This window comes from Pinus tabuliformis, chromosome 5_2 (genome assembly GCF_031772625.1).
Source record: "Pinus tabuliformis cultivar Carrire ecotype Pingquan chromosome 5_2, CPIR1, whole genome shotgun sequence".
Lineage (NCBI taxonomy): Eukaryota > Viridiplantae > Streptophyta > Pinopsida > Pinales > Pinaceae > Pinus > Pinus tabuliformis.
Window position 1 is genome coordinate 266,912,983 of NC_142306.1, and position 576,716 is coordinate 267,489,698.

The 576,716-nt window shown below is 35.1% G+C and overlaps 3 protein-coding genes and 1 long non-coding RNA gene across 7 annotated transcripts; 3 read left to right on the top strand and 1 right to left on the bottom strand.

The window, feature by feature from the left end:
* The first annotated feature begins 15,322 nt into the window (after positions 1–15,322).
* LOC149158537 (bidirectional sugar transporter SWEET3-like) lies at positions 15,323–17,240 on the top strand. Its single transcript, XM_089434027.1, has 4 exons — positions 15,323–15,489; positions 15,588–15,810; positions 16,222–16,371; positions 16,815–17,240. Exons 1-4 carry the CDS (start codon positions 15,323–15,325, stop codon positions 16,965–16,967), a joined length of 693 nt encoding a protein of 230 aa, XP_089290153.1. The 3' UTR covers positions 16,968–17,240.
* A 37,693-nt stretch (positions 17,241–54,933) lies between these two features.
* On the bottom strand, positions 54,934–55,990 carry LOC149158538 (uncharacterized). Its single transcript, XR_016261693.1, has 2 exons — positions 55,439–55,990; positions 54,934–55,316 (listed from the first exon to the last, which is right to left on the bottom strand). It is a non-coding gene; the product is annotated as an uncharacterized LOC149158538 (long non-coding RNA).
* Positions 55,220–58,342, top strand: LOC149158539 (LIM domain-containing protein WLIM1-like). Of its 4 annotated transcripts, XM_089436256.1 has the most exons (5): positions 56,256–56,378; positions 56,481–56,569; positions 57,565–57,661; positions 57,794–57,837; positions 57,936–57,967. In XM_089436256.1, the coding sequence occupies exons 1-4, from the start codon at positions 56,322–56,324 to the stop codon at positions 57,809–57,811; spliced, it is 261 nt and encodes an 86-aa protein (XP_089292382.1). In that variant the 5' UTR covers positions 56,256–56,321; the 3' UTR covers positions 57,812–57,837; positions 57,936–57,967. The 4 variants fall into 4 exon arrangements, 3 of the variants coding, with proteins under 3 accessions (XP_089292382.1, XP_089292384.1, XP_089292383.1); XM_089436258.1 differs by lacking the exons at positions 56,256–56,378; positions 56,481–56,569 and adding an exon at positions 56,638–57,451; XR_016261692.1 differs by lacking the exons at positions 56,256–56,378; positions 56,481–56,569 and adding an exon at positions 55,220–55,349 and having other exon boundaries at positions 57,794–58,342.
* A 57-nt stretch (positions 58,343–58,399) lies between these two features.
* On the top strand, positions 58,400–60,194 carry LOC149158540 (LIM domain-containing protein WLIM1-like). Its single transcript, XM_089434028.1, has 5 exons — positions 58,400–58,471; positions 58,682–58,778; positions 58,911–58,954; positions 59,489–59,578; positions 59,852–60,194. The coding sequence occupies exons 1-5, from the start codon at positions 58,400–58,402 to the stop codon at positions 60,059–60,061; spliced, it is 513 nt and encodes a 170-aa protein (XP_089290154.1). The 3' UTR covers positions 60,062–60,194.
* The last annotated feature ends 516,522 nt before the right edge of the window (positions 60,195–576,716 follow it).

The window sequence follows — 576,716 nt, forward strand, 5'->3', positions numbered from 1 at the left end:
TAATTAATTGCAAACTATTAAATCTATATATAAAGATATACATATACATATGATAATAATCTAAAGTTTTTAGCATGTATATTTATAATTGGAACTATTGTAAATCCACCATAACAATTATATATATATAAAAGGAATTACACATCTTCATACTAAGCCCTTCTCATTATTCAGATCAATTTACTTACAAATATATTTGCATAAAATAATTATAATAAAAAAATTCTTATACTTTAAATATGAAGTGATATACTTATTAATATCAATATCATGTCTTTATTATAAGTTAAATATTGGGTAATATGCTTATTAATATCAATGTTATGAAAATATGTAAATATATCAATTCCATTTTGAATATAAAATTATTTATTTTTTATAATATTTAATTTTTAAAATAAATAATAATTTTTTTTATATATTATTAATAATAATTTTTCCTTATTTATATAAAAAAGTACAAATGAAATAACAAAACACTATAACAATTTTTATTATTTCAAATATCAAAGTGAGTATATTTTTTTTATTTTTTTATTATTTCAAATATAAAAATGAGTAAGTTTTTATTATTTTAAATATCAAAACAAAAACAAAAGTCAATTGCAACTAGTGTCGTTCCTTTTTTTTCAAAGCACTAGATTCCGTGGGCAGTTGTGTTGAGAATTGTATGTTTCCTTTAGATCTTTACCAGTCACCGAAAAAAATGTAACGGGTAGTTTATGTCATTCAAATTTCAAGGGATGAGATTTTTATTGAATTTATTTCTTATGCACTGACTGTCCTTGTACTCTGATCACATTCTTTAATTTTGTTCAGTTATAAATTTAACTTTCAAGGCAATACATGAATTTTTTATTTATTTACATTTTATGTTTATATTGCCTTTTTTCGGGTTTATAAAGATAGGTTTGCTGTATTTTATAACTAGCAATTTTATATCATCTTTTTTCTGAAATATATAGATAAGCTTGCTCTACTTTATAATCCATTTGATTAGGTAACATCCCGCTTCATCCTTATTATGTAAAACTCAATCTTATTGTGTAACTCAATCTTATTATGTAAAACTCTAGAGACTTAACAAAAAACCGTAACTGTCTTCCGCTGCAAATTCAGTTGATTAGAGCTTTATTCAACGCTCTTAGACATAAGCTTTACGCGACACAAAGTTTTCAAAAATGTGAAATCAAATCAGCGCGAACGCTAAAATGTTGCCTGTAGATTTGTCTCAGAAACGGTTCAATTCGAAGGATGTATTTGTATAGGAAAACCCAACTGCAACAGATGAGTCCAAAATTAACATGTTTGCCTCTGTAAAACTGTTCAAAGAATAATATAACGATAAATTATTCGAAAATGTAACAATTCTATTGTTAAAATTTGTAACTGCCTCTATTTTATTTATTAAATAAATAATAATAAGAAAATTTTGAAATTAAATAATAAGTTATTCGAGAATTGCAAACAACTTGACCTCTCTCTACCTCTTAACATAAGAACTACTCTCAATATCCGAGCAACTCCCCAAGCTTACTTTAACTTTATCAACAATAACACTTTGGAAGTCCAAAATGTTATATCTTTTAAAAAATTATCGAACTCACTGATGGGAACACATTACCTTTTTTGTAGTTGTTGTAGATTGATTTTAGCAACGACGATTTGCCAATGACACCAATGCCATATATATCCATTATTAGGACTTGATGATCATCCGAGTTAAGCCAGGGATGCAGCTTCTTCTCAGCAGATCCAAAGTGGGAATCTATAAAGCTATGACTCTATGCTAACACATGCTCTAGTAACATATCTGTCATCAAACAGAAGCAAACCAGAGTAGAGAACAAAGGCAGAAAAAGCAGAGGCAGATTATGCAGATGAAATTTTCAGGTAGATAAAAAACAAATTGAATGTGAAGAAGAACTATTTTTTCATAAAATAATGTCTATGATTGCGGCTTAGATGAACTATTTTTTCATAAAATAATGTCTATGATTGCGGCTTAGATGCATTGGATGTCGCTAGGGAATGAGTTGTTAGAATTTAACAGTGATTCTATATGCGGAATAAAAACTTAAAGAATCATAAAACTGGAATGAAGGTTCAATGCCGAGTAAAAATAAATTACCTCTAGTCATTGATAATGCTCTTGCTGCAGTGAAACCTTTCTATTACGCTTCCACAGTCCACTTGTGCTCCAGCTCCAATCCAAGAAAAAAGAAAAGAATACAGAAAATCTGAAGGCACTTTCAAGCTCTGTTCTCTCAGCTAGATGGTGTAAAAACTGAAGGGAATTGAGATACAAGCTTGGGGACCAAACAAATAAATTTATAGCCAAGCATCCATCAAGCTTCTGATGGCTATGTGTCAGGTGTTCCACAGGTCAAGGTAGAGAACTCTAGATGGAGTCATGGACCACTTCAGTAGCTCCCAGCAATAAATTTATTAACTGCAATTGATTTCCTTAATTTAAGGAAATTACTGTAGTTGGTTTCCAGAAATTAAAGAAAGACTGCAGTTTACTTCCATAATTGTAGGAAGCAGTTGTTAAAAAATTAATGGAGCTTAACATTCTCCCACTTGGTCCATACTTCCAAACTTAATGTCTCAAGTTAAAACCCATTGATAATCTGTATTAAGTAATAGATGCATGAATCATGGCGATAATTCCTCTAATGACTATTATCTTCCATGTATTACTATGTATTTATTCTTATTATAATTTATGTGGCAACAATTTCTTAATGAATAAACATTATGTTTATTCTTTGTCCTTCTTAAATGAATTTTCTTAAATCAACTTAAAGTGCACATAAATATGAGAAAAAACATCACAATAATTAAGAATTTCATTAAAATAACATTGTCCATACAATGAGAAACTACATAATGGAACCAATTCCCATATTCATTACATGATCCTTGAATTTAAACGGTGGCATGCCCTTAGTCAAAGGATCAGCGATCATCAACTCACTGCTGACGTGCTCAATGACCACTTTCTTTTCTTTAACACGTTCTCTTATAGCTAATTACTTAATGTCGATGTGTTTATTTCGACTCCCACTTTTGCTGTTTTTAGCCATAAAAACAACAGCTGAATTATCACAATATATTCTCAATGGCTTAGAGATAGAATCCATAATTCTAAGCCCAGAAATGAAACTCTTAAGCCATACACCATGTAAAGTAGCCTCAAAACAGGAGACGAACTCGGCTTCCATAGTGGAAGTGGCAATCAAGGTTTGCTTAGCACTCCTCCATGATACAGCTCCACCGGCCATCATAAAAATGTAACCTGATGTTGATTTGTGTGAATCAACACATCCAGCAAAGTTAGAATCTGAGTAGCCAATTACATCCAAGTTGTACGTCCCTCTATACATAAGCATGTAGTCTTTGGTTCCTTGAAGGTACCTCATTACTTTCTTTGCAGCTCTCCAGTGGTCTAAACCTGGATCACTCTGATATCGTCCCAACATTCCCACAAAAAATGCAATGTCAGGTCTTGTGCAGACTTGAGCATACATTAGGCTTCTGACATCAGAAGCATATGGAATGTTCTTCATTTGTTCCCTTTCAAGATCGTTCTTCGGGCATTGGTTCAAATTGAACCTATCACACTTCACAATGGGAGCTACACTTGGTGAACAATCCTTCATCTGAAATCTCTCTAAAATTTGATTAATATAGGTTTCCTGTGACAGACCTAAGATGCCTCGAAATCTGTCTATATGGATCTTAATGCCAATGACATAAGATGACTCACCCATATCCTTCATATCAAAATTTTTAGAGAGGAATTGTTTCACCTCATGTAGCAAACCCTTATCATTGGTTGCTAGCAAAATGTCATCCACATATAAAACAAGAAAACAAATTTTACTCCCACTAACTTTCAGGTATATACATTGATCCATAATGTTTTCTACATAACCAAAAGAAGAAATTACATTATGGAATTTCAAATACCATGGAAGGATGCTTGTCTTAAACCATATAATGACTTTTTGAGCTTGCAAACCAATTGCTCACCATCACTAGATGGGAATCCTTCAGGTTGTTTCATGTAAACCTCCTCCTCTAGATCTCCATTAAGAAAAGCCGTTTTCACATCCATTTGTTGCAACTCCAAGTCAAAATGGGCTACTAATGCCATAATAACGTGCAATGAATCTTTCTTAGATACAGGAGAAAAAGTCTCCGTGTAGTCGATTCCTTCTTTCTGAGTGAATCCCTTAGCAACAAGTCTTGCCTTGTATCTCTCAATGTTGCCCAATGAGTCTTTCTTTGTATTAAAGACCCATTTACATCCAATGGCTTTTGCACCATTAGGCAACTCAACAAGGTCCCAGACTTCGTTACTATTTATGGAATTCATCTCTTCCTTCATGGCATTGTACCATAGTTCTGATTCTTTGCAACTCATGGCTTGTGAAAATGACTCGGGATCATTTTCGGCTCCAATGTTGTAGTCAGATTCTTGTAGATACACAACATAATCATTAGGAATTACTGATCTCTTTGGTCTAGTAGATCTTCTTAATGTTGTACCATCATCTTCCTGAGAAGTATGTGGTTCAACTTGTTGTTCAAAAGTTCTTGACAACTCTTGAACTCCTTGATCTACTGGAATATCGTCAGCAACTTGTGGAACTTCAACAATTGGTTGTTCAACACCAGTTTGTACTTGAGGGATGCTATGAACAATAATCAATCTATCACTTGAAATGGAAGGTTGAGATTCTAAATGACCCTTCTCAGAAACTATGTTTCTGGTTTGATCGTTCCCACTGATCAAGTCATTTTCAAGAAACTTTGCATTTCTTGATTCCACAATCCTAGTGCTACGAGATGGACAATAAAATCTGTAACCTTTAGACCTTTCAGCATATCCAATGAAATACCCACTAATGGTCCTTGGGTCCAGCTTCTTCTCTTGTGGATTATAAATTATCACTTCAGACGGGCATCCCCAAAAGCGCATATGTCGCAAACTTGGTTTCCAACCTTTCCATAATTCAAATGGCATTTTAAGAACCGCCTTGGTTGGAACTCGGTTTAATATATACACTGCCGTCTTAAGTGCTTCAGTCCACAATGATTTAGGAAGATTGGAGCTGCTAAGCATACTCCGCACCATGTCCAATAATGTTTGATTTCTTCTTTCTGCTACACCATTCTGGTCGGGTGAACCAGGAATGGTGTATTGGGCAACAATCCCATGCTCTTGAAGAAATTTAGCAAATGGCCCAGGTGCTTGTCCATCTTCTGTGTATCTACCATAATATTCTCCACCTCTATCTGATCTCACGATCTTAATTTGCATGCCGCATTGTTTCTCTACTTCAGCCTTAAATATCTTAAAGGCGTCTAATGCTTCGCTCTTTTTATGAAACATGTAGAGATACATATATTGTGAGTAATCATCTATAAAGGAGATGAAGTATCTTTGACCATGTGAGTCCATGTCTGGACTACATACATCAGTATGTATGATCTCTAATATGTCCAAACTCCTATTAGTAAAATCCAGAGTATTAAGTACCCCTTCATTTACCAATCTTTTAATTCTTTCTATCGAGATATGACCTAGTCTCTGGTGCCATAATTTAGAGGAATCTTCATTAATAACACATATTTTAGTGCCAATGTGAACATGCATTGAAACATAAGTGACATTGTTTTGTAAATTAATGCAGTAAAGACCATTAGACAAAATACCATTCCCAACATAATCAGATTTATAGAATAGACTGAAAGATTTTTCTGAAAAGTTTAAGGAATATCCAAAAGGTACAAGCCTAGAAACTGAAATCAAGTTTCTAGAAAAACTTGGAACATAAAAGGTCTTTTCTAATTCTAAAACAAAGCTACTACTTAAAGTTAAATAACATGTTCCTATAGCTTCCACATGCAAGCCCATCTTGTTTCCTGATAAGATGCTTTGCTCACTTCCCACTGGCTTCCTTAGGTTTTGCAAACCCTGCAAGGAATTCGAAATGTTAATTGTTGATCCAGAATCAATCCACCATGTGTTAATATTAACGTTAACCATATTAGATTCATAACAAACAAATGAGATTAAATTACCTTTGTCCGCAAGCCATTTCTGAAATTTGGCGCATTCCTTATTCATGTGTCCCTTATTTTTACAGAAGAAACAGTTGGAATCCTTCTTGATATCGGCTTGGGGAGGTACTTTACCTTTCCCTTTTCGATTGGCTTGAGATTTTCCCTTTCCACACGTTGCCAGCATTGCACTCTCTCCCAGTTCCATCACCAGTCTCTCTTCTTCTTGAGCACACATGGTCATGAGTTCATTAATTGACCATTTATCCTCATGTGTGTTGTATGAGATTTTGAAAGGCCCATATTGGTGCGGAAGGGTGTTCAGGATGCAGTGCACTAGGAAGGACTCCGATATATCAACCTCGAGTTTCTTCAATTGAGCCACACTGTCCCTCATCTGTATAATGTGCTCGCGCACACCTTTCACACTGGTGAGCCTTAGGGATGAGAACTTCATGATTAGGGTGCTTGCTAGTGCCTTGTCTGAAGTGACGAATTGATCTTCAATGGCCTTTAACAAGTCTTGGATATTTTCATGCTGATCAACGGAACTATGAATACCAGTTGAAATTTTAGTCTTAATGAACATCATGCTTAGACGATTGGATCGCTCCCATCGTTCATAAAGCGTGATGTATGCTGCAGTGCTGGTATTAGTGAGTGTCGGTGGTTCATCTTTCCTAATAGCATAATCTATGTCCATCCACCCCAAATGAAGGAGAATCCTCTCCTTCCAAACCTTATATTTATCTCCCTTAAGTTCGGGAATGTCACAACGAATTTCAAAGAAATTTGCAGGTTGTACAACTGCATCAAAATTAAAAATCACATGCTTATGTTAAAATTGAGGCTTAGATAAAATTTCATGTTTTACCAATGTAAATCATGCTCAAAATTGAATCTAATGACATAAAAATTCCCTGTGGGCTAAATTTTCAATTCAAACAGATTCAATTTTTTATAATTTTGAACTTTATGATAAAACTTATTAATTCATAACTCTTGTGGGTAGCTTATGAAATTTTATCCTAATTAATTACATAAATATAATAAAAATTCCTATGGGATAAAATTTATTATATTTAGTCTAATTAATTACAATTTAATGTCTAAATAATCTTTATGTTATCTAACCAATCATAATATATAATTTTATTTAATTAAAGATGTTGTGGCTATTCTCTAATTAATTAAAATTATATGGATCACTAGACATTACCCATTATAAAATTGCATAAACAAATATATATATATATGGAAAACGGAAACAATTACCGCACTAATCAAACTCTTAAAAAAAAATGTGAATGTGAATGTGTTCTTAATAATGTATTCCTTTACCTCCCATTGCCACATTTTCACCATATCCAAATTGGCAAGTGTGTGTGACGTTTACATAGAAGCTATAGGATTAAGAACATGCATGTGGTCCTAATAATATGTTCCTTTACATTTCATTCCCATTTTTTTTTTACAGTGAACTTCTGATAAGCATTCAAAAAAAAAAACATATTTATTAATTTGTTGTGATATTATTTAAATGAAATAATATAAATGAAAATATTAAAAAAAAAAAAAATTCAATGATTAATTAATAAATTTGCTTGAAAATGAATATAAATGTGGTTTAACTTTCCGATTCTAAAAATAAGTGGATAATGTCCCATTTCATTTTCAAGAATCTAATCCATTTTTTATCTCTAATTTTGCGTGAGATATTAAAGACAATCTACTTACTCATCACAATATTGAAGTGTGAGAGAATAAATTGCCATCTTCAAAACCCATTCACTACTATATTCAATAAAATAAAAACATAAATTATATTCCACATACTTATTACTTTTATCTTAAAGAAAATATCGTATTTGTCATTGTATGCGTCATTAGAACTTTTCAGAATCAGATATCACCGTAGGGTTACCATTTGGCAGACTTTGATGCTTGGACGCAACAATACGGTGGTTTGCGTGTTAATTATTCTTCTTTAAATGCTAGTAAGAGATCGAAAGAAGCTTTTATCTTCATGTTTATAAAACATGGTTTTCATTTGGCGTTGACAGTGTAGTTTGTTTCATTTCATTATTTTGCGATTTCTTCTAATGGATGCTGTGGGTGCTTCGCAGGAGAAGGTGGTGAGGAAATTTTAGAAGGGCTCTCATCCAAAACATCCGCAGGGATCTCCACATTGTGAGAATCAACAGGCACATTTGGTTCAGAAACAACAATTACATCTTCGCACGTGGCCATTTTGGCAAAGAAAATTTCGAATAGCAAACACAAAATCGAAAAGATGCCACGAACGTTTTCGAAAACAGAAAATGCAGAATGAATCTGCGAGCTTTAAAACCGACAGATTGAATTCAATCACAGAGCGCTTGTAACTTTGTAACTCGAAGTGCTATCTATGAGAAATACGACAGGTATTAACCAAAAAAAAATAAGATCATTCTCCTTTCGTTTAAAAGCGACTGAATTCGAATTTGAGAAAACAAATTTTTCGGGGCATGGACTGTGATTTTCGTTATAACAACATAATTTTGGTAAGCAGAACACACCAAGGCAGAGATAAATGTTCAGCGCCGATACCAATTGTTAGAATTTAACAATGATTCTATATGCGGAATAAAAACTTAAAGAATCATAAAACTGGAATGAAGGTTTAATGCCCAGTAAAAACAAATTACCTCCAGCCATTGATAGCGCTCTTGCTGCAGTCAAACCTTTCTATTATGCTTCGACAGTCCACTTGCGCTCCAGCTTCAATCCAAGCAAAAAGAAAAAAACACAAAAAATCTGAAGGCACTTCCAAGCTCTGTTCTCTCAGCTAGATGGTGTTAAAACTGAAAGGAATTGAGATACAAGCTTGGGGACCAAACAGATAAATTTATAGCCAAGTTTCCATCAAGCTTATTATGGCTATGTGTTAGGTGTTCCACAGATCAAGGTAGAGAACTCCAGATGGAGTAATGGACCACTTCAATAGCTCCCAACAATAAATTTATTAACTGTAGTTGATTTCCTTAATGCAGTTGGTTTCCAGAAATTAAGGAAAGACTGCAGTTTACTTCCATAATTGTAAGCAACAATTGTTAAAAAATTAATGGAGCTTAACATGAGCGATAATCAATCCCAAGCTGAACATGCAGAGTCACTGGAAATAAAGAAGGAGAACCCGATTTTGTGCTAAAACCTATAAAGAAAATAAGATTGTTCTATTCGTTACAGAGAAGTCGAAAATCGAAAGCAGGTAGTGTTCCAATTTTAAAAATAGTATATGGTGTTCGACATCAATACCTCATCTGCGACGGCCAAAACAAAAGGCTTTACGAACTAGGCAGAGAATAGTGAAGACATACATAGTTGAAGCCTGGACCGGATCAAAAGGCTTTACGAACTAGGCAGAGAATAGTGAAGACATACATAGTTGAAGCCTGGACCGGATCAAGAAGCAGCGATTGTGGAGGAGGGAAATGATGTTTTGATCCCATTCCTTGCCCTCGCCATTGCTCTACTGCTTGCTATTTTTTGATATCGCAGCAGTTGCCCGGATGTATTTAACTAGTCCTCCCCATAAACCAATCTTGCCAGGAAGAGGTCCTAAACCTTTGAGCAAGAGCTTCTATGCAGCGGTGGCTAATCATCTTCTTGGCAACGGTGGCTGGTACATAATTGTAAGTAACAATAACGGTATTGAATTTGATGGCGGACTCTATTTTAATCATCTAACAGCTAAATCAATGTTCAACACTAATACAAGTGGCATGAGAGAGACTTCATCTCATAAAGAAATGACTTGATGTAATTAATAATAATAAGTTCCATATACGAGTTTTAATTTAGCTTTAACAAATTTTAGACATCATATTTGTATACAAAACACTAAGGTCATGAATAAAAAGATTAGTTCATAAAAATATAAAAATTGATTTAAGATCTTAGAATCAATAGAAAAGATAACTTAAATTTTAATTATAATTAAAAACTAATCAAATCAAATTAAAATTATTATAATATTTTTATTTTCTATTTCAATTATTATAAACTCATTTTATGTTTCATATTTTTTTAAAATAAAATCCATTGGATTTGAACCAAAGTGCTTTAAAAACACAACCCTCCATCATTAATGTAAAGTCTTAAAACAACTTTTTCTTCTTAATATCATATAAAAATAAATCAATAATAAATTAAGAGGGCTAAAAATCTAAAATTATTTATATATAATAATAACATATCAAAAAATAAAATTTTCTTAAAATCTATTATAAATAAAATTACATCTAAATTTGTTTACATAAATCAATACTAAATTAAGAGGGCTAAAAATTAAAAATTATTATATATAATAATAACATATCAAAAAATAAAATTATCTCAAAATCTATTATAAATAAAATTACATCTAAATTTGTTTACATATTAATTATATAATATCTGGGTTACATTTTCCATTTGGATCAACAATTATGGATTGTTTTCTCCATCATAATCTAAAACAACTATGGATTGTTTTCTCCACCACAATCTAAATTGTAAACAATTAAACAATTTAAGTAGCCACCAACATGAATTTCAATGGGTATTTAAGAATATTAAAAAAATAGTTAATACATTGGTTAATTCTCATAGTTAAAATTGTAATTAATTCACTTTTTATACCGTATGGATGGTTATGAAACTATTATTTAATTCAACTATTAGAAAAAATACTAATTTTTTAATTAATATATTAATTATTCTAAATAACATAAGTGATCACTCTCAATCACCATTAAAAAAAATTATTTTTACAAGTTTTAATAACTTTATGTACTTCAAGGTAAAAATGAATATAAATTTATTTGGATGATAAACTACAATAAAACAACATGCCATTTTGAAATAACTAAAACTTTTTTAATCTTACAGAATTGTTTTGATTTCCATTGTGTCTAGCCATATATTGATAAACACATCAAGTCATGCACATTTTGTGCCATCATCAAGGCATTAAACATTTAGTAAGATTTATACACATCCTCACCCAAACTATGGTTCCTTACCCAAACTATATTAACCATAGGACTCTATCTCCATGGGTTACTTACCCAAACTATCTTAACCCTAGGACTCTATCTCCATGGGTTACTTATAAGGTAGGTTTATAATGTTTATATTGTTGAATAACGATTCAACCTAGATGGAAAATAGTGTTAATGTTATTATTACGACATATTTACGCTTATAAGTGATGCCTTTACTTTTCAATAATTTAAGTCATATGTTTATTTGCTATATTTTTTTATTTTAAATGGGAAAAAATTATTTCAAATTATCAAACTCAGTGAGAAGCCATCGCCCTGTTATCTCATACAAATTTACTCACAAATTTACTCATCACTATTATTTTACATTTTTGAAAAATTTAAGTCATATATTTATTTGTTATTTTACGTTTTTGAATTATTTTAATTATTTTAATTTAAGGTATATATTTATTTGTTATTTTATATTTTTGAATCATTTAAATTTTTAAATAATTTAAGCTATATATTTATTTGTTATTTTATATTTTTAATCTTTTAAAGTATATGTTTATTTCCTATTAGTATTAGTATTTTTTAATTAAAATAATAGGAAAATTATTTTAAAAATTATCAAAATGAATGAGGCCATCAATGACTATTATACCATACAAATTTACTCATCACTATTATTTTACATCAATATTGGGTACACAATAATCCACCAGGATATTTTCTAAATATTGCAAATATAAATATATCTATTATACTGTTTTCAGTACTTGCAGTAACAGCTGTGGAACATTATTGACAGCATCAATATATTAGTATTCTCATTTTCCTTAATGGAACAAAATACCATGTTAAATATCTGGTCATATCCTTATTTTGGCTAGAATTTAAATCAATTGATGAATCCCATTCCCAGACTTTCTGTCCCTTTCGATCATGTTGCGGATTCGCACTTACATTAAGATGTATGAGCACTCATTCAACGCAAGCGTTGCCTTTTAGGGTTATCGTTCGAACTGTTCATTTCCTAATATCTTCGTCGCCAAATCCATGGATTCTGTACCGTTGAATGCAAATGTGCTCCATCTCTGCTTTCTGAAATAGAAAACAATCAGATCACGTTACTATTTTCAGCTACAGCGAGCAATGGGACGTGAGGTTGTTGTGCACGGATTACACGTAAGACTGTTTACTGAAAACCCTAATACATGGGAGCTGGAAAATAGATTTTCCACATCATCAACGCTGTTGCAATTAGTTCTGCAGGTAGTTTTCATCCGGCGGCGTGCGGTTTTTTTGGAAAGCGAGCAGCCCCACTGCGAGTCGCAAAGAATCCCTTCCTCTGCTTATCTCATTTCACCTACCTCTCTCTGGACACCACCACCACTTTTGTCTTTGGTAGTCATTGGCAAAGAATCCGTTCGTGCATGTATCTGATTTTTTTCACGTACCTACCTCTGGAAACCATACAATTACAGCTGCTCCCCAGCACCATTCCACCCTCAAGGAATCTGTAATTAGATTCTTATTCGAATTGCCGTACGTACCTACGAGCTTTCAAGTCAAATTTATGCCCTAAAAGATTTTTTTTTTTCCTTTGAACGTGGATTTTAGGTTGAGGATAAACAGAAGGGGTTTTGGCATTTTTTGGGTTTAAAAATAGAATAGGATGTACGATCTGTGAAAGTAGCGAAGGAATAATAAGAATTTACCATTCCCATGTTTCCATTTATACGATGTTATAGACATTTTTAAATATTTAATTATGTATATTTTGTGGGTGGATGTAAGTTCGGTAAAAGCGATTTTTTTTTTTTTAAATATTACTTTTGAATGGAAAGTTTATCATAATTTATATTTTAGTTGTCAAACTAGTAATGACAGTGATTTCTAGCGGTTAACCCGAACTTAGGTTGACTAGTTACGATTATTTAAAGAAAACTATGCCATCTTAGGTCGTTAGTTGTTTCCTTACTTCCTAAGAGCTCTTAGCCAAAAAAGACCTAGTAATAGAGCCCGTTGATGTGACATGTATTGTTTATATATATATATATATATATATATATATAGATATATATAGATATAGATATATATAATTTTTTAATTTTAATTTTATAATTTAGATAAGATGATAAATAATTTTACAATTAGAATCAGATTTGTAATTTTTTCAGTGTTTATTTTGGATTAACCAAACCAATAACAATTAAATCTCTTTTACAAAAATAAAAGAAATATATTTTCTTAATTAGGAAAAAAATAAAAAATAAAAACCAAAAGCCATACATGAGATATTTATTTAAAAAAATAAAGAATTACTTTATAATGGTTGGTACCATGAAACATAAAAATAAATGTCAAAATACTTTGGAGTGTTACTTTAGACAAAGAGACATTTGTTTTCTAAAAAAGATAATTCACTTTATAAGTAATTGGTACCATGAAACATAAAATTAATGTAAGAAATACTTTGAAGTGTTATTTTAGACAAGGACACACCTTGGATGGATAAATAAAACACTTTTTAAACATATAAAAGTGTTTTTCTTTAAAATAAAAATTAACAAGTACTAATATACATTTTTACACATTATTTATTTAAAACATTTTAGAAATCATAGATTCAAATGGGAAGTAGTAATGGACATTTTGCAAATAAAGAAAGAAGAAACGATTACAATGATGGGTATTCATATCAATTTTATGACATAAACATAAAGATTGAAAAAAAAAAAAAAACTATTGCAAAATAAATCACAAGTCATTAAAAGTTGCTTAATAAAAAAATAAGATTCTATCAATATGAAAACTAATATTTACATCACATACAACAATAATTTTTAAAAAATTATTTATATTTTCAAAACATTTAATTTACAAAAAAAAATCAATACTTCATAGAGAAAAAAATAAATAAAATAATATCATAATAAATTTTCATAAATACAACTAATTCAAAGCTATTAAATTTACTAATCAAGATATGTTAAAAACATTTTGGAACGTCACAAAAATCAAATATGGCAAATTAATGGAATTTGAAATATAAAAAACAAAAAATGTAAAACTACACTTTTATACTTCTTATATAAATCTAAAAATATTTGTATAAATTAAAAAAAAAATATTTACGAGTTTTACTAATTATTTTATATATTTATTTTAATAATAAAAGAAAAGGTTTATATTTTAACTTGTAATAATAACATAATTTTTTATTTATTTTAACAATAAAAAAAATGTTTGCATTTTAGCTTTTAATAATAACTTAATTTTTTCCTTCAAACCTATTAAGTCATTAATCATTTTCAATCTTCTAAACTTTATTTTTCAAAAATTAACATACAAATCTATTCTTTAACCCACTTTTTATATAATATTATGAAGTCTAATTTCTTTAATTTTATATTAATTATTTTTTCATTAACCTGGGAAAATAATTAAGATACAAACCAACTCTTTGTATAATATTAGGAAGACTAAAATCCTTGATTTCCGGTACTGATGGGTAAAATTAATTATATTTTCTTCTTGGAGATATAATTGATAAAATAAAACCAAATACTATAACTTATAAAACAAAATCTTGGCTCACTGAAACTTACCTACACTGAAACTTACCCCGCTGTCACTAATCAATTTTTCATGTCTCTCAGCAGCTACAGGGGAAGGGCGATTCCTATTTTCACTATAATTCCTCCTGTGCGGGGACTATATACGGCTCAAGGTTCGCCGTTTATTCCTGCTACTTTCTTATTCCATTTTCCTTTATATTTCTCTATCACCTCGCATATCAGGGGGCACTAATTAAAAAATTGCAGTGGAAATAAGAATCACCCCGAGGAAGCACCTACACTAAAATGTACCCCGCTGTCACTGATCGATTTTGCTGACATAGAAATAGGTTGCGTGAAAACTGGAGAGAGCGCTTGATGGAATCGACATAAATGACAATTCAAATCTGAGGTTGAGGTTGGTGGAGTGGTTCCAAGTGAATAAACAAAGGCCACCATTCCTTCTTTCCACGTCGCTTACACATGCCATGACCTCACGTGGGCGGTGATGAAACCGAAAGCGGAACCTCGTGAATTCCTTTGTCTAAATTCATGTATAAATATATCTGAATCCCTTGGCCTATTGCACCATTCACAAAGCAGCATTGCCTCCATTCCTCCTCTGTCTCGTTACTCACTCCATTTGGATTCTGTTAGACCCTGCAAAGGAGAAAAATGAGGAGCTACCTGCTTTTAGTAGTTGGCATTCTAGCTTCTTGTTCCTCTTCTCCACTCTTTTTAAGTTTCAAGCAAATTTCCATTTGCTGGATTTTAGGTTTCTGGTTTGATTTAATCTGTGTAACAGGAAACGCGGCATCCTTGTTACTGTATGGAGCACCAATGTAAGATTTGTCACTTTTATTACGACTATCTGCGTTATAATTTCGGCAAAGAAGTGTATGCTGAATAATAGTTCGATGTTCTGATTTTTTTTATGCAGGGTCACATTTAGGAGAGTGATAAGAAACAGATCGACAGAGAGTTTCTCAGGGTTCCCATATGCGATAGCTCTGCTAAATTCTCTGCTCTACACCTGGTATGGTTCGCCTCTGATCAGTCATGGTCTGGATAACATCTTGGTGTTGACCATCAATGGGGTCGGAATCGTGTTGGAGTTTATATTCGTTTGCATCTTTCTGAAATACGCTATACCCACAGCCAAGGCATGTTTTAATACTCCTAGTCTGTTATTATTTGTTTAGACTTTAGACTTTCTGTTATGGACTTTCAAAGTGGCTAAACCAGTATTTGTATGCTTTTTGTTGTGTTAATCGCACTTTTACAGAGTAGGTCAGGATATCTGTTATTTAACAGATATTTTTTATGGCTTTCTGCGATTTTTGGATAGATTTACATGATCTACAGATTTATATACTTGAATACATGCTGGACATGTATGTGCAGACTGTCATTTCATTTCCTGATCCCTGATTAGTAATTAGTTCTCTTTTGCTTTGATCCATAGCTGCTTTGCTAGGTGAATGAATGCATAAGGATTATATAAGTTTCAAAATATTAGCAGAATCTGTAATCTGTAACATTTTCAAAATATTAGCAGATTCTTTGTTGTGCAGAAAACAATGGTCGGTGTGACGTTGGTGTTTGCTTGCATCTCAACAGTTTCTCTGGTTGCTCTTGGGGCTCAGAAGGATAAGAAAAAGCTGGTGGGGATTTCGGGGATGGTTGTCACTACGGTCATGTATGGTTCTCCACTTTCCGATGCTGTAAGTATCTAACTCCTTCCCATGCCTTTTTGTCACTTATCTGCATCTAATGCGTCTTGACATTACTCGCACTGTGAAATGTACAAAAGTGGTTGGTGATACAGACGAAAAGTGTGGAGTATATGCCCATCCATTTCTCCGTGTTTGCACTGATCAACAGTTGTTTATGGATGATTTAATTCCTTCTCGACAACGACCTCATCCTAGCGGTAACACCATATGCTGTCTCTGTACATATGTGTCTGTTTGTTTCAGGAATATCACAATATCTGATAGTCAGGAAAGAACAATTGATTGGTTTCCTCACACTTCGATTCGCCGATATTTCAAAAATCTACAATCTCCATAAAGATATATTGTTGAAAGGATATATTGATTAAAATATCTATAGTAAAGATTTGTTTTTAAAATTTGAGTTTTATACTTGTTGTGGTCAAATGCAGTGTCCAAATATAATTGGCGTACCACTGGGCATAGGTCAAATAGTGTTATATTGTATGTACCGGGAGCAACCAAGTAATGAAGAGAAGAAAATGGGTCGATTTGATCCCGAGAATGGGTTGAAAGAGAACGCAGTTGCAGAGGAAACAGATTAACAGATGCAGATGAAACAGCTCCACAGAGTCTGGAAATGGGGCAGGTCCAGACGATAAAACATACCTTCGATTGGGTTGAGGAGAAATGACAAATGTGTGCAATGAGGTCAGGTTTGAGGGAGTGAGAAAATATAAAATGTTCCGCGTTTTTGAACTGTGTATGCAACTTTTGTTATAAGTTTTTGCGAGGGTTATTACCGTCATCAGCCATACTGAAGCCAATAGCCGTGGCTATATCCTAAAGGGAGGATGCGCGAGCATGTATAAATTAAATTCAGAGATTTTTAATTATAAATATTAGTAATATTTTTTTAATGTGATTCATTGTACCAATTTGGTATTTGGTATTAGTTACATATAATAACAATATTTGTTTGTTAACATAGTTACATTTTGTCTAAATATTCATAAGTATTTAATTTACATAATCACATCAAATTATCAAAGTTTAAAAATAAACTCAAAACATTTGATTTGTTTATAAATATTCATCAACCATTTAATTGATGCGGCTCATAAAACTATTCAATTTCCATATTTTTTATAACCATTTAACCTATTTTCCTTTTCAATGGTTTGGAGTGTTGTTCACCTCTCATCAAGAGGAAGGAAGATGAATCATCTATTTTAAACCATCACTTCTTCCTCTTTCCACCTTATCACATGGTTGACACTTTAAAGTCCGATTTTCTTAATAATCTTAAGCTCGCCCAACCTCATATGCCAATGTTTTCTATGATGGGTACTATATAAATTAACGTTTCCAAAATTGGTTTCAGTTTTACACCTTACATCATTCTCTTTAAAACTGTTTAAAGGAATGATACTTTTTCGGATTTCAACCTTGCCATGACTCATTTGCCGATTTTGTTGACTTAAAACTGGAATAGAATTGAAATGTTTGAATAATATATAAATTAACATTGAAAACATGCTAATTATATAAAAGTTACGAAATAGTTTTGATTTTGGTATAACTTGACAGTCAATGGAATTTTTAGATATTTTTATCACGATAAAAGTCGAATGTCGAATAATGATACAAGTGCATCAGAAAATGATGTAGGAATGCTGATTAAAATTATTCGTTTTTTCATCCGTATATTATTTTAAAATTTATTATTTTAATAATTATAAAAATAATATTGTTAAATAGGATTCCATTAAATAATTTAATTTTATTATATAAATATTTTTGTTAATATAATAATAATAATAATTATTTATTTTAATGATATTTTTTTAATAATAAAGAATAATTTAAATTTTTTAATAGTTTTTTTTTCTCCAATACATTTCAATATAAGGATGACTATTAATATTAATTTAGAATATATATATATATATATATATATATATATATATAAAATTTAGAGGAAGTGTTTTTATATAAATATTTCGAAATCAATATTCATCACAAATTTAATTAGAATCACAGTATTGAAAAAATGATAAATAGAGGATGGAAAACTTATTTTAGGTTTGAGAACATTTGCAAACTATTACTCCTCTTATTTTATATGGATGCAAAGTTTGGGGATGTAGTATCTTTAAAAAGTTTTGAAAAAAGATAACGCATATCCAAATATGTTTTATCCTATCATCAAATAAGAATGCCTTTACCCCATTGAGACCATAGTCATGAACAAATTAAAAAAACATGGAATACAAGATTCTTATTAAAATCTCCTCAAACTCCATCCAACACTACCTTCAATTCAATGGGGGTTGGCATAAGGATGCCCAATATTGACTAAACCATGAAGAAACAAAGAAAAAAATCATTCTATAAAATAAATTTAATATTAAAAATATTATTATACCACAATTTAAGGAGAAAATGTGCATGTTAGCCATTATCATTATCATCATTAGTACAAGTCTATAAGTTCCTTTGCGGAAAGTTTTGAAGGAAAATTCGGATTCATAAAACTAAAGAAAATCATTTGATTCCCTTGAAGAACTGGAATATTTACCTTAAAAACCTTCATGAATCCGCTAATGCCATGGACACCATTTTCAATACGCCTATAGAGGATGATATCTTTTATTTGAAGGCATTTAGTTTGGGGTTAAGCAGCTCACTAATGGGAAATTTAAGGAATGGAGGCTACCAACATGAAAATTTAAAATGCGAGATTCTGTGAAGCAAGGCTTCATTAAGCCTTGGACATAGAGCCTGTTTGTGCCTATATTTAAGCGCGGGGATAAAAACATTCCATCTGATTACAGGACCATTATGATTAGCGAAATTTGAGCCAAGTTGGACAGGATTATTCTGGGATAGGAGATTGAATTTTGGCTTAAAAGCCATGGTAAATAACTAAAGACCAAGTTTGGTTTAGAAGATATCATTCAAATGTACACCATCTTGTTATCTTAGGATAATTGTAGAAGAATGCAACAATAATAAAATTAATCTCTTCTATTGTTTTCTTGACATTAGAAAAACTTTTGACACTGTTCTAGAAAAAAGTTAAGGAAGAGGCTAGAATAGATAATGGTTTCTCTCAAGTTGAGGGTTATTGTGTCAAAGGTTGAATGAGAATGTTATTGGCAAGCTTAGAACCACTAAGTGTTGATCAGAAGAAATTGAATGCAATATTGGAGCCAAGCTACTGTGTCGTCGCTTATCCCTTAACCATTTTGGCATATACATCGATAAGATACAAGAGTATTTGGAAGATGAAGGTTTTGTTGGATCCACACTCACTCATATGGTCATAACACTTCTCCTTTATGCTAAAGGTATTATTCTTTTGATAAGGACCCATTATGTTTTTAACAAGCAACTCAGAATCATCTGATTTTTATCCTCCAATAAGGGCATGGCTGTTAATACCGAGAAAACTAAAGTCATGATAATTAAATACAAAGCAATGAGCTATGATACCTTCTTTTATGACAAATCCTCCTTTGAGAAAGTTCCTTCATACAAATACTTAGGAATTGACATGCATTAACTCACTTGGAATTATCATATTGAGAAAATGATAACTAAAGGCTAGAAATATTACTATGGGCTTGAAAATAATTGAAGTAAGATAATATTTGGCTATGGGATTAAAAAATAAAAGTCCTCTTTGAGAATTTTGTCACTCTTATTTTAGATAGATGTGAGGTTTGATGTTGCAATATATCAAGAGAGTTTTGCAAGAAGATTAAACAAATCCAAAAACAATTTATAACCGACAACCTCTAGATTAAGGAAATACTCCTTACTCTATCCTTCTGATTGAAGCAAGCTTTCCCACCATTAAAAGCATGGCTATGATTAGGTATCTTATGTGGAAGAAGTTATACAAGATGGATTCCAAGAGGCTTCCTACAATTTCTTCTAGCTCCAACCAAAAACCCCACCATTAGCTCAAGTGTGCATGGCATAAGGATGCCCAGTCATGGTCATACCATTGGTGAATAAAGGAGGAGATCATATTGTAGAATCTGGACAATATTAAAAATATATTTCTTAAAAATTTGTGGAGAAAGTGTGGGGCAGTAAAGAGTTAGAGGGAAAACAAAAACTACAATAATATAAGGAGGTGATTAACCTTAATCTCGAAAACCAAAATTATCTTTCTATATTGGCTAGTGTTAAAAATAAAATGAACATCGCTAAGAAAAGAACTAATTCATATGAGCTTCATAGTGGAAGTGGATATTGGGAAATTCTCAAAATGCCATGAGGTGGAAGGGTTTGTCACATGTGCGATCCTAAAGAGCGTTGAAGATGAAAAACACTTTGTCTTATATTGCCCATCATGTACTCACATTCAATCTAACTTTCAAAATATGTGTCACACTACCAAACTTTCTGATCTTTTAAGTTAGAAAAACCCTCAAACTTTACAAAGGCTGATACCACAACCATCACTAATTGAATTACCCCCTAAAAAATAGTGAAAATTAATAATAATCATCATATATTTACTTTAAAATAATTATATAAATAAAGTTAATGAAAAAAAAGATTATATATAATTAATTAGGTAAAATAATTATAAAACAAAATAATATAAAAATTAACATTTATTAAATTTTATGAGAGTAATTCAATTGTGATGGTCTTAATAATGAAGCACTATGTTCCTTAAAGTTTTAGATTCAAAACCAAAAAATAAAAAATAAAAATAAAAATAACAATATAAATTAAAATATAAAATAAAAATTTTATTTATAAAAAGCTATTATATTTATTTTATACGTGATAAAAACACTTTGGACTGCACAATAAATTGCTATTTTAAATTATAAGACATGAATACTTATTCTTTATGTGCAATGGAATTTTTTTAAGATGAATTTGTTAAATGAAAAACCATAACCTTTTAAATAGATATTTTTGAAAAATAAATTTCTATAACGATGCTTTTAATATTAATTAATTTTTTCTTTTTAATATTAATTATTTAAATATATAAAAAAATTAAATACAAATTTTTAAATAATATTAAATAATAATTTTAAAAATTAAAAATAAAATTTATTAATAATAAAAAATAAAAATGAAAATTTATTTCGATTTTAAAATTTAATATAAATATTAATAAATAAAGTTTAAAACTCATCTTGCCAAAAAGTCATATGCCAAAGGCGACCCTTCAAAATTATAAGAATGGGAGAGTATTATGTACTATATATATACACACATAACTATTATATCTATATTTAGGAAAATATTATTTTATATTTATATTTAGGAAAATATTATTTTAAAATGCTAAAAAAAAATTGGAGTTATAATTTAAAAAAATGAAAATTCAAAATTATAAAAATAAAAAATATTATATTTTTATTAATATAGTTAAAATAAATAAATAAAGTATAGATAAATAGTAATTAATATTTTTTTATAGCTAAAATGCATTATATTAGTGGTTATTTATAGAGTGTACAAGCATGTAAGTTTGTTTATAGATTTTGTTTGGATTAAATATGTTAAAAACTAGAAGAATTTGCCTAAATTGAAATTAGTACAGTGGGGAAGACCATTTACCCAAGATTGGGAAATTAGATGGTGCCTTTGAATGTCTTGTAGAAAAATTTTAACATCGAAAATATATTTAATATATAAAGAAAATCAAACTAAAGAAATTTTTATTAGTTCTTGAGGGCACTCCTATACATGTTGGATGTTTGTTTTTCCCATTCAAATTTCGTTCCTCCAAAGCAAGTGGTTGAAACCTATTGCAATGTCTCTTCCCTGGGCCTGTCAATAACTACTCCCTTGTTGCTAGTTGCTCACTCCTTCCCATTATTGTTTAACAATCCCAATTTTTATATGGTCATCCCCCCTATTATTAGGTCCAACTTCTTAGGACTAGGAGGTTAAGCACCATGAAAAACAAGTTCAGGGGACATAGAGAGAGAGATCCCATGCTCTTTGAAGAATTGGAAGTTGTAAGAGGTGAGGGAGGTGGGGAGAACTAGATTCCCATGGCTCAAGCCTAGACACGAGGAGTAGACCTTGTCTAGGAAAGGTGGAAGTCTAAGTCAATGATGATGTTCTCTTCCACCCTGAGAACGTCTTCATGGTCTCTCAGATGCTTTCCAAGAATATTTCACAACACCCAATGACCATCGCATATATTTCCAATTTATTTTTCTTCCATCTCAACAACCATCAGTTTGATATGAAGCTTAAGGTCCTCATCAAATCTAACAACTCTTGGTTTGTGCCATGGAGGTTGAGGTTGATTGCATCTTTGTCTACCTCCTTGCTTGGGTCGACTCTCCTGATGGACCATGGCCACTAGACATATGTTTCCTTGAACGTCGCTGCTCAACTTCGCGTCTCTCTCAACAATACAAATGGCCGATTGAAGGACCCCCAACAAAATTAACCCATATACCTCTTTCCAATGAGACATTGATTGCAAATACTTTGTCCTCCAAACAACCTACCTTGAGTAGGGAATATGGTGAGGGGATAAGCTGCCATCCTCCCACCATTAATGCTATGAAGTGACCTGTCATAAATACATTACCTCTAATCTCAACCTATACACTTGGATATGGGGTAAAATGTTTTTGTAAAATTATTAACATAATTACATAAAAGTTAAGTTAATATAAATTCGTTTTAAATTAAAAACTGTATAATAATGATTGTTGGGACATCTTTCGGTACTAATCACATGCAGAGTATTATGTCGACCCATTTCGAACCAATGCAGACTCACATCTTAGAAACCAAATAAATAGTGATAACGATGGATAGAGTTGATAATTCGATCATTAGAGCATAACGGCTAGCTATGACCCACAATATAAAATATTAATTAAGGATGAGGACTCTAACTAATTTATAACTAAATTTATATAAAAATATATTTATTAAATCAAAATATTACCCTATACAGGTTCAAATAAATATATGTTGACTCTCCTCAATAAAAATACTCAAAATGTGATTAGTACCCAAAGATATCCCAACAACCATTATTATATATCACCAAAGATGTCCCAAACAACCATTATTATATATCACGAAAACTTAAATTCGAAAACTATATAATAAATTTATTATTTTTATATTATTACTTAAACATTAAATTATTAACTAAATATCAGATTATGATAAATTATAATACAATAAAATACATTATATAATAATTGGAAAACCAACTTAAAGATATAAATGCTAACCATAATAGTATACTATTTGTCGTACAAAATCACGTCTCTCCAAGCAGATTGACTGGCCCAAAATTTCATAAAGTTAGGGACAAATATTTTCTTTCCATTGTCCGTGAATGTCAATAAATACAACTATATGTGAATCAGACCAGACCAGTAGACAAAGAGACCATAGTTCATGAATTAGGTTTGGCCAGTCAACTTTGTACAAAGACTAATGGTCTCACAGCTGTCTTTCCCGTTTCAATTACTGTAACTATACGATTTCATGACGTTTTTGTTGGTGGAATTTGTAAGGTTTTATTTTGATATTTGCCTCAAATGCGGACTGACTTTACTGAGATTCCGTTTGGTTATCGTATGAAGGGATTGTAGATACGGTTGGTGGGGTTCATGTTTATCCATTCCTTCCTTCCTGTTCACACTCATGGAATATTTTCGTGTGCGAAAGGAACTCATCTTAACGGTAACATCACTCCACGCAATACGAAAGAAATTCACGTGTCAAAACTGAGTTTTATAATGTGTTATGGTAAACAGCATGCTTAAAATATTCTTTATATTTGTCTAATAATATAGAAATAAATGCTATAATATAGAAACCAAAGAGCCCTGAATGGAACTAACCATTCTTATTGAAGCCTGTCATCATTTCAAGCTTTTTCATCTGAAAGCTCCTAAGTAATCTCTCGAAAACAAAATAGATCTTATTGTACATTTTTATCAATTAAGAAAATGGCCCCTATGAGGTGACTTATAAAGAGCACATCGAAGCATATAAAACTCTTCTTAGATTGAACTCTTTTTAGATGGAAAGAATCCAAAGCTCACAAATGCTTGGAACCGAAAGTAATGTGTGGAAAAATGTTTCAAGAAAGCTTGCATTTTTTAAAGCGTTATTTACTATTAGAAATCAAGACAAACTATATGATGATAAGGACCAACCATATCGCAAATGTTTCAAGCATGCTTGCACTCTTTAAAGTGTTATTTACTATTAGAAATCAAGACAAGACAAACTATATGATGATAAGGACCAACCATATCGCAAATGTCTCAAGCATGCTTGTACTCTTTAAAGTGTTATTTACTATTAGAAATCAAGACAAACTATATGGTGATAAGTACAAACCATATCACAAAGTTTATGACACGTCATCATTTCACATTAAAAGAAAGGAAAAATATGACTTTGTAAGAATTTTTCTGAGAGACATGGAATAATGGAGAAAGACCTCTTTAAAGGGTTATTTCCTATTAGAAATCAAGACAAACTATATGGTGATAAGTACAAACCATATCACAAAGTTTATGGAACGTCATCATTTCACATTAAAAGAAAGGAAAAATATGACTTTGTAAGAATTTTTTCGAGAGACATGGAATAATGGAGAAAGATAGATTGTTCTAGATTATATACTATTAATTGTTTGATTTAAGATTATGTTGTTCTATTTAGGATTCAGATTTTATTTTTAGGGAGTTGTTCAAACCTCTCAATTAATATGTATTGCTATATATGTAGATATGTTTGGCTGAAGCCAATAGAGTGTGTTGTGAGTTATGGCGATCTCCAAGTGGAACAAGCCTCACCTGAGAGCTGCTCATTTATCTTCTCATACTTTGTTTGTCTGAATTTTAATTTTAGAGTATATAGATTATAATAATATATGACAAATTATTTGGATGGATAAGTTGTGAAAATATAAATTTATAGTAAAATTATATGCATGTCATGGAATCAATATAAATCTTTAAGAGATTTATATGTATGTTATGACATTGACAAGTTTGAACGTATTGTTGTAACCTTTATTTTTATTTTTTTAAATATTAATATAAAGATTTACTTTCATTTATATTATTTTTTATGAAATAATTCATGAGCTCATTAGGATTTTAAGTTTTTGTTAACATTGCCGTGATTTAGTTTGGAATTAGCTTATTAACTATAGCATTGCGCATTAACCAATAAAGTTTCCCTCGGTACAAGTTGAAACAATAAAGAATTGGGAATGGTTATTGATTTAATTTTATATGCGCGGATTATATAAATTGAAGGTAAGTTTTAGTAAAGGGAATTGGGAGTTATATAATCTACATTTTTAGCCATAGTACAAGTTGAATTATATTGTTAGCCATAGTACAAGTTGAAAAGATAAGCATTAAGAGCTGACTCATATTTTTAAAAATGATAATAAGTTCAAAAGAATTAGGGATAAATATTGATATGATCAAGAAATAGGCAGATATGGTCGACAGTTTTAATAATATATACGATATTAAAAATTATTATTGATATAATTTATATTTTTAATAGTGATATTAACTAGCATTTGCATCAAATGTTGCAAAGGGAACGCCGTGAGGCATAAATTGAATTATGAAAATACAAAAAAAAAAATACTTTGATAAAGAATAAAAATATATTGAATGCTCACATCAATGTCCCATTAACTGGAACCACTTAGTAGACATATCTATGAACATTAGAATTACACACAATGATGAGGAAATTTCTCATATAGAAACAACACCTTCCACAACAACCTATTCTCACATCCACATTTTAAAGTAGACATATCTATGAACATTAGGATTACATACCATGATCAGGAAATTTCCCATATACAAACAACACCTTCCACAACAACCTTTTCTCACATCCACATTTTAAAAAATGGCTTGGAACATGATTGGAATATCCCATATTGCCTTTTTCATTATGTAGATAAATCTTTCCCATATACAAACAACACCTTCCACAACAACCTTTTCTCAAATCCACATTTTAGAAAATGCCTTGGAACGTGATTGGAATATTCCATATTGCCTTTTTCATTATGTAAATAAATTTTCCACATTAGTATTTTCATCATGAATATTGTTAGTTCATTTTTGTAAAGTGTCAGTGTGTTAAATTCAAAACTACAAGTTCAACAAGTGAAAAACATTCCTTAATTAGCGTAATATGCATTTTTCTCTCACCGTGTATTTTTCAGTCATTCATTACAAAACTTGCATCAAATAACACAAGTAACAAATTAACATGTATTTGGTCTTCATTATTTTCATCACGGAGCCAAGAAACACGAAATCCTAGAGTGGGTGTTCGTTATATCCAAATTGTTCCAATGGATGTGACCTGCCATCAAAAAGAGCATTCCCATCCTTAGATGAATCCCATTCTTCTTCAGTTGACCACTTGATTTTATTCAATTCCCATCATTTTTTCTCCATTCATTTTCCCCATCTTACCCCATTCTTCTTCAGTTGACTGCTTGATTTTATTCAATTCCCATCATTTTTTCTCCATTCATTTGCCCCATCTTCTTATCTATCAAAGGACTACCCTGGTCCTTCGAAGCATTACCACTAGTAACAAGGAGATCATCAGAAAACACACTTTACAACTTTGAATAGGGCTGAGACATATCACATACAAGAGTCTTCAAGCTGCAATATTTTGTTCAAATAATGCATGATAAGATCATTTTTCTTAAATTTCAATTTATAGTAGGTTGTAATTTAATATTTAAAATAATTATTTTAAAAAAATGTAGTAAACTAACAAAAAAAACGTATGCAATAATGTGCCAAATTATATAGAGTAAGTTATGTATGAGTGGGTACTATGAGATATTAAGTGTAATAAAAAGTAATTGAATGGTGTTTCTCACAACTTTGGAAATTATAATAATTGTTATTTTATTTTTTAATTACTAATAATTAAAATACATTTAATATAGATGAAATATTATTAATTAAACAAAAATCGAAATACACAACTTCTAAAAACACCATTTTGCACTTTTAATTATATTTTAAATTATCCCACATGGATGTCAACGATATGTCACCTACTTGTTCACTATTTTTTTTATTGATATCATTAATAAACAACTTTTAAGAACACCATTTAGCACTTTCAATTATATTTTAAATTATCCCACATGGATGTCAACGATATTTCATGTAATTGTTTTGTTTTATTAATGATAATGACCATAAAAGTACATCGAAGCATATTCAATGCACCTTAGTTGCAACTTGCAAATTGTGATAGTTGTCCAGACTTCAAAGATACAGAATATACGGATAACAGAATATACGGATATATGGAATGTAATGCAGGGAATCTTGTCAGGCTTGGACAATATTTAACAGTGCTCGCTTTTATTACGTTAATTTTTAACATACTGTCCACACATGCAATTGCGAAACTTGACAAACAAGACGCCAAGATAAGATTATCGCATACACAGTTCTGGTATTGATACTAAAACAGCTCCCATGAATGTCATTGCTCTCCGACAGCATGACCTCTCCCCACATCAATCGTGGTGTAATACAAGGCTATGTGTATCTCGAAAGTCATTAAATTATTCCTTACGTCTTCCACTATCCCAAAATCACTAACGAATTTATTAGTGTTGATCCACTCTTAAATATAACCTCCAACTCCTCTTTTCTTCTTTCCACTTTTATCAAATTGATTGATGCGCACATTTATGCCAGAATTACACGCATCTAATAGAATGGATCCGAATTGGTTGCTAAATGTATTCCATATAGAGGCAACTAACTGCATACGAGAAAGATTAAAATGGATATTACAATTTAAAGAACCTTCTCCCTAAAGGTCACTTTTCCTTCAACTGTCTGGACTTCTAGTAAGATTGAAAGAAATGGTTTCACAAGATGCAGCACACGAAACCCACCACTTGGCATTTTTCCTTCTCCAAAGAATTGTTTTCATGTAATAACATAGTTACCATGTGATGCTAGATCCCTCTCAAAAAAATACCCAAGGAGATTACATTCTATAACTATTGTAGTATTTACTATTAATAAAAGTAACTACAAGAATATAAACCCTAGTTGATTTATGATAAAAAGAGTTGTCATACCCCAAACAAAAGCTGGACTACTACGACACCCAGAAACAAAAAAAAAAACTAGTGATATCTACCAAACCCAAAACAAAACCTCGATCATCTCAGAGAGGCACTTTTGAGCAAATGGAAAATGCTCAAGAAAACAAAACTCTCATTACCGACGTGAAAATCACCATCGAAATCCTCTCTTAGGCATTAGCAAGTAATGCACATGCAAGGGGGTAAGAGTACAATAATGCAATACCTACCTTACAAATTTGAGCCCAGAAAACTACTGATCCACTGCAAGGGAATTAATGATCTGCAATAGATGCACCTCTGCCTTCAAAATACCAGCTGCCTAACCTGAAAATCTGAAGAAAAACCTTGTTCACGAAGCAAAATATTATCGATATAATAAGTTAAGTCGGTTGACGATTCGTAAGGAAGATAGTTGACAGTTATTGCAGGATCCAACGACCCAGTAACAACTGTCATGGCTGGAATTCCTCAATTCAAATCAACAAGTAATGATTACCCATTTGTCTAACGACAAAATCGAGTGGCACATATTTGGACACGAAAGCAGTTTGGGGAGTTCATTTCAGAGGGAAACTCCTGATTCTAGTATATGATGGTTACATGTGATTTATGATGTTGATCTATGATGGTTGTTTTTTGAGCTAACCATATGTGATATGTTTATACATGATGTTTTGATCAAATAGTTAGTTTGACTTGTTGTGACATGAAGTAAACTTGATTGCAAATGTACCTTATTGACGAGCAACCAATGACATATGATTTGAAGTTATTTCAATTTATTTTGAATCTGATGGAATTTATGTGTTTAGTATGGGAAGCACGGAAATCCCTGGTTGGGCGGTTAAAATCAAATACAAGAACTAGCAGCAACAACAAAGAAATTGGAACATGAAGCAGCATGCTGGTAAAGTATTCAAGAGCAGGTCCATTGTGGGATAGTATTCAAGTATTGATTATTATAACCCATGATGTGTATAGGGTCTAGAATGTAGCCTGAAATAACATGAATTCATGAATCAGAGTGAGCACTCTTGTCGTGAACTACCTAAGCGTGAAGTATATGGATTTCATATTGAACTTCTCAAGGGATGGATGAATGAATGATAGACACTACAAACTATGCCTAAGACTGGTTTTCAGATTTTCTATGGGGGCCACAACCATCAAATCCCCATCATGAATGGATACATTTTCATGACATGGTGATGGGGAGAAGAAGGGTTACAATAGGAGTAGACATGAGAGGTAGGAGAAGGGAAGGAGACTAGAGGACAAAGGAAAATCAATACAGAGTGAGCACGGTTATGGAATTTAGAAATAAGGTTGGAGAATAGAGGCAAGTGAAGCATAGAGAGGAATAGGAACCAAAACCATAAAATAGAGAACTCTCCTTGAGAGGCGGAGAGGTCGTGAAGCCTCTACACATGATAAAACCGACCATAGGAACAAAACCGACTACCTTACGGCGTAATTATAGTAAAGTTATTAATATCTTATAATGCTTTTAATCAAAAGTAACTATATTCATTTAACATTTTATTATTATTATATATTAATTTGGAATGAGCAAGAGGATAATTTCTCTGTTTTGCAAAAATTTCTGGGACTTGGAAAATTTTATTTTTCTTTATGTTCTTCAGGTTGGTTTTAAAGTCTGGCTGATGGCACCTATATCAGTCGGAGTATATCAATATATCATGATTGTTATGTAAATAAATATAGTGAGAGTCTTATTGATCATGTTACATTGTTTCACTTCTTTTTGGATTGCCTATACAGGTTCTCGGGAGTGAAAAGAATGATCAGAGTACCTGCTGCCAGTTCGAATTTGGCGGACATTCCATCGGATGAATTCTCTTGGGTAAAATTGACGCAGATGACCATATTAGGCCATCCATATCCAATGTATATTGCTGTTACATTCTTTCATTTTTTTTGGTTGTCTATACTGATACTCTTTCCGCTTTAATTGGCCTCTTTGATTAACTGATATTTTATTGCTTCGATCTTACAGAAGCTATTACAGGTGTAGAACAGTGGGTTGTCCTGCAAGAAAGCACACAGAACGAACCCTAGACGATCGAAACATATTTATTGTATACTACGATGGTAAACATAACCATTCTCTTTCTGTATCTGAAACACAGGCCTTGAAGTTAGCTGTTCAATATAGTCCAGAGGATGTGGCTTAATAATTATGTAAAATCAGGTACTTTTCATGCTCAATACTATGTACGCCCTCAAAATTGCTTTAGAAGAAATTTCTTCAAGTGGAAAAAAATATAGTCTTAAAAGGACCTTGTGAAATCAGGTACTTTTCATGATCAAATACTATATACGCCCTCAATCCATCAAGATCGATAAGTCTGGAGTTTTTGAACGATTTATCTTTTCTACAGATTCTTTGCACTATATCATTAATGTTCAAAGCCAAAGAAAAGCGAGGCTAAATTTGCAATGATCGAAGAATATTAGCATTTATTATACCAAGCTATGTGCTTGCGGTGGTCAAATTTATTACTGCGCCTGGTCCTTGCCTCCAACGTTTTGTCTTTTAAGTGATTTTCTATGTGATGATCAGATAAATGCATCACTGTTCGATTTTTTAAAAGTTAACCCCTCTTATGAAAAAAAGAAAGAAAGCCGAAGCACTTATAGTTGTTCTCGTTTTCGTTTTTATGGAGAATTGGTTAGATATTGACCATATGTGTCATACATGTCTTACCTGCTGCCACTTTTTGAGTTCAATATAGTCCAGAGGATGTGGCTTAATAGTTAGGTAAAATCAGGTACTTTTCATGATCAATACTATGTACGCCCTTAAAATTGCTTTAGAAGAAATTTCTTCAAGTGGAAAAAAAATTAGTCTTAAAAGGACCTTGTGAAATTTTCTGCATCCAGATCTCCACGGACCTTGTGAAATCAGGTACTTTTCATGATCAAATACTATGTACGCCCTCAATCCATCAAGATTGACAAGTCTGGAGTTTCTAAACGATTTATCTTTTCTACAGATTCTTTGCACTATATCATTAATGTTCAAAGCCAAAGAAAAGCGAGGCTAAATTTGCAATGATCGAAGAATATTAGCATTTATTATACCGAGCTATCTGCTTGCGGTGGTCAAATTTATTACAGTGCCTGGCCCTTGCCTCCAACGTTTTGTCTTTTAAGTGATTTTCTATGTGATGATCAGATCAATGCATCACTGTTCGATTTTTTAAAAGTTAACCCCTCTTTTGAAAAAAAGAAAGAAAGCCGAAGCACTTATATTTGTTCTCATTTTCGTTTTATGGAGAATCAGTTAGATATCGACCATATGTGTCATACATGTCTTACCTGCTGCCACTTTTTGAGGTTGATTTTCATTGACAGCGTTCAATGCAGATTTAGATGGCTGCTGTTCCTATATCTCTTCAATTTTGCGGCCGGTAATCTTAGAGGTTCTTTTGTTACTCGAGCTATTGGAGCTGGAAAGCTTCATAATGTCTTCAACCTGCCCAGAGAATGGCAATGTACTTAGTCCGAAATAAAGTAAAAGGTAGAAAGATGAGAGAATCATATCGTTTTATGAAAATTTACACAAATTTTCTTGATGTATTATATGAGTTGCTCGGATCAAAATAAGACCATCTCAGTCAGTCAGAGTATATCAATATATCATGATTGTTATGTAAATAAATATAGTGAGAGTCTTATTGATCATGTTACATTGTTTCACTTCTTTTCGGATTGCCTATACAGGTCCTCGGGAGTGAAAAGAATGATCAGAGTACCTGCTGCCAGTGCGAATTTGGCGGACATTCCATCAGATGAATTCTCTTGGGTAAAATTGACGCAGATGGCCATATTAGGCCATCCATATCCAATGTATATTGCTGTTGCATTCTTTCATTTTTTTTTTGGTTGTCTATACTAATACTCTTTCAGCTTTAATTGGCCTCTTTGATTAATAGATATTTTATTGCTTCGATCTTGCAGAAGCTATTACAGGTGCAGAACAGTGGGTTGTCCTGCAAGAAAGCACACAGAACGAGCCCTAGATGATCGAAACATATTTATTGTATACTACAATGGTAAACACAACCATTGCCTTTCTGTATCTGAAACACAGGCCTTGAAATTAGCTGTTCAATATAGTCCAAAAGATGTGGCTTAATAGTTAGGTAAAATCAGGTACTTTTCATCATCAATACTATGTACGCCCTTAAAATTGCTTTAGAAGAAATTTCTTCAAGTGGAAAAAAAATTAGTCTTAAAAGGACCTTGTGAAATCAGGTACTTTTCATGATCAAATACTATGTACGCCCTCAATCCATCAAGATCGATAAGTCTAGAGTTTCTGAATGATTTATCTTTTCTACAGATTCTTTGCACTATATCATTAATGTTCAAAGCCAAAGAAAAGCAAGGCTAAATTTGCAATGATCGAAGAATATTAGCATTTATTATGCCAAGCTATCTGCTTGTGGTGGTCAAATTTATTACAGCGCCTGGCCCTTGCCTCCAACGTTTTGTCTTTTAAGTGATTTTCTATGTGATGATCAGATCAATGCATCACTATTTGATTTTTTAAAAGCTAACCCCTCTTTTGAAAAAAAGAATGAAAACTGAAGCACTTATAGTTGTTCTCGTTTTCGTTTTTATGGAGAATCGGTTAGATATCGACCATATGTGTCATACATGTCTTACCTGCTGCCACTTTTTGAGGTTGATTTTCATTGACAACGTTCAATGCAGATTTGGAAGGTTGTTGTTCCTATATCTCTTCAATTTTGCGGCCGGTAATCGTAGAGGTTCTTTTGTTACTGGAGCTATTGGAGCTGGCAAGCTTCGTAATGTCTTCAACCTGCCATGAGAATGGCAATGTACTCAGTCTGAAATAAAGTAAAAGGCAGAAAGATGAGAGAATAATATCGTTTTGTGAAAATTTACAAAAATTTTCTTGATGTATTATATGAGTTGCTCGGATCAAAATAAGACCTTCTCAGCAGGAATATCGTAAACATTCACCACTCCGTTATAGAACTCCGTTATTGAAAATAGTGAATTGAGATGTGGATAGTTTCTCCGGCACTTCTGCTGCAACGAACCGGCTGAAAATAGTGCCATAAATATATAGTTAGCCTTCTGAACGTTTAAATTGCTTTAAATTGAATGAATTCCATCGAAATCCTCTCTCAGGCATTTGCAAGTCATGCACATGCAAGGGGCTAAGAGTACAATAATACGATATCTACCTTACAAATTTGAGCCCGGAAAACCACTGATCCGCTGCAGGGGATTAATGATCTGCTACGCCTCTGCCTTCGAAATACCAACTAGATAACCTGAAAATATGAAGAAAACCCTTGTTCATGCAGAAAAATATTATCGATAGAATAAATTAAGTCAGTTGATGGTTCGTAAGGAATATAGTGGACAGTTATTGCAGGATTGAACGAATAGTCGCGGCTGGCCTTGCTCAATTCAAATCAACGGATAAGGATTACCTAATCGTCTATCACCAAAATCCAATGGCACATATTTTGACACGAAAGCAATTTGGGGAGTTAATCTCAGAGGGAAACGCCTTACGGCGTAATTTTAAAATATTAGAAATTGACATTAATATGGTTGAGTTTCTAATTATAAATTGAAATACATTAAGAATTCATGATTTTAGGAATTTACATTAATATGGTTAAATTTATATTTATGATACAAATTAAAAGAAAATGAAAAGGATCTTAAGGAGAAAACATACTTTTTGTTTTTATTATTTTTTAAACATAAGATTTGGTATTATATAATGTTTAATGATTATATTCCATTATAAATATGTTTTTTTAAAATTAAATAATTTATATTAATTATATTTTATATATTTATGTGTAATAATTATTTAAATAAGGTAATTATATAAGTCTTTGGCTTTCTAATATTCATTTTTTATATATTAGAATATTTTTAATATTTTAGAATGATATTTGGTTTATGTCATATTTTTGTAAATTTTTTATTAGAATTACATTGTTTTTTGGAAAGTTGGATATTTGTAAAACTAACTAACTATCAAAATTAATAGATAAAATGACGGTGTTAAAGGAAGGGTTCTCGCATGGTAATGATGGCCTTAAATGGGGCAATGGGGTCATCAAGAATGTGCATCCACACGAACATGTGCACATTGGTAGGAACACACACATGTTCCTAGGCATTAAGACTCAACAAACCCTAAACCATCAACCAAGATACCAGCTAGGGTGAATGGTTAAGAACATTCACACATTCTTAGGAATTCACATGCATTCTTAGGAATGAATGCATTCTTGGTGTGTAATATTCTTTTATATGTTTATGGCCCTTTTTTTCCTCATTTTGGATCTCACAATGGATTTTTGAAATTCCATTGAACCAAAGAATTATTATTTGGTCTACATAAAGTGCCAAGTCAAAAAATTTGATCTTCTTTGGATTTCAGCGAAGCATTCCAATCCATTTTTTTATATAATTTGATTTGAAATTGGGAAAAAAATTCTAAATGGTGCTCAAAACAAAAGCATCTTATTGAATTGTAGGAGACTTCGTTACCATGGATCATAATGAGAACCCAAACATACAGTTTCCAAACCCTAACTCAGAACAACTAAACCACAACCTAGAACAAAGAAATATCAATGCCAAAATGAATGCATCCTTGACTACTTTGAGGGCACTCATACATGATCTCCAAAACACTAGAGAGACCTAATGATTGTATTTAGAAAGTTTGTAAAATTCAATCATATCATCCATTTCTAATGCCCAAGGCCTATTAATTAATATTTTCTATTACATGGCTAGAATGTATGAATACTATAAAATTGATCTAATTAAAAAACAAATTAGAGACTTGAACTTTACCAAATACGATTTTATGTCATTGTACATTCACTGTAGAAACAACCACTAGATAGTAGTCAACAAGAGACACATTTGTATGGATTATTGCACCTACTAAGCATTCTAAGACCATTAAATGGGTAGGTAATTTATGGTTTTTGATAAATCTCATTTTAATAATGGGGAGGCACATCTATATTTCTTGAGGAAACTATGGGCAGATTTCAAGCTAAGACTCCATGTCGACTACTTTGACATGGGATAATTTTAGGGGTGGGTTGTGGGTCTGCATAGGCTAGAGAGAATGTTAGGAAAAACCTAGCATTAGTTACGTATTCACCTAGATGAAGGTATAACCCGCTTTCCCAACATCCTCTAGTAATGGATAACAATATAAAAGAATAACCATAATAACTAGTAGGAGGTGCTGCAGGAGGGGTTGGACCATTAGATTCTGCAACATAGTTCGATTAGGAGAGGCCACATGGAGGCTTATGTGAACCTCATAGATGTACCAATTGTAAACAAACATCCTATGAGTTGATGAAGCTTAGTTGAAAAAGATTTTTATGAATGGGGTTTCTCTCTCGCTCTCTCTCTCTCTCTCTCTCTCTCTCTCTCTCTCTCTCTCTCTCTCTCTCTGTGTGTGTGTGTCTCTCTCTCTTTACTCAATTGTCCCTCACTATCATCACATTTCCATACTTTTTGGGATCCAAATTACCTCCACCATGGGACTTACGTTATGGCTACATACTATAAGGGTTAATCACCACCCACCTCCACCACCTTTTCCATTCTATCCACTCAAAAAGGTTGCATCCATAGGCCATCCAATAGTACCCCTCCTTGTCACCACCAATAATTCATCCTTGATGGCTTCTCTACATAGTCCCCATGAAACCTCATGGTTGTCATACAATTATGGGATATAATTGTTGCAATAATATATGTTTCCTTTGAGTAGGTTATGCTCCACCTATCATTGAATGTGCATCATTATTTGATACATTCACAATGAGATTATAAATTTTTATGTATCATGAACATAATTGATTTTAGAAATTTTCTTTGAATTTCATGGTTTGACTCTTATAACTGTTGCAGGGTGGTATAACAAAGAGATTAGGTTTGAAAATGAGGGAAATACCCTTGTTGTTGATTATATCATCTACAGTGAGTTTTCTTGGCTTGAAATATAAATTTGATGCTAGCCTAAGCCGGAAATACCCACATTATGCAAATAAAATTGCATGTCACTGGTCCCAAGCCTTAATCACCTGATCCATGGTGAAAACGTTCTTAAACAAAGGTTTAAGGTTGTTAATTGAGATTTAAGGCCCCTTCATTTAATCTCATGTGGAAACATTTCATTAGACTTTCTATAGTCTAACCGCTCATTAACCTTCCTCTTGGGACTTTATTAAACCTTAATTAAAATTTAGTTAATCTTTATGCCCCATGCAGATTAACCAAACCCCACTCTTAACTTCGGTTATATTCAACTTAACCCATAAAACCTTTTAATTCCTTTAACCCTCTTTATTTCTTTTATAATGTTGGTATAATAGACATACACATAAAACACACGTAAACTTACCTTTTCACCTTTTCTCATCCTTGGCACATACTCTGATGTTTACCTTTATTGGGTTCACTCTCCGTCATTGATTTCACTCCATCAGATCAATGGTTGTCGCGTGATCTCCACTCGTCCTTTGGAACTAAAATAACTTTAACTCAACGTTGATAAAATTTCTGTGTCCACTTTTCCCCAAGCCTTATCAACTTCAACCTTCATCGTAGATCTTACCCAGTGATATGACGGTTGATGTCTTCCCCCATCAATAGAACTACTCAGTGATCTTGGGCTTTTTGATCTGATGGTCCACAACAATATCGGGTGAGCTACTTGCATGAGGATTACCCACCTGATAAAGTAGTTTCCTCTCTCCTCTGACGTGCTATGTGTCAGATGCTTAATGGAATCAGGTGACTCCCTCCTATTACCACTTACCACTTTTTCTCCATTGAGTAACCTGATTTCACTTATAATTCTACCATCCTTCCCTGGTTAGCGCCCGAGCTTATTCACAGCCGATGACTGTAAATCTTCGTCCATTGACAGCTACGGTGACTCCTCCAGACCTCTTCCACTAATACTTAAGTTAATCTCCACCATTCATTTCTTTTACTCCATCTACGCGACTTAATCCTGGCCTTTTATCCATACGCAATCTCGTTTGTTGATCTCAAAGATCTAATGGCTCTTATGTATCGCTACACTCTCTTTTGTTTCTTCTCTCTACTTTGGTTTTACATCGTTTCTTCAATGTTTTTTTGTGGTTCAGGTTTCTTACAATGTTCTCATCTTTAGTTTCCTGCCTGTGTATTTGACTTCACTCTATCCTTCTGTGGTTTAGTTCTCCAAAATGTCTTCTCATTGATCTCGACTTTCGCTTGTGCCTTTACGTTTCCTTCACCTTCACTGTAACAATAAAGGCTTCCTCCTGTACTATCGATGTGTATAAAGCCATAACACTTCTCTGTTATTCTTCTCTGTATTTTGCCTCCAGATTTTGCACCTGCAATCTATGTTATGCAGAATAACTGAAGATCATGCACAATCTATATCTCAATTACTCAATACACACACATGAACTCAAAGTCGAGTTGTTTGTATTAATAAATAGATATTTACATAAGAGTCTCTCACTCTCTCTCTCTCTCTCTACCCTGATCTTCTGTATTAGTGGCCTCTTTTTTCCTACCTACCTGCAGGCTTACAATCAAACCTTTAACTCACACCTCTAACTTGACTTGACTTGACTAACTCTTTCTCTGCCTTTTTGGCTTACATTTATACAAAAGGATTCTAAAACCAATTCATGGTTTAGATCCATAACCTTTTAAACAAAATCCTAAAATCTCTTCCTTATCTCTAAGGATCCTCTTTAATCCACAAATCATGAACTAACTCCTAATCTAAGATTTACAATTAATTCTCAAATCTCTCAACTATCCTAAATCTCTCATCTTCTCCAACATTCGAGAATATTTTCAAATATGCCTCATGATACTTAATTAAATCCCTATTCTATCTTCTCTCATTAAAATCACTCAATACCTTAATAATTACATTAATTCAACACTTAGGAAACCAACTTCATTAAAACATAAGACCCCCTATGTCTACTAAAATATGTTGGTTTTTCTTGAGCTGAATGCTCCTGCATCAAACTCCCAAAGTAGAAAATATTCATGATCTCCTAATCACATGGCTTCATATGTTGATAGAAAACCTCTTGGGTCCCAAAATTTAGTTTGTAACTGTCTGAAAGCTTTGCACCTTTACTGCTGCTGTATATCTGTTGTCTTCTGTTTCATCTTCCTCTCCTTATCAATCAGGTTCAAGTTCTGATTGATCATCCTTCCTGCTGCTGTCAATTCCCTCATCTTGGACTGTTTCATCATCAACTCCCATAATTCTTCAATCTCTGTCTCGAACACATCCTTGGACTGGTCCATACTATGCCACTTACTTCTATCTCTTTCTCCTTGTTTCTGGTTGTTGTTGTTGTTCACTAACTCTTAAAACTACTATTATTCTCTTTGAAGTTGTTGAATTCTTACTCTTACTCTTACTTTTTCTCCTATGCTTATTGCCTTCCTTTCAACCTTACCCTCTTTCATGATTATCTATTTTTGCATTGAATCTTGACTTTCTAGCATTCTCTCAAACAATTTAACATCTTTGTTCCATGGACTAAATTCTTCCACAAAATCCTATTCTACTATCTTTACTTGACTGGTCATCTGTGCCAAATTTCCTCCAGCATATGCAACTAAACATGCACTCACAAAACAATTACTAAAATAAAAAAACACAAGGCCTCAATGCTTCTTCTTCCTTTGGAAACACTTCAGTATGCTGCTTTGATTTCTCCTCTTCTATAAGCACATCAATATGTTGATTCAACCTCTTTAAAGAATTCTCTAAAGTACTCTCAAGACTATCAGTTAGTCTTCCCTCCACATCATCTGCTCTAATGATTTCCTTTTTCTCTTGTCCACTATAATGAACTCCTTCCTCTGTAATCACACTGTCATAATCTCAATTTCCTAGAAAATACTCTAGCAACTCAATTTTTCTGTGACTCTTCATAAGTACTTCATCATTACTTATGATTCTTGCATTTATAGACAAATTATCAGTTTCAAAATTACAAGGTTCAAAAATCTCAACTGTTACTTCACATATCAGTTCTTTAGACTAAATTTCATCTCCTTCTTTCATAAGAAACTTTTCCTGTGTTGTCACAGCTTCAAACATCAATGTATTACTAAATTCTTTGCACTGCAATAATTTACTACTTTTCTCATTCAAGAGACATTGCCCATCATTCTTTACTTCAGAGTTTTTACCTTCTGAAAGATACTCTTCCATACTTTTGACAACTTCAAAATATTTATCATCCTCTGCAAAACCTTTAATCACATCAAAATTATTAAATTCAATAATATAAGGTTTTACATTCTCATGTTGGTTTTCATTTGCCCAACAGTTCAGAAAATCATCAATAATTCCTTCTTCTTCACCTAGAACTTCACCCTGCTCTAGTTAACAAATAGAAACTTCCATTTCCAACTCAGCTTCTCTGATTTTTCCCATAAGCCATTGTAATTTCTTCTGTTTTAGCCTTCTCTGTAACTTATACCACTTCACCGGCTTCTTCTTCAATACCCAACCTAGTCTTTGGTTTTCCTCAAGTATCATCATTAATACATTGAGTTGTTCCTTCATCTCTGCAATATCTTTGTCAATTTCCTCTTGACTCATTCTCTTGCCATTTTCCTTGGCATCCTCCTTTTTCATTTTTCTTCTACTATGGTTTTCCTCAAAACCTCTACTATGACTATCAATAGTCATTTTCTCCTTATTTATCTTCATGAGCTCCTCACTCACTTACTATGAGCTGCATTAAAACCTCTGCAACAACAAGTCCTCCCTGCTACGACTTAGCTCACCAAACTTTCCTCTGTACTTGGTCTTTTGGCAAGAACTTGGTTCTTTATCTCTGGAGCCTATTTTGAGCACTTCTCTCTGTTCCTTCTAGGCTTCAACTCATCTGCATATTCTAAGAACACAATTGTCCTCTTGTGTTTCAATCATAATGAAATACTTGGTTCTGACCACCTCTTCTTTCACTTAAAAACTCTTATCAGCTTCCTTCATTACTTAGCAATTCTACCCACATCCTCTATGGAATTGCCTTTTTGAGCTACAACAAATCCCCTGCACTAACAAGTATCCTTCTTGCTACATATTCCTCACTAAGATTCTCTCCTCCGAGCTCACTCTATTAGCATTTCTCTGGTTCTTTCCTTTGGAAAGAATTGAGCACTCCTTGCTCTAGATTGATACAACCATCTCACCTTCTTATGTTGCTACTTGTGCAACAATATAAAAACCACAAACTCTCCAATATTAAAATAAAATTAAAGCAAAACATATCATCTCACCTTCAAGACATCTGTATGATCTTGTTCTACCATTCACCTGCACTTTGAATGGATTGTCCTCTATTTCTTTGCATCTGTAATCCTCCCAATATTCTGCTACACATTAACTCTGTGTACCTACTGTTTGTTAGATTAGAATCTGATCTCCTCTTTCCTGCATACACATCTTAAAATGTAACTCTGTTCTAAATTTCTCAAAGACATTTTACACAAAATTTCCTTATTTTATTATGGTATCAATTGTTTCAACCAAAATTCTGCTCTGATACCAAAATGATGCCAGCCTAAGCCAACAATACCCACATTATGCAAATAAAATTGCATGTCACTGGTCCCAAGTATTAATCACCTGAGCCATGGTGAAAACCTTCTTAAACCAAGGTTTAAGGTTCTTAATTAAGTTTTAATGCCCCTTCATTTAATCTCATGTGGTAACATTTCATTAGACTTTCTATAGTCTAACCCCTCATTAACCTTTCTATCAAGACTTTATTCAACCTTCATTAAACTTTAGTTAATATTTATGCCCCATGCATACTAACCAAACCCCACTCTTAACTTAGGCTATATTAAACTTAACCCATAAAACCTTTTAATTCCTTTAACTCGCTTTATTTCTATTATAATCTTCGTATAATAGAAATACACATAAAACACACGTAAAATTACCTTTTCACCTTTTCTTGGCCTTGGCACATCTTTCGATGTTTACTTTTATCGGGTTCACTCTCCACCATTGATTTCACTCGATCAGATCAACGACTGCTGTGTGATCTCCAATCATCCTCTGGAACTCAAATAACTTTAACTCAACATTGATAAACTTTTTAGCTCTACTTTTCCCCAAGCCATATCAGCTTCAACCTTTGCCGTAGATCTGACCTATGATCCAACGATTGATGTTTTCCTCGATCAATAGAACTACTCGGTGATCCTACGCCATAGATCAAAACCCATTTGATCCGACGGTCCACAATGATATCAGGTTAGCTACTTGGATGAGGATTACCTACTCGATAAAGCAGTTTCCTCTCTCCTCCGATGCGATATGTGTCAGATGCTTAATGGAATTGGGTGACTCCTTCCTATTACCACTTAACACGTTTTCTCCATCCGATAACCCGCTTTCTCTTATAAATCTGCCTTCCTTCCTTAGTTAATGCCTGAGCTTAGTCGCGCTCGATGATCGTAGATCTTCATCCATCGACAGCTGTGATGGCTCCTCTGGATTCCTCTTCCGCTAACAATTAAGTTAATCTCTGTCGTTTGTTTCTTTTAATCCATCTACTCAAATTAATCCTGGCCACTTACCCATAAACAATCTCGTCCATTGATCTCCAAGATCGAATGGCTCCCATGCATTGCCACACTCTCTTTTATTTTTTTTCTCTTTACTTCATCTTTTACGTCATTTCTTCAAGGATTTTCTATGGTTCGAGTTTCTTCCAATGTTCTCGTCCTTAGTTTCCTGTGTGTGTATTTGACTTCACTCTATCCCTGTGTGGTTTAGGAGTTCTCCAAACTGTCTTCTCACCTAATCTTGACTTCTGCTTGCGCCTTTACATTTCCTTCACCTTCACTATAACATTAAAGGATTCCTCCTATACTATCGATGTGTATAAATCCACAACACTTCTCTATTATTCTTCTATGTATTTCACCTTTTTATTCTGCACTTGCAATCTATGTTACACAGAATAACTCAAGATCATACACAATCTATATCTCAATTGCTCTTTTTTTGCTAATGCAAGAGTCAGACCTACTATTCATTAATAACAAATATAATACAGTGAGTAGTACAAAATTCTCAGACTCTGAGAAAAAGGATGACTGCTAAATAGAATTCCAACTTCCGAGGCCTAATACAACATGAAATTCCAAAGAAGGAAGGAAGGAAAAGGAGAAGGATCGAGAATAAACCCCTAAAATAGCATAAAAAATGGCCAAAAACTCACCCAAAAGCAAAGAAATGGGTTCTGAGGCCCGATAAGAGAACCTCGGATCCTCCGAAGAACCCCGACATTAAAAGACAGTATCGTACACTAAGAGATTCAACCAAGGGACAATACATAACCAACAAACGGTGAAAGAACCAAGCCGCCGGAGCAAACAACCCATCAAAAGCTATTCCATCTGCACTGTTGAAACACCCCGATGAGATCTGACGGTGGAGAAAAATATCACACCAACCAAAATATGCGGAAGATAGCATGTGATCACGGTGGTATACCATCCGACCCCAACGCCACATGTCACCTCTTGTGTGGGATCGCACCCAAAAATATGAAACCGCTTACCACTTGAGCGAGCTGCGATCAACAGAAAACCACACCTAGAAAAAGAAAACAGCTTGCCCATAATTGGTCAATCCACACCATTGAAACACCATAACGAGATCTGACGGTGGAGCACAATATCGCACCCACCATCCTGCGCGGAAGATAGCGAGCGATCACGGTGGAAATCCTCTTGACCCCAACGCCACATGGCAACATCTGAGTGGGATCGCTCCCAAAAAGAAGAAACCACTTACCACTTGAGAAGGCCGTGAACAACAGGAAACCACGTAAGTTGCGGAAAGAAAGACCAGGAAACGGTAACACTGGTTTCATAGTTGATAAGGATCCCCTTCTCCCCAATGTATGTCGCTCAGACCTATCGAGATCCGAAGTGCTAGGCATACAACTCCCACCTATTGGCCTGCCTTGAAGCACAATCCTCCTTGTCAATACCACTGTAGAACAACGGGAAACCTGGTAATCTTATCCGAACCAGAATCAATAAACTCCTTTGTGAGCATGTTGTTGAGCTGACCCCTGCTAGTTGACCATAGTTGTCTCCATAGCTCTCTTAAGGAACGAAGTTTTGTCATCAATAGCTTGGTTTTGACATTCCATTTTTAGCTTGTTGTTAGCGTGATCACACCAATTCATTACAACCCTATTATCTGTGCAGACAACTCCTTGGTTAGCTAGCAAATTTGCTAGCTTGTTGGCCCTTCTTTTCACATGTGCAAATCTGACTTTTCTCAAGCTCTGTAGATGATTGTGAATTCATTGGAAGACTTGAATAAGCCTTCAATTTGAAGAGGCTTTTCTCGGTCTTGTTCCCTATCTTATTCTCCTGATAGAGTTGATGACGATTTCGGAGTCCGCTTCAATGATAGTGTTATGTCGATTTTCCTGAACTAGGAATTAGAGACTTTGCTCCATGGCCATTACCTCTGCCATGTTGTTGGTAGTTTTTCCTAAGTTTCCATAAAAGATGAAAAGAATCTCTCCTTTGTTTTCTCTTAACACCCCTCCATGGCCTGCCTTACCCGGATTACCATTGGAGGCCCTATCGATGTTGAATTTGAGAAAGCCCTTTGGTGGAGGATGCCAGAAATCAAGTTTTGGGTCCCTCATTGACCCAACCATAACAAAGTCCTGAGTAACCAGTCCCTGCATGTCTAGCCTGCAAAGAATTCTCCAAACTAAGGCCAAGGGAGGGCTTGAGGGAAGATTTCTAATGTTGATACTAACAGGTTCCTTAATCTGTTTTAGGATTCTATCAAAGATGATCTGGGAAGAGTTCTTAACATTCTGGAATATCCTATTGTTCCTGTCTTTCCAGACATTCCAGATATTAAAACCTGGAGTAAGAGCCGAAGCAGACCCAAGCACTGCATTGCCTAAAAAGTTCTTTCTCCATTTGGAAAGGGTGTTGAAAAGGCTTCCCATATCTCTGTTAGAGTGGTGGAAGATGGATGCAAAAGAATCCCATAATCCAGAGGTGAAAGAGAAATTGTTGAGAAGATGCTCAATGGTCTCCTCTTGGGCTTCACAAAGCTGGCATCTGGAAGGCCCAAGAAATCCCCTTTTCCTAATATTATCCTAGGTCAGGATTTTCCTTTGAAGAACCAGCCATAAAAAGAGTTTAATTTTCATCTAGCCCAGATGCTTCCAAAGGTTTTGCTAGAGCCTATTAGGAGCATGGAGATCGAGCTCAAGGAGAATGAGTTTAGCCTCTTTAAGATTGAAGTTTCGTTCATTTTTTATTCCCCATCTCAGTTGGTCATGCCCACTAGAAACAAGGATTTTCCTTTGCTCCAACATTTTCCTCAGTCTTTCAGCTTTTGTTGAAAGATGTCTGTCCTCTTGGAGGTTTAAATTTCGCCAATTTCTCCACTTCCCTGCATTGTTGATTGGATCCCAAAATCCTTGACTTGGGTGGGCTCTTTAGCATCAGCCTTTGCCTTGACGTCTTTCAAGTCCTCCTGTAAGAGAATCAGTTCTTGTTGCTATCTTTCCTCCCAGAATAAGGCCAAGTCTCCCTCTCTAATTTCCCAAAAGCTATGGTCTTGAATCAATATTCTGTTATCCCAAGCTTTGTTCCGCATATGAGATCCTCTTATGTTCCCATCCATCCGTATGCGTTCATTGATAGTCCAAGTGCTTGCATATTTTTCTTTCCATGTGATGGCCCATTGTGCTTTTGGTTCCTTTATCCATCTCCACCAAAGTTTAACCCCTAGAACCTTATCAAGAATATCGAGATCATCTAATCCGAGGCCCCCGTGGTTTTTGGGATTGCAAATTTTGTCCCAGGTAACCAAGGCCCATTTATTCTTGTCCTCCTCTTTGCCCCAAATGAAGTCGCTTTGTATATTTCTCATTTGATCTAGAATAGCTTTGGAAGTAGGGATGGCCAAAAGCATAAAGACTGGGATTTTTTGAAGCATACCCTTTGTGAGGACTAATCTAACCGCGAAATTTAAAGATCTTATAGTCCATTTCTTGGTTTTGTCATGCAGCTTTCTGATGACTGGTTCCAAAATTCTTTTATGAAGTGGTTTAGTAGTGAAAGGCACCCCCAGGTATTTCGAGGGGAGAGAATCTCTTTGGAAGCCCAAAATTCTGGAAATGTTCCTTTGAATAGCAATATGAGTATTGAAGAAAAATATTTTAGATTTGGAAAGATTATCTTCCAAGCCAGAAGCCTTGGCAAAGTCCTTGAGTATTGAAGAAAAATATTTTAGATTTGGAAAGATTATCTTCCAAGCCAGAAGCCTTGGCAAAGTCCTTGAGGATTTGTTTGTAGGCAAGAGCTTCTTTAACAGTAGGTATTCCTTGCAACATGGTGTCATCGACAAATTGTTGATGGGTTAAGGCTTGACCATTGTCAGAGAGTTGTAAGCCCTTGACCTTACCCTCATCCTTTGCTTCCTTTATGGCTCTGCCTAGACCTTCAATCATTAGAATGAAAAGAAAGGGAGAAAGGGGATCGCCTGCCTGAATCCTCTAGATGGGGTGAAAGTCTCCGAGGGAGAGCCATTGAGAAGAATTGAAAAACTAGAAGAGGTGATCAAAGCCAGGATCCATCTTACTCAATTGTGATCAAACCCAAAAGCGATAAGAACCTCCTTGATATAGTTCCAGTTCAGTTTATCATAAGCTTTGGCAATGTCAAGTTGCATGATCATACCTGCTTTTTTCTTACTAGTCAGCGAGTGCACCACTTCATGAGCCTGGATAATATTGTTAATAATTTGCCTACCTTCCACATATCCTGCTTACTCCCCGGAAACTAAAGCAAGTAGGAGGGGTTTGAGCCTGTTTGCTACCACCTTTGATATGATCTTGTAAACTACATTTCATAGGGCTTTTGTCCTGAACCTATATGGGGTTTGAGCCTACTCCTATTTGAGGATTAGGGCTATGAAGGAAGAATTCAGAGCTTTCAGAATGGTTCTATGCTGCCTTGAGTCTTCAACTACTTGGAGAATATCTAGTTTGACAATATCCTAGCAAGCTTTAAAGAAATTGACATTGAAACCATCCGGGCCCAGTGCTTTACCCATTTGCATTACTTTTAGAACCCCAATAACCTCCTCTTCCGTCACAAGCCTGTAAAGGTTAACATTGTCCTCTCTAGTGACTATCCTAGGAATGTTCTTGGTGATTTTCTGGATATATTGATCTCTGTCATAACAAGTTTCCTGAGCTATGTTTCTGAATTGCTGGAGAAACACTGCCTCTATTTCTTCATGATAGTTGAGATTGTTTCCTCTTTCATCCTTAATCATAGAAATTCTATTATGTTCTCGATTGGCCATGGTGGATTTGTGAAAAAATCAAGTATTGCATTCTCCTTCCTTTAGCCACTGAATTCTAGATTTTTGTTTCCAAAAAAATTCCTCTTGACAACATAATTGCTCCCATTGTTGTTGATATTTGGTAGCTTGATCCTGTCTAGCTTTGTCATGGCCTTCTTTAATAAGGCCTTGGTTAAGTTCCCACAGTTTACTTTCAATGATGATTTTTTCCTCAAAGATGTTTCCAAATACAATTTTGTTCCATTCCTTGAGCTTTAGCTTGATACGTTTTAATCTTTTCTGAAGGATGAACATTTTGGAACCCTATATATTTAAATCTTCTTCCCACCACTTGGTTACATTGCTGATGAAATATGGGTGGGAAAGCCAGATGTTTTTGAATCTAAAAGGTCTATTTCTGGGTTTACCCAAACCCTGCAACTCCATTTATATCAGCCAATGATCAGAACCACCATAGGGTAGCACTCCAGCCATTATTTCCTTGTCATTAAGCATAAGATCTTCTGAGATTATGAATATGTCTAATTTGGAGGCTACTTGAGACTCTCCTCCTCTTTTGTTGTTCCAAGTAAAGATGCCATTGTGCATTTCAATGTCCACCAGTTTCATTTCATCAATGAAGGTCTAAAAAGCCACATAGTCTTTGCCTAGAATTCTAGTTCCCCTTTCTTTTCCATGATTGATCTAATCATGTTGAAGTCTCCCCCTAAGATCTAGGGTATACCCACATGTCTATTTCTGAGAGTCTCCAGAGAATTAAGAAGCTTTAGTTTAGCCTCCATTATCTGCGGGCCAAAGACATTAGTGACCAGATAGGTTTCCTTAACTCCTACTAGTTGAAAGATTGCAGATAGGTAATCTCTTAATGCCTTCACATCTATCAGGTCAATCTTTTGTGGATTCCATAGAGTGAGAACCCCTCCTGCCATATTCTCTGCCTTGACTTCCAGAAACTCAAATTTATTTAGCCATTTACTATGCGTATCTCTTATCTTCTGAATGGGAGATTTGGTCTCCTATATGAAAATCACATCCGGAGATGCTTGTTTCATTCTATTACTTAGCAACCATTGTTTTCTTCTGCTACCTAGACCTCTGATATTCCAAGAAGTGAACTTCATAATTAAAGATTAGTAAAGGAGTAATTGGATAGATCTTTCATCTTACCTGAATCTATCATCAGCTTTCTGCATTCCATCAACAGCTCATTCTGCTTCTTCCTACCCCTTTTCTTGTCAGGGATTTTGGGTGCTAGTACTGCCATATTTTTCATCGTCTTCACTCCTTCATTGACTTGTCTTTCTTTGTGATTGAGTCTGTTCAACCCTTTCATTTGGGTCTTCCATAAAAATAGCTACTGAACTCTGTTGAACTCCTCCGTAGGTAATGAGTCTAGCCCTTCCTTGGTTCCTTGATTCAAAAAACTTTCTAAATCTAGGTTTTCTTTCTCAAGGATTTCCTGAAGATCATGGTCCTCCATTTCTCTCTCACTTTAGGTCATGTCAAAATCCATCGCCTGTTCAGCATTACTCATAATAAATTATTTCATATTGTCATTATCTTGTATTTACTCCTTTTCTTTTTCTTTCTCCTCCTCCACTGTGTTTCCCGCTTCCGTTTTATCAGTATCTGTAGGATCTTCTTTTGTTTCAAGGGTTTGGAATATGTTCTGGTTATCGGGCTGCTCTTTAGCTTTTCTTTTTCTTGGTCCTCTTTTGTTCCCTTTGCTTTTGTTTACTACCTTGAATAAGCTCTCTAGATCCTTCGTTGCATTAGCTTTACTTTTCTCCTCTACCTTATTGAGGGGGCATTCTCTAACCAAATGTCCATGCTCATGACATTTGCGGCATATGAAAGGAATGTGTTCGTAATCTACCCTTTGTGTGCATTCCTCATCAAAAACTTCCAGAATAACCTCATCCAGCAATGCTCCAGGGAGATCCATCTCCACACATATTCTTGCAAAGGAGGTATACTTTCCCCTTCTTGTGGCCTCTGAAACTTTGACAAAACGCCCTAACTTGTTTCCTATTGCTGATAGTGATTCCATTTGTCAGTAATCGAGGGGTAAGAAAGAGAGTCTTACCCAAACCGGGACTAAGGTGAACGTTTCGCATTCCGGAACAAAGTTCATGATCCATGGCCTCATATAGAGGCCTGCAGCCGCAAAGAAGTAGGGGCCTCCTTCAAACACTTTGTCTTTGTCTTCAATGTTACCAAAAACTACAGTGAAAAAACCCTTGGATCCAAGATGTAGGTCAATGCTACTTTTTGGTTTCCAATGGTATTTGATCCACATTTGTAAAGCTTTTTCAGTGGGCCATAGCCCCATGAATTTACAAATGATTGCATATGTTTGCATGTGCTCCCCGTGCTCCTGCAGTGCTGGGTCATCTAAAGTAATTATGGGAATAACCACCGCTTTGGGTTTGCAGGGTCCCATGTGTGCTTAATCTTTAGCACTTTGCTCCCTGATGTCTTCCACATTCTCCACTGCTTCATCATACTCCCTTGCTTTGGTTTCCTCTTTCTCTTCTTCGTTGCTTCTCTCTTTCCCTTTTGAAAACTCTCTTTCAATTTCCATGGGCTTTTTCCCCCTGCCAACCACCGCCTGCTTGAAGGAGGGATTGGCGCTCCCCCCTATACGTCCTTCCATAACCTTCTCAACAAAATCCTAAAATATCTTCCTTATCTCTAAGGATCCTCTTTAATCCACAAATCATGAACTGACTCCTAATCTAAGATTTACAATTAATTCTCAAATCTCTCAACTATCCTAAATCTCTCATGCTCTCCAACATTCAGAACATTTACAAATATGCCTCACTATACTTAATTAAATCCCTATTCTAGTTTCTCTCATTAAAATCACTCAAAACCTTAATAATTACATTAATTCAACACTTAGGAAACCAAATTCCTTAAAACACAAGACCTCCTATGTCTACTAAAATACAATGGTTTTTCTTGAGCTGAATGCTCATGCATCAAAATTATTAGTCAATAAGTGTGATAATTCATCGTGGAAAAATTCTTATGAGAATGATGTTTCTTTGTATAATCCTTAGAGAGATGAAGGAAATTGAAAGGTAAAAACCTTGAGCTACTTTTTCTAGTAAGAAGAGAAAGATAAACTTCTAGGATGAAAATGATTGTGTTGAAGTTGGAAGTTGTCAAATGAGTGACCAATGAAAGCCATTTTATATATATGGAATAATATGCCATACTTCCATGTTTGGGAACAAGGTGCCATTTTGTATATTTGACATTTTTTGTTATTTTAATAGAAATGTATAATTGAGACGATTTGAGTATATATATATATATATAGATATAGATATAGAAAAGTTTTTTTTATTGATGACGAAGTGCTACATGCTAGGTTGAATTTGCATATATGTGGTGATGATGCACTATGACCTATGGTGAAGTGAGCACTCTGACATGCTACATGGTTGAATATGTTTGTCTTGGGTTTCCAAGGAATTTCAGTGAGGTATAGTCTGGTGATACATGTGAAAAGTATAACCTTGTGAAAATTCCCTTTAAATCTCATTATCGTCGAGAAAAGTGAGTGTTGCGATTAACTTGGAAAGTTTATTAGTAGTGGAAAATAAATTAAATTTTCCTAACACTCATCATATAAGTTGAATTTTCCATCATTAATAGAATATTATTGTGAATCATTGATAAAGTGACCCTAAAATCCTTTACACAACCGACTAGAGGAATCCCATAAAGTGTGCAACTACTTGTATGCTATCACTAACAAAATTAAAGACTAACAAAAATAATGATGAATTAAGATTATTATGTAATAAGATAAGAGATAAAAGAAATTTTTCCATTTCTTATTCATATACACATCAATTTATTCTTACAATATCTATACATTCCTACTATGCACCATGAATCTACATGCATTTTTTTTGGTTGTCACCAAATGCAATAGATTATTCATATTCTCTTTTTCCCTCCATTCCTTTCTAGCTTTACAATTTCCTATGTCCTTTGGTTGTCCTCCTTTTATTTTCTTTCCCATTGATATATATCCATCCTTTCTCTTAACTATCAGTTTGGAAGTTGGAAAATTGTAGTGGTTGATCTTTGCCATTTGTTTCCCAACCCATCATTATTTCCTTAAATAGGTGGCCCACCAATTTTCCATGAAGTTGTATAAGACACATGGAATAATAGAAAACCATGATCCATAGTGTTTTATCAATGTTGATACACTATAGTAGAAATCGCAGAGTCACAACATCATACTAGAAATGACATAGTCACAACATTGTAACAACAATGATGGAGTTATAACATTTAACAAAAAGGAAGAGTCATAGCATTGCAATAGAAATCATAGACTCGTTATAGCAGTGTATGAATAATGATGGATTCACAATACTATATAAACAAGGGAAGAGTCATAACATTGTAACAACAATGGTGTAGTTGCAACATTATAGTAGTAATGGTGGAGTCACGATATTGTAACAACAGTGGTGGAGTTTTAGCACTATAAAAGCAATGATAGACTTGAAACATTATAACAACAGGGTGGAGTCATAAAACTATAACAACACCCTTATTTCATCATCAATATTAACTAAAATCAGCTCATTCATAATGTTTTAGCTCAAAGTTGCTCTAATATCAATCATTGCCACTTATTTTTATAATTCAGAATAGGTATTTTAAAACAATGAGGTAAAAACCACGTGTATAAAATAAAATAATTAATCATAATAAAAAATTATTACTTAAAAGTGACATATACGTTTTATTATGGAAATTTTAAAAGATACATGAACACAACTCTTTGTTTATCTAAAGTATTTTCATGTAGATTTCATCATTAGCTTTTTTTTGCACTTGAAATTAACTTTATGGGTCTATATTTCATCATATAAACAAATATATATATATATACTCAACATATGATGAAAGCACTATATCTACTAATGAACTATAAAAGTCAACTATGTGCTTTGTAAAGTGATGGGTCCTTTCTTCAATAAACACATTTTATTTCAAAGGAAAATTGAATTCTTTACGAATTAGAATATGATACAGTAGTAAATTTAAATCTTCCTAAGCCATCTCCATGCATTGTAGTGACATTGTCCCCTTTCAATGAAATTCTTCCATACTTTATAATACAAAACCTCATGAAAAAATAACCTAAATAATTTCTGTGAATAACCATTATTGACTATTATTTTACATTTCTATTACTCTTTATGCATTTTATATATACATATTATATATTAACTATTACTCTTTATGCATTTTCTATATACATATTAACTAAAAAATTAGAAAGGTAACTTTTCAAAAAAATATACCAAAACATTAATGTCTATTCATTTAATAACATATTATTATTACAGTTAAGAAAATGTTGTAATTAAATTGGTTAACATACTTATATTTTATAAATATTCTTCAACACATATTCACATAAAACTATTAACATATTATGATTTATTTGAAAATACTTAATTTTTATAAAAAAATGCATCAACCACCGATCTCATAAAACTATTAAGTTTCCAAATTTTTTTATCACCATATTACATAATTATTTTTTCAATGGGTTGTAGTGCTGTTCACCTTATCAAGAGAAATTATCTATTTTAAACCATCACTTCTTCATCTCTAAGCCTGGTTAATTATTTTTTTCAATAAGCTGCAGTGCTGTTCACCTTATCAAGAGGAATTGCCTATTTTAAACCATCACTTCTTCCTCTCTAAGCATGGTTGAGACTTTAAATTCCGATTAGCTTAATAATTGATGACGATGATGAGTAATATGTAAATTAATATTTCCAAAATTGGAATCAGTTTTACACCTTCCATCATTTCTCTGTAAAACTGTTCAATTTATAAAATGAATGACACTTTTTTGGATTTCAATATTGCCACTAATTTACCGATTTTGATGACTTAAATCTTGAATGGTATTGAAATGTTTGAATACTATAAAAATTGGTATGGAAAAAATGCTAATTATATAAAAGTTGGGAATCTCTATTGGTAGAATTTGAAAATGAGATTTCGGTATAAGTTGAAAATGAAAGTATTTGACATTGTTATGGGACACTTTTATACCATAGTTATTTAAACGTTATTATTTTATTAACTATATTTTAAATTATAATTTTATTTTCTTAAATTAAATTAGATTAAATAATTTAAATTAATTATATTATTATTATAAAAATATTATTTTTATAATGAAAATTTTTTATGATTTTTGCAAGGATATTTAAAGGTTTTTTTTGGTTTCAATACAAGTATGATTATTAATATTAATTAAATATTTATCATATTTTCGTATATGACAACAATAATTTGGAAGAAGTGTATCTCACATATTTTGGAATCATTATCTATCACAAGCTCAATTGAAATCATGGCACTTAAAAGACGATAAATAGAGGATGCAAAACTAATTATAGACTTGAAAACAAGTGTAAATTATTATTCCTTTTATTTTATGGGGATGCAAAATTGGGGCATCTAGTATCTTGAACTATTCTTTAAAAAAATTAAAGAAAATCCAAAATTATTTTATAACCTGTAATCTCATAATTAAATAAAATACCCTTCTTACAAAACAAATCCTTTTTCCCATTGAGACCAAAATCCTAAAGAAATTAAATAACATGGAATACAAAAGTATTATTAAAATCTCCTTAGATTCCATCCAAAACCATCATCATTTTAATGGGGGATTGTAAGAAAGTTCTAATTCACGAGGCTAAATAAAACCATTTAATTCCCTTGAAGAAGTAGAATATTGACCTTAAACACCTTTATGAATCCTCTAACACAATGGACATTGTTTTGACTCCCTACTGTAGAGGATGACATCTCTTCTTTGAAAGACATTGAGGTTGGGGTTAAGAAAATCACTAATGGGAAAGCTAAGGACACCAAAATTTACCATGTTGAAAATTTTAAAATGGGAGAACTTATCCTCGTCCCGCACATATAAAACTTCTTTAATTTGGCAGTGAAGCAAGGCTTCCTTAAGCATTGATATATATGTAAGTATGTTTGGATTAATGGAATAAAGTGTGTTGTGACCTATGGTAGTCTCCAAATTGAACAAGTATCACTTGAGAGCTGCACATTTTTCTTCTCATACTTTGTTTTTCTCAATTTTAATTATTAGAGTATGTGGATTATGATAATATATAGAAAATTATCTCTATAAATAAATTGCGAAAATATAAATTTAAGGTAGAATTATATGCACCTTATGGAATCAATATAAATCTATAAAAAATTTATATGTATATTACGAAATTTACTATTTTAGACTTATTGTTGCAACCTTTATTTATTTTTCTTTAAATATCAATATGAAATTTTACTTTCATTTATTATTATTTCTTATGAAATAATTCATGAGTTCATTAGGATTGTAAATTTTTTCTAGCATTACCATTATTTAGTTTGGAATTACCTTATTAGTCCCTGCCATCTGGCATCCGGCAGGGACTATAGTAATCGATATGACCCCTACTTAGCATTAGTTCACCCCTGCCATCTCTGTTAGACGCTGGTTATTACAAAGTTTTCAAACGCGGGATTAACGCGCTGTGCTGGATAACCAAAGTTTTGTTTCTAACTTAACTTTTGCCATCTTATTTGGCCTCTTCCCGAGGCGGAAGAGGCCCGACCATAGCTTAAATTCGTTTTACACGCCTGCTGCATTCCGGCTAACCGTCAACGGGTTGTTTTAATGTTAACATTAATTCGTGATCTCATAGATATACAAAAAATAAAACAAGTGCCATGGTTATGCATGGGGATACAAGTGGCAAACTAATATCGAAACTGTTCTGTTCATCTTCGTCCGTGGCCACAGCTATGAAGCCCATCCAGTACTCCACAGCTTCTGCACAGATCCTTGTGAAATCTACTGCGTCTCTCGTTTGTGCTACATAAATCAATATCTGTAACAGGCGGCATCTACAACCTGCTATGTTGCAGTTCATCCGAATTTGAAAGCCATATCAGGAAAATACTTTGCAGACTGCAATGAAGTATCTGCTTCTAACGTTGCACAAGAAACCGGTGGTTCTTCTGCTTCCTTGCAACCGGTGGTTCTTCTGCTTCCTTGCTTTTGCTTGATCTGCTTCCTTTTCTGTCTTTGCATGTGTTACAGGTGGATGATGCAGCGCAGTTGTATTCATGTTTATCAGTAGCAGGACTGGGATGAGCAGAACCAGAAGTCGCTGCATCAGATAGCTCCGAAAGCGCGCATATGCTCAATCTAAACTGGCAAATATTCTACACACAAAAGAGCTTGCGTTGAGACTCGAGGTAACCTTAATCTTGAGCTACGTTTTCCATAACCGCTCAAATTTACAATTTTTTTACAAGGAATAAACATTTAAACATACTACTGTTACCTGTGAGAAGTCCGTCGCGGTCTCTAGTAATTCTGGTCCTTACAATGCCTGGATGGATAGAATTTGCTGTCACATTGGCCTTCATTTTCTGCATTCTAGACGGAAACTTGTTATTTTTTGTATTTTCTTCTTCCAAAGACGCGTGGCGGAAACCAGACCAAGACCAAAAGCATGGCGTTATCGATCGAGAACCATGAGAAGAAGAAGCGTGGCAGGTACAATAACTATTGGAAGAGAGGGGCGTCAGGAACAACAGAAACAAGAATAAGGTTTCTCCTTTCTTCCTTCCTCGAGCCCAAATCCCCCTACTCGGAAAGCTTCTTAGATTTCTTTTTTTATTATTCCCCCTGTACCTGGAAGTGAAGGGCCTGTGAATGAAGTGATTAGAGCTTTCTTTCTTACCGCATTTGATCAGTCTTCGTTTGCTTATCCTTTAGCTCCTTCTTTGCTCAGGATCTGCTGACATAGGAGCCACAATTCCCTTCCTTTTCTTCACTGTTCTGCCTCACGTCAGCTACAGAGGCCCGAACCTGTGAGGGCTTTTACAACTGCTCGCGTTTCAGGTTTCAATATCCCTGATCACAGATGCAGTCTTCGTTTGCTTATCCTTTAGCTCCTTCTTTGCTCAGGATCTGCTGACATAGGAGCCACAATTCCCTTCCTTTTCATCACTGTTCTGCCTCACGTCAGCTACAGAGGCCCGAACCTGTGAGGGCTTTTACAATTGCTCGCGTTTCAGGTTTCAATATCCCCGATCACAGATGTTAGCCTGATTACAGAGGTTACACTAGTTTCAATCTTGTTGCTCAGGTTTCAGGTTTCAATTTCCCTGATCACAGCTGTTAACCTGATGCAACCTTAGGTGGCCTGCTGTAGAGCTTGCATGTGTATGCTAGGGAGAGAGGTGTTAGGCACATGGCCGTCACGTAGGGCCCACAAGGTGGATAAAAGTTTCGACTTTCATTTTTATTTTTATTGACATCGTTTGGTTTTCTTATTTTTATTTAAATTTGAAATTTCATGTTGCATTGTCGTTTCTTAGTTGAGAGCTGGTACAGTTGAGAGCTTACCAGGGTTCTGCCCCATTGATTCACTCTTCGCCTCTGTCTCATTCCTTTTCGAGAGATCAAGGTAATTGGCACCAAACTTTGGTTCTGGGTCTTTGTTTAGATATGGCATTTTCATCTATAATCTGGTTGGTGGGTGTCGCTAATTCTCTAATTTTCAGTAATGGGTCTTTGTGTTTTGAAGCGGATTAACTATCTGTCCCTTTATGTAACTGCAACTAACTGATTAAATCTTTGCAAGTTATTAAGATTAGTATGATTTAGATTATGTATGTTCAGCATTTTAATTTTTGAAAAAAATCTGGAATCCCAACCGGTGCCCTCAATGGTTCGACCATGTTTTTTGGGAGATAAGCTGCCTCCTAAAACCGTATTCGCATGTGGTGGCCTTTGCCCGTCCTCATGGGTTCAGTCTTTTTCTGGGTCTAGCATATGCTCTGCGGTGTCATTATCCCCCATTGCTTGTATTTTCAGAAAGTAGCATGGTAACCATTGATCATTTTGAGGTATTTTCCAATTCTGGGGTGAACATAAAGCAGGAAGAGGGTTTGCTAGCCTTTAACAGTGCTGAGAACATTGTTCAGATGTAGTGTATTTAAAACCACCATGTGAAGAAATATCGATGCATTTTAGGGTATACATGAAATTTGAATGCTGCTCAAACCACGGGTTAACTCTATGGCCTGGACTCTGTCTGATATCTTTGGTTTACTCGTCTCTCATAAGATCAAGGGAATTTGCAATTCATCTAAATCCATGGTCTTCATCGGGCATAAAATATTTCTTCTTTAGCTCTGTAGGAGTGGTTTTGATCTGGTAGTTCATGGCTATATGTGCCACTGCCAATTGGTAGTTACAGGGCTCCGATTGATGTATCAGTTGCAGATGCAACATAGCATAAACAATAGTTGAAATGGTTTGGCTGAGCTTTTTTTTACTTTCTTTGGTATTGGTTCTTTCCCTCATGACGAGACCGCAAATATGTATTTTCAATTTCTTTCCAGGTGCTCAAGTATATCCCTCAATCATTATACTAACTCATCATTTGTGGTTTATCAGCTCAGCAACTATTCTTCTTTTGAAGGGGTGCTGTACTGCAAACCTCACTTCGATCAGCTCTTTAAGAGGACTGGAAGTCTTGACAAAAGTTTTGAAGGTAAGTAGAGGTTTATGTTTGCCTAAATGCATTTGGCTAAAATTTATTTATTTCATGTCTGGAGTGAGGGTCCTCTGCCTAGCCTAATGAGAGAATTTGCCATTGATCTAATATTTCCTCAACTTCTTGTAGGAACTCCCAAAGCTGTGAAAAATGAGAAGTTGAATGATGGTGAGGTACAGTATTACTCTATATCTCTTGGCAAGCTCTTAACCTGCAATAACTTATGATCATGTAGGTATCAAAGTATAATACATCTCTTGTCAGCTTACAGTGAGAAGTTACAAGGTTGTGACTATGTAGACATGCATGGAGATGCTGTATTGTTTTTATCAGCATAAAGAATGTTGTAAAAGACATTCAGAGTTGGTACATATTTCTATTCAAATATACATGTATAACTTATAATCATGTTATTGTTCTGTTCTTAGACAATATCGCTTTATGGTCCCGTCATTATAATTGCAATTTTATTTTGAGGGCAGAACCTATTATCAACAACATTTGCTTGGCTGTCCCCTTACAAGTGTAAAGGGTTCTACATTTGGTTATTGAAAGTGTGAAGCGCAGTAATGAAATCTGCAAGAGCATCTTTATGATTAGATGTAAATCTAGATAGTCACAAAATCAGATTTTTAGGTAGTCTCAAAATCGGATTTCTTTAATTCAGAAGGTTGTTTCCTGCTCTGAATTAACACCCAACAGGGTCTCTGCTTTGTTTTCTGGCACACAAGAGAAATGCCTTGCTTGTGGAAATACAATAGTGGGTTTGATCTGGTAGTTCATGGCTATATGTGCCACTGCCAATTGGTAGTTACAGGGCTCCGATTGCTGTATCAGTTGCAGATGCAACATAGCATAAACAATAGTTGAAATGGTTTGGCTGAGCTTTTTTTTACTTTCTTTGGTATTGGTTCTTTCCCTCACGACGAGACCGCAAATATGTATTTTCAATTTCTTTCCACGTGCTTAAGTATATCCCTCAATCATTATACTAACTCATCATTTGTGGTTTATCAGCTCAGCAACTATTCTTCTTTTGAAGGGGTGCTGTACTGCAAACCTTACTTCGATCAGCTCTTTAAGAGGACTGGAAGTCTTGACAAAAGTTTTGAAGGTAAGTAGAGGTTTATGTTTGCCTAAATGCATTTGGCTAAATTTTATTTATTTCATGTCTGGAGTGAGGGTCCTCTGCCTAGCCTAATGAGAGAATTTGCCATTGATCTAATATTTCCTCAACTTCTTGTAGGAACTCCCAAAGCCGTGAAAAATGAGAAGTTGAATGATGGTGAGGTATAGTATTACTCTATATCTCTTGGCAAGCTCTTAACCTGCAATAACTTATGATCATGTAGGTATCAAAGTATAATACATCTCTTGTCAGCTTACAGTGAGAAGTTACAAGGTTGTGACTATGTAGACAGGCATGGAGATTTTGTACTGTTTTTATCAGCATAAAGAATGTTGTAAAAGACATTCAGAGTTGGTACATATTTCTATTCAAATATACATGTATAACTTATAATCATGTTATTGTTCTGTTCTTAGACAATATCGCTTTATGGTCCCGTCATTATAATTGCAATTTTATTTTGAGGGCAGAACCTATTATCAACAACATTTGCTTGGCTATCCCCTTACAAGTGTAAAGGGTTCTGCATTTGGTTATTGAAATCTGCAAGAGCATCTTTATGATTAGATGTAAATCTAGATAGTCACAAAATCAGATTTTTAGGTAGTCTCAAAATCGGATTGCTTTAATTCAGAAGGTTGTTTCCTGCTCTGCATTAACTGTTTCCATTTATAAATAACTTCTGGTATGTGCAGATTAAGACACCCAACAGGGTCTCTACTTTGTTTTCTGGCACACAAGAGAAATGCCTTGCTTGTGGAAATACAGTTTATCCCATTGAAAAGGTCATTATTTTTCAATGTTACCTTGTCCACCTTTAGGATTAGATTGGGCAACCTTGCCCGGTATTAAGTTAAAGTAAAGATGATACTGAATCTCAAAAGTATTTCCTGCTTGAAGCATAGAGAAAGACACTTTTGGTTCAGTCGTCAGCATGTCTTCATTATGTTCATAGTTATGGGTTTTTTGTCAAATGGTCAACAAAGGAGTTTCTGACTGTAAAATCTCAACTCAGGATTAATAAACTGTCTGGTTGGACATGCTCTTTTGTATTGCAGGTTTCTGTGGAAGGTGTGGGATACCACAAGGCATGCTTCAAGTGTATGCATGGTGGTTGTGTTATCAGTCCCTCGAACTATATTGCAATTGAGGGCAGGCTTTATTGCAAACATCACCATGCTCAGCTCTTCAAAGAAAAGGGCAATTATAGCCAACTTATCAAAACTCCATATGTCAAAGAAGTATCAGAGAATTCAGTACACGAGTGATTATGCAGCTGAAGTTTGAGAAAATTATCTTTGGTGCAATTATCCCCATTTGTTTGTTAGCAAGGTGCAATGTACAGTTTAACATGACTATTGGGGACATTGGTCTTTGCACCAAAGAAAACAGAGGCCAGCACATAGCCTTCATAGGAAAAATGCTATGTTCCTCCCAAGTACTCTACGAACAAGTTTATCAGATATGGACCTATATATGTTGCACAGCTAAATATGTCTGCAAACAAAGAATTGATTATCATTCCCTTCCAAACAGATGACAGAATGGCCTTTAGCATTGATGGGTTCTGTATATTTGTCTCGACCTTTTGGCAGCACCAGTTGGTTTCAAGTCCTCGATATGACTCTTCAGCAGTATCCTTGCCTGCAACATTTGGTACGTCATCAACCTCTAAAGTCTTCTTGTATCCCATGGCAAACAAGGGGTTGAGCCAATGGAATTTCATCAGGCTCCAAACATTGGCTCATATATTGGCTCTGGAATATGGAGTCATTTAGGCCTACTTAAATCATTTAGATGACTGTGTGGATGTACATATGATTTTCTAGCACAAAATTTGATTAAACTTTTATGGGTACAATTATCATTGTTTTTTTTTGTGTGATTAGATGAAAGAAAACATTGAAAGCTAGTCCCTGAGAAAGAGTTTTTTTTTTGAGCATGTGGCTAAGCTCCTGAATATGGTTGTGGGCAGTATTTACTTTCATCATCGATGGATAAGACAGTGAGATTGTGGGACATGCCAAGCAAGAGTTCTCTAAGAGTCTTTTCACACAATGACTATGGTAAGACCTGCTGTTCCTACTTCGGATGTTCCAGCAACTGGGTAAACGTTTATTCCGAATTTTCAGGCAGGCTCAACTTGACGCAGGGACTCGCTGCGTCGCAGCTTCCCTTGTTAACTACAACATTGCCATGTGCATTAACAAATAAAGTTTGCTTTGGTACATGTTAAAAAAGTAAAGAATTAGGAATGATTATTGGTACAGTGTTATATGTGCAGATTATATAAATTGAAAGTAAGTTTGAGAAAGGGGAATTGAAAGTCATAAAATCTATATTTTTAGCGATAGTACAAGTTGCAATTATATTTTTTGCCATGGTACAAGTTAAAAAGAATAAGCATTGATAGTGACATAGCTAGTGTTTTTAATAATGATAATAAGTTGAAAAGAATTAGGAATGGGCATTGATATGACCAAGAAATAAGATTGATATGGTTGACATCTTATTAATATATAATACAAAAGGATTAAGAATTGGTATTGATATAATTGATATTTTTAATTGTAATATTAATGGAATAATATTAGAAATTGACAATTAATATGGCTAAACTTTTAATTATGAATTGAAATAAATTAAGAATTCATTAGATTTAGGAATTTACATTAATATGGTTAAATTTCCATTTATGATACAAATTAAAAAAGAAAAAATAAAAAGGATCTCGAGGAGAATTTTTTTTTTTTTTTTTAACTTAATATTTGGTATTATATGATGTTTAATGATTATATTAAATTATAAATATGATTTTTTAAAAATTAAATTATTTATATTTTATATATTTATGTGTAATAATTATGTAAATAAGGAAATCATATAAGTCATTAATTTTTTAATATTAATTTTCTTATATATTAGAATATTTTTAATATTTTAGAACAATATTTGGTTTATGTCATGTTTTTGTAAATCTCTTATTAGAAGTACATTGTTTTTTGGAAAATTGGACATTTATAATTAACTGAGTATGAAACTCAATAGATAAAATGACAATGTTAAAGAAAGGGCTCTTAGATGGTAATGATGGCCCTAAAAGGGGAAATGGGGGGTTGTCAAGAATATGCATCCAAAAAAACATGTGCACATTTCTAGGAACAAACACATTTTCCTAGGCATTAAGACTCAACAAACCTTGAACTATCAACCAGGATACTAGCTAGGGCGTCAGGTAAGCATGGTGAAGAACATGCACACATTCTTAGGAATGCACATGTTCCTGGTGTGTCATATTTTTTATGTGTTTGTGGCCCTTTTTTCCACATTTTAGATTGTACGATGCATTTTTGAAATATCATTGAACCAAAGACTTCTTCTTTGGTCTACATAAAGTTCCAAGCCAATATATTTCATCTTCTTTTGTTTCCACTATGCATTCCAATCATTTTTTTTTTCATATAATTTGATTTGAAATTGGAAAAAAAAATGTAAATGATGCTCAAAATAAAATAATCTTATTGAATTATAGGACACTTGGTTACCATGGATCATAAAGAGAACCCAAACACACCATTTCCAAACCCTAACTTAGAAGAACTAAACCGCAACCTAGAACAAATAAATATCAATGCCAAAATGAATGCATCCTTGACTACTTTGAGGAAACTCATACATGATCTATAAAACAATAGAGAGCCCTCACACTTGTCTTTAGAAAGTTTGTTAAATTCAATCATATCATCCATTTCTAATTCCCAAGACATATTAACTATTTTTTTTATTACAAGACTAGAATGTATGAATACTATAAAATTGATTTAATTAAAAACCAAATTAAAGACTTGAACATGACTAAATAAGATTTCCAATCATTGTTCATTGACGCTAGAAACAACCAGTAGATAGTAGTCAACAAGATACATGCTTGTATGGATTTTTTCACCTACCAAGCATTTTCATACCATTGAATGGGTAGGTAATTTATGGTTTTTTATAAGTATCCTTTCAATAATAAAGAGGAACCTTTGTATTTCTTGAGGAAATTATGTGCGAAGTTCAAGCTAAGACTCCATGTTGACTACTTTGACATGGAGTAATTCTAGGGGTTGGTTGTGGGTCTATACAAGATAGAGAGAATGTTAGGCACAACCTAGCACTATTTCCTTATTCACCTAAAGTAAGGTCTAACCCCCTTTTCCAACATCCTCTAGCAGTGGATAGCATTATTAAAACATAGAACATAATAAATAGTAGGAGATGTCATAGGAGGGGTTGGACCATTAGATACTGCAACATGGTTTGACTAGGAGAGGCCACATGGAGGCTTATGCAAACCTCATATATGTACCAATTGTATACAAACATGCAACGAGTCGATGAAGCCCGGTTAACAATAGTTTTTTATAGACTGGGCCTCTCTCTCTCTCTCTCTCTCTCTCTCTCTCTCTCTCTCTCTCTCTCTGTATATATATATATATATATATATATATATATATATATATATATATATATATATATATATATATATATATATATATATATATATATATACTCATTTTTTCCTCACTATCGTCACATTTCCCTGCTTTTTGCGATCCAAATTACCTCCACTATGGAACCATGGAAAAATTTAGGGGCTAATATTCACAAGTGGGTTAATTTTCCGTGATTTTTCAAAAAGAAATATTTTCCAATTTCCATTTCTTCTAAGAATGATTCACCCAAATTTTACACAATAAAATTATTCTATCCTAAAATTCACTAAAATTATATGGAATCTACCTATAAAATATTTAGAAATTTTCATATTTTTATAAAGGTATCAATAAACATTTTATAGTTTTCATATTAGACACTAGTGAGATTCGCCAAGATTTATAAACTTTAAAATAATTTTCCATGCTTAAAATTTCGTCTGCATGGAACTTCTGTTGTTACTATATACTATAGGGGTTAATCACCACCCACCTCCACCACCTTTTTCATTCCATCCACCCAAAAAGGTTGCATCCATAGACCATCCAATAGTACGCCTCCTTGTCACTACTGATATTTCATCCTTGATGGCTTCTCCACATATCCCGCATGCAACCCCATGTTCGTCATACAATTATGGGATTCAATTGCTTGCAACAATTAATGTTTCCTTTGAGTAGGTTACTCTCCACCTATTAGTGAACGTGCATAGTTACTTGAGATATTCACAATGAGATTATTAATTTTTATATATCATGAATGGAATTGATTTTAGGCATTTTTCTTTAAATTTTGTGGTTGACTATTGTAACTGTTACAGGGTGGCATAAAAAGAGGTTAGGGTTGCAACGGAGGAAAACACCATAAGCTAGCACTATAACTTTGATATTTTTGTCGGGCCTAAAATACATTACTATTCTATAATTTATAAGACATGAAGAATTATCATTTATGTCTTCAAAGAATTTATATTTTCATATTTCCTCAAATGAATTTGTTCCTAAGTAGCGGACAACAATTTGTTTTAATATATGTTTTTGAAAACAGATTTCAATAATAATAATAATAATAATAAGATAGATCAATATTAATTAATTTATGTATAAGGAATATTAATTATTTATTTAGATATAAGGACTTTAATTACATATTTTTCACATGAATTTGTTAAATAATAAGGAATATTAGTTATTTATTTAGATATAAGGACTTTTAATTACATACTTTTCAGATGAATTCGTTAAATAATAATAAATAAAAAATTTTAAAAATAAAAAATAAAATTATTTAAAAATAAAATTTGATTAATGTTAAATAAAATAAAAATTATTTATTTAATTCTAAAATTTAATATATATTAAAAACAAAAGCTAAAATGTTTAGTGGGCCAAGGCAAAAGATGACCTACCTCACAGTATTTGGGCTACTTCAACATTAAATTATACATACTAAAAATTATTTATATATATCTATATATATAATTTTAAAGTTTATATATATATATATATATATATATATATATATATATAAATCTAAAAAGAACATATACTGGGAAAACACATTTGAAAAGTTTTTCATAGGATGTAAAAAATTACATATAAGATTTATTCAACCCTATGGATTGTGTGTTAAATTTGGGCATGTGATTGTGAAGGAATGAATGAACATATCTACATTTGTAATTATATCATTTAATTATTTGAGATTAATCACCTCCTGTAAATGATGTTATCGAAGGGTTAAATTAGATAGAAATCCAAAGGTCTACTAAGTACACACATGTCAATTAATTCTTGTTGTGGCATTTCATAAGATTGTTTTTCTTGCATGTTTAATTTCTAGTTAAACATTGTGTATTTTTTTCATTACGGGATTTCATTTAAATAAGTGAAGGAACTACTATCTAATGCATTTTTGTTCATATGTATGTTAATAATTTCAGATGATATTTCTTTATTAGTTTCTGTTTCATTATGGACTATAGCATTTACCTTATGCTTAATTTGCATCAATTGTCTATTATCTTATGATTTTTTTGTAATTTTAGTCAAAGTTTCGGAAAAATGCATATTTTCCCTATTTTGTATGAATTCCAAAATAATTTTATAATTTTTGGGAAATCTTATTTCTAATTTCTCATTGACCTAACACCTTCTGGTGGTGGAGAGATTTTTATTTTTGGTATTTGTGAGTGCTTGATAATTGATTTAAAAATAAACAAAACTAAATTTCTGAGTGGCCATTTGGTTAGTGAGTTCTCATACATTAACACTAACACTGACATTGTTATGGTACTACTCTTCCCCATGATTACAAAACTAACATGATTGCAGTTCCTTTGCATGGGGGGGATAGGCTGCACAAGTCACTGTGCAGAGATACTTTTAGAAATTTCCATATTGTATATCATATGAATGTTTACGTAGGACGAGATATGTGTGGGAGAATGGGGAATATTATCATATTTCATTATGTGGAGCTTTTGCTATGTAGATTACAAAGTTTGTTTGGGAGAGCATTTGCGTAGAGATTTTGATTTTAGAGCCATGTATATTTGCAGAATGATTAATATTGTTAATTTACATTGTGTGAGGTGGTGCATATGGTATTGTTCAAATGTTTTAATCTTCCCAGGTGATGCAACCTTGATATACTTTCTTGGATCAGCATCAAGCGATGATTGTTGACCTCTTTTTTGTTCAATCTCGATAAAGGTTGATAGGTTAAGCTTGTACAAAGGTGGTTGTGCGGAGGAAGAATGTGGTTTTTCTAAGGTGGTTGTGAAAATGAAGCATGTAGAGACGAAGTGTGTGTAAAGGAAGTTGTCCATAGATTAACATTAATTAATTAATTTAGTATTGTTATGAGCGTTAGTGCTAGAATTAAATCTTTAAAGAGGATAGGGTATGTTCGGGATATTTCATTGTGTAGAGCTTTTATTGTGTTAAGATTTTATGGTAAAGACAAAGTTATGACAAGGTACTTTTGGGACAACTATGATTAAGTATCATATGAAGGTATGTTTAGGAGAATGAGGAATATTATTATGTTTATTTATGAGACGATTTTACTGTGCAGAGATTGCTTATGTTTTTTCATTTCTTGAACAAATATAATACTTCTAAAAAAATTCAAATCGTATATCTTATGAATGTTTACGAAAGACTGAGTATGTGTGGGGCTTTTACTATATGGATAATATGGCATATGTTTGTCGATTTCTTGAAAAATATAATACTTTTAAAAATTTTCAAATTGTATATCATATGAATGTTTACTAAAGATGGAACATGTGAGGGAGATTGTGGAGTATTATTATGTTTCATTATGCAAAGATTTTACTATGCAAAGCTTTTACTATGTAAAGTAAGAAGTATGTGCAAGAGAAATACATAGAGATTTGATTAGGATGGGGTACGAAGTTTGTGTTGGAGATTTCATTATGCGTAGCTTTGATTAAGACATGGTATTTTCAAGAGAACATGCACATATGGAAATTAATGAATATGGCGTATGTTTGTCAATTTCCCTAACAAATATAATAATTTTACACATTTCTTGATTATATATCATATAAATGTTTACACAGGACTGGGTAGGTGTAGGAGAGTGGGTATTATTATTATGTTTGGTTGTGCGAAGATTTTGCTATGTGGAGTACGAAGCATGTAAGGGGAAGCAATTGTGTAGAGAATTGATTTTAGAACTATGAGCGGAGAATATTATTATGTTTTGTTGTGTGGAGATTCTACTGTGTAGAGTGTGAATTATGAGTTGGGAAGAAATTACGTAGATACTTTATCTCAGAACTATGAACCTTTGAAGGGCGTGTTTGTGGGAGAACATAATGATTAAAATTGTTAATTTTCATTGTGCAAGGTTTTTACTATGGGGTTGTGTGGTAGAACATGCACTATATAACGAAATTTTGTAATTTTGCTTCTTTTTCATATACTGTAACAAAAGATCACTTGTGCTTAACTAGTTCCATATTCATTAAAATCTTTATAAATACTCATTTGCAATGGACTACTGTAACTTTTATGACTTACAAGGGGTGGTGCATAAGGTATTGTTCTAATGTTAATATTTTCCTAGATGATGCAGCCTTGATCTGCATTATTCGATCAACATTCGACAATGCTTATTGATCTCTTTCTAGTTCAGTCTAGAAAAAAGTTAATAGGTCAATCTTGTACGAAGATGGTTGTGTGGAGGAAGCATGTGGTTGTTCGAAGGTGGTTGTACAAAGGAAACATGTATGGAAGAAGCGTATGTGGAGGAAGTTGTCCAGAGATTTGTGTTAATCAATTAATTCTGTATTGTTATGAGAATTGGTGCTAGAATTAAATCTTTGAAGAGGACAATTTTATATGCAGGAGATTTCATTGTGTAGAGCTTTTACTGTGCTGAGCTTTTATGGCAAGGGAAAAATCAGGACAAGGTATTTCTGGCAGAATTATGATTATGTATCGTATGAAAGTTTCGAAGGGTAAGGTATGTGTAGGAGAATGGGGAATATTTTTATGTTTCATTGTGTGGAGAGTTTTTATTGTGTGAAATATGAAGTATGTCCAAGAAAGAAATTGTGGAGAGCTTTGATTTTAGAGTAGGGTGGGGTTTTTGTGAGAGATTTCATTGTGCATATATTTTATTTTGATGTGGTACTTTCGGGATAATAAGGGTTGCATGTGGAAATTAAGGAATATGGCGTATGTTTGTTGATTTCTCGACAAAATCTAATAATTTTACACATTCCCTGATCACATATAATATGAATGCTTACAGAGGATGGGGAATATTATTATATTTCATTGTGCAGAGATTTTACTGTGCAGATTATGAATTATGTGCGGGTGAGAAATTGCGTAGTTATTTTAATCTAGAACTATGAGTAGAAAATATTATTATGTTTCATTGTGCAGAGATTTTACTGTATGGAGTACGAAGTATGTGCAGGGGAGAAATTGCATGGAACTTTTATTTTAGAACTATGAATCTTTGTATAGGATGAGGTGTTTGTGGGAGAACATAAAGATTACAATTGCTAATTTTCATTGTGCAGGGTTTTTACTGTGGGTTCTTACGGTTTAACAGGTGGTACATAACACAATTTTCTAATTCTGCGTATTTTCCATATGTAGTAATGGACAATCACTTGCGCTTAGCTAGTTCCACACTTGGTAATGCTTTACAATCATGCATTTACAACTGACTATTGTAACTTTTGTGACTTACAATATAATCTTTAATATGGTTTTCGCACAAGAAAAAACTTTGTATAGTAAAATAGGTTTCTATCTTCAGTAGGACTTATTTAAATACTTATTTTCTTTAAGTAAACAAGTTATATACATCTATGAGTGGATTACTTACAAAACTAGTTTACACTTGAGCATTGCAAAATTAAATATGGAGTTTCATTGTGCAAAGTACAAAGTATGTGCGGGAGAGAAATTGCGTAGATATTTGATTTCAGAGTAGGTTGGGGTTTGTGCGAGAGATTTCATTATGTGGAAATTTTTTTAGGATGAGGTATTTTTAGGAGAATGAGGGATGTATTTGGAAATTAATTTTGAAATATTAATGTTAATATGTTATTATTATTATGTTTCATTGTACAAAACTTTGATTGTAAGGAAGACAGGGTATGTTTATTGATTTTCTGAATAAGTCTAATACTTTTACACATTTCTTGATTGTATATTGTATGAATGTTTATAGAGGATGGGGTATGGGCATGAGAGTATGGAATATTATTATGTTTTGTTGTGTAAATATTTTATTGTGTGGAGTACGAAGCATGTGCATGGGAGAAATTGCGTAGAGCTTTGATTTTAGAACTAGGAATATTTGAAGAGGATGAGGTATTTGCAGGAGAGCGTAATGATTAAAATTGATAATTTTCATTTTGCAGGTTTTCTACTATGGCTTTATTCAGGTGAATGGGTGGTGCATAATGTAATTTTGTAAATTTTCCTCTTTCCAACACTTTACAAATACTCATTTACAATTGACTACTATAAGTTTTATGACTTACAATATAAGATTTAATATTGGTTTTGCACAAGGAAAAACTTCGTATAATAAAACAAGTTTCTGTATTAAGTAGGACTTATTTAAATACTTATTTTCTTTGATTAAATAAATTGTATATGTCTATAAGTAGATTACTTACAAGAACTGGTTTACACTTGAGAATTACAAAACGAAATATGTAGTTTTTTCATGCAGTGGCTACATATTCAATTCCATTAATGACATTTTTCTAACTTAGAAGGTCAAAATGGACCCATGCTTCAGATCTAATCATTTTAGTATGGTTTAATACCAAATCGATGAGAAATTCTAGAGCATCGCTTATTCTAGCTAAAAAAATAGTGATTTATTGTTCTACAACTCTTAAATCATGTTTCCTAGACTCCAATCTATGTTAACATTGCTAATAAACTGGTCAAATTACTATTATAATCGCTTAATCTATGTTTGGAGTGTCATTCTAGTAATGTAAATATATCATCAAGGAAAATTTCCTTTATTTTAGTCTTTGTATTTTCCGTTAATGTCGACTTTCAGTCCGCACAGTGTAAATGTTCATTTTCCCAAGGATGTGATGAGAATGACACACGAGTGAGAAAACAAAGGTGTAGAAGGAGAATTTTGTTGTCAATATGTAATTAATTTTACTAAGAACAAATTTACAATTAGTAGTGTTGTGTTTCATTTTGTGAAGCTTTCCTTGTGCAAAGCGTTTATTATCTGAAGGATGGACAATGTACCTGAGGATGGGGGAACAGATATAAAATTAATCCAAACTATTTTTCATTTAAAACTTTAAAGATTCAACTATCTTGAATCAAGGATGTCTGGAGAGGGATATATGTGCGAGAGAATGTAGGTGCAGAGGGAACTTTATAACTTTAATTCATAGTGTAATGATATTTCACATTTTCTTATTAAATTTATTCAAGTTTCTTGAGGGAAGGCTTTTTTAGTCAAAATATATCCAAATTAATGATATAAGAAAATGCATGTGGGCACAAGTTTCTCTTTGCAAGGAGAAAAAAACCGTGGTCTATTGAATCGTTGGATGTTTTCTAAAGTAATGATATATTGAAAAAGACATTTTTGATTTTCAATGAAGCATGGATGGAAGCTTGATCCAAGTGGTTCTAGACACATGTAGAAGTCCCAAAGGACTCAAAAAGGGTAAAAATTGAGGTGGTCAGATTGCTCCCAAACTAGCACAAGATTGAAGTGCTCATTGCCTTGATTCCAACAGTGCGAACGACAATCAAATATGAGCTCGTATGGAGGAGATAGAGCCAATCAAATCTGTGGTCAAAGTTGGGCAGTGTGCGAGGTTTAAGTGTGCTACAAATTCACTGTCACCCGACATGGAAACTTAGCTCCCTAGAGCGGGCGAAATTGTTGCCTCTTTAATTTGTCTTTAGACAAAATCAAGAATGTGATTGTTATTATAATATATATATATATATATATATATATATATATATATATTAAAATTGGTAGCGGGCCATGAACCCCGCCACCTCCATCGGACCCAACTATATGTTTTTAAAATTCAACTTATATTAAAAATTGGTTAGCGGCCATGATGCCGCTAGACCTCCAACCACCATACCCATTATACAACGCAACTTTAGCATTACAACAATGGGCAAGCCACCTCTTGTGGACCCGGCCAATGCGCCCACCATACGAAACTTGTCACCATTGAACCGTGGGCAGCAGGGTTTGAACCTGCCCGGCCAGAATGGATGGCTCGTCGCTCAAGCGCCCACACCACCACCATATAACGGTCACACGAATACACAACTGCACAGTTAAACAGTCCCAACCATATAAGAAAATGCACCTCTATTTAGATAAAAAGACACAGTGGTTATGCACTAATGTGCCCAAAAAAAATACGCTTATATTTTGGAGGGGTCAGGATTTGATCCCCCGACCTCCTTGCATTGAACACTCTACCTTAACCAATGGGCTAGTGGCGCTTCTTTGGAAAGCTCTATCCACGAACACGGTATAAACCTGACTTTTCATTTGCACGGGGAGAACCGAGGCACCGAATGAGGAATGGAGAAATGGATGAGCAATGGTACCATGACACAATCCATAGAGGTGGAACCATGATGGCACACTTTTCAAGAAATAATTTTTGTAGAGAATATTAAGATGTTAGAAAGATTTCTTTGGAGGTAAAAAATCATTTTTTCAGAATGTAATCAAGTTTACAATCATTTTTATCAAATTTTCACAGGGAACGAAATGGTGAGGTTGGATTCACCTTTTGAGCAGAAGATTCGTAGATTCCCGATAGAGGAGAATCTTCGAGAAACTTGAGGGAAACTTTCAAACTCCTTAGAGGCTGAAATTTCCCAGTTCCAGAATGCAACCAACTTTATACTTGTTCTTATCAGAATTTCGCAAGGATCTCTATGACGAGATCAATTTTTTGAATTGAGTTGCAGATCTCCAGTTAACCTAGAGGATAGAATCTTTAGAGAATCACAAGGGAATCTAAAGATTCATACAGGCCCAGATTTTTTCGTTGTTAGAATTCGACAAATGGATAGTCGATTTTACACATATTGATGACACAAATTTAGTGGTGCAGTCAATTTTTGAATCTAAACCTTATATTTTTTGGCCATTTTCTAGATTGGAGTGACGGTGTTAGATTTCAGACCGTGGACAATCGATTCTATGCCATTCGATGCCACAATTTCAATGGTGCATTCAGATCCAACAACTGAGTATTCCATTCTTCATTCAGCATTAGAGTTGAGGTATATGAAGTGTTGTTGTCATGTACTTCTCTGATCATTTGCTGTGAGATGTACTACATTGTTTCGATTCCTCCTTGATGTATGATGCAAAAGCTTTGTATCTATTTCATGTGAGATGTATTCATCATGGATTTTTATGTATGTTTTGATTGAGATCGCTTTGTTGCCATGATGGCGGGATACTCATTTTCACCATGGTTGTTTTGGTTGAGATCGCTTTGATCCCATGATGGCGGGATACTCATTGTCAACATGTGTAAGATTATGTCATGCTGATAGGAAGTCTATTATGAGCGATAGTTCCTGTAGCAGAATGTCTCGTGAAGAGAATTTTCCATTCATGTAGAGGACACATGTCCCAGTATGAGAGAAGACATAGTCCATGTACATCTTCACCATTACCATCACTGAATGAAGCGGCTAACATCATCTTGACTCCTGGCCTGGAGAGGTAGTCCACACTAGATGAACTCTCTTATCAACATCTCATGTCTATGATTTACTAATTGCCATTATGTTTCCATTTGATTAAGCATGCATGTATGTTCATTTATGTTCTATCTACATCACAGAAGCAAAAGGTCTTGGTTAAATCCGGGAGTTGAGTCAACTTGAATCAAGTTTCGTACCAGAGCAGCGTTTGCATGGATGTGAATTGTGAGTGTGAACAATGGAATGTGCAGTGATGGAGGACGAAAAAGTGATTTACGAGACCATGCTTAGAGTGTCCAAAAATATGGACATAATATATGAAGCTCTACAAGAAGAGACAAAGGGAAAGTGTCGATTGTAGCTTTAATTGCGAGCCACAGAAGAGGCCCTGAAAGGACTGAAGTACAAGAACCAGAGTCTTCAAGGCGATAATGCTAAATTGAAGGTTTTTCTACAGGAATAGGAAGAGGAGAAATAGAGGTTTCTACGACAACTAAAAGCTAAGGACAAGGCCTTAGAAAAGCTACAACGTGACCCATGTGAGGTAAAAAGTAATTATCTGACTTCATGTATGCTTCCTGATGATGATTTCGCTATTTTTTAAAATCATACCATAGGAATTGGATCCAAACTTTTGAAGAAAATGGGGTATGAAGGAAAAGGATTGGGTATTAATGGCTAAGGCATTGTCAACCCCATCAAAGTAGAGAAATTACCCCCTCAGGCAGGACTTGCGTATGTCGGGAAGGAAGTTGGGGAATGCGCCATGACAGCCAGTTAACCACCAAGAACAGATGATGAGAAGCCCTCATCAGTTCTTTCCAAATCGCCAATGGAGGTAAAGGATGTTGATTTCCCTTCAGTTTCATCTTCACATAGTATAATTCCTATTGGAAATGTGGAGATACCAATTACAGGGACAAAATTGAGGCTCCTTACCAGGATGAGGTACAAGGAAGAAGAAGAACTTGGTGTTAATAGCCAAGGCATAAATCAGCCATTGGAGGTCATGCAAAAACCACAATTCAGAGGCTTGGGATACATCGAAGGAGACTTCTCAAAGGTGAGATGCTTCTGAGACATTGTTGAAATTTTCAAGGAAAGGGAATGATGGAAACACCTCACCATCTTCCCATGGCAGTGCCCATTATAGGGGAATAGCTAAGGCAAGCCCTCATCGCCATAATTACACCATAGACAACAAGGAAAGGTATAACAAGTCCAATTATCCGAATGTTAATTTTGATTATATTCATGTTGTTAATGATGAACGTAAATCATGGAATCGAAAAACATGTAATTTTTGTGGTTTAAATAACCATACATTTGCTTAGTGCTAAAAGAGAATGGAAACAAAAAAAAGGATGAGGCATGGAAGACCCTCTCAACAGTAAACAAAGAAGAAGGTAAAGCAAATATAGAGATAGAAGACCTATTGCAGTCATTGCAACAGAAGTGGTCACCAAAGGGACACATTTTGGAGGCTCCATCTAGAGCAGCGTCGCAAGGAAAAAGCATCAATGCATGAAGCAAATGAAACACTTGTTTGACTAGTGAATGTGCCACAAGGAGGCAACCCATTCACTTTGATAAGTGAGAAATGGTTCTTCTAGGTGTGGTAGAATGCCATGGTCTTATTTTTATCGATCATGTGTTGCATTTTAAACTATAAAAGTGATGATGTGTTTTCCGTCACTTGTTGCAGCAACAATGATGTTTGGAATTACCTTGTGTTGCATTTTAAACTTTAAAAGTGATAATATGTTTTCCATCACTTGTTGCAGCAACAATGATGTCTGGCATTACTTTGTGTTGCATTTTAAACTACCAAAGTGATGATGTGTTTCCATCACATGTTAAATAAACAACAGTGTCTGGCCTTATTTTTGTAAATCACATGTTGTAGTGATCATGAGTTTTTCATCACTTGTTGAAGCAACAATGATATTTTGGCCTTGTTTTGATAGTTGGGGTATCACTTCCATTTTAATGTAAACTTGACCACCAAGTATGTGTTATAAACTCATGGAAAATATGGGATGCTGGGGTCATTAGTTGGTCTTGTGAATTATGCATGTAATTTGCAAAACAATGTACTACAGGTTTGCAGAGGTTACATGTGTCGACTCATTGCTTATGGCCCCAGAGGACAAAGGTGAAGGAGAAGGAAGGGTGACTTATCAGACGCTTGTAAGTATAGACAAGGAACAAAATAGTTGCAGATTATTTTCATGCTTTTGGAGGACCAAAATATCCTCAGTGGGGAGGATTGATCTAGGTGGCTCCAGACACATGCAGAAGTCCCAGAGGACTCAGAAAGGATGAAAATTCAATGTGGTCATATTTCTCCCAAAAAAAACACCAGATCGAAGTGCTTGTCACCCTTATTCCAATGGTCTAAACGACACTCAGATCCAAGCTCGTATGAAGGAGATAGAGCCAGTCAAAGATATGGTCAAGGTTAGGTAGTGGGCAAGGTTTAAGTGTCCTACAAATTCACCATCAACTGGCGTGGAAGCTTAGCTCCCAAGGTTAGGCAAAATTGTTGCCTCTTTAATTTGTCTAATATCCCTTATATTAGACAAAATAGAAAATGTGACTGTAATTATAAAAATAAAAAATATATATTAAAATAGGTGGTTTTCCATGACCCCCACCACCTCCATCAGACCCAAATATATGTTTTTAGAGTGAAACTTATATTGAAAATAGGTCGGTGTCCATGACCCTGCCGGACCTCCAACTACCATACCCATTATATAATGTTAACATTATGGCGATGGGCGAGCCACCTCCGATGGACCCGGCCCATGCCCCCACCATACGACACTTGTGACAATTGAACCGTGAACGATGCAGTTTGAACCCTCCCGGTCAGAATGGTCGGCCGACCACTCGGGCACCCACACCACCACCATATAATGGTAACACCAATACACAAATCCACAGTTAAATAGTCCCAACTGTATAAAAAAATGCGCCTCTATTTCAATAAAAAAACACAATGATTATGTATTAATGTGCCCCCAAAAAAAAAATACGTGTATATTTTGGAGGGGTTAGGATTTGATGCCCCAACCTCCACACCTTGATTGCTCTGCCTTAACCAACGGGCCAATGGTGCTTCTTTGGAAAGCTTTGTCCACGAACACCATATAAACCCAACTTTTCATTTGCATGGGGGGAATGGGGAACACAGAACAAGGAACGAAGAAACAGATGAGTAGTGGAACCATGACACAGTCCATAGAGGTAGAACCACGATGGCACACCTTTTGAGAGATAATTTTTGCAAAGAATCTTAAGATGCAAAAATAATTCCTCGCGAGGTAAAAATTCACTTTGTGATAATGTAATCAAGTTTATATTCATTTTTCTTAGATTTTTGTAGGGAACCAAATGGAGAGGTTGGATTTGTCTTTTGAGCAGTGAAATTGCATAGTCCCAGCAAAGGAGAATCTTTGAAAATCTTGAGGGAATCCTCCAGATTCCTTGGAGGGTGAAATTTCCCAGATCTAGAATGTAGCCAACTTTATACTCATACTTAGAATTTCGCAAGGATCTCAATGACAAGATAAATTTTCTAATTTGAGTTGCAGATCTCTAGTCAACCTAAAGGAGAGAATCTTTGGACAATAACGAGGGAATGTAAAAGATTCCTATAGGCCCATATTTTTTCGGTGTTAGAATTTGACAAATGGATAGTAAATTTTACACCTCTTGACGATATAAATTTAGTGGTGCAGTCAGTTTTTGTAGATGAGCCTTCTATTTTCAGCCATTTTCCATATCGGAGTGATAGTGTTAGATTTCAGAGTGTGGATAGTTGATTCTATGCCATTCAACGCCATGATTTTGATGGTGCATTGAGATCCAATATTTGAGTATTCCATTCTTTAGTCAGCATCAGATTTGAGGTATATGAAGTGTTTTTTTCATGTAATTCTCTAATCATTTGTTGTGATATGTACTATGTTGTTTTGATTCCTGCTTGATGTATGATGCAGAATCTTTGTATCTATTTCATGTGAGATGTATTCATCATGAATTGGTATGTATGTTTTGATTGAGATCCCTTTGTTGCCATGATGGCGGGATACCCATTGTCACCATGGGTGCTTTGGCTTAGATCCCTTTGTTGCCATGATGACAGGATACTCATTGTCACCATGTGTAATATTATTTCATGATGAAAGGAGGTCTATTATGAGTGATAGTTCCTGTAGCATAACGTATCGCAGAGAGAATTTTCCACTCATGTAGAGGAAACATGTCCTTGTATGATAGAAGACATAGTCCATCTACATATTCACCATTTCTAGCACTGAATGAAGTGACCAACACCATCTTGACATCAGGCTCAGAGATGTAGTCCACACTAGATGAACTACGTTATCAACATCTCATGTCTATGATTTGCTGATTGTCATTATGCTTCCATTTGATTAAGCATGCATATATGCTCATTTATGCTCTTATAAAATGCAATTCTAACTACATCACAAAAGAAAAAGATCTTGGTTAAATCTAAGAGTTGAGTCAACTCGGATCACAACTCCAATGTATGTTTGTGTTTTATATGGTATTTAGAGATGTCATTCAGACATAGTTGAAATTTGAAGGTATGGTCATCTATGCTTTATCATCCAATGGAAATCCTCTATTTTGCATAGATCAATTATTTTCCAGATATATACTGTAAGGCTACTCAGCTGGTAGTGGCAGTTGTTCTTAATGTTGTTTAACTCTATATTTATTGTTTCCATGTATAACAACCATGTGTAACTATTTTGTGTGTAAGGGAGAAGCATATGAAGATAAATAAATATGGAATCACATCATACATTATACTAAATGATTGACATTAAGTGGCTTTCGTTGTTTAAAATTAGTATTATGTGGAAGGAAAGTGTGTGGGAGAACTGTGCAAAGGGGAAAATGAATGTGGAAGTATGAAGCTTTGACATAGAAAATTGTGTTTGTTATTCCATATACTCGTTCTTTGGCGTAAATCATAAATCAAATGGTATAATTTTTATGAAGTTTTTGTGACATAATAATAATAATAACAAGTAATTTGTCATTATGTTTTTCTCATTACCATAAGAATCATAAATAAAATTTTCTAGGTTTTATAAAGCTCTTGTGGCATAATTTTAACGTGTAATGTGTTGGTAGTTGGATTGGCCAGTGGTAGTTGATCATTGTTTTCTTCATTTTTTTTTGGCACAGGGTTGGGGGGGAATGCATGTTACCAACGCATATTAGTATATTTCATATTTATTTGTGAGGGAGGGCTTGTTACGAATGGTTTTATTTTAGTTTTTAGAATCAAAACTTTGTTCTGAGAATTGTGTGTTTTTCTTGTTAGCATAAAAATTGTACAAAATATATATTTTCGAAAAAAATATAGATTTTATGATATCTATATTAGTTATGTAATTGTGGCTTATTTTTTTTGTCACTGTATATCTCGTCCATAGATAAGAGTTTTACGCAAAATCAGTGGTATCTATATTGTTTTACTTTTTCCTTGTAAAATATTAATGGTGTGCTTGTAGTTGAGCAATAGTTCATAGTGAAATATTATTATTATTATTGGAAACGTAATGGCTAAAGCATCAATAAAAAGGTATATTTGAAACGTGATTGCTAAATATTCAGTGGAGAAGCATTTGTTTACCATACAAAACAATCATACAAATGCAATACTAAGGCATTATAATCTATTTCGTTTGAACAATTTTACATTTGATGTAGGAGATTGCCTATTCGATAATATGTGAACTATATTACTTAGTAAAATATTAGCAACAAAATCCTTTAATGCCAATTTATTTATCAAGTAATAATACGATTGACCAAAAGGTGTTATTGAATACAAATACAACTTCCACTCTGCAAAAAGCTTTATGCAAAAAAATATTTCCTATGCACATCCCATAAACAATGCTGATGTGTAATGAGATGCAATTTACTTAAATAAAATTAGTATACATTATTTATAGTTGAAATATTATCAATAATATGTGCATAAATAATTCTATTATCCACACAATGGAAACTTGAAAGATTCTTCTGCACAGTGAACATTTTTTATGCGTTTGTCTCTCCTATAAACAAAGCTTTTGTTCAACGAAATATGGTCGCACAAATTTTACTCAGTCAAGCACTGATATGCATTATCTATAACTAAATTATTAGCAATAAAAGAATTTAGTGCAAAGTGCATGTATCCACACAAAAATCACTTTCGCACAAGCGTATACAAACAGATATTCGAAAAATTATTTACAATTAAAATATCATAAATAATAATAAACAAATAGATATTTGAAAAATTATTTACAATTAAAATATCATAAATAATATAAACATAAACATCGTTATTATCTGTGTAATGAAAACTTGAAAGTTTCTCTCGCACAATGAAAATCATCTGCACTTCTGCATGCCCTGTAAAGAAAGATTTTGCTCAATGTTATTTCTCCTTATTGACAAATGTTCAGTGTCACAAATTTCACAATTGCAATAGATAGACCGGATTTTGCATTTGAAAAGGGAAGATTTAGTGAATATATATACATAATTAAAAAATTAAATTTGTGCAATTCAACAATGTTGAGAACATTATTGATTTAGAAGGTGTTTTCAGCTATGAAATAAATATGGTTAGTAGAAAAAAATACATTATTTTCACTAATAGCATTAATTTACTTGGCGTTGTCGACGAGAAATTTCACTAGTTGATTTCATATGACCATTATACTAAATTTCCAATGGAAGAGAAGAAAAATAATAAGATTTAGACTACTAGATTAGCGAATGTTGCATGTGTGCCAACAAATTTTTTTATTTTAGGGAAATTGTTCATTTGTGCGTGAAAAGAACTGATTAAAAAACAAGAACAATTATACTACAAAAAAGAGAATAAATTTGAATGCGAAGAGATTTAGAAGAATATTCAAGTTACCGAAGGCTAATATTCTTTTACCATTGTCCAAAGAAAATAGTTTCATGATCTGAGAAGTAGATGAATCTAATGTTATTGCAGATTTCATTTTGCCGAGTCACCAAATTCCTTGCAATCTCTCTATTCTAGAAATATTTGTGTTTAAAAAACTATTTAGATACTTTTGTTGGATTTGTGCACATGTCATGGGCTGAGAAACTAGAACAAGAGTTCCAAAATGCATTGTCTGTATAATTTATTAGACATACAAAAATGATTGTGTATTTGACTAGGCTGATATCTTTTCTAATTAATTAGATTTTTAGTTCACGAGTTTATCCAAGAATAAAATGTTCTTCATGATGGATTATCTCAAAATAAATTTGATTTCAAGATATAAATTTAGCGGTTTTCCATGTAGTCCTAAATTCAATGTGAATCAATAACCAATGGAATTCTAGTATCATGGTATCATATACTATGGAACAATAATGCTTCTTTAAATTTTTATCTAATTCAAGATGTTTTTGTGAGGAAAATCAACTACATGATAAATGGACAAGAGGCTCATCATATATCTAGACACGCACAAGTTTTCCTATGGGGAAAATGTATGCATGAAGAAAGAGAAAGAAATACACTAATTCAACTATATGGGTTTCAAGATATGCCATTGCTATTGCTGAAATTTGTTACAAGCATGTATTTTGTTGCTGAAGTCTGTAGGAAATACCTTGACTAGCTAAATATATGTAAAAGCACAAAGACAAAACAATTCATTCCTTTGTCATTTACTATTGGAGAAATCACAGTAAAAATTGTTTCCTGTGTTAAAAATCTCACACAATCTTTGAACGCTTTTAACTTATGAAAATCTGAAGAAATTAAAGCTTTTGATGAAGAGGGTCTATTTCACACACACTTGGAAATAATTCAATACAAGAAACTTGTTTGTAGAAATTAAAGAAGAGAGTGAAGAATGTCAACATGCATCGATCAAAAAATAATGACTAATCATAAACGCAGAAGATATCATGGAAGTATCAAGTATCAATATTTCTGAAGATCAATAGGTACGTTGCATAAACAATAACCATGGAAATAAATGGCTAATCATACATGATGAACAAATCATCTGCAAATCAGGATTTAATACATCTGTAGAGCAATTTTTATACTGGACAAACAATACTAATGCAAGTTAATAGTCAACTGAAAACATGACAAAAGGTACTAAAAATACAAAATTGATTTACGTCAAGCTATCAAATAATGTGAAGCACAAAAAGCATGATCAAAGTTTTATTTTAAAAGAAGTGTATGTTACCGAATCAACTAATTTCATAAGTCCTATGAGAAAAATAAATGTTGATGAAACTATAAATGAATAAGTTAACAATGCTAACCTACCTAATTCGATTGGTGTTTGTTTTGTTGAAAATCAAGAAACATTAACATAAATTTCCAATCAATCTATTATTTTTTATGATGTATCTATCACATTGTGGAATGCAAAGTATGAAAATAGCAGTAAACAAATGAATATTGAGAAGGTAAATCTTCACAACTATAATGTTTTAGACAAAAAAAAATGTAGGTTGATTTGTTTGGAACTGCAATCACACTGCTCATGGAACTGTATCAAGTTACCAATAACATGTTTGTAGAGTATCTTTGTTAAAGAGAAGAAGAAAACTTAAACTTAAAAACAAGAATAAAGGACCTAGAAGATGCTATAGATCAGGGTCCTTTGTTGATGACTTCATTAGCAATATGAACAACAATTCCCGAAGTTATTATTCGTGGCACATCATATAGATTTGATAAATCTATCAGCTTTCTTAATGCGGTGAAAACATATAGTATAAAGAATATATGTCAATGATTAGAAATAATTGAACATGCATGGAAAATAAATTTTGATCTAAATCACTTGGGATAAAGATCTAAGTCATTTATCGAGTGTATTGAATGTGATATTGAAGTAGACATGTATTTTATGAACAATGACTTATTTTCTTTAAGCTAGAGACTCGATTTACTTTCTGATGTAAAAGAAAAGAGAGTAGGAACTGAAAAATGCTAATTGAATGAAGCAACTCAAAGTTGCATGGTATTAGAGAAGCATAAGTATAGAAAAAGATATTTCCAAGTATCAAAGAATAAAGAATCGAAGGGAAAAAGCATATGTCAAAGTTGTACAGATTGTGAAGAATCTAAATGACCCATGTATTACATATGACTGTGGTTTAATTTGAAGACAAATGTTAATAGTGGAATTGGATAAGATGAAACAATCAAAGGCATCATAATTTGATGATATAACTAATTTTAATACACATGAAGTTAGGGAATGGATAATTGGATTTGTTAATGTTAATGAGCAAAATTATGTTTAGATGTGGAACTGCAACGCGAGGTCACATAATTGAGAAATTTATATTTAATAAAAGTATCAAATTGCAAATTATAGCTTATCCTATAAAACACTGCATACCGGAAAATTTAAATAAATTTTTTGAATAAATGAAAAATATATGGAAACAGTTAACAATTAAGCAATAAGGACATATTCTTTTACATATTGTAAGTTTTCTTAAATCTTGGAATGTTTACTTTTTTGTTTACTAGTGATCAAATGTTCAAAATTTTATATATGTTATTATGAATTGAATCAATCCCTGGATGCAGTTTTTCATTTTTCATTGCAAATGGATTTTTTATAGAACCATTTATGGGATTGCATAATCTTTTTGATAAACTCTTTAAAAATCAAATGTTACTTTCTGTATGCAATGTTACCGAGGTAGTTTACATCTCCACATGGTATTCCTCCTTTTTTTTCCATATATAACTTTGTTTTAGACAGACAATATCATTTATTATATGTATTTAATTAATTGCAGAGCAATTGTTGCTATTTTTCTGAAATGCAGGAGCAGAAAATTAAAGAGAGAAAAGCTCTGAAATGGACATTGTGAATATCCTACTCAACTGTGATATTAGAAAAAGTGTTGTTATTGATGGAATAAATATTATGAGTAGACATATAGTATTATTGTTATTCAAATTGTATATCTTATTGTTAAAAACTCATTTCTATGTGCAAATCCTGACACTGTTTATCAATTTTGTGAACAATTCGCACATAATTGTTCTTTTTTTATAGAAATGAAAATGGGTATTCAATAACTATTTATTATTATCATAAATCTATTTCAGCTTTGACATTTATTTTAATCATAACTATGGTAATTACAATTTGGACCTGAATACAGTTGTTTATATAGGAACTATGGTAATTACAATTTGAACTTGGCTACAATTGTTGCTATAGGAATGACGTATTTTAGTTTGTTATAATACTAATAAAATAAAACCATTTTTTACTTTGAATATTATCATCTAGCTTTGACCAATCCTTGCAATTTGTTATGTTGTCTTATTTGTAGACTGTAGAAAATTAACATTAACAAATTGTTTTCACAAATAATAAGAATTCATATCTGATGTATGAAATTATTATGTATTCCTTATAATGAAATATTTGCTTCCAACTCCACACCCCTCCTGTCATTTTTGCAAATAACTTTCAACTTCTTTAATTTTGTCATAATTGAACAAATCCTATATGAAATGGCATTTAACTACTATTGTTGTTAATGCCATAAAATGAAATTTTTCTACTATCGATTTTAATGATATTCATTAAGCAGTGATTGTCATCAATCTTGCAATTTTGCTAGTACTTATGGTAGATATGTTTCATACCTTTTAAAAAATCGATATCATGATAATTCAATACATTCATTATGTAAAATTGTTTTTCTATTACCTATTTTGGATTAGATAATTGCACATTTGGTGATTTTGCTCGTATTATTCAATATTAAAGGAAATTAGTTCATCAAATCAATAATAAAAATTCATTTTGTAAAATTTATTTCGACAAAGTAAAAATGCACTTTCTATTGTAGAATTAAATCTTATCCTATTCTCTTCTTTGTAGAATTTTTGGTGTCCTTGAATATAAATACAATGAGAATAATAGCTGCAACTAGTATTCCTAAACAATACTAATCACATTTTGTAAAGTGACAACTTTCCAGGAAGAAGATCTCGAATAAAAAAGCATGAGTATCAAAATTGAATTGCATGAAAAACAACAAATAACATTGTAACAAAGCTATGAAAAACTATTTATGTTTATGCACGTGCATCTGTTCTTCTCTGCTCATGCCTTCTCCAAAGAACTAGTTTCGCACTACTACTCCCACACAAATTTATTTGCATAACTATTTCTATAGTTGTCAAAGACATTCATAAATAATAATAGTAATAAAACATATAATACTAATAACATTGAAAACGCCAATAAAAAAATACAAATGAATATGTGCGTAGTTGCAAAGAAAATTCATAACGCACAAAAAGCTCTTAAGCTTTCATTATACTAACCCCCACACTTTGTACAATCTACTAATAATAAAATAACCACTGGTTTTGTATATGCACAACCACGTCTGCACAACTTTTTTGAGCAATCTAATATCAAATAGTACCTTGAAACCGACTATTCAAAAGAAAATAGTCCATCCATATCCATATTGCATTCTCACTACAATCACATCGTACCATTTAGTCGACAAATATTCTAGGCCTAATCTCTAATTTTTAACTATACTTTCTCCACATGTTCTTTTTCTATCAATAGTTTCTCTCAATAATTACGTATAGATACAAGCTATCCAATACTGCACTATAAATACCAGCACCAACTAAAACAACAAGGGGCACACCAATACCTACACCAACAACACTCCCAGCCAATCCTTGTAGTTTTTTCTCTAATCCAAGACAACAGAATCAAATGCTAAATACCAGTCTATTAAAATAAATATATACTTGAGTTCACTAAATAGATATTCAAAAGGGTATTTTATAGTATTGATAGATACAACCTTATCAATATCTTTGCAACTATATGTGATAACATCATTGCTTGTGGGTTTACTAAATGGATATTAATAATAGTACTTTCTTTTAATTATTTTTTGCATGCTAGGTGCGAATGCCAAGTTTCTTCACTGGGAACATAGAGGATTATTTCAATAGTTTATACAGTATATGCTATTATTATTATGGCTAGGAGATACAATATCTCATAAACATGAATATTAATTTGGTTAAAACCCATTAAAATACACAACACTAAAACTGATAATTGAGATTTGATATTGTATATGGTTTTTTTCTTTCCATAGTTATTGTTTGCATCCAACTAGCACTTTTGTAGGTGTTTAGACAAAAAATACAAAGTGCAAAGTACTTAGTGCAAAAAAAAAATATTTTTCACTTAGGCACACAAGCTTTATTAAAGTTAACATACCCAAACTTCGTGAGCCCTTGTGTGGGGATTTCTCTACATGGAGCGATGTTGAAGTCTGGATGTATGTGAATACAAAAGTTTATGTTCCTTGCTATACACACCATACTTATGCAAATATTTGAAACAGTATCCTTTTACACATACTTGAAACCATTATGTTGTGATTTCAAAGAAAGAAGACCAATTTCTTATCCAATTGTAATAATAATTATTTAATAACAATGAATATAAGGACTGTCTTGTGTGGTAGAAGTTATGTGAAGGTGTTTTTATTCTCTTGAGATTACCAAATGGTGTAGCTTCTATTCAAAAGAAGCATGTGCGAAGGATGAATGCATATTCAAATTTCTCTGATTGTGTCACAAAACCAGGTTATTGAAAACATAAGTAGCTATCAAGAAATGGTTGTGCATATCCATCAACAAATGAATGTTTGACAATGCTTTGACTCTTCCAAAATATTTATCTAGTATTTATCCAAATAAAAAATATACTGACCGTTGTGCGAAGCAAGCTATATGCCAATGTTTAGTGACATACGTTAGTGTCAATAAAAAAATTAATTAAGGGCCTTTATTACAATATTATAAGTTAAACGTTTTGGCATTTTTTTGGATGATCATTGTGCATTGTGTCTGTACATGATATTCATGTACCATGATATTGAATACTTGTACATTATCACAATGAACTCGTATTTATTTTATTTTGTACAAACATATTATTTAGTACAAGTATATCAATAACATTAAAGCAATAATCGTTACCAAAGTAAGAAAATAAATAATTTTCGAATTTCCATATTTATTTCACCATCTACCACTAATGTTTTCTTTGAAATTTTCAATTTCTTTGGAAGTGTTAAATGTGTCAATAAATCAGATGTGAATCTGACAATGACTAAGGATGAATGGTAGTGAGGATTACTGACATCACACTATTAATCATGATTAATGGCTTTAGTAAACAAAAACCCTTGTCATAAATCATGAGAAAATGCATATGGAGCTTTCTGTAATGAATTATGGAAATAGGTTTGTCTACCTAGGTAATAAATTTGCTCAGAATATTGTGGGAATTTCATCATGATTTTTTCCAAAATACCGTAGAAATTTTTGGAAATATGGGTTATTGTCAAACTTCAATTCCACCAAAAATAAATTTCCACGAAAATTTATGGGCTCGGTATATAATTAGCTTTGTCAATATCAAAATAAAACAAATCGTCAACAATTTACTAGTTGGGGCAAGCTCAATAACTAAATCAATTTTTTATAGGAATAGTGGAACATGTCTACACATGATATTCATTTAGGACTGGTAATAATTATTATTGGTAGTTTCAAAGCTAATTGTCATAATTGTCATGATATTTTCATATTACTTCATTTATGCATTTAGTCATTTCAAAAATTCATACAACTATCATATCTTGCTTTAAATCCAGAATTGTGAATCTAAGAAATTGTTGACAATTTTTTGGAAATTTAAGCTGGAAAATGCATAAAAAAAACCTTTCAGAACATAGTACAGGTACACAATGGAAATATATTGTATCACAATTTTTGTTTGTATGGCACGTATTTTAATTAAATTAAATCAACAACAAAATATACAGTTGGTGGAGAATATGGTTTTGCAGTATCAATACTTATTTCTATTACTTCCCGTAAAAGTTGGATTTGATATTTTCAATTGCTATTTATTATGATTGTCATATCTAGTAGTTTACAGATGAAAAATAACAACAATTGGAAATTGTGACTGCAACAACAAGTTGCAAATTTATGCAACATTGGAGACAAATATAAGTAGCAAATAAAAAAATCAAGTGATTTGCAATTATACAATGAACGAGTCGATATTTGAATATGCCAATGAAAGATAATAGAAAGATAAACATTTTCTCTAGCAAATAATTTCCTGGTATCACTTCTTAGCAAATTTAGTAGTATTCTAAAATTTGTTTTCTCAATTTCGAAGGTTCTTTCACAATTCTCTTTACAATGTATTTATTTTTTTGTAGAATTTTTTAGGGATCTGTATTATCTCATTATGCATTTTATGAACACATGAACTCTACCAATTATTTAGAAATTGTTTAGATATTTGTATTTTCTCATTGAATCTTATGAATTCACTATTTCTTTCTCTTTTTCCTCTGGTATGTGCATTCTCTTTGCCCTAATAACTTAAATTACATGTGAAGAAAGAACTAGTACAATTTTTGCATGTCATAATCTGCAAGCAAATATGTTTACACAACACATAGTTTATTAAATTTACAGGAAAGTAAGAATCAAATATCAAGAATGGATGCCAAAACAATAGTTGATGAAGAATAGAAAGAAAAATCACTCAATCTTAAACAACAATATTCACCTTCCACGCATGTTACTAGTACAACATCATCCAAAACTCAAGGAAAAAGAAAATATCTTGGTTATGGAAAAGTGGTTACTGGTCAGTCAGGAGTCGTTGAGATGAGAAAGATAATTGTAACATCCTCCTCCCATGTCCACCCAAGTAACTACGCCAACCGGGGTAAACATGAGACGAGAGTTTACTATGATCAGATTCGACCTCCTAGGTGACCTTAAGGAAGTGAAATTGATGGAACATCAAACACATTCATCCAACGCCATCAACATAACCCTCAGAAGATAAGTCAACCACTCAAACAACCTGTCCCTGGGTCCCACTATTGTTCTCTACCTCTAAGGCCATATTTTCTCTCATGCTATGGGAAAGGGACTGACTAGAGACCTAAATTCACTCTCATAGTCCTGCATGCAAGCGACTGTGGAACAAACTTTCTAGTTCGGTGCCAGTGACCTTGGGATTTAAGCCATTTTTTTAGGCGAAGAACCCCGACCACTACCCATAATGGAATGAAATCTTGAAATCAAGTAAGATACATGGAAATAATGAAACAAAAGAAATAAACTCAACAATACCTTAACCAGACCCCTACTAGCCATGACAGGCATTTATTCAAACACATCATCAACATGTAACCTATAGGTGTAAACAACAAATTTAAGTGTAGGGATCTCATACTTATCTAAGAATCACCATAAAAGATTTTTCCCTCATTCCATTTGCTGCATATTCATCTATTAGGTCATATACAAGTAAAAACATGTTGATATCCATACATAGATGTTGTCATAAAATGTGCATATAAGCAGCATAATATGTTGGGTCCCTATAATACTAGTGATTACCCCAGTACTATTGTAGTTATACCCCTTATTTATATTATTGTGCCCCTATTACCCCCATATTGTTATTTTTGTGCCCCATAGAATCCCTCTATTGTTATTTTTGTGGCTTTATATTATTATTGTTAGGTCGGCTGGATTATATTGTGAGTCCTTAGACTCCTATATATAGAAAGGAGGTTTTGTCATTTGTATCATCCAAGAATTGTTCATTTATGTAATGTAAATGAGGTTTTCCCCTCGAAGAGGCTGAATTCTAAGGCGTTGATCTTTTTTTTCTATCTTTTCCTGAGCTGGTTTCATAACATTTGGTATCAGAGGTTTGGATTCTAGGGTTTTGCTGCTCCAAATAGGTCATCATGGCATATTCACTATAACTTTTTTTCTGTGACGTTTCAGAAGTCACAAAAAAAACCCATTTGAGAAGAAATCGCACTGAACCTTGGGTCCAAATTTCAGAGCTTTTCGCGTGATATTTGCAGAGATATGATCTGAGGAAGTTGGTCTTTTTGCAGACTCCTGAATTACATTCAAAATAGGTGACCTGGGGAAAATCATCATAACTTTCTCTCTGGGGATCGGATTGAAGTTTTGTAAGAAGTTACAAAAAGAGGACGGACTGTAGTTTCGTGTGAATGTTTTTCAGATGCAAAGGTCGAAACAGTGACTCGCGGCACGTCGTACAAGTTAGCTCTACTAAACTATTCTATAATCAAGTCACTGTGGGAGATTTCGCATAACTCTTCCTTGGAGAATCCAATTTGGTTCAGAATTGTGGCATTGGAAAGAGGACACAGAGAGCTACGACAAGTCAAAAGTTTAGAACTAGATGATTGGAAAGTACAGAGATACATCAGAGGCAATATAGAGCTCCTACAAAGTGAAAAAAGGTGTGTAGATTTTTTTTAAAATTTTTGCTTAAGCTTGGTTTGAAAATTTATTTTGAAGGAATTCAAAGGGAATAGTAGAGAATTATTATTGGTAACTGATGCCCCGAGGAAAGAAAATGCAAACACCTAGTAAGGAACCTGAAAGCTCTAGCATGACTCATGAAGAAGAGGAAGAAATGCTACATGATATATCAAAATTACAAGAACAAGTGAAACAAATGTCACCCTCACAAAAGTTAACAGATGCTAAGATAAATGGCGTGGAAGCTAAGATGAATGGCATGGAAGCTAAGATGGAAAATTTGAAGATAGATTTGAACACAAATTTGAAGACAAGCATGGCAGATTTGAAGACAGATTTTACTAAGTTTCTACAAGAAATACTTACTAATGGTGAAAAGGTAGTAAAGGAAACTCATGATGAGAACAAAAGAAATGTTAATCATGATTCCATAGATGCTAATGTTGGATCGAAGAATCACCACATTCCAAAAATTGATATGAGGAAGTTTGATGGCAAGGATCCTGCCACATGGATAGTACAGATGGAGCAATTCTTCGATCTCAATAATGTGGAAAACACACAAAAGGTACGTATGGCAACTTTATATTTGGAACCAAATCAGTTTGTATGGTATCAATGGCTTTGTTCTCGTAAACAATTTATCACTTGGGAAATTTTTACGGAAGAATTGATAGCACATTATGAGGATACAAAAAGAAACACTTTTTTTAGCCAATTGATAAGTCTCAAACAAAAGGGTTCAATAATGAAGCACATTGAGGAGTTCCAAAAATTGAACATAAGGGTAAAAGATATTCCAGAGGAGCATAGGATTGATGTGTTCATAGGGTCTTTAAAGGATAATATCCAACATGATGCGCGCCTTTGGGAACCTGATTCATTAGAGAAGGCATTCAGGTTAGCAAGAAAAATGGAAAGCAAAATTATGGCAACTAGGAAGCATACCATTCACAACTATAAAGATGGAAGTGTTGTTGCCCATAGTCTTCCACAACCTACAAGGTTGACACCACAAAAATTGGAAGAAAAAAGAGCAAAAGGGATTTGTTACAATTGTGATAGCAAATACACAAAAGGTCATAAGTGTGCTGAGAAGAAATTATTCTACATAGATTGTGAAGAGGAAGAAGAAAAGGAGCAAGAAAGGTAAAAAGAAGAGGATATATTCCAGGAACAAAGCCTAGATGAAGAACAAATAAATCCGAGCATATCTTGTAATGCATTGGCGGGAATTACCACTCCTCAAACCATCAAGATAGAAGGACAAATCAAGAAGAAAAAGGTAATAGTGCTGATTGATTAAGGAAGCACCCACAATTTTATTCATTGTAGGGTAGCAAAAGAATTGAATTGCTTCGTATATCCAGCACCAGAGTGTCAAGTGATGATTGCAAATGGAGGAACAATAAATTGTTCTGGAAAGTGCCATAATATCAAGCTATCCATGGGATAATATGTATTGACTAGCCCAATGCTTTCCATTCCAATGGGAGGTGTTGATGTTGTACTAGGAGTCCAATGGCTACAATCCTTGGGTACAATAGGTTTTAATTTTCAAGAACTTTTCATGAAATTTTCTGTGGAAGGAAAGGAAGTTGAATTAAGGGGTATTGCAGGGAAACCAGGAAAGATAATCAGCTCTAATGGCATGACAAAGCTTCTAAAAAAGGAGCAAAGAGGTGTAATTGCACAATTATGTTCGCTAGATGTTTCCACATTGGAATCATTTATTTCTCCAGATCTCCAAAAAGTCCTGGACAATCATTCCACCTATGCGTGATCATGATCATGCTATTCATTTGATTCCAGGAAGTTTTCCTCCAAACATCAGGCCGTACAGATATCCATATGTCCAAAAAAGTGAAATTGAACGTATGGTTACAGAAATGCTAGAGGCTGGTATAATTCAACCGAGTCAAAGTTCTTTCTCAGCTCCAGTAGTATTGGTGCACAAGAAGGATGGATCATGGCGCATGTGTACAGATTATAGGGAGCTCAACAAGCTCACTATTAAGGATAAGTTCCCCATTCCTGTCATTGGTGAATTACTGGATGAATTGCATGGATCAATTTACTTCACCAAGTTGGATCTTCATTCGGGATATCATCAAATCATAATGAAGATTGAAGACATTCCGAAAACGGCATTTAGAACTCATGAGGGTCATTATGAATTTTTGGTCATGCCTTTTGGCCTTACCAATGCACCTTCAACATTGCAAGGTTTGATGAATGTTGGCATTATAAGACAAGTATTGTCCTTGATGGCAAATCACACTGATAACAAATCATAGTGCAGAAGGATAGCAGCAAGGAATTGATGATCAATCTACAAATATGAAGAAAAATATATACACGCTGGTTCACTATATACCAAGTCGCGTATACAAGCAGGTTCACTATATACCAAGTCGCGTATACGCAGGTTCGCTATATACCAAGTCACGTGTACATGCAGGTTGGCTTCAGTAAAAGAGCGTGTATGTGGAAAACTTATCTTTGGTCCACGACGGTTATTCCTTGGAAGTTGTGCCTATGGTTTTGGACCTTGGTGTCTCGATGGACGTGTTGATCCCTAGTTTTGAAGATGATGGTATTGGATTTCTATGGTTTTGGACCTTGGTATTGAACAAGGCCTAAGGCTATATAAGGAGAAGGAAATCATTAGGCAAGTGTATCTGAAATGTCTTGAATATCTGATGAAGTATTAGATCCAGTATGCAGGTTATTGGTTGATGATGTATTGCTTGATCTGAGCTAAGGAGAGATCTCATCGGTTGATGGAGAACAAGATCTCAGGAGAGATCGGGATCAAATGGTCTGAAATGAACTATCTTTATATAGTTGATTATGCGTATTTCTAGATCTGCATACTGGCGCAATTTTATGTTCTGGGTATAACTGATGTCTGGTACAACTGCAAGTTATGAAAAATTATTTTTTAGATCTGTACGCAGGTTGTCTTCGGTAAAACCGTGTGTATACGTGGGTTTCCTTCATTGAAGTAGCGTATATCTTTTGGAGCTTGATTTTTGGGTTGCAGCTGGGTCTGACTGTTATTGCAGAGTTTTGTAGTCTACTCTGTGTTTTGTTGACTGGGTTTGACAGGGTTTCAGAAGTTCAGTGATTGTTGGTTGTTTTGTAATCTGCTATGAAAGTTGAATGAATTGTGGTCTTTCGATTGTAATGTTGTGCTTCAGGAGTATCCAGTCTGAAAATTGATGAAAAGTGGTACCTGAAGGAAAGAAGATTGTAGGCCAGCACCTACGTACTAGTATCTTAGCTAGTACAAGAGCAAAGGGGGTTGGAGCTCCCTTCCAAGGAAGTTTGGAGAACGAGAGAAGGTTGAAGCCCTCTGCAGGTTGTAGCCTGCGTACTGGTATAAGGTTGCACCAGTACAAAAGATTGTAAACTGAAGTTCTTATTAAAGAAAGATAGAGACGACTTGCAGCAGGTGGTTTTCACCCACATTGGGTTTCCACCTTATATCATGGTGTTCATGTGTGTGGCTTTTTTGTGATGATCTGTTCTGTTATACTACATTTGTTTACTCTTAATATGATGAATAATGTCCTCATGCATTTAACTGAAGATAAACTAACTGAATTATAAGATTTATGGTTATACGCTGGTTTCTTTAGACACAGTAGTGTGTACACGCTGGTTCACTTAACTAAAGTAGCGTATATGTTTCTGAGCATTGAAAAAGCTTTATTGATCTGATAATATTGATTCACCCCCCCTCTCAGTATTATTTCCAACAATTGGTATCAGAGCAGGTCCTTCAGAGAAGCTTGATCGCTTGAAGGTAGATCGTTCATCATGAGCAACTACGAGAGAGAAGCATCAATCAGGCCACCGGCTTTTGATGGGACAAACTTCAATCATTGGAAGGTAAGAGTTACTGCCTATCTTCAATCTCTTGGTACAGAAGTTTGGGACATCGTAGAGACAGGCTACACTTTTCGTTCAGCTACTTCTACAGATGCAGCCGAGAAAAAGAAATATGAAACAAATGCGAAAGCAGTCAATACTCTATTGGGATGTATATCTCAATCAGAATTCATGAAGGTAATGCACTATAAATCTGCAAAAGAAATATGGGACAAAATTGTCACGAGCTATGAAGGAGACAAACAGGTAAAGCGTGCTAAACTTCAAACTCTAAGGATTAAGTATGAGACTCTCAGAATGTATAATGATGAAAGTGTGGCTAACTATTTCCTTAGGGTAGATGAGATTGTTAATTGCATGAAAAACTTGGGTGAAGAAATAAAAGAGGCTATTGTGGTTGAAAAGGTTCTAAGATCTTTGTCCCCCAAGTTTGAATCTAAAGTGTCTGCCATAGAAGAAAAGGAAAATCTGCAAATTCTTACTATGTCTCAGCTTCACGGAATTCTAACCGCTTATGAAATGAGAAAGGGAGGTCCATCAGATAGAAGAGAAGTTGCCTTCAAGGCTTCAGGCAAAGAAGATTATTATGAAGCAAGTCACGTGCCAGAAGATGAAGAAGAGGAATCAAATTTTGTCAGAAATATTCAAAGGGGTTCTGGAAGGTTCAGATGTAAGTTACCTTTTAAATGCTTTACTTGTGGAAGAGTAGGTCATTATGCTGCCAGATGTCCTCACAAAAATAAGAATGACAAGGGAAAGGAACCTGTTACATGGAACAAGAAACAAAATGAAAAGAAGAAAAGCTATTACACTCATGAAGATAGTGATGGTCTTTCAAATAGTGATGAAGATGAACAAGGTAATAGATATAAACTTTTAATGGCTTTTGAAGATGATGACTATATGGATGCTATAGATGTAGAAGGCTTTTGTGAAGAAATGAAAGATATCAAGGTTTGCTTAGAAGAGAAGAGTGCTATTATTGATTCTCTACAATGTCAACTAGCTGAAAAGGGAAAACATCTTGAAAAATTGGAATGTGAGATTGTTTGTCTTAGAAAGGAGATTGATAAAACAAAAGCGATTAATCTTAAATTTGTTAAAGGATCTGAAACCTTGGATGAGATTATCAATGTGCAGCGATCTCCTCTGATCAAGACAGGGCTTGGATATAATGGAGAAACATCTCAAGCCTCTACCTCTAAAAGCTATCTTGATGAAGCAAGGAGAAGCGAGCAAAGGCCAAATAAAAGTCATCAGGTGAATCAGGGACGGTTTACCTCAAGAACAAATAAAGACCATCAAGAAATTCGGGGACAAACTGCCTTAAGGACAAACAAAAGCTACAATCAGCCTCAGGTAAAATCTTCCCAATTTGCTCCAAGAATGAATGTGAATAGAAGCTACAATCGGTTGGATGATAGATCTGATTATCGCAGAAGTTTCTTTAATGGCCAATGCTTTTCTTGACATAAATTCGGTCACAAAGCAGCTCAATGTGTTGCCTACAAGACAATCATGACTAGAGAAGCTCAAAAGCAAGGGAGAATGACTGGAAGCATGAAAAGGACTTATAACAACTTTTCGGTTCTTGAAAATGAAGTTGAATGCTCTATTTGTAATAACTTTGGTCATGAAGACTCTGAATGCAGGAGCAAGTTCCGGAAGACAACTCAGAAGGAACAAACCTCAAATGTCAGAACATGGAGAATAAAGGAACCGCAACTAGAAAGATGTGGGATAGCCTTTTATGCAGAAGGTCAAGAAAGTCTATGGTACATTGACAGTGGATGTTCGAAGCATATGACAGGGGACAAAGAAAAGCTTGAATCATATACCGCATTAGAAAAGGGGAAGAAAGTTTCTTTTGGAAACGATATCTCTGCAGCCATAAAAGGAAAAGGTGTTGCTCCATTGAAAGAGAAGGTCAAAGTTGGAAATGTTTTGTATGTTGATGGATTGAAGCATAATCTTCTGAGTGTCAGTCAGATGTGCGATCAAGGAACAGAAGTAATATTTAGATCAAATGGATGTTGTGTTCGTGACCTTGACACAGGTAAAACATTGATCAAAGGAAGAAGGACTCCAAATAATCTATACATATTTGAAGAAGGACCACAACAATGCTATTTGAGCAAGGATGATGAACACTGGCTATGGCATCGAAGGTTGGGGCATCTAAGCTTTTCACAAATAAGGAAAGCATGCAAATATCAGGTAGTTCGTGGTCTTCCAGATATCAAAATTCCAGACAACACTATATGCAAATCTTGTCAGTTTGGAAAGCAAACCAGAACTAACTTTCCAGAGAAGGAAGGATCAGCCAGCATACCTCTTGAGCTAGTCCATATAGATGTATGTGGTCCATTTAGGAAAAGGACACCTCGAGGAGAAGAATATTTGATATTATTCATTGACGATTTCTCCAGGTTTGTATGGTTAGGGTTTATGAAGCACAAGGATGAAGCATTCGAAAAATTCCAATCCTTCAAAGCCTTGGTTGAAAATGAATCAGGACACAAAATTAAGTGCCTCAGATCTGACAGACGTGGGCAGTTTACCTCAAACGAATTTTTCGATTTCTGTGAAGAACATGGGATAGGAAGAGAATTCTCTACAGCTAGAACTCCTCAGCAAAATGGGGTTATGGAAAGAATGAACAGAACAATCCAACAAATGGCTCGTGCTATGCCTGATGAATCAGGTACTCCCGCAACTTTCTGGGGTGAGGCTGCACATGCTGCGGTTATTATTCTTAACAAAACAAATGTTCGAGTAAACAACACTCAAACACCTCATGAGCTCTGGAGTGGTCAGACTCCTTCGATGAAGCATTTCAAAATCTTTGGGAGCAAATGTTATATTAAGAATACTGATGAGCAACTTGGAAAACTTGAACCAAGAGCAGATGAAGGCATTCTTCTTGGTTATTCTCCACATAGCAAAGCATACAAGTGCTACAACAAAAGACTTGGCAGAATTGTTGACAACATTGATGTAGTGGTTGATGAGAAGGGATATATTCCTAGGCAAGTTCATCATGAAGACATTAAAGAAGATGAAGGCTACCCTCAAAGGCAGAATGATGAAGAAGAAGAACCTCAAGAAGAACCAGAGGAGCAGACAAGAATAGAAGAGAAGACTCCATCCAGATATGTTCAAAAGAATCATCCAGAATCTCAGATTGTGGGGCAGAAAGAAGCAGGAATACAAACAAGAAGAAGAATTGCAGAAGCTTCAAGCTATTTGGCATTACTCTCTTCCACTGAACCACAAAATGTGAAAGAGGCATGCAAAGATGAATGTTGGGTCAAAGCAATGGATGAAGAACTTGAGAAAATCGAAAAGAACAACACTTGGGAACTGGTTCCTAGACCAAAAGATAAGAATGTCATAGGGAAAAAATGGGTCTTCAAGAATAAATTGAATGAAAATGGAGAAGTAATTAGAAACAAGGCCAGACTTGTTTGTAAAGGGTATGTGCAGCAAGAAGGGATAGATTTTGAAGAGACCTTGGCTCCTGTAGCAAGACTTGAGGCCATCCGAATGTTCCTTGCTCTCTCAAGCTTTCAAAACTTCAAGGTATTTCAAATGGACGTGAAATCAGCCTTTCTAAATGGAGACTTAGAAGAAGAAGTATATATTGAACAGCCAGATGGTTTCATTCTTGGGAATGATCCAAACCTTGTATGCAGATTGAAAAAGGCTCTCTATGGTCTCAAACAAGCTCCAAGGGCTTGGTACTATCGGTTGGACAAATATCTTCACCAACAAGGCTTTTCAAAAGGATCAGCAGATAGCAATCTCTATATAAAAGTTGAAAATAACAAATTGCTAATACTTGTTGTTTATGTAGATGATATTATCTTTGGTAGCAATGAAGAGACTATGAGTCAAAACTTTGCCTTGGTTATGCAAAAAGAATTCGAAATGTCACTACTTGGAGAATTGACATACTTCCTTGGATTGCAAATCCAACAAAATGAAGGAGGCATCTTCTTGTCTCAAACCAAGTACCTCAAGCAGATCTTGAAGAAGTATGGCATGGAAGAGTGAAAGCCAGTATATACACCCATGGTTATAGGATGCAGCCTCAGTGCAAATGATGAATCAGCAGCAGTTCATCAACCAACTTATAGATCCATGATTGGGAGTTTGCTTTATTTGACAGGTACCCGACCAGACATCATGCATGCAGTCGGAATAGTTGGAAGATTTCAAGAAAATCCGAAGGAGACTCATCTTCAGGCAGTGAAGAGAATTTTCAAGTATCTTCAAGGGACACAAAATTATGGCTTATGGTATCCTAGAGATACAGATCTCACACTTCATGCTTATACAGATGCAGATTGGGCCGGAAGCGTGGATGACAGGAAGAGCACAAGTGGTGGTGCATTCTTTATGGGCTCCAGATTAGTATCTTGTTTCAGCAAGAAACAGAGCTCGATTTCCTTATCTACAGCTGAAGTAGAATATGTGGTTGCGGCATCTTGTTGCACACAACTTCTTTGGATGATGCAGACCTTGCAGGATTTTCAAATCACCTGCACTTCACCAGTCTCTATCTTATGTGATAATACAAGTGCAATCAGCATTTCAAAAAATCCAGTCATGCACTCAAAGACCAAGCACATACCAATCAAGTACCATTTTCTTTGGGAACAAGTGCTTGAGCAGAAGGTCAAGTTGGAGTATGTTCCTTCTAATGAACAAGTTGTTGACATTCTCACAAAACCACTGCCCAGGGAAACTTTTGAATATCTCAGACAAAAGCTGGGAGTAGTTCATGCTTCATCCTACTGTTGAAGCTTGTCTATTCTACAGAAAAGTTGGTATACGCAAGTTACGCAAGGGATATCCGCGTATATACGCCGATCTATGCTAGGAAAGTAGCGTGTATGGTGTACGCGTGTTGCAGAAGCATATCCGATACGCTGTTTTATGCAGGAGAAGTCGCGTATATGGAGTTCTGAACAGCAAGGGCAGACTCTGGTTGGAGAAGGTCTGACATAGGTATGCCAGAATGCAGCAGGCACAGGTTCAGGGGGAGCAGCTTAAAGTCTCATAAAGCATTGTTGGCATTTAGATTCTTTTGGTTCTAGTACACAACTATTGTTGGTTTCAGGAGAAGGAGCTCAGAAGGAAATCTTGGTTGCTGATCTAAAAAGATGTTTATCAGATGCTGCTTGTGATCTTCATAAGTCTTGGTCTAGATCTGTTGTCTCTATGTCATGTATTTTTTGTAATATCTCTTTTATGGTGTCAAGGTCATGTAACGGCCTATGTTGGTTTCCCCACTATGCCTGGGATGAATGATGTAATATAATTGGTTGTTTCTGATGTATCTCCTCTTGGTTGGGAATATGGATTGAGTCTTTTGGTGATAGGGAGGTCCCTTACGATCTATAAGTCTTGGTTCTTTTGAAGAACATCTTTTGCAGATCTTGCCTACAGTCAGGGGGAGCATAGGTCAGCACAGCCAAGCAAAGATATCAGCATGTACTCAGGGGGAGCACAACCCCTTTGCCCTTGATGACAAAGGGGGAGAGTGATTTGATTTGGTGTCGTTGCCATCAAGTCCAAAGGGGGAGATTGTTGGCATTATAAGACAAGTATTGTCCTTGATGGCAAATCACACTGATAACAAATCATAGTGCAGAAGCATAGCAGCAAGGAATTGATGATCAGTCTACAAATATGAAGAAAAATATATACACGCTGGTTCACTATATACCAAGTCGCGTATACAAGTAGGTTCACTATATACCAAGTCGCGTATACGCAGGTTCGCTATATACCAAGTCGCGTGTACACGCAGGTTGGCTTCAGTAAAAGAGCATGTATGTGGAAAACTTATCTTTGGTCCACGGCGGTTATTCCTTGGAAGTTGTGCCTATGTTTTTGGACCTTGGTGTCTCGACAGATGTGTTGATCCCTAGTTTTGAAGATGATGGTATTGGATTTCTATGGTTTTGGCCCTTGGTATTGAACAAGGCCTAAGGCTATATAAGGAGAAGGAAATCATTAGGCAAGTGTATCTGAAATGTCTTGAATATCTGATGAAGTATTAGATCCAGTATGCAGGTTATTGGTTGATGATGTATTGCTTGATTTGAGCTAAGGAGAGATCTCATCGGTTGATGGAGAACAAGATCTAAGGAGAGATCGGGATCAAATGGTATGAAATGAACTATCTTTATATAGTTGATTATGCGTATTTCTAGATCTGCATACTGACGCAATGTTATGTTCTGGGTATAACTGATGTCTGGTACAGCTGCAAGTTAAGAAAAAATATTTTTTAGATCTGTACGCAGGTTGTCTTCGGTAAAACCGCGTGTATACGCGGGTTGCCATCATTGAAGTAGTGTATATCTTTTGGAGCTTAATTTTTGGGTTGCAGCTGGGTCTGACTGTTATTGCAGAGTTCTGTAGTCTACTCTGTGTTCTGGTGACTAGGTTTGACAGGGTTTCAGTGGTTCAGTGATTGTTGGTTGTTTTGTAATCTGCTATGAAAGTTGAATGAATTGTGGTCTTCAGATTGTAATGTTGTGGTTCAGGAGTATCCAGTCTGAAAATTGATGAAAAGTGGTACCTGAAGGAAAGAAGATTGTAGGCCAGCACCTACGTACTAGTATCTTAGCTAGTACAAGAGCAAAGGGGGTTGGAGCTCCCTTCCAAGGAAGTTTGGAGAACGAGAGAAGGTTGAAGCCCTCTGCAGGTTGTAGCCTGCGTACTGGTATAAGGCTGCACCAGTACAAAAGATTGTAAACTGAAGTTCTTATTAAAGAAAGATAGAGACGACTTGCAGCAGGTGGTTTTCACCCACATTGGGTTTCCACCTTATATCATGGTGTTCATGTGTGTGGCTTTTGTGTGATGATCTGTTCTGTTATACTACATCTGTTTACTCTTAATATGATGAATAATGTCCTGATGCATTTAACTGAAGATAAACTAGCTGAATTATAAGATTTATGGTTATACGCTGGTTTCTTTAGACACAGTAGCATGTACACGCTGGTTCACTTAACTGAAGTAGCATATATGTTTCTGAGCATTGAAAAAGCTTTATTGATCTGATAATACTGATTCACCCGCCCTCTCAGTATTATTTCCAACAATGAATTCAATTTTCAAACCATTCCTTAGAAAATTTGTGTTGGTATTTTTTGATGATATACTAATCTACAGCAAGTCTTGCAAGGATCATGTTGAACATGTTGACAAGGTGCTACAACTATTGGAGGAGAAACAATTATATGCAAAAAGATCCAAATGTTTCTTTGGAGTCCAGGAGGTGGAATATTTGGGTCATATTGTATCTCATGAAGGAGTTAAGGTAGACCCTAGCAAAATTAAAGCCATTAAGGAATGGAAAATCCCCACATCCATAAAGCATCTGCGAGGATTTCTTGGGTTGACAGGGTATTATCGCAAGTTCGTTAAGAATTATGGGAGAATAACAGCACCTCTAACAACATTATTGAAGAAAGATTCATTTTCATGGACTCTGGAAGCAACAAAGGCCTTTAAACATCTTAAAGAGGCAATGTGCCAAGCACCGGTCTTAGCTACACCGGAATTCACAAAAACCTTTATTGTGGAATGTGATGCTTCAGGAAATGGAATTGGTGTTGTTCTAATGCAAGATGGAAGACCCATTGCTTTTGAAAGTCGTCCAATCAAGGGAAAGTTTTTAAGAAAAGCTATTTATGAGAAGGAAATGTTGGCAATACTCCATGCACTTAAGAAATGGCGACCCTACCTAATGGGAAGACACTTCAAGGTAAAAACGGATCATGATAGCCTTAAATACTTTTTAGAACAAAGATTATCCTCTGAAGAGCAAAAAAAGTGGGTCACAAAGATGTTGGTTTATGACTTTGAAATCATCTACAAAAAAGGGAAGCAAAATGTGGTGGCAGATGCACTCTCAAGAAAGGATGAGGATATGGAAGCATTGTTGTGTGCCATTTCTATTATCCAACCAGATTGGATAAATGAAGCAAAGGAGGAATGGAAGAATGACGAAGAAGTGTGGGCACTTATTCGAAAGCTACAACAAGATTCCAGTACTTCTGATACATTTAGCTGGCAAAATGATTCATTATGGTACAAAGATCACTTATACCTCTGTAAGAATTCCCAGCTAAAACAAAAGATTCTTATGGAATTGCACACTTCTCCCTTAGGAGGGCACTCAGGATTTTTAAAAACTTACCACAGGGTTAAGAAGGAATTTTTTTGGGATGGCCTTAAATCAGATATTCAAAAGTTTGTGGCAGAATGTTTGGTTTGCCAACAAAATAAAGTTGAAACAATTAAGACATCGGGTCTATTACAACCTTTATCCATTCCAAGCCAACGTTGGGAGGAGGTTTCAATGGATTTTATCACAGGTTTACCCAAGTCTGAGGGAAAGAGTGTCATCATGGTGGTAGTTGACAGACTTACCAAGTATGCACACTTTTGTGCATTATCACATCCATTTAAAGCCAGTACAGTTTCTACTGCATTTATGGAAACAGTTCAAAAGCTACATGGAAACCCAAAGATTATTGTAAGTGACAGAGATCCCATTTTCACTGGAAATTTTTGGACAGAATTATTTTCTTGTCTTGGTACTCAGTTAGCTCATAGCTCATCTTATCATCCTCAATCTGATGGGCAAACTGAGATAGTAAACAAATGTTTGGAAGGATATCTTCGTTGCTTTGTATCTGATAAACAGACACAATGGGTCAAATGGTTGCCTCTGGCTGAATGGTGGTATAACACTTCCTTCCATACAGCAACAAAAATGACCCCATTTATGGCACTTTATGGGTACCAACCACCATCAATCACATCATATTTAAGAGAAAATTCTAAGGTTCAGGCAGTGGAACATCACATCGAACATCAACAACAAGTCCTCCAACTCTTAAAGGATAACCTCGTGTTGGCACAAAATAGAATGAAACAACAGGCAGATCAACATCGCAGTGAAAGAAGTTTTGATGTAGGTGATTGGGTATTCCTACGGCTACAACCATATAAGAAAATGTCCCTAAAGCAAGCTAAGAAGGATAATAAATTATCACCAAAGTATTATTGTTTGTACAAGGTGTTGGAAAAGATTGGTACTATGGCATACAAATTGGAGCTTCCTGCAGCTTCTCGATTGCACCCAGTTTTCCATGTTTCATGTTTAAAGAAGGTTATAGGTGACAAGCTCCGAGTTCAAACAATATTGCCAGAACTTGACGAGGAAGGAAAAATTATATTGGAACCGGAATCAGTCACAGAAACAAGAACTCGACAACTACGAAATCGATCAATTTCAGAGTATCTTATCAAGTGGAAGAACTTATCCGCTGAAGATTCCACATGGGAGGATGAGAATTTTATGCAGAAGTATCCAGAACCGCTCAAGCGTTGAGGACAACACTTTTTTGAAGGAGAGGGGCATGTTGGGTCCCTATAATACTAGTGCTTACCCCAGTACTATTGTAGTTATACCCCTTATTTATATTGTTGTGCCCCTATTAACCCCATATTGTTATTTCTGTGCCCCATAGAATCCCTCTATTGTTATTTTTGTGGCTTTATATTATTATCGTTAGGTCGGCTGGATTATATTGTGACTCCTTAGACTCCTATATATAGAAAGGAGGTTTTGTCATTTGTATCATCCAAGAATTGTTCATTTATGTAATGTCAAGGAGGTTTCCCCCTCGAAGAGGCTGAATTCTAAGGCGTTGATCTTTCTTTTCTATCTTTTCTTGAGCTGGTTTCATAACATAATAAGAACAAAAATTCAATAAAAATATCATCCATGAAAATCTATATTTACATTAGTAAATTTATATGTGAAAGTCAATGTAATTAATTTCTCATTAATGAATACAATGAATCAACTGGAGATCGGACTGCCACGTTCCACTCAACCATGGATTATTTGAGCCAAGTCTCTCTTCAACCACTCACCCCCTGCCATATTCCAAGCAGGAATGTTAGACTCATAGAACACAAAAAAAACACCAATCAATGTGGATGCCACCAGATTTCTCCACCTACACCGTGAGGATTTTGAGCGCCTCCTAGCCGCTTAGGATTTACCATGCATCTGCAATCTGATCTAGGGATCACTAGGCCCTACACCAAGACATACTCTCCATGGTTTACCATGGATTCTAGCCTAGAATCACTAGGCCAAATGGAGAGAAAATCCACCTCTTGGCATTACTGTATATCCTATCATTCAACAGGAAGAATTTCTAGGCCCACCAAGGCACATAATCTAGCTTTACCACAACCCACATTCTATTTGAGGGATTACTAGGCCAGTGGCTTCATTCATCCTCATTGTCGTTTAGGGACCACTACACCATGTGCTTTTCAATTTGGAGATCCACCACACTTAGCTTTTTATCCAATCCAACCATCCCACATAAATCAAATGAGAGAACCCATGTCGTCAAAGATATCAAGAAATAGCAAGGGTAGGCTGAAAATATAGTCACACCTAGAAAAATCCATGCCATGGTATAGAAGAAACACACGCAATCCCATTCATGCTAATTCTAGCAATTAAAGTACACATGCAAGTCGATAACTGCAATGAAGCCTGTTGTAGATGCTTGATCCGACTTTTCCCTACTTAATTGTTGCTTCCTCTTTCCTTCTTTTTCCTTTCTTACTCCAATGCAAAAGTGCTCCAAGAAAAATCTAAGTTTCCAAGAGTATGAGAGAGAGATAATAATGAAAAAGCTCCAAAACTAAACTAACAAAAGGTTACCAACTGATCCTCATAATCCATTTTATGAATGAGGTCTCTATTTTCTTCATTTTCCATTATTATCTTTCATTTTCCCCCTCACATGCCACCTGTGACCTTTCAACTCCTTTTTCTCCTAATTTCCATTATTCTCATAAATAATTGTGCCAAAAATGCCATTTTTCCTTTCCAAAGCCTTATTCTTTTCCTTTGTCAATTTTGCTAGCCATAAACAACCAAATGAACACCCCCTACGATGTCTTGCCAAACATTCAACTTGGAATAGGTGTCCCATTCATCTGTGGTTATATATTTTAACTTTTATTACATGGAATTTTCACTAGGGCTTTTATAGAACCCCCCCCCGGGGGACACCACCCTCGGTGTTCAATCACACATATACCTTAACAACATGAGGAAAGAAGACATACTTCTCATGGAGCTTTATATCACAACTCATTATGATATTTACAATCATCGTCCTGCTAAGTGCCAATTCAAATGACATTAAAACATCATGATAACATAACCACATGATAGCATAATAACATGATAACATAAAGATAATGACATGAAACCCATACCACATAGTGGAGCTTTATAACATAGGTTGTTACGGTATTTACATCCATACAGATGGGTACATATAACAACATCACCATAAATATAGATACCAAAACATATGCCAAATCATATACCAAAAGATATATCAAACATATGCTACTCATCATATCTAAGCATATAGAAAACCATCATAAACCATGTATCAAACCACCATAAAGCATATACCAAACCACCACAAGAAAATGCCAAACCACCATAAGCAAATACCAAACTACCACAAGAAAATACCAACCCAGCATAAGAAAATACCAAACCACCATAAGAAATTACCAAACGACCATAAGCAAATACTAAACCACCATGTCAAGTTTCTTTACCTCAACCGGAAAACAAGGAACGATGCATGGCCCGCATCTGATCTGCCATCTCCCATGCAGCTTCATCAGGCCCAAAGTGCTTCCATTTCACTTTAACTTGCTCGATTTCTTGGTTCCAGAGCATGAGCACCTTTTTCTGCAATATACGTTGATGCTCTAGTTGGAATTCTCCATCTAGTTCCACCTGCAATATAGACCAATCAATAACGTTATCAACATCCCTAACATACATCTTAAGCAAAGATACATGGAAAACATTCTGGACTTTCACTGTCAGAGGCATTGCAAGTCGATAGGCTATTGGCCCAATCCTCTCAATGATATTAAAGAGTCCACAAAATGATGGTTCCAGCTTGGCACATGATCCAACCCGTAAGGATCTCTTCTTCAATTTGATGCGTAAGTAAACCTATTCCCCAACCTAGAATTCCTTGAACAACCTATTCCTATCTACACAACTCTTTTGCCTATCTTGTGTTTCCTTTATATTCTTCTTAATCACCTGCATTTCCTATTCCATGTCCGTCAACATATCTAGTCCAATCAATATACTACTAACCTAATCACAACAATTGATAGGACTGTTACAAATCCACCCATAAAATGCCTCAAAAGGACTTATCCTCAATGAATGCTGATAACCATTGTTGTATGTGAGATCTACCAAAGGGAGATACTCTTCCACTTTTGTTGTTGATGCATCGCATACATCCTCACATGTCCTCTAATATCCTATTGACGCTCTTTGTCTGTCCATATGTATGCGGATGATAAGCTATGCTAAAGGCCAACACTATGCCTAAAATTGCAAATAACTCCTTCCAAAACTTGGAAGTGAACTTCACATCCATGTCTGACACTATCTTCTTCAGAGCATAATGTAGTGCAACCACATATCTAATGAAAACCTCTTCCACATCACTAGCTAGGTACGTAGACTTCACTAGAATGAAGTGTGAGATTTTTGTTAACCTGTCCACAATGACCATGATGGAATCATGTTTCTTCACTATCTTCGGCAGCCCTGTTATGAATTTCATGGAAATGACCTCCCATATCAATTCTAGAATCAAAATTGGCTATAGCAATCGACCTGGATGTTTACACTTTGCCTTGACTCTCTCCCAATCAAAGCATTTAGCCACAAAATCTGCTACATCCCTCTTCAACTTCATCCAATAATAATATCTCTTCATCACTTTCAGTGTCTTCTGATAACCTAAGTGACCTGAATATGATTTTTCTTGAAAATCCCTCAAGATCACCTTCCAGAGTTGAGTGTTATCTGGTATATATATCCTATCTCGGAACTTGATCAATCCATCTGTTATAAGACAATAATACATACCTTGTGCACCTAAACCTATACTTGTACCTGTACTACCACTTGTACCTATACCACTACATGTACATGTACCTATACCTATACCATGACCTGTACATGTACCTGTACTATCACCCTGTTGCAACCTGTGCAAAATCTCCATATACCAGGAATCTTATTGTCCTTCCTGCAAGATCCTATCTTGTAAGTCCATCCCATAGGAGTGCACAACTACTAAGTGTACTTGTACATGCCTTTTGAGAGCATCTGACACCCTATTCTCTTTACCTTTGATGTATGTGATCTCAAAACCAAGCACGCTAATCATGGCCAACCATCTAGCCAGCCTGGCGTTTAGATTCAGCTAGTTAAACAAATACCTCAACCTAATGTGATCACTCATAAGCACAAACCACCTTCCAAGAAGATAGTGCCTCCACATCCTTAGTGCATGTATAATCACTGCTAACTCAAGATCATGTGTCAGGTAGTTCTCCTCATGCTCATTTAGTTTTCGAGACTCATAACATACCACCTGTCCAACCTACATAAGGACTGCACCAGGCCCTCTCTTGAAAGCATCTATGCATACCACAAACTCTTTGTCTAGATTTGCAATCTATAGTATTGCTTTAGTGCATCAACAACTTCTTAAGCTCCACAAAGCTAGCTTCACACTCCTTTCTCCATTCAAACTTCTTACCTTTCTTTTGCAATGATGTAATGGAATAAGCAATCTATGATAATTTCTTGATGAACCTCCTATAATATCTTGACAAACCCATGAAATATCTCACCTCATCCACACTCTTAGGAGCTACCCACTCCATGATGTTTCTTATCTTCTCTATATCTATTGAAATTCCCTCCTTGGAGACAACATGTCCCAAGTAATGTACCTCACTCTGAAATAAACTGCACTTGTTGAGCTTAGCATAAAAATGATGTCCCTCAACAAACTGAACACTATTTCTTAATTCTCGGCGTGCTCTTCCTCACTTTTATAATTTACCAGTATATCATCAATGAACACAATAACAAACTTATCCAAATATGGATGCAACACACTATTCATCAAACACATGAATGTAACTATACCATTTGTTAAGCCAAATGGAACAACAACAAACTCATAATGCCCATACCTGGTCCTGAATGTAGTATTATAAATTTCCTCCTCTTTGATGCATACCTGATGGTATCCAGATCTTGAGTTAATCTTTGAGAACACCACTGCTCCCTTTAGTTGATCGAAAAAGTCATCAGTCCTTGAAAAAGTATATATGTTCTTGATAGTCACCTTTTTCAACTTCTTGTAGTCAATGCATAACCTAAGAGTACCATATTTCTTCTTTACAAACAATACTATTGTGCCCTAAGGTGATACACTTCGCCTAATGTATCCCTTGTCTAACATTTCATTCAAATCTAGATTTAACTCACTTAACTCAGGTGTGCTCATCCTGTAAGGTGCTTTTGATGTTGGAGCTGCTCCTGACACTAACTCAATAAAAAATTCTACCTCCCTGTGAAGTGACAACTCTATAATGTCCTTAGGTAATACATCTTAAAACTGCTGCAACATTGGATATCTATTCAACACATTTTTTGTAGGTTTTAACCCCGCACAAAAATTACCTCCATACGAATTCGAAAACACTCAAAATAAACAATGTGAGAGAATAACACATAAAACACATATACACAGAGATTTTCCCCTAGATTCCAAAACCAGGACTACCAGCTTGATTTTTTCATTATTTTCCTTCCAATGTTACAATACATATTTATACATGCCGAAGCATCCAATACCATGGACTAAAAACCATCGCATCCAAAACCATGTACCGAAAACCATTGCATCCAAAACCATGTGCGAAAAACATGCACAATACCATAGCTAGGTCTACCCAAACTAATATAGGGTCCAAAACCAAACCTAATATAGAGTGGGGTTACTTGCAACCCTCAGACCCCCTGTGACTACCCCAACTACGCAATCGGTGCAACGAAGGGGGTGCTCTGCCCCCCTTCTAACACCATGGTTAACTACCTGGGCTGGTGATGGAAAGAATATAACACAACCCAACGTTCTCCCACTTGATGTTTTCTTTCCAAAGGGGGCCACAAGAGAGCTTAATCAGTTATCCAACCCTGCAATGCCCATTGTTTCTCTACACCAAGAGAACTTCTCAGAGCTCAAGATTGTGTCAATGCATCTACAGTATTCTTCAAAGTGTCCACCTTTACCAGCAACACCTTTTGGTCTTCTGTCATATCCCTCACAAAGTGATACTAAACATCAATGTGATTTTTCTTTGAGTGATATGCAGGGTTCTTTTCCAAGAAAATTGCACTTTTGCTATCACAATCTATCCTTATAGCTCCCTGTAATAACCCCATACTTGAACACAATCTCTACAACCAAACTGTTTCCTTGCTTGCATGAGTAGCTACCATGTATTCTACCTCTGTAGTTGATAGTGCCGCTATAGATTGTTTCTTACTCATCCAATAGACTTCACCTCCAAATAGGTTAAACACATATCCACTTGTAGATTTTCTATGATCCAGATCTCCAGCCCAGTCTACATCAACAAAGCCATGAATATCCAACACTCTATCCAATCCTGGTCTTCCTTGGTAGCACAATCCATAATCACTAGTGCCACACAAATACTTTAAGACCCGCTTCACTACTGTCCAGTGCTCCTTCCCTAGTTTTGACATAAACTTGCTCAACACTTCCACTAAATGTGCAATGTCTGGTCTAGTACATACCATTGCATACATCAGGCTACCAATTGCACTTGCGTATGGAACACAGGACATGTTGTCATCCTCTTCTTGTGTCATGGGATGCTGTTCAGAAGATAACTTTACAACTATAGGAATAGGAACCTTCACCGGTTTACTATCCTACATATTAAACCTCTGCAATATTGTATCGACATACTTCCTCTGGTTTAACCAGAGCTTCCTCTTCGTGTGATCTCTTTTAATTTTAATGCCAAAAATATAGTTTGCAGCACCAAGATCTTTCATGTCTAATTTAGAGGACAAATAGGTCTTCAAATCCTGGATAATTTCTTTGTCATTTCCAACCAGCAACATATCATCTACATACAAGACTAGAAAAATAACACGGTCACCAATTAATTTAAAATACACACAGTGATCTTCTTTGATTCTGGTGAAGCCAAGTCCCCATATAGATGTATCAAATTTATGATACCACATCCTTCATGACTGTTTTAAGCCATAAAAAGACTTCTTTAACTTGCATACCCGTTCTTTCTTACCCATCACCGTAAAGCCTTTAGGTTGTTTCATGTAGATCTCCTCTTCCATATCCCTATGAAGAAATGTTGTCTTCACATCCATTTGTTCTACCTCAAAAATCAAAATTAGCAGCAATAGATAAAAGCAATCTAATAGAAGCTACCTTGGCAACAGGAGAAAAAATAGAACCAAAATCAATTCCCAGCACCTGGGAATAACCTTTTGCTACCAACCAAGATTTTTATTTCTCCACCTTTCCTTCTGCATTTTTCTTCTTATTGAACACCCATTTATTGCCAATGGGTTTCCTTCCAGCTGACAACTCCACCAGATCCCATGCCTCATTTTTGTGCAAAGATGCCATTTCATCAACCATGGCTTCTTTCTAGAGTTTTCCATCCTCTGAATCTACTGCTTCCTTCATAGTTCTGGAATCATCATCAGTAATAGATAAAGCAAAATTTGAACAGAAAGAATATGGACTATACATTTATGTTTTCCTTCTTTCTCAAACTAATCTTCTCACACTCGGAGTTTGTGGCTCTTCATATTCTAATTCCTCCTCTACTATAGTGTTTGATTCTTCCTCCTTAAGCTCAAACTCTATCTTCTTAGGTTCCTTTGGTTGGACTTCATGTTTAATAACATCTTTCACTTCTTTGAATAACACATCTCGGTTGCACACAAACTTCCTTGTTACTAGGTTCCAAAGTTTATAACCCTTTAAACCATCCTTATACCCAACAAAGATACACTTTTGAGATTTACTATCCAACTTGGTTCTCTTCTGCTTTGGAACATGTACATATGCATCAAATCCAAATAACCTCAGATGTGAAAGAGAAGGTTTCTTACCAGTCCATACCTCTTGTGGAGTATTATCTTCCAATGTTGATGAGGGTGATCTATTGACAATGTAACATGTAGTCTCCACCAACTCTGCCCATAATTGTTGTCCTAACCCCGCACCACTGAGTGTGATTCTTGCCCTTTCCATCAATGTTTTGTTCATTCTTTCTGCAACTTCATTTTTCTGAGGTGTATATGGAGTAGTCTTCTATTGTGCTATACCACACATCTTACAGAATTCTTCAAATTCCTTACTGCAAAACTCTGCACTGTTATCTGTCCTTAGAACCTTTATTTTATTCTCTGTCTGGTTTTCTAGCTTGCTTATAGAAATCAAATTTCTCGCCAATGCAGGAATATGCATAACACCTGGAAGTGTTCTGACCCTTCCACCTTGCAACTTCACCTTTACTTTTCCACAACCAACAATTCCTGCCTTCCTATCATCGCCTAAGAAGACATCATCACCATCATATTCTCATACTCGCAAAACCACTCTCTATTTGGAGTGAAGTGAAATGATGCACCTGAGTCAATCAAGGATGCCTCATGATCTACATGTGTACTTGAAGAAGCCAAGTACGCATCCCCACCTTCATCTGAGGTGGTTTTCACCTCTACAAAAGGAGCATCATCAAATCCCTTTCCTTTGCAAGAGCTTTATATTTACAGTCCCTTTTCTAGTGCCCTTCCTTTCCACATTTCCAGCACATCACATTTACAGATTTTCCTGGAGATTTAGATCACCCTCTAGATTTATACCTCCCCCTCGATGACTTATTTTTTTTCTATTCCAGGACCGTCCTCGTACAAACAAGGCATAACCATTCTGGCTCTCCATATTTTTCCATTTCATTTCCTCCATCAGTAAGGATGAGACTATTTCATCAAACTACAAGGTAGTTTCATTGCTACCTATTGCAATTACTAGACTATCGCACAAATCTGGTAGAGAACACAACAAACTGATGCACTTATCTTCATCTGAAATTTTAATATCAATACAAAATAATTGACTTACCACAATATTATATGTGTTCAGATGCTCTATCACTAAGTCTGCATGTTTCATACTCAGGTTATATAGCTTTTTCCGTAGGAACAATTTATTCACCAGAGAATTAGATTGGTACAAAGTCCCTAACTTGTCCTACAAAGCCTTCCTAGTAGCTTCCCCTGATACATTCAGCAATACTGAATCTGAGACACACAATCGTATTGTGCTCTTTTCCTTTCAATCCAACTTCTTCCATGATTGATCGGACACTCCATTGGTTTAGTACCTAGATATATCATGATCCACTAATCTTTATTGACCAACAGATCCTCCATCTTAAGTTTCCACAACACAAAACTCTGACAATTCAATTTCTCGATCTCTATCTTTCCACTGCTCACCATCTTCTTTGTTAGGTCCCTATAATACTAGTGATACCCCCATTAATATTGTAGTTGTATCCCTTATTAATATTGTTGTGCCCCTATTGTCCCCATATTTTTATTAATGTGCCCCATAGAATCCCTCTACTGTTATTTTTGTGCCCTTATATTATTATTGTTAGGTTGGCTTGGTTATATTGTGACCCCTTAGACTCCTATATATACAAAGGAGGTTTTGTCATTTGAATTATCTAAGAATTGTTTATTTGTGTAATGTAAAGGAGGTTGCCCCCTCGAAGAGGCTGAATTCTAAGGCGTTCATCTATCTTTTCTATCTTTTATTGAGCTGGTTACATAACATTTGGTATCAGAGTTTTGGATTCTAAGGTATTTCTGCTCCAAATAGGTCATCGTTGCATTTTCACTATAACTTTTTTCTGCTACTTTTTAGAAGCAAAAAAAAAACCCATTTGGGACGAAATCGTAGTCAACCTCGGTTCCCAATTTTGGATCATTTCGTGCCATATTTGTGGAGACATGATCTGAGGAAGTTGGTCTTTTTTCAAACTCCTGAATTACATTCCAAATAGGTGACCTCGGGAAAATTATCATAACTTTCTCTTTATGCTTCAGATTGAAATTTTGTAAGAAGGTACAGAAAGGGCATGGACTGTAGTTTCTTGTATATATTTTTGAGAACCAAAGTTCAAAAAAGTAACACATGGAACTTCATACAAGTTCGCTCTTCTGGAAAGGTCTATAATCAGGGCATCTTGAGAGTGCATAACTCTTCCTTGGAGAATCTAATTTGGATCAGACTTTTGGCATTGGAAAGAGGATGCAGAGGGCTACTACATATCGCAATTTTAGAACTAGATGATCTGAAATTAAAGAGATACATTAGATTAAATATCAAGCTCCTACAAAGTGAAAAAATGTGTGTAGTTTTTTTAAAATTTTTGCATAAGCTTGGTTTGAAAAATTAGTTTGAAGGAATTCAAAGGGCATAGTAAAGCATTATTATCAGTAATTGATGCCCCAATGAAAGAAAATGAAAACAACTAGTAAGCAACCTGAAAGCTCTAGCATGACTCATGAAGAAGAAGAAGAAATACAACATGATATATCAAAATTACAAGACCAAGTGCACCAAGTGTCACTTGCACAAAATGTAACAAAATATAAGATGGAAGGTTTAAAGAAAGATGTAGAAGCTAAGATGGATGGTTTAAAGAAAGATGTAGAGGCTAAGATGGATGGTTTAAAGAAAGATGTAGAAGCTAAGATGGATTGCTTAAAGAAAGGTGTAGAATCCAAGATGGATGGAATGGAAGCTATGATGAATGACATGGATGATAAGATGGAAGAACTGAAGATAAACATGAATAAGTTGCTACAAGAAATGTTCACTAATGGTGAAAGGGTAGCAAAGGAAACTCATGATGAAAACAAAAGAAATGTTAATCATGATTCCATAGACTCTAATGTTGGATCAAAGACCCACCGTATTCCAAAAATCATTATGAGGAAGTTTGATGGCAAGGATCCCACAACATGGATATTACAGATGGAGCAATTTTTTGATCTCAATAATGTGCAAAACACACAAAAGGTACGTATTGCAACTTTATATTTGGAACCAAATTAGTCTGTATGGTATCAATGGCATTGCTCTCGTAAACAAATTATCACTTGGGCAATCTTTACAGAAGAATTGACATCACATTATGAGGATACAAAAAGCAACACTTTTTTTAGCCAATTGATAAGTCTCAAACAAAAGGGTTCAATAATGGAGCACATTGAGGAGTTCGAAAAATTGAACATAAGGGTAAAAAATATTCTAGAGGAGCATAGGATTGATGTTTTCATAGGGACTTTAAAGGATAATATCCAACATGATGTTCGCCATTGGGAACCTAATTCATTAGAGAAGGCATTCAGGTTATCAAGGAAAATGGAAAGAAAAATTATGGCAACCAGAAAGAATACCACTCACAACTATAAACATGGAAGTGTTGTTGCCCCTAGCCTTCCCCAACCTATAAGGTTGACACCACAATGATTGGAAGAAAAAAGAGCAAAAGGGCTTTGTTACAGTTGTGATAGCAAATACACTAAAGGTCATAAGTGTGCTGAGAAGAAATTATTCTACATAGATTGTGAAGAGGAAGAATAAAAGGAGCAAGAAAGGTCAAAAGAAGAGGATATACTCCAGGAACAAAGCCTAGATAAAGAAGAAATGAATCCGACCATATCTTGTAATGCATTGGCTAGAATTACCACTCCCCAAGCCATCAAGATAAAAGGACAAATCAAGAAGAAAAAGGTAATAGTGTTGATTGATTCAGGAAGTACCCACGATTTTATTCATTGTAAGATAACAAAAGAATTGAATTGCTTCCTATATCTAGCACCAGAGTGTCAAGTGATGGTTGCAAAGGGAGGAATGATAAATTGCTTTGCAAAGTGCCATAATATCAAGCTATCCATGGGAGAATATGTATTGAAAAGCACAATTCTTTCCATTCCAATGGGAGGTGCTGATGTTGTACTAGGAGTCCAATGGCTACAATCCTTCGGTACAATAGCTTTTAACATTCAAGAACCTTTCATGAAATTTTATGCGGGAGGAAAGTAAGTTGAATTAAGCGGTATTGCAGGGAAACCGAGAAAGATAATAAGCTCTAACGGTATGACAAAGCTTCTAAAAAAGGAACAATGAGGTGTAATTCCACAATTATGTTCACTAGATGTTTCCACATCGAATTCATCTATTGCCCCAGATCTCCAAGAATTCTTGGACAATAATTCCAAGGTATTTGAGACTCCCAAAGGTCTCCCACCTATTCGTGATCATGATTATGCTATTCATTTGATTCCAGGAAGTGTTCCTCCAAACATCAGGCCATATACATATCCCTATGCCCAAAACAGTGAAATTGAATGTATGGTTGTAGAAATGCTTAAGGCTGGTATAATTCAACCTAGACAAAGTTCTTTCTCTGGTCCAATAGTATTGGTGCACAATAAGGATGGATCATGGCACACATGTCCAAATTATAGGGAGTTCAACAAGCTCACTATTAAAGATAAGTTCCCCATTCGTGTCATTGATGAATTATTGGATGAATTGCATGGATCAATTTACTTCACCAAGTTAGATCTCCGTTTAGGATATCATCAAATCTGAATGAATACTCAAGACATTTTGAAAACAACAATTAGAACTAATGAGGGTCACTATGAGTTTTTGGTCATGCCTTTTGGCCTTACCAATGCACCTTCTACATTTCAAGGTTTGATGAATTCCATTTTCAAACCCTTCCTCGGAAAATTTGTGTTAGTATTTTTTGATGATATACTAATCTATAGCAAGTCTTGGAAGGATCATGATGAACACATTGACAGGGTGCTACAACTATTGGAGGAGAAAAAATTATATGCAAAAAAATCCAAATGTTTCTTTGGAGTACAAGAGGTGGAATATCTAGGTCATATTATATCTCATGAAGGAGTGATGGTAGACCGTAGCAAAATTAAAGCCATTAAGGAATGGGAACTCCCCATGTCCATAAAGCATTTATGAGGATTTCTTGGGTTCACAAGGTATTGTCGCAAGTTTGTTAAGAATTATGGGAAAAGAGCAACACCTCTAACAACATTGTTGAAGAAAGATGCATTTTCATGGACTCTAGAAGCAACATAGGCCTTCGAAGATCTCAAAGAGGCAATGTGCCAAGCACTGGTCTTAGTTACACCAAACTTCACAAAAACCTTTATTGTTGAATGTGATGCTTCTGGAAATGGAATTGGTGTTGTTTTAATGCAAGATGAAAGACCCATTGCTTTCGAAATTCATCCAATCAAGGGAAAGTATTTACACAAAGCTATTTATGAGAAAGAAATGTTGGCAATACTACATGCACTTAAGAAATGGCGACCCTACCTAATGGGAAGACACTTCAAGCTAAAAACGGATCATGAGAGCCTTAAATACTTTTTAGAACAAAGATTATCCTATGAAGAACAACAAAAATGGGTCACAAATATGTTAGGTTATGACTTTGAAATCATATACAAAAAAGGGAAGCAAAATGTTGTGGCAGATGCACTCTCAAGAAAGGATGAGGATGTGGAAGCATTTTTGTGCACTATTTCTATTATCCAACTAGATTGGATAAACAAGCAAGGGAGGAATGAAAGAATGATGAAGAAGTGTGGGAACGTATTCAAAAGTTACAAAAATATTCCATTACATCTGATACATTTAGTTGGAAAAATGATTCATTATGGTACAAATATCGCTTATACCTCTGTAAGAATTCCCAACTCAAACAAAAGATTCTTTTGGAATTGCATGATTCTCCCTTAGGAGGACACTCTGGATTTTTAAAAACTTACCATAGGCTTAAGAAGGAAATTTTTTGGCATGGCCTTAAATAAGATATTCAAAAGTTTGTGGTGGAATGTTTGGTATGCCAAGAAAATAAAGCTGAAAGAATTAAGACACCAGGTCTTTTACAACCTTTATCCATTCCAATCCAACGTTGGGAGGAGGTTTCAATGGATTTTATCATAGGTTTACCTAAGTCTGAGGGAAAGAGTTTCATCATGGTGGCAGTTGACAGACTTACCAAGTATGCACACTTTTGTGCATTATCACATCCATTTAAAGCCAGTACAGTTTCTACGTCATTTATGGAAACAATTCAAAAGCTATATGGAAACCCAAAAAATTATTGTAAGTGATTGAGATCCCATTTTTACAAGATTTTTTGGACATAATTATTTTCTTGTCTTAGTACTCAGTTAGCTCATAGCTCATTTTATCATCCTCAATCTGATGGGAAAATGGAGATAGTAAACAAATGTTTGGAAGGATATATTCACTTCTTTGTATTTAATAAATAGACACAATTGGTCAAATGGTTGCCTTTGGCTGAATGGTGGTATAACACTTCCTTCCATACTGCAACAAATGTGACCCCATTTATGGCACTTTATGGATATCAGCCACCATCCATCACATGATATTTAAGAGAAAATTCTAAGGTTCAAGCAGTGGAACATCACATCGAGCATCAACAACAAGTTCTCCAACACTTAAAGGATAACCCTGTGTTGGCGCAGAATAGAATGAAACAATAGGGAGATCAACATCACAGTGAAAGAAGTTTTCATGTAGATGATTGGGTAATCCTATGAATACAACCATATAAACAAATGTCCCTCAAGCAAGCTAAGAAGGATAACAAATTTTCACCAAAGTATTATGGTATGTACAAGTTGTTGCAAAAGATTGGTACTATGGCATACAAATTGGAGCTTCCTGCAGCTTCTCGAGTGCACCCAGTTTTCCATTTTTCATGTTTAAAGAAGGTTATAGGTGACAAGCTCCCTGTTCAAACAATATTGCCAGAACTTGACGAGGAAGGAAAAATTATATTGGAATGGGAAGTAGTCATAGAAACAAGAACTCAACAACTATGAAATCGATCCATTTTAGAGTACCTAATCTAGTGGAAGAACTTATCTGCTGAAGATTCCACATGGCAGGATGAGAATTTTATACAGAAGCATCCAGAACGACTCAAGCGTTGAAGACAACACTTTTTTGAAGGAGAGGGGTATGTTAGGTCCCTATAATACTAGTGATGCACCCATTAATATTGTAGTTGTATCCATTATTAATATTATTGTGCCCCTATTGTCCCCATATTGTTATTAATGTGCCCCATAGAATCTCTCTATTGTTATTTTTGTGCCCTTATATTATTATTGTTAAGTCAGCTTGGTTATATTGTGACCCCTTAGACTCCTATATATAGAAAGGAGGTTTTGTCATTTGAATCACCTAAGAATTGTTCATTTGTGTAATGTAAAGGAGGTTTCCCCCTTGAAGAGGCTGAATTCTAAGGCGTTCATCTATCTTTTCTATCTTTTTGTGAGTTGGTTTCATAACATTCTTTTACCGCTACAATTGATCTTGTAGATCTCCGACTGAACAGGGTCTACCACAGGCCCGAGCAAAACCCCTTAGCAACAAAGCTGTCCCCTTGAAGCCAAAAGCCCTTCTTACCTCTTGGTTAACTATGTGGGCTAGTCATGGAAAGAATATAACACAACCCAACATTCAATGCATAATCTGAGAGTACTATCTTTCTTCTTTACAAACAATACTAGTGTGCCCTAAGGTGATACACTTCGCCTAATGTATCCCTTGTCTAACATTCTATTCAACTGTATATTTAACTCAACTAACTCAGGTGTGATTATATTGTAAAGTGCTTTTGATGTTGGAGCTACCCCTGACACTAACTTAATCGAAACGTATACCTCCCCATGAGGTGACAACTCTATAATGTCCTCAGGTAATACATCTTGAAACTTCGGCAACACTGGATATCTATTCAAAAAATTTGCATCCTAACCTCCTTACCCTTATCACTAAAAATGTGTACTACAAATATCTTGTACCCTTTCCTGTGGCTACGCTTTGCTACATAGTTTTCACCATCCTAATTGATGTGGCTTTTTTCTTACCTTGCAAGACTCTTGGTTCTCCATTTTCATCGACACACTCAATAGCTTTGTCATAGCAGTCAACCTTGGTTCTATGTAGATAGAACTGGTCCATGTTGAACAACATATTATATGATCCCAATGATAACACATTCTAATGTGTTGTCGTAGGAATACCATTTAAATCAAATGTGCAAGTTCTTACCCAATGATGAAGTCACTTATTTGTACTTGTAGCCAATTTCACTAACCAAGACTCTACATTCAACTCCTTATTTTAACCACACTTATCCATCAAATCATGACTAACATAGCTATAATTAGATCCATGGTCAATCAAAATAGAAATAAATTTGTCATAGAGCTTAGCGTCCATCTCAATGATAGATGCCCAATGTTCTGCTTGCATGTTGCCCATTGTTGCATAGATACATGAAATACTCTAACCAACATCCCCAATAGTCTACACCTCTTGTGTATTGTATATCTTAGGACTTCCACCCTGATGTTGTAGCAAATCTCTCCTAAGTTTTTCATCACCACATTTCCAACACTCCAACCGACTAGTGCCCTTACTTCTATGTTTTTGTTGTTGCTATTGTGACCCATGTCATTGTCTAGCTGCATTAAATCTCTTTTGTGGAGCCACATTTTCTTTCTCATCTGCATGTTGAGGCCTTGTCCTCTTAGGATGCCATTTAACTCTACATTTGTCTTTTACCTTCCATCCATGCCGAGATTCATTCTTACACTTTGATTTCTCGTAGAAATGCTTCAGTTTCCCAATAACACCCTCAAGTAACTGAGCCTCATCTTACTCAATCCGATCTCTAAATACTAATGGAAACCACTGGAAAACATCAAAACTTTAGCCTTCTCATCAATAAGATATGGTACATACCTCAATAGTTCTAGAAACGTGGTCATGTAGTCTTCGTCAGTCATTGATCCCATCTTTAACTCATAGAATTATTTAGCCTTAATGTTGTAGTACCTTTCTGACAATTACTTCTTCCTAAAAAGCCTCTTGAGTTCCCCCCAACTCAAGTCATCTCTCCTAATGCCTCTAACACTCTTAACATCTTCCCACTGGATGTCTACTTTAATTTCAAGCTAAATATAGCTATTCTAGCCTTCATGTTATCTGTGTACTCATGTAGCCCAAAGAATTTGTTCATCCCAACTATCCAAGCCTTTGCATATTCCAACTTCTTAACATATCCATCAAAATTTGGTGGTTTTTATTTCTTCAATTCATCTGGTAAGTATCCACTATCATTCCTCTTGGAAGGATGATAGCAATGATAGCAATGATGATCATGATGTCTATCAAAACTAGAACTAGAATAATACATGTACTCATCACCCATCCTTTCCGGAGTGTCCAACAACCTACCATCTCTCACTATGTCAAATCTATCTGACCTATGTCTACCAGGAGATCTACTACCATATGATCCATTAGTTTTATCAACATGTCCATGGTTGTTTCCAAGTGGCCATTTGTCCTGTAAGTCTAACAAACTCTAAAGAAGTATCACATTTACCTTTGCCTGCTTCTCTTGTACTTGTATGATCTAGTCATTATCTGCCTTATAATTCCTTATCTGTTCCTTCAAACTTCTCAATATAACTTCCAAATATGAAGAGTTCCCAACACTATACTTCTCTTCGAATTTGTAGGGAGAGTCTCTACAGTGAACCATCTTGCTAGCCATTTGATCTTTCTCTTCTTGCAATGCATAATATTTCAGATGAACCAAATCATAATAAACCAATGTACCTTAGTATAGCTTGGGGAGGATACCTCATCTGCAATATCACCAAGTCTACGTGATACATGTATAACATAATCATAACAACATATTGGCATATGCAAGTAAATGTATCAACTCATAAACATCACTCTAACTAGATTCTAGTAATTAATGCAAGGCCAAATCAACAACGCATGCTATGACCTCATGCATGACAACAGCCATTACCCCACTATACACATTGCTACATGTAACCTATAATATGCATAATTAATGCCTAGCCAACTACAAATACACATAAATACATGTAGTCAAACATAATTGACCAGTTCTTGAAATCAACCTACAAGACTAATACATGTAATAAAAATATTCAAAATTTAACGTAACATACAAGGATGTAAGTAGGTGACATAAAATCAACATGTAAGTGACAAATAACCATATAGAGTTAGTTACATACTCATGTCAAATACTCTTCATGAAATCAACATCAAATTCTCAATGATAACCATACTACAACCCTAATCCAACATCATGCAATTGCAACAAGTATACAAGTGTAAGAGACACACATGAAACTGCCATGCATGCATGACCAACATATTCAACCCATCCAGTCCAAGAGTTGAACCATGCTTTGATACCACTGTCTAACACCCTCCTCCCACGTCCACCCAAGTAACCATTCCAACCAAGGTAAACATGAGACAAGAGGCTACTATGATCATATTCGACCTCCTAGGTGACCTTAAGGAAGTGGAATTGATGAAACATCACACACAGTCATCCAACATTATCAATAGAACCCTCAGAAGGCAAGTCAACCACTCAGACAATCTGTCCCTGGGTGCCACTGTTATTCTAGACCTCTGAGGCAATAGTCGCTCTCATGCTATAGGAAATGAAGCAACTAGAGACCTAAAATTACTCTCCTAGGCTGACATGTCAGTGACTGTGGACCAAAATTTCTAGTTCGGTGCTAGCGACCCTAGGATTTGAGCCACTTTTTCAGGCCCATAGCCCAAACCACTGCCGAGAATGGAATGAAAGATTGAAATAAAGTAAGGTATAGGGAAACATTGAAACAAAAGCAATGAAATTAACAATACCTTAACCAAACCCCTACTAGCCATGATAAGCATTTCATTAAACACATCATTGACCTATAACCTACAGGAGTAAATAATCGAATTAACTGTAGGGATCTCATATTTATCTAAGAATCGTTGTAAACCATTTTTCCCTCATGTCATTTGTTGGATATTCATCTATTAGGTCATAGACACATTATCCATTCATATACAAGTAAAAACATGCTAAGAGTCATACATAGTTGTTGTCATAAAATGTGCATATAACCAACATAATGGGAACATAACTGTAATGAACATATCAGCCATCAAAATCCATATATACATCAGTACATTTACACATGAAAATCAATTCAATAAATTTCTCATTAATTAATACAATGAACCAACCTGAGACGGGACTACCACATTCCACCTAACTATAGATTGGTTGAGCCAAGTCTCTCTTCAACCAGTCACCCCTATGTCATATTCTAGGCATGATTTTGGGACTCATAGAACACATAAAAAACACCAATCAATGCGGATTTCACCAAATTTCTCCACCTACATCGTGAGGAATTTGAGTTCCTCCTAGTTTCTTAGGCTTTACTGTACATCCACATTCCAATCCAGGGATCACTAGACCCTACACTAGGATATAATCTCTAGGATTTATCATGCATTCCATCCCAGAATCACTAGGCCCAACGGAGATAAAATCCACCTCTTAGTTTTATCGTATATCTCGCCATTCAATGGCAAGGATTCCTAGGCCCACTGAGGCACACAATCTAGCTTTACCACAATCCACAGTTCGGTTCAGGGGTTACTAGGCCAACGACTTTGTGCATCCTCAGTCTGGTTCAGGGACTGTTACACCATGTGTTTATCAATTTGGAAATCCACCCCACTCAGCTTAGAATCTAATCTAGACACCCCACCTAAACATAATGAGAGAACCCATCTAAGCAATGCTATTAGGAAATTACAAGGCTAGGCTGAAAATACTGTCATACATGACAAAACCCATGCCATGGTAGAAAAGAAACACATGAAATCCCATGCATGCCAAATCTATGAAGGAAAATAAACATGCAATTCGATACCTATAATGAAGCCTATTGTAGCTGCTTGATCATGCCTTTCCCTGCTTGATATTTGCTTCCTCTTGCCTTCTTTTGCCTTTCTTGCTCCAATGCCAAAGTGCTCCAAAACAATTTTGTGTCCAAGAGTATGAGAGAGATAGAATAATGAATGAGCTCCAAATATAGACTGACAAAAGGTTACCAACTGATCCTTAGAAGCCTTTTCATGAATGAGGCATCTATTTTCTTCATTTTCCATTATTTTCCTTCATTTTCCTCCTCGCATGCAACGTGTGACCTTTCACCACTTTTTTCTCCTAATTTCCATTATTTTCATAAATAATTGTGCCAAAAATGCCATTTTGTCTTTCCAAAGCCTTAGCCATGGCCTTTTCCAATTTCCTTAGCCATAATCAACCAAATGAACACCCTATAGGATGTCTTTCCCAACATTCATCTTAGAATACGTGTCTTATTCATCCATGGTTATTGTTTTTAACTTTTATTACGGGAAATTTTCACCGAGGTTGTTACAATAATTTTCATAAATTATTTCCAGGCCAAACACATACAATTCAAACACCCAAGTCCAAAAGTGTCATCATAGAGAAATCATTCAACAATCTAGAGACATAGAAATTGATAGAAATGGACAACTTAACTCAGTGTCTATTCTTTTAGTAGAGAATTAGAAAATAATGGAGAAAATTATAGAAGAGGACATTATTTTCGATGAACGTCCTATTACATTGCAAAATGCAAAGTATGATAAGACCATCAAAAAAGTGAGAGTTGAAAAGGTAAAGCTTGAAAATGAAACGTTGTTGATCTACAACATGTGGATATTGATATTTCTAGCATTTATATGATGAGGCTCATGGTATTAAAACAATCTACCAATGATGTAATTACTCAAAGTATTACCAACTTGCTTACAAAAAAATCATATGTTGAAAATGAAATTAAAAGAACTACAAGAAATTGCAAATCTAGTTCCTCTATTAATGATTCCACTAGGATTATGGTTACCTTCATTGTCAAGTCCTACTGTTGCAACACCGCAAAACCTTTAACAAGGTTGTGAATTTGCTTAATGCAGTGAATACATATATCCTCGAGAACATATTCCAAAGATTAGAAATTACTGAAAATGCATGGCAAGAAATTTTCAATTTAACATGTTTGCCATAGAAAATGACAAAATTTACGAACTTGGTTAACGATAATCTTACAGAAGACAAGAAATTCATTGGAAATGAGTTAAATACTTGTAAGCATATGCTAGGAATACTCTATGATTTTGAAAACCAAAACCAACAGTTACCAAATGTTGAACAAGTGAAGCAATTGGAAGCTGTATGGGTAGAAAGGGTCTCTACATTGAGAATACAAAGTCTGCTTATAGTGAACTATCCAAAAGGAGAGATGATGCATATTTAAGGAAAATGGACATTGTAAAAGGCTTAAATGGTTTGGGCATGCTACAATATTATGAGTTAATTTGAAATGACATGTTACAAACTCAATTGTGGGAGAAAAAATAGAGAATGGCAAGAGAGTTTGATATCATCATTTCTTTTACTACAAAACATATTGACAAATGGATAATTACATTTTCCAAGGTCAATAAGTAGAATTCTAGCTCAGTTGTTGACGTGTAGGATGAAACTAGAGAAATTGAAAAGGAGAGTTTCACCAAAAATGTGAAAATGGAAGTCATAGTTGCCCCTGACAAGGACTACATTAAAAGAATAGTCAACATGTTTCTTCAATGAGTCATGGGCTCGTAATACATCTTACATATTGTTGTTTTCTAGTTGTAGATATCATTCAAGGAAGAAAAACACCAATATCCTCTACAAAAAATCCATTTACTTTATATTTTTCTTTCAACAATTGTGATTCTATTTAGAAATTTTTTCTTTGAAGATCATGTTTTTAATATTCTCTCTTATAAATCTAAGTTATGCCCACTCTCATTGACATTTTATTCTAACATAGTGTTTTCTATAAATCTCCAAAAGTATGCTTTTAGCTTTTCTATTACATTTAGTGTTGTGTTGTTTCTTTAAATGAAATTGAACATTTGGAAATGGTTGGCATCCTAGACATATGTCTCTTAATAATAGAATACTACAACAAAAGGTTTCCTTGAGTACAACAAATTTCTTCCACACAGTCAAAGCTCTACATAAGGAATATTGTACTTAAAAAACTATAAATCCAAAAATCATAAATATAAATTAAATTAAATTACTTATGATCTTGTTGATAAAATTTGTTATTAATTCATGTGTCTTGAATCTAAACACGATGTGAACTAGTGACTATTCACAAATTGAACTACATGAACTATTTTGCATTCTAAACTGCTTTTCTATATCAGTTTTATGATATTTTTTTTATTTGTATTTGAACATATGCTTTGAAACTTTGTTTTATATCTCATATTGCATTATTGATTAAAATAAAAATTAACATTATTTCTAACTGAGTGTGGATTGTGAATTGATCTAGTGATGTGAAATTTGATCTTGCCAAAACAAAATATTACCAATAATATTAATAATAAAGGCTTTTAGTGTGAAGTGCGGAGTTTCCCACAAAGAAAAAAAAAATCTATGCACATTGAACTTCCTTCACACAAACAAAGATTTTGTTCAATGAAATGTAGTTTTGTACATAACTTTGTGTGCATTCGCACAACTTTTAGTCAATTGACTACTGATATGAATTACCTATAACCAAACTATTAGTGCTCAATAATATTAGCAATAAAATAATTTGGTACAAATTTTATGTGGTTAAATTTATACGAATGTGTCTTTTTTCTTCAAAGTTTACCAAATGACCTATGCTTTACTGAATTGACTATTGATATATATTATTTATAACTAAAATATGAGATATAATATTAGAAATTAATGAAAAATGTAGAAATCCACACAAAGAGAACTTACACAAGAGCCTAAATAAATAAATATTCAAAATATTAAAAAATAAGCATTATTTACACTTAAAAGTAGTAGAAACAACTTCACATATGTCTCCAGCTATAGTGTGTTCATAGGAAGTTTTGCAAACATTGTTGTGTGAAGAAATGATCCAGATGGATATTGGTGGCCACCCGCCTATTCCACTTGGACCCCACCATTGTTTCTTTCAGTTTTTCAGTTTCTTTAATTGTAGTAGAATTTACTATTTTTGGTAGTTTTTCGGGTCCTAAACTTCTGGAGCTATTTTGAGGCCCTAAACAACATTTTTTTGGCAAAATTTCTTAGTTATTGCTACAGAAATCACATCGATTGTTGTATTCCTCAGAGAGATCTTTCCAACTAGGTATCGCACACATCAAACATAGATAATATGACCAATTTAAGACCCTGGGAAGTTGGTTGCCCAACTAACCCCGACAGGGCCCATAAACTCTTGCTGTTACATCTCCTCAGGTTAGGGTTTTGATTGTTTAGTGTTTTGTCTTATTGTTCAATAATAAAAAATTCCCTTGAGCCTCAATGTAATTCAGTTCAGAGGCATGTAGCCACCACATATCTTCTCAGAGATAAGCTACCATCGCCCGAGCTAGTCTTATTTCCATTCTATTTGTAAACATATTTTAGTATTTGATATTAATGAAATGAAGTGTTATTTCTGCTGCATCTCTGTATTTATGGTTATATTTGTAATTTTTTTCATTCCTATTTAAATTTGGATCAATGGTATCAGAGCGGTTTTCTCTCTCTGTTTTTATTTGCATGTCCTGAATGAGGTCGAGATATAAGGAGTTAGGGCTTGAACGGGTCGAACCTTTACAATACTAGCCTCACAAATCACGATGGCCTCCCATGGTAGTTGAAGAGAATGATGAGGGGGCAGGAAATCCTATCAAAATACTGCTAGAAGAAGCCCTCAAGTGACAAAGGAATGCAATGATGGACAACTTTTCCTAGATCATGTTGTGGCTATCAAGGGGTGATGCATCTACTTCGAGTAATTACTCTAGAAGCACCACACCTTTTAAGCTACAAGTCAATTTGGACATTCCCATATTTGAGGGTCAAATAGATGTAGATGTTGTAGATAAATGGTTAAAACTGCTAGAAGGATATTTTTTGTTCATGATTTTTCTAGCCAGGAAAAAATCACTTTTTCACTTCTCAAAGCCACTCCCCACATCAAGGATTGGTGGGAAACCTACTATGATATGAAGGATGATAGTGCCACCTTAGTATTTTCAGCTGCGCCCACTTGGAATTCATTTTGGGATTCCATCAAGGAGCAATACTACACTGTCAGAAGCTATGAGGATAAATACATAAAGAGGACCACGTTATGGAAGGGAAGAGACCAAGACATGCTAGAGTTTCCTAATATTTTTTATACCCTTCACACAAAATTGGGTATCAAGGATTTTGAGTAGCATTTGGTGCTCAAATACTACGGCTTCCTACATAGGTACATCTAGGATGACATGGAGTTCCTGGACATTTCCTCGCTTCGCATGGCGTACCGATACACTGTCAAGATCAATTAGAAGTGTAAACAAAAAAAGTAAGAATTTGGATCTTCGAATCCGAAGAACAAATGAGAAAGCCAAGGTGGGGTGACACAAGACAACTAACCAAGTTTGCAAGAAAATAACACCACCACGAAATCAAAGAATGACACAAGAAAGTGGTGTGAGTTCCATAAGAGCCCCACTCACAATACAAGGGAGTGTCGGACCAAGCAGTCATTGGTGGCCAAGTTGAAGGCTTTAGAATCAGATGCATGTTTTGACCTTGAGTCAGAACTCGACAAGGGGAATGACAAAGGGAAGAAAATTATTGATTTGGAGCCCAATGACATTGTTGCCACCACCAAGATCCAGAAGAATGAGCTCGAAGATCTAGAGGAGGGGAAGTGTCTTCACTACTCACAAATGTGGGTGAAGGGTTCACCATTTCAATTCATTTTCGATAGTGGAAGCTAAAAGAACCTCATTTCAGTAGTGGTCGTGAAGTGGTTGGGCCTACTGACCATACCACACCCACGACCGTACAACATCGGTTGGCTTCACCAAGAACGATATCATCGAGTCAGCCAACAATGTCGCCTTCCCTACAGTATCAAGCCCTTCCCATATGAGGTATTACGTGATGTTTCTCCTCTCAACGTTTTTGAAGTATTATTAGGACAACCATACTTGTGGAAGAGGCATGCTGTATATGAGTCTAGACCTCGCTCTGCGATTATTTCTTTGGGTAACACGTGATAAAAGATCATCTCCTAGACTAGGAAATTTATTTTCTTTCTGGCTCACTCCCAAAGTAAGGGGAAGATCGTAGCCACATCCATGGCCCCCAGGAAGGGTTCCTCCATGTAGCAGAAGTAGGTGGATATGGTCATGAAATAATACAGGGACATCTTATCCTCATCCATAGTGGTACCATTTCACTTTCAAGTCAATCATTCGTTTGATATGACTCTCGGAGCACCTCTACCCAATGATGTTAGGTCTCTATACTACTAGCGTAACCCCTTATTTTTATTAGTACAACCCCCTTATTATATTGTTGTGCCCATGTAGTCCCCATATCATTATTATTGTTCCACATAGAAGCCCACTATTGTTATTATTATTCCCTTACATTATTATTGTTATGTCAGCTCTGATTATGTTATGACCCCTTAGGCTCCTAGATGTAGAAAGGAGTTCTTGTCATTTGTATCATCTAAGAATTGTTCATTTGTGTAATGTAAAAGGAGATTTCCCCCTTGAAGAGGCTTATTTCTAAGGCATTTATCTATATTTATATCTTTTTGTGAGTTGTTTTAATAACATTTGGTATCAGAGCTTTAGATTCTAGGGTTTCGCTGCTCGAAATAGGTCATCATGGAATTTTTGCTATAACTTCCTTGCTATGAAGTTTCAGAAGCTAAAACAAATCCCATTTGAGAAGAAATCATTCTGAACCTTGGGTCTGAATTTCAGATCTTATCTCGCTATGTGTTTAGAGTTATGATCTAAGGAAGTTAGGGTTTTTGAAAGCTCCAAAATTTCATATCAAATAGGTCATCGTGGAATGTTCACTATAATTTATTTTCTACGAAGGTTAAAACCTTGAAATCAAAACCATTTGAGCCAAAATCATGGGGAAGCGCGAGCCCAAATTTCAAATCTTGTTTCACTATATTTGGGGAGATACTGTCCAAGGCATTTAGGGTTTGTCTAGGCTCCCGAATTACATCCCAAACATGTTACGTGGTTAAAATCATCATAACTGTCTCTTTGAGCATTAGATTGAAATTTCGTAAGAAGTTACAGAAATAAGACAGACTGTTGTTTCTTGTGTATAGTTTTCAGATCCGAAGGTCAAAGCAGTGACATGTGGTACTTCATACAAGTTCAATCTTCTAAAAAGGTATATAATCAGGTCATCTTTGGAGATTGTGCATAAAACTTTCTTGGAGAATAAAATTTTGATCAGATTGGTGGCATTGGAAAGAGGATGTAGAGGGCTACTGCAGGTCACGATTTCAGAAATGGAAGATCTGAAATTATAGAGTTATATTCATTTCATGATCGAGCTCCTAAAATCCGGTAAATTTGATGGCAGGATCCGGTAAATTTGATACTACAAATGGAGCAATATTTTGATCTACATGAGGTGCAACTATTACAAAAGGTACATATTGCATCTTCATATTTAGAACCAGATCAATTTTTATGGTATAAAGGGCTTTGTTCTCATAAACCACTTGTTATGTGGTCAATTTTCATGGAGGGAATGATAGCACATTATGAGGATACAAAGAGGAACACCTTCTTTAGCCAGTTGATAAATCTAAAACAAAAGTGCTCAATGGTAGATCACATTGAGGACTTTCAAAAATTGAATATAAGGGAAAATAATATTCCAAAGAAGCAAAGGATTAATGTATCTGTAGGTACTTTAAAGGATAACATTCAACATGAGGTTCGACTTTGGGAACCTGATTCATTAAAGAAGGCATTCAAGTTGGCAACAAAAGTGGAAATAAAAATAATGGCAACAAGGAATTCTACCCCTCACAACTATAAAGAAGTAAGTGTTGTTACTCCTAGCCTTCCACAACCTACAAGGTTGACACGACAACATTTGGAAGAGAAAAGAGAAAAATGACTTTGTTACAATTGTGATAACAAATGCATTAAAGGTCATAAGTGTGCCAGAAGAAATTATTTTACATTGATTGTGAAGAGGAGGAATAAAAGGATCAAGAAACATGAAAATAAGAGGGTATACACCAGGAACCAACCCTAGAGAAAGAAGAAATGAATCAGACCATATCTTGTAAAGCACTGGCAAGAATTATCACTCCTCAAACTCTCATGATAGAAGGACATGTCAAGAAGAAAAAGGTTCAAGAAGTGAAGGATCACATCAAGAAAGAAGAAATGAATCCGAACATATCTTGTAATGCATTGGTCCGAATTACCACTCCTCAAATTATCAATATTGAAGGACATATCAAGAAGTGAAAGATCATATCGAGCATCAAGAAATGAATCCGACCATATCTTGTAATGTCTTGGAAGAAATTACCACTCCTTAAACTCTCAAGATAGAAGGACATATAAAAAAGAAAAAGATTCAAGCAATGGAAGATGACATTGAGCATCAACAACAAGTTCTCTAACTTTTAAATGATAATGCCACTTTGGTGCAGAATCAAATGAAACAATAGGCATATCAACATCACAGTGAAAGCAATTTTGATGTAGGCGATTGGGTATTTTTATGGCTACATCTCAAGCAATCTATTTATGGGAAGGAAATGTTGGAAATACTACATGCACTTAAGAAATGGCAACCTTACCTAATGGGAAGACACTTGAAGATAAAAATGGATCATGATAGTCTTAAATACTTTTTGGAACAAATATTATCTTTTGAAAAATAGAAAAAATGGGTCACAAATATTATGACTTTGAAATCATCTACAAAAAGGGGAAGAAAAATGTTGTTGCAAATGCACTCTCAAGAAAGGATGAGGATGTGGAAGCATTGTTTTGTGCTATTTATATTATCCAACCATATTGGATAAAAGAGGAAATGGATGAATGGAAGAAGGATGAAGAAGTGTGGCCACTCATTCAAAAGTTGTAGAAGATCCCAGTTCAAACAATTTTGCCAAAACTTGATGAGGAAGGAAAAATTATATTGGAAACTAGAGCAATCATAGAAACAAGAACCCGATAGCTACGAAATAAATTAATTTCAAAGTATCACATCAAGTGGAAGAAATTACCCACTAAATATTCCACATGGGAGAACAAGAATCCTATACAGAAGCATCAAGAAATACTCAAGCGTTGAGGAAAACACATTTTGAAGGAGAGGGGAATGTTAGGTCCCTATACTACTAGTGTAAACCCTTATTGTTATTAGTACACCCCCCTTATTATATTGTTGTTCCCATGTAGTCCCCATATTTTTATTATTCTTCCCCATTGTTTATGGGAAAACTAGTGCCTTTTAAATTGACTAGCCCTCTACGTTTTGCAACTACCTTAGAAACAACAGTTTAAAGTAATTCATGATTTCTTCTATGTATAATAGATAAGAGAAAATGAACCAACCTAGATCTTCCACTTAACTCCTTGTTTGATCTCTCTCCCCCTTGATCGAGCTTGCAACTCCTCTCTGTACTTATCCCGCTTGGAGAGTACCTGTAGAAACACAGTAACAAAGAACCGTCAAAGCATCTTGATCTATTATATCACAATCATTATGGAATAAGAAAGATAAAGAACATATAATGGTATTCACGAATAATAACATTCGCAATTGCACAGTTATATGGAAGAAAACTCGAAAATTTTATTATATAGAAGGGAGAATTACAACCCAATTGCCTGATCCAGCATCATCCTCCTAGCATGAAGCCCTCTTCACCTCATGAAATAGAAAGATCACACCAACAATACAATGGTATTTCTCAAATACAAACTATCACCAGTTCCTTGAAATTCACCAAATTCCAGCCTCTAGATCTCTTAGATGAGGGATCCATTTATAGATGTGTGCAAGGGTGTGAGTCATGTCTGGGTTTTAATTAGTGTCATTCCACTTGTTACATTTGGTTCCACTTCGAGATTTCTTGGATCTCTTACTCATCCCTTGGGCAAATACAGAGAGGCAAGCGTCAGGAGGGAAGTTTCTAGAAGATTCTATGATCATGCACTTAGAAAAATGTCTAGGACATTGTCCATCCTCACCTGAGCAGTGTAGAAGTCGGTATGCATCACACCCTGATAGTGGAGCAGTCAGTATGGTCCAATTTAGGCCAATTCTGGATGGTTTTTCAGGGTTGGCCATGATCTTTTAGGGTATGAAACAACACGTTTATGGGTTAAAGAGCCCTAGTTTATCGAAATATAAGATTGGGGTTGAAGTTCCCAAATATTTCTATAACAGTTGCCCCCTAAAGCATGAAGTCGTAAATCTTTGATGTTAGGTGAAATGCTTTAACATGAGGATCCAAGGTTTCGAACTGGAAGGTGACCTATATAAGATATAATATAATACATCATCAAAATATAATTTTTCATGATCTAGCTAAGGTGGGCATTCCCATGCTCATCTTTATTAATTTATTTCATGTACATAGAATAGATAATCATCTGCAGTTGCAGACTGGCGATTCCTCAAATGTAGAGTCATCATCCCCGACTTGGATGACTATCTCTGCAGCTTCTTTGTACATTTGATGTCTTTATATCCTTGAATATATCATAGCCCAGATGGACGAAACTAGATCTGGGGTCTTCAAACTCATTCAATCTTCACTCGATGTACAAGTCGATCCATGTGAAAAGATGTTCTGAAGTTGAACATGGAATGACATCGTCCAATTATCAGCCAATAATGTGAGCTGTTAACAGACGTGAGAGGAATCACCAATAATGATAATGACCCTCAACGTACTACAGTACAATTCACATGGTGTGAATATATGATCCGATTTCAAACAAAATGCAAAATCTTTCGGTCAAAGGCCATTGATGTCAACCTGTCACCGGAAGTGAGAAGCTTGCCATTGAGACATGCAAGCTTCAAAGCACTGAAAGGTTGTTTCTAAGTCAACTTCTTGGATAATGAGCTGATGTCGACAAGAAGTGATTCGTCGTAGGAGCGCCTTGATGTATCCCACATCTACAACATGAAACAAAGCAAATGATTTTCTAGAGGTGAAAACAATTTGTCGACACAAGGTTCAGGGATGGCGGTCATGCAAAATGGAGGTCGAAGGTATTGCAATGGATGAGGTGTTAACTGGATGGTGAATTCTCAACTGAATGACTTCTCTTGAACATATTGATGACAATGAGATGGATTGATAGCGTTAACCCCAAAAATGAATGGTGTGAAAGACCAATGGTGAAGTGAGCGGTGAATGGAATAACCCAACCTGACTCAATCATGCTGATGGAGTGAAAGTGTCATGTTCAAGAGTGACTTGCTACCATAAAGTTTTCAATTTTTCTTCTCTTTTTCCCCAATAATTTCTAACCAATACCTCTTTATTTTTGTCAAGCTTGAAAAGGATAACATATTCTTGTTCTATAATTTTCCTTTCGGGTAAACCTATCGCTATGTTTTAACGAGTCTAGTGACAATGATTCTCGTTCTTGACTAGGTGGACAAGTTTGTCGCTATTTTTTTAATGAGTTTAACGACAAAGATAACTCCGTCATTTTCATGTTTAGAGGGTTTGAAAAGGGATGAAAAGGAAACTCTGCCTCGTCTGTATGAGTTTGTCACTATTGTTTTAACGAGTTTAACGACAAGGATAACTCGATCCTTTTCATGTTTAGAGATTTTAAAAACGGACGAAAAGGAAACTCCATTAGTTCTTTTTTGTAGGATAATCCCTTAAGTCTGAAAAAGATTAAAATATACAGGAGGGATGGCACTTCCAATCACTTTAACAAGCTGGAAATGCCAATTGCTTGACATATTTTGATATTTAACGAGTCTAAAAAGGGTTTAAAGAAGGCTCATTTTTGAGGAACGAGTAGTGTTTAGGGTAGAAACTGGTTCTGGGTAAGATAGAACTTCTAAAAAATGGTGATTTCTGGGAAGAGGTTGGCTAACAAGACCACTCGTCACAACTGTTCCTGAAAATGGTAAACAACCAAGTGGAAGCGTATGATCGGCCAAAAGAATGGAGGTGATGAGAGGTACACAACCAAGGCTCAAAAGGCTGATAGCATGGCAATCACAAAGGGTATTTATGGAAGGATGGTTTATTTTTTAACGAGCTTGAACCGTGGGGTAACTATGCTCAGTATAGTTTCTATTTCTATGCAAGCATAAAACTAAAAAGCTAGAAACAACAACGCTAAAAAAACTAGAAAATGACAAAGCTAAAAGGCTAGAAAATGAAAAATTGAAAAAGAAATGAAACGTTTGCATGCCCCTAGCATGGTGAAAAGGAGAGTCTCTAGTAGCTATATGGAAACTTACTATGGTTATGCAGGATGGTTTCATCCACAGAGTAGACAAAACACTTCCTTGGCTTCGTCCGTAGAACAGAAAAAGGTGAATGGTGTGTCAGACTAATCACATAGCCTACAGGGAAACTTATCTCTACAGGGAAACTTATCTTTTCAACTGGGTTTGTTTGCAAAATATAAAAGGGTGCATTCACCCTAAGCTTCGTTACATTCACCAGACTAGTCACGGTAATTAGGTGGATGGAATGAAGGTTCGAGAGACACTACTGATGTACAAGGACCATTTAGGGATGATGATTGAACTAGAGCTATGCTTGAACTGGGAAATGAAAGCTGGTCAATGGTGACAATTTTTCCTTCATGTGGGAAACACATCACTTGGAAGAGTGTTGAAACAATAGCCTCCATGTCATAAACATAGTCTCATCCAAGAAGTAGATTATAATCTAATAGTCCTCGGACTACCATCACATTTAGTTGAACGACTTTCCTTCCCAAAGTTATTGGTAAATTAGGAAGGATCCCTAATGGTCGGCTGGTTCCTTTGTTAAAGCCTGAAAAATTCTGTGTAAGAGGCATAAGCGATGGTGAACCAAGCACTTTCCAAGTAGTTGAGGAAATGATACTCACTGATGCCCCTTCATCTATGATAGTGCCAGACACAATCATTTTGTAAACTTGTACTATGATCCAGAAAAGTACGTAAGATGGAAGGCGAGATCTTGCTAGTTGATTCTAATCAAAGGAAGTGACTAGACTTCTTAGAGGGTGCACCAAATAAACCCCTTGAGTAGCGGGAACTGGGAGATTTTCCTCCTGTTGTGAAGGAACGGGCGGATTTCCCCCAAGTTCATTTGACTCTAAATTGACAAAAATAATTTGAATGGTATCATTCCTACTCTCTTTGGGAAGGGTATGAACTTCTGAAGGTAAAACTGGGTCAACTGTCACCTTTAACTATTAACTTTCATCGGGTATGGACCCCGAAGATTTGCATTCAGTGATAGGTGTTTTGACTGACGGTTGAGTTAAGTCAATCAGTTTTTCAACTAGTAAAGGACTTGGGGAGAGTTTCTTGTATCCAGATGGGAGTCGCTATGGTGAAGCACGACGGTTATCCAAGACTCTTTTGGCTTCATCCAAAAAAGGACAATGGTGAAGGGTATGGTTCCCTTCACATAACTTACATGGAACTTTGACTTTTTTTTTTGTCTATGAATTTCACTATTACTAGTTGATGGTGTGGTGTCAACATGATCACTAGAGGTTGATGACACCTGGTTATGTGAACAGGCGAACCATTCTCTCAAGATCCGGGGAAGGCACGGATAGTCTTTATGAAAATGGTATCCTCTACAAATTACGGACGGAAATATGGGTTTAGGAGATTTAATGTGCAGATTTTCACCAGATGATTCGTGGTTTCCCCCTTGCTGAATTGGCTTCTTCTTCTTCTTCTCCTTCCCTTTCTTCTTCTTCTCAGACACCTGGTTACTAGCATCACTGTTTTCACCAGGCAAAGAGGAAGAAGGGAAGGGAGAAACAAATGAAGAAGAAGGTTAAGGGTTAACTTCAGTATCAACCGGATGCTAATTCGATTGTGAAGGACTCATAGTCTTTTGAACCACAAAGGTTGAGAAAAGCCATACTGGCAGGCCAATTATAATTCCCGGAAGGGATAATGTGGCCATATTTGGAGCACCAATATTTCCCCATGAAGTAAAAGGACTAGGATTCCCCTTGAAAGGGATTCCTTGATTGGTGGACTCCATTATCTCGAGCTAAGATCAATGAAGGAATAGGGATGTTATTCCCAAATTTAATATATTTTTATGACGCTTTGACATAACTTTGCCTTTTCAATTTTTAAGAGTTGAGAAAAAGCTAAGGATGGCTCTAGTCCCCTTCAATTTTTAATGAGCCTCAAGAGATAAGTGCTCAGATGGATCTTTTCTTTTAAAGAGTCGAAAAGGAATGAAATTGACTATTTTGGAAGTCTAGACAGAGGGATTACCAAACTAATCGCAAAACTACAATATACACCTTGGTGATAAATTAAAGAGAAATTACACAGGACTTATGTACGCCAGTCAATCTTCCCGAATGTTTTGTTTTGTGCATTGTGATCGATAGGGCAGCAGAATCGGCTTCCTATGGATAAAGGATATAAGCCTATTATTGTCTCCCAATATATACTCGATGGTACGGGGAGCACAAGTCCGTGCTATCACTTTCCGTATCAAGGAGGATGAATCACCCAACCTTCGATGAAAATGATAGTTACTAGTTTTTATGACATCGGAACATGTTTCTAGCCTAGATCTCTGGAAGTGTTGCATTAAGTTCCAAAGCGTTGTTAAGTTCATTGAAATTTATTTAGAGTTGATATTGTTTAAAGTTTTCCTTTCAGTGGTTCACCATGTGATGTTGAATTGAAATTCCTAAAAATGCAATCTACAATGATAAACAATCGTTGTTTATTTTGATCAATGAAAATCCTAGCTACTAGGGAAAGAAGATTACAATTCTTTCAAACAAAGAGCAAAGAGCACACACTAGTGCATTTTTATAAATCATTATTCCCACACAAACTAAATGCAAATATAAATGCATGTATTTGTTTTTCATTCCCTTTAATGTGAAAAATGCCAAAAAGGAAAACTAAGTGTAGCAAAGATCTGAAATATTTTATTCAAAGCGACATTTCAAAAATTTCTTTTTAAAATAGAAAGGAAGACTAAACGGCACTTTTCAATTTCGAATAGAAAATTCTTTTGAAACTTCAAATATCAACAAATCAAATCAAATACATGAAAAAAATTTCAATCGACTATCCAAGGAAGGAAGACCCAACGACACCTCTCTTTTTGACACAAAACGACAGTTACAACACTTTTTGTACCAAAACGACAGATCGATTTAAGAAACTTTTCAACAAAGGATTGTAAATGATGGAAAGATGCATAAAAACATTTACTAATCCTAATAAATGGAGGCTGATCTATGTGATGCAAATAGGCATCAATAAGGAGGCATTGTTCATAAGCAGCAAATCAACTAAATAGAACTCAAAACAAGGGAAAAACCCCCAAATTTCAAGAACAAAAATAGGTTCAGTTAGTCATCACACCTGGGCTTCACAGAAACAGGGACACATTACACCTACTACACTCAGATAGTGTGATTCATACTAGTTCATAGTGAAAGACATTGCGATGGGCCAGGGAGGGCAATTGAAATGGGTTTTGGCTCAAATTTGTAGCTAATTTCAATGAATTAAGCTGAGCTATGATGGAAAATAAAGAGAAAAGTACAAAGGAATGATCTTGAGAGGTTACTGAGCTACCAAAAGGGCATCTAGAATGGTTGTAAGCCAAATGTTTAATTCATAAACTAAACCAAAGATTAACTAAAACAACATTCATCTACTATGCAACTCCAAAGAAAGAGCAGTTCGAAGGCTACCTGGCTGACTTCAGGCTCTGTCTATAGTTTTTTAAACAAACAATAACAACAAACAAGCATCTATTCACTCCCCAGCAGAGTCACTAATTTGTTTCTAGGAAAACTAGTGTCTTTTCGATCGACTAGCCCTCTAGGTTTGGTAGCTACCCTAGAAACAATAGTGTAAAGCAATTTGTGATTTCTTCTATGTATAATAGATAAGAGAAAGACAAAGGAACCAACTTGGATATTCTACTTAACTCCTTGCTTGATCTCTCTCACCCTTGACAGAGCTTGCAACTCCTCTCCGTACTTATCTTGAATGGAGAGTACCCGTAGAAACACAGTAACAAAGAACCGTCAAACAATCTTGATCTATTATATCATAATCATTACAAAATTAGAAATATAATGAACATACAATGGCATTCACGAATAATAACATTCAGAATTGCACAGTTATATGGAAGAAAACTCGAAAAACTTTATTACATAGAAGGGAGAATTACAACCCAGTTGTCTGATCCAGCATCATCCCCCCAACATGAAGCCCTCTTCACCTCATGAAATAGCAAGATCACACCAACAATACCATGGTCTTTCTCAAATACAAACTATCAGCAGTTCCTTGCAATTCACCAAATTCCAGCCTCTAGATCTCTTAGATGAGGGATCCATTTATAGATGTGTGCAAGGGTGTGAGTCATCTCTAGGTTTTGATTAGTGTCATTCCACTTGTTACATTTGGTTCCACTTGGAGATTTCTTGGATCTCTTACTCATCCCTTGGGCGAATTCAGAGAGGCAAGTGTTAGAAGGGAAGTTTCTAGAAGATTCTATCAACATCCACTTAGAAAATTGTCTAGAACATGTGTCCATCGTCACTCATCACACCCTATAGAAGGCCCAAATAGTATGCATCACACCTGAGCAGTGTAGAAGTCAGTATGCATCACACCCTAACAGTGGAGCAGTCAGTATGGTCCATTTTAGGCCATGTCTAGATGGTTTTTCAGGTGGAACGTTTGGGGAATGATGTAGTCAGTTGTCCATGATCTTTTAGGTTATGAAACAACACTTTTAGGGGTTAAAGAGACCTAGTTTATAGACATATAAGATTGGGGTTGAAGTGCCCAAATATGTCTATAACACCCATAGAAACCCACTATTGTTATTATTGTGCCCTTACATTAATATTTTTCTGTCGGCGCTGATTATATTATGACCCTTTAGACTCCTGTATATAGAAAGGAGGTATTTTCATTTGTATCATCTAAGAATTGTTCATTTGTGTAATGTAAAGAAGGTTTCCCCCTCGAAGAGCCTTATTTCTAAGGTGTTTATATATCTTTTCTATCTTTTTGTGTCTTGGTTTCATAACAAACGGGCCAATATATCATTGCTCCATTATGGAAAATGCTAAGTACAATAAGCAACATGATCAACATCAGGTGCCACACAAGTTTCAGGTGGGCGACAAAGTCTAGTTGCATTTATAGAAAGAACACCTTACAAGAGCCCATTAGAAGCTCAGATCACTCTGACATGGTCCTTACACCATTACCAAGGTTGTGGGAAAAAATTCTTTGGAGCACAACATTCTCCCATTCCTTGAATTGCACCCAGTGTTCAATGTAGATCACCTTCGACCATATTGTCCACCATTGTTGGACACATCTAACATTGAAAAATAACTCACACCACCAGAGCTCAACCCAGACTGCATGGAACAGGCCACAACTAATCATACCATGGACAGACATATCAATAACACTTGGCAATAGAGGATACAACTATATCAAGTTGTCAAAGCATGCCAACTCCTTCACCAAGACAAATGGCTCACCAGGGAACAAGATGAGCAGAAGTTTCCTCATCTCATGGAGGAACTCAATGCAATGGGGACCATTTCTTCTTAAGGGGGGATAACTAATCCAGGTAGATATTGGTGGCCACTCTCCTATTCCACTTGGACCCTCACCATTGTTTCTTCTAATTTCTTAGTTTCCTTAATTGTAGCACAATTTATTATTTTTGGAAATTTTTCGGGTCCTGAACTTCCAGAGCTGTTTTGAGGCCCTAAACGACATTTTTTTTTGGTAAAATTGCTTAACGATTTCTAGAATAATCATGCCAGCCATTGTAGTCCTTAGATAGATCTTTCCAATGTTGATAATATGACCAAGTTATGACCCTAGGAAGTTGGCTTCCCAATTAACCCAAACGAGGGCCATAAACTCTTGTTGTTACATCTCCTTGGGTTAGGGTTTTGGTTGTTTAGGGTTTTATTTTATTGTTCAATAATTAAAAGGCCCTTGAGCCTCATTGTAATTCAGTTCGAAGGCATGTTGCTGCACATATCTTCTTAGAGATAAGCTATGATCGCCCGAGCTAGTCTTATTACCATTCTATTTGTAAGCATATTTTAGTACTTGATATTAATGAAATGAGGTGTTATTTTTTATGCATCTATGTATTTATGGTTATATCTGTAATTTGTTGTGTTCCTGTTTAAATCTAGGTCAAGAAACCAGTGAAAAAAAAGCATGGGCTGAGACAAAAAAGTAGAAGAAATGTGGACCCCACTTAATTAGCTATTGAGATAGGTGGATATGTATTATTTATCACTAAAATATTAGCAAAAGTATCATATAAGTATTACAATATTAGATCTACTAAACTAGCTACCTATCTAAGAAGCCAATAATATATCAACATATAAATATGAACAGAAAGAGAACAAGGAAAATTAATACAACATATATAGGCGGTTCACCCAATTGGGCTACGTACATGAGAAGGTTGTCTTCCATTATATCCATACATCTCCTACAATTTTAGAAAGAGAGAAACTACAAATAACCTGATACAAATAGCAGTACGTTGTGAGAATAGGATAAGATGTGATGGTATCACAAAATGATATATATCTTAAGAGCCTCCCTTGACCCTATTATATACCCAGAGATGTGGAGGAATTACTCTCACATATTAAATGTGGGATAATATAATTCTCCAAAATAACACCTCTTTATATAATAAATTGATACAAGAGTACACTATGCCATAAAAAATATGGGATATAATGTATTAGTCCTTTACATAAGATTGTGGACAATTTCTGACATAATACAAAGACATTATTACCTTCCAGGGAATATAATGTATTCCAATGCTTCCCCTTAATAATGGCTGGGAGAGGTGACCATCCAAACACTAAGGAAGGAGGAGCCATTACTGCTCCCCCATGATGACAACCTCCCTCATCCCAAGCAAACAACGAAGATGCACATACTTCACTTTTGTCAGGATTTGGTGAAGATATCGATTGCCTGTTGCTTGGTAGGAAAATACTCTAGAGAAAGAATACCATCGAAGAAAAGGCCTGAAATATAATGAGCATCAAGGTCGATATGATTCATCTTGGAGTGATATACCAGATTATAAGCGACCTGAATTGCATCCTGATTGTCACATTTCAACAACGGACAATTTTGGAACCAGACCAAGCTCAATAAGAACATGTCGTAACCAAATGTCTTCTTTTGCTCCTTCTTTGGTTGATTTATAGTCTCGTTCACATGGAGATAAATAAATTGTCTTTATCTTCTTGTTGTACCAAGAGATCAAACCTAAATGAAGTTGGAATATGTAACGCGCAGTTGATCGTCAATGAGAATTGTCATTGACCCAATCAGTATATCTATAACCAAAGAGTAAAAATGTTGCATTGCTTGAATAAAATACACCATAATGCAATGTCCCCTGTAAATATCACAGAATTATCTTGGTTGTCTGCCAATGACTTTCACAAGGTTGCTGCATGAATCGAGAAACCATATTGACCACAAAAGAGAGATCTAGTTTGTTGTGAGTTAAATATATCAAACTACGAGAGAGATGACGATAAAGAGTAGCATCAACAGGTGGAGTGGTACACTCAACAATTAACTTTGCACCAGATTGAAATGGTGTAGGAGAAGGCTTATAATCACCCATATGGAAACGAGCCAATAAATTTGTCGCATACCTAGGATGAGAGAGGAAACTACCATCGGCCATATGCCATATTTGAAGAGTCAAGAAATAGTCCAATGTACCAAGATCTGTCATCTCAAACTACTTCTGAAGAGCAATTTTCATATCTTGAATTAATACAAGTTGGCTTCGAGTAATAATTAGATCATCCACATATAAAACAATAGCGAGGAAATTATTACCCGGATGTGAGTGTATTAACTGCGTGTTAATCGCATTGCATGTGATAGAGGCAGCTGTCCACCCACTTGGACGGATCCGGCAGTTCGCGGTAAGTGATATCAAGGCATTTATGGTTCATTCGGCTCGAAATCTATAGGTAAGGGATTTAATCATGGCGCACCTTAATCACGGCTCATTCGATTCGAGTTCTTTAGGCATTGGTAATCTAGTTTTCCTCTGTTTGTTATGCCTTCAGCACCCCTGCGCAGCTCAGGGTGTATGGAAGCCCCTCTCACTTCTTAAATGGTCTCAATTTGCCTGTTTTTGGTATATTGCTTTGGTCTTCTCCGCCGGTGTCTGGTGTATTGAGTTGGTCTTCTCCGCATGTGTCTGGTTTATTGATTTGGTCTTCTCCGCCTGTGTCTAGTTTATTGATTTGGTCTTCTCAGCCAGTGTCTGGTCCACTCATAGGATTCATTCTGCCTATGCCTGGTGTCTTCAACTGTTTTACTCCATCTGTGGCGAGTCTTGCATTTGGGTCTACCTCGCAGGTGTCTGGCCCTTGAACTGAGTCCATTCAACCTGTGTCTGGCCGCCTTACTCCCAGCTTTGGTCTCCCTGCTCACCAAAGTTGCCTGCGCATCCTGTAATGGCTCGTCGACGCGGCGTCCCCCGGCGTGGTAGTAATTCAGGCTCTCGTGGAGGTTCTCAGCGTCGTGGTGGCTCTGCCCCTCAACGCATCATTCCTTTAGCCTCAGCCTCTCCATTCTCTCCGCCCTCTGATCATTCTCGGCCCTCTCTGAATAGCTCCTTTCAAACGACCCGGTTCAAGTTCAGAAGTAGGCTCAATAAGCCTCTAATCTCAGCCACTATTACTATTATCTTCTCGGAGGAGGAAGATGAGCTTACAAGCTCGGATGAAACCTCCAGGGCTCAGTCTCAGTCTCAAAATTCAAGTGACTTTCAGGGTGACATGGCTGGAGTTGTCCTCAATGACACTTCCATGCAGCACGAGGAGGGCCTTCAGGAAGACCTTCATCCCCAGCCAGCTTCACCACAAGAGCAAATTCTTGTTTGTGAGCCAGCGCGCCTCTCTGGAAGCGTTCTGAATCTTGTTCTTCCTCCAGAAGGTAGTATGATGGAAGCTGAAGACAATGTAATGGTGACCTGGATTGGCTCCCCCAACCAGGCAAACGTGGACGCGACAGGCTCTCCTCCGCAGGTTTAAAGATTTCTGGCTCCAATGTCATGACAACAATCTATCTTCTGATTTCTGGTACTCGTGTGAAGTTCCCATGGTTCATTATGTGCATGTCTACAGCTTCTTTTGATATCAGCATGAAATACTATAGTCTTCAGGTCATAATTCTGGTTTTGAATCTTTTTGTAATAGCAGTTTTAAAGGAAAACATTTTTGTAAGTGATCAGCTAACTCTGAAGCTTCGATCACGTATAGAACAATTTAGTTTTTGGTCTCTCAAGCTCACTACAATTCTCGCTTCTATGACTCTCATTTTTGTAAAAGGAATGCAGCTTGCTACCTGCAATAGTCTTTTTGGCGGAGGGCAGGCTACGGCCCCCTCAGAGGTTGAATCCTCTCTGTAAATATTTTTTCCTTTTATCTTTTTAATAGAATAGTATTTATACAGAAAAAAAAAAAACGAGGAAATTATTACCAAAGCTCTTAACATATATATTTGGATCAAATATACAACGCTTGAAACCAATATTCAAGAAATATGCATCATTTTTATTAGACGAAGCCCCAGATGCTTGTTTGATACCATATAGATATTTTTGTAATCTACACACTAAACTAGAGGATTCAGCAAAAATAAAACTAGGAGGTTGTTGGATATAAATTTCTTAAGTAAGATCACCATTTAAAAAGGCACTTTTAACATCCATTTGATGAATTTACCACTTGTAAGATGCAACAAGTGATAAAATGGTTCTTATTGTGTTCATTTCGGCAATATGAGAAAAAGTTTCATTATAATCAATACCTTCAAGTTCATTAAAACGTTTTGCAGCTAATCTAGCTTTATGCTTTTCTATCTGTCCTTCTACAGTGAACTTAGTTTTATAAACCCATTTACAACCGACTTAATATTTTACTAAACGAGGAGGAACAAGAGACCAACTCTTGTTTCTTAGAAGAGATTCATATTCATCATACATAGCTTGTTCCCAATGACGATTACCCTTAGCTTAAGCATAGGTAGTAGGATCATATGTGGCCAAAACTTTTGTCATAAGAGCAAAGTTAGATATATTTCGACGAGTGTGAGAAGGATTTCTGACCTCACTACCCATAGATTCAAGAGTTTTCTGAGACCAACGAGGAAGAGTAGAAGGAAAATGAGTCACTTCAGGAGCTTCACGAGTTTCAAGTGGAATACTTGAAGGAGAGGAAGAATCAAGATCAATAAGAGGCACAAAACTAGAAGAAGTAGTAACAGGAATAGGACTAATAGGTGGTATTGGTAAATTCAAGGTAACATGAGATTCTACAGACTCAGGTGGGAAAGAGACCTCATGAAATTGAACATCCCTTCTAATTACGACACTTTGATGGGAAGGATTAAACAACTTGTAAGCCCAACATTCACAATCAAACACCTTAAAATTACTAATATTCAGTTTACGTCGATTGCATTTTTCCTCAGGGATAAAATGCTTTACAACTTTAATAGGAACTCTATTTAAAATAGAATTAGCACAACAGATGAATTTCTTATGCAATCCTTTAGAATAAAGCATACATCTAGCCATTTCAGCTAAAGTTCTGTTTTTTCTTTCAGCAGCACCATTTTGGTGAGGTGTGTAAGGAACATTCTTTTGATGTTGAATACTATGATTATCTAAATATGAATCAAATTTTCACTTGAAAAATTCCCCCCCATTATCAGATCACAAGGTTTTAATACTCTTACAAGATGCATTTTCAACCATGGATTTAAATTCTTGAAATTTTACAAATGTTTCACTTTTATTTTTCAAAAAATAAACCCGATATTTTCTACTAAAGTCATCAATAAAGGTAAGAAAATAAACTTCGAACACAAATATCACTGTGAATTAATTGTAAAGGTGCTTTAGCAAGCTACGCTTTACCTTTATCAAACATTTCTCTATGATGTTTACCAAGAACACATCCTTCACAAACACCAGTAGTAAAAGAAATATTAGGAAAACCATGAACCATTTTAGTTATCATTTGCATTTTACCAAAATTCAAGTGACCCAATCTTTCATGCCATAATTCACTTAGTTCATCAGCATAAGCAACATAGGAATAAAAGTTTTGTCTCTTAGTTGAATTTAAACTAGAAAATTTATATAAACCAACTATATTATCAACAAGACCAGAATAGACTACGTTGTAATTTCAATTGATCTCTTTAAGAACATATTTATTAGGCCAAGCTTCAAATTTAAAACCTTTCTGACATGCATGATAAATAGAAATTAAGTTGATGGGCATGTTTTGAAAATGAAAAACATCTTCCATTTGACCATTAGCAACAATAATATTACCAGAACCAATTGCGGAAAGTTTCTTACCATCACCAGTAGAAAATTTCTGAAATGAGTTCTTATTAGTGTCATAAGATGTAAATAAAGAAACGTTACCAAGCATATGTTTAGAAGCACCAGAGTCCATTATCCATTCCACATTAGAAGAAGAATTGCTAGATAAAACAATAGATGCACATAAAGCTACTTGAGATTCATTAGAATTTTTCTTATTAACTTTAGCTATTAAACATTTTTCTTTAAAGCAATTCTTTTGAGGATGGTTAGTTTTACCACAATGCTTACAAGGGTCATATAGTTTCCTCCTCTTACTAGTTTCATGATGTGCATGAGAAACATGACGACTATTGTTAGCATGATTAGAAGTGTGTGAATAAGAACCTTTAGAATTATTAAAATTTTTCTTAGGATTCTGATTATGTGCCATAAGAGCTTTATTAGGTGAGACTTGTCCTGAAGCAATCAACCTTTCTTGCTCATTTATCAACCTTGTACATAAATCATCAAAAGTAGGTTTTGTGGTACTTTGAGACAGTTCAAGAGCCCCATTCCTAGTTTGGATGAACATGTCAAAACAAGATGACAAGTTTTGTTATACAAGAATGATAATAGTGTCTGCCTTCTTTTAATATTTACCAAAATTATTTAAATTTTCAGTTAAGGTTTTCAATTCAGCAAGATATAATTCTACTCTATCAAAATTAGTAGGATCTATCTCATGAATCTTTTTTACAAGGTAATAAACATAAATATCATCAAATTTATTAAATAAAGAAGCAAGAATTATACATACCTCAATCTGGTTGTCTTCTGCCTCAATACTCACTTAAATACTATCTGAAACAGTTTGACCAATAATCCCTCTTGCTTGATCACACTTATCTTCCCCTTAATCAAGTCTTGAGAATCTGTAGGTTTCTTATGTTCACCTTAACCAACCTCCATAGATTCTTACTCTTGATAACATCAATCCTTTTCTTTTTACATGTAAGATAATTAGAACCGACATGTTCAGGAATAGAAGATAGTTCTGAAGTCATAATGATAAAAATATTGACAAGAAATATAAACACAAATGCAATAAATGAGAATAGAAAACATGGATAGAAAACTATAAATTCCTGCAATTCATTCTGCTGTCACCAGAAAACCTGAAAAAACTATCAATATTAAATCAAAAATACGTTTGCTTCCAGTACTCTGTTTGAGTTGATTTTTTTTGAAATTGGGTAGCTCGGCAAGAGGAACGTAAAGATCTACTATGCCTCGGGAAATTTTTCATAGGAGGTAACAGATCTGATAAAAAAGGTCAAGTGTCAAAACAAAGAAAACTCAATAATGATCCAAATGCTTATTATAACTAGTTTTTGGAAGTGGCGTAGCCACTCCGCATCCAATTATGCGGCCAAAATGTTAATCTGAACACTCGGTCCACCAATATTCTGCCCTGCAAAAAAAAGGAACCAAAAAACTAGACACAAATCACAGATCTTATGATTAGAAGATAGATTTCCTTGAGGAGAATCCAAAAGCCATATAGATATTACAGAAAAATAATCAACAGCCACTTGAAAAAAAATCTACAAAAATGATCTGATAATGAGATCTAAGACAATGTTTAAGGTATTACATACTCATGTGCATGGATATGCCTATGCTATTTTGTGCAATGGATCGATAAGATTACGCAATACACAGACAATGAAGCAGTAAATAAGCATAATAGACAACGCACATAAACACAACAAGTTTAATAAGGAGTTCACCCAATACTACTGGGTTACATCTCCTGTTCCATGCTTCAGTGGTCACCTCTCTATTATGTCTTCAAATAGAGTTTTACAACAGTATGAGCTCAATTTGAGACTCACCACACAACAGATACAACAACAAGAGTTTGGTTGAACCTCTCAAGCCTCTCTAAGTACACAAACTCTCTCAATCACTCTCTATCTCCAACTTTGCTTTCTATCGGCACTGCCTTCAATACTACATACCTACATTTGCTCTTTGTCTGTGGCTTTAAATCCAATCTTCTCTGCTTGTTCATTTCTGCTTCTCGGCTTTCTGTCTCCTGGCATTTGTCTGCTTGAATCCCTCTTGTAACAAAAAACTAATAATTGCATAATGCCTTAACGGGATGTGGCTACCTATTCTGCAATGGATGAGTGCATTGGGCCTTTGAAATCCCTAAGCTGGCCGCTTTCTGTTAACACAGAGAAATATATTCAAAACTATGAAAATCTGCCAAAAACACTATGTATCAGATTCAAAATTCCTCAAATCTAGTTTATACTCCTATCGAGTATGTCCTCAATCTCTATCGTAAGTCGCTTCCGCCTTGTTCCAAGGTTTCCCTTTGTATTTTAGAAATACATTAAAACTGTGAAAATACAACAAAAATGGCTTATGACGGATTTCAAATATTAGAAAATATAATTTGTAATTCTATCGGGTCCTTCTGTCACGTATATATATATATATATATATATATATATATATATATATATATATATATATATATATATATATATATATAAATATATATATATATATATATATATATATATATATATATATATATATATAGATATATATATATATATATATATATAGACACACACACACACATATATGTCTGCCCCTCTGTATGGCTTCAATGTGACTTTTTGATGTGACTTGTCGCAATCGCATGTTGCATGGTCGCCCAGTTCATGGTAAGCGCTTTTGTTGAAATCCGCCGATGCGATATGGTGGTGCAACGTGGGTTGTTGATCTGCGCACTTGATCAATGGTCCTTGTTGACCCCACCGATTGCTATCGCAACATATATGCGACCGCCTCCAATAGCCTCCAATCGCCTCTACCAATTTTCCATATGCCGATCAGATCTAGATCATTGATTAGCCTGATCTGATAGCTACTGTGCATTCATTGTTGAACCCTCCGATAAGGCTATTTTCCTTTTTTTCTTGTGTCTTTTGCCTCCCAATAATGTTTTTCCATATTTTTGAAGGTTCCCCTTATGTGATTGTTTTGGTCTTTTAATGATTTTAAAGACTTAGAGAGTATTCTAGGATCCATTTGGATAACGTCTTCCCACTAAAAAACCTTTTGGACCACCAAAAATTGGTTCTTAAGCATCAATTAAGTGAGGATACAACTCCCTCACCTGCCCAATCTCTATCCATTTTTCACTACTGGGTTTTGAACCTCTGAGTCCAATTCTGAGGTACTCAACATCCCCTCTATGCATAGTTCTCACCTTCCTGTCCAGAATTGTATCTTCCTGCAACTCATTGAGATATTCAAGCAACAGGTCATCAATAGAAGGCAACCGAATTTACTCTTCTGGATCTTCAATTAATGAAGGTTCAAACCATCTTAAACTTTCTATATTTACCACTGAATAGATGTGCATGTGCGCTGGAAAGTCATGGCGGAAAGCGTTTTCACCAATTTTCTCAAGTATCTTGAAAGGCCCATACCTTATTGTCTTCAACTTCTTTCCTTCTCCTTGAATTTTGTCCTTGCTGATATACATCGAGACTTGATCATGAACTTGGAAGCTATGTTCCGTCTGATGCTTATCATGCCTTTCCTTGTACTTGTTTTGGCTCTTTTCCAGTTGTTCCTGAACTGCCTTGTGAATTTCTTGGATATGTTCAATGAACTTAGTTGCTTTGTCCACATCGCTGTGTCCATCAACTATTATGCCTTTACTAAAGACAAAATCCAAGGGAAACCTTGGTATGAAACCAAAGCAAGTCTCAAAAGGAGATCTTTGTGTAGAAGAATGCTTAGCATAGTTGTAAGCATGTTGCACATAACATAAATCCTCATCCCAAAGCTTGGGATGCTTGCTGCAATAACCCCTGAGCAACTGTATCACTATCCTATTGACCACCTCTGTTTGGCCATCTGTTTGCCGACGAAAGGTTGTGCTCTTTTTTAGTCTAGTGTCGATCAATTCCCACAAACTTGACCAAAACATCCCAACAAATTGGGAGTCTCGATAAGATACTATGGAAGTGGGTAACCCAAAATGCACCCAGACATGCTGAAAGAACAACTTCGTTATTTGTTCAGCTGTAATTCACTTGTTACAAGGTACTAAAACAGACATTTTTCTAAACCTGTCCATAATAACATATAAATAGTCGTGACCTTTTCTAGATTTTGGCAGTCCCCTAATAAATTCCATGGAAACAGTTTCCCAACGCTGAGAAGGAACTGGAAGTGGAGTGTACAAGCCTAGTTTTCTATCAGTGGCTTGCTTTTAGCATAGATGGTAGACCCTTTAATATATATAGAAACTATTTCATGCATTCTTGGCCAATAGCAGAATATTTGCAGCTGTACAACTATTTTACTTACACCAAAATGACCTGATATTAGAGAAGTGTGTGCTTCTTAGATTATGTTAACTCTTTTAGTTTGTGGAATGCATAGCTTTCCCAAATGATACAAGTGTTGGTCTTTAACATTATAATCCAATTCTTCTGCATTTTTTCCATGACATTAAGTTGCATATACATCTCTAAAATATATATCTTAAGCATATTATTCAATGTAGCTTTCGTGCATTACTGAGTTATGCTTAAGTATAGTAGATTCCTTTATGATTGGTGTGGACAACATATCTGCAACTTTATTGTGTATGCATTTCTTATATCTGATGACTAGATGAAACTAATGTAGGTTTTAACCCCATACAGAAATTACCTGCATACAAATTCTAAAACACAAAAAATAAATAATGCAAGAGCAGAACACATAAAACACATATACACAGAGATTTTCACCTGGATTCCAAAACCAGGACTACTAGCTTAATTTTTCATTATATTCCTTTCAATGTTACAATACATATTTATACATGCCAAAGCATCCAATACCATGGACCGAAAACCATCACGTCCAAAACCATGGACCAAAAACCATCGCATCCAAAAAACATGTGCAAAAATCATGCACAAAACCATAGATGGGTCCGCCCAACCTAACGTAGGGTCCAAAACCAAAATTTTCCGGGGCGCTGCCCCGGACCCCATAAAGTGGGGTTATGGGTGCCCTTCAAAGCCCCTATTAGCTATGTGGAAAGAATGTAACACAACCCAACATTCTCCCACTTGTTGTTTTCTTTCCACACGGGGCCACAAGAGAGCTTAGTCATTTTTCTAGCCCTGAAATTCCCATTGTCTCTCTATAGCAAGAGAACTTCTCAAAGCTCACAAATTTTGTCAATGCATCTACAATATTCTTCAAAGTGTCCACCTTTACTAGAAACACCTTTTTGTCTTCTATCATATCCCTTACAAAGTGATACTAAAAATCAATGTTCTTTGTCTTTGAATGATATGCGGTGTTCTTTGCTAAGAAAATTGCACTTTGGCTGTCACAGTCTATCTTTATAGCTTCCTGTACTAACCCCCTACTTGAACACAATCTCTACAACCAAACTGCTTCCTTGCTTGCATGAGTGGCTGCCATGTATTCTGCATGTATAGTTGATAGTTCCACTACAGATTGTTTCTTACTCATCCAACTGGTTGCACCTCCAAATAGGTTAAACAAATACCCACTTGCAAATCTTCTCTGATCCAGATTTCTAGCCCAGTCTGCATCAACAAAGCCACGAATATCCAACACTCTTTTCAATCCTAGTCTTCCTTGGTAGCACAAACCATAATCACTAGTGCCACGAAAATACCTGCAAACCCGCTTCAGTGATATCCAATGCTCCTTTCCTGGTTTTGACATAAACCTTCTCAATACTCCCACTGCATGTGCAATGTATGGTCTAGTACAGACCATTGCATACATCAGGTTACTGACTCCACTTGCATATGGAACATGGGACATATCCTCTTCCTCTTCTTGTGTCTTGCGACACTGTTCAATAAATAACATCACACCTACAGGAATAAGAACCTTCACCAGTTTACTATCCTGCATATTAAACCTTTGCAATATTGTCTCGACATACTTCCTCTGGTTTAACTAGAGCTTTCTCTTTTCCCAATCTCTTTTAATTTCCATGCCCAAAATATAGTGTGCAGCACCAAGATCTTTCATGTCGAATTTGGAGGACAATTGGGTCTTCAAATCCTGGATAATCTCTTTGTCATTTCCAACCAACAACATATCATCCACATACAAGACTAGATAAATAACATGGTCACCAATTAATTTAAAATACATAGAGTGAACTGCTTTGCTTCTGGTGAAGCCAAGTCCCCGTATAAATGTATCAAATTTCTTATACCACATCCTTGGTGATTGTTTTTACCCATATAGAGACTTCTTTAACTTACATACCAGTTCTTTCTTACCCTTCACTCCAAAGCCTTCAGGTTGCTTCATGTAGATTTCCTCTTCTATATCCCCGTGAAGAAATTTTGTCTTCACATCCATCTGTTCTACCTCAAAATAAAAAACAACAACAACAGATAAAAGTAATCTAATAGAAGTTACCTTGGCAACAAGAGAAAAATATCACCAAAATCAATTCCTGGCACCTAGGAATAACCTTTTGCTACCAACCGAACTTTGTATTTCTCCACCTTTCCTTCTGCATTTGTCTTCTTCTTGACCACCCATTTGTTGCCTATGGGTTTCCTTCCAGCCAGAAACTCCACCAGATCCCAAGCCTCATTTTTGTGCAAGGATGCCATTTCATCAACCATGGCCTCTTTCCAAAGTTTTCCATCCTTTGAATCCACTACCTCCTTTATAGTTCTGGGATCATCATAAGTAACAGATGAAGTAAAATTTGAACAGAAAGCAGATGGACTATACCTTTCTGACTTCCTTCTTTATCGAACTGATCTTCTCACAGCCGGAGTTTGTGGCTCTTCATCTTCTAATTCATCCTTTGCTGTAGAGTCTGATTCTTCCTCCTTTAGCTCAAACTCTATCTTCTCAGGTTCCTTTGGTTGGACTTCATGTTTAATAACATCTTTTACCTCTCTGAACACCACATCTTGACTGCACACAACCTTCCGTGTCACTAGGTTCCAAAGATTATAACCTTTTAAACCATCCTTATACCCAATGAAGATGAACTTTTCAGATTTACTATCCAACTTGGTTCGTTTCTCCTTTGGAACATGTACATATGCATCACATCCAAATACGCTCATATGTGAAAGAGAGGGTTTCTTACCAGTCCATACCTCTTGTGGAGTCTTATCCTCCAACGCTGATGAAGGTGACCTATTGACTACGTAACATGTAGTATCCAACGCCTCTGCCAAGAATTTCTATCCTAAACTGGCACCACTGAGCATACTTCTTGCCCTTTCCATCAATGTCTTATTCATTCTTTCTACAACTCCATTTTGCTGAGCTGTATATTGAGTAGTCTTCTGTCATGCTATACCACACTTCTTACAAAACTCTCCACCATGATCTATCCTCAGCACCTTTATCTTCTTCTCTGTCTGATTTTACACGAGAGCCTTAAATTCTTTAAACATGTCAAAGGCTTCAGATTTCTTCTTAAGGAAATATTTCCATGTATTCCTTGAGAAGTCATCTATAAATGATACATAGTACACAGAGTTACCCAGTGATTGAACCTTCATAGGTCTAAATACATCATTGTGCACAAGTTCTAATATTTGTTTCGCCCTCTTACTACCAAAGGGGAAACTCACTCGATTCTACTTCCCATATACACAATTTTCACAAAAATCAAAATCCAGAGAGCCATTACTCATACCTTCTACCATACCTCTACCATGAAGTATTTTAAGGCCCTTCTCTCCAATATGTTGAAGCCTTTGATGCCATAGCATGGTCTTTTCTCTAGAGACCACTAGATTTTCTTCTCCGCTTTTAGGAACCATGGAACTATTGCACCCATCATCAATAGTGCTACCTTGTAGCTTGTACAGAGTTCCAATCCGAACTCCCTGCATCAATACCAGTGCTCCCTGAACAATCTTGTAGGTATCCTTCTCGAACACTATTTTTACACCTGCATCATGCAGCTTACTAACAGAAATTAGATTTCTAGCTAATGTAGGAATATGTAGAACACCCGGAAGTGTTCTAACCCTTCCACCTTCTAGCTTCAAATTTACTTTTCCACGACCAATGATTCTAGCCTTCCTGTCAACCCCCAAGAAGAGATCACCACCAGCATATTTCTCATACTCTCATAACCACTCTATATGGGGAGTGAAGTGAAAGGATGCACCTGAGTCAATCAACCATGCCTTGTGATTTACATGTGTACTTGAAGAAGCCAAGTACACATCCCCACCTTCATCTGAAGTGGTTTTCACCTCTGTCGAAGGAGAATCATTAGATCCATTTCCTTTGTAAAAATCTTTATATTTACAGTCCCTTTTGAAGTGCCCCTCCTTTCTGCATTTCCAGCACACCACCTTTACAGGTTTCCTTGGAGATTTAGATCTTCCACTCGATGAATTATTTTTGTTTCTGTTCTAGGACTGTCCTCGTACTGACAAGGCATCACCATTTTGGCTCTCCATATTTTTCCATCTCATCTCCTCCGTCAGCAAGGCTGAGACTGTTTCATCAAACTCCAGGGTAGTTGCATTGCTACCTATTGCAATAACCAGACTACACCACGAATCTGGTAGAGAACACAACAAACTGATGCACTTATCTTCATCTGAAATTTTAATATCAAGAGATGCTAATTGACTTACCACAGTATTAAATGTGTTCAGATTCTCTATCACCGAGTCTCCATCTTTCATCCTCAGGTTATACAGTTTTTTCCGCAGGAACAATTTATTCACCAGAGACTTAGATTGGTACAAAGTCCCTAACTTGGCCCACAAAGCCTTCATTGTAGCTTCCCGTAATACATTCAGCAATACTGAATTTGAGACACACAATCATATTGTGCTCTTTGGTTTCTGATCCAATTTCTTCCATTCTTCATCGGACACTCTTGTTGGTTTAGTACCTAGATCTACCACGATCCACTGGTCTTTATCCACCAACAGATCCTCCTTCTTGAGTTTCCACAACTCAAAACTCTGACCATTAAATTTATCAATCTCTATCTTTCCACTGCTCGCCATCGTCTTTCACCACCAGAATCAATCTCGCAGATCTCCCACTAAACAGGGTCTACAACAGGCCCGAGTGAAACCCCTCAGCAACGAAGGTGTCCCTTGAAGCCAAATCTTCTCTAATACCGAAAGTAGGTTTTAACCCTATACAGAAATTACCTACATATGAATTCTAAAACACAGAAAGTAAATAATGCAAGAGAAGAACACATAAAACACATATACATAGAGATTTACCCTGGATCCTAAAATCGTGACTACCAGCGTGATTTTTCATTATGTTCCTTTCAATGTTACAATACCTATTTATACATGCCACAGCATACAATACCATGGAACGAAAACCATCACGTCCAAAAAACATGTGCAAAAATCATGCACAAAACCATAGATGGGTCTGTCCAACCTAACATAGGGTCCAAAACCAAAATTTTCGGTGCCCTGGACCCCATAAAGTGGGGCTATAGGTGCCCTTCAAACCCCCTATTAACTACGTGGAAAGAATATAACACAACCCAACAACTACTGTAGGAAACACATCCACCTGCAGTGTCTTGATTGCTGCAATTTAGTTTGTCAGTGTATATACTGAAGTGGCTAATGATTTGTATGTATAATTGTTTCTTTGCCCATTAAGTAATGTTTCCACTTTTTCACACTCTGCACTAATGCATACAATTCTTTATCATATTTGGGATAACTAACTACTACAGAATTAAATGTCTCAGAGTGATAACATATGGGTGTACCATGTTGCATTGACACTGCTCCCATGGCATAGCCACTGGCATCTGTTTCAATCTCAAATGGTCTTTGAAGATCTGGAAATGCTAGTGCTGGTGCTGTACTAATATTTTCTTTCAAGGTGTTGAAGGATTTTTGTTGTTTGCCTCCCCATTGAAACACCTTGTTCAATCCTGTCAAAGCATGTAACGGAGCTGCAATTAAGGAAAAGTTAGCAATAAACTTCCTCCAATGTTATGCTACGCTAGGAAGCTCCTAAATTCTATAGCAGATTTGGGTTTATACCTATTCAGAATGACTTCGACCTTAGAGGGATCTAACTTCAATTCACCACCCCCTACTATATGACCCAAATAATTCAAATACGTTTTGCCAAATTCACATTTTCAAAACTTAACATAAAGATTTTATTTTTTCAAAACATCTAAAGTCTGCTTTACATGCTTCAAATGTTCTTCCCATGTTTTACTGAAAGCAAGAATGTCATCCAAATATACAATTACAAAATCATCAATAAAAGGTTGGAGTGCATCATTGATAACTCTCATGAAAGTGGAAGGAGCATTAGTTAAGCCAAAAGGCATAACTAGCCATGCATACAACCCTTGATTCATTTTGAAAGTAGTCTTCCATGCATCTTGCTTTGCAACTCTGCCCTAATGGTAGCCACTACGCAAGTCCAACTTGGAAAAGTAAACAGCTTCTTTCAACTGATCCAATAAATCATCAATGCGAGGAATGGGATAATGATTCTTAATTGTTATTTTATTCAGTGCTTTATAATCAATGCACATCCTCCACAAACCATCTTTCTTTCTTACCAACACGATTGGAGATCCACATGGTGATGTGCTTGGTCTTATGAACCCTTTTTCAAGTAGCTCATGTATCTGCTTCTTGATCTCTGCATTCTCTAAAGCAGATAACCTATACATTTCGATGCTAGGCAATGGAGCATCTTTCTGCAAATGAATATCATGTACAATTTCCCTTTTGGGTGGAAGACCTTTAGGTTCTTGAAATAAGATATCATATTCTAAAACAACCTTTACTAAATCAGTGTTCTGTTTAGCATCACAGCCCTCAAATACATTGGTTTTATCAGGTTACTTTTCCTTTACAACCATCAGTAAAAATCACTTGCATGAATTTACAATTCTTTTCATCTGCCCTGAGTTTATGAGAGTGTAATTATTCTTGAGTTTATGAGCTTTTACAATATATTATATTCCATATTTAATGAGTTGATAATTATTTTTATCTCTATAGAAAATGGCTTTTCTATCATACAAGTAAGGACTTCGTAAAACATTTCCACATATATTGAAGGGAATGATATCTAACTCAACCTCATCTACAAATGCTGACCCAAAAGAAAACCTAAGTTTACATTGTCTAGTCACTTTTAGCTTTCCTTTATCACATACCCAACCTAATGGATATGGCTTCTTGTGAGGTGTGGTTAGTAATCCCAACTTCTTTACAATTTCCTCAGAAATCAAGTTTACTTGTGAGCCACTCTCAAATAAAGTATCAATCTTTTGATGCTTGGAAATAACTCTAATATGAAAAAGCTCATGTCTTTTCCTCTCATTTCCTTCATTTTCAATAATTTGTTCAGAATTGCTAGTAGATGCTTTAGAATTTTTACCTTTTATACCTGTGGTTATGATTGTTGTTTCATCACCTGAGTCTGACCCCAAATATTTATGTATAGCAGCAGCAATCTTCTTCTTCTTGCCATCGAACTTCTTGGGTTTTGGCTCTGGATGCAAAGAACAGTAATGTTCATCATCATGTCCATCCTTCTTGCAGTGAGTGCATGAAGGTTTGGCTTTCTGTACAACATTTTCCTTCCTCTCTTTCAATTTTTACTTCTTGTTTTCCTTGTTCTTGCTTGCAGTGGGTTTTGATGATCCCCCAATCTTTGGGTTCACATTCTTGCCTCTGGCCTCTAAATGTGTAGCCTGAACAGATACCTCATCTATGCTAGTAGGGTTAAACATGAGAATGGTGTGCCTCAAATAGCTGTGTAGACCACCTATATACTTCAGCAAAGCTTCGAGTGAGTCTAAAGAAATGCCTAGAATTAAAGATCTTTTTCTAAATTCCTGGGTGTAGCTTTGTAAACTTTTCCCCTTTAATTGGCGAAGAGTTTTCCAACTCATCATAGCTTGCTGCATATAAGCTAGTGGATGGAATTTTTTTTAATGGCAGAAACAAATTCACTCGAGGTAGAAAGAATTTACCATGCTTCTTCAATTTAGCTTGGGTCCTGCCTTCCCACCACACTAAGGCAGTTCCTCCAAGGCATAGGCTAGCCAGCTGAATTTTTCTCCTGTTCAAATCAATGTTCTATACCCTGCAATACACATCGGTTTGTCTAATCTAGTTATCTAGCTTTTCTGCATTTAATTCTCCCTCATATATTGGCAAATAAAATTTTACATCTAACTTAATTGGAGATGTTTTCTTCTTTTTACTTTTATGTCTATCAGGAGGTGTGGATAGAGGAGGCTCCTTTCCTTTCCCTTTGCCTTCATACTGGCCATCTAGAAGAGGTTCCTCGGTTCCTTTGTATTTTTTGGTGGTTGAAGTATCTTCACCTTGACCTTTATGAAATTATCGATACATCTCTTCTACCATTGCTCTCATGGTCATGAAACTGTCCATGAACTGAGAGTATAATTCTGAGGGAATTTCTTCTGCCATTTCCCTCCTAGGATAGACTCTTCCTATTTATGGGTTAGTCTCAATCAATTCTCCTTCTCCTGATTGGAGCTTTGACCTAGTTAGCATTCAACAATCCAGCACAAGCTTGTCTAACCTTAGCAAACCTAAAGCTCTGATATCACTTGATTTGATAATGAGATCTAAGACAATGTTTAAGGTATTACAGACTCATGTGCATGGATATGCCTATGTTATTTTGTGCAATGGATCGATAAGATTGCAAAATACACAGACAATGAAGCAGTAAAGAAGCATAATAGACAACACACATAAACATAGCAAGTTTAATAAGGAGTTCACCCAATACTCCTGGGCTACATCTCTTGGTCCAACCTTCAATGGTGACCTCTCTATTATGTCTTCAAACAAATTTTTACAACAGTATGAGCTCAATTTGAGACTCAACACACAACAGATACAACCGAAAGATTTTGCTTGAACCTCTCAAGCCTCTCTGAGTACACAGACTCTCTCAATCTCTCTCTGTCTCTGTCTTTGCTCTGTCTCGGCACTGCCTTCAATACTGAATGCCTCCATTTGCTCTCTTTCTATGGCTTTAAAGCCAATCTGCTATGCCTGTTCATCTCTGCTTCTCGGCTTTTTGTCTCCTGGCCTCCGTCCACTTGAATCCCTCTTCTATCGTTAAATAATCATTACATAAAGCCTTAAGGGGAGGTGGCCACCTATTCTGCAACGGATGAGTGCATCGGGCCTTTGAAATCCCTGAGCTAACCGCTTTTTATTAACACAGAGAAATGTATTCAAAACTATGAAAATATGCCAAAAACACTGTGTATCGGACTTCAAAAGTCCTCGAATCTAGTCTATACTCCTATTGGGTTCGTCTTCGATTGCTATTGCAATCCGCTTCAGCCTTGTTCCAACGTTTCCCTTTGTATTTTAGAAATACATTAAAACTGTGAAAATACCGCAAAAATGGATTATGACAAATTTCAAATATTATAGAATATCGCTTGTAATTCTATCGAGTCCAGCTGTCGCGTATATATCTATATATATATATATATACATATACATATATGTTCGCCCCTCCGTATGGCTCCGATGCGACTTGTCGCAGTCGCATGTCACATGGGCCCTTGGGTCGTGGTAAGCACTTCTATTGAAATCCGTCGATGCGATTTGGCAGTTCAACATGGGCCATTGATCTGCGTGCTTGATCGAGAGTCCTCATTGAACCCACCAATTGCTATCGCAACATATATGTGACTGCCTCCAATAGCCTCCGATCATATCTGGACCGTTGATCGGCCAGATCTAACAACTACTATGCATTCACTATTGAAGCCTCCAATATGCTTGTTTTCCTTGTTTTCTTGTCTTTTTTTCCTCCCAATAGTGTTTTTATGCGTTTTTGAAGGTTCCCCTTATGCATTTGTTTTGGTATTTTAACAATTTTAAAGACATAAAGGGTATTCTAGGATCCATTTGGATAAAAAAAACTACATAACAAAGTGAGGGTGATGAGAAAAAAAACTCAAATATCTACAATCATGCCCAGATCTAAAGAGAAGCTTAATGTCGACTAGATAGAAATAAAATATACAAAAAATAATGAGTGCTGAGATAAAAAAAATTGAAGATCCACTTTTATGGTTAAATTCAAAGAAGTTGTTAGATCATAGTAGCCATGGCTCTAATACCCTGTTATAATATTATATCTACTAAACTAGCTATCTATCTAAGAAACCAACAATATATGAACATATAAATAATAATAGAAAGAGAACAAGGAAATGGAATACAACAGATATACATGGTTCACCCAATTGGGCTATGTTCATGGGAAGGTTGTCTTGTATTATCTCTAGAAATCGCCTAGAATCTTACAAAGAGAGCAACTACAAATAACACGATCCAAATAGAAGAATTTTGTGAGCACAAGATAAGGTGGGATGGTATCAAAGCATGGTATATATCTTAAGAGGCTCTCTTGACCCTATTATATACCTAGAGATGTGGAGGAATTAGTCTAACATAATAAATGTGGGATAATATAATTCTTGAAAATAACACCTCTTTGTATAACAAATGGATACAAGAGTATACTATGCCATAATAAATATGCAATATAATGTATTACTCTTTTACATAAGATTGTGGACAACTTTTGACATAATACAAAAACATTAGTACCTTCCAAGGAATATAATATATTCCAACAATAATTCTAGCAGCTGCTTCAGTCTTATTGTGAACATGAAATATGCATTGTTTAATACTAAAAAATTAGCAATAAAAACCTTTAGTGCCAAGTGCAACCATCCACACATTAGAAGCTTCTTCTTCAGAGTGGACTTCCTATGCAGTTCCACACAAATGCCTTATTTGAAACATATTCAGAGATATGAACATAAGCATAAATACATAATGTGTATAGATGAAGATTTACAAACATCGTTATGCAGAGGAAGCAAGGAAGAACAAATATGGTCTGACATAGAAATGTGGGTGAGATATGTACTCACAATCACACCCACATTCAACATTAATGCGGTTTTGTACACAATCACTTAAATAAGAGTACTTATAACTAAAATATGAGCAATAATATTAGTATTTAGTATAAAGTACATAGATCTGCACGAAGATCACTTCCACACAAGAGCTTGAACAAACATATATCTGAAATATTTGAAATATTTACAATTAAAATATTATAAATAAATTTGTATATGTAAAAGGTTTACTAAAATAGCTACTTTCTCTGGTATAGTCTACCCATGAACTAAGAAATAAATTGATCCGAATTTAAACAGGAACGCAATAGATTACAGAGATAACCATAAATATAGAGATGTGATAACCATAAATATAGAGATGCGGCAGAAATAATACTTCATTTCATTAATGGAGAATACTGAAAATATGCTTACAAACAGTAATAGAAATAAACTAGCTAGGGCGATGGTAGCTTATCTCTGAGAAGAGATGTGGTGGCTACATGCCTCTGAACTGTCCTGAACTGTCTTTACAATGAGGCCCGAAGGACTATTTATTATTGAGAAACAATGGAAAACCCTTCACAATCCAGAACCTAACCCTAGAAGATGAAACGCCAAATTGTCGGCCCCGTTTTGGGGTGAGTTGGACAGCCAACTTCCCGGGGTCGCGAATTGGTCGTATTATCTCTGTTTAATGCGCATGATAGCCCGTTGGAAAGATCTCTCTGAGGACTACAACAGAAAAGACAATTTTTATCTAAAAAAAAGCTAGCCGGTAGATTTCCCAAAAAACATCGTTTAGGGCCTCAAAACGGCTCCGAAAGTTTAGGACCCGAAAAGCTGCTAAAACTAGTAAACTGTGCTATAATTAAGGAAACTGAAAAACTGAAAGAGATAGTTGTAGGGGTCCAAATGGGATAGGTAGGTGGCCACCAACATCCACCTGGATCATTTCTCCCCCCTTAGGAAGCAATGGTCCCCATTGCGTTGAGTTCCTCCTTGAGATGAGGAAGCTTCTGCTGAGCTGGGTCTCCAGTGAGCTGTTCTGCAATCTCTGATGTGTCCAAAAATGGTGGGAAGCATGGTCGGCGATGGTCCACTTTGAAAAATTGGTGCAAGCGAAGGAATGGAGGAATGTTGTGCTTCAAAGCATTGCTGCCCACAGCCTTGTTACTGGTGTAAGGACCATGTCGAAGCGGTCTGAGTTTCTGATGGGTTCTGGTAAGCCGTTCTCTCTGCAGATGTAACCAAACTTTTTCACCCACCTGAAACTTGTGTGGTGCCCCTCTGGGTAAGGAGAAGTTGTTCCTGTGTTCTTTCATGATTGTATCCCTCTGTTGCTGTTGTTGTGTGGAGGAACCCTTCGCGGGGGTAGCAACGATCTTCCCCTTACTTTGGGAGCGAACTAGACAGAAAATAAATTTCCTAGCCTGTGAGATGAGCTTGCAGCATTTCTTAGCAGTGATCAAAGAGGTGGCGGTAGGTGGGGCTACCTTCGGTATCATGTATAATGAAATATCCAAAGAAATGATGACAGCGCGAGGCCTTGACTCATACACAACATGTCGCCTCCACAAGTATGGCTGGCCTAATAGTACATCACAAACATCCAGAGGTGTAACATCACACAATACCTCGTCTGTGAAGGGCTTGATGCTGTAGGGAAGGCGACACTGCTGGCAAACTTTGAGATCTCGTCCTTCGTGAAGCCAACCAACACTGTACAGTTGTGGGTGTGGTGTAGTTGATAGGCCCAACCGCTTCACGACCTTTGCTGAAATGAGGTTCTTTTGGCTACCGCTATCGACAATGAATTGCAGTGGCGAACCCTTCACCCACATATGTGAGTGGAAAAGACGTTCCCCCTCCTCTAGATCTTTGGGCTCATTTTTCTGGAGCTTGGCAGTAGCAACAGTGGTGTTGGGATCTGCATCAATGATCTGCTTCCCCTTGTCATTCCCCTTGTCGAGTTCTGACTCAGATTCGGAACATGCATCTGATTCGGAAGCCTTCAACTCGGACACGAGTGACTGCCTGGTCCGACACTCACTTGTGTTATGAGTGGGACTCTTGTGGAACTCACACCACTTTCCTGTGTCCTTCTTTGGCTTCGTGGTGTTGTTATTTTCTTGCGGCTTCGACGGGTTGTCTTCGGTCACCCCGCCTTGTCTTTGTCCTTTGGGTTTTGGATTGGCAGATCCAAAGTCTCGCTTCTTCTGTTTGAACTTTTGCTCGATTTTGACAGCGTATCAGTATGCTATGCCAAGTGAGGAGATGTTCAAGAACTCCATCTCTTCCTGGATGTATCTGTGTAGGCAGCCGCGGTATTTGAGTACCAAATGCAGCTTAGAATCTTTGATACCCAACTGTGTGTGAAGGGTATGAAAAATATTTGTGAACTTTGGCACATCTTGGTCTCGTCCCTGCCGCAGTGTGGTCCATTTGATGTATTTATCCTCATAGCTTTTGACAGGGTAGTACTGCTCCTTGATGGCATCCCGGAAGTCATTCCAGGTGGGGGTAGCTGAAAACAGTGAGCCTGTACTTTCATCCTTCTGCTCGCAGTATGTTTCCCACCAGTCCTTGACGTGGGGGGCTGCTTTGAGAAAAGCGAAAATAACATTTTCCCGACTTGAAAATTCATGAATAGAAAAATACCCATCTAGCAGATTTAACCATTTATCTACGTCATCTGCATCTATTTGACCCTCGAAGATGGGGATTTCAAAATTAACTTGTACCTTAAATGGTGTGGCGTTTCCAGAGTAGTTGTTGGAAGCCGATGCGTCACCTCTAGGTAGCTGTTGAAGGATCTGCGCAAAGCTATCCATCATCATGTTCCTTTGCCGCTCGAGGGCTTCTTTGAGCAAGATTTTGATAGGATCTCCTGCCCCCTCGTCTTTCTTCTCATCCTCCATGGGAGGTTGTCGAGATTTACGAGGCTGGCCTTGCAAAGGTTTGACAAATTCAAGCCCTAACTCCTTATATCCTGACCTCGTTGGGGACATGCAAAGAAAAACAGAGAAAAAACAGACCGCTCTGATACCACTGATCCGAATTTAAACAGGAACGCAATAGATTACAGAGATAACCATAAATATAGTGATGCGATAACCATAAATACAGAGATGCGGCATAAATAATACTTTATTTCATTAATGGAGAATACTGAAAATATGCTTACAAACAATAATAGAAATAAACCAGCTAGGGCGATGGTAGCTTATCTCTGAGAAGAGATGTGGTGGCTACATGCCTCTGAACTATCCTGAACTGTCTTTACAATGAGGCTCGAAGGCCTATTTATTATTGAGAAACAATGGAAAACCCTTCACATTCCATAACCTAACCCTAAAAGATGAAATGCCAAATTGTGGGCCCCGTTTTGGGGTGACTTGGACAGCCAACTTCTCGAGGTCGCGAATTGGTCGTATTATCTCCGTTTGACTCTCATGATAGCCCGTTGGAAAGATCTCTCCAAGGACTACGACGGAAAAGATGATTTTTATCTGAAAAAACACTGGCAGTAGATTTCCCAAGAAACGTCTTTTAGGGTCTCAAAACGGCTCCGGAAGTTTAGGACCCGAAAAACTGATAAAAATAGTAAACTGCGGTATAATTAAAGAAACTGAAAAACTGAAAGAGATAGTTGTGGGTGTCCAAATGGGATAGGTGGGTGGCCACCAACATCCACCTGGATCATAAATGTGGGTGAAATGAAAACCCCACTTAATTAGCTATAGAGACAAGCATATACACATTATTTATCGTACATTGAAAGTTTCCTCTGCATAATGAACTTCCTTTGCACTTCGGCACAAATTAAAATATTATTAATAAGATAAGCGTAAAACATGCATTTCTAATACTAAAATATATAATCAATTAAATAATAATCTAATCATAGACAATGTTATTGAGCAAATATCCCAGATTTAATACTAAATAAAATATTAACAATAAAAAGCCTTTTGTGCTAACTGAGTGAATCCACACATTGAAAGTTTCCTCCGCACAATAGAACTCATCTACACTTCCACGCATATGCCTAATTATTTATAATCAAAATGTTATCAATAATATAAGCATAAAGTATTCATTTTTAATACTAAACTATTAGCAATAAAAACATTTAATGTGAATGTAGGCTGAAAATATTTATGCAAAGAGAATCAGTTAATAGCGATAGAGGCAAGGACAAATGTACAATGAAAGCTTGAAATATTTTTCTGCACAATGGACTTTTTAATTATTATCTAGGAAGGAGTTGTGCGGAGATGGTTATTCATGTGTGTAGGTTATGTAGAGAACAAATGCATGTGTGAAGTTTGTGAAGAATGAAGAAAATCCAGAGGAGCCTTTTAATGGTAATGCATTTTGATATTGGTTTTAATTTCGTTGGTTGAATGCAGAAGTGCATACAATGGAAGCTTGAGATCTTTAATGACAACACAACTACTTGTGCTGGCAAAGCTTTCTACACTCAAAATAATATAAGTGTAAAGTATGCATTTTTAATACTAAAATATTTAATTAATTAAATAAAATCTAAGCATAGAAAATGTTATTGAGCAAATATGTCTTATTTAATACTAAATAAAATATTGAAAATAAAATTCCTTTTGTGCTAAGTGAGGTGATCCACACATTGAAAGCTTCCTTCGCATAATATAACTCATTTTCCCTTCTGTACATATGCCTAATTATTTAAAATTAGAATATTATCAACAAGACAAGCATAAAGTATTCATTTTTAATACTAAACTACTAACAACAAATGTCTTTAATGCTAACGTAGGCTAAAAAGCTTTATCCAAGGGGAATCAATTAAATAATGGTAGAGGCAACGACAACTGTACAATGAAAGATTAAAAGCCTCTTTTGCATAATAGATTTTTTAATTGTTATCTATGGAAGGAGCTATGTGGAGATGGTTATTCGTGTGTGGAGGTTATGTAGAGAACAAATGGATGTGCATAATTTGTGCGCAATAAGGAAAATGTAGAGCATCCTTATAATTTTAATACATTTTGATATTGATTTTAATTTAGTTGGTCGAATGTGGAAATGCATGTAGTGGAAGCTCGATATCTTAAATGATAAAATGACTAGCTGTGCGGAGCTAAAATAAGATGTCGCAAGGTCGTTTTTGTTATGAATTTGCGGAAATGGTAATAATGACATATAACAATTGTGAAATAATAAAAAAGAAATGTGAATCCCACATTAACGATTCACCTTTTCCAATTTCCAATTCACATTTTCGAGTTTCTTAGTTGTTGAACTTTTTTGTAACGCTCATTGTGCAAACAAAGGCATTTGTTATGCATTGTTATCCTTTAGAAATAAATAGTTTCATTTTCATTTAATTTAGCTAAACAGATAATAATTATGAATGAAAAAAGGGTTACTAATTGAGCAAAATGAGTTGTACGAAGGTGACAATAATGAGAAAATGAAAGTGTCAAAAACGATCTTGAATAAGCATTTAATAAAGTATATACGAGAAATTGACTAGCTATTTGAAAGAATAGGTATTGCAAATGAAAAATGAAAATACACAAAAAAAAACACTCCCTTGATCAATTAATCAGTGGTAGAGGCAGGGAATATGATGCATCACAATTATTCCTCTTGTTATTTCTATTGTGCAAGGTTAATTCTAATTTTTTTTTGTTTATGTAAGAATTGTTTAATGGTTTCTAAAGGCCAAATTCACTCATAGCCGAGAAACTTTGTTTTGGTAAATGGTAGAAGAAGTTTATTGATGTACCTACATAGCTTCAAACTATATTCACTAAGGTTTGTGCAGCCCACAAAGCAACTATTGAACCTACATGGTACTCCATAAATCGGTAAATCCACACCAAATTCTTTCTCTAATATCGCATGTAACCTTAAATGCTTTGATACTAATAAATTGTAAAATGCATGGATACTTGTGTAAGTTTAACCAATAAGAATCAAATAGGAATTGAAGAGTCCAGTCAATTCTTAAACCATAATTATAAATGGAGACAAATACATGCATTCAAAATTGAAAAAACTGTAAAACAAATAAAATTAGAACACCAACAATAACTCAGATGAGTGTGGATTTAGATGGCACTATGGAGGGAGTCCAATTTAGAGTTTTAATTTTTAATTTCCTTAGTTATGATTTTCCAAAATAACTCATACCCAAAGCTGAATTTAATCTAACGCGTGGATATTTTGTTAATTTTATTTGTGTTTGTGATTGTGCTTGGGTTAGAATCCCCTTGGTGTTGCAAAATGAACAAATTCTGTGTGTGTTTAAGTTTTACAAAATTATAACTTGAAATATCTTATTGATTGAGCATGATGGCTTAGAAGATAACAATTTAAAAGATAGACCATCAAAGATCCATCTTAACTCAAAATCTAGCAAGCGCCGAGAGAGATTGAATCTTTTGAGGTGCAATCCTTTCCTCGGGTTTTACGCTAAAACAGAGGTTTACATATTAAGATATTTGATCATTCTAGGAGCTTGGCAGATCTAGAGTTAAGATGGATCTATGATGGTTTATATACCACAAAAGCTTATTATTTTTTTAGATTGAGAAAAATTAACTCACATTAAAACATTTTTAACTATGACTAATTATTTTCATACTTTGATAACATTTACCTTGCAACATTTTAGTTCGGTAAGTATTCCAATTCTAGACAACATTTTACAACTAATAAGAATTCACCATGTTTAACCAGTGTCATGTTTTGGCAATTATTTTTATATGATTTTTTACATTACAAACAAAAACTAATATAATATTTTATGTGTAATGCTCGATGAGGGATCTAAAACAGAACCAGAATGAGAAATGGGGTGTTAATAATTTTTATAGTTGAGTGAGTTTGTTGTCCCAATGTTAAGGGAGACAAAATTTATATACAAAGAGTCTTAGTTCATTATTATTAATTACAGACTCTATGGTTTAAGATTTTTTTGAAGAATGAAAAAACTTTAATTGAATTTTTTGACACTGATACTCCTTCACTAAATAAAAGTTATGTTCTTTTTGTTTTAGTGAATTGTGTTCAAGCTTAATTTCCTTTTGTGATATATAACATTATTGTATATATGTTTCTTCATTAAAAAAATTTAGATTATTATATATATGTGCTTTTTGTTAAAATTTTTAATTGAATAGACATATTCAATATTATTTTTTATTCTTCATCAATTAGCTGACATATATCTTTAATTTTTTTAATGTAATGTTACTTGACAACATCTCCTTCATAGCATCTTTCAATGAAAATACTATTATGTACTATGTAATATTAAAAATATATATAATATTTATTATTAAATTTAAATTTAAGAAAAAACAATTAAAAATATTAAAAAAAATTCAAATAATTAAACAAAATGATGATGATGATGATTAACATCCACTAAGACCAATATCATCTATAGGGCCTTCAGAAAGTAATGGATTAATTGAAATTCTTTAATATTTTATTTCTATGATCAAAAAGAAGGGAAATAAGTGTACCTAGATTGTCATAGTTTTGATTACTTAACAAGTCATGAAGGTTGGTAGTATGGGAAAGATTTTTAAAATTAGAATGCATGTGAATAATAGCAAAGAAATCTAAGCGAGAGTGCTTTTCATATTCAATATTCTTAGTATCGCAAAGATGACAGACTATTTCGTCCCAGGTGTTTTGGGAATTGAGCAATGCCTAATTTCACTTTGAAGTTCATGGAAATTAGTTCTTATCTTTGTAATATTCATTTTCTTCTTAGCACTAGTCAAATCAAAAGGATAACTTGGGTTATTAAGATTGGGGTTGATTGCCTTCATACAATATCTTAGTGTCCTCTTTCCCAACTACTTATCATTCCACAACTTTTCTTTATATTTGGAAGTAATAATACTTTTAATAATACTTTTTTCTCCAAGATTATCTTCTCCTTTAACACGCAATAGTCTAACCAATATTGTGCATCCTTATGTCAGCCTTGCTTGAGTCGAAGGTGGGGATTTTGGCTAGTGTTAGAAGCAATTTTGAGAAAACTCTCGGATTTCATATTGTATAGCTTATTCTTATACATGAGATACCTAATCATAGTCATGCTTTCAATGGGGGAAATGATAGCTTCAATTAAGAGGATAGGATAGGGAATATTTCCTTTAATCTTGAGGTTGTATGTTAGAAATTTCTTTTGGATCAACTCAATCTTCCTCCACGAATCTCTAGATATACTACAACACCAAACCTCACATCCATATAAAAGAACAAGGGTGACCAGAGTCTCGAAGAGCATTTTTATTTTTTACTCCATAGCCAATGATCTATTCACTTACAATTGTTTTCAAGCCCATAATAAGCTTTTCAACCCCCCAATAATTCCTTTTTCAATGCTATAATTCAAGTTGAGTTGATTATGATTGTTGAAAACCCATAATAAGATTTTCAACCCCCAATAATTCCTTTTTCAATGCTATAATTCAAGTTGAGTTGATTATGATTGTTGATTGTTGGATACTTGTACAAAGAAACTTTCTCCAAATAGTTATTATCATAAATGAAATTATCATAGGTAATCCTTTAGGATTTAATTATCATGACCTTAGTCCCATTGGTTTTAACAGTCGCAATAATCTTGGAGAATTCTAAGCTTCGTGTAGAGATTGTAATGGCTTCTCGCTAGAAGAATGTTATCATCAACTATACTAATGATCATGGGGCCATCACCTCCTGCAACTTCCAAACAGTCTTCTAACTTATCAATGTAAATGCCAAAAGAAGTAACGGATAAGAAACACCATTGCTTAATTCCAATATTACTTTGATAAATATTTTCTTTCCATTTTCCATTAATATCCATAAATACAACTATATGACTCAGAACACACCAGTAAACAAAGAGACTATATGTGACTCAATGTCACTCAGACCACACCAGTAAACAAAGAGACAAAGAAACCAGAGTCTATGAATTAGCTTTGCCCAGTCAACTTTGTCTATTGACTATTCGTCTCACTGCTGCTTAACAGTTTCTCTGTTTGCGCGGGGACGACCGTCACCGTGTTTTTCGATCACTGTAATTCTACAATTCCATGACATTTTTGTTGGTGGAATTTCCAAGGTTTTATTTTGATATTTTCGGCAAATACTGACTGACTTTACTGGGATTCCATTAGATTACTGTATGGAAGGGATTACGGGGTTCATGTTTATCCATCCCTTCCTGTTCACACTCATGAAACATTTTCTTCTGGGAAAGGACCTCTTTTAACGATAACATCACTCTACGCAATTGGAAAAATATCAACAAACTTCACACGTAAACACTGAGTTTTATAATGTGTTATGTTAAACGTAATCTCCAAATATTCTTTATATTTGGCATATCATTGTGTACATGTTAGATATCACTGTATTCAAAATATTATTTTTAGAAATGTGATGGATAAAAATGAATTTAAGTAATTATATACGAAATTTAATTTAATTTAATTTAAAATTTAATGGAAAATAAAAACATCCAAAACCTTCTTTTAAATTTATTAGAAATATCAAAATGTTCGTCATTAAATATATGGATCATGTACGTATATAGCAAATTATCTAGATAATGTAAGGTATGTGGATTATGCACATGTATAGTAAATTATGTGGATGTATAAATTGTGAAAATATAATTCTATAATAGTATTATATGTATACTATGGATTCTATTAATTTGCATACAGTAATGCAATTTTTATTTTATATATATATATATATATATATATATATATATATATATATTAATAAATATTATTTAGGAGGTTCATTTTCATCCATTATTATTATTAGTTTATATTAAAGAATTCACGAGATTTTTAGGTTTTTAAGTTTTTAAAAACATTGCTATGATTTAAGTTGAAATTAGCTTATTAACTGTAGCATTCTCATGGGTGCGGGCAGTGGTAGATAGTTGAAAGGTAAAGAATTGAGAATGATTATTGATATAGTTTTACATGTGCATATTATATAAATTAAAAGTGAGTATTAAAAAAAAATTGATAATGATTTTAGAATTTACGCTGATTAATTCATATTTTAATCATGGTATAAATTGAAAAGAATAAGTATTAGGAGTGACATGGCTAGTATTTTTAAAAATGATATTAAGTTGAAAAAAATTAAGGATGGATAGCGATATGGTGAAGAAATGTGATAGATATGGTTAATATTTTCATTAATATATAAGCTAAAAAGATTAAGAATTAATATTGATGTGGTTAATATTTTTAATAGTGATATTAGTTGAAAAACAATAGGATTATTTTTTATTTTGATACAAATGAGAATAAAATAAAATAAAAGATGTTAAGGAAGAGAAAACATATTTTCTTGTTTTAAACTTATTACTTGTATTTAGATGTTTAATGATTAAACTAAATTGTAAATATAATTTTGTTAAATTAAATAATTAGTATTAATTATATATTATATATTTATGTGTAATAATTATGTAAATAAGGAAATTATATAAGTTATTAATTTTTTTACATTAATTTTCTTATATATTATACCATTTTCATTATTTGGAAATAATGTTTGGTTTGTGTTATATTTTTGTAGATCTCTTACGAGAAGTAAAATGTTTTTTGCACAATTTGATAGTTTTAAAACTAATTAACTATGAAATTCAATAGGCAGAAATATGGTGTTAAAAGAACGTCCCTCACATGGTAATGATGGCCCTAAAGTGGCAATGGGGCCATCAAGAATGTGCACCCATAGGAACTGCACATTCCTTGGAAGACACATGTTCCTTAGTATTAAGACTCGACAAGCCCTAATTATCCCATATCTGTACATCACTATTTGTACCCTATTATACACACACACACACACACACACACACACACATATATTCTCCCATAATTTGTACCTTAATATTGTCATATTTTTATACTTTCTGGGATCCATATTACCTCCACCACCTTTTCCATTCCATCAACCCATAATATTGCATCCATAAACCATCCAATAGTACCCCTCCTTGTCACTACAATTATTTCATCCTTGATGACTTCTCCACATAGCCCCCATGCACCCCTCTCGCCATCATATCATGATGGAATTCAATTGGATGCAAATATAGATGTTTCCTTTGAGTAGATTATGCTCCACTGAGTAGTGAATTTGCATCATTACTTGAGACATTCACAATGAGAATAAGAATTGATGAACTTTTTAAGTATGTTGAATGGAATTGATTTTAGGAAATTTTCCCTTAAATTCCATGGTTTGACTCTTGTAATTGTTGTAGGGTGGTATAGCAAAGAGGTTTGGGTTGGGAAGGAGGGAAATACCCTTGTTAGATTGTATCAACTACAATGAGTTTTATTGGCTTGAATTATAAAGTAGTAATATATAACTATGATAATTCATTGTGGGAAAAATGAGATGAGAATGATGTTTCTTTGTGCAATCCCCAAAGAGATGAATCTCACTGAAAAAATTAAAAAACTTGAGCTACATTTTCTAGTAAGATGAGAAAGATAAACTCCAAGGATGAAAATGATGGTGTTGAGGGTGGAAGTGGCTAATGAGTGACCAATTAAAGCCATTTTATTTTTAGGGCATCATATGCAATACTTGCATGTTTTGGCATGAGATGCATTTTATCGCATAGCATTATAACAATAAGGAAGAGTCATAACATTGCAATAAAAATGAAAAAGTCATAGCATTGTAACCACAATGATGGATTCACAACACTATAAAATCAATGGTAGAGTCACAACACTGTAACAACATTGATTGAGTTGCAACACTGTAGCGGCAATGGCAGATTCACAACATTGTAACAAAAATGGTGGAGTTGTACCACTATAATAGAAATGATGGAGTTGCAACAGTATAACAACACGATGGAGTCGTGACACCATAAAAGCACTCTAATGTCATCCTCTATATTTATTAAATTTGGTCCATGCAGATTGATTTAGGTTAAATATGCTCCTACATCAATCATTAGTGGCTTATTTATACAACTAAGAAGAGGGGTTTAAAAACAATGAGGTAAAAAGAAAGTATATAAAATAAAAGACTTTTTTAAAATTGGAGAGATAAAAATATAATTCCTAAGTTCACAAAAATAACCATCCTCTCAATCTTGGCAGCAACAAACCAAACTTCAATAAGCTCAGCAAAACCCTAATAAATAGGAAGTAAAAATTCAAGACTCAGTTTAATCAACTTCAAAATCTCTGTTAAAATTTCACCTCAAACTGGAATCTACTCTTCAATTCAATCTATGGCAATCTCTAAATGAGTTAACCTTCATGAAAGCAGATCAATGGATGTAGCATAACTTAATTAAAAACAAAAATTAATTAATTAACTTACACAACATTAGAAACAGACCTATAAACGCAAACCCCAATGTAACTCTCGAATTTAACAAGGTAAAAAACTACAACAATCGTTTTGGAGAGACATCACATCATACAAGAGCTCAACCCCCCATAAATAATCCAGAAATTGTCCACAACAATCATTCTAGAGAGCCAACACACTATACATCCACTCAACCCTTGAAAAATGATCCAGACAATGAAGCATCACTCTATACAAGCGCTCTACCCTCAAGAAACAACTCAGAATTTGCTCTTGATCACAACCATATGAAAAACACTGCTCCAGAATACAATCATCGACCTCCCACTATCATAAATCTCTCTAACCTCACCTTGGACATTGCATAAGAATCTCTCCTCCATAAAGGCTTAAATTTTTCCATAACACCAAACATAATACCGATTGAAGAAATTATTAGAAATGTTGAAGTAGCCATCAAAGACATTGATTCTTTCACAGCTAAAGGATTTACACAAGATGTAGCCAAATCTCTTAGAACATCCAAACCTCCTTCGAGAAATATATCTAAGGAAGAAACGATTGCTTTAAAAAACCTGAAGCGAAACAAAGGCATTGTAATCTTAAAGGCAAATAAGGGAAATACGACTGTAATACTGAATATACATAATTATGATGAAAATATGTATGATCATTTAAATAACAGTGGATGCTACAGAATGGTGGAAAAATACCCAACCAAGAAAATTGTTTGTGAATTCACCTCCAAAATAAAAGAATCATCTTTGGATGCCTCGACAAAAGGAAAAACTACACCATCCGGCTCAATTATCCCTAGAATTTATTGTGATTTTAAAATTCATAAAGTTGGGATCCCTTTAAGGCCCATAGTAAATACCATAGGAGCACCTACCTACCTTCTTTCTCATTACCTTGCAAAAAAACTTCATCCATTATCTAGAAACACCACCTTTTATATTAAAGACTTTTCATCCTTTGTTCAGTGCATAAAAAAGTAAAGATAAATGATGAATATCTCCCTTTGGATGAAGCTATCTAGGTTATTAGCACCATTACTGACAATCAAACTATGGAATTATTAAAGATATATCTTAAATCATCATACTTCACTTTTAAAGGAAAAATCTATGAGAAAAAACATGGCGTGGCTATGGGATCACCATTATCCCCAATAATAACAAACATTTATATGGAACATTTCAAAAAAAGAGCGCTTATATCATTTTCTTACACTCCAGAAGAATGGAAAAGATATGCAGATGACATATTCACAAAACGGTGCCATGGAAGAGAAAAACATGACAAATTCCTTGCTCACATCAATGGCCTCTCTAATCACATCAAGTGCACAATTGAATTTGAAAAAGATAACCAATTATCGTTCCTTGATATCCTTCTCACCAAGAAAAATGGTAAAATAGGGTACCGAGTCTTCAGGAAAATCACCCATGCTAATAGATATCTACATGCTTCATCTCATCACCATGTAAAAAAAGATGGGGTCATCAAAACCCTAGCTACAAGAGCATCTAGAATTTCGTATCCTGATATTTTAAATCATGAACTTGAGCACCTGTGTAAAGTCTTTGAAAGCAATAGATATAACAAAAACACCATTAAAAAAACTATCCACCAAGCCCTTAATAAAAAGAAATCAAAAACTCCTTTTAATCTTCCAAAAATCACCCTTCCTTTTATAAAAGGATCCACTGATAAAATTGAAAAATAAAAATAAAAATAACATCATGGTTTCCTTCATCCCCCGAAAATCTATCAGAATAATAACATATTCTATCAAATACAAATTGTGCCCTAACCAACATAAAGGTCTATACATCATTCCCTATTTGTGTGGAAAAGAATACATAGGAGAATCAGGAAGATTGGTTGACATCAGACTAAAAGAGCATGTGAAAGACATATTAAGGAACAAGACATCAAAATCTATGCTAGCAAAACATGCTTGCTCATCTTCTCATTACATCTACATGGAGAATGCTAAAATTATCCAAAGAGAAAATCATTATTTAAAAAGAAGAGTCAAAGAAGATATAGAGATTTAAAAAATATCAAACACCATGAATAGAGATGATGGCCTTAAACTAAGTAACACCTTGAAACATCTATTAAGAAAATTAAAAACTAATAATTAATAAAAATTAGAAACTGTTAATTAATAAAAAATTTAAAAATAATAAAATACCCCCATTAATTTGTTTACATATCATAATCCAACCCTAATAAATTAATCCAAAAACCTAACTCATAATTGTGTATTGCAATCCCCTGAAGATAGACTCACATTGAAGTCTGAAATGTTGGGTACAGAAAAGCTAATCACAGGTCTTTCCTCTTTTTCTATTAAAAATATTCACCTTTATGGATTTGTTTTTTCGAATAAAAGGCTTAATCATAATATGAAATTATTGTTTAAAAGCGTCATATATGTTTTATTAAGGAAATTTCAAAACATGCATTAATAACTATTTGTTGATCGAATAATAATAATTCGTAAAATATTTTCATGTACATTTCATCATTAATTGTTTCCACACTAGAAATCAACTTTATGGGTCTAGGTTTCATCATATGAAAAACAAAATCTACACTCAACATATGATGAAAGCACCATATCTACTAATGAGTTATAAAATTCAACTATCTATTTTGTAAAGTGTTGGATCCTTTCTTCTATAAACACATTTTATTTTGAAGGAAAATTGAACTCTTTACAAATTGGAATATGATAAAGTTGTGGATTTAAATCTTGCCAATTAATTTTCATGCATTATAGTGACATTTCCCCCGTTCAATGGAATTCTTCCACACTTTACAATAGAAAACCTCATGAGAAGATAACTTGAATAGTTTCTATAAATACCAATGATTGAATATTGCATTACGTCTCTATTAATCTTTCTAGAATATTTGATAATGTTTATTTAACCATATTTTTTGTATACATATTAACTAATAAATTGGAAATGTGACATTTCACATTAGAACTAAGAAGAAATAATATATCAAGGATATTAATGTCTCTTCATTTAGTAACAAAATTTATCATATTAATAATAAAAATATCACAAAAGATAACTTAAAGAAAGATAATGTTGTTTCATTTGTTTCATGCTAGTCACTCACTCGAGCACTTAATCATCCATGTATTCAACAATATTTTTAGACACTAACCAAATTTGAATGGAATTAGCTCACACTTTGAGAGGTAATATTCCTTGTCCTTTTCACCCTTGGGCTGTGTATGTAGATTTTCTTTTAGTTTTTTATATTTTTCATCTTGTTGCCTAGCCAATTCAATCATTTCCTTGAGATCGGTGCCATAAGAACTTATGGATAATATATGGCCCGGTTGCACCCTTCTACTGAGTGCCTCAACCACTTGATTCTCCTTGCCCTTAATATACTTAATATCATAATCAAGCTCACTGATTGTGGCCAACCATCTAGCCTATCTCACATTTAGTTTTGGCTGATCAAATAAATAATTAAACTCTCCATCATCAGTCATTAGAGTGAATCTTCTATTAAGGAGGTAGTGCCTCCACATCTTCAATGCATGGATGATGGAAACCAACTCTAATTCATGGGTTACACAGTTCTTCTCATGCTCGTTTAACTTTCAAGATTCATGTAAACTACTTGGCCTTCCTGCATTAAGACTGCATCGAGTCCATGTTTGCAAGCATCTATGCAAACTACAAAATATTTGTCTAGGTTGGTTATTCGTAGTACTGGTGCATTGGTGAGTAGTTGCTTCAGTTGATCAAAACTTACAACACATTTACTTGTCCATTCAAACTTCTTCCCCTTATTTTTCAACGCAATGATTGGATAACCAATCTGGGAGGAGAAGTTTGTGATGAATCTCCTATAGTCACCCTACCAGTACCATAAAGGATTTATTATTAACCACATTCTTTGGTATTTGAAACTCCATTATGGCATTGATCTTTTCTGGGTTAACAACTACTCCCTCCTTTGAGACATTGCATCACAAGTAATGGATCTGTGACTGGAAGAAGTAACATTTACTAACATTTTCATAAAGTTTGTGTTTTCTTAACAGTTGTAGAACTGTAGCTAAGTGTTCCTCATGATCTTCTTTGGTCTTTGAATAGACCAATATTTCATCCACAAAAACTACTATGAATTTATCCAGGTAAGGGCGCAACACTTTTTTCATTAAGCACTTGCAGGTGCATTTGTAAGCCCAAATGGTACTACCACAAAGTCATAATGTCATACCTAGTTCGAAATGTTGTCTTATGGATGTCTCCATCTTTAATGCACACTTGATGGTATCCAGATATTAAATAAATCTTGGAGAAGACTATTACTCCCCTTAGTTGATTAAATAAATCTTCAATTTGTGGCAAGGGGGGTATCTATTCTTAATGTTTACTTTATTCAAATATTTCTAACTGATGCAGAACCTAAGTGTGCCAGCTTTCTTTTTCACAAATAATATCAATGTTCCCTATGGAGACACACTTGGCCTTACATAGACTTCGTCCATCATCTTTTTGAGTTCTAGCTTTAGCTCAATTACCTCCAAAATTCTCATTCTATATGGAACCTTAGATGTTGGAATTACTCCTAGCATTAATTTAGTGGAAATGACCACTTCTTTGCTAGGAGGAAACCCTTGAATATCTTCAAGAAATACATATTGGAATTACTTTAAAATGGGATGCTTCATTAGAATGTATTGGTCATTATCCTTAGCACTGTTGTTAGCTTCAATGGTGTTGTTAACTGGGATAGTAAATAAGATGCACCCCTTCTTGTGACTTCTTTTAGATTGCATCACTGTCATTAACCTCACATATGTTGGTTTTAATTTCCCCTACAATATTATCCTCTCCCTGGACTCATCTAAGAATTTAATGTATCTCTCAAACAAATCTACGTTGGTGTGATCCATATACAACCAATCCATTCCTAGAAACTCATAGTACACTCCCAGTGGTAATAAATTCAAATTGGTAATAGTTGTCATGTTATTCAGCTTTAATGGGCACACTCTCACCCAATGATATACTCTTTTCTTCGCTCTTGTGACGAATTGGACCTGCCATGATTCCTCATGTGATTTCTTGGCCATTTAGCATTGCTCCACAATTTATGGGCTGACATAGTTATAATTAGATCTTGGATTAATTAAAATAGAGATAGTTCAATTGCAAATCTTACCTTCTATGTCAATTATGGATGCTTGATAGTCGGCCTGTCTCCTGCCCAATGCTACGTAGATCTTCAGTACGTTTTGGGCTACTTCTTAGACTATTTTGGCCTCCCATGTGTTTTACATATTTGATCCATCATTTTTTATGATATGGGAATTCCTTCCTCGGGTAATTTCCCCTACAAGTCCATCATTTATGTGGTCTGCCACCAAAATTGTTGATCTCTTCTCTCGTGGACTGGTTAATTTGACCTTTATTCTCAAAAATTAAATTCATGATGGGGTCGGTTCTAATTTTCCAAAGTCAGGACTTTCCTTTTGTTCATATATTGCTACCTCCACTCCTTCTTATTGTCTTTTCCTTTGTATCTTAGACCATTTCTTTCCTTCGACTCAGCCTTGGATTCTAGTCTACATTTTCACTACTCGTAACAATCCCTGAATTTTTCGATTGCATCTTCTAATGTTTGTGGCTAATTGAATTCAATTTTATCTTTGAAGGACTGAGGAATTCCACTAATGAATCTCTAAACCTTTTCCTTCATATTCTTATAGTAGTCATGAACCCTGAAGAAATTTTTCATCTAGGGAAGCCATGCTTCAACATCTTCTACTCTATTTGCTTCACTATCAAATATAGGAGGTTTGGATTTCTTAAATTATTTTGGTATGCACTCCTTTCCTTGTCCCTTTTCATAATGATGATGATAATTATGGCATCTATGATTGTCACTAGGTTGTTGTCTCCAATGGTTTTCCCTCTTATAGTGACCTCACTTGACAACCTATACATTTTCATGGATTTACTTTCATTTACTTCATTAGTCTTTTATTCTCGTTCTGTGGAACTATTCCTTCCTCTATGGATAACTTCCAACTCATGTGAATTTTTCCTCTATAAGTCTAAGAGTCTCTATAATCTTACTGCATCATTTTCCACTTGTCTCTCTAGTTCTTTGACAAGCCTTTCATTCTCATCCTTGTAACTTCTTATTTCTACACTTAAAATCATCAAATTATCCATTAAATCAAAATAATTTTTCCCTCTTCCTTGTCAAACAAATTTTTCTTCTTGTCCACATGGATAGGCGCACTCCTATGAATAATTGGAGGTCGACCTGATCCACAACTCTACAACACAATAAAATTTAACAAAAGGCCAAACCCTGATGCTCGACCTCCCTTCTAGATGTATACACTTAGGGCCATAACTATCCCAACCCTTACTTGGCAATTCAATGTGATTCTCATCTAGGTGGCTGCAGACACATGTAGAAGTCCAAGAGGGCTCAGAAATGGTGAAAATTCAAACTGGTCATATTTCTCTCAAAACAACACCAGATCGAAGTGCTCATCGCCTTGATTCCAATGATGTAAATGACACTTGAATCCGAGTTCGTATGAGAAAGATCGAGTTCTTTAAATTTTGATGAGACGGGGAAAAAGTGGGGCCCACACCATGCCACATGGCATCCAAGTCAGCATGCCAGACCCACTAAGTTTATTTGGTGACCAAATAGTTACTAAACTTTCGACATGTGAGATGCTAGCATTTACTCCAAGCCCTACACAAAAAGACAAAAAAAAAAAAAAAAATATTAAAAATTCCATATAAAAACAAAAATTAATAACCATATTTGAATAACCATATAACAACTATGGTTTATATTAAATACAAATAAAAAATTGTTATAAAAAAAAAATCAAAATATGGAAATGTGTTATAAAACCATGTTTGACTTCAACAAAATCTAACAAAACTCAATGACATTTTTATGGTCATTAATATGGTTATGGCTTATTCCATATTACAAATACAAAAAAAAGTCGTATGGGTAGAGCATATATAATTGATATGGTTCATCCACCATATGTTAATGACCATGCACCAAAGTTGACCACGTTCCAAAGTTAAATGCATTTAGAACAATTATTTGTCGAAATATAAAATAAAACCCAATGACATTGTTATGGTGATTGATATGGTTATGGTTTGTTCCATATTACAAATACAAACAAAAGTCGTATGGGTAGAGCATATATAATTAATATGGTTCATCCACCATATGTTAACAAACACGCACGAAAGTTGACCACGTTCCAAAGTTAAATGCATTTAAAACAATTATTTGTCAAAATATAAAACCAATTTACCAATTTCGAGAGGTGCACAAATCAAACCCGAAGCTCCATTGGGCTAGAGATCTCTGCCAACAATGGGCCACAATACTCAACTTCGATATTTCTACCAACGAACTAATACATAAACCTTTGTTTCCAATTGCACGAGGCAGAATAGAACGGAGAGAGAGTCAACTGAATGGGGAGGTCGAGAACAAAATTTTGTGTAGAGGAACCACAACTAGGTGGAACCATGACACAATTTCAGGAGGCAGAACCTTGACACGCTTTTCGAGAAGGGGAATATTCTCTTGACTCTGAAGATTTCTTAGGAGGTAATTTTTCTCAGTGTAAGAATATAATTAATTCTAGAGTCATTTTTCTTAGATTTTTGCAAGGTCAGATTCGTCTTTTGAGTGGTGGATTTGCAGATTCCCAATGGAGGAGAATCTTCAAGAATCTTGAGAGAATATTCCAAATTCCTTGGAGGCTGAAATTTCCTAAATCCAAAATGCAACCAACTTTATATTCATTATTCTTAGCATTTCACAAGGATCTCAATAGCGAGATAATTTTTCTGATTTGAGTTGCAGATCTCCAGTCAACGCAGATGAGGGAATCTTTGGATAATCACAGGGAAATCTAAAAGATTCCTACAGGCCCAAATTTTTCCAGCGTCAGAATTCGACAAATGGATAGTTTATTTTACACCTCTCGATGATAAAAATTCAATGGTGTAGTTATTTTTTGCCACTGAGCCTTCTTTTTTTGGTCATTTTCCATATCGGAGCGACGGTGTCAGCTTTCAAAGCATGGATAGTCAATTCTATGCCATTCGACGGCACGATTTCAATGGTGCATTTAGATCAAGCAGTTGAGTATTCTATTCTTGAAATAGCATCAGAGTTGAGGTATATGAAGTGTTGTTTTGATGTACTTCTTTGATCATTTGTTGTGAGATGTACTATGTTTTTTCAATTCTTGCTTGATGTATGATGCAAAATCTTTGTGACTATTTCATGTGAGATGTATTCATCATGGACTGTTTTGTATGTTTTGATTGAGATCCCTTTATTGCCATGATGGTGGGATACTCATTGTTACCATGGGTTTTTTTGTTGAGATCCCTTTGATTCCATGATGCTAGGATACTCATTATCACCATGTGTAAGATTATGTCATGCTGATAGGAGGTCTATTGTGAGTTATAGTTCCTATAGCGCAACATATTGTAGATAGACTTTTCCAATCATGTAGAGGGAACACGTACTTGTATGACAAAAAACATAGTCCATGTACATCTTCACCATTTCTAGCACTGAATGAACCGGCCAACACCATCTTGACATCGGCCCGGAAACGTAGTCCAGAGTGGACATACTTTGTTATCAACGTCTCTTGTTTATGATTTGTTGATCATCATTATGTTTCCATTTGCTTAATAATGCATATATGTTCATTTATGTTGTTATAAAATGAAATTATAACTACATCATGGAAGCAAAGGATCTTGCTTAAATCTGGAAGTTGAGTCAACTCGGATCAAGTTTGGTATCAGAGCGGTCTTCACATGGATGTGAATTGCAAGCATGAGCAATGGAATGTGCAACAATGGAGGATGACAAAGAGATGTATGAGGCCATGATTAGAGTGTCCAAAAATATGGACATAATGTATGAAGCTCTACAATAAGGGACATATGAAAATCATCGATTGCAGCTTCAGTTGTGAGCTATGGAAGAGGCCCTGGAAGAACAGAATCACAAAAAACAGAGTCTTCAAGTAGATAACACTAAATTGAAGATGATTCTACAAGAAAAGAAAGGGGAGAAACAGAGACTGCAACTTCAGCTACAAGACATGACAGAGGTGTTGGAGGAGTTCAAGCACAATGAAGGCTTAAAGAAGCCCTCATCACCTATTTCCAAATCGACAATTCAGTTAAACAATTGTGATTTTTATTTAGTTTCATCTTCACATGGCACTATTTCTATTGGAAATGTAGAGATGTTGATTCTAAGAATTGGCATGAATCTCCTTACCAAGATGGGGTACAAAGGAGGAGGACTTGGTGTTAATGGAAAAGGCATTACTCAACCATTGGAGGTTGTGTAGAGACCTTGACTCACAACACTGGGATACATAGAAGGAGAGAGCTCAAAGATGTCATATGCCACCATGATATTGTTGAAAGCACCGAGGAAAGGGAATGATGGGAACTCATCACCATCATCCCATGATAGTCCACACTGCATAGAAAATGCTAAGGCAATCTCTCATCACCATAATTTCACCAGAGATAATCGAGAGAGGTATAACAAGTTTTAGTATTCTATAGGCCATTTCGATTACAATAGTTTTGTAAATGATGAACGTAAAACATGAAATCGAAAAACATGTCGTCTTTGTGGTTTACATAACCATGTGCTTTCTGAGTGTTGGAAGAGAATGGTAGCACGAAATAGGATGAGTCCTGAAATACCTTCTCCACAACAGAGAAAGAATTAGGTTAAGTAGATCTAGAGGAAGAAAACTTATTGCAGTCATTGCGGTAAAGGTGGCCATTAAAGAGCCATGTGTTGGAGGCTCCATCTAGAGCAACACCTTAAAGATAAAGCATTGGTGCATGAACGAGTTGAAAAAGTCGTTCGACAAGCAAAACCACCATAGGGGGATGACCCATTCACATTGATAAGTGAAAAATGGTTTCTAGATATGTTAGCTTGTTATGGCCGTGCTTTTGTAAATCATTTGTTGCAATTTAAAATGTAAAAGTGATGATGAGTTTTCCATCACTTGTTAAGAAAGAATGATGTATTGCCATTGTGTGTTTGATGGTTGGGGTATTGTTTCAATTTTTATGCAAAACTTGACCACCAAGTATGTGTTATAAACTCGTGGAAAGTATGGGATGCTTGGGTCATTAGTTGGTCTTGTAAATGAAGCATGTAATTTGAAAAACAATGTACTACAGGTTTGCAGAGGGTGTAGGTGTCGGCTCATCACTTATGGCTACAAAGGACAAAGGTGAAGGAGAAGGAAGGGTGACCTGTTAGGACACTTGTAGTGTAGAAAAGGTACAAAGAATTTGCAGATTATTTTCATGCTTTTGGAGGACCAAAAGCTACTCAGTGGGGAGGATTGATGCAGGTGGCTCTAGACACATGCAGAAGTCCAAGAGGGCTTAGAAATGGTCAAAATTAAAAGACGTCGGATTTCTCTCAAACGAGCACCAGATCGAAGTGTTTGTCGCCTTGATTCCGATGGTGTGAACGACACTCGAATTTGAGTTCGTATGAGAGAAATATAGTTCTTTAAAGTTTGATGAGATAGGGAAAAAATGGGGCCCACAACATGCCAAATGGCATCCCATTCGGCATGCGGGACCCACTAAGTTTATGTGGTGACCAAATAGCCACTAAACTATCAACATGTGGCATGCTACCATTTACTCCAAGGCCACCACAAAAGAAAAAAAAAATCGCAATATTAGAAATTCCATATAAAAACAAAAATTAATAACCAAATTTGAATAACCATATAGCAAATATGGTTTATATTAAATAAAAATACAAATTTGTTATAAAAAAATTAAAAATATAGAAATTTGTTATAAAACCATATTTGATTTAAACAAAATCTAACAAAACCCAACGAAATTTTTATGGTGATTAATATGGTTATGGTTTATTCCATATTACAAATACAAACAAAAATTATATGGGTAGAGCATATATAATTTATATGGTTCATCCACCATGTGTTAATGACCATGCACCAAAGTTGACCACGTTCCAAAGTTAAATGCATTCAAAACAATTATTTGCTGAAATATAAAATCAATTTATAAATTTTGGGAGGCACAAGATTCAAACCACAATCTCTGCCAGGCTAGAGATCTCTGCCACCATTGGGCCACAGGTCTCAACTTTTATAGCTTCTCCTAGAAACTAATACATAAACCTTCGTTTCCAATTGCACGGGGCAAAATGGAACAAAGAGAGAGAGCCAACAGAAGGGAGAGGTTGAGAATGAAGTTCCATGGAATGAAACCATGCCCAAGTGGAACCATGACACAGTTCCAGGAGGCGAAACCTTGACATGCTTTTCAAGACGTGGGAATATTCTCTTGATGCTGAAGATTCTGTGGGAGGTATTTTTTCTCAATGTTAGAATGTAATCAAGTTTCCAGTCATTTTTCTCAGATTTTTGCAAGGAATGCAATGGAGAAGTTGAATTTTTCTTTCGAGAAGTTGATTTGCAGATTCAAAGCAGAGGAGAATCTTTGAGAATCTTTAGGGAATCTTTCAGATTCCTTCGAGGCTGAAATTTCCCAAATCCATAATGCAACCAACTTTATACTATTCTTCTTAGAATTTCGCAAGGATCTCGATTGGGAGATCATTTTATTATTTGTGTTGTAGATCCCCAATCAACCTAGAGGAGGGAATCTTTGGAGAATCATGGAGGAATCTAAAATATTCCTACATGCCAAAGTTTTTGCCACGTGAAAATTTGACAAATGGATAGTCGATTTTGCACTTCTCGACGACAAAAATTCAGTGGTGCAATCAGTTTTTGCGGCTGAACCTTATATGTTTAAGTCATTTTCTGGATTGAAGCGACGATGTTAGATTTCAAAGCATGGACATTCGATTCTATGCCATTCGATGCCACGATTTCGATGGTGCATTCAGATCCAGCAGCTGAGGATACTATTCTTCAACAAACATCAGAGTTGAGGTATATGAAGTGTTGTTGTCATGTACTTCTTTGATCTTTTTTTGTGAGATATACTTTGTTGTTTCGATTCCTGCTTGATGTATGATGTAGAATCTTTGTGTCTATTTCATGTGAGATGTATTCATCATGGATTTTTATGTATGTTTTGATTGAGATCCCTTTACCCATTTTCACCATGGTTGTTTTCATTGAAATCCCTCTGATGCCATGATGGTGGGATACTCATTGTCACCATGTGTAAGATTATGTCATGCTAATAGGAAGTCTATTATGAGTGATATTTCTTATAGCAGAACGTCTTGTGGAGAGACTTTGCCACTCATGTAGAGGGCACATGTCCTTGTATGAAAGAAAGCATAGACCATGTACATATTCACAATTTCTAGTACTAAATGAAGCAGCCAACACCATCCTGACATTGGGCCTAGAGAGGTGGTCCACACCAGATGAACTCCCTTATCAATGTCTCTTGTTTATGATTTTTTGATTGTCATTATGTTTCCATTTTCTTAAGCATGCATATATGTTCATTTATGCTCTTATAAAATATGATTCTAAATATATCATGGAAGCAAAAGATCTCGATTAAATCTGGAAGTTGAGTCAACTGAGATTAGACTCCCAACTAACAAGTCCTATTAATGACTCCCCCTATGGACCTTGGGTCAGACAAGATTCCACCTAAGGTCCTGTTATCACTCATGTTGTCCTTTTGATCAGCACAAAAGGATACGGCTCAGGTAACCACAGACCAATCTTTGGACTGTAGGTTCTAGCCCACCTGCAATCAGAGAGGGCTCTCTCTTTCTGATTTAGCTTTGTTGGAGATGATTTTAGGCTAGTTATTGAGTTCAAGGGGCCTTTGTTTAAGTTTTGGTGGGAAGGATGATACTTTCAGGTAAAGAGACAGAGATATCACGAATGTTTCGGAACCATTGGGCTTGGAGTCAAGGAGTAAGACTATCGATGTGTTTTCTTGGTCACAAGAAAGAATACGGAGCAAGATAGCTGCATATGAAACAATCATTCAAGGTAAAAAGATGGATTAAAGGCTAAGGAATGAGAGGGAATCAAGAATCTCACAGTCAGGTTAGCAGAAAGAAGATAAATGAGCCCTATCTAGGAGCAGTTAAGAATCCTTAGATAACAATCATTCATATGTGAAATAGATCAAACATGAGCCAAAAAGGAATTCATATTTATGCCTAAGTCAAGAGGAAAGCATTAACAAGCCACAGAAACTGAGCATAGAGTGCGGCTAAGCAAATTCTAAACCAATCCTTTGTTATGTAACTTAAGCATATGTGAAATTGGAATAACAGAGGTAAGAAACACTTATTGATTCATACTATAGCACAAGAATTCCACATTCATTTCTTCAAACCATTAGACACAGAGCAGACAGTCATTGCTCCAAGCTTTTCAGCAATGTTTGATTAAGTAAAACATCTCAGATATCCAGTGCGAGTCTCTGATGAAGACTATCAACCCACCCACCCTTAAAACAATACAGAGGGTGGTATATATAGGAAAAATATCAAAACTTGTCTATTATAGCTTGACCTAAACAGGTCCTAAAGAAAAATGATCACTTTAACCTAATCCTATCCAGCAATAAAAGCAAGAAAATATCTTTGAGCTGTGCTGAGGGAAACTGTATCAAAACTGAGTTAATGTGTTGTCCTCGATGTCTTGGTGTAGTGTTTCTGCAATAACTATGTATGGGTCTCTGGCCCATTGCTGTTGGGTGGCCTTAAATGCTTTAACTATGATTTGAGAGCTTTAATGGGCTTACACCGCTCTATTTGACTTTGTTGGAGGCCATTCAATGTTGACCTGCTTTGGGAACTGCAGATTTCCTTTAAAACTATTTAACTGATACTCTTTGCTGCTTCTTCGATGTGCTGTGGTGCTGAAATTGTCAAATCAATATTTAATGGCCGCTGTTCGACCCTCTGTTTCCTTTAGAATTGTTTTTTGCTCCTTTCTGAATGCCTCGCAAAGAAAAACCAGGTCATTTTGCTCCTTTCGGGCTTGCTGGGGGCTGCGTGATGAGGGTCTTCACATTTTGGCCCATTTCCCATAGCTAGCGCTAATCGCACATGAAAAACTGCCTCAGAATTTGAATGCAGGCTTCCTAAGCATGATTTTCGCCTTCGCGCCTTTTTTTCTGATGACGTCAGTGGGTTCGACCCAGTACGGCGGATTACGTCAGCATGATGATGTCAGCAGGGTGACGTCAACATGTACGGCGGGTGACGTGGCAGTGACGTGATGGGGTGAGTTGGCAGTATGGTGGCAGGAGGCCGACATAGGCAGGTGACATCAGTGGGTGACATGGTGCTGACGCATGAGGGAGGAAGCGGTTTTCAGTTTTTGGTGCACCACTTTTGGGCAGACGACGGTATTGGAGGACGGGCTCCACCACGGCCGAGAGGGCGATGTGTGGCAGGAGTATGGCGGAAAAACCGCCCATCTCCCAAACGCTAACCATCAGCGGGTTGGGGAATAGCCCACCGTTGATCTGGGGCGCGGACGATCGGACGGTTGGTGGGACGGGTAAGGCGGTGGGGGAATAAGGGATCGGGGCCCGCGGGAATATTCGCATATTAATATTGCACGGCGGGGGTTTAAACTATGGTTTTTGTGGGTTTTTGTGTTAGTTTTAAGCGGGGGGAAAAACTTAATGTTTAATAAAACTTTTAAACATTAATCTTTGGGAAAATGACTGCAGGGGTAGAAATCGTGAGGTTTTTAAGGGCGAAGGGGTGGGTAAAGGTTGTTATTCTGACCAGGTGTCAGAGTAACTCCAGGACACGGATGGGCTAATAACAGCCCCAGATGAACTGCTACTTCCCAGACTTAGATGAATAGGGCTATAGTGCCAGGGAGGGGGTATTATTATATTTTTGGGATTTTTATATATAGTTTTAGTAGGGGAAGGGAGACTGATAGGGAGCTAGATAATAGAGTTAAGAGTTAATATGGAGATGAAAATAAAGTGCTAAGGTAAGGGACCTTAGGCTACAAAGGGAAAATAGAACTTGTTGAAAAGATATGAGTGGCTCTAAGTAAAGCAGATCTGTTCCTAGGCAAATGTTATGAAACATGATGAGACTAAGAGGCTCAAGCAGATCTTGACCTCTTTAGGAAAATTAGTAAGTGTTTTGGGGATAAAGAAGTATGGGGAAGTTAGAGATGTCTGTTGTTGGGAAAAGTATCCATTCGGAATGCCCCTATCCCACTCTAAGGTGTGATAGTGCCTTAGCAACAAACAAGGAAAACTAATTGAGTATTTCTTCTTTATGAAATGTAAATGAGGAGAAAGGATGTAACTAACCTGTGTCTTTTGCTAGTTTGTTGATCCAATCACTCCTCTCTACAGTGGCTCTCAGCTCCTTGCTCCTTCACCGGCCCAGCTTCACTGAATTCCTGCAAGATCACAAGAGAGAGAAACTACATGAAGATATAGATATACATTCATAAAAAGCTTAAGATCAGATTAAGCTAAACATGTAAGCATAACAAAACATCATTGGTACACAACATGTAGGAGAAACTCAAATAGTTTATTGATAGAATAAGAAAGTCCAAGAGGAGATACAACCAAGTGAGTTCCGATCCAGCATCTACCTCCCAGCAAAGGAATCCCTTCCTCTCCTCCAAAAAGGCATAAATCACCCAATGTACTAATCTCAATCTCAAACCAACATCAATTCTCTGCAAAGTACAAAATTCCAGCCTCCTGAACCTCTAGGTGAGAGATCCATATATAGATGTAAGTAGAGAGGATGAGTTAGCTTATGTTTTGACTTGTGGCTTCTCTCTGTCAGTTCTTGCTTCCACTTGGAGGTTGAGAGCCTCTTACTCATCACTAGTCGAATTCATTGAGGCAAGTGTCATTGGAGAAGATTCTGGAAGCTTCCATGGTCTTTCCACCTCGTTGAATGAGCTTGCCATTTGTCATTTCCCGCTCAGAACACCCTGGTAGTGCTTCCACCTGCGTTGCAACACACCTAGCCAGGGTAGCCTCTGCATTTCAACGCAGGCAGCTAGTGGAGCCTCTGAATTGATCCTGAATTGACTGTTTCTGAGTGGTTTTTGGTGGAGAACTTCTGGGAGAAGCTGTCATTGGTTGACCTTGTTCCTTTAGGGGCAGGAGCAACTCTTTTAGGGACTTTGGATCCGTTGGATTATGGACATTTCATGCTCAATGCTGTAAGGCACAAAAATGCCTATAACAGTTGCCCCCTAAAGTATGAGGCCGCTTATCGGGTGAAATGCTTTATTAGGAGGATCCGAAGTTCTTCCAATGCTGGGAGGAGACCTGTAATAAGATACAATACAATACATTATTTTCCATACTTCTTTCATGATCTAGCTGAGGCGGGCATTCCCATGCTCAGCTTTATAAATTCATTTTTCTGTACATAGAACAGACAATCGTCTGATGGTAGACTGATGATTTTGATGAAATCATCATCCTTTTGGTAGGATGATTATCTGTGCTGCAATGCTGTACATGTCAATGTCTTCATTTTTCTTGAATATATATCGCAGCCCGGATGGATGAGACTAGATCCGGGGTCTTCAATATCGTCCGATATTCACTCTAAGTACAAGTCGATCCATGTGAGAAATGTTCTGAAGTCGAACATGGAAAGACATCGCTTGATTACCAGTCAATGATGTAAACTGTTAACAAGCGCGAGAGGAATCACTGATAATGATAATGACCCTCAAGGTACTGCAGTACAATTCACGTGGTGTGAATAAGGGACTTGGCGTCGAACACCACGCAAAATCTTTCGGTCGAAGGTCATTGATGTATACCTGTCGCCGGAAGTGAGAAACTTGCCATTGAGGCATTCAAGCTTCAATGTACTGAAGGGAGTGTTCCTAGATCAACTTCTTGGATAATGAGCTGATGTCAACAAGAAGCGATCCGTCAAAGGAGGGCCTTAATGTATTCCACATCAGTGACACGAAACGGAGCAAATGATTTTGATGGAGGTGAAAACGATCTGATGATATATGGTTCAGGGTGGCGATCATGAAAGAATGAAGTATAATGTATGGTAGTAGATGGGACATGGTTGACTTCTCTGGATGACTTCTCTTGAACATATCGGTGACACTTGTGTGATGGATTGGTAGCATTTACCCCAAAGGTGGATGGTATGGCGAGACCATGGTGATGTGACCGGTGAATGAAACAACCCAACCCGACTCAGGCACGGAGTGGAAGTGTCATGTTCAAGAGTGACTTGCTACCAATAAAGTTCTTTGAGTTTCTTCCCAATTTTTCCCCAGTCATTGCTGACCAGTACCTCTTTATTTTTGTCAAGCTTGAGCAGGATAACATATGCTTGTTCTATAATTTTCCCTTCGGGCAAACCCATCGCTATGTTTTAACGAGCCTAGCGATAGTGAAACTCGTTCTCGTCTAAAGACAAGTTTGTCGCTATTAATGTTTTTTAACGAGTCTAACGACAAAGATAACTCGGTCCTTTTCATTTTTAGAGAGTCTGAAAAGGTACGTAAAGTTAACTCCAAAAGTCCTTTTTCGTCATCTAATCCCTTAAGTCCGAAAAAGTATAAAACAATAAAGAAGGGATGAATTTTCAATAGTCTTAACGAGCCGAACAAAACAGGCGCTCGATCTTTTTGTGCAATAATCCCTCAGGTCCAAAAAGATTAAAATCTAGAGGAGGGATAGCTCTTCCCGTCGCTTTAACGAGCTGGAAGGCCAAAACTCGGCAATCTTTCCATATTTTACGAGTCAGATGAAAAGAGCTTAAAGAAGACTCGTCTTTTGAGGAACGAGTGATGAAATGGGTAGTAGCTGATTCCAGGTAAGGGTTGGAATTTTCCAAGCACAGCAGTGTCACAAGTATGGCTAGTGAAATCACTCTTTGCAGCTGTTCCTCAAAATGGGTTAACAATCGAATGGAGGTGAATGATCGGCCAATGGAAAAGTGGAGGTGACAGTGCAAACATGACCAAGGCTTTAATGGCTGATAATGTTACATTCATGGTGGTTATTTACCGGAGGATAGTTCATTTTTTTAATGAGCTTAAACGCGGGTTGAAACACTTGCTCGATCTTATGTTTACTTTTTAACGAGCATGAACTATGTGCTAAAACTGCTCGATCTTATGTTTATTTTTTAATGAGCATGAACTATGTGCTAAAAATTCTCGATTATCCAGTCATATGATAAGAATGTCTCATGTAAGATCCCATTTTTTATGGAGCTTGCGCCTTACAAAGCTATGCCCCTCGAATCCTTTCTTTATGCAAGTTCAGAAACGAATAATCCTACGAGTTTAAAGGGTTAGACCTACAGGTTTAAAGGGAGGACCTAAAAATTTAAAAAATAAATAGCCGCCCCTTGCTTGCACTTCAAAAGGGTTGCATGCCCCTATGTATAAAACAAAGTTTCAAGGTTACCCCTACTTTAGTCCGATAAAACATTTGTTTCAGCGAGAGAGGCCTACCTCTTACAGGTCACCCAAAGATTGTTCTATTAATCTTTCAAATAAAACACTTCTTCGACAATGTCTACCGAGATAGACAAAGGTGATTGACTCAGTTTTGTCAACTCACATAACTTTGACAAGAGAATCTTATTCTAGAATAACCCCACTTCCAAGACGGACAGGGTACAGACTAGTCATATTCTCCCGCGGAAACCTACCCTATACCCAAAGTTTTCCTGCCGAAACAGACCAGGACGCATGCCCCCTGGGTTCCAGTCATATCCCTCCGAATTACTCGCGCTTATCGGGAGGACAGACCGTGGGTTGAGACATTTCTTGCGTGAAGAGACTGTTTAGGGATGGTATATGACTATTTGCGATGCGTGATCCGGGAAATGAAAGTTGGTCAACGAGCTTGACCACTCTTCCTTCGTGCGGAAAACACATTACTCTAAAGAGTGAGGAGACGATGGCTCCCATGCAATATATATAGTCTCGTCCAAGGAGTAGGTTATAATCCAAGGGTCCTTGAACGGCCACCACTTTCATTTGGACGGTCTTCCCTTTCAATGTGATAGGCACATTGGGGAGGATCCCTAAAGGTCGACTGGTTCCTTTATCAAAGCCTGTCAGATTTCTCATTTCAGGCAAAAGCACTGGCGAACCAAGCGCTTTCCAAGCAGTAGAGGAAAGAATACTCACAGATGCCCCTTCATCAATGATGGTGCCAGCCATGACCATTCTGTATATTTGGACGATAATTCTGAATGGTATGCTTGCTGGCAAATGGGGTCTGCCTAGTTGGTTCCAGTCGAAGGAGACAACTAGGTTGCTTGGTGGTGGGACCGAGTAGACGGCTGGGTATCGCTCTAATGAACTTCCATCCTGCGATAAAGGAATCGGGGGATTGCCCCCGTGCTCGTCGGAGTCTGTGTTGATGAAGATAATTTGGATGGTGTCATCTTTATCCTCTTTGGTGACTGCATCATTCGAAGACAAAACCTCTGAAGGCAAGATCGGGTCAACTGCCGCCTCGACCTTTTGACTTTCGTCGGGTATGGATTCAGCTGGTTCATCTTCAATGACCGGCGCTTCAGCTGACCACTTGAGCGGGCCAGCTGGATTTTCAACTAACGAAGGACTCGGTAAGAGTTTTTTATATCCAGGAGGAAGTCGTAACGGTGAAACCGGACGATCATCCAAAACTCTTTTCACTTTGTCTAAGAAGGGACAATGGTGGATGGCGTGGTTGCCTTCGCACAGTCTACAGGGAGATCTAGCTCTCTCTTTTTGTCCAGGGACTTCACTTTCGCTAGTTGATGGTGTGCATTCAACATGGCTATCAGAGGTTGATGCCACCGGATTGTGCAAACAGGGAGACCAGTCCCTTAGTATCCGTGGGATGTAGGGACAATCTCTGTGAAAGTGGTCTCCCTTGCATATGACACATGGCGATTTAGGCCTAGTCAGTGTTGTGTGTGGATTTTTGTTAGGTGCCACTCATTTGCCCCCAGTCGCTTTTGGCTCCTTCTTCTTTTTCTCTTTCTTCTTATTTTTCTTCTTCTCCTTAGGAACTTGGTTTTTTGTTTTACCAGTTCCGTCAAGTAAAGAGGAAGGAGGAGAGGAAGAATTAGAGGAAGTAGAAGGCTGGTGGGTAACTCTGGACTGGTCTAACTGTTGATTCGACTGTTCAGGAATAATGGTGTTCTGAACGACATTGGTTGAGAAGAGCCAGACCGGCAAGCCAATTGTCAGTCCTGGAAGCGACAATGTGGCCATATGGGGCGCACCAACATCTCCCCAAGAGGAGAAGGGACTAGGATTTCCACCAAGGGGAATTCCTTGGTTGGTAGGCTCCATTTTCTCAACCTAAAGATCAACGCAGGAAATAGGGGATGATATTCCGTTTAAAATAAATTTTAACGATGCTTGGACACAACTTGCTTTTTAAGTTTTAAAGAGTCGAGAAAAATCAAAAGATGACTCTATTTGCCTTCGATGTTTTAACGAGCCCGAAGTGACAAATGCTCGGATCGACTTTTTCCATTATAGAGTCTGAAAAAGGCCAAAAGGAACTACTCTAGAGTTCTAGGTAGAGGGTGTGCCAAACTTTTCGCAAAACCGCAGAATACTTTTTAAGGTACGGGCGGTCAATCTTCCCGAGTGCTGTGTTCAGTGCATTGCGATCAGTAGGGCGGCCGACACGGCTTCCTAAGGATAAAGGTTTTATGCCTATAGGGGTCTCCCAATATATACTCGACGGTACGTGGGAGCACAATCCGTACTGGCGGTTATCGTCTCTCAGGAGGAATCACCCAACCATCAGCGAGATCGCCAGTCACCAGGTTTTACGACGTTGGAACACATCTCTAGCCTAGACCTCTATGTTGTGTGTTAAGTTACAAAGCGTTGTTAAGTTCATTCAATTTATTTTAGGTTGATATTTCTTAGAAGTTTGCCTTTTTGGATCACCACAAGATGTATGATACAATTCCTAAATGCAGTCTGAAGATGATAAGCAAGCTTTTATATCTTTTCAACAATGAAAATCCTAGCTACAAGGGGAAAAGAAAGACATAATCTTTTCTCAAAGAGCATAGAGCACATTGTAAATGCACTTTTCCTAAATCAAAGCATGCAAACTATCAAAATGCAAATGCACATATGCATGTATTTGTTTTCGCTTTCTTAATATTGATGCCTAAAAAGAAAGTTGTTGTACAAATTTGAATTCGATTTCAAGTGAAAAACATAAACAAGCTCCTTTTTCGAAATCAAGAAGATGATTACGACACTTTATGATTTACTTGTTTCGACACTAGAAATGCATAAATTCAAACCAAACAGCAAAATTAAAAGCTTAATCAACTGTGAACAACAAAAAAACTCACTCCTAAGATCAAAATGACACTTACGACAGGTCTAGATCTAAGGGCGACAGTATGACTAGTTTACTTTTGTAATGGGAAACTGTAAATGATGTAACAAATACACAAAGAACAAACACAAATTCTTTATACAACTGAGGCGGAATTGAGGCAAAGAAAAGGGGTTTCAGATAGGTACACACACTGATAACAGGCTGCAAAAACAGAGACAAAACTAAGCAAAAGGAAGCAGGGAACCACAGCTGCACAAGGCAAGGGCTGATCAGCGCACCCTCAACACAGAGAAACTGAACTTCAGTGCAGGTATCCTTCACGTGACCTCCGTTGAGATGCATAACCTCTTCACAGAGGCTGCGCTGAAGCAGAAACGAGAATTGTTTCTGGGTTCTGGGTTAAGATTTGCAGTTTAATCTACAGTTTTTGGCCGGATAAAAGCTATCAATTAGGTACAATTAGGAGGATGATTTAAAGGAGGACTAAGATCTATCACAAAGGGCCATTAGAGCACTTGTGGATCAGCTGTTCAGATCATAAAAAACAGGCCCAGTGAGTGGACTAGAGTGGCAGATCTCTACTTTGCATTTGAAAATGGCAAATGCATTTCGATTCGGCACTCCTGAGTTTATGAGAAGAACAACAATAGAAACACAAATAAACTAACAAGATACGTTCCCCAGTGGAGTCGCCAATTTGTTGTTGGGAAAAGTATCCATTCGGAATGCCCCTATCCCACTCTAAGGTGTGATAGTGCCTTAGCAACAAACAAGGAAAACTAATTTAGTATTTCTTCTTTATGAAATGTAAATGAGGAGAAAGGATGTAACTAACCTGTGTCTTCCGCTAGTTTGTTAATCCAATCACTCCTCTCTTCAGTGGCTCTCAGCTCCTTGCTCCTTCACCAGCCGAGCTTCACTGAATTCCTGCAAGATCACAAGAGAGAGAAACTACATGAAGATATAGATATACATTCATAAAAAGCTCAAGATCAGATTAAGCTAAACATGTAAGCATAACACAACATCATTGGTACACAGCATGTAGGAGAAACTCAAATAGTTTATTGATAGAATAAGAAATTCCAAGAGGAGATACAACCAAGTGAGTTCCGATCCAACATCTACCTCCCAGCAAAGGAATCCCTTCCTCTCCTCCAACAAAGCATAAATCACCCAATGTACTAATCTCAATCTCAAACCAACAACAATTCTCTGCAAAGTACACAATTTCAGCGTCCTGAACCTCTAGGTGAGAGATCCATATATAGATGTAAGCAGAGAGGATGAGTCAGCTTATGTTTTCACTTGTGGCTTCTCTCTGTTAGTTCTTGCTTCCACTTGGAGGTTGAGAGCCTCTTACTCATCACTAGTCGAATTCATTTTGGCAAGTGTCATTGGAGAAGATTCTGGAAGCTTCCATGGTCTTTCCACCTCGTTGAATGAGCTTGCCATTTGTCATTTCCCGCTCAGCGCACCCTGGTAGTGCTTCCACCTACATTGCAACACACCTAGCCAGTGTAGCCTCTGCATTTCAACACAGGCAGCTAGTGGAGCCTCTGAATTGATCCTGAATTGACTGTTTCTAATTGGTTTTTGGTGGAGAACTTCTGGGAGAAGCTGTCATTGGTTGACATTATTCCTTTAGGGGCAGGAACAACTCTTTTAGGGACTTTGGATCCCTTGGATTATGGACATTTCATGCTCAATGCTGTAAGGCACAAAAATGTCTATAAAAATGTCCAGCTTGAGCTCCTGTAGATGAAAACTACCTCCAACTTGTGATCTTAATAAATATGACACTTGACAACATGAAATGGATCACAAGACATGATTCTGCAACCACACAGCTACCTACCTAGCCTACCTTCCTAACATTTTTTCTTCTTTTTAGGTGGGTGCACTTAGACTTGCAGACCCTGATTATCCTTTTTCTTCTTTTTGACTGCCCTCCTATCTAAATCTACACTTATTTCTACCAAGGGCCCAGATTAAGTAGTTGGGCTCCTTTGATGCTCTACCTATCTACAAATCTGCCAAGATTAAGCTGTTTGGACAGATATCATTCTCTATATTATAAAACAAGAAATTGAAACCTAGGGAGGCCAAGATTAAACTATTTGGCCCTTCCTTTTATAGAACATTCTTCAAAAATGGTTAAGTCATCAAAATTGGAATACAGCAGCGGCACTTGGATAGGCACACTTTCATGGCCTTTTCTTTGACCTCTTTTGGAAATATGGAACCTTGTAGCATGAAAGATGACACATTTGGCATGTAAAAATGCCAATCATGAAAGATGAACACCTGTTGCAACAGGAGGCTAACAGTGGCTCCACTTGGGGATGGATTTTCCTTGTCAAAAGCCAAGAACAGCAGGTTAGACTGCCTGATCTTCTGTTGTTGTAGATTGAAAAACTTCTTTATGTTGGATGTTAGATAATTGAAGCTTTGTAATATGAACAACCTTCTCCTCAACTGAAATATTGTGAAATGCATAGCACTGCCTGCTTTCTTCTCTGTGCTTGGTATTATGTAGAATGTTGCTTGAGCATTGTGCCTTTGAAACAGTGTCAGAACATGGATCAAAATTAATGTGTTTGCCTTAGCCTCAGTCTAGAAACAGCTTCTGATATGAAACTTAACACTGCAAGACTACAAACAGTTTTTTTTGCCATGAATTATTGTGATGTGCCAGTCTTACTCTTTCTATTTTGTTGAATTTAGTGCAGAGACAAAGTTTTTTAAAACTGAAATACTTGCATTGGCTGTGTCTTTACAAAATTTACTGCTGCTCCACCAACATTCGGAAAAATAAACAAAGTTCTTATATATACAAATATTATTGTACAAGAAATATATACATAGCTGCATCGTATCCCTTAGAAGGGATCATGGTAATGTTTCAGCATACGGCCATTAACAGGGCCTTGTTCAGCAGAGTTGCCCTCTACAGATTTGAGAAAATATGTGGCATTTCCCTCAACAACAGAAATAACGAATGGCCCTTTCCATAAAAAATCAAACTTGGCATGTTTGCCCTTGTCTTCTCATCGTGAGTCCCATCTTAAAACTTTGTCACCAATGTAGAAATCCTCAGCCTTAACTTTCTTATCAAATACCTTTTTGAGCCTTTCTTGCAAAATTTGAGCTCTGTCATAAACTTTTTCTCTGGTTTGCTGAAGATGAATGGTATGATTAATCCTTCTTTGAATGTCATTTGGTTCAGCCTGAATTTCCTGTAACAGTCTGATAGTAGGGATTCCCAAGGATGAAGGAAATCTGGCCTCCATGCCATATACTAGCTCATAAGGGCTCATCCCAATGGATCTCTTTGTTGAAATTCTCTCTTCCCATAGGGCATTTACTAGCTTTTTATGCCAGTTCTTCTCGTTTTATTCTAGCACTTTCTTTATGATGTTGATGAGGCTCTTGTTGGATGATTCGGCCAAGCCATTACCTTGGGGGTAATAGGTTGTAGAGTGGCCCAAGGTAATATGAAATTGGTGGCAAAAATTGATCATCTTTTTGGATTTGAAGGCAGCGGCATTGTCAGTGATGATCTTCTCAGGGCAGCCAAATCTAGAAAGGATATTGCACTCAAGGAATTGGATAATGATGGTGTCATTGGCTTGCCTACAGGGGATGGCTTCAACCCACTTGGTGAAATAGTCAGTGGCTGTTAAAATCCATTTGTGCTGGCCTGAGGAAGAGGGATGGATTTCTCCAATGAAGTCAAGCCCCCATTGTTGAAAATCTTTTTCAGTTGAGATGGGTTTCAGAGGCAGTGTCAACAACTTTCTTTTTCCCTCAAATATTTGGCATTTGTGACATGACATGGCAAACTTCTTTACATCTGCAAAAAGAGAGGGCCATTAGAAACCAACCCTTAAAATTTTATCAGCAGTGGACTTCCAATATAGATGTCCTCCACAGTCACCTGCATGGAATTCTTTCATGATATTGTTAGTTTCACTCATGTTTAAACAATTAAGCAATATACCTTCATGATTTCTACAAAATAATGCACCATCTATGAGACAAAACTTTAAAGCCTTCATTTTCAAAAATCTTTTCTTGGTTTTGGACAATCCTGGGGGAGCAAACAGGTTTAACAGTACAAAACATATATTAACATACCATGGGGATTGCAAAAAGGTTTCACTAATTTGTGGAGTCGCTAGCTCCTATTCATTGTCTAGATGGTTAATGTCCAAGGCTTGAAAGTTTATTTTGGACATCAGTTTGGCTAAACCTTGTCCCTTTATCAGTTTGGTTGGTTTTATTTCTATGTCATACTCAAGGATGTTTGCAATCCACTTGCCTCTTTTGCCTTCTAATCCCTCTTGAGTCAATATGTCTTTTACAACAACATTTGGGACATAGGCAATCACATGTGAATATAAAATGTACACTCAGAAATCCTTGATGGCCTTAACAAGTGCATAGGCCTGCTTCTCCATGATTGGGTACTTCAAAGGGGCATCTCTTAAGGCTCGGCTGAAAAAAGCAATTGGCTTTTCAGCTCCCTGTTCATCCTTTTGTAGAAGGACAGCAGCTATAGTATGATCAGATGCAAATGAAAATATGATAAAATCTTTGTCAAACTGTGGGTTGGTGAGGACAGGGGTTTGGGTTAAGGCAGATTTTATACTCTCAAAGGTCTACTTGGTTTCAAGAGACCATTTTACCTTGGCATCCTTTTTTAACATGTTGCTTAATAATCTTTCATCTCGGCTAGATTTGGAATAAATCTCCTTAGGAGATTGATCTTTCCAAGGAATGCTTGCAGCTCTTTTATGTTTCTTGGATATGCGATTTGGAGGATGGCTTGGATTCTTTTAGGATCAATTCTAATCCCATATTTTGATATGATGTGGCCAAGTAATTTGCCTTCTTCAAGGCCAAAGAGAGACTTCTTGGGGTTCAGGGAAATGCCATACTTCCTACATGTCATGAATATTTGCCTTAAGTGTTTGAGGTGCTCTTGATCAGATTTGGAAAATGGGGTCAAGTCATCAAGGTAGACAACTAGGAAATCATGTATTTCTTTGGCAAATGCAATATCCATTGCTCTTTGAAAGGTAGCACCAACGTTTTTAAGTCCGAATGGCATCTTTACATACTTAAATGTTCCCCACAGTGTGGTAAAGGCTGTCTTGTCTTGGTCATCCGGGTGAACAAGTATTTGATTGAACCCTGAAAAGCCATCTAGCAAAGAGATTCTAGATGACCCCACTACTCTTTGTAGGATGTGATCCATCTTGGGCAAAGGATAGTGGTATTTTAGGGAGACTTGGTTTAAATTTCTCAGATCTACACAAAGTCTAATCTCACATGTTTTCTTTCTTGTGGGAACAAGATTGGATACCCATTCAGAAAATCTGATGGGTGCTATGATACCTGCTTCAAACATTCTTTTCACTTCCTTTTCAATCAAAGGGAGAAGCACAAGATTGATTCTCCTCAGTTTTTGTTTGAAGGGCTTCTGGTTTGGTTTTAAGGGAATGGTGTGTTGGATTACGGAGGTGTCATAGGACTTCAAGTCCTCATAACTCCAAGAAAATACATCTTGGAACTCTTTAAATAAATCAATATACTTGGGCTTTTGATCAAGTGGCAAATTTTTGGATAGTTTGATCATTTTTGGCTGCTCTGTTGTCCCAATATTGTGTTCCTCTATATCAGAATTCAATGGTTGCATTTTTGGTTTTTTAGGAACATCATTTGCATCAAAAATGTCTTCTAACGGAGTTAGGCCGACAGGCAGAAAGTTATCTTTTAAGTCAATGACTTCAGCCTCTGTTTTGGCTATTTCATCCAAATGCATTTGTTTCAGTTGTTCTATGTTTGTTTTTTTAAAAATAGTTGGGTTCAGGATTTTTTTGGCTCTTGCAGCTGTTACGGCCCGCTGGTTTTCATTTGTTTGCTATTGGGCATCGTTCATAGAATCCATGTCAATGTTAATATTTTCAAATTCATGCTCAAGAGTGAGGAAATTATTAATCTGGGCATCATTTTCGAACACTTGCCAATCTTTAACGTTATTTGGGACAGCAGGCCTATGTTTTATTTCAGCTGTAAAATGATGATTTGGCTCAAAGGGAAGCTTGCATGTACTAGCAAAAGAGGCTAGGCTGTGTGCATGAATGTTATGCTCTCTTGAGATCTTGGCCGGCTTGATTTCAGTGAATGCATTGAGTATATTAGTGGCATCAGTCCTACAGGCCCTCATTCTATTGTCATTGGTTACAAAGTTACCTTTCATCTGTTATATGATTAAGTCAGAGTCACCTAAAATGGACACTTTTCCAGCTCCTAAGGCTTTGAGCAATTTAAGGCCTAAAAGAAGAGCCTCATACTCTGTCATGTTATTGGTGCATTTAAAGATCAGTCTGTAGGCATGGCCTTCTGCATGATTGTTATGTGTATTGTGAATCCATACACCTCCCCTTGCTCCTAACTTGTTAACAAAGCCATCAAACTCTAAATACCATGTGATTTCTTGCTTGTGGTTAGTACTAAGAGTTTCAGCCCTTTTAGGATTGGGCAGATTTGCAGTTTCTGCTTGGGGAGTTTCTTCTTGTATGCTGGTTGCATTAACTGTTCTGACAGCTTCATCAGTATGTGCAACCGATTCTTCATTGATGTGTGCTTGTTGTTCTAGAGCCAAAGGCTCATCATCAGTTGGAGAATTTGTATCATCATTAAACAATATAAAAGAATCCATATTAGAATGGATTGAGTAAATGGGAAAATTTTCTGGCTTGCTCTCACTACTTACCACATATTTCATGAGTGTTTCTCTGTACAGTCTCTTTGGTTGCCCAAAGACTAAAATAGTGGCATAGGAGAGGTCTAACTGAAGGGATCCTTGGAGCTTTTCTCCCCATGATCTTGATAGGAGCATACCATACTTTGTTGGGATGTCAGCCACCACCACATCCATGAGGATGGTCTTGTTGGGATATTGGACTAAGGAGACACACAAGTCTTTGATGAGGCCTAAACACTTGACTTGAGTTGAGTCAAAGGAAAATAGATCTTTGTAGGGTCTTGTGATAACAAGGTTCAGCTTTTCCATAACTGCTTTGGGCATAAGATTGTGCGATGCTCCTGAATCAAACATAGCGTTGTGCAAAACTTTGTCATGTATATGCCAACTAACATAGAAGGGTGAAATAGGTCCATATGTTGACTTTCCATTAACCTCTGGACCAAACAGAAGTTCAGGGGTATCATCCAAAACATTTACATTTTCCTTATTCTCTGGGATTTGAAGTGACCTTTGAATTTGTTGCCTATATACATCGTGTTTGGCAAGTTCTGAGAGGGGGATCGATATCTTAAGTTTTCCAATATCTGCTTCTAAGTTAAATGGCTTTTCCAATGGAGTATTGGTGTTGATGATGGCAGTTTTTTCTTCCTTTTTTGAATTACCAGCGATTTTCTCTTGTTCATCAGCGTTATGGGAATTGATTGCTTGCGGTTTTTCTGTTTTAGGAGAGGTTTTTGGAATATTGGTTGAATTTTGCTCAGAGGAAGAAGGTGGCAGAGGCTGATCAATAGAAGGCTGCATTTCTGTTATGTATTCTATAGTCACTTGATGCGGGTTTGGGACAGGTATATCATCTGGTTCTGTTATGACAACCTTGCTTTTAATCTTGTTTGGTTGTTTTCCATCCTTTGGTTTGCTAGGTTCAGAAATGTCAATGGTCCTAGTTCCCAGCTTATATTGTTTGTGGACCTCATACACAACAATATCATAACCTTGTTTAAAATGAAAAGACTCACCAGACTTAGTCTAAAATTGACTATAGTCATGCTCATCTTGGTCTTCTTGGCTCAGAAAAGTTTGATGCTCACCCTTTATATCCATCAGATTCATGTGAGTGTCTTCTATGGGTTCACTAGAAGTGGATGCCTCAGCATAGTTTTCTTGGAAAGGGGGTCTTATGTCATGATCTGGGCTTGACCTACCAACATTTGTGTTCTGCATTTTCCTAAAATTTGGGTTCCTTATGGTATTGGATTGTTGTCCTTCCCATGATGACTTCCTCTCAACACTCTCTACTATGTCTCCCAACCTTTGCATGCCACTGATAATATCATCAAGCTTTTGTTCTAAGGCTGAGGGTTCTTCCTTAAAGGTGGTTCTTCTTTCCATTCTAGTTGTGTTTCTTTTGGCAATTAGGTTGGCCTCTACGCTAACAACAACATTTTGCATGTCTGCAAGGGTTTGAGGGGCTCTTTCTTTTAACTGGTATGCCATATCTAGGTCGAATCCATCAGGGAATTTATACAAGGCAAGGTCAGGTGGTGGTCTTAAGTTCTGTGGTATTGCATTATTGACATTATTGAATCTTGCATAGTACTCCAAAACAGTCTCTTGAGGAACTCTTTTAATTGTATCATATTCAGCTAGTATGTGCAAGGGATCTTTCTTTTTCTCCCATCTGTTGGTAAAGGATTGGTAAATATCATCTGGAGTGGTTATAGAATTTGCAGCAAGTGATCTGAACCTAGTTCTTACATCACATGTTAGACTTTGAACAAAAATTTTCATTCTCACGTTATCATCATCTATTTCGTAGCTTTCAAAATAGTCCTGCATCTTCTTGGGATGCTGAAGTGCAGTGAAAGGACCAGTACTATCAAAATGTGTAATTTGGATTGGTAATCTTGAGGCAATGCCCCAGGATTAGCAGGAAATTGCAGGGGTGCATATCTATTAGCCATATTCACAGGGATAAATGGAACAGTTGGGATAACAGGAACAGCTGGGACACTCGGGATAATAGGTGTAACTGGAACAGTAGTAGTGGTAGTTTTTGTATGTGCTGTGAATGGAGGTGTGGATGGAGTGATTTGAGATGTGGATGAGGAACAAGGGGAAGTAGGGGTTGAATCAAATAAACCCTTAACTGGGGTAGGAACACTGTTAGGGTCAACTGTTTCAGGACTCAGATCAGCAAAATCTTCTCTTTGCTTTTGCTTCCTAAGGATCTTTGGGATTAGGTTCTGATTTTCAAAAGTAGCTGGGGGATTTGGGTGTGGATTTTCCCTTGTGTATCGTGGATTCTTCTTGGCAGCCAACTTCCGAATTGTTTTTGGTATTTTTATGGGAATACTTTTAGAATTAGCAAGGAACTAATCAGAATTTGGGAACAACTATCTACACCTTAAAAATAGCATAAAGATTGACTGAAGCAACTTTTATTTACTCCTGAAAATGCAAAGCAAGAACAGTTTCAAAGGCTCCCTGGCTGATATTCAGACTTCATCTATAGTTTTAAGGAGCAGACAACACTTGAACAACTAATTGGTCCCGAGTGGAGTGGCCATTATGTTATCACTTAGGTTGTCCTTTTGATCAGCACAAAAGGATACAGCCGAGGTAACCATAGACCAATCTTTGGACTGCAGGTTCTAGCACACCTGCAATCAGAGAGGGCTCTCTCTTTCTGATTTAGCCTTGTTGGAGATGATTTTAGGCTAGTTATTGAGTTCAAGGGGGTTTTGTTTAAGTTTTGGTGGGAAGGATGATACTTTCAGGTAAAGAGGCAGGGATAGCACGAAATTTTTAGAACGATTAGGCTTGGAGTCAAGGAGTAACACTGCTCGTGCATTTTCTTGGTCACAAGAAAGAATATGGAGCAAGATAGCTGCATATGAAACAATAATTCAAGGTAAAAAGATGGATTAAAGGCTAAGGAATGAGAGGCAATCAAGAATCTCACAGTCAGGTTAGCAGAAAGGAGATAAATGAGCCCTATCTAGGAGCAGTTAAGAATCCCTAGATAACAGTCATTCATATGTGAAATAGATCAAACATGAGCCATAAAGGAATTCATATTTATGCCTAAATCAAGAGGAAAACATTAACAATCCACAGAAACTGAGCATAGAGTGCGGCTAAGCAAACTCTAAACCAATCCTTTGTTTTGTAACTTAAGCATATGTGAAATTGGAATAACAGAGGTAAGAAACACTTATTGATTCATATTGCAGCACAATAATTCCACATTCATTTCTTCAGACCATTAGACACAGAGCAGACAGTCATTGCTCCAAGATTTTCAGCGATGTTTGATTAAGTAAAACATCTTAGATATCGAGTGCGAGTATCTGATGAAGATTATCAACCCACCCACCCTTAAAACAATACAGAGGGTGGTATATATAGGAAAAATATCAAAACTTGTCTATTACAGCTTGACCTAAATAGGTCCTAAAGAAAAATGATCACTTTAACCTAATCCTATCCAGCAATAAATGAAAGAAAATATCTTTGAGCTGTGATGAGGGCAGCCGTATCAAAACTGAGTTAATGTGTTGTCCTCGATGGCTTGGTGCAGTGTTTCTGCAATAAATGTGCATGGGTCTCTGGTCCATTGCTGTTCGACGGCCTTAAATGCTTTAACTATGATTTGAGAGCTTTAATGGGCTTACACCGCTCTATTTGACTTTGTTGGAGGTCATTCAATGTAAAACCTGCTTTGGGAACTGCAGATTTCCTTTAAGAATATTCAACAGATACTCTTTGTCGCTTCTTCGATGTGTTGTGGTGTTGAAATTGTCAAATCAATATTTAATGGCCGTTGTTCGACACTTTGTTTCCTTTAGAACTGTTTTTTGCTCCTTTCTTAATGCCTCGCAAAGAAAAACGGGTCATTTTGCGCCTTTTGGGCTTGCTGGGGGCTACGCGATGAGGGTCTTTCCATTTCAACCCATTTCCTGTAGCCATGAGCGATTAGCGCTAGGCGCTAATCACGCATGAAAAACTGCCATAGAATTTGAATCCGGGCGTCCTAAGCACGATTTTCGCGTTCGTGCCTTTTTTGTTGATGACGTCAGTGGGTGGGACCCAATACGGCGGATTACGTCAACATGATGATGTCAGCAGGGTGACGTCAGCATGTACAGCGGGTGATGTGGCAGTGACACGGTGGCAGTGACGTGGCGAGGTGAGTTGGCAGTATGGTGACAGGAGGCCGACGCATGCAGGTGATGTCAGCAGGTGACGTGGTGCTGACGCAGGAGGGCGGAAGTGGTTTTCGGTTTTGGGCACACCGCCTTTGGGTAGACGACGGTATCAGAGGATGGGCTCCGCCACGGCCGAGAGGGTGACGTGTGGGGGAAGTACGGCGGCAAAACCACCCATCTCCGGGATGCTAACCATCGGCGGGTTGGGGAATAGGAAGGCCTACCCACCATTGATCTGGGGCGCGGACAATCGGGCGGTTGGTGGGACAGGTAAGGCGGCGGGGGAATAAGGGATCGGGGCCCACGGGAATATTCGCATGTTAATATTGCGCGGCGAGGGTTTAAACTATGGTTTTTGTGGGTTTTTCTGTTAGTTTTACGCGGGGGAAAAACTTAATGTTTAATAAAACTTTTAAACATTAATCTTTGGGAAAATGAATGCAGGGGTAGAAATCGTGAGGTTTTTAGGGATGAAGGGGTGGGTAAAGGTTTTTATTTTGACCAGGTGTTAGAGTAACTCCAGGACACGGATGGGCTAATAACAACCCCATATGAACTGCTACTTCCCAGACTTAGATGAATAGGGCTATAGTGCCAGTTAGGGGGTATTATTATATTTTTGGGATTTTTATATATAGTTTTAGTAGGGGAAGGGGAGACCGATAGGGAGCTAGATAATAGAGTTAGGAGTTAATATGGAGATGACAATAAAGCGCTAAGGTAAGGGACCTTAGGCTACAGAGGGAAAATAGAACTTGTAGAAAAGATATGAGTGCCTCTAAGTAAAGCAGATCTGTTCTTAGGAAAATGTTATGAAACATGATGAGACTAAGATGCTCAAGCAGATCTTGACCTCTTCAGGAAAATTAGTAAGTGTTTTTGGGGATAAAGAAGAATGGGAAAGTTAGAGATGTCCATCTTGAGCTCCTGCAAATGAAAACTGCCTCCAACTTGTGATCTTAATAAATATGACACTTGACAACATGAAATGGATCACAAGCCATGATTCTGCAACCACACATCTACCTACCCAGCCCACCTTCGTAACATTTTTTCTTCTTTTTGGGTGGGTGCACTTAGACTTGCAGACCCTGATTATCCTTTTTTTCTTTTTGACTGCCCTCCTATCTAAATCTACACTTATTTCTGCCAAGGGCCCAGATCAAGCAGTTGGGCTCCTTTGATGCTGTACCTATCTACAAATCTGCCAACATTAAGCTGTTTGGACAGATATCATTCTCTATATTCTAAAACAAGAAATTGAAACCTAGGGAGGCCAAGATTAAACTGTTTGGCCCTACCTTTTATAGAACATTCTTCAAAAATGGTTAAGTCATCAAAACTGGAATATAGCAGTGGCACTTGGACTGGTACACTTTCATGGCCTTTTCTTTGACCTCTTTTGGAAATATGGAACCTTGCAGCATGAAAGATGACATATTTGGAATGTAAAAATGTCAATCATGAAAGATGAACACCTGTTGCAACAGGAGGCTAACAGGTCCAACATTCCCAACCAAACTCCCGACCTCCGACTTGGTGCATCCTATAGGAGACTTCAGGTTGGGATTGCAAACTTCACAAATTTCCTTTTTGTATAGGCAATACATATCCTTCTATTGACGGTGCTGGAAGTTGGTCAACATGTGAAAATTCTATCACTGCAGCAAGTGATTTATTTTTCTTACTTATTCCACAATAAGTTATTTATGAAATTACTTCAATAAACATTAAAATAAATACAACTACACATATCACATCGTAATACAGAAACAAACATATGCACAAGTATTAACACATTGACACAGATATATTGGACAACAATCCCCAGAAAAACCCAATGTGGAAAAACTGGTGCAGCAAGGGAGGAATTTATTATTCAGAAATTTTTCTGTACAATAGGGTGCCAAACTAGCTTACCCACAGAGAGAAATAATTCTCCAGCACTTCTTCCAATCCCAAGTTAGCCCGGCTGACCTCTGGGTGGCTCTCAAACCCTCTACGTTAGCCCTGGGCCTCTCTGCATCACTCAAGTAGGCCCATCAAGTGACTGCGCAGTCTTCTGCTATCTCTGCATCTGCCTCTCTTACCTCAACACCAATCTCGAGTGGCTGATGATGCCTCTCTGCTTCATACTTACTGCCCCCTGACTGCTCACCAGACCACTGGTTCAATTTCTCAGCTAGCCCCGCTCTAGAAATTGAACTGAATATATTCCCTCAGTATGTTCTCCAAGTGACCCTCAAGCCTCCTCTTATACTTTTCTCATTGACAACTCAACGACTGAGATTAAGTCCCTAATCAATGGATAAGATTATATTTGGCTTGATCCATGAATTTTGGACCATTCTAACATAGTTTTATATTAATACACATTAATATTTTATTTTCCCTAAGTTTAGACTTAGGGACTCCATTAAAAATATTGATTATTTTAATATCTCCCAGACTGTTTAGAATCTACCCAAACCCTTTCTAGGTATTGGATATCTCATGCGCCTTAGCCTCCCCACCAATTTTTGTGGCTAGATCACATCTGATGCTACCGCAAATCAACACTCCCTATTAGTGAGGATTGTGCTCTAGTAATTCTCCTCACTGAGTATCACCTTCATCATCCAGCATTGGTCCCTGTGCTAATTCTAAGCCTCCCTGCCCAACATCCTCTGCATTGTTACATCGTATACTGCTATCCATGGCTTTTCTACTGCCACTGCTGCATTTGTACGACAACTCCCTCTGCATCTGTGTTGCATCAGGTCCTTTCTCCCAACACTACATCTACACTACAACTTCCTCTGCATCCTTGTAGTTATCACTCCCATTTCTGCTACTAAAACGGGTTCTTTATCATCCCCATCTTTTCCTTGAAGTAGTCAAATTTAGTCCTTGCAAGGGCCTTGGTGAGGATGTCGCCACCTGTTCTCTTGTAGGAGTGTAGCTCAACTGTACAGCTCCACATTAGACACAGTCCCTGACAATGTTACACCGGATATAAATATGCTTCGACTTATCATGAAACATTGGATTCTTAGAGAGCTTGATACAACTCTGATTATCACACATAATCCTAGTTGCCTCCATATTCCTTCTGAATAGGTTCACAAATAGTTTTCTAAGCCATATGGCCTCACACGAAGTTGTGCTTGCCGCCATGTATTCTACCTCAAATGTGCTCAGAGCCATGAACTTTTGTTTCCTACTACACTAGGAGGTTATTCTTGATCCAATGTTGAAACAGTACCGAGAGGTACTTTTCCAATCCACTAAACTTCCTTCCTAATCTGCATCAGTAAATCCACTCAATATGATATCCTTACTCCTAGTGTACAAGAGTCCATAATCGACCGTTCCCTGTAAATACCTGAGAACATCTTTGGCTACTGCTTAGTGCACCCTCTTTGATTCCACCATGAACTGACTGAGGGTGTTGACAGAGTAGCAAATATCTAGCCTGGTATTGACCAAATACATCAGGGACCTTATGAGCTGCTTATATAGGGTGGGATCGACATCCTTGTCTTTTGATGCATCAATATTCTTCCAATTGATGCTCATTGGCATAGCTGTAGGTCTACAGTCCTCCATCCAGAATATTTTTAGTATTTCTGTAGCATACCTCCCTCTCCCAAGGAATATTTCTCCCTTCTGTTGCCAAACTTCCAACCCTATGCAGTAGTGCATTCGTCCCAAATCCTTCATATCAAATTTTGTGGCTAGATTCTTCTTGTAGTCCCTAATGAGTCTGGATGATCCTATTAGAAAGAGACCATCCACATAAAACACTAAGATTAACGACTCATTCTCTACAACCAGATAGTAGAGATTCAGATCTGCGTCACTCTTGACAAACCCCATCTTCTGCAAGTAGCCATCTATTCGACCATACCATGCTCTCAGTGTCTGTTCCAGCCCATACAAGGATTTCTTTAATCTTCATACATGAGACTTCTTGTCATGAGTTTCAAAGCCCTCTGGTTGTTCAATGTATACCTCCTCTTCTATTACCCCGTTCAGAAATGTCATTTTGAGATCAATCTGATGGATTCCCCATCCCATCTGGGTTGTAAGAGATATCACGGTCCTAATAGATGTATACCTGGCTACTGAGGCGAAGGTCTCTTCATAGTCAATCCATTCTTTTTTAGCATACCCCTTAGCCACAAACCTGGCCTTGTATTTCTCAACATTGTCTGTAACATATTTGATCTTGTAGATCCATCTTGAACCTACCATTAATCTATCTTGAGGTCTTGGCCCAACCTCCCAGACATCATTTACCATTATGGAGTTGTATTCCTCTACCATCGCATCTAGCCAAACCTGATGTTGAGCTGCCTCCTTGAAATTGGCAGGCTCTCCATCCTGAGCTATTAATGCTTGATATCTATTTGGCTATTTTCGTTCCCTCTTATTGTTTCTTGGCGCACCAATGAAGTCCTATGCATCTTGTAGAATCTGGCGAAGTTCCCTACTAGTTATTCCTCTGCCAGCAGTTGCTTATTTTCGCTCCTCCTCCTCATCCTGAGAATCTTCTTGTCCTGAGGAAGAATTCTTTACTTATGTTGGTTGAAGAGGCTTAACCAAGGACTCCTCTTTCAACTACTCCTCGGAAGGCATCTCACGAGATCTTCTAAAAGCCCTTTCCTCCATGAAATTTACATCTCATCGTACTACTACCTTCATGCTCCCTCAAAGATAGATTTTGTGTGCCTTAACGTTCTCTCTATATCCTACCATATATCCATTTTCCGTAGTCTGATCCAACTTCTTCCTCTTTTCTTCAAGTATGCGGCAATATGGGAGACTCTTGAATATCCTGAAATGGATAACTTTAGGTGTCTTCCCTGTGAAGACTTTCTTTGGAGTAATCTTGCCCATTTCCTGATGAAGAGTCCTGTTCTGAGCATAGACTGTTGCGTTGCATGTTTCTGCCCACAAGAATTTTGGCATTACCTGATCATACATCATGGCCCCAACTGCTTCTACAATAGTCATGTTCTTTCTTTCTACTACCTCATTCTACTCCGGATGATATGGAGCTGTCCACTCTCTTCTGATGCCCTCCTTAGCGCAAAAATTAGTGAAGTCCTTATCGAAATATTCTCCACCATTATCTGAGTGCAAAAATTTTATTTTCTTCCCAATCAGATTCTCCACTAGAGCCTTGAATGCCTTGAATCAACATAAAACCTCATCCTTGGTTTTCAGAAATAAATCCAAGTTTTCCTTGAGTAGTCACCAATGAAGGTAAGGAAATACATGGCAGCACTAAGACCTCTGACGAACATAAGTCCACAGATCTCAGAGTGTATCAATCTTAATACACTCTTTGCCCTGTGTTTTCTCCTAGGAAATTCTGCCTTGGCATACTTTCCTAGAACACATCCCCTGCATACATCATCTCATTCCGTACTCAGATCTGGAACTCCTACTACAGTGCTCTTGAGAATTCTTAGAGCTCCATGGTGCACGTGACCCATTCTTCTATGCCATATTTTGGTCAAGTCCTTGTCTCCATGACTACCTCTTAGTTCCATTGGTGATTCTAGTTGCAATCTATACAACCAATTACTTTTGATCCTGATCTACACATTCTTTTTCCAGCTTGGGTGTTTGATGTATACCTTCTTCTTGATGAAGTAGACGTCATAGCTCTTTCCTTGTAGTTGCGATACAGAAAGTAAGTTCATCCCCAATCCTGGTACATGTAGTACATTTGTAGCACGGGACCGTTCTCCTAATTTTGTTTGAAAAACTATGGTACCCTTCCCTACTGGAGTACACTTTGCCTTTTTCCCCATGGTGATATGAAAGTTCATCTTCTATTCTTGATATTCTGAGAAACACTCCCTAATTCCCATCATATGCCATGATGCTCCACTGTCTATATACCATACTTCTGATGATGCAGTATTGGTCATACATGCCACTTCTTCTTCTAGTCTGGAAGCCAACATAGAGAAATCAAAATTTCTTTCTCTTGTGCAATATTCTGAAAATATATGTGAGTCCCATAACATGGATGCCTCTGCATCATCGTCTCGACCCATAACTGATTTTTCCTTTATCTTTGATTACTTCCTTTGATACCATGTGAAAATTCTATCACTGCAGCAACTGATTTATTTTTCCTACTTATTCCACAATAAGTTATTTATGAAACTACTTCAATAAACTTCAAAATAAATACTACTGCAGATATTACACCATAATATAGGAACAATCATATGCACAAGTATTAACACATTGACATAGATATTTTGGACAACAGTCCTCAGAAAAATCCAACGTGGGAAAACCGGTGCAACAAGGGAGGATTTTATTATTCAGCATTTTTTCTATACAACAGGGTGCCAAACTTCCTTACCCACAAAGAAAAAGAATTCTCCAGCACTTCTCCCACTCCCAGCATCAACTCGACTGACCTTTGTGTGGCTTATTCCCCTTGGTTTATCAATCTAAGGGTTCATATTCCTAGGGTATAATATTATTCATAAGGTTTATAATATTAATCCCATGGTTTAATATAAATCCCTTGGGCTTATAATCATGGTCCACCATGCGAAACCATGGTCCAAACTCACATTGTGACAAATATTATCTCAATATGAAAATCAACCATGGTTAACGATTGTCCAACGTCGCATTGTGACAAAGGTTGTCTCAATATGAAAATCAATCATGGTCAACCATAGTCCAACATTGCATTGTGACAAAAATTATGTCAATATGAAAATGAACCATGGTTGCCAATGGTCAACCATGTTTATTTTAGGGTTTATAATATTTATGATAGGATTTATATACCTTAGGTTTATAATATTTATCCCTTGGGTTCAATATTATTCCCTTGGGTTTTTAGTATTAATCATTTTGGTTTATTATTCCTTTGGGTTTATAATATTTATCTTAGGGTTTATATATATTACGTTTATAATATTAATCCCTTGGGTTTAATATGGTTTCCTTGGGTTTGTAATACCTTGGGGTTTTAGAATTAATCTATTGGGTTTATAATCATGGTCAACCATGCACAAACAATGTCCAATGTCACATTATGACATGGTTGCACGTGGTCAACCATGGTCAGCCACATTCCCTTGGGTTTATAATATCAATTCCTTGGGTTTATTAATCTAAAGTTTCATATTCCTAGCGTATAATATTATTTATTAGGTTTTTAATGTTAATCTCGAGGTTTAATATAAATTCCTTAACTTTATAGTCATTTTCAACCATGGTCCAATGTCACATTTTGATAAATATTGTCTCAATATGAAAATTTACCATCATCAACCATCGTGAACCATGGTCATTCATGGTCAACCATGCTGCAATGCCACATTGTGACAAAGATTGTCTCAACATGAAAATCAATCATGGTCAACGATGGTCAAATGTTGCATTGTGACAAATATTTTCTCAATATGAAAATCAACCATGGTCCAATGTCATATTCTAACAAAGATTCTCTCAACATTTAAATTAATCATGGTCAACCATGGTCGAATATCGCATTGTGACAAGGATTGTCTTAATATGAAATTGTAACCATGGTCAACCATGTTCCAACGTCGCACTATGACAAAGATTGTCTCTATATAATAGTTAACAATGGTGAACCATAGTCAATCATGGTCAACCATTATCTAAGGGTTTATATACCTTGCGTTTATAATATTTATCCCTTGGGTTTAATATTATTCTCTTGGGTTTATAATCCCTTGAGCTTTTAGTATTAATCCCTTGGGTTTATAATATTTATCTTAGGGTTTATATACCTTGGTTCTATAATATTAAAAGCTTGTGTTTAATATTATTTCCTTGGGTTTATAATACCTTGGGATTTTAGAGTTAATCCCTTCGGTTTATACTATCAATTTGTTGGGTTTATTAATTTAGTGGTTCATATTCCTAGGGAATAATATTACTCATCGGGTTTATAATATCAATGTGTTGGGTTTATTAATTTAAGGGTTCATATTCCTAGGGTATAATATTATTCATCAGGTTTATAATATTAATCCTAGGGTTTAATATAAATCCCTTGACTTTATAATCATGGTCAACCATGTTAATTTTAGGCTTTATAGTATTTATCTTAGGGTTCATATACCTAGGGTTTATAATATTAATTCCTTGGGTTTAATATTACTCCCTTGGGTTTTTAGTGTTAATCCCTATGGTTTATTAATATGTTCATTTTTAATATAAATATATAAATAAATTATTATTCATTAATTATTATTAATATTTAATTAAATGATTAATGTTTAATTAAATTATCAATTATTTGTTTAATAATTTTTAATTTAATATAAATAAATAAATAAATTATTATTATTATACAACAATGAGTACTTGATATATTAATTTTGCGCCCTATCACAGCAAGATACACAGGTGAATTACATTTGAATTTTCCCTTGGGCTTGTACATTGTCATTTCCATCATGATTTACAAGGCCCAAATGTTCATGACCATTACAAAAATTTATAATAGACACAATACTCTTATTTAGTGTACTCGTATATATTTGGAAAAATTGAGACAACAAAATGACATAGAAGATATCACGCATAGCAATGAGTAATTAGTCGATATTGTTTTCCAGACTATTTAGATCAATACCTGAATTATGGACTTCATATTTTCTTTGTTCTTCCTACGGAGGCCCTGTCTTTGAAAACAACAATTGTATGTCTTTGATCATGGTTATCAGTGCAACTACCTCATCATCAAGATTTTCAGCCTACTTCGCTTTCACATCAATGTTTTCTAAGTTTTCATAAGCCACCACACTTGGACGATACACCAGGTCCTTTATGTCAGAGAGTTTCACTTTAATCTCGTCCAGTTCGTTTGCACACAGTTAGGCATAAAGACATAGTCGAGCGGGGGGTGGAGAATGTTGAAGCGATCTGAGGCATGGCCTAATGCCTCCTTCCCTCACAATTAGCTAGAGTGAGGGCATTTTCCACCCCAAGAAATGAATTCATCTTCAGAATGAAATGATAGGGCCGAGGAGTAGTGTGCCAGAAAATTCCCTCGTGAGATGATCTTTCCAGAGCCGACTCAAGTAAATTGGAGAAGTTTCGAAAAGGGAGGGTGTAAGTCTAGTTGCAGAGAGAGACTAAAAACTCACAACCCCAAAAAGAAACCAAATTCTCAACACTCGACAAGCAGAACCTCGACCAACCAGGGGTGGAAATCATAAACAGGATGAGAGGGGGGAGAGAATTCATTTGAGATTTATAGTCGTGGCCCTGTAGAAACCAACCTGATCTGACAGGATCCAAATACGACCTCATTATTTCCCTTTGTTGAGAGAGATCAACCATGATTTGCAGATAGGAGATCAAGCAAATGGGTTGTCTCTTCTGGGCCATGGGGAGTAAATGTTGCACACAAGGAGAGAATCCTAGCATGGAAACCGACCTCGAGCACCTACAATGAACCTTGAATAATGAAATCGATGTGAGAAGTCTCATGCTTACCTATAGATTTGGGTTTAACAACATCACGTGGAGGGGGAAGACATGGTCGCGTGACAGGGGAGAGAGGAGAGGTATCATCACATAGATGCACAGGGAAGGACAAAGAATAATCAAGCCACTAACAAGTGGGGAGTGACAACGAATTACAAATGCAACTAATACATTCTTGTTATACCATGTATGGGGGAGAGGGTAAGGGGGTGACTAGGGGGGGCATAAAGGGGTTATGGTATAGGGCAAGGGCTAAAGACCCTATTTATCTCCAAATTTCCTTTTGAGAAACGATAGGCTTTAAGGGCCATTAGATTAGCTTCAGTGTGAAGGTTTCAGAGGATATGCCAAGCTTGAAAGGTTTCAAAGGAGGAAAAGATGCTTTGAGCATGAAGAAAAGTTTTTCTTATATGATTATCGTGGGGAAGGGAGGAGTTTCTAAGGTGCCTATTGATCATATAGGAGTCTCTGAAGATTATGATGCTTGTTATTTCCTTCTTCATGACGAGGAGGAGCCCCATGTATGAGATGTAAACTTCCACTTGATTTTTGGCCTTGATGCACAGACCCCATGCATACATCTCCTAAATAATTCCATGTGTATAAAAGAGAATCCCTACCCCTCATGCCACTCCTTATTCGTTAACTATAATCAATATTTAATTAAATTATTAATTAATCATTTAATGATTTTAATGAACAACAATAATATTAATATTAATAGTAATTGTTTAATAATAATAATAATAATAATAATTATTATTATTATTATTATTATTACTATTATTATTATTATTATGTAGTAATTTTTTTTGCAATACTATGTTTATTATTATATATTTAATATGGCTAATTATTACTTAATTAATTATAAGAATTGATTAATTAACTAATTAATATTATTATTGAATAATTAATTTATATTATTTAATTTAAAATTAAATATAATTAATAACATTTAATATTAAATAAGAATTAATATAAATCAATAATTATTATAATTAATGAGAATAATAATATTTTTATTATAATAATAATAATAATTTTTATTATTTCTATTGTTATATATTTATCAATGGTAGATACAAATAAAGTTTTTGACTATATCAAACACATTACTTAATATAATTTTGCTAATATTATTATAACTTATTTCCTCAACAAACAACCTATAGATTTTATTCTCTGTAAATTCACTAATATTATTAATAAAACTTATATATCAACAAAATATAAAAAAAATCTTATTCCCATCCTACTCCTTCTCAACTCCCCACCTATCTTTTACATGAGTTTCTTCAGAAAATCATTTTGTTCACGTCCTTATTTATTAAAATATCCATGAAGGATGTCATTAACATCATGATTAATCTTCCTTTTGACGTTACCACTCTAGGTAGAATTGGCTTCGAATACGCTTTATTTTTTCTTGAATAATAAAATTTATTAACCATTGAAAAGACGTCCCACAGGAATCTCATTTATGTTTTAAAATTATAATAAACAAATTTTATCATTTATATCTTGTTCAACGAATCTTTGGCTTTCACCTCATCCGGAGGAGACACTTATTACTAGAACCATGAACCATCATTTTTTTTTATAGGAACCACTTGAAAGATAAACATTAGGATTAATGATTATAAACTTTAGTAAATGTAAACAATTTTCAAAAAAAATAATCATCCTCACCCTCTAACATCTCTCTTTTTAAGATTAGTTTATAGATTTTTTTTCTCTACATTAAATATGTCATCAATAAAATTACTAGAGTTATAAGGAACAATGAGATTAAGATATTGCTTGTACCGTAAAATAAGGTAGAAGGCCTCCTAAAATATACCAAGGATACTATCAACTCTCTCCAAAACCAAGGCATCTATAAAATATACCAAGGATACTATCAACTCTTTCCAAAACCAAGGCATCTATGAGATTCTTTGATGTTGTGGATTGTTATGTATAATACAAACTTATTTTAATTTTCTCCATTCATTCTAGGATTAAAGAAGAACACATAATACCTATTTCCCATATATAATTTTTAATTTGGTATTTAATGAACTATATATAACTTAGTATTTAATGAATTATATATATTATGGCGTTTTAGAACCAAGTTCAACTCATAATTTTTGGTATTTAGATTTGAATGTAAAGTATAGAATTTATGGGTAAGTCATTTTCTTTGTGCAAATCTACCCACATCATCCATTGGGAATTATAGTTATAGCATGGTAAAATTCCTCCTTCAAGGCATCCATCAAAGCCCCTTAAGTGGGTTTTGTTCTAAAATATTTAGATTGTCCTTAGGATATTATATATAGTAAGTTCCTCCTCAATATTTGACATGGAGAAGTGACTTAAGGAGCATAAAGGTGACTTCTCACCATTGGAGAAGTTTACCAAGTAATAACCCTTGAGTAGAATCAACCATTTCTCGAAAGCATCTTGGTTATGTTTCCTTTAGGAAAATGAAACATCGAAGCTAACTTGTTCTTGAAATTTTTCATACCTCCAAAATGACTACTTTTTCGGTGCCTACATTTCCATTAGGATTCGTTAAAGGATTCTAGTGAATTTATCCATCATTCTATTTCTTTATGAGTCAAGCAACATATTATTATGATCAACTAATCTATTTCCTTTATTTCCATCTACGATGGGAGGCTACTTGTGTTAACAAGGGAAGTCCTCACCATTATGGTTAATTCAAGGTCCGACTCCTTATGCCTTACCCATATTAGTGACACACATGGAGAAATGACAAAGAATTGATTGCATTGATACCATAGGTCCAAATTATGTTGAGAAAAAAATGAGTATAATAATATCATGTAAAATTACATAAATATATTGTGAAGAGAACATAAATACAACTAATGTATACTTTATTAATGAATGTAATAGTGAAAACTTGCAATATGAAAAGCCATGTAAATTAATTAGAATGTTGGTGACTTATCGGAGATTCTAACCACACTCATTCCAATTTTTTTTTATCACAAGAGAGTAGAAGTACCTTTTGATACAAATTCTAAAACTCTAAGAAGTAAAATGGCAAAGAGGTAAAATACCTAAGATCCAAAACGATGGTTCTAGGAAATGAGAAGCAAAAGGAATGTGGGATTTAAGGAGCCTATTTGATAAATCAACTTCTGAGGGCCACAAATTTCACATACAAAATTCATTTGTAATATTTATTGGATCATTACAAATTTTATTTTTGAGATTTAAGAGTTTGGTTCACCTAAAACTAAAGGATCTTAGGTTAAATATATTGCTAAAAATGCATTTGATGTTTAATACCTACAAAATTATTGTAAAAATAGTAAGGTCTAAGATTTCTTGTAAGTTTCTGGTAGATTTGGGTTCCATTTTCCACATGCATCAACCATTGCTTATAGTTTTCTCTATCATAATCTAAGTTGTAGACAATTGTACAATTGAAGCAGACTAGTTATCAACATGAATTTCAATTGGTATTGAAGCATATAGAAGAAATAATTAATGCACTAGTTGATTACCTTAGCTGACTTGTAGTCATTTTACTTCTTATAGGATGAGTATGCATGATTATGAAACCATTAGTTATTTAAGGTAGATGTGTAGGTGTAATGTAAGTATGTAAAAAAATTTAAACGTCAATTCAATGAAAGGATAATTAAAAGTTAAAATTGATATGGGGATGATTGTAAACATTTAAATGTTGGCTAGATTAATAAAAAGTTAAATGTAATAAATAAAAGGTTAAAAGTAGTAAATAAAAAGTTAAAAGTAATATAAACCCTATTTTTCCGAAGAAAAGTAATATAAACCCTATTATGGGATGGGTGTAAAAATTTAAATGTTGGCTCAATTAATAATAAAAATTTAAAGTAATAAAAATAAAAAAATCAATTTGTTATATTTTTATTTTTTTATTAGCTCGTGAATAGGCTTTGTTACAATACCATGGGCCAATACATGACTTATTTATACCACATGTCAAAAAAGAACTTATTTAACAATCAAAATATTTTATAACAATATGACATGATATTTTCCCTAGTTTGTTATTAATATTACGAACTTGTGAAAAGGATTTGTTACAATACCATGGACAAATACCATGGCTTACCAATACCACATTCCAAAAAATCATAACTTATTTCACAATTCAAATATTTTATAACAATATGACAAGATTCTTTACCATAGATATTCACCCACTTTACCATGGATATTCTTAACTTGTGAATATGATTTGTTACAATACCATGGACAAATACCATAGCTTATCCATACCATGCCCAAAAATCATAACTTATTTCACAATAAAAATATTTTATAAATATTTTATTTTAATTTAATTTTATAACTTTTTTTAACTAAATATAAAAGAGAAAAAAATATAATTACTTTTGAGATATATCTAAACCCTCTATCATGGAGACTACTAAAAATATTCTCATAGAAATTAAATCAAGGTTTCAATAAAATTAAAAATGAGAATACTTTTACATATAAAGATGTGAAATTTATTCCCATTGAAATTAAATCAAGGTTTCAATAAAATTAAAAATGAGAATACTTTTATATATAAATATGTGAAATTTATATAATATAAATAATATTATTAAGAACCAACATAGATCCATATTAACTAAGGATCCAAACAATTAGAGCAAGCAAAGTGACTACCAATAATAGAGGAAAAATAATGCATGATTATTTTAGGCTTTTCATTATTGTATTTTCTTTGGCATGATTCATCCAAAATATAGGTTCAATATTTTACAACCAATTGAGTCTTTTTATTTAGATACTTTCTTGAACACAATACAATGACATCAACTTTAAGAGAGAGAGAGAGAGGAGGGGAGAGGGAGAAGGAGAGAGGGAGGTGAGAGAGAGAGACGAGGGGAGAGAGAGAAGGAGAGAGAGATATGGAGTTAGAGGGAGAGAGAGTGGGAGGAAAGAGAAAAGACACAGAGAGATAGAGGTGGAGAGATTGAGGGAGTGTCAAGGGAGAGATGGAAAAAGAGTGAGGGAGAGAGGAGAGGAGGGAAGTGAGAGAAGAGGAGAGGAGAGAGATAGGGAGAGAAGTGGAAGAGAAAGAGAGGGAGACACATAGATGGAGGGGAGAAAGAGAATGAGAGAGGGTGGTAGTGGCAAATTTGGAGGGAAGAGAGAGGCAAAAGGTTATAGGGGGAAAAAGTAGAGGGAGGTGGGAGAGAGTGGGAGAGAGAGGGAGAGAGACAGGACTCAAGAGAGAGGGGAGAGAGAGAGGGAGAGGGAGGGAGAGAGACAGGACTCAAGAGAGAGGGGAGAGAGAGAGGGAGAGGGAGGGATATATATATATATATATATGGAGAGAGACTGCGTTTAGTGTTTGAGATGGAGAAAGGGAATAAGAAAGAGACACATAGATACAAATATATATATATATTATAAAACTAGCCTAGATCCATCTTAACCTCAAATCTATCAAGCACGGAGAGGAATCAAATATCTCTAGGTGATAACTTTTCCTCTCGTTTTACACTCAAAAAAGTGGTTTGCACCTAGAGAGATTCAATCCCACTCTTTTGATAGATCTGAGGTTAAGATAGATCTAGGCTAGTTAATATATCATCTACACTATATAGATTAGTTGATTGATGTCAACTACCACTAAAATGTTAGTTTTATTTACAAGCTTTAACAACTTTGTGTACTTCAAAATAAAAATAGATATAAATTTATTTGGGATGAACACTACAACAAAACAACATGTAATTTTGAGTAACTAAAATCCTATAATCTTAAAAAATTATTCTGATTTCCCTTCACTCAAAGTGATATATTGATAAGCACATCAAACCATGCACATTTTGTGCCATCTCCAAAACACTAAACATTTAATAAGATTGGCACACACCGTTACCATTCTATATTTATCATTAAAATCTATCCCATGGGTTATTGAGCAAAATATCATGTCATAAAAAATTGTCATGATATAATTCTAATAATAGTTCAAAGAATCTAAAAATGGCTATCTTCATAGCTTACGATAAGGGTACATTTACAATTGCCACTAACTATTACTTTATATCGTTAACATCATTTGAATAACAATTTGGCGGTGCAATAGTAATTTAATACAGATCTATCCATACGTATTACAAGCTATCTTTATATAAAGGGACAAATGGTGTTGTCAATCACATAGAATTTCATATTTAAATTAATAAATCACATGTCTTATATATAAACAAAATATTCTAATTTTTTTTATATAAATAATTTTTATAATTAAAATAATTTTATTTTAAACTAATTTTTTTTAACAAAATTTTAATATTTAATTATAATTATAAATAAATATTTTATTATAAATAAATTTATTTAATAACATATAACACATAATGATACACCATCATCTTTTTAATATATAAATAAATTCAATTGGTTATCCACTTTCCGATGCCATTTGATCATTTGTCTGCATCAAATGCGTCTTAACTTTACTCGCACTGTGAAATGTACAAAAGTGGTCGGTGATATGCCCATCCATTTCTCCGTGTTCGCACTCATCAACAGTTGTTTATGGATGATTTACTTCCTTCCAGATGAATTATGTAATTTTGACCCATCACTTCTTCCTGATCTGTAAGGTTGTCGCTTATCGTAAGCTGGCCCTACCTCATTTGCCAATGTTTGCAATGATGGGTACTATATATATTAGTGTTTTCAAAATTGGTTTCAGTTTTACACCTTACATCATTCTTTGTGAAACTGTTCAAAGGAATGATAATTTTTCTAATTTCAACATTGCCCTGACTCATTTGCCGACTTTATTGACCTAAAACTTGAATAGAATTGGAATGTTTGAATACTATATAAATTAATATTGAAACATGCTAATTATATAAAAGTTACTAAATAGTTACGATTTTGGTATAAATTGAAAATGAATGGAATTTTTAGATATTTTTATCACCTTAAAAGTTGTAAGTCAAATAATGATACAAGTGCATCAGAAAATGATGTAGTAATGCTCATTAAAATCATTTGGTTTTTCATCATTATATTATTTTAATAATTATATATTAAATTTTAAAAATAATTTTGTTAAATCAAATTAGATTAAATAATTTAATTTAATTATATAAATATTCTAATTAATATAATAACAATAACAATAATAATTTATTTTAAATAATGAAGAGTAATTTGGAATTTTTAAGGGCAATACATTTAAATACAAGTATGAATATGAATATTAATTTATTATATTTTTGGATATAATAAAAATAATTGGGAGGAAGTGTTTTGATATAAATATTTTGGAATCAATATTCATTACAAGTTCAATTAAAATCATAGCATTGAAAAAATGATAACTATTGGATGAAAAGTTTATTATATGTTTGAGAATATTTGCAAATTGCTAGTCCTATTATTTTATATAAATAAAGCGTATCCAAAATTATTTTATGGCCTATAATCTCAAAATTAAAAGAAATATCCTTTAACTTATCCTCACAAAAGAAATCCTTTACCCCATTGAGAGCACAATCATGAACAAATTAAAAAAACATGGAATACAAGATTTTTATTCAAATCTCCTCAAAGTCCATCCAAAACTACCTTCAATTCAACGGGGGTTGGCATAACGATGTCCAATCTTAACTAAATTATGAAGAAATAAAGAAAAACAAAAAACATTCTATGAAATAAGATTAATATTAAAAAAAAATCTATATTACAATTTAAGGAGAAAATGTGGATGTTAACCATTATCACTATCATCATCAGTACAAGTCTCTAAGTTCCACCATGGAAAGTTTTGAAGGAAAATTCTAATTCATAAAACTAAAGAAAATCATTTGATTCCCCTCAAGAACTTGAATATTTACCTTAAAAACCTTTATGAATCCACTAATGCCATGGACACCATTTTCAATACCCCTATAGAAGATGATATCTTTTAGTTGAAGGCATTGAGTTTGGGGTTAAGAAGCTCACTAATGGGAAATTTAAGGAATGAAGGCTACCAAGATGAAAATTTTAAAATGGGAGAATTTGTGAAGCAAGGCTTCATTAAGTCTTGGACACAAAGCCTGATTGTGGCTATATTGAAGAGTGGAGATAAAAACATTCCATATAATTATAGAACCATTATGATTAGCCACATTTTAGCCAAGTTCGAAGGCCTTATTTTGGAAAAAAAGATTAACCTTTGGCTTAAAAGACATCGTAAAGAACTAAAGGCCAAGTTGGGTTTATAAGATATCATTTAACTGTAGACCATCTTGTTATCTTATGATAATTGTAAAAGAATGCAAAAATAATAAAATTAATCTCTTCTATTGTTTTGTTGACTTTAGAATAACTTTTGACACCGATTTTGGAATAAAGCTATGGAAGACGCTAGAAGAGATAATGGTTTCTCTCAAGTTGAGAGTTGCTATGTCAAGGTTGCATGATAATGTTATTTCTAAGCTTAGAACTATTGAGTGTTGATAAGAAGAAATTAAATGTAATAGTGGTGTCAAGCAAGGGCGTCACTTATCCCCTATGCATTTTGGCATATACATTGATAAGATACAAGAGTGTTTGGGAGATGAAGGATGTTTTGGATCCACACTCACCAGTACAGCACAACACTTCTCCTTTATGCTAAAGATGTTGTTCCTTTGGAAATGAACCATTATGATTTTAGGAATCAACTCAAAATCATCTAAGTTTTGTGCTCCAATGAGGGTATGATTTTTAAAACCAACAAAACTAAAGTCATGATAATTAATTCCAAAACAATATGCTACGATACCTTCTTTGATGAAAAATCCTCCTTCAAGGAAGTTTCCTCGTACAAATATTTAGGAATTAACATCCATTAGCTCACCTAGAATTATAGTATTGAGAAAATGATAACTAAAGGTTGAAAATATTACTATGGGCTTGAAAACAGTTGTAAGTAAGAAAATATTTGGCTATGAGATAAAAAAATTACTCCTCTTTGAGACTTTCTTCACTCATTTTATTTTATATTAATGTAAGATTTGGTATTGTAGTATATCTAGATATTTTAGGAGGAAGATTGAACAAATCCAAAAATAATTTATAACCTCCAACTTTTAGGTTAAGGAAATACTCCCTACCCTATCCTTTTGATTGAAGCAAGCCTTCCCACCATTAAAATCATGACTATGACTAGGCAACATGGATGTGAAGAGGTTTCCAACAATTTCTTCTAGATCTAACGAAAACCCCCCACCTTCGGCTCAAGTGAGGTTGGCATAAGGATGCCTAGTGATGGTTGAACCATTGGGGAATAAAGGAGATCATCTCGTAGAATCTGGACAATATTAAAAATATTATTACTTCAAAATTTGAGGAAAAATTGTGGGGTAGTAAAGAGTTAGAGGGAAAAAAGAAATTGCAATAATATAATGGAGTGACTAATCGTAATCTCGAAAACCAAAATTTTCTTTCTATCTTGACTAGCATTAAAAATAAAATGAACATTGCTAAGAGAAGAACTAATTCTCATGAGCTTCATAGTGGAAGTAGACATTGGGCAATTCCCAAAATTCCATGTGATGAAAGAGTTTGTCACCCACGTGATCCTAGGAGTGTTGAAGTTGGAAAACACATTCTCTTAGATTGTCCATCATGTACTCACACCCAATCTAATTTTCAAAATATTTGTCACACTAGCAAAATTTTGATCTTTTAAGTTAAAAAACTATGGTGATCTTGGAATGCTTCTCTTAATTCCTTTTTCTAATATAAATAATTTTTTTTTATTAATTAATATCTTGCATTCTTGAAGTTGTAGATCACATATGTCCTAGTGAATGTTTTTATTTTGTTTAGAGGAATTGACAACTAAGTTAGACTCGTACTTGCATTACAAGGGACTGATTCTGACCATTGCCATTATATCTTCTAAGTGAACCCATCTACGCCCCTACCTATGACCTCAATGATACAATAGGGGGAAATTGAACCTCAACCTACAAAATTTACAAAGATTTCATACCATGAAGATCAATGATTGAATTACCCCCTAAAAAATAATAGACATTAATAATCATCATGATATATTTACTTTAAAATGGTTATATAAATAAAATTAACGTATGAAGATATATATATATATATATATATATATATATATATATATATATAGAGATATATATATATACTTTTAAAATACTTATAAAACAAAATAATATACCAGTTAACATTTATTATAAAAAAAGCCCCAAGAGTTAGCTCAATCAGTCAAGTCGGGGCCTCGCCGTTTGGGAGGTCGTAGGGTCAATTCTCGAAAGCTCTTTGGGTCAAATCTTGTTATAGGCTGAGGAGCGTCAGCGCTAGATTTTTCCTGTGAACGTAGCACCACCCATTGATCGAAGGTGTCCATGAACCATGCCCAAAAAAAACAAACAACAAATAAAAAACATTTATTATAAAAATAAAACCAATTCACATTTATTATAAAAAAAACATAGAAGAGTAGTTTAATTGTGATTCTTCTAATAATAAAGTTCTATATTCATTAAAATTTTAGGTTCAAACTTTGTCCTCAACCAACAAGAAAAACATAATTAAATTCAAAAAAATAACAATATAAATTAAAATATAAAATGAAGATTATATTTCTTATTATTATTATTTTAATATTTCAAATTTTGTAATTATACTTTAAGTTTATAAAATTTATTATATTTATTTCTATAAATTAAACCATTTTATAATTATAAGACACGAATACTTATCATTTATTTGTAAGGAATTTTTTCCCTAAAATAAATTTGTTAAATAATAAGGTATTTTGGAAAATAATTTTTTTAAATTAATTATTTTTTTCCTAATACTTTTAATATTAATTATTTATATATGTATAAAAGAATTTAAATATAAAATTTTTAAACAAAATTTTTAAATAATATTAAACAATAATTTTAAAATTAAAAAAAAATTACATATTGATAATAAAAAATATACGATAAATATTTACTTTAATTTTAAAATTTAATATAAATATTAATAAATAAAATTTAAATTTATCTGGCCCAAAAATTCACATGCCAAAGTTGACGATTGAAAATTATAAGAATGTGAGACTATTATATACTATGTAATATTCAAAATATATATAATAATTAGTACATAATATTAAAATACATATACAATAATAATTATTATATTTATATTATTATATTTATATTCGGGAGAATATTATTTTAAGATGTCTAAATAAATAGTTTTTTCATAATTTTAAAAACGGAAATTTAAAATTAATATATATATATATATATATATATATATATATATATATAATTATATTATTGGTTATTTATAGTGTACAATCATGTAAATTTGTCTACTGATTTTTTTTTGAATTAAACATGTTTAAAAATAGAAGAATTTGTCTAAATTAAATCTAGACTAGCTATTTGCTCAAGATTGAGAATCTAGATGGTCCTCTTCAAAGTTTTGTAGCAAAATTTTAATACAAAAAATAGAGTTAACCTGCAAAAAAGAAACTCGAGGAAACTAAGGAAATATTTCTTGGTTCTTGAGGATGCTCATGTACATGCTGGATGTCAGTTGAAGGGGTTCTTCTAGCCTTTCTGTAGCCATGTTAGTCTTTCCCATTCAACTTTTGTTCCTCCAAGGTAAGTGGTTGCAAGCTCTTGCAGTGTGTCTTCCCTTGGCATGTCCACAACTATTGCCTTACTGCTAGTTGCTCGCTCCTTCCGATCATTGTTTAACAATCACGATTTTTATGTGGTCCTCTCCTCTCCTTATTAGTTGTGACTTCTTAGGACTTGGAGGTTAAGCACCATGAACAACCAAGTTCAGGGGACACAGGGAGGGAGAGCCCAAGTTGTTCGAAGAACTGGAAGTTGTAGGAGGCGAGGGAGGTGGGGAAAACTAGATTCCTAGTGCTCCAACCTAGAAACGTGGATAATAACTTGCCTGGGCAAGGTGGAAGTCAAAGTCAATGATGATGTTCTCTGCCACCCTCAAAATGTTTTCCTAGTCTCTCAGATGCCTTCCAACAAGATTTCACAATGCCCAATGACCATTGCTTAAATTTCCAATTTCTTCTGCTTCCATCTCAACAACCATTAGTTTAATACGAAGCCTAAGGTCATAGCCAAATCTAATAGCTCTTGGTCTATTCCATGGAGGCTGACGTTGACAACCTCTTTGTCTGCCTCTTTGCTTGGGCTGGCTCTATTCATGGACCATGGCCACTAGACATAATTTCCCTTCACATCACAACTCAACTTCGCAACTCTCTCAACACTAGAAATGACTGATTGAGGAGCCCCCAACAAAGTTAACCCTCGTACCTCTTTCTAATGAAACATTAATTTTAAATGCTTTGTCCTCCAAACACCCCACATTGAGTAGGGAATATGGTGAGTGAGATAAATTACCATCCTCCCACCACTAATACTATAAAGGGACCTGTCATGTATACATTACTTCTAATCTCAACTTATACATTTAGATCTATGATGAAATGTTTTTATAAGATTATTAACATAATTATTTAAAAATTAAATTAATATAAATTCATCTTGAATTCAAAAGCATAGTTACCAAATTCGGGCGTATTGTTTAAAAAAACCTGAAAATTCACTGATTCAGTTCGGTATGATTAAGAATTCGGCCAAATAAAATTCGGTACCGTGCATGAAGTATTTTTTTTTTCCAGAGAGAGGGAAATCAGCTGATGGTAATAAATCTATTCCGGGAGCTGGAAGACCGGTCTTCACTTCCCCGTTGGGCGTATTGCCAGTTTTCTCAAAGCAGGAAAGTATGTTGAGCGTGTCGGAGGAGGAGCTCCAGTTTCACTGGCTACGGTTCTTGAATATCTTGCCGTTGAGGTGTTCAAGTTTTTTGGAAATGCTACAAGAGATAATAAGAAGATGAGGATTGTTCTACACCACATTTTGTTGGCAGCAAGAAATGATGAAGAGCTGAGCAAGCTTCTAAGCATGGCAACCATAGCCAATGGTGGTGTGTTGTTGAATATTCACAATGTTCTGCTACCGAAAAAGATCGATAATGGTAAGGCAGGGGCCATTGAGCTCGAGGCTTCAATTTGAAATGCACAAGTATAATTTTATGGCATTTTTAGGGAGTCTTTGATAGGGAAAAATTAATTAGAAAAAACAAATTTTATATTTGAAAAACTTGCTTTTGCAATTTTTTATAAGAAAAATAATAAAAAATTAGTAATTTATATATTAAATTTTTTTATAAAATGGGAAATTGTAATGTACGGAAACATAAAAAAGGATAATTTTCTCTTTAATAAAATAGTAAGTTAAATGTAAATTAGTAATTTTTTTATTAAAATAATAAAAAACTATAATTTCTATATTAGACAAAATTATAAAACGATAAATTCTTATTTTAAATAGATAATTTCTATTAAAAAAATTAATAAATTTAAGTATTTGTAACATGTATACTATCGAATTTTAGGAATCGAATTCAAATTCGTATTCGAATTCGAATTTGGTAACTATGTTCAAAACTATATAAAAATTCGATAGGAGGAATATTTGTCCTACAAAATCACGTCTTTCTAAGTTTTTGATTTGACCAAACTTTCATAAAGTTCTCTCCAAGTAGATTGATTTGCCCAAAATTTCATGATGTTAGGGATAAATATTTATTTTCGTTGTCCATGAATGTCAATAAATACAACGATATGTGAGTCAGACCAAACAAGTGGACAAAGAGACCAGAGTTTATGAATTAGGTTTGCCCAGTGAACTTTGTATATAGACTAATCGTCTCACAGCTGCTCAATAGTTTACCTTTATCTCAACAGTTTTTCTACCTGCTATTCAGGATATCACAAGCAGATTAAAAAGATCGTCTAGATCATGGGGGACGATCGTCCGCCGTGTTTTTCTTCCTTCAATTACTCTAACTATACGATTTCAAAACGTCTTTGTTGGTGGAATTTGTAAGGTGTTATTTTTGATATTTGCGTCAAATACTGACTACTTCACTGAGATTCCATTTGCTTAGTGTAGGAAGGGATTGTTGATATGCTTTGTGGGGTTCATGTTTATCCATTCCTTCCTGTTCACATTCGTGAAATATTTTCTTACGAGGAAGGACCTCATCTTAGTTGTGACATCACTCCACGCAATTCCAAAAATCTCAACAAAATTCACGTGCAAAAACTGAGTTTTATAATGTGTTATGTAAACATCACGGCGAAAATATTCTCTATATTTTTCGGATAATATAGAAATAAATGCTATAATATGGAAACCAAAGCGCCTCGAATGGAACTAATAACAATTCTTATTGAAGCCAGTCATCATTTCAAGCGAATGCGAATGGAACTAACCATTCTTAGTGAAGCCATTCATCATTTCAAGCTTTTTCATCGGTAAGCTCCAGAGTAATGTCTCGAAAACAAAATAGATCCTATTATACATCTTTATCAATTAAGAAAATAAACCCACATGAAATGACACATAAAAAAGTACATGGAAATATATAAAACTCTTCTCAGATAGAAAGAATCGAATGCTCAAATGCTTCACACTAAAAGTAATGTGAAGAAAATTGTTTCAAGCAAGCTTGCAACCTTTAGAGTGTTATTTATTATTAGAAATCAAGACAAATTATAGTTATGAGGACAAATCATATCACAAGGTTTATGACAAGTCATTATTTCACACTAAAAGAAATATGATTTTGGATGAATTTTTCTATTAAGGGGGAGATATAAATATGATTTTGGATGAATTTCTTTATTAAGAGGGAGACATGGAATAAAGAAGAAAAATAGGTTATTCTAGATTATATATTATTAGTTGTTTGTTCTAGTGTGTTAAAATTATATTGTTCTATTTAGGATTCAAATTATATTTTTAGGGAGTTGTTCAAACTTCTTAACTAATACCTCCCGACTAATCTCTATTGTTATATATGTAGGTATGTTTGGTTGAATGGAATAGAGTGCGTTGTGAGCTATGACAGTGTCCAAGTGGAACAAGTCTCACCTCAAAGCCACTCATTTTTCTTCTTATACTTTGCTTGTCTCAATTTTAATTATTAGAGTAGGTGGATTATGATAATATATGGCAAATTGTCTCAATGGATAAGTTGTGAAAATATAAATTGATAGTAGAATTATATGCATGTCATGGAATCAATATAAATTTATAAGAGCTTTATATGTATGTTATGGAATTTACTAGTTTGGACTTATTGTTGCAACCTTTATTTATTTTTTCTTTATATATATATATATATATATATATATATATATATATATATATATTACAAAAATGGTTATGGGATTTCATTAAATGTTTGGCAAGGAGCCACAATTCCGGTTACAAATAGTGAGGCTGGTTTTTGAGCGTCTCTACAACAAGAGGGACATAGTGCATACGCTTATGAGTTGCCTCTTTTACGTTTTATAATATGAATTTTTGCTGCTAATTTCACGAGCTTATGAATGCATACAAACTGTTTCAATAAAATGCAGCAAAACATGGATATTTAGAAGAATTGGATCCCAGGAGGTTTCATTGTCTTTGAGAATAGTTCTGGCAGCTAGCTAGACTGCCTTGTTTGCCTCAATGTCTGCTTCTTTGTTATTTTCTCTCAGGACATGAAAGAATTTCAAATTTAGGAGCTTTGTCATGTCATTGATCCTTGTAATTAAGCCGCAGATCTGTTGGATTAGTGTTGGTCGCCACTACTTTGATGATGACCTGGGAATCACCAAAGACATTTTCCTCCTTGTGTCCCAGCTCTTTGAGAAGTTTGATCCCTTGAAGAAGGGCCATCGCTTCATCTTGTATGCTTGAGGAGTGGCTCAGTCCCCAAGCAAATTTGTGTATAGAAGTTTCTTTTTGGTTTATAATGAGCCCTCTTATGCTAGCAATTCCTAGATTTCCCTTGGCTGCCCTATCAAAGAAGAGAGAAGGAAGTGTTTGCTTGGACATCCAAGATTGAAATTCTTCTTCGTTTTTCCTGATTTGCCAATCTTTGAGGGATATAGGTGAGATTTTCGATTTTTGAAATTTGAGATTGAGAGCAGCTCCAAACTTAATATCTTGCTGACTTAGGTTTGTATCATCACTTTTGTCTCTCAGCCACTCAATTAACTGACATATCACTGTATTTGCAACTAGTCTGAAGTCCTGTTCCTTGTTTCTGAATATCCTTCTATTCCTCTCCAACCAGATTTGCCAGTTGATGAGTTTAGGTAGAGTAGTCCATGCTACCTTGACGATTTTTCTATTTGGATTTGGGCCTGGATATGTGGCCATCCATCTAGAAAATAGGTTCGGGATAGAGTGGGGGAAGGTGAACATAAAATTCCATGATCCAAGAAGCTCGTGCCAGATAAAACCTGCGTATTTACACTCTAGTGTGAGATGAAGGGTGGATTCCGAACTTTCCTTTCATAGCGTCCATCTTGATGGCCCGAAAATGCCCCTTTTCTGTAACTTGTCATCTGTTAGAATTTTTTCGTGGCATAGCAGCCCGCGGAAGTGATCGACTTTTGGTATAGAAGGTAAATTCCAAATGCCAACCTAGGGGGCATGATTGGGAGGTACGTAAGGCTGTTCCGTGTATTTGGTGTAGCCCTGAGCCACCGTGTAGCCAACCTGTTTCAGACACCAGCGTTTCACATCTTTCCTTCGTGCATGTGATGGAGCCAGCCCATGCATCAACGTTAAAAGCGCATCAAAATCTGTTTGCAATGCGGGTGGAACTGAGAGTTGTTTCCAACCCATCCAATAGTCACCACTCTAATTTGAAAAGTCCCATAACGTTTTGATGTTTGCTTCAGCCATCCATCTCTTCAGCTCGGTCATGGAGCCCGAATTTGCCAGCGGCAGCCTGTTCATTATACTATTGTCCCACAAATTGATTAATTTTCCATTTCCGAGTATCCAAAAGGAGTGATTTCTTATCAGTGGGCCAGTTTTGTTGCTAAACCCATCTGAATGGGGTTCTGAGATGTGTTTTGGGCTGCTCCAGGCATCGAAGTCTCTGTCCTCTGAAATATTTTCTCCACAATGATAAGTGTACCCAACCTGGTTTTGGAGCTATGATTTTCGAAATCAATCTGGCTCCCATCGCTAAGTTTTGAGCACAAAGGTCTTTGAAATTTAGCCCTCCCTTCTGAAGCGGTCTAGTGACAATTTCCTAGTTGACTAGAGGAAACCTCTTCTCCTTTTGCTTGCCTCCTTTCCAGAAACAATTTCTGATTAGCTCCTCCATTTTCTTAATGATTCCCACGGGAACCAAGAGAAAAGAGAATTGGAATAACGGTAGGCTGTGAAGCACGCCTTTGATGAGAACTGATTTTCCCACAATGTTGAGCTAGGAGGATCCCCAGGCCTGCATTTTTGCTTTGAATTTTTCTATCTAAGGATACCAGTCTTTGCTCAAGGCCCTCTTATGAAAGATGGGCAACCTAAGGTATTTAAAAGAGGTCCAAGATGAAGAGGCTGCAAGCCCTAGACATCTGGCAATGGATTTTGTGGATAAAGCAGAGATATTCCAGCAGTAGATATGGCATTTGCCCTTATTTAATTCACTACCCAAAACTTTACAATAGTCTTCCAGCACTTCCTTAAATTTGATTGTTGAAAGAGGAGTTGTAGCCCCTGGCAGCAAGGTATCGTCCATGAAAAGGGTGTGATTATTGTTCTTTACCCCTCTTGCTATGCACATGCTAACTATATCTTGATCCTGTTGTTTCTTATCTAAATAAAAGTTGAGGACAGAAGCTTGCAGCACAAAGAGGAGGGGTGATATGGGACACCCATGCCTCAGCCCTCTAGAAGCTTTGAAGAATTCAACAGCCCTACCGTTCACCAAGGGAGAAATCTAGGGTTCCGATATACAAGCTCTGATCCACTTGATAAAATTTTGACCAAAACCCAACTTGTGCAGAACATCAAACAAAAAGCTATGTCTTACACGATCAAATGCATTCGGTAGATCTAGTTTAATGACCATACCTTTTTCTTTTCGTCGAAGACTGGAATGAATTGCCTCTTGGACCAGGACGAAGTTATCCACTTGTTGTCTCCCGTGGATAAATCCACCTGGATTCTCTGGGATAATTTTGCGGAGAATTTTCCTCAACCTGTTTTCTATCACCTTGGTTATCAATTTGTACCCAATGTTACATAAGGAGATTGGACGAAATCTATTGAAAGAGTTTGCACCTTTTTCTTTAGGAATGAGGGTAAGAAAATCTGAATTTGTGCAGCCTCCAATTTTCTGACACTCTTGGTACTTCTGAATCATTTTAAAGAACTCCTTCGCAAGAATCTACCAACAGGTCTGGAGAAATCTAGGTGTAAATCCGTCCGGTCTCGGGGCTTTGTCGGGATCCATTGCAAAGAGGGCGTCCCTGACTTCATTTTTGTTGATTTTGCCTTCAAGAACCTGATTCATTCTAGAAGTGATAAGGTTGGGAACAATGTCCAACAGATTTGCGTTTTGGCCAGCCTCCATGTCTTCCCTATTCATCTTCTCAAAATGTTCTGAAGCTGCCTTTTTGATGCTGGAAAAATCATTTAAGGTGCAGTTATCTTCTTTGATTTCAGAGATGGAGCTACGACATTTCCTGGCTTGAGCTTTCTTATGGAAAAAAGAGGAGTTTCTATTGCCTACCTTGAGCCATAGACTCCTGGACATGAGCCTCCAAAATTCTTCTTCTGCTAGAAATTTATCCTATAGCTGAGACTCCTTGTCCAGCTCTTCTTTGGTGATTTGAGCTGCTTCTATATGGAGATGCTGCTTCTTTAGAGCACTTTGGATTTTTTTTTCTTTCAACAATAGGATTTGGCAAGGTCTTAACCCAGTTTTTTAGCATAGCTTTTACTCTTATAAGTTTTTCTTCCAAAACAAGAAAAGGGGAACCCTTGACTGGATCTTTCGAGCAATCTCTGACCTTTTGCATGAAGTCTACCTCTTTAGTCCATAGTGAACTGAATCTGAAAGGGATAGGCCCCAGATCCTTGGGATTCAGCAGCTCTAGACTAATGGGCTTGTGATCTGATACAGTGCGATGAAGAATGCGCATTCTAAATTCTAGCCCAAGAAGCAGGAAGGAACTTTGAAAAAAATCTATCAAGTCTTGCCGCTATGTGTCATGGACCAACACTCTTATTTGACCAAGTAAACTTACCAGTAACCGGATTGATTTCTAGTAGGTCCCAGTACTGCATGAGTTCTTCCATCCATTCTCTTGGCGGATCCCTTACGATGCTACCTCCTCTTTTTTCCTACGAGAGGAAGGTGAGGCTGAGATCTCTGTCTATGATTATATTTTCCAGGTTCTCTAGATCTGCTAGGATTTTTATAAATTCCGAGCAGTTTTTTTTCTCACCTGCATTGTTAGCAGCATACACATTGAATAGAAAAATAACCTCCTTAGTTTCTAAATGTTGCATTTAAAAAAAAAATCCAATGGGTATTCAGAGACTCAGAGATTAATGAGAACTTATTAGGATTCCAGAGCAACCCAGACCCTCGTGAAGATCCACGGGCAGAAATTGCATGTGCTGCGCTTTTATTCCAAATTTTTTTACTTGATTGGAGGAAAGTTGTGTCCTCCAATTTAGTCTCCTGATTGAGGAGGATGTCCAGGGCTTCTAGTCTTATTAAACTATTCATTGCTTCTTCCTTGGCTGTGGTGCCCATTCCCCTACAATTCCAGGAGACTATCTTCATCATTTATTTTTGTTGTGGTGAGCTCCCTTGGAGCCCTGAGATTGATTCCTCGTCATCTTCGGGGTTTTTGCCAGTAGCTTCTCTAGCGCTGGCTGGCTACCCTGAAGCTTGTCCTTGTAATTTTCTTGTTCTCTTTTTTCCTTTGTAGACTTACGTCCTCTTGTGGATCTTCTAGGATAAGATTGAGAGTCTCCTATTTCTCCTTCTTCCTCTGATTCCTTGGATTCTTGGGTTTCCTCCTCCTCTTCTGAAATCTTCCCTTTGGATCTCTCCATTGTAATTTTGATTGAGGGGGAGGCTTTAGATGGAGAAACCTCCTTTGGGATCTCTGCCTCCTGGGAGATCATGATTTCAAATCCAAGAATCTCGAATTTATTCCCTTGACTTTCCATGAATGGTTTCTGAGTAGGACCCATCTGTGGAGCTTTAGCATTTACATTTGCATTCTTCCTGTGAGAGGTTTTGGAGTGCTTTGCCTGGTTCTAAGCCTCTTCCTTCCCTTTTTCTTCCACACCATTGGACGGATAGTCTTTGGAAAAATGTCCATAGAGGTGGCACTTCCGGTATTTGAATGGTAGCTACTCATAATCGAGTTTCTGTACATACGTCCAGGGGAATATGATTATTTTGATGGCTTCTAGTAGTTTGATCTCTAGATCTACCTCCACACAAATTATGGCGAGTCATATTGTTCTTTACTGTTAGCCTTGTCTATAAAGTTTCCAAGGGTATTGCCTATGTGCTTCAAAGAATCCCAATTCCAACAGTGCAATGGAAGGTTGGGGAGTCTCACCCACACCGGGACTGTTGTAGGCACATCCACTGCTGGATCGAAGTATGGCATCCATTTATTCAAATACAGACCTTGAGGGCCCATGAAGTAAGGGCCATTCCAGAAAATGAGATATTTTTCCTCTTTTGCGGTGAACTTAAACAAAAAGTAGCCTCTCCCAAGGAAGTATGAGGTTACCTTGTCTTTTATCGGAGGCGCCCAGTTCTTGTTGACCCAGTTCTCTGTGGATTTCAGGGAAGGCCAGAGTCCTGTGAACTGGCCAACAAGGGCACGATCTACCAGAGACAGGGCCACTTGGATCGGTCCTTCTGGCGGAAGGGTGATCTTAGGGATGTCATCTAGTTTCTTCACAAACTTTGCAGCTTCCATGTTCTTCTTCTTGGGCAGAGAGGCCAGCAAGGATTTGAAAGCCTCAGTGGTAGAAGGTGGAGGAGGAGAGGGAGGCCCTTGAGGGGGAGTGAGTGCCTCCATGACGAGCTAGCTTGGAAGCCCCAGCCAGGGCAAGGTGGCCATGACCAGTAGCAAAACCCTCAGTGGACATGCACAGGCTGCAGAGCGATAAAAAAATAATGTTTATTCTCTTAGGTATTATTGGATTAACAAATTTGTAAAATATGTGAGGAGAGATCTAGAAAAAAAAAATCTTTAAATATTAATATGAAGGTTTACTTTCATTTATTATTATGATTTATGAAATAATTCATGAGGTCATTATGATTGTAAGTTTTTGCTCGTGTTTGCATGATTTAGTTGGAATTAGCTTATTAATTATAACATTTTAACGTGCAACTAATGAAGTTTTCCTTGGTACAAGTTGAGAAAATAAGGAATTAAGAATAAAGTTATTGATATAATTTTATATATCTAGATTATATAAATTGAAATTAAGCTTAGAAAAGGGAATTGGCAGTGATATAATTTACATTTTCAGCAATAGTACAAGTGGAAATTATATTTTAGACATCGAACAAGTTGAAAAGAATAAGCATTGAGAGTGGCATAGCTAGTATTTATAATAATGATAATAAGTTGAAAATAATTAGGGATGGGCATTGATATGATCAATAAATAAGATAAATATGGTTGACATTTTCAAAAATATATAAGATAAAAGGATTAAGAATTTCTATTGATATAGTTGACATTTTTAATAGTGATATTAGTTGAAAATTATTAGAAATTAACATTAATATGGTTGAATTTGCAATTATAAATTGGAATAAATTAGGAATTCACTAGATTTTAGCAATTTACAGTAATATGGTTAAATTTTTATTTATGATGCAAATTAAAGAATAGAAAAAATAAAATGGATCTTAAGGAGAAAACATATTTTCATTATTATTTATAAATATGATGTTTTTAATTTAAATAATTTATATTAATTCTATTTTATATACTTATGTGTAAAATTATGTCAATAAGAAAAGTTATTAACATTTTAAGATTAATTTTCTTATATCTTAGAATATTTTTAATATTTTAGATAAATTTTTGGTTTATGTCATATTTTTTTGTAGATATCTTATTAGAAGTACAATGTTTTTTGGAAAATTGGAGATTTGTAAACCTAATTGAGTATGAAATTCAATAGATAAAGTGACGATGTTAAATGAAGGGCTTTCGCATGGTAATGGTGGCCCTAAAAGTGGCAATGGGGTGTCTTAAGGAATGTGCATCCACAAAAACATGTGCACATTGCTAGGAACACACACATTTTCCTAGGCTTAAGGCTCAACAAACATTGTGATGCAAGAGCATCTAGACTTAGCCATCAATGTGATTGTCTGTTAAGATGTTGTGGCTAACATGAAATGAATTTCATTGACCTAAGTGGTCAAATCAATTTTTAGTAGAGAGGGTTGGATCTCTCGAATTTATTTTTATTTCAATTATTGTAATAATTAGAACATTGTATTATTTTATAACAAGCGATAAGTTGTTAGGATAGGTGTGTATCAAAGATTGAGAATAGGGTTTTAATTTTTGAACTAATAAAAATAGAGATTGAGTTGTCAATGCAGTGAGAATAGGATTTGATCCATTAAAGAGGAAAAAAATGTAATGATAGAAAGGAGAGAGAAAGAGGGTTTAAGAGAAAAAAGAAATGGAGGATAGACAAATTGATGTAATCAAGCCAAGACGGCAGAGACTCTGTAATTCCTATGTACTTAAATAATTGATCTAAGTGTGGTGTGTACGTACTGTTCCTGGTGCATAAATGCCTTTGTAATTTGCATATTCATGTTCTAGACCCTAATCGGGTATTAATCTTCCATTTATGAATTTTATTGAAAATATCAGTTAAATAGCATTAAGGGATTTATTTCAAGTCCGTAGACTAAGCACTAAACCTTTTTTCATTATAAAAGTATTTCCTTCAAAGCTCCATGAAGAGCCATGGGCAGTGCTCCAAAACAGTAAATGGTATGTCGTGGGGTATTAAAATGGTAAATGGTATTTTTCTAAAATGCGTGATTAACCTAAGGTGGCGACAAATATCATGGACAAACCACTTATCTCAAGCTCTGTCGACTTGTTATCTATCGTGCTAGATAACTCACAACATCTATTGGATTTGGGTAAACAGGATCAATGGTGAAGATTGAAGTGCTTGGAGAGTAGAAAAGTAAGTGGGACCTTCAGTACAAAATCGATGCTTATAATCTGATTAACATGTGATTAATTAGTTTTATAGTCAAAAACTAATTTTGGTGTGATTTTTTACATCATTTGGTATCAGAGCTCAAGGATTAAGTTCTACTATAGAAAACATGCCACCTAGAAGAGCAGTTGGCATAGGTCGGGGAAGACCTGTAGCCAATGCAGTTTTTCTAGAAGAGATTCGAAACCTGTGTACAAGGATGGAGACAATGGAAACTGCTCAAAGGAGAGCACTTGATGAAGGAGATGTTAGTGCTGGAGAGGAATCTTCTGAGGAAGAAGAATAGGACGAAAGAAAAGCTATCAAAGTTCTCAAAATGTTGGCCAAAGCAAGTGGAAGACCAAAGGTGGAAATACCTTTGTATGACAGGAACCTCAATGTAGAAGATTTGATGGAGTGGATCAATTCATTAGACAAGTATTTCGACTATGAGGATGTTGATGATAAAAAGAAGGTGAAATTTATAGTTACCAGATTGAAGAGCCATGCAATTATCTGGTGGGTTGAACTACAAACATCCAGAGAGAGAAAGGGGAAGCCTAAGATCAAGAAGAGGGATAAAATGGTGAGTAAATTGAAAGGTAAATTCACGCCAAAATATTATCAGCTAAATCTTTTTAAACAGTTACAAAATTTGAAGAAAAAAGGAATGATTGTCAAAGAATACACGAAAGAGTTTTATAAGCTGATCATTAGAGCAGGAAATGCAGAGGATAATGTAGAAAAGGTAGCTAGATACATCAATGGCTAAGATATGGCATACATGATGAAATTAGTTTGTTGAGTATGAAGACAATTGAAGATGCCTATCAGGTAGCTTTGAAGGCAAAGGAGAATTTGTTAAGGAAGAAAAATCATAGGAATAGAGGAAAAAATCCAGCAAGAGGTAGATGAACTACCAGATCAAGATTCCAGCACTTTTAGGGTGAAGCAGGAGGTTCGAGTAGTAGATTTCCATAGACAAGAGACTTTGGTAGAGGAATATTTGCAGTCAGAGGAAGAGGTTGAGGAAGAGAAATTTGGTGTTACACATGTGAGCAATGGGAATATGGATCACGGGATTGTCATCATAATAAAGCAGCAAATTAGTGGAATGTGAATGTGTTTTAGGCAAAGGAAGAAAATCCTCAAATTTAAATTAAAGAAGAACCACCCGAAGTAGGAGAATCCTTCTTATTGAAAAGGGTATTGCTTAAAGCAGAAAAAGAGACAGGAGAGCCAACCCAGAGAAAGAATCTATTTAGAACTACATGCAAGTCCAAAAGAAAATGTTGTAAAGTGATAATTGACAGTGGAAGCACTGATAACGTTGTTTCTACAGAAATGGTGGACAAGTTGGGATTAGTGAAAACAATACACCATACTCCTTACAAAGTATCCTAGCTTCAAAAAGGACATCAGCTTATTGTGACAGAACAATGTAAGGTAGAGATCCGTATTGGTACATATAAGGATGTGATATTATGTGATGTAGTGTTGATGGATGTATGTCATATATTGCTGGGAAGACCATGGCAGTTTCATCATAAAGCTATGCATGTCGGGAGAAGAAACACTTACACTCTAGAGAAGGATGGAAATACACACACACTGCTGTCATTGAAGGATGAAGTAGGGAAAGAAGCACCTGCAAATAGTGTTATACTGATAAGTGGGAAAGAACTAGTGCAAGAAGTCAAGAAGGATGAAAAGATACATTTTGTTGTCAAAGAAAGATCTAAGGTAATTTTGACTTCCACAAACTTAGATGATTTATCTGAAGAAATTAGCAATTCGTTGAATGATGTTGTTGATATTATTGTGGAGGAGTTACCAAATGCATTACAACCAATCAGGAGCATTAGTCACCACATTGATCTAATACCTGGAGAAAATTTTCCAAATAAAGCAACATACAGGTTAAATCATCAGGAAAATGTAGAAGTTGGGATACAAGTGCGAGAACTGATGGATAAGGGATTAATCAGAGAGAACCTTAGTCCATGTGCTTTACCAACACTACTCAGTCCAAAGAAAGGTGGTGGGTGATGCATGTGTACTGATTCCGGAGCCATAAACAAGATTACTATGAGGTATATATTTCCTTTACCACACATGGATGATTTGGTGAATTGTTTAAGCGGGTCAAAGTATTGTACTAAAATTGCTCTGAAGAGTGGATTTCATCAAATAAGGATTAGAGAAGGAGATGAATGGAAGTCTGCATTTAAAACAAATAGTGGGTTGTATGAGTGGTTAGTGATTCCTTTTGGACTCACTAATGCACCCAACACATTCATGATATTTATGAATGAAGTTTTGAAGGAATATCCATGAAAGTTTGTCATTGTTTACCTTGATGATATTCTAGTTTGCAGTCGAAGGAATGAGGAATATCTGGAGCACCTTAAGTTGGTTATGTGAACTTTGCAGAAAGAGAAACTGCTAATAAATCTGAAGAAATGCAGTTTTATGAAAGAAGAGTTAATCTATTTGGGGTTTGTAGTTTCTAAAGAAGGTCTTAAAATGGATCCAGAGAAAGTCCAAGTAATTTGGAATTTCCCAACTCCAAGAAACATATTTGTGGTAAGAAGCATTCATGATCTTACAAGTTTATATAGAAAATTTATTAGAATTTTTAGTCAGATTTTTGCACCAATTATTGAAACAATCAAAGAGACTAATCAGGCATTCAAGCAGACAGAAGTAGTAGATCAAAATTTTAAGTTGTTGAAGAAGAAAATTATAGAAAAACCAGTTTTAGCTTTGCCTGATTTTGAAAAAGTTTTCCAAGTTGAAATTGATGCTAGTGGAATTGCAATTGGAGCATTTCTAAGTCACAAAAAGAGACCAATAGCATACTTTAGTGAGAAAATAAATGAATCTAATAATAAATATTTCTATTATGATAAAGAATTTTATGCTATTGTGCAAGCTTTAAAAAACTGGAGACATTATTTGCTACCAAAGGAGTGTTTATTGCATTATGACAATCATGCATTATAGTTCATAAAAAACCAACCAAAATTGAAGTAGAAGCCTGCCAAGTGGGTAGAGTTTTTGTAGTGTTTTACTTTTGTGATTAAACATGCAAGTGGTAAGTTGAAAAAAGTTGATGATGCTTTGAACATGATAAATTTCTTTGTGCAAGAATTCAAAGTTGGGGTTTTAGGATTTGAAGAAATGGTTGATATGTGTAAAGATGATGCAAAATTCAAAGATATTTATGCAGCTATACAAAATCCAACAGTTCATAATAGAAGCCAGTGGTTGGATTATCTTATCCAAGGAGGCTTATTGTTTAAACATAACAAACTGTGTATTCCCAAATGTTCTATGAGGGAAAACGTAATCAAGGAGAAACACAGTGGAGGGTTATTTGGACACTTTGGACAAGACAAAACCTTTTCTCAGGTAAATGCCTTTTACTACTGGCCAAAGATGCAAACTGATGTTTAGAGATTTGTTGAGAAGTGCAGGATCTGTGAGCATGCTAAGGGGGGATGCCGAAATATAGGACTATATAAGCCATTACCAATACCAGACCAACTGTGAGATGCAGCTAGTATCGAATTTTTTTAGGATTACCTAAAACTCAAAGAGGAAATGATTCCATTTATGTTTTGGTGGATAGATTTTCTAAAATGGTACGTTTCATTGCATGCAAAAAGACTAGTGATGCAACACATACTATTAATCTGTTTTTTTAGAAGTTGTAAGGTACATGGATTGCCTATAAATATTGTGTCGGATAGGGATACAAGGTTTGTTGGGCATTTTTGGAGAACTCTGTGGAAGAAAATAGGTGCCAACCTTAGTTTCATTTCAGCATATCAACCTCAAACAGATGGGCAGACCGAAGTGGTAAACAAAATCCTAGGAAACATATTGAGGAGTTTAGTCTATTAAAATCCTAAGCAGATGGATTTAGCACTTGCTCGGGTTGAGTTTGCTTCTAATGTTACTCTAAACTAGAGTACTGGGATGAGTCCATTCCTGATTGTTTTTGGGATGAATCCAAGAGGTGTGTATGAGCTCAGAAAATTTGGCAAATAGGAGACAAGAAGTGCAAAGGATGAAGAGTTTTCACAGCAAATGTAGAGACTATAGGAAGATGTCAAAGGTAGATTGCAGGAAAGTAGTAGCAAATACAAACATAGAGCTAATATGAGGAAGAGAGAAAAAGAATTCCAAGTAGGTGACCTAGTGATGATGTACTTGAGGAAAGAAAGGTTTCCTGTTGGGACTTAGAAAAAATTATAGATAAAAAAGATAGGGCCATGCATAATTGTGAGAAGGTTTTCAACCAATGGTTATGAAATTGAATTGCGAGAAGGGGTTGGAATATCACCTATCTTCAATGTTGCAGCTTTGTATCCATACAAAGTGAAAGGGTCAGAGCTACAGGATGAACTTATAGAAGATGAAGTTCAAACTTTAAATTCGGAAGAACAAATGCAAAAGATAGTCAAGAAAGAGGTGGAAGTTGTTCTGGAGGAAAGAGTATCCAAAATAACCAGTGAACAGGTTTATTTTCAATATCTAGTCAAATGGAGGGGACAACCAATGGAGGATGCCAATTGGTTAACAACAACAGAATTATAGAAGTATGGAGTAAATCCTAAAAGTTTGATGAATGATTCTTTTCTTCCCTGGAGTCTAATGCATGAGCATCCAGACTTAGCTAGGAATGTGATTGTATGTTCACATGTAGTGGCTAAGATGAAATGTATTTCATTAACCTAAGTAGTCAAATCAATTTTTGGTAGAGAGGGTTGGATCTCTCAAATTTATTTTTACTTCAATTATTGTAATAATTAGAACATTATATTATTTTTAGAATAGGTAATAAGTTGTTAGGATAGGTGTGTATCAAAGCTTGAGAATAGGGATTTAATTGTTGAACTGATAAAAATAGAGATTGAGTTGTCAATGAAGTTAGAATAGGATTTGATCCACTAAAGAGGAAAAAAATGTAATGATAGAAAGGAGAGAGAGGGGATTTGAGAGAAAAAATAAACGGAGGTCAAACAAATTGATGTAATTGAGCCGATAGGGCAAAGACTCTGTAATTCCTATTTACTTAAATAATTGATCTAAGTGTGGTGTGTGTGTATTGTTCTTGGTGCCAAAATTCCTTCCTAATCTGTGTATCCGTGTTCTAGACCCTAACCGGGTATTACTCTTCCATTTATGTGTTTTATTGAAAATATCAATTAAATAACATTAAGGGTTTTATTTCAAGTTCGTAGACTAAGAACCAAACCCTTTTTCATTATAAAAGTGTTTCCTTCAAAGTTCTGTGAGGAACCGTGGGTAGTATTCGAAAACAGTAAATGGTATATCGCAGGGTATTAAAATGGTAAATGGTATTTTTTCTAAAACGCACGATTACCCTAAGGTGGTGACACGTAGCATGGAGAAACCACTTATCTCGCGCTCTCTCGACCTGCCATCTATCGTGCTATTTATCACGCTATATTGCACGACATCTGTTGGAGTTGGGTAAACGAGATCAACGGTGAAGATTGACACGCTCAGTTAGTAGAAGAGTATGTGGGACCTTAAGTACGAAATCCACGCATATAATCTGATTAATGTGTGATTCATTAGTTTTACAGTCAAAAACTATTTTCGGTGTGGTTTATTACATCACAGTGGACCATGAACCAAGATACCAACTAGGGCATCAGATATGCCTGGCTAAGAACATGCACACATTCTTAGGAATGTGCATGAATTTTTAGGAATGCACACATGTCCCTGGTGTGTCCTATTTTTTATATGTTTTTGGCCCTTCTTTCTCTCATTTTGGATTGCATGATGCATTTTTGAAATTCCATTGAAAAAATACTTCTTCTTTGATCTACGTAAAGTTCCAAGTCAATAAATTTGATCTTCTTTGGATTTCAGTGAAGCATTTGAATCATTTTTTTTCTTTTTTTTTTATAATTTTATTTGAAATTGGGAAAAAAAATCTAAATAATTCTCAAAACGCAAGCATATTATTGAATTGTAGGAGACTTAGTTACCATGGATCATAATGAGAACCCAAACAAACCATTTCCAAACCCTAACTCAGAACATCTAAACTACAACCTAGAACAGAGAAATCTCAATGCCAAAATGAATGTGTTGTTGACTACATTGAAGGCACTCATAAATGATCTCCAAAAAAATAGGCATACCTCACGATTGTCTTTAGAAAGTTTGTTAAATTCAATCATATCATCCATTTCTAATTCCCAATACCTATTAACTTATATTTTCTATTACATGGCTAGAATGTATGAATGCTATAAAATTAATTTAATTAAAAACCAAATTAGAGGCTTTAACATCATCAAACAATATTGTTTATTGTTCATTACAACCTAGCACTTGTTCCTTATTCACCTAGACTAAGGTCTAACCCCCTTTCCCAACATCCTCTAGTAGTGGATAACATTATTAAAACATAGAGCATAATAACTAGTAGGAAATGTTATAGGAGGGGTTGGACCATTACATTATGCAACATTGAACATTGTTCGACTAGGAGAGGCCACATGGAGGCTTATGAGTCAATGAAGCCCAATTGACAATAGATCTCTCTCTCTCTCTCTCTCTCTCTCTCTCTCTCTCTCTCTCTCTCCGATGAAGCCCAATTGACAATAGATCTCTCTCTCTCTCTCTCTCTCTCTCACACACACACACATAAAATTATGGGATTCAATTGGTTGCAACAATAGATGTAGCACACTGAAAGGTAAAAAATTGAGCTAATTTTTCTAGTAAGAGGACAAAGATAAAATATCAGGATGAAAATGATTGTGTTGAGACAATTTGAGTATATATATATATATATATATATATATTGATTGATGTCGAAGTGCTACATGCTAGGTTGAATTTGCATATATGTGGTGATGATGCAATACCTACTAAGTGGTTAATAAGTGACCAATGAAATCCATTTTAATCCATCTTATATATAAGGAATAATATGCCATAGTTTAATATTTGGGAACAAGGTTACATTTTTTTTTATATATTTGACATTTTGTGTCATTTTAATTAAATGTATAATTGATACATTTTGAGTATATAAGTGTTTTTTTTATTGATGTTGAAGTGCTACATGCTATGTTGAATTTACATATATGTGGTGATGATGCAATATGACCTATGGTGAGGTGAACACTTTGACATGCTACATGGTTGAAGATGCTTGCCTTGGCTTTTCAAGGCATGTCAGTGAGGTATAGTCTTAGTGATACATATGAAAAGTATAACCTTGTGGAAATTCTCTTTTAATCTCATTATCATCCAGAAAAATGAGTGTTGTGTTTAAATTGGAAACTCTATTTGTAATGGAATATGAATTATATTTTCCTAACACTCATTATATAAGTTGAATTTTTCATAATTAATAGAATATTATTATGCATCATTGATGTAGAAATCCTAAAATCATTTACACAACCAACTACAGGAACCCCATAGAGTGCACAACTACTGGAAAGCTATCACTAACAAAATTTAAATACTAACAAAAATAATAATGAATAAAGAGTTATATGAAATAAAATAAGAGATTAAAAAAAAGAAGAAATTTTTCCATTTCTTATTCATATACACATCAATTTATTCTGACAATATGTCTAGATTCTTACTATGCACTATGAATCTACATACATATTGTTTGGTTGACACCAAATGCAACAAATTCTTCATCTTCTCTTTGTCTCTCCATTCCTTTCTAGCTTCACAATCTCCCTTTTCCTTTGTTTTTCATCCTCCTTTTATTTTATTTCCCATTTCCCTATATTCATCCTTTTTCTTAACTGTCAGTTTCAGAACTAGACAATTGTAGTGGTTTATATTTGTCATTTTTTTCCCAACCCATCATTGTTTCCTTAAATAGGTGGCCCACCAATTTCCATGAAGTTGTATAAGACACATGGAATCATAGCAAGTCATGATCCGTAGTGTTTTATCAATGTTGGTACACTATAGTAACAATGATAGACTCACAACATTATACTAGAATGACATAGTCACAACAAACAAAAATGATGGAGTCATATCATTTAACAACAAGAAAGAGTTGTAGCATTGCAATAGCAATGGCAAATTTATAGAATTGTAAGAACAATGATTGATTCAGAATGATATACAAACAATGGAAGAGTCACAACATTACAACAACAATGGTGGAGTTGCAACAATGTAGCAGCAATGGTGGAGTCACAACATTATAACAATAATGCTGGAGTTTTAATACTATAAAAGCAATGATGGATTTGCAACATTATACCAACAAGGTGTAGTCATGAAAGTATGACAACACTCTTATTTCATCCTCGATATTAGCTAAAATTAGTCCCTTCAAAATTTTTTAGCCCAAAGTTGCTCCAATATCAATCATTACCACTTATTTTTACAACTATGAATAGGGATTTTAAAACAATGATGCAAAAAGAAACTGTATAAAATAAAAGAATTAATCATCATAATAAATTATTCTCTAAAAGTGACATATATGTTTTATTATGGAAATTTTAAAACGTACATGGACACAACTCTTTGTTGATCAAGCAATAATAATTTGTAAAATATTTTCAATGAAATTAACTTTATGGGTCTAGATTACATCATATAAAAAAAATCTACATTCAACATATGATAAAAGCACTATATCTACTAATGAACTATAGAATTCAACTATGTGCATTGTAAATTGATGGGTCTTTTCTTCTATAAACATATTTTCTTTCAAAAGAAAATTAAATTCTTTACAAATTAGAATATGATAAAGTGGTAGATTTAAATCTTCCTAACCCATCTCCATGCAATATAGTTACGTTGTCCCCTTTCAATGAAATTCTTTCACGCTTTGTAATACAAAACCTCGTGAAAAAATAACTTGAATAATTGATGTAAACATCAATAATTGACTATCATCATACATTTCTGTTACTCGTTATGCAATATTTGATACTGTTTATTTAACCCTATTTTCTATATACATATTAACTAATAAATTGAAAATGTGACATTTCACATAAAAAAATAATATACCAAAAACATTAATGTCTATTCATTTAATAACATAATTTTTGTTGTTATTATTAAAATTAATAAAATATTAAAATTAAATTTATTAAAATACTTATAATTTATAAATACTCTTCAACGCATAATCACATCAAGCCAGTAACATATTATGATTTATTTCTAACGTGTTTTTTTCCTTTTTCCTTTTTATTTTATATATATATATATATATATATATATATATATATATATATATATATTTATATTTATATTTATATTTATATTTATGCATCAACCGATGTCATAAAACTATTAAATTTCCAATTTTTTTTATCACCATATTACATAATTATTTTTTTCAATGAGTTGTAGTGCTGTTCACCTTATCAAGAGGAATTACCTATTTTAAACCATCACTTATTCCTCTCCAAGCCTGGTTGAGACATTAAAGTCCGATTATTTTAATAATTGATGATGAGTACTATATAAATTAATGTTTCCAAAATTGGAATCAATTTTACACCTTCCATCATTTATCTGGATTTCAACATTGCCACTCATTTGCGGATTTTGTTGACTTAAAGCTTGAATGGTATTGAAATGTTTGAATACCATATAAATTAATATTGAGAACATGCTAATTCTATAAAAGTTGCTAATCGCTATTGCTATAATTTGAGAATGAGATTTCGGCATAAGTTGAAAAGGAAAGGATTTGACGTCGATATGAGATACTTTTATCCCATAATTATATTATTCTAATTATTTTAAAAGGTATTATTTAAATAATTATATTTAATATTATAAAATACTTTTATTAAATTAAATTAAATTAAATAATTTAAATTATTATTATTATTATTATAACCATATTGTTTTTATAATGTAGAATTTTTATAATTTTTGAAAGGAATAATATTTAAAGGTTTTTTGGTTTCAATATAAGTATGATTATTAATATTAATTAAATTTTGATCATATTTTTGTATATGGCCATAATAATTTGGAGGAAGTGTCGATATATGTCATAAATTTTGGAATTGTTATCCATTGCAACCTTAATTGAAATCACAACATTGAAAACACGATAAATAGAGGATGCAAAATTAATTATAGGCTTAAAAATAACTATAAATTTTTACTCCTTTTATTTTACGTGGATGCAAAATTCGGGGATCTAATATCTTTAACTATTCTTACAAAAATATAGCAGATCCAAAATTCTTTTATAACCTATAATCTCAAAATTAAAGGGAATACCCTTCTTACAAAACAAAGCCTTCTTCTCATCGAGAGCACAATCATGAACAAGTTAAATAACATGGAGTACACAAGTATTACTAAAATCTCCTCAAATTCTATCAAAAACCACCTTCATTTCAAGGGGGCTTATACGACAGTTCTAATTCACAAGACTAAAGAAAATAATTTAATTCCCTTGAAGAACTAGAATATTGACCTTAAAAACCTTTATGAATCCCCTAACACAATGGACATTGTTTTGAATCCTCGTGTAGAGGATGACATCTCTTCATTGGAAGACATTGAGCTCGGGGTTAAGAAACTCACTAATGGGAAAGCTAAGGATACTAAAAGCTATCAAGTTGAATTTTTTAAAATGGGAGAACTTATCATCATCTTGCACATATACAACTTCTTTAATTTGACAGTGAAGAAAGACTTCCTTAAGCCTTGGACATGGAGCTTGATTGTTCCCATATTTAAGAGCAAAGATAAAATAATTATCTCCAATTATAGGATCATTATGATTACCCACATTAGTCAAGTTTTATGGGCTTATGTTGGAAAATAAGGTTAGCATTTGGCTTGAAAGTGATGGTAAAAAAGATAAAGGGAGAAGGACCCAATACACTCTTCTTATTTTATATCGATGCAAGGTTTGGTGTTGCAGTATATGTACAGAGTCATGGTGGAAGATTGGAAACATCCAAAAGAAATTTATAACATAAAACCTCAATATTAAGGAAATACTCCCTACCCTAACCCTCTAATTTAAGCATGCATTTCCCACATTAAAATCATGATTGTGACTAGGAATATTATGTATAAAATGTTATAAAACATGGATGCTAGGCGGTTTCTTAAAACCACTTCTAATTTTAACCAAAACCCCCACCTTTGGCTCAAGTAAGGTTGGCATAAGGATGCCTAGTCTTGGCTAGACCATTGAGGAATAAAGGAGGAGTTCATCTTTCAGAATCCAGATAGTAAATTAAAAATATTATTACTTCCAAATTTAACGAGAAATTATGGGGCAATCAAGAGCTAGAGAGAAAATATAAATACAATATTATAAGGAGGTGATTAAACCCAATGTCAAAAACCAAAATATATTTCTCTCTTGACCTACGTTAAGAATAAAATGAACATTACCATGATAGGAACTAATTCTCATGAGCTTCATAATGAAATTGGGACTTGGCCAATTCCCAAAGTGCCATGGAAGAAAGAATTTGTCACGTTTGTAATCTTATGAGGGTTAAAGATAAAAAACACACATTTTCCATCTTATATTAACATTAAATCTAGTTTTCAAAATATTTGTCACATTACCAAACTTCTTGATATTAATTTTTGAAGCTAGGGTAAAATTACACCTTGAACAACTTAGATGACCGAGATGATGGTTAAATTAAATTCCTCTTTTCGAGAGGACCAAAATCAACCTAAATATCTCCCTATTTGGACAGGTAGAAGTTGAGTTTTGAATTATTTTATCCACTCGTGTATATTGGAATAGGTCGGCCCTAAGCACATGTAAAATTGGACATGTTGGCCTTAACCCAAAGTGGACCCTCATGGAAACCTATAAATATAAGATACATCAAGCTCATTTCCACGCATTGAACAAGCCATATTCTACACTCTTCTTTTGTCTTGGTTTGCACATGTCTGATGGAGGAAGTTTTCTCAAGTGTCTGAAACTACAGGGGTGAAGCTCATATGGATCTAGGGTTTTTGTTTCTTAGATGCATGCATGTAACTAAGAATTTTTGTCCCTGGACGCACGCACACAGTGGTTAAGGGATCATCCAAGAAGTCTAAGGCGCTCACACAGAAGCATGAAGACAATGTCGAGGGTTTCTAAAGTAGATCAAAGAGTGTTGGTCCCTAGACAAATACTTAGAGTGGTCAAGGGTGCGTTCAGGAAGTCCTAGATGCTTGCACAATAGATGGAAGGGAGATACTAGGGGTTTGGAGTGATTATGTGTGTATTTGATGCGAGATGCACGAATAAAGTCTTCTTGGGAGCATCCCGGTTAGACACAAACATCCTCACACTATGGCTAACTGAGTGTCCAAGAAGTTTTAGTTGCACACATTCTGCCTTGCTACAAGCATCAATGATTTTGATCTAGGGTTTGGCATTTGCCTTCAGTTGGCTTTAGTGGTCTGATGGATAAAGGGTTTCTCTTTGTTGTTCTTTAGTTCTACAATCTGCTTCTATTCTTTAAATATCTATTGCATGCCTTTGTATTGGGCTCATTGTACTTTCTGCTGAAAACGTTTTATGACGATCTAATAAAGTAGAAGATTTGGAAGTATTTTCCCCTTGTGGGGTTTTTCTGTGGCCTTGGACCAATATTTTGTCTCTTATCGTTCTACTTTTATCTTCTTTGTGATTGAATATATTATTCTATCTTTAGTTACAATTTATGATTTGTTACATTGCTAATAATTAGATGCATTATTAAATGGAGAGGTAAATTCGGCTAAAGCAATTTATAAAACATAAAAAAACTTGAAAAATTAACATGGTTTCAGGGTTGAGGCGAAGGACAAGCCCAAAAGATGACAAGAATTGAAGCCATCATTATTAGAAATAATATTGTCTAGTCAAGGTCTAGTAAAGACCTGGTTAGATTGTCTAGCAAAAACCTCATGAGATTTTCCTTTCACAAGGAAATTACATTGTGAAGCTGCTGGAAAGATTTGGAATGACTGAATGCAAATCCATGGATACAACGATGGAAATGAACTTGAAGAAGTTATGCGAAGAATCTCCAAGACCCGATTTGGAAAATCCATCTAATTATATACAACTAATTGTGGCTCTAAAGTTCCTTGTGAACAATTGTCCAAACATATGCTATGTAGTAAACACATTGAGTCAATTCATGACGGAGCCCCTCCATGCACACTGGATCGCTTCTAAACACATATTGAGGTATTTTGGTTGATCACACTTAGTCTGAGATATTCTTTTGAAGATGTTCAACTTCATGGATACACTAATGATGATTGGGTAGGAAATGTTATCAACAGAAAGAGTACATTTGGATGTTAATTTAGTCTTGGATATACCATGACATCCTAGATGAGTTGGAGACAAAATTTGTAACATTGAGCACCACCGAAGAGGAATAAATTTCTGCTATCATGGCTATATGTGAAGTAGTTTAGTTGAGGAATCTCTTTGGAGAACTATTTGAGCAGGCCCTAGACACTATAGTAATATATTGTGACAATAAGAGTGGGATCCGTTTGGAAGATAATCTCGTGTTTCATGACAACTCCAAGCACATTGAGATTCTATATCACTTTATTTGAGACATGGTGCAAAGAGGAGCTATTAGACTCCATCATGTATCGAGATATGAGTAGATTGTAGAGATTCTCATCAAGGAAATACCAAAGGGAAAGTTCTTTGTCTTCAAAGAGAAGCTTGGACTGATTGATGTGGCCCCTCTGGATAAGGGGAAACAATGATCGATGACACTGAGCCAACTCTTCCCACCCTGTTTGAGCTCCAAGGGTGAGGAACTAAGATAGAGGGCTTCTTGGATTGAGGGATCTTTGGAAAATATGGTACTCCCCTAACTATTACCCATAGGGTTGGAGATGTTTCTCCCCTATCTAGTCTATGCAGAGTATACACCAGTTGGCATCACACCCTCAAGCAAGGCTTGTTGAGAATACTGCTCCACATTTGGCCAATGGGTTGAGAGTGTATTTGGGGTGTACAACCCAAGTCGATTATGATGCAGGTGTTCTACCACATGACTATTGCGGGTCATTGATGGGAAGATCGGTCGTAATAGGGTTGGGTTGAGGCTTTCTCCCCTTTTGAGATTTCGAGTTGAGAATGAGCTCCTCAAAGAGATTACAGGGTCGAAGATGTGATCCCATGTATGACTAGTTATCCTATTTCTCGGTACAGGTGGCAACTATTGCTCCCTGATTCTTCTTCTTTTAGATCTGAGAAAGCTTCAACAGATATATTTGAGCAGAGATATCCAAAGCATGATGACAACATGACAAGATGATATGATGATCAAAAAACATATATTGGCAGGTGGAATTCTTCCTAGTTGAGAGGGAGTCTTAATTTTTGCAACTATGGTCAAATTCCACCTTGGATAGCTCATATGGTAAAATTCCTCTTTTTGAGAGGACCAAAATCAACCTAAAGATCACCGTATTTGGGCAAGAGGAAATTGATTTTAATATTATTTTACCCACTCATGTATAATGGAATAGGCTAGCACTAAGCACATGTATAATTGGACAGGTCAGCCTCAACCCCAAGTGGACCCTCATGGAAGCCTATAAATAGAAGAGTCCTCAAGCTCATTTCCACAATTTGATCAAGTCATCTACTAATCTCTTCTTTTGTTTTAGTTTGCATAGGTCTAACAAAGGAAGTTTGCTTAAGTGTCTGAAACTAGTAGGGTGAAGCTTACATAAAACCAGGTTTTCTATTTACCAGATGCACGCACGTAACTGAGAATTTTATTCCTCAGATGCAAGCACAAAGTGGATAAGGCAGTGTACAAAAAGTATCAAACACTCGCATGGAAGCCTAAAGAAAACGTCTAGGTCTTTTGAAGTAGATAATATGGTGTTGGTCCTCGAAAGCATGCTCAAAGTGGTGAAGGGTGCATCCCAATAGTAGTAGAAACACACACAATAGATGGAAGGGAGAGTCTGGGGCTTTGGAGTGGTTTTGTGTGTGTTTGACCCTGGTCACACACATACAGTCTTCCTGGGGGTGTCCGGGTCAGACATAGAAACCCTCACATAGTGTCTCAGGGAGCATCTAGAAAGTTTCAGTCGCACACAGTATGCTTCACTGAAAGCATCCAAGGTTTTGATATAGGGTTTGATAGTTGCCTTTAGTTGGATTCAGTGGTCTGATGGATAAATGATTACTATCTATTGTTCTATAGTTGTATAGTTTGCTTCTGTTTTGTAAATATCTACTGCCTGTTTACGTATTGGGCTCATTGTACTCTCTGCTGGAAATGTTTTATGATGATCTAATAAAGAAGAAGATTTGAAAGCGTTTAACCCACTGTGGGGATTTCCATGTTCTTGGAAAAATATTCTATCTCTTATTGTTGTGCTATTGTCTTATTTTTCATTTCATATATTTTTCTATCTTCAATTACAGTTTATGATTGGTTACATTGCTAATAATTGGATGCATTGTTAAATGAACAAGTAAATTGGGCTAAACTAATTGATACAACATAAAAGAATATGAAAAATTAACATGGATTCAGAGCTGAGGTGAAGGACAAGCCCAAAAGAAGACAAACATTGAATCCATCACTATGAGGAATAAGATTTTCTAGTCAAGGTCAAGACGTCTTCCTATACCTTCAATGAGCATGAAAAGTTGGGTGACACATCAAACTTTGCTTCATGGAAATTCAAGTTAGAGATCATAGTTGACAACAATGATTTGTTGGAATACATTCAAGGAAGGATTCCAAAGCCTCTATAAAATCCCTCCGCTTCCCTCAAAAACAAGTACAAGAAAGGTGAGTCCAAAGCAAAGAAAAATATAGTTGATGGTTTACAAGATCATTTACTTGCGTATGAAATTCTAAAGACATCTATGACAAGATAACTCACATATATGAAATCAACAATTTGAGTAAGATCATCACCTTCAAATATCAAATGAAGATAAACAAGATGAACAAACGATAAGTTTTCCAATCCTACATTATGAGGATATCCCACCTTAGAGATCAATTGCACAAAGTTGGAGAAAATGTGGCCTCCAATTTTACATTCCTATTTCTGCCCTTACAAGTTCCTTTCCACTGGATTTGTGGCATAGTTGGTTGGTTGATAGTGGGGCCACTCATTGTTTCTATGGATACAAGGAAGTCCTCTATAATCTAGTAGAGAGGGAGACTAAGTTGAAGATCATTATTGGAGACAAATCCACTGATACTGTGAAAGGTTTTGGGTCCGTCAAATTTCAGTTGTATTCTAAGGAATCATATTTGTTGCATGATGTTTGATATTCTTTGGGATTAATGAAGAATTTGGTATCTATATCTGAATTGGAAGATAAATGGATGAAGGTTGGCTTCAGCAAAGGAAATTTTTTGACTTGGTCTATTGATTCACTTATGAGAGATGCATTCACATTAGGAGTAATATTTCAAGGAATCTATAGAGTCACTAGAATGCCACTTCTAAAATTGGTTCATAATATTAATCATCTGAGTGAGTTGTGGCACTGTAGGCTGGCTCCTCTACGCTATGATGCTATTCTAAAATTGAAGAAATTGGTCTCAAGTATTCCCGATGTAAAGCCCATCATGATGGAATTTTCCTAGGTTAAGCAAGTGGAAAGAAAATGAGGGGACCATTGTCCTCTATTGAGAACAAGACAAATAACACCCTCCATCTCATTGATTCCAATATATGTGTTCTGATCCTTGTGCATTTTATTGGTGGTCATATCTACTACATCACCTTCATTGATGAATTCTCAAAAAATATATGGATGTATTGTCTTAAGAACAAGGATGAAGCCTTTGAAAACTTCAAGGACTTTAAAGCCTTGATAAAAAATCAAATAGGAAATGAAAGTTACTAGGTCTGGATATGGAGGGGAATACATGTCAAAGGAATTCATAGAATTTTGCAAGAAAGTAGGGATCAAGAAGGAAAAATTTGTGCCATATACACTTGAACAAAATGTTTTAGATGGAAAGAAGAACACATCTAAATTAGAAGTTTCCCATGCCATGCTCGATGATCAAAAGGTGCAAAAATTGCTTTAGGGAGAAGCCACACATGTTGTTGTATATGTTCAAAATAGGTTGCATCATCAAGCATTAGAAAACAAGACCCACAAAGAAATATGCACAGGCGTCAATCCTGATAGTAACCATCTTCGTGTATTTGGATGTCCCATATATTTTCATGTGTTGAAGGACAAAAGAATAAAGTTGGAAGCTACAGGAAGAAAAGGTACATTTGTGGGTTATTGTGACATTATAAAGCATATAAAATATATATTCCTGGTCAAAGGAAGGTCAAAATTAGTAGGGGCATAACATTTAATGAAGATGCAACTCTTCGAAAAGAAAGAGACCTTCCCTTGACACCTCCTAACAAGAATGGGAATGATGACTGGGATATTCTAGATGGTGCTTCCATGCCTGAGTTCAATATGATTAATGATCCCATGAAGCCTATGCATCATTTAGATACTCCTACAAGGAAGATACCACTTTGGCTCCGTAATATTCTACAGAATGATGAAATAAATGTTCCCATTCGTAGATCATTTAGAGAAAGGAAGCAAGCATGCAGGTATTAGGTATATGTTGCAGCGATGAGTGCTAGGATTCAAGCCAAATCATCCTCATCCAAAGAAGCTATAAAAGATCAAGTTTGGAAGGATGTTATGACCAATGGATATGAATCGATTGTGAAAAATTATGTGTGGGATGTTGTTCCAAGGCCAAATGGGAAATTCGTCATGACTTAAAAATGGCTACTCAAGATCAAACATCGAATTGATGGCAACATTTAGAAATACAAAGCAAGGTTCATAGCTCCAGGATTCTCTTAGAAAGAGGGAGAAGAATATGATGACATATTTTCTCCCGTGGCTCAATATACCGCCATATTTTGGATAGTTTCCCTTGCTTCAACTCAAGCATGGACTCTTCATCAGATGGATTCAATGACCGCATTCCTTAATGGCATGTTACAAAGAAGTATATGTTGAAAAACAGCATGGATTTGAAGTGGAAGATCAAAGAATGAATGTTTGCAGGTTGAAGAAGGAATTTTATGGTTTGAGGAAAGCTCCCTGAGCTTGGTATAAACGCATTTACAGTTACTTAATGAAGTTGGGATTCACAAGAAGCAATGCCAATCCCAACCACTAATTCAAGGTACTCCAACGTATGCCATTTAATTTGGTTTTATATGTTAACAATCTATTTTTTAAAGGTAGTGAGACTCTGATGATCAAGAGTAAGAGGGAGGTAGACTCTGAATTTCAGATGAAGGACCTTGGTCTCATGCAATAATTTCCAGGTCTTGAGGTGTGGAAAAGGCCCGGTGATATTTTCCTTTCACAAGGAAAATAAGACGTGAAGTTGATGGAAATATTTGGAATGACTGAATGCAAATCCATGGCTACACCAATGGAAATGAACTTCAAGAAGTTATGTGGAGATGTTGCAGGACCCAATTTGGAAAATCCATCCGAGTATAGAAAAATAATTGGGACTCTGATGCTCCTTTTGAACACACATCCATACATATGCTATTTAGTAAACACATTGAGTCAATTCATGACCCAACCCCTCCATGCACATTGGATCGCTGCAAAAAATGGATTGAGATATTTGCATGGGTCAATCACACTTGGTCTAAGATATTATGCCGAAGATGTTCAACTTCATGGATACACTGATGCTGATTGGGAAGGAAATGTTATTGATAGAAAGAGTACATCTGTATGTTGCGTTATCTTTGGATCTTCCATGATATCCTGCATCATTTTAAAACAAAAGTCTGTAGCATTGTGCACCACTGAAGCATAATAGATTTTTTCTAGCATGGCTAGCTGTGGAGAAATTTGGTTGAGGAAGCTCTTTGGAGAGCTATTTGAGCAAGTCCTAGACACTACAGTGATATATTATGACAATAAGAGTGGGATCCATTTCACAGAGAATCTCATGTTTCATGACAACTCTAATCACATTGAGATTCAATATCACTTTATTTGAGACATGGTGCAAAGACGAGATATTAGACTTCATCACATATCGACAGATGAGAATATTGCAGATATTATCACCAAGGCATTAATGAAAGGAAAGTTATTGGTATTTAGAGAGAATCTTGGACTGATGGATGTGGCCCCTCCAAATAAGGGGAAACATTGATCAATGACACTAAGCCAACTCTTCCCACCCTGTTTGAGCTCCTAGGGTGAGGAATTGAGACAGAGGGTTCTTGGGGTTGACGAACCTCTAGAAAATAGGGTACTCCACTATCTATTACCCATAGGATTGAGGATGTTTCTCCCTTATCTATTCTATGCAGAGTCTACTCCAAGTGGCATCATACACTTAAGAAAGGCTTGTTGGGAGTATTGTTGCCCATTTGGCCAATGATTTGAGAGTGTACATGGGGTGTAAAACTCAAGTCAATTATGATGCAAATGTTCTACCACATTACTATGGATGTTTATTGATGGGAATATAGTAGGAAACATGATTGGGTTGAGATTTTCTCCCCTTTTGAGATTTCGGGTTGAGAATGAGCTCCCCATTGAGATTCCAGCATCGAAGATGTGCTCCCCTATATGACTATTTATCCTATTGCTCAATATTGGTGGAATATATTTCTCCTCGATTATTATTATTTTAGATCGGAGAAAGATTCAACAAATAGAGTTGAGAAAAGACAACCAAAGAATGATGACAACATCACAGGATGATGTTATGATAAAGAAACAAATATTGGCAGGTAGAATTCTTCCTAGTTGAGAGGGAGTACTAATTTTCTCAAATAGGGTCAAATTCCACCTTGGACAACTCATATGACTGAGATGATGATTTCATTAAATTCCACTTTTTGAGGGGACGAAAATCAACCTAAATATCACCCTATTTGGACAAGTGGAAGCTGATTTTTGAATTATTTAATCCACTCATGTATATGGAATAGGTCGACCCTAAGCACACGTAAAATTGGACAGGTTGGTATCAACCCCAAGTGGACTTTCATGGAAGCCTATAAATACAAGAGACCTCAGTATCATTTTCACACATCGATCAAGCCATCTTCTACTCTCTTATTTTGTCTTGGTTCACTTAGGTTTGATGGAGGAAGTTCGTCCAAGGGTATGAAACTGAATGTGTGAAGCTCGCATGGATCTAGGGCTTTTGTTTCTTAGATCCACAAATGTGACTGAGAATTTTTGTCCCCGAACACACAGACACAATGGCTATGGGATTGTTGAAGAATTTTTAGAAGCTCGCACAAAAGCCTGAACACAATGTCCAGGGTTTCTAAAGTAGATCAGATGGTGTTGGTCCCCAGATGCATTCCTAGAGTGGTCAAGGGCACGTTTGGGCAGTCGTAGATGCTCACATAGTAGCTGGAAGGGAGCGTCTAGGATTTGGAGCGGTTATGTCTGTGTTTGACCCCAGATGCACGCATACAACATTATAGACACAGATTCCCTCACACAGTGACTAAGGGAGTGTCCAAGAAATTTCAGTCGCACAAAATATGCCTTGTTGTAAGCGTCTAAGGTTTTGATCTAGGGTTTGAAAATTGGCTTTAGTTGGCTTAAGTGGTCTGATGGATAAATTATTTATGTATTCTATTATGTAGTTTTGTAGTCTGCTTTTGTTCTATAAATCTCTTTTGCATGTTTATGTATTGGGCTCATTGTAATCTCTGTTGAAAACTATTTATGATGATCTAATAAATAAGATTTGAAAGAGATTTCCCCCTTGTGGGGTTTTTCCCTAGTCTTGGACCAATTTTCTGTCTCTTAATGTTGTGTTGTTGTCTTATTTGTCATTGCATATATTGTTATATTTTTAGTTACAATTTATTATTGGTTACATTGCTAATAATTGGAAGCATTGTTAAATGAAGAAGTAAATTGGGCTAAAGTAATTGATACAACATAGAACAATCTGAAAAATTAACACTTTACCTTTATATTCAAAAAATCTATGGTGATATTGGAATGTTTCTCTCACTTCCTTTTGAGAATAGAAATAAAATGTTAAATAATTATGATTAGTCTCTCACCTTCTTAAGGTCTGTAGACCATATAGGTCGTATTGCATGCCTTTTTCATATAGAGGAATCGACACCTGGGTTATGCTCATGCTCCTACGATAGGGCTGATTATAGACAGTGCCACTATAACAAGTGAACCCATAATCACTCACATGCACAAACCACACATTACATTATGGGGTATTTGAACCTCGAAACTAAAACTCCCCGCCTGAACTTTGAAGCTAAAACTTCACAAAGGCTTCATATCATGATGATTACAATTAAGCTGTCTCCTAGGAGGATAGTAAATGTTAATAAACTTCATCATCATATATTTAATTTAAATTAATTATATCAATAAAACTAATCTATGAAAAAAATTATATATAACTATTTAATATTTTTTCTGGGGTAAAATTTTGTATTTCTTTTTAAACAAGCAATTGCGTCAAAGTATTGAAAATTCTAAGTCAGCGAGTCACTAAGAAAAAAAAATAATACCCAAAAATTCACGCTCCTTAAAGAGGAAAACCACATTAAGGTGCTCATGAGTTAAAAATTTACGATACATAGACTAAAATATGGGCCTTTTGGAAATGGAAATAAACTGAAAAATGGGAGAAGACGAAGCCATGGACATAGTAGGAGACTAGATAGAAGGCTTTCAATCAATAATTGTGACCTGGATGATATCCTTGTTGTTTCCTAGTGTGCCTCCAACTAGGGGAGTGATGCCAAGGTGTTGCTCAATGCACTCTAATCACTAATATTGTTCCTTCATGTGTTAGTAAAAGCGTTCCATGGAGTGGATAATATTTTCACTATGCTCATACCAGTCTAGGAGAGGCTTGGGCCTAAGAGAAATTTCATATTCCAAGAGAAATACAATGTGTACATGTATTGGTTAGTGACCACATGTATGACCAAGGTCTGGAACCTAATTAGGAAGCTCAACTATAACATTAGTATCTGAGAGGTGGTTCCTTCTGGAGGTCCCCTTTCTCTCGACACAAGTGAGCTCATATTGAATAGGGTTTGGAGTAATGTCTCTGAATTGAGCAACAATTTCTTGCAATCAATGATGAGTACATGTACTACCCCGAGTAGCTTATTCTTGGTAATATGATCATCCCCTATGGACAAAAGCATCTTGTTGAGGTGTGATGGGAGTACAAGAAAGGTGAAAGGCCAAAGAACTGAAAGATGGCCATTAGGTGAAAAATAGAGACTCACGCATGGGAGAGTCAGGTCAGAAGGATGAAGCCACAAATGTGGACCAGATAGAAGAGTGTGATTAATGACTAACAAGGGAATTGGTAGGGGATCGAATGAGTAAAATTTCTTAGTGGGTGACGTGCTCATAGAGAGTGAGATCCATGGGGAGGAGATGCAATGCACATAGAATCAACTAGAGCGACAACATTCAGCAACCACAGGGGCTGGAAATCCAAGCAATAAGACTATGAATAGAAAACCAAAAAAGGAACCAACATGGAAGAGGAATAGCCATGCATAAGAGAAAGTCTCTCCAATAGGTAGAATGTTGTTCCAAGGTGGTGGGATGATTTTTCCAACGTCAGAGATACCATAACCATTCACGCAATGAGTTCCTAACTCAACAAAAGGTAAGTGTGCAATGAGCTTGTAGGGAAAGAGTGAAAACTCTATGAAGCAAAGATCTTGAGAAAATTGATAACAATTTTCTTTGGAATTTCTATTCAAATTAGAAATGGAGGACCTCCCCCGCTGGATTTTCAGTGATGAACTAGAGTTTTGTTATGCTCGCCTAGCATATTTTCCTAATTTATAAGGAGATGACCAAGCAAAGTATCCAAATAATTGTTTGCAAATGTCGTTTCCTAGTAATGCCCATGGAACATAATTCTCCAATGTTTGGCATCATTAAAACTATGAAGTTCCAGAATTGAGATTGCTTTGACATGCTTGGCATTTGTAGAGAGTGATGCCTCACATAAGATAAAATATAATGTATAGTCTAGAGAACCAGGTTGTAGTCAAGGTGTATGTGATTGGTGAGGGTTGAAGAGGTGTTTAGTGATGATGGTGTGTGTTTGCAAAGTGGTGTCAACTCGTACCAAACCAAATCTTTGACATTTACTATAGGGGCATGTTGCCACATCCCCTAGCCACATAGCCAAGTAGGATAGTGGAACCACCCCATACTCTTGCTCAAATAACACCTCATATAAGATATTTATGTTTATGAAAATAAAAATAATATATAATTTAAATAATTAAATAAAAAGAAAAAATAAAAATGTGGATTAGCATTATAATGTTGATATTTTTGTCGGCCCTACAATACATTACTATTCTATAATTTATAAGACATAAAGACTAATCATTTATTTGTACAAGGAATTTTATATTTTCATATTTTCTAAGGTGAACTTGTTCCTAAGTAGTGGATAACAAATTTTTTTAATATATATTTTTGAAAACAAATTTCAATAGTAATAAGAATAAAATAGATCAATATTGATTAATGTACGTATAAGGAATATTAGTTATTTATGTACATATAAGGACTTTTAATTGCATACTTTTCACATGAATTTCTTAAATAATCATAAATAGTAATTTTAAAAATAAAAATAAAAAATTATTTAAAGAACAAATTTGATCAATGTTAAATAATATAAAAAATATTTATTTAATTTTAAAATTTAATATATGTTAAAATATAAAAGCCAAAATTTTTAATGGGCCAAGGCCAAAGATGACCTACCTTACACTATTCATGTTTGTATTCAAATTGGGTAACTTTGAAGTTTGAATAATATTCCACTATTCATGTTTGTATTCAAATTGGGTAACTTTGAAGTTTGAATAATATTCCACTATTCATGTTTGTATTCAAATTGGGTAACTTTGAAGTTTGAATAATATTCCACATATAAATTTTGGTGATAAAATTAAGCATTAAATTAAGCGTACTAAAAATTAATTATATATATAATTTTTAAGTTTAAATTTATATAGTAAATTTAAAAAGCACATATACTTGGAAAACACGTTTGAAAAGTTTTTCATACGATTTGAAAAACCATATATAAGATTCATTCAACCCTATAAATTCTGTGTAAAATTTGGGCATGTGAATGTGAAGGAATGAATGGACACATCTACTTTTGTAATTCTATTTTTACTTGAGGTTAGTGAATTCTTGTAAATTATGTTATGGAAGGGTTAAATTAGATATAAGTCCGAAGGCCTACTAACTACGCATGTGAATTAATTCTTATTGTGGTATTTCATAAGATTTTTGTTCTTGCAGGTTTAATTTCCAGTTAAATTTTTCTTAAAAAAATTGTTATGGGATTCCGTTTAAATAAGTGAAGGAACCACTGTTTAATGCATTTTTGTTTATATGAATGTTAATGATTTCAGATGAGATTCTTTTATTAGTCTTTGCTTCATTATGGACAATAGCATTCACCTCGTGGTCAAATTGCATTAGTTATCCATTATTTTTCTATTTTTTTGTAATTTTAGCCAAAGTTTTGAGAAAATGTAGATTTTTCCTATATTGCATGAAATCAAAATAATTTTATACTTTTCTGGAAATCTTATTTTTAATTTCTCATTGGCCTAACACCTTTTGATAGGAGATAATTCTGTTGGTGGAGAGCGTTGTATATTTGGTATTTTTCAGTTCCTGACATTTGATTTAAAAATAAACAAAAAGTAATTTTCTGAGTGGCCATTTAGTCAATGAGTGCTTATACATTAACATTGGCACTAACATTGTTATGGTACCACTCTTCCCCATGATTAAAATACTAACACAATTGCATGTCCTTTGCATAGGTGGGGGGTGGAGGGTGCGACGACGGGCTACACAAGTCATTGTGCATAGATACTTTTACAAATTTCCATATCGTATATCATATGAATGTTTATGGAGGAAAAGGTATGTGTGGGAGAATGGGGAATATCATCATGTTTCGTTGTGTGGAGATTTTACTATACAGATTAAAAAGTTTGTGTGGGAGAGCATTTGTGTAAATATTTTGATTTTAGAGCTATTTATTTTTGTAGAATGCTTAATATTCTCAATTTCCATCATGCGGGGTGGTGCACAGAGTATTGTTCCAATGTTCTGATTTTCCCAGGCCATGCAGCCTTGATGTACCTTATCAGATCAACATCAAGCAATGCTTGTTGATCTCTTTCTAGTTTAGTCTAGTTAAAAGGTAACAGGTTAAGCTTGTAGTGAGGTGGTTGTGTAGAGGAAGCATGTGGTTGTTCGAAGGTAGTTTTGCGAAGGAATCGTGTAGAGAAGAAATGTGTGGGACGAAAGTTGTGTAGAAATTAACATTAATCAATTAATTTAATATTGTTCTGAACATTAGTGCTAGAATTGAGCCTTTGAGGAGGATGAGGTATGTTCAGGAGATTTTATTGTGCGATATTTTACTGTGTTAAGCTTTTATGGTAAAGACGAAATTAGGACAAGCTACTTTTTGGAGAACTATGATTACATATTGTATGTAGGTATGTGTAGGAGAATGAAGAATATTATTATGTTTAGTTATGCAAACCTTTTGTTGTGCAGAGATGGTGCATGTTTGTTGATTTCTCGAACAAATCTAATACTTTAAAATAAATTTAGATCGTATATCGTATGAATGCTTAAGAAAGACAATGTATGTAAATGGATTTTACTATGTAGATATGACATATTCTTGTTGATTCATTTAACAAATATAATACTTTTACTAATTTTTAGATTGTATATCATATGAATGTTTACAAAAGATGGAGTATGTGTGGGAGAATGGGGAATATTATTGTTCTTCGTTATGTAGAGTTTTTACTGTGTACAATACGAAGTATGTTCAAGAGAGAAATTATGTTAATATTTGATTAGGATGGGGTACAAAGTTTGTGTGGGGAATTTCATTATGCGTAGATATGATTAGGATGAGGTATTTTTGGGAGAATGAAGGGTCCATGTGGAAATTAATGAATATTGGGTAAGTTTTTCAATTTCTTAAAAACTTCTAATTCTTTTACACATTTCTTGATGGTATATCACATAAATGTTTATGGAGGATGAGGTAGGCACACAAGAGCGGGAATATTATTATGTTTTGTTGTGTAGAGTACGGAGTATGTGCAGGGAAGTAGTTGCGTAGAGATTTGATTTTAGAACTATGAGAGGAGAATATTATTATGTTTCCTTTTGCAGAGATTCTATTGTGCAGAGTATGAAGTATGCACAAGAGAGAAATTGCATAGTTATTTCATTTTAGAACTATGAATATTTGAAGAGGTGTGTTTGCGGGAGAACATAATGATTTAAATTGTTAATTTTCATTATGTGGGGTTTTTACTGTGGGTTTATGTGGGAGAACGGGTGTTGCATAATGCAATTTTGTAATTTTGCTTCTTTTCCATATGTAGTAATACACAATCATTTGTGCTTAACTAGTTCCATAATAAATAATGCTTTATAAATACTCATTTACAATTGACTACTGTAACTTTTATGACTTACAATGGGTGGTGCATAAGGTATTGTTCCAATGTTCCAATTTTCTCAGATGATGCAAACTTCATCTACCTTATTCAATCAGCATCAAGCAATGCTTGTTGATCTATTTCTACTACAGTCTGGAAAACATTAATAGCTCAAGATTGTATAGAGGTGGTTTTGCAAAGGAAGCATGTGGTTGTGCGAAGGAAACTTATATGGAAAAAGTGTGTGCATAGGAAGTTGTCTGAAGATTTGTGTTAATCAACTAATAGTATTTTTATGAGAATTAGTGCTAGAATTAAATCTTTGTGGAGGACGGATTTATGTGGAGGAGATCTCATTGTGCAGAGCGTTTACTGCACTGAGCTTTTATGCCATGGGAAAAATTAGGATGGGGTATTTTTGGGAGAACTATGATTATGTATCATATGAAGGTTTACGGAGGATGGGGTATGTGTAGGAGAATGGGGAATATTGTTATGTTTCATTATGTAGAGATCATTTAATGTGTGGATTACGAAGTATGTGTAGGAGAGAAATTGTGCAGAGCTTTGATTTTAGAGTAGGGAAGGGTTTTTGTGGGAGATTTCATTATGCATATCTTTTATTCTGATGGGGTACTTTAGAGAGAATGGGGGGTGCATGTGGAACATAATGAACATGGAGTATTTTTACCGATTTCCCAATGAAATCTAATAATTTTACACATTTCACGATGGTATATCATATAATGTTTACATAGGGTGGGTAATATTATTATGTTTCATTGTCCAAAGATGATCTGGGAATATTATTATGTTTCATTATGTCGATATTTTATTGTGTGGAGTATGAAGTATGTGCAGGGAAGAAATTTCGTAGAACTTTGATTTTAGAACTATGAATGTTTGTAGAAGATCAGGTGTTTGTGGGAGAACATAATGATTAAAATTGTTAATTTTCATTTTGCAGGGTTTTTACTGTGGGTTTTTGCGGGATAAATTATGGTGTAACACAATTTTGTAATGTTACCTCTTGTTAGTATGCAATAATGGACAATCATTTTCACTTAGTTAGTTCTGTAATTGGTAATGATTTACACTCATTTACAATTTGTTAAAAAATCAAAAGGGTAGAAAGATTTTCTTTGTATTGGTAATTAATTGTGATATTATTATGTTTTCTTATGTTCCTCTTTTATCTTTTAGTTCATCAAGAAATTACTAAGAAAAGTACAAATATCACAGACACTAGATGTAGGCGAACAACCAGGGAAAAATCCCTATCTAAGGGAAAACCCAATCGACAATTCTTCCTTAATAACTTCACAAGATAATCCAAGACTCTTCACCTAGACACAAAATTCCTCCACACCAAGTTAGCCTTTTCTTCCTTCTGTAAATGATAACATTTTCAACAATAACTTCGACCTAGAAACAACATATTATAGCAGCAACAAAACTTTGACTCAGTAACAACTTCGACCTAACAATATCTTCCTCCTTGCAGCATATATCCCATTAAATCCATACAAGTGAGAGAGAGAGACAAACCCAGAAGCTTCGATCTTCCTTCTTCCAACAACTTCACACTTTTTATTTTATTCTTCTCTTGGATATCAAACTTGTGAGTGTAAGTTCTCCAAATGAGTTTGAATTTATTGTATATATACCGTTTTAGTGAGGTTGAATTACCTTGTTTGAGGCTGGATTTATCTCCTTGAGGCCGACTTTGTGTGGAGGTGACAAATGACTTATTTGACTCAATAATAAATAGTTTTACATGATTCAAAAACCCAAGAAGGGTCTCTTTAAGTGGAAAATGACTTCAATGACTTAGAATAAATTTTAAAAGTCCTCAATGGGTACTTTGACCTAAAAGATGATGACCGAAGAATGAAACTCGTTCTTTAAAAAGTCATATTAATAATAAAAAAACAATTTTCCTTCTTTTGAGAAATACATTTCATTATGACCAAAATATAATTTATGAAGACCAAACCTAGATACATTCTTCAACATTCCCTCATAACTAGGGAGGTATTCATACATACATATACAAGTACATGGAAGATCTCAAAACGCATGAAGCATGAAGAGTTAAGGAAATTATGGTGCCATGGACTAGATTCCTAACTAGAGAAAACTATCTAGGTGGGACTAAGATGGGCTAAAATTTTTATTCAGACTAGCTATCATTAGGCTTACTTTCTAACCATCAACCCAAGGATCTAGTTGTGTATCCAAGGTCAGAGGTCCATGACCAATGCCACCCTCCCTACTTCAAGATATAGACATCAACAAGTAGGCCAACCAGATGTCCTCCTATGCATTACACAATGCCTCAACACATCAAATCTGTCTAACCTCAAGCATGCTTTTCAAAAACTTTAAGAGATTTACCTGAATAGTCATAACCTCAATTAGTAAAATATTTTAAAATACTCATTAATAAACACAAACCATTGGGGTATTCTGACTTCCTGATACTGCTTCACAATTTATTACAGTAGGACTAAGAGGCTTCCCAAATAAATCTTAACAAAGGTTTCCTTAATAATTTAGCTTCCTGTCCTACTTCACATGCAAAAACCAAATTTTTCTTTCCTTCTTTCAGTAGCACTTCAACATGCATTCTTAAACTTCTTCAAGGTATCCATCATGACTATAATATGCCCTACCTTTCAACTTGGGAGATACCCCTTTTATTTCAACTCCCTCTTAACTTAGGGAGATTAACTTATTTCTATGACATCAGAGATCTTTCATGGCTTCCATCCTTCTTATGATATTTTTCTTGATCATCATCATTTATATAATTTCCTTGCTTATCAATCAAATCAACTTTACTTACGAACATCTTCATCATCTTGAAGATTGTGTACCTACACAACTTAGACAACAAGTACAACCACATACATAGAAGCATGAACTTTACTATATCATAATCATATAATAAAGGAAGACTTAGACTTTAGACATCAAACACCTAATCTTAGTTAGGTTCATAAATAGCAAGAGACATATACTTTTATACTTCAACTTCTTGATAGGTTTTGTCATAAACCTTAGACTTCATCATCAATACACCTGAGAAAGTTAATCAGGATAATCTTCATTATATCTAAGGCTTCAATATTTCATCCAGAGATATGACATAACCTACTAGAATATATTGCAAACACTAAAGGCAATTCCAACAAGTATACTTACAATGCAACTAACAACTTTAGAATTCATATGATAGACTTATATTAGGATTTAATGAAAACCCAAGATTCCGTCTTTGAAACACTAAGCCTTGGATGTCAACAATCAAGACCAATCACAACACAATCTAAGGTTTGAATGATATGACCAAATTCTGCTAGGATTTGTTGTAAGCCCTATATTTTATCATCATAGTGGAAACACTATCACCATATCCTATAATATCCAACTTTGACTAGGGCTTAGTTACAAAACCTATAATTTACACACTATCAAGAATTAGGTTAGCACATATACATATCTAGGATTTCATAATCATGTAAAAACATATCAATTTCCATTAGGTAAGCCCAAGACACAAATATCAATACATTTAAAGTCAGACGTATATTGAGCTATGGTTTTGATCAAATAGACAAACATACACCAAGGGTTACATTCCTAGCATATAATATTAGCTAAAATAATGGTCTTTCTCGTAAACCCTACCAAACACTAAATATCTCGTGTTATAACACTACAAACCCTAATTTTAAAAAAATTCTAAAGGTCTAGGAATTCAACATATAGACATTATCATCCAACCCTAAAGGACAAGGGTTTTGATAACAATAAATAAAACTCCAAACATGAAATTACCATGAAAATTCCAAACAAAAAAATAATATTCCATTAGTAACTCTAAGAAGACTAGGGATTCATCAACAATATCGACACACCCCTAGTTTAGGGTTTTGTAGAGAACCTATTAGGGTTCGAATAATATGATGTTTTAATGAGAGTAGATTTAATCTAATGATTAATCAACCAAACAATAATCTTTAAGATTCAAAGGTCCTAGACATAACACTTGTCAGTAATGTAAAGTAGACTCATTAGAATGGATGAATATACCTTTGTCATGAAGAGAACAAAAGTTATGATCTAGAACATACCTTTGAGTTGTTCTCTAGACAAACCTTTTAGAACATCAATTCCAATGCTTTGTATTGTGATATTTTTTCCATATCCCTTAAGCATATCGGCAAGATTTTCCTAAACAAGGAAAATATAAAAATAAATGTTATTATCATTTAGCATAAACACATCTAGACAAGAAAAGGAAAACCAAATATGATAGATAGTACAATGAGTAAGATACTTATCTTTGGAAAATGGCAAGGTCTCCCTCTTAATCCAATCTTGAGGGATTCCTATAACTTTAAAAAAATAGTTCAATAATGTTTTTCCAAAGCTTGTTAAATCTATAAGTACTAAGCATCAAGAATACAAAACAATTAAAAAACTTAAGAGTAGAAGGATATAATCCCTAGGAGTCCCTAGCAAATAATTCTTTAACTTCAAATTCTTCCTTATTGTTCTTCTTTGGTGGTCCTCCATCAACAACATTTGCATTTTCCATTTCTCTCTTCTTGTTTCTTGGATTCTCAGGAAAATTAGTTTTGTAGTGACCTATCTCGCGAAAATTGTAGCATTAAATTTTGGACAGGTCTATCTTCCTTATAGGCCATTTGGTCTTATTGAATGAGCCTTTGCTCTTTTGATGAGTGGAATAATCATTTGAAAGTTCCTCTTCTTCATTCTCTTTGTTGCTTACTAGAGAAATTCTAACTTCTTCTTGACTGCAAGCATTCAATAATTGTTCAAATGTAGAATTATCCTTCAAAATCTCTTCTTATCTAAATTTTCCTTTTTCAGCTTCACTTGATTAATCTCTAGGCTTCTTTACTTTTCCTTTGACTAGATCCAAGACTTTATTCTTCTTGAGGATGAGATCTATCCTCTTTTTCCATGCTTTGTAATTACGGGCTCCTTCTGATTTGTTTTCTCCTTCAATGAGTTAGACATGGTTCTTTAATATAGTAGGCTTATCCCCTAATATGAACCTTTTCTTGAGGATCCTTATTCAACTTTTTAAGACTCCTTATTCTCCTTTCAAAAGATCTTCATGCTTCCTTTTTCCTTCTTCTTCACCTTAGCTCTAATAGCATGTTGGAAAATTAGAAAGGAAGAAATATTATATTTATTTTAACAATAAATTGTGAGATGCTTATGTTATTATTAACTTTCTTGTGTTCTTCTTTTATTTGATTTTATAAAGAAATTACTACATGTAGGAGGACAGCTAGAGGAAAACCTAGTCAAGAACTCTTAATAACTTCACGAGATAATCCAAGACTCTTGACATAGACACAAACTTCCTCCACGCAAAGTCAACCTTTTCTTCCTTCTATAGATGATACCAATTTCAACAATAACTTCGACCTAGTAGCAGCAATATAAATTTCATCCAACAATAACGTTGACCTGACAGTTAGCCCAACAACACCTTCAACCCAACAGTTAGCCCAACAACAAATTTGACCCACCAGTATATTAATCCTTCTCGCAAATATCTGAGTAAATCCATACAAGTGAGAGAGAGACAAACCCATAAGTGAGAGAGTGTAAGTGCTCCAAATGAATTTAAACTTATTGTATATATACCCTTTGAATGAGGTTGAATTACCCAGTTTGAGGCTGACTTGATCTCCTTAAGGATGACTTTTTGTGGAGGTGACAAACGACTTACTTGACTCAACAATAAATCTTTTTACACACCTCAAAAGCCCAAGAAGGGTCTTTTTAAAGGAAATGACTCTAATGTCTTAGGATGAATCCTAGAAGTCCTCAATGGGGACTTTGACCTAATACATGATGCCCCAAGCATGAAACCATGCTTTAATAAGTCATATTAATAATAAATTTTTCTTTTCGTTCTTTTGATAAATACATTTCGTTTTTTTCCCATGGAAAAATGATGTAATTTTATTCTTATGAAAAAGTAACATGTTGTAGACGCTTAGAACATATGCAGATGGTTGTCCAGAGTGTATAATAATGGTCGGTTGGTTTTCCAGAGTGTTCATTGGAAGTTCCTTGTCTGATTCTGATCCTTTAGATCCATGAGATCTTTTTATACCACTAACTTCCAACTGAGGTTCTTGAGGCTGTTGTATATTGTTTGGCCCCAGATGAGAATGTGGGGTAATTTCTTCCTGTGTAGATTTATGTCCGGTATATATATCAGTTTCTGATCGGTTCCCTGTAGGTTCTTCTTGCATGTCGTCTTCTTCCATCAGGTCGGTATGCTGCCACCCTTTGGGCTTTTTTTGTTGTTTCTTATTTCCTTTTGGGTCCTTTCTATTCAGTGGGCAGTTGTATTGGAGGTGTCCTGTTTGCAAGCATCTACAGCATCCGAATGCAATGTTCTCATAGTGGAGCGGTTGGGTCCTCACTATGTTTATGTAGTTCAATGTGATTTTTTGATAAATACATTTCATTATGACTCAAATATAATAGGAAGATTGAACCTAGTTACATTCTTCAACATAATTGACTACTGTAAATTTTGTGACTTACAATATAACCTTTAATATGGGTTTCGCACAAGAAAAAACTTTGTATAATAATACATGTTTCTATCTTCAGTGGGACTTATTTAAATACTTATTTTCTTTAAGTAAACAAGTTGTATACATCTATAAGTAGATTACTTACAAAAACTAGTTTACACCTGGGCATTGCAAAATGAAATATGGAGTTTTACTGTGTGGAGTACGAAGTATGTGTGGAAGAGAAATTGTGTAGAGATTTTATTTTAGAGCAAGATGGGGTTTGTGTGGGAGATTTCATTTTGTGTAACTTTTATTAGGACGAGGTATTTTTACGAGAATGGGCGGTGCATTTGGAAATTGATGTTTAACTACTAATGTTAACATTTTGTTATTGTTGTTTTGTTTCATTGTGTAGAGCTTTGACCATATGAAACATGGGGCATGTATATTGATTCTCCGAATAAACCTAATACGTTTACACATTTATTGATCATATACAATATGAATGTTTATAGAGGATGGGGTATATGCATGATAGTAGGGAATATTATTTTGTTTTCTTGCACGAATATTTTACCAGTGAAGTACAAAGTACGTGCGGGGGAGCAATTACTTAGAGCTTTGATTTTAGAACTATGAATCTTTTCAAAGGAAAAAGTATTTACGGGAGACAATAATGATTAAAAATGTTAATTTTCATTTTGCGGCATTTTTAGTGTGGGTATGTGCGGGTGAATGGGTGGTGCATAGTGAAATTTTGTAACTTTGCCCCTTTGGAACACTTTACAAATACTCATTTATAGTTGACTACTATAACTTTTATGACTTATAATATAAACTTTAATATGGTTTTCACACAAGGAAAAGCTTCGTATAAAAAAAAATATCTATCTTAAGTATGACTTATTTAGATACTTATTTTATTTAAATAAACAAATTGTATATGTCTATACGTAGGTTACTTACAAAAATTGGTCTACACTTTAGCCTTGCAAAAAAAAAAATGGATTTTTTTCATAGCGTTTCAAATTACACAAGTGCTCTAATAGTGCGTTATTACTATGAACGAGACATTTTATTGTATGGTGATTTTACTGTACTGAGCTTCATATTGGAAACTTTATCTGGTAGGGGCGAAATTAGGACGTAGTTTTTCTGGGAGGATGGACAGTGCATAGAGAAATTAATGTTAATATGTTATTATTATTATTATTGTTACTATTATTTGTTCTGTAGAGCTTTGACTGTGATTAATATGGGATATGTATGTCAATTTATAACAATACAGATAGATGTGACGCATGGAAATTAATTTTAATTTTTGAATTCAGTTAGCATTCAAAAATTTGAATAAAGATTGACATTGTTCACTAGTGGGCTGTCAAAGCTATTGTAAACCGATTTGATTTATTAACTAGGGAAAAAACTAATAGCTCTGTAAATTAATACATATTTTCGATATCAGAAGTGACTTGGGCTTCATTAACTTTTGTCTCAAGCTAAGAAGGTGGGGAACATTGGTCAATGGCCATGATATCATCATCTATGCCATTAGTGCCCTCTTTAGAATTGACGTTCTCTACCTGGGCCAAATTATCCAGACGAAAACACAATGTTTCATTTGCCAATTGCAGTTCCTCATATTCAATTCCATTAATTCCATTTTTATGATTTGGCAGGTTAAAATGCACCCATGCTTCAGATTTAATCATTTCAGTATGCTTTAAGACCAAATCAATGACAAATTCTAGAGCATCACTATTCTAGTTAAAAAAATAGTGAACTGTTGTTCTACAACTCTAGAATCACGTGCCATAGACTTCAATCTGTGTTACAACTGCTAATAAGCTTTCCAAATTACTATTATAATAGTTGATTCTATGTTTGTAGAGTCGTTCTAGTAATGTAAATATATAATCAAGGAAAATTTCCTTGATTTTTAGACTTTGTCTCTTCCATTAATGTCAACTTTGAGTTCACACAATGTAAATGTTCATTGTCACAAGGATGTGCAGAGAACAACGTATGAGTGAGAAAACAAAGGTGCTAAAAGAAATTTATGTCGTCGATATATAAATAATTTTACTAAGAACAAATTTAGAATTAATGTTATTATGTTTCCTTTTGTGAATCTTTCCTTGTGCAAAGAGTTTATTGTTCGAAGGATGGATACTTTACATCAGATTAGTGGTGAAAATATAAAATGAATTCCAAACTATTTTTCTTTTAAAATTTTTACATATTCAACTATGCTGAATCAAGGATGTGCGAAGAGGGAGATATGTGCAAGATAATTCAGGTGTAGTTGGAACATTATAAATTTAATTCATAGTGTAATGATATTTCACATTTTCATATTACATTTATACAATTTGTCATAAGGGAAGGATTTTTCATTTTTTGTTTTATGCGATTAATGATTTGGATATATTTCATTTTGTGGAGTTTTTTTTTCCGTAAATTATTTGGTAATGCTTAGAATTAAAATATTTCCAACTTACAAATAATAATAATAATAATGTCTAAGAAATGTGCAGAAATAAACAAATTAGAAAAATGGAGAGCTTCCTTTATCATAGCATAACATTTAGTCAGCTAATCATTATCTTTGTGTAAATAGGCATATGCGTGGATCTGTGGATTGAGTCCACTGTGTGGGGGAATCTTTGAAGCTTTCATCATCTGATATATCACTTTCATTTTGAAATACAACAAAAAACTTCAAGTGTAAGCATGAACAAAAATAAAAGTATGTTTTTATAAACTCCATGATTAATATTTTTTTTTCTTCTGAGTGCAAGTGTATATGAATTATGAGCAAGGTTTGTGGTTGTGCATATTTAAAGCTAAGAGATTTCTTCCCTAGAATAAATTTCCTTTTCATTTTCATGGATATGCCTATTTACACAAAGATTTCCATAAACAAAGCTTTAACTTTGTAGGGAACACAACCTTATAATGTTCAATTTCGTGAAGCTCACTTGCATTCAATCAATGTGATGGATCATTGGCCAAATTTTTCATTTTGTTGGTGGATCATTGATAAAATTGTTCATTTTGTCGATTGTAATGTTATGTGTTGAGGATATGGGCATATGATATGATCATTAATAACAAGTTGATCAAATTGATCATTTTGTTGTCCAGCAAGATTTTTGGTAAATTGGTAATGCATCATTTTGCCATATTTCTAGAATTGAATATTATGAGTGGAATCATTAATAAGATTGTACTTCATAAAAATTACTTACATTGAATCAGAACAATGGATTGTTGATCAAATTTTTCATTTTGTCGATTATAATGTTATGTTTTGATGATATGGGCATATGATACTACCATTAATGATAGGTCCATCATTTCTGGGTCACTAACATTACATCATTTGCCCATTCTTAATCTAGAACATTGTGATTGAGTAGGGGCTGCTAATAATCATAGGGCTTCTCTTCGGAGCACTTTGGTGCATTTGGACCATAGCAGATCGACAAACAATATAAGCTTTTATTCCTTCTAGATATTCCTTTAACTCTTCTCCAAATTATTAACATGGCATTATCTATTGTTGGTGTGATTGTTGTGCTACTAACAATGTTACTGATCAAGTGCTAGCACTTACCTAAAAATGAGAACTTTAGACAAAAAACCCCAAAAAAGCATGAAAAAAGCAACTAAAAAATGAAAAGTGTTCATTCTACATCACCACTTTTTTCTTTTGGAATAAATTTTCAACATTTTTTAAAAATAACAGTAAAAAGGAATAAATGCCATTTTTTTGGTGTAAAAAACACCTTGAGATCGAAAAGTGTTGATGTTGGAATAAGTATTTTTTTTTTTTTTTTTTCTTGGCAGGATAAAGTTTCAACATCTGGCATTAAAGATATAATATCAAGCCTCCGAAAAACCTTAAAATTCCAATAATTTTAAAACATGGCATTAAAGATAAAATATCATAAATCCTTAAAATTCCAACAATTTTCAGTCATGACGTTAAAGATCAAATACTTATAATTGTTTTCAACCATAACATTAAAGATAAAATATCATGACTTAGAAAAAACTCAAAATTTTGACAATTCTTCAACCATGGAATTAAAACCAAATATCACGACTACAAAAAACCTTAAGTTTTTAATATATTTCAACCATGGCATTATGGAAAAATTTTATGACTAAAAAATATTTAAAAATGAACACCTGACTGAAAGATTCATTATATGAAGAGTAATTTATTTTTTAAATGCTAAATTTATAGCTATTTTAAAATATTAGGCTAAGACAAATTGAGACACTGCAACGAAAATTTAAAAATCAACCATCAAATTGACATGCAGTGTAGGCGATCTCAACGTATTGCAATGGAATCTTAAAAATCAACCATGAAATTGACACGTAGTGTAGGCAATCTCAACGTATTGCAATGGAATCTTAAAAATCAACCATGAAATTGACACGTTGTAGGGGCATACTTGATCTATTATAACGAAAACTTTAAAATCAACTATCAAATTGACACATAATGGGGTCGGGTTGCTAGTCGAGGATCGACATGGACCCTGCAAAAAAAATAAAAAAATAAAACAAAATAATAAATAAACAGACAAAAAAATAAAAATGAAAAACACAAAACAAAAGAAAAACTAAAAGATTGAAGAAAAATTAAAAGTAAAACAAAATCATCCATGGGGTCTTGGGTAGATGGTGATTGGGTGCTCTGTTAAGACAATCCTTGATGTGATGTCACTGGTTCGATTCCCTACCCCAATAGGGTCGATATATTGAACACGTAGTTCTGTCAAGTCTTAAAAAAAAAAAACAAAAACTAAATAAATAAAATAAAAACAAAACAAAAAAACAAAGTGTTCAAAAAAATAATAAATAAAAAATATATTAAAACATAAAAAAAATAAAAAATTAAGAGGATAGATAATGGCAAATAAAAATCAAACATGAAAAATATATATAAAATATCTTTCGGATACATCACAAAGTAGTTTTTAGGTCAACATGTTTCGAACCACTTGCTATGATTCATTATCAAGATTGAGATAAAAAACTCACAAACATATATATAAACAAAAAAATATTCAGATATAAAAATTGTTAAAAAAAACTAAATTAACTCAAAAAACATTAAAAGAATTAAGAAAAAATAATAAAAAAACTAAAAATCATAAAAATTAAAATTAAAACAAAAATAAAAAAACATAACAAAATATTTTAAAAAAAAAAATTTAAAGAAAAAATTAAAAAAATTAAACATTAAAGATAAAAAAAATTACTAATAATAAAATAATTAGACAAAAAAAACATTAAAAAAATAAATAAATAAACAAAAAAAAATATTAATAAAATAAAGACACTAATTAGATTAAAAAACAAAAAATAAAAAAAAAAATAAAAAGTTATAAAAACTGTAAAATTTTAAATTAATTAAAAAAAAGTAATTAAATGAAAAAATTAAAATTAAAAGCCCACGGGACTTTGGATTGAAAGTGAATGAGTGCATTGTTAAGGCACTCCTTGCGATAGGTCACTGGTTCAAATCTCATGTGGGTGCTTACCTACCAAAAAAAAAGAAATTAAAAAAATAATAATATTTAAAATTAGGAAAAAATTGTTGCCCTTAGCCCCTGCTTGGCTTGGCCAGGATGCCTCCACCAGACAGGTGTTGACAATTGCCATTGGGTAGATAGAGGGTGCTAGCATAGCCGCTCCTCGGGGATCTCAGGGTCACCGCTGGGCCAGTGAAGTATCTCAACCCCCCAACTAGTCGAGGGTGGATTCCCAGAATCGATCCTAGGGTAGGTCGGGGCTGAGGGCCACAATTATTTAATTTTTTTTTTTTTTTATTTCAATTTAAATTTTTATAATAGGTTTTTTTAAATATTTTAAAAAATTTATAATATATTTTTTTTAATTTAATTTTCATTTCTTTAATTTAGTTTTTAAATGTTATTTATTTATTGTTTTATTTTTCAATTTTTTTTTTTTTTTTTTATATATATAGTATATATTTTATAATTTATTTTTTTGTTGTTAATATTATTTGATTTTTTTTAATGTTATTTTTTTAATTTTAATATTTTTTTTATTGTTTTTAATGTGTTTTTATTTTTATTTTTTTTTAAGTTATTTAAGAATATATATATATATTTTAATTGTATGTTTTATAGTTTTTATCAATTTTTTTCGTTATTTTTATTTAAAATTTTATGTGGATCATTTTTTTGGGAAAAAAAAAACAAATGTCATCTTGGGATATAAAATTTGTTATTTTTCCAGCTTTGTTTGTTCAATTTTTTCATAGAAATCCTTTATCCAACATGTCGTTTTTAAGGAAAAGGATTTGAAAATCATATTTTTTTTAATTATATCGATATGCAAAATGGTATTTCTTGTCTAATGTTTAAAATGATTATTTTTTAGTGACAATTATTTTATGTGTATTGAAGTATTAATTAACGATATATAAATTTATAAAAAGTCCTAAATGTTATTGTTTTTTCTAAACTTTGCAAGAAAACCAAAAAACACATGTTTGGAAAACCCTTAAAAACAAACATCTTAGGACAAAAAACAAGAAGAGAAATAATACAACTTTAAAAATAGTTAAATAATCAAAATTAAAAACAATTGTGTATACTGAGGACATCAGAAAATTTAGTGTGTTAGAAATATGTCTTAAAAAGAATGTTCATGATTTTCAATGATGATGATGATGATGGTTAACGTCCACTAAGACCAAGTTTTGGTCTTTCAAACATAAAGAAATGAATTATTTAGTTTGATTTAAGATTTTATTCCTATGCTCAAAAAGCTTGGAGAGAAGCCTCCTGTGTTCAGTGTAATTTTGACAAGGTAAAAGGCTAGGAAGGTCAGTATTGCAACAAAAATTTTCAAACTGAGATCTAATGTGGTTGTACGTGGGGCACTCTCAGAGGAATTTCTTTTCATCCTGGATGTTCGTATTCTCATAGATATGGCAGAACCTTTCCATCCATGGTGTTTTAGGAACTGCCAAACGACCTGTTTCACTATGGAGCTCATGAGAGTTCATTCTAATCTTGGCTATATTAATTTTCTTCTTTGAGCTAGTTAAAATAGAGAGATACTTTTGATCTTCTACGGTGGGGTTGATGACCTCCTTATAATATCTTAATTTTCTTTTAACTGCTAAATCTTTCTCACACCACATTTTTTCTTTGAAATTAGAAGTAACAATATTTTTAATGTTATTAATGTTTTGCAATGCAACTTCTCGTTGTTGTCCCAATGGTTTAACCAAGCGCTAGTGTCTTTATACCAACCTCATTTGAGCCTTAGGTTGTTTGTGCTGGAGTTTAAAGCTAGCTTAAGAAGTCTATGGTCTCCTATGTTATTGAGTTTCTGCTTGTACAACAAAATCCTAGTCATATCTAGGCTCTCGATAGGGAAAGACCCACTTCTATAAGGAGAATAGGATAGGGTGTGTTGCTTTAGTTTTTGAGGTTATATGTTATAAAATGCTTCTGGATTTTCTCAATCTTTCTATAGGATTCTCTAGAGATGTTACAACCCCAAACCTCACATCCATATATGATAATCGGAGTGACTAAAGTTTCGAAAAGGAAATTCTTTCTATCCCACATTACGAGGATTTCTATTTTAAAATTATTTTCAAGACCAAAGTAAGCTTTCCATCCCCCATTAATCCTTTTCTCAATGCTATAGTTCCAGTTGATCTTGTGATGAATATCAATTCCTAGCTACTTGTAGGAAGACACTTCCTCCAAGTTACTATTGTCATACATAAAATTAGCGTCAGTTTCCTTCTTGGATTTGATAATCATAACTTTCGTTTTGTCAGCGTTAACAATCATACCCATGGTAGAGCAGAAATCCTTAAGAAGTATAAGTTGCTTATCAAGATCAGATGGGCACCTTATGAGAAGAACAATATCGTCAGCGTAGAGAAGAAGGATGATGACTATCCTAGCTAAGATCGTGCCAAGACATCCTGCTTCCTCTAAACAACCTTCTATGCTGTCGATGTAAATGCCAAACAGGGTAGGGGAGAGGGTGCAACCTTTAAAAATGAGCATGAAAATCACCAGCATTTAAAAAAAGTATCCACATTTAATAATTTCAAAAATTTAGAGTGTAAAATATGAGCCCTCTCAAAAATAAGGTTGATGCTGCATCAACGCTTTTGAAAGCCAACATGAAAATCACTAACATTAAAAAAAAAAATTGTTCATAATTGATACATAAGAAAATTTAAAGTGCCAAAAATATGCTCCAAAAAAAAGGTGTAATCTGAATAACCAGTTTTCATAATCAGGTGCTTTTTTTGCTACCACAAAAAAATGAGTAATCAATAATTTTCTCATTTGATCAGTAACCATGTTTACTCTGTTCTTTCGTTGGGTTTGTTCTATTTGTTGTAGTTTTAGAGCTATAGAAGATTCGTGGAAATTTCCATTTTTGGTAGAAAATTATTACACTAGCTTTATCATTAGTACTTGTAGATTGAGATCGATACACTTATGTGCGAAAATTACGTGGAATATTTTTTAGTTTAGTTCGAAAAGGATAGATTATATGTGACATTTCTAAATTTTATAGCAATCGATTCGAGAATAGCGTTGACTATTTTATTTCAATTCAATTGTGATTATTATAGAAATTATGGTAATTGTTTCATATTCCATGAAATTTTTTACCATTAGTTTTGTTGACTGTCCATCATCAATATTGCATTGGAGCCGTTAGGGTAGTTAAAAAGTCTAGGCTAGATAAGAGTGTATCTAGAAAATGATGAGGATGATTAAAATTTGATTAGGAAATAATGTCAACTACTTTCTTTTAATTTAGCTGTCATTATTATTATTATATAAATTATGATAATTCATTCATATTTAGATACATATTGTGTTAAATTTCTTACTATCAGTTTTCTTGGTTGTACACTGTCAATATTGCATTGATAACAATGTATCTAGATAACGATGAGGACAATTAAACTATGATTATGAAATAACGTCGGTAACTTTCCCTCAATTCAATTTCCATTATTATTATTATTATTATTATTATTATTATTATATGGAAATGATGGTAATTCATTCATATTTAGATGTCGATTACGTTAAATTGCTTACTGTCACTTCCAGATTAATGATATAAGTAATGTTTATACACACAAGTTTCTTTTTTCGAGGAGAAAAAAGACAAGCTTATCTCTTTGAGGAGAAAAATTCCTGGTCGATAAAATGTTGGATGTTTTCCAAATTAATTATATAAGAAAATGCATGTGGCCACAAGTTTATGTTCGTGAGGAGAAAAAAATTGTGGTTGATTGAACCGTTAGATGTTTTCCAAAGTCATGATATATTGCAAAAGAAATTTTCGATTTTCAATTGATCTTCGATGGCATCTCCAGTATATGTTTGTGCTTTATACGATATTTAGAGATGTCATTTAGACACAATTGAAAATCGAAGGTATGTTCATCTATGCTTTTTTGTCCTTCATAAATCCTCTATTTTTCATAGATCTAGAGCACTATGCAATTGCTTTTCTAGGTATGTACTATAAGGATACTTTGCTGGTAGTGGTGCCCGTTCTCAATGTTGTTTAAATCTATATTTCTTGTTTCCATGTATAAAAACCACATGTAACTATTTTATGTGTAAGGAAAAAACATATGAAGATAAATAAATATAAAATCACATCATACGTTATACATAACGATTGATGTTACGTGGCTTCTGTTGTTTAAAAATCAGTGTTATGTGGGAGGAAAATTTGTGGGAGAACTATGCAAAGGTGAAAATGAATGCGGAAGTATGAAACTTTGCCATAGAAAATTGTGTTTTCTATTCCACATAATGGTTCTTTGGGATAAATCATAACTCAAAGGGTCTAAGTTTTCTGAAGATTTTGTGACATAATAATGTTGGGAACGGGTTCCCCCAAGGGTAGTTTTTGGGCTAAAAGCCCATGTTTTGGGATAGTTATGTAATAAAGATGTAAAGTCTCCACATTTTGTGGTCGCGGAGTGTGAAGGTGTCAAAAGTCATAAAGGGTTGACAACCCTTATTTTCAAAAGTGTAAAGTCGGTTGTAAAGATCCACCCATGGTCTATGGACCATGGGATTGTATAAAAAGGAGCTAAGTAAGTAAGATCTAAAAAGTGAAGTAAGAAAGAAAGTAATGAAGTGGAGTGGAGAATTCTAATTGTTCTCAAGTCTTAGCCTAGGTAGAGGCTCTGCAACTGAGTACGTGGAGGCCTACGGTGGAATTCTGTAACTGAGTGCGCAGACCCCTGCAGCTGTGTGCGCAGGGTGGATAGAGTCTATATTGAATTGAAAGATATCAATAAAGAGAAGTATTCTACAATTACTATGTATTTATTTCCTATTAATGCATCTGATTATATTGCATTTTGTATTTAATTTAAAATTTTTATTTGATGTGTGAATACAAGTGATTGTATCGGTTAATTGGACACAAGTAAAGATATCAATTTATGTGGAGCTAACTGTGATTGATTAGTAAGATAAGTAAAACACTTGAGATAATTTTGGGAACCTATACAATACATTGTCATAGTTGCGTGAAAGTACCTGGACGACGGGTTAGGGATGCGTGAAGGTCAATCATACACCTCCACAGAGGTATTGAAGGGCCGAATAAATGGTAGACTGACAGAACCCTAAGGATTAGTGACCTGCATGAAAGTAAGGGCAGAGGGAATAAACTGACATCATGACCATCTCAGCGTGCAGAAAATTGGTTCTAGCATCCCCCCAAACTCCTTCAAGCGATACTTTAGTCTGCGCTGTATGTGCTAATGTTGAAAGGGCCAGTAGTGTAGGGATTTGTTTGGTTGACAAACACTGAACTTGGGTCAGGGCCCACAAAGCCAACAAATGGTTCCATTGTTGGGACCGAAATTTGCATGAGAGATGTGTGATGTCGTATCACTGGAATCCAACTAAGAAAGAGATCGAGGACTGTTTTGATAGAAAGATCCATGAATTCATGATGCAGGAGAGCAGAAACCCATGGTTGACAAAGCAACAGTGGTCAAATAGGTACCTGTATACAGAATCTATGAGATCTTTTTCTGTTCCTTTCCAGTTGAGTTATATGAGTGGATAGCGAAGTTAGCAGATAGCCAAGGAAGGTGGAGTCTTGACGGTCGTATTGTTTAGACCCCAGAATTAGTATAGAGACTGGAAGCCTCTGATGATAAGATCACCCACTCTATCGACCATTGGCTCCAACGTATCATGGGGGGTTTGTGATAGAATTCATGATCAATACCTCAGTAAGTTACAATGAGGCGGAGCAGTGCTTTTTGAAAGGTCCATGAGGTAAGTACTTGAAGTGTTTAAACACTTGGATTAAGATGTTATTGTGCAAAAAACAGGTTATGAAGCTACCTTGATGTTCAGAGCTACGCAAAGTGGAAAGACATAGAGGAATGAAGAAATAAAGGGTCCTGAATATAGCCCACTGATTTCACCTCCCTTGAGTGATGAATAGGGAGTAGCGTAGGCTTCCTGTGAAGTGTAGTTCAGTTGATAAAACGAGGGTTCCCGTGACTAACAAAACTACCCACACCACCTCCACCTTCACCACCATCACCGCCTGCGGCTTTGCTCACACCACCACCACCTCCACCCCTGTTTAACATGGCGAATTCAGTGAAGTTTCCTTTGTTTAAGGGCTTGGGAAATGAGGACCCGGACTAGTTTTAGTTCATAATAAAATATGTATAGCAAGCTCAGGGCGTCAGACACGATCACATGAAGAAGGAAACATTGGTTAGTTCTTTACAGGATCATGCGCTAACTTGGTACATCAAGTACTCTATTGATAACCCAAATGCTGGGTTGGCAGAGATCCAGACTACGCTGAATAAAGAGTTCAGTAGGCCTAAATCCAAGGCGCAGTCGATTTTGGGGTTCAGGAAAATCATGATGAAACCAGGTGAGACACCTTGCGAATTAGATTAGAGATTGAAGTGTAAAATCTGTGAAGCTAATATGAAATTAACATATGGATAGCACTGCGAGTGGTTCATGGCTTCGCTCTTGCCTCACCTAAGGCTTGCACTATCAGAAAAGAATATTACGACTCAGGAAAAGGCCTTGGATATTTCAATAAGACAACACGAAACATCGATGCAAGGTTCGAATATAGGGGTTTAGTAGATCCATGTGTAGTTGCAAAATCTTTGCCTCGAAATGCAAAGTTTGAAGTAGGATGGAACAGTTTCACCAGAGACACACGAAGAGATATGTTGCCCAAAATGTAAAGGTTAGGGGCATGATAAAGACCACTGCCCATCTTCGTAAACTATATTACAGGAGGAGGACCGATGATTGTGAGGCCGAAAACCCAAGCAGGACCGAGTGCGGGGCCTGCATCCTGGTGCGCTATATGTTAGGTGGTACGGAAACATTCGACTGACAACTATCATTTACTACAGAAGTTTGTAAAAACATTGCAAAAAATCTTCTGCAACTTCTGCAGGTCGGTAGGGCATGATGAGTGCAACTGCCGAAGTTATGAATTGATGATGGACATAACACCTGGCTATAGAGTTAAGGGAGAAATGCGGCCTCCTGACCAAAGTGCTGAGATGGTGCAAACATGCTTTCAGGGGCATATATGAGGCCGAGGTGGAGGAGGACCTAGAAGAGTTCAAGGACAACTAATCTATTACAATTGTGGAGGACCAGGACACTAAGCCCCTCAATGCACCAATCCAATGCGTCTGTTGTGAAAATATTGTACTTAGCTTGATCATGAGATGGAGGACTGTCCTTCACTGATAGTGAGGATACATGACAAAGGGGTGCTACCATCGTAACCGACTCAGAACCTGTAGATGATGAGAGCTGAGCCTCGTGAAGAGGATCCAAATGTGAACATAGAGCTCCGAAGTGGAATTACAATGGGTGAAGATAAGGGGAAACAACCTGAAGAGAGTGCATGGGTTCGCAAAGCTCTAGTGAAGGACACTGAATTTCATTTGGAGCATCCACACAAAATGTTCATGGAAGCAAATAAGAGCTTCACTGAGGCCTCTACCTCAGGGAGCTGGGATAAGTATGTTCATGAAATGGAACCTTTTATGCTTACAACCTTTCCGAAGACCTACATGAAGCTACTGCATGATAGCAAGGTTGTGAAGGGGTTACATGAACTTATAAATAGATGTACTGGAAACACTCTGGGTGAACCATGTGGGGTATGGAAGATTGGTAAGCATAAAGAAAGGATAGGATGTGAGATGAGACTGGCTGCACAGATAGAATAACATGAAATGGATCAAGTTATTATGGATTTGGGGTGAGACGTGAACGTTTTTCCAAAATAGACTTGGGAGCGGATTGGGAGACCCGTGCTGCAGTGGTCATCGATTGATTTAAGGATGGAAATTTAGCATAAGATAATCCCCATGGGACAACTCCAAGGAGTAACTGTAGATATTGAAGGCGCAAGTGCATTGGATGATTTTGAAGTAATAGAAATTGTGGATGATAGCAACCCCTACCTTGTGCTCCTTGTCATTGATTGGGCTACTCACATGAATGGGGTAATCAAACCTAAAGAAGCAAAAGATGATATTTGAAAAGAAATTACTTCACGTAATAGTAACCCTAGATCCTACTGAAGAATCACGCTATATTGAGCAAGTCCACGATTACGATAGCGATGACGATTTTGACTAAATATATAAGATAACAGTGCAAGACCATTTTTGGGTGAATCTGACAACAAATGGATGAATTACATAGGATCGTGAGAGTTCCTACAAATCAGACTCGAACAATGAATTACAACATTTGTGGAATCGGCTACATGAAGTAACCACGTTGAGTTGTAACATGATGACCCAGTCGCTACGTTGTGTGTCATCAGAGGTAAGAAATCTGCCCACTTATGGTGGCTTGAATGATGTGCATGTTTTTTTGGATGAATTTGAGGAGGAAGTACCAGAGAAGCAACACTTCCAGGATTTGGACTAGGCATTGTGCGCTACAACCGCGAGATGGTGGAGTACGCACGAGGGTAGTTTTCATGATTGGTGTGAGTGTAGGAGGATGGTGATAACATGCTTTGGGAAGCTGAAGATATGAGTGATAGACAAGTATGGCAGGAAGGATGATCGACCACTTGGCCAAATGGGCTAAGCCCTATGAAGTGAAGCCCCAATCTGAATAGGTGCACTTTTTCTGTCACACCCTGGATGTCATGCCGATGAACTGGTAATTGGAGACAGAGCTCTGCCATGGCACATGTGAAAGGGATATTCTGCATGAAGGATTCATAATGAAATTTAGCTTCGAACACAAGATTGACTGTATTAACAAAGTGCTACAAGAAGTTAAAGCAATGATATTTAGGATACCGCAACATCCTTTGGATCTAATTCAACCCGATTTGATTACTCAGCTGAGCCACACGGTGGAATGCTACAACATGACTACTGAAGAAGAAGACAAGGGCCCATGAGAGATTACTATCCCTGAAACCCACGGTCACCACGAGGTGAAGGGACCATAGATCAAGAATCCTGATATAACCGTGCCACTGAAAATGAAAAAGGTAAATATTGGTATGGAGGCGGAGCCCAAATTAACGAAGATTGGAGATTACTGGGATGGCATGATGGTAGATAAGGTCACTGAATTTCTGCGCAAATACTAAGATTTGTTCCCTAGCAAGTTTACAGATTTAAAATGGATAATAAGGGACCTGGGCATTATGAAGATTACGTTAAAACTTGACATGAAGCTAGTTAAGAAAAGACCTTACCATCTCAATGATCCATGTGGATATTGGTGGCCACTCACCAATTCCACTTGGACCCCCACCATTGATTCTTTCAGTTTTTCAGTTTCTTTCATTGTAGCACACTTTACTATTTTTAGCAGTTTTTTGGGTCTTAAACTTTCGGAGCCGTTTTGAGGCCCTAAACGACATTTTTTGGGAAATCTACCACCAGTGATTTTTTGTATAAAATTGTCTCTTTCGTCATAGTCCTCAGAGAGATCTTTCCAACAGGTTATCATGCACGTCAAATCAAGATAATATGACCAAGTCATGACCCCAGGAAGTTGGCTATCCAACTCACCCCAACGGGGCCCATAAAATCTTGGTGTTACATCTCGTAAGGGTAGGGTTTTGGTTGTTCAGGGTTTGCTTTTATTGTTCAATAATAAAAAGGTCCTTGAGCCTCATTGTAAGGTAGTTCAGGGGCATGTAGCCGCCACATCTCTTCTCAAAGATAAGCGACCATCATCTGAGCTAGTTTATTTCCATTTCTGTTTGTAAGCATATTTTAGTATTCTCCATTAATGAAATGAAGTATTATTTATGATGTATCTCTATATTTGTGTTTATTTCTGTACTTTATTGCGTTCTTGTTTAAATCCATATCACTCAATCTGAAGTATAAGGAGAAGGCCCGTTTAGAGTTAGATAAGATGCTTGTGGTAGGCATCATTGAGCCTGTAGAAGAATCTGATTGGATAAGCCCAATGGTGGTAGAGGAAAAGAAGCAGAAGAATGAAATAAGGATATGCGTATATCTCAAGAAATTGAATGACGCTTGCACGTATGATCCTTTCCCGACTCTGTTCACCGATGAGGTATTGGATAATGTAGGTGGCCACGAAGCGTACTCCTTCACTGATGGGTTTTGTGTTTACCATCATATCAAAATCGTGCCTAAAGGTAGAAGCAAGATGACCCTCACGACTGAATGGGGATGTTTTTAGTACACTATAATGCCTTTCGGATTGAAGAATGCACTTGCGATTTTTCATGCGTAGTCATTGTTGCATTCAAAGACTTCATTCATAAGTTTATGGAGGTGTACTTTGATGACTAGATTGTGTTTGGGTTGGTGAAATGCCATGTGGCCAGTTTGCGCTTAATGCTAGATACTTTTTGAAAGTACCAGATTGCGATCAATCTGAATAAATGATTTTTTTATGTTCCTTTTGGGACTCTTGTCAGTCATGTGTTTTGTAGACAAGGATTGATAGTAGATCCCGCGAAGATCGCAGTGATACTTAACTTGGAGGTGCCGAGGAGTGTGAAACAACTGCGTGCAACCTTGGGACATACTGGGTACTATAGGAAGTTTATCAAGGGCTATGTCCAACTCACCGTTCCTATGGAGAGGTTGTTGAAAATGGATGTCACGTTCTATTGGAACGAGGATTGTTAGAAAAGTTCGGATGTGTTGAAAGGAAAAATGGTCACCGTGCCAATTTTAGTCTTCACGGATTGGAGGAAGTAGTTTCATGTACATGTAGATGTGTCATGTATAGCACTAGGAGCAGTACATACACAGGTTGGCAGAGGAGACTTGGACCATTCTATAGCACTTGTAAGTAGGAGGTTATCCGAGGCTGAGGAGAACTATTCCACCACTGAGCATGAACGATTAGCCATGGTATACGTGCTGTAGAAGATTAGAAATTATTTGTTGGGTGGACATTTTAAAATGTATACAAATCATTCTGCGTTGAAATACCTAGTCAATAAGCCTGTGTTGGGGGGAAGAACCTGTAGGTGGTGATTATGAAGTTATTGTGAAGCTTAGATGACTGAATGCAGGACCAGACCATCTGTCGTGCATCAAAATGGGGGAAGAGCCCACTAATTTGAAGGAGGGATTGCTTGACGTGCAACTCTTTGCAGTGCACATCAGGGATGGTCACTTTGAAGACATCATACACTTCGTAATGATAGGAACTACCCTGGAAGGCTACACCATCCATTAGATAAAGGAGTTAGTGGTGTGAGTGGCAGACTTTTCTATAATTGCCGAACATATGTATAAAATGGGGTTTGATGAAGTATTGCAATGATATGTACTAGAGTTTGAAAGAAGCAATATCCCCGCGGATGCTCATGGGGGTGTTGCAAGAGGCCATTATGTAGGAAAATAGATCGTGTAGAAGATTCTACATGCAGGTTTATAGTGGCGAACCCTCCATCAGGATTCCAAAACCTATTGTAGGGCGTGTGACATGTGTCAAAGAATTGGCAAGCCATCGCAGAGAGATGAGCTACCCGTGGACCTACAGATGACATTACAACCTTTTGAGAAATGGGCCATAGATTTTGTGGGAGCCATTGAGCTCCCAGGAAAGAAGACGGGAGTGCAGTACATTATCACTGTGATTGAGTATTTGACTCGATGGGCAGAGGGACAGCCTGTGAACGACTACACAAGAATGACCACTGCAAAGTTTCTCTTTGAGTATGTACTGATGTGATTTGGGTGTCCAAATCTTTTGATGAGTGATCATGGTATGCACTTTCTAAATGAAATGATCAGCGCGCTGATGGAGGAATTTCAGGTATATCACCAAAAAACCATGCCTTATCACCCACAGGCTAATGGGATGGTGGAAGCATTCAATAAGGTATTGGAGAACACGCTGACCAAGGTTTGCAACAATCAGTGAAGTGATTGGGACGTGCACATACCTGTCGTACTATGGGCCTATCGAAGAACGTGCAAAACATTGACTCAACAGACACCCTTTAGGCCTGTATATGGTTTTGAAGCAATGATTCCCATGGAATACATTGTGCCTAGTCTTCGCATAGTGGCACTCATGGGTATGACGAATCGTGGATCCCTGGAAGAGAGGCTCACGTAGCTTTCTAATCTTGAGGAAGAAAGATTTTTGCCTGGATTTCACCAAAAAGTCCAAAAGCAGTGTGAAAAAGCATGTCATGATCGGCACATTAAGTTACACACCTTTAAGGTAAATGATATGGTTTTGTTATATGACAACAAGTTTGATAAATTTCCAGGGAAATTCAGAATGCACTGGCTAGGGCCCTATGCCATTAAGGAGATTATCAATGGTGGAGAAGTTCAGTTGGTTAAATTGAATGGAGATCCTTTCCTACAAAAGGTGAATAGGAGCCGATTGAATCTATACATTGGTGATCTGGCCAGGTGACTATATTAAGGTAGAATAGTTTTAGTACTCCAGGCAGCTGAAAGGAGGCGCGGGACTATAAACTACACTTCTCGGGTTGGGAAACTACATGATTGGAGGATTGTGCGGAACGCAGAGATGTCACAGGGTTCGCAATAGCACGAAGAGAGTTGCACTACAGGGGGAGAAATCGCGCAGGATAGATGGAAAGTGACCATTAAAGTCATTTTTCATGATTTTACAAGGAGAATGTGGCCAAATGGAGTGGGCAGCCGTCATTTCAAACAAAATTTATGGGTAAGATCCTTGGAATCTACTGCCAATCTGGCATTAATGAACTGAATTTGGGTAGAACGGTCGGATTTGAATTCAAAATAGCCTATAAATTACAGCTGGAGGCCCAACGAAAAACACTTGGCATTTTGAACATTGAGTTGGTGAGCTCTTAAACGTGCATGACCCATGCATTCTTTGAAGAATTTCTTGACTGCCTAGTGTTTGATCGATTTCCAGAGTCCAACTGCAATTTCATTTGTGATTTTATCCCAGGATCCAAATCTATGGATGCCGAAGCAATGACAACCAAGGGGGTTGTGCCGAAGGTTATTATGGAGGCAGAAGGAGCTGCTCCAGAGGTTGTAGAGGTACTAGCTGAAGTACCCAAGCCACCACGGATGCCTAGACTGAAACCTACCCCGACCAAAGAAAGTGCAAAGGATAAGAAGGGCAAGAAGGCTACGATACTGGTGTGCACATCACCTAGAATAAACCAACAGAAGGACAAGCCCACCACATAGGAAAATGGAAAAACTATTAACTTGGAGTCGGAGGAGGAAGAGATTGAGGACATCTCGATGGATGATGAGGATTCAGGGGTGGAAGTGGAGGAAGTTGAAGTCGAGGGTTCTGACCTATTACTAAGTTGCCTGAATACATCCCTCCATGTAAGGGCAAGACAAAGGTGCCAAAGGACATTAACGAAAGCAAGGTTGCCTTGCACATACCTCTATTTCTAGGTGAGATTATCTTTGAAGGACCGCGCTTGGGGCGAGTTCCGCTATTGAAACTAGAAGATTGGGACTTAGCTGACACTAAGAGGTTCCCTCACTTGGTGACAAAACAACTAATGTACAGTGTTGTTCACATAACCACTAGGATGTTTGCGTTGGAACCACGGAAGTGGCTTAGGGGTATAGACAGGGTAGGTCTACTCAACTTGCTATAGATGCCGCACTACAATCGCACACCCATTAAAATATTGGTCATCAAGTAGCTGCTATGTTTGGTGCACGATAGGTGTCTATGGATGGAGGAGCCAATACGCATCACTGGTAAGTTGATCCATAGGATCACACAGCTGCCCTATATAGGGGAAAATCCAGGCATGATGTTTGGCGGCAAAGGTGGCAAACAAGCCCTCTAGGAGGCCATTAAGGAAAAATTCAAGCTCATGAATAAGCCATGAGGCTATGTCATCTCGAGTATCGACGATCTTAGGGTCAAGGCAGCCACACAAATTTTGGTAGGAAAAGTTATGAGGAAGTGTCATGCAGATGAAGTGCCAACACCAGTTGTCGCTCTAGTGGCCCAATGCACCAAAGGAGTCCAGTTTAATTGGGCACGCTATCTCTGCGGTGAGTTCCTTAAGAACTACTGCGAGGCATAATATCTCAGCAAAACATTCCACTCTACATGGCTCTTGCTGTCCATTATGCTCGTAGCTTGGGAGCTGTTGGAAGGCAGTCAATTCCCCTCGATCACACCGGACCTGCCAGAAGCAATGAAGTATGCTTCATTGTGGGTGACCAAGGATGCTCATTGCATCAAGGATAGCAATATCTTATAGATCTTCATGGAAATGAATATACGCATGGCTATCAATCACAAACCATGATTGTCACCTACTGTGTTTGCCAAGCCACAAGAGTACGTGGAGTTCAAGGTAAACATTCAATGCATTATAATCAGGACATGGAAGGATCCTCAGCAGATGTGGCATGACTTTCCTTACTTGGCAACAGATGACACGATTGATGTAGTTCTTGAACGTTGGCTGATAGAGTGGCACACTGCCTCAGAATCGGTGGTGGGCTCGAGTAAGTCTGCCGCACAACACAAAAAGGAGGAGGCCAAGCTAGAGATGGCACAACTGGCCAAGAAGAGGAAGAAAGAGGCCACTAAGAAGGCCTAGGCAAGGCACGATGTCGCATATTAGGCAGAAAATAAAACAGGCAGAATAGAGCGCGACTCTAACAAAGGTGCAAGGTTGCCTTCACCTAAAACAAAGGAAGAAACGGATGAGAAAATAGAGTAGCATGGAATGGACCCACAAATAGTGTCGTACAATGTCAAACATCAAAGAGAATAAGAAAAAGTTGGGCCACGAAAGAAATCAAAGGCCAGTAAGACGTTGTTAGACCCAATCACCCTAAAGAGGGAGATTTGAATGACATTGGAGATAAAATGCGAGATGTCACTTCAGAGGTACTACAGTAGTTTGAGCAGCAACACCAAAAACTATTGGGGGTCATGCAGATGATTCTACATGAGCTACAAATCGGCGCATCACAGGCTAGCATGGTGTCCACTAGCCTTGCCATCGGTACTTTAGAAGCCATGGAGATGCTACGTGTGGAGGACTCCCAAGCGATAGTGCTGTTGGATGAAGCACTGACCATAGAAAATGAAGCTAATAGGCCCACTGTCAGCACCCTCAAGGTAGTAGGGCTGAGCTTGGAAGTGCTTCCTAGCGAGGCGCTCCACCTACTACAGGATGGAGTGATTGCAGAGCTGAGGGCCCATGAACAACGCACTGTGTAGGTGAGTAGTGAACAATAGATCAGTAATGTGTAGCTGGCCCTACAACAAGACTCTGCCATCACCACCATGACTGATGTACCCTACCAAAACAAGTGCATAGTTCAGGTCGTGGAGGAAGCATGCCGAATGGTCCCGAAGTTAGCCATTCCCGAGGGAGAATTGGTAGAGGTGCACGTTCGTAAGCTTGCTATAGGGGTGCGTGATGCTCGCATAGAGTTGGCTAAGGTTCAACTGGAGTTAAACCTACAAATTGTAGATTTATAGTTGAAGGCCCAACCTTCAACTCCACAAGAAGTAAAGGAGTAGTGCGCAACCACTGTCACAAAGGTGATAACGATGGTAGAAAGTGTAGTAGTAGACTGCACACGACTGTTTGAACAATTGTTTGAGGTCCTGATGAGTCTACACAAGGTTCCTAATGTATAGTGGCTAGAGACAGAGCTGCAAGAACTGTAGTAGCGCTATGACGAAGTAAAAGGTACAACGTGCACCATCACTCTTACACATAGACTGGAAAAGTTGCAGGAGACTAAAACATTGAAGGAACAAGTAGATGCAGTGCAACACAAAGAGTAGTGCTAAAGACGTGCTTGCAGCTTTGGTTGGATGAAGATTATTCAGTCACAGACTCCATTAAATGAAAGCTTGCTAATCTGCAAGAAAATTAGCAGAAGCTCCAGGCTGAGAGATCATGACTGGTGACAGAGCATTTAGTTGAAGAAGTGAAGCAGGTGACCGCATAGTGCACCGTTGAGGTTGCCATCATACAGGTCGAGCTAGGAGGTCTTTGCACTAAGATCTCCACGCTCGTAGAGTGACTCAAGGGTGAGTCACCAAGTTTGTGTTGGGGGCCTATAGGGAACGGGTTCCCCCAAGGGTAGTTTTGGGGCTAAAAGGCCATGTTTTGGGACAATTTTGTAATAAAGTTGTAAATTCTTCGCATTTTGTGGTCATGGAATGCAAAGGTGTCAAGAGTCATAAAGGGTCATTTGCCCTTATTTTGTAAAAAATGGAGCTAAGTAAGTAAGCTTTAAAAAGTGAAGTAAGAAAGAAAGTAGCGAAGTGGAGTGGAGAAGTCAAAGTGCTCTCGGGTCTTAGCGTAGGTAGAAGCTCTACAGCTGAGTGCGCAGAGGCCTAGGGTGGAAGTCCACAGTTGAGTGCGCGGACCCCTGTAGGAGTGTGTGCAAGGCAGATAAAGTTTGTATTAAAATGAAAGATATCAATAAAGAGAAGTATTAAGTAATTATTGTGTATTTAGTTTTGCTAATGCATCTGATTATTTTTCGTTTTGGGTTTAATTTACAATGTTTATTTGATGTGCTAATATAAGTGATTGTATTGATTAATTGAACGCAAGTAAGGATATTAGTTTACGTGACACTAACTGTGATTGGTTAGTAAGATAAGTAAAATACTCGAGATAATTTGGGAACCTATACAATACATTATCGTAGCTAGCGAAAGTACCTAGACCATGGGTTAGGGATGTGTGAAGGTCAAGCGTACACCTTCGCAAAGGTACTGAAGGGAGCAATAAAGGGTAGATTGACAGAACCCTAAGGTTTAGCGACCTGCACAAAAGTAGGTGAAGAGGGAATAAACTGACATCACGACCATCTCAGGGTGCAGAAACTTGGTTCCAACATCCCCCCATACTGCTTCGGGTGAGACATCAGTCTACGCTCCACAGGCTGATGACGAAAGGGCCAGTAGTGTAGGGATTTGTTTGGCTAATTAATGTTGAACCTGGGTTAGGGCCCACAAAGACAAATAATAATAATAATAATACTAATCATAATAATAATAATATTAAAAATTAACTTGTCACTACATTCTTCTCATTAGCTTAAGAATCATAAATTAAATATTCTCGCTCTTATAAAGCTCTTGTGGCGTAATATCAATGCGTAACATGTTGGTAATTGCACTGGCTAGTTGTTGACCATTGTTATTTTTTTTATTTTTTTTTGCGGGGGGGATGCTTGTTAAATATGAATACTGGTATATTTCATATTTAATTGCGAGGGAGGGCTTGTTACGAATGGTTTTATTTTAGCTGTCAAAATCGAAACTTTGTTATGAGAATTTTGCATTTTGGTTGTTAGCATAAGAAGTGTACACAAATCTATTTTCAAAAGTAAATATAGATTTTACGATATCTATATTAGGTACATTGTGGTTTATTTGTTTTGTGACTCTATATCTCATCCATAGACATGAGTTTTACATGAAATTGGTTGTATCTATATTGTTTTACTTGCTTTCTTGTAAATTGTTTAAGTTGTCCTTACAGTTGAGCAATAGTTCTTATTGAAATTATTATTATTACTATTATCATTTTTGGAGACATAATTACTAAAGCATCAGTGAAAAGGTATATTTGAAATGTGATTTCCAAAATCATCAATGGAGAAGCATTTGTTCACTGTACAAAGCAATGGTACCTATGCAATACTAAGACATTATAATCTATTTTGTTTGAATAATTTTTCATATGATGTGGGAGATTGCCCATTCGATAACATGTGAACTCTATTACTTAGTAAAATATTAGCAACAAAATATTTTAATTCCAATGTATTTATCAAATAATCATACGGTTGACCGAAATTGCTTATTGAATACAAAGATAGCTTCCACTCTGCAAAAAGCTTTATGCAAAAAAAATCTTTCCTGTGCACATCCCATAAACAATGCTTATGTGTAATGATATTCCTTTTACTTAAATAACATTAGTATACATTATTTACAGTTGAAATATTATCAATAACATATGCATAAATAATGTTATTATCCGCACAATGGAGACCTCAAAGCTTCTTTTGCACAATGAACATTTTCCTCGCTTCTACTTGTCCTATAAAAAAATATTTTTGTTCAATGAAATACGGTTATGCATTATCTATAACTGAATTATTAGCAATAAAAGAATTTAGTGCAAAGTGCATGTATCAACACAAAAATAACTTTCGCACAACTGCATAAACAAGCAAATATTCGAAAATTTATTTACAATTTAAATATCATAAATAATAAAAACATAAACATTGTTATTACCCATGTAATGAAAACTTGAATGCTTATTCCACACAATGAACATCCTCCGCGCTTATGCATGCCCTATAAAAAAAGATTCTTCTCAATGTTATTTTTGTTTATTGACAAATGTTTTGAGTAATAGATTTCACAATTGCAATAGTCAGACCCAATTTTTCATTTGAAAAGGTAATATTTAGTGAGTATATATACCGAATTGAAAAATTAAATTTTGCAATTTAGCAGTGTGGAGAAAATTATTTATTTAGAAGGTGTTTTTGGCTATGAAATGTATATGGTTAGGAGACAAAGAAAATAAGTTATCTGCACTTATATCATTCATTTACTTGGTGTTGTCGATGAGAACTTCCATTGGTCAATTTCATATGAGCATTATACTAATATTCTAATGGAAGAGAAGAACAATAACGATATTTGGACTACTGGATTAGCGAATGTTGCATGTGTGCCAATAATTTTTGTATTTCAAAGAAATTGTTCATTTGTGCGTGAAAAAAATTGACTAAAAAACAAGAACAATTATGTTGCAAACAAACATAATATATTTTAATGCGAATACATTTGCACTAATATTCAAGCTAACAGAGGCTAATATTCCCTTACCATTATCCAAAGAAAATAGTTTTACGATCTCATAAGCAGGTGAATCTAATTTTATTAATGATTTCTTATTTTCGAGTCACCAAATCCCTTGCAATATCTCTATTCTAGAAATATTTTTGTTTAAACAATTGTTTACATACTTTTGTTGGATTTGTGCACATGTCATGGGCCAAGAAACTACAACAAGAGTTCAAAAATGCATTGTCTATATGTTTTATCAGACATATAAATGATTGTGTATTCCACTGAGCTAATATCATTTCTATTGAATTATCTTTTTAGTTAACCAATTTATCCAAGGCTAAAAGATTCTTCATGACGGGGTATCTCATAATAACATTGATTTCAAGTGATAACTTTTGAAGTTTTCCATATAATCCTAAATTCAATGTGAATCAAGAACCAATGCAATTTTGGTATCCTATACTATGGAAGAATAACATTTCTTTAAAGTTTTATCTAATTCAAGATGTTTTTGTGTGGCAAATCAACTACATGATAACTAGACAAGAGCCTCATCATATATTTGGACACGGAGAAGTTTTCCTATGGGGAAAATGTATGCATGAAGAAAGAGAAAGCAATACACTAACTAAAATATATGGGTTTAAAGGTATGCCATTTTTATTGTCAAAATTTGTTACAGACAATTATTTTGTTGCTGAAGTCTGTATGCAATACCTTGACTGCCTAAATGTATGTAAAAGAAAAATGACAAAATAATTCATTCCTTTATCGTTTACTATTGGAGAAATCACAATAAAAATTGTTTCCCATGTTACAAATCTCACACAAAATTTAAAAGATTTTAACTTATGTAAATATGAAGCAATAAAATTTTTTGATGAAGAGGGTCTATTTCACGCACACTTGGAAAGAATTGAATATAGGAAAATTGTTTGTAGAAATTAGAGAACAGAGTGACGAATGTGAACAAGAATCGACCAAAAAACCATGACTAATTACAAATGCGGAAAATATCATGGAAGTATCAAGTATCAGTATTTCTGAAAATCAATTTGTACATTGCATAAACAATACCTATGGAAATCAAGGGCTAATCATAGATGTTGAACAAATCATGCACGAATCAGGAATCAATACTTCTGTAGAGAAATCTATATACTAGATAAATGATACTAATGAAAGTTCATCGTCAATTGAAAACATGACAAAAGATACTGCAAACATGAAATTGATTTGCAACAAGTTATCAAATAACATGAATCACAAAAATCCTAATCAAAGCTTTATTTTAAAAGAAGTGTATATTACTGAATCAACCAATTCAGAAGTCCTATGAGAAGAATAAATGTTTATGAAACTATAAATGAGGAAGTTGACAACGTTAAGCTACCTGATTGGATTAATGTTTATTGTGCTTAAAATAAAGAAACAATAACACAAATTTCTAATGAATCTTTTATTTTTTATGATTGTTTTGTCACATTGCGAAATGAAAAGAATGAAAATAGAATTAAGAAAATGATTATTGAGACAGTAAAGCTTTATAAAAATAACCTTTTAGACCAAACAAAACTGCAGGTTGATTTTTTTGGAACTGCATCAAGTTACCGATAATGTGTTTGCAGAGTCTCTTTGTCAACGGGAAGCATAAAAATTAAACTTAAAAACATGAATACAAGAACTAGAATATGGTATAGATGAGGGTCCTTTGTTGATGAATTCATTAGCAATATGAACAATAGTTCCTGTAGTTACTCTTCATGGCACATCATATATATTTTCTAAATCTATCAGTTTTCTTAATGCACTGAAAACATATAGTATCGATAATATATGTCAAAGATTACAAATCATTGAACATGCATGGAAAGATGTTTATGATCCGAAGCACTTAGGACAATGGGATAATTCATTTGTCGAGTGCATTGAATTTTATTGTGAAGGAGAAAGGTATTTCATGAACCAAGGCTTATTTTCTTTCAGCTAGAGATTTGATTTACTTTGTGATGTAGAGAAAAGAGAGTAGGAGCTACCAAATGTTAATCAAATGAAGAAAATCAAAGTTGCGTGGTCTCATAGAATCAGAAGAATGTAAAACAATATTTCTAGATATCAAAACGTAGATAATCGAAGGAAAGTTGCATATGTCAAAGATGTATGGATTGTTAAGAATCTAAATGGCACATGTATTACATATGACTCTGGTTTAATTTTAAGACAAATGTTAACAATTGAATTGGATAAGGTGAAATAGTTAAAGGAATTAGAATTTGATGATATAACTAATTTTAATACACATGAAGGTAGGGAATGGCTAATTGGATTTGTTATTGTTAATGAACAAAACTATGTTTTGGATGCAGAATTGCAATCACATAAATTGAGAAATGTATATTCAGTGAAAGTGTTAAATTGAAAATTGCATTTTCTTTTATGAAATATTGCATATAGGAAAAGTTAAAGAAATTGTTTGAAGAAACCAAAAACTCTAAAAAGGTTAATAGTTAAGCAATAACGACATATGCTTTTACATAGTGTAAGTTTTCTTAAATCTTGGAATGTTTGCTTTTTTGTTTACTAGTAATAAAATGTCCATATTTTTATATATGTTATTATGAATTGAGTCAATCTCTTGATGTCGTTTTTACGCATTTCGTTGCAAATGGATTTTTTTATAAAACCATTTACATGATTACATTAAGGTTTTGATAAACTCTTAACAATTTGAATGTTATTTTCTATATTCAAAATTACCAAGGTAGTCTACATCTGCACATGGTTTTCCTCCTTTTTATTTTTTTCCCATATAGATTTGTTTCAAAGACACAATATCATTATTATATGTATTTAATTAGCTGTGCAGAAATTGTTGTTATTTTTACGAAATGCAGGAGCACAAAAAATATGCTAGTGAACTGCGACATCATAATTTTTTTTTCTATCGACCGAATAACTATTATGAGTAGTCTTATACGAGATTTATGATTTCAGACAAAAGCATATCCCCTAGGTCGGTGGCTAACCTAGAACAACATAGAGACAAGGAACTTAATGCTTTTCCTTAAGTTAAATAGATAACAGAGTGAGGCCTACTTGGAATCCTTCGCACACTTCATTGCTTTAGCTTGGAAGCTCCAATTCTAGCTCTGAATGCAAAAATTAGAACCTGCACAGTGATATAACACAAGCCAAGAAAATACAAGATCCATGTAGTATCATCTAAATACTTCATTCAATAGATAAACATGGTATTGAAATATATGAAATAAGAGCATCACATATAGGAAAACAATTAATTCTTTGCATTAATATAAATGGAAGGAGATTACAACCATAGGTAGCAGTTGATCTTGTAAAAGAGCTCCCCCAATTTTTTTACTTGTCCTTTCATTGTCACAATATGCACCTCTGATCACCCTAAATGCATCAGATAATAACCACTCACTCCACCAACGTAAGGCAATAATCACTCTCCAAAATCCAACCCCCAGACACATAGAAGGCTGGGAATATATAGAGAAGTGGGGTAAGTTGGGAGTTCTTATCCGATTATCAATGTAGTGTTTGAGATCCACCTTTTATGGAGGGATAGGATCAAAATATAAGTGGTGAAAATTCCAAAGTAGGGAAGGATAGGATATGAATTTTTTATCCATGGTAAACAGTTGAAACGACTTCTGGCAACTCCTAAAAGGGGAAGCTTCCAGAATGTTGATCATTCTCATGGATTTATAGAACCAATGCAGGTGAAAAGGGGAGAAACCTGTTGGTGATCAATGCAAGCCAAAATGGAGAAACCTGTATGTGATCACACACCAGTAGGAATATAGAGAGCGTTGGTCCTAAAACTGGCTCAGATGATGCAATTTAGGGCTAAAATTGTAGGGGATGAAGGGAACATGTTTAGGGATTTATGCAAGATGGTGATAAGGGGGAATAGGATGGTTATTGATTCCATTAGGAGGCTCACTGATTGGATGTGACAAAATGGCCTATAACAGAATGCCCCCTAAAGCATAAAGTTAGAGATGATGGTTAATGACTAAATTTCTTTACCTTGTGACAAATTGGGATCAAGGACAACCAATGAGGTTCATCAATGAGCTCAACTTGTTAAAATACATTTAGAAAATGACATATTTTTTTTTCTAAGAGAGGCATACCCGTACTCAACTCATAAGCTAACATAACATGTATAATGATCAAAAGATGTGTCCACAGATGCAATCGGTGGACCCATGATTGGATGATTGTTTATATGATCACAGCCATCACACATTGTTATCATTTTATGACTCCTAAAATCGCAACGTGGATCGATGAAACTAGATTTAGGGTCTTATATCTCATTCACATGAACAATCAATGTACGAGTCTAACCATGTGAATCAATGAGCTGGAGTTGAACATGGTAGACACCATATGATTATCGACCAATGATGTAAGTCGTTAACAGATGCAAGAGAAACCATTGATGATGTTAATGGCTCTCAAGGTACTATAGTACAATCTGTATGGTGTGAATCAATGAGTTGATGTCGAACACCACATATAATCTTTCAGTCGAAGGACATTGATGTAAACCTGTCGTTGAGAGCAGGGAAACTTACCATTGATGTATGCAAGCACCAAGGTACCAAAGGTGTGTTTCTAAGTCAACTTCCTGGATGATGTGTTGATGTCGATAGGAAGCGACTTATCGTAGGAGGGCCTTTATGTATCCCCCATCAACAACACAAAATGGGTATCATGATTGAGACAAAATGATAAAGATGATGCTGACATGGAACTAGATTAGAAAAGGAAAACATGAAATGAAGGCTTAAGATTATTGTAGAAGATATCAATTGAATGACTTCTCTTGAGCACATCGGTGACATTGAATGGAGTTGGCAGCATTGACCCAAAACCAAAAATGGAGGTTCTAAAAATGGTATGATAACCAAAAGACAAGAGGATTATCTAACCCAACAACCACACAGATGAAGTGGAAAAGTGTCATGTTAAAGAGTGACTCGCCGCCATTAGAAAAATGGAGTCCCTTTTTTCCCAAAATCCTCAACCATACTTGTCAGTACCTCTTTATTTTTTAACAAGCTTGAGGATGATATTATATGGTTGATATGTAAGTTCATCCTTCGGATGAATCCCTCTAAGTATATTTAATGAACCCTAAGAAGGAGTGGTTTGACCCCATCATGATAGAAGAGTCCATCATTGTTTGATTCTTTTACGAGTCCAACGAAGGTAAAACTCGACATCTCTTTCATGTTTAGAGAGTTTGAAAAAGAGACGAAAAAGAAAACTCGAGATGTCCCTTTTCATAAGTAGTCCCTTAGGTCTGAAAAGGTAGAAACAATACCCAAGAGAAGCTCTTAGCCATGTTCGACTAAGGTATTCCTTTTTCGTATTTAGTCTATCTTAGTTTGTAAAAGGGTTAAACTTATACTGAGTAGACGTATTTTCATTTCCTTTTACGAGTTCAAAAAGACAAGTGCTCGATAATCTTTTCATATTTTAGGAGTTTGAAAAGAGTTGAAAGAGGACACTAAGGGGTTCCTTTTTTGTAGGTTTATAAATTCTGAAAAAGAGATAAAATTATACTCTTTGTTCAGAGTAACTTGTTAAAAGCATAATAAAAAACCTGCTAATAGATTCCAACCTGCTCAAAACACCACAAGAAAGATTAAAAATTCCTATTCCATAGTAAAAACGAAGCATGTCTAGGTCAAAATACTTAAAATTAATAAAATAATGAGACAATTTCCATAAATATTCAAAATTCCTTTTCATTTTCACTATTTCAGATTTTACTTTCAAAAGTGAGTATTTGGAGCCCTTTTTCCCTCAATATTATGCAATTAATTATGGCCAATCTAGGGAATCATTTCAAGTTTCATCACTTCCGGGTAGGAACTAAAACCTTTCTCTATATTTCAACGGTTCATTTTTGTGTTTTCATGCAAAATTTCCAACGTTTTGATGCCCCTTGGGTTCATAAAAAAATTTGTGGGATGAACGCACCCCCTTGTGTCGAAAAGGGTGTCACACTTAGGGAGAGAAACACTGTATACACATGTGCAAACCTCTGGAAAATAGTGATGGGGTGCGTTGGGCACATATGTCCAAGTTTTTTTTTTAGTTTTGCCTTAAATTTTGTTAGATTTTCGGCATGGGAAAGAGCCTAATGGATTGCTTGTTGATGTTCTAGGTACCCATTAATGAAAAATGGAATTCATTTGGAGAGAAAGAGAATATGAGGAACAATATTTGAATCTGGAAACTGACCCTACTACCATCTAGGCCCTAAAAAACTATGGGTTATCAAAATTCTTCAAGCTTCCTGGTATGAGGCAACATATAGAGTTGTTGAAATACCTTATCTGTTCATGGGATATTCAGGCACAGGCATTCAGGTTTAGGGAGAATCTACTCGAGATACATGTAGAGGATATTTATTTTCTGACAGTTTTTTCAAATCGAGGTTCCCCCATATCTCTTATAGGTGAAAGAACGGGCATTGAGACCGTGAAAAATTATATCACTACCTATTGCAAACCTTGAGCCCTTCCTACTAGGGATGGAAATATCAGCATAAAGGATGTGACCCAATTATTTTTCCGAATGATCTTGTTCATTATTTCAAAAGTAGTAGGAAGCTCAACACTTCATGTAGCGAGCAAAGCATACATGCAGTATGGGATAGAGTGTCTAGAGATGACAATATTCAACTAGAGAGAGGGTGTCTTAGCCAATTTGAAGGAACAAATTATTATAGAAAATGAGGGGAAGTTTAACAACTTTGGCTATGGCACGATCTTAGTCTATTTTTCTCTAGAGTAGGTACCATTACTATAGCCTCAACAGATTGTAGTCAAGACCATTGATGCAAGGATCCCACAGATGAGGAGCTGGATAGACCACATGAGCCAACATGCAGAACCGTCAGCGATAAGATTTTCACGAGCCTTCTTTGGATGGGTACACAGATAGTTCATCATTATTGATGATTATCCTTACCTAGGGAGGGATTTATGTAATCATCATGAGCTCAAGTTTCTTGAGGGTGAGAAATGGCATGCTTCAGCTAATTTTTTAAATTTTTACGATTTTTTGTGGTTTTTGATGTTCCCAAGGCTAAACAATTTAATGTTTTCATGAAGATATCAGACTTGTTCGACCAATATGTGCTACATATCTCCATCGAACAGAGAGACAACCATAGGAGGAGGAAGTGGAACTATTAAAAGTTGTTGTGATAGGATGGGATGCATTATGGGATCTTGAGGTAGTTGAGGTTCTATCAGAGGTGGAGTGCCACATGGGGGGACTAACACATGGGATTTATGAGATTGTGGTTGATTAGCTTCCATTAGGACTTCAACAACACACTATCAGAGTGCCTTGTCATATTGTTCGCTCACTAAGCAAGATAACTCGTGTAGTGTTGTCTTATCATCAGCACCACTAATTTGTCTACTTAGATGTTTTGAATGTAGTTTTTATATGAGAGATGTAGCCATATGTGTCTTGGGGCACACATTTTGTAAAACCAACTTAATATATATTCAGCATTTCCTAGTTCCTATTCTGCTTTCAATATAATGTAATGTGAGTTGAAGGTTATCTACATTCATTGCAAATCTATATCTAAAATAAAATTAGCTAGGGAATCTCCTAATGTGTTTAGATCTATATAAATATGTTCATATCTTATGAAATAGTTATGTATTTCCAGAAGACACACTCTCAAAACCATGCGAAGGATGGTGGTATTTCTTACTGAATATATATTAGTGAATTTTAGTATTACAAGTTGTGATCAAAGCTTGATGACTATATGATAGATATCATGTGAAATAGAAACAGATAGTAGCTCAACCACTACGCTATACTCAACGATGTTGTTAGTAGAGAAACTAATGAAAATCCCTTGTATGCTCATCAGCTTTCCATTTGGAGCAAAGATAGCCCATGTTGCAGAGGATATGTTCCTAGTACTATGGCTAGCCACATAGGCATAACCAATATACTATTCGACATAGGTTGACATATGCAATCCAAAAGTAAAAATAATCAATAGAAACCATGGGAAACTCTGAAAAACAGACCACAAACACACTCAACAAACCTATAAATTGTATGTGCACAGTGTACTACGCATGGGATCAAGCATAGTTTTTTTTGAGGTAAAACCCATTTCTAGGTTGTGCTAGTGGAACTCCATCGAGGTCTACTAACTCATAGTCCCCTTTTACAAGGACGTGCTTGACAATGTATGGGCCCAACCACATAGACTGGAAATTCCTGGACCTAGTCATATAAGAGAACTAGATCTCCTTCCGAGAAGATTCTAGGCTTGACACTTTTTTCATATTGCACTTTGATGCATCTTTTATGAGATTCATTCGCTAAAGTGGCATGTCGTTGGGTTTCATCCAAATGAATTAGATGTAAAAGACACTCCTCCTCTACGGAATTAGTAGGAAGAAGTTCAATATCTAGTTTTAGCGATTGAATTTCGTATTCAATGGGAAGGATCACTTCTAGAACATAAACCAACTGGAAAGATGTGAATCTGGTAGCATTCCTAACTAAGGTTCGGTATGCCCACAAGGTAGAAAAGAGAAGAAAGTTCCAGTCCAATTTATGGACCCCTATCATGCATTGAAGCATAGTCTTAAGAACTTTATTAATAGCCTCAACTTGTCCATTAGCCTAAGGATTATAGGGAGTGGAATTTTCATGTGAAAGTCCCAATTTGGCAGCTAATTCAATCATCATATGGTTTTGAAAATACTTCCCATGATTCATAGCTATTTCTTACGGAACACTAAACCTAGCAATAATGTGATTGAAGAAAACGTATGCATACATTTCGCCAATGTTTTCAAATGTAGGCATCACTTCGGTCCACTTAGTAAAGTACTTAGCAATGATAATAATATAACCATGCCCCCGTTTGAGTGAGGGTTACATGTCATAAAGTTGATACCCCATTTCCCAAAGGGACGAGCAACGACAATTGGATGCAATGGAGAAAGTGGAGTACATATTTTATGATCATAGATTTGGCATGCATGACACTTTTGGAATATGAGAATATAGTGGCGGGGCCAAAAGTAATAGGCCTGAAAGATATTTGGAACAATACCGTAACCAGATAAATTTCTACCACATTCCCTTGAGTGGAATTCATTTAGTACTTTCTTTCCCTCCTCAAGAGTGAGGCACCTCCGTAAAATCATATTGATACCATGATGGTAAAGGGTGTCACTGATAATAACATAATTTTGGGATTGGTACCAGATACGTCATTGCTCAGAGCGAGAGGTATTAGGTTAGAAAGTCTGGGTCTAGAGATAGATCATAAAATATCCATACTATCGGTCAGACGATGATATCAGAAACAATGACGCGTCTGGTATGGAATCTTCAGATGTAGATTCAACATCAAGGGAAGGAATATTGTACATTAATTTAGAAAAAAATAAGCATTTATTTGACTTGGATTTGATGAATTCTAGGTCAAACTCTTGGAGAATAATGTTCCACTTGGACTATTTTCCACCCAAAAATTTATGTGACAATATGTATGTCATAGGGTTACAATCTAAAATGACCGTAATTTTCCGAAGAAATATCTAATGGAAAAATATTTAGACAGCTTGAACGACCAACAAAGCTAACTTTTCTACATTAATATACTGGATCTTGGTATCATTGAGGTTCTGACTCAGATAATAAATGGGATGTTTAGTCCCCATATCATCTTATTGGACCAACACCATAGCTATAGTAGATATGGTGACAATGAGATACAAAAAATAGTCGCAATGATGGTCAGGGGGATATAAGAGAGATGCCCGAACTAGTGCATCTTTCGAGGCATTAAATTATTTCTGTGAAAAGTCTTCCCAATGGGAGGGGAACCCATTCTTCAGTAAGCGAGTAAATCCTTTGGTCAGTTCAAAATATTTAGGGACAAACCTCCTCAAGGAATTAGCTTTCCCACGGAGTCTTTATAATTGAACAAGGGAAGAAGGCACAAGTAAGTCAACAAATTCCTAGACTTTTATAGGATCAATACAAATTCCCTGTTTTGAAATAAAAAAAATCAAGTCGACCATAACTGACACAAAACACACATTTGTGTAGGTTGATTCAAATGTTATAATGTCTAAAATGGAACAAAATGGCCTGTAAATGCATGGGCTGATTAGCTCAATTCTTGGAGTGAGTAGGGAGATCGCTCAAATAGGGTTACACGATATGCTTGATGTCATGGAAAGCGTAATAAATCACACTTTGAAACGTGGCCCCTACATTCTTTAAACCAAAAGGGAGATTTCTATAAGTAAAGCTACCCTAAGGAAAAATAAATGCAGTTTTAGGTTGGTCCCTCAAGAGAATGTTGATTTTGTTATAGCTTGAGAATCCATCCATGAATGAATAAATCTCACAGCCAACACAGTCAGCAACAATCTAGTCAATAAATGGGGTTGAGTAGTTTTCTTTTGGACAAGCACGATTTACGTCCTAATAATCGACACATACTTAGATCATTCCATGTTTATTCATGACATGGACAATGTTTGATACCCAATCAATTAGAGAAACAAGGTAGAAGAAACCAACCCGAAGAAGCTTTTCAATTTCAACTTTTATCCCGATAGCCTTCATGGATGCACTGGACAGAGGCGATGCTAGATGGGTTTGGCATCAACATACATCTTAATTTTGGGTACCACTAAGTTTGGGTTGATACCTGGAATTTGTTCATACATACAGGAAAAGACATCTCTAAACTCACAAAAAAGGGCTTGATATATCTAAATTTCAGATGAAGAACAAGATTCTTCTATGTATATATTTCTTCCTCTTCCTGATTTAATCGAAATATCGAGAGGAATCATTTCTTCAATATTGGAAAGGTTCTTTTCAAAGTTGATCTCATGAATGGAGATGTAATTCATAAATAGTTTGACAAAATTAGTTAGGTAAAAACCACTGAGATTATCTTCAATGTTATATGGGAAGGAGGAACAATGATGATGATCATCCCATGATGCATCGTCTAACATCATGATCTCCATGATGCATTTGTTGGTAGACAATATGCTGAAGAAAGGATCATAGGGCGAGCCATAATCTAGTGATTGATCTACCCAATTGATCGAAGAAAAAGTATGGGCTGTACAGGTCAAATAGATGGATTCATAATCTTTCTCAATGAGGCTAAGTAGCATTGAATCATCAAAACTTTTGATGTCAGTTTCATCAGGCACAATCCATGGATCAACCAAGATCATAGAGCATGATCTCATATTTATATAGGCAACCAAAGGAGAGGAGCTAGGAAGGAGAGGAGGAGGGAGCGAAAAAGATTCCCATAAGCGATGAATCCTTCAACAATCCAACTCTGACATTTTGATAGGAATGTAGGGCTTCCCCTATGAGAGGGAAACTTCCATTAACATTGGAATCATAGCCAAAAAAATTCAGTTGATATATGGCTACGATATCGCCTTTATGAGGAAAGTTGACATTTCAAAGTAATTCAAAACAACGGAAAGCATATCATAAACCCATGTGTGTCCTAGTAGAATATTATAATCGAGAGGTCGATCAATAAATTCTACCTCAACAGAGATGGTTTTTCTCCCCAGTTCCACTTGGAGGGAATTTACAATCCCACAAGGTTTATATGTCCTTCTACAAAAGGATTTTAATGTGGTGGTTGATTGAATTAGTTGGGGTGAACCAATCACCTTCCAACAAGACAAATACATGATGTAGGTTGAGGCTTCCTCATCCACAATAGAATGTTGAATGTTCTTACCATGGACAATGACCTGAATCATAAAAGCTAACTGAGTTGGAAGTCGAGGGGTATAGTTTTCATGAGAGAAAACCACTAGGTTGGGATCCGATGGATCCACACATTCGATAGCTTACAATAATGCCTTCTTTTGGGTGGGGAAATTTTGCAACACCTCAAGAGTTGACATAGATTATGGAGACTATGCCAATTATTAAACTACGTTATAATTTTGAGAGGCTCTTAAACAAGGGTTGAAGGCCGACTTGTGGATAACACTCTTCGGAAGCTTGATATTCAATTTAGTAGGAACTGAAGCTGGAACACGATCAGATGAAGGTGGTGCCAAACTAGAAGTTTGATCAGTAGCCTAACCATTTGGTGGATTTCCATTACCATAGTCCTTATTCTGAGTGGCCACCAAGACATCAGATTTCATCTTTGAGGAGGAAAGCATCAAAACCGTGTTAGAAGAAGAAGTGTCTTAGGAACCATATGAGTCTCCTGATTAGGAAATGGGTCATTCAACACAGTAAGAGAAGCAGATGACTTAAGAGACTGATTCACTTTAGTGTGGTGTGAACAATCATGTGTAAAGTGATCCTCGTTACAAATCAGGCATGGGTATCGAGGCTTTCGTTTCTCATCTAGAGATGAATTTGTTTGTTTATCCTACATTAAGGAATATTTTCTTCTTATCTTTACATTTCTTCTTGCTTCTAGGTTTCTATTGAGACTTGCCTTTATCACATGAAATGACATTTATTTCAGAAGAAAAAGCTACAAGAGGGTGCGATTCAGGATTTTTTGCGAGATCGGTAAGAGAAATACCAAATGGTTTACTCACTAACTTCGAACTGGAATAACCTATAATTCCATCAGAAGCATGAGATTATTTACCAGGTGGAGGATGGACAATATTTGAAGGTACCATAGAATTTGGTATCTTAACATAGAGCATGCCCAATTAGGTATAAACCAGATCTAAATATTGAGCATGAGTAATAACTTGCTCTTCGGTCATGACTCCACCTTTGACCACATATTCTGTTATGGGGGATAATAGATATTTTACAAACCATTTCACTAATAACTGACCGGGAACATAAGTCTTGACCAACTAGTGACAACACCTCCAATCATCAATGTGAACTGAAATATGGGTAGAGTATGATTGTTTGAAGTTAGTCAACATTTCCATTCTATTTTTGTATCTAATAGGTAACTCAAAATGTGTGAAGAAGGTAGTGGCTAAAGTGTTGAAGTTAAGAAACAATTCTCTAGGTAATGCAATATACAATTTGGTTGAGGTACTTGTAAGCGTTCGTTGGAAAATATGAAGTCAAATGGAATCAACATTGAGGGAGTTGGATGAACACCATAGATGATACATCATAACATTTGTCAATGAGTCTTCTCGAGGATTCCCATTGAATTTTAGAATATCAGAAGGAAACCTAGTGGGAATAATCGAACACCATTGACAGTGAGAAATGGGGTCATTAGTAAGTCGAGTTAAATCCGATAATTCAAGAGTAGCCAGAAAAGGCAACTACTGATTAAAATCCAAGAGGCAGATGACCTGGATGTGAAGGGATAGCCTAGGAAACATGCACTTGCATTCCTCGGTAATGAGGGTTATGATAATAGGGATCCTGGTTACCAGAATATGGAGGGTTCTGATAACCAGCATACAAGTGAGTGTGTTTTCCAGCCCCGAGCTGGCAATAAATCTCCTCAAAAGGTTGGGTTTGGATTTGATGGCCTTTAAAAGGAACTTGATGTGATCCATATTGTTTCTTGGTAGGGGTTTTCATTGCCTCGTGGCACGAGGTCGACTGAGATTGTGCCAAATTTTTAAGAATTTGACCTACCAAAACTTGAGAAGTACCTTTTGTAAGCATTTGAGAATGCGAGGGACCTTGTACAGGTTGACTAACTAGGATCTGGGGAGAACTAGACAACATTGGAATAGGTTATAAAGGTTGGATCACATGTATTTGAGCTTGTTGAGGTGCTAATGGATATCTAGGAATTTGTGATGAAGATGATACAGTTTGAGGATTAAGTAATCCATCCTAAAAAGAACTAGGTTGAACAGATAAAGTTGGTTTCCAAACATTGGTAGTCATTCTAGGATAAGGAGGACTATAACTACATCGTTTACCATATTGAGTTATAGCAATAAAAATATCCCCCCTTCCATAGGAAGAGAGGATGATGGAGGCAATTATGATCTAGATGGAGGGTACCCAACATACAGAAGATTAGGTTGTTGAGGGTAGCTTTGTCAACTGAAAAAAGGGCTATCTTTCTACGCTATTATAGGTGTAGGTGGAGGAAGAGGAGAAGAATGTGTAACATTCACAAGAGAAGTACCAGACATTATTCCTGAATTTGATGATATGGGTGAGGTCCAAGGATTAGAAGCCACACCAGAAAAGGTACCAGATCATAACTGATATCGAAGCGAGATGGACGGGCCACCATATAAATGAGTTTCTGGTGATGTTACAAACATAGATGAGGAAGCGACACTTGATGTCTCAACCATAGTGGTGGACACAGGCTGGGAGTTTGAATCAGTTCCAGTCATGGTTAACAATCCCAATGAATATTTCCATGAGAGATCCGTGGGTAGGCCCAAAGAATCAAGTAAAGGAGATAATGTCGAAGGTTGAAGAGATGGAAGAGGATGGGTTTGATAAAAATAAATTCCTTCCCAATGAACTAGAGTAGAAGGACGAGGTTCTTCTTGAGGTATATCTTCAATACCCACAAGTCCATATGGAAAAGGTTCACCATCAAGCCCAAGATATATCTGAGACAAAGGAAGAGAAGAGGAAGGTCCCAAAGAATCAGGTGAAGATGGTTGAGGCTCCTCATGTTAAAGAACCTCAGGAAACAAATTTTTTGACTCAAGGAGATCATATTCAATGACCTCAAGTAACAAAGTTTAAAGGACTTATGTTTGAATTGTGTTAGTGTCACAACCAAGAATAAATGAAATCTCAGGTTTGAAACTCAAAGGGACATATTATTATGGATGATCAGTATTAGGAGGAGGGCCATAATTATTTCCTAATGTTCCTCATTCAAGAGTTTTCATTTTCTTATGCTTTCGATGATAGTTAGGAGTATACTTTGGACAAAGATGAGACTTATTTTTCATTCTATGTGAACAACAGGGAGGGGAATTTTGTTCTTCCATGTTGGATAATAAATTTTATTTATCACCAATATAGATAGATCAAAAAGAGGGTAATCTAGGCATAAAGGATTACCAAGAAACCGTGAACTATAATATACACCTTAGCGAACAAGGAACTTAATGTACAACAACCAATATTCCTGAATGTTATGTTATGTGTATCACAATATACAAGGTGAAAGACTCGGTTACCTATGGATGGATAGCAACCTATTGGATACTCAAAAAATATACACAATGGTACATGGGAGTGTAGCTTATAGTAGTTTTGTCTAATGTGTAATCGTTCGATGAGACTATTAACATATACTTTACATGCATGGAGCGCCACCAATATACCCAAAGGTACGTGTAGTATGATCCTATACACTTACATACGTGGAACATGATTTCATCCCTAGAATGCAACGATGGAAAAAGATGACAACTCCTATGTTTAATGACATTGGAACATGTCTCTAGCCTAGACCTATATATGCTTGTGTTAATGTAAAAAATTCTCCTTAGGTTGATTCAATAAATTTTACTATATATCTTTGATTATGTTTCATTTTTAGGGCTTGTTGATAGTGTTGGAGTAGCCAACATTCAGGGGATCTCCCTGGTATGAATTCCCAACTAGACATCATACCATTTGGTGTAGCAGTTCCATCCAGTATGATGGATCGATTGCCATTATCTTAAATATACGTCTTAGATCTTTCTTGTGAGCACATGAGAGTGGTATACTTACTCTTCAAACAATGAGGTTTGTGTGCCTCATAAGTGCTTAGCGTAATTTGTGTCTAATTCATTTCATTGCAGAGGGAGAGGGTGAGAGTGAGTCTCCAGTCAAGAGGGAATAGTGCCAACTCAAGTAGAGACACACAACACAGCATGATATGTGCATCTTCCTATGGAGTAGTCCACGCGAGTGTGACAGTCACAAACACAAAGTGAATAGATAACACGTAAAACAACCAATGGAGTAGTCCACGTGAGTTTGATGCTCATTATAATAAGTTTACAAGGATTAGTTAGTCTAGTGTCTGACAGAGTAGTCCACACAAGCGAGATAATGATAGTAGCTGATAGAAAACATTTCCAACAATGTATGCACTAAAACAATTGAAATAGTTCAACTATCTTAGTACAGATTAAAGCAACATTCATTACAAGCATCCAAAGAATAGTATTACAAACAAATGCAATACATGTGTGAAAACGTGATGGCCTGTTAATGGTTTTCTGAATTAAGAGAAAGTTCTAAGACACATCCATACACCATACATCACTAACCCCAATAGTAGGGTGTTAGAGCTACTGCTCGCTCCTCAAAGAAAAGACTACAAACTCTCAAGGCTATGTGGAAGGATCCCATATGAAAATTCATTTGCATGTACAAATGAGGGGTATATATATAGCCAAGGGTGAACATGACGCTTGTGACTCTTCGACTTACCTCGTGACTATTTCACTTACATGACTCTTCAAGTGACATGAATTTTCAACTTCATATGTGGGTCTCTTGGACTTCCACGTTACATTACACTAATTTCAACAAGTATGGACCATAGTAGTGATGTGGCCATGATGACTCATGACATGAATCGACATGACACTACTGGTATTCTCATGTTGATGGTGGTGTCCATGTCGAGATGTTGTGATGCTGAGTAGTGAGTGTGCTCTTGGTGTATCATATCTTGGCCTCTGCATGGCAAGGTGTGCAGAGTCTCCAATGGTCTTCGTGTCTACTTAATGTTGCATGTGCATATGTTCCCTTCACTATAACTTTCCATGCTTCATGTGTTCATCCATTCACGAATAAGTCTCCTAGCACGAGCTCCTTGTTCATCATGTTCGTCATTGCAGCATGTCTCATTCATGTGCCTATCTCTACAATCACTCATGATGAGACAACATCAAATCTGGACATCTCTTAGTATACCATGATGCATCATCTTTCATTTCTAGGTGCAGGTGACTAGAAGACAGGACAAGGCTCTGAAACTATGTAGAGCACATTTTAGGTTAGGATGTGAGGGTCTAGGGCACTATCGAGAAAAAATGCGTAGAGGTCACTTAGAGGCTAGGTTGAGTAGTCTGGCACAACAGCGACATCTGTTGGATATGGCTCAGCTGGGAGGTATAATTGCATAGTTTTTCTAACGGAGGCAGTGTAGACAGTAGGAGGCACTGGTAGTGAAAAATGTGAGGATTTCTAAAGGAGGCCAGGATCGGGCTACAAGAGCCTATTGGTCAGAACTGAATAGATCGTGGAGGTAATGAACTACGACATGATTGCAAAGTATCCAAGCTAAGAGGTCTGTCATGTGGTAGATGGAATATCAATGAAAACTATGAAATTTTTAGGAGGAGTGGAGAGTAGGCCAGCAGGGGGACTTCCTGACAAAACTATGTAATTTCCAAGGATAGTATAGTGACAGGAAATGGGTGCTTATCCCTCATGTCTTAGAGTTTTCTTCAAGCAATGTAGGCAGGTAGGTTGGACAACTTATGCACAATTTTGGAGATGAGTGCAGCGCTTGGCCACTGCTCTAGTAAAATTCTCTGGTGGACCAATGGAAGGGTTGATAGGTAGGCTTCTGGGAAGCACATATTGAGATGGATTCTTGGGAAACTTCTATGATTTTATGGGTGATAGTTAGCTAGGTTAATTCTAGAATTGCATACTATAGACTGCCTGGAGGGTAGCCTCAAGCTTTGCATTGTTCCGGGCAATAGTGCTTGGTCACTGAGGGCTGAGACTACGCAGTGCACCTCAGTGGAGGTCCGACTGATGGTGAGTGGTCTGGTCGACATATCTTTGAAAAAAGGTTAAGTGTTCCAGTGAGTGAAATTGTGTATACATGAACTTGTGAACACACATTTCACACGACTTGATGACAAGACATCTCAAACCATAAGACAACTTATGCTCAGTCTGACTAACCAAAGGGTGAGAGTAGCAAGTGCGACACTTAAGATAGATCATGGAAAAACCATGACAACACTTGGGAGACATTGTTTATAACTTCATGTCTGAGTTCAAAAAATGTTTACATAGTGAACACAACTCATACACACAAATATATACCTCCAATATAGCAAAAACAAGACTGCAAGCGTGACATTGCAACCAAAATGCTAAAAGAAAACCTGTGATTGGTCAAGAAAAGAGGGTGTAAATACTTGATAAGAGCTCATGGGATGAGCCCAAGTGTTTCCAATCATTAAGGAAAAATGAATGAAGGCTCTGAAATTAGCGGCAAGCAAAAATTTTGGAGGGCGTTGCAACCGTTACAACTCTTAGCGGCACATTGGTTGAATACCAGCTACTCTATTTCAGATCATTGGAAGCATAGGGCCTTGGTCTATCAGGGAGTATTAAATCATCGTGTGGGTTATTTCAGTTTCCCCACTTACCCCATGGACATACATGGTTCACCTTTTTCCAAATCAATCAAACACAACAACAAGTTTCAGCTTGATCACAATGTTTCAAAATCGGGAAGGGTTGTTTAGCTCACAAGTTTAAAATTTTTAGAGTATAAGTTTCATCTCTACTGTTAATCCACTGCCATTAGGCTTGGATAGTACCATGGTGGATTCATGTAGGAATACATGCATTACTCCACTGCCAGCGACCCTAGTCAGTACCCCAATGGAGTTTCATGCTTCACCTCTTTGCGTAGGAGGACTTTATCTTCTTTTGCATTTTGTTTTTTTTTAAAAGAGGATTGTGCATAGGCACTTATTTATTTTTGGGGCAGAAGAGGGATCTTAACTTATTGAGAGAATAAGAGGTTGTTCCTTCAGAGCAGCATATAAGACCTCTGATTTAGGTTTGCTCATTTAGATTTTCCCCTTCTTTGTTTCTACTAGTTGGATGAGATTGAACACACAGAGAAGAAGACTGAGTACATGCATGGGGATTTCCAATATGGACACAGGTTCATGGTTGGACCATAGATTCCATATCAAATGGCTTGTATTTTCCGTCAATACCTCATTTGCTGAAGGTCATAGCCAAGCATAGAGAAGATGGACACACGACTAGCCAAGTGTTGCAGTGTCATAAGACTGTTCGGAGCTCATCCACATACTCATTCAAAAGTTGTAACTCAGTAAAGGGAAGAAATTATTGGAAAAAACCAAAAATAACATGATATTAAGTAAACCAAAACAAGGCGAAGCAAAAATAACAAAGAAAACAAAAAAGACAAGCAGTAAAAATACTATGTACATAGAATGGGGCGCGACCTCACTCCGAGTTACTGAAAATAATGCTTTAAGTCATTGTCATTGATAGGAAGGTTGTCAATCCTCCTGTCAAGTGATTGTAGATGATGCATGTGTGGGCCAAGCTTTTCTTGGACAATGTATGGACCAATCCACAAGGACTAGAACTTCGTATTTTTCCTTTGTCTTCATGGGATTTCTCCCATTTCAAAACTAAGTCACCCACATCGAAGTTAACATTCCCTGCAGACTTCTTGTCTAATCATCCCTTGTTACGGTTCTGGTGGAGTGTGAATTTTTATTTTTATTTCATCTGTTCTTCCTACACCTTGTAAAGTGTATCCATCCTATGTGGAACTAAAAAAGATGACTTGCCTTGAGATTCTTGGGACAATTGGAGAGCCGGCAAGGAGATGTTTGGTAGGAGAATGGCTTCTTTCCCATAAACCAGGAAGTATGGTAAAGCGTTCAGAGAGGTTTTGGGTGTTACACAATCAGCCCATAAAGCATTCGTCAAAGAAGAGTGCCAGTTTCGCTATTCAAAATAAATGGTCTTCTTGATAATGAGAATAAGGTTTTTATTATTGGATTCGATGAGACCATTTCCCTGTGGGTAGTAATTAGCTTAGTGTTTAAGCACAATACCATATTGCAATGAAAAATCATAATGCTTTAAATAAAAAATGTAAGTTGCATTGCCAAAAACAAGTGATACCGGAATGCCAAATCATGAGACGATGTTATGTTGAAGGAAATTGATGACTTCTTGGTCATTCACTTTCTTAAGAGGAATTTCTTCTGTCCACTACGTGAAGTAATCAATAGCTATCAAGATGTAGTGGTGATGCTTATATGAGTGCCGAAAGATTTCCCCAATGGTGTCTAAGCCCTACTATTGAAATGGTTCACTCAATGCAACAGGGTGTAGGAGGGCCGCTGACCTTCGTGTTCTACTGACGCATCACTGATAGACTGGCAAATTGCGGGCATAAGCATGTGCATCCTTGAATAATGTGGGCTAGTAGAAACTGTTTCACATGAATTTGTGCATAGTGGTGTTTCCTGTGAAGTGGTCCCAGGCTGGTCCATCATGCGAATCATGCAAGACATTCTCTAAATCATGTGCATCTAGGCATTTGAGAAAAAATCTTTTGTTATGCTTTCTGTAAGGCACTATGTGTGCCAACTAGTAAGTTAAAGATTTGAGGTGCATGGAGAAGTGAGAGGACATGGTGCCATGCTCAAGGTACTAGTGCACATCTTCTTACTAAGAGTCTTCATATCAAGTGGGTTGTGCTTGCTCTACATCGTACATCTCGATTTCTTGCTCCCAACCAACGAGCTCTTGTTCTTCCACCTCTGCATGGGATGCCTCGGCTATTGAGTCTGTAGAGAGCATGAATCTTGACAAGGTGAACTGCCTTGATGTCAAGATTATACTCTTGGAAGCCTCTCATCTAGTTCACACATATTTCGCCCATCTCTTTTTTTAAAACCATTGATCTGACTACTGGGTGTGACATAAAGACTATGTAATGGTTCTTCAGTAGGTAGGGTCTCAAGTGTTTCACCACCTTGTACGCTACGTATGCTTCTTTATCAATGGTGGGGCAATTGATTTTAGATCCTCACATTCTTGCACTAATGAAGGAAATGGGATGTTCGTTGTTCATATCATCCTTCTGAGTGAGCACTTCAGTAGGAGAAGTGTTGGAGGCAAAGGAGTATAGCAAGAAATCCTTGTTAAAGTCTAGGCTGTAAAGTGCAAGTGCATCTACTATAGCCTACTTGGTATGGATGAATGCATTATTTTCCTTCTTACCCTAGTTGTAGATTGTATCCTTCTTCATCATGTCTTTCATAGGATACTATCTACACATAGGTCGAGATGAACTTCAGGAGGAAGTTAATCTTCCCCAACAAGGACTCTATGGATTTCTTGTTCACTGGGTGAGGAATATGCGTGATCGTTCGAAGTCGGTCTGGATCAACCTTGATCTCACTCATGGCGATGATGTTTTTGGGTCTGGAGCATGATTTTATTGTTTATTCAAAGGTATCACCACATTGGACCCCAGTTTGTAATGGGAAAAAAATGTCGCTAGGGCGAATGATGGCGATTTTTCAGATCCTATTTGGGGGTAGTGCCCCTGAAGCTAAAAATATATGTAAATTTGCCTTGTAGAATTTTGTAATTTTGTAGTCAATCTGGGTCATTCATTAGGCATGGATCTGACGATAGAAGTTATGCTTAATTTAGGGTTTTTTCCCCTAAAAGGCAACCCCTCGCAATATATGAGATAATTGTATTGTGACTATGTATATGTGTTTTCTGAGCGAGAAGAGAGAGGATGTTATATGAGAATGAAGAGGAAATTACAATGGATCTTATGTAGGTTGTATATCTTCATTCCGATAGATAATATAAAAGGAAGGACAAGATTTTCCTTCGTGGACGTAGCCCAAATTGGGTGAACCACTTATATTTGTGTCTCTCTTGTTTTATGTGTTTTCTCTGTTTATATATCTGCAATATTTTTTGTGTTTCATTGCTATGTAATATATAATTTCCTAACATATGTTCCTAAGGAGGTTCCCCTCAGACGCTGCAAATACGCTTTTCTTGGGATTCAAGGATATCCCATGTTTTTAGCATCACTCGAATATATTCTTTAGATGGCATATGTGGTCTAGCCATTTTCTCGAAAAGACTAACAGGTCATCAAGGTAAACCACTAAGCTCTGTCTGATAAGTCCATAGAAGGAAATATCCATGGCACGTTGAAAGGTTGTGCCTACATTCACAAGCCCAAATTTCATTCTCCTGTAGGCAAATGTACCCACTTGGTATGGAAAGTAGTTTTCAGCCTATCAGGTTCTGCTACCAGAACCTAGTTGTATCCTGAAAAACCATCGAGCAGAGAATAAATTTTTGCTCCATATACTATTTGTAAAATATGTTCCATCGACAAATGGGGTAGTTGTCTTTGTCTGAGGTGTGGTTCAGGTTTCAAAAATCAATGCATAATTTGATCTCCGCAAAATTCTTATGTACAGGAACTAAGTTAGAAACACACGTAGAATTACAAACTCTGTAAGTGATCCAAGCATCCAACAACTTAGTCAATTCTTTCTATATGAAGGGTTCAAGGGACGGGTGTACTTTTCTCAGCTTCTGCTAAAATGGCTTGACCCCTTCTTTGATTGGAATCACATGTTGGATTATTAATGTGTCATATGTTTTCAGATCATCGTATGTCCTTGCGAACACATCCCAGTACTATTTGAATAAGAAGACAAAGGCTTGCCACTTCTGTGGTGTGCAACACGTACCGAGATTGATGAACTTTGGATCTTGCTCTGCTCCCAAGTTGATATGTTCATGCATCATGGTGGAACTATGGGTTGGCCCTTGGAAATGGTTCTACAAGTCATAGGGCTTTTCAAGAGATACCACACCCTTTTGGATGAGGTTTCCTTTCTTGTCATCAACTGCGTCTTGCAGAGACTGCTCATGCTCATCTTCGTTAATCCATGTGTCCTTGAAGACACTAGTGTTGGCCATGAAGTACAGTATCTGTAAATCATCGTAAAAGACACGTAAGTTAGTTATGTTGTTAGGGATAAAAGGTTTCTACAAAATTTCAACATTAAACATATCCTTAAACGGTGTCATCGTAGTAGTTGCGTTAGATAAGACATCGACAACTCCATTACGAATTATGAGCACAACAAGGATATTGAAAGCTTGGAAGTTAGAGATCAGTCACCATACATCGTGTTGATAAATTTTGAGACGAGGTGACAAACAATGTATGGTGTTACATACCTTTCGTACCATGATTTTAAAATCACCTACATTTTTTAGCGCAACAACATTGAGGCTAATTGCTTTATGCAAGCCGAATACAAGTGCTTCATATTCGACATTGTTGTTCATACACTCAAACTCTAAGCAACTTTAGATCAAGTTTTTTTGATGCATTGGGTCTATAATGACACACTTGGCTCTAGAGCCATCCTGTGTCATTGACCGGTCAAAGTACATGGTGTACAATTTGTTTGTACACGTACCACTTGATGCGCTAGCACTACTACTAGTGTTACAATGTATTGTACAAGTTTAATTTCCATCAGTTGGGCAAGGAAGGAGACCCAACTACGTGTCTAGTGGGGTTGGTGCTAGCTGTGTGAGATAACACCAGAGCTGTGTTTCTAGGAGGTAGTTACCAAGCATAAGTTCCATGAAAGCTAATGGTTTGTTCTCACCATTCATGGGAGTGACATTATGTTTCATGTATCTCTTGGATAACACCTAGGTCTGATTGCTTTTTCCCTAATATAGAAGCCATAAGTGTGATGAGTTTGTGGAAAAGTATCCATTCAACTTGCTAGACCAATCTCTACTAAGAATTAAGCCATATGCTTCCAGTATGTCCACACAAAAAATGTTGATGCATTGGTGGACATGTCTGTCATGAGATAACCAGATGATGACATCCCACAGTTCACCAATGGTTGTTATGCGTGTTCGATCTAGTTGGATGATCTATGAATATTCCTTGCTTCATTTCACATTATTCCTCTTGGAAATGGAGAGTGGCATGACATTAGCTGATGCAATAGAGTAAACCAAATAGTTGTGAACATTTTAGTTAAAGATTTCAAATGAGAGAAAGAATGGATGGCAAAGAGAGTTTTCTTCTTCCATCCAGAGTGTGTTTAGAACAATTGTATGTAGACCGGGAGATGTGCTTGCTCCCTTGTTGGTAGAGGTTGTGTTTTTTGTGCATGTTTTCCATAATGCATGCAGCAGAATACCTAATAACCCTTGGTCTTAGATAATTCAAACAAAGAGATGTTTGCATGTGTTTCCTTCATATCTTCAAAAATATGGTAGTAAAGAGCGAGTAAACTCACCAAGGTGTATAGGGTTATACTCATGGTTGTAATGTCCGGAGGAGTGTTCTAGAGTTTTCTACTCATTGACATACTCTAGTTTCCAGTTATCTTAACAAGCTTGCTTTTTGATTTCTACTATGGGACAACTAGTGGATCAACCTTCCTCATCATTTTAAGCTTTTCTTGCACCTCCCCAACAGTAAGGGAAGCCCCTTTACTTATAATATTGTATCGACCATCTTGGTTTGGGGTTGCTTCTTGGTGTTCGTTTTTCTATGTTGCACGTGCACATTAATACATGTTGATCACCTGCCTGACACTTGGTGGTTCATCAGATGCAACATCTTCTTCATCATCTTCATCTTGTGGCTGACACTACACATTTTTTTCCATGTTTCTCATACAACTGTACATAGTCCACAATTCAATTACATTACGAACAAGTCCTTTATGGGTGATGGTCATTATGGAATGAGCAAAAATCGGGGTTCACACACATTTATGTCTGGAACAGTGCACTACAGCTCTATGCAGTTTTAGCCTGGTCACTGTTGTTGCCATATGACATGCTCCTCTTTGGTTGTCTAGGAGGCCGACTGCTAGCATATGTCTTGACCACTCGTTGCTTTAGTTCAGAAACTTCTATTGTCAAGGTGTCGACAAGATGAGTAAGGGTTTCAATGTCACTTGCTTCCTTGTCTTTCCCCTTACTCGTAGTAGCCTAGGGCCTCTTTCTCACATCTTTGGTGTCTTTTGTTGTTTCACCATCTTTGATGACTCCAATCACACGCAGGTCCTTTTCCACAACAATCGCCTCTTCACAATTTTCATGTAATGTTGGTTTTGCAGCTCGCTTAATGAACTGCACAATGTTGGTCAGAAGTGCAAATGTGTAATAGTCGACAGTGATGGAGTCATGAGGATTTGTGTCTACTAGAAACTTGTTCAAGATGCGTGAAAACCTATGGTTAAATTCTTTCACTTTCTCTTTCGACTCCATCATGAGCTTACCCAACTGTTTGAGCAACATAACAGGGGTCTTGTCATCAAATATTTTTTCAAAAATCATTCTCTTGAACATACCCAAGTTTTGGATCAAGTTGACAAGAAGGTTGTGATACCATACCATTTCTCAGCTATCCAAGGTACACAAAAACTATCTACAAGCAATGTCATCGTAACATACCTCGAGCGTCTGCAAATGTAGGTAGAAGTTGTCCAAGTGGTTTTCTTCCTTTACCATTCTGTCAAGGTCAAACTTTGTCAACATCCTCTCTGAATGCTTTGGCATCTTGTGCAAAGAACCTAGGAGAGCTAATGGTCACTATGTCATCCATTCCAATTCTTGATCAACCATTTCTTCTTGTTATTTTTGTTCTTTCTCTTCTTCAGAATTTGTTGGTTCCACCTCTGAGTCAGTTGGTTCATCTCCACCTCAACCCCCTCCACTTCCTTCCCCTCAGTCTCCTGTACCAAAGCCTAAGCCCACGATCATGAGGGTATTCTCTTCTCCCTGTCGAAAGACTCGAGGTTCCTCTTCATTCTCATAAGCTTCTTCTAGACCTTCGAGAGTGGCAAGAGGTGCGATGAGACAACCACTCCTATCGGATTTGATTTGGCTTCTTTGATCCATATGGAAGATCTTGTATTCTTGGGATTTGTCTGATTTATTTGGAAAAATGGTGGGTGATGCGATGGATAGAGTGGAGGTGCTGATATGAAATCTTGTGGTCACGTCTCGGAGGCAAGGAATAACCAACTTCAGAGTTGTGTGTGGGAGAGACGATGTTGGTGTTACTTCCTTGACCAGATTATTTATGAGTGGGGGTGAGAGTACATTCAGCCATAAACAACTGGCAACCTTCCTTCTAGCACTAGAAATTTAACGGTGTTAGACCTGGCAACATTCAAGGGATCTCCCCCATATGAAGTCCCAACTAGAACTCACATAGTTTGTTGTAGGAGTCCCATCTAGTATGATGGCCCAATTTCCATTATCATAAAGATATTCCTTACCTCTTTCTTATCAACAAATTATAGTGGTATACTTCATCTTCAAACAGTGAGGTTTGTGTGCCTAGTGAGTGCTTAGTGTAACTTATGTCTAAGCTCTTTCACTGGAGAGGGAGACGGTGAGAGTGAGTCTCATGTCGAGAGGGAATAGTCCCAACTCATGTAGAGACACACAACTCAGCAGGATCTATGCAGCTTTTGGTGGAGTAATCCACACATATGCGATAGTCACAAACACAAAGTGAACAAATAGCACGTACAACGCACAATGGAGTAGTCCACACAAGTGTGATGGTCATTATAACAAGTTTACAAGAATGAGTTTGTCTAGTGTCTGGCAGAGTAGTCCACATGGGAGAGACATAGATAACAACTGATACAACATATTTCCAACAATGTATGCACTAAAACAACTTAAATAGTTCAACTATCTTAGTATAGGTTAAATAAACATGCATTACAAGCATCCAAAGAATAATCTTACAAACTAATACAATACATATGTGAAAACACACTGGCCTGTTAACTTGCTTCTGAGTTATCCATACACCATACATCAGTAACCCCAATAGTGGGGTATTGGATCCACTGCTTGCTCCTCAAATGAAATTCTACAAACTCTTAAGGCTATGTGGAAGGAGGCAAGGTGAAAAGTCCTCTACATGTACAAATGAGGGGTATATATATAACCAAGGGTCAACTTGACCCTTATGACTCTTTAACTTCAGTCATGACTATTTGAACTGCATGACTCTTCAACTAACATGACTCTTCAACTTCATATGCGGGTCTCTTGGACTTCCACATTACATTACATTGGTTTCAATAAGTATGGCCCATAGTAGTAATGTGGTTGTGATGACTCATGACATGACTTGACATGACGTTGATGGCATGTTCATGATGATAATGGTGTCCATGTCGAGTTATTGTGTTGCTAAGTAGTGACTATACTCTTAGTTTATGATAGCTTCACCTCCATATGGCAAGGTGTGTAGAGTCTTTGATGGTCCTGTTGTTTGCTTGATGTTGCATGTGCATGTGTAACCTTCCCTGGTATTTGACATGTTTCATGTGTTCATCCTGTTCGTCGTCACACCATGTCTCATTCCTGTACTAGCCTCTGTAATAAGTCATGATGAGACAACATAAAATCCATAAATCACCTAGTCTACCATGAAACATCATCTTTCGTTCACGGGTGCAATTGACTCGGAGAGAGGACAAGGCTCTGACACTACGTAGAGCACATTTTAGACCGAGATGCAAGGCTCTGGGGCATTGTCAGGAAAAACTACGCAGAGGTCACTAAGAGGTTGGGTTGATCAGTCCGAGAAAACAGTGTCATGTGCAGGATATGGCTCAGCTTGGAGGAAGAATTGTGCAATTTTTCTGGGGAAGGCAGTGCGGGAAGCAAGTGGCACTCGTAGTGAAAAGTGCACATATTTCTAGAGGAGGTCAGGATCAGGCTACGGGAGCCTGCTTAGAACTGCATATATATGGGAGTTATTCAAGTAGGACATGATTGTGCAGTTTCCTGGATGAATGAAGTGTCGGGAAGTAGATGGAATATCAATGAAAACTGCGCAATTTTCAGGAGTAGTGGAGAGCAGGCCATGAAGGGGACTTCTTGACAAAACAGTGCAATTTCCAGGGACAGTACAATGACATGTAGTGAGTTCATGTCCCTCATGTCTATGTAGTTTCCTTAGGTAGTGCAGATAGGTAGGTTAGACACGTTTTGTGTAGTTTTGGAGATAAGTGCATCCCTTGGTCACTGCTCAAGTCAAATTCTCCAGGTGGCCAGCAGGAGGCTTTATAGATAGGCTTGTGGGAAATGCTAACTGAAATGGCTTCTTGGGAAACTTCTCTATGGTTTTAGGTGAAAGTCAGCCATGTTGATTCTAGAATTTTGCAGTGCAGACTACCTAGACTGAAGCCTCAATCTTTGTGTAGTTCGAGGAAACAGTGCTTGTTCACTAAGGGCTGAGACTGTACAGTGTAGCTCAGTGGAGGTGTGGCTGATGGAGGGTGTTCCAGTCGACAAATATTCAGAAAAAAGGTTAAGTGTGTGAATGCATGAACTCATGTATACATGACCTTGCAAACACACAGTCGACATGACTCGACGATAACACACCTCAAACCACAAGACAATGTATGCTAAGTGTGGCTGACCAAAGGGTGAGAGCGACAAGTGTGACACTTGAGATAGATCATTGAATGAGCGTGACAATACTTGCATGACATTGCTTATAACTTCATGTGTGAGTATGAAAAATGTTCACATAGAGAACACAACCTGTACAAACAAAGACAAACCTTCAACATATCTAGAACAAGATCGCAAGCATGCTAAAAGAGGACTGGTGATCGGTCACACAAAGAGGGTGTAAAGACTCAACAAGAGCTCATGAGATGAGGCTAGGTGTTTGCAATCATCAAGGAAAAACCAAGGAAGGCTCTAATGTTGGATGCAAACCAAAATTTTGGAGGGTGTTGTAGCTGCTACAACATGGCTCATCACGAATGTCACCTGAATATTCTAAAATGCAAATATGGCATGAGAAAATAGAAATATTTTCTCTTTCAATGAAAATCTAGCTAAGGGAAGGAATAATCAAGATGAAGCACACAATATGTAGTAAACAAGATTCAAGATGCAATTTCCCTTTCGATGCAACTATTCCTATGCTAATGCACATGCAAAACCCTAAATTCGAGTGCACATTTTTTCTTTTCACAACACTTAATTTTTTAAATGAATAAAACTAAGATGAAAATTTTCAATTACTTATTCAATTATACTTTTCAAAATGAGGACTAAAAAAACAATTCATCTAAGCAATCAACAATAAAATAAAAATCAATTTATAGGTGACAAAATGATAAGAACAAAGAAAAATCAAAACCAATTCTTACCAAAGGCAAACAAAAAAAATGTACACCAAGTGGAGCCTTTAGAGAGACCACAAGGCACTCAAGACTCACAGAAATTTAGCTGGAAGTAGGATGACAAAAGAGAGGCTCAAGAACCAAGGAAAATTTTATGCAAAAATAGGGGTCAACGCTAGTTCAGAAGAGGCACTAGTGCATTGCAAAGCAAGTAGAAAGTGGACCTAGGTAAGGTGTAACACTCTATCAAAGGCACAAGGGGTGCATTATGCCTAGGAAAGAGGATTTTGGCACAAAAATTGCAAAAAAGGCTCAATTAAATCACTTCCTAGGTCTTTTCTTCATTGGATGATACAACAAAGGTCATCGGTCAAGGAGGTAATCAAACACAATGGACAAGGAATCCACCAAGGGAAACATTGTTCCCTAGTATGGTCACCAATTTGTTATATGAGATTTATGATTGTGGACAAAATTATCTCCCCTAGGTTTGTGGATAACCTACAACAACAGAGACACAAAGAACTCAATGATTTTCCTTAAAGTAAATATATAACGAAGTGAGGCCTACTTAGAATCCTCCATGTACTTTTCTCCTGCTTTAGCTTGGAAGCTCCAATTCTTGCTCTGAATGCCAAAATTAGAACCTACATAGTCAAATAACAGAAGCCAATAAACTGCCAGATCTATGCAGTGTCATCTAAATACTTCATTCAATAGATGAACATGGTATTGAAATATATGAAGTAACAACATCACATATAGGAAAACAATGAATTCTTTGCATTAATATAAATGGAAGGAGATTACAACCATAAGAAGTAATTGATCATGTATAAGAGCTCCTCCAAGTTGTTGACGTGTCCTTGTCACAATATGCACCTCTAGTTACCCTAAATGCATGAGATAATAACCACTCACTATAGCCGCATAAGGAAAGAATCACTCTCCAAAATCCAACCCCCAACCACATTGAATGTTGGGAATATATAGAGCAGTGGGGTAAGTTGGGATTTCTTATCCAATTACCAATCTAGGGTTTGAGATCCACCTTTGATTGAGGGATAGAATCAAAATATAAGTGATGAAAACTCCAAAGTAGGGAAGGATAGGATCTGAATGTTTTATCCAAGTTAAGTGGTTGAAACAACTTTTGGAAACTCCTAGAAGTGAAAGCTTTTAGAATCCCGATCATTCTCCTAGATTTATAGAAGCAACATATGTTCAAAGAGAAGCAACCTGCTAGTGACCAATGTAGGCCACAATGGAGCAAATTGTAGGTGATTGCATGCCAGTAGGCATACCTAGAGAGTTGGTCCTAAAACTGGCTTAGATGATGCATTTTAGGGCTAAAATTATGGGGGATGAAGGGAACATGCTTAGGGATTTATGCAAGATGGTGACAACAGGGAATAGGATGTTGATTGATCCCTTTAGGAGGTTCATTGGTTGGATGTGACAAAATGGCCTATAACAAGTAGTTGTATAGTATTATTTCTATTCAAAGTGTATATCTTATTGTTAAAAACTCATTCCTATGTGCGAATTCTGACATTTTTTTATCAATTTTGTGAATAATTCGAATATAATTTTTCTTTTTTTGATAGAGATGAAAATGGATATTTAGTATCTACTTTATACTATCAGAAATATGTTTCACTTTTGATGTTTATTTTAATCATAGCTATGGTAATTAAAATTGAACCTAGATATATTTGTTGCTACACGAACTATGGTAATTATAATTTTAACTTGACTACAATTGTTGCTATAGGAATGGCGTATTTTAGTTTGTTATAAACCAATAACAAATGCCATTTTTGTGTTTGAATATTGTCATCTAGCTTTGACCAATATTTGTAACTTTTTATGTTCTCTTATTTGTAGACTATAGAAAATTAACATTAACAGATTGTTTTCACAAATAACAAGAATGGATATCTAATGTATGAAATTATTTTGTATTCCTTATATTGAAATCTTTGCTTCCAACTCCACACTCATCCTTTCATTTTTGCAAAGAAATTTCAACTTCTTTAGTTTTGTCATAATTTAAAAAATCATATACGAAATGACATTTAAGTACAATTGTTATTAATGATATAAAATGACATTTTTCTACTATCGATTTTAATGATATTCATTAAGTAGTGATTGTCATCAATCTTGTGTTTTTTCTAGTATTTATGGTAGATACGTTTCATACGTTTTAAGAAATCGGTATTAGGATAATTCAGTACATTCATTGTGTAAAATTATTTTTTTATTTGCCAATTTTGGATTAGATAATTTCACATTTGGTTATTGTACTCGTATTATTCAACATTAAAGGAAATTAGTTCACCAAATAAATAATAAAAAATTCATTTTGTGAAATTTCTTTCGACAAAGTAAAAATGCACTTTCGACTGTAGAATTACAGCTTCTCATATTATCTTCTTTGCAAATTTGCTGATGTCCTCGAATATAAATACAATGATAATAATATTTGCAAGTAGTAGTCCTAAATAATACTAATTACATTTTCTAAATGTTACAATGACAACTTTGTGGGAAGAATATCTCGAATAAAAAAATATGAGTATCAAAATTGAATTGCACTCAAAGCAATAATTAACATTGTAATTGAGGCATGCAAAACTATTTATGATTATGCACATGCATTTGTTCTTCTCCACTCATGATTTATATAGAGAACCAGTTTCCCACAAAAATTTCTTTGCATAGCTATTTTTGTAGTTGTGAAAAATGTTCATAATTAATAATATCAATAAAACGTATAATAATAATAACAAAGACAATGAAGATAAGAAAACAATAATGAATATATGCAGAATTGCATAGAAAATTCATAACTAACCCCCACGCTTTGTACAGTCTACTAATAATAAAATAAACATTGGTTTTCTATATTCACAACCACTCTACAGAAATATTCCCAGCAAGCTAATACCAAATAGTACTTTGAAATTGACTACTAAAAAAAAAAACAGGCCATCCATATCCATATTTCATTCTCACTATAGTCACATTGTACCATTTAGTCGACAAATATTATGGGCCTAATCTCTAATTCGTTAACTATACTTTCTCCACATGTTCTTTTTCTCTCACTAATTTCTCTCAATGATTATGTACAGATACAAGCTACTCGTTAGTACACTAGAAATACTAGCACCAACTATAGCAACAAGGGGCACACTAGCACCAACACCAACAACAACAACACTTCTAGCCAATCCTCATATCTTTTTCTCTAATCCATAACAACTGAATCGAATGCCAAATACTAGTGTATTAAAAGAAATATATACTTTAATTCACTAAATAGATATTGAAAAGTGTATCTTATTATATTTATAGATACAACCCTATCTATATCATTGCAACTAGCTATAATAACGTCATTGTGTGTGGATTTACTAAATGGATATTAACAGTAGTACTTTCTTTTAACTAATTTTTGCATGCTAGGTGCGAATACCATGTTTCTTCATTGGGAACGTAGAGAATTTTTTCAACGATTTATACATTATTTGATATTATTATGATGGTTACGAGATACCGTATCTCATAAACATGAATATTAATTTCTCTATAACCCATTAAAATAAACAACACTACGATTGATAATTGATATTTGATATTGTACATGTTTTTGATCTTTCTGCAATTACTATTTTCATCCAACTAGCACTTTTGTAGGTGTTTAGACAAAATATATAGAGTCCAAAGTACTTAGTGCAAAGAAAAAAAAATTCACATTGGAACACAAACTGTATTAAAGTTAACATGGCCATACTTCATGAGCCCTTGTGTGGGGCTTTCACTGTGTGGAGCAACGTTGAAGACCAAATGAATGCAAAATTTTATGTTGCTTTTTCTACACACCATCCTTCTGCACATATTTGAAACACCATGCTTTTGAAAATATTTGAAATCATTAGGTTGTAATTACAAAGAAGGATGAACAATTTATTATGCGATTGTAATAAAAATTATTTAATAGCATTGAATCTAATTACTATATTGTGTGGTAGAAGTTATGCGCGGGTGTTTTTGTTCTCTTGAGATTACCGTGTGGATTAGATTATGTTCAAAATAAGCATGTGTGAAGGAAAAATGCATATTCGGATTTATTCGATTGTGTCCACCAAACCATGTTATTGAATACATAAGTAGCTATTTGTAAATGGTTTCACATTTCCAACAACAAATGAATGTTTGACAATGCTTTGATTGTTCCCAAAGATTTATCTAGTATTTATCTAAATAAAAAAGATACTGACTATTGTGTGGAGCAATTTATATTCCAATGTGTAGCGAAATGCTTTAGTGTCCATAAAATAATTAATTAAGGGCCTTTATTACAATATTAAATGTAAAATGTTTTGGCATTTTTCTGGATGATCAATTGTGCCTTGTTTCACTACACGTTATTCTTGTACCATCATATTGAATACTAGTAACATAGTGTAGATGATCATAATGATCTCATATTTATTGTATTTTGTACATTCGTGTCATTTAGTACAAGTATATCAACAACATTAAAGAAATAATCATTACCAAAGTAAGAAAACAAATAATTTTCGAATTTTGAGATTTATTTCACCATCTACCACTAATGTTTTCTTTGAAATTTTCAATTGATATTTATTGAAAGTGTTAAATGTGTCAATAAATCAAATTTGAATCTGAAATCGGCTAAGGAAGAATGGCATTGCGGACTACTAACATCACACCATTAATCATGATTAATGACCTGAGTAAATGAAAACCCTTGTCAGAAATCATGAAAAAATGTATATGCAACACGCGGGAATGAATTGTGGCAATAGAGTTGACTACTGAGGTGATAAATTTGCTCGAAAAATTGTGGGAACTTTTTCATGATTTTTGCCAAAATCTCAGAGAAAATTTTGGGAAACCTGGGTTACAATTGTCAAACTTCAATTCCACCAAAAAAAAACCTTCTAGACAATTTTTTGGCCTCGCTAAACAATTAGATTTGTCAGTATCAAAATAAAACAAATCGTCAACAATTTACTAGTGGGGGCAAACTCAGTAACTAAATCAATTCATTATAGGCATAGCGAAACACGTCTACGCATGATATTCATTTACAATTGCTAACAGTTATTGTTGGCTGTTTGAAATCTATTTTTCATAATTGTTATGAGTTGTTATTATTATTTCATATATGCATTTAGTTGTTTCAAAAACATGTATGGTTGTCATATTGTGCATAAATTTCAATCCATAATCGTGAATCCAAGAGATTATTAACATTGTTTTTGCAATTTAAGCTAGAAAATGCATCGAAAAACCTTTCATAACATAATACAGGTACACAATGGTCATATATTGTATCACAAATTTTGTTTGTATGACACGTATTTCAATGATATTAAATCAAGAAAAAAATATGCAGTTAGTGGAGAATATGGTTTTGCAATATCAATACTTATTTCTATTACTTCCTGTAAATGTTAGCTTTGATATTTTCAATTGTTATTTATTATGAGTGTTGTATCTAGTAGTTTACACACAAAAAATAGCAACAATTGGATATTGTGACTACAAGAACAAGTTGCAAATTTATGCGCCATTGGAGACAAATATATGTAGGAGATAAATGAATCATGTTATTTGCAATTATACAATGAACAAAGAAATATTTCCATCTGCCAACGGAAAATAATAGAAACATAGACATTTTCTCTAGCAAATAATTTCCTGGTATCACTTCTTAGTTTATTTAGTAGTATTCAAAAATTCTTTTTCTCAATTGCTTAGGTTCTTTCGCAATTCTATCAACAATGTATTTATTTTTTTGCATATTTGTTTAGGGATCTATATTTTCTCATTATGCATTTTATGAACATGAGAACTCTACCATTTTTTTCGATATTTGTATTTTCTCATTGAACCTTATCAAGTCACTCTTTTTCCTCTAGTAAATGTATTTTCTTTTCCCTAATAGCTTAAATTACATGTGAAGAAAGAACCAATATAATTTTTGCATGTCATAATCTTCAATAAAATATGATTACAAAACACATAGTTTATTAAATTTGTAGGGAATCAAGAATCAAATATAGACAATGGACGCCCAAAGAATAGATGAGGAAAAACATAACAAAAATTCAATCAATCTTGCACAAAAATATTCAAATTTCACACATGTTATTGGTGATATATCATCCAAAACTCAAGCAAAAAGAAAAAATCTTGGTTATGTAAAAATGTTTACTAGTCAATTAGTAAGTCATTGAGATGAGCAAGATAATTTTCATAAATTATTTCAAGACCAAAGACATATAGTTCAAACACCCAAGTCCAAAAGTGTCATCAATAGAGAAAGCATTCAACAAGTTAGAGACATAGAATGTGATAGTAATGGATAACTTAACTAGGTTGTTGGTAGTTTAGCAGAGAATTAGAAAATAATGGAGCAAATCGCATAAGAGAACATTATTTTCTATGAATTTCCTATCACATTAAAAAATGAAAGGTATGACAAGACCAATAAAAAATTGAGAGTTGAAAAGGTAAAGCTTGAAAGTGAAAAGATGATTAATCAAGAACATGTGGATATTAATCTGTATGGAGTTGATATGATGGGGCTCATGGTATTGCAACAATCTACCAATGATTCAATTACTGAAAGTGTTACCAACGTGCTTACAGAAAATCATATGTTGAAAAGGAAATTAAAAGAACTACAAGACATTGCAAATCCAGTTCCTCTCTTAATGACTCCACTAATAGTACGATCACCTTCATTGTCAAGTCCTACTTTTGCAACACCACACACATTTAACAACGTTGTGAATATTCTTAATGTAGCGAAGACATATATCCTTGACAACACATGCCAAATATTATCAATTATTGAAGATGCATGGAAAGAAAATTTTTATTTAACATGTTTGCTATAGAAAATGAAAAAACTTACGAACTTGGTTAATGGTAATCTTACAGAAGATAAGAAATTCATTGACAATGAGTTAAATATTTTTAAGTGTAGGCTAGGAATACTCTCTGATTTCGAAAATTAAAACCAACAGTTACCAAATGTTGAATGAGTGAAGCAATTTGAAGGTGGATGAGTGTAAAGGGTCTCTACACTTGAGAATATTAAGTTTTCTTGTAGTCAACTATCAAAAATATGAGATGATGCATATTTCAGGTAAATGCTTGTTATAAATGTTTTAGATGTTCTGGGCATGCTACAGGATTCTGAGTTAATTTGAAATGAAATGTTACAAACTCAATTACATAAGAAAACACAGAAAGTGGCAAGAGAGTTTGATAACATCATTGATTTTACTACAGAACATATTGACACATGGTTAATTACTTTTTCCAAGGTCAATAAGTAGAATGCAAGGTCGATTGTTTAATTGTAGGAAGACACCAAAGCAATTGAAAAAGTGATTTTCACCAAAAATGTGAAAATAGAAGTCACAGTTGCCCCCAACAAGGACTACATTAAAAGAATGGTCAATTTGTTTCTTCAATGATTCATGGACTCGTAATACATCTTACAAATGGTTTTTTCTAGTTGCAATTATCATTCAAGGAAGGGAAACACCAATATCCGCTACAACAAATCCATTTACTTTACATTTTTCTTTGGACAATTGCGATTCTATTTATCAATTTTGTCATTGGGGACCATGTTTTGAATATTCTCTCGTATACATATAAGTTATGGTCACTCCCATTGATATCTTATTCTGACATAGTGTTTTCTATAAATTTCCAAAAATATGCATTCAACTTTTCTATTATAATTAGTGTTTTGTTTTTTCTTTAAACGAAATTGAACATTTGGAAATGGTTTAACATCGTAGACATATGTATCTTAATAATAGAATATTACATTGAAAAGTTCCACTTAGCACAACAACTTTCTTCTATGCAGTCAAAGCTCTACACATGGAATACTGTACTTAAAAAACTATAAATCCAAAAATCATAGATGTGAATTAAATTAAATTAGTTTTGATCTTCTTGAAAAAAAATTATTTTAATGCCTATGTCTTGAATACAAGCACGTTGTGGATTAGTCACTATTCACAAACTGAACTACATGAACTATTTTTCACTCAAATGTACTTGTCTATATTGATTTTATCACAACTTTTTTTCATTTTTATTCAAACATATGCCTTGAAAAATTGTTTATATCCTATATTGCATTATTTATTAAAATTAAAAAAAATATATTGCTAGCAACAGTCCACATGAGTTAACATTTGATTAAATCATTTGAGTGCAGACTGTGAATTTTCCCAATGATGCGAAAATTAAACTTGCCAATCTAAAATATTCGCAATAAAATCTCTTAGTGTGAAGGGTCGAGTTTTGCACAAAAATACTTTCTATGTACATTAAACTTCCTTCGCATAAAAAAAACTTGTGTTCAATGAATGCGGTTTTGTACATAAATTTGTGTGCATTTTGCACAAATTTTACTCAATTGGTTACTGATATACATGATCTATAATAAAAGTATTAGCAATAATATTAACAATAAAATCATTTGGTGCAAAGTTTTCATAGTCAAAGCTATACAAAGGTGTATTTTTTCTTCTCAAATTACCAAATGACCTACGTTTTACTAAATTAACCACCGATATGCATTATTTATAACTAAAATATGAGCTATAATATTAGAAAATAGTTCAAAATGTAGAAATCAGCACAAAGAGCACTTCCACAAGAGCCTAAACAAATAGATATTTGAAATATTAAAAAATAAGCATTATTTACACTTAAAAGTATTTGAAACAACTTCACATATGTCCCCAGATATAGTGTCTTTAGAGGAGGTTTTGTAGACATCATCATGTGGAGAAACCAGTGCAGAACAAGCATGGGTTAAGACAAAAATGTAGAATAAATGTAGACCCAACTTAATTAGTTGCAGAGAGAGGGGAATATGCATTATTTATCGCTAAAATATTAGCAAAAATATCATATAAGTCCATTAATTGCTTCATTTTTATTGTGAACATGAAATATGCATTGTTTAATACTAAAACATTAGCAATAAAAACCTTGAGTGCCAAGTGAAACCATCCGTACATTGGAAGCTTCTTCCGCACAATGGACTTCCTATGCACTTCTGCACAATTGCCTTATTTTGAAACATATTCAAAGATATTAACATAAAGATAAAATTATAACATGTGCAGATGAACCTTTGCAGACGTCATTTTGCGGAGCAAGCAGGGAAGAACATACATGGTCCGAAACAAAAATGTGGGCGAAATATGAACTCACAACCACACCCACATTCAATATTAATGCGGTTGAGTACATAATCACTTAAATAGCAGTAGTTATAACTAAAATATGAGCAATAATATTAGTAGTTAGTACAAATTACGTAGATCCACACAAAGAGCACCTTTTCACAAGAGCTTGAACAAACAAATATTCGAAATATTTGAAATATTTACAATTACAATATTAGCAATAACTTTATATACGTTAGTAGCTTACTAAAATAGCTACTTTCTCTAGTATAGTCTATCCATGCACCAAGAAAAAAATGTGGGTGAAATTCAAAATTCGCTTAATTAGTTGTAGAGACAAGAAGATACACATTATTTATCTTATATGAAATTTTCATCTGCAAAATGAACTTCCTTCTCACTTCCGCACAAATTAAGACATTATAAATAAGATAAGCATATGACAGGAATTTTTAATACCAAAATCTATAATCAATTAAATAATAATCTAACCATAGACAATGTTATTGAGAAAATATCCCTTATTTAATGCTAAATAAAATACTAGCAACAAAAATCCTTTTGTGCTAAGTGAGGTGATCCACACATTGAAATCTTTCTCTACAAAATACAACTCATCTACACTTCCACACATGTGCCTAATTATTTACAATTAAAAGATAATCAATAATATAAGCATAATGTATTCATTTTTAATGTTAAATTATTGGCAACAAAATCCTTTAATGTGAACCTAGGCAGAAAATATTTATGCAAAGATAATTCGTTAATAGTGGTAGAGGCAAGGACAACTACACAATGAAAGCTTGAAAGCTTCTTCTGTACAATGGAATTTTTAATTATTATCTAGGGAAGGAGTTGTGAAAAGATGGTTATTCATGTGTGGAGGTTATGCAGAGAACAAATGCATGTTTGGAATTTATGTGGAATGAGGAAAATCCAGGGGAGCCTTTGATTGTAATGCATTTTGATATTGGTTTGAATTCAGTTGGTTGAATGCAGAAGTGCATACAATGGAAGCTTGAGATATTTAATGAAAAAACTACTAGTTGTGCTAACAAAGATTTGTGGACCCAAAATAAGATAAGCATAAAGTGTGCATTTTTAATACTAAAATATATAATGAATTAAATAATGTAATCATAGTCAATGTTATCGAGAAAATATGCCTTATTTAATACTAAATAAAAAATTGACAATAAGAATCCTTTTCTGGTAAGTGAGGTGATCCACACATTGAAATATTTATCAACACGATATAACTCATCTACACTTTCAAACATATGCCTAATTACTTAAAATTAAAATATTATCAATAACATAATAATAAAATATTCATACTAAACTATTGAAAACAAAATCCTTTAATATGAACGTAGGGTGAAAAAATTTAGGCAAGGAGAATCAATTAAATAGTGGTAGAGGCAAGGACAACCGTATAATGAAAGTTTGAAATCTTCTTCTGTACAATGGAACTTTTAATTATTATCTAGTGAAGGAGTTGTGGAAAGGTGGTTATTCGTGTGCAAAGGTTATGTAGAGAACAAATGGATGTACAAAATTTGTGCAGAATAAGGAAAATTCATAGGATATTTTTAATTGTAATGCCTTTTGATATTGGTTTAACTTAGCTGATTGAATTTGGAAGTGCATACCATGGAAGCTTGAGAGCTTAAATGACAAAATGACTAGTTGTGTGGAAAAATATTTGTTGCCTGAAATAAGATGTCACGAGGTCAATTTCGTTATGCATTTGTGGAAATGATAATAATGACATATAACAAATCTAGAATAATAAAATGAAATGTGAATCCCACATTAATGATTCACCATTACCGCTTTCCAATTCACATTTGCGAGTTTCTTAAATGATGAAATTGTTTTGTAAGTTTCATCGTGCAGATAAAGAAATATGCTCTACGAATAGTTTCACACTAAATAAATAGTAGCTAAAATAGATAAAAGTTATGAATAAAAAAAGGGTTACTAATTTTTGAAAAGAAGTTGTGCGAAGGTGGAAATAAAGAGAAAATGCAAGTGTGAAAAACACTCTCGAATAAGGATTTAATAACGTATATATGAGAAAATGACTAGTTGTTTGGAGAAATCTTTCCAGAAATGAAAGAATAGGTATTGCACATGAAAAATGAAAATTCACAACAAGCACTCTCTTGATCAATTAATTAGTGCTAGATGCAGTGACTATTTCGTATCACAACTATTTGTCATGTTTTTTTTTTTAAATGAGGGGGCGTAAGACCCTCTGTAGAAGCTTTATATTAAGCCCATATAATATATTACAACATGATACAATATGATATAGCATGATACCATAATCGTATAGATGTTGCGTCATCTGATAGCAACCGAACATAATCCTTACATATGTTGCGCACATCAACCCAACATGTATGGCATGTATCGAGCGCGGGTGCAGAGGGCAATATTGCACCGTCCCGACCACCTAGGATAATTCTATAATGTGAGGTTAATTTTGATTTTATTTTTGTTTATGTAAACAATGTTTAATGGTTTTTGAAGGCCAAATTGGCTCATAGGGAAGAAACTTTGATTTGATAAATGGTAGAGGAAATTCATTGAAGTATCTACATAGCTCAAAACTATATTCACAAAGTTTTGTGTAGCACACACAACAACTCTTGAACCTACATGGTACTCCATAAACCAATAAATCCACACCAAATTCTTTCTCTGATATCAAAAGTAGCCTCAAATGATTTGATACTAATCATTTATAAAATTCATAGACACTTGTGTAAGGTTAAGCAATAAGAATTGAATCAAAATTGAAGAATCCAATCAATTCTTAACCCATAAACATAAATGGAGACAAATATATTCATTCAAAATTGAAAAAACTATAAAAAATAAATAAATTTAGAACACCAACAATAACTCAGATGAGTGTGGACGTAGATGACACTATGGAGGGAGTCTAGTTTAGAGTCTTAATTTTTAATTTCCTTAATTATAAATTTCCAAAACAACTCAAACCCGAAGATGAATTTAATCTAATGCATGGCTATTTTTTTAATTTTATTTGCATTTGTGATTGTGTTTGGGTTCGAATCCCCTTAGTGTTCCAAAATGAACAATTTTTGTGTGTGTTTAAGTTCTGTGAAATTTTGAATATTTACTTCATTGAAGATGATGACTCAGAAGATGACAATTCAAAGAATAGAACAACAAAATCTATCTTAACTCTAGATCTGACAAGAGCTGTGAGAGATCGAATCATTTGACGTGCCATAATTTCCTCAGGTTTTACACTAAAAAAGAGGTTTGTGCCTTAAGATATTTGATCCCTCTAGGAGCTTGGTAGATCCAGAGTTAAGGTGGATATATGATGGTTTATATACCAAAAATACTTATTATTTTTTAGTTCGAGAAAAATTAACTCAAAAACATTTTTAACCATGATTAATTATTTTCGTACCAATTATTTTTAATAGTGACTAATTATTTGCAACATTTTAGTTCAGTAACTATTCCAATTTCAGGCAAAATTTTACAACTAATAAGAATTTACTGTGTTTAATGAGTATCATGTTTTGGCAATTAATCATATATGATCTTTTTTTTTTCCAGTGGAAAAATTTGTAACCTTTTATTTAAAAAATGAAAAGTTACAATTGTAGATGCATGATGCATTCCCATAAGCTGCCCAATGGGCTCCAGTGCCATGGCACCCTACGCAATGTTACATGACTTAACATGCAAAAAATGATGAGAAAAGAATGGAGAGAGAGAGAGGGAGAGTAGTGGAAGCAAGAAAAACTGAATTTCATAAGTGAGTAAAACTCGCGCTTCAAGTTTTTCTTCCTTTTTTCTTTTCGACCGTGCGCCACTCTCCTTAGGTGGGCTCGATCAAGGCTATGACTAACTGTGTTTCAGCATTTTGCGAGCCTGCTTCCTTGTCTGAATCTGATGTGTCTGATTGGTGGTGCCGCTTTATCCCTCCCATGTTCTGGTCATCGTTTATCTTCTCTGCCTGATTTGGGTGGAGCTGTGGAGCCTTTGACGACATGTGAACTTGATTAGGTGCTATGGGAGGGGATACTGCAGCTTCGCCTCCCATTGGGTCATCGTCATGTGCAGGTGGGGGATTGCCTTCCTCCTCGTCTTCTGTTTCTTCTTCTGGCTTCACTGTATTTTGCCAGCCTCTTGGTTTTTTTGCTTGTTTCTTGTTCCTTCTGATTTCCTTTTTGGCTTGAGGACAGTTATTACGGAGATGACCTGTCTGTTGACATCCTCGGCATCTGAAGTGTTGGGTGTGGAGCCTGATTATCTTCTATATTCAAAGGTATCGCCACATAGGACCCCAGCTCGAAATGGGGGCGGCAACGCCGCCCGTAAAATGTTCGCTGCAGGGGGGGTCCAGGGGGGGGCGGCTGCGACCTTTGGGAGCCCCCCCCCCTGGCGGGGGGTTTCGGGGGTAGCGCCCCCGAAGCTAAAAACAACTGTAAAATTTCCTTGTAAAAGTATAGTAATTTCTAGTCAATCTGGGCCATTCATTAGGCGGATGATCTGACGGTAGAACTTATGTTTAGTTTAGGGTTTTTTGCCCTAGAAGGCAACCCCTCTCTTTGTATGAGGGTATTGTATTTGAGGCTGTGAGATAGATGTGTATTCTGTGAGCGAGAAACAGAGAGGTGAGACTATGAGAGAAAACAGAGGATATTACAGCGGATTTGCTGTAGGTTGTGTCTCTTCATTTTGCTGGATAATAAAAAGGAAGGACTGACTGTTCGGGGTGGACGTAGCCCAAACTGGGTGAACCACGTATATCTGTGTCTCTCTTGTTTTGTGCGTTTTCTGTGTTTATATTTCTACAATATTTTATGTGTTCCATTGCTCCGTAATATATAATTTTCTAACAAATGGTATCAGAGCCGAAGGTCTATTTGGCTGATAAACTCGCAGGAAAGAAGGGTTCTTGGTTCGAGTGGGAGCAATGGTGGAAGATGGTAAGTTTAGGGTCGAGAAATTTAACGGCCAAAACTTCTCGCTGTGGAAGATGCAGATGGAAGATTATCTGTATCAGAAAGATCTATACCTACCATTGGGCGGAAAAACAAAGATGCCGACGGGTATGAAAGACGAAGAATGGAACCTTCTCGATAGAAAGGCACTCGGAACAATACGGTTGTGCCTTGCTGCATCAGTCACCTTCAACATTTCGAAGGAAACCATGACAGAGGGTTTGATGCAGACGTTGTCGAAACTATATGAAAAACCCTCGGCCTCAAACAAGGTATTTCTTATGAAACGGTTATTTAATATGAATATGTCGAAAGGTGGATCTGTTGCAAATCAGTTAAATGATTTTAATACAGTTACAAGTCAGTTAAGTTCTGTAGGGGTAAACTTTGATGATGAAGTTAGAGCTCTGTTATTCTTGTGCTCATTACCAGCAAGTTGGAATGGTTTGGTAATGGCCATTAGTAACTCTGTTTATGGATCTAGTACTTTAAAGTTTGATGATGTTGTTGGTGCTATACTTAGCGAGGAAACGCGACGGAAAAGCTCTGGTGAGACATCGGGAAATGCTTTGAGTGTAGAGTCTAGAGGAAGAAAAATGGAAAGAGGAAGGAGCTCAGGATATCGCAGTAAATCAAGGAAAGGCAGATCCAAGTCCAGATCAGGGATAGTGTGCTGGAAATGTGGAAAGAAAGGACACCTAAAGAAAGACTGTAGATCTCAGAAGGGAAAAGAAGGAGATCCACAGCAAGAAAACAATCATGAAGCAATTGTGACAGGTGAGGTGTTACAATATGCTTTGATTCTTTCTTTTGAAAATATTACTGATTCTTGGGTGGTAGATTCAGGGGCTTCATTCCATGCCACACCTGATAAGAAATACTTTCATGACTATGTTCAAGGAGATTTTGGACAAGTTCGTCTGGGTGATGATAAACCCTGTAAAATCGTTGGAATGGGTAAGGTTCCTGTAAAACAGCAGAATGGAAACCAATGGCTATTAAAGGAGGTAAGCCATGTTCCAGATCTAAAGAAAAATCTGATTTCAACAGGGCAGTTAGGCGGTGAAGGTTGTGTGACAATTTTCACAGATAAAGCTTGGAAGGTCACTAAAGGAGCCCTGGTAATAGCAAAAGGCAAAAAGGTTGGTACATTGTATTTATGCAATGGTATTTCTAACTCTGTTAATGCTTTAACATCCAAAGGAGCAGATGCGGCATTATGGCATCATAAGCTCGGACACATGAGTGAAAAGGGGATGAAGATTCTTCACTCAAGGAATTTGTTGCCGGGTTTGAAGAATGTTGATTTGGACTTCTGTGAGAATTGCATTTATGGAAAACAGAAGAGAGTCAGATTTCTCAGAGTTGGGAAAGAAAAGAAGAATGAAAAATTAGAGCTTGTGCATACAGATGTATGGGGACCTGCTCAGGTATCATCTCTTGGTGGCTCTCATTATTATGTTACTTTTATTGATGATGCAACTAGAAAAACTTGGATTTATTGTATTAAGAATAAATCTGATGTATTTGATACTTTCAAGAAATGGAAAGCTTTGGTTGAGATTGAGACAAGAAATAAATTGAAGTGCCTTAGATCAGACAATGGAGGTGAATATTGCAGCAAAGAGTTTGATAGGTACTGTTCAGAGCATGGAATTCGCAGAGAGAAGACAGTTCCAAGAACACCACAAGAAAATGGTGTGTCAGAAAGGATGAATAGAACAATCATGGAGCGTTCAAGGTGCATGAGATTGCATGCAGGATTGCCTTTACAGTTTTGGGCAGATGGTGTAGATACTGCTGTTTATCTAATAAACAGAGGGCCTTCAAGTTCCTTGGATGGTGGTGTTCCAGAGGAAGCATGGACAGGTAAAAAGGTAAACTACTCTATTTTAAAGCCTTTTGGTTGTGAGGCCTTTGTCCATATTGATAAAGAAAATAGAACAAAGCTTGAGGCAAAGTCAAAGAAATGTACCTTTATTGGATATGTTGTTAATGATTTTGGTTATCGCTTATATGATTACGAAAATCACAAAATCATTAGGAGTAGAGATGTAATATTCAATGAAAAGGTCTTGTATAAGAATCAGTTGCAGGAAAAGAAACAGGAAAAGGAAAACAAGGAATACGCAGTTTTTGATGAAATCACTGAAAAAGTAAAGGTGCCTGAAAATAATTATAATCAACAACCACAACAACAGCAACCACAACAACAGCAACCACCACAACAACAACAGGCACCCGAAACACCTGAATGTGGTGTTAGAAGATCTACCAGGATAATTAGACCCCCTGAACGATACTCTCCTTCATTATATTATTTATTGCTGACTGATTCCGGTGAACCCGAATGTTATGAAGAAGCAATGCAGGTTGAAAGGAGGAAGAAGTGGGAGGTAGCCATGGAAGAAGAGATGGACTCCTTAATGCATAACCAGACTTGGGATTTAGTCAGGTTGCCTGTAGGAAAAACGACATTGAAGAATAAATGGATTTACAGGCTGAAGGAAGAAGATGGAGGAAAACAGAGGTATAAAGCTAGACTTGTGGTGAAGGGGTTTGCATAGAAGAAAGGTATTGATTTTGATGAAATATTTTCTCCTGTTGTTAAAATGACTTCAATCAGAACTATATTAAGTCTTGTAGCAGCTGAAGATTTGCATCTTGAGCAGTTAGATGTAAAGATAGCCTTTCTCCATGGTGATTTGGAGGAAGATATATATATGCAACAGCCACAAGGATATGAGGTGAAAGGGAAGGAGAAACTAGTGTGCAGGTTGAAGAAGAGCTTGTATGGCTTAAAACAGGCTCCAAGGCAGTGGTATCTAAAATTTGACAAGTTTATGTCTGAACAAGGTTATACTAGATGTCACTCTGATCATTGTGTTTATTTGAAAAAGCAAAATGATGGCAGCTATATTATATTGTTATTGTATGTAGATGACATGCTTGTTGCAGGATCTAACATGCAGGAAATAAATGTGCTCAAAAGAAAATTGGCAAATTCATTTGCAATGAAGGATTTGGGAGCTGCGAAACAAATCCTTGGTATGAGAATAACTAGAGACAGGAAAAATCGTAAATTAACATTGTCTTAGAATGAGTACATACAAAAGGTGTTGAAAAGATTTAACATGCACAATGCAAAACCAGTTAGTACACCTTTTGCTAGCCATTTCAAACTTAGCAAGGAAATGTGCCGAAAGACCCAAGAAGACATGGATTATATGTCTAAAGTTCCATATGCATCAGCAGTTGGAAGCTTAATGTATGCAATGGTCTGCACAAGGCCTGATATTGCACATGCAGTGGGAGTTGTAAGCAGGTACATGAACAATCCAAGAAAGGAACATTGGATGGCAGTGAAATGGATTCTCAGATATTTGAAAGGTACCACAAATCAAGCATTATTTTTTGGTGGTTCAAACATCTCCCTACAAGGATATGTTGATGCAGATATGGCAGGTGACAGAGATAACAGGAGGAGCACTACAGGATATGTATTTACTGTTGGAGGAACAACTGTCAGTTGGGTTTCAAAAATCCAAAGTGTTGTTGCACTTTCAACAACAGAAGCAGAGTATGTTGCTGCTACAGAGGCTAGTAAAGAAATGATTTGGTTACAAAGGTTTATGGGTGAATTGGGTAAGGAGCATGATATGGACACGTTATACAGTGATAGCCAAAGTGCCATTCATCTTGCAAAGAACTCAGCATTTCATTCCAGGACTAAACACATACAGCTCAAGTACCATTTCATACGATCAGTGTTGGAAGATGGAGAGTTGAAGCTGGAAAAGATACACACTAGCCAGAATCCTACAAATATGCTAACAAAAGTTGTAACCAGGGAGAAACTGAGAATATGCTCAGTTTCAGTTGGTCTTCAAGGATGACGATGAAGATGAGAAACAACCAGGTCCAAAGAGGAGTCATTGTCCAGCAAATGGAGCAGCGGTGGAGTTGCTACAATCAGTCTCCAAGTGGGAGATTGTTGGGTGTGGAGCCTGATTATCTTCTATATTCAAAGGTATCGCCACATAGACCCCAGCTCGAAATGGGGGCGGCAACGCCGCCCGTAAAATGTTTGCTGCAGGGGGGGTCCAGGGGGGGGCGGCTGCGACCTTTGGGAGCCCCCCCCCCTGGTGGGGGGTTTCGGGGGCAGCGCCCCCAAAGCTAAAAACAGCTGTAAAATTTCCTTGTAAAAGCATAGTAATTTCTAGTCAATCTGGGCCGTTCATTAGGCGGATGATCTGACGGTAGAACTTATGTTTAGTTTAGGGTTTTTTGCCCTAGAAGGCAACCCCTCTCTTTGTATGAGGGTATTGTATTTGAGGCTGTGAGATAGATGTGTATTCTGTGAGCGAGAAACAGAGAGGTGAGACTGTGAGAGAAAACAGAGGATATTACAGCGGATTTGCTGTAGGTTGTGTCTCTTCATTTTGCTGGATAATAAAAAGGAAGGACTGGCTATTCGGGGTGGATGTAGCCCAAACTGGGTGAACCACATATATCTGTGTCTCTCTTGTTTTTTGCGTTTTCTGTGTTTATATTTCTACAATATTTTATGTGTTCCATTGCTCCGTAATATATAATTTTCTAACATGAAGGCCGTGTTTCCGTAATCTAGTGGTTGTTTTCACTGGGAGTTGTTGTGGATCAAGTTGATGATGTCAGGAAGCCCTTGACTGAGGTCAACTTCGACACAGGTTCTGGTAAAAGTGTAAATGCATCTAGCAATTCTTTCGACATCTTGCTTGATGTATTTGCCTATTGCATTCCCCATTGCTTCAAATACTTTGGGAAGCCAAAAGTGAACGGGGAGATTATGTAGCCTTACCCAGACCGGCATTTTGGAGACCACCATAGAGGAGGGGTCAAATCCTGAAAACCAGGGGGTCGTAAAGAGCCCCTGCGTTGGCCCAGAACCATGGCCCCTCATGGAGGGCATGGTCTTTTTCCTCGGTTGTGTCAAATTTTACAATAAAAAAACCCTTTGTGCATAAAAGGATGTCACAATTTGGTGTCCATGTGGAATGGATCCAATGCAGTAAAGCATCTCTTTTTCGCCAAAAGCCATTGAATCTACAAATGACTGCCAGGGAAGAGAGATCATCATGAAAGTTGTTTACCTTCGGCAAATCGATTGTCAGAACTGGGTTCTGCTTACTTTGCTCCACTATATAAGGACCAGGCAGATCTTGTGGTGGCGCTGGCTTGTTGGTGGATTCCCCTTTTCCTTTGACAACATCCTTGAACGAACCTGTGCCCTTTGAGCTAGATCCAAAGCTTCCTCCTCTCAGCCTCATACTTAGAAAAATTGTTGAATCTCTCACTATTCCATAATGCTGCACTGAAAATTCTTCGTGTAAAATGTGTCCTACATAGACCAAGCTCAGCAGGCTTGCTGGTATGCCTGATAATTCTTGAATTTCATCCTTTATGTTTTTTATCAGCATCCCTGTTCTTATTTGCATGCAGATTGTATTCCCTGACAGGGTTCTAATGAAAATTTGAATCGCTTCTAGACCGTCTGGCTCTGTCCCTCCAAGCGCTGTTCGCCCTTTCGATCGTTTGATGCCGCCCCTCGTTGGATCGGTGGGAGGCAGAGGATCTGTACCCATGCTTTGGATTTTTTTGGCCAGATTGGTTAGATCCGAGCCAGATCTGCAGTATTTCTGGACAGGGGAGGGCGGATCTGTACCATGCAACCCCTGTCTCTTTCCTTCAACGGCAGAATCTATGGGTATGCCTGCAGATCCAAAAACCGTTGCCATCTAGTTCATGCATCTGACAGAGTCGGTTTGGCAAGGGTCGATAGGGAAGATTGAAGCAGCTGGGCCCCTAACAGCCACTCTACCAAACCCCTTTCCATCACGGCTTCCAGATGTCAAAGGACAAAAATCATTGTTGGGCCGCTTGATCACAGAGGCAAGGGCCGTAGCTGCGTCTTTATTCTTGTAGATTTCATGGCCTGCGGATCCAATAAGCCGAGAGACATCGGCCCTCGCAGTAGGATCACTGGCTACAAGCTTTGCCATGCGATCTGAGATTTGCAAATCATGTTGATAACCAGCCCGTACTACCCTCAGGGTACCCGCATCGGATTGGGCCTTCTTCACCTCATGAACTAGCTGACCCGCCTTCGCCATTCTCTGGTTTTTGTCTCCGTTCTCTTCTCTCAATCATATATGATCTTTTACATTACAAACAAAACTTAATATAATATTTTATGTGTAATGCTAGTTGAAGGATCAAATAAAAATGAAACGAGAAATGGGGTGTTAATAAGTTTTATAGTTGGGTGAGTTTGTTGTCCCAATGTTAAGGGAGGCAAAATTTATACATAAATAGTCTTAGTTCATTACTATTGATTACAGATTCTATAGTTTAAGAATTTTTTAAGAATGTAAAAAGCCTTAATTGAACGTTTCAACACTGATACTCCTTGACTAAATAAAAGTTATTTTCTTTCTATTTTATTGAATTTTGTTCATGCTTAATTTCCTTTTGTTATATATATAATAGTATTGTATATATATTTTTTTGTTCAAAAATTTAATATTATTGTATATATATGTCTTTTGTTAAAAAAATTAACTGAATGTACATTTTCAATATTCTTTTTTATTCTTCATGATTCCCTCACATATATCTCTAATTTTTTTTTAATGTAATGTTACTTGACAACATCTGCTTCGTAGCGTCTCTTAATGAAAATACTACTATTTACTTTGTAATATTAAAAATATATATAACATTTATTATTAAATTCAAATTTAAGAAAAAATGATTTTTTTTTCAAATAATTAAGAAAAATGATGATGATGATGATTAACATCCACTAAGACCAGTATGGTGTTTAAGGCCTTAATAAAGTAAGAGATTATTTGAAATTCTTTAGTATTTTATTTCTATGATCGAAAATAACGGAAAGTAGTGTACCTAGGTTGTCATAATTTTGTTTACTTAACAAGTCATGAAGGTCTGTAGTATGGAAAAGATTTTAAAAATTAGAATGCATGTGACTAAGAGAAAGCTCGCAATTTAAGAAAAAGTGATTTTCATCTTTAATATTCTTAGTATCACAAATATGATAGTCTCTTTCATCCCAAGGCGTTTTGGGAATTGACCAATGCCTGATTTCACTTTGAACTCATGAGAATTATTTCATATCTGCGCAATATTAATTTTCTTCTTAGCACTAATCAAATCAGAAAGATAACTTTGGTTATCAAGGTTGGGGTTGATTTCCTCCTTATAGTGCCTTAGCTTCCTCTTTCCTAACTACTTATCATTCCACAACTTTTCCTTGCATTTGGAAGTAATAATATTTTTAGTATTATCCTCGTTCTCCAAGATTATCTTCTCCTTTAACCGCCAATGGTCTAACCAATATTGGGCATCCTTATGTCACCCTTTCTTGAGTCAAAGGTGGGGATTTTTTCTAGAGTTACAAGCATTTTTGGGGAAACTCTTGGCTTTCATGTTGTATATCTTATTCGTATACATGATATACTTAATCATAGCCATGCTTTCAATGGGGAAAATAATAGATTCAATTAAGATCGTAGGGTAGGGAATATCTCCTTTAATATTGAGGTGGTAGGTTTGAAATTGTTTTTGTATCAATTCAATCTTCCTCCATGAATCTCTAGATATACTGCAACTCCAAACCTCACATCCATATAAAAAAAATATTGGGTGTGGAGCCTGATTATCTTGAGTATTCAAAGGTATCACCGCATTGGACCCCAATTCCTAACGCGGTGGCAATGTCTCCTGTAAAATATTCGCTGCGGCTGCGACTTTTGGGAGCCCCCCCTAGCGGGGGGATTAGTGGCAGTGCCCCCAAAGCTAAGAATATATGTAAATTTTCCTTGTAAAACATTGTAATTTCATATTCAATCTAGGTCATTCATTAGGTGGAGATCTGATGGTAGAAGTTATGTTTAATTTAGGGTTTTTTGCCCTAGAAGGTAACCCCTCACTATATATGAGGGAATTTTATTGCGTCTACGCATGTCTGTATTCTAGGTGAGGAAGAGAGAGGAGATTGAGAGTGAAGAGGGAATTACAGTGGATCTGTTATATGTTGTATCTCTTCAGTTTGCTGGATAATATAAAAGGAAGGACTGGCTATTTCTTCGTGGGTGTAGCCCAAACTGAGTGAACTGCGTATATCTGTGTCTCTCTTGTTTTATGTGTTTTCTGTGTTTATATTCTGCAATATTTTATGTGTTCCATTTCTCTATAATATATAACTCTCTAACAACTGGTATCAGAGCTGAAGGTCTTTTTGGCTGATAAACTCGCAGGAGAGAAGGGTTCCGGGTTTGAGTGGGAGCAATGGCAGAAGATGGTTGGTTTATGGTCAAAAAATTTAACAGCCAAAACTACCAGCTGCGAAAGATGCAGATGGTTGTACTAGAGAGATCTGTACCAACCATTGAGAGGAGAGACAAAGAAACCGATGAGTATGATAGACACATAATGGGATATTCTCGATAGAAAAGCACTTGGAACAATACGGGTGTGCCTAGCAGCATCAATAGTGTTTAATATTTCAAAGGAAATGACAACATAGGGTTTAATGTTGAAATTGGCCGAACTATATGAAAAACCCTCTGCCTCAATAAGGTATTTCTTATGAAGCATTTATTTAATATGAAAATGTCAGAAGGTGGATCTGCTGCTAATCATTTACATGAGTTTAATACAGTTATGAGTCAGTTAAGTTTTGTAGGGGTAACTTTTGATGATGAAGTTAGGGCTTTGTTATTTCTCTGCTCATTGCCAGAAAGTTGGAATGGTTTAGTTATGGCCATCAGTAACTTTTCCTCTAGATCTAGTACTTTAAAGTTTGATGATGTTTTCGGTGCAATCCTTAGCGAAGCAATGAGATGGAAAAGCTTCGGTGAGACATCAGGTAATGCTTTGACTATAAAGACTAGGGGAAGAAAAATGTAAAGAGGAAAGAGCCCTGGGTATCGCAGTAAGTTAAGAAAAGGCATATCGAAGTCTATATCAGGGGTAGTGTGCTAGAAATGTGGGAAGAAAGTACACCTGAAGGAAGACTACAAGTCTCGAAAGGGAAAAGAAGATGATGCACAACACGAAAATAATCATGAAGTGAATGTAACAGATGATGTGTTGCAAGATGATTTGATTCTTTCATTACAAAATATTCGTGATGCGTGGGTAGTAGATTCAGGGGCCTCATTCCATCCCACACCTAATAGGAAACATTTTTATAATTATGTTCAAGGATATTTTGGACAGGTTCAATTGGGTGATGATAAACCTTGTAAAATCATTGGAATGGGTACAGTTTTCATAAAAAAACAAAATGGAAATCGATGGCTATTGAAGGAGGTAAGACATGTTCCAAATCTGAAGAAAAATCTGATTTCAATAGGGCAGTTGGGAGGTGAAGGTTACATAACTACTTTCACAGATAAAACCTGGAATGTCACTAAAGGATCCCTAGTAATAATGAAAGGAGGAAAAGTTGGTACATTGTATTTATGCAATAATATTTCTAATTATGTTAATGCTTTAACATCTATAGGAGAAGATACTGCATTATGGCATCATAGGCTTGGCCACATGAGTGAGAAGGGGATCCAAATTCTTCACTGAAGAAATTTGTTGCCAGGTTTGAAGCATGCTGATTTAAAATTCTATGAGAATTGTGTTTATGGAAAATAGAAGAGAGTCAGATTCCTTAGAGTTGGGAAAGAAAAGAAGAGTGAAAAAGTAGAGCTTGTGCATACAGATGTATGGAGATCTGCTCAAGTATCATCTCTTAGTGGTTCTCGTTATTATGTTACTTTTATTGATGATGCAACCAGAAAATCTTGGATTTATTGCATTCGAAATAAATCTGATGTATTTGATACTTCCAAGAAATGGAAAACTTTGGTTGAAAATGAGATAGGAAAAAGGTTGAAGGGTCTCACATCAGAAAATGGAGGTGAATATTGCAGCAAAGAGTTTGATAGGTATTGTTCAGAGAATGGAATTCGTAGAGAGAAGACAGTTCCAGGAACACCACAAGAAAATGGTGTGTCAGAAAGGATGAATATGAAAATCATGGAGCGTACAAGGTGCATGAGATTGCATGCAGGATTTTCTTTACAATTTTGGGTAGATGTTGTAGATATTGTTGTTTATCTAATAAATAGAGGGCCTTCAAGTTCCTTGGATGGTGGTATTCCAAAGAAGGCATGGACAGGTAGAAAGGTAAACTACTCTTTTTTAAAAACTTTTGGTTGTGAAACCTTTGTCCACATTAATAAAGAAAATAGAACAAAGCTTGAGGCAAAATCAAAGAAATGTAACTTTATTGGATATGGTGTTAATGATTTTGGTTATCACTTTTATGATTATGAAAAACAAAAGATAATTAGGAGTAGAGATGCCATATTCAATGAAAAGGTTTTGTATAAGGATCAGTTGTAGGAAAAGAAACAGGAAAAATAAAATGGAGAATACACAGTGCTTGACGAGATCACAGGAAAAGTGACGGTGCCTAAAAATCATAATGATCAACAGCCAAAACAACAACCACAACAGCAACAAGCACCTCAAACACTTGAAAGTGGTGTTAGAATATCTACCAGGATAAGTAGACTCGTTGAACAATACTCTCCTTCATTATATTATGTATTGTTGACTCATTCTGGTAAACCAGAATGTTATGAAGAAGCAATGCAGGTAGAAACCAAGAAGATGTGGGAGCAAGCCATGAAAGAAGACATGGACTTCTTAGCACATAACCAGACTTGGGACTTAGTCAGGTTGCTTGCAGGTAAAACAAAATTGCAGAATAAATGGGTTTACAAGTTGAAGGAAGAAGATGGAGGTAAAAAAAGCTATAAAACTAGATTTGTGGTGAAAGGGTTTGCACAGAAAAAGGGTATAGAATTTGATGAGATATTCTCTCCTATTGTTAAAATGACTTCAATCAGAACTATTTTAAGTGTAGTGGCAGCTGAAGGTTTTCATCTTGAGCAGTTAGATGTAAAGACAATCTTTCTCCATGGGAATTTGGAGGAAGAGATATATAGGTAGCAGCCATAAGGATATGAGGTAAAAGGGAAGGAGAAACTAGTGTGTAGGTTGAAGAAGAGCTCGCATGGCTTAAAACAGGCTCCAGGGTAGTGGTATCTAAAATTTGACAGGTTTATGTCTGAACAAGGTTATACTAGATGTCACTCTCATCATTGTGTTTATCTCAAAAGGAAAAATGATGGCAGCTATATTATATTGTTATTATATGTAGATGACATGCTTGTTGCAGGTTCTAACATGCAGGAAATAAATGTGCTCAAAATAAAACTGGAAAACTCATTTGCAATGAAGGATTTGTGTGTTGAAAAATAAATCCTTGGTATGAGAATAACTAGAGACAGGAAGAATTTCAAATTAACATTGTCTCAAAGTGAGTACATAGAAAAGGTGTTGAAAATGTTTAATATGCAGAATGCAAAACTAGTTAGTATACATTTAGCTAGCCATTTCAAATTAGGTAAGGAGAAGTGTCCCAAGACTCAAGAAGAAATGACTCATATGTCTAAAGTTCCATATGCATCAGCAGTTGGAAGGTTAATGTATGCAATGGTATACATAAGGCCTGATATTGCACATGCGGCGGGAGTTGTAAGCAGGTACATGAACAATCTAGGAAAAGAACATTGGATGGTTGTGAAGTGGATTGTCGGGTATTTGAGAGGTAGCACAAATCAAGCATTATGCTTTGGTGGTTCAAACATTGCTCTACAGGGGTATGTTGATGCAGATATGGTAGGTGATAGAGATAACAGGAGAAGCACAACATGGTATGTGTTTACTGTAGGTGGAATAACTATCAGTTGGGTCTCAAAACTACAAAGTGTTGTTGCAGTTTTAACAAAAGAAGCAGAGTATGTTGCTTCTACAAAGGCTAGTAAAGAAATTACTTGGTTACAAAGGTTTCTAGATGAATTGGGTAAGAAGCAAGAGTTGGGCAAGTTATACAGTGATAGCCAGAGTTCCATACATTTTGCAAAGAACTGTTCATTTCATTCCAAGACTAAACATATACAGCTCAAGTACCGCTTCAAATGGTAAGGATTGGAGGATGGATAGTTGAAGCTGTAAAAGATATACACTAGTCAGAATCCTACAGATACGTTAACAAAAGTTGTAACCAAGGAGAAACTGAGAATTTGCTCAGTTTCAATTGGTCTTCAAGTATAATGAAGAAGATGAGAAACAACTAGGTCCAAAGTGTAGTCATTATCCAACAAATGAAGCAACAATGGAGTTTCTATAATCAGTCTCCAAGTGGGAGATTGTTGGGTGTGGATCCTTATCTTCTGTATTCAAAGGTATCACCGCATTGGACCCCAGTTGATAATGGGGCTGCAATGCCATTTGTAAAATATTTGTTGCAGGGGGGGTCTAGGGGGGCCGACAGTGACCTTCGGGAGCCCCCCCTGGCAGGGGGATCGGGGGCAGTGCCCCCAAAGCTAAGAATAGATGTAAAATTGCCTTGTAAAATGTTGTAATTCCGTAGTTAATCCGGGTTTTTCATTAGGCGGAGATCTGACGATAGAAGTTATGTTTAATTTTGGTTTTTTTTCCCTAGAAGGAAACCCCTCGCTATAAATGAGGGAATTGTATTGCATCTACGCATGTCTGTATTTTAAGTGAGGAATAGAGAGAAGATTGAGAGCAAAGAGGGAATTATAGTGGATTTGTTGTAGGTTGTATCTCTTCAGTTTGCTAGATCATATAAAAATAAGGACTGACTGTTTCTCAGTGGATGTAGCCCAAAGTGGGTGAGTCACGTATATCTGTGTCTCTCTTGTTTTATGTGCTTTTTGTGTTTATATTTCTGCAATATTTTATGTGTTCCATTGCTCTGTAATATATAATTCTCTAACAAGAGCAAGGGTGAAAAGAGTCTCAAAGAGTATTTTTATTTTCTACTCCATAGCTAAATATCCATTGACTTAGAATTGTTTTCAAGCCCATAATAAACTTTCCAACCACCAATAATTCTTTTTTCAATGTTATAATTCTAGTTGAGCTGATTATGAATGTCGGTTCCTGGATACTTGTATCAATAAACTTTCTCCAAATAGTTATTATCATAAATGGAATTATCATAGGTAATCCTTTTGGCTTTAATTATCATGACCATAGTCTCATCAGTTGTAACAATCATATCCATCTTGGAGCAATAATCTTGGAGTATTCTAAACCACTTTCCGAGATCGTCCTAGATTCTAGCTAGAAGAATGTTATCATCAACATAAAGGAGAAGAGTAATGACTATACTAGTGATCCTAGGACCATCACATCCTGCAACTTCCAAACAGTCTTCTGGCTTATCAATGTAAATGCCAAAAGAGGTAGGTGATAGGAGACACCATTGCTCAACTCCAATATTGCATTTAATTTCTTTTGACCAACGTTCAGTGGTCCTAAGCTCGGAAATAACATTCTCATATAGCCTAGTCACTACAACCCTAAACTCGAGAGGAACCATTATCTCTTCTATCATATTCCATAAATTATATCAAGGAATTGTGTTGAAAGCTTTTCTAAAGTCGACAAAATAACCAAAGAGATCAATTTTATTATTGTAACGTTGCTTTGTAATGATTCTAAAAGTAACAAGATGTTCTATAGTTGAGCATTGTCTTATAAATCCAACGTACGCCTTAGCTCTTTTATCATGGCTTTCAAGCCAAAGGCTAATCTTCTTTTCCAAAATGACTCCATACAATTTGGCTAAAATATGACTAAACATAATGGTCCTTTAGTTAGGGGGAATGTTGTTATCCCTACTATTAAAGATAGGCACAATAAGATTTTGTGTCCCTTCTGATTAAGTCAAGTCAGACCTGGCTAGATTGTGCAGCTGGGAGGGCCGGTTCAATCCATCCTTCTCATTGGCTTGCTTTTAGGCGAGACAAGAAAAATCGTAATCTAGAACCCGAGGGCTAGAAGAATCACCCCGGGCTGGGATGAAAAATTATATATAAAAATATATTTATATATATATATATATATATATTTTATATAATTATATTAATAAATTAAAAAAAATACCCAAAAATTATAAAATATTAACAAAATTAAAAAAAAAATTAAATTAGCATAAATTTATTTTGAATTGAAAAATATATAACAAATTCATTCTTTCTTCATTATTATTGAAATATTAAATTATGATAAATTATAATACCATTATAATAAATTAAAAAAATTTACAATATATAAGAAATCTGAAACCTCTATAACCAACTTAAATTATCTGAAATGTTGCCCTTTATAATTCAATATGAGTAATGTTTGAAATTGATTGATTGGCCCAAACATTCATAAAGTAAGTGATTCAGACCAGACCAGTAAACAAGCAGACCAGGGTTTATGAGTTAGGTTTGCCCACTCAACTTTGTCTATAGGCTATTCTTCTCATAGCTGCTCAACAGTTTCTCTGCTTGCGCGGGGACTACCGTCACTGTGTTTTTACATTACTGTTTGTGGAATTTCTTGACATTGTTGGTTTTATTTTGATACTTTCGGAAAATATGGACTGACTTTACTCGGATTCCATTAGCTTACTGTATGAAGGGATTGTTGATACGGTTTGTGGGGTTCATGAAATATTTTCCAATATTTTCTTGTGGGAAAGCTCCTCATCTTAACGGTAACATCACCCTACGCAATTCGAAAATTATCAGTAAAATTCACACGAAAAAACTGAGTTTTATAGTGTGTTATGTTAAACGTAATCTCCAAATATTCTTTATATTTGGCATATCATTGTGATCGATATAAGAATTTAAAGAATTTAATTTAATGAAAAAATTTAATGGAAAAAAAATATGCAAAATTTTCTTCTAAATTTATTAGAAATATCAAAATGTTTGTCATTAAATATTTGGATTATGTACCTATATAGCAAAATCAAAATGTTTGTCAGTAAATATGTGGATTATGTTTGTATATAGCATATCATCTAGATAAATTAGATAAATTACAGTATGTGGATTATGCACATTTATAGTAAATTATGTGGATGCATAAGATGTGAAAATATAAATTTAGAGTACTGTTATATGTATATGATGGACTCTATTAGTTTGAATTCCGTATTGCAACTTTATTTTTTTGTTTTTATATATTAATAAATATTATTACGAAGGTTCACTTTCATGAATTATTATTATTAAAGAATTTATGAGGTTATTAGGTTTTTAAGTTTTTACTAGCATTGTGATGATTTACGTTGAAATTAGCATTGGTTGGTAAATATCTCGCAGTGGTCTAAGTTGAAAAGTAAAGAAGTAAGGATGATTTTTGATATAGTTTCACATGTGAAAATCATATAAATTAAAAGTTACTATTAAAAAAAAATTGAGAGTGATTAATCTACATTTTTTTTTATCATGGTACAGGTTGAAAAGAATAAACATTGAGAATGATATAGTTGGTATTTGTAACCATGTTAATAAGTTGAAAAAAATAGGGATGGATAGTGATATGGTGAAGAAATGAGATAGATATGGTTGACATTTTCATTAACATATAAGATAAAAGGATTATGATATTAGTTGAAAAAAAGTAGGATTAATTTTTATTCATGACACAAATTAAAAAAACAAAACAAAAGGATGTTAAGGAAGATAAAACATATTTTCTTGTTTTAATCCTTTTAAACTTATTATTTGGTATTTAGATGTTTAATGATTAAATTAAATTGTAAACATGATTTTGTTAAATTAATTAATTAATATTAATTATATATTATATATCTGTATAATAGTTATTTAAATAAGGGAACTATATAAGTTATTAAACTTTTTATATTCATTTTATTTTATATTACACCATTTTCATTATTTTGAAACATTGTTTGGTTTGTGTTATATTTTTGTAGATTTTTTACTACAAGTACAATGTTTCTTGTAAAATTAGACATTTGTAAAACTAATTAACTATGAAATTCAATAGACAAAAATATGGTGTTATGGTGTTAAAGGAAGGGCACTCACATTGTAATGATTGCCCTAAAATTTGAATGGGGCCATCAAGAATGTGCACCCATAGGAACATATGCGCGTTCCTAAGAACACACACATGTTCCTTGGTATTAAGACTCGACATGTCATGATTTTATATATATATATATATATATATATATATATATATGCTGCCATAATTTGTACCTCAATATTGCCATATATTTATACTTTTTGGGATCCATATTACCCCCACTAGGGAGCTTCCATTATTGCTACAAACCGTAGGGTTTAATCACAATCCACCTCCACCACCTTCTCCATTACATCCACCAACAAGGTTACAACCATAGACTATCCAATAGTACCCCTCCTTGCCACTACCATTATTTCATCTATGACGACTTCTCCACCCCATGCACCCCCCTAGCGTCATGTCATGATGGACATAAATTGGATGCAACATTAGATGTTTCCTTTTAGTAGGTTATGCTCCACCGAGTCGTCAATATGCATCATTACTTGAGATATTCACAATGAGAATAATCATTGATGAAATTTTTAAATATCTTGAATGGAATCAATTTTATTCAATTTTCCCTTAAATTCCATGGTTTGACTCTTGTAACTATTGTAGGGTGGTATGACAAAGAGGTTGGGGTTGCGAAGGAGGGAAACACCCATGTTAGGTTGTATCAACTATAATGAGTCTTCTCGGCTTGAATTAAAAATTATTTGTCTGTAAACGTGATAATTCATTGTGGAAAAAATATGATGAGAATGATGTTTCTTTGTGCAATCCATAGAGAAATGAATCTCATCGAAAAAGTAAAAAACTTGAGCTACCTTTTCTAGTAAGAGGAGAAAGATAAACTTACAGGATGAAAATGATGGTGTTGAGGGTGGAAGTGATTAATGAGTGACCAATGAAAGTCATTTTATTTATAGGGAATCATATGTCATACTTTCATGTTTGGGCATGAGATGCATTTTATCTCATAGCATTATGACAATAAGGTAGAGTCATAGCATTGTAACCATAATGATGGATTCACAACACTATAAAAACAATGGTAGAGACACAACACTATAACAACATTGGTGGAGTTGCAACATGGTAGCAACAATGACAGATTCACAAAATTGTAACAACAATGGTGGAGTTTTAGCACTATAATATAAATGGCGAAGTTGCAATAATATAACAATGTGATCGAGTCGTAACACTATAACAACACTTTAATTTCATCTTCTATTTCTATTAAAAGCATTCCGTGCAGATTGATTTAGGTTAAAGATTCTCCTACATCAATCATTAGTGACTTATTTCTACAACTAAGAATAGGGATTTAAAAACAATGAGGTAAAAATAAAGTGTATAAAATAAAAGACTTAATCATAATAAGAAATTATTGTTTAAAAGTGGCATATATGTTTTATTATGGAAATTTTAAAACATGCATTAATAAATTTTTGTTGATCGAGTAATAATGATTTATAAAATATTTTCATGTACATTTCATCATTAATTCTTTCCACACTTGAAATCTAACTTATGAGTCTACGTTTCATCATATAAAAAGCAAATCTACATTCAACATATGATGAATGCACCATATCAAATAATGAGTTATAAAAGTCAACTATTTGATTTGTAAAGTGTTGGATCCTTTCTTGTATAAACAGATTTTATTTTAAAGTAAACTTGAACTCTTTACAAATTAGAATATGACAAAGTGGTGGATCTAAATCTCGCCAATTCATCTCCATGCATTGTAGTGACATTTCCCCCTTTCAATGGAATTCTTCCACACTTTACAACAGAATACCTCATGATAAGATAACTTGAATAATTTTTATAGATACCAATAATTGCTTATTGTATTACATCTCTATTTCTCTTTCTACAATATTTGATAATGTTTATTTAACCATATTATATTATATTATATATATCTATATATATATATATATATATATATATATATATATATATATATAGATACTAATAAATTGGAATGTGACATTTCACATTAGAACTAAGAAAAAATAATATACCAAGGACACTAATGTCTATTTATTTAGTAACACAATTGATCATATTAATAATAACAATATCACAAAAGATAACTTAAAGAAAGCTAATTTTTTTTAATTTATTCCATGCTAGTCACTCACTTGAACACTTAATCCTCCATGTATTCAACAATATTTTTAGACACCAACCAAATTCGAATCAAATTAGATTATCCTTTGTGAGCTAATATTCCTTGTCCTTTTCACCCTTCACTGCACATGTAGCTTTTCTTTTAGTTTTTAATATTTTTCATATTTTGTGTAGAGTTTCTTCTGGGGTTGTTGCATCCATAATTATTTGTATCGATGTTTCGAGCCATCCACTGTGGGTCATCATTAGGATAGATAAAAAATATATAAGCTAGATCTCAACGGAATGAATAAATAGATGTGTGAGAAGGTGATGGAATGGGAAAGATGGTGGTCGACATGCCTTAGGTTAGGTTAATTAATAATTAATAAAACTTTATAATTATTACAGTTAGTACTTTTATAAGAATAATTAAATTTTAATTTAAGATTGGAATGATTTCAATTATAATTGATATTTAATTCCTTGTTCATGCATAAAAACATACATAGGGGAAACCGGTTGGTCTATCCTGACTAGGATTCAAGAACATGTCGCTGACATAAAACACAACCGCTCAAAAACTTCAACTCTAGCTAAATAGTCCAGTAAAACTAATCATCATTTATGTATTGAAAACTCTAGAGTGGTCACCAAAATCAATCTTTACATCATAGAAAATTTAGAGAAGCTATAGAAATAGGCAAACACCTGAACAAAATCAATCCTGATGAAGGATGGAAACTAAGTGACAATTGGATTCCTACCTTAACCTCCTAGATCATCCTCCCCCACACCCTCTCCTAACATATCCTCTTTTTGGTGGACCTTTCACCCTTATCTCTAAACCTGACTTTTCTCTCTCTACACCTCACTCTTGATTAATCACAACCCTAATTTTAAATTTTTTTAATTATCTCAATCTATAAATTTAATTAATTTATAATTTACAATTTGAAAAAGAAAAATAAAATAATAAAATAATTTAAAATTTGCAAGAAATTAAAAATTTAACAATATTATTAACAAAAATTCTATATTAAAAATAAATCATAATTAATTAGAATTTATTGTAATCCTAAATCCAAAATATATTGAATAATTTGAAACAACATCAATATTTACATATAAAAAAAATCAATAATATTCCTAATATAAGTATAATTTAATATCATATTTAAATTAAAATTGATTAAAATTATTTAAATTTTAAATTCTAATTGTTTTCAATCTTAAAATTCTATTAATTCCATAAAAAAAAAAAAAATAGATTAAATACTAATATTATAGAAATCCTAATAACATTCTTAATTAAATTACAAAATAATAAAATTAAATTAAAATCAATCCAAAATAAAAATTCAATTATTATCATAAAATTATTAATTATTAATTAACTAATGCCAACATCATTAATAATACTCCCAATAAAATTATAATGGAATAAAACCAATTAGAATTAAACTTTAATCTAATTTATTTTTCAATCTTTAATTCAATTAATTCTATCAAAATTATATTCTAAAAATAAAAATAAAATTCTAAAGATTCTATATACTTCTAAGAAATTAAAAATAAATTAATTGAAAATAACAAATAATAATTTTGGATTAAATATTAATATTATAAAAAACCTTAATAAAATTCTATAGTATAATTAAATAAAATTAATATCAATTATAATTGAAATCATTTCAATCATAAATTAAAATTCAATTATTCTTATAAAAGTACTAACTGTAGTACTTATAATTTTTTATTAATTATAAAGTTTTATTAATTATCAATTAACCTAACCTAAGGCATGTCGGCTACCATCTTTCCCATTCCATCACCTTCTCACACCTCTATTTATTCATTTCGTTGAGATCTATCTTATATATTTTTTGATCTATGCTGATGATGAGCCACAGTGGATGGCTCGAAATGTTGATACAAATAATTATGGATGCGATAACCCTTGAAGAAAACTCTGCACAAAATACGAATCGCAGAAGCCTCAAAACAATAATTTTTCATATTGTTTCCTATCCACTTCAGTCCTTTCCTTCAGATCGGTCCCTAAGAAATAATGGATAATATATGGCACAATTGCACCCTTCTACTGAGTGTATCAACCACTTGATTCTCCTTTCCCTTAATATACTTAATATCGAAACAAAAATCGCTAATCATGGTCAACCATATAGGTTTCTTGGCATTTAGTTTTGGATGATCAAATAAATAATCCAGCCCTCCATGATGAGTCATTAGAGTAAATCTTCTGCCAATGAGGTAGTACCTCCACATCTTCAACGCATGGATGATAGAAACCAACTCTAAGTCATGGGGTACATAGTTTTGCTCATGCTCATTTAAATTTCAAGATTCATAACAAACTACTTGGCCTTCCTGCACTAAGACTCCACCACGTCCCTGTTTGTAGGCATGTGTGCAAACCGCAAAAAAATTTGTCTAGTCCCTTCCTAGAAATGCATTGTACACTCTCATTGGTAATACATTCCAATTGGTAATGGTTTTCATGCTATTTAGTTGGAATGGGCACACTCTCACCCAATGCTCTACTCTTTTCTTTTCTCTTGTGTCAAATTGGACCTGACATGATTCGTCTTGCGATTTCTTGGCCATTTAACATTGATCCAAAATTTCTGGGCTAACATAGCTATAGTTAGATCGTGGATCAATTAAAATAGAGATATTTCAGTCACAAATCTTACCTTCTGTCTCAATTATGGATGCTTGATAGTCGGTCTATCTACTATCCAATACTACATAGATCTTGGGTATGCTTTGGGCTACTTACTAGACTATCTTAGCCTCCCATATGTTGTAAATATTGGATTGATCATTTTTGTGCTATAGGAAATCCTTCCTCAAGTGATTTCACTCTCAAGACCAACATGTATGTGGTCCTCTACCAAAATTGTTGATCTCTTCTCTTGTGGGTTGGTTAATTCTTCCTCTATTCTCATAACTAAATTTATTTTGGGGTCAATTCTATTTTTCCAGAGTCGGGCCTTCCCTTTTGTTCATATATTGCAGCCTCCACTCCTTCTTATTTCCTTTTTCTTTGTATCTTAGACCATTTCTTTCCTTTCATTCACTCTTGGATTCTCGTCTATGTTTTGACTAGTAACAATGCTTGAATTTTCAAATTTTACCTTTAAATGTTTGTGGTTCATTGAATTCAATTATGTCTTTGAAGGACTGGGGCAATCCACTAATGAATCTCTAAACCTTTTCCTTTGTATTCTCAGAGTAGTCATGAACCCTGAAGAACATTTTCATCCATAGCAGTGATGCTTCCACATCTTCTACTTTCTTTGCTTCACTTCCAAATATAGGAGGTTTATATTTCTTAAATTCTTCTACTACACACTCTTTTCCTTTTCCCTTTTCATAATGATGATTATGGACGGTGTCTATGATTTTCACTAAGTTGTTGTCTCCAGTGGTTTGTCCTTTGTTATGGGGTATCTAAATGAATACCCCTCTTATGGTGTCCTCATTTCACAACCTATACATTTTCTTGAATTTTCTTCCATTTGATCCATTATTCTTTTCTTCTCATTTTGTGGAACTATGCCTTCCTCTATGGATAACTCTAAATTCATGTTTCTTTCACCTCTGTAAGTCTAAGAGGCTCTATTATATGACCGCATCAACTTCTACTTATCTCTCTTGTTCCTTGACAAGCATTTAATTCTCATCCTTTTAACTTCTGATTTCTACCCTTCAGACACTCAAGGTATACATTAAATCAGGAGAATCTTCCCCTCTTCATTGTTTAACAAACTTTTCTTCCAGTCCACGTGGATAGGCACACTCCTCTGAAAAATTGGAGGTTGAACTAATCGACAAATCTGCAACATAATAAAACTCAACAAAGGGAGAAATCCCTGACCCCTGACCTCCCTCTAGGATGTCTACACTTTGGGCCTTGACTAGCGCGACCCTTACCTGACCATTCAATATGACTCCCAACTGGCGAGTCCCATTGACCACTCCCCATACACACATTGGTTCAAACACTATTCCACTGAAGGTCCAACCTTTCGAATCAATCCTGACCTACAACTTGGTTCATCATATAGGAGACTTCATGCTGGCATTGCAAGCTTCACATTCCCTTTTATACATGCGTTATATATCCTTCTGTTGAAGGTTTTAGAAGTCCACAAATGCAAGGGGTGTCCTTGGTGTGAATTCCCAACTAGACCTCACACTGTTTTGGATAGGAGACTCGTCCGAGAATTTGGCATGGCCACCATTATATTTATATTATATATTTTCCTTGGCTACAATTATCAACACAAGAGAGTATATAAACTTTGTGATTTTGTGAAACACCAATTGAAATGCATACAAATCACTTTCACGAACATGAAAAAAGAGAGTGAGCCTTTAGAAGTAAAGTAATAGTACTATCCCAATAAATACACAAGGGAGAGTAGAGAGAATTGTTAATTAAATTTCAAAATAGTTCATAAGGTAACAACAATCATAAAAGTAAGTAGCAATGCACATTCAACAAGATGTTCCAAATCCAAAAAATATTTTATTTTCATTAGTATCTATGAACACCAACATATATCAAAAACATTAAAAGAATAGTCTTACAACATCCATAATACATGCAAGAAAGGGCGCCAACTTTGAAAGCTTGAAATATTAAGTAAAAGTTCAAAGCACGCAATTAAAATGATGCAACATTAGCCTAAATATTGGAAGATTAAGCCACCACTTTCTCCTCCAAAGAATGATTTTCTCTCCTATGCTATGATTGAGAAGCCAAGGCTAAAGTCCCAAAAGACCTCTTGTTTATGTTATGATGACTTATCTGTAACAAATGAGGTGATCCTTCACCTCCCATGTGACTTTTGACCTCCCTCATGACTCTTGAGCTCCCATATCACTTTTGAGCTTCTACATGACCTTTGGATTTCCTATTGACTCTTGATATTCCATGTGTAACCCTTCGGCTTCTACACATTTTACATTTTATAATTTTCGAAACTACATAATTACATTTCACAAATAATGTGGCAAAAAATACATGGGACAAAATAACATTCTTGTGCAAAGCTACAATTTGGTGACTATGACATGAGAATTTATTGTAATTTATTAATGCCAAGTTCTTATCTTTTCTAATATGTCTTCAATTATTCATGATATATCTTGATTGTACTTCATATTCACCCTCCAAAGGGTTTGGATAAGTATTGGGACTTTTTAAGTCAAAAAGATTTTCACTCTTTGTCATGGTCCAAGGTTCCTTTACTCCTGCATGAGAGCATCTTTGTGTCTTATTTCTACAAGTTTCTATATGAAACCAACTCATAAAAAGTTAGAAAAGATAGATCAACGCCTTATAAATAAGCCTCTTCGAGGAGGAAAACTCCTGTACATTACACAAATGAACAATTCCTAGATGATTCAAATGACAAAACCTCCTTTCTATATATAGGATTTTAAGGGGTCACAATATAACCAAAGCCGACCTAACAATAATAATATAAAGGCACAAAAATAATAATAGTGGGATTCTATGGGGCACAATAATAACAATATGGGGACAATAGGTGCACAAACATAACAATAAGGGGTACACCGACAATAGTAATGGGGGAATCAATAGTATTATAGGGACCTAACATGCCCCTCTCCTTCAAAAAAGTGTTGTCCTCAATGCTTGAGTAGTTATAAATGCTTCTGTATAAAATTCTCATCCTACCATGTGGAATCTTCAATAGGTAAGTTCTTCCACTTGATGAGATACTATGAAATTGATCGATTTCGTAGTTGTCGAGTTCTTGTTTCTTTGACTCCTTCCGGTTCCAATATGATTTTCCTTCCTCATCAACTTCTGGAAATATTTTTTAACTGAATGCTTGTCACCTATAACCTTCTTTAAGCATGAAACATGGAAAATTGGGTGCACTCGGGAAGTTGTAGGAAGCTCACATTTGTATGGCATAGTACCTATCTTTTGTAACACCTTGTATGGACCATAATGCTTTGGTGATAATTTATTACCCTTCTTAGCTTGCTTGAGCGACATTTGTTTATATGGTTCTAACCATAAGAATACCCAATCACCTACATCAAAACTTCTTTCATTGCGATGTTGATATGCTTGATGTTTCATTCTATTTTGCGCCAAGGTGAGGTTATCCTTTAACAGTTGGAGAACTTGTTGATGCTCGATGTGATATTCCACTACTTGAACCTTAGAATTTTCTCTTAAATATGATGTGATGGATGGTGGATGATATCCATAAAGTGCCATAAATGGGGTCATTTTTGTTGCAGTATGGAAGGAAGTGTTATACCACCATTTAGCCAGAGGCAGCCATTTGACCCATTGTGTTTGTTTATTAGATACAAAGCAACGAAGATATCCTTCCAAACATGTGTTTACTATCTCAATTTGCCCATCAAATTGAGGATGATAAGGTGAGATATGAGCTAACTAAGTACCAAGACAAGAAAATAACTATGTCCAAAAATTTCCAATGAAAATGGGATCTTTGTCACTTACAATAACCTTTGGGTTTCCATGTAGCTTTTGAATTGTTTCCATAAATGCAGTAGAAACTGTGCTTTAAATGGATGAGATAATGCACAAAAGTGTGCATACTCGGTAATTCTATCAACTACCACCATGATACCACTCTTTCCTTCGGACTTGGGTAAACCTACGATAAAATCCACTGAAACCTCCTCCCAACATTGGATTGGAATGCATAAAGGTTGTAATAGTCCTGGGGTCTTAATTTTTTCAAGTTCATTTTGTTGGCAAACCAAACATTCCACCACAAACTTTTGAATATCTCATTTAAGGGCATCCCTATGGTAGGTTTTTAGAAATCCTAAGTTCCCTCCTAAGGGAGAGGTGTGTAATTCCCTAAGAATATTTTGCTTGAGTTGTGAATTCTTACATAGGTATAACTGATCCTTATACCATAATGAATCATTTTTCCAGCTAAATGTATCAAATGTACTGGGATCTTGTTGTATCTTTTGAATGAGTTCCAACACTTCCTCATCACTCTTCCATTCATCCGTTGCTTCGTTTTTCCAATCTGGTTGGATAATATAAATGGCGCAAAGAAATGCTTCCACATACTCATCCTTTCTTGAGAGTGCATCTACCATAACATTTTTCTTCCCTTTTTTGTAGATGATTTCAGAGTCGTAACCCAACATCTTTGTGACCCATTGTTTCTACTCTTCTAAGGATAATATTTGTTCTAAAAAGTATTTAACACTATAATGATCTGTTTTTAACTTGAAGTATCTTCCCATTAGGTAGGGTCACCATTTCTTAAGTGCATGTAGTATTTCCAACATTTCCTTCTCATAAATATCTTTATGTAAATACTTTCCTTTGATTGGATGACTTTCGAAAGAAATGGGTATCTCTTCTCGCACTAAAACAACACCAATTCCATTTCCTGAGGCATCACATTCCACAATAAAGGATTTTGTGAAGGCTAGTATAGATAAGGCTGGTGTTGTGCACATTGCCTCTTTAAGATATTTAAAGGCCTTCGTCTCTTTTGGAGTCCATGAAATGCATCTTTCTTCAATAATGTTGTTAGAGGTGTTGTTATTCTCCCATAATTCTTAACAGATTTGAGATAATACCTTGTCAACCTGAGAAATCCTCGTAGATGCTTTATGGATGTGGGGATTTTCCATTCCTTAATGGTTTTAATTCTGCTAGGGTCTACCTCAACACCTTCATGAGATACAATATGGCCCAGATATTCCACCTCTTGTACTCCAAAGAAACATTTGGAAATTTTTGCATATAATTATTTCTCCTCCAATAGTTTGAGAACCATTTAAACATGTTGGACATGATCCTTCCAAGACTTGTTGTAGATTAGTATATCATCAAAAAATACTAACACAAATTTTCTAAGGGTGGGTTTGAAAATGGAATTCATCAAACCTTGAAATGTAGAAGGTGCATTAGTAGGGCAAAATGGCATGACAAAAAACTCATAATGACCCTCATGAGTTCTAAATGTTGTTTTTGGAATATCTTTACTCATCATTATGATTTGATGATATCTTGAACGAAGATATAACTTGATGAAGTAAATTGATCCATGCAATTCATCAATGACGGGAATGGGAACTTTATCTTTACTAGTGAGTTTGTTGAGCTCCCTATAATCTAGACACATGCGCCATGATCCATCCTTCTTGTGAACCAATACTACTGAAGCAGAGAAAGAACTTTGACTAGGTTGAATTATACCAGCCTCTAGCATTTCTGCAACCATACGTTCAATTTCACTCTTTTGGACATAGGGATATCTATAAGGCCTTATTTTTTGAGAAACACTTCCAGTAATCAAATTAATAGCATGATCATGATCATGATCACGAATAGGTGGGAGGCCTTTGGGAGTCTCAAATACCTTGGAATGATTGTCCAATACTTTTTGGAGATTTGGAGAAATGGATGATTTCGATGTGCGAACCTCTAGTGAACATAATTGTGAAATTATGCCTCGTTGTTCTTTATTTAGAAGCTTTTCCATTCCATTAGAGTCGATTATCTTTCCTAGTTTCCCTGTGATACCCCTTAATTGAACTACCTTTCTTTCTGAAGAGAATTTCATGAAAAGCCCTTGAAAGTTAAAAGCTATTGTAACCAAGGATTTTAGCCATTGGACTCCTAGTACAACATCAACACCACCCATTGGAATGGAAAGCATTGGGCTACTCAATACATATTTTCCCATGGATAGTTTGATATTATGGCACTTTCTTGAGCAATTTATGGTTCCTCCACTTATAACCATCACTTGACCCTCTGGTGCTGGATATAGGAAGCAATTCAATTCCTTGGATATCTTACAATGAATAAAATTATGGGTACTTCCTGAATCAATCAACACTATTACCTTTTTCTTCTTGATATGCACTTCTATCTTGATAGTTTGAGAAATGGTAATTCTAGCCAATGCATTAAAAGATATGGTCAAATTCACTTGTTATTTTTCTAGGGTTTTTCCCTCTTGTATATCCTCTTCTTCTAACGTTTCTTGTTCCTTTTCTTCCCCCTCTTCACAATCTATGTAAGATAATTTCTTCTTGGCACACTTATGACCTTTAGTGTATTTTCTATCACAATTGTAACAAAGCCCTTTTGCTCCTTTTTCTTCCAATTGTTATGGTGTCAAGCTTGTAGGTTGTGGATGGTTAGTGGAAGAAACACTTCCATCATTATGATTGTGAGTGGTAGGCTTCCTTGTTTCCATAATTTTGCTTTCCATTTTTCTTGCCAACCTGAATGACTTCTCCAATGAATCTAGTTCCCAAAGGTGAACCTCATGTTGGATGTTATCTTTTAAAGTCCCTATGAACACATCAATCCTATGCTCCTCTAGAATATCTTTTACCCTTATATTCAATTTCTGTATGTCCTCAATGTGCTCCATCATTGAACCCTTTTGTTTGAGATTTATCAATTGGCTAAAAAAATGTGTTGTTTTTTGTATCCTCATTATGTGCTATCATTTCATCCGTAAAAATAGCCCAAGTGAGAATTTGTTTGTGAGAGCAAAGCTACTGATACCATAAAAAGTAATTTGGTTCCAAATATAAAGTTGCAATGCATACCTTTTGTGTGTTTTACACATTATGGAGATAGACAAATTGCTCCATCTATAGTATCCATGTTCTGGGATCCTTGCCATCAAACTCCCTCATATCAGTCTTTGTAACATGGTGGTTCTTCGATCCAACATTAGAGTCTATGAAATCATTATTAACATTTAGTTTGTTCTCATTGTGAGTTTCCTTTACTACCCTTTTTCGATTAGTAAGCATTTCTTGTAGAAACTTTGTTAAATTTGTCTTCAAATATATCTTCAAACCTTCAATGCCTTTCTTCAAATCATCCACATTAGCTTCCATTCCATCCATCTTAGCTTCCGCGTCATCCATATGAGCTTCCACACCGTCCATCTTATCTTCCACATCATTCATCTTAGCTTCTATGCCTTTCTTTAACCATCCATCTTAGCTTCCACACCATACATCTTAGCTTCTACATCTTTCTTTAAACCATCCACCTTAACTTCTATCACTTTTTTTGTGAGTGAAATTTGTTGCACTTGGTCTCGTAATTTTGATATATGATGTTGCATTTCTTCCTCTTCTTCACGAGTCATGCTAGAGCTTTCAGGTTGCATACTAGGTGTTTCCATTTTATTTCTTGAGGGCATCAAGTACCAATAATAACACTTCACTTTTCCCTTTGAATTCCTTCCAACTAATTTTTCAAACCAAGCTTATGCAAAAATTTACAAAAAAACTACACACCTTTTTTCACTTTGTAGGAGCTCGATATTGAATCTAATGTATCTCTGTAATTGTGGATCTCCAAGGTCTTAAATTTCTTCCTACGGTAACCCTCTGAGTAATATTTCTAACCCCACAAGTCTGATCAAGATTGGATTCTCCAATGATGAGTTATTCCAAACCTCCCACAATGACCTGAGTATAGACTAGTTCAGTAGAGCTAACTTGTACGACGTGTTGCAGGTCACTGTTTCAGCCTTAGGTTCCAAAAATGATACCCAAGAAAACTATAGTTCATCCTCTTTTGGTAACTTCTTATGAAAATTCAATTTGATGCTCAAAGTGAAAGTTATGACATTTTTCCCAAGGTCACCTATTTGGAATGTAATTCGGGGGTCTACAAAAACCCTAACTTCCTCAGATTATATCTCCGAAAATATAGCGAGACAAGATCTGAAATTTGGACCCAAGGTTCAACAATATTTCATCTCAAATGGATTTTTGTTTTAGCTTTTGAAATGTCACAGAAAAAGGTTATAGCAAAAATGCCACGATGACTGGACTGGAGTAGCGAAACCCTAGAATCCAAATCTCTGATACCAAATGTTATGAAATCAACTCACAAAAAGATAGAAAAGATAGATCAACTCCTTAGAAATAAGCCTCTTCGAGAGGGAAACCTACTTTACATTTGATCCGAATTGGATCCATAGAAAGATTGTCAAGAACCATGACTGAATCAAGTCGAACAAATCTCTAATGAAATCCAAAATAATATCAAAAACACCCTGAACCACTGGCAATGGCAGCCGATGTGAAGCGACGAGGACCTCGGTCAAAGTGCACTGATCGAGGCCCATGGAGGCCGTGCAAGAGGCCAATGTAGCAACTAGGAGCCCTGGAATGGAAAAAGGGCGAGGATTTTGATGCGCAATTAGTGCATCGCTAAGCAAACAGGGCCAAAATGGGAAAGCTCGAGCACCTAGTCACGTGGGGGAACCAGAGGACCGTGAGCGGGAAAAGGTAAAATCACTAAGTACAAAGGCGGGACCCGCACTCTAGAAACTGGTGGTTTTGATCGGGGTGCCCTTGAATGGTAAGAGGTTTTGGATAGGAGCAGAGTGATTCCATACACTGATCGATGTGTGGCAGGAAAAGGTGAGAGAAAACCACCGTTGATTGTGTCCTATCAGTCGAGCAAGTCAACCGTGTGAAACATGCGTACGGCGTTGGATCTGGAGGGGCCAGATTGGACGACTAAGATTGTGCTGATGGAAAGAAGCGAAATTAATAGGGAATTAAGCTGCATTCTAAAGGGATTTGGAATCTTTTTGACTGCCACGGTGGAGGAAGAATGCATCCACGGTGTAATTGAAGAAACAAACCGATGAAACATGCTGGCACAATTTAGAGGAGGAGAAGTGGCCATCACTGAACGTTCATGATGATGTCGAATGCAGGGAACTCCAAACACAGCTGCAGAAGGTGAATCAACACAGGTGGAAGAGGAACCAAACATGCATAGTGATCGAATGGCTAAAGCCATGAGCAGAGACAGTCGAACTAGTTAGGGTTGACTAGGAATCTGAATTGAGGAGAGTCCAAGCAACCAAGAGAGACGGTGAACAGTGAACCCTGAGAGGAGGACTGAACACAGAGAATAGTAAAGCCAAGCAGAAGAGACAGAGGGCCGAGTTGACCATGGGCAACGTCAAACACTAGAGATCTTGAAGATTCAAGCGTTCCCATAGAGGAATATGTCCGGACTGAGCATCACAATTGGCTCTTTCCGACCAAGGGTCACAGGGCTGGTTGGAAGAAGAAGAGTCTATGTACTGTAAGTGGCTTGGGGAATCCAAGCACCACCTTTCCAACCAAAATCTGCTTCAGGAGAACTCATATTGAGTCCCTGTATTGTAATTTCCCTACTGAAAGATACAATAAAACAAGGCCACCACTGAAGCTGGACCGGAGACGTAGCCATGGAGAATAGGGTGAACTCCTTATTATAATTGTTTGCGTCTTTATATTTCTTACTGTATTTCTCTACTTTCTTTCCATTTCATTTTCTGTGTATTGGCAATCTGATTGATCCATTGTTTCAATAATACACAATGCACACACCAGCACATGAGTTTGTAATACCTTTAGTTTAATAAATCTTTAACTAATGGCACTCATAGGGTGAATATCATATCAACATTACACAAATGAAAAAATTTTAGATGATTCAAATGAAAAAACCTCCTTTCTATATATAGGAGTCTAAGGGGTCACAATATAACCAAAGACGACCTAACAATAATAATATAAAGGCACAAAAATAATAATAGTGGGATTCTATTGGGCACAATAATAACAATATGGGGACAATAGGTGCACAGGAATAACAATAAGGGATATAATGACAATAGTAATGGGGTTATCACTAGTATTATAGTGACCTAATAGTTTCTTCTTATAACATTTTTTTAATGACCTGCTTGAGCATCATATTTCCATGACAGGATGATAGCACCTACAAATTAATTTCGCTCATGACAAGACAACATCAACATCAAAATCACCTATACTACCTTGTGTAAATGTTTACTGTGATGGAAAAATGTGTAAGAGTTGGGGGAGAAGCGTTCTAGGGCACAGTGCACAGGGTCAAGAGGAAAGTGATGGAGGACTGGGCACTATGAATGCACAATGCACAATGACAAGGGAGGAAGAGACATTTTTGTGCATAATGCACAGGTTCTTGAGGTAGAGATGACATGCCTCCTCACACGGAATGCATAGTGCATTGTGCTTGTGGAAGATGATCCAGGTATTACATAGGTGAGCACCTGAAGGGTTGAAGGATGGTGCTACTATCCAGTAAAATAGCATAGTGCATAGTGGAGGCAAGATTGGTCAAAGAATTGTGTAGATGGAAAGTGCAGGAAGTAAGAGTTGGATGACTGTGGGCTAGGAATGTGTAATGTGCAATGAAGGGATTGTCCTCAGTATGTGCATAGTGCACAAGTTCAAAAGACAAGTATCTCACCAATGAGCCTTAGGAGTTCATAGCACACATCAATTTGATATAAGTTCCTTGTGAAATATGAGGAGACAAGAAAGAATCACAACATTGACCAAGTGTAGGATCAATGGGATGACAACAAAGCATGAGAAAAAAATAGGTCTTGAACATGATCATACAAACATACACCATCAAGCGCATTAAAGGATATGCATAGTACTAAAAGTGACAGAAAGTGACACTATTTTCCAAGTGTAATAGTTAAGGCACAAGTTGTTACAACACAAGTGTCAAATGCAATCAATAAGTGTGCTATGCCATGGGAGTGTGTCCATCATATGTTATTATGGTCGAAATTATCAACTAGTGTAATAAAATGTGTTGGAGCTACCTCTAGAAGGTGTGCCAAGGTGCTCTTAACAAGGTATGAGAAAGAAAGTAGAAGCAACACATGCAAGAGAGAAAATGAACCATGTGAAAACAAAAGAAGGAACAATGACACATGAAAGAATGAATTCAAGAAAAATGGATAGTTGAAAAATATAGGGTAAGTAAAATGGCACATGATAATGTAAAAGAAAGTAAATATGATAGTCGAGAGACTCACCCAAAAGATGACGTATTTGTAACAAAGAGTGAGGGATGCCCCTTATGCTCCAAAAGTGTGCAGAGCTCAAAAGTGGAAGATAAGAATGAAATGAGCTATTGGATAGACTCTTTATATAGGGAGAGCAGAAATTTAATTAGAGTCAATATTTGTGAGTGTGATCAATGCATGCCAGGAAGCTAGAAGTCAAGAGTGAGGTTACTACTTCTAGAAGAGTGAAAACACTAACTTGAGAGATTGTGTAGTGACTATCAGCAAGGATTGCATAGCCACTGTAAGAAAGGATTGTACAGTCACTGTGAGCAAGGATTACACAGTCACTGTGAGCAACAAATTTGCAGTGGTTTTCAACAAGGATTGCATAGTCACTGTGAGCAAGGGTTATGCAGTTTTTGTGAGAAAGAATTCAATAGTCACTATGGGAAAGGATTGCATAGTGACTGTCTCTAGGAACTGCATAGTGATTATCAAGAATATGTGTGCTTTCTTGAGTTCCAAGAGTGTGCACTTGAATATTATTCTAGAAGTATTTTTTTCCTAGAGGCGAGGAGTGTGCTTTACTATGTCAAAGAAGTGTGCAAGGCCTGTTTGGAAGGGATGTGTAAGATCTACACATGCGAAAGAAAGTATCTTCGACACTTTGGTTTCCCTAAGGAAGACTTGAACACTTAGAAAACATGATTTACCATCACATTAATGGATTGAAACTAAGGATGGCATGGTCATAAGTAGTCTACAAAATTTGAAGATAGGAAAAATTTTGGAGGGGGTTGTAGTAGTTACAACACTTGGGAATAGAGTGGAAGAACCCCAACTTGTCTATTTAGGCATAACTTTAGTAATAGGGTATAAATTTTGAGAAGTATTGTCTCATCCTATAGATCACACTAGCTTCCTTACTAGCTCAGTTATAGATGTAGTCTCTCTTATCTCCTTGGTCGGCTTAACACTTAAAAAAACTAGTCAAACTTAAATAGTTTAAATTAGGGGTGTAGGATTATGTAAATTATGACTTAAAGTTATTCAAAGTTTAGTACCATCTATGGTGTTGTTATGTTGCCAACATGCATGTTCACTACCCTACAAGATTCACTTCAAGGAATTAAAAGAATTTATTTGCTACTAACGGGCTTGTTCAGGACCCTGATGAAGTTGCTTGCTTCACCTCTCTGTACAAAAATCCTTTTTTCTCTTTAACCCCCTATTTATTTTATTACTTTATGCTCATGGGAATTTTATCAATGTTTATTTCACCAATGGAGGAAGAAGGATCCTGAAACGTTTTATGAGAAAGATAGCTTGTTCCTTATTTTGTAGATACTCTTAATTATATACATCTAAAATTAGTTTCCTCACTTAAGTTTTATCCTTTCCCTTCTCTACTTGACTGAGTCAACATGTTAAAAATTGATTAATATAAGAGGCTGATTCAATGATAGAAGATCCTATTATGGATACAAGAATTGTAGGTATGTTAAGGCTCTCATTAGGAATGACTCATATTTTATTTCTAAGCATCATGGTCTCATACAAAATCTAGGCCCAAAACAATAAGGGGATTAAAAGTTAACCAAACATTGTTATTTGTCACCATGGCCTCTTTTAAATCTCTCGCCACACTACTTCAAAGCCAAACAATATGACTTTCACAAAAAGTATTTATTCAATACAAACTTGTGAAGGAGAAAAAAGCTAGAATGGAAAGGAAAATGCATAATGCAAAGAGATGAATTCCAGGTACAAAACAAAGGAAAAATGTAACTAAGGTATGAAAAGCTTGTGCAAGCAATACAAAAGAGGTTGTAAAACAAATGAAATTATGTACGTAAGAAATAATGATTTAGAGTTATTCTAATGAGCAAACAAACTATCATAAATCCTAATGTAACAGGGATAAAGTCCAAGGTCAAGTGAAATCAAACTTTGAATACAACCACAAGTTTCTCATGAGCTGCAAATACAAATACATAAACACTAAGTATCCTCATGAAATAATGTTCTAAAACAAAATTATTTACTTAAATATATTTCACACAATAAAGAAAGTCACGTTTGCAAATAAAAGAGTTAACCGCAAAAAATTTTTCTAGCTAGTTTGCAACTCTATCTTTAGGAAAATAATGACGACCATGTGGATCCTGAAAACCTCTCACATTTGTGCATTCATTCATATTTTCATTCATATAAATATCAAGGTAAAACTGATATTTTTCATTAGTAGTAGATATTCCTAAATAGGATTCCTCCAACCAATCCAGAATTCTATCATGAAATTCAAAATGATGAATGCGCGACAGATGAAAATGATTCTAGGATGAGAATTCATTATATGAAAGAGTGTTAGGGAAATAATCGCATGAGAAAAACCCAATTTTATCTCATTCAATGACCTTACAAAGGTTTGAGGACTTGACATAGCCATTGGTGGAAACTAAAGTTCCTCAAACCCTTGATAAGTCTCTAAACTTTCAAAATATGTGTCATCAAATTTCGATGGCTTAGAAAGATCCACACGTGAATGTAAAAATCTATCATTAGATGTATTATTTCCAATGGGATGATAATTGTTAAATCCACTACTTTGATCAAATTAAACATTTAACACATGAGACTCTTCATGGATTAAGAATGAGGATGAATCGATGAGACGAATTTCTTGAACATTTATGGTTGTAGAATCTTCCTCTTCACCTACCAAATATTGCAAACTCAAAATATGATAAAGATTGTATTCTTTTTTTTCATCTTCAACCTATGAAACAACACCATTTTGTACCTTATTGTAATCAAGACCTGAATAAAGATCTAAATTATTTAGAGAAATTGTTGGTGTAGGATGGTCATCAAACAAATCAAGGTATAATGTGTGGTGTGTTAAAGATGAAGGAAGATGAAAAAACATAGGTGAAGAAGCATTAAGTGCAACTAAATCTAATTTGAAACTCAAACCCTGCATATTATTATCAGCTTTAGGAACAAGGGATCATCATGCATGTTATGCTCTATAGGATCATTTAAACATCCACTATCACCTAAGATGAGGCCTTGGTCATGCAAGGGAGGTGAAAGTGAAAGAATTTCATGGGAGGATGGAAGATTGACTTAATCAATGGAAATTTCTTCAACATGGAAATCAAAGGGCAGTATACCAATATGATTATTAGATTGAGTTTTCTCTGCCACAACAGAGTTCATTTGAATTTCTGAAACAAGACAACCTTGCCCCTTCCAATGCAAAATTTCCTCATTATCTAATTAATTATCAATAGATGTTTGCATGTTAGTACAAGAGTTAATTTCATTTGATACTGAAGATGAAGAATGATAAGGAAAATTAGAGGGAATCATTTCCATATTCAAAATATAAGGGTTCTTTTTGACTTGCGCCTAAAACAAAAGTAGGCATAATGAAATTAGGGAAATAAATACTTAAATCTTCTGACTTATGACTGTCAATATTCATTTTAGATTAAGATTGTCTCTCAAAAATTCTAACTAGATATGGAAATTTCTTATTAGATGAGACCACTCCTTATTATTCTAAGGAATCTTATAGCATATGTTGATAAATATTTTGCAAAAATCACCCATTTATTCATTCTGTCTCTTTTCGAGTTCATCAATTTCCTTAAATAAATCCTTAAAAGTATACTTTTGAAAATCATATATAAACTCATCTATGAACTATTTAAAAGAATGAACAGAATTTTATGACAAGGTGTCACACCAAGACTTGACGTGTCCTTGAAAAGTGAAATAGAAAATTCTGCATAGGACATGGTCATTGTGGACATCATTATCAACACAAGTATTGAGAAATTATAAGATATGATCATATGCAAATATTTCCCCTTCACCATAAAACTTGTTCTTTGAAAAAATATTGAACAACTTCCTTGGTATTGAAAGATTTACCATTTTAGAAAAACAACTTGGAGTAAAGATATGGGAAGGTGTCATTAAAGATGATAGATCCAAATCAGACTCCATAGGCTTAACTTGTCATCTTCCCTTCTAGATCCAATTGTTGATAGAGTTGTAAGTCTTCCAACATAGGGACCTCCATTGTATGAATTCCAAACTAGACCTCACATCATTTGGGATAGGAGCCCTATATTTCCCGACCACCGATATTGATATTATAGATTTTCCTTGGCTAGAACTATCAACACAAGAGATTATGCACATAACTTTGTGATAAGAAATGAGTTAACTTTGTGAAACACCAATTGCAATGGATACAAAGTACTTTCACAAATGATAAAAGAGAGAGTGAGACTTGAGAAGAAAAGTGATAGTGTTATCCTAATAAAGACACACGAGAGCATAAAGAGAATCATTAATTAGCATGTAAAATGGTTCACAAGGTAACAACGATCATACAAGCAATTAACAATGCACATTCAACAAGATGTATACCAAAGCCAATGAAATATTACATTTTCTTTAGTATTTATGAACACATACATATACCACAAACATTGAAATAATAATCTTACAAAATCAATAATACATGCATGAAAGTGCATTGGCTTTGAGAGCTTGAAATATTAAGTGAAAGTTCCAAGTACACAATTACAATGATGCATCAATAGACCGAATAGTGGAACATCAAGCCACAACTTCCTCGTCCAAAGAATGATCTTCTCTCTTATGATATGCTTGAGAAGCCAAGGCTAAAGTCCAAAATGTCTTCTTTCTTGAGTTATGAGGGTTTATTTATAATAAATGAGGTGACCCTTTATCTCCCATCTAAATTTTGACCTCCCTCATGACTCTTGAGCTCCCATATGACTTTTGATCTTCTAGATGACCTTTGGACTTCCTAGTGACTCTTCACATTCCATATGTAACCATTGAACTTCCATACATTTTACATTTTCCTATTTTTGAAACTACATAATTACATTCACCAATAATGTGGAAAAAAATACATGGGACAAAATAACATTCTTGTGTAGAGCTACAATTAGCAACCGTGACATGATACTTTGTTGAAATGTATTAAGGCCGAGTTATTCACTTTGCTTCTATTTCTTCAATTCTTCATGATATGTCTTTCTTGTACTTTATCATCACCCTCCAAAGGGTCTAGATATGTATTGTGACCTTCTAAGTCAACATGAGTTTCCCTCTCTTTGTCATGGTCCAAGATTCCTTTACTCTTGCATGATAGAATCTTTGTGTCTTATCTCCACAAGTTTCCTTGTTGTAACCTCTTAGTGATGACCTCCTTAAGAATCATCCTTCCATGATAGGATGATAACACCTACAAATGAAGTTCACTAATGACAAGATAACATCATCCCAAAAATCACTTATTTTATCTTTTGTAAATGCTAATTGTGATGGGACAGTGCACAAGGGTTGAGGGAGAGGCCTTCTTAGAAAAATTTAGTAGGGTCAAGAGGAAAAGGGTGGAGGAATGAGCACCAAGAGTGTGTAGTGTACTATAGAAAGGGAGGAAGAGACATGTTTGCGTGCAGCGTGTAGGTTCTGGAGGTAGATATGATAGGCTTACTCACTCGGAATGTGTAGTGCATAGTGCTAAAAGAAGAGGATCCAGGTATTACATAGGTGAGAAGTGAAAGAGCTAAAGGATGGTCCTACTATCCACTGAAAGTGCGTAGTGCATAATAGAGGCAAGATTGGCCAAGGAATTGACAGAGTGAAAGTGTATGAAACAAGAGTTGGATGACTGTCGTCTCGGTATTCATAGTGCATAGTGAAGGGGATATCTTCAGGAAGTGCACAGTGTCCAGGTTCAAAATACAAGGCTCTCATCATTGAGCCTTAGGAGTGTGCAATGCACTCATCACTTGGATGTAATTTCCTTGCATAAGATGAGAGAATAAGAAAGAATACCAAAATTGACTAAGTGTAAGATCAATGGAATGAGAAGAAAGCATGAAAATATTAACAGGGCCTGAACATGATCATAAACACATACACCATCAACTCAATGATAGAGATATGGAAAGGACTCAAAACCAACATATATATATCAAAATGACATAAAGTGACACTAATTTCCAAGTGTCACATTTAAGGCGTAGGTCGTTACAACATAAGTGTCGGCTGTAATCAAGAAATGCACTATGCCATGGGAGTTTGTATAGTACATGTTCTTATGATAGACAAGATCAACTAGTGCAAGAGAATGCATTGGAGCTTGCTCTAGAAGGTGTGCCAAGGTTCTCTTAATGAGATATGAGAAAGAAAGTAGAAGCGTCATGCATGAGTAGAAGTGACACATCAGAAAGAAAAATAAAGAACAACAACACATGAAAGAATGAGAGAAAATTTACGCTTTTAAAATATAGGGCAAGAAAAATGACACATGAGAAAGAAAAAGTAAGAAAAAATGATAGTTGAGAGACTCATCGACAAATGACATATTTGAAACTAGGAGTGAGGGATTCTCCTTGTATTCTCAAAGAGGAGAGAGATCAAAATCATAATATAAGCATGAAATTGTCTCTAGGCTAGACTTTGTATACATGGAGGGAAGTCATGCAATTAGGGTCAAGGTTTGTGAGTATGATCAAGGCATTCAAGGAAACAAGGAGTCAATAGTGAGTTGAATGCTTCTAGAAGAGTGACAACACTTACTTAAGAGATTGTGGAGTGACTACCAACAAGGATTGAATAGTAACTATGAGAAAATATTGTGTAGTCACTGTGAGGATGGATTGCATAGTCACTGTGAGCAATGATTGTGCAGTGAATGTGAGCAAGGATCATGCAATTACTATGATCAACGATTTCATAGTCACAGTCTCTAGGAACTGTGTAATGACTGTCAACAAGGGGTGTACTTTCTTGAGTTCTAGGATTGTACACTTAACTATCAGTCTGGAAGTGTGCTTTGCCTACTAACGAGGAGTGCACTTCATTGTCCTAAAGAAATGAGCAAGTCCCACTTCGAAGAGAAGCGCAAGAGCTAGGCATGTGAAATCATGTATCTTCGACACTTGTGTTTCCTTAAGGAATACTTGAACACTTAGATCATATAACCAAACATGATATTAATGGCTTGAAATTAAGGATGACATGACCATAAGGAGGATCAAAAATTTGTAGATAGGAGCAATTTTGGAGAGGGTTGTAGCAGCTACAACACCTTCACATTTGCCATGGTAATTAAACCTCATAACCAACATGCCTATAAAATCACTAGTACATCAATTATAATGAGCACTAATACACACAAAAGATTATACCATTCTTCACCACTAGTCCATCCACTTAATACATCTTTTACTCAAAATTTTGACCAGATCATCAACCAATACGAGTCAATTCTCACATATATGGTTAATGATCAAGTAGTTTTCTCAACATAACCAATACTCAAGATATCAACATTCCAAATAATTCATGAAACCATGTTTCATAAATTCAAGTAACATTTAAAATAAACACAATAGGTATTCATGGGAAAGTCACTTTCATAAATAAAAGAAATGAATGCTTATCTTATATCCAAAGCCTGGAAACTGTTATTGGGACTTCATCTCTCCACCCAAATTAGACACACTACAACCAAGCATTTCTTGCAGTAGTCACCCCCAATCCATATTATAGAGCTTGAGGAGGAGTGCTTAAATTGTAAAACTAAGTACTTCTGACAGAGGGAAGGCCTCCAAAGGTAACCCACCTTTACCCATTATCCAGATAGAAGTTAACACAAGGAGCAGGAATTCACTTCCCTCAAGTTTTATCAATATCTCCCATTTTTTATATAACAAATATTGTTAGCTTAGTTGACCTCAACTCTAAGGTTCTTCCTAGCATAAAGACTTACAGTTCAATACCAAGTGGAGAGTTATTTCAACTTTCAGGAAGGTTCATCAATAAACATGCTACCATGGGAGTATGTAAATCATTAGGTAGTTCTTCAGTGAAGGCAAGCACTAGTGCTTCAGCCCCAAGGAAACACCTGGTGGCTAATCAGCCTCACAAGTACGTTAGTGTGTCCACCTCCTGGGTAGTAAATTCATCAATTTGCAAACTTCCAATTTGGTTCTTTAGACCTTTGCAAGCCACTACTGTGTAATTCTGAGCCAACAAGCAATACACAGTGGTTTAATCAGTTGCACGACCATAGAGTGAATTATCTTTATCAAAATGAACTTTGTTCCAAGTCTAGGAAAAACATATCATAATAGAACTAAACTGAGTAGCACAACACCAAAAAAACAAAACCCCTCTACTCCCATCACTGATCTCTTAAATAATTTTCTTCTTGTCCTATAATTCCAATATTTTTCCTTTCCTAGTGAATAGAGATGTCAACCTCTTTTGTCGTGCACATAGGTGCTTTCCTCTTTCGTTGTGTATAGAGGTAATTCTCTTTTTCATTAATTTCAGCCACTAAGGCAATCACTACCATTTCTATCTATATGGGAATGACCTCTTTGTTTCCCCTATAAGTGTGTCGGTGCAACCTGATTTCCATGTTGGTGCAACCCGATTTCCATTTAATTCCCACTCTCTCTATTGCATATTTTTCTAGGGAGTTGGTATGGTTCTTGACTATTCCTTTTTTATGTCAAATTTATTGAGCAACCAGTTCATTTAAGCACAAAATCTGGCATTAATATTAATTTGGTCTCCTCAAGCAAATCTCTCTCCCCAAACTATGGAATCTATGTACCAATTTCTCAGTCATTTTAATATATATATATATATGGGAATTTACCAACGATGACACAACTAAGTGGAGGAAAGACAAAGAAATGCAAAGAAGAGATATAGTACAATCCTCTAACAAAGATACCAACTTAATTAGAACATTATGAAGTTCTCATTTTTTGAGAGGCTACTTTTGGTGGTTATTTTTACCTCTAAATGAAAAAGTGGCCCTACAAATAGCAGTTTTTTGTATGTGCATTGGTTAAAAGTGCCACTAATTTAACTTTTTTTTGGGTGTTGTTAAAAATAGCACTAGTTTAATTCCCACACCGAAAATGATGATACCAATAGCACCATTTTTATTTATAGATTAATTAATTGACATTATGACCTTAAAAATTAATACCATCAAAAATAAAAATAAAAAATAAAAACCAAAAATTGACTCCAAATGTAAAACTAATATTACTTAAAAGTATTTTTATTATTGTTTTAATAATTTATACTTAAAAATAATTAAATTGAGATTTTTCCTTAAAAAATAAAAACGTTTCTATTTTTTAAACTACAAAAGACAATTTAAAATTTATTTTAAATAAAATCCAAAATAATTAAAAATAAATTAAATCTTAAAAAAAATACCTATTTAAAAGATATATTTAAAAAAATTAAAATACAAATTGAATAATTTAAAAAATTATTAACACTTACAAAAAACCTTAAAAGCAAATTCTTTTATGTTATTTCAGCAACTACTTCTTCACTCAACTTAAAAAATAGTAAAAATTATTTTAAAAAATAAATACATAAAAATAAAATAAAAAACAAAACATAACGGTAATAAATACCCCGATCAGGGTTGTAACTTGATGGCTTACAAGACGTTTTTCACCGTTTCTGTAAAATTTAAAAACAAATTAATTTTATGTTATTAAAGAAACTACTTCTTCATCTAATTTAAAAACAACTTACAATAAAACTATTTAAAAAAAAAATAAAAAACAAAAAATAAATCATAAAAGGACGAATACCCCACCTATTATGCCCTACACCTACGATAGTCTTCCAACCTCTTATAGCGAGGGGTGCCACCACCGAACACTTTCTTTTCACCAATACTAATGTTCATGGACAATGCCTAATTCACTTTTCCCTTACTTAGTTTGTGTTTTGCAACCAAGTAATATTATGTTTATCCTTTATACTAATGAAAACCCATACTCATTCATTATCATCAGCAATTATAAAAGAGAACAACAATTGCACAATATAAAGGGAGGGGCAACTCCCTGAACAATGAGTCTGCCCAACAATATATATTAATCAGTCTTTCTTCAATAATAAAAGCTTCACAAGTATTCTTGCCAAAATCCAAGTCCATACTTAGCCAATTTTACAACAAAGGCAGAACAGCCTTTACAACACTTGTGCACACCTTACACGGTGGGAGGGTGCTCACCCGAGACACCAAGACCCCCTCCTCAAGCCTTACACAAATCTGCGCTTTAAAACATACCCGGGAACACCTTGCCCAACCTTTGACCAACTCCAAGAATGCGAACCAAGTGAGCAACCTTCCTTGAGAAGTGTGCATGAGCTATGCGCATTCCCTTCTCTACCTGCACACTTCCTTCTTGTGTCCTTGCGAAGTGTGTGAAGAATGACCCTTGAACGCTCAAGCATGTCACAATATATACACATTGTAGTGGGGGTGGTGGCTTGCCCAACCGACCACCAAATCCATGTTTACACACGCTTCAATCAATGTCGAAGCGCCCAACTGAAGGTTTGCCTAACCATCACGTAAGTCGGCCCTTAGTCCATCGTTCCATGCTCATTCGGTTGTATAAGCATCCATCGTTCGTTGCCTTGTTTCAATCCATCGCAAATGTTTCGTCGCAAGCAACTCTTCATTTCATCGCATTATCGTGTAGACCGCGCCCGTGCCCTACCCGTGTGCAACCCAGCTCGTGTGCCTCCACGCCCGTCGCGTGCAGCTCAACTCGTGCGCCTGCCTGCGTGCCCGCCTGCGCGCCTGCCTGTGCACCCACACACCCGCGTGCCCATGCTCTTCGATCGTCGTGTGGCCCGGCTCGCCCGCATCCAACCGCGTTCGCTCGCCCAACTGCGCCCGGCTAACTCGAGGACCTTAGATCCTCCTCTACCTGAAATCGTTGTTGTCCTCGACAACATACCATCTCGATATCCACCAAGAACATCACTATCCATGATGTCAACTCCTCCACATAAGGCAAACACCCCTACAACATATGTAGAGCTCCATCTCCATCATGTCTCATCTTAGCAACCATCTGTCACCAAGACCACATACCAAGGTATACACCTCATCAGTATGTCATACATCAGATATCATCTCGATCCATGATCATCGATTCCTCTGTCACAATCTCCACTGCAACATCTTGTGTCGACCTCATCATGTATCATCATGTCAACTGCTGCCATGATACTCCAACAAATGCTAACACATCTTTGTACATGCTATAGCCCCCATGTCTGAACTAGTTGGGTAGCTAATCCAACTGTCATGCTCAAACCATGAGAATGCACATCCTCATGCCACCATCAGTTGTTCCTCAAATCATCCTGTCACATCCTCAACTCGATCAAGAATCCATCTCCTATAGAAGTAAGCCATGCTCAGGTCCATGAAGTAGTCCTCATCTCATCTGCAACATGCTGTCCATGATGTTTTGGTGTCAATGTGCTGCATGAGATCAGCCACATCTATCCCAACATCATCCATATGTGTATCTCCTCCATATGAAGAGATCATCTCATCAATCTTCAACTCCTGGTGTGCCACATATAGGTCCATGAAGCAACCTCCATCACATCTGCAATGTGCCATCCCTCAAGTCTGCCATAGAAATAAGTATCTACTTGTCTCATCTATCCATGTGCTGCCCATGATCATAGATCAATCAGCTCCCATGTGTCAAAGGTAGTTGAGTCTCAGCTCAACCCATTCCCAAGTGTTGCCACCAGGCATCATCATCGTTGTGACTCCATCACTCCAAAGTGTCTCATATCGATCCTCCACATCAAGTCACTCTTTAAAAACCATGCCCATACATGTACTTGAAATTATGCACCCCATCCTGCATCAAAGTCTCTGACCGCAGCTCCTCAATGTATCAAATCCTCTAAGTCCACCACGTATGCAGTCCCCCAAAAGTCACAACAATCTCATGTCATCATGAGCTCCATAAGTCATCCCCAGCCAACATTCTAGCAAGCATACAAGTCTCGACCCAAAGATCTCTGCAAGATGTCTCAACTCTCCATGTAGTAGGAATGCTCCATAGTCTACTCACAACTCCATCCTAGTCCATGGCCTTGTTGTACAAGAGTGCACAACCTCTCCATCGGCTCATAAGTAATAAGTCTCCATGTCACACTAGCAAATCCATCTACACAACATCCCTACCTTGGCACTCCTCACTGGATGCCCATAAGTGACACCTCTACAAGTGCTCCCGCATAATTTCCCTGCATAACACTGCCATGCTCCATGTTCCCAACCTGATGTCCATGACTAAGTTGCCCATGTAGTCCAACAAAGTAGACCCATCACAACATTCGGTCATCCTCATCCAAGTCTGCAATATTTAGTTTAGTGAACTCGGTCACCCAACCATATCATCATCACCACATCACGAGTCCCTTCCATCATGGCTCCTTCATTGAAGGTTACATCAAGACTATCTCTTGGTCTCGGCCATGAGAAGTCCACCCAAGCATCATCATACCTCAAGTGTGTGCCCTCCAATCTCTCCATCAGTCATGCCAGGCACTTAACCAATTTTTCATATGGCTAAAGCATGACCCAATCCTCCGCAACAATCATCATGTTCCTCCCTTGTCACGCGCCTTTGCACCTTCTACCATAAGTTTACAAACAAACCCAACAAGTCTTGCCACAATCAACAATCCTTGCTCTTCATCATCATCATAAGGTCCCTCCAAATGAGTATCATCATTCATCCATGTCTGCAAACTGCACGATCCTGGTCCAACTTGATCAGTCTCAAGTTCATCCTCCATCGTTGTCACATCTGCAACATCCTCAATCATCACGGCTTCCTCTTCCTTGATAACACAATCTGCAACTTCACCTTGCCCCATTTTCCAACCAAGTTGAAGAAGCTCGCCTTCAACATTCTTTTCCCAGACTTCGAGTTCCTCTCAAATCTGGGGATTCTCTTCTTTCAACCTCTTCAACCTGTATAAGGTAAGCAAGAGCTTCCCTTCGCATTCTTCCAAACCTGCCATGTCTTGTCGTTCAGCTTGGCCCAAGCACTAGGCTTCACCCCTGCTAAACCTGCTTTACCATTCACCAGCTTCACCAAGTCCCCTGCAACCATGAACCGGCCCTTGTTCCACTTGTATGTGAAACTAGCTTCCTTCACCTGCAAGTACCTGCTTCCACTGTCATCAACTATCAATTTTCCAAGTGTGTGGATACACTTTCTTTACCCAGCTTCCTGCAAGACTCCTCCAAGCCTTCAGACTAGCTCTGATACCAACTGTCATGCCCCTACACCTGCGGTATTCTTCCAACCGCTTATAGCGAGGTGCGGCACCACTGAACACTTTCTTTTCACCAATACTAATGTTCATGGACTATGCCTAATTCACTTTTCCCTTAGTTTGTGTTTCGCAACCAGGTAATATTATGTTTATCCTTTATACTAATGAACACCCATACACATTCATTATCATCAACAATTATAAAAGAGAACAACAATTGCACAGTATAAAGTGAGGGGCAACTCCCTGAACAATGAGTCTGCCCAACAATATATATTAATCAGTCTTTCTTCAATAATACAAGCTTCACAAGTATTCTTGGCAAAATCCAAGTCCATACTTAGCCACTTTTACAACAAAGGAAAAACAACCTTTACAACACTTGTGCACACCTTGCATGGTGGGAGGGTGCTCACTCGAGACACCAAGACCCCCTCCTCAAGCCTTACACAAATCTGCGCTTTAGAACATTCCCGGGCACACCTTGCCCAACCTTCGACCAGCTCTAATAATGCTAACCAAGTGAGCAATCTTCCTTGAGAAGTGCGCATGAGCTATGTGCATTCCCTTCTCTACCTGCGCACTTCCTTTTTGAGTCCTTGCGAAGTGTGTGAAGAATGATACTTGAATGCTCAAGCATGTCACAATATATACACATTGTAGTGGGGGTGGTGGCTTGCCCAACCAACCACCAAATCCATGTTTACACGCCCTTCAATCAACGCCCAAACGCCCAACTGAAGGTCGGCCTAACCATCATGTAAGTCGCCCCTTAGTCCATCGTTCGACGCTCATTTGGTTGTATAAAGATCCATCGTTCGTTGCCTTGTTTCAATCCATCGCAAATGTTTCGTCAAAAGAAACTCTTCGTTTCGTCGCATTATCGTGTAAACCGCGCCCGCGGCTTGCCCGCGTACAACCCAGCTCGCGCGCCCGCCCATGCCCCCGTCTCATGCAGCTCAACTCGTGCGCCACCCGCACGCCCGCCTGTGCGCCCGCGCCCACCTGTGTGCCCGCGCGCCTGCGTGCCCGCGCTCTTTGACCGTTTTGCGGCCCGGCTCGCCCGCGCCCAACCACGCCGAGCTAACTCGAGGACCTTACACCACCAGTCCTGGAATTTGATGTCTTACTAGACATTTTTAAATGTTGCTGTAAATTTTTCCCTACGTGCCATCATTTTGACGTTCGATTTGGGATTTAAAAGGATGAATACCAGCAGTCCTGGAATTTTATGTCTTACAAGACGTTTTTGACCGTTGTTGTATATTTTTTCCCTACGTGCCATCATTTTGACATTCAATTTGGTATTTAACCCATAAAACTTTATAATACCTGTGTTAATTTAAAAGGTGACGTTCAATTTTGCATTTAACCCATAAAACTTTATAATGCTTGTGTTAAGTTAAATGTTCCAAGATAAAGCTAGGCTGAGGTTCATGATACAAACACATATGATACGTATGGCTCACATGGCGATGGAGCCTCACACACTTTCATAGATTTGAATTGTATAAATCATTATCGAGCTAAAATATTTTCATAGATTTGAACTTTATGAAGGGAGATATAGCCCTGGAAAGCTATGAACAACTAGATTGTAATTTACGTGTGTTAAGTTCAAGGAATCCACTAATAAGTGTAGGTTAAGAATGTGAATTCAGCCATCGAGCTGTAAGCTAGTACGTGATTGCAAAATACTAAAAATTTCTAGTATGTATAACACTTAGTCATTGCCATGCTATTTTCATGAAAAGAAAGGATAGGTTTCTAAACATTGTTTGGGCTTTCTACTATGAAGTTCTCTCATCATTTACTTCAAAATTAGCAAGATTTACGAGTTTGCATGTCACAAGTAGGTTTCCTTCTTCAACTAGTTTCAATCTCAACTAGTTTCAATCTCATTCTCTTGTTTTCTTTCTTAGTATTTGCTTTAATATTTTCTTTCTGTGAAATAGATGAGAAATTATCCATGAGCTTGTTAAAATAGATTTTTCTGACACTTTAGGAGGGGAGTAGTATATCATGTCAATTTTTAAAAAATGTCTCATAGATTATGATTTATTCCATAGTAAAGCATATAATTGTTATCCTTAAAAGCTGTAAATCTGTTATGATCTATTTATATAATTCAGATGTTACTAGGGTTTTCTAGCCTTAGATGTAGGATTTATGGCGCAAGGGCAGATTACAACCAAGAAAAAGATGATATTAAGAGATGTGAGACACAAACCCTCTAAACTATCCATGCTTATCTGTACTTCTTTTTGTTCCTTTCGTAGATGGTTTGGGATCAACCTTATTAGTCCCTGCCTTGAGTAGCGCAGGGAATATTGCGTTCGCTTGGGAAATTGCACTGACTGGGTCATCTTAAACTTTATATTAAAAACCCATCAACTCTTTTATCAATGGTTGGAGGCTTAATTCAAAATTTGAAAAAACCCATTCACCTTTTAATCCCAAATTTGAAACTGCATATATACATCATTTTGTATATTCCAAAGTTTAAACCAAATATATCCTTCATTTTACAATTATTTAAACCAAATATATCTTTCTTTTCACAATTATGTAAACATAACGGTAGTCTTTGGAATATGCATATCATTGCCTTGCGTTACCACCTATTGATACCATGCAAAATGGAATAATATATTAAAGAGTTTTGCCTTGCCACCTATTACTACGGCAGCTTGGTGTCAAGCCAGGTGTTAGGGTGTCAGCATCCTTCCACCTCCTATAATCACATGTTATCGCTCTCAACTAGATTGCCGCGACAAACTATTATCGCTATAACTAGCTTGCTGCTTTAGGGACAAACTGGACAAACTCATTGGTGTGCAGTACCTATGGTGCAGGTAAATGTTCCATCAATTCATATACGCGAGCAATTTATTTAGTAGGTCATGTCTTAGCTAGTAGATGCTAGTTTCGAGAAGGATAATCAACATGCAGGGTAAGGTACAGGACAAAAAAACCAGCATGAGATATAAAGACAGAGACAAAAGTGTAAATAACATAGCTATCTCCAGCGAGCAGGCCAGCGAGACCGCCAGACCTCTTCCATTTAGTCTGGTCTTTTGTTTTGAATCTATATTACGAATCTATAGTCGTAATAGTTGATGCTTCTACCCTTGCTTCCGCGCACGATTTCTCTATATATTATGCTTCCTTCGCTCTACCTCTATCAAGCCCTAACATGCCCTTAGCCTGATCGAGAAAGAACCCCACTAAGCAATACTAAAGACAGCAGCAGCTAGGGTAGCGATTTCACCAGCTTCTTTAGTTGTTACGTCTCTGCCTAGCTGTATCAGCTTCGTTGTATCAGCTTCCATCATTGCTTTTGGTTGAACTCCTCCTAAAATAAGCCTCATAACCCCAATACTATTATGGGTATCCCTATCTTTGACTGGTATAGGTAGATACTATGGAAATGGAAACAATATACATGGTGTTAGACTCCATCCATGGCATGGTTGATGGGGGCACTAACGGCATGGTTGATGGAGCACTATGAGGAGGAGCAAAGACATCTAAAGCATTTGTTGACCGATATCTTGAGTTCATTCGAGAGCCAATTTCAGATCCATGTAATGGAATTGGGTGCAAAACCAGATGTTTTACTTGCCTCGCAAAAGGTAGATATTGAAAGACAGAATCTGCTTCACTAAGGTTTGGACATCCGCTCTTATCCTAGTTGTTGTCACTAATCTACAGGGTCTGTTTCTTATGTGTCTGCTTCGTCTTCCTGCGCTTTAAATGCTTAGCTCTCCCTTCTCTCATATGTGTCTGCTTGTTCTTCGTCCGCTTTAAATGCTTAGCTCTCCCTTCACTCGTATGTGTCTGCTTGTGATTCTTGAGCTTTAGATGGTTAGTTCTCTCTTCATTATTAAAAAGCACTAATCTTGGACGAGTCAATGAACTTTTTGGTTATATAGTATGTAGTGCTTATAAAAATAGTTATTTTTCTCACTTTTTTCTTGCCTGTTAAAATTTGAATGGTTTATTGGTTATTTTTCATATGAATTTATTTACAATGTTTTACAAAGATAAAAGTCTTACCATAACATCAAGATAAAAGTCTTACCATAATATCCATCTCATTGATGAGAATGAACTCTCATCATATTTTCCAATAAGTTTTCTAAGATTCATATTAATGAATTCCGAATGTATTTAATGGTTTACAAAATTATTTTTTTTAAAATAGTCCATTAAAGTGGCATCTGTTTCCGAATGTATTTAATGGTTTACAAATTTTTTTTTTTTTAAATAGTCCATTAAAGTGGCATCTGTTTTAAAAATTAAATAGGGTAACTTGCACTGAAACTGTTACAGTGAAAAACAATCATTAATGACCATCTTATAAATGACCATCCATCTTATAAGGAACAAAAATGTTCAACTCTATTTGTATTCACAATTATAAGAGCTGATTGTTCCAATTTTGTTGCCTTAACAATCTATTAACAACATTGGTTTTGCCATTTTTTTTGGTCTGGCATGCTCTTTCACTTTATTATAGCAAAAACATAGATTATGGATACTTGTTTAGTCATTTTCTAAAGAGATTATGGATCTTTCATTGAATTACCTATTATGCTCAACTTTCTTATCCTATATTGGAAATAGGAAAGAACATAAACCCCTCATCCCTCATCGATATGATAAAACGAAAATTTTATTATTTCCAAACATTCAAGAAATACGAAAATTTTGGTATTTTTTGTGAATGTTCTTCATATTAATCTACTACAAATTGATGATGAACAATGAAAATTTTTATTATTTCCAAACAATCAAGAAATACGAAAATTTTGGTATTTTTTGTGAATGTTCTTCATATTAATCTACTACATGGTACAGGTTATCATATTAATCTACTACAAATTGATGATGAACATGGTACAGGTTATCAGATCAGTTGTTGCTTCAGTTCATATGCCATTTTTCATTTTCTTTAATAGACTAGTCATTAAACACATGCCTTTATGCCTTTTCAGCATCTTCATATCTTCGTATGCCATTTTTCATTTTGTCTCATAGACCAGTCATTAGGTCTTTCTTACATCAAAAAGCATGCATGCACATGCCTTGTGTTTATGCCTTTTTAGCATCAGTTCATATGCCATTTTTCATTCTCTTTGATAGATCAGTCATTAGGTCTTTCCTACATCCAAACACATACCTTTCTAGCATCAGCAGGAAAGCCCCATTTTTCATTATCTTTGATAGACCAGTCATCGGTCTTTCCTACATCCAAACACATACCTTGTTAGCATCAACAGGAATGGATTTGGTTTATGCCATAGGAATGGATTTGGTCTATGGCATCGAAATTGGATTGGATCGGGATAGGTAGGAAAATTGGATTGGATCGGGATAGGTAGGAAATTGGTTTGGATCGGGGTAAGTGTAGCCTATATTTTTCATTATCAATTACAATGTTTTCTTTTTCTTTTCCATGCAGCATCAGATAGCATTTGTTTTCTTTTCCACATAGCAATTGTGTTTGAGATCGAGCCTATATTTTGCATTATCAATTACAATGTTTTCTTTTCCACGCAGTAGCGGATAGTATTGTCTTTGGGATCTATTGCAATAGCATCGGGAAATGTTGCAAACACGTCCATGTGTTTTATTTTCCATGCAGCATGAGATAGCATTTGTTTTCTTTTCCACGTAGCAATTGTGTTCGAGATCGAACATATATTTTGCATTATCAATTACAATATTTTCTTTTCCACGCAGTAGTGGATAGTATCGTCTTTGGGATCTATTGCAATAGCATCGGGAAATGTTGCAAACACGTACGTATTCCATGGACGTATGAGATGAAGCTTTAAAAAAATATTAAATCATAAATAATTATTTTGATTTTTCTTTTAAACTGGAAAAGCTCAAAAACCCTGGGCTAGGACATGTTCACTAGCTCCTCACTAATTTTCAACCAACCAATTCATATACTCTTTTGGTTATACTCCAATTCATGATACATGCATCCTTTTGTAATGTAGGAGTGGAGGAGCTACTTCTAACATCTCAGGATCTATAGTGTCCATGCATCTTTTTGTAATGTAAGGGTGGAGGAGCTACTTCTAACCTCTCAAAATATTATAGAGTCCACGAATTCAGGATACTCTTTTGGTTTTTGACTTTATACTCTAGTTCATGGTACATGCATCCTTTTATACTCTAGTTCATGGTACATGCATCCTTTGTAGTGCAGGGGGTGGAGGTGGTAGCTACTTCTAACATCTGGAGTGTGGGATTATCATGGAAACATAGCACTACATGTCTGGATATTATAGAGTCCACAGATTATCATGGAAACACATCACTACATGGTTGGATATTATAGACTCTACGGATTATCATGAAGAGTCCACAAATTATCATGGAAACACAACACTACATGGTCGGATATTATAGAGTCTACGGATTATCATGAAAAAATAGCACTACATGTTGCATTTTACAATGCTCATGTTGCATTTTACAGTGCTCACTTTGTGATGGTCAAGAATTTTTTATTATCGTTTCCACCACTTTTATAGGATGGAAAAAAGACTCTCTTCCACATGGTTGTAGTTGGATTTATAGCTTTGGGAGACGTTACCTCTTAGATGTAACAAGAAAGAATTATAATTTGCCGAAAAACGTGTACACGATGGAAAGAAGACTCTTTTACACATGGTTGTAGCTGGATGACTCTCTTACACATTGTTGTAGCTTGTAGCTGGATTTATAGCTTTGGGAGACATTTAGTCTGAGATGTAACAAGGAAGAATTATAATATACCAAAAAAAATTGAATTAAAATTTTTTAATTACTCTTGTCATCGGGTTAAATATTAATACATATAACAAAATATATAACAAAATGATGTATTGGAACCAAATTATAATATACCAAAATTACTCTCGTCACCAGGTTAAATATTAATATATATGACAAAAATTACTCTCGTCACCAGGTTAAATATTAATATATATGACAAAAATTTCATCGGGTTAAATATTAATAGATATGACAAAAATGAAATGTATATTGTTGATATGAGATTCATATTGTTGATGTATTGGAACCGAATCCTACTATCTACTATAACATCAAAGCATCAGAACAACTACTATCTACTACATCTACTATAAAATCAAAGCATCATAGAAATTTCTTAAAAACTACTATAACATCAGAGCATTACATAAAAAAAATTGGCATTAGTTGGTGGATAGTTGGCATCACTAGGTGGAAAACTATCTGCTATAACATTACAGCATCTGAGAAACTACTATCTACTATATCTAATATAACATCAGAGCATGAGAGTAACTATATCTACTATAACATCAACATCAGTGAAATTGCTTAAAAACTACTATAACATCAGAGCATTGCTTAAAAAGTTGGCATCACTAAGTGAAAAGCTATCAAAGTTAGCATCCATAAGCGGGTGTAAAAGAGGTGCAGTCCTGGCCATCTCTTCTTTGAGAAATGCACTCTTCTTTAAGAAATGAACTCATCAGCTTGTTTAAAAAATGCACTCATCAGATAAAGTGGCATTGCATTGAAAATTTTCTGTTTATCAAAGCTTTCAATGACACACACCTATAAGGATTGCAGCGCTTGTTTTTACCGTAGTTCATTTCACTTTTAAAAAAATTAGTTATTCAGTGAAACTTTTCTCACTTTTCTTACTATAAAAATAATTATTGAAAACGTTATGAGCTAATAGTTATATAATGTATTTATTAAGGTTATCAACCACTAGTTCTAATCTCGGCGTATTCGGAGGATCCAATCGGTACTAAGTACATGAATAGAATAAGTAGTTATATAATGTATTTATTTAGGTTATCGACCCCTAGTTCTAATCTGGTCAAATTCTGGTCGTATTGGGAGGATCCAATCGGTACTAAGTACATAGGTACATGAATAGAATAAGTAAAACTAATCCTATATTCTAGAGTAATGTTTAATAAGGATGATTTCTTTGTGCAATTGTGGGCTTTAGATGTCTTTGATGTGGACAATGATGTAACTTGATTTTTTTAAGATGGGGATACTATAAATTCATATTTTAGATATTTTTAAAATGATTTTTTAACAAAGTTTAAATGTTGATGATGAGTCACATGTCGATGATGAGTTGATTACTTTATAGAGTGTAGAGTTTTCTTAGCCTTGATATTTTTCACATTCATGGTTTTAGGAATAATGTGTTGTAAATATTTCAAATGGGAATTAAATTAATTGTAAAGATACATAAATGATTTTAAAATCATTTAGCTATCATTACTAGATTTATTATTCAAATACTTCACAGCTAGTTGAAAATGAAGTTATAGAGATTAAAGTTATTTTGGTATAAATAAAGAGAGCTTGGTGACACTTTCGTAAATAAAATAAGAAGTGAGAGAGTAAATAAACCTGTTAAAATTTATGTACATAATCAAAACTATTAACTCCTAAAATTTGAAAAACCTTATAAAATATTAAAAGTATGGTTGTATACTATGACTAAACACATATCCTAACCACATATCCTAACTTAAGAAAAAACAAAATACTCTGAAAAAAAAAAAGGGAAAAGATTAGTCACATCCTAACTTAAGAAAAAACAAAATACTTTTAAAAAAAGATTAAAGGAAGTTGAAATGCAAAGATAATTAAAAGAGTTTATAAATAACAATAAAAAAGTTGAACCTCACAAATTTACATAAAATATAAAATAAAAGACATGAAAAATACCAAAACATCATCAAATTTGAAATCCCTGGCCAGGCTTAGCCGCACCACGGTGATGCAGGAGCATTCAGCTCAAGAAAATCATTGTATTTTAGTAGACATTGGGGGATATTGTGTTATGAGGAAGTTGGTTTCCTAAGTGTTGAATTAATGTAGTTATTAAGGTTTTGAGTGATTTTAATGAGAGAATCTAGAATACGGATTTAATTAAGTATAGTGAGGCATATTTGTAAATGTTCTTGAATGTAGGAGAACATGAGAGATTTAGGATAATTGAGAGATTTGAGAATTAGTTGTAAATCTTAGAGTAGGAGTTAGTTCATGATTTCGTAGATTAGAGAGGATCCTTAGAGATAAGGAAGAGATTTTAGGATTTTTTTGAGAAGTTTATGGATCTAAAGTAGGAATTGGTTATATAATCCTTTTGTATAAATGTAAGCTAAAAAGGCAGAAAAAGAGTTAGTCAAGTCGAGTCAAGTTAGTAATTAGAGGTGTGAGTTAGGGGTTTGATTGTAAGCCTACGAGAAGTACAAAAACAGAGGCCATTGATACAGAAGATCAGGCTAGAGAGAGAGTTGTTTATTAATACAAATAACTCGATTTTGATTTCATGTGTGTGTATTGGGTATTTGAGATATAGAGTGTGTATAATCTTAAGTTATTCTGTGTAACATAGGTTGCAAATGCAGAATCAGAAGGTGAAATATAGAGAAGAGTAACAGAGAGGTGTTATAGGATTTACACACATCGACAGTGCAGGAGAGAGCCTTTAATGATGTACAGTGAAGTGAAGAAGGCATAAAGGAGCGAGCAAAGTTAATTCCAAGAGGAGGAAATTATGTTGCATAACAATTAAATACAGAACCTTGGAAGAAACCTGAAACCAGAGAAAACACTAAGAAACAACATAAAAATGAAGTAAAGTGAAGGACCAAGAAGTGAGGTATCGATGCATTGGAGTTGTTGGATTAGCTAGATCAACAGACGAGATTATTTACGGATAAGTGGTGAGGATTAAGTCAAACATAAAATGGAATCAAGAAATGAATTGTGGAGATCCATTTAAGAGTTAGTGGAAGAGGAATCTGGAGGAGTCGTCGCAGCCATCGATAGTAGGAGATCTACGGTCATCAGGCGCTAAGAAGCTTGGGCATCAATGAAAGAAGAAAAGTGGGTTTGCAAGAAAAAATGGTTTATTGGGTTGAGAATAAGCAGTAAGTGGTAATAGGAGGGAGTCACTTGATTCCATTAAGCAGTTGGCATATATTGCGTCAAAGGAGAGAGGAAACCACTTTATCGGGTGGGTAATCCTCATACAAGTAGCTCACTCAATATCGTTGTGGACCATCGAATCAAATGGGTTTTGATATACAGTGAAGGATCAATAATTAGTTTCATTAATCGGGTGTAATGTCAACTGTCAGATTGAATGATAGATCTACGGTGGAGGTTAAAGCTGATAGGACTTGAGAAAGGAGCAGACCCGAGAAGTTTATATAGCAGAGCTAAAGTTATTTGAATTATGAAGGATGAACAGAGATCGCACGACAGCCGTTGATGTGATGTGATGAAAGCAACAGTGGAAAGTGAACCCAATAAAGGTAAACATCGGAAAATGTGCAAAGAGCAAGGAAAGGTGAAAAGGTAAGGTTTGCGTGTGTTTCTAGTGTATTTCTATTATATAGGAATTATAATAGAAATAAGGTGCATAAAGGTATTTTGGGTTTACGATGGGTTTTAACCAAAGTCAGAGACCATGATATGGGTTTGGTTATCATGCGCGAGACTAATGAATTAGAAAGTTAAGACTAGCGGGGCCTTAAAACTTAATTAAAGTACATTAAACCTTGGTTTAAGAAGGTTTTCATAATGGAAAAGGTGATTAAGGCTTGGGACAAGTGACATGAAATTTTATTTGCATAATGTGGGTATTGTCGGCTTAGGATAGCATCAATTTGGTATTAGAGCAGAATTGTGGTTGAAACAATTGATCTCAGAATAGAATAAGGGAATTCTGTGTAAAAGGTCTTTGAGGATTTTAGAACGTAGTTATGTTTTAAGATGTGTATGCAGGCAAGAGGAGATCATATTCTAATCTGACAAGCAGTAGGCACACAGAGATAATGTGTAGTAGAATATTGGGAGAGCTTGCAGATGCAAGGAAACAGAGAACAATCCATTCAAAGTGTAGGTGAATGGTAGAACAAGATCATGCAGAGATCTTGAAGGTTAGATGATATGTTTTGTTTTAATTTGATTTAAATATTGGAGAGTTTGTGGCTTTTATATTGATGCACAGGTAGCAGCATAAGAAGGTGATAAGGTTGTAGCAAGCTAGAGAAAGGAGTATTCAATTCGTTGCAGAGGAAAGAACTTGAAAGAAATGCTAACAGACTGAGCTAAGAGGAGAGAAGATTAGTGAGGCATATGTAGCAAGGAGGAGACCTTTTACTACAGAGGTATTTTTGCAGCTTACAAAGGCAATTCCACAAAGGATGTGGGTAGAATTGCTGGGTAATGAAGGAATCTAGTAAGACTTTCTAACTGAAAGAAGACATGGTCAGAACCTAGTATTTCATTGTGATTGAAATACAAGAGGAAAGTTGTGTTCTTAGAAGATGCAGATGAGTTGAAGCCTAAAAGGAGTAGAGAGAAGTGCTCAAAACAGGTTCCAGAGACAGAGAACCAAGTGCTTGCCAAAAGACGAGGTACAAAGGAAATCTTGGTGAGGTAAGTGGCAGCAGCGAGGACTTGTTGTTGCAAAAGCTTTAATGTAGATCATAGCGTTAATAATAATACTAAGAGGGGGTGTGAATCAATATTATCAAATCAATAATTTAATTTTCAAAATAGACTTGTATACGCTACTTTAGTTAAGTGAACTAGCATGTATACACAATTTTACTTAAGGGAACTAGCATATATGCAGAGATCTTTTGATTTACCCAATTTATCATACAATGAGCTTTAACCAGTATATTAGGAATTCATTAGACAGTGCAGTAAAAGAAGAATAAGGAAACACAAATATGCAACACACATGAACACCAAGATATAAGGTGGAAACCCAATGTGGGTGAAAACCACCTATTGCTATCGTCTTGATCTTCTTTTAATAATAAGAAAAATCTATTTACAATTTTTTGTACTAGTGCAGACTTATACTAGTACACAGGCTTCTACGTGCAGAAGGTTACAACCTTCTCTCATTCTCCAAATTCTCCTGGAAGGGAGCTACAACCCCCTAGCTCTTGTACTATTTGATATGTTTGCTAGTATGTAGGCGTCGACCTACAAAAGGCTATGACCTTCTCTCTTCCTCCAGGCACCATGTTTCACAAATTTTCAGACTGGATCCATCAACAACATCATTCAATCATCAAATACATCTGCATAAACCAATCACCTTCTGAACCAACCACAACCGAATCAATCATTCACTTAGATAACCCATCAATCTGATCATTCAAAAAAATATCACTAGAATACACTAACCATAACACAAACCAGAACCCAGAACACTGCAACAGTAAGGAGAAACAACTGAAACATATTTTATAAGGTATATGCTACTTCCATGTGTTGAACCTACATGTATAGATAGTTTTCTCAAATCCAACCAGCATATACATCTGCAAATATAAATTCAAAGTTCTGCAGCTATTCCAAACTTTAGTTATACCCAAATCATATCATTTACAGAATAATATTTGCGTCAATATTCAGATCTAGAATATACATGAGCAAAAACACATAATGATAGTTCATTTTACACCTTAAGATCCTGATCCATCATTAGATCTAATCCCTCATCCTCCGCGAAGGTTCATCCATGGTTCAGATCCAGTAATGCACCATAACCCAATAACCTGCATAATAGATCTCATACTTCATTAGATATTCGATACTTGCATACCTAGCCTTATGATCTTCTCCTTATTTTATTGTTTATAAATGCATTTCTCAATACCATGGACCACAACCACTTAGGACCAATACCTTGAACCAGATACCTTCGACCAATACCATGGATCAAAATACCATGGACCCAATACCACGGACCAAAAACTTAGTTTTCTAAGGTATATGCGCTTTTCCTTCTGTGAAAGTGCGTGTGTATATTATACACTCCTTTTGTTCTGTTAACTTGTGTGTATATGTAGCTTGGTCAAGGTGAACCTGCGTATACCTCTCTTTCTTCATTCTTTGTAGTCTGAGCTATAATTCTTTGTTGTTGTCATGTTCTACTATGATCTTTCATCTGAGTGAGTTACCTTCTGAACTGATTCCTTGAAACTTCCCTACATATCTCCATCTGTAAACACCACTATCATACATTCTGTCACATCTATTATCTGTTCTGTAGATTCATTTAGTTACCATATACAAGTGAGTTGTTTTTCTACAAGTTGGTTTCCATTAAGTACAACACATGCATCATAATGCCAACAATCTCCCCCTTTGGACTTGATGGCAACAACAACACCAAGTCACTCTCCCCCTTTAACGTCAAGGGCGAAGGGTCATGCTTCCCGTGAGTACATGCTGAATTCTCTAATACGCTGAAGTGCACTGACTGAGCTCCCATGATTGAGTCCATGCTCCCCCTGAGCACAAGCAAAGTTTTCAAAAAGATTTTCTAAAAGAATAACATGACTCTATACATACATCACCAATGACCTTCCTATCACCAATGACTCATACATACATCCATCTCCCAACCAAGTGGGCATATACCGAACCTGACTCATCCACCCAACTATGTGGGGATATACCAATTGTTTATACATGAAGAAAACAAGAAATATTATGTCATCCATCCCATGCATAGTGGGGTTGCAAATTAGGTCCTTCCATGACCTAGTATACATGACATTTATAATAAGGAAAACCAATCTAAACAAGACCATGATAGTTATCAACAACTATCATACACCATATATGATCTGTACCATCAACAACATCAAGATCAACAACCTGTATATTTCCATCATCAAAAGAGTCACCTGAATCAAAAAAATTATGCATATTTGTACCAAGATCTTCTAAGATAATGCAAACAATGAATTATTAGAAGCATATGCTTCCCCTGAACCTATGCCAGATGTTTACTGTCAGATTTGATTATTGCATATATCTGTAAGAAATATCAAAGCATCATCATCAATCAGATATACATCAAGTTATCAACAACTTATGAGGACCAAAATATTTCCACATGTTATCAACATATTGTAACCATCATCAAAGAGAGAAGATAATTAACAAAACTATATCAGACCCCTTTTTCCTGAGTCTAGCCCACTACTTTTCCTCAAACCAACATATATGCGGTTGTGCCCACAGAAACCTACATATGTACGCGACTACACTTCATGAAACTCCCGTATAACAAACTTTCCCAAAAAAAAGGATTTAACAGCGGGATGATGCAGCAGCTACTCCCAGCTTTTGTCTGAGACATTCAAATGTCTCTCTGGGTAGTGGTTTAGTGATTATATTAGAAACCTATTCTTTGGAGGGAACATACTCCAATTTGACCTTTTGTTCAAGCAACTATTCTCGTAGAAAATTATAGTTGATGGGTATGTGCTTGGTCTCACAGTGCATGACTAGATTATTTGAAATACTGATGGAACTTGTATTATCACATAGAATGGAGATGGGTGGAGTACATGTGATCTGAATGTCTTGTAAGGTTTGCATCATCCAAAGTAGTTGTGTGAGCAAGATGCAACAGCCACATATTCTGCTTTAGTTGTAGATGATGCAATTGAACTTTGTTTCTTGCTGAACCAAGACACTAACCTGGAACCCATATAGAATGCACCACCACTAAAGCTTTTTCTATCATTAACACTTCCTGCCCAATTTGCATCTGTATATGCATGAAGAATAACATCTATATCTCTAGGATACCATAAACCAAAGTTCTGTGTTCCTTGTAGATATTTGAAAATACTTTTGACTAACTAAAGGTGTGATTCCTTTGGATTTTCTTGGAATCTTCCAACTATTCCTACTGCATGCATGATGTCGGGTTGGGTACCTGTTAGATAAAGCAGATTTCCAATCATGGATCTGTAAGTTGGTTGATGTCCTGCTGCTGATTCATCATTTGAGCTGAGACTGCATCCTATTACCATCGGGGTACATGCTGGTTTAGAATCTTCCATGCCGTAATTTTTTCAATATCTCTTTGAGACATTTGGTTTGTGAAATAAAAATACCATGTTTATTTTGCTGAACTTGTAGACCAAGAAAATAGGTAAGCTCACCAAGCAAGGACATTTCAAATTCTTGCTACATTACTGAAGAAAAATTCTGATTCATGGATTCTTCATTACAACCAAAAATTATATCATCAACATAAACAATAATTATTAGAAATTTATCAGTGTCAATCTTTGTATATAGATTGCTATCTGCTGACCCCTTTGAAAAACCTTGTTGGTGGAGATATTTGTCAAGACGGTAATACCAGGCCCTTGGAGCCTATTTTAGACCATATAGAGCCTTTCTGAGTCTGCATACAAGTTTTGCATCATTTCCAAGAATGAATTTGTCTGTTTTTTCAATATAGACTTCTTCTTCTAAGTCTCCATTAAGAAAGGTAGATTTTACATCCATTTGCTATGCTTGAATTTCTGAAAACTAGAAAGAGAAAGAAACATTCTTATGGCTTCAAGTCTATCATCATGTGCAAAAGTTTCTTCAAAATCTATACCTTCTTGTTGAGCATATCCTTTACAAACAAGTTTGACTTTGTTTCTAATAAATTCTCCATTTTTGTTCAGCTTGTTTTGAATATCCATTTAGTTCCTATGATATTCTTATCATGAGATCTAGGAACTAATTCCCAAGTATTATTCTTTTTGATTTTCTGGAGTTCTTCATTCATGGCCTTGACCCAATATTCATATTTGCATGCTTCATTTACATTTTAAGGTTTGGTGGAAGATAATAATGCTACATAGATTGAGGGTTCTGTAATAGTTCTTCTTGTCTGGACACCTGCCCCATTTTCTCTGAAAATTTGAGTTTCTGGATGATTTTTCTGCACATACTTGGATGTAGTCTTTTCTTCTACCGTTATCTCTTCTTCCATTGTTTCATTGGTTTCTTCTTCAGAATAAGTGTGATTTGATGTGGGAAAATGATCCTCATCTTCTTCATTGTCATAATCTTCGGTTTTATCTATTTTGAATTTTTGCATGCTTCATCAACCACAACATCAATACTTTCAGTAATTTTCCCAAGTCTTTTATTATAAGATTTATATCCTTTACTTCGGGAAGAGTAGTGAAGGAGAATACCTTCATCTACTATGGGTTCAAACTTACCACGTTCTTCATCAATCCTTTTGATGTAACATTTGCTTCCAAAAACTTTGATGTATTTTATAGTAGGAGTCTTACAATACCAAAGTTCATGTGGAGTTTGAGTGTTGTTTACCTGAACATTTGCTTGGTTGAGAATAGTGATAGCAGAGAATGCAGCTTCACCCGAGAAGGTTGCAGGAGTTCCAAATTCATCTAGCATAACTCGAGCCATTTGTTGAATAGTTATGTTCATTCTTTCTACCACTCCACTTTTCTAAGAAGACCTTGCAGTGGAGAACTGCCTTTTTTTTCCATGTTGTTCACAAAAGTTAAAGAACTCATCCGAGGTAAATTCCCCTCTTAGATCAAATCTGAGGCATTTGATTTTGCAATCTGATTCATTTTCAACCAAAGCTTTGTAGGCTTTGAATTTTTTAAATGCTTCATCTTTATGCTTTAGAAGGCCTATCCAACACATTCTGGAAAAATCATCAATGAACAATGTAAAGTTTTCTTCTCCATGAGGTGACTTTTTCCTTGATGGTCCACATAAATAAGTATGAACGAGTTCAAGAGGCTTACTAGCCGATCCTTCTTTTTCAAAGAAGTGAGAACTGGTTTGCTTACCAAATTGACATGATTTTTCATATTGTATTTTCAGGAATGTTGATATCAGGAAGATCACGAATAGCTTGGAATCTACATGCTTTTCTTATTCGAGAAAAGCTTACATGCCCTAATCTTCTGTGCCACAGCCAGTTTTCATTATTTTTTCTTAGATAGCACTTTCGTTGTCCTCCCTTGAGTATGTATAAGTTGTTAAAGAGAGAGTCCATACAGGTTGGTAGAATTTTATGTTTGTGGAAAAACCTGTGAAAAGTTTTTGAAACCAACATTTCATACTAGCTTAGTGAGTCCATCATGAGAGCAATGTGATTTGTATTTTGAGAAGAGAGAGCGTGAAATTATGGTGCTATTAATAGTTACATGAAAGAATATTTGATGTCTTTTATTTTTTTTTAATATCGACCTAAGTGATTAACAATTATATATATATATATATATATATATATATATATATATATATATATATATATATATATATATATATATAATTTAATTTAATTTATTTTTTATTTTTTATTTTTTTATATAGTGACTGGTTTAATTAATGATTGATTATATTTAAATGTATTTATTTGTTTTATTTCATGTTATTTATTTATTATTATTATTATTATTTATTTTCTTCTCTTCTATGTTATATATAAGCTCTTTGCTATGTATTAAACTATTACTTCAAAAGAATTTAATACATAGCAAAGAACTTTTATATAAATAATGATAATAATAATAAATGAATGAATAAATATATATATATATATATATATATATATATATATATATATATATATATATATATTAATCAATTAGGTCGACATTAAAAAAAAAAGAGAGATTAAAGGAAAAATAAATCAAATAGTTTTTCATATAAATATTAATAGCTCCATAATCTCATGCTCTCTCTTCTCAAAATACAAATCACATTGCCCTGATGATGGACTCACTAAGCTAGTCTGAAACGTTGGTTTCAAAAACTGTTCACGAGTTTTTCCACAAACATATGTATAAGCTGTTTGGAGTTCCTGTACCTTTGATCACAGTTTCTCCTGTATCAAGCTCATGAAAAACACATCCATTTGATTGAAATACCACTTCATTTCCTTCATCACACATTTGACTGACACTCAAAAGGTTATGTTTTAGACCATCGACATACATAACATTCCCAGCTTTAACCTTTTCTTTCAAGAAAATAGAGCCTTTACCTTTTATGATAGTAGGAGTGTCATTTCCACATGAGACATTCTTTTCCTTTTCTAAGGCATTATGTGAGTGAAGTTTTTCTTTGTCACCTATCATGTGTTTTGAGCATCCACTGTCGATGTACCACTGATTTCCTTGTCCTTCTGCATACAAGGCTATACCACATATTTCTGTTTGTGGTTCTTTCTCTCTCCATATTTTGGGATTTAATGGAGTTTGCTCCTTTTGACATATTTGCCAAAATTTACTCCTGTATTCAGATTCTTCATGGCCGAAGTTGTTACACATTGAGCATTCTATTTCATATTCAAGAAGAGAAAAGTTATTGTAGGAACTTTTCTTGATCCCTGTCACATTCCTTTCATTTCATGCTTCTCTAGTCATGATGGTCTTATAAGCAAGACATTGAGCATCTTTGTGTCCAAAGTTATGACATGAAAAACATTGACCATTAAATAAGTTCCTGCAATTATCGAATCTATTGACCAGGTGATTATAGTTTCTATTGATATTCATCCTTGAAGCAAATTGAGTATGATTTACCTGAGGTTGGTTGTGGCTTCTGTTCATCCTTGAAATAAGTTGAGCCTGATTTACCTAGTGATCTTCTTTATGCCTTTGCTGACGATTGTCATACTATTCATTGTTCTTTGTTGCATCAAGATAGCTTTTAGTGGAGGTTGACAGCTTCTGTGATTGAGATGCTTCTTCAGTATATCCAAGACCTGTCTTTATCAGAGGAGAACGTTGCACTTTGATAATTTCATTTAAGGTTTCTGATCCTTTAGCAAATCTAAGATTGAGAGCTTTTGTTTTCTCAAGATCCTTTCTTAGACCCATAATTTCACATTTTAGTTTTTCATTGTGTTTTTCTCTTTTAGCAAGTTAGTATGTCAAGGTATCTATAATCATATTCTTTTCTTCTAAACATATTTTGAGTTTAGAGATTTCTTCATAAAGGTCATCTTCATCTAAAGCATCCCAAAAATTATCATCTTCATAAGCCATCAGAAGTCTATAGTCATTACTATTTTCATCTTCATCACTATTTGATAATCCATCACTATGGTCATGAGTATAGTAGCTCTTTTTACTTACACTTTGTTTTCTATTCCATTTTGCAGATTCCTTCCCTTTATCATATTTATCTTTATGAGTACATCTGGAAACATAATTACTGACTCTACCACAGGCAAAACATTTGAAAGGTAGTTTACCTCTGAATCTTAGGGAACCCCGATGAAGCTTCTTGACAAAGTTTACTTCATCTTCTTCTTCTGAAATATGTCCTGATTCATTGAGTTCTTCTTTTCCTTTTGCTGAAGCTTTAAATGTGGCTTCTCTCATATACGATGGGCCTCCTTTTCTCATCCCAAAGGAAGTTAAGATTACATGAAGCTATGTCATAGTAATAGTCTGTAGATCCTGTTTTTCTTCTATGGCAGATACTTTTGATTCAACTTTAGCAGATAAGGATCTTTAAACTTTCTCAAGTAAGGTAACTTCCTTTATCTCTTTGGCCAGATTCTTCATGCAATTAACAACCTCATCTATACGTAAGAAGTAACTAGATATACTTTCATCATTGTGCATATTAAGAGTTTCATATTGAATTCTGACAATTTGCAGTTTAGTGCATTTTACCTGAGAGTCTCCTTCATAGATTAGAACGATTTTGTCCCATATTTCTTTGGCTGATTTGAGCGGCCTAACGTTGACAAACTTTGATTATTATAGACTTCCCAATAATTTATTGACAACCTTGGCATTGGTTTCATATTGCTTTTTACCTGCTGTATCTATAGGAATTGTTGATGGAAATGTATATCATCCTTCCACGATTTCCTAGACATCTATTCCAAGTGATTGAAGATAGGCTATGGTTCTTATCTTCCAATAAACAAAGTTTCTCCCATCAAATATTGGCGGTCTAATGGATCGCCCGCTTTCTTGATTACTCATGATGATGGATCTTCCTTCAAGAGATTAAGCTTCTTCTGAAGGACCTGCTCTGATACCAATTGTTGAAAATAATACCGAGAGGGGGGCTGAATTAGTATTATCAGATCAATAATTTAATTTTCAAAACAGATTTTCATATGCTACTTTAGTTAAGTGAACTAGCATCTATACACAATTATACTTAAGGAAACCAACGTATATACAGAGATCTTTTGATTTACCTAATTTATTGTGCATTGAACTTTAACCAGTATATAAGGAAATCATTAGATAGTGCAGTAAAAGCAGAATAATGCATCACACATAAGAAACACACATGAACACCAAGATATAAGGTGGAAACCCAATGTGGGTGAAAAACACGTGTTGCTGTCAACTCTAATTTATTTTAATAATAAGAAAAATATTTTTACAATTTTTTATACTAGTGTAGCCTTATACCAATACGCAGGCTTCTACTTGTGGAAGGTTACAAGCTTCTCTCATTCTCCAGCTTCACCAGGAAGGGAGCTACAACACCCTAGCTCTTGTACTAGCTGATATGTTTGCTAGTATGTAAGCATTGACCTACAGAAGGCTATGGCCTTCTCTCTTCCTCCAGGGACAACGTTTCATAAATTTTCGGACTAGATCCATCGACAACATCATTCAATCATAAAATACATCTGCATCAACCAATCACCCTTTGAACCAACCATAACCGAATCAATCATTCACTTAGACAACCCATCAATCTGATCATTCAAAAAACTGTCACTAGAATACAGTAACCAGAACTCAAACTAGAACCTCTGCCACAGTAAGGAGAAACAACTGAAACATATTTTATAAGTTATACGCTACTTCCATGTGTCAAACATGCGTGTATACGTGCTTTTCTCAAATCCAAATAGTGTATACATCTGCAAATATAGATTCAGAGTTCTGTAGCTATTCCAGACTTTAGTTATACCCAAATCATATCATTTACAGAATAATATATCCATCAGTATTCAGATCTAGAATATACATGATCAAAAACACATAATGGTAGTTCATTTTACACCTTAAGATCCAGATTCATCATTAGATGTAATCCCTCGTCATCCGCTAAGGTTCATCCTTGGTTCAGATCCAACAATGCGCCATAACCCAATAACCTGCGTACTAGATCTCACACTTCATCAGATATTCAATACTTGCACACCTGGGCTAATGATATTCTCCTCCTTTTATAGTTTTAGGCCTTTCTCAGTACCATGGACCACAACCACTTAGGACCAATACATCGGACCAAATACCCAGGGTCAATACCTTGGACTAGATACCTTGGACCAATACGATGGATCAAAATACCATGGAACGAATAACATAGACAAAAAACCTAGTTTTCCAAGGTATACGTGCTTTTCCTTCTGTGAAAGTACGTGTGTACATTATACGCTCCTTATTTTCTATTAACCTACATGTATACACAACTTGGTCAAGGTTAACCTACGTATGCCTCTATTTCTTCATTTTTTGTAGTCTGAGATGTAATTCTTTGTTGTTGTCATGCTATACCATGATCTTTCATCTGAGTGAGTTTCCTTCTGAACGGATTCCTTGAAACTGCCCTGCATTTCATTACATCTGTAAACACCACTGTCATGCATTCTATCATATCTGATATATATTCTATAGATTCATCTAGTTACCATATACGAGTTGTTTTGCTACAAGTAGGTTGCCATCAAGTACAACACATGCATCATAATTCCAACATAGAGCAAGTGAGTAAGGAGCTCATGAAGATAGAGAATGAGAAGATGAATACTAATAGTCATAGCAGACATTCTGAGGAGAACCAGAGCAGAAGAAAGATGAAGAAGGAGGATGCCAAGGTAAATGGCAAGAGAATCAGTCAAGAGGAGCTTGACAGGGAAATTGCAGAGTTAAAAGAACAACTCAATGTATTAAGGATCATACATGAGGAAAACCAAAGACTCAGTTAGGTCTTAAAGAATAAGCCAATGAAGTAGGATAAGTTACATAGAAGGCTACAACATAAGCATGTAAAGTGACTGATGGAAGAACGCAAAGAAGCTGAGTTGGAAATGTAAGCTTCTATTTGTAAACAAGAGCAGTGTAACATTCTGGGTTAAGAAGAAGGAATTATTGATGATTTTCTGAACTGTTGGACAAATGAAAACCAACAGGAGAATGTAAATCCTTATATTGTTGAATAAAATAATTTTGATGTGATTACAGGTTTTGTAGAGGATGAGAAATCTTTTGAAGTTGTGATAACACAAGGAAAATTTCTTATGAGAAGAGATGAAATTCAATCAGAAGAACTGATATGTGAAGTAACAGTTGAGGCTATTGAACCTTGTAATTTTAAAATTGATAATTTGTGTATAAATGCAAGAGTCATAAGTAATGATGAAGTACTTATGAAGTGTCACAAGGAAATTGAGTTGCTAGAGTATTTGCTAGGAAATTCAAAGTATAACAGTATGATCGTAGAGGAAGGAGCTCATTACAATGGACAAGAGAAAAAAGACATCATTAGAGAAGATGATGTAGAGGGAAAACTAACTCATATTCTTGAGAGTTCTTTAGAGATTTCTTTAAAGAGGTTGAATCAGCATACTGATGTAATGATAGAAGAGGAGAAATCAGAGCATCATATTGAAGTGTTTCCAAAGGAAGAAGAGACACTGAGGCCTTATGTTTTCTATTTTAATAATTTTTTTGTGAGTGCAGGTTTAGTTGCAGATGTTGGAGGAATTTTGGCACAAATGAGCAATCAAGTAGATATAGTAGAAGAGGATTCTGTGAAAGAATTTAATCCATGGAACATAGATGTTCAATTGCTAGAGAGAATGCTGAAAATTCAGGATTCAATGTAGAAAGAGATAATCATGAAAGAGGGTAAGGATGAAAGAGAGGCAGTAATAGTTAGCATAACGGAAAGAGTAAGAGTAAGAATTCGACAATTTCAAAGAGAAGAACAACAGTTTGAAGAGTTAGTGGACAACAACAACAACCTGAAATAAGGAGAAAGAGGTATAAGTAAGTGGCAGAGTATGTATCAATCCAAGGATGTGCTGGAAACAAAGATTGAAGAATTATGGTAGTTGATGATGAAACAGTCCAGAATGAGGAGAATGACAGTAGGAAGCATGAACAATTAGTACCTGAACCTGATTGGCAAGGAGAGGAATATGAAACAGAAGACAACAGACATACAACAGCAACAAAGGTGTTGAGCTTTCAGACAGTTCCAAACTAAAGTTTGGGACCCTAGAGGTTTTCTATCAACATATCAAGAAACATGATGAGGAGACCATGAATATTTTCTACATTGGGAGCCTGATGCAGGAGCATTCAGCTGAAGAAAATCATTGTATTTTAGTAGACATTCAGGGGTCTTTTGTTTTGAGGAAGTTGGTTTCCTAAGTGTTCAATTAATGTAATTATTAAGGTTTTGAGTGATTTTAATGAGAGAAGCTAGAATATGGATTTAATTAAGTATAGTGATACATATTTGTAAATTTTCTCAAATGTAGGAGAACATGAGAGATTTAGGACAATTGAGAGATTTGAGAATTAGTTGTAAATATTAGATTAGGAGTTAGTTCATGATTTCATGGATTAGAGAGGATCCTTAGAGATAAGGAAGAGATTTTAGGATTTTGTTGAGAAGGTTATGGATATACACCAAGAATTGGTTATAGAATCCTTTTGTATAAATGTAAGCTAAAAAGGTACAAAAAGAGTTCGTCAAGTCGAGTCAAGTTAGTAGTTAGAGGCTTGAGTTAGAGGTTTGATTGTAAGCCTACGGGCAATAGGAAAATAGAGGCCACCGATACAGAAGATTAGGCCATAGAGAGAGAGAGAGAGAGAGAGAGAGAGAGAGAGATTTCTTATGTAAATACTATTTATTAATACAAATAACTTGATATTGAGTTCATATGTGTGTATTGAGTATTTTAGATATGGAGTGTGTATAATCTTGAGTTATTCTACATAACATAGGTTGTAGGTGTAGAATCAGAAGGCAAATTATAGAGAAGAGTAATAGAGAGGTGTTACGGGCTTTACACACATCGACATTGCAGGAGAGAGCCTTTAATGTTACATTGATGTGAAAAAGGCATAAAGGATCAAGTGGAGTTAGGTCCAAGAGGAGGAAATTATGTTGCGTAACAATTAAATATTGAACCCTGGAAGAAATCCAAAAGCACAGAAAGCACTAAGAAAGAACATAAAAATGAAGTAAAGAGAAGGATGAAGAAGTGAGGTATTGATGAATAGGAGTCGTTGGATTAGCTAAATCAATGGATGAAATTGTTTATAGATAAGCGTCTAGGATTAAGTCGCGTAGAATGGAGTCAAGAAATGAACAGGTGATTTCAATTTAAGAGTTAGCAGAATAGGAATCTGGAGGAGCCGTCGCAGCCATCGATAATAGGAGATCTACGATCATCGAGCACTAAGAAGCTTGGGTGTTAATCAAAGAAGAAAAGCGAGTTTGTAAGCGAAAATAGTTTATCGGGTTGAGAATAACCGGTAAGTGGTAATAGGAGGGAGTCACCTGATTCCATTAAGTAGTTGACACATAGCACGTTAGAGGAGAGAGGAAACCGCTTTATCAGGCAGGTAATCCTCGTACAAGTAGCTCACACGATATCTTTGTGGACCGTCAGATTGAATGGGTTTTGATCTGTGGTGAAGGATCAACGATTAGTTTCATTGATCAGGTGTAATGTCAACTGTCATATTGAATGATTGATCTATGATGGAGGTTGAAGCCAATAGGACCTGAGAAGGAGAGGACTTGAGAATTTTATATAGTAGAGTTAAAGTTATTTGAATTCCGGAGGATGAATGGAGATCGCACAACAGCCATTGATATGATGGCATGAAATCAACCGTCGAAAGTGAACCTGATAAAGGTAAACATCGAAAATGTACAAAGGGCGAGGAAAGGTGAAAAGGTAAGGTTTACATGTGTTTGTGGTGTATTTCTGTTATATAGTAATTATAATAGAAATAAAGTGGATAAACTTATTTTGAGTTTAAGTCAGGTTTTAACCAAAGTCAGAGACCATGATATGGGTTTGGTTATCATGCACGAGACTAATGAATTAGAAAGTTAAGATGAGTGGGGTATTAAAACTTAATTAAAGTACATTAAACCTTGGTTTAAGAAGGTTTTCACCATGGAAAAGATGATTAAGGCTTGGGACCAATGACATGCAATTTTATTTTCATAATGTGGGTATTGTTGGCTTAGGTTGGCATCACACGGCCTTTCCGAAATCCCCTCTTAATAGGCAGCCACTTCTTTAAGTATGAGTTTGTTAGGGTAGTGGCTCACATGGTGGAAGAAGCACATAAAAGGATAGGTTCATAATTTTATGAGGTTGTCGAGAAAGCATGAATTGACCATAACATATGTGAACAATGATACAACACTCCTCAATCTCTCAAATTCTAAGATGGATGTGGCTGCCATTTGTATAGGTATGATTTTTTCTAATGCCCTTAATAACATAGATTTGGCTACCCATAAATTACGTTAAAATATAGCCACACCAATAGTAATGTTACCCCTAAACCAACATATCTAAATGGAATCTGAATTTGAAATGGAATATTATCATCCTCCATGTGGATAAAGATAATGCCACATAGTTCTCAACAAAATCTGACTACAACTACAACTATGAAAGGATGGAATTCCATCCCATTGAAAAGTTACTCATTTTATTATTAAAACTTATTTCCTCAACAAAGAACCTATCGATTCCATTCTCTATAAAGTTACTAATATTATTAATAAAATTTATCTATCAACAAGATATTAAAAGGAAGCTTATTCTCATCATACATCTGTTCTCAATTCCCCACTTATCTTTTACCTACACTACTTAGCTAACTCATTTTCTTCACATTTTTATTAGTCCCTACCATCCCGGCATGGACTATAGTAATCGGAAATGAGCACTTTAGCATTATTAGTGCTACTTTTACTCCCCTCTTATCAACTATAAACCAAGTTTGTAGACACATATTGATAAATCATGTTATTTGCCGTCTTCCTGAGGACCGAAGCTAATCCGAAGCTAAAGCATAAGCTATAATTTTGTGCTTGCTTGATATTTTGAAATTCGTAAAAATACTACCTAATCTAATGCTGGCATTAGTCGACATCACTAAATGTTAGCTCTACTATTTTGGATTTCCATGGACTGCATGGTATAATAGAGGAACCATCAGCCCTGCTTGTACGCTAGGGTACACCTGCCACCACTACTTATCACTACTTGTATGCCTGCCACTCCTGCCTACCAGAACTTCCAGGTGCCATCTCTTATGTTTGCATGTAACCAGGTGTAATCTTATTCCAAATCTTATTGCACGACTAGTAGCACTGGAAACTCACCATACAAGGGGAATGATTCATGAAGAAAGGGAAATGAATCATGAAGAAAAAATACAAAAGTAAAAATACAGAAGTTACCTCCTACTTCTACCCATTGCCAATGCTCTGTGATTGACCTTGCTCAATTGCTGAATGCAACCCTACTCAACTGCTGAATGCTTTTACACTATTGTTGTATTATTTAGCCTGTAGCCCTAGAATATTCTAGGGTTCATCTAATTTTGTAATTCTTCTAAATCTCTACAACTTTGACTAGTACAGGATTGGCTCTGAAGGAGAAGGAAGGAGAAGGAAGGAATAAGCCTTTATCCAAGAGCCTTTCACCTTCTGCATTCAACCTGGAACCACTTCTACAGACAAGAAACCACATATGCTTCGAATCTGCTTCTTATCTCCTGAGGCTTCCATTAATGGCTGCCCACGCATCATCTGAACAACCAGGAAGGGAAGGAAGGCATTTAGAATGAATGGCTAACTTGAACCGCATCTATCAGTTTTAGAATTTGCATCTGAAAGGGATTACTAGTCATATGCGTAGAGGGTTTATGTCAGGTGTTGAGTTAGCGAGGGAGGATAGTTTGCAAAGGTTCCCGCTGGAGAAAAGGAGTTTTTTCTTGCTCATAAAGGGGGACATTGGGCTGATAGTTTATACTATTAATGAAAAAGATGGAGGCAGTGGTGGTGGCACTAGAAATGGCAATGGTAATAGCAACAACAACAACAACCCATCTGGACCCAGACACTAGTGAAGTCTGTGCAGGAGAAGGAACTGGAAGTGAGGCCTATAGTGATGCATATGAGTAGTCATAGTCCTGATATTGGTTTTTCTCCTGGACCCGGGCACAGCCCACCAATGGTGTTTGCATTGAAGAAAACTTATCCTTAGCTTGGTGGTGGTGGTGTAGGAACCACAATTCGAGATAAGACAAGTAGCACTTATGATTTGGTATAGCATATGCAGTATTTGTATGTTTAGGTCGTGAAGACCGAATATCTCCATACCTCCGACACCTGGGAAGCATGCTCTTGGTGTGGCAACATCTCTTTTTAATTTAATTTAATCCACTTTATTTTTAACATTCTCATATCTAATTGCTTGGTTAAATCTTCATGGGGCTTGCTTATGGCTTCTTCTTCTGGCATGGCCTTGCTTCTGGTGGTCTTCATGCTCACTGGGGTATGGACTACGAATGGCCATGATTGAAAACTAGTCAGCTGCTGAATTTTACTTTCTATCACAAATGTAATAGCAACAATATTTTCTTTCCCAAATAATTTGCATGAAAATTCACTTGAGAACATTTTCAAAAGATGATGCTTCTCAAAATTCTTATGACTGCAATTTCTCTGCTAAAAATTCTTTATGTTTTAAAGCTTTTGAATACAGAATTTCACTTAATTTCATGCACTAAGAGATAACTTCACATTCTAATAAACCTTTTAAACTTAAATTTGTCCTTCCTTTGTAGAGAATTTGAATATTTTCGTAGCAATTACAGACTTAGGGGAAGAAAGCCCAGTTATTTATAATGGTTGAGATTTCAAGTTTCCTTTCCATTTTTATAGGAGTTAAGGCTCAACCTGATTTCTATTTTTCAGGAAACAAACGAAGACGCATTGTGAGGAGCAATTTAATATGTCTCGGCAGGCTCCAAAACCTGTTTTCCCCAGCAGGTGACACACGAAGAAAATTTACGACAATGTTCACCATAATATTCACATAGACCCTGTATGACATTTCTTTATTTCAACTGAATTTTTTTTGGCCTTTAAGATATCTAGACGATCATTTCTTTTTTAAATTGTATTTGTAAGCATTTATTATTTAATTACAGTGGCTTTTAAATTGTAATTTTATAGCTTCATATAGACATAGATGGTTTCACAATTATAATATGGGAGGAGTATTGCAGTGGGAATTATTGGCTAGGGTTATGTGCAGTGGGGTTTGTTGTCACTTTTATCTATGCTGATTGTTTTAATAGTCTGTGTGATTGGAACAAAAATGTATCAGTAATAATGTTTGTTGATATCTTATTAATTCTTTTGGCTATTATTGCCTGAAGCCTAAATCTCTCTCCCACGCTTTTAAATAATATGTCAATTTTTCTTTAGTTCTTGAAGACCATTAGGATTTAAAAATTTATACGAGTCAATCCTTGCAAATATTATTTAACAGTTTGCGATTTAACAAGTCCTTTTCTCTCATGTTTCACCTTCTTCAATATTATTTTTCTTGGATAGATTTGTTTTTTTATCATAAGATAATTGCTCTCTTCCCTGCAAAGCTCTATGCGAGAGATAATCCACAATTATAATATGGGAGTCAAGAGTATTGCAGTGGGAATTATTTGCCAGACTTATGTGCAGTAGGGTTTATTGTCTCTTTTATCTATGTTGATTGTTTTAATAGTCTTTGTTATTGGCACAACAATGTATCAGTAATCCCGGATGCGGGTGCATAAGGGACATGGGAATGGCACGCGCCATCACGTGGGTAGGTGGCATGCCTACGGCGTCTGGCGGTACCACGTGCAGCAGGGTATTAACCCGCTTGAATGCAGGAGAATGAAGGCATTAATGCCTGTCTACTCGGCTCGAGGGAGGAAGCTGGACTTCGTCGCTGTGATGCGTTTTAAACTGAGCAAGCTCGCTCGGCAGAAGGATATGTGTGAGCATAACAATGAGACCCTGCTCCGCTCAGACGGAAATGGGAATGAAGATCTGAGGGGAGTTCCGCCGGTTTGCGAGCCTGGTGTTGATTCTTGGCGCTGGCGTTGGTTCTTGCCGCTGGTGTTGGTTCTTGGCGCTGGGGTCGGTTCTTGGCGCTGGTGTTGGTTCTTGGCGCTGTTGAAGCTCAGAGTGCCTGTGTTGAAAGGAGCGCAGTAATGTCGTTGGCAAGGCCGCGAATGGGCAGCCGAAGAGGGGGAATTCAGGGCAGGGCCCTCCCGCAGAACGATTACTATTCACCCTCTTCCTCCCTCGAGGTAACTTCGCTGCCTCAGAGATTTCAGGGCAGCAATGAGGAGGAGGGTGGGCATAATGGCAGAAGCCCAAATTCTGAAGAAGGGCAGAGGGAGCTCCCCATGCTCAGGTATCGGCTCCCCTGCCCTCAAGTCAATTCCACTTTGGTTGTTTCTATAACGGTCGAGCCTGGAGTCACTCAGAACGTGGAGGTCGAGCCTCTGCCGGAAGGGCAGTGCTCCAGCAGAGAAAATTCCCCTATTGCGTGCCTTCCGGTTGGAGCTGGAACGGGTTGGGGGGCACCTGGACGTGAACCTGGGCCGAGTTGGTTGGCGCCTGGACGTGAACATGGGCTGGATCTTGAGCGCCCTGCTACCAATTATGACCCGGATGCTGGCCCTTCTACGCATGCTGATTATGCTGGTCCGAGCAGGCCAGCCCGAGAGGGAAGCCCAGACGCGGTCATCCAGCTTTCAGATTCAGAGGACGCGCTCCGTTTTGGGTGCCGAATTGCAGAGGCGCCCCAGACTACTGATGAGGATTGAACTCGCCCCGGTAATCTCTGTTATTTTTGTTGGGATCTCGATGTGTATCTCGGCTAAGTGGCGGCATTATTTCTGTCAATGTGTCGAATGTAATGTTCAGGTGTCAACTGTAATGGTTCAGGTGTCAATCGTCTTTGTCCAGATGTCTGTTTGTCTTTGTCCGGGTCAGTCCATGGCCCTGGTGTCTTGGTGTCGTTTCAGTCAATTTATGTTATGTAACTGTGTCGGCAATGGTCAAGCTACAATTCCAATTTTGAATCTTTTCAATTTTGGAACTGATAACAGGGCAAGGCAAGGGCTGACAGGCAAATTTTCTTAGCCTTGCCCATTGTACTCTATTTTGTATCTATGTTTTGTACGATAATAGAATTAATCATATTCAGGAAAAAAAAAAAAAAAAAAAAAACAATGTATCAGTAATAATGTTTGTTGATATCTTATTAATGATTTTCACTATTATTGCTTGGAGCCTAAATCTCTCTCCCTTACTTTTAAAGAATATTTCAAAAATTAGTTCTTGAAGATCATTAGGATTTAAAAATGTATATCCAATCCTTGAAAAGATGCTTTAACTGTTTGCGATTTAACAAGTCCTTTTTTCTCATATTTCACCTTTTCCATCTTATTTTTCTTAGATGGATTTGTTTCTTTAGCTTAAGAAAATTTTTCTCTTTCCTGCAAAAGACTTTGTGAAAGATAATCATGTCTTTTATTTGCTTTTCAGTGCTAGGCAAGAGCTGAATCTCTGAAATACAACATTGATCTGGAAAAATATCTTGAACTTGCCAATGTACATCTGAATTTTGAGTGCAAGAGGATGGAGGTTGATTCAATGTACTTAAAATTAAGAGAACAGTGCTTGAATTTAAGCAGAGATATTCCACACAGTATAGAACAGTCTGGTAGTGGAATTAACATAATGCTTGGATACTCAGCTAGCCAGCAACATGATGATGAGATGCTTTTACAAGATGATACGGTTTCTACGTCAAGAAGTAATGACAATATAAAAATTTCAATGCAAACCACATCAATCCAGAAACCAATCTGCACGCATAATTCATCTCGATTAGATGATGACCAAAAGGTGAGATTGGATACTACTCGAAATACAGAAAGGCAAGATATGGACAGTCAATATCAATCTGGATTGGTTATGTCTGAACAGGAAAATTTAGAGGCAATTGGAACTGGCAATACACAGGATGTGGAAAAGAATCTGAACCCTCGCCCTAAACAATATCTTGTATATCAGGCTACAAACCAGGCCAATGTAATTCTTCTTGATGAAGTTGGTGTTTCTAATTCACCATCCGGTCCTGGAAACTTTGTCAATGTCAATGGGAAACTTTGTCGCCTGGAAAGGTCAAATGGTTGAAAGAGAAAATCCAAGTATGAAAGCATGCCCGACTCAGGTAACAATAGGTTGAAATGGCAGAATTTTTCACGCACCATGACAATGAGAGAAAAATACTCTAGGCAAGTCAATCCATGGAGTGTAATGGTATTCGGAATACTTACTATGATCCAGAAATCAGAAATGAAAAACTCAGGGAGAAAAATTTACTTCACGTACAAGTTGTTGCACAGCTTGAGGAGCGCTTGAAGAAAGAGTTGGAGGACCTTAAGAAGAAATAGGCTGTCATAAGAGAGAAGGAAAATCAAACATTTTCTATGTGTTTGGAGCACATAAATTCTGGAAAAATATCCAGATATCACTCTGATATAATTGAATCTGGATCAATCCCTGATGATTTGGAATCTGTGCTTCAAAGCAATACAGGTGAAGCTTGTGATCCTGTTGGAATCATATTGCCTTCTCCTACAAAAATTGAAAGATTAATTTTAGCATCAACTTCCAAACAGTAAGCTAACGCTTCTCCATCAGAATCACTTATTATATGCCCAAAAAATCAAGTATCTTCAGAGCTGCTAGGAGATTAGCAAAATCAACAGGTTGATGAATAAACAACTAGTCATATGAGTAATCTGCCACAGATTGAAATGGATAATTTCCATAGTATTAGCAAATCAAGACCATCATTGGAGAGAAGCCGAAGTCGTTTACGCATGGTTGGTTTGTATCAGTCGGATCAAGTACGGCCCTCACCTGATTCTCAACAGCTGCATCCCGGCCAGCATTCTTTTCTATAGCCGGACATATCACCCCTTTCGGTAGGAACAGGGGAGTAGTACAACCAGGATTGTGATGGTCGGCATGTCATCCAAACTCAAGAACTCAATGGGACTCAAAGATCCCAACAAGAACGTTTAGATAATACATCAGTTTGCAGTCCATCCTATGTGCCTATGGTGCCAATTGAATCATCTCAGCCTCCTCAAGTGAGAGATATGTCTGAGAGATTGAGTGCCACCACTGAGACATCCATGTTTTTGAATGGCTTAACTAGAGGGAATTTCAGGTTTCACAATTTCTAGCATCTAATAATGCACAAATTCACATATCTGCATCGTTAAGGTCAACGCAAACAAATGTTCCTGACCCTCTGCACCATGAGATGCTGAGGATACAGAAGGAACAGGAGTGAATTAGAAAGATTTGTGAAGAAGAGGTACTTCCAGAATATTTCCATACAACTTCTCTATTCTAAATTTGCTAAATTTATTGTGCAATATTTGGTAAATTTGCTTTCTGCTATTGCTAGATTTGTTCATCCAATATTTATTAGTTTACGTAGATCCTGATGTTAGTTTACTGGAAGCTGGTTAAGTATGTATATGAACTTAGGAGCATCATTTTAACCTCACTACATACATTTATTTCTATTTATGACAGAATACTTTCTATTTATGACAGAATACACGAATCAGAGTTCAGTTTGGGAAGGAATTGTAAGAGCTGAAGAGAAGATAGACTACATTACTTCAGGAAGAGGATTACACATTTTCACAAAAAAAACGGATTCTTGAAACAAACTTTATCAAAGTCGATATGAATCGACGCCTTGAGCTGAAGAGAAGATAGACTACATTACTTAGGAAGAGGATTACACATTTTCACAAAAAAAACGGATTCTTGAAACAAACTTTATCAAAGTCGATATGAATCGACGCCTTGCTGAAGCATTTAAGATAGAGGTGCATGACAGCAATTTCACAGCACCATTAGTTCAGTCAGTTATTCAAAATTTTTACCTTAACTATTTGCAGATTTAATTTTATCTTTTTTTAGTGACTTGTATTATCTACATTCTCAGTTAGCATTCGATTTCAATTTTATGTTGATTGCAAATTTGCAAACCATCCCTCAAAACTTCACCTCACATCATTCACTCCATGGGAGGAGAGCTTGGTGAAATCCTAATCATATATTTGCCATTCCAAGAATTGTTTTTAGAACTAGCCAGTCTAAACCGGAAACCAGTCAAATTTTCCAATTCATTAGCCCTAGCCATCAAACCAGTTGGAAACTTGGTTTTCTGAGGGGCTAGTGGATGAAAAACATGTAGATAGTAAAGAAGCACTGGAACTACTCAAAAGTCTAGATCTTCCTTTGGATTCTCGTTGGACTAGAAGTACCTGATCCTCAAGAAGCTTGCAAACAAGGAGAGCTACAAGGAGGTGGATGCCATTTTGACAAGGGAGGGTAGCTCATCAAGGACTGAAGAGTAATTAGTTAAAGTTTCACCTAGCTTTTCCTTCTTTTCTTTATATCCAACAATTTGACTTACATCAAACATATTTGCTCAAACATTCATCTACAGTCAATTTTAATTTTACATGGATTTGTTGAAAACATGTAGGTTAGTTTTCAGGTATCTATCTCAAACACAAGCTTGCTCTCTCACTGGGCATTAAACTGCTTACTCCGAGTCCATAACTACCCCACTCAAGGTGGATGCCATTTCGAAAAGGGAGGGTAGCTCATCAAGGACTGAAAAGCAATTAGTTAAAGTGCAATTTTACATGGAACTGTTGAAAACATGTAGGTTAGTTTTCTGGTATCTATCTCAAACACAAGCTTGCTCTCTCACTGGACATTAAACTGCTCGCTCCTAGTCCATAACCCCACTCAATGTAGGGACTTGTGTCACAACTTCTGCTGTTTATTAAAATATCCATAAAGGATGCCATTAACATTATGATTAATTTTACTTTTGACATTACCACTCTAGTCAGAATTGGCCTAGAAATCGCTTTATTGTTTCTTGAATAATAAAGTTTACCAACCATGGAAAAGATATGCCAACGAAATATCATTTATCTTGTGAGATTGTAATAAACAAATTTTATCATTTACACCTTGTTCAACCGATCTTTCACTTTGGCCTCATGCGAAAGAGATCCTTATTACTAGAACATTAAGTTCTTTTCCTAGGAACCATTTGAAAGTTAAACTGATCTTTGGCTTTGGCCTCATCCCAAAGAGACACGTATTTCTAGAACCATAATATTTTTTTTTATGGGAACCACTTGAAAGTTAAACCGATCTTTGGCTTTGGCCTCATCCCAAAGAAACCCTTATTACTAGAACCATAATATTTTTTTGTAGGAACCACTTGAAAGTTGAATATTAGGATTAATAGTTATAAATTTAAGTGAATTCAAGCGAATTTTCATAAAACTTTTCATCCTCACTCTCTAATGGCATTTCTTATAAGTTTAGTTAAGGGATCTAGTTTCTTACAATGAAAGTGTCATCAATATAATTATTAGAATTATAAAGAACAATGATATTAACCTAATCTTTGCCCCTCAAATTCAAGTAGAAGGTTTTCTCAAATATGACAAATAAATTTTACTTTGTTCTATTCTAGTAACAATGATATTAAAATAGTCTTTGTCCCATCAAATTAAGTAGAAAGTTTTAAGTTTCTTAAAGTATGCCAAAAAATCTCATACAATAACATTAAGATAGCATTTGTCCCATCAAATTAGGTAGAAAGTCTCTTAAAATATACCATAAGATCCCATGAACTCTCCAACCAAGGCATCTATAAGATTATTTGATGTTGCGCATTATCCTGCATAATGCAAATTTGTTTTAATTTGCTCCATTCACTGGAGCATTAAAGAAAAATGCATAATAGATATCAATAATATTAGTTCTTATAGAAGCTTTAAATTAGTGTTATATATATATATATATATATATATATATTTCGCATTTAATGAATTATATATATCTATAGATATTAATTTAAAACGTTAAAATTTAATAGTACTTGAAAAATAAGTATGAGTCAAATTAAAATTGTTAAATTATTTTTTTATCCCATCTCAATCATCATGAACTTATTTTTATTTATTAAATTTTATTTATAATTAATATTATATTAAAATAATTTTTTATTAATTTTATATTATGATATATCAAAAAATTATTAAAATATTTTTATATCTCATCTCAACCATCATAAAATTATTTTTATTTATCAAATTTTATTTCATAGTTAATATGAAACAAATTAATATGGTTATACATTACTGATATGTCAAAAAAATGAAATTATATTAAAATCTATTATAAATAAAATTATATTAAAATTTGCTTAGACATGTATCACATTTATGATATAACAATCAAAATTTTATCTAAGTTTCTTGAATTTTTGAATTACATAAAATTTACTTTTGATGAATTTATGGCTCAAGAATTTTTTTCCCTTCTAATATCTTTTAGGTTTAAATTGGTAAAAGATTAGTAATTTCTATAATACACTAATCTCTATTTAATCATTAAATTCATTTAAATTTAAAAATTAAAATTTCCAATTTACTTTTCTTTTAAAATTATCCTATAAAGTGTTATTATATTTCAAAACTTTTAATTAAATCAAATTTTGGTTCTAATTCTAACCCACCATATCAAATTAATTCATAATGTACTTATTGTAGTATGAATATTTTTCATAAATATAAGCTCTAAGGATGAGTTACACATGGGACTCTCAATATTTTCCATGACTACACGCTCTACTATGAGTGATGCATGTGATTTGAAAATTCAACTGAAATTCTTTAACTTCCTTTGTATAGTTTTCTCAAAATCTTATTAGATTAAATTTTACATTTGTATTTGAATATAGCTATATAGGTCATTATAGCGTTTTAGAACCAAGTGAACTCATATTCTTTAATACCTAGATTTGAATGTGAAGTATAGAATGCATAGGTAAGTCATTCTCCTTGTGCAAAGTTATCCAGATCATGCACTTGACATTATAGTTATAACATAGTAAAATTCTTCCTTCAAGGCATTAGCCAAAGCCACCTAAGTGGGTTTTTTCCAAAACTCCTTATATTCTTCTTTATGATGTTACATATATTAAGTGTCCCATCAATATTTGACATGGAGAAGTGACTTAAGGAGCATAACGATGATCTTCTCACTGTTGGAGAAGTTTATTGAGTAATAACCCTTTAGTAGACTCATCAAAGCTAACTTGTTCTTGAAGTCTTTCATACTTCGAAAATGACTACTTGTTGGAGGTGCCTCTATTGTCATTAGAATTTATTAAAGGATTTTGGTGAATTTATCGAACAACCTATTTCTTTATTGTTCACGGACTTCCCCAAGAAACATATTATTATGATCAACTAAGCTATTTCCATTATTTCCATCTACCATTGGAGGATACCCATGTTAACAATGGAAGTATTCACCAATTTGCTTAACAAGAGGTCCAATTCTTTGTACCTTGCTCTTATTAAGGACACACATTGAGAAATGATAAACAATTGATTTCTTTGATACCATTGATCCAAATTATGTTGACAACAAAATGAATATACTAATAACATGTGAAGTAAGATAAATATATTGCAAAGGAAACATAAATTCAACTAAGTTATACTTTATTAATGAACGTAATAATAAAAACTTGTAATATGCACAGTTATATTAACTAAATAAAATGGTGGTGGGTTATGAAAGATGTGCTAACAACACTCATTCCAAAAAAAAAATATCAAAAGACACTAGAAGTACCTTTTAATACAAATTCTAAAACTCTAAGAAGTATACTTCCAAAGAGGTAAAATCCCTATGATCGAAAATGATGACTCTAGGAAATGAGGTAGCAAAAGGAATATAGGATTTTAGGAGCCTAGTTGATACATCAACTTCCGACCGCAACCTTCATATATAAAAATCATTTGGAATATATTTTGGATCGTTACAAATTTTATTTTTGAGATTTAAGTGTTTGGTTGACCAAAAAGATAAAATATCTCTAAGTTAAATAGATTGCTAAAAATGCATTTCATGTTTAATAGCTACAAAATTGCTGTAAAAATAGTAAGGTGTGAGATTGTTTCTAAGTTGTTGGTAGATGTGGGTTCCATTTTCCACTTACATCAACAACTCTTTATAGCTTTATCCATCATAATCTTTGTTGTAGACAACTATACTTATAATTTTCTCCATCGTAATCTAAGTTGTAGACAACTATACAATTGAAGTAGATTGGTTATCAACAGGAATTTCAATTGGTATTGAAGCATATGGAAGAAACAGTTAATGCACTAGCTGATTACCTTAGTTAATTTGTAGTCATTTTACTTCTTATAGTGTGAATATGCATGATTATGAAAGCCTTATAGTGTGAGTATGCATGATTATGAAAGCCTTACTTAGTTCAACAATATTAAGAAGACACTAGTTTTGTTATTAATATATTAACTACTCTATGTAAGTTAATTGTTGTCAACTACCACTAAAAGGTTATTTTTGTTTATAGGCTTCAACAACTTTGTGTACTAGTCTTGTAAAACTATTTTGATTTCCCTTCATTGAAGTGATATGTTGATAAACACATCAAACCATGCACATTGTGTATCATCATCAAAGCGTTAAACAACTAATAGTGTTTGTACAAACCCTTACCATTCTATGTTAACCATCGGAGTCTATCTCCATGGGTTACCAAACAAAATATCTTGTCATCGAGAATGTTCATCATACAATTCTAATGGTAGTTGGAAGAATCTAAAAAACCTGCTATCTTCATAGCTTACAAGAAGATTACATTTATAATTGTCATTAATGGTTGCTTTATATTCTTAACATCATTTGAATAACACTTTGGCACTACAATAGTAGTTTGACACAAATCTATCCATGTTTATCACAATCTATCCATATATAGATGGACAAATGATGTTTTCAATCACATGGTGGCACATTTGCTTGATATGTATATTCATAAAATAAAAGAACATAGAATGAAAGTCTCCCTACACCCAACACTAAGTTACAACCTAAAGGGACAAAAAATATCCACTTAAATGATGAAGAGCCACTTATCATTCACATTATTGTTAGACAATTAGCATGTCATAAAAAAATGCTTGTATATTATAATTCCATTTTTACAACCTAGAAGGACAAACCATATTCACTTAATGATGAGGAACCACTTGCATTTTACATTTTGAAAGATTAACATGTTATACAAAATGCATACAATTCCATTATTTTTAATAACCAAAATAGTACAACTCCAAAACAATTAAATAAATTTAAAATTCAAATTAATTTGCTAAATATATTTAATACATAGATATTTTCATTAATATATAAATTTCATATTTAAATTAATAAACCACATATATTTTAAAATTATTATTTATATAAAAATAAATTAACTAAAACATTTTCAAAAGTTTTATATCTTACTTTATACCAAAGTTTTAATAATTAATAAATTTATTTAATAACATGTACATCCAAAATTTTGTTATTACCATAACAATTTTTATATTCCTTAAAAAAAGAAATTGTTGTTATTACCTTTAAAACTTTACACTTATAAGAGATCTTTCTATTATTAAATAATAACTTATTTTAATATCTGTCTAAATAATAAAGAAATATTTTTTTAAATAATAATATTTTAATAATAATTTACTCTCAATTCAACCGTGGAAAAAGTTATCACTTACTGCTACTATGGGCCAATATATGTTAGCTCATTACTGTTATTTTACATCACATCCATATTAAATATGATTTTATTTTTCTAAATAAATTTAAATAATTTTTTTTAGCTATCTATACCTGCAATGGCGGCGGTGGAACGCTATTGAGACCCTTAAGATATGAGTTGTATTCTCATTTTCCTTAATGGAGCAGAATACCATGTTAAATATCTGGTCATATCCTTAATTGTTTGGAATTTTAATCAGCCGATGGATCTGGTAGCCGGCCTTTCTGTCCCTATCGATCATGTTGCGGGTTCGCACGTACATTAAGATATATGACCAGTGATTGCACGCAAGCGTTGCCTTTTTAGGGTAATCGTTGGAAGTTGGAAATGTTCATTTTTTAATATCCATGGATGGATTTTGAACTGTTTAGGATGGATTTTGAACCAGTACGGTTCGGTTGAATGTAAAAAAATGGAAGGAAAAAAAAAAATTCTTTTAATGTTTCTCGGTTAAAGATAGTTTATAGGATAGTTTGGTTTTTCATTTCTTTAATATATTTGACTTTTTTCTGTGAGATTTCAGAATAAATGCTCTAAGTTTCTCCACAAACCTTTCACGTCTGCTGCCTGGTTTAAGGAGGTGGATAAATTGTTTGATAATTAAAAGTAGTTAGAATTTTGGCAAAAAAAAAATTAGTTTAAAAAAGGAATTGTTTGATAATTAAAAGTAACAAAAATTTAGGAAATAAAAACTTAAGAAATTTTAAAGTAGTAGTAGTGTTTTTTTGGAAGAAAAAAACAGTATATTGTATTATCTAAAAAAAAATATACAAGATATTAACTTACATATCATTGAAACTTAATTCTCCTCATCTCATATGAGAAAAAGAAACTTAATTCTCCTCATCTCATATGAGAAAAAAAGTGAGCTATGGACTGAAACATACTTAATCGAGCAAAGGAGATCATAGCACCCTAGGTGCATATATACTATAATATTCAAATTCATCGAGTCAAAAAGTGATACTTACACAAAACTTGCAGAAAAAAGAGAGAGGTTTAGATTTAACCTGGGAATAGGAAGTCCTCATATCATATGCGCTGTGCTCGAGGTGATCTCCAAATACCATTTACCTATGGTTCCCAACAATCTTTTTTTTGAAATCTATTTGCTTTTTTGTTTTGGTTCCTGTAAATATGCTGCATTGTGGATCCTTCATGAAGTTGCCAAAGGAGATCCAGCCAAAGGAGATCCATCAGCTCCAGCCATCCTTGTAGCATGTAACCAGAGTATTTTTGCTATCAAACACATTGGTATTTTCCCCACAGGACTTCACTTCGATGTCGGCTAGCCAAGCGGAACATCAATTCCTTTCTGCTTTTTGGAAAACAAAAATTCCAATTAAAATCATCATTTTCTCATGGCTGGTCTTCCACAATAAGAATCTGGTTTGGGAGAACCTACAAAAAAAGGCAATGGTATGGGCCGGGTATATGCTCTATTTGTAAAAGAGACATTGAAAACAACCATATTTTTCTACATTGTCTGCATATTATTCAAGTATGGAAGAAGCTGCCTAGTATTATTGTTTTCCAGTATATCTAGCATTCTTCCATCAAGGACTCCCTAAAATGGTGGAGCTCTTAGAAGTCCTCCTAAATATCCATTCCACTATTTCTCATATGGGCCATCTGGAAATGGCAAAACAGGTATCTATTTCTGAACTTTCTGGATGAGTTCTATCTGGTTATGGATAGAATCATATCTAATCTCACTGTCTACTCTTCACATCCCACTAGTCCCTCCAGCCGTCCACACTAGAAGCGGCAGCACAAAGAAGTTCATGTGCATGTGGTGTTTGGATTGCTATACAGCTGAATTATCTGACAGAACCTTTTGGAACGAAGGTTGTGTACCAACACAAGGCAGAAGCAATAGCACTATGGAGCCTCTTATTGTTCAGCAGTTTTCTTAATATTCCCTATTTTCATATAATAGTGTTTTTTATGGTGGACATAGATTGAGCACTATAAAAAAACCTTCAAACAACCGAAATCTTGAAATTTAAAAACGATAACTTAGATTTACAGAAATCTCTACAGAATTTTATCAAAATCTTACCAAAATTTCTATGATTTTCAAAAAAAAAACAACCTAATTAATCCCATCTCTGCTTTATGATCTAGAAATGAATCAGATTAAGTTACTATATTCAACTACCGTGAGCGATGGCACGTGAGGTTCTTGTTCACGGACTACACGTAAACAATGAAGTCAAGTGGAGCTCGAAAAAGATTTTCCACATCATCAACGCTCTTGTAATTAGCTCTGCATGTAGTTTTCATCCGGCGGTGTGCGGTTTTTATGGAAAGTGCACAGCCCCACTCCGACTCGCAAAGAATCCCTTCCTCTGCTTATCTCATTTCACCAACCTCTCTGGATACCACCACCCTTTTTTAATAATCACTGGCAAAGAATCCGTTCGTGCATGTATCTGATTTTCTTTCACGTACCTACCTCTGGAAACCAAACAATTACAGCTGCTCTCCAACACCATTCCAATCTCAATGAATCGGTAATTAGATTATTATTCGAATTGTTGTACGTACCAACGAGCATTCAAGTCAAATTTATTCCTCTGAAACATCAGAGTTTTAAGGATATTTTTTCCATTCGGCGTGGAATTCAAGGTTCAAGATATCGTGACACAGAAAGATTTTGGCACTTTTTTGGTTTAAAAATGGAATAGGCTGTAACATTTGTGAAAGTAGATATGAGATGATTGTTAAGTTCCATTGATTTTACACAAAAGCTACCTTGATTTATGGAGTTGCAGCTTTTTTTAACTTATGGAAACCAACTGCAGTACTTTCCTTAAGTTAAGAAAATCAACTGCAATTACTAAATTTATAATTGGGAGTTACTAAAGTGGTCCATTACTTTGATCTGATCTCTACCTTGATTTGTGGTTTTTCTAATACATAGCTTTTAGAAGCTTGATGGAAGCTTAGCTATATGTTCATCTGTTTGGTCCCCAAGCTCATATCTCAAAACCCCTTCAGTTCTACACCATCTAGCTGAGATAGCAGAGCTCGGAAGTGCCTTCTGAATTCTTGTGTTCTTTTTCTTTTGCTTGGATTGAAGTTGGAGTGCTGAAGAAGTAGCAGGCAAGTGGACTGTGTCCTTCATCAAAACATCACCAATGGCTGGAGGTAACTCGTATCCCTGGGTATTAAGTTTCACTGATTCTTTTCAATTCTTTCCGCATGTAGAATCATTGTTTAAGTTATTAGTTATCTAACAGTTGGTATCAGAGCTGAAATTTTACCTCTGCCTTGCTGTGTGTTGGCCAAGAAACAAATTCTTATTTTTGAACATGGTCTATTAAGCATAACAGTCCATTTCCGTATATGCGCAGAGGGTTCCGGCTTTGTGCTGTTTAGAAACCCTATGCGTGCATGTACATATTCAATTGTGCTGATTTTTCCAATAAAACATTAATTGAATATTAAAAGTTTTTCGAATGAAACCAAATAATCGATGTTTAGTTCAAGACTGAAAGGCTATCATTGATGGTGTCACTGGATCTTCTAATTTCTCGCGACCCTGTTCGATAAACTGTCTTGAACGCATAAAGAAGTTGATTCAACATTTTTCTGGTATTTTTTCTTTTTTTTTTTCACATACGGGAACATACTTGTGCTGCTGATTGTTTATCAAAGAAAGGCCTGGGGTCCCACCTAGTTTTTTCACTACAGGCTCAGATCTAATGCAGATATTCCCTGTTTTAATCTTGCGGCCCTAGAGTTTCCAATCTGGTGCTCTATGTTTTATTTTTGGCTTTCCATGTTGTGTGTAGATTTCATATTTGGACTTCGTTTTGATGTGTATGTGCAAAATAAATATATATATTTTGTAGGGTTGTCACTGCCTTGCTGGCACAGTTATTATTTAAACGCATTTCTCCAGTTCTGAGTTTGGTTATATAAGCTCTTTATATTGGATATATTCTTAAAATAAACCAGCCTTTGGGTGAAGGGGCAATTTTAATATAAACATCTGACAAGACTGCCTTTAGGTCCGCAAAGGTATATCGGGTTGGCTTTTAGCCTAGGTTGTCATTGATTATTTAATCGGATTAAAAATAATTAGAATAGCCGAATGATTTCCTATCGATCCAGTTTCCTATGATTTCTCACCGAATTATATATATATTATTGGTCAGAGAATATCGTTTAAAAAACATAACGACCATGATTTTTCGCTTTCTTCAAATTTCGGCAAGAATAAAGCCCAGCCGAAATACAAAGAGAAATTGGTTTTTGATTAACAACATCTGCTCCTCTTTTACGCGAAGCGCTGAAATTGGGTGACTCTGTTCTTCCCCTTAGTGCTGAATAATGCTGTATTTACATTTTATTCGTATGGATATTGGATGTTGAATTGTGCTATGATAGTTTCATACCTCGATGATAGTTTTATTGTCAAGGTTGGTATTGCCTCGATGAAAATTTCTGCACTTTTATATCTATTGCCACCATTCTCTGGAGCTACAGTTCTTGCATCCAGAGAGATAAATTTGCAGTTGGGTGGGGATTCCTTCGACTGCTTGGTGTAAGGTGTATTGAATATACAGATTTATCCAAACCCATCTAAACCTGGGTTTAATATGACATGCACCTCGAGGGCAAAAGGTTACATGATGTGTATTGTTTTCTAGTGGGAGCTATGAACCCCAAGGCGCTTTAATATGATATATAAATTTTGATTATGTTTTTATGGTTTGGTTATAATTTATATAGTTATCCAAATTTGGATAACTATATAAAATCAATAGTGCAAAATGCAAAGTAAGTTTTATAATTGATTACATATTTACATTAAACTTACATTTATGAACATTTGTAATTAAAGAGAAATAAGAAATGGTTTATTTCTCATTTGGGCATTCAGTTTATGAACATTGAAGAGAAATAAGAAATGGTTTATTTCTCATTTGGGCATTCAGTTTTGATTCTATGTTTATTTCGCATGAAGTTCAGATTTAGCGTTGTTGAAAATTAATTTTGTGAGTCAATCTCCGGGTTAAGTTTATAAATTGAACAATCAATTTGTAATCATACTGACTGCTTTAACCTGCTTTTGAATTTGCTGGAGAATTATTACAGTTATATGGAGTTTATTAAAATGTCATTTTGACTTACTCCTTTCAGTAAACATTAATTTTCTCTCTGGTTAAGTTTTGTTTATGCAACAAAATTAATGTCTAGTGATCCATGTAATTTTAATTAATTAGAGAGTAGCCACAACATCTTTAATTAAATAAAATTATATATTGATTGGCAAGATCACATAAAGATTATTTAGACATTAAATTGTAATTAATTACACTGAATATAATAAATTTTATCCCACAGGAATTTTTATTATATTTATGTGATTAATTAGGATAAAATTTCATAACCTACCCATAGGAGTTATGAATTAATAAGTTTTATCATAAAGTTGAATTGAATCTGTTTGAATTGAAAATTTAGCCCACAGGCAATTTTCATGTCATTTGATTCAATTCTTTTTACCATCATCATAAAGTTTTATTGAATCTGTTTGAATTGAAAATTTAGCCCACAGGCAATTTTCATGTCATTTGATTCAATTCTTTTTTAGCATGTTTTACATCGGTAAAACATAAAATTTCATAAAAGTTTTATTGAATCTGTTTGAATTGAAAATTTAGCCCACAGGTAATTTTCATGTCATTTGATTCAATTCTTTTTAGCATCATCATAAAGTTTTATTGAATCTGTTTGAATTGAAAATTTAGGCCACAGGCAATTTTCATGTCATTTGATTCAATTCTTTTTTTAGCATGTTTTACATTGGTAAAACATAAAAGTTCATAAAAGTTTTATTGAGTCTGTTTGAATTGAAAATTTAGCCCACAGGCAATTTTCATGTCATTTGATTCAATTCTTTTTTGCATGATTTACATTGTTAAAACATGAAAGATATTAAGCCTCAATTTAACATAAGCATGTGATCCTTTTGATGCAGCAGTACAACCTGCAAATTTCTCTGAAATTCGTTGTGACATTCCTGAACTTAAGGGAGATAACTACAAGATTTGGAAAGAGAGGATTCTCCTTCATTTAGGGTGGATGGACATAGATTATTCTATCAGGAAAGATGAACCATCGGCACTCATTAATACCAGCACTGTAGCGGACGTCGCGCTTTATGAACGATGGGAGCGATCCAATCGTCTAAGCATGATGTTCATTAAGACTAAGATTTCAGCTGGTATTCGAGGTTCCGTTGATCAGCATGACAAGGTCCGAGACTTGTTGAAGGCCATTGATGAACAATTCATCTCTTCAGACAAGGCACTAGCAAGCACCCTAATCATGAAGTTCTCATCCCTGAGGCTCACCAGTGTGAAAGGTGTGCGCGAGCACATCATGCAGATAAGGGACACTGTGGCTCAATTGAAGAAACTCGAGGTTGAAATATCAGAGTCCTTTCTAGTGCACTACATCCTGAACACCCTTCCGCACCAATATGGACCTTTCAAAATCTCATACAACACACATAAGGATAAATGGTCAATTAATGAACTCATGGCCATGTGTGTTCAAGAAGAAGAGAGACTGGTGATGGAACTAGGAGAGAGTGCAATGCTGGCAACGCGTGAAAAGGGCAAATCTCAAGCCAATCAGAAAGGGAAAGGTAAAGCACTTCCCCAAGCTGATATCAAGAAGGTTTCCAAGTGTTTTTTCTGTAAGAAGAAAGGACACATAAAGAAGGAATGCACCAAATATCAGAAATGGCTTGCAGACAAAGGTAATTTAATCTCGTTTGTTTGTTATGAATCTAATATGATTAACGTTAATATTAACACATGGTGGATTGATTCTGGATCAACAATTCACATTTTGAATTCCTTGGAGGGTTTGCAGAACCTAAGGAAGCCAGTGGGAAGTGAGCAAAGCATCTTATCAGGAAACAAGATGGGCTCGCATGTGGAAGCTATAGGAACATGTTATTTAGCTTTAAGTAGTGGTTTTGTTTTGGAGTTAGAAAAGACCTTTTATGTTCCAAGTTTTCTAGAAACTTGATCTCAGTTTCAAGGCTTGTACCTTTTGGATATTCCTTAAACTTTTCAGAAAAAAAAAAATCTTTCAATCTATTCTATAAATCTGATTATGTTGGGAATGGTATTTTGTCTAATGGTCTTTACTCAATTAATTTACAAAACAATGTCACATATGATTCAATGCATGTTCACACTGGCACTAAAAGATGATGATTAATAACACTTCTTCATTAATGATTGATAACACTTCTTCATGAATAACACATCTTCATTGATTCCCCTCTAGTCATGGTGAGCAATTGGTTTGCAAGCTCAAGAAGTCATTGTATGGTTTAAAACAAACATCCCACCAATGGTATTTGAAATTCCATAGTGTAATTTCTCCTTTTGGTTTTGTAGAAAACATTATGGATCAATGTATATACCTGAAGGTTAGTGGGAGTAAAATTTGTTTTCTTGTTTTATATGTGGATGACCTTTTTTGCTAGCAACCAATGATAAGGGTTTGCTACATGAGGTGAGACAATTCCTCTCTAAAAGTTTTCATATGAAGGATATGGGTGAGGCATCTTATGTCATTGGTATTAAGATCCATAGAGACAAATTTTGAGGCATCTTGGGTATGTCACAGGAAACCTATATTAATAAAATTTTAGAGAGATTTCGGATGAAGGATTGTTCACCAAGTGTAGCTCCCATTGGGAATGTTGGGACGATATCAGAGTGATCCAGGTTTAGACCACTGGAGAGCTGCAAAGAAAGTAATGAGGTACCTTCAAGGGACCAAAGACTACATGCTTATGTATATCCTATTTTGAGGCTGCTTTACATGGTGTATGGCTTAAGAATTTCATTTCTGGGCTTAGAATTATGGATTCTATATCTAAGCCATTGAGAATATATTGTGATAATTTAGCTGCTGGTTTTATGGCTAAAAATGTGGGAGTCGAAATAAACACATCGGCATTAAGTTTTTAGCTATAAGGGAACGTGTTAAAGAAAATAAAGTGGTCATTGAGCACGTCAGCACTGAGTTAATGATCAATGATCCTTTGACTAAGGGCATGCCACAGTTAATTTCAAGGATCATGTAATGAATATGGGACTTGGTTCCATTATGCAGTTTTTCATTGTATGGACAATGTTAATGAAATTATTAATTATTGTGATGTTTTTTATCATATTTATGTGCACCTTAAGTTGATTTGAGAAAATTCATTTAAGAAGGACCAAGAATAAACATAAGGTTTATTCATTAAGATATTGTTGCCACATAAATTATAATAAGAATAAATGCATAGTAATACATGGAAGATAATACTCGTCATTAGAGGACTTATCACCATGATTCATGTATCTATTACTTAATAAATATTGTCAATGGTTTTTGAGACATTAAGTTTGGAAGTATGGACCAAGTGGGAGAATGTTAAGCTCCATTGATTTTACACAAAAGCTACCTTGATTTATGGAGTTGCAGCTTTTCTTAACTTATGGAAACCAACTGCAGTAGTTTCTTTAAGTTAAGAAAATCAACTGCAATTACTAAATTTGTAATTGGGAGCTACTAAAGTGGTCCATTACTTTGATCTGATCTCTACCTTGATTTGTGGTTTTTCTAACACATAGCTTTTAGAAGCTTGATGGAAGCTTAGCTATATGTTCATCTGTTTGGTCCCCAAGCTCATATATCAAAACCCCTTCAGTTCTACACCATCTAGCTGAGATAGCAGAGCTCGGAAGTGCCTTCAGAATTCTTTTGTTCTTTTTCTTTTGCTTGGATTGAAGCTGGAGTGCTGAAGAAGTAGCAAGAAAGTGGACTGTGGCCTTCATCAAAACATCACCAATGGCTGGAGGTAACCCGTATCCCTGGGTATTAAGTTTCAGTGATTCTTTTCAATTCTTTCCGCATGTAGAATCGTTGTTTAAGTTATTAGTTATCTAACAATGATAAGAATTTACCTTGTTTTGATGTGTAAACAATTTAACCTTTCCCATGTTCCCATTTTTTTTTTTTCAGAGAGAAATCCATATATATATGGCCGAAGCCCTCAGATTACAATATGGCCGAAGACAGTCAAAGCCGAAGCCAGTCAGAATACGGCCAAAGCCAGTCAGAATACGGCCGAAGCCAGCTGATTTTTTACGGCATAGCCGTCACATATATCGCCCGTGGAAGCCAGGGGTTCTCCGCAGGGATCGAACACGGCTGGGAGAGCGAAAGCCATCCTCCCCAGCCGTTATAATTGGTCCTATAAATCGAATATTGTTTTCCTCACCTTACAACTTCATAAATCAAATTTTTGGTTCATTTGACATGTATGGTTTTTATTTTATTTTTTTCTTGAATTTTAATTTTATAATAATTTTTCATTAATCAAATTTTTAATTAGCTTGACATGTATTTAATTTAGATGAAATAATATTAATAAAAAATATAAATCACATGAAAGGTTTTTTTGGTCGACCCAATTCGAACTAGCAAGTATGGTTTATCATAAGATCCGTTTTAAATTTTTTCATATTTATATTTTTAATTAATTAAAAAAATAATTATTAATTTTTTTTTATAAAATAGGGGAAAAATGTTCTTTTCCCAATTTGTAAAAAAAATCAAAAAATATAACTGAAATATTTATTTTGAATTTACTTTATAATAGTTGTTATCTTGAAATATAAAAATTAATGTCAAAAATAGTTTGAAATGTTTCTTTAGACAAGAAGACAATTGTTTTGATGAAAAACTTGATTTACTTTGCTATATGAAACATAAAAATGAATGCCAAAAATACATTGAAGTGTTACTGTAGACAAAGAGACATATTGGATGGATGAATAAACATTTGAATATATAAAAATCTTTAAAACAAAAATAAGATATACAAAATACTAATTGGCACTTGTACAGGAAATGATTACAATAATTACAAAAATTGGGTATTTATATGAATTTTATGAGATAGACATTAAAGATTGGATTCTAAAAGATAAAGAATTCAAGAAAGCCATTTATAAAATAGATTATTAGTTCTTAAAAATTACTTATAAAAAAATTGGGATTCTAAAATGAGATTATGTCAAGATAAGACTTAATATTCACATCACATACAACAACATTGTTTTTATAAAATATTTATATCTCCAAAATGCCCATATTTAATAAGGAAAGAGAAATATAAAATAAAAATATAAAAATACATTCTCTCAAATATATATACTTCAAACTCATTAAATTTAATAATAAAAATATATGTATTTATATTAAAAATGTTTAATAACATAATAAAAAATAAATACTTAAAATTAAAAGATCCTTGAGATTAAACTTATTAATAAAAAACATAATTAAAAAAAAAGATTATTGCACATTAAAGGCAAAAAAAATATAAAAGTATATTTTTTTACTTCTAAGTTATATATCTTTAAAAATATTTTTAAAATTAAAAAATATAAATTATATATATTTAAAAATAATTTTATAAATTAAAAAAATATAAAAATATAATTTATTTGATTAATACTAATTATATGATTTTGCTAGAATTTTACTAAACACTTTATACTTATTTTAATAATAATAAAACAACTTGCATTTTATCTCTTAATAATAAGATTAATTTTTTTAATCATCGATCCTCCTCAAACTTCTAAACCTTATTTTGAAAAAAATTAACATACACATCTATTCTTTAACCCACTTTTAAGATAATATAATATTATGAAAACTGATTTCCTTAATTTTTATTTTATAAAAATAGATTACACTATTGACACTGAGTAAAATGAATAATAATTTTTTTTTGAGATATAATTGATAAAATAAAACCAAACACTGCAATTTATAAACTTACCCCGCTATTGCTAATCGATTTTTCTTGTCTCTCAGCAGCTACAAGGGAAGCACCTGCGGTAAAACTTAACCTGCTGTCAGTGTTCGATTTTGTTGACATAGAAATAGGAGAGCCCGCTTGATGGAATCGACGTACTGATAAATACCAAATGAAACATGAGGTTGATGTTGGTGGAGTGGTTCCCACTGAAGAAACAATGGCCACCATTCCTTCTTTCCACGTTGTTTAAACTAAGAATAAGTTTCATTTTGAAAATCTGAGTTTTATACTGAGTTTTAGGCTACTTTTTAGGCTTTTAAAAAAAATTAATTTCGTTTTCTAATAATAAAATAATTTATAAAGTTTTTTATATTACTACTTGTAAAATGTTATAATTAAATTTATTAAAATATTTATATTTTATAAAGATTAATTAACTATTTAATTGATAAAATCACATAAAATTATTAAAAACTATAAATAAATTCAAAATTATTATTCTTTTATAAACATTCATCATACGGTCTCATACAACTAATAAATTTCCAATTTTTTATCACCATATTACATAATATTCAATGCTTTGGAATGCTGTTCACCTTATCAAGAGGAGTTATCTACTTTAAACCATGACTTCTTCCTCTGTCAGGATGTCCACCTTATGACATGGTTGACACTCTAAAGTCCGATTTGCTTAATAATCGTAATCTGGCCCATTTGCCAATGTTTGCAATGATGGGTACTCTATAAATTAATGTTTCCAAAATTGGATGCAGCTTTGCACCTGCCATCATTTCTGTGTAGAATTGTTCAAAGGAACATTGCCATGACTCATTCGTTGACTTAAACTTTGAACAGAATTGAACCGTTTGAATAAAAGTTGCGAATGGCTATTGATATATTTTAAGATTTGGTATTAAGTTGAAAATGACAGAATTGTTTTTTTTAAATATTTTTATCACCATAACAGTTGATAATACCACTGCATAACAAAATGCTGATTGAAATGATCGGGTTTTTCCATAATTATATTATTTCAAAATTTATTATTTCAATCATCCTATAAAAATATTTTTTTAAATCAAATTAGATTAAATATTTTATATTATTTAAATATTAGTGTTAATATAATCATTATTACTTTTGGTTATTTAATGATATTTCTTTTAATTAATTTGTTTTTAATTTTTGCCCATAATAATTTTTACAAAAAAAAATATTTTTATTTTCAATAAACAATTATAAATTATTATTCTTATTATTTTATAGAGATGTGATATCTGGGGATGTATTATTTTTAAAGAGTAAAATGATAAAATATATTTAAAATTCTTTTAAAACATATAATTTTAAAATTAAAGAAAATATGTTTTAATGATCTATTCTCACATGAGCAAGCCTTTTTTCTCATTGAGAACATAATCATGAACATGTTTAACAATATGGGTACAAGGGTCTTATTAAAATCTCCTTAGACTCCATCCAAAAGCACCTTCGATTCGAGCAAGGTTGGCATAAGTTTGTCCAATCTTGACTAAATCATCAATCAATAAATAAAAAGATCATTTGATATAATAAGGAAAATATTAAAAGTATTATTATATCAATTTAAGGAGAGAATGTGGATGTTAACCATTATCATTATCATCATTATTAGAGGAAAATTCAAATTCATAACACTAAAAATAACCATTTAATTCCCTTAAATAAGTGGAATATTTACGTTTGTGGGTAGTAGCACAATTGCAAATAAACATGTTGGAAAACCCTTTCTATCCAAGTGATGGAAAGTTCAATCCCCTGGAGATGTCTCATCAGCCAAACCAAAAAAAGATTTGGAATATTTTTTGTAAAACATTTATGGATCCCCTAATGTGATGGAAACCATTTTGAACTCTCCATAGAGGATGATTGATATTTGTTTCTTTGGAAGACATAGAGGATGATTGATATTGTTTCTTTGGAAGACATGGAGTTTGACCTTAAGAAACTCACTAATGGGAAAGCTAAGGACATTGAACGCTACCAAGTTGAAATTTCTAAAATGGGAGAATCTATCCTCATCTGGCACATACACAAGCTCTTTAATTTGGAAATGACGCAAGGATTCCTTATACCTGAATTATTGATATTGTTTCTTTGGAAGACATAAAGGATGATTGATATTGTTTCTTTGGAAGACATGGAGTTTTGCCTTAAGAAACTCACTAATGGGAAAGCTAAGGACATTGAAGGCTACCAAGTTGAAATTTCTAAAATGGGAGAATCTATCCTCATCTGGCACATACAAAAGCTCTTTAATTTGGCAATGACACAAGGATTCCTTAAACCTTTGACGTGAAGCCTGATTGTACCTATCTTGAAGAGTGAGGATAAAACAATTTCCTCTAGTTACAAGACCATTATGATTAACCACATTTTAGCCAAGTTGTATGAGCTCTAATCACTTTATTGACTTTAGAAAAGTTTTTGAAACTATTTCTAAAAGAAAACTATGGAAGAGACTAGAAGAGATAATAATTCATCTTGAGTTGAGGGTTGTTGGGACAAGCTTGTACGAGAATGTTATTTCCAAGATTAAAACCATTGAAGACTGGTTGAAAGAAATTAATGAAATATTAGAGGCAAGAAATGGTGTCCCTTGTCCCCTACTAATTTTTACATATACATTGATAAGCTACAAGAGTGTTTGGAAGATGAAGTTTGTGTTGGATCCACACTCACTAGTATGCCCATAACTCTTATCCTTTATGCCGATCAAATTATTTTTTTATCAAGGAGCCATTACGATTGTAACGACCCCGATAAAAAAATCCATGTAAAAGTATATAAGACAACGATCATGAGACACATATTCCAAGTTGAACAGTGGGAAAACATCATAGTGGGTGTTCATTTTGGGTATTATGGCTAAAGGAAATTGGCAAACACAAAATGGCATTTTTGGCACATTTATTTATGAAAGTAATGGAAATTAGGAGAAAATGAAGGTGAAAGGTCACAGGTTGCATGTGAGGAGGAAATTGAAGGAAAAAAAAGAAAATGAAGAAAATAGAGGCCTCCTTAATGAAAGGGTTTATGAGGATCAGTTGCAAAGATTTTTCTTAGGTTTTGTGCTGGATCAAGAAATGAAAAGAAGGAAAGAGGAAGGAAGGAGCAAGAAAGGAAGCAAGATCAAGTAGTTACAACAAGATTCTCTGCAGGTATCAATTTGCATGTGTCATTTCCTTACTAGATTTGTCATGCATGGTATTTCATGTGGTTCTTTGCTATTATTGCATGTTTTTTTCCAATTGTAACATTGTTTTTAGCCCATCCTTGCCATTTCTAGATAGCCATGGTGTGATGGGGTTCTCTTGTTTTCGTTGAGATGGATTGCCAAATGAATTTGAAGATGAGTGAGGTGGATCTTCGAATGATAGAACACATGGCCTAGTGACCCCTGAATCAAACTTTGGATTGCAGTCAAGATGGATTTTGTATTGCCTCGATGGGCTTAGGAATCCCCAACTGGTGATTGGAGGCATACACAGTAAAGCCTAGAGGTGGTTGCCCTTGATTAGGGCAAGGAATCCTTGTCGGTGAATGGTGGGATATACGGTAAAGCCTAGATAGTGGTGTCCTAGATTGGGGCCTAGTTATCCCTAGATTAGAGTGTGGGTTGTGGTAAAGCCTGAGAGACTAGGAAACTGGAAAATTCCTCACGGTGTAGGTGTAGAAATCCGGTGGCATCCATTCTTCTTTCTACCTACTGTTCTAGTGGAGGTCATGGTAAAGATTGTTATTACGTATTTATTATGTTGGCCTAGTGATCTAGTGTGGATTTCAGTAAAGGTTGGTTTTTATTGATGAGGGTGAGGTTGTTTAGCCTTGGGATGACCTGGTTGGTTCTTTTGGTTTGATTTCCACATTCATTCTTGGAATATGGCATTGGGGTGAATGGATGAAGAGAGAATTGGCTCAGCCATTCTATGGCCAGGTAGAACATGGTAGTAGTATCCCAGGTTGAGTTTTGCATTCATTAATAAGAGGTTCTTTCCTTGGCATCTTATGTGTAAATGTACTAGTTTATATGTGGATTCTATGGTTGATGAATCCTTGATATTTCTATTTGTATTATGTTGGTTATAAGCATGTATTATGATAGTGATGATGTATGGCCTTCCTCATGTCTTGATTGATAAATAAATGAACAATGTATCTGTGCCCTAATAGATGATAATTCAGCTAATGACATAAGGGAACAATTATTCTTAGTGATTCTCATATAAGTATGATACCCATATGCTTAGATTTGTTGTTTACACCTATAGATTACATATTTATGATTTTAAAAAAATTTCTATCATGGTTAGTATGGATATAGTCAAAGGATTGTTCAAGTAATTGAATTTATACCATCATTCCCTTATTATATTTCTATTCTGAAAGTGTCATTTAGTTTTGGGTAGTGACTTGGGCTCTAGGCCTGAAAAAGTGGCTCAAATCCTGGGGACACTTGTACAACACTGAAAAAATAGTCCCTATACATTAGCATACTATCCTATGGGAGTTTCTAGAGCCTTATGGAGACATGCATGCTCCTATAATGGGAGCGTCTAGGCTTTAATTGGTCTAAAAACTCAATGGGACCTAGGGGCTAGTTACCTGAGAGGTTGGGCAAGTTCCTGGGAGTCCTCTTGTTAATGTTGAAGGTCTCTATGTTGCGTTTTAGTTAATTCCAACTCCAATTGCTGAAGGTCACATATGAGGTTGAATCCCATCATAGTAGCCTCTTCTCACATGTTTACCCCGGTTAGCTGGTTACTTGTGTAGATGTGGGAGGAGGGTGTTACAAAGTGGTATCAGAGCATGGTTCACCCCTTAGACTAGATAGGCAGTGTGTTTGTCATGCATTCATGTCGGTTCGATATGTGTTCCTTATTCTTGTATTCCATGTTCTTATTGCATTTTCATGGTGTTGATCATGGTTGTAGTGATGTCACCATGTGAAGGTTAATGTTGACACCTAATCATCAGGATTGGGTGAACATGATGTAAATAAATAAATAAGTAATGTGAACAGTCATTGGGAGATGAAGTGAATAGTCTCTCCCTCATGTATATAATAATGACCAACTTGAAGGAATAAACATACAAATTAGTTTTGCTTTGAGGAGGTACTGTCTGGCCTGAAATGGTATTAGAGCCATCTCCCAAAATAGGTGTAACTCCCTTCTGCCTACTCCTCTTCGTTCACTGCCACTATGTGCTTGTCTACCATAATTAATTCTGAATCCTTCGACCTAATAGCCTCAGACCTGAAAACCTTCGAAATCGCAGTTGTGAAAGTGTTCATCCTTGAGGTCGTGCCGCTGGAAAGTTTACTGCGTAGCTACATGAGGATTCGAAATAACAGTCAATTGGTTTTTGGTAGAGCCTCGCCCTTGGACCATGATGGAAAGTTTACTGCATAGCTGCATGAGGATTCTAAATAACAGTCAATTGGTTTCTGGTCGAGCCTCGCCTGTGGACCACGCTAGAGAGTTTACTACGTAGCTGCATTGTGGTAACACTGTTCATAGCATTATATTAACGATGTTCATAGGATTGTGTTAACGCTATTCATTGCATTATATTAATGATGTTCTTGGCATATAAGTTGGTAACGTTGGTTTTTTGGCTATACTTTGGCCATACCCCGAATACCACGCTTGTATACCAGAGACTGTTCACTGGTTTATGAAGTTAAATACGTTGAATATTAAACTATTTTGAACGCTGGTCTGCTTGGTCGAATCACATGGTACGTATTGAACTGTTTTGAACACTGGTCCATTGGTTGAATCATATGGTATGTGTTGAACTGTTTTGAAGGGCATTGAATATTGAAATGTTCATGGCATATGTAAAATGGTATGGGCTGAATATTGAACTGTTTTGAATGCACATGGTATTGGGTTGATATGTGTGGAAATTGAGAGTTGCATTGTTAATTACGGTGAATTTAAGTTGGGAGTATTGCATGAAGGACCACTATCATGCTGCTGCAACACTGTTGGAACTCTGATATATACCTTGTTGTGTGCGTTGTAAAGCTTTTTGTCCAGGGTTGTACAATTTTTTTTATATATATTTATGGTATATTTAGGCTGCCATATATATATATATATATATATATATATATATATATATATATATATATATATATATATATATATATATATATATATACACAGTCACTCACCATATATTTCGGTTGTCTCACCTATATATTCTATACCTTAACGCTGTCCAGATGAATGCCAATTGACATTTGAATTTGGTGTCCCGTCTTATTTTTTCGCATTAAGAGTAAAGGTTTTGCAGCAAAAGTTTTTTGTTACAGTATGCATTCAATCATATCTATCGTGAGAATAGTTCTCACTGTCAAAGAGAACTATCCTGAGTGGTCCCGGATGATAAAACACACGCTCATTTTCAATGAGTTGTGGAAAGGAGTGTGTGTTGGAGATGGAGACAAAGAGCCAAAGTAGCCTACCTCAGATAAAGATCTCATCATTTGGATAAACAAGAATAGCAAAGCTTATGCATTAATCGTAGCATCTGTAATTGAAGAGGTGAGTCACCATATTTTTCCATTTTCAACTTTCTTTGAAGCCTTACAAAAGCTTAAAGAACTCTATGACTCACATTCTGCACTTGAAGTTGTTCAACTCATGATTAAACTCTTCACTCTTGAACTACAAAATAATGATCCTCTTACTCTTGCATCTGAAGTAAAGTCTATAATGCATGATATCAAATCCATTAAGGTTGAATTGGATGTTCCTCTTATCTCTTTTCTCAAGGCACTTCATCCTACTTACTCCAATTATCTTGAGTGATTGCAAGCAAATGAAAATCTCAAAGATATCACCTTTGACTCTCTTGTGAAAAGGTTTGTTGAAAGAGAGAAAGATTTTGGAAAGAAAATAGCCCTTGAATCTTCTAAAGAGGTTGTGTGCCTTTCTCATAAAGAAAATCACCCTGCTCAAGATTCTTCAAGAGGAAGAGGTCGTCGAAGAGGAAGAGGAAGATATTTTAGAGGCAGGGGGGTAGAAACTCTCAAGGAGAAAATGCAGATTTGCACTGCATACGCTACAAAAGGAACGGATCACATGATGCCTCTACATGCAAGTTACCGTGGGACAAAATTGAGCAAGAAAGAAACCAACAAGAAGGTAAAACTAATGATACAGACAAAGGTAAAGCACCTGAATCTGCTCACTATGTTGTGGCAAAATGTAATATTCGAGTAAATGAAGATATATTTAATGCTTCACTTGCTTCTTGGAAAAATGATTGGTTTCTTGATTCAGGAGCAAGCTGCCACATGACTCATAGAAAAGATTTTTTTGAAGAATTTACTGAGAATGTTGATGAAGTATACTTTGTAGACCAATAAAAAATCAAGCCATTAGGGCTTGGCACAATCAGGATTAAACTACCTGGTCTTCCAGACTTTCTTCTGCATCATGTTCTATATCTCCCACAACTCAAGAGAAACTTGTTTTCCTTGGTCCACATCCACCAGCAACGTCACTCCATTCATATGTTTGATGGCAAGCTTGAGGTAAGAAAAGCATATGACCACTCACTTGTCATGAGGGGAATAGAAGAAGAAAGGCTTCTCAAGCTGCAAGGAACCTCTGCTCGCGCACAACATTTCTCATACAATTCTCATTATGAAGAAGGTACACCTCCATCAAGTTTATTATGGCATGATATATTTGGACATTTGAACTATGACAACCTCCGCTTGTTGAATAAAAATGGTGTTGTTGGTTTTCCTACAATTCCTTGGAAGCTTAAGCAATGTGATGCTTGCTTTCTAGGAAAGCACAAGAAACAGTCTTTTCATGATTCACATGCAAGAGCACATAGAAAACTTGAACTCATTCATTCATATTTAAATGTGGTCTAATGCTTGTTCCTTTTGCAAATGGAAATATATATATGATGATATCTATTGATGACTACAAAAGAATGTGTTGGGTTTATTTATTGAAGAACAAATCTGATGCTTTTCAAACATTCAAGAACTTTCATAAATGGATTGAAAATGATGCACAATCTCATATTGGGTCTATTCGCACTGATAATGGAAAATAATACACATCAGATGAATTTGAAAACTATCTTTGCCAACATGGGATCAAACATCAAACAACTGTACCTTATAATCCCCAACAAAATGGTGTAGCTCAAAGAATGAATAGGACAATCTTAAATATGGTACGATCCATGCTCTTCTTCAAAAGTGTAAAGATAATGTTTTGGGCTAATGTTGTTGTATGTGTTGCATATATAAAGAATAGATGTCCATCTAATGCTATTAGAAACAAGACTCCATATGAAATGTGGTATGGACATGTTCCTTCAGTAAAGCATCTCAGGGTCTTTGGTTCCACTTATTATGCCTTGACACCAAAGGTACATAGAAACAAAATTGGTGCAAGAAGTCGTAAGTGTATCTTCTTGGGGTATTCAAACACCTCCAAAGCATATTGTCTCTATGATGAATTAAATAAAAAATTTGTTGTATCTAGAGATGAAATTTTTCTTGAATCATCCAAAACTGACAATGTTGTTGAGCGGCAACTTGGTTGCTTGGATATATTCGCAAAAGCAAAATCACTTCAAGAATATGATAATCAAATTTGACACTCCGAACAGTTGGAAATTCCATCAAATGGATGTAAAAATTACTTTTTTGAATGGAGATCTAAAAGAGAATGTTTTTGTGGCCCAGCCTAAAGGATTTGCTGTGAAAAGACATGAACATAAAGTATGCAAACTGGTGAAGTCCTTGTATGGCCTAAAACAAGCACTACGAGCCTAGTATGAAAAACTAACTGAGCATCTTCTGAAACTCAATTTCAAACATTATGATCTTGATGATGCAACTTTATTTGTCAAGAATGTTGGAAAAATAGTTGTATATCTTGTGGTATATGTAGATTATCTTTTAATGACAGGGAACAATGAAAGCTACATTGCATCCATAAAGAAGTAATTGGGGAAAAGTTTTGAAATGATCGATTTGGGCTATGTTCATTACTATCTTGGTATTGAAGTAACCCAACATCCGATGTCCATATTTCTTTCTCAAATGAAATACATTGGAGATCTGTTGAACAGGTTTGGCATGACAGAATGCAATCCTCTTACTACTCCAATGGAACAAAAATTAAAGCTCACATCTATTGAAGGAAAAGAATTTGAGGATTCAACAAAGTATAGACAACTTGTAGGAAGTCTCAACTACCTAACTACTACTAGACCATACATTTTTTTTGTTGTTGGAATCCTCTCTAGGTTTATGAAAAAGCCTTGTGAGGGACATTGGTCAACTACAAAAAGAGTTCTGAGGTACTTGAAGGGAGCTCAAGAATTTGGAATAAAGTATACATAGGTGGACTACTTCAGCTTGATTGGGTACTCTAATTCAGACTTTGATGGAGATAAAGAAACTAGGGAGGCCAAAACAATCCATCTCCGTCATTGTTCCACTAATGAGCAAATTGCAGACATCTTCATCAGAGCGCTTGGAAGAGAAAAACTTGAACTATTTAGAATGATGCTTGGACTCACCAACATCCCTTCAGATGAAGGGGGGGAATGTTGACACCTAATCATTAGGATTGGATAAACATAATGTAAATAAATAAATAAGTAATGTGAACAGTCATCGGTAGATGAAGTGAACAGTCTCTCCCTCATGTATATAATGAAGACCAACCTGAAGGAATAAACATACGAATCAATTTTGCTTTGAGGAGTTACTTCTTGGCCTGATAGGTTGATGGTGTTGTTGCGGGATGTGTCATCATGAGTCTATGTTTGTATATGCATTTGTTATGCATGTTAGTGTCTATATGTTGTTATGCATGAATTTTCATGGTTAAGGTTGTTTTGGATGAGGTCATTGTATGAAATTAGGTCATCATGATGATATTGATATATTATGATGCTAATTTGTTGGCTAAGATAGAGGAGATGCAAATCATTAAAGTGAAGTTGCAACATTGGAACTCGAGGCAAGAGTGTGTCATTATACATGTTTGTTTGTTGGGCATGTAGATATGTAGGTTACAGATTGTTATATGCATTATGGTTATGTGTATTCCTTTCATTCTATTGACCTTATGGATACATGCATGATAGATGCTAGTTTATTAATGTATCCATATGCACAAGTGTCAGATACTCATGAATAATAGTAACATGTGGTTGTATACATTGTTGTTGTTGATGTTTTATGTTAGATAACTTGATGATTAGGTTATATGTTGTTTATGAGTATGTTATAGGTTAAGTTGTTGTTATTATATGTTAGTTCACTTGATGATTAGGGTTATAGCATTAATATCTTGATGTTAAGTGTGTCATGCTAAATTGCATTGGCCTATGCAGAAGGTAAGGGTTATGACATTCACGTATGAGTTGACCTATTTGTGAAATTGTGTTGTACTAATCTAGACTAATTGTACATATGTGATTGTTATGTATGAATGACAATTATTTGTGAGCTTATAATGTGAACATGTTAGCTAGTTATTGTCATGGGTATCATGACCTTATTTATGTTTGAGTTGATATGTCATGAAGTTATGTCATACTAATCTAGACTGACTCTGTAGATGTGATTATTTTGTATGAATGATAATTTTTTATGGGTTTATGATGTGAGCCTCTTAGTTAGTTATTCTTATAGATCTCATGATCTTATTTGTGTTGATATGATGTGTTGTGAAGTTATATAATGCTAACCAGATTGATTGCATAGACAAGATATCCTCCCCTGAGATACATTAATGTATGATCTTTCTTATGTTGTCTACTTTGTGCTTGATTGTTTGATTATGTTTTTTATTTCATGCTTGAGTGTTTGGTGTCTATTATGTCATCTATCTGTTGTCTGAATGTTTGATTACTTGAATCATATGATTATGTGTCTATAAGATATATTGTCGAAATGATCTTGTCTTAAGATGGTTTTACTAATACATATGTGTTGAGACAACATATATGTAATGTAGGTTTTAACCCCATACATAAATTACCTTCATACAAATTCAAAAAACAAAAAATAAACAATAGCGAGAGCATAACAGATAAAACACATATACATAGAGATATTCCCCTGGATCCCAAAATCGGGACTACCAGCTTGATTTTTCATTATGTTCCTTTCAATGTTACAATACATATATATACATGCCAAAGCATCCAATACCATGGACCGAAAACCATTGCGCTCAAAACCATGTGTGAAAACCATGAAAAAAACCATAGGTATTTTCACCCTACCTAATATAGGGTCCCAAAAGTAAAAAACTCCTCGGGGCACCACCCCAGACCCCGTAGAGTAGGGCTACTCGCCCCCCTCAAACCCCTTAGATGGGGGGCTTCCACGCCTGCTGCACAATCAACACAACAAAGGGGGTACTCTGTCCCCTCTCTAGCCCCCCAATTAACTAGGGTAGCTTGTCTTGGAAAGAATATAACACAACCAAACATTCTCCCACTTGTTGCTTTCCTTCCATAGGAGAGCTTAGTCATTTATCTAGCCCTGCAATGCCCATTGTTTCTCTACGCTAAGAGAACTTCTCAAAGCTCACATATATTTTTAATGCATCTGCAATATTCTTCAAAGTGTCTACCTTTACCAACAACACCTTTTTGTCTTCTATCATATCTCTCACAAACTGATACTGAACATTAACGTGATTTATCTTTGAATGGTAAGCAGGTTTCTTTGCCAAGAAAAATGTACTTTGGTTGTAACAGTCTATCCTTATAGCTCCCTACACTAACCCCATCCTTGACCACAATCTCTGCAACCAAACTGCTTGCTTGCTTACATGAGTGGTTGCCATGTATTTTGCCTCTATAGTTGATAATTCCACTATAGATTGTTTCTTACTCATACAACTGACTACACCTCCAAATAGGTTAAACACATACCCACTTGTAGATCTTCTCTGATCCAAATCTCTAACCCAATCTGCATCAAAAAATCCACAGATATCAAAAACTCTGTCCAATGCTGGCCTTCCTTAGTAGCATAAACCATAATCACTAGTGCCACACAAATACCTGAAAACTCGCTTCACTGTTGTCCAATGTTGATTTCCTGGTTTTGACATAAACCTGCTCAATACGCCCACTACATGTGCAATGTCTTATCTAGTACAAACCATCACACACAAATGGGTACCGACTGTACTTTCATATGGAACATGAGACATTTCCTCTTCCTCTTCTTGTGTCTTGGGACACTGTTCAGTAGATAACCTTACACCAACAGGAATAGGAACATTCATCGGTTTACTATCCTACATATTAAACCTCTACAATATTGTCTCAACATACTTCCTCTGGTTTAACCAGAGCTTCCTCTTTTCCCAATCTCTTTTAATTTCGATACCCAAAATATAGTTTGCAACATCAAGATCTTTCATGTCGAATTTGGAGGACAATTGGGTCTTCAAATCCTCGATAATCTCTTTGTCATTTCCAACCAGCAACATGTCATCCACATGCAAGACCAGATAAATATCACAATCACCAATTAATTTAAAATACACACAATGATCTACTTTGCTTCTAGTGAAGCCAAGTCCCCATATAAATGTATCAAATTTCCAATACCACATCCTTGGTGACTATTTTAGCCCATACAGAGACTTCTTTAACATGCATACTAGTTCTTTCTTACCCTTCACCACTAAGCCTTCAGGTTTCTTCATGTAGATCTCGTCTTCCAAATCCCTGTGAAGAAATGTTGTCTTCACAACCATTTATTCTACCTCAAAATAAAAAGAAGCAATAATAGATAAAAGTAATCTAATAGAAGCTACCTTGGAAACAGGAGAAAAAATATCACCAAATTCAATTTCCGACACCTAGGAATAAGATTTTGCTACCAACCGAGCTTTGTATTTCTCCACCTTTCCTTTTGCATTTGTCTTCTTCTTGAACACGCATTTTCTGCCAATGGGTTTCCTTCTAGTCAACAACTCCACCAGATCCTAAGCCTCATTTTTGTGCAAAGATGCCATTTCATCAACCGTGGCCTCTTTCCACAGTTTTCCATCCTCTACTGATTCCTTCACAGTTGTGGGATCATCGTCAGTAATAGATAACAAAAAATTTGAATAGAAAGTAGATGGACTATACCTTTCTGGTTTCCTTCATTCCTGAACCGATCTTCTCACAACAAAATTTTGTGGCTTTTCATCTTCTGATTCCTCTTCTATTGTAGAGTCTGAATCTTCCTTCTTTAGCTCAAACTCTATCCTCCTAGGTTCCTTTGATGGGACTTCATGTTTAATAACATTTTTCACCTCTCTGAACACCACATCTTGGTTATACACAACCTTCCTTGTTACTGGGTTCCAAAGCATATAACCCTTTAAACCATCCTTATAGCCAATAAAGATGCACTTTTCAGACTTACTATCCAACTTTGTTCTTTTTTCCTTTGGAACATGTACATATGCATCACATCCAAGTACCCTCATATGTGAAAGAGAGGGTTTCTTACCAGTCCATACCTCTTGTGGATTCTTATCCTCCAATGCTGATGAAGGTGATCTATTGACCAGGTAATATCTTGTCTCCACTACCTTTTCCCAGAATTCCTGTCCTAACCTAACACCACTGAGCATGTTTCTTGCCCTTTCTATCAACATCTTGTTCATTCTTTATGCAACTCCATTTTGGTTAGGTGTGTATGGAATAGTCTTCTATCATTCTATACTACACTTACAGAATTCTTCAAATTCCTTACTACAGAACTCTCCACCATTATCTCTCCTCAGCACCTTTATCCTCTTCTCTGTTTGGTTTTCCACTAGAGCCTTAAATTATTTAAACTTATCAATGACTTGAGATTTCTTTTTGAGGAAATATATCTGTGTATTCCTTGAGAATTAATCTATAAATGATACATAGTGCACAGAGTTACTCAATGATGGAACCTTCATAGGTCTAAAGACATCACTATGCACTAGCTCTAATATTTGTTTCTCCCTCTTACCACCAGAGGGGAAACTCACTCAATTTGGCTTCCCATATATACAATTTTCAAAAAAATCAAAATACAAAGAGCTATTAATCATACCTTCTACCATACCTTTACCATAAAGTATTTTAAGGTCCTTCTCTCCAATATATCGAATCCTTTGATGCCATAGCATTTTCTTTTCTCCGAGGACCACTAGATTTTCTGCTCCACTTTCAAGAACCAGATAACTGTTGCACCCATCAATAATAGTGCTACCTTGCAGCTTGTACATAGTTCCAATCCAAACTCCCTGCATCAACACTAGTGCCCCCCCGAACCATCTTGTAGGTATCTTTCTCAAAAATAGTTTTTACACCTGCATCATCCAGCTTGCTTAAAAAAATCATATTTATGGCCAATGCAAGAATGTGTAGAACACCCCAAAGTGTTCTAACCCTTCCACCTTGCAACTTCAAATTTACTTTTTTGTGAGCAATGATTCTAGACTTCCTGTCATCCCCCAATAATACTCACAAAACCACTTTCTATGCGAAGTGAAGTAAAAGGATGCACCTAAGTCAATCAACCATGCCTCATGATCTACATGTGTACTTGAAGAATCCAAGTACACATCCCCTCCTTCATCTGAGGTGGTTTTCACCTGTGTAGGAGGAGCATCATCAGATCCCTTTCCTTTGTCAGGAGCTTAAGATTTATAATCTCTTTTGTAGTGCCCTTACATTCCAAATTTCCAACACACCACCTTTACAAGCTTTCTTAGAGATTTAAATCTCCCTATAGATTTATATCTCCCTCTTAATGACTTATTCTTGTTTCTATTCAGGGACCTTTCTCATACAGACAAGGCATCGCCATTCTGGCTCTCCATATTTTTCCATCACATCTCCTCTGTCAGTAAGGATAAGACTATTTCATCAAACTCCAAGGCAGTTGCATTGCTAGCTATTGGAATAACCAGACTATCCCATGATTCTGGTAGAGAACACAACAAAATGATGCACTTATCCTCATTTGAAATTTTAATATCAAAAGATAATAACTAACTTACCATAGTATTAAATGCGTTCAGATGCTCTGTCACCAAGTCTCCATCTTTGATCCCCAGGTTGTACAACTTTTTTCATAGGAATAGTTTATTCACCAGAGACTTAGATTGGTACAATTTCCCTAACTTGAACCACAAAGCCTTAGCCGTAGCTTCCCTTGATACATTCAAAAATAGTGTATCTCAGACACATAATCGTATTGTGCTCTTTGCCTTCCAATTCAACTTATTCCATTCTTCATTGGACACTCCCGTTGGTTTAGTACTCAGATCTATTGCAATCCATTGATCTTTATCTACCAACAGATCCTCCATCTTGAGCTTCCATAACTCAAAACTCTCGCCATTAAATTTCTCGATCTCTATCTTTCCACTACTTTCCATCTTCTTTCACCACTAGAATCGATTCCACAAATCTCCCACTGAACAGGATCTACCATAGGCTCAAGAGAAACCCCTCAGCAACAAAGGTGTCCCCTTGAAGCACAAAAAGCTCCAATACCAAATGTAGGTTTTAACCCTATAAAAAAATTACCTGCATATGAATTATAAAAATAGAAAATAAACAATAGTGAGAACATAACACATAAAACACATATACATAGAGATTTTCCACCGGATTCGAAAACCGGAACTACCAACTAGATTTTTCATTATGTTCCTTTCAATGTTACAATACATATATATACATGCTGAAGCGTCAAATACCATGGACTAAAAACCGTCGCGCCCAAAACCATGTGCGAAAACCATGCATAAAACCATAGGTAGTTACGCCCCACCTAATATAGGGTCAAAAAAAAATATTCCTCGGGGCGCTGCCCAAGACCCCATAGAGGGTGGCTACCCACCCCCCTCAAACCCCCTATGACCCCCCCTGTTGCACAATCGGTGCAACGAAGGAGCCCCCTCTCTAATCCCCTGATTAACTAGGGGAGGTAGTCATGGAAAGAATATAACACATCCCAACGTGTACTTGAGTGTAAGGAGGTGATAGTTGTAAAATTATGTATTATAACTAATGAATGTGAGTTGATTGTGAATTATGACATGGTTGTTAGAATTGGTAAATGTTGACTTCAAATTAATAGATATGTTGTCTTGATCTTTGGAACATGTCATCAACATATGTGAGAAATTGTGGGAAACATACTTTATATCAGCATGAAAAGGTAGTAGTTGATTTCTTTATATAACTAATAGTCGGGTGATGTGATAACATGTACTAGACTCAATTGTTGCAAGGTAAAATGTAAAATAAAGGAATTGGGCGAGAATTCCTTTGTCTATGTTTAAATACCACAGTTCTGAATGAATGAATGCTTTGCATATAGGAAGTCTTCTTAACATGGGAAATTTTAGGGGCCAATATTTGCATGTGGGCTAATTTTCCATGATTTTTCCAAAAAAAAGATTCACCAATTTCCATTTTTAATAAAATTATTCACCCAAATTTTACAATATAAAATTATTTCTACCTTCAAAATATCCAACATTACATAGAGAGTATATACAAAATCATTATAAATTTGAATAATTTTACAAATACATCAATAAATATTTTATAGTTTTCATATTATGGAATAGTGAGATTTGCCAATGTTTTTAAACTTCAAGACAATTTTCCATCCTTAAAATTGTCCCCACTTCTTAACCCTAATCTTGTCTAAAATTATGTGGGTATGTGCTATATTCATGAACATCTATTTGACAGGTATAACAACTGGTGTCTAGTTATAGCTACATCTATCAAGGGAATTGGAGTCCCTTGAGACATGGCATAGATGTGTTTACCTACAAGGCAATGTGCTTGGAATAAAAAGGTAAGCTAATTGGTATATTGATATATTTATTTATACATTGACAATTATGTGTTTATGGTAGTCTGATGCAGGGATTTGAAAGGCAAGTGTGGTTGCCATGAAATCTTGAAGAAGGATCTGGTGAGCTTTCCTTGCGAACTATGGGGATCGAGTCATGGTGTTTGTTGCTATCCTTTTTATTTTGGTTTTTTTTATTTGTTGTTCTCAATTGTGGCCTTGTTTATGTTTTGCATATGGCGATACTGATTTTTTGTGGTGTCATGTTGTTATTGGTTTTCATGGTTTCCCTTGATTTCTTATTGGTATTGCCTTTTATGTTTTGAGAGCCTTGGGAATTGGTTGGGAAAGAGGAAAGTTAATGGAGCTCAAGAAGATTTGAATGAAACCCAACAGGTGATGTAAGGATGGACGAATCTTAATGCATGTATAAGGGAAGTTAAAAAAATAGTATGAAAACCAAATTGAATGATTGGGCCCATTGGGATAAATGAACTATGGTAGAATAGTCATGAAAAAATTAATTAGGAAAGGTAAAGTGACTGGATTTGACGCATCGAATTCCTTGGCTATGTTGGGAATGATTGTTCTCAATGTTGTGCATGTTGTGAAGACATAAGGGAGTTCTCTTAACCGTGACTTTATGCTATCGGTGTAATAATGTTATGATCATGATTATCTTCATGTTTACATACATGTATGTATATATGTATGTCATGTCTGACAGGGTTGTGATGGCTCATGGTTATTTAATGCTAATGTTTATATGTATATATGTGTGTATGTATGTTTTTGTCTTGTAGGATCATGATTGTTTTATGCCTATGTTTATATATATGTATCTATCTATGTATCTATGTCACTGTCCTACAGGGTCGCCAAGGATCATTCTTGTGCAAGAATGATTGCTTATGCAGGTGAGTGGCATGATAAGGTTCTTGGTCTTTTGGGGAATCAAGTGGGGAGAGTAGTCATGAAAAATATATGGGGTTCATATCATGTGGATATGAACTAATATTGTATGCTTGTATTATGACTATGTTTATGTTATGATAGGTAACACTGAAGGATACATCAATGGAATGAAAAAAATGTGCATTGCGACATGCTAGGATAAGCATGGATGACAGAGAGACACTAGAAGAAAGGTTTCTTGGTAGAGGCAGTATAGGTTTGGATGTGTAGTCCTATTGTTGTGTATCTGTTGTGCATATTGTATATTCAGTGATTGTAGCTATGGTGATGTGTAATGTTGTATATGTAGTATTGTGTACATATGATGTTGTATGCATGTTGTATATATGGCATTTTGTGTATATTATGTATGTACTACTGGGTATAGATGGTTATATGTACATGTTGGATATGCAATGCTATGTACATATCGTATTGTGCACATGTTGGATATGGGGTGTTATTTGAATATGGTGTTGTGCGCATGTTGGATATGACTTGTTGTGTACATATGATGTTATGCACATGTTGTGTATGTGGTGCTATGTACATATGGTGTTGTGTGCATGATTGTACATGTGTTGATGTGTCCATGTGGTGTTGTGTACATGTTGTACATGTGGTATTGTGTACATGTTTTACATGTGGTGTGATGTATATGTGGTGTTGTGTGCATGTTGTGAAGGTGGTGGCGTGTACATGTGATGTTGTGTACACGTTATGCAGGTGTATAGGTGGTACTATGTACATGTTGTATATGTGGTACTGGTGTAATACATTTTGTATTGTGTACATGTGGTACTATCTATGTTCATTGTGTAGTCGTGGTATTCTTACATGTGTATTTATTGTGTTGTACTTTGTGTACGTATTTGTGTTGTAATGTATAGTGGGTGTAGGTGTATGTATGTGTTTTTGTTGTACATTGGGTGTAGGTTTGAGTTCTATTTTGTTGTAGGTGCATGTATTACATGGTGTTGTATGCCATGTGTGGTTGTATGTGTAGGATGTACACTATGTGTATGTGTACATGGTTGAGGGAAAAGGCACTGGGTGTTTGCTGAGTATGGTAAGCCATCCAATGTGTGTACAAAATAAGGATGATCGTAGAAGGTAAGGATTGATTAAAGGATAAGTAACAATATTCTATTTCGTTTTTACTATGCATGTGATCTATGATTTTGACTTGTGATGGTTACATGTGATTTAGGATTATGGTTTATGATGATTTCATGTGATTCATGATTCTAATTTATGATGGTTGAGCTTGAGCTAACCGGATGTGATATGTTTATTTATGATGATTTGATCAAACAGTTAGTTTGACTTATTGTGACAAGAAGTAAACATGATTGAAAGTGTACCTTATTGACGAGCTACCAATGAGTTATGATTTGCAGTTATTTCAACTTATTTTAAATATAATGCAAGTGATGTGCTTGGTACAAAAAGCATGGAAATTCTCGGTTGGGTGGTTGAAACTGACTACAAATAATTAGCAACATTAGTGAAAAGAATTGGAACATGTAGAATTATGCTGGTAAAGAACTTTAGGAGAAGGGCCATTGTGGGGCACTAGTACCCAATCGTGTCCATTGATTTCCATGAGAATGTTATGACTGGTATGCTTCTTTTGAGGCATGTATATACCATTGCTGTTTGACCTTCCCATGCAACTAAGCCTTGCTACGGGATGGATCACCCAGGATAGGGGATGTTGGGGAACTTGGAAGGTGAGTGACTACACATAAGGGGGTGGCTAGATTGATCAAGGCACTATGTAGTAGAGAAGGAAAGGTCTAGGATGGATTTGTTTTGGTCATTATAATTTCCAGAAGGAATCATATGCACATTGGAACTGTTCCCTAGAATAGTAAGACAATAACTATTCACTGAGAGTACAGGTGGCACAGGATTGTAGCATTGGACATTGGATGCAGCTTTGACTTTGACAGTGGATTCTGGACTTCTTGGGAAGGAGGTGAATCTTGGTACTACTTTCGAGGGTGGAGGTGTGAGCCTCTAGATTCCCTTGTTGATTGAAATGGGCATCGTATTCTTTTATTTTCTAGTTGAGAAAATGTGTATATGTGTATATTATTGAAAATATTGTCTCAAGTTGGTTTATAAAGATCCATAAATAGTATAATTTACTGGTTGAAGAAAATGTGCTTCAGTATATATAGCTTTTTTTGTAAATATCGTAATGAGGTCTGTTATAAAGCTCTAGTAAATGGTATGGTTGTCATATTTTAGCAATGGTCATTGTAAATACAACATCGAGCTATGTTATAAAGCTCCATGGGCAGTATGTTTTGTTTTCAGCAATCTTGTTGGTTATAGGTGTCATTGAACACCAAGGATGGTGTTCCCCAAGAAGGAGGGTTCTGTAACAACCCCATTTAAAAGTACATGTAATAATGTATAATACCATGGTTATGGTACACATATTCCAAGCTTAATGATTGGAAAAAAATCATAGTGGGTGTTCATTTCGGTTATTATGGCTAAACGAAATTTGCAAAGGAAATGACTAAGGCTTTGGAAAGGCAAAATGGAAATTTTGGCACATTTATTCATGAAAATAATGGAAAATGAAGAAAATAGATGCCTCATTAATAAAAAGACTTTGAGGATCGATCAGAAAGCTTTTGCTCAGGTTTTACATTGGATAAAGAAAGGCAAGAAGGCAAGATGATGGAAGAAATAGACAAGGAAGAGCAGGATCAAGTAGTTACAACAAGATTCTTTGCAAGTATCAATTTGCATGTATGATTATGTTATATTTAGCATGCATGGTATTCCATGTGGTTTTTTTTTGTTATGGCATGGTTTTTTCCAGGTGTGACAGTGTTTTCAACCTAGCCTTTCCATTTCCAGAAACCCATGGTGTGATGCGGTTTTCATGTTTTGGTTGATCTACATTGTTGGATGGATTCAAATATCAGTGAGGTGAATCTATGAATGATAGAACACATGGCCTAGTGACCATCAAAATGGACTGTGGGTTGTGGTAAAGCTAGATTTTTTGTTGCCTTGGTGGGCCTATGAATCCTTCACCAATGAATTCAGGGATATACAATAAATCCTAGTTATGGTTTCCCTCTACTAGGCCTAGGAATACTTACCAGTGAATGGCAAGATATATGGTAAATCCTAGAGGGTGGTGTCCTGGTTTAGGTCGCAGTGATCCCTGGATCAGACTATGGATTGTGGTAAAGCCTCACGACTAGGAGATAGGAAAATTCCTCACGGTGTAGGTGGAAAAATCTGGTGGCATCCATTCTATTTTTTATCTAGTGGAGATCACGGTGAAGCATATTATTACATGTTTATTGTGTTCTCTTAGCGATACAGAGTGTAATGCGATAAGGCCTTATTTTTATTGATGAGCATGAGGTGGTTTGGCCTTCGGATGCCCTGATTGGTTCTTTTGGTTTGAGTCCAACATTCATGCTTGGAATATGGCATGTGGGTGAATCGTTGAAGAGAGAATTCGCTCAGCCATTATATGGTTGGGTGGAAAGTTGTAGTAGCATCCCAAGTTGGAATTTATATTCATTAATAAGAGGTTATTTCCTTGGCATATTAGGTGTAAATGTATTGGTTTATATGTGGATTCTATGGTTGTTGTCTCCTTTATATTTCTATTGTTATTATGTTGGTTATAAGAATGTATTATGACAATGATGATGTATGGATTTCCTCATATTTTGATTGGTAAATGAATGAACAATGTATCTATGACCTAATAGATGATAAAGAAGCTACTCAGATAAGTATGAGACCCCTATGCTCAGATCTATTATTTACACCTATAAATTATATATTTGTGATATGTTTGACAAAATTTCTATCATGGTTAGTAGGGGTCTAGTCAAAGGCTTGTTAAATTAATTGCATTTGTAACATCATTCTTTTGTTATATTTATTTTTTAGAGGTTTCATTTAGTTCTAGGCAGTGAGTTGGGCTTTGGGCCTCAAAAAGTGGCTCAAATCCTGAGGACACTGGCACAACATTGAGCAAAATAGTCTCTTGATGTTGGCATACCATTATGTGGGAGCATCCAAAGCCTTTTGGATGCATGCATACCCATATCACGGGAGCATATGGGGGTTAATTGGTCTAAAAATGCAATGGGACCTAGGGGTTGATTACTTAAGAGGTTGGGAAGGTTCCTGGGAGTCCTTTTTTTAATGTGGAAGGCCTGTATGTTTTGTTTTCATTGATTGCATTTCGTTGAGGTCACATAGGAGGCTGAATCCCATCATAGTATCCTCTCATCACATGTTTACCCCAATTGGTTGGTTACTTGGGTAGATGTGTGTTACAATGATCTTGGAAAGAAACTCAAAATGCTCCAAGATTTTATCCTCAAAGAGTGGTATGATTATTAATACAAATATAACAAAATTCATGATAATTAAATCAAAAGAGATCACCTATCATAAATTATTTTATGAAAATAACTCCTTGGAGGAATTTTATCTATATAAATATCTATTAAGAAACATCCATCATAAGCTCACTTGAAATTATAGTATTGAGAAAAGGATAACTAGAGGTTGGAAAACTTACTATGGGCTTGAAAACAATTGTAACTCAAGAAATCCTTGGCTATGGGATTTTAAAAACCCTTTTTTGAGACTCTCTTCACTCTCTTTATTTTATATGGATTTGAGGTTTAGTGTTGCAATATATCTAGAGAGCCGTAGAGGAGGATTAACAAATCCAAAAGAAATTTATAGCATACAACCCCAAGATTACAGAAATACTCCCTACCTTATCATTATGATTAAATAAATCTTTCCCCACATTTAGAGCATGGATATGAATATGTATCTTATGTATAAGAATCTATACAACATGGATACCAAGAAATTCCCTAAAATTGCTTCTAACTCTTATCAAAACCCCCACCTTCAACTCAAGGAATGGTGGCTTAAGGATGCCCAATCTTGGCAGGATCATTGTGGAATAAAGGAGGAGATCATCTTATATAATCCAAATAGTATTAAAAATATCATTACTTTCATGAGGAGAAATTGTGGGGAAATTAATAGCTAGACATAAAAAGGAAACTATAATATTATAAGGAGGTGATCAACTCTAATCTAAAAAACGAAAATTATCTTCCTATATTGACTAGTGTTAACAATAAAATTAACATTTGCAAGACAACAATTAATTCTTATGAAATTCAAAGTGAAACCAAGAGTCGGTTAATTCCCAAAATTCCATCAAAGAAAGTGTTTGTCACATTTTCACTCCTAAGAGGATTGAAGATGAAAAGTGCAAATATTCCCTCTTATACTCACATTAGAGATAATTTTCAAAATATTTGTCACATTACCAACCTTCTTGATGTTTTAACTTAAAAAAACTATGGTGATATTGGAATGATTCTCTCACTTCCTTTGGAGCATCAAAATAAAATGCTAAAGCATTTTTATTAATCTCTCACATTCTAAAAGTTACTAGACCATATAGGTCTTACTGGATTCTCCTTTTTCTTTTTCTTTTTTACATATAGAGAAATTGGTAGCTAAATTGGGCCCATTCTCATGTGACATGGGGTTTATTTAAGCCACTACCACCATGAAATATAGGTGAATCCATAAGTGCCACCATGCACAACCCACATGCTATAACATGGGGGATTTGAACCTTGAACCTAAAAATTCATAAAGACTTCATGTCATGATGATTGCTAATTAAGATGCCCCATATGAGGATAGTGGATGTTGATACTCATCATCGTCATATATTTAAATTAATATATATGCACACACACACACACACTTTGTGGAGTAACTTTTTTATAGCCTTCTAAACAAGAAATTACATGAAAGTATCGAAAATTTTAAGCCGGTTGGTCACTAGGAAGACCTAACCATATCCAAAAATTTACCCTCCTTAGAGAGGAAGAAGAAATCAAGGTTCCTATAAGTTCAAAATTTACCATAAAAAGGCTAAAATATGACCCCTTTCAGCCATGGAAACAAACTGAGAAAGATAGCAGAAGAAGAAACTAGGGACATCAGAGAAGACTAAATAGAGGGATCTGAATTAGTAGCTGCAACCTAGATGGGATCCTTGTTGTAACCTGGTGTGCCTCCAACTTGGCTGGTGATGCTAAGGTGTTTCTCAATGCACTCCAGTCATTGATCCAGGTCTTTCATGTGTCAATGCAAGTGTAGTACCATAAAGTGGAGAAGATATTCGCTATTCTCATAAAAATCTAGGAGAGCCCTTCTATTTACAGTGCTAGAAATCTGTCCACCAAGGGGGTCTACCTGATGTGAATTCCCAATGAGACCTCACACCATTTGGAATGGGATCCCCATCTGTAGTATCAGCCCATTTTCCATGTACTATTATAGATTTTCCTTGGCTTTAGTTGTCAGCCAGAGAGAGAAGTGTGTATGTGCCTTTGCGAAAAGAAAGTAAGTGTGTCTGTTGAAGGTTCAATTGCAAGTGTATCTAGCTTATTCTTCTACATAGTGAGGAAATTTGACACTCTAAGAGAAAGGTAATAATACCATCTTATAAGAGGCACACACAAGTGAAAAGATAACCACCTAACATCAAGTGGAATAGTCCACATAGATGTAATGATTTTTTCAACCATTACAACACACGTTTAATTAAGGTGAAAGAAAAGAAAACATGAATCATAAATATTCAAAAAACATTCTTACAAGTATTCACAATCCATGCATGAAAATGTATCAGCCATCAAGCTTCAAGTATTAAGTAGAAGTCCTAAGATACATGAATAAAACGAGCATAAATAGCTCCAATCGTGGAGCATTGGAGCCACAACTTGCTCCCAAAAAGTACTAACTTTGTTTCTCTGATTACTTATGGGAGAAGAAAACATAAAATTTCATTTTATCATACAATGAGGTTGTATATATAGCCAATGTGGTGATGCTTCACCTCCTTTGTGGCTCTTTGACTACCCTCATGACTCTTTGACTTCCTATGAATTTTCAAATTTACATGACTCTTCATCTTGTGTACACGTCCTTTGGACTTCCACTTTACAATACATTTTTGAATAAGAAATTACATTATCCATAAGAATGACGCAGCATGTAATGACTCATGACATGACATGGCATGACACTACTCACAAAGACTTCTTGATGACATGGAAATGTCAAGGCATTCATGCTTCTCCTTTCTCTTCAATAAGAGATGTGAAATGCTTCATCTTCATGAGAGATATGCTTTTTTATTAATATCTACCCTCCAAAGGGTTTGAATTAGATGGAGTCTTCATGCAATCCTTATATTTGGTCTTCTATTGTAATCTAGTTTTCCTTCATCTTCTTTCCCGATGATCATCTTATCTCTTCAGCTCCAGATGTGTGTTCTAGCCTAGTCCCCTTCTTATTTTCCTCCCTTATCATCCTGTCATGATAAGATAGAGTACTTACAACTAAAAACCATTCATGCAAAGCTAACATTAGTTCGAAAACCCATAACCTAACGTGTTTCATGAACTTACCTGTTAGGGTTGGAACTGGTGACTGATTGTGTGACTCGCTAAGTTATTATGTAGTTACAGAGGTGAAGGTCTAGGATTGAGGCTTGAGATTACACAATGCACATTTCAGGATGCAAAATTTCAAGGGATTGTGCAGTTGAGGGGCTTAAGAGTTTACGTCTAGGGACTGAGGCATGAATATGCTCACTATGTAGTTCTGGGAGGGCAGAGGCCAATGAATTGTACAGTTGAGAGACTTAAGTACTCAATATGGATGCTTGATCATTAATACTGCACAATGCGTAGTTCTGGAGGTCTAGGCAAAGGAACTGCATAGTTGAAGGACTAAAGGACTAACACTAAAGGCTTGAGCCTTGATTTTTCACACTACATATTTCTAAGAGGCATGGACGCTAAGTGATTGCACAATTGTGTAGTTTAGGATCTCAAGGCTAAGGCTTGAGGATTGAGAATGTGCAATGCGTAGTTTAGGGCTATATAGAGGACATGATTGATAAGTTTTGGAGATCAAGGTCAAGGAGTGAGAGTGGTTAGTGCACAGCCATGGGAGGCAGGAATTGTGCATTGTGTATTTTCAAGAGGCAAGGTTGCAGCTTCAGGGTTGATACCTCACAATGCACAGTTCAAGAGGGTCAGATGAGGCTAGGTTGTTTGGTTAGAATTTTTTCTAAATTTGGCTAAGTGTGGGATCAATGAAGCTGATATGAACAATGATAGGACTTGAATATGATCACACACTTAGAACATTTGATGAAAAAATGTATATCATTAAAAACACATGAAAAAACAACTTCCCTTCCTGCTTTAATGTTGTGAGGATAATTGCGACACCAAAGATACACTTTTCGACGATCATGACGAAACTTCTTCGACAATGCCTAAAGCTTTGGAAATGGGTGTGATACATGTTTATATGTTGAGTAAAACTCATTAACACAATAATTACACTTTGAAACACACCAAAAATAGCTTATGTGCATTGTGTGACACTCCACATGCCAAATGATGACATTTATTATATATAGAGAATGGTGTGAACAACACTTGCAATGTGCAAACAACAACAAAAGCAACACTCCCAGATTGAAGATAACATGAAGAAACACTAATTAAAGTGAACACAAGAAAAAATGATAGTCATAAGAATCAACATGACAATGTGAAGGTGAAAGTTGGAAGAAGGCGACAATTGAAGAAACTCACTAAAAAAGAAGTACAATCACAAAGAAAGTGAGGAATTGTCAGTGACGTGCACACTTACTTCACACATGGATTGAACACTGTACATGCACTGTCTTAATGGACTGTGCTATTTTTGTTCAAGCTTGCATGAAGGAATGATTTCGTGAATGCATTACGACCTTAGGCATGTCTAGGCAGGGGACTTCGACACTTATGATCCAAAAGCAAGCTCCAAGACTTAACAAAGCATCCAAAAACCAAGAAGTGACTATGTAATGACCAATTCCAAGATCCAAAGTAGGCTCCAAAATTCAAGTATTTTTAAAATTTGGAGGGTGTTTGACATAGCGACAACACTTGGTGACACACTAGTAGAACTCCAGCTTCTTTATTTAGGTTGATTCCTTTGTGTTGGGTCTAGTTCTTCGGGGAGTATTGATTCATTGTGCAGATCAATTTGGTCTCCCCGCTTAACCTGTGAAAAGGCATAGTCCCCTTTGTCCCTTATTGGTTGAACACAAACATAAAATAAATAGTATCACAATGCTTCAAATCGGAGAAGTAGTATAGTTCGTGAGATTTAGATTTTCAGAGTATTGTTTTTCATATCTCATGTTGCTCCAATGCCCGTAGGGCTAGACAATACCCCGATGGAGTCACTACAGACACACAAAAATTGCTCCACTAGTAGGGAACATGGAAGGTACCCCGATTGAGTTGCTTGGTTCACCTCTCTTCACAGGAACTCTTTCTCTTCTTTTGCCTTTATTTATGTCTTTTATAGAGGAATGTGCATAGGCACTTATTCATTTCATGGGTGGAAGAGGGACCTCGACTTATTGACAGAAGAAGAGTTTGTTCCTTCAGAGAAGCATATAAGTACCTTTGATTTTGGTTTCTCTTTTATATTTTTCCCCTCTTCTTTCTTTACTTAATTGGATAAGCATGGAAATCACTGAAACATAAAGAACCGAGTGAATTTGTAATGTTTCTAGAATAGACATGGATATCATAGTTCAACACAAAGATTTCCTTATGCAAAAATCATATTTTCTGTAAGAACATTATCAACCAAAGATGTAATGAGGGCAGAGTAAAAGGACCGTAGGTTAGAAAAATGTTGTGGTGTCACAAACCTCTTTTTTATTTTGCCACATTGTCTTTCAAGTATAAACAAGACACCCTTCATGTAATTTCTTATTAATAGAACTTAAAAGAAAAAAAATGACACAAAAGTAAAGAAAAACAAAAAGATAAGCATAAGGAATCTAAACCAAAACATGATGCAAGACAAAAGTAAGAAACCAAAAATAATAAGAAGGAAAACAGGTGCAAAATAAGTGCAAGAGAGGGGAAACTAGAATGTAGCTAGTCCTACTCCTAACCTAAACAACCAAAAGTTTGGGGTCACATATAATTAAATTTCCAATGTAGCCACTGTAGCTTTTCCCAGGCTACATACACAAAGACATAACCGATTAAAACTGGCATAACGCAATGTGAAGAAAAAAAGATAAAAACTTAAATAACTTGCACAAGAATTTGGAGGTATTTCGTGTCAATAGAATGATAGGCCATAGTCACTACTCCTAACCAGTTCATATTCTTACGTTTTATATGAAAACCATCATTCAAAACCCCTCGGGAAATCTTTTAATATATGAATTTTCAAATAGAGGCAAGGGATTATGATGAGAATATTGTGAGGTAAAATAGATCTGATCATATTCATAAAGAATGTCAAAACAACGAGGACATGACATAATTACCATCAACAAGTGCAGTGCCTCAACTTCTTGACAAGTACCCAGATGATGAGATGTTAAACCATAAACATCAAAGGATGTAAAACAACTATAATTGGATGTGTTGATTGGAAAATAGACATTTGAATGACATTCATTAGAGACACAATCATGATCAGATGGTTGATTAAAGCATTAGATTTACAATTTTTAATTAACAAAAGTAAACCAATTTGAACAACTTTGTAAATGATTTGAATAATAGAATCAACTTCCTCACATGCTGAACATGACAACCATTTTCCTACAATTGATGATAAAATATACAAGCATTGTAATCATCGAAATAAATTAAAATGACTGCCAGCACAACAAACACACGAGACCTGTCAGGACATAGTGAACGGGGAATAATTTGATTCATGCAATAAATCATCCATTGATCATGATTACTCAAGATAATTTCAGTTGCGATGAAGGGAAATACTTGAAATATAATATTCATAAGAGAAATCAGCAGGTGACTATTAAGAAATGAATCGGATAGGCTTGATTCCTTCAGCCAAGGATAGACTTTGAAATGATCAAGTTCACAATACCATGACTCTAAGAGAGAAACATATTCCAAACCTAAGTTAATTATAAGAGCTCCGCATAGAGAGACTTACATGGAGATGTATCATGTGAAATAAAATTTCAAATTTGATCAGAAACTGAATTTTAAAAGTTCAAAAGATTACATCTAAAATACCAAACATCTTTCAAAAAGAAATTTACATTGAGTGAAACCACGCAAAGAGAAGGATTTATCGAGATAAATGATATGTAATGTAGTTCGGGGGGGCTTACTAGTGTTGCAAGATCCTGACATAACCATATATGAAATTTGAAGTGACTCTACTTCTTGACAAGTCCTAGAATTTTTAAGGATTGTAAAATCACATCCTAGAGATTGAATCAAATGATGCATTTTTTGAGGAAAACTACTTTATTTGATCTCAAGGGGACCACTACTAACCAGATGGTAGCCATTTTTGTTACTGATGTTACCATATTATTTGATTTTAACAACCAGATTACTCAAATTGAAACAATCTTCTAATTGAAAATCCAGAGATGTACGAATCAGAAAAATTTCATGAGCAAGCTGATTTGAAGAGTTGTCTTCATGCAAAACAAGAGGTGATGAGTGATGGAAGGAATATTCAATGATTTTATTATTTCATTTCATGTCATGGATAACCTCAATACCTTGTGTCGATTGGGAAGTTAACTCATCAGATAGAGAACTTGAAAAGAATGGAGCATCTTCATATCATGTAAATACATCGCAAACAGTTGAGCACAAGGGATAGTGAGATGAATGGAAAGTTTCGATAATAAAATCTTCTTTGACCAAATAAGATTCTAGATCTAAATTGAAATCTTCATTAGAAACCAAAAGATCAACTAGTGTACTTACGCATTCGTCATTTCTTACATCAACATAATTATCATCATCAGAATGATTGTTACATTGGGGGTGTCGCCAATGTGAAGTCCCAAATATACCTTACACCATTTGGAATAGGACATCCATCCATAGTATTAAACCAGTTGCCATGCATTCTTATATATTTTCCTTGGCTTTAGCGGTTGGAAAGAGAGAGAAGCATGTATGTACCTTTGCGAAAAGAAAGTAAGTGTGCCTAGCGAATGTTCGGTTGTAGGTGTATCTAGGTTCTTCTACTATGGAGGGAAGAAATGTGAGCCTCTAATAAAAATGTAATAATACCATCTTATAAGAAGCGTACACAAGTGAAAATATAACCACCTAACATCAAGCAGAATAGTCCACATAGATCCAACGATTTTTACAACCATTACAACACATTTTCAATTTGATAAGCACTAAAATTATCGAAATAGTTCAACTACTTTTGTGTAGGTAAAAGAAACATGAATAATAAATATTCATAGAAAAATATTACAAATATTCACAATCCATGCATGAAAATGTGTTGGCCATCATGCTTCAAGTAGTAAGTAAAAGTCCCAAGATACACGAATACAATGAGAATCACTAGCTCCATTAGTGCCACATTGGAGTCACGACTTGCTCCCCAAAAGTACTAAATTTGTCTCGCTGACTCCTCATGGGAGAAGATAATGTAAAACGTCCTTTGATCATAAAATGAGTTTGTATATATATGATCTGAACTTAAACAGCGATGCAACAAATTACAGAGATAACCATAAACACAGATATGCAGCAGAAATAATACTTCATTTCATTAATGTAAAATACTGAAATATGCTTACAAATAGCAATGGAAATAAACCAGCTAGGGTGATGGTAGCTTATCTTTGAGAAGAGATGTTGTGGATACATGCCTCTGAACTGTGTTACAATGAAGCTCGATGGCCTATTTATTGTTGAGAAACAATGGAAAACCCTTAAAATTTTGAAACCTAACCCTAGAAGATGAAACGCCAAACTGTGGGCCCTGTTTGGGTAAATTGGTACATCAACTTCCCCAGGTCGTAACTTTGGCATACAATCTCCATTTGATGCATACGATAGCTTTTTAGAAAGATATATCTGAGCACTACCCCAGATTTCCCAAAAAAACATTTTTTAGCACCTCAAAAAGTCTTCGGAAGTTCAAGACCTGAAAAACTACTAAAAATAGTAAGTTGTGCTACAATTAAGGAAACTGAAAATGATAAGAGAAATAATGGTGGGGGTCCAAGTGGACTTCGCAGGTGGCCACCAATATCCACTTGGATCATTCCTCCCCCCGTAGGAGGCAATGGCCTCCATTGCATTGAGTTCCTCCATGAGATGAGGAAACTTTTGTTGAACTTGGTCCCTTGTGAGCCACTTGCCCTGGTGGAGGAGTTGGCCTGCTTTGACAACTCGATACAGTTGGATATTCTGTTGGCAAGTTTTCTTGATCTGTGTGTCCATGATCCGATCAGTTGCAGCTCATCCATGCAATCTAGATTTAATTCTGTGGGTGTGAGCTGTTCTGCAATGTCAGATGTGTCTAGCAATGGTGGAAAGTATGGCTAAAGGCGGTCCACATTGAACACTGGGTGCAGGCCAAGGAATGGGGGAATTCTGAGCTCAAATGCATTGTCTCCCATAGCCTTAGTAATGGTGTAAATACCATATCAAAGTGGTCTCAGTTTCTGATAGGCTCCAGTAAGGCATTCGTTTTACAAATGCAACCAGACTTTGTTTCCCACGTGAAACTTATGTGGCACCCGATGTTGATCATGTCGCTGCTTGTACTTGGCATTTGATTTATCCATAATGTTATGGAACTACTGGTGAATATGTTGGATGTGCTCAATGAAGCTAGTTGCCTTATTTGTTTCGGACTAGACATGAGCTGAATCTTTGTGAGTAACTGCAAGTGGCATGGCCACATCAATGGGGCATAGTGGCTGGAATCCCAAGCTCACCTGAAAAGAGCTGTGGCCAGTCAAGCTATGAAGAGCTTGGTTGTAGCTGTGCTGAACATAGGGGAGGCTCTCGTCCCATGTGCATGGATGCTTTGAGTTGTACATGTGCATAATGTGTACAATCATCCTATTGACAACCTCTATCTAGCCATCAGTTTGAGGATGGAAGGCTGTGGACTTAGTGAGTTTGGTGTCCAGCATTGACTAGAGACTGGACCAAAATATACTAAGGAACCAACTTTCTCGATCTAAGATGAGAGACTGTGGGATCCCAAAGTGCACCCACACTTGTTCAAAGAAGAGTTTAGCAGTGGCTTCTATTGTGATATTCTTCTTGCGGGCCGCCATAATGGCCATCTTCGAGAACCTATCAACAATCACAAAAACATAGTCATTTCCATGCTTAGTGGAAGGAAGGCCTAACATGTAATCCATGGAGATGGATTTCCAAGGTCCATTAGGGGTAGGTAGTGGGGTATAGAGGCATTGCTTCTTGATGGTCAGTTTGGCAATGGAACAGGAAATACATGATTTGATGTACTTCCCGACGTCCTGTCGAAGATTTGGCCAATAGAAATACTTTTGCAGTACTGGCCACCATTTTCTCAACCCCGAAATGCCCAGCAGTCAGACTGTAGTGTGCTTCCAAAATCATCTTGGCACACTCACTTGAAGGAAAAAAAAGGTGACCCAAGTGGCATAATAGGGCATCCTGGAGGTGAAAATCTAGAACATGTTGACCCTCCAAGAGTTTCTGGTATGTGTGGTCGAATTCTGGGTTGATTTTGTAGAGAAGTGGCCAATTAGAAGTTTCGTGCCCGAAAGAGTTGAGCGAGGTGGTTAATGCCATGGTCGGTGGTCGACTGAGGCAATCTACAACATTATTGGTGCTTCCCTTGTTATACTTGATATTCAAATGGAATTTTTGTAGATATGTAGACCACTTCTGATGGCGATCATTCTGCAATTTCCCTTGGGTCTGTATGAACTCCAGGGGTTGGTGGTCTATGTGGATGACCGTTTCCTTCCCCAAAATGTAATGCTTCGATTGTCGGTAGGCTTACACAATGGAATACTTCTCTTTATCATAAGTGGGATACTTCCGGACTGTGTCTGAAAGTGTTTCATTATGATATGCCACTAGATGGCCGTATTGAGTAAGGACTGCCCCAATAGCATAGTGAGAGGCATCTGTCTTGACCTCAAATGGTTGTTGTAAATCAAATAATGCAAGCACTGGTGTCGTGCAGAGGTGATCTTTCAACTCTATGAATGCCTTCTGTTGAGATTCAGACCAAAAGAATTTTTCTTTCACTCCTCCCTTGGTGACTTGATTCAAGGGCCAAGTGATATGAGAAAACCCCAACACAAACCTGCGGTAGAATTTGGCAAGACCTAGAATGCTGTGCAGCTGTGCTAGAGTGGTTGGAGATGGCCAATCCCAAATGACTTGGATCTTCGCTAGACCCACATGCACCTCCTGTTCATCAATAATGTATCCGAGATACTGAACCTGGGTCATGCCAAAAGTTCATTTGTCCAAATTGGCACATAGCTTGTGTTGCTACAGTGTTTGGAGAACCTGTCGGATGTGGTGGAGGTGCTCTTCCCAACTATGGTTGAAGATCAGAATGTCATCCAAGTATACCACTACAAATGAGTTGGTGAATGGCCGCAATATGTCATCCATTAACTTCATGAAGATTGCAGGAGCATTCGTCAATACGAAAGGCATAACCAACCATTCGAAAAGGCCCTCCTTTGATTTGAAGGCAGTCTTCCAGACATCAGAGGGTTTGATTGGTACCTGGTGATATCCTAACTTCAGATCGATCTTGCTAAAATATTTTCCCCCCTTTAATTATTCCAGGATGTCATCAATCCACGGGATTGGGTACCTAGTACGGACATTGATCTTGTTCAGCAACCGATAGTCAATGCAGAGTCTCCAAGTCCCATCCTTCTTCTGTACCAACATGATCGAGCTCCCAGAAGGTGATGAACTCGGACAGATGTGACCTTTCTGCATCAGCGCCTGAATCTGCCTCTTGATTTCATCGTTCTCCAGAATGGAGCACTGGTAAATTGGTCCATTGGGTAGCGGTGCACCTAGGGTCAGATCGATGGAGTACCTGAATTGACAATGTAGAGGAATCCCTGCGAGGGAGGTGAAGATGTCTTCGTACTCCTCCATGACCTTGTCCATCTGTAGTTGTCATGCAGAGGGGCCCTGTCGAGAGGTTGTTGCCACCGTCTTCTTCTATCCTTGATGGCGTATCATCAAGAAAACAAATTTCTCAATTTTGGAAATGAGCTTACTACATTTTTTGTAGTAATCAAAGAGATGGCGATAGGTGGTGCTACCTCTGGTATCCTGTACAACTTATTTCCCAACGTAATAATAACAGCACGGGGCCTTGATTCATGCACAACATGTTTCTTCCGCAAGTATGGTTGCCCTAATAATACATCAAAAACTTCAAGGGGAGAAATTTCACACAATAGCTCGTCTGTGAAGGGCTTGATGTTGTATGGAAGGTGACACTGCTAGCTCACGCGAAGATCCCGTCCTTGGTGAAGCCACCTAATGGTGTACAGTTGTGGATGTGTTGTGGTCGGTAAGCCCAACAGGTTCATGACCTCTGAGGAAATGAGGTTCTTTTGGCTCGTGCTATCGAAAGTGAATTGTAGCAAGGAGCCCTTTACCCACATTTGGGAGTGGAAGAGATGCTCCTCCTCCTCTGGACCTTCCAGTTCATTTTTTGAGATCTTGGCGATAGCAACAGCGACATTGGGATCCACATCAATGATCTGCTTCCCTTCGTCATTCTCCTTGTCGGGTTCTAACTCAGAGTTTTTACATGCATCTGATTATGAAACCTTTAGCTCAACCACCAGTGACTGCTTGGCCTGACACTCACTTGTGTTGTGAGTGGAGCTCTTATGGAACTCACACCATTTTCCCGTGTCCTTTCTTGGCTTTGGGGTATTGTTCTTTGCTTGCAGCTTTAGCGGGTTGTCTTGGATTGCCCCACATTGGATTTGTCCTTTGTTCTGTGGTTTAGGGGCACCTTTCCCTTGCTTCGGATTCACAGATCCAAGTCTTGCTTCTTTTGTTTAAACTTCTGCTCGACCTTGACGGCATATCGGTATGTTGTGCTGAGCAAGAAGATGTTTAGGAATTCTATTTCTTCCTGGATGTACTTCTGCAGGCAACCGTGGTATCTAAGTATCAAATGTTGCTCCAAAGCCTTGATACCCAACTTTGTGTGAAGGGTATGCAAAATATTGGTGAACTCTGGCACGTCTTGGTCGCTTCCCTGCCGTAGCATGGTCCACTTTATGTATTCATCCTCATAGCTTCCGACAGGGTAGTACTACCCCTTGATGGCATCCTGGAATGAATTACAGGTGGGTGCAACTGAAAATAGTGAGCTGGTATTTTCATCCTTCTACTTGCAGTAGGTTTCCCACCAGTCCTTGACGTGGGGGGCAGCTTTGAGAAGAGCGAAAAAAATCTTTTCCCAACTCGAAAATTCATGAACAGAAAAATAACCCTGTAGTAGATTTAACCATTTATCTATGTCATCTGCATCTATCGGACCCTCGAATATGGGGATTTCAAAGTAAACTTGTACCTTAAAGGGTGTGGCGTTTCCAGAGTAGCTGCTCGAAGCCAATGCATTGCTTCTAGGTAGCCGTTGAAGGATCTAGGCAAAGTTGTCCATCATCGCGTTCTGTTGTCGCTCAAGGGATTCTCTGAGCAAGATTTTGATAGGATCTCCTACCCCCTCGTCTTTCTTCTCATCCACCATGGAAGGACATCAAGATTTTCGAGGCTGGTCTTGCAAAGGTTCGACCAGTTCAAGCCCTAACTCCTTATATCATGACCTCGTTGGGGACATGCAAAAAAGACAGAGAAAAAGTAAACCGCTCTGATACCATAGATCCAGACTTAAACAAGAATTCTACAAATTACAGAGATAACCATAAACATAGATATGTGGCAGAAATAATACTTCATTTCATTAATGTAAAATATTGAAATATGCTTACAAATAGTAATGGAAATAAACCAGCTAGGGCGATGGTAGCTTATCTCTGAGAAGAGATGTGGTGGCTACATGCCTCTGAACTATGTTACAATGAGGCTCAAATGCCTATTTATTGTTGAGAAACAATGGAAAACCCTTAACATTCCAAAACCTAACCCTAGAATATGAAACAACAAACTGTGCGCCCCGTTTGGGTAAATTGGTACATCAATTTCCCGGGGTCATAACTTTGGCATACGATCTCCATTTGACACGTACAATAGCTCGTTAGAAACATCTATCTGAGCACTACCACTTTCAGAAGGGACCCATGTTGCACCTAGATTTCCAAAAACTCACCGTTTAGGGCCTCAAAATAGCTCTGGAAGTTCAGGACCCAAAAAACTACTAAAAATAGTAAGTTGTGCTACAATTAAGGAAACTGAAAATGCTAAGAGAAACAATGGTGGGGGTCCAGGTGGACTTGGCAAGTGGCCACCAATATCCACCTGGATCAATATAACCAATGGGGTGATGCTTCGCCTATGTTGTGACTCTTTGACTACCCTCATGACTGTTTGACATACTATGACTTTTCAACTTTACACGACTCTTCATCTTTTGTACACGTCCTTTGGAATTCCACTTTACAATACATTTTTGAATAATAAATTAAATAATGAACAAGAATGGTGTGGAATATGATGACTCTTGACATGACATGGAAATGTTCAGCCATTCTTGTTTCTCCTTTTTCTTCAATAAAAGATGTGCAATGCTTCATCTTCATGTGAGATATGATTGTTTCTTCATATCCACCCTCCAAAGGGTTGTGAATCAGATGGAGTCTTCATGCGGTCCTGATATTTTATCTTCTATTGTAATATAGTTTTCCTTCATCTTCTTTCCTGATGATCATCTTATCTCTTCAATTTCATATGTTTCTTCTAGCCCGATCCCCTTCTCCTTTTCCTCCCTCATTATCCTATCATGATAAGATAGAGTATATACAACTAGATACCATAAATGACAAGCTCACATCAGTTCAAAAAACCCCTGACCTAACATGTTTCATGAACTCACATGTTAGCGATGGATCTGGTGATTGGTTGTGTGTCTAGCTAAGCGATTGAGCGGTTCTAGAGGTGAAGGTCTAGGACTAAGGCTTGAGACTGTGCAATGCGTAGCTCAAGATGGCCAGGTTCAAGGAATTGCACAATCGAGGGGCTTAACAGTTCAATGGTAGGGCTTGACTCTTGAAGATTTTCACTACGCAATTCTGGGAGGATAGAAGCAAAGGCATTTTGTAGTAGAGGGAATTAAGGACTCTGTATGGAGGCTTGAGCCTTGAGACTATGCAATGTGCAGTTTTGGAGGTCTGGGTAGAGAAACTGTGAATTTTAGGGACTCAAGGACTTCGGTTCGAGGCTTGAGGCTTGAGTTTTCCCATTATGTAGTTTTGGGAGTCTAGGTGATTACATAATTGCACGTTTTAGGAGCTCAAGGAAAAGGCTTAAGGACTGAAACTACACAATGAGTAGTTTATGGCTAGCTGGAGGGCATGACTATGTAGTTTTAGAGATCAAGGTTTGGGCTTGACCACCGAGACTATGTAATGCACAATCCTGGGAGGAGAGAATTGCGCATTGCGTAGTGTTAAGAATCATGATTGTAGTTTGAGGGTTGAGACTACACAATTAACAGTTCAGGAGGGTCAGATGAGGCTAGATTACCTTGTCGAAATTTTTTCGGAATTTGGCTAAATGTGGGAGCGATGAAGATGATATGAACATTGACAATACTTGACTATGATCATATAGTTAGAACACTTGATGACACAACATAGATCATCTAGAACACATGAAAAACAAAGCTCCCTCATTGTGACAGCTTTGCAATGATAAGTGCAACACCAAAGATACACTTTGTGATGAACATGGTGACACTTTTGCAACAATGGTTAAAAAAATTGAAATGTGTACTATACATGTTTATATGTTGATTACAACTCATTAACACAAATATTATACCTTGAAACACACTAAAAATAGCTTTTGTGCATTGTGAGACATTCCACATGCTAAAATACGACATTTATTATATAAAGAGAAAGGTGATAACAACACTTGCGATATGAAAATGGAAATTAAAGAGGCACATGCTAGAGTGAGCATAACATGAAAATGATGCTAATTAAAGTCAACACAAGAAAAAATGACAGTCGTAAGCATGAAAATGACACTTGTGAATATGAAAGTGTGCAAAGGGTGATCCTAAGGAAGAGGGATCCTAACTTATTGAGAGAAGAGGAGGTTGTCCTTGCAAATAAGAATATACATACCTCTAATTTTGGTTGCTTATTTATATTTTCTTGTTATTATCTTCTACTTAATTAGATAAGAATCGAAAACACTAAAACATAAATAACCAAGTGAAGGTGTAAGATTTATAAAATAGACACATACATCATGGTTTGACAAAAATCGTTACCTATGAAAGGATCATATTTTTCGTCAGAGCATCACCGACCAAAAGGTGTAATCAAGCTAGAGAAGAAGGACTGATGGTCGGCAAAATGTTTCAGTGTCACAAAGTCCTTTTTTATTTGGCCACATTTCCTTAAGCCCAAATGGGACACCCTTCATGCAATGTATTATTAACAGAACATAAAAGAAAATACATGACACAACAAGAAATAAAAACCAAAAGACAAACAAAAGGAAGTAAACAAAAACATGATGCAAGACAAAAGTAAGAAAACACAAGAAATACTAAGGAGAACAGGTGTAGAATGAGTGAAAGAGAGGGGAAACTAGAATGAAACTAATCCTACTCCTAATTTAAACAACTATAAGTGCGGGGACACGTATAATTACATTTCCAATGTAGTCGCTATAGCTACTCCTGACCTGCATACACAAAGATATGACAATTTAAAACTAACATAAAGAAAGAAATTACATTAAAGTACTGAAAAATTTAATTCAGTTGGTCACTAGGAAAACCTAACCATATCCAAAAATTTATCCTCTTTAGAGAGTAATAAGCCATCATGGTGCCTATAAGTTCAAAATTTACCATACAAGGACTAAAATATGATCCTTTTCTGCCATGGAAACAAACTAAAAAGATAGGAGAAGATGAAACTAGGGTCATAATAGGAGACTAAATCGAGGGGTATGAATTAGTAGATGCAACCTTCATGGGATCCTCTTTGTCACCCAGCGTGCCTCCAACTACCGGAGTGACGCTAAGGTGTTTCTAAATGCACTCCAACTATTAATCTAGGTCGTTCATGTGTCGGTGCAAGTGTACCATAGAGTGGAGAAGATCTGATCTATGCTCATAATAATATAGTAGAGCCCTTCTTATCGGAAATTCCATCTGCCAATACAAATCCATCTTTTTCTTATATTTGTTAAGGAGCCCACGTGTATGCTTGATATTCGACACCTAATTAGCCAACTCAGCTAGAACCTTAGTATTTGAGAGGTGATGCCTTTGGGAGCTCCAATCTCTCTTGGCATGGGTGAATTCATCCTGAATAGGTTATGTTGTAATCTCTCTAAATTGAGCAACAATTCCTTCAATTAGTGATGAGCATGTGTACTACCTTGGGTGGCTCATTTGAAGTAATATGTTTCTCCCTTGTAGATACAGGCGCATTGAAGAGGCATGATGGGAGCACAAGAAGGGGAAATTACCAAAGAACTAGAAGATGAATGTCAGGTGGAAAATAGAGACTTACGTGCAAGAGATTCAATTGATGAGGATGGAGCCATGAATGTGGCTGAGCCAAAAGACTAAGGTTAACAATTGGTAGGGGAGATACGAGGCGAGCTTGTGAGTAAAAGTTCATAGTGGAGGATGTCATACCAGAGAAGGAGATCCATGAGGGGGAGAGAGGAGCCCAGAGAGTAAATTCACATAGAATTAGTTGAAGAAACAATATTTAGTGGCCATACGGGTTGGTAATCCATGCAATAATACTATGAATAGAAAACTAGAAAAGGAACCAGAAGGGAAGAGTTATGATCATGCATAAGAGAGAGGCTCCCTAACAAATTTAAAGTTGTTCCATGGTGGTGGGATGCTTTTTCCAATTTCAGGAGATGTAATAACCATTCATGCAATGAGTTTTGAGCTCAAGAAAAGAAGAGTGCTCAAAAAGCCTATAGGGAAAGAGTGACAGGTCTTGGAGTAAAGCTCTCTATCGAACTACTAACAATTTTCTTTAGAAATTCTGCTTAAAATGGAAATGGGAGAACTTCTCCCATTGGATTTTCAGGGATGAGCCATAGTCTTTTTCATCCCCACCTAGCAAGCTTTCATGATTTATAGGGAGATGAACCAATAGAGAGTACTAAAAATTGTTTGCAAAATTGTTGTTTCTTGGTAATTTCCATGGAACCAAATTCTCCAACGCCCAACATCATTAAAATTGTGGAGTGCTAGAATTGAGATTGATGTTTTCAGTCTTGGCATTTGTAGATAATGATGTTTTGGACGAGAGAAACTTTTGCATATACACTAGAGAATTAGGTTGCAGTCAGGTTGTATGTGACTGGTGTGAGTGTTGCATAGGTGTTTGATGACCACAGTGTGTGTTTTCAAAGTAACGGTCCCTTCGTACCAAACCAAACATTTGACATGCTCTATAGGAGTGTTCTACCATGTTCCCTGGTCGCATGGGTGGGTCGGATAATGACAACCCACCACAACCCTTTTTCTCAAGTAAGACTCCATCCAAAGTATTTATGTAAATAAAAATAATATATACATAAAAATAATTAAATAAAAATAATAAGAAAATGGATTAGGTTTACAAAATAAGATATTTTTTTTTAATATTATAATTATTTTAATATTTCAAATTTTAAACTTCTACTTTAGGTTATAAATTTTTATATTATATTTCCTTTTATATGTTAAGAGAAACTAATAAAAATATAAAGTTGATAATTTTGTCGAGCCCACAATACATTACTATTCTATAATTACAAGACATAAATACCTATCATTTATTTTTATTTTTTATTTCTAAGCGAAAAATAAAACCTTTTATTAAGAGAATAAATAGTTACATATTAGATGCAAAAAATAATTGATGAACCAAATTGTGATTCCACAATACACAGAAGGTGAAAGCACAACATACCAAGAAAAGTGGAAAATACATCACTTACTCAATACCAAAAGCATAATATATTACTGAAATCAAGAGCAATTTAACCATGTCTGAACATCAGAGAAGACAAACCGTCCATATAAAAAATAATATAGTAGTTCGAAGTTTTCACCGTCTCGTAGATAAGTACATCATGAAAATATATGCATTGAAAGTAGATAAACTATAGAAAAAGGAGGTCCATTATAGCCCAAAAGCATATATTAACATAGGTGACAAGATGTAAAAAACAAAAAGACAAATCCTTTACATGTAAGGCAGTTGATCTGACTCAGTGACCTACCCATTTTCTAATCAACTATGTGCAAGATTTCTGAATCCTATTATATACCTTTTTTAGAAAGTAGTTCTGCTTCAGCGTTCCTCTCATTGTAAATATGACAGACAAAAAAATCAACAAAACTAGATTTTATGAAAGAAACTTCATCTAAAATAGGAACCAAAGTAAGACTTTGACAACGATGCACATTGCTTGTCCAATTCATCACATTCAGAGAGTCACCAAAAATTTGTACCTATCCTTTATGTATGAATGGAATTTTCATATTTTCTGGCAAGAAATTTTCAAATAATAACCGATAATAATTTTTAAAAATTAGAAAATAACACTTTTTAATAATTTTTATTAATAATAAAAAATATATGAAATTTTTATGTTGATTTTAAAATTTAATATATTTAATAAATTCCTCCTGAGCCAAAAAGTCGTAAAAGGTGACAATTCAAAATTATAAGAATAAAAGTCTCTTTTGTATTACATAATACTAACACAACCACAATATTAAATGTGGTTGAAATACACCAAGGGCCTATATCAATCACATGCACAACCACATTAGTAAATGTGATTGATATACACCAAAGGCATCTAATTATAATTATTATAATTTCTATTATTAATTCATATTCCTACTATTATTTAATAATTAATATTATTATGTAGTGATTAATTTATATTACTACAATTATTAATATTGTTATTTGTTATTTTTTTTTCTCTATAAAAACTAATTCTATTAAGAGGAAGTATGGTACAATATGAAGTTACAACCAAGAGAAGCAAGAAAACGGGCAACCGGAAAGGATTGACTATCCACCTTGGCCCCTTGGAGAAAACAAGAAGAGAGCAATGCTAAGCAAGAAGTAACAAGGAGAATAGAGTAACAAGAGCAAAACAGAGGATTCTACCCAACGTGGGTAGAATCAACTATTCAGCATTTTTTTCCTTTCTTTTTACCAACTTTGACCCAATCAAGATGACTCTACTGAGCTGGCATGATTTGCAAACTCAACTAGGCTAACGAAGAGGTCTCCTTGTCTGAATCCGAGGGAGAGGACTCATGAGTTATTTTATGTGAGTTTGGTGGGACAGTAGATTCCTCAGGACCAGTTAAGGGCGGATGTTCTGCTAGCTTTGCTTCCATTCCTTCTGCATCCCCTTCCTCTTCATCTGAGCTAGAATCAGCGTCATCCATGGGAGGAGGACCATGAGGTTTCCAGCTTTTGAATTTCAGCTTAGGATTGGCTTTCTTCTTTTGGGCAGGCATCGAGGGACAAGAGATCTGAAGGTGCCCCGTGTGATGGCAATTTCGGCAGCGAAAGGATATGTTCTTGTAATGTAGGGTCTGATTCCAATGGAAGTCTCCAATTTTGAGAATAATCTGATCAGGTAGACCTTTGCTCATGTCTATTTCTGCACAAATTCTGGCGAAGGTGTATATGCCTTTTTCCCCTCTAGAGGTGTCTGTGGCTAGAAAGCGGCCTAGAGTCTTGCCGATTTCTTGGAATACAACAAAGTGCAATAGATGCATCAGGAGATTAGGAAGTCTGACCCAGATGGGGAGCTTGGTGATGATTGCTGAAGAAGGATCAAAATATGGGAACCAAGGGGTGAGGAATAAACCTGTTGAGCCCCAAAACCATGGGCCTTCAGTTAATGCTTTTTGGTAGTCTTCACTGAAAGAAAATTCTACAATCAAGAAACCCTTTGAGCAGAGGAAAACCTTGTAGTTGTTGGTCCAGTTAGAGTGATTCCATTGGTAGAGATCTGTTGTGCATGGCCATAGGCCATTGAACCTGCAAGTAATGGCATGCTCTGCATACTTTTGGATTTTCTCATCCAGCGAAGGATGCATTATTTCAATGGAGGGGGTTTCCTCCACTGTGTCCACCAAAAAGGGTTTGGGAGCCTGAGCTAGTGGAGCTATTTTCTTGGGCCTCTGAGCATGGAAAACATCCTTGTATGAAAAAGACGAAGCTGAAGATGACTGTCCAACAGCTCCCCCTCTCAAACGAAGGGTAAAAATGATGGAGGAATTTCTCTTAATGCTGTAAAAATAAAGTGGATAAATATCCTCAAGTTGTTTACCTTCATGGAGGAGCCGTTGAGAAGCAAAGGGAATCCCCAACCTAAATTCTAGGATTTGCTTGTGGTCCTGCACTAGATCTGAAGAGCTTACCCATTGTAGCAGAGTTTTGCCAGAAAGGAGCACGATCTGGATCTGGAACGAGGTAGATGGATCAGACTGTTACTTTCCATTGCATATCTTCTCCATATAAAAGGGGGCTGTCGAAATTCTGGGCACAACCTCTACTAGACGGAGAAGAATAGCATCAGTTTGATTTGGACCTACATCGAGAGGCAGCAGAGCCAAGGGAATATGGCACGGCATCGATTTTATCTTTGTACCTACGGATATAGCCTTTGAAGACATCAGGCCTAACCCTGAAGAGCCTTCACTTTCCAGCTTCAAACCCTCATGGACAAATTCTCCCTCGTCTCTTATCCACTGCACCAAATCTCGCGAAACTGGGCTCAACACCAAGTCTCGCACATTTGTGCTTAATCTTGTGGAATATGAAGCCCTCAAAATGTAGGAATGGAGCTCATGACTGCATTGTCGTGAGTGAGATTTGCGAAAAGTGGTTGTCGCGAGAAATGCGAAGTCTGGGTTGAGCATGATGGCGCTCAAGCCTCTTCTCGCCATGACTCCTCTGGTCTTGAAGGACTCCATGTGATGCAGTGTAGTCAAAGGTAATCATTATTTGTTGTTATTAATTAATATTAATATTAATATTATTTATTCTTATTATTATTATTATTATTATTATTATTATTTTCTAGTTAAAACTAATCTATTATATACATAAACAGAATTCAATTACATCATTTCAAGGCAGAAAGAACCAGTTGCCTGTAATGGCAGCTTGGAAAAACTAAGACCGCAGTGTCCGAGGAATTAACCAGACCCAAAAATAAAACCAGCCCTCGCAAGGGTACCAACAGAATATCAGGATAGTCCCGAGCAGGGGAAAACAGACACATCCCAACCATAGAACAAGAATGCGGTACCCAAGACCCACACAAAGACAGTTTGTCGACATAACAAAAACTTGAGACCAAAAAATAATCAGAGCAGCTGGAGAGGCCGAAAGGCTAAGCAGAAGTGCCACAGAGACCTGGAACGATGGCGTCGCTATTCGTCTGGTTCCTCCTCAACCACCCGGCACCACCCGTATTCCTCCACCTCCGCTACAGTGGGAGCAATTTCCATGTTGACGTCTTCACCTTTGCTAATCATCTCCTTCTGAGCCAGAGGGCGATTTGAGACATCCTCTAGTGTAGCCGTAGTCGTTTCCATGACTGTCTCTGAGCCGTCAGCAGGCTGCCTCACGCGATAATTAATAAGTTTAATAGCATTGTTAATTAATAAATATTAATAACAATTAATTCATTCACTCATTAAATAATTAAATCATTTTTAATTTAATTGTTATTAATTAATTCGTTAAATAATTAATTAATTTGGAATAGATTTTTCTAATTGTGGATTCGATCCGGGGTTTCGGGGATGGTGAATGCAGGGAAAAAATATGCGAGGTCCGTTTCTGAGGCTGCGGGATTGGCGTCGGTCAAGAACAGGAATTTGTTTTTGCATATCGCTCCGCAGGTGAAAGAGGGCTTTTGGGGAAATGTGAGTTTTCGAATGGATCTGGTATCCAGGGGCTTCAATAATCAGATTATTTTGACATGCAGCGGTATGCAGATACAGATCCGCGGAAAAGAAACCCATGGCGACAAGACCCCAGAGGAAAGGAAACGAAAACTCAAAAATACTGCACATCAGGATCCGGATCCAGTTTTATTTGTCGCAGATCTTGTTGAAAATGTGTCTTTCTGCCCAGATCGGGCATTTCTCTTTCTGATCCGTGGCAAGGAGCTGAGATTTAGACATGGGATCTTAGCCTTGAAGCTTGAGATCTTCCCTGCGCAGGTTGGGTTTGGGGATCTTCAGATGAGAGATAGACTTAACAGGAGGCCCGATCTGGGAAATGGATCATCAGTTAGTGCCAAACATTGTAGATTCGGGGTGGATCTACCCGATTTGGCCAGATCTAGGCAGAAGCAAAGTGAAATTTCGCCAGATCCAGAATACAAATCCGAAAAACGGGATCTGATCAAGACAAACACAGCGGATCTGAAACAAATCTTCATCAGATCAAAAGAAGGCAGGCACGTTTGTGTGCAGATCTGGGAACAGATGAGTGTTTTGGAGCTTAAAAAAGAGATCGAGGACAAACTGGGAATCCCAGTTGCATTTCAAATCCTAATATTTTCTGGGATATGTTTGCAGGATCAACACTCACTCCAGCATTACAAGGTTGCAAAGGACTCAACTATTATCCTCAATCACCGATTGAGAGGTGGATCTAAGGGATCTACCTCAAAACCTACAGGCAACTATCACGATGCAGCCAAAGGGAAAGAACTTCCAAAGGGGAAAGAATCCACAGTTGTCAATATACCTCCAGGGTAGTATATCATGGATCAAGTGCCAGAGAGCCCCTCTATCTTGCTGGATACTCCAGAGGTAAAATGCATATTCTCAGATCTACAAAAAAATGCTGTTATTTGTAGATTTAATGGTTTCTGGCCTAGAATGGATGCTTTGTACCAATGGATTCACACGGTATGGACAAAAAACTGCCAGATCCACCTATGCTGGAAGGGTATTTCATAGTAATCTTCCTCGTAGAAGGAGAAAGCGGAAAAATCCTCAATGAAGGACCATGGTTTTGGGGCATTGCGGGATTGTTTGTTACCCCATGGTTCCCGGAGTTTGATGCAAATACTATGGTGGTATCAAGGATGCCAGTATGGGTAAGGTTGCATAACCTTCCGATACATTTTTGGCACTACAAGACCTTATCAGCCATAGGGAATACCCTTGGAAGAATGTTAAAGATTGATTCAGAGAGACACATAAAAGGAATCTTTACTTTTGCTAGGATATGTGTTGAGGTAGACCTTAGCCAAGGATTACCTGAAAGCATCATTCTGAAGTTCAACAATTCTCAGTGGAAACAACCTTTGGACTATGAGAATACAGCATTCAGATGCAGGGGATGTCAACAAACAAGTCATCTGTTCAATGCATGCAAAAGCCTCAACAAGAGCAAGCCACAACAAAGGAAGCCCAAAGGATGGCAGAACATAGATGATGTCATAAAGAAGAGAGCCGCAGAAAAGAAAGCCCCTTCGGTAACAGAAGACGAAGAAATAGAAGCAGAAGAGGATGATACCACCATAGAGGAAGATGAAATAGAAAACCAGAAGGAAAATATAGCAGACAACAAGGCTTCACAGTCCCACTCAAATCAGGCAGAAACACAACAAAATCAGGTAGAAATGACAAGCGTGGATCAAAGCATGGGAGGCATCAAACAGCATCATCACTCAGATACTTCAGACTCAGACAAAGAAACAGGGCCTCCGAATACAACAACACAGTTAGTCATTGCTTCGATCGAGCCCACTCAAGGAGAGTGGCGCAAGGTCGAAAAGAAAAAGGGGAGAAAATCTTGAAGCGTGAGTTTTACTCACAGCCGGAATTCAGGTTTTTCAACCCTATTTCTTTCTCTTTTCTCTTTTCTTTTCTTATTCTTTGTGCACGTTAGTTTTCTAATGTTGCGTGGGGTGCGAAAGCACTTGAGCCCATGTGGCAATTACTGAATGCTTCATTGCATATGCTAGTGTAACTTTTCATTAATTCTTTAATAAAAGGTTACCGTTTTTTTTCCTTGGAAAAAAAAATAATTAATTAATTTATTAAATCGTTAATGAAATCATAACTAATTACTAAATAATAATAACAATTAAATAATTAATTCATTATCAACTAAAATAATAACTAATTAAATTAAATTAAATTAACTAATTATTAATTATTTATTCATATTATTATTATAAATTAATTATTTTAAACTATTAATTAATTATTTAATAATAATAATAATAATAATAATAATAATAATAATAATAATGTTCATGGGTCCTGGATAAATGGTATTCAGGTGATCTCTTAAGATAGTCCTTGATGTGAAGTCACCATTGAATTCTCTGGCCCGATCGGGGTGATATGTTGGAGATGTAGTCATGCGAAGATTACAATAATAATTATTAGTATTTAATAATAATATATTATTATCAATTAATTAATTATTAATTATTAATTACTATTAATTAATTAACTCATAATTAACTAATAAATAATAATTGTTGGAAATACTAGGGGGGTGAATCAGTATTTCTTACTATTTATTTTTTAATTGTTCTAGTGGTTGCCAACAACCTATATAGATATGTATATGTATACACAGAACACAGAAATCAACAGATGAATTTAATGCTTTTATTAAAACTCAAGACAGTGCAAAGAAAAAAATACAATATAAGTATAAATCTGATTGTGAATAGTTGCCAAGCTCCAACTTGGACTTCAGTGAGGCTCCAACCTCCAGAGCACCAACTCTTTTTTGCAGTGGTTATGCACTTAAGAGCACCTACCCCAATGACTTCAGTCCTATTCAGTTCTAAGGCTCCAACCTCTTGCGCTCCAACCCAACCTTGGTATAAACAAGTATGCTGCTGCACTCTGTTCAGATGAGGTTGTCTCACTCCTGCTCTCCTTCATCTGCTGCCTCTACAGCCTCCACTGATTTTTCTGCCTCTTTTGCCTTTGCTACTTCTTCTATCTCACCCTCAGGTTCTTCACCATGATAACTGCACCAAGAGTTCTCTGTTTCTACTATTTTATACATTCCCATGCCTTTTTCCATTCGTTTCCTCTTACACCGTCTCTTAGGCTTCCTAATTAGTCGTTGTTGTTTCCTCTAACTCGCTTGATTTTTCAGCTTCCCTCCTTGATCACTGTGACTAACTGTTCCATCCTGCTTGTATCCACTCTCGTATTGAAATTGTCATCATCTTCAAGTAATTTGGAAGGAACGCCAGCCTCCAATTCAGAATCCTATTTATGATCTGGATCCAAGGTGGTTTCCATCAATGTTACCTCTGCATAATTTTTATGTTTATCTGAAGACTTAGTATGGCTTCCTTTATTCTGTTTCTTCTCCCTGAATTCCTCAAGTGTTTTTTTTTTTACCAGCAACTCGCAAATCAACTTTGCTCTTCTGCTTATTCATTGCTTCGAATCAAGCCTTCAAAGTGTTTCACCCACCCACTTCACAAGAAAAATAAGGCACTGGATCCTTACAAAAGAAATGACCAATAGGGACGATCATGCCTTCTGCTTAGCCAAATAAATAATTTAAATATGATCCCGACGCCACAAGTGTGTTCCAAACGGATCATAAATTGGGCATTTGCAATCACAACCATTAATCGTCGCGATCCAATGGTCACAGTCCTTTTTTCCCACACATTAAACATCATGCGTATTCCTCACCATCTAACCATCTGTCACACGATCGGACAGCAGTCACAAGCGCCGATCACACAAGCTGCATACATGTTAACCCGTGGGGGCGGTGTTAAATCCTGCACACTTTCCTCGTCATCTGACCATCCGTCACAAGACCAGACAGTAGTCGCAAGCCCCGATCGCGCGACTTGCATGCACGTTAATTTGCGGGGGTGGTGGTTTTTGTCTGCCATGCATCTTATTCTGATTGGATCATTGGCCCTTATACGAATACCACCGAACCCCAGTGGGTGGTGCGGGGAAACCATCTACCGCCCGGAACCACTATTCTCCCATGCATTAATCTCTGTGCATCTTTCACGTGCGACGACCATTGGATCCGCTGCTCTTTGGTCCAACGGCTCACATTCACTCTCCTCGCACCATTACGGCCACCGTTGAAATATTTTTTCTCTCAAAGGCCAAAATCGTCGCGGAATTTCTTAGACTTGATGGGAGGGTTTTTTCTGCTAATCTTTTTAGGATTAGTTCACCCGCCATTATTGTGCTTCAAACAGAATCAGTAAACAGATAGCTTAGCTTATGGATCTTGGAAATGACACAAGTACCAAGGTATATTTGCTCCTCTTGTCTCCATCTGCTCTGATGGCTTTGTGTGCTCCTCTTATTCGGCTCTGTCTGCTCCTCTCATCTCTATCTACTCCTCGAATATTGCCATATTGACATCAATGACAATCTGTGTCCAACAATAGTAATAATTAACTCATTATTATTATTATTACTATTTTATTAATCTAGATATTGTTAATATTGTTAATATAATTGTTATCATTAATATTGTAATTTCTAATATTGTTCGCATAGGGTAGTTCGATTGCCAATGGCTATGGAACTGAAGTCTTACCGAACGAGACGCCTTGGGTTCAAATCTTGTGCTATCCCCCTGATCGAGGTGAGAAATTGGATATGATGAAGATGCAATCGTACTAAACCTACAAAGAAATATATATTGTGATTTCTAATATTATTAATATTGTTAATATTATTAATAATATTTTTTATAATATTGTTTTATTAATATAAATATGGTTAATATTATTAATGTTATTGCTATGGTTAATATTAAACCCTAGGATTCCTATTATCAACCTTATGAATAATATTATACCCTAGGAATATGAACCCTTAGATTTATAAACCAAAGGAAATAATAAACCCAAGGGATTAACACTAAAAACCCAAGGGATTATAATCCCAAAGGAATAATATTAAACCAAATGGATAAAAATTATAACCCCAAGGTATATAACCACTAAGGTAAATATGATAAACCCTAAAATAAGCATAGTTGACCATAGTTAATTTTCATATTGACACAATCTTTGTCACAATGTGATGTTTGACTATGGTTGAACATGATTGATTCTCTTAATGAGACAACATTTGTCTTGGTGCGACATTGGAAAAAGGCTGGCCAAGGTTGATTTTCATATTGAGACAATTTTTGTCACAATGTGACCTTGGATCATGGTTAACCATGGATGACCATGGTTTTTACAATGTGACATGGGAACAAGAGACAGTCTTTGTCACAATGTCACCATGTTATTTCCATACTGAGAAAATCGTTGTCACAATGTGACGCTGGAACATGGTTGACCATGGTTGATTTTCATATTGATACAATGATTGTCACAATGCGACACTGGTTGATTTTCATATTGAATTTTTTTTTTTGTCACAATGTGATGCTAGATCATGGTTAGCCATGATTACAAACATAATGAATTTATATTAAATACCAGACATTAATATTATAAACCCTATGAATAATATTATACCCTAGTAATATGAAACCTTAGATTAATAAACCCAAGGGATAAATACTAAAAAACCCAGGGAATAATATTAAACCAGAGGATAAATATTAAAACTTAAGGTATAAAAACCCTAAGATAAATAATATAAACCCAAAAATAAATATGTTTGACCATGCTTTACCATTGTTGATTTTTGTACTGAGAAAATCTTTGTCGAAATGTGACATTGGACCATAGTTAACCATGCTTGGTTTTCATATTGAGACAATCTTTGGCACAATGTGACACTCGACCATCATTGACCATGGTTGACAATGATTTTAAAGCCAAGAGATTTATATTAAACCATAGGATTAATATTATAAACCCTATTAATAATATTATACCCTAGGAGTACGAAAACTTAAATTAATAGACCCAAGGAATTTATATTATAAACTCAAAGGATCAATTTTAAAACCCAATGACATTATAAACTAAATTGAATAATATTAAAACCAAGGGATTAATATTTTAAACAAAAGATATATAAACCCTAAGATAAATATTATAAACTTGAAAATAAACATGGTTGACCATTGTTGATGATGGTTCATTTTCATATTGGGACTCTTTTTGTCACAAAGTGATGTTGGACCATGGTTTAGTATGATTTATTTTCATATCTAGTTAATATTTTTCATATCGCAACATTAAACCATGGTTGATTTCCATATTGAGAAAATCTTTGTCACATTTTTACAGTGGACCATGGTTGACCATGATTATAAACCTAAGGAATTTATATTAAACCCAAGGATTTATATTTAGATTAATACACCCAACATATTAATATTTTAAACCTTAGGGAACAATAAAACCAAGGGATTAATACTAAAAACCCAAGCGAGTAATATTAAACACAAGGGATAAACACAAGGGCTTAATATTATAAACCCTATGTATATAAACCCTAAGATAAATAATATAAACTCTAAAAGAAACATGGTTCACCATGTTTTACCATGGATGATTTTCATGTGAACCCTTATATTAATAAACCCAAGGGATTAATATTATAAACCCTATGTATATAAACACTAAGATAAATACTATAAACCATAAAATAAATATGGTTAATCATGTTTTAACATGGTTGATTTTCATATTGAGACAATCTTTGTCACAATGCGAAATTTGACCACGCTTGATTTTCATGTTGAGACAATCTTTCTCGCATTGTGACATTGTAGCATGGTTGTGCATTGTTGACTAATGTTGGGAAAAATACTGGGGGGCGAATCAATATTTTAAAACTCACTTAAACCTTTCAATTTATTATTCATATTTATGTACGCAACTATCATTAAGGTAACTAGTGTATGAATGCGACTATGATGAAGGAAATCGGTGTATATCCAGTTAGCTATCTTTTCATATATTTCATCATTTGTTATGATTTAACTAGTATGGCATTACTTCATTAGCATTTAATTGAATAATAACCGTGACAATAAGAAAATAATAAACCATCAAACATAAGCAACACATGAACACATGAGGACACCAAGATTTTTGGATGGAAACCAAGTGTGCGAGAAAACCATCGTTGTCATCATCTCTGTCTTCATATTCTATTAGAAGGGAAAACATATTACAATATTTTACTGATGCAGACTCGTACTAGTACACATGCACCCACCTACAAAAGGCTACAACCTTCACTCGTTCTCCATCATCCAGTGGAAGGGAGATCCAACCCCCTGATCTCATTTATGGACACCCACCAGAAGGGAGATCCAACCCCCTGATCTAATTCACTAGTTACCACTAGAAGGAAGCTTCAACTTCCTCATTGAAGGATCCTACCCTCAGCACCTTTGTGGACAATGTTTCATAATATTTCATACTAGATACACCTGATCCAAAACATCAAACCTATAGGCTAGTTTTCATCACATTTTATAAATGGACCCACTTTCATCATTTAAGCCCAATACCAAATAAAAATACTCAAATCAATCACTATATCTTAATCGCTGAATCATCAAATCAATCACTCACTCTCAATCAACTATTGCAACCAAATCAAAATAAACCAACTCAAAATAAATCATATCAATGCACAACTACCAAACACTATTACTCATCACAAAAACCAACTCTTGCCACTACAAATCTTGATCAACCACTTGTTAGAATAGATACACTACTCTTCTACAACATAAGCATGTATGTATCCATTTCTCCTTAATAGGACATGAGTACAAATCTGAACATACTGAACAACTAATTCTAAATCATTGTCATACTAAATCAACCACTGTATCATGTGTTGAACCCATCATGAATTAATAAACCAAATACAAATCATCACACAGTAGAAGCTAGTCAACATATCATTCCATAAAGAAGTCAACCTAGCCAACACTATCAAACACCGATTATCATAAGAGATACTTCACTGACCAACAATAACAAACATAGCATAACTTATCAGACATCATTAATAGCTCATACTACAAACCCCTAAGAGATGTATGCAACTCTTATGAAGCATATCCACGTGTGTACATGCTTATCATTCAACACACCTACATACATATATGTTCATATTGTAGAATATACACTTGAATACTCAAAATTAGATCCACATTGTACATGACTTATTAGTGTCAAACACACGTACAAAACTATAATCACTGAGACATACCTTTTCTACAACATAACATCTATCGAACCCAAATCTTGGCATGCAAACTATTACAGACACACATCATAATATCATCATCACGGATCCATCAAACCATAAATAGATTATTCAATATGTCATCGTTTCATATCTATTATATCTGATCCATCTCCATGCTCCTGATGCACTCCTATTTCAAATTAAGTCATTCATAAATAATCCATTACATGCACACTTAACACTTTGATATCCATCTCATTATATAGTATGAGCCTTAGCCAATACCTTAGGCCAATCCCTTAGTAATGTCAATGGTATTCTTTGATGGGATCAAATATCCATTATCGCGCTCAATATTATGTGCCAATACCATGGTAAAGACCCTTGGTATTCATAATACCATAGTGCGGAAACTGTATGTGGATTCTCTTCATCATACCAGCGTATGAATGTGGCTTTTCTTCACGAGACACACATATACTTTCCTAAACTTCACCTTCATCAACTTTATATATCTAAGCTAATATTCCTTTACTCATCTCATCTATAACATCTATATAATCATCATGTTGACATATTTATAAAGTATGTTTCCACCAAGGACAACACATTAGTCATAATGAAAACAATATCCCCCTTTAGACTTAATGGGAGTATTTTGGTACTGCCACCTGTAGGTACCTGTAAACACATCGTTATACATACCGAGATTCTTTTCAGGCACTCTCCTTCATACAACAAGTTCCTCTCTCCCTTTGACATCAAGGGTAAAGGGTTGATTATTGTTGAATGAATACTTATTGATCCCCTTATAGAGAATATCATTGTAGATATGATTTGTTGAATATGGACATGGACCATGCTCCCCCTAAGCATATGCTGAATCTTTAGGAAGATGACTCAACCAAATATGGCATTTTATATCACCAAGGAATCATGCTTGCATCAATCACCCAACATAGTGGGGTTACATATTTAACTCAACATTACATCAAATGCCCAAAATAGGATTACATACATAATTGACTTGACCCCCAATATCCAAAAATGCCTGAATTTTACATTTCTTAACACATAGGCCTTTACATCAAGAGACAAATATGACATTTATGATCAAAACCAAAGACAGATACCTCCACCAAGCAGTAGCAAGACCATAATAATCATCGTAGGATCTTGTAACATGGATAGCAGTAATATGAACAACAACATGCACATCCTCATCCTCAGTATGCAAGATAAGCCAATGTAGCTTCAGTATCATCAACATGTGAGCAGGTATACAACACTACCAAATTGTAGCATAAGATTGTTCCATGGATATATATTATCAAGTCATCCCCTTGATCTCATCAAGGATAAAAACTTCATGCATCAGCAACATATGTGAGAACCAATAATATCATCATAAGGTAGGACAATGTAGCATCAATCAGTATCACCATGTGACAAAATCTATCAAGCATCAATATGTGACTAAATATGAAATGTCCCCAAGCATCACCCAATGGTTGTAGTAGCATATCAATAACCATCCTCTTATCTTCATGTAACATGCCTTTTCCTCAAAGGAAGAAATATCATTCTCTTGGATCATGATGTCATGATATGCATCTATTAAAGGTAAGGACAACCTTCAACATCAATCAAGTGTATAAATAAGAATCATCTCGCCATAGACAACTCGAGTGATCATCCATAAGATTCTTATCTACAATTTAATGATATCCCATGACATAGAGATAAAAACATGTAAGAATTTATCATCATCAATCATAAGACTATGTAATCAAGATTTGTAGTAACCCATCTCCTTGATCTCATATTATCAATATCAACATGCTCTATATATGAGGAACCACAATCCTCAAGAAACATGCCATATATAGCATAACTTCACCATGTAACATATGTGAGAACCAAGATAAATACTATGGGAATCATTCGTAACTGCACCATATGCAATTGATGCATCATTCAAGATATAATGGAAGCAACACATAAGTAGAAAGTGAAGCTCATCATCAAAAACTAATGTCAATAAGGACCATGACATGCATGTCCTCTTTATGTAGAATTAAATCCACTAAGTACAACTTTATCCAAGACTTTATCATTACTAATGATAGAATAACAACATCATGTGTCTTCAGCGGAAACAACTACACATCATCAATGATATATGTACTTATCATGAACATCATCATGCAACAAGAAATCATAACCATTAGAAGCATAGAAAATGCTCCCCTTGAACCTGTGCCAAACATTCAATGTCAGTTCTGGTCATAGCCAACTCATTCACTAGTAAAGTCATTAAAGAAACTTCATTGGTTAGTAAAGCCATCAAAGAAGCAATTTCATACAGCCACATAAGCCAATATCACTTCTAAGTTTCATTTGAGAAACAATAGATTGTAACGAGTCAACATCAAAAGGAGAGGGCCAAAGAACCACTAGCTAAAATATACCATAACCTATCCTTGAGTTTGTCGCATAGTTTCTTATTCATAGAGAAACATACACTATTGTTTACAACAACACTTACGTATATATGTGAATTTCCTTTATGATATTCACATACAGAAAGTAAAATGTTGAACTTTTATAGCCACAACTCTCCCTGAGCATGTACTGCATATTCATGTTTCACTGTTACTACACTAGATGCACTCTTAGTAATATAAGCAAAAATGAATATCAAATCAACATGGGAATCATCATCAATATATACATCACTGTGAAAAATATTTCTTTAAGAACAATGTACTACATTAGAGATCATCTTCTTTTACTCTGTCTAAATGCTCCTCATTTTTTTGAGAATTCAGTTTTTTAAACACGTATAATTTGTTTAGATTTCTATATCCTCTTGCTATGAATTTTCTAGTTTCTTCATCCATAACCTTACATTTGGTAGATGAAAACAAAATTACATTTCCTTTGTCCTCCATTTGACCTACACTTAGAATATTCTTCTTTAGCCCTTGAACTAATAAAGTATCAACTTCTCCTCTATGTTTATTAATTATGGCTCTACCTTTTCCTAGAGCATTTGCTCAAGCATTATTTTCAAGAATAACCTCACCATATTGGTTTTTCTTGAGTGACTCCATCTTACTCTTATCTCCAATCAAGTGATGAGAGCATCCGTTGTATATGTACCATTTGTCTTCTTCTTCAAATGAGAAAAGAGAAATACCAAACCTTATATGTTATTCTTCTTTCTTCTTATTATGATAAATGTTGTTGGATGCATCCTTTTCAGGTCTTTTGACATCAATATTCTTATCTGGTTTCTTTCCATGTTGTCTGAGGGAATCCATAGATTTGTTCCTGCATTCTTTTGGCTACATGCCCAAACTTGTTACAAGCATAACATCTTATATGAGTAGAGTAATCATAATATTTCTGTTTTATATTCCTTCTATTGAAATCAATAGCTTTATGACCAAATATCTTGCAAGCAAAACAATATCCCTTAAGGAAACTTGAGTACCTAGAAGTTGATGATTTTTCTGTGGAGTGGTTATTTTCTTGAGGTCAAAATAGTGTTCTTCTACAATTGGATGTGACATGTCCATAATTATGACATATAAGGCATTCAACATTATTGATGCGAGGAGAAAATCAATTAAAGTCTCTATTATTTGGAGCAAATGATTTATTTTGAGAATTCATCTTCTTTGGATGTTGATCCAGTTGACCTATAATCCTTCTAACAAGAATTTCAGATCTCATAATATTATCTTTCAAAATCCTTGTGCAAGCCTGCGAACTAGATTCGCCTTTTACAGTTCCATGAAAATCCAGGTTGGATTTAATGGCAGGAAACCGCTTTGACTACTAAGAATATTATCCAAAATCTTAGTACTATCTTCAAATCTCAAGTGTTTATCCTTTTCTTCTAATTTACCTTTTAGAATGTCTACCTCAACCTCCATTATTAGGTATTTCTTTTCCTTTTCAAGATATTGCTTTCTCATTCCTTCTTCAACCTTTCTTCCTTCTTCCATTTTCTCCTTTAAGTTGATAATTTCTTCCTTCAACCCATTCTCTTGTTCTTCAAATGCTTGAAGTAGTTCTTCATTTTTCTTGTTTGAATTTTAAATATCTTCCTTTCGAGAGACAATTGTTGCTTCAAGGACTTCAAAATATTGTGCAACATTTAACGATTTAATATGATCCCTATTATCATATGCCTACAACTTATATTTAAGATTAATAATATTTTTCAAAGTAAGATCAAGTTTTATTATAACATTAAGAACTTCCCCTATTCTTTCTTCTTTTGAATCGGTAACATACTCATATTTTGATGCATCATGATTTTCTTTAGAAACAAGGTTTCCTGTTGGTTCTTTTGATGAAAAATCTTACTTTGTTATTCCTTCATGGATTTCCTGTATCTTATCCCATATTTCGTTTTTAGTTGCATAATCCATAATCATATTTAATTTTGAATTAGGTATGCTATTAATGATACTACTTAATCCCTTATTATTCTTTTGCACTTCTTCTTTCGATGGACAAATTTTGGTGAAGCCATTTCATACTAAATACCAAACATCACGGTTCATTAGATTAGACTTCATATTTTCTTTCCATTGTTGATAATTATCATTTCTTAGCATAGGAACACCTTCATTATCCATTGTTTATGACTAGTTTTATTCTTCTACTTCTAGAGCCAACATTTTTGAATCAATTTTCACTTTAGAATGCTTACTTTCACTTTTACCCATGAGTGCAAGTTCAGTTGATTCACTATCATATTCACTATAACAATTGTTAAATAGTCAATGAAATGGACCATGATTAGAACAGAAACCCATACATAATAGATCTTTGTTATCATATTCTCCGTTCTTAATTAATAGAAAGTGGGGTACTCCCAACATTAAATATTTGCTAACATCAATAATATCACTACATCTGATATATCACTGTCCCTACCACATTTTTCTAACTCCTTCCTTCAATCTATCTTCTTCTTTCCCATCATTGTTGATTCGCTCCAAGTGGTTAAGCTTCAACTGAAGTGACCTGCTTTGATAACAATTGTTGGGAAAAATAATGAGGGGGAGGGGGTGTGAATAAGTATTTTAAAACTCACTTAAACCTTTCAATTTACTATTCAAATTTATGTATTATAATGTCATTAATTAAACTATTGTATGTACATGACTATGATGAAGGAAAGCAACACATATCCAGTTAGCTAACTTTTCATATATTCCATCATATGTTTTACTTTAACTAGTATTTCATTAATTCATTAGCCTTTAATTGAATAATAACCATGAGAAGTAAGGAAAAAATAAACTGTCACACATAAGAAAAACATCAACACATGAGGACACCATGATTTTTAAGTGGAAACCCAATGTGGTAGAAAACCACTATGGTAGTCGTCTTTGTCTTCATATTTTATTAGAAAAGAAAAAATATTACAATATTTTACTAGAAAAGGGTCATACCAATATACAGGCACCCACATATAGAAGGATACAACCTTCACTCTTTCTCCAGCATCCACTAGAAGGGGCTCCAACACCTTGATCTCGTTTACCGGCACCCATTAGAAGGGAGCTCCAACCCCCTGATTTGATTCACCAGCTACCACTGGAAGGAAGCTTTAACTTCCTTAATAGAGGCTCTAACTCTCAACAGCTTTGTGGACCACGTTTCATAATATTTCATACTAGATTCACCTGATCCAAAACATAAAACCTTTAGGCCACTTTTCATTATATTTTCAAAATAGACCCACTTCCATCATTTAAGCCCAATACCAGATAACAATACTGAAATAGATCACTGTATAAAAACACTTAATGACATAATCATCAAATCAATCACTCTGTCTCAATCAAATATTGCAACCAGGTAAAACTAAACTAGAACATATCATATGAATACACATCTAGAAAACATTGGTACTCATCATAGAAATCAACTGCTTCTACTCCAAAGATTGATTAAAAAACATACCATAATATATACACTACTCTTTTACAACACAACTACATATGTATGCATTTCTCCTTAAGAGGACATGCATACAGATCTGAACATACTTAAAAACTGAGTCTAACTCACTGTCATATTTAATCAACCACTGTATCACATACTGAACCCACCACATATCACTAAACCGAATACAGATCATCACACAGTAGAATCTAGTCAACATATAATTCCATAAGCAAGTCAACCCATCCAACACTATCAAACACTGCTTATCATAAGAGAGACTTCATCGATGGAGAACAGAAAACATTACAAAACTGATCAAACATCATTAACAACTCATAATGAAAAACCTTACCAGATGTACGTAAGTATTATGAATCATATCCGGATATGCACGCGCTTATCATTCAACACACATGTGTACATATATGTCCATATTGAATAATATATACGTGACTATCGAGAAGTAGATCTATGTATGTACGCAACATCTTAGTGTCAAACCCATGTACATATTTGTAATCATTGAGGCATACCTTCATTGCAACGTAACATCTATCAAACCCAAATCTCGACATGCAAACTGTTACAGACACACATCATAATATCTTCATCACAGATCTATGAAACCATAAACATATTATTCAATATGTGGTCATTTAAAATCTATTAGATCTTATTCATCTCCTTGCTCCGTGGTTCACTCCTATTTCAAATTAAGTCATTCATAAATAATCCATTACATGCACACTTAACAATTTGATCTCCATCGACTTATACAATATAAACCTTAGCCAATACGTTAAGCCAATCCCTTAGTAATGTCAATGGTATTCTTTGACAAGATCAAATTTCCATTTTCGCTCTCAATATTATGGACCAATACCATAGTAAAGACCCTTGGTATTTATAATACCATGGTTCGGAAAATGTACACAACTTTTCTTCATCACATCTGCTTATGTACACATCTTTTCTTCACAGGAACTGCGTATACTTTCATAAACTTCACCTTTATCATATTTTTTTTCTATGAACCAATATTCCTTTATCCATCTCACCTATAAGATCTGCATGATCACCATGTTTACATATTTATCAAGTAGATTTCTATCAAGGACAACCTTTGTCTATTCTCACTGTCACACTGCATAATCATCATGTTGATATCTTTATCAAGTATGTTACCATCAAGGAAAACAGATTAGTCATAATTCCAACAACCAATATTATAAACTCAAGGAATTTATATTAAACCCTAGGATTAATATTATAAACCTCATGCATAATATTATAACCTAGGAATGTGAACCCTTACATTGATAGACCCAAGGGATTAATATTATAAACCAAATAAATTAATTCAAAAACCCCAAGGTATTATAAACCCAAGAGAATAGTATTAAACCAAAGGGAATAATATTATAAATTCAAGGTATATAAACAAAAAGATAAATATTATAAATCCAAGGGAACAATAAATCCAAGGGAAAAATAAACCCAAGGGATTATGAGATTGAGGGAATAATATTAATACCCAAGGGATAAATATTATAAACCCAAGGTATATAAACCATAAGATATATATTATAAATCCAAGGTATACAAACCCTAACATAAATATTATAAACATGGCTGACCATGATTGAACATGGTTGATTGATTTTCATATCAAAATAACCTTTTTCACAATTTTACATTGGACAATGGTTGACCATGCTAGATTTTGATATTGAGATAACCTTTATCACAATGTGACATTGGACCATGGTTGACCATGGATGACTATGGTTGCCACAATGTGACATTCGACCAAGAGACAATATTTGTCACAATGTGACCATGGTTATTGACTATGGTCTACCATGATTGACCATGGTTGATCATGGTTGATTTTCATTTTGAGACAATCTTTGTCACAATGCGATGTCAGAACATGTTTGACCATGGTTGATTTTTGTATTGAGACAATCCTTGTCACAATGCAACATTGGACCATGGTTGACCATTGTTGACCATGATTAATTTTTATGTCAAGACAATCTTTGTCACATTGCAACGTTGGACCATGGTTTATTTTCATATTGAGACAATATTTTTGATAATGCTACATTAGGCCATGGTTGACCATGATTGATTTTCATATTGAGAAGAACCTATGATATACCCTAAGATAAATATTATAAACCAAGGTATATAAACCCGATGATAAATATTATAAACGCTAAAACAAATATGGTTGACCATGGTCGATTTACATATTAAGACAATCTTTTTCACAATATGATGTTGAACCATGGTTCACCATGATTGATTTTCATATTGAGACAATATTTGTCACAACGAGACATTGGGCCATGGTTAACTATGGTTGATCATGGTTAAGTAGGGTTGACCATGATTAACCATGGTTGACCCCAGGTCAAATACTATAAACCCTAAAATAAACATGGCTGCCATGTTCTACCATGTTATATTTTCAGATTGAAACAATATTGGTCACAAAGTGACATTTAACCATGGTTAACCATGGTTGATTGTCATGTTGAGACAATCTTTGTCACAATGTGAAATTGGACCATGGTTGTGCATTGTTGACTAGGATTATGAACCCAAGGGATTTATATAAACCTTAGGATTAATATTATAAACCTTATGGATAATATTATACCCAAGGAATATGAACCCTTGGATTGATAAACCCAAGGGATTGATATTATAAATAGAATGAATTAATTCTAAATCCCCAAGTTATTATAAACCCAAGGGAATAATATTAAACCCAAGAGATTAATATTATAAACCCAAGGGAATAATTTAAAACGAATAGATTAATATTATAAAACCAAGTTATGTAAACCTTAATATAAATATTATAAATGCTAAAATAAACATGGTTGACCATGGTTGAGCACGGTTGATTGATTTTCATATTGAAACAACCTTTGTCACAATGCGATGTTGGATGATGGTTTGCAATGGTTGATTTTCATATTGAGATAACCTTTATCACAATGCGATGTTGGACCATGGTTGACCATGGATGACTATGGTTTCCACAGTGTGATGTCAGACCAAGAGACAATCTTTGTCACAATGCGACGTCAGAACATAGTTGACCATGGTTGGTTTTCATATTGAGACAAACATTGTCACAATGCAACATTGGACCATGGTTTACCATGATTGATTTTAATGTCAAGATAATATTTGTCACAATGCGATTTTGGATCATGGCTTATTCTCATATCGAGACCGTCTTTGGCATAATGTGACATTATACCATGGTTTACCATGATTGATTTTCATATTGGTAAGAGCCTATGATAAGCCCTAAGATAAATATTATAAACCAAGGTATATAAACCCTATGATAAATATTATAAATGATAAAATAAATAGGGTTGAACATGTTTGATTTACATATTGATACAATCTTTGTCACAATATGATGTTGAACCATGGTTCACCATGGTTGATTTTCATATTGAGACAATATTTCTGACAATGCGAGATTGGGCCATGGTTAACTATGGTTGACCATGGTTGACAATGATTGACCATGACTAACCATGTTTGACCCCAAGTTAAATACTATAAACCCTAAAATAAAACTAGTTAACCATGTTTACCATGGCTGATTTTCATATTGAAACAATCTTTGTCAAAAAGTGACATTTGACCATGGTTGACCATGGTTGATTTTCATATTGAGATAATGTTTGTCATAATTTTATATTGGACCATGGTTGTGCATTTTTGACCAAGATTATAAACCTGAGGGTTTACATAAATCATATCATTAATATTATAAACCTTATGAATAATATTATACCCTAGGAATATGAACCCTTGGATTGATAAACCCAAGGGATTGATATTATAAACTGAATGAATTATTTCTAAAACCCCTAGATATTATAATACCAAGGGAATAATATTAAATCCAAGAGATTAATATTATAAACCCAAGGTATATAAACCCTAAGATAAATATTCTAAACATTAAAATAAACATGGTTGACAACGGTTGCTTGATTTTCATATTGAAACAATCTTTGTCACAATGCGACATTGGAAAATGGTTAACCACGGTTGATTTTCATATTGAGATAACCTTTATGACAATGAAATGTTGGACCATGGTTGAGGAAGGATGACTATGGTTGCCACAATGTGACATTGGACTAAGAGACAATCTTTGTCATAATAAGACATTGGACCATGGTTGGCCATGATTAATTTTCATATTCGGAAGAGCCTATGATAGACCCTAAGATAAATATTATAAACCAAGGGATATAAAACCTATGATAAATATTATAAGTGCTAAATTAGATATGGTTGACCATGGTTTATTTACATATTGATACAATCTTTGTCACAATATGAGTTTGAACCATGGTTCACTAAGGTTAACCATGATTGATTTCGATATTAAGACAACATTTGTCATAGTGCGACATTGGGCCATGGTTAACTATGGTTGAATGTGGTTGAAAATGATTGACCATGACTAACCATGGTTGACCTCAAGTTAGATAATATAAAACCTAAAATAAACATGGTTGGCCATGTTTTACCATGGCCAATTTTCATATTGAAAAAATCTTTATCACAAAGCGACCTTTGACCATGTTTGTGCATTGTTGACTAGGATTATAAACCCAAGGGATTTATATAAACCCTAGGATTAATATTATAAACCTTATGAATAATATTATACCCTAGGAATATGAACCCTTGGATTGATAAACCCAAGGGATTGATATTATAAACCGAATGAATTAATTCTAAAACCCCAAGGTATTATAAACCCAATGGAATAATATTAAAACCAAGAAATTAATATTATAAACCCAATGTATATAAACCCTAAGATAAATATTATAAACCCAAGGGAGTAATATTAAACCCAACAGCTAAATATTATAAAATCAAAGTATATAAATCTTAAGATAAATATTATGAACCCTAAAATAAACATGGTTGACCATAGTTGATTGATTTTCATATTGAGACAACCTTTGTCACAATGTGAAATTGGACAATGTTTGACCATGGTTTATTTTCATATTCATATAAAATTTGTCAAAATGCAACATTAGACCATGGTTAACCATTGATAACCATGGCTGTCACAATGTAACGTTTGACCAAAAGATGATGTTTTTCACAATGTGACCATGGTTATTGACAATGGTTGATCATGGTTGATTTTCATATTGAGGCAATCTTTGTCACAATATGATGTTCAAACATAGTTTACCATGGTTGATTTTCATATTAATACAATCCTTGTCACAATACGACATTGGACCATGGCCGACCATGATTGATTTTAATGTCGAGACAATCTCTGTCACAATGTGGCATTGAGCTATGGTTGGTTTTCATATTGAGACAATATTTGTCACAATGTGAAATTGGATCACAGTTGACCATGGTTGATTTTCATATTGACAAAAGCCTATGATAAACCCTAACACCAATATTATAAACCAGGGTATATAAAGCTTATGACAGATATTATAAACGATAAAATAAACATGGTTCCCCATGGTTGATTTACATATTGAGTCAATCTTTTTCACAATATGATGTTCAACCATGGTTCAACATGATTGATTTTCATATTGAGACAATATTTGTCACAATGCATGTTGGACCATGGTTGACCATGGTTGACAATGATTGACCATGACTAACCATGGTTGACCCTAAGATTAATACTTTAAACATGTAAATAAAAATGGTTGACCATGTTTTACCATGGTTGATTTTCATATTGAGACAGTCTATTTCTTAATGCAACATTTGACCATGGTTGATTTTCATATTGAGACAGTCTTTGTCACAATGTGACATTGTTGACCATGACTATAAACCAAGAGATTTATATTAAACCCTAGGATTAATATTATAAACCTTGTGAACAATATAATACCCTAGGAATATGAACCCTTAGATTGATAACCGCAATGGGTTGATATTATAAATTTAACGAATTAATTATAAAACCCCAAGGTATTGTAAGCCCAAGGGAATAATATTAAACCCAAGGGATTAATATTATAAACCTAAGGTATATAAACCCTATGATAAATATTATAAACCTAAGGAAATAATAAACCCAACAGATTATACCAAAAACCCAAGGTATTATATACCCAAAAGATAAATATTATAACCCAAGGTATATAAATCTTAAGATAAATATTATAAAACCTAAAATAAACATGGTCGACCATGGTTGACCACCGTTGATTGGCTTTCACATTGAGAAAACCTTTTTCATAATACGATGTTGGACAATGGTTGAACAATGTTGGTTTTCATATTGAATAATCTTTGTCACAATGTGACGTTGGACCATGATTAACCATGAATGATCAAACATATATCTAACACATACACAACCACACCATTAAATATTATTAATTTAAAATTATTAAACTAGAATTCTTAGAATTAAATAGCCATTGTTCTTTGAATTTATTTAAAATTATTTAAAAAAAATTAAAACTCTAACATATTTATTATTAAATGTATTTGGATAAACACAAATTAAAATCATTTTTTAAAATAATTTTCTAAATTATTGTTTCATAACTAGTCAAATTATAAATCTGTATTAATAATACATTCGCATTAATAAACCTATTTTTCATAAATGAAGATACCAACTGAAATAATAAATCCAGGCTTTATCAAATTTTATGTCATTTGGATTCAACATTTCTCTCTTACTCATATTTACTTGAATGCTAACCTCTTAGTTTCACCTGTTAATGATTTATTTTTATGCTAGCTAGTATTTGCATTGACCTATATAACATCCATGACATAATGAACAGATTTCCAATGATTATGTAGGCATTCACTGCCATTAATGCTCTGTTGTGTTTGGTGCTTATTCCTTGATGGTACTATATCATGGTTAAACCAATATATCGTTTTTAATGTACTAGCTTTTCTATTGCAAAGATAGCACGTGTGACTGGTTCAAATTAATTTGAGACATGAAAGACCCCAGCATTTCCATATCAAAATATTCAAGCTTTTGAGTAGAAGCAGCCTTGAATACTGGTTTGTAATTCAATTGCCGAGTATAAATAAAAATTTAATTTGAGTATATATCTTTTCTAAAGAAGAGGAATTTTATCGAATAGTTTTGAATAATATACATGATGGATGATGGAGTTTGTATATGACTCTCAACACAATTTTCGCTTCTCGAGTTCATGTTTACTATGCTCCTAGGTTTCGGGTTTGATTCAGTATGAGAGTACTTTCAAGTTGTAGATATGATATACCTAGTTTGAACACCGGGGGAATATATAGGTTTTCCAAAATTATGGTGCCTGCAAAAATGTGAGAGCAATATAACCTGGTCATTGATCGAGGTAAACAATACGAAATCCATATCATGACACTGAACTCTGTGTAAATCATGTTTTCTCTGTTGATCTTAGTCTGTCTAGCAGAATTCCACCACGAAAGTTATATTTTAATTGGATTCGATGATTCTCATCAATTCTTTGTAAGTGCCCATCCCTTGCAAAATACTCGTGCGTGAACATCGAGCCATCAACATAAATTAGCTTTTAGAAAACCCAATTAAATACATGAAAACTATGGTGCAGTCATTGTGATGCCCTAGCTCAGGGAAAATTGTGAATACAATATACATGATAGCCATTTAAATCTTACATAAGCTTGACGGAAGTGATGAGGTGATGCCAGTGAATCAAAGATGAAAAATATTTGAAATGCTACCTTGTGGACTATAATGGCTTCACTAGGCCCGCACCCATATATTGACGAGGAACAATAAATAAAGCAATCCGGGCAATTAGAAAAGCGACCACCGTCACAGAGTTTGTGGCATTTAGTATCCCTCTCCTCTCTATGCATGTAGTATCCAGTAACTCGTTTATCTCTGTATGTACACTATGCTTTATATTCATTTCAGGTTTTGTGACTTCTCTTCCCTCCTTTGGTTGGTTTATGTTTCTGGCACTCTCAGCTCCAGCATCCCTTAAGGCATCTTTGATTTCTGATGCGTATTTTGCACATGGCAACTTCTCTGCAATATCCAGGGCAGATTCTTTTAACTTGTTAACAACATTAACATTGATGTTTGGGCACGACAGTAACTCTTTCACTATCTGCAAAAGATAAAAAGACTCAGTCTTACTATCTTGAACTACGTTCCTCCCCTGCTCAATTTTCTCCTATCATCTCTAACTTTTGGCAGGTAGGGCACTAAAAGAAAAGGAGCATAATAATTTCACAAATGGAAAGGAAAACTATTCTAACGAAACCCTATACTCAGCATACAAAAGCTTCCATGCTCACAGATATATTTCAATTTTTATAAGAAGTATAATAATCAATCACCGTTGGCATTGTTAACGCCTCGTAGCTGAGTTGTTGGAGCCAGTTGTATTTATGTGCCTTGGCTGCCGAAGAGCAGCGTCGTTACAGAACTGCAACTACGAGGTGCCGAACCAGGGTTGGAATTTGACCCTGTCATAAGGCATTTTTGCCGTATTTGATGTTAAAAAAATTCTGATAACTGTCTTATCTGATGTGTTTTGAAATTTACAAAATTTATTTTTTATGGGTTATTATTTTCTCAAAAACGTTCTTAGTAATGTATATCAAGTTGTCTTTCATTTGAACTGGGCTGTCACAGTGACATATCCATCTACTTATTCAGAGTAGGGAGTAAGACTGAGAGTAGGCGGATATCAATTGGCTAACGTTAATGTTGTCTATGTGTCTTTCTAGTTTGGTAAAATGAATGATGGAAATTGATTTCACACATTCCATTGGTAAATTTATGATCTTCAACTAATGTATTAATAGAGTACTGTTAATAAAATTAATTGAAATATTTCCAAATCATGCTTGAATGTTGTATACTAATTTTTTTATGCCTTGCAAAATCAAGCCCCCTCCATCAATTTGTACTAAAATCATTGCACTCCATGTGAACTTAGTTGTTTGGATGCTCAATTTTGGAGTCATTCTTCTTTATCTCAGCCTGACCTTAAGACCTTAGTGATTGGATGGAGGCGATTAAACCATTCAAAGTGTGCTTAGGATGATTTGAGTATATTATTTTTTGTCTGTTAAAATTATGTAGAGTGATAACACTAGTTAGTTTTAATCATTTTTACATTTTTTATTTAGAAAATTTAAATATAAAATAAAATTTCAAAACAAAATTTTAAAATTATGTAGAGAGTTAATGATTAAGGTTTTTAATCAATTTTACATTTTCTAAATAAAAGGTTTAAGACCACACTAAGATAGAAGAATAAAATACAAATAACAAATAAATAAAATAAAATATATAATAAGAATTCTAAAACAAACTTAAATATCTAACATGCTAACAATAATAATATACTTCATACGACGAATGTTTGTCATACAAAATCACATCCCCATTACTATGTTAGACAAAATTGATAACTTTCCTAAACTTAGGGATAAATGTTTTCTTTTCATTGTCCATTAATGTCGATAAATATAACCATATGTAACCCCGATCAAAACTTAAATTTCTAAAATGCTAACAATAATAATATACTTCATACGACGAATGTTTGTCATACAAAATCACATCCCCATTACTATGTTAGACAAAATTGATAACTTTCCTAAACTTAGGGATAAATGTTTTCTTTTCATTGTCCATTAATGTCGATAAATATAACCATATGTAACCCCGATCAAACTTCAACAAAGAGACCAGAGTTTATAAACTTTAGGGCATTTTTATGTTGATGGCTGATTTCCTGAATATTTGGGAATCCGATTGAATATTTGGAAATCGAACGGATATGAACGCGGTCAATTTTTGACTTATACTAATGATCTCACAATGCTCAACAGTTTCTCTGCTTGCTCTTTAGGATCACAAGCCTTTTTCAGGGGTTTATGAATTGGCTTTGCCCACTCAATTTTGTGTGTAGACTAATTGTCTCACAGTGCTCAACAGTTTCAAGGGGGACGACGCTTTTCCCCATTCTACTGTAAATATACAATTTCATGAAGTTTCTTTTTACTGAGATTACATTTGCTTGCCGTATGAAGGGATCGTTAATACGGCTTCTGGCGTTTATATTTATACATTCCTTCCCGTTCACACTAATGAAATATTTTCTCCTGGGAAAGGACCTCATCTTAACGGTAACATCACTCCACGCAATTTCCAAAATGTCAACAAAATTCAAGTGTAAAAACTGTCACGTATAAAAAACTGAGTTTTATAATGTGTTAGGTTAAATGTAATGTCCAAATCTTCTTTATATCTGGCTTATCATTGTGCATAGGTTAGATATGACTGTATAGCATAATTTTAATTTAGATTTCAAAATATTTTAGAAATTTTATAGATATAAATGGTTTTAAATAATTACATAATTGGAGAAAGAAAATATGTAAAATCACTTTATTAGAAATAACTAAATGTTGGTTATTGAATATGTTAATTATGCACATATATATCAAATGTGTTGAATATATATAGAGAATGAGAGTATGTGGATTATGTAAATATATAGAAATTATTTGGATCTTTAAGTCGTGAAAATATAAATTTATAGTAGTTTATATTCAAATTATAGATTGTACTACTTTGAACTTGTTGCTATATATATATATGAAGGATATACTTTCATCTATTATTATTATTTTTTCATAGAAAGAATTTCTAAGGTTGTTAGGTTTTAAAGTTTTACTCGCATTGCCATGTTTTAGGTTGGAATTAGCTTATTAACTATAGCATTGTCATGTGTGTTCACTAATATCCTTGGTGTGGCACAATTTGAAAAAATAGAAAATTATGAATGGTCATTAATATAGGTTTATGTGTGCACGTCATATAAAGTGAAATTGAAGATTAAGAAAAATGAATTGACACTGATATCATTCACATGGGTAGGTACAAGTTGAAAAGAATAAGCATTGAGAGTGACATGGTTGATATTTTTAATAATGATAATAAGTTGAAAAGAATTAGGGATGGACAGTGATATGGTTAGGAAATGAGGATTATATGGTTGACATTTTCAATAATACATACGATTAAAAGATTAATAATAGATATTGATATAGTTAATATTTTTAATAGTAATATTAGTCGAAAAGTATTAGAAATTGACATGAGTATGGTTCAATTTTTATTTGTAATACGAATTAAAAAAGAAAAAGAAAGTTGAGGAGAAAAGATAAATACATATATAAATTTGTTATTTTGTATGTATATGACGTTTTAAATAATTATATTAAATTATAAATATGATTTTTTTGAATTAAATAATTTATACCAATTATATATTATATATTTATGTGTAATAATTATGTGAGTAAGGAAATTAAATCACTCATTAACTTTTTAATATTTTTTCTTATATATTATAATATTTTTTATATTTTGGAACAATATTTGTTTTATGTCATATTTTTGTAGATTTCTTACTAGAAGTACATTGTTTTTGGAATTTGTAAAACTAGTTAACTATGAAATTACATAGATAAAATGATGTTAAATGATAGGCTCTCGCATGGTAATAATGGCCCCAAGAGTGGCAATGGGGCTGTCAAGAATGTGCATATATAGGAACATATGCACATTGCTAGGAACACACACATATTCATGGCCATTAAGACTCGACAAGCCCTAAACCAACAACTAGGATACCAATTAGGGAATCAGGTAGGAATGACTAAAAACATGCACACATTCATAGGAATGTGCATGCATTATTAGAAATGCACATATGTTCCTAGAGTGTTGTATTTTTGATATTCTTGTGGCCCTTTTTTTTCCTCATTTTTGATTTCATAATGCATTTTTGGAATGTCATTTAATAAAATATTTCTTCTTTGATTTGCATCAAGCATGAAGTCAATAAATTTGATCTTCTTTGGATTTCATCTAAGCATTTGAATCAAATTTCTTTGTTTTTCATGTTTTTTTATTTGAAAATTTGATTTGAAATTGGGGAAAAAATATAAATGATGCTCCAAACGCTTACATCTTATTGAATTGTGGTAGACTTGGTTACCATGGGTCATAATCAAAACCAAAACAAATGATCCCAAAACCCCAGCTCAAAAAAACTAAACCTCAAACTAGAACAAAGGAAGCTCAATGCCAAAAAGGAATGCATATTTGACTACTTTGAGGGAACTCATACATGATCTTTGAAACACTAGAGAGTCCTCACGTTTGTCTTGAGAAATTTTCTTAAATTCAATCATATGATCCATTTATAACGCCCAATAATATCATCTCCTCTTTGTTCCTCCATTCCTTTTGAACTTCACAACTCCTTTGTCCTTTAGTTGTCCTCCTTTTTTCTTCCATTGATCATCTATCCATCCATGTTCTTAAATTGTGAATTTGGAAGTAGACAATTGTAGTGGTTGAACTTGGTCATTTGTTTCCCAATCCCTAGGTGGCCAACCAATTTTCCACAAAGTTTTATAAGACACATGGAATCATATGAAGCCATGATCCATAGTTTGTTAGGAATGTTCATACACTATAGTAGCAATGGGAGAGTTGCAACATTATAATAGCAATGATAGAGTCACAACATTGTAACAACAATGATGGGGTCATAATCTTTAACAACAAGGACGAGTCATCGTATTGCAATAACGATGGTAGAATTATAGCATTGTAAGAAAAATGATGGATTCAAAATAGTAAAAAACCAATGACAAAGTCTCAACATTGTAACAACAATGGTGGAGTTGCAACACTATAGCAGCAATGGTGGAGTCACAATGTTCTAATAACAATAATGGATTTGTAGCACCATAAAAGTAATAATAGAGTTGCAGCACTATAACAAGAAGGTGGATTCATAACACTTAAACAACACTCATATTTCATCCCCTATATTAACTAAAATTGGTCCATGCATATTGATTTATCCCAAAGATACTCCTACATCAATCATTACCACCTATTTTTACAACTAAGAATGGGGATTTAAAAACAATGAGGGAAAACGAAAGTGTATAAAATAAAAGACTTAATCATAATAAGAAATTATTTCTTAAATAAATTATTTCTTAAAAGTGACATATATGTTTTATTATGGAAAGTTTAAAAAATACATTAACACAAATCTTTATCGATTGAGTAATAATAATTTCATGTACATTTCATCGTTAATTATTTCCACACTTGAAATTAATATTTTGGGTCTAGATTTCATCATATAAAAAAAAACAAATCTATATTCAAAGAAAGAAAAATGGTGAGTCCTTTCTTCTATAAACACCTTTTCTTTCAAAGCAAAATTCATTTCTTTACAAATTGGAATATGATAAAATGGTAAATTTAAATCTTCCCAAACCATCTCCATACGTTAGAATAACATTAACTCCTTTCAATAAAATTCTTCTATACTCTATAATTCAAAATCTCAAGAAATGATAACTTAATAATTTGTGTAGATAACTGGACTGTTATGTTACATCTATATTATTCTTTCTACAATATTTGTTAATATTTATTTAACCATATTATTTATATATATATAATTATAATTATAATTATAATTATAATTAAAAATGAAAATGTGATATTTCACATTAGAATTAAGGAAAAAATATATTAAAAACATAAATATTTATTTAGTTAATAACATATTATTTTTGTTGTTATTACAGTTAAGAAAATATTATAATTAAATTCGTTAAAATAATTAACCATATTATATATATAGAATTATAAATGCGACATCCTCACATTCGTATTGAGAAAAGATAATATACTAAAAACGTTGATGTATATTTGTTTAGTAACATATTTTTTTGTTGTTGTTATTACCATTAATAAAATGTCATAATTAAATTTATTAAAATACTTATAGTTTATAAATATTCATCAACTAGTTAAGTGATATAATCACATACAAATATTAAAATATTAAATTCATTCAAAATACTTGTTTTCTTTTAAATGATATAACCATTTAATTAATATGATTTCATAAAACTAATAACTTTCCAATTTTTTATCACCATATTACAGAATTATTTTTTCAATGGTGTGTAGTGTTGTTCAACTTATCAAGGGGAATTACCTATTTTAGACCATCACTTCTTCCTCTACAAGGCTTTCTACTAGAAGGTTAACCCTTTAAAGTCCGATTAGTTTAATATTAATCCTTTAAAGTCCGATTACTTTAATAAGGGTGAGCTCGTACCACCTCATTTCCCAAAGTGCCATGAGCATTCAGTTTTACACTTTTCATTTATAGGTAAAACTGTTCAATTTTTAAAAGTAATATTATATTTAGAGAAAATATGGCAAGGATTTTTGTAAATCCAAGTTATAGTTGTTAAACTTCAAAATTTTAGGTGCCCTAAATGTTTTTGATGCTGCTAAATCCATTTCCACCACCAAAAACACAATTTAAACACTACCTCTACAATTTTTTTTTGAAATTTTTTACCCATATTTTGACCACTTTTGACCATTTGAGCAATTCCTCCGCCTCGTTAAACAACTCCTTTCAACAATGCCATGACTCATTTACCGATTTGGTTTATTGTATTGAAATGTTTAAATACTATATAAATTAATTTTGAACACATCCTAATTATATAAAAGTTGCGAATTGCTATATATATATATATATATATATATATATATATATATATATAGATTTCGGTATAAGTTGAAAATGAGAGGAATTGACATTGATATGAGATACTTTTATCCCATAAATATATTATTCTAATTATTTAAAAATTATATTTTAAATTATTAAATTAAATTACTAATTCAAATTATATATTAAATTAGTTATATAAATATTCTAGTTAATATAATTATTATTATCATTATTATTTTATTTTAGTGATATTATTTTTATAACTTAAAAAAATGTGGTTGATATATGTGAATAGATATATATCAATCAATCACATACACAACCGCATTAAAAAATATGGTTAAAAAATATTTGGTAATAATAATAATAATAATAAAATTAATTATTATTATTATTATTATAATATTATTTTATTAATATAAAAGTAATTATATAAAATTATATTTATTATTTATGTTATTAATTGATACTTATTGATTATTATATTAATGTATATTTATTGATAAATGTATGAGAATCAACTCAAATAATAATAATAATCCGCGGGTTTTAATAAAAAAATATTATTAAATTCACAAAATTAGTATTATAAACTCTGTAAATAATATTAAACCCTCCGAATTTTATTATAAATCTTATCAATAATATTAAATCTTAAAAATATCAATCTTATGATTAATATATCCAAAAGACTAATATTATGAACCCAAAGAAATAATATCTTTTTTTTTGCTAAGGCAAGAGCGGATCCTTCTACTCAATTTTATAAAAAGGAAATAGTATACAAAAGTCTAAAGCCCACAACTAGCTGTTAGATCTGGATCGAAAGATCCAGTGGCGGAGAAACAAATCATGTGGCTAACAAGCACACTGCTTACCAGGTAAAACGGACCCGATGGATTCAATAGATATTAATAGATAAATACTTAGTGTCCATTTTTTCCATAACCACCATTTATTGTTTCATCCAGAATTTCATCGAATGCGTGCAATTCTAGATGGTACGCAGAAACAGCTCGAGCATTATCCCCCAAAATGAGCCCACCAACTAGCTTGATAAATCCTGGCCATAGGTTGATCACAATTAATCAAACGGTTTCAAATCATATCGTGCTGCCTTAACCCACCGAAGTTTACTGCATGATGAGGGATGGTATTTCCTCCCCACTCTCCACCACGTGTTGCGTGGTGAGTGGAGACCAAAATGAAATAAATTGCTTCTAACCTAAAAGCGGTGTAATACATCGGAAACCGCTTCAATGGTGGTAAAGTCACCGCTGAAATAAAATGTGGTTTTGTGGTTGCCACGGAAGACTAGATTCCAGTGCCTAGCCAAAGGAAGATGAAGCTACCTGTTTTTGGTCATCTCTCTGACATTTCTGTTGCATTGTTGCCATTCAGATACCTACACTCCAAAAGAATTCTTACAAGTGTCATATTACTGAAAAAATTCAATCCGGTCCCGTTTTCGTGGCCCTGTTTTGGAAAATATTATTTTCCTCTTCCGCCTGACCATAACACTACTCCTTTAATATGTTCTATGTCATTTCTCACCATATCAACTTGACCTTGTTTTTAGTGCATACTACTCCTTGATTGGCCATAATGTCTTGTAATTTATTGGCCATCCTTCGGACATGAGTGAAACTCATTGTGCGTATATCTTGGAGGTGAACTTGTATCCTTTGAAAGACCTAGATTAGACTCCAATGACTTTAGACTTTTTATGGCTCTGTTCCTCAACACATTCATTTGACCGAGTTAATGATCAACTCAGAATCGACCTCAATAATAGTGTTCTGGAGATTATCTTGCTTCAGGAAATCTAAACTCTTTTCAATAGTCATTAATTTAGCCATATTATTTGTAGCTCTTCCCAGATGGAAGTGGAATATAAAGAGAATACATCCATTCTCATCTCGTAGCACTCCTCAAAAACCAACAAGACCTGGGTTTCCCTTTGAGGCCCCATCAATATTGAATTTCAGAAAACCCTGAGGGGGAGGATGCCAATAATCTGGCTTATTAGTAGGATTCATAACCTTCTTGACTATTCCATATGGAATAATCCCCTGCATCCCTAGCCAATGCAGAATCTACATCTCTTTTTCGGAAGGAGGGTTTTTTGGGGAGTTTTGCACAATATTGCCCACCGTCTCTTTGAGTTGTCTTAAGATCCTCCCAAAAATGAGATGGGTGGTGCTATGAAAATTTTTGAAAATTCTATCGTTCCTTTCTTTCCAAACATTCGAAATTATGAAGCCTGGAATTAAAACCCAAGCGAGGCGAAGAAACTCATACTCAGATAATTTTCGTCTCCAGTTATTTAGGGTATTGCTAATGCTTGCTCTGTCCCTGTCCATCTATTGAAAAATTGTGGAAAAGGTGTCGCACAACCTAGAGGTAAAGATGCAATCATTGAGAAGGTGCTCCATTGTCTCCTCTTGAGCTTCATAGAGCTGGCATCTAGAAGGTCCCAAAACACCCCTCTTTCTAATATTGTCCCAAGTCAGAATTCTTTTATGATCCACCAACCACATGAAGACTTTAATTTTCATCCAACCTTGTTGCCTCCACAGGTTCTGCCAAACTTTGTCTGGTGCATTGGAATCCCGCTCAAGCAAAATCTTTTTGGCCTCCTTATTATTGAAGGTGCCTTCTTTGTTGTTGCCACATCTGAGTTGGTCGTGCCGTTCTGAAACAAGAATCTTCCTTTGTTCCAAAATAGTCAGTAGTGCATCTGCTTTTTCTTTCAAGGGGTTATAATTCTCAAATTCTAAATTCTTCCAAGTTCTCCATTTGTCTTTTGTATTGGTTTGTTCCCAAAAATATCTAACCTTTAAAATCCCTTTGGTGTCAGTTTCTCTCTTAAGGTCTAGAATGTCCTCTCTTAATAGTGTAGGTTCTTGTTGCCATTTATTTGCCCAAAACAAAGCGAGGTCTCCTTCTCTAATCTCCGAGAAACTGTTTTTCTGCGCTAAGTCTCTATTCTCCCATGCCTTATTCCAAATGTGGGATCCTTTTATGCTACCTGTCATCCTTATGTGATCATTATCTTGCCAAGTACTGGCATATTTCTCCTTCCAAACACTAGCCCACTGACACTTTGGTTCTTTCACCCAATGCCACCGTAATTTTGCTCCTAGAGCCTCGCTGAGTACATCTGGATCATCCAATCCAAGACCTCTGTGGGTTTTCCATTTGAAAATATTATCCCAGGCTACTAATGCCCATTTCTTTCTCTCCCCCCCCCCTTACCCCAAAGAAATTCTCTCTAAATGGTTCTGAAATGATGTAAAACTCTCTTTGGACCTGGAAGAGCTAAAAGCATAAAGATGCGGATTGATTGGAAAATTGCTTTTGTAAGCACCAACCGACCCGCCAAGTTTAAATATCTGATAGTCCATTTCTTGATTTTGTCCTACATCTTATTAATTACCGACTCCCAGATGCTTTTTTTCAAGGGTTTATCAGTTAGAGGGACTCTCAGGTACTTGGAAGGAAGGACCTGCCTTTGAAAACCTAGAATTATGGAGATATTTCTTTGAATAGCGACATTATTATTAAAGAAAAAAATCTTAGATTTGGATAGATTTACCTCCATACCTATGGCCATGGCAAAGTCGTGGAGGATTTGTTTATAAGCAAGAGCTTCTTTTACCATGGAGATTCCCTATAGCATAGTGTCATCAACAAATTGTTGATGGGACAAAGCTTTTCCAGTTTTAGAAAGTTGGATACCCTTGATGCTACCCCTTCTTTAGCATGCTTGATGGATCGCCCAAGTCCTTCCATCTTGAGCATAAAGAGAAAGGGAGAGAGTGGATCTCCGTGTCGAGACCTCTTGAAGGAGTAAAGGTCTTGGAAGGAGAACCATTGACCAAAATTGAAAATCTTGAGGAAGTGACCAATGCCATGACCCATCTCACCCAGTTATGATCGAAGCCAAAGGCTAGAAGGACCTTCCTAATATAGGTCCAATTCAATTTATCATACGCTTTGGCAAGGTCCAATTGCATGATCATTCTCGCCTTCCTATTGCTTAACAATGAATGTACCACTTCATGCTCTTGAATGATGTTGTTGAGAATTTTTCTACCCTCCACATAACCTAACTCCTCCATATAAACTAGAGTATGAAGAAGGCGCTTTAGTCCATTGGGAACCACTTTGGATATTATTTTATACACCACATTGCACAAAGCTATGGGTCAGAATCTGTCTGGAGTGAGAGCATTATCCTGTTTGGGGATCAAGGAGATGAAAGAAGTATTAAGCACCTTCAGAATGGTTTTATCCAATCTAGAGTCCTCCACTACTTTCACAATATCTTGTTTAACAGTCCTCCAACAGGCCTTAAAGAAATCCACAATAAAACCATCAGGGCTTGGCACTTTTCCACTCTGCATCTCCTTAACTACCTCACTTACCTCCTCTTTAGTCATTGGCTTGTTGATATTGAAATTATCCTCTCTTGAAACTAGTCTAGGTATATGCCTAGTTAAGTCTCTGATAAAATGATCTTTGTCTGCATTAGTTTCCTTCACTATACCTTAAAAGTGTTTTACTAAAAGAGTTTCAACCTCTTCATGGGAATTGCGAAGATGACCTTCCTCATCCTTTATTGAAGAGATCCTATTGTGGGATCTGTTTGCCATGGTGGATCTGTGGAAAAAAGTGGTGTTTCATTCCCCTTCTTTTAGCCATTGCACTCTAGATTTTTGTCTCCAATATATTTCCTCTTGTTTACATAAGTTCTCCCAGCCTTGATGAAGTTTGGTCACTTGTTCATCTCTGCCTCTATCAAAACCCTCTGCAATAAGAGTTTTATTGAGTGTCTACATTTTATCTTCAACCTCTTTTTTTGCTGCAAAAATATTGCCAAATTCATTATTTTTCGAGTCTTTGAGTCTGAGCTTGATGTATTTTAGTCTTTTGTGAAGAAGAAACATTCTTTTTCCATGAATATTCAGATCTTCTTTCCACAATCTTGCTATGTTGCTGATAAAATCTAGGTGGGTAAGCCATATATTCTCAAATCTGAAAGGTCTATTCTTTGGGGTTCTAATACCCTGTACCTCGCTTTGAATAGTCCAATGGTCTGAGCCTCCAAAGGGTAGAATTCTTACTATCATTTCGTTGTCTGTGAGCATAAGGTCCTCTGAAATAATGAATCTGTCTAACTTTGAAGCTACCTGAGACTCCCCTCCTCTCTTGGTGTTCCAAGTAGAGAGACCATTATTCATTTCAGTGTCAACTAGCTTCATATTATCTATGAAAGTTTGAAAAGTTGTAGAATCTTTACTTAGAGTTCTTGTTCCCCCTTTTCCTTCTGTCAATGACTTGATCATGTTGAAGTCCCCACCCATGATCCATGGAACTCCTGCATGCCTATCTCTTATTTCTATAAGAGAATCTAGAAATCTGAGTTTGTCATCCATTCTTTGTGGGCCATAAACATTTGTGACCATATAAGTCTCGCTGTCTCCTACAGGCTGAATAATCACTGATAAATAATTCCTAGTTGCCTTAGCATCTATTATGCCAATATTTTGCGGATTCCAAAGAGTGAGTATGCCTCCTGCTGTGTTATCTGCTTTAACTTCTAGAAACTCAAATCTATTAAGCTGTTTATTATGAATTTGTTTGATTTTTTGAATGGAACATTTAGTTTCCTGGATAACGATCATATCCGGAGCTTCTTGTTTCATTCTATTGCTAAGTATTCCTTGTTTTCTTTCACTACCTAAACCTCTGATATTCCAAGTTGTGAACTTCATTATTAAATATTTATGAAAGAGTAACTGGATATATATTTCATCTTACCTGAATCTATCATTAGCTTTACACATTCCATTAGTAGCTCATTCTACTTTTTCCTGACTCGTTTCTTTCCTGGGTTTCTGGGAGCTAATCTTGGTGTGGTTTTCATAGTTTTCACTCCTTCGCTGCCCTGCCTTTCATTGGTATTTTTACCTTCCTATTCTTTGGCCTGAGTTTTCCATAGGAACAATTGATGTACTCGGTTGAACTCTTCTTGAGGTACTGAGTCTACCCCTCCAATGGTGCCTTGTTTCAAGAATCCTTCCAAATCTAGGTTTTCTCTTTCCAAAATCTCCTGGGGTTCATTATCCTCCATTTCCATCTCACTCTGAGTCATTTGTTGATCCATCTCAAGTTCCCCATCACTCATCATTGTTTCCTTCTGTTTAGTAACATCTTTTTCTAGTTCCCTATCTTCTTCCTTCTCATCCCTTGAGCTTCCTTCCATTACCTGATCTTATTTTGGTATTTCTTCCTCTTCTTCGAGAACTTGGAACCTGTTTAGACTGGCCAATTGCCCTTCTGTTTGATGTTGCTTTGGCCCCCTTTTGCCCCCTTTTCCTCTATGACCCACTTTGTGAAAGATTTCAATGTCTTTTGTTGTGGTTGTTTTGCTTTTTTTCTCTATCTTGCTAAGAGGGCAGTATCTAAATAGGTGTCCATGGTCATGGCATCTGCAACATTTGAAAGGAATATGTTCATAATCTACTATTTGCACCCATTCTTCATCAAAAACTTCCAAGATAACCTCATTTGGTAGGGCTCCCGATAGGTTCATCTCTACACATATTCTTCCAAAGGAAGTATATTTTCCCCTTCTTGTGGCCTCAGAGGCTTTAACAAAATGCCCTAGCTTATTACCTATGGTAGATAAAGATTTTGTTTGCTAGTAATGAAGAGGTAAGTAGTAGAGTCTTACCCAGACTGGGACTGAAATGAAATTTTCTCGCTCTGGGACAAAATTAATCATCCACGATCGCATGTAGATGCCTTCTGCTGCATAGAAATAGGGTCCTCATTCAAACACCCTATCTTTATCTTCAATATTTGTAAAGACCACATTGAAGATTCCCGTTGACCTAAGGTGAAGGTGTATACTTCCTTTCGGTTTTCAATGGTATTTAATCCACATTTGTAATGCCTTTTAGTGGGCCATAATCCCATGAATTTACAAATGATAGCATAGGTCCACATGTGGTCCCTATGTGTCTGTAGAGCAAGATCATTTAAAACTACTCTGGGAGTGACCACAGTCTTGGGTTTACAAGGCCCCTTCTATGCCTTGTTTTTTGCTCCCTATTTTTTGTCTTCTTCCTCATTCTCTTTCATGCTACTGACCTCCCTTGGTATGGTAAACTCCTTATCCTCTTCCAAATTTTTTATCCTTTCTTCAGCAGACCCTCTGAAAGATTCTAAAGGTTTCTTACCGCGATTGGCCACTGCCTGCTTGTAGGAGGGAGTGGAGCTCCCCCCTTTGCACGCCTCCATGGATCTTAGAAACCTAAAACCATAGCTATTCATTTTTTGTTTCGTTGTTTCGCTCCTGATCCCTGGTATCAGATCTCAACTCGAACCCAAACAAATAATAAACCTAAAATACAAATACTAAAAAACCAAACACATTACAAACCCAAGAGATTTATATTAAACCCAAATGATTTATATTATAAACCAACATATATAAACCCTAACTATGTGATGTATAAGCATAGTTGACTATAATTAAACATGTTGGATTTCTATATGATGTCAATCTTTAATTATTTGTATAAAAGAAAATAAAATAAGAAGGACCCTATATAAAAAATTATCTCTTTTTTCCCCTTCTTTCTGTAAATAGTTGGTTTTTTTCAAAAATTCTAAAAAAAATTGCAACATAAGTAAAAAAAAAATTAATATAATAATAAAAATATGTAAGTTGGAGGTTAGAGGTTGGACGTTTCTATTTCATAAGAACATTAATCAGATTACTAACGTTCTGGCTCACGACTAAAGAATGTCCAGGCTCCATACTCGAACAAAATGAAAGAAAATTCTTCACACCAGACCTCCCAGCTACCAACTTCTTTCTTACCCCAATTGCATTGGGCATCGACGTCACAATATCCACTCACAAAAAATTCATTTTAACACCATTCTGACTTTCCACTATGCAACGGGTTACTATTATCTAACTTCTAACTATGAGAATGTCTTCAATTTAACACCATCCCGGTTTCCAACTACCCATCTAGGAATACAATATTATATTTACTAGTTTGTGTGCCAACCATAATTTTCATGTATGTTTCTTTAGTTTTCTATAAATTAAGTCCCACATGGAAATAAGCTATGCTTGAATAAATCATTCCCCAAACTCTAACCATGCAACATCATCTTGATTATATAAATATTTTAAACCCAAGGGATCAATAGACCGAAGGGATTCATATTAAACACATAGAATTCATATTATAAACTATGAAAATAATGTTAAACCCTGTGAAGTTTATTATAAACTTAGTTAATAATATTAGACCCTATGAATATCAACCCTTTTATTAATAAATCCAAGGCAGTAAATAACAAGGACCATATATAAAAAATTATCTCTAGTTTCCCCTTCCTTTTGTAAATAGTTATTTGTTTTTAGAAAATCTAAAAATATTGCAACAAAAATATTCAAAAGCATGAAAAAATATTCAAATATGAAATTTTTAGGTGGGAGGTCGGCCTTTTTTGTTTCATAACTACATTTGAAAGGTTTCTGACCTTCCGACTCCCAACTACAGTGGGATTGGGTGACATAGTCGAACAAAATGAAAGAATGTTCTTCCCACCAACCTCCCAACTTTTGGCATCTGTGTTACCTCGACTATCTTGGAGGTCAGGGTTATGGTCACTGCTAACATAAAATTTAATTTAATAGCATGTTGACTTGCGACTACCCGACTGGCTTCTTGTGTGAATAGGACAAAAATATTCATTTATCGATTTGTGTGCCAACCATAATTTTCTTTTATCTTTATTTACTTTTTTTTGAATTAACTCCCAAATGGAGATGTGTTATGTTTACAAAAAACATTCCTCAAACACTGACCATGGAATCTCACCTCAATTTTCACATAGAATTGGTTGAAATGTTTCGTCACCTTAATGAATAATTAACACGTTTCATGCAAATTTATTGTTTCACATCCTGAGAGTTTAAATAAAATTTATCCCTTCAAAACCCAGATGGTAGGTATGATGAATTGGGAAGAAATTTATAATTTCTTTAAGAATAGTACCTGATTAAATTCCAAAACTTCAACTTAGGAAACACTCAGTTTGAAAGAATTAGAGGTACAAAACTACATAGAGTTAGTGCTAGAGTGAAATTTTTTCATTATTATGATATGGTAATATGGATCACATAACATTTCAATTTTCCTACCCACACTATAGTAGACAAGAAAAAAAATGTATAGCTTCCTGGAATCTGCAAATACTTTCAGAATTTTCAAGCTTATTCCTCCCAAAGTTTTGTTAAACACTTGGTTTTTGGATAACTTCAACAACATAGTATTAAAGAAAATTATGAAAAATTTGTCAAATATTAGTTACAAGAAGATAAATAAGGCTTCCAACTTAAGTCATCAAAAGAATATTTGGTTTTCATTTTTAAAAAATGCTATAGGTTCCTCATAAAAATGTTGACCTGTTTATATGGACATAAAGACTGTGAGCATTAAAAATTGCAATGGATGGCTTCAATACACAACCTAATCAATGATTCAAAGTGTTTCAATTGGGTCGATATAATTTTTCAGAATTTAATAGATTCCCTTACCTTTTTGGTATTTTCTCCTCCAGGATATGATTAGTTGTTTTGCATGCTAGCCTACATTATGGATATTATAATTTCTTTTGCTTTGTTTCCTTCGAGAAAATGGAATTAGCCAGTTGATCAATAACTGCCTATTCTGAATGGGAAAGTAACTTCAAATTCCATTTTGATGATATTTTTAATGACATGATGATCCCTCTTCGTTAGATTTCGTTTGGAGAAAACCCTCCTAGGGTTAGTGAAGGCCTTAAGGAGGCATTAGAAGAAATAAGAGAATGGTTTGTGGAAGAATTATTAATATATATCAGTATGTGGAAGCGGAGTTGGCCATCATCTTCTTCCTAGATATATTCAAGAGAGGATTGATTTAAGAGAGGTATCCAATCAAATTGCCTTGGTTGGTCAAGCTCAAAAAATGAGCAAACTTCAAAATAAAATATAGGCGAACTTCCCAGGTAACTTTGGAAAAGTTTGGGTCAATGACCAAGGACATGCATTTAAGGAGGCTAAATAACTGAGCCATGTTTAGTTTTATTCATTTCCCCTTCATGATTATGAACCTCGGGGAATAGTCATTGACCATTATAAATTTGCCTACTACATAAAAACCTAAAAACACCAAAAGCCTATTTTTTATGAAATTTTCATTAATATTTATAATCTTCACCAACATTTTGAAAGAAGGTAGTTATTGAGTAGGGAGGATAGAACTAAACTACAATATTCTAGAGAAATATTTATGAGAACTTCCTTAAACATAAGATATTCATACTAATACTGTAATTGAAGAGATAAAACCTATCGAGATTATGAAATACAATTTCAATGACATTATTACAGACATTGTTTCCTCTTCTCAAAAAATAGAATAATCCCAAGTTGAAAATGTTATTAATGTTTGTTTTACATCTCCAAATACAAACACAAATATATTAATCATTATTAAAGAAAAATCCTATATACCGAGATAGACCAATAGGGTCAAAGGAACACATAATTCAAATGTCAGAAAAAAAAGTGACTAGAGAAATAATAGGTAATAGAAAAATAGAGCTCCTCTAGCAACAATATCATTATTATTAACGACCTATATGACACCAACAAGGAACATACAGAGTCAAAGAAAATTGATGAGGAACTCAAATATATGTAGATTGATACAAATAAAGATAATCAAATCACTAGCACCCCTTTGACAACATTGGACTACTTTCGTTAGTAGAGAAAAAGAGTTTCTTGAGAAGCAAGAACAAAGTACTGAGATATTCATTCCATTGACTTGTCATGACACATCTATAAATCCAATTTCTATGAAAATATCTCTCGATCTCTTTTATTTAAACCTCTCACTAACGTATAAACTATTCTTGAAAGTGTTCAAACATTAACTCGGTATTATTGTAATTCTAAAACTAAGTAAGTTGTCAAAAGAAACAAGAAAATAAAGTTTGAAAGTTTCAAAACCGTTTTAGAATTCAGTTGGAAAGCAACGAGAAATGTTCAAGAAAAATATAAAGAATCCTCCCAGACTCTAGGAACCTTTGTCAATTATAACTAGCATCATGTTGGTGAACTTTCCATGACCTAAAAGAACAAATTCTAGGAGATAAAACGTCTGGAAATTCAAATAGAAAAAACCAAAGCATTAAGTGGAGAAAGTTGGCAAAACCATTCCACAATGCTTTTAGGTGGGTTAGCCATTGAAATACAAAACTCACACAATCAATTTTTAAATGAGTTTAATGGATTGAAACTTAAACACTGCGCAGTTATCCAACAAATCCAAAAGGAATATGAATAAAAGAATAGAATATTGAAGGAAGAAACTGAAACTCTTAAGTTGAAATCAATTCAAATTCATGAAGTGGAAATTACTCTAAATAATTTTAAGGCATAAGCAATACAAGTGAACCAAATACTAAGGAAATACCAAGCTAATTTTTATAAACAAATGGATAGTTTTTTTAAATTTTATTAAGATAATTTGGAGCTTGAATAGATATTATAGTCTTTAATCGAAGAATACAAGTACATTAAAGAAACATTATCATCAATTATTGAATGGTAAACATAGTTCCACCATGACAACATTTTGAAAGTCTCTAAAATGGAGAAAAGGCTAATGTTTTCTTCTTTCAGTCAATGACAATTTGAGGCCAAAGAAATCAAATAAAGCATCAAAGGGCCACTGAACATTATCTTTCAGTATGGGCGATGGGAACAAATTTCATGGAGGAATTCGATTTATCATGATCCAAATGATTGAAATAAGAAAAACATGGTTCAATTGAACATCATCTCAAAGACAACGCGACAGATGACCAGAAAGTTATAGACAACCTTAAAACCTATCATCAAGGGAAATTTTAGAGATTTCTATAGATTCCCTTAAGGAAATCAATTTGATTTCTAAAAAAAAAAAGCAAAAAAAAAAAAAAAAAAAAACAAAACAAAACAAAACAAAAGAAACAAAAAAAAATTGTACAAAATTTCATATTTATTTTCCAAGAATCACTCATTTTCATCGAATCCACTTCATGAAAATTACTTAGGTTTACTTTGATTGGGCTAAATATATCTATAAAAATGCACCACATTTTCTCAATACGGAGAAAGAAGAATTTGATGAGAGGAGGAAGCTTGAATGACCTACCACATTTCCTTGGAGAAAATCTTTTAAACAAGGATTACAATTTTAGAGCACAAATTGCTCTTTTTGCAGAGAAATTTTACAAATTTTCTCATTTCATAAAATTGAACAAAAAATCCTTATTTTCATTAGTGTTTTTATCACTACTTACGATTGAGTAAGGGTTTGTATCTTGGTGAAGGCGGAGACTTTTGTTTTCCAAGTATTTTTTGAACTAAAACCTTTTTGAGGATGAAAACTGAGAGTTGAATGCATATTGTGATACCACATTCATTTCCTTTGATCACTTTAATTTATTGATGGGTGTATATGTTTCTCATTTCTTAATTTTACTCATGTCTATCTATGGTTGAATATTTGCATAGCATGCTCAACATTTCTTGTGATATGCTAAACCTTATTTTGTTTCTCAAAGATATTTGTCAATTTTCCTATCATTACTTATCTATTTGATAGTGAATCTTGGTATTGAAACTATAACGCATTAAACTGCTACCTTTTTTAACACAGGTTCTTTTCAAGCCCTTTGTTTCTATTTTTACATTCAAATATATTTTTCGAACATCACTTGTATATCCCAAGAATTTTTTCATGTCAAAGTTATTTGAAAAACAAAACTCTGAGTTGAAAGTGTATTGAGCTATCACATTGATTCCCTATCATCACTTTCCTTTTTTAATGGATGTATTTAGTAATGCATTCATAAATTTTTTCATGTTTATCTATGACTAAATATTACCACATTATCTTAAACAATCCTTACGATATGTCACACTTTTTTTTCTATGTCAAAGAAAATTGCTTTGTATTCTATGGTTTCATATCTCTTTGGAAATGAGTTATGGTATAGACACCATATTGCACTAAATTTCTCTTGTTTTCAAGATAGATTCTATTCAAGTTATTTATTTCTAGGATTAGATACAGTCATATATATGCACTAAGACTTGTTTTTGCCAATCAATTCGTTTAAGAGAAATATTTTTGCGGAACAAAACTCAAAGCTGAATGTGTGTTCAGCTATGATCTTGATTTCCTTTCATCACTTTAATTTCTTAATGCATGTATCTGCTACTCAATTATTAACGTTATTCATGTTTTTCTCTAGTTGAATATTAGGGTATTCTCTTAAGCACTTCTCAGGATATCTTAGACTTGTTTTTTCGCTATCAAACAAAATTATTATATGTTTTGTTATTGTATATCTATTTCATACTGAAGCCCCATATTCAAACTATAATGCGACTAATTTGTCTCATTTTGAACATAAGTTCTTTTAAAGCAATTTATTTCTGCTAATACATGCACATAGATGATTGGAACAAGATTTGTATTTCAACATGAAATTTTCAAGTGAAAACATTATGTAGAATAAAAGTCTGAGTTCAATGCAGACCAAGCCACTACATTCATTTGTTTTCATCACTTTTATTTCTTAGAAAATGTATTTTGCATTTAATTGCTAACTTTATTAATGTTTATCTCTGGCTGAATAAAACAATATCATGTTCAACACTTCTTACCATATATTTTTGTTTTTTTTTTGTCGAAGAAAATTGTTATTTGTTCTCTAATTGCATATGTATTTCATAGTGAATTCTAATATTCAAACTACAATGCACTTGATCCAAGTCTAGGTGTGAAGAAGGACCCTTCCAAGACCTTTTACTTTCTTGATCTATTAAAATTGCTTTTGAAGGAAAATTAATGAATACATCTGTTTGCGGAAAAGAAGAGGAACAAGACAATCATCAACACATGAAAACATAAGCATTGATAACAGAGTTCGTCTAGGAGGGACTACGTCTCTAGGCCCCGGAGTCAAGATGGTATAGGTTGTTCCATTAAGTGTTGTCAATAAAGATGATGTACAGAAGAGATGATTTCGTGATAATACAAGGAAAAATGCGCTCACGCATGGGTGGCTTTAAGAGATATTCCACTACTGGAACTCTCAATCAAAAGACTCCTGTCAGTATGATAAAAAAACATGCATGGTGAGCATCTCGCCAACATGGCATAAAAGGGATGTAAAAACAAAACACATGCATGACGACAAAAAAAGTATGCCAACAACATACAACAAGGGATCTCAAAGCATAACATGATGAGTTATGATAGAAAGTACATCACATAGAAAGATTATGCATCCAACCATGCAAGGAATCATGACAACATGTCATAAACAAGATCGTGCCTCAATCAATGAAAGATCTGTGCAGCATAATGTAAAAGAAGAAGTATATAAACAAATCCTATACCTCACACCATGGGCCATCTAAAGAATTGGATGCCTCACTGCTGAAGCCACGTAGACCATTGATCTCAAGGTGACAATCATATGAAGATGGCTACTTCACACAAGAATGTCAACATCTGAAACATAATTGTCAATGTACTGAAGCTTGCTAACACATTGATTCTGATAGCACCGATCAAGAAGAATCGATCAAAGAAGAAGAATCGATCAAAGAAGAAGAATCAATCTCAAACTTAATAACTACTCTGAACTCTTGGCTTTATAGCTCGTTGGCTATCTGGCTCTATAGTGCTCTAGCTTATGTCACTGCAGTCCTACGATCTGCCTGAATTTTAAGTGCTCTCTAACTTTCATGCTTCTCTGTAGCTCTGCAGCTCTATGGATTTGAAGTGTTGTTGTGGCTTCATGCTTCTCTGTAACTCTGCGAATCTATGGATTTGAAGCACTGCTCTCGCTTCATGCTTCTCTGTGTACTTAGGCTCTCGAGCCTCTCTCCACGTAGCCGCTCCATGCAACCTTTTGGGCTCTTTGTTACACCACTATCGCCCTCTGTTACACAGCCTTTCGTCGCTCTCAGCTCTCTGCATCCATGCTTTTGGCACTCTAGCATAGGTTTTTGGGCTCTCGAGCATTCTCTGGCATGCAAGCTCTCTCCCTTCTCTCCCCCACAGCTCTATGTCACTCATTGTGTATTATAACACATTTGGATAAAAAATGCACTTAAAAATCGGAGGTCGATTTTGTTCAGAATAGATGTCGTTTGCTTAGAAGCATTAGCTGGTGCAACAAAATCCTTAGAATAGTTTTCTTTATATTAAAATGGAAATACACAAAAAAACTAATAAATCCGACCAAAACATAAAACACCAGATCTCAATTTTTATCAAATCAGATCTATAAATCGATCGGGTCCATGCTATATTGCAACTCGGGATTGCAGATCATCGATCACTATGGCCTAAGGTCCTTCCTTTGGCATTTTCTGACACCAATTGCCGACACTGATCATTCTGAACGCCGATATTAGCAATTGCTAATCACATTCACTGATATCCAGGGGTCTTGGTCCTCAGCCTTTGGGTTCTGCCGACCCGATCTGCCAATCCAATACTCCATGGCCAATTTGCAAGCATCAATATCACCAATCCCTACCTTTATAGCACTGATATCGGCCATCACCTGCCTCCGATTGCAATTTTCCTTTTAAAGGCTTAAAACCCATTTTTAAAGGAAAATGCCTCATTTTCCTAAGTAACAAAGAAACCTTTTTTTCATGATAACTTCCTCATCTGGACTCAGATTGGAGTGTCGTTCACACCATTGGAATCAAGACAACGAGATCTACAATCTGGTCTTGAGTCGAGCATAATCTGAACACTTTGATTTCTGAGCCATCTTTCTCTTGTGTGTCTCTCTAGAGCCACCTGGATCAATCCTCCCCACTGAGGAGATTTTGGTCCTCCAAAAGCATGAGAAATAATCTGCATCTCTATTTATACCCTGTTCATATCACAAGCATCCTAAAAAGGTCTTGCTTCCCTCTCCTTCACCTCTATTCCTCAGAGCCTTAAGTGATGAGCTGACACCTGCTACTTATGCAACCTGTAGTACATGGTTTTGCAAATTACATTCTTTGAATGACATGACCAACTAATGACCCAAACATCTGACACTTTCCACGAGTTTATAACTCATACTTGGTGGTCAAGTTTACATCAAGATGGACATAATCCTCCAGCTATGACAACAAGGCCAACCCATCATGGTTGCCTCAAAAAGTGTTGGAAAACACATCATCATTGCAACACATGACTTACGCACATAAGGCCAAACACTATTGTTTCAACACATGAGGGAAACATAACATCATGTTTAGAGTTTTAAAATGCAACTCAAAACACGACTCAAAAACGGACCAGACACCATTGTTGCTGACCAAGTTATGGAAATGCATCATCACTTTTACATTTTAAAATACAACAAATGATTTAAAAAAGAATGACCATGAAATACCAACATGTCTAGAAACCATTTTTCATTTATCAAGGTGAATGGGTCACCTTCTTGAGGTGGATTTTCTTGTTGAACAACTTCTCTTCCCTGTTCAAGCACCGATGCTTTGTCTTTAAGGCGTTGCTCTAGATGGAGCCTCCAACAAGTGGCTCTCTACTGGCCATTTTGGTCGCAATGACTGCAATAGCTTTTCTTCCTCTATATCTACTTAACTTGTTTCTCTTCATGCTATTGAGAGAGTATTTCATGCCTCACGAGTGTTGCCATTCTTTTCCAACACTTAGAAAATGTATGGTTAGGTAAAACACAAAAGGTGCATGTTTTTTGATGCCTTTTCCTTTGTTCATTATTAACAACATGATCAAAATGAACATTCGAAGATCGAAAGTGATTATATCTTCCTTTGTTGTCTTTGATGCCAGTATGGTAGTGAGAGCTTGCCTCCGCTCTCTCCCTACAATGGAAACTTCCATGGGATGATGCGTATGTTTTCTCATCATTTTCTTTCCTTGGCAATGTCTCGGATGAATCTGACACCTTTGAGCACTCTCCTTTCGTGTATCTTGAGTTTGAGTTATGCCTTGGTGGTTAACACCAAGTTCTTTCTCCTCGTGCCTTGTCTTTGTAAGGAGCCTCATGTTTGTCCCTGTAATCAGGGTCTCCAAATCTCCAACAGACATCATACTATGGGAAGATGAAACCAAAACAAAATCAACATCCTTTACCTTCTCTTTCGATTTTGAAAGAACTGATGAGGGTTGCTCATCATCCGTTGTTAGTGGTTTGCTAACTACCTCACTGCCTTCCCCAACTTATTTCCTCACATACCCAAGTCGTGCTCGAAATAGTAATTCATCTACTTCAATGGGATTGACAATGCCTTGGCCATTAACGCCCAAGCCTTTTCCTTCATGCCCCATTCTTTTCAACAGTTTGGAGCCAATTCTTGTGGTATAATTTTCAAACATAGCGAAATCATCATCAGGAAACATACATGAAGATGGAGAACTACTTTTTACCTCACATGGGTCTCGCTGCAGCTTTTCCAAGGCCTCGTCTTTTGATTATAGCTGTAGTAGCAAATTCTGCTTCTCCTCCTTCTCTTCATGTAGACGCATCTTCAATTCATCATTTTCTATTTGAAGATTTTGTTTGTTTTTCTTCAGTTCATCCATTGCCTCTTCTCTGACTTTCAACTGAAGCTGTAACCACTCCTTTACCTTTGTTTCTTTTTGTATAGTTTCATACACAATTTCCACTTTCTTAGAAATGTTAAGCATGGTCTCGCACATTGCTCTTTCATCCTCTGTCATTGCATGCTCCATTGTTCACACTCCAATCCACATACACATAAAGACCACTCTGATACCACTTGATCCAGGTCTGCGTGTGAAGAATGACCCTTCCAAGACCTTTTACTTTCGTGATGTGTTAAAATTAATTTTAAAGGAACATTAATGAATACATCTGTATGCAAAAAAGAAGAGGAACAAGACAATCATCAACACATGAAAACATAAGCATTGATAATGGAGTTTGTCCAGGAGGGACTATGTCTTTGGGTCCCGGAGTCAAGATGGTGTAGGCCACTGCATTAAGTGACGTCAATAGAGATGATGTGCACAAGAGATGACATCACGATCATATAAGGAAAAATTCTCGCACGCAGGAGTGGCTCTAAAAGATATTCCACAACTGGAACTCTCAATCAAAAGACTCATATCAGTATGATACAAAAACATGCATCGTGAGCATCCCGCCAACATGGCATAAAAGGGATGTCAAAACAAAACACATGCATGATGCCAACAAGAGTATCCTAGCAACATACAACAAGGGATATCGAAGCATAACATCATGAGTTATGATAGAAAGTACATCACATAGAAAGATTATGCATCAAACAGGGCAAGGAATCATGATAGCATGTCATAAACAAGATTGTGCATCAATCAATCAAACATTCATGCAACATAATGTAAAAGAAGAAGTATATAAACAAATCATATACCTCACAACACGGGCCATTTGAAGAAGTTGATGCCTCACTACTGAAGTTGTGTAGACCATTGATTTCAAGGCGATGATCGTATGAAGATGGCTACTTTGCACAAGAATGTGTAAATCTGAAACATAGTTATCAATGTGTTGAAACTTGCTGACACGTTGGTTCTCATAGCACCGACCAAGAAGAATCGACCAAAGAAGAAGAATCAATCAAAGAAGAAGAATCGATCTCAAAGCGAATCACTGCTCTGGACTCCTGGCTCTGTAGCTCGCTAGCTATCTCGCTCGATATTGCTCTAGTTTATGTCACTGCAGGCCTACGATCTGCGTGAATTTCAAGAAGTCTCTGACTTTCATGCTTCTTTGTAGCTCTACAGCTCTGTGGATTTGAAGCGTTGCTCCGGCTTCATGCTTCTCCCTAGCTCTGGGGCTCTGTGGATTTGAAGTGTTGCTCTAGCGTCATGCTTCTCTATGTACTCAAGCTCTCAAGCCTCTCTCCACGCAGCCGCTCCATGCAAACTTTTGGTCTCTTTGTTACACCGCTCTCACCCTCTGTTACGCAACCTTTCTCTACTCTCAACTCTTTGCATCGATGTTTTCCACACTCTAGCATAGGATTTCAGACTCTCGGGCACTCTCGCGCATGCAGGCTCTCTCCCTTCGTGTGCTATAGCATGTTTGTATCAAAGTTGTGCTTAAAAATCAGAGGTCGGCTTTACTCAGAATAGAAGTCGTTTGCTTAGAAGCATCGGCTGGTGCAACAAAATCCTCAGAATAGCCTTCTTTCTATTAAAATAGAAATACACTAAAAAACTGATAAATCTACATAAAATACTGGATCTCAATTTTATCAAATCGGATCTATAAATCGATCAGGTCCATGCTATATCGCAAGTCAGGATAGAAAATCACTGATCGTTGCACCCCAAGGTCCTTCCTTTGGCATCCGCCAATTCTGATCATTCTGATCGCCCATATCGGCAATTGCTAATCGCATTCACTGATATCCAGGGGTCTTGGTCCTTGGCCTTTGGGTTCTGCCGACCCAATCCGCCAATCTGACACTCCATCGCCAATTCGCAAATGCCAATATCACCAATCACTGCCTGTGTAACGCCGATATCAGCCATTACTTGCCTCTGATTGCAATTTTCCTTTTAAAGGTTTAAAACTCATTTTTAAAGGAAAATGCCTCATTTTCCTAAGGAACAAAGCAACATTCTTTTCATGATAACTTCCTCATCCGAACTCAAATTGAAGTTTCATTCACACCGTTGGAATTGGGATGACAAGATCTACGATCCGGTCTTGGATCGAGTATAATATAAACACTTTGATTTTTGAGCCATCTTTGTCTTGTGTGTCTCTCTAGAGCCACCTAGATCAGTACTTAATCGTTTATGTTTTCATCATAAGCTATTTTCAAGTTACTTATTTCTATCATCACATACAAATATATTTTTGGAGCAACATTTGTATTTCCCAATCAATTCTTGGAGTCAAAGCTTTTTGTAAAAAAAACCCAAAGTTGAATGTGTATTTAGCTATCGCATAGATTTGGTGTCATCAATTTAATTTTTTAGTGCATGTATTTCCTACTTAAATGTTAACTTAATTCATGTCTAATTGTTGTATAGACGGATATTTTTGTTCAACACTTCTTATGATATATTTTACTTTATTTTCTCTATCAAAGAAAATTGTTATATGTTGTGTGATTGAATATCTTTTTTATTGTGAACCCTAATATTCAAATGACAATGCACTTAATTATTCTTCTTTTGAATAAAAGTTAGTTCCAAGGAATTTATTTTATGGCACAACATGCAAATATATTTTTGATACAATATATTAGTTAAATAAAATAAATATGTTATAATGATATTGTCTTTAATCTTCCTCCTCTTTATTCCTAAGTGTGACATATGTAGTTTTTTGCATTTTATCAAAACATTGAAGAAAAATGGTTTTGAAATCCATAAACCATTTAATGATTTCACTCTTAATATAGTTGTAAATGTAAAACCCTAACTCTCTCTGTATCCTCTATATGTAGTAGCTCGTTGCAAAGTTATCCCCAACAATTTATGTATATTGAAGGCCCATGGCATTTTTAAAGGAATTTCTTTACGATTCCCTCTAACAAAAAGTGTTATAGGCATAATGTTTGGTAAATTTATATCAAATGGAACACCTTTTTACTTCTCAAAAGTAACTATAGTGAACACTCAAAATCAGGCAACTTCGAACTAGGCATATAAAATATATCTTCAACATATCCAATCACATCATTTACTAGCCCAAATTCAACCCACAAATTACATATCAACATGACACACTCTCCATGACATAACAACACTTCATGCTCCAACACATCATCATCATTATCGACTATGTTTGTTCTTCTGGTGCGCTCTGCAAGAGATGTCACAATTGAAAAATTCAATGATTTTAGCATATTTCAATTTTGCAGGTTGACTAAATTATTATTTACAAAAAAGTGAATCGAAGAATCGAATAATCACTTTTCCTATGGGTGTAGGAAACTATTAACATGTGACATAAGAAGATCCCAATCATGTACAATAGGCTCTACATTTTGGTTAAAATATTATGAAAAGATCCGTGTATAGGATCATATCCTTGTTTCTTGAATATTTTATCAAGTCACAACAATATTGAAGCCTTCCCACAACACTTTCCAAGTTTTTCTACCTACATACAAAGGTTTTTCCTTCATAGGAGGAAGTTGCCCAAGGTCACCCACAAGAATCATCAACCTGCCACGAAAAGGAGAATCCTAGTTTTCAAGAAAGACTTCTAAAAAACATGAATCTATATGTATAAACAACCTTGGAACTAAAAAGATCATTTAATCAATCAAACCATAATGAATGTGCCTCATTTCTTCTTAAATTGTTGATAGAGCTTTCCCACTCAATGGTTTCATATATTTTAAAGGAATTTTTAAAGTTGAGGGTATTATTTTTCCATGGATATCAAAATTAGTAATTCTAGTATGAGATAGAAATAACAATGGACTTCTACCATCCGTTACAGAAGAAGAAATAGCATGGGAAATACAATGACTAAGGGAAGACTTCCAAGTTATAATTATTCCTTGAATAATATTTTTCAAAGCATCATTTCTTTCAGCATTAATAAATTCGAGTAAAACAATTTCAAAAGAAGCTCGTTTCTTCTGAAATAAAGAGGAAGGTGGCACTATTGTCTCCCCGATTAAGTCATCATTAACAACACCCACAAACTGGGCATATTTTATAAAATGAATAATATGTTCCATAATTTGTATCTGGCACCATTGTTTCTTGCAATTATAATGAATATCATAATCCCTTCTGCCAATATTCTCAATATCAGAAATAGTTACATTTATTAGAGGAATAATCCAAGAAAGAACCTTCCACTCTTCCAAATCTCGATCAACATTATCTTCATGAACAAGGGACTCGACATCCTCTTCATTACTCTCATTTGGAAAAGGGCCTCGATGAACATGCCACACAAAATAGCTTAGACGCCTCCAATTCTCAATGATAGTTTCACTTGAAATTCCTATATCTAAAGGAATTTCACCAAACGACTTGTAAAAAAGCAACTAACTCTAGAAAAATGTTTCGAACTCTTATGACTCCTCATTCGAAATAACATTGAACCACAACCATACATGAAAAATAGCATGCACATTTCGCGGTCTCCATGGCTCCTACCTATGCTTGGCATCGTAACTCCATCATCTTGTTGTTTCTATAAAACAAAAATATTTTAGAAAATTGGGGTGGTTTTGATAAAGTTGGAGAAAATTCTTCTCACATGAAATTTCATTAGATTTCACGTCGTCTTTGGAATCCTTTCTTGTCAAAACTCAAGGTAACAAATTTGTGACTACACACAACAAGAGGAAGCTTTAATAACATATGGCATGTTTCTTGAGCTCTAATGTCATGGTCAATAAGTGTTTTTCCAAGAAACTTTCTATATGCATATTACATAGGAGGGTCACATACACCAGCACTCGCAATCCTTGTCAACATTTCATGATAAATTTTCGATCTTATTTCTACCTTTGAAGCATATTTTTCTATATATTTCAACATTGTATGTCGAGAAACAACTGCTTGACAATTAATATTTTCTCACCACATTATCAGAAGATCAACATTGTGAACATCTAAATGGTCATCTCTTCATGCTACTTCATATTTATTTCTCACTATTTCACCTATGTACATTGCATACTCAGCTTGCACCTCCCATGGAGCATTGTAACAGCATGGAAGTATATACCCATTTTTCCGTAAACATGAATCAACACTACATTTTGTGTGTCTTTGCACTATGTTGACCAATTTCTCATAATATTCATTAGGGTTGCATGAAAAAGATTGTGAGATTTTCATAAGGCACAAGTCATTATTAACAGTTCTAGAAACGATGAAATTTCTATGGTGTATGTCATGCGGATTCCATGCTATTACAAACTTTTCAAAGTAGGACTTCGTTTCATGAACATTAAAAGGGTTGGACTAGTGTAGTGCTTCCATATTGAGAGATCTTAGAAGCTACAAGAAACCATGGATGTGTGATGAACCCCTGTGTTGTTTCTCATACCTTCAAAAAAAAAAAGATTAGTTAGCATATAAAAACCAACCTAAAGAAAAAATTCATCATTCCAAACCCATAAAAAATATGACAAAATAAACAAGCACAAATCTATACCAAAAGTCTTTAGCTCCAAAATATTTCTCAAGTACAAACTCATGAAATATATTGAATCTTTGTTGCATGTACATAACAACTATATGTGGGTACTGAATAACATTCTCAATTTTTTTTGCATGTTTAATTTGTGGTTGGTAGTTGCGTTTGAACGCAGAAGACAATTCAAGTCAGACCACTTAGTGTGAGCCTTACTAAATGTAAAAAATAAAGCTGGGAAGCCCAATTGCGTGATCATGTCGGTGAGTTCAGAATGGAACTTCATCCAATATTCCCTTGTAGCCATAATAAAATAACCAAAACACATTAATTGATCAGCCAATTTATTTCTAGGTAGATCCCCGAGTTGGTTATGCAACTCTTGATTAGTAATAGGTGCAATCTCATGGATATTCCTTTTGAAGAAGAATGAAGTTGTTCCATAACTACAATGGAACATAATCATATTCAATCAGAAATATGAAAACCGAATATGGATTCCAAATATTTAATCACAATACCTAAGTGTATGCAAACCATATTCATTCATTTCAACATTTCAAATACGTGGATGCAACCAATCAACATCACTAGTGTGAAACAAAGTTGGGAATTCGATGTATAGCAGCCCTTTAGTGTTATATTAGTTCATGGGCGATGTGTCAATATATGGCCATTCCACTCCTTCATTAGTTCTAGATTCTATTTTTTTAATTAATCTTCTTATATGTTCCACTTCCCTTCACTCATTAGGGATGTGAGAAAGAAATGATGATGGATGGCAATGTAAATTACCGGCCCCAAAAATTTCAATGTCCTCATCGGCTCTCCCTGTTTCACCCAAATCTATATATAGATATTGTGGATTATCAGACACATTGGTGTATCATTCAAGGAGAGAAACAATAGAACCCATATTGATTTCAACATCCCTGTAATATTTATCCATATGAATTTTGTAAATCAATGCATCCAACACATGTTGTCTCTTGACATAACATTCATAATATTTCAACTCAGTGCCATGTCTTCTAACAATCAGAAAATCGATTTGTACTACACCTTTTGGAAGATTATTTTCAATCAAGGATATATCTTGTGGGAAACTAACACTACAAGCAAAATACCTTCTAGCGAAGGATTTTGTGGAAGCCCCTGTAAAAATATCCAAAAGGTGTATTTGTAGAGGAGGTGGGTGGGTTGATGTTTTTTCAATGATGTGTCTAAAATATACAAACACATCGATTCTTTACTATCCATACAATAACCAGTGATGCAAATAATAGGGTGCACCATCAAAAAATTTATTTTTATAAAATACAAAATAAAAACATGGTGCTCTACATAACATAACGCACCGATGCTTGAACAGTCGATAACACTCGTGCCCTTCACATAGGAAAACATCTCGGTGCATACTAGTAAGGATCACCACTATAATTTTAAATTTCAGATAAATGTGGTGCTATTTTCCAATGAAGCCCCAATACAATATGCTTAATAAAATTCTTTAGACCATCTTCTAAAGAGAATGGCTAGGTAGTTTTTAAATTCCAAAAAAATGGCAGTGCTATAGTAAAAAAAAGCAACAGCGTGGTACCTATATCAAAACACCCTGGGGTGTCTCAAGTAAAGCACCATGATATTTTTTAATTAAGAAAAATAAGTTCTTTTAAATATATCCCACACTAGTGCATTTTGAAAACACAAGAGAGGAGGGTTAAATAGAAAAACCCTCATAGTTGTAATTTTCAGTTTTACAATCTAGAATGGAGGAGAGCTCTAAAGCATTGGCTCCACTCTTCACACATGTAAGTGCCCTATCGTCAATGCTTCTCTTGCTCACCATCCTTCTGTACCATGTTCACTATTTGAGTTTTCATTTTTTTTAAAACGTCATCAAATTTGTTTTTCTCCATTACATTTCCACAATGTCTCCCAGATGACAAAATATCCAAGTATTGTCTATGTTCCTTTGTAATTTAAGTTTTTAGGGGATTAAAATTGGAAGTTAGGATAAATTTGGCACTATTTTAATAAAAAAAATCACCGCATGGTGCGTTCAATATCTTCGACTCACACCGATAGTAGTGCACCCTATATATTTACAAGGTGCACCACAATTTTCTACATGAACATAACACACTGCCATTGTTACGATGTGTTTTGTAAACTAAAATGCACCGGGATTGATACGACAGATTATACATTGGTGGTTCATGCTAGGTGCATTTATATTGACCAAACACACCACAAACTTAATATTTACAAATATATCCATAGCTTAGTGCATTCAATAACCTGGACATTTTGTACCAATGTGAAAAGATTATATGTTTGCATCGGTGCACATGTTTTCCACACTGCTATAAGAAATTTTAAAGTTGTGAACCAACAATGGTCTTTCATACTAGTGTAGTTTTAGTTGAATGTGAACCAACACTAGTGCATGACTTCGTTTTGTGAACACTAGTATTTTTTTTTTTAATTGAAATTTATGTTTCTATAATTGTAAATACATGTTTCATTCAATAAAAAAAAAATTATATTTCATGTATGAAGCTAACTTATTTTATATGTCAATCATGTAATAGAGACATCAGCAGAGGGATTAGCAACAACAACAACAAGAGCAGAAGTAGTAGGTGGACCCATACAATATGATTTGAACATGGTAGGCTAGAGAGAGGGAGAGGGATTTATACCCTTTCCCTATTACTACAGCAACCTAAGCACTCTTCGGGATCTAGGCCTCCTAAAGCACTATGAGGAGGATACATCCCTAAAGGCACTTTGTCTTTTTAGCACATATAATCTTACGATGGAATTTTCAGGGGTATGCTTTCCATGTTGGTCGTAGGACGTGGTATAGGCCCACTAAGGAGGTCATATATTTTATCAATGGCTTATCCAGGAGAGGGGAGGTCTTTTCCTGGTTCCCTTATGTCCCCCATGGGTTTGCAACTGAGATTCAACTTTCATACACTTTAAGATATGTTGGGCTTCACGCGGTTTATCCATAAACTTTTCAGGTTCGTGGAAGACAACTACAAATTTCTTCTTTTGTTGTAGAGGAGGTTGGGTGCCTCTCATTACTAGACACCACCATTGCACACTCTAGTAGAAATGGGAAACACATTAGTTTCCCTATTTTTTATTATGTCGATCCTTTGATTTAGGTGCCACATTGCATTAGATGGTTTGCCAATTTCTTAAGGCAGTTTTGCATGGGTTTAGATAGGGGTTGTGCATTGACACATGTGAGGGAGAGATTCCATTTCTCTTTTGAGACTATTTGTTTATTTTTTGAGAGGTTTCCATAGACAAGGCCTACATTTTATTGTTTCCCTCCTAGGCAAATCACTGAGGTCCAGATGTGCATGTGGTGGCAGACGATGCCCAAGAGGGGCCTATCAGTGTTTTTAGCTAGGATTTATTATGAGGCATTGGTGCTACAGGATAGTCACGATGACCATGATTTTGTGGCATTGGAATTTCCGTACATGGGATTAATTGTAGTGGGTGTCCCAAAATCTTTTTCAAAAGAACTGAGCCTCCATATGATAGAGGTAATATGAGTGTTTTCTTTAAATTAATCAGCTAGTTTCATTTTCTTGTTTTAATGAATTAGAATAGAATTTATTCTAGCGCGTTATTTAACTTGTTTTATTAAATTATTTAATAAAATTGTCTAATTATTTAGTTGTACTATATATTTTGTAGATATCGACACATTCGGTGGGGACATTCATCCTCCCCCATCCGATGTCGGAGAAGATGAGGAGATGGGCAAGGCCCAAGAGGGTGAGGTACATGGTCAAGGGAGCATGAGAATTGGGGTCGTAGGCCTATTCTACGAGTTCAAATGGACTACTGTGAAAGATTCATAGAGTTTTTCTATGCAAGTCACTGCCTTGAGAGGCCTCTAGATTTCACTTTGGATCCTAGTTTCGTGGTTATGTATAGGGAATATCCGCGTGAGATGGTGGCTCTTATACAGTATATCATCGGAGCTAGTAGGGTACTAAAAGTGACGGGGATGAAAGGAAACATCATGCAGTGGCAGATACATCAGATGAGGGTGGTTTTGATGACGATCAGGGTGATTATCATCATCGCGATGATGAGGGTGGTGATCATGATGATTCTAGTAGTACCACCACATCAGACAATGGTTGTTAGGTTGTCACTAATCCATCTTGTAGTAAACCTCCTTGTTAGTCACCTAATGTTGAGACACCAATGCTAGAAGGTGTGCCTCATGTTTCTCCTGACAAATCATACCAACCACCACCTCCTCCACCGTAGAGTTTTCCAAACCACTTTTAGGGTGTAGAAGTAGTTGATCATCCATCGTCTTCTACTCATGTAAATAAGCCACCTCCTTCTCAGCCTTAGTTGAGTTTGACATACATTGATCATGTAGTATTTGATCATCTGTCATCTTCTACTCCAAACAATCCTAGCAGTATGTCCTTTTTATTGGATATTTGACTGCATTTATTTAACTTGATGTAGTTATTTGACTTGTTCCTATATATATATATATATATATATATATATATATGCTTCATTTTTTTTGCATGTTTATATACTTAATTTATATGTTTGTGTTGACATGTATATTGTTGGGTCATGTTAGATATGTTCATTTAATGTGTTTGCAGATAAATGCGTATGTGAATGTAGAAATTATTTGAGATGAGATTTATATTAATTTGAGGATGTTTTTGGTGATGATGTTAGATTAGAATGTTTGTGTTTTGTTAGATGTGATCCCAATGAGGATGCCGTATCAGATTATTATATTTGTGTGCTAGCTAATGATGTTTATATGTTCTAGAGGTGTATATAAGTAGAGGATTGTAGTCAATTCAAATGTCTATATTAGATGATGTTTATGATTGTTAGACGTTTTTCATCATGATGTTTATTTTTATGAAATAATATTTATTATAGATTATGTATTAGTGAACTTATATCAAACTTTTGTATGTGAAATTGCATGCAAAATGACTTACTTTAAAAAAATGCAAAGTAATTTTTATAAATTACCGAGTTTAGTATGGTTGAAACTATGATTGTAAAAGTAGGTTGATATAATAGGTTGATATGGATTTAGGCTGGTATAATATATATGTAGTTTACTTTAAAATATTTTATTTATAATTTACGTTCTCCACACTAAAATGTTAAAATATGTCCCCTCATAATATTTTCGCGTGTGTATACATTTAATTATTTTTATTATTAACATTTTGTAAATATCAAATCAATATTAAACATTGAAAATTTTACAAATATCCCTCCTACTTTTAATTATAGAGAAGTTATTGATGGCATAAGAATTCTCTCAATCTTTCTCACTAAAGTGAAAATATAAGAAATTTTCAATTTAAATTACTTTGCTTTTATACATATAAAGTATTTATAAAATCATGTTATTCAATATGCACAATGAAATATTCTACTTATGGTTGTCAATAAAATGATTTTTGTTACAAATATATATAATTTTTAAACATCACATGTAAATGGAACATAGAATGGATTACACATAATGAAATATCAATAATATTATTTCTTGTCATGTGAAAAAATTACATCTCTTTGTTGTAGTAAAAAGTAAACTATTTTATTTTATCCATTATATTTCATCCTAGCTCATTGTTCTGGAATGCATCTAACAAAATTTACTCCATGGAAGTTGTATCCAGTTAGTAATCATCCATACCAACCTCCATTTGTTTGCCTCCTGCATGGCCAACTTGCGATGAGGAAATACTATTGTTGTAGTCATTTCTAATTAGTGAATCTAGATGTAGTGGGAATTGCATAGGTGGTTGATTCAACCATTATTTATATGATTCCTCTTTGATTATTGCTCTTAATTCAACCTTATCTCGAGTTGAAATTGTGGTGGGGTTTTCCAGAATATGGTAGGTGGGTTTTTGATCATCACTAGAGTCCTAATTTCTAAAAATATTGAACGTCATCAGTAAAATATCAATGATACTAGTAAGAACGTCAATGTAATTGGTTTGTTGAAATTACATTATACCAAACAATTATTACCATCGTTGATCTAGGATTGTGGTTGGAATATGTCATGTTCCAATTGGCAGGGTGAAGAGGATGTCGATTTTGATCTACCAACTGCTTGTGATATGCTACTTATAATAAGAGCTTCGATGTTTTTGAAAATATGGAGTATAATTCTATGCATCTGAACTTGATTCTGAGTTAGGTTCCTAAAAATTTAGATAAAGTTTTATTCAAACTAACATAGCTTAAAAAAAATCAATTACAAAATCAAGATATAAGTAAAAAAAAAAACATTACAAATTAAATATTGAAACCTATTTACAAAGAAAATTAATTAAAAAAATCAAAAATAATTTATAAAACATAACCCTTAAAAAAACTAAAAAAAACTAAAAATTAAAAAAAATGCACTGCTAAGGCCCCACCCCCACGACCCAATGGGCCCCAGGGGGTGGAGGCCCAATTCTCAGAATCAGACCTCCACCCCCATGGGCCCATTCGCCATCGGGGCAGGGCAAGAGGGTGATGCCTGCAACCCCTCTTGCCCCAACCCCGTGGCTAAATAAGCTTTAGGTGGTGGCGGCCCAATTCCGAGAATCAGATGTGTGGCCATGGCGGGCCATTTTTTTTTAAGGTTCATGTTTTCTAATATTTTTTTTTATTCAAATTATTCTAACTATTTTTTTAATATTTTTAATATTTATTTTTTAATGTTTTAAATATTTGTTTTTTAATGTTTTAATTTTAGTTATCTTGCATCCTTGTTTTTTTTTGTTTTTTTTGTTTATTTTGACCATAATTTTTTGTATTTAAAAACAAAAACAAAAATAATTGATTCATTTTTTTATATAATTTAAAAAAAAAAAAAAAAATCGCTTTTAAGTTAATTTTGTGTTTTCTTTTTACATTTTTATGTCTGGTTTTTTTTGTCATTTTTTATATATTTTTTCCATTTTTTTAATTTGATTATATTTTAATATATATTTTTCTTTGTTATTATTTAAAAAAAAATTGTTTGTTTTAGTTTTTTAGTTTTCTCAATATTTTAATTTTAATTTTTTTGTTTTATTTTTAAAGTCATGTTTTTTTTTTATGTTTTAATATATCTTTTTATTTACTTGTTATTATTTTTTAAGTTGTTGAGTTTTTTTTTTTTTTTGTCAATGTTTTAATTTTTATTTTCATTTGTATTTTTCATTTTTATTTATTTATTATTTTGTTTGATTTTATTTTTTCATGCATGGTCGTGTTGATCCTTGACTAGTAACCAATACCATTATGTGTCAATTTGATAGTTGGCTTTAATTTTTTTTTTTAATTTATCGATTCAGACGTGGCAATGTGGCAATTTAATGCTTGGTCTTTAAGCTTTCATCAGAATGGGTCAGTTCACCTACAGTGCTTGTCAAATTGATGGTTTATTTTTAAATTTATGTTGCAATGTGTCAAGTTGTCTTAGGGAGAGATTTTAAAGTTGTTAAACTTTCAGCATTTGAAAAAAAAAATACTCTTCATATAATGACTCTTTTATTTGAGTATTCATTTTAAAAAAATAGTCATAGAAAATTTTCAGAATGCCATGGTTGAACTATGTTGAAAACTTAAGGTTTTTTGTAGTCATGATATTTGGTTTTAACTCCATCGTTGAAAAACTGTAAATTTTTAAGGGTTTTCTGATTCATGACATTTTATCCTAAATGTCATTGCGAAAAAATGTTGAAAATGTATCTTAAAAAGATGGATTTTATTAGTTTTTACTACAATGTTTAAAAAATGTTGAAAAGAAAACTTCATTGCAGCATCAACATTTTTCGTTTTCATGTTGTTTTTCATGTTCTTTTCGGGTTTTTAGGCTAGAGTTCTTGTTTTCATTTTATAGCTCTCTTTTCAAATTTTATGTTTTTTTTCTTGTCGATTTCACCCTTTATGCTGAACTTGACCAACTTATAAAGGTTTCCTTGGTTCTAAATTTATTTCTCCACCACTATCCACTTCATTATTTCTCAACAATAAAAACATGAAAAAAATGATGGATTGAGAAATTTCCAAATATATATTGAAATACACAAATCCTCTGAACCACCTATCATGTCTGAGGAGGGACTCTAAATAATTTCTCTACCAATAATAATATTGTCTACACAGTGATTTGTAGAAACGCTTGTTCTGACATTCATAGTTAGATGTCACAAATGGTTAAGCATTCGAGCAAGCATACTACTATAAAAAAAAACATCAGATTCTCAAGGTTCAATTTGAGGAACGGACAAAGGTTGTATTCCCTTTTCCTCTGTGTTTGCACCAATATTCCTTCAAACATTTTTCTGCACAAAGCACTGAACCAAGGAAAACATAGAACGATTAATATATTCCATTGACATGTAAAAATCATATCAAAATAAAAAAATACATCAAGCATGTGTTCTCTTCTAAGAGACTGAGCAGGAACAAATTCTGAAGGAGTGATGATATTCACTATGTAGTTGTTGGAAGGAATGGCCAACCCCATATTGCCACTAGAATGACTGAAATTCCTTACCATGTCACCAAGCATATTTCTACCACCAAAAAAACAAAATGATCCAAATTGTTCATTGCTATCATTGTGCCCATGTTCCAATACTCCATTTGTTGCTTTGTTTTCAGAGGATCCTTGGTTCTCTCTTGCACGAAAACTTTTTTTGTAAACATAATGTTCCCAAAGTTCTATAGTTAGAAAAACTTGGTTCAGTAAAAAAATTCCAACATATTCATTATTCGTGCAAAGGAAAATTTCAAGAAAATGTTCTTCCCATGATACTACTCATATTCCCATACTTATAATTTTCAACTTCATCATGTTGATGATTTAATAAAACTCTTTTCTTCTACTAATACACCGCTCTTCGGTGTGCATTTACTTCATCTTTATTTTTCTGATACTATTGCCATTGATATTAATTCTCTCTCTCACGTGAACCAAGCAATCGAGCGCTTTATGAAGTATGATTTCGTGATCCTTCACTTAACATTTCTACAACAAATTTCGATTCTTTTATAATATCACTGTTCAATCTTGTATCTGATGTCACATATTCAACAAGTTGAAGTGTTTATGCTCACTGAATTTATACATGAAGTAAATTTCAATACGAAATAACTTAAAATACTAACAATCAACCTTTCATATTACAAATACATACATATATAGAAACAATATATCAAATATTGCAATACAAAAATGACCACCATTTGTGCAGTCTCATATAATCAATAGCGAAAGATGATATACAATCTATAGATACATAACAAAAAATGACATTCAAGTGCATTTCTCGATCTATAAGACAACAGATTAATACAATCTAATATCCAGCAAAAGAAAATGAAAATTTCACATTTCTATCTTTTCATTTAAATAGTCCAAATGTCATGCAACCAACCCGACCAACCCATAGGAAGGGGGCATCCATTGTGCAACTCTAGCTCCCAATGTAAATTTATGGGAATGAGACCTACAATTCACACTTCTTGTATTCTATAATTTACCTTACACTCAAAGTGACTTCTGCCATCATGCCCATCATGCGGAGACAAACTTAGTGTTGTGAAACATTGCCTCGACAGGACCTTTAGATTGGGAGATCTCGCATCTCAAGGAATAGACTAATTGTGTCTACCTAATTTCCCTCTACCATGTCGTGCTCTACCATAGGTCCATGCATCAGTCAAGTACGTGGAGTTGTCAAGGCTATTCTAACTTTCCTTTGCACATTCTCACTTCTATGTATCTGACCCTTAATCTATAACCTTATCATAGTTGGTCTTGCAATTTTCCTTGATAAACCTCCTCACCATTGTCTGACTTCCTATCTTCAATCTGATTTATTACTCTACCTCCAAGGGTCTTGCTCTCTATCCCTAGATAGAGTTGAGTTCGGTTTTGTTCTGTGGCAGTGGTATTCTTCTACACCTATTCTGACTTCTGACCTTTTACTTGAGCTTGATAGCTCAACCTCAGAAGGGGTCCATTTCTCTCCAACCACCGGGATGTGCGATCTTAACAATCGTCTGGTGTCACCACACATAGGATTGTTTTTTTACTAACAATCACCCTGTGCCATCTTAGAACCAGTGAGGGGTCATCATGTGTAGGGTTTACCGCTCGGGGGTAGGGTAAGGTGTACACAATCTAGACTATAAGGTTAGAGCACTCCTCTCTGTGTCGTATCGATGTGGCTCTCTTCCTTCACTATAAATCGACTTAGGTATCTCTTCTTTGCCATCTCCAATGCACTAGAGGAAGGCCTCTCTAGTCGTCATGGAAATAAGTCTCAACTCTACATTGATCATCTTGAGCTTGTTTTGTCATCAAACTTCTCTCCCAAAGGATTCACAAACCCTTATATCTATGTCATTGCTTCATACCAATACCTTTGGGTATTTGAGACATTTCTAGTGCTACCTCTCTTTAGATTAGGTGTTAGATTCCTCAATGTGTTATGGTCCATCTTACCTTCCTTGAACTTGAATGATGAATTCCAAGCATTGTGGCCTAGGCGCTTCAGTATCCACTCTTCCCCATGAGTTTGGCGTGAATTCCTAAAGAGGTTACACCTCTCCTCATACGCATCATTTGTGTCAAGATATTTCTTGATCCTACAATTAGATTTGTGCCACTGTGCACAACCTTCTAGTTATTGAGTTGAGGCTTTTGTGATCCATAATAGTTGTAAGCAGAACTTTGGCGAAAATCACATGAGGAAAGACCTTTGTCGACGCATTTCGAACCAACCAGTGTGGTTCATCGTCAGGACAAGTTGAAGAAACAGATCGAGCTAAGCATGTTAAATAGTCTGAGGAGAGACTCCAACGGCTAAATCGACCAGCGGCTAATTTTAACCTACGGACTGAGGTCAAATTACTATTCATTAATTTAATATTATTATTCTTTTTAATATTAATACATAAAATATTTTTAATGGTTAGTTTTAAAAATTAATTAATTTATTTATCTATATCTATATATATATATATATATATATATAAAAGTTCTAATATTAGGTTATTAATAAAAGATAGGATTCAAAATAAATAAAATACTATTAGTGGTTAGTTTAAGAAGGTAACTCACTTATTTATTTAAATTATTCACTAATTATTGTTTATATATATATATATATATATATATATATATATATATATATATATATATATATTTCAATTAAAATCTTACAGTTAAGGTTAAAAATGTCAATAAATAAAATAATTTAAATGGTTAGTTAGAAAAGGTAATTTATTTAATTTAATTAAGTAATTTTTTTGTTTAATTTAGTTATTTATTAAATGTAATTAATATTATATTAGTAAAATAGTCTTGATATTAATATATTATTAATATTAGTAGACAAAATATTATTATTAATTTAATATTATTAATATTAATATTAATATTATTATTATTATTATTATTATTATTAATATTAATATCAATATTATTATTATTATTATTATTTATGGAAAAGAGTTAAAATAGGTAAGATAAAGTACTTTAATGGTTAGTTAAAAAAACATTAATTTAATTTATTTATTAATAATTATTAATATATATATATATATATATATATATATATATATATATATATATATATATATATATATTAAAGTAATAATATTTGGTTATATAGATGAAAGTTAGGTAAAAGACAGTTGAAAAAATAAATAAATAAATAAATTAAAGAATAAATTAACAAATTAATTAATTAATTAAAAAAATTATATATAAAATAAAATAATAATAATACTAATAATAGTAATAATACTTAAAAAATAAATAAATAAATAAAATATAGAGAACGACAAAAAAGGGGAGGGACAGGAAAAAGACCAAAAGCAACCATAGAGCAAAACGGATCAACCCCAGGAGGAAGGAAGGCTCCAGGGGGAACACAGAAAAATAAGATGACAGGGCAGGGATCCAATAGCTACTGATTTTCCAGCTATCATCTCTATTGATATTGTTAGGCCTTCTTTCAATCTCAATAACTTCCCTGAATTTGCGATGATGGAAATGAGCAATCTTAGCAACAACCTTGGCCTCTTCAATACAAACCTGATGCTTGGTCTTTTCCACATGCTCTGCTAACGCTGAAGACTTGGTTCTCCCATGTCTTAGGTTAGCTGCATGTTCACTTATCCTCTGATGGATGGAGCATCCTGTTTCCCCGATATAGGGGGTTCCACAAGAACAAGGGATCAAGTAGACACCCTTCATGTCCATAGGGTCAACAGGATCTTTCACAGATCGGAGGGACTTAAGAATGGTGTTGAAGGGCCTAAAGGTAGAGGGGATATCATACCTCTTAAGGATCCAAGCAATTTTTTCTCTGGCTCCTTGAACATAGGGAAGATGGACCCCTAGTCGGCGCTCCTTCGGCTCTTTATTAATCATCACATTTTTAGAGGCTTTAAGGAAAGCCTTCTGACCTAGGCGCCTACTGTGGCCATTCTCCACAAAGACATTAAGGAGATGGGATCTCTCCTTATCAAAGCTCTTATTATCAGAAATCCTCAGGGCACGAGTAGCAAGGGTGTTAAGAACCCCCATCTTTTGAGCAGGGAAATGATGGGAATTGGCATGAAGATACTGCTCAGTATGCATTTTCTTACGGAATACTGAGTGGGAGAGAGAGCCATCCATATTCTTAGAAATAAGAATATCCAGGAAACGGAGGCAACCATTGACCTCTTTTTCCATGGTGAACTTAATGGAAGAGGACTGACAGTTGAGGTGATTGAAGAAGCGATCCAGCTCCTCATGGCCATGGGACCAGATGACATTAGTGTCATCTACATACCTTCACCAAAGCTTAGGAAGGAGACGAGCGAGGCTAGAGCTTTGGCTTCGAAATCTTTCATAAAGAGATTGACGACAATAGGGGAAAGGGGGGAGCCCATGGCAACACCACAAGTCTATTCAAAGAACTCACCCTCGAAACATAAGAAAGTGGAAGTGAGACAGATATCAACCAAATGCGTGATAACGAGATCCGTTAGGCGATAGATCACTTCCAAGGCCTCCTTTATAGGTATGTAGGTATAAAGGGAGACCACATCAACGCTGACCAGGATGTCCTCAGGGTCAAGCTTAATATCTTTAAGCTCCTTAATGAAGGATGCAGAGTCTTTCACGAAGGACTCAGTGCGTCCAACGAGGGGCTTAAGTTTCAGGGCAAGGAACTTAGCAAGAAGGTAGGTCAGACCACCAATGGTATTGACGATAGGCCTGAGAGGGACCCCTTCTTTGTGAATCTTAGGTAACCCATAGATCCTAGGAGTAAGGGGACTTCTCTCAACGAGTTTGTGGCTTAGAGAGTCCACTGAACTACTGGACTTGATGGTGAGAGCCACAGTCCTAGAAACTTTCTTAAGAGGGTTCTTGGGTAGTTTTTTATAACTGCCACTATTGTAAAGATGATCTAACATCTTCTTATGGTAATCATCCTTGTTAAGGATGACTGAAGCCCCTCCTTTGTCAACCTTCAGAACGACAATGTATTGGCTCTGATATAATGATTTAAGGGTAGAGAATTGCTCCTTGCTGAGGTTCTTCTGAGGGGGCTTAGCTTTCCTAAGTACGACAGCATAGTCCTTCCTAATAGTGTCCTTGATATTATCCGGAAGATCCCTAATCCCGTATTCCACGTCGCAAATAATGTCATCCACCGGGATTCTTCTAGGGACAAGGGAAAAGTTTAAACCTTTGCCTAAAAGACGAAAAACAGAAGGGGAAAACGAAAAGCTAGAGAGGTTAACCATTCTTTTATTCAGGGAAGAAGGGGGAGAATGAACCTGATTCACAATCAAAGTCTCACTGTTAAGGTTATTAATATTAATACCAACATCAATGTTATTACTAAAAGAATATTTGTCCTTAGGATATAAAGTATTATTATTAATATCGCATAAACCAACCTTCATATTACCCGAAATTTTATTCAAAATATTGTTATCATTCTTATGCTTAATACTATTCTTAGATAAATTCTTATTATTAATCTTATTATCATAAATAATCATATTATTCGTATACATCATATTAATATTCTTATTATAATGGTTATTCAAGCAAATATTATTACAATTATAAAAATCCTTATTATTAAGAACGATGTCATTATTATTATCTAACTCATTTCTATCGATAATATTTTTATAAGAATGAAAACGATTCAACTCATACCTCACCTTCTTACCAATCTTATTAAAATTGACACCATTCAAGGGCGTGCTATGAAAACCAACGAGAGAACCTGCTTGCTACTCGCGCCCTGAGGATTTCTGATAATAAGAGCTTTGATAAGGAGAGATCCCATCTCCTTAATGTCTTTGTGGAGAATGGCTACAGTAGGCGCCTAGGTCAGAAGGCTTTCTTTAAAGCCTCTAAAAATGCGATGATTAATAAAGAGCAGAAGGAGCGCCGACTAGGGGTCCATCTTCCCTATTTTGAAGGAACCACAGACAAACTTGCTCGGATCCTTAAGAGGTATGATATCCCCTCTACCTTTAGGCCCCTCATCACCATTCGTAAGTCCCTCCAATCGGTGAAAGATCCTGTTGACCATATGGACATGAAGGGTCTCTACTTGATCCCTTATTCTTGTGGAACCCCCTTTATCGGAGAAACAAGACGCTACATGTTCGCTTATCCTCTGATGGATGGAGCGTCTTCTTTCCCCGATATAGGGGGTTCCACAAGAACAAGGGATCAAGTAGACACGCTTCATGTCCATAGGGTCAACAGGATATTTCACCGATCGGAGGGACTTACGAATGGTGATGAGGGGCCTAAAGGTAGAGGCGATATTATACCTCTTAAGGATCCGAGCAATTTTGTCTGTGGTTCCTTGAAAATAGGGAAGATGGACCCCTAGTCGGCGCTCCTTCGGCTCTTTATTAATCATCGCATTTTTAGAGGCTTTAAGGAAAGCCTTCTGACCTAGGCGCCTACTATAGCCATTCTCCACAAAGACATTAAGGAGATGGGATCTCTCCTTATCAAAGCTCGTATTATCAGAAATCCTCAGGGCATGAGTAGCAAGCAGGTGCTCTCGTTGGTTTTCATAGCGCACCCTTGAATGGTGTCAATTTTAATAAGATTGGTAAGAAGGCGAGGTATGAGTTGAATCGTTTTCATTCTTATAACAATATTATCGATAGTAATGAGTTAGATAATAATAATGACATCATTCTTAATAATAAGGATTTTTATAATTGTAAAAATATTTGCATGAATAACCATTATAATAATGATATTAATATGATGTATACGAATAATATGAATATTTATGATAATAAGATTAATAAAAAGAATTTATCTAAGAGTAGTATTAAGCATAAGAATAATAACAATATTTTGAATAAAATTTCAGGTAATATGAAGGTTGATTTATGTGATATTAATAATAATACTTTATACCCTAAGGAAAAATATTCTTTTAGTAATAACATTGATGTTGGTATTAATATTAATAACCTTAACAGTGAGAATTTGATTGTGAATCAGGTTCATTCTCCCCCTTCTTCCCTGAATAAAAGAGTGGTTAACCTCTCTAGATTTTCTTTTTCCCCTTCTGTTTTTAGTCTTTTAGGCAAAGGTTTAAACTTTTCCCTTGCCCCTAGAAGAATCCCGGTGGATGACATTATTTGTGACGTGGAATACGGGATTAGGGATCTTCCGACAATATCAAGGACAATATTAGGGAGGACTATGCTGTCGTCATTAGGAAAGCTAAGCCCCCTCGGAAGTACCTCAGCAAGGAGGAATTCTCTGCCCTTAAATCATTCAATCAGAACCAAGACATTGTCGTTCTGAAGGCTGACAAAGGAGGGGCTTCGTTCATTCTTAACAAGGATGATTACCGTAAGAAGATGCTAGATCATCTTTACAATAGTGGCAGTTATAAAAAACTGCCCAAGAACCCTCTTAAGAAAGTTTCTAGGAATGTGGCTCTCGCCATCAAGTCCAGTAGTTTGGTGGGCTCTCTAAGCCACAAACTCATTGAGAGAAGTCCCCTTACTCCTAGGATCTATGGGTTACCTAAGATTCACAAAGAAGGGGTCCCTCTCAGGCCTATCGTCAATACCATTGGTGGTCTGACCTACCTTCTTGCTAAGTTCGTTGCCCTGAAACTTAAGCCCCTGGTTAGCCGCACTGAGTCCTTCGTGAAAGACTCTGCATCCTTCATTAAGGAGCTTAAAGATATTAAGCTTGACCCTGAGGACATCTTGGTCAGCTTTGATGTGGTATCCTTTTATACCTTCATCCCTATAAAGGAGGCCTTGGAAGTGATCTATCGCCTAACGGATCCCGATACCGCGCATCTGGTTGAGATCTGTCTCACTTCCACTTTCGTCTGTTTCGAGGGTGAGTTCTTTGAACAGACTTGTGGTGTTGCCATGGGCTCCCCCCTTTCCCCTATTGTCACCAATCTCTTTATGGAAGATTTCTAATCCAAAGATCTAGCCTCGGCTCGTCTCCTTCCTAAGCTTTGGCCAAGGTATGTAGATGACACTAATGTCATCTCGTCCCATGGCCACAAGGAGCTGGATCGCCTCTTCAATCACCTCAACTTTTAGTCCTCTGCCATTAAGTTCACCATGGAAAAATAGGTCAATCGTTGCCTCCCTTTCATGGATATTCTTATTTCTAAGAATATGGATGGCTCTCTCTCCCACTCAGTATTCCATCAGAAAACGAATACTGAGTAGTATCTTCATGCCGATTCCCATCATTTCCCTGCTCAAAAGATGGGGGTTCTTAACACCCTTGCTACTCGTTCCCTGAGGATTTCTGATAATAAGAGCTTTAATAATGAGAGATCCCATCTCGTTAATGTCTTTGTGGAGAATGGATACAGTAGGCACCTAGGTTAGAAGGCTTTCCTTAAAGCCTCTAAAAATGCGATGATTAATAAAGAGCCGAAGGAGCGCCGACTAGGGGCCATCTTCCCTATGTTCAGGGAACCATAGACAAAATTGCTCAGATCCTTAAGAGGTATGATATCCCCTCTACCTTTAGGCCCCTCAACACCATTCGTAAATCCCTCCGATCGGTGAAAGATCTTGTTGACCCTATGGACATGAAGGGTGTTTACTTGATCCCTTGTTCTTGTGGAACCCCCTATATCGGGGAAACAGGACGCTCCATCCATCAGAGGATAAGCGAACATGCAGTTGACCTAAGACATGGGGGAATCAAGTCTTCAGCGTTAGTAGAGCATGTGGAAAAGACCAAGCATCAGGTTTGTATTGAAGAGGCAAAGTTTGTTGCTAAGATTGCTCATTTCCATCATCGCAAATTCAGGGAATCTGTTGAGATTGAAAGAAGGCCTAAAACTCTCAATAGAGATGACGGCTGGAAAATCAGTAGCTGTTCGCTCCCTGCCCTATCATCTTAGTTTTCTATGTTCCCCCTGGAGCCTTCCTTCCTCCTGGGGTTGATCCGTTTTGCTCTGTGGCTGCTTTTGGTCTTTTTCCTGTCCCTCCCCTTTTTTGTCGTTCTCTCTATTTTATTTATTTATTTATTTTTTCAACTGTCTTTTACCTAACTTTTATCTATATAACTAAATATTATTACTTTAATATATATATATATATATATATATATATATAATTATTAATAAATAAATTAAATTAAAGTTTTTTTAACTAACCATTAAAGTATTTTATCTTACCTATTTTAACTCTTTTCCATAAATAATAATAATAATAATAATATTGATATTAATATTAATAATAATAGTAATAATATTAATATTAATATTAATAATATTAAATTAATAATAATATTTTGTCTACTAATATTAATAATATATTAATATCAAGACTATTTTACTAATATAATATTAATTATATTTAATAAATAACTTAATTAAACAAAAAATTACTTAATTAAATTAAATAAATTACCTTTTCTAACTAACCATTTAAATTATTTTATTTATTTATATTTTTAACCTTAACTATATATATATATATATATATATATATATATATATATATATATATATATATATATATATATATATATATTAACAATAATTAGTGAATAATTTAAATAAATAAGTGAATTACCTTCTTAAACTAACCACTAATAGTATTTAATTTATTTTGAATCCTAACTTTTATTAATAACCTACCATTGGAACTTTAATATATATCTATATATACATATATATATATATATATATATATATATATATATTAATTAACTTTTAAAAATAACCATATAAAATATTTTATGTATTAATATTAAAAATAATAATAATATAAAATTAATGAATAGTAATTGACCTCGGTCCGTAGGTCAAAATTAGCCGTTGGTCGATTTAGCCGTTGGAGTCTCTCCTCAGACTATATAACATGCTTAGCTGGATCTGTTTATTCAACTTGTCCTGATGATAAACCACACTGGCTGGTTCGAAACTCGTTGACAAAGGTCTTTCCTCATGTGATTTTCGCCGAAGTTCTGCTTACAACCTTCTCGTTGTCGACTGCCAATGCTAGGACACTAGCGGTAGATACCCAGTCTTCTTAAAATGCAAGGCTAACAAATCCTTCTTGCAAGGGCCTCGAGCTACCCTCACACTTAAAATAAGAAATAACTTTTCTAATGCCCATACCACATTCTTTGTATAGTAATAAATGATATGAGATGAGACATAAAGATTTGATAAGAATACTCAAATCCTTGCCATACACGTGGTCCACATGTAATATTTTACATTAATAAAAGAGTCTCTGATCCATCCGTTTTATTTTAAGTATTCATCCAAACTCTTGTAACCTTCTCTACAGCCCTTAAGGTGACCTACTACTTCTCTGTATTTAATTATGTGTTATTTTTTAAGTAAATTTAAGCATGCCATTCAAAATGTCATTCAACTCAGACTTACCGCTTAGTCTTTATCATGTGCTTCATTATAGTTTTTTTTGCATTAGATGTTTTACGATAAACACTAGAAAATCATTGAGATATCACTCTGATTCCAACTTTGAAGCTTGTGCTGACTTGATTAATCGTCACTTTAATGAAAAATTAAAGCCTTTCATTCACAATTATTCTTTCTTGTCTCGAGGGTTTAAACAAAATTTAGCATGTTTCCCTCTTTCTGCTTTCTATTTTGCAATATGTTCTTCACACCTTGTTTACATTAATGATCTAAAATTTAAATTTTCAATCTTTCCTGTCTTGTTCCACCTTCAACAAGTTCTCCTCTTTATGTTTACTCGCTTTATATTTCAACTCAATTTTAATACTAAATATGTTTAAATATAAATAATCAACCTTCGATATTGCAAACACAAAAATAAACATCATTTTTGTAGTTTGATATAGCAATAGAAAAGCACTCTATACAATCAACATATACATAACAAAAATTCACATTTAAGTGCATTGTTAGATATGTAAAATAGTAGATCAATGCAAATAATCTCCGACAAAAATATGAAAATTTCACATGGTTATGTTTTCATTAAACAATCCAAATTTATATGACACTGATCTCCAAAATATCTCTACAAATATTAAACAAACATGACATATACAACAATTTCCAACAAAAAAATATCTTCAATAATCAAAGGATAAATCAAGTTATCCACAAGTACTAGTGGTATATCGCAAATTGAATCTGTATTTGGAGAAAATGAGAAAACATTTACATTTTCAGTAACATCATCGAAACCTTCAACTTATAGCACATGGAACCCAAATTTTTCTGAGAGGGGGACACCATCACCCATTTCTGTTTTGCATAATCCAGTCACCATATTATATAGCTTTAGTTGCACTTCAATACAACCCAACATATGTACTTTTCCTTCAGATACACGAAAAGGTATGTAGCCTAGGAATTTAATATTTTTATCCATTGAGATAGTATACAACAATCTCCAACTAAACCCCCAGTCATCTTCAAAATATTCTAAGCTTCATCCAATTGAAGCTTTGCCAAATTCAAAATTTTATGTCTCTTCAAGCAACCAAACTAATGTTGAATCATTGTTTACAAGATAGACTAGCTAGTTCCAGTACAATCCTAATGCCATACATCATATATCAAGAATAGGAACAAATGAAAAACTACATTGGTTGCTTATAACATCCAACCAATAGATAGTGTAGTCATAAGAATGGTAATCATCATAATATTTTCTACATATAGCCAGAAAAAAATTCCTTTGTGAGAGACAGCCTCCTTTAGGGGCATTACACCACCAAAAAGGGGTTTCATCCGTCTTCAAACCATGTCTACACTCGTGCAAATAAAAAAGGTGTTTCCATGTTTTTTCACACATGTTTCAGGATAAGCCAATCATATTTTTTCTGACTAAATTTCTCCAACAAAGAGAAGAATCCTTGGTCTCCAAAAATAACACTTCCAATATTAATAAAGGTTTTTGTAAAAGGGTTTACTATGAAATCATTCTTAGAATGAAAAGGACTTCCAGGCACAGTGAACAAAATCATCAATCCAACTGTACATTGAATGTTGTATCGAGAGTCCAAAAAAACAAAAACCAACCGACATATTTTTCCTTTCTCATTAAGGTAAGATCGAACAAAGAAGTTATCCTTCATACCAGTTGGAGAGGAAATAAATCCAAATTCTCTATCAACACGTTGATTGAAAGAAGTGAAAAAAAAATGGTGTTTTCCAACAAAATACTCCATACTTTACAAACCAACTGAAACTTTATCACCACCGATAAAGGAAGACAATGAAATATAAGCTCAAGAATATCAAATGGAAAAAATTCCAAATACTTGGATCCATAAAAAAATTAACAAATTTCTTAAAACTAAATCAAATATTATACATTACATTGCAAAGGATAAAATCCTTAAAAAATACTCATCTTATTAAACATGCAAATTATCAAATTAAAAATCCTAAAAAAAGTTCTTCACAAACAATTATTAAAAATAACCATTCTTTTAAAAATAACACTATTTGAAGGGAATTTCAAAAACATTTTCATTCGTGAAAAAAATCAATTTTATTTTAAAACATCATTTCAACTAACAATCCTCGGAAAACAACATTATCGAATTAAAAATAATACTAATAATAATAATAAAATTATGCTAGTACGCCGACTATGTTGAACGTTGGGGTTGACAACCCCCTCCAACTAACCTGTAGGTGACACCATCCTGACTTATGACTACCCGACCAGCTTCAGCTCCAAATACCAATACAATTTTGATTTTATCAATTTTTATGCCAACAATCACTTTTTCTTACTTTCATCTTATTAAACATGCAAATTATCATATTAAACATGTGAAAAAATATCATTCACAAACATTTGTTAAAAAAAGTCATTTTTCTTTTAAAACATCTTTTCAACTAACAATTCTTGGAAAATAACATTACCGGGCAAATTAAAATAAATAAATAAAACATGGGAGTAAGTTGACTATGTTGTACAACAGGCTCAGGGTCCCCCTCCAACTAACTTCTATACAACACCATCTCGCATTCCGACTACCTGACTACCTTCAACTACGACCACCAATAAAATATTTTGTTTTGATCAATTTTCATTCTAGCAATAACTTTCTCTTACTTTCCTTTCGCTCGACCTTCCCACTCCTGTCATCTGACCTGCGTACAACACCTTGTATGTCGAGGTTGGGATCAGGACTAAAACTAACTCATGTGCATCATCATGCCCCCTTCTTATTACCTGACTGACTTCAGCTCCGACTACAATTAAACTATTATTTTTTTATCTATTTCCATCCTAGCGATCACATTCCTGTACTTTCCTTTAATTCCTTTATAAAATAAGTCAAAAATTGAAATCACCTATATTTGAGTTAAACCTTCCTTCGTGTCCCTTCATTTGATCTCACGTCCATGTGCATATATTGCTGCTCATCTGCAACCTTTCACTAAAAATTCCCTGCTTTCCTCCTTTGAACAATGTAAACTTTGAAACAAGAACTGATATGATTACTAGTTTTTTTGAGGTAGAAAAAAATCAACCGCTTTTGAAAGTGTTGATTCAGAATATATATATATATATATATATATATATATATATATATATATATATATATATATATATATATCTATATATATATATATATATATATATATATATATATATATTAGCATAGTTTTTGACACTTTAATTTTTTTTATGTACATTTTTTTCAAAATGTTAGTAATTTCTGGGTTGATTTTAAAAAGTGTTGATGTAGAATCAAGCCCTTTTTTTACAACACTTATTTTTTGACTTTAAATTTTCTAATGTGTTAAATGTGAATACTTATTTTCTAAATTTAATCATTTTTGAAGTAGTCTTCTTCTTCATACTTTTTTGTTTCTGTTTTAATATATTATTTGTAGTGAGATCTTTATTTTTTTGCATAGTTAAAAGAAAGGTTGATATATTAAAGTTTCAATCTTCTATATATTTATACACCATTAATTAATTTTTCAATGCACATCAAATAATTGTCTTTAAAAAGTAAATAATTTTTAACAATTGACATAAAAATAAACATTTTGAGAATTTTTTTTACTAAAAATGGCATGTCAAAATCACAATTTTATAAGAATTTTTAACAAAAATGGTTAATTAATAACGGTTTTTATGAATTTCATGTCAAAAATTAATAATAATCATAGTTCTTTTCAAAAAATAATGATTCACATACAAATTAAAGTGAAAATCACATAATACAAATATTGAACATATAACAACATTAACTGAATACTTTTTCTTCTAATAAAATGTCAAATTCAAAACATTACAAGTATAATTAATTAATAGTTACAAAAAATGAGCTTGATTTCCAAGCATAACTTAAATTGAATCAATAATATCATGTAATCCATACTCTTCATCTTCTATATTTTCAACATTTTCTTCTTCCACAATATTTTCTGCTTCAGTTTGTTCATTTCCTCTTCTAATGGATCTTTGATGTCTGTGAATCTCCTAATGCATGCCTTTCCAATAATTCCATCTAATGGTAGTCAAGGTTCCTTTGCCTTTTTTTCCACGTGTGATTCATTAAAATACCCTTTCCTCAACCCAACTTCTTGCTTTGCATCCGGAAGAAATTTAAGAAAATTAATTCTTTGTTGAATAAATTTTCACTCTACTGGGCCTTTTGCAATGGCAAAGCAATTTCTTCATTTTCGTAGGCAACATGCTAGTGTTGTACCTAATTATCAAGAAAAAAAATTAATGAAGTAAATTAGTATAATCACGTATAAATTAAGAAAGAATATATTGAAATTAAATTTTATATAATAAAACTTACTTGATCCTTAGAATAAATCCAGAACTCAATTTCCTTTATTTGAACATAATTCTATAAGATAGCTAATCAATGACTATGGTTTTTTATAAATGTTAACTATCTCTCATTTTTCTTCTTTATCTTCATATGTTATTTTTTTTACAACAACATCATAAACCAATGCTTGGATATGATTTTCCATCAACCTGATTAAGAAGCACAGGCTTATCGCTATCATCTTTTGTCCAACTTTCAACATGGGTGAACTCACAATCACTTATAATTGGTTGATCTCCATGGTTAATAAGATTTTACTTTTGCGTGTAACATGAAATAGTAAAAGTTTAATTAACTTGTACATAAATGATTTTTTTAACATTTATCAAACATAAAATTTCAACATCTTACCATGTAAGTTGCATCTTTGAGTTTGATTTTCCCTCAAAGCTTGTCAATAAAATTGAAAAGTGTGTGTGTGAATGAAATGTCAAAAAGATCCATAATGGTGATGTTGTGACTTCTATGAATCCTACAACCACTTTACTAAGAGCTTGATAAGTATAAGGGTCATTATCATAGTCAATGTTTGGGATATTGAAACCATGAGAAATATCTAGAGTAACTAGGGAATAATCACCTTTAGCTATGAGTTTAGCAATGTATTCACAATCACGTTATATTATTTGATATTGGATAGTCTCAAGCCCATTCCAAATGAAATGAGTAAGACTAGGATCAAGTTCAACACTACTAACATGTTCCTTTCTCTATCTTTCCATCTTAATTTTTTCAATAAAGCTTCTAAAACTCTCTCGTGCTCCATTTGCATCATTATTCATCTTTAATAAAACAAACAAATATATGTATAAGTTATAAAATAAAAATGGTATATAGGTGAATAAAAATTATTACATAAATCAATATACCTTATTTAATTCGAGGGTGAGTTCTTTGAACAGACTTGTGGTGTTGCCATGGGCTCCCCCCTTTCCCCTATTGTCGCCAATCTCTTTATGTAATATTTCAAAGCCAAAGCTCTAGCCTCGGCTCGTCTCCTTCCTAAGCTTTGGAGGAGGTTTGTTGATGACACTAATGTCATCTGGTCCCATGGCCTCGTGGAGCTGGATCGCTTCTTCAATCACCTCAACGGTCAGTCCTCTGCCATTAAGTTCACCATAGAAAAAGAGGTCAATGGTTGCCTCTGTTTCCTCGATATTCTTGTTTCTAAGAATATGGATGGCTCTCTCTCCCACTCAGTATTCCGTAAGAAAATGCATACTGAGCAATATCTTCATGCCGATTCCCATCATTTCCCTGCTCAAAAGATGGGTGTTCTTAACACCCTTACTACTCGTGCCCTGAGGATTTCTGATAATAAGAGCTTTGATAAGGAGAGATCCCATCTCTTTAATGTCTTTGTGGAGAATGGCTACAGTAGGCACCTTGGTCAGAAGGCTTTCGTTAAAGCCTATAAAAATGCGATGATTAATAAAGAACCGAAGGAGCGCCGACTAGGGGTCCATCTTCCCTATGTTCAAGGAACCACATAAAGAATTGCTCGGATCCTTAAGAGGTATGATATCCCCTCTACCTTTAGGCCCCTCAACACCATTCGTAAGTCTCTTCGATCGGTAAAAGATCCTATTGACCCTATGGACATGAAGGGTGTCTACTTGATCCCTTGCTCTTGTGGAACCCCCTATCGGGGAAAAATGACGCTTCATCCATCAGAGAATAAGAGAACATACAGCTGACTTATGACATTGGAGAACCAAGTCTTCAGCGTTAGCAGAGCATGTGGAAAAGACCAAGCATCAATTTTGTATTGAGGAGGCCAAGGTTGTTGCTAAGATTGCTCATTTCCATCATCGTAAATTTAGGGAAGCTATTGATATTGAAAGAAGGCCTAACAATCTCAATAGAGATGACGGCTGGAAAATCAGTAGCTGTTGGATCCCTGCCCTGTCAACTTAGTTTTTTGGAGCCTTCCTTCCTCCTGGGGTTGATCCATTTTGCTCTATGGTCGCTTTTGGTCTTTTTCCTGTCCCTCCCCCTTTTTTGTCCTTCTCCATTGTTTTTATTTATTTATTTATATACCCTATATTTACGTGCATTTATTATTATTATTTATTTATTTCTTTATTTATTTTATTTTATTTCTTATTTTTTATTATTTTATTATTTTTTATTTTTTTAAATTTATTAATTGATTAATCAATTAATTTGTTAATTTATTTATTTAATTATTTAATTATTTATTTATTTTATTTTTATTTCTTATTTTTATTCTTATTTTTTAATTTTTTTTAATTTTTTATTTATTTTTTATTTTTTCAACAGTCTTTTACCTAACTTTATCTAGACTCGAAACGTCGACAAAGCAAAATGAAAATTGTGGAATATCCGAGTGAAAATACTAAAAAACCTAACCACAGAAATCTACAATCCTTTATCTAAGTAACCTAAGATTATTATATATATATATATATATATATATATATATATATATATATATATATATATATATATATATATATATTAATAAATAATTTAGATAAATAAAATAAATAATTTATCTATATATCTTACCTAATTTAACTTTTCTCCATAAATAATAATAATATTTTCACCACTAATATTAATAATATATTATTATCAAGGCTATTTTACTAATATAATATTAATTATATTTAATAAATAACTTAATTAAACAAAAAAATACTTATATTATTAAATTAAATAATTTACCTTTTCTAACTAACCATTTAATTAAATTATTGATATTTTTAACCTTAACTATATATATATTATATTAGCAATAATCAATGAATAATTTAAATAAATAAGCGAATTATCTTCTTAAACTAACCACTAATAATATATTATTTATTTTCGATCCTAACTTGTATTATTAACCTAATATTATAACTTTAATATATATATAAATTAATTAATTTTTATAACTAACCAGTAAAAATATTTTGTGGATTAATATTAAATAATAATAATAATATTAAATTAATGAATAGTAATTTGACCTATGGACCGTAGGTCAAAATTAGCCATTGGAGTCTCTGCTCAGACTATTTAACATGCTAAGCTGGATCTGTTTCTTCAACTTGTCCTGACGATGAACCAGACTGGTTGGTTCGAAACGCGTCAACAAAGGTCTTTCCTCATGTGATTTTCGCCGAAGTTCTACTTACAAATAAAACATCTTTTAAGTTAATGTAGAATAGATTAGAAAAATAAAAATGAGATCTCATTAGAAGTCATTAGAAGTCATTATCATTAGAAGTTTTTAGTCTTGTTTTCAAAAAATAAATCATTAAGAATAAATTCAGTGGCACATCTTTGCATCTCTGTGTCTTGTTTTTGTATCACGGGTGAGCCAGGAGCCAGATTATCGGAAATATTTGTCTTCCGAGAGTATAAATGCCCCCGTGACATTGCAGAAAGAGTGTAGATAATGCAAGGTTTTGTCGCAGATCTTAATTCTATTTTATCCATCCACGCTAACCTGCATAAATAAAAATAAATCAAGAGATTAGTATGCTCTCTTCTTGCGCTTCGTGCGATCTTGAAGATCAGAAAATCTATTGATTTATTTCAAATAAAAATACTCTTGCTATAGAACTAATCTGAAATGTGACAATAAAGAATTTTGTGAATGAGAAAAAGATCATCTTAAAATAATTTAGATAAAATCTAGTATTTTTCTTTGAATTTTAGCTTTGAAAAAAAAAAAAAACGCAACGGCTTAAAAACGTCAGTTTTCAAAAGTGGTTTTTGGTCGAACCAGGACAAATTTGGAAAAACGAAGACATGGCTTTTTTCCATAATAGAATGAGTTATATAACCCACAAATAGTTTGCTTATATTCCTAACATTCTAAGAGAAAATCGTGGTTCTTCGGGACCCTATTTTGGTAACTACGTGAATAAAAACGGTTTTTACAATTAATGTGTAGATAATTATGGGTTTTGCTGGCACTGAAGTGGATTTTGAGAGATTTGAGAGATTATAATTTCGTTGCTGTCTCAATCAATGATGAAGATTAGGTTCTTCCTTCTTACCATATATTTCCGAACATATCGGTGAACTTGGTGGGGTTTGAGGGCGGTTCGCTACCCTCTTTTGCCATTTTTGGTCCACATCAATTCAATGCAAAACAACCAGTTGATTGTGAAATCAAGATACCATGCAAACAAGGGGTTTTATGTGCTAATTCAAATAATATCCACTGTTGGAATATATTTTTCATTCTTTTTTTTTATATAAAAAAAATAAATAAATAATAAAATTCCACTAAATTCATGCAGGTTTGAAAATTAAAAAAATGGAACACTTGGAAAAAAAAATTGAGGATCGATTTATCAAACATTTGGAGGATTCTATAAATGATGACTATCTTTTTTCAATAGCTTCAAGTTGGCATTAAATATTCATGTTGAATGCTTTTATATCACATACTAATATGCAGAACACAACAGATCTTTTTAAGAATGGATTGATTTTAATATCATGATTAAGTCAATTTCAACACTTTTATTGTCCTTAATATGTTTTATTTGGTATGAAATTTTTTCGTAAGAATCATGAAGGAAATGGCCATTTCTTGTTGAACACACTTATGTTTTCTTTCTGCCAAGTTTTTTTTAGGGTTACAGGATAATCAAATGATCATAAGGAGATTACATTGTGATGACAATTGGTCTTCCAAAGACTACAATTCATGAAAAATTCTAAAGACAAATCCAACTCCACAACCACTACCTTGCACCTCCCTTTTTGAAGTAGATTTTGAATTCCACCAATTGTAAATCCATAAAGCATGACATTTCCATATCCATTTTTCACAGCAAGAGTTCATCTTTATACACCATGCATTTCCTTACATCCGTTTTTGGACGCTTGAAGCAGCTAATTCCTCACTGCACATATCATGACATTTTCCACTCCACAACGATCCTTTTGCATCATGATTACAACTCCTTGTTTTACAACGATGAATAAAAGTCATTCCCTTCCCATGATTACATTGCCTTGTTTTACTCGCCATGCTGATCCATACTGCTTATCTATGAGTTTTTTCCATTTATATTCCTACCAAATCTTTTTGTACAAACTCGCGTTGGCTGATGTGGGATTCCTTAAGGCCCACCTTTCAACAAGTCTTGCACCATCAACATCAGCACCTTATCTAGGAAATAGACTAGAGTTCCTTTTGAGTACCTAGAGGTTTGCATGCCTTAATTGCAAGTTCTCTTGCTGACGATCATGGGAATACATCAATGTCCCTTGATCTTCAGATCTTGCAAGTGGCTCGACCTCAACACATCCATTCGCACTTCGCAAGATGTACTCGGGTACCTTGGCACTCATTGACATCAATGGTGAGTTGCCTCGCATTGGTTAACGGCGTACATAAATGGCCAGTAATCCAATGATTTCTATTCATGCTTGACATCAACACATTCTTTCGCATGATTAGAATTGTACCAAGAAGTTTAGTAGCAGGTGAAGACTATACACTTTTTCACGACTCCCTCAGCAGTTACAACAGCATGAATTCTAATCTATGAGAGTACCACAGTTCCACTTTCATCATTTATCTTTCCCATGATTCAGCATTAGAAGTTCAGATTCCTTCATTTCCCAGGATCTAGTAACAACAACACCAGTCACATTTTCCTGATCCAACAGCAACAGCAGCAGCTACATTCCTCTTGCATAGTTCACCATTCTTTGGTAAGTAGAGGTATGCTATTTTCTAATCTTTAATCATGCAATTCCTTATATGCTAACTTGAATATTTTGGAAAATTCCCTCACCATGCTACATTTCCTTTCATGAGCCATGTCAAGTTGCATGAGGACATGCAACCAATTCAATTGAGGGTGGGAGAACTTTATTCACTTCCATGATTCCATTTCTTCACCACACTACATATTCACTTCCATGATTCCATTTCTTCACCACTATCACTCCATTTTTTTCTCATTTACCATTGACCAACATTTATTTTCCAATGACACTTTGTTGCACTTTGCTTCATACGTAATATTGGCATGCTTCATTAAGATTACAAAAGGGCTTTTTTTATGCACATTGATAGCTTATGATTTCCAGTGTGTTTACATTATTATTGAAGAAAAGAGAACAGAAAACGAAATGAATGTTGTTAACACAAGAACCAACATTCTTTGTATTCATGGTTGTATTAGAGTTGTAATCTTAGAATTGGTTTGTAATGGAGATTTTGAAATAAAGGATTCTACTTTAATTTTGCTTCTACATTCGAGTCTCCATTGAAGTGGTGTGCTTGTAGAGTTATGGAGTGCCCCCATGGCCTCACTTGCATGCTTATTTGTTTATAATTTATTTTATGTTTTTGTTTGATTTCGGCCTTCAAGTTTTGTTAAATGTTCTAATATTGGAATAATCTTATTTGAAGGTGTTCTTGTAAGAGAACAGTAAGATCTAATACAATTATTAGATCTAGGTTTATTTCATTTCAACTTTTAATTTCTTATTACATGTTCTAATGTTGAAAGAGATTTTAATGAATATGTTCTTGTAAGGGAACTTTAAGATCTTGGACAAATTAGGAATCTTTCTAGATCTATATATTTTAGATAAGCACTTCTAAGTTTACCTTCCTAGGTTGACATTAAATTAAACTCTAATTTGCATCCGCATTTTAGACCACACATTCATAATGATGCAAATATGACAATAACCATAATTCATGATGTGCTTTCTCATTGGGCTTGTAATCTTCCTGAAGTTTTATATCTACAATTGGACAACACTTGTCGTGAAAACAAAAACAAAATTGTTTTTGGATATCTAAACATGCTTGCTGAATTGAGAATTTTTCAGAAGGTAAAGGTTGGTTTCCTCCTTGTTGGGAACACTAATGACGATATTGATCAGATGTTTCATCATTTCTCAATCACATTGAGGAGGAAGGATGTTGGGATATTGCCATCATTAATTAAATGTATTAAGAAACCATACATGGCAAAGCATATTTTTCATGTATTGGAAGTAACTATTGACATGCGAAGGTTTATTCTTGGATCACATGGTGAGGAGAAATGCATTGAACAACTTAATGACATTAGCTTCCAACACAATTTTGTATCAAAAAACATTATGGGAAAACACTAATATGGGTCGAGAGGTATTCTACTACTGCAAAATGGGTGTCGTCATCAGGTTTGGCATTTTTGAAGTTCATTACAGATCATCAAATATTTGTGTGAAATATTTTGTTATTACAATTAGTTACTGAAGTTCATAATGCATGCAGGCAGAAGAGAGATATAAATTATTCTGATTACCTAGAAGAAATTAAAAAATGTATTAGATATACTTATGAGTACTTTGATATTGATGATTCAGTTTGGAATGAGCCTTTTTTCAATAATCATAGTGATATCATTTCAAGAACAACAAATGAATATATATTTTTTGAAACTTCATTTATTTCGCCACAAAATGTGTCAAATGAACGTGAAGAAAGAAACATTGTTGAACAACAACAATCTCAAGGTATTATTAATTCGTCACAGGTAGAGGAAAGAAAAATGTTTATTGGTTCCAGAAGATATTTTGCACAATGTGAACCCATCGAAGACCTTTACAGGGGTTCAATATAGGATATTAAGGAGGGATGCATGATTACAGTGCTAGCAGATGGATATGCCAATGGCTACCCATTATTGGTTGCCAAGGTTATAAAGGTAATTACAGAAAATGAAGATGTTGAGGTGTTGAAGTACATCGGTATGCCACAAATACACACCCATTCAATGGTGTGTACAAGCCAGAGATGGTAGTTGATAAAAAAATTCGTGGAAAGAGAAAAAGAAAGAGTCCAAATATAAATCAATGTTTCACAAACCTATTACAATTGGACGATGTTTATATACTTTTTTATGACATCAATTTAACAAACAAAGGAACTCTTCACATTAGGATGATAAATATTTTGAAGAGGTTTCCACCAGAAGAAACAATTTTGAGATGGGAGTCTGTTGAACCTAGTCATAAATCTAGAATAATTTTGAATCCTAAAATGGTGGGCATGCATGTGGACTCAGAAGAGGCACTAGTTGATGAAAGAAAAGAATATGGAACATTTTCATCTACATCCAGTCATTCATCTAAAGATGTGAATTTTGATGGTGTGCAAGAAGATCTCAGTGATTTTGAATAATTTTCTAAGAAAATTTATATAACTAATGTTTGCATGGTATCTTGAAATAAAAATTTTGATTTCCATATGATGTTAATTGAAGTTATGAGTCATTTTTATGTTTGTTGGATTATATGTTTTAATTATGATGAATTTATTTGTTTAGAATATCCACAATGCAACAATAACTTAGAGATATAATGTATGTTTCATTCAATCTACAAGTATTGATATTTATATTAATTTAGTCATGTAATTTTTTCATAATGTCATGGTTTAAATGTGTGGAAAACTTAGAGTTTTTTAATTCTATGGTTGAAAGATTTCAATTCTTTTTTATATTTAATGTTATGGTTGAAAACAATTAGAATTTTACCAATCCTTAAAGTCATGTTATTATATTTTTAATGACATGGATGAAAACTGTTGGACCTCTAATATGTTTTGGATCCCATTATTTTATCTTTAACACCATTACTAGAAAATGTTGAAATTATACCTGGAACGGAAAAATGGTATTCTACCAAAAATATTAGTGTAATTTTTTCATTTAATTTGCACAAAAAAATCGGTTCTAACACCATAATTTAAATATGTTGAAAACTAATCCTAAAAAAAATAAAACATCATTCCAGAATACACACTTTTGTTTTTTTGGATTGTTTTTCATGCTTTTTGTGGGTTTTTTACTAGAGTTCCTGTTTTGAGTTTGTAGTTCCCATTTCAAATTTTACATTTTTTTTGTGATTCCTATTTGGTAGTATCTTCTTTGCACCATATTTAAACTACTTCTCTGAAATTTTTATCCGATTACAAATAAATAACTTCAATTTCACATTGTCACTTAGCATTACTGAATTCCATATCCATTTTAAAAACCTATTTTTTATTTTCATTTTTAGAGGACATTAGATGTGAAATAAAGCTAAATCGTGTAAAGGATTCATAACAAATTGTATATCAAAACATATAGATAATGCATTTTCTTACTTGGTGTCTAACAAACTACCCCAAATTTTGATCCAAAGATTCACTGGAAATTCCACAAGATTGTCGACGCATTTTTACATACACTCACTCCAAGAATAAACACTGGAATGATTGTAGAAATTAATGTGTAGATTCAAAACTACTCATGAAATTTACTAAATCACAAGACTTGAAGATACTCGATTGATCTGCAAAAGTTATTTCACAATCTAAAACAAGATCCGGGAATGGTGGGAGCCATACCCAATCGAAAAAGAATATTATCCAAACGCATTTCAAGTAATTGCAATAGGACCTGACCCGTTGAGCCTTTGGCTCTTCTAGCAATACGAACATATTTCAGCAAATGCTCTGAGGCATAACTTTTCTCCATCCGTTTCGTATCAGCTCAGCCCGGAGTTTCATTGACATGTGAAAGTAAACATCACACATACACATAGATTTATCTAGGGGAAAGTAACTGCTCAAAACCCCTTACTATCTATATTGCATTAATTAGATAATAGAGAAAAAATGTAGCTTTTTCTCAAGCCTGAGCACACCCTACAAGTGTAGAGACTATATCTCTATCTGACTGAATGGTCCTGGCCCAACACTTAGAAAATTTCAAGCCTTCCCAAGCTATTTTTTCCTTGTGTTGTTCCCTTGGGAAATTTCCCCTATTATTTAGGAATTTCACATCAAGTAATTGCGCAATTACCGTAGGTCAATCTTCTGACTGCATGCACCACTTGTACAACTTGGATTAGTTTACAAATGATAGTAGACTTCCCTTGAACTCCAATCTCAACTCAGTAACTCAAAATATCTACATGAAACAATTATTTTTGGTTGATTGGTCAGTTAATTGCTTGATCACTCAGTGTGGTTTAAGTTACACACCCACAACTTGACCTCCACTAGTTCCTCTAAGAATTAGAACTAGTTAAACTGACAATAACTCAAATTAATTGAAACATATTGCTACAAATTAGCAAAAAATCATGTAGAACTAAACTCAAGTATCTCCAACGAAAATTTACTGAGTTAACTAAGTGACAAGAGCCATGTCACCTCATTTAACTACCTCCAAGTACTCTACTGAAATTGAAATTCGAATTTTAATCTAATCTGACCAAGGCAAAGTCAAAACTAGATTTTAACAGTCCCTCTCACCAAGAAAGGGATTATAACATACCTCAATCATGCTTCTATGGAACCTGAATATGCCTCTTAACAAATCCTTTATTAAAATATTTGCATATTTTCCCTCTGTCAGAATGTACTGCAACAATATAAGCCACCTCTGCACACAATCTCGTAGACGATGATACCACATGTCGATATGCTTGGATCGATCATGAAACATTGTATTCTCATAGAGATTCATACAAATATGATTTTCTTAGTAAATCATTGTAGGATCCATCTTCTCACCAAATAACCTAACAATAATTTTTCTCATTTAAATATCCTTACATGTTTCTTGGCTTGCAACCGTGTACTATTCTTCTGCTGAGTGTAGTGCCAGGAATCTCTCCTTCCTATTGTACCAAGAAAATACTATTGTCTAAACACTAAAAATTTCTCTTGAAGTGCTCTTCCTATCTAATAGACTCCCTACCCAATCTGCATCTATGAACCCTTGCAACTTCACCCCCTCTTTCTATCTATACCAAAGGCCAAACTGTGTAGTGCCTATAAGGTATCTCAATACATTCCTTGCTTCCTTCCAATACAGTTTGGTTGGCTTAACCGTTGCTTGACTAATCTGTTTAACTACATAACACATCTTTGATCGTGTGTTCACCAAATACATGAGTGAACCCATAAGTTTCATGTAAATGGTAGCCTAAAGTAGCATCCTCCTTCATCCAGTTTCTTGTTAGAGGGGTCTCTATGGGTTTGCACATATCCAGAGGGAACCTCTAAAGTATCTCATTTTCATTATTCGCTTGAGAGATAAATAGTTCCCCCTCACCTTGCCATACTTCCAAACCAAGAAATTAGTACATGAAGCCCATGTCCTTCATCTTGAACTCTCTTTCAAGGTACTCCTTGCAAGACCTGATTAGTTTCTCATCACCAATAAAGATCAATTCATCGACATATAAAACAATAATCAATAATTTATTGTCTACCAAAATGTGATAAAGGTTTGCATCTACTTCACTTTTGGCAAAACCGAAACCGATGAGATAGTTATCGATCTTGGTATACTGCTCAATTCCATACAATGCTCGCTTGAGTGCGCACACATGTAACTCTCTGTCAAAGGTCTCAAACTGCTCTGCATTCTCAATATACACCTCCTCCTCAATAAATCCATTGAGTAATGTTGTATTGACATCCATCTATTGGATCTTTCACCACATTTGTGCTGATAGTGATATAATTGACTTGATGGATGAGTACCTTGCTACTGGAGAAAAGTTCTCCTCATAGTCAATTTCCTCCACCTGAGAGAACCCATTGGCCACCAAATTTTCCTTGTGTTCCTCTATGCTCCCATCTGCTGCATGCTTCACCTTGTAAAGCCATCTTGAACCAACCATTGTTTTATCTACTGGTCTTGGGATCACTTCCCAAACATTGTTTCTGATAGTGGAATCATATTCGTCTACCATAGAATCGACCCATACTCGAATGAGGATGGCTCTATCTCTAATAGGTCACACATCAAATCCATATAACCCATTTATCGATCTGGTGACCTCCTCTTCCTGTGTTATGATCTGTATGCTCCCACATTCTCTCTATCATCCTCTAATATTTTTTTAGCTTCCCTATTTCACTTCCTTCCTTATCTTAATGTCTCTACTTGAGTGGATGTCTCCACTCTCTGCTCCTCTACATGTGGCTACTCCACAACTTCCTGAGGTTCTTCCTTTGGATCCAAAATCTTCTGATTAGGCTCCAACTAAATCTCCCTCTCAAGAGAACACCTCATTTCATTCTCCTCATCAAAATTCACACCCGATCTAACCACTTTCATCGTGAGTGATGGAAAGTACACCTGATAGTTGTGAGGTGTATCTGTGTACCCCACAAATATGCCCAAATCTGCTATCGGCTCTATCTTTTTCCTTGATTCCTTGGAAACATGATAGTAAAATTATGATCCAAAGATCCTAAAGTGTGACACATTTGGTTTCTTCTGGGATAAGGCTTCCTATGGTGTACTCATTCTAAGAATCATTTGAGGACTCCTGTTTCGTAAATAGACTGTTTTGTTGCATGCTTTAGAGCACACGTGTAGAGGTAGGATTTGGTCATGAAATATCACTTGTGTTGCTCCCACAACACTTATGCTCTTCCTCTCAGCCACAAGTGCTTTAAACTCAACAAATTTGGCGAATTTCCGGTCTTTCTTCTGCAAGAAGTGGATCCAGCACTTTGTGAGAAATCATTTACAAATATAATATGATATTTGTGTCTGGCAGTGGACATTATTGAGAAAGGTCCACATACATCATAGTGGATTCTTTCAAGGACTGCATGCCCCCTTTGTCATGTATCCTGCTACTCTAGTTCTCCTTTGGGGAGGCTTGTATAAATTGGTTGCATGATCTTCAAGGTGCCATGATGCAAATGGCCAAATCTTTTATGCCATAATTTGTTGACATCTTAGCTTTGCACCTTCTCTGCTTTCATGCTTAACGTTGCATAGTCTTTGACATGTAATTTGTAGAGGTTCTTCACTCGAACCTCCGTCTTCTTCATTTGTCCCATGGCGATATGTCTCAAGAAAGCCTTTCCTTTATTGAACATCATATCATAGCCATGATGCTCCAAAACTGCTACGGAAACCAGATTCTTCTTCATACCTAGTACAAACATCACATCCTTGAGCCTGAGATAAGAGCTGGACTCCCTCTAAAAAGTAACTGTACCAATATCGGTCGCGCTATACCATCCATCATCTCCCATCTCTATGTGCATCTAGAGATCCTTCTCCTCCAAGTTAATGAAATTTTTTTTGTTGCCCATCATATGAAATGAGGCATTGTTGTCAATATACCACGCACTACCCATCACTATGCTTGTCATGCATGTAATAGGGGTAAAATAAAGTTAGAACTGTGAAGCCAAGGCTTCACCCATTTCTCCTCCTATGTCTTCTTGATTGCTTACTTGTGTGGACACTTTGTTGCACTGTACCCAAATTCATGACAGTGAAAGCACCTGATTCTCGACAAGTATTTCTTCTTTCCCCCTTAACTCGAATCTATTTTGGATTGGAATTTATTCCCTTTTCCCTTCTTTTCCTTTCTATCCAAGGCACATTTCTCCTCATCCTTGCCCTTGGATGAGGTTTTGTCTCAAGTGCTCTGCCTTATCTCATCTTGTACCAAATCGTACCAAAGGCATTCCTAATTTGGTAGCGTCTCCCTCCCGTTCACTAAATCTTGACAGCTATGCCAGCTCTTTGGAAGACCTAGAAGGGCTAGGATCACCAAATAATCATCTACTATAATAACAACAACTTGACCAAGTTTTTCATGAAATTGTGTGAACCTACTCAGGTATTGCGGGATGGTCTTGTTCCTTTGCATCTTGAAATTTCGAAGATTGTCCTTGAGTGCCAACTTCATATGGTCACTATTATTTTGGATAAAACTTGTCAACACTTTCCACATTGCATAGAAATTCTCTTTCCCATTGATATTAGAGACAACATGGTCTCGTTCTCCTTCCAATATTATCCTCCTCGCCTTGGAAATGCACTTCTTTCAATATGCAAGTTTTTGAGTATCAACTGCTGATGGCTTTGGAATATCATTATCAATGAATTTTGTCAAACCATTGTCCTCCAAGATGATCTCCATCCAGTCCTTCCATGCAACATAATTCTACCTTCGTTCAAGGTAATACTTGAGCCTTAGTCCATTGAAAGTGATATTCTCAGTCCTAAAGAAAACCTGGAATTTGATCTGCAACCTCGATCCTCCTTCAATGACAAGTTAAAAATATCTGTTGTACAGTGATTCCATCTTTGATACCATGTATAAATGAATGTATAGATTCAAAACTGCTCATGAAATTTACTAAATCACAAGACTTGAAGTTACTATATGGATCTACGAAATTTAATTCACCATCTAAAACAAGAACCATTGACATGCAAAAGGAAACATCACACATACACAGATATTTATATAGGGTAAAGAAACTTCTCAAAACCCCTTACTATTTGTATTATATTTATCAGATAATAGAGAATAAATACAATTCCCTCTCAAGTCTGAGCACACCCTGCAAGTGTACAAACTATCTCTTTTCCTGGATAACTGAAATTGTCCCAAAACTTATTCAAGTTAAAGCCTTCCCAGGCTTCTATTTCCTTGTGTTGTTCCATTGGAAAACTTCCCCTAGGTGAAAATGTGAGCTAGGTTACACTTTTGTGAGAAATGTCACTGAAAATTTGACAATATCAATTTTTCAACCGAAGAGAAATTTTCTTCGATGAATTTTCTATATTTATTTGGTCGAACTATTATGCTAATATTCGACTGAAAAATTTTCCATTTAGATTAACGCCGACCATTAAACAGATATTTTTTTGGAGTTAAAAATTCAGCAAAAAATATGCTCAATTGAACTATTGATTTCGACTGAACAAATAATTCGGCTCAACTATATATTCAGTGGAACTATTTTTTCGGCCAAAAAACGTCTATATATATGAGGGCCTTCACACTATTGTAGAATTTTTTGTGTTGTTAGTGTGTTATTGTTATTGTGCTAAGCAATGCCATTTCAGATGGCATGTCAATTCACCGGAGGAAATGATCACGTATGTGCATGACTTGTTCTTTTTTCCACATTTTTATGGATTTTAGCAATTTTACTAATTTTTTGTTGGTTTTTTTGCAGGGTTTGTTTGTGTCAGAGGAATTTTTGCAGTTTTTTGTTCGAGGTTGGTTAGTTAGTGCCAAGGTTGGTTGCACCTCATCATCTTTAGATGAATCCTGTCATCTTCCTTAGCCTCCTCATCTAGACCAGTTATGTCCTCCTTTGCCTATCATCTTCCTCAGCCTCCTTGTCCTCCTCTTCTTTTTGGTTTTCATTTACCTGCTTGAACTAGAACATATGCTACTATACCCATTCTTACCACTTTTGATGCTTAAACTAATTTCAAAACTCTCATTTATTTTCGTCTCTGTTCTTTGTAGTTACTAGAGAAATATTTTCTCTGTTTGAAAATTGTGTTATAATCCAAAGAAACTTCTCATATAGTGCAACCCATGTAGACTGTACTTTCCAACTTTATAAACCTATTTGTATTCCCAAATCATTTAATTGTTTCTTATTGCTCGCTGAGACAAAGGAAAAGGACACTATAGTTATGTACACTGAGTGGTGATTATGGATTTCGTATAGTATTGAATGATTTGAGAAAAGAAGCTCAATGGATTTTGAGTTCCCTATTCTTACTACACTATTTAAGTATTTCTCCCTACTTTATGTACTCATTGCCTATTTTTTTACTTCTTGAATGTATACCCAACTCTCTCATTTTTTAATAATAACAAGAATGTAAAAGCCTATGCTTTCCAATTAGAATAAACCAACTGATAATAGTCACATGTTTCAACAACCATTTTTTATAATGAAAACAAAATTTGGATGACATGTACTTACATTATACTAATGTGGAGTATCTAATACTTTTATTTTCTTACTGACATTGATTACATTCTTGTTTACCTATGTTAATATTTCTCTTGCCTTGAAATACAAAATGGTAGGGACAAACAAAAGTTCCAAAGACAACATTTATACTATTTCCAATACATTTTTACATACAATGAGTAAAGATAATAGTTCTAAAAAAAACTCCAAGGACCAAAAATGTATTATATATCATTGGATGCTTCATGATTACTCTTGCTCGTAGAAACATTCCTATGAATTCAATTCACTATCAGTCAAGGATAGAAGATCTACAGGATCCCCATTATCATCTCTCATGAGGGGCACCGTGAGGTATCCCGTTCCTACTGAATTTTTGTTTCTCTAGGCACAAAAACTTAAAGTGGATGGATTGATTTATTGTTGCGACCTGTTGTTGCAGAAGACATAAGAGATAAATCATTTCCAAACTACGCTTGATATATTAGGTAGGTAGATAGTCTCTTCTCTCTGATTCATTCACCTAATTCTCAAGGCTATATTTGGAAACAAAGATAATAACTTCTTTGACCTATTAGGATGAGACGTAATTTTTCTAGAATCCCAAGCCTCTTTCCTAATCCTTTGAACATGAAATTTTTTATACCCTTCAAAAAATGCACAAAAAAATCAGGAAAGAGATTTTCAGGAAGATTGTATTTTGCACATAGATTCCTCTTATACCCACAAGACATAAGTTCAATTGCAATATCCCCTATTGATTCTATGAATTCCCCCTTAAGTCTATGCCAAAGTTGTGAAAATCTACTACAAATTTTAAGTAGGTGTTTCATATTCACATAAATTCAAAAATGTGAGGAACCCTATGAATTTAGGTCCCTAGGTAGGGAAACCTATTTATGAAGGTAAAAGCAATTGTTATTGTGTTAGTGTGCTTCTCATTTTAAGTTTTCCCTTAGACCATGCACTTGAACATTGCTCAGCTTTTGGAATATCAATCCTCTGCACTTGAAACCTAATTGATGTGTTTCATCTTCCTAAGAGTTATTTATGGCCTAAAATCTCCAATTTAGGAATGATTTCAAATATGTAAAGTAGAACAACACTCTTGGTAAAAATCAGTGAGGATATTAACATGTAAAATAAAGTGTGAGTGATGTGAATAAATTTTATTTTGAAAGCTATGTTATCAAAATACTTATATATGTGTTTTATAGTATGACATTTGGTATTTAATGTGTAAAAATTTAATTTATAGATAAGTTGTTATTAAAATAATAATAATAAATTAAAATTATAATAATAAATTAAAAATAATTTATTGGTATAAATTTAGGATTAGAATTTAATAATTAGGGGAAAAAGATAAATTTTTAATGAGCTTTTTTGTTGAAAATTGTATTTTAATTATGAATTGTTTTTATAATATTTATTTCATATGGGCATTGGGCTGGTCCATTATGCATATGATTGCAAATTATAAATTAGAAAGAAAACACACACACACACACAAATACAATAAACAACTTAAATTTAATATACCAATTAGTATTTCAAACCAAAATATAAATTTTCAATTTAACACTCCTATCGGTGTCCCTTTGAACCTTCTGGGGAAATTTCTAGTTTTAGGATATTTAGGTAATTTTTCTTTCAAATTTTGTGCATTGTATTAATTAATTTCAAGTTTTTTATCATCAACTTAAATATTTCGAACCTTCAACGTTTAGAAAGTAACAATGTGTGTTATAGTTTCAGACACCTATATAGTATATACATAACAAATATTTATTTGGAATGAGGGACTTCAATTTGTGCTAGAGTGGACTTGTCTCTTCTTTCTATCAATCCTATATGAAACTTTATGAAACTTTGTGTATTTAAAATTTTGACTAACTACAACTTGACTCTTGGATTTTGCATAAATTCCCATAACTGATGATTAATGGGACAAATAACATAACCTTCGAGGGCAATGAAAAGCATGTACCATCATTCAATCTACCTAAATGCACATCTATCTTAACCCTCAAATTATTATGTACCATGGGTATCAAACATCATGAGGTGTTAATCTCAATGTTTTCAAATTCTCTTTGAGTGGCTAAATAATATTTATGTCAACCACTTTTTCTCTTATTTTTATTAAAATTACATGGTCCAAGCACACACAAAAATGGTTGATGCATATCCCTTGTCAAATGTACCACTTGGTAAAAGAAATGTAGTTCTAAATTTTCAATTCTTGTAATTATGAATGCATTTCTATAGCATAACTATGAGTGCATTTTTATAACCTTTCGGTTTTATAACTAGAAAATATGTTTGCATCAATTCAAATTTCCAAAATTAGAAGTTGTGTTATCAATTTACTTTAAAAACAATTCCCCACTTAAACTTAGCTAGCATTACCATGGATTAGACTATATTCAGTTACCTACAAATCTAGCTCACGATAACATGTATTGCACACCATCAACCATTTAAAAACATTGTCACCATATAATTATGGAATATAAATTTTATGTTCATAAGATATATATATATATATGTATATGTATATATATATATAGGAATATGCAAACTAAACTTATTTATGGTGAACTACCAAAAATGGATCCTATCCTCCACCAAAGCTCATGGTTTGATAACAGATAAATGCTTGGCCATCAGTATCCTCCCACAAAAACATATTAAATAACCAGGAAATGAGTTTAATCTTCAGTGCTGTATCATATTAAAATTACTGTATTAATCAACTTATTGAGCCGAATCAATGAATTTTCATACCTTTTAGGCTGACTCAGCCATATTTGGTAGATGTGTTTTCCCCCAAACATTTTTCCTGAATTCCTTTTCCATATTTCATACAGGAATCAATACGGGATTTTGACAGTCCATATGCTGTACCAATTTCAATTTGTATTTTATATTGAGGAAAAAAATATTTCTGCACTGAAATTTATTCTTTTATTTGTGAAATGCACTGCAAGTTCAGATCTATATTTATTAATATTTCCGTAATGAAATTGGATTTCAAAGGAAGACAACGCGGAAAAAGGAATGGATTGGTTTTTTTTTCGTTTTCATATTTCAAGTTCTTTCGTTTTCTTTCCACCCTTATTATATCACTAAAGACCTAAAGATTAGAAAGTCCATTTGGTTTCAACAAAACATTTTTCTTAAATTCGTTTTTTAATTCAGATTATGCTCCCCAAAATCACAAACTAAAGCACATGCCTTAAGTCGACTTTCAATTCCAAGGTTTTGACAAAGCTTAAGTAAACACGACTACAGATTTGCGATTAATATTATATCTTCTTTAAGTCTCATTCTATTTCAAATCAAGTTCTTAAATCAAGCTCTCTAAAATTGTAACTCGAAACACACAACTTCTCATATATGTCAATAAATTCATTATAAATCTAGGAAGTGTGGGAATCATCCTTCATAATAAGAATACAACCTTCTAATTCAAAGAGACAAAAATGTCATTGTATTCATCATTGAAATTGTTTCCCATCAAATTATACATACTAACCATAGGGCTGAATAGCAATGATAACAAGTTTGCGTGCATTCTTGGTGTAAATAATCTGTCACATATGCATTTAAACGATGATTTTACATAGACCCAAATCCTAATACCGATAAACTGCTAACATCATAATTTATAATTGCTTGATGAAACTATAAATCACATGTACAAATTATAATGGAGAACATAGAAGATGATCTTGAAACTAGGCTAAATCCTTGTAGTATTCCATTATTCAATCACAATAGGTATTTATTGATTGTAATTCTCTCATAAACTAAGGCATTTGCAATAAATAAGTATATTAAATTCATTTAATTAAATTTGTTTTTTAGAGGGTTTGGAAAACCCATTAAACATGGTTGAAAAATGGACATTATGCATAGAGGTTTCTTGTTATCCCAATCCAGGGCAAGCAATGATTATTTATGTGCTATGCAATATTAAGACAAATAAAGTCCTCCAAAGGAAAAGGAATGTACCTGGAAGAACAAAAAATAACGAAGCATAATATATTGCATTGATAGAAGGCTTAGGAAGAGATAGGGAGTATGGATCCAATGGAATTGTAGTCTTCACAAATTCCGAACTTGTGTGCAACTTGATGAAAGGCATGTACCAAGTTAAAATGGATAGTTTAAAATAACTGCATGGAGAACCAAAAAATATTTTTAGTCAATTTCAATCATTTAGCATAAGACATTGTGCAAATGTTAATAGGATGTCTACTGATCTATTGTATGGGGAAATGCCAATTCAATATTTGTGTGTGAAAGATGAATTAGTGTTAAGAAGCTCTCCACTAAAATTTATTGATGGAGATTGTAATATACCTTTGATATGTGCATGGTTTTTAGTTATAAATGTGTTGCTTTTAATGATCATGTGTTTTTTTCAATCTTATACCAAGTGTGTCCCCACTATGTAAGCTAAACTTGGTGAAATTGACATGTTTTAGAAAAAAATATATTTGATTTTCAAAAAGTGTGTGCTTCAACATTTGTGTTTTTAGTGTTGAGTATATTTTAAATGAAGAGATTCAGATTGTTACATTAATTTTCTGAATTCTTTCAATGTTTTTAAATAAAAATTTTAAGATCTTAAAATGCATTATGTAATTTCAAGGGTTACATAAATTAAATGCATGAGGTAACTTCAAGGGTTACAAAAATTGTTTGAATTCTTGATCTTTTTAAATAACAATTTTAAAAATAATTCTAAATGCAAGAGGTAACTTTATATATATATATATATATATATATATATATATATATATATATATAATGGATGATAATTTTCCACACGATTCTTTGAGGTGAGAATCAATCGAGTCTCATGCATCTACTAGAGATGGAGGTCATGGATCGAAGATAATATCAAATGAATCGGGGGAGGTCCATCATGATCGTGGTATATATATGTTTAGGTGAGTTTTTAAATGATATTTGAATATAATGATATCTATGTATACATATGGAATTCAATTTTTATCAATTTAGCTTTAAATTAATTTATAATAAATTTCATTTTTTAGGAGCATCTCAAAATAGGTCGAAGAAAGTATCTACTCAATCAATGGAGGGCCATCATTCACACCATCATGGTATGATATATATATATATATATCTGTGTGTGTGTGTGTGTGTGTGTGTGTGTGTGTGTGTGCATTTACTTAAATGATAAATAGGTAGAATCATATGTATGTATACATATATATTGAATTGATTTTCTATTTTTTTAGAAGCTTCGTTCACTATGTCATCGCATGAGGATGGTGAAAATTCTCCCAGTGCTCAAACATCTCCGATTGGTCATCAATCTCAATTGGATCATCATGATCCTCATCATTTTGGTAAATTATATAAATTTTCCGATTATGTTAAAACAAATATGTACATGTAAATAAATTGTATGTACATATGCATGTACATGTCTATATTGCATGTGTATGAATACATTTGTTCACATGTTTTATAATTATGTAATTTCATATATTGATGTAGAGGGTGAAAAATTTTCTCCAAGTAGATGTAAGTGAAGTCAAGAACTTCAAAAAGAATGCCATACACAAACTACCACTTTCTCATATTCTTAATGAGCTTCCTTGGGAAACAAAACTCCAACAATGTACATTACAAAGGCGAAAAAGTCATTATTCAAAATTGAGGAAAGATCTTGGGAGTTTGGAGCTCCCTGCAAAGACTTGAGAAAGATTAGAAATAGTTGTGCACTCTCTAAGCTCATTTCTTGATATTTACAAGAAGCTTGGGCCAACCACAGATTTCTTTATAGATATGATGAGGTGTAAAGGAAGTAGTAATGGGTCCCAATAAATGGAACGAGGTTAGTAAAAGGGTTAGAAAATAAAATGTAAAATCTATATTCAATTTGAAAGAGGGGCTTAAAAGAAAGATGCTCAAGGTGCAATATTTCAAGCACCCTGATATAGCCAGCCATTTGTATGATAGGTTCCTTTTAGTGTATGTAACACTTCCATGGAATGACGAGGTTCCAATTTATTTTGAAAATTTATTTTATGCATAATTATTTTTGGGTATGAAACCCGATTATAACTACCTTCCATCTAAATATGATGGTACTAGGAGAGGTCAGTTATGTTGGAAATAATACTGAGTGGGGGGGTGAATCAGTATTATCTAATTCTTTTTCAATATATTTATACTTTGAATTATTATATGTCAGTACCATAAAATATTGAGCATGAACAAGAAAAATATATAGTCACACCAAAGAACACCAGATATAAGGTGGAAACCCAATGTGGGTGAAAACCACCTGCTGCAATATGTCTCTATCTTCATTCAATTAGAAACTCCCTTTACAATGATTTTGTATTGGTTCAGTCCTTTACTAGTACACAGGCTGCAACCTGCAGAGAGCTACAACTCTCTCTCCTGGAAGGGAGTTACAACTCCCTACTTCTTTTCTTTCAAGGACCACTTTTCATAAATTTTCAAACCGGATCCATGAACATCAATCAATCATCAAGTATATCTGCATCAAACAATCTCCTTTTCCCAATTAGCACTAAATCAAGTAAGCACTTATCTGACAGCTGTACCCAGAACACAGTAACAGTAACCACACACCAAATTCTGAACCCAGAATACTGCAACAATAGACAGAGGCAACTAGATCATAATTTAAGGATATACGTTACTTCAACAACCTAAAACCTGCGTGCAGATCTATAAAAAATAATTCCTTCTTTCAAATATTCAGACACTAATTAACCCAGATTGTCAGATTTATAGATCAACCATGCGCCTCATATAACAGATCAAAATCATACAAAGATACTATTATTTAAGCATAAAGATTATGACCCATCAATAGAACTTATCCTTCTTTATGCGCTAAGGTTCCTCCTTCATTCAGATCCAGATCTGCACCATAACCCAATCACAAATATTTCAGATCTAGCACTTATTAGATATTCAATTCATTCGATGATGCATTGCCAAATGATCTTCTTCCTCTTATATAGTCTTAGGCCTTCCACAATACCACGGTCCAAAACCATAGGATCAAAAAATTGTTGGACTAATACCATGAACCAACCATGAATGTGCGTGAGATCAACATTTTTGGATGGAATACCACGAGCCAAAACCATAGGATCAAAAACTATCGGACTAATACCATGAACCAACAATGAAAGTGCGTGAGATCAACACTTCTCACGAGGTACCATGGTCCAAAACCATAGGTTCAAATACCAAGGACTAACTACCATGGACCAAAGGTAAGTTCTCCAACATATACGTGCTTTTCCTTGCATGAAAGTGCGTGGGATCAACACTTCTGACGAGGTACCATGGTCCAAAACCATAGGTTCAAATACCAAGGACTAACTACCATGGACCAAAGGTAAGTTCTCCAACATATATGCGCTTTTCCTTGCATGAAAGTGCGTGAACGTTTTCTCTACATGAAATAAACTTTTCTCTGCATAAAAGTGCATGAACTTTTCTCTACATGAAATAAACTTTTCTCTGCATAAAAGTGCGTGAACTTTTCTCTACATAAAATAAACTTTTCTCTACATAAAAGTGTGTGA

Coding starts and splice junctions, on each gene's coding strand:
- LOC149158537 (XM_089434027.1), top strand. CDS start 15,323: ATGAGGAGCTACCTGCTTTTAGTAGTTGGCATTCTAGCTTCTTGTTCC. Junction 15,490..15,587: donor TTACTGTATGGAGCACCAAT/GTAAGATTTGTC, acceptor TTTTTTATGCAG/GGTCACATTTAGGAGAGTGA. Junction 16,372..16,814: donor GTTCTCCACTTTCCGATGCT/GTAAGTATCTAA, acceptor GGTCAAATGCAG/TGTCCAAATATAATTGGCGT.
- LOC149158539 (XM_089436256.1), top strand. CDS start 56,322: ATGTGTATGCTAGGGAGAGAGGTGTTAGGCACATGGCCGTCACGTAGG. Junction 56,379..56,480: donor CGTCACGTAGGGCCCACAAG/GTGGATAAAAGT, acceptor GTCGTTTCTTAG/TTGAGAGCTGGTACAGTTGA. Junction 56,570..57,564: donor TTCCTTTTCGAGAGATCAAG/GTAATTGGCACC, acceptor GTGGTTTATCAG/CTCAGCAACTATTCTTCTTT.
- LOC149158540 (XM_089434028.1), top strand. CDS start 58,400: ATGCCTTGCTTGTGGAAATACAATAGTGGGTTTGATCTGGTAGTTCAT. Junction 58,779..58,910: donor TCTTGACAAAAGTTTTGAAG/GTAAGTAGAGGT, acceptor AACTTCTTGTAG/GAACTCCCAAAGCCGTGAAA. Junction 59,579..59,851: donor CAGTTTATCCCATTGAAAAG/GTCATTATTTTT, acceptor TTTGTATTGCAG/GTTTCTGTGGAAGGTGTGGG.